We start from the raw sequence: 566,600 nt of genomic DNA on the forward strand, positions 1-566,600 counted from the left end.
TATTTTGAATGGTATATGGGTGTCATGGTCATGGCTGCCTGGATTAGTCATGGTCTCACTGAATCCATCCTTTCTCCTTCTAACAAGGAAGGCACAGACGATTGCCTTAAAGTGAAGGTTTCTGGCAAAGGTGAAATTACTCTCCATGCCACTCTGCTGGAGGTTGCATACAAAGGTTAAACATTTTTTTGGCCATAAAGGGGACAGTATTCTGTGCAGAGGCCCAAATTGGACCATGGATGAAGTTGATGACCTTATGGACTCTAGGAAACACAGGAGTGCTGTAGAGTCCTGTTGCTCTTTCATGTTGCTGCTGTTAGACAGTTGGAAAAAGTGGAGAAGTTGCTGACCCTACTGAATAATGCATTATGATCTACTTAAGATAGCTGTGGATGGAAAACTGGCCAATACTACTGCTGTCTCCACTGCTAGTTTGAAAGGAGACATGTATAAAAATGGAAAGCCATGCTGATTTATATCTCCACTGCCATAATCTCTTTTTCAACTGTCCCTTTCTATTTCTGGTAAGCTATGTAACTGGATTGTATTCATCACAGTTAAAAGCTTCAATCATGTTCTTTCTAGGCCAGCATTTTTCATCATAAATTATCCTTACAACTAAGAGTACTAAGATTTGGGCCGGGATTTTCGGTGCTCGAACATGATGGGTGCACTCGACGGCAAGATCAGAGAATCTTCTGAGAAGGCCCTAGGCACATTTCCCAGTGATGTGAATCCAGGAAGCGATTGTCCCATCCCTCCCCCTAACAATAGTGGGTGCGTTTTCTGCCGTCATATGTCAGGAACTTAATTAGAATGCATTTGCATCTCATTATTGTGGCCACACACCAGAATCACCCCGCACCCCCCCCCAACTTCAAATTTAAATCCCACATCAGCATGATTTTAAGAACATAAGAAATAGGAACAGGAAATGACCACTCAGCCCCTTGAGCCTGCTCCACCATTCAACAAGATCATGGCTGATCTTCTCATGTTTCGATTTCCACGTTGCCATCTAACCCCAATAACCTTTGATTCCCTCGCCTGGCAAGAATCTATCTACCTCTACCTTAAAAATATTCAGTGACCCCACCTCCACCACTTTCTGAGGCAGAGCATTCCAAAGTCACGCAACTTTCTGTGAGAAAAAAATTCTCCACATCTCTGTCCTAAAAGGGCAACCCCTAATTTTAAAACAGTGCCCCTAGTTCTGGACTCACCCACAAGAGGAAACACCTTTTCGACATCCACCTTGCCAAGGCTGTTCAGGATCTTGTATACTTCAATAAAATCACTCTTCTAAACTCCAGTGGAAACAAGCCCAGTCCATCCAACCTTTCCTCATAAGACAACCCACTCATTCCAGGTATCAATGTGGTAAACCTCCTTTGAACCACCTCCAATGGGTTTTCATCCTTCTTTAAATAAGGAGACTAAAACTGCACACAGTATTCGAGGTGCAGTCTCACTAATGATCTGTATAACTGAAGCATAACATCCTTACTTTTATGTTCAATCCCTCTCGTAATGAAGGATAGCATTCCATTAGCCTTCTTAATTACTTGCTGTACCTGCACACTAACCTTTCGTGACTCATGTACGAGAATACCTAGATCCCTTTGCACCTCAGAATTATGCAGCCGTTCTCCATTTATGTCAAACTCTGCTTTTTTGTTCTTCCAGCCAAAGCGAACAACTTCACATTTTCCCACATAAACTCCATTTGCCAGATCTTTGCCCACTCACAACCTATCAATATCCATCTGCAACCTCCTCATGTCCTCTTCACAACAAACTTTCCTACCTATCTTTGTGTCATCTACAAATTTAGCTACCATGTCTTCACTCCTCACATCTAAGTCATTGATGCAAATTGTAAAAAGTTGAGGCCCCAGCACAGACCCCTGTGGGACTCTACTCATCACATCCTGCCAATCCGAAAAAGACCCATTTATGCATACTCTCTGCTTTCTGCCAGCCAGTCAATCTTCTACCCATGTTAATATGTTACCCCCTATACCATAGTTTTTAGTTTTCATAATAATTTGATGTGATACCTTATTAAATGCCTTCTGGAAATCCAAGTACTGTACATCTCCAGGCTCCACTTTATCCACTGCACATGTTATTCCTTCCACTGGAGTTTAGAAGAGTGATTTTATTGAAGTACACAAGATCCTGAACAGCCTTGGCAAGGTGGACATCGAAAAGATGTTTCCTCATGTGGGTGAGTCCAGAACTAGGGGGCACTGTTTTAAAATTAGGGGTTGCCCTTTTAGGACAGAGATGTGGAGAATTTTTTTCTCACAGAAAGTTGCGTGACTTTGGAACACTCTGCCTCAGAAGGTGGTGGAGGTGGGGTCATTGAATATTTTTAAAGTAGAGGTAGATAGATTGGTTAAACATGATTTTCCTTTCACAAAACCATGATGTCTCTTTCCGATTGCCTTGAGCATTTCTAAGTGCCCAGCTGTAACCTCTTTAATGATCGATTAATAACTTCCCCATGACAGACGTCAAGCTAACTGGCCTATAGTTTCCTATATTCTGCTTCCCTCCCTTCTTGAATAGAGGGGTTATATTTGCTACTTTCCAGTCTGATGGAACCGTTCTAGAACTTAATGAATTTTGGAATACTAACACCAGCGCATCGACTACCTCATTAGCCATCTCTTTTAAGACCCTAGGATGTAGTCCTTTGGGACCCGGAGACTTGCTAGCCCACAGCTCCATCAATTTGTTCAGTACCGTTTCCCTAGTGATTTCAATTTCACCAAGATCCTTTCTCCTGTTCACCCCCTGATTTGCAGCTATTACTGAAATGTTTTTTGTATCCTCTAAATTGAACACAGAAGCAAAATATTTGTTAATTTCTTCCGCCATTTCCTTAATATCTACTATTAACTCCGCACTGTCACTCTCTAAAGGACCAACACTCACTTTACTTACTCTTTTCCTTTTTACGACAGTATGATTTACAACTATCTTTAAAAGGCATGCACCTGGCGACCTGAACTTTGAGGGGAACTCGGAGGTGAGTGCATGCAACTTTGCGCACTGCTCACGATGATCCCAATGCAAGGAAGGGGCTTCATGGATTCGGTGGGGGCCGGTGGGGGGAGGGGGTGTGTCACAGGCAAGTCTCCACAGTGGCTTCTTCGTGGCTAGTTTGCGGTGCTAGGGCAAGGGTGACAGTGCTGAGGGAGAAGGGAACCTTAGGGTGAAGACTAGGGAAGGCGAGGCGACAGGGCAAGTGAGGGGAGGGGTAAAAGGGAACTGTGGGCCAAAGGCGACAATGCTGGCTAGAAGGGAATCTCAGGGTAAGGGCCACAGTGCAAGGGGGGGCATCAGCACAGATTGAACTTTGAACACAAATACATGCCGGGTGGAGGGGAAGAAAATGACTGGGCAAATGCCAAAACATGTCAAAGATGACACTCTTCTGCAGCTGAGAGCGTTTAGCTTGAGCTCATTTGACATGCTTGGAGTCAGGCTGGTCAAGCAAATGCGCCCACTCAAGCAGCACTAATTTGTGACAGTGTCAATGATTGCTGCTCTACTGTTAACCCCTTGCACGCACACTTCAAACTTAAATGAGTGCTATGGTGCCGCAGGACCATTGGGCGACTTGAGCATTCTCTTGCTAAAAGTGGCCATCGACACCTAGGGCAGAATTTTCTCCTGTCAGGGGAGGAAGTTCAGGAGCGGGTGCGCCTTTGATCGGTGTCCCCAATTGGGGGCGTGCTGCCATTTTACGTGGATGGGCCTATTAAGGCTCACCCAGCGTGATGTCCACCAGGAAGCGCTTCCCTGTGCGGGCGGGGGGGATTCCCTAAGCCAAGAGTGCGCTCTTTCGCACATGCGCATGAAAGAGTGCACACATCTCCCTGAGGCTAAGTGCTGCCTCAGGGAGATCGACGCCAAATTCAAAAATGGTAAATATAGAAAAATAAAGTTTCCCTGACATGTCCCCTCATGTGACACTGTCACATGAATTGGGACATGTCCATCACTTTTGATTAAACTTTTATTAAATTTTTAAAAACCTACATGAAACCTCATTCCCCCCATGGACGAGGTTTCATGCTTTTGCTGAAGCCTGCCAGGGCTCCTGGCCTGCCTGCCAACCTTAAGGTTGGATGGGCAGGTCCTTTAACGAGTTCAATTACTTTTTAAATGGCTTCAATTGGTCATTGACAGGTCAGCGGGTGCACAGCTGATTCAGCTGCGTCCCCGTCAACCTGAAAATTGAATTGAGGCGGGGTGACATCGGGAGTTCCGACCGATGTCATCCCGCGTCATTTTACGTGTCGGCATTCCCCCCGTTTACTGACCTCAATATCCTGCCCCTAATCCCTTGCATTATGTTTTACTTCACGTTGAAATGTCACTCTCATGATTGAAGCAAATCATGGAGCCTTGGAGTGCAGGTTAGGACAATGCCTGTGCCTGACATGAGAGTTCAGGGTGTAGTTGAGTGGCTGAAGCTATTGCCACACGGTCATGTGGTGTGGGACAATGCTGGCTGGGGGCATGGTGAACCATCATGCACACTAAACACTGGGCATCCACGTGGTGGTCTGGACTCTCTGGCATGCATTAAGTGGCCTTGAGAAGCAGCCACAGGTGATGACTTGACCAAGAAAGGCCCTTAGGAAACCATTGCTGACCCTTGCATCTATCACTTTGACACTGCAATGAGGGGATCATTAGGAATATGGAGCTTGGTGATCTTGCTGTCTGCCTCATTGCTTATAGGCGGGAGAGAAGAAGGAGAAGAATGCGACAGAGGCACCTGAATCACCAAAGGGAGGAGCAGAACCCAGAAGACCAAAGGGTGGCACAGCCTCTTCCACACACAGAGGATGAACCCCCCAGAGCCGTTTCTCATAGCCACATCATTAGACCCAGGGTCTACAGATGGCACATGTGCTAACTGCTGTTGAGCGAGAACCAGTGTTGCTGACGCATTTGCATGGCAAAGGAACTGGTCACACACATATGCCACCTTCTGCAGGATTTGGCACTTCCGGGACTTGGAGGGAATGCATTTCCAGTGGCAGTTAAAGTTACTGCCATGCTCAATTTCTATGGCAGTATCTCCTCCAAGGCTCCACTGGGGACCTTTGTGGGATCTCACAAGCCTCCACCCACAAATGTATCCATGAGGTCACGGCACTTTATTTTCCAAGACACAGAACTTTGTCAACTTTGACAGAGATCATGCAAGCCAGGAAGCAAGAACATTGCGCAGGTCTAGCAGCATCTGTGGAGAGAGAAACAGGGTTAATGTTTCGAGTCCGTATGACCCTTGTTCAGAGCTCTGAAGAAGGGTCATCAGGACTCGAGACTTTAACTCTGTTTCTCTCTCCACAGATGCTGCTAGACCTGCTGAGTTTTTCCAGCGTTTTTTGTTTTTGTTTCAGATTTCCAGCATCCGCAGTATTTTGCTTTCAGAAAGAACACTGGTATTTGCTGAGATTTCTGGATTCCCACAGGTGAAGGATGCCATCGACTGCACTTACGTGGCGCTTAAATCTCCCTGGCAACAAGCATTCCAGTATGTGAACCGCAAAGGCTTCCATTCTCTCAATGTTCAGCTGGTCTGCGACCATTACAAATGGATCATGCAGGTTTGTGAAAGAAACCCTGGAAGCATCCACAACACATACATCCTCAGCAGGTCTAAGATCCCTGACATCTTCCAAGGACAACACAGGCTGCAGAGTTGGCTCCTTAGGGACAAGGGCTACCCACATGTTACATGGCTGTCAATGTCCATGAGGCGGCCTAAGACTCCTGGTGAGAGAAGGTGCAACAAAGCTCATGCTGCATCCTGGAGTTTAACTGAGCATACCAATGTCATCCTGAAAATGAGGTTCCAGTGCCGGGATAGATCTGGCGGAGCACTACGGTATACTCCCCAGAGGATGTCAAGCGTCCTAGTGGCATGCTGGGTGCTACACAGCCTGATGATGCAAAGGTGGGAGGAGCTGGATGAGACGCAAAAGCTGCACCTCTCCTCTGATGAGGAGGATGTTGATGGAATGAGAGTGATAAGGTCCTGGAGGGCAAGGGTACAGGTGATGAGGCCATTGCACTGGCCAGATGAGGCAGGCATATTTGTGAGGTCCTCATTGCCACAAGATTCCAGGAGGATGATGATGAGATATAATAAGGACACTCCTGAGATCTTCACATTGCACCTGGGAGCATCTGACACCTGTCTTTCTGAGGGCAGCGCACATGCGCTCTGTGAAGGGGCTCATATCATGGAGACGTTGCTGAGAAACAGCGGGCACATGGATGTTAAGACAATTTGATACTTTGACAGGCTTCATCACCTGTTCCCTTCAGCACCACACCTTCACCTGTCAGGAATGGTGTCGAGACGGAGGGGACAGCACTGCTTCCGCATCTAAGGTACTGAGAGCACACAGAGAACATCACGGAACCCAGTGACGCTTGGGAATGAGATTCTTGCAGCAAGCAAAAGCCACATTGAGGTGCGCATCACTAATCTGGAGAGTGACTTTGAAGCCGGACAATCACAGTGCTCAAAAGGTTACACGCCCACAGGAGACAGGACCTGGACTGCGACACTAGCCTTCATTTTGTGCAGGAAGCAAGGTTTCACATCTGACTGGCATGAATTCTGCTCATCATAACAAGGAGCCACAGACAAGGAGACATTCTTTGAAGTGTTTTTACAATGGTCAACTTTAAGTACAAGTGATTAACATCCATGCCCATGTTAAGCAACTACATTTATTGACCTTTTTAACCCTGCCGCAACGTGAGATACTTGCCTTTATTAGCCGAGACATAAAATATAAGAGCAGGGAGGTTATGCTGGAACTGTATAAAACACTGGTTAGGCCACAGCTAGAATATTGCGTGCAGTTCTGGAATCCGCAATATAGGAAGGATGTGATTGCACTAGAGAGAGTACAGAGGAGGTTTACCAGGATGTTGCCTGGGCTGGAGAGTTTCAGTTATGAGGAGAGATTGGATAGATGGGTTATTTTCCCTGGAGCAGAGGAAATTGAGGGGGGACATGATTGAGGTGTATAAAATTATGAGGGGAATAGATAGGGTAGACAGGAAGGAATTTTTCCCCTTGGTGGAGGGATCAATAACCAGGGGGCATAGTTCTAAGGGGCAGGACGTTTAGAGGGGATGTGAGGAAGAATTTTTTCACCCGGGTGTGGTGGGAATCTGGAACTCACTACCTGAAAGGGTCTTAGAAGCAGAAACCCTCATAACATTTTAGAAGTATTTGGATGTGCACTTGCGATGCCATGGCATGCAAGGCTATGGGCCTAGTGCTGGAAAATGGGGTTAGAATACTTAGATACTCATTTGACCGGCGCAGACTTGATGGGCTGAAGGGCCTTTTTCTGTGCTGTAGACCTCTACGGCTCTATGACTCTAACCTCTTGGTGCTCCCCCGACATTCACAGTGGAACTGGAGGCAGCCTGCTGACTGCTATGCTCTGTTGTTTGTGATGAACTTGGCGGGCGGTCTTTGGAGAGCTGAGATCTGGAGGGCCCTGGCCTGCTTTTAGGGACCTGCTGTGTGGCAGACCCACCCTCCTTGGTCTACAGAACTGGAGCTGCTGAGGTCACAGGAAGAGGGGATTTGGATGGGTCGGACAATCCCAAAGTCACCTGGGTGAAAGGCTCTGCGCACCTGCTGATCCTCCTCCCTATGCATGCCCGAGGGCCCCTAGCTGACTTCTTGAGAGGAAGGGGCAGCTGGAGTGAGCTCAAGATGCCCTGCCCCACTCTTGTGTTAACAATGATGGATGCCTGCAAATGCCTCAGTGATGGAATGCAGCTCCTGCGACAGTGCAAAACTGATGTTCTGGACCAAGGTTTCAGCCGCCAACCTACCAGTATTGACATTGGCATGCTGGCGCTATCACCTCAGACTGAAGGCAGACTGACTCCTCCATCGTGCCTTGTAATCTGAGGAGTGCAGCGGACGTCCCTTCCCGATGTTCCCAAGCCTTCCTTTGCAGCTCCAGCAACTGAGATATGACAGAGTCCAGAGGCTCCTCATCTGACTTATGGCCTCCAGCAGTCCTCCAAGTGCCAGAGACCTGGGAAGTGGCTGCTGCTGCCTTCTGTGGATCAGACAGTGCAATGTGCTCCCAGATTGTGACCCCGAGGCTACCCTAGAACTAGGTCCCACTGAGATGTGTGTCTGCACTGTGGAGGGTGTGAGAGAGCACCATGACGGGTCATCAATTTCAGAGTCTGCGGATTCCTATTCTGTGGTGTCTTCAGGGCTGGAGTCGAGGACCTGAATTGTGGATCCCCTCGGCTGCTTCCCAGATATGTCTGCGAAAGCAAGGAGAGATAATTAATGCATAAAAGTGGACTAGGTTGAGGGGAACTCGCTTACAGCATGGCTGTTTGATGGATGTTGCACTGCTGGATCCTCACTTGGTTGAGCACAGCCAACCTCACTGCCAGCACAGAAATGGTCCACATCATCGCTGGCCAGCTGGATGACTCTATTTTCAAAGTCTGTGAGGACCTTGATGTCAGACTGCATCAGTCTGCGACCTCTCCCTTTTGTTGTGTGCCAGATTGTCCTGCATGAATACAGTTGGAGAAAATGTAAGTAGGATACCTGCTAGACCAGATGAGAAGAATGCCTGACATGTGTGGGTGCTAAGTGGTGCAATATACTTAAGGAAAAAATGTGGTGATGGGATGAGGACATGATCCGCAGGGCAGATGAAGGTACATGTGAGAGAGTGAATGGTGATGTCCCTTGTGCTGGCAGTGAGTGTCTCTGTGGATGCGTGATGGGTTTGTGAGTATGTGAGTTGAGAGTGAAGAGAAGAGTGATGAGAAGAATGACTTACCCTGGCGGAATGGAGGAGATCATTCGTCCTCTTTCAGCACTGGGTGGCTGTCCTCTTTGAGGTTGTTGGTGCTGACCATCGCTGCCACTACACTTCATGCTGGATTTGTCACCTTGGATAAGGTTCTTCACCCAGAGTGGGGGTAGAGGACATGATGGCGGGCCTCCACTGCACCCAGTAGGTGCTGAGGGAGGCGTTGCTAAATTTGGGGACAGCATGTTTCCTTCCTTAGATAAAAACAAAAAACTGCGGATGCTGGAAATCCAAAACAAAAACAGAATTACCTGGAAAAGCTCAGCAGGTCTGGCAGCATCGGCGGAGAATAAAAGAGTTGACGTTTCGAGTCCTCATGACCCTTCAACAGAATTGAGTGAATCTAAGGAGAGGGGTGAAATATAAGCTGGTTTAAGGTGGAGGGGGGGGTGGGTTTGGGTGGGGGGAGAGAAGTTGGGGGGGTGATGTGGTTGTAGGGACAAGCAAGCAGTGATAGGAGCAGATAATCAAAAGATGTCACAGACAAAAGAACAAAATAACACAGAGGCGTTGAAGGTGGTGATATTATCTAAACGAATGTGCTAATTAAGAATGGATGGTAGGGCACTCAAGGTACAGCTCTAGTGGGGGTGGGGTGGAAAGGCTAGCAGGGCATAAAAGATTTAAAAATAATGGAAATAGGTGGGAAAAGAAAAATCTATATAAATTATTGGAAAAAACAAAAGGAAGGAGGAAGAAACAGAAAGGGGGTGGGGATGAAGGAGGTTTCCTCCCTTTGGCAGCCATCAATTTCCAGCAGCTTCCTATCCCTTGAAGAGTGCTAGTTCTGTGCAGCGGCGCCCTTTAAATATGGTATCTGGTTTACTGAAGGAAATGCCCTCCCCAATTTTGGGTCAGGCCTACAGCAGGTACATTCCAATAACACCTATTGAGAACCCAGACAAATCTTGGGCCAGTCAGGTGGAGTGCACATATGCTATAATGGGTCTCTGCATCGATTTCCATCTTGGAACACTGAACACTTCCCAGGTGCAACAAAAGTGAAAACTTTAATTGTAAATTCTTGGACTAATACAGTTGTGCTTGCAGAAATTAAAAATTCTGTTAAACCTACTGTGATGCTCCAGCAGCAACAAATTAGAATTCTCAAACATAGAATCATATAACATCATTCAGCCCATTATGCCTGTGTTAGCTCTTTGAAAAAGCTACTAATGAGTTCCACACCTTTGCTTTTTAAGCATAGCACCACATTTTTTCCTTAAGTATATATTCAATTCCTTTGTTGAAAGTTACCATTGAACTTGTTTCCAACTCCCTTTCAGGAAATGCATTCAGATCATAAGTCACAGAATAAAACAATTCTTCTCATCTCTCCCCAGCTTTTTTGCCTATAATCTTAAATCTGTGAAATCTGGTTACTGAACAACTTGCCAATGGAAACAATTTTTCTGACTACCCTATTAAAACTCAACAATTTTGAGCACCGATTAAATCTCCCTATAACTTTCTTTGCTCTGAGAACAATGGCAACTTCTCTAGTCTCTTTACAATTGAATTCCCTCATAACAAAAACAGAATTACCTGGAAAAACTCAGCAGGTCTGGCAGCATCGGCGGAGAAGAAAAGAGTTGACGTTTCGAGTCCTCATGACCCTTCGACAGAACTTGAGTTCGAGTCCAGGAAAGAGCTGAAATATAAGCTGGTTTAAGGTGTGTGTGTGGGGGGCGGAGAGATAGAGAGACAGAGAGGTGGAGGGGGTTGGTGTGAATTCCCTCATCTCTGGTTGCATTCTGGTAAATATCTGTACCCTTTCCAAGGCCTCAACACCTCTTCTGCCCAGAATTGAATACAATACTCTGGCGGAGGTTTAAATAGTGATTAATGAAGCTTAATCGTAACTTGGGAGGAAGGACTAGGGAAAGGATAAATTCAAAAGCAGCAAAGAAAATGTCAAAGCTCTAGCACAGGGCAGCACTTTGGGTAACTCTGGAAACCAAACAAAGCCAGGCTCCATGGATGACAGGGTCGATAGAGAATACAGTGAAACAAAGAAAACAAGAGTGACTGATGCACGTTAGGTGAATTCTTCAAGCGAGAAGCAAGCCAAATACAATAAGGTGCGAGGAGAAGTGAAGGTGAAAGTAAGACTGACAAACAGAGAATATGAGGATAGAATGGCAATTGACATAAAAGCTCAATGAATAAGCAGATGTGCCTTGAATATGATGGATACCCAGTGCAAGCAAATGTAAAAGTACTTATCAACCATACCTGTAAAAACCAGGCTTTAGCCGCACTTCAGAAATACTCCTTCTGGACAGCGTTTCAAAGAGAGTATGAAATCACTGCCAACACCTTCTTTGATAGCCATCGAGCTGTAGAAGACTTGAACCACTGGGTTATTGTCACTGGAGATCCCGGTGTCCCACATGGCACCTTGTTTCAGGCACCTCTGCCTATTTGTGAGGATGAATACTCAAAGGAAAAGCATACTTGGGCATCACCTTACCACTCAACTCAACAGCCCACTTGTTAATTTAACGAGCTATAACTGATATATGGGCTGGCCAGGTTGGCAGAAAAGTAGCAAATGGAATTCAACCCAGAGAAGTGGCAGTTGATGCATTTAGGAAGGTCAAGCAAGACCAAAGATGCTGAGAGGTGTAGAGGAAGTGAGGGACTTTGGATTGAATGTTCACAGATCCCTGAAGGCAGCAGGACAGGTTGATAATGTGATTAAGAAGGCATATGGAATCCTTTCTTTTATTAGCCAAGTCATAGAATATAAGAGTAGGGAGGTCATGCTGGAACTATATAAAACATTATTTAGGCCAAAACTTGAGTACTTTGTGCAATTCTGGTCACCTCATTACAGAAAGGATGTAATTGCAATAGACAGGGTACAGAGGGAATCTAGGAGGATATTGCCAGGTCCAGATAATTGCAGTTATGAGGGAAAATTAGATAGGTTGTTCTCCTTGGAACAGAGGAGGCTGAGGGGAGATTTGATTGAAATGTACAGAATTGTGAGGGGCCTGGATAGCGTGTTTGGGAAGGACCTATTTACTTTAGCAGAGAGGTTAGTGACTAGGGGGCATAGATTTGAAGTGATTGGTAGAAGGCTTAGAGGGGAGACGAGGGAAAACCTTTTCACCCAGAGGGTTGCAAGGGTCTGGAAATCACTGCCTGAAAGGGTATTACAGGCAGAAACCCTCAACTCATTTGAAAGGTGTCTAGATATGCACCTCATGTGCCGTAACCTGCTAGGGTTACTGACCAAATGCTGGAAAGTGGGATTAGGCTGGGTGGCTTGTTTTTTGGCTGGTGCAGACATGGTGGGCCAAGTGGACTCTTTCTGTGCCATAAACCTTCTATGATTCTATATGCCTAAGAGGCTCAGGGCAAGATTAGAATACTTAACAAGTACTTTGTTTATTAAGGAAGAGGATGAAGACAAAATATTGGTAGAAGTGGAGGAGATGATAGAGGTAATGGATGGAGTGAAAATTGAAAGGCAGGATGCAATGGGAAGGCTGACTATGTTTAGAATGGATGTTGCTTGGATCCTCGTGGAAAGATTAAATGCTGAGTGGTGTAGGTCCAGTGGGTGGAAGTGTGCATAACTTCCACTCCCGCCCACTCGACTGTAATCACGTGCTAGCTGGCCAATTAATGGTTGGCCAGTAGGAAGCATGCCAGCAGAGGTGTCCAGAGAAGGCTTGGAAGATGGTGAGAGGGTGGGCTTAAGGGCAAAAGATGCTGGCAGATGGATTAAAGGGATGTTGGTAGTGTCAGTCTGCACAAACGGTAGGTTTTGGGGGGCGGGGGGGTGGTGGTGGTGTGAGGGGGGTGGGGCGGGAGCCTGGAAGAGAAGGCCAGAGAGAACAGAGATGTCTGCAAGTGAAGGCAAGCTGCAGTAAAAGAACCTGCTGTGATCCTGCCAGCTCCATTGCACATGAGTGAGAGCCACTGGAGGCTGAGGAGAGAAGCTCAAAGGCTTAAAGAGAGTACTCCATCAGTGGAGTAGAGGATTTTTGCTTGAATGGCTTCAGTTCAATGATGACTGCCTACAAATCCTCTTCCAGTTGGCAATGAATGGCAGAGTTGGCATTGCCAGCAAGAGAGATGTACTATGCAGCCACTGTCTCTGCTAGGTCCTCATGGATCTCCAGTAAGATTGAAGGACCTCACACTGGAGTATGAGCAGCAGCTGTCTGCTTCTGGGGCCTCCTCTCAGGGTGTCCTGATGGTACCTGCACTTCCTCAGCCCCACTGTCAGTGACACCAGCACTTCAGGATGCCGCAACAAATGAGGCTTCTGCCGCCAGGCAGGACTCCCTCAATGGCAGGGTCCTCATGGCCTCAGGTGACCAAACGATGGCCACCAAGGTCATCCAGGCCAATGGGGCATCAGAATCAGCAGCCTGCCTCCAGTACAGCTGGCAGTGATGGGGGACCACCTGTACTTGTAAATGAATGAAGAAATCATTGTACACACTGGGCCCATCACTGGTATTCGGTGCATGTGTAAGGCAGAATATTGTGTTAACCTGCCCTTTATTAAATTTGTCAGTTATAATATGATCTTTGATAATGTGTGGACTGGGAACTAACTTAACTTGATAGAGGCTGCAAAGCCATGACACCTTCCGATGAAAGTCACAGGCCCTTCTAAGAAATATTTGCAGATGTGAGCCTTTGGAGATGTCTTTATTGTGTGCTTCATATGTGGAAGTCAGATATTGCCTCCATTCTGTAGTTTGTGAGACACCAACAAGGCCTTAGTTGAACCATTTCATGATAAGTGCCTCTCATGTCTCCCTAGCACCCAGTCTCTGCTGCCCACCATGTGGGTCTCCATGGTTGTGATCAGCATCTCCTTTCTCCTGGACTCATCATCTGAGAAAGCAACGTGGCCCTACATGTCCTCATCCACATGATCTTCATATCTTTGCATTGCCAGGTTGTTCAGCGCATACCACACAATGAGCAGGGAAACATGATTTGGAGCATATGCATGCCATCAGCAGAGCGGTCAAGCAACAGAGCCACTTTTTGGGCCAACCTATGGTTCTCTCTATGGTTGTCCTAGTGGAGGCATAGCTGGCATTGTACCTCTCTACCTGAGATTTTTTACATTCATCTAGGAGAACGCCCAGGACTTGGTTTAACATTCCATCCAACCCAAACCATCAATATTGCACTGGAGTGCCAACACAGGTGTTATGGTCAAGTTTCTGGAGTAGGACTTGAACCCACAATCTTCTGATGCATGAGGTGAGATTGCTACCCACTGAGCCATGGACACCATCATAAGCCACCTCTTTAATGGGTATCCCTTACCACCTATCAACCACTTATCCAGCTGAGTAGGGAGCCCAAACAGCAGTGGGACCTGGGAGCGCCTAGGAATGTATGCAGCAGGACTACTCCTGCAGGATGCGCTAACAGTGATCATAGACAATCTTTCTGTTCTGTGAATGATAACCTTTCCGATTGGTGAAAGCCTCTGGCTGGCCCATGCTGCCCCAACGGTTGCATGTGTACCATCCATGGCACCTTTCATCTTAGGAAAGTCCACCACTGCCCTGAAGCCTCGCACTGTCTCAGCCTGGCTCTTGTCAGTGATTAAATTAATGAATGTTTCCACCTTCCTGAACAAGGCATCTGTTACAAATTTAATACAGTGGTAGGCTGCCAATTGCGAAATGCAGCATAGAGCATGTGGAGATGCCTGAAAGGATCCTGCCATACAGAAGTTGAAAGGTCACCCTTGTTGGTGAACATAGTCATTTGGTAGTACAGAACTTGAGTTTTGCAGAATAAAGAGACATGTTGAAGCTTTTTGTCTTGCACTATTCAGGACAAGCCCCTATATTGGTATTCTTGTGAAGTGTCCTGAAGACTGCAAGATGAAAAGCTTCGAAATGTCTCTTTGTCCATGCAAAGATGTAACAACATTCCTGTAACTACAGCCCAGTCAGTTCAATAACAGTCATGGGTAAGGTTTTAGAAGCAATAATCTGGGGGGAAAAAATCAACAGGTATTTGGAGAAGTTTGAGTTAATTAAGGAGATATTTGTAAAATGTAGATCAGGTTTGACTAATCTAATTGAATTAGCAGAGAAAGTTGATGAAGGGAATGCAGTAAATGTTTTCCTTATGGATTTTGAAGTGTTTGACAAAATACTACATAACAGACTGGTTAATAAAATTGAGGCTAATGGCTTACAATAGTCAGTGTCAGCTTGGTTAATAAAATTGGCTTAAGGACAAAGAACCGTGAGTTGTGATAAATAGTTATTTTCCAGACTGCAGGATAGTAGTAGGATGTTCCCCAAGGGTCAGTGCTTGGACAAGTCAAGCTGGCCCCATGCATCTATTAATAAGCCTAAAGGTCTCATGTGCTTTCAACAACCTTAATGACCTATCCCACCACCTTCAAACATTTGCGTACATGAAGCCCAGGTAGGTCTGTTCCTGCACTCTCTTTAAAATTTCATCATTTAGTTTATACTCTTTTCAATTTTTATTTAAGAATTGATAAGTTCACACTTCTTTGCATTTCGTTCCACAAGTCTAGCTATGTCTCCCTGAAGTTGGCTACTATCCTCCATTTTCTATTATTTGCTACATTTCTAAGCTTCGTGTCATATGCAAACATTGAAATTAAGTTTCCTATACCCCAAGTCCGTGTCATTAGTAATACCAAAAAGAGCAGTAGATCCAACACCAACCCCTTGGGGACAACACTGTATACTTCATAGAGTCGGAAAAACAGCACATCAACTGCATTGTTCTCATCAATTCACTTTGTTCTTTCTTAAACTCAATCAAGTTAGCTTTCAATAAATCTTTATATATTATCCATAAGAATTTTATGACTGATAGTGAGATGAGACTTTTTGCTTATAATTCTGGGGAAATAGAAATTCAGTTCAAACAAAGAAAGTATTTAATCCACAAAAAAGAAAAACTCTTTTAATGTCAGACAATAAAATATCATAAAAGCAAAATACTGTGGATGCTGGGAATCTGAAACAAAAATAAAAATAGTTGGAAAAACTTAGCAGGCCTGACAGCATCTGCGGAGAGGAATATAGTTAACGTTTTGAGTCCGTATGACTCTTCATCAGAATTGAGGAAATATAGAAATGTGGTGAAATATAAGCTGGTTGAGCGGGTTGGGCCAGGTAGAGCAGGCTGCATTGGAAGGTAAGAGTGAGGGAACTTCAAGAGAGAGGCACCCTCTCTCCAACTTTCTCAAACCTAAGTTAAAACTGAATCTTGCATCCAAGCCACCAACACTGATGGTTTGGGGATGACTCAACGGGGCAGCCTCTACGCCAGCCAACGGGAGGCTGTCTTTAAACACCTAAACTGGCCCTCAATGCCTGCGGGGAAACTGGATGCCTGCTGTAAAATCTCAGATGGCCTCTTTCAATTGGGCTGAAATGGCTCTTATTGAGCCAGATTGGCTTTGTGGCACTAGTGGTCGGGTAACCCTGATACCTCTCCCCTCCCTTATCATACCATCTCCATAAAAATGGCTCAGAAGCGGAATGAATCCAGGTGGAGGCAAGAAGAGATTGCCAAACACACCATCCTGCTCTCATGCCCACATGTCCGTCCTTGGCCTGCTGCAATGTTCCAGTGAAGCCCAACGCAAACTGGAGGAACAGCACCTCATCTTCCGACTAGGCACTTTACAGCCTGCCGGCCTTAACATTGAGTTCAACAACTTCAGATCCTCTATCCCCACCCCCTTTCCAATCCCCCTTTTTCCAATAATTTATATTTTTAAATATATATTATCCTTTTTCCACTTTTTTCCATTATTTTTAAATGTATTTCCATCCATTGTTTCATCTCCACCTTTTAGCCTATTTCATTCCCTTCCCCCCACCCCACCCCCACTAGGGCTATCTGTCACTTGCTTGTCCTGCTTTCCACCCTTAATGTCGCCATTAGCTTATTTCTTAGCTAATATCGCCACCGTCAACACCCCTTTGTCCTTTTGTCTATGACATCTTTGGCAGTCTCTTCTTTGCCTCCACTTATCACTGGCCCTCTGTCCAGCTCTACCTGTCCCACCCCACTCAACCAGCTTATATTTCACCACATTTCTATATTTCCTCAGTTCTGATGAAGAGTCAGACGGACTCGAAACGTTAACTGTATACCTCTCCACAGATGCCGTTTAGGCCTGCTGAGTTTTTCCAGCTATTTTTATTTTTGAATAAAATATCATAGCTTTTTTCATATTAAATATCAACAAAGTTACATTTTAAATTAACTTAATTGGTTGGATTTCAGCCTGAGATCAATGGCATATGGGAGCTAACAAATAGGCTTGCTGGCTGGGGCACCAGTTCACTGGATTCATTGCGCTTCTGAGCCATTTTTATGGAGATGGTATGATAAGGGAGGGGGGAGGCATCAGGGTTACCCGACCACTTGTGCCACAAAGCCAATCTGGCTCAATAAGAGCCATTTCAGCCCAATTGAAAGAGGCCATCTGAGATTTTACAGCAGGCATCCAGTTTCCCCGCAGACATTGGGGGCCAGTTTAGGTGTTTAAAGACAGCCTCCCGTTGGCTGGCCTAGAGGCTGCCCCGTCGAGTCGTCCCCAGACCATCAATGTTGGTGGCGTGGATGCAAGATTCATTTTTAACAGGTTTGAGAAAGTTGGAGAGAGGGTGCCTCTCTCTTGAAGTTCCCTCACTCTTACCTTCCAATGCTGCCTGCTGTTTCTTTCAAGCTTGTAGACCTCCGATTTGCCCCCCAGCTTCGAGAGCCTGCCTGCTGCCCTTAATTGGATGGTGAACCTGTCTTCAGGCCAATTAACCAGGCACTGTAAAAATCACAATGATTGACTGTTTCCCCCCCGGGGGTAGATTGGGCACCTGGAAACAATCTCAAACTCTATTTCTCATCCCCAGAGGGAAATTCCAGCCAAATGTAAAAGCAAGAAAGAACAGAAAAAGTTAATATTTCAGGCAATAAACAAACTTACTTGTATCATTTCTACCACTAGAAAGTTTTGAAGTATGCTTAACCACCTATGTTTTTAATACAAAACAAAAACAGAATTACCTGGAAAAACTCAGCAGGTCTGGCAGCATCGGCGGAGAAGAAGAGTTGACGTTTCGAGTCCTCATGACCCTTCGACAGAACTTCATGAGGACTCGAAACGTCAACTCTTTTCTTCTCCACTGATGCTACCAGACCTGCTGAGTTTTTCCAGGTAATTCTGTTTTTGTTTTGGATTTCCAGCATCCACAGTTTTTTTGTTTTTATCTCTATGTTTTTAATATCCCAGTTAAGATATTTGACCATATTTAGATGCTGTTGAATTCATCGAATGACTTGGTAAACTGGATTTCAATTACTGAAAACGTCAGTGTCCAGGGCATAGTGAACAGTTCCTGCTTCCAGTATTATTAAACGATCATTATATAATTCATCATCCTGTATTTTTATTTCTCTTGGTTAAACAACTGCTGAAGTGCTGAGCCTTTCTTGAGAGGATCAAATTGCAACAGTTGACGAGTAGCTGATTCCCAGTCTTGTTCTAGCTGCAGGCGACTACAGATTGCTGGATACTTTCTGTCTGTGTTTCTAGCCCAGGATATAGCATTTTGTACATGTGCTAATGGCCAAAGCATTGTCCTGTGGAAAGCAATGATAGCAATGAAAGTTATGAAGTAATACTTTCAATAAAAACACAATGCACCAATATACTTGGTGTAAAAATGATTTTTTTAATCAGTAAGATTCCTCTTGAATGTAGGCATTAATATACACTAATCTCTCTCTCTCCTTATAAATGCACATCCATTGGCAGCCTCTCTCTTTCTCTTCCCCACAACACAAACCTCTTTCTCCCCAGACTCATCACCATCACTGATGTTCAGGCCTCGGGATGAATGTTGTTCACTGCTCGCTGCTCCTCCAATCAGAGACTGTTTCCCTCCCACACAGGATCACAGTGAGCCTATTAGCAGCAAATGTGGGAGAGAAATGGCGTGTGATTGGAGGAGCAGCTCTTTGCAGCATCTTCCACTCCACTTACTGGCATTTTGAACACTGGGTCTGTGGGCTAGGATAGAGAGGTATGGCAGGACAGGTGTTGGACAAGTCTGACCTAGACTGTGCTATGATAAATCCACAGACAACATATATTTAGGTAATGGGCATAAGAGGGGAAGAATTTTTTTTGTAGAAATGTTTTATATGGTATAAACTGTCTTTAAAAAAAAATGAGCCAAAGCTGTGATTGTGCACCTGCCAGAGAAGGTGGCTATGAAGCATTTTGACATTGATCTTGGACATTGTGGGTGCAGTTGGTCACCCAGCTAGGGTTGCCCATGGAGAGTTAATCCTTATTCTATTGCTAACTATTGCAGACTCTCAGGGAAAAACCACCTATTGTGAAAGGTGCTGCATAAATGGAATTCCTCTTTGAGCTAACTCAAGCTATTTACATCATGAGTTAGTTTTGAAAAGTGTGATTTTTAGAATTTGGTCAGCATCAATAAGGTGTCCAATATTTTTCTCACCTTGAACTTGAGCCTGGAATGTTATGTATTGTTTCAGTAAGTGTGCAGCATAACAAGTGATTCATCTGTTGCTAAATTGCAGCAGGACTGTAGTAAGTACTGAAAACTGCAATCCAGATTCTGTACTACCCACAAGCAATGCCACAAGTGTTACTTTACAGACCTTTGCAATATGTGTACTTCAAATAATAACTAATTCTACTATCCAATGTTTGAAAAAAAAATATCAATCACAATACTACAATTGCCCCAATAACAGTCAATTTAGACTTTATACAAACCTTGTCTGGTCCAGACAAAGGAGAGATTTGAGCTTAATCCCTTTCAACTGTTCAGTGAAATGAATCAACTGTAGGATCATAAGTGTAGCAATCAGCAATAAAATCTCTTCAGCTGCTCGGTGACCTTTCAAAGGATAAATATTTTCTAGTCAATGCCTACTTCATAAGTTGCTATTGTAAACTCTGATTTTAATGTCAAGCAAATCAATAGGCAGAAATTTCCCCCCATCAGGGGGGTTGTGCGGAGGCGGGTGGGGCTGGGCATGAACTCGATAAGCACCCCCGATCAGGGCCGCACCGCCATTTTACGTGGGCAGGCCAATTAAGGCCCGTCCAGCATGACACACGCCTGGAAGTGCTAAGAGGGTTGAGGGGGGATTCCCTGAGTTGGGGCCTGCGCTCTATCATGTGCATGGCGCAGAAATCTCCCTGAGGCACAGAGGTGCCTCAGGCAGATTAGTTTAAGGTTTAAACATTAAAATAAAGGAAAGAAAATATTTTAAGACATGTCCTCTCATGTGATATTGTCACATAAGCTGGGACATGTCAGTGAATTTTTTCAAGATTTTTTATTTAATTAATAAACCCTTCATGAAGCCTCATCCCGCCCGTGGATGAGGTTTCATGGAAAATGTGAAGGCCACCTGGGCTCTTCGCCTGCCTCCCTCCAACCTTAAAGTTGGAAGGGCAGCCCTGTTAATTGGTTTAATGACTATTTAAATGGCCTTAATAGGCCTTTGACAGTTCGGCGGCGCACAGCTGAGTTGGCTGTGCACCCACCGAACTGAAAATCTAAATGATGCACAGTGACGTTGGAACGCTCGCCTGACGTGACCGCGTGTCATTTTATGCATCAGTGAGTGGGCCCCGCCCTCGCTCGCTGACCTGGAAATTCTTCCCAATATGCAGAGAAACTACAGCAATTCATGTGTAATTTCCAGTGAAATATTAGCCATTACACATCATTTGACACTGATAGTATTGTAAAAAACTACTTTCTTAAAATAAGTAACCAAATAACTGCTGCCAATCCAAAAATAAAAAAGTAACAATCAGCAATTAATTGCACTGAGATTAGACACATATAAACATCTGTAATAATACTTGCTTTTGTGTTTAGAAAATTGAATTTGACGATGTACACAATACTTTAGCTAACAATATATTTTTGTACAATAGCACATTAAAAATGCTTTCGAAGAAATATTTGATTTGTAAGTATTTTTTACTTGTTTGTTATTGTTATTTTATTTATTTGTACTTTTGATTTAGTAGTTAGGAAACTGTTTTCTTTAATGATCGATGCTGAAATTATAACAGGCTGATTTCAAAGAATTAGGAATTATTCCTTGAATAATTTTGAGACCATCAGACATAAAACTGCCTTTTCAACTCAGGAGAAAATAGTTTCCAATTATATTTTCAGATTTTATGACTATATCACAATGTCAGAATCTTGATAAAATTTGCAGGCCTGTTTTTACACATGGACAACTTTATGAGACTCTTTCCAGAGTTTTGATTGTTTTAGAGTCTTTGGTGAAAGAATAACCAGAATTCTTGTACTTAAAGCAGTACTATGGCAATAAAGATACTAATCTGACTGCAAATATTTTGTGGGTCTCTGCTAGTTTTAATTAGATTCAATTAACAGTTCTAAGAGCTTCTTTCCCCAAGCCTTTCTTTAAAGTGTGCTCCAGTTGTAGTATCATGAAGTATACAACTGTTCCAGGTCAACAACATTTGAACCAATTAATTTTTAAGTACGTTTATTAATTTTGATAGATATATTTTGAAGTTATGTGAATCTTTGCCTCCTTATACTTTGCATTTACCATTCCTATCTGGGCCATGCAGTTGCTCTGTTTGAGAGGTTAGGCTAAGAATATATGTGTAAATGTAACCTGGTCAAGATTCCAATTTTTTTACCCTTCCCTAAACAGATGGAAAGGATGAATGTAGCTTAAGTGGGAATTCAGTAACTGGGGAAAATGGAACCCATTTCCTGACAATTTTGACATTGTATTGTCTTTTATGAACTTATAACTTTTATTATCTGCCCCTCTCTTTAGATGTCCTTACCCATCCTCCCAATTCCCAGGACAAATTCTACTTTGTTATTTTTCAATTTCTGAACAAACTAGTTAAAATAAAATTGAATAACACAATATCATAATGGGCTGTATCCTCAGTTCCCATGTGGGACATGGAAGAGACTATATATTTCTCATGATACATATCCTGTATTTCTATACAGTGTGAAGCCAACAGTTGTCTCATAAGTAATTAGAAGTTTATTTCACTCCTTCAATTTATGCAATGAAAACATTGAATTATTTTCAATATATCAAAGATTCACTGGGAATAAAATAGATTTTTTTAAATTGGTGCTTTTGGATGGATGTTATACTATCCTTCAAAGCAAAGTTGATCAGGATAAAAGGAAAAAGGGGAAATGTCAAACCAACATGCTAAGATATTAGAAATCTAGAAAGGGAACCTTGATCTCCCTGGCAAAGATAGATTTTTAACCATAATGTTAATATTAATATTTGTATTTATATAGCATTGCATAGAATACACAGAAACAGGTCATTCAGCCCAACTGGTCCACACCAGTGTTTATGCTCCACCTGAGCCTCCTTCCACCCTTCCTCATGTAACTCTATCAACAATATCCTTTATTTCTTTCTCACTCATGCACTAGCTACCCCTTAACTGCATCTATACGATTCGCCTTAGCTACTCCCATTGGTGACAAGTCCCACATTCTCATCACTCTCTGGATGAAGAACTTTGTTCTGAATACCCTATTTGATTTTTTGGTGAAGACCATATATCGATGGCCTTCCCCACAACTGGAAGCACAATGGACATGATTTTACCATTTGGGTCGAGACTGCAATGATGGTCAGAACCCCCACTGTATGGCAAACAGTCACAAGGCTGTGATTTTCCCCAATTTGGGCAATTAATGGCGAGAGGAATGGCTTGCCATCCAATTAAGGCTGTAGGTGGGCTCTCCAAACAGGCCTTTGGTGGCCCTTCAGCACTGAATTAGCAGCAGGGTGCTTTTTCAGGTGGGAAGAAAGAGAACATGCTTCAAGGTGGGAGGGAAAAATTCCACTGGATGGCCTGCGACTTCCTGAAGGCAGGTGGGAGGAGGAAGTGGGGGGAGAGCCTTAAGGCCTGCCTGGAGTGCTGGCCTTCTGGTCTGCCTCTGCGGGGGCGAGGAGGTTTGGGGTGGGGGGGGGGTGATGTCTCTATGCAGCTGTCCTAGATCTCGACCCTAGGCCTCAATTGGTATTTAAGGATCCTTAAAAGGCTACATACTGCTTGTGTTAGCTTTTCCCCCACCACCCGAATTCTTCCTATAGGAAAATGGCCTAGGAGGTGGGGTGGTGCCGGCAAACACCTGCTGATGATGTGGACTTTTGTACCCACCAACCACCTTGCCCACCCTTTCAGGGGCTAAAAATTCAGCCCACTGTGCTTACTCTATTAAAACCATCCATAATTTTCAAGATGGCTAGTAAGTCATGCACAACCTTTTTTCAAGAGACCCAGTCTGTTCATCTTTCTTGATGAACCTGGTGGTTCTGGTATCATCCTTGTAAATTATTTTTGCCAGTGCCTTTATGTGCACCTGGATCACTTCTACCTAGCCACCTGCATGTCAAATCAGTTAATCTCCTGCCACAAGAGGTGACAGGTACATTGTGCATGAAGGCAAAGTCTTCCATTAGTTTTCTGCACTCATTCCAAGTGTCAGGTTTTTCCAAAGTGCTTGTTGTTTTAAGTGGCGTGAATGGCCCCATCTGTGCCATCACGTCTGTCATAAACAGAAAGAATTTACATTCCGTTCACTTGCATATGGTCTATGGTAAGCTTGATTATTAACAGTGAAGATTACAGCTACATTAAACTATAATGTGGCACACTCCATCCTGGTAAATACTTGGCCACACCTCCTAACCTTCAGTTAACACTCACAGCAAACAGGTTCATCAAATGGAAGCACTGTTTGCAAGGGTCAATGAGTCTTTCTATTTTCCTGTGGAAAACACCAAATATCAAGATTCAGCATGCACTACAAAACAAAGATTTATCAAGCGTTAGTCTTTTGGTGTTCACAATAACAAGATAGTTTAGAGGCAAGGAAATCTAAAACATCATCCCGCAATTTGTAATGCATGCCACACCTTGGCTTTTAATACTATATTTCCTCCATATACTTTATATTCATGCAAAAGTATGACACGATCAAGCAATTTCAGACTTACGGATTAACACTTTGCATTCAGCTCCAACATTTAAAAGAAATATTAATAGACGTAGAAAGAGGGCAAGGCCGGAACTCAAATAGAAGCATATAAACAGATATTAAGGGCAAAATTTTTAGCTTGGCAGGAGGGCACACACCCAACCTGCTTGAGCGCAAAATGACGCACGTTGACATCGGGCGAGTGTCCCGATGTCAATGTGCAGTCGCATGATATTTCAGTTGGCGGATGTGCGCCAGAGTTGGCAACGTGCCCATCGACAATTAAAAGGCCTATTAAGGCCATTGAAAAGGTAATTAAAAGAAAATTTTCGCTGCCCATCCAGCCTTACGATTGGTGGGCAGGAGAAAAGGCCAAGCGGCCTTTGCACTTTTTAGGAAACTTCATCCACGGGCGGGATGAGGTTTCCTAAAGCAAATAAAAATATAATTAAAAATTTAATTAATAACATGTCACTGCTCATGGGACAGGATCACATGAGGGAACATGTTTTATTACGTTTTTCATTTCTTCATTATTATTTTTGAAAATTCTTCATCTCCCTGTGCCTCAGGGAAATTCTTAAGTGTGCACTCGTGCACATGCGTGAAGTTTATGCTTGTCTCGCTCGCCTGCCTTCCCCCTGCATGCATAGGTAGCGCTCAGCGCCGTCGCTCATGTTTCACGCTGGGCGGGCCTTAATTGGCCTGCCAGCGTGAAATCTGCCTTCTGGCCTCAATCAGGGCTGGCAGTTGGATTCCCGACTGCCCTTGTCTAGCCCCCACCAAGCCTGCCTGACAAGGGCAAAATTCATTACCAGAGATTAAAATATACATTACCTAGAGATTTAATGCCTCTTTCTATTAAAAAAACATTAGTTAGGTATTCCACGTTAATTTCCAACAAGATTCTAAAAATACAGAAAAGAAATAATGAGCAACAACATTGCTATATAAATGTAAGCGTTATATTCAGAGGGAAGAATGTGCAAGAGGCCAGAGGAATACAGAGTTTTTCAGAGTTTTGTAGGGCTGAGGCTACAGATTTTAAATCTGAGGCATTTGTGGACCAAGAGCTAACATGGGTCAATGACCACATGGGTAGAGTTTTGCATGAACTCATGGTGAAAGATGGGAGGCTGTCACTTAAAGCATTGGAATTGAACAGTTTGGATCTAACAAAAGAATGGATGAGCAGCAGACAGGTGAAACAGAGGCAGGTTTTTAAAAAAAATTTGTTCATGGGATGTGGGCGTCACTGGCATTTATTACCCATTTAATTGCTGTGGGTCTGGAGTCACATGAAGGCGGGACCAGGTAAGGACGGCAGATTTCCTTCCCTAAAGGACATTATTGAAACAGATGGGCCTTTACAACAATCAACAACGGTTTCATGGTCATCATTAGACTTTTTAATTCCAGTTTTTCCACCTTCTGCCGTGGTGGGATTTGAGCCGAGGTCTCCAGACATTCCTCTGGGTCTCTGGATTACTAATCCAGCGATAATACCACTACGCCATTGCGTAACATGTATGTTATGGAGATGGAAATAGATGGCCTTTTTGATGGAGAGGATATGGGGTTGTAAGTTCAGTTCAGGGTTACGTATTATACTGCGATTCTGAACAGTCTGGTTTCACTTCAAACATGGCTGTGGAGGAGGATGGAATTGGTAGTGAAGCAATGGAATGTGACAGGAGACAAAGACAATGGCTTCAGGTCTTCCCAGTGTTAGTTTGGAAGAAGACAATGGTAGTGGAGAAAGAAGCCCAGGTCACCTTTGCATTTGAGGATGATCCTAGAGAAAAGAACAGTTTTGGCAGAGGAGAGCAGGGTACAATAGTACTTGATGTGGTCCAACTTTGTCTGGTGATGAATGGTTAAATAAATTAAGCTCCATCTTTGTTGAGATCTGTGCTCCTTAGACTTAAGGGAGCAAAGGTGGGGGTAGTACCAGGGAGAAGAATCAGGGAGTGAGAGAACAAGAGTTTTACTTGGGCCAAAGACATCAAAGAGAGGGTACTAAGAGTGTGAATGAGTAGATTAACAGCTGCAGAAATATCACGGTGAATGGAGGACCAAAGGCTAGACAGTTAGGAATTTGAAAGTGCCTTTGTAACATGTGGAGAATTTATTTTCCAGAAGTGGACGCAGCAGAGTGTAAGTGATGAGGGATACAAGGAACTAATCAGAAATAGCTTGACTGTGATTGAGATGATACGAAAATATGAGAAGGCAAGGTTGAAGGGTGACTGTGATAATGAGTAGGAGAGATTATTTAGAAAGGATTATTTTATCTAGGGAATTTTAGGATACTTTGAATTATTGAAGATTAGTCCAGAAATGAATGTCAGTAAAACTAGGAGGTAAACACCATAAAAATTGTTACCTGCTGCATTTAAAAATTTAGGCTTAATGTTACATTCTGAACCAGCATAATTGCAGGAAATTTGTGTATATGACCCTTTACCCTGACAATGGAACCATTCTAATGAGCTGAGATGCAATCAGGTGCAGGGAACAAAAGATAAATCATAAAAAAGTAATGCTAAAAACAGAAAACACTGGAAAAACTTAGCAGGCTTGACAGCATCTGTGGAGAGAGAAACAGAGTTAACTTTTTGAGTCAGTACGACTCTTCTTCAGAGCCATTTGTCATAAAAAAGCAAGCTATTTCAAGCATAGCATAATGATGTGTGTAACACACTTGCATCATGTTTCCTTGATCTTTTACAATGGATATTCGCTTTATGCCCCATTTGGGCACAAATACACAGAAAATTCCACCGCTGTGTTCTAACACAGGAAAGGGAGAAATATTGGACGCTTGAAGAGTGAAGCAGTTTAACAAACTTATCATGAAACATTTTAAAAGAATGATCTTATTTTGATGCCTAAAGAGCTTCAACCAAGATATTTCACAATTTTTGTTTCTTAGTACTTTCCCTAGATCTTCCTTTTTTGTCTGGAAACATCCAGTTTTCTTTGGCCACTCTTTTTGTTTGTTGAAACTTTCTTGTTCCTTTGTGCCTCTCTTTGTTTTAAGATTACTTAATAATCCTTCAGGATCTTTCTTCAGTTTCTGAAAGCTGAAACACAATTTCAGAATGTAAATCAGTTATTGTTCAGTTACAATAATAGATTTAATTATTAAAATAACATTACAAAATTATGACTGTTAGTCAATTTACACAGTAGAAGTGCAAGGGAAAATTTGATGCAATGCAAAACCCTGTAACTTATGGAGTCTTTTTATTAATTACTTTCAATAATACAGATTAATAAACAGTCAAATGTCAAAGGATTTATAGATGCATTATTAACCACATTCAGTTTTCTATGACCATCTCTGATGTGTGGCAGAAAGCTGTGTAAACATACACAAAGTCCAGTTGTACTATGTAATAAGCATCATAAAAATAGGGGGTTGTGACACAGTCATCATTCAGCAGCAAATACATGGCTATCAGAAGTGGATTCAACATTGTTTTTGGCTGACAGTGGACTCAACAGCTGTGGCCTCTTTGTACAGAGCAAAAAAATCTTTTTTCCTATTTTGTCCTTCTACAGCCGCTCGTGTAAATAACAGTTGTTGCGCTCATAATTCATGTGTTTTAGAATATACAGTTAACTCCAGCCATTTGTGACCCCCTCAGCACAAATGTGTTTATCCACACAAATGTGTTTGTACATCTGATTGTGGTTTGTGGCCCCAAATCTTCACTCATCCGCGATTTAACATGTTAAACTTCTCACCTAAACACATGGAAGGTTAATAAAACACTGAATTCAGAGGCCATAAAAAAACTCTGCTTCCATGTTGTCTTTCCCACGTAGAAAGAATGCACTTCGTATGTGCCATTTCTAATTGCACGTGGCTTGCTCTGATTACACGATACAGTAACTCTTAACCAGTATTTTGCAGTACAGATGCAGTACAGCACTTTACTGAAAATGAATGAGTCAGAGCCAAGTGGAAAACATCTCAGGAAAGTGATGACACTTGAATAAAAAGTCACAATCTTAGATAGACTGGAAAAAAGTTTGGCCCAAGCCTGTGAATGATTTTACAGGGTTCTCCAACGTGGATGCTCAAGTGGCCAGGATTGTTGACTAAAACAAGTTGGAGGGGAGGGATTTGAAGACGTAACCACAGCTGAAGTGGATGACTTGCTTCAATCTCATCAAGAGGAACACTCTATGGAAGAATTTGTTGAACTGATAACATTAAATGAATCTAAACAGGAGCAGGAGCAGAAAGAAGAGGCTAAAGAAGCAAAATTCACAACCAAGATGATGGCAGATCTCATAAGATCAGCTGAAGATTTGGAACATAGGCGACAGATCATGATACAAGTTTTACCTTTGAGAATAGTTGGAGCTGAGGAAAATTAAAGTATTCTGAAATAAAGTAGTAGAGGACTGTGGGATACTTATTGTTCCCTATAGAAGTAACTAACAATAAGATATTGTAACGCATAAGAGAATTCTTATGTAAGAACTAAAACCAAGGGCCAAGCATATGTGGGTATAAGCTATGGTGTTAATTTAAGAATATTTGCTTTGTTTAATTTGTTCTATAGGCAATAGAGTTTGTATTTTGTTTAAAAAGCATGAAAGCTTATGGCGTAGTTCTATTGGCTAAAACAAAGGGCTTGGATTTCTCTTTAAAAGTTAATAGTCCCTAACTGGATTGTAACACAGTCCCAAGTGGAAAAATTGCTTTCTCACACTCAAAATAAATGTCTCTCTTGCATGTACATTAGCCATGTAGAAGGATTCCTAAGCCCCCCCAGTGCCCTCTGCACTCCTAATTTTCTTCCCTTCCTGAAGTTGCTGACTTGAGCTGGGGATATTAGTAACAATAGCGTAAAGGAGGAATTCCTGGAGTATGTACGGGATGGTTTTCTGGATCAACATGTTGAGGAACCAACTAGAGAACAGGCCAAAAAAAAAACAGAATTACCTGGAAAAACTCAGCAGGTCTGGTAGCATCGGCGGAGAAGAAAAGAGTTTTAACTCTTTTCTTCTCCGCCGATGCTGCCAGACCTGCTGAGTTTTTCCAGGTAATTCTGTTTTTGTTTTGGATTTCCAGCATCCGCAGTTTTTTGTTTTTATATAGAGAACAGGCCATCCTAGGCTGGGTATTGTGTAATGAGAAATAAATAATTGGCAATCTAGTTGTGCGAGACCCCTTGGGGATGAGCGACCATAATATGATAGAATTCTTCATCAAGATGGAGAGTGATGTAGTTGATACTGAGACTAGGGTCCTGAATCTTAATAAAGGAAACTATGATGGTATGAGGCGCAAGTTGGCTATGATGGATTGGGAAACGTTACTTAAAGGGATGACAGTGGATAAGCAATGGCAAACATTCAAAGAGCGCATGGGTGAACTGCAACAATTGTTTATTCCTGTCTGGCGCAAAAGTAAACAGGAAAGCTGGCCAAACCATGGCTTACAAAGGAAATTAGAGATAGTATTAGATCCAAGGAAGAGGCATACAAATTGGCCAGAAAAAAACAACAGACCTGAGGATTGGGAGCAGTTTAGAATTCAGCAAAGGAGGTCCAAGGGATTGATTAAGAAGGGGAAAATAGAGTATGAGAATAAGCTTGTGGGGAACATAAAAACTGGCTGTAAAAGTTTCTATAGGTATATGAAGAGAAAAAGATTGGTGAAGACAAATATAGATCCCTTACAGTCAGAAACAGGGGAATTTATAATGGGGAACAAATAAATGGCTGACCAACTAAATACCTACTTTGGTTCTGTCTTCACAAAGGAGGACACAAATAACATACCACAAATGTTGGGGAACACAGGGTTTAGTGAGAGGGAGGAACTGAAAGAAATCAGTATTAGTAAAGAAATGGGTGTTGGGGAAATTGATGGGGTTGATGGCCGATAAATCCCCAGGTCCTGATAATCTACATCCCAGAATACTTAAGGAAGTGACCCTAGAAATAATGGATGTGTTGGCAGTTATCTTCCGAGATCCTATAGACTCTGGAACAGTTCCTAGAGATTGGAGGGTAGCTAATGTAACCCCACTATCTAAAAAGGGAGGTAGAGAGAAAACAGGGAATTATAGACCAGTCAGCCTGACGTCGGTAATGGGGAAAATTCTAGAGTCCATTATAAAAGATTTAATAGCTGAGCACTTGGAAAACAGTGGCAGAATCGGACAGAGTCAGCATGGATTTATGAAAAGGAAATCATGCTTGACAAATCTACTGGAATGTTTTGAGGACATAACTTGTAGAGTTGTTGAGGGGGAGCCAGTGGATGTGGTTTACTTGGACTTACAGAGGGCTTTCGACAAAGTCCCACATAAGGGATTAGTGTGTAAGATTAAAGCACATGGGATTGGCAGTAGTGTATTGAGATGGATAAAAAACTGGTTGGCAGACAGGAAACAAAGAGTAGGAATAAACAGATCTTTTTTCAAATGGCAGGCAGTGACAAGTGATCATTCTTCATACATGAATAAGCTTGGTGTCAGCAGGCTATGCAACAGTGGAGAATGCCACAACTATGTCAAGTTCCAATATTCACACTTAATATCCCGCTGGGGCCTGTATAGCAGTTAGCAGCTGGGATCTTGGCTGAGTTTTTACTCTCTTAGACAGGTGCACTATAGTTAACTGTAGTACCTAGATTTCCAATCTCATTGAGATCAGCTAACTCAGCACAAACTGGGAATGGAATTGTTTCTCCTTAACAAGCAGATCCATTAGGGAAAATATTGTAACCATTCATGTCACCACCATATGACAAATAATAGGCATACTGAAAAAACTTTTCAAGCTTGGTTTATATTAGTGTGATCTTCTCCATAGTTACCTGCTATTGATCAACTCTGGAAGATTCCTTGCAAAATGCTAGGTATAAGAACCAGACATTAAGCATATTAAAATGAGAAATGTGCTGCAGACAGTGCACTTATATAATCTGTTAGCAAGGCAGTCATGAATAAAGTATATTTATCAGCATCTATCAGTACTGTTTAATATGAGTACAAACATTCCTTAATTTTCTGTTTATGTTACTGTACATAGGAGATGATGCATTCATTCAAAAGAAAGAAACTGGATCAAGAAAATCATTTAATATGTATTGTTTTTACCTGACGGGTTGGGGATCATGGAATGTTTTACATTTTTTACTTTTTTAAAAATTCCTGGACTTCTCAATGATGAATGAATCAGTAGTAACCAAACAGGTGTCTTCAGGCAGAGATTGTGGCATATTTTGGTAGACCACTTCTCGATCCTGGGAAGCACTCAGAGGATCAAAACTAAAACCTTTTAAAATTGCAGCCGGTGGAATGTGGAGTCCTGAACCAAAACTTTTTGATTTTACAAGAAGAGCTGTGGCCATGGAAGAACTAGAATGTGAAGTTGTTGAACAGGGAGAAGATGATGCTGGAGATCTTGAAGACTGTGCATATCCAACCGGTCTTATGGAATAACCAGAGCCAAAGGATACCAAACCTTGATCAGTGGGTCCTTCATCCATTGCGTGAGGTAAGCCAAATATACCTGAACGCTTATCAGAAGACGCTGTAGCTACTGAAACACCTGGACTTCCAAAAGTGGGAGATGCAGCCACTGAAGAATCTAAACCAAAAAGTGATTTATTTCTACCAGAAGCTGCAATCATTGGAAACTCTGAACCAAAATGCACTGAACTTCCAGGGATGGGAACTGCAGATGCTGGAAACTGAACCAAAAGCTACTGAATTTCTAGGGGTGAGAGCTGCAGATGCTGGAAACTCTGAACCAAAAGCTACTGAATTTCCAGAGATGGGAGTTGCAGTTCCTGGAAACTCTGAATCAAAAAGTGCTGAATCTCCAGGGATGGCAGCTCCAGTTGGAGGCTTCATTCAAAACAAATGAATCTACTTCTAAAGCATCTTCTGATTCATCCACCAAAAAATCTGAAACTCCATCTAAGATATGATATTTTAAACATTGAACATCAGTTTCTTCATCATCAGCTATTTTCATTGAAGTATGTAACACAGCATGCTGAGGTGCACGTAATGGAATGAGGATTGATTTCAGTGAAACAGGGGTTTCAGAAGAACTAGATAATGTACTTTTGCTTGAGAAATACTTCACTTCATCATTATCTCTACCAATTTCTTTTGGAAAGCATTCACTGGGAACTTCCCTTTCTTGCAACAGTTCCTGTAAGTTAAACGTAAGGCAGAAAAATTACTAAAACAAATTGCTGTGAAGGTCATTAAACAAGACTAGAAAATACTATGGTACTGTAGCACATTAATGAAATAACATGCAATGCCACAAAGTGGCAGAACATGGGTCTGTGTTATTGATTCATCACATACAAGTGCCAGCTCGAGAAGAGAGCTACACAGACAAGTTCAAGAAGCACCTGTTCCTCCTGATCCACATGGAAGCATGAAAAGATTTTTAAACATTGAATTTTCCTGTGTTATTCAATCCTGCACGTCACCAGCAGTAAGATATTCTCAAGGTCCATGCCTACCTGTGATGGACAGCCTTGATGCTCCCAAAAAGTGAGGAATATTAGCATTTATGTAGTGCCTTTCATGACTGCTGGGCATCCCAAAGCAGGAGACAGAAGGGGACACACAGTGGTGGGGTGGGAACACTGTAGAAATGCAACAGATAGTGCCAGGCTGCCATTTTAACCCAACCCCATCCACATTGTTCCAGCAGGGCAGGAAGGGTTAAAAATCAGGATTTAACTGTTTTAGCTACGAAGCTGTCAGCCACAACTTTCAGAAAAGGGAAAAAGCAGAAAAAATTGAAGTGAGAAGATTGAGCAAGGCTTTACATGTTTTTATACTGAAATAATTAGGTGTTAAACTTATTTATTTAAAAATCTAAACTATTAAGAATCACAACCGAGAAAAAAAGTCAAATGTCAGTCTTGTACAAAGTGATATTCTGTCTGCATTTGCTGCAATTCTGTGTTGTGAAGTGCCCATAACTTTATATGCAAAGATGGCTGACTCGTTATGTACAAAGACATGTAAGATGTAAACAGAAATATTTCTATAAATTAAATGTCTTCAAATACTCAGCTTAACAGAGTATTTATAAAGAAAACACAGATTGCTATAAGACCACTTGAAAGGCTCATGGAAAAGAGAATCGTAGATAATTTGATGTATTGGGAAAAGCTTTTTCAGTTACGTTAAGAATCAGAGTATTATCAATGACAGTGATGGGCCATTGAAGGATGTTCAAGAACAGGATATGGTGGAAATAGTAATTGAATACTTTGCATTGATCTTCACTCGTAGAGATGATGCTCAACTATTAGAATAAAAAACTAGGAAAAATTAGATAAATGTATTATTTTAGATATAATTAAGAACTTGAAAATAAATGGAGATCTGGACCAGATTATATTCACTTGAAGGTCTTTAGGGAGATAGAGCAAGTGCTGTGTGAGCCCTTAGCTCACATTTATAATAGCTGTGTATTAAGGATGGTTCCATAGACTGAAAAGAGGCTAATGCAGTTTCCACCTTTAAAAAAGGTGATGAGATGGACCCGGTAACAATAGGCCTATTCATTCCACATTAGTAATAGGAAAGATGCCCAAGGGAATCGTTAAGGATGGGCTAAATGCTTGCTTGATTGGAAGAGGATCTACATGATTTACACGACCTTTGCGGCACGCCAAATTCAAGAAGTCCTGCGAACAGAACAAGGACCTCTACATAGTGTTTGTTGACTGACTAAAACCTTTGACAAAGTAAACCATGAAGGCCCATGGAAGATGCTTTGCAAATATGGCTGCCATGAAAAAATGATCAGGGCCATCTGCTTATTTCATGACAGCATGACAGCCCAGTGTGATGCACAATACTGCATTATCAGATGCCTTTCCTGTCACCAATGGCAGTAAGCAAAACTGCAACCGGTTCCAGTTTGGGACAGTAGGCAACCTCTAATCTGCGAAGCCTGAAGGCTCACACAAAGATCACAGAACAGCTACTAAGTGAACACTTGACTGCTGAGGGCTGTGCTCTCATAGCACATCCTCTGGGGGAGATCCAGCTGCTTATTGATCAACTGCTTTGCTCAAGCCTCTGAATGCTTTGGCCTTACAATAAGTCTGGCCCTGGCCACAAACTCCAAGACCCCACAGTTACATTCAACAGTACACCCCTCAACTCTGTTCAGAAGTTCTGCTATCTTTTCTAAGAACACCATGTTGGATGATGAAATTGCCCATCGCCTGACAAAAGCAAGCTCAGCATTCAGCAGGCTCAACCACTGATTCTGAGAGAGAATGAAGAGAATAGATCAAAGTCTACCCTTCAGTGGTTCTCATGTCATTTCTCTATGGCTGTGAGACATGGAAAACCTACTGGCATCACATAATGCAACATAATGCATTCCATCTTTGGTGCTTAAGATCTATCTGCAATATCAAATGGCAGGACAAAATCCCTAACACCAAAGTTCTTGCAAAATGCCGTGTACCTGGTATTGAGAAATGCTCATCTGAGTGCAGCTTTGCTCAATTGGCCATGTGATTTGCATAAATGATTCCCACATACCAAAGGTGATATTCTACAGCCAACTTAGCATAGGGACCTGCACCAAAGGATGTCCCAGACTTATCAGTACAAAGTCATTTTGAAAGCAAATCTCAGAGCTTGCAAGTTGGACCCCACTACCTGGGACAAAAACCAACTCTGGATGTATTCAAAACGGAGAAGTCTCTGTCATCAAGCAATCTCAACGTTTGAGGAGAACAGAGTCAGTTTCCTACAGGACAAGTGAGCATTCTGCAAAGCCAGTGCCATCACACACCCCTCCAACAATGACTTTGTATGTAATGTTTGCAATTGGATCTGTGAATCAAGATTTGGTTTAACATCACATCAACATCAACCTAGATGGTGAACAATTGGTCTCCTTGCTGAACACTCTTCCTGAAAGATGGGAGAAGCAATCATTGGATAGAAAGGAACATATTAGGATCATCTCAACATGGCTTCATAAAAAGATCATGTCTAATGTGAAGAACATATCTTTTCATTTCTGTTGGATTGTTGTAAAGAACATATCTTTTTATTTCTGTGGATTAAAATTACAATGAGTGCAGTTTGAAAGACATGTCTACTGGAACAGTGTGAGGGATATAAACAATGTTGCTGTCCTGGAACAGAGGGTGCCATGAAAGACAGGATGGTGAGAGAAGGAGTCTGGTCTAATGGGGAACTGCCTGGCAACAACATTTTAAATGGCTCCTAACCATGTGATCAGGGTTTGTGTGAGAGCAGTGCAGCAAAAAAAAAAGAGCTCCTAGCCTGAAAAGCGGAAAGACCTAAAACCTCTTCTTCCTGTGTGTATAAGATGCCAGTAATTCTACAATAATAGCTGTTTCTCCACCCCCCCCCACCCCCTCCACCACCACATATCTCTATAACCTACTCTCTCTCTCTGAAAAAACCCATGTGAAGAGGAAAAGGGGAAAATCACTGTTAGAGATATTGAAAAGCAAGTGCTCAACCAGTGAACTAAAGACTGAAAGTGTTGGGAGGACCAACTCGTGTCATCACTGAAGAACCGCAAGGAAGTTGGAAGGCATCGATCAAAATCAACCCATCAAATCCTGTACTCTGGAATTGTTGCTATTGAACTGTTTTATCCCACCATTAAAATCCATGTTTTTGTGTGTCTTATATGGCTTGTATGTGCATGTATAGGGATTTAAGAAGGGGTAAAGTTTAGGTTATAGATTTAAAAATTAGCAGTTCATATTTCTTTCTTTTGCCACTGGTTAAAGACAATTTGTTCAATAAACAGTTACTTACTTATATTTACTTAAACTTACTTAAATTTACAAACCTGGTGCTCGTATTCTGTTAACATAAATTAAACAGTTAGATAGGTTTATCAAACTTTTCACAGTTGTCACAACTCGGGGGGCAGTGGGGCTTGATATTGCAGCGCACTATCCCCAATGAGTTGTAACATTAACAAATGTAAATTTATTTTTTGAAGGCATTAGAAAGCTGGTGGATGAACGAAATCTATTAAGACTTTAAAAAGGGTTTTAGTTCAGGCACTGGGCAAAAGGTTTCTCTGATTAAATGTCTGTTAGTAACACAGTCTTTGTTTAATGTTACCCCATTTAACATTGTTTCGCTTTAACATTGTAAGTTAATGGGGCTTGTAGTCTTATTGAGTGTCGCAAGATTCATCTTAACTTTGTTTCTTGCGTGACCCGATTGGTGCTTTTTTTGGAGCGGCCTCTCTCCTCTCCCCAAGTTGTGGCTTCCTGCCTCCCTGTCCTCCAAGTTGCAGCCTCCCCCCGTTCCCTGACCTCCGAATTACAGCCTCTCCCCACCCTCAAGGTTGTGGTCTCCCCACCCACAACTTCCGACCCAACCTCTCACTGAACCTCCAGCTCCCTGACTCACTCTCTCACTGCTTTCTTCTCCTGGACTTGTGCTCCCATTCAAGATCCAGATATGACTCAAAGATGGAGCTCCACAGTTGAGGAAGTGTGGGTTCTGATGGTGTAGTAGTGCTGAGCTGGGGCTGCTATAATTCATAACAAAAACAAAAACAGAATTACCTGGAAAAACTCAGCAGGTCTGGCAGCATCGGCGGAGAAGAAAAGAGTTGACGTTTCGAGTGCTCATGACCCTTCGACAGAACTTGAGTTCGAGTCCAAGAAAGAGTTGAAATATAAGCTGGTTTAAGGTGTGTGTGGGGCGGAGAGAGGGAGAGAGAGAGGTGGAGTGGGGGTGTGGTTGTAGGGACAAACAAGCAGTGATAGAAGCAGATCATCAAAAGATGTCAACAACAATAATACAAAAGAACACATAGGTATTAAAGTTAAAGTTGGTGATATTATCTAAACGAATGTGCTAATTAAGAATGGATGGTAGGGCACTCAAGGTTTAGCTCTAGTGGGGGTGGGGAGAGCATAAAAGATGTAAAATAAATAAATAAGTAAATAAATAAATAATTTTTTTTCTTCTTTTTCTCTTTTTATAATGGAAATAGGTGGGAAAAGGAAAATCTATATAATTTATTGGAAAAAAAAGAGAAAAGGAAGGGGGAAACAGAAAGGGGGTGGGGATGGGGGAGGGAGCTCACGACCTAAAGTTGTTGAATTCAATATTCAGTCCGGATGGCTGTAAAGTGCCTAGTCGGAAGATGAGGTGTTGTTCCTCCAGTTTGCGTTGGGCTTCACTGGAACAATGCAGCAAGCCAAGGACAGACATGTGGGCAAGAGAGCAGGGTGGAGTGTTAAAATGGCAAGCGACAGGGAGGTTTGGGTCATTCTTGCGGACAGACTGCAGGTGTTCTGCAAAGCGGTCGCCCAGTTTACGTTTGGTCTCTCCAATGTAGAGGAGACCACATTGGGAGCAACGAATGCAGTAGACTAAGTTGGGGGAAATGCAAGTGAAATGCTGCTTCACTTGAAAGGAGTGTTTGGGTCCTCGGACGGTGAGGAGAGAGGAAGTGAAGGGGCAGGTATTGCATCTTTTTCGTGGGCATGGGGTGGTGCCATAGGAGGGGGTTGAGGAGTAGGGGGTGATGGAGGAGTGGACCAGGGTGTCCCGGAGGGAGCGATCCCTACGGAATGCCGATAGGGGGGGTGAAGGGAAGATGCGTTTGGTGGTGGCATCATGCTGGAGTTGGCGGAAATGGCGGAGGATGATCCTTTGAATGCGGAGGCTGGTGGGGTGATAAGTGAGGACAAGGGGGACCCTATCATGTTTCTGGGAGGGAGGAGAAGGTGTGAGGGCGGATGCGCGGGAGATGGGCTGGACATGGTTAAGGGCCCTGTCAACGACCGTGGGTGGAAAACCTCGGTTAAGGAAGAAGGAGGACATGTCAGAGGAACTGTTTTTGAAGGTAGCATCATCGGAACAGATGCGACGGAGGCGAAGGAACTGAGAGAATGGGATGGAGTCCTTACAGGAAGCGGGGTGTGAGGAGCTGTAGTCGAGATAGCTGTGGGAGTCGGTGGGTTTGTAATGGATATTGTTGGACAGTCTATCACCAGAGATTGAGACAGAGAGGTCAAGGAAGGGAAGGGAAGTGTCAGAGATGGACCATGTGAAAATGACGGAGGGGTGGAGATTGGAAGCAAAATTAATAAATTTTTCTAAGTCCCGATGAGAGCATGAAGCGGCACCGAAGTAATCATCGATGTACCGGAGAAAGAGTTGTGGAAGGGGGCCGGAGTAGGACTGCAACAAGGAATGTTCCACATACCCCATAAAGAGACAGGCATAGCTGGGGCCCATGTGGGTACCCATAGCCACACCTTTTATTTGGAGGAAGTGAGAGGAGTTGAAGGAGAAATTGTTCAGCGTGAGAACAAGTTCAGCCAGACGGAGGAGAGTAGTGGTGGATGGGGATTGTTCGGGCCTCTGTTCGAGGAAGAAGCTAAGGGCCCTCAGACCATCCTGGTGGGGGATGGAGGTGTAGAGGGATTGGACGTCCATGGTGAAGAGGAAGCGGTTGGGGCCAGGGAACTGGAAATTGTTGATGTGACGTAAGGTGTCAGAGGAATCACGGATGTAGGTGGGAAGGGACTGGACAAGGGGAGAGAGAAGGGAGTCAAGATAACAAGAATGCGGAGGCTGGTGGGGTGATAAGTGAGGACAAGGGGGACCCTATCATGTTTCTGGGAGGGAGGAGAAGGCGTGAGGGCGGATGCGCGGGAGATGGGCTGGACACGGTTGAGGGTCCTGTCAATGACCGTGGGTGGAAAACCTCGGTTAAGGAAGAAGGAGACATGTCAGAGGAACTGTTTTTGAAGGTAGCATCATCGGAACAGATGCGACAGAGGCGAAGGAACTGAGAGAATGGGATGGAGTCCTTACAGGAAGTGGGGTGTGAGGAGCTGTAGTTGAGATAGCTGTGGGAGTCGGTGGGTTTGTAATGGATATTGGTGGACAGTCTATCACCAGAGATTGAGACAGAGAGGTCAAGGAAGGGAAGGGAAGTGTCAGAGCTAGACCATGTGAAAATGATGGAGGGGTGGAGATTGGAAGCAAAATTAATAAATTTTTCCAAGTCCCGACGAGAGCATGAAGCGGCACCGAAGTAATCATCGATGTACCGGAGAAAGAGTTGTGGAAGGGGGCCGGAGTAGGACTGGAACAAGGAATGTTCCACATACCCCATAAAGAGACAGGCATAGCTGGGGCCGTCCCATTCTCTCAGTTCCTTTGCCTCCGTCGCATCTGTTCCGATGATGCTACCTTCAAAAACAGTTCCTCTGACATGTCCTCCTTCTTCCTTAACTGAGGTTTTCCACCCACGGTCGTTGACAGGGCCCTCAACCGTGTCTGGCCCATCTCCCGCGCATCCGCCCTCACGCCTTCTCCTCCCTCCCAGAAACATGATAGGGTCCCCCTTGTCCTCACTTATCACCCCACCAGCCTCCGCATTCAAAGGATCATTCTCCGCCATTTCCGCCAACTCCAGCATGATGCCACCACCAAACACATCTCCCATCAGCATTCCGAAGGGACCGCTCCCTCCGGGACACCCTGGTCCACTCCTCCATCACCCCCTACTCCTCAACCCCCTCCTATGGCACCACCCCATGCCCACGCAAAAGACGCAATACCTGCCCCTTCACTTCCTCTCTCCTCACCGTCCAAGGACCCAAACACTCCTTTCAAGTGAAGCAGCATTTCACTTGCAATTCCCCCAACTTAGTCTACTGCATTCGTTGCTCCCAATGTGGTCTCCTCTACATTGGAGAGACCAAACGTAAACTGGGCGACTGCTTTGCAGAACACCTGCAGTCTGTCCGCAAGAATGACCCAAACCTCCCTGTCGCTTGCCATTTTAACACTCCACCCTGCTCTCTTGCCCACATGTCTGTCCTTGGCTTGCTGCATTGTTCCAGTGAAGCCCAAAGCAAACTGGAGGAACAACACCTCATCTTCCGACTAGGCACTTTACAGCCATCCGGACTGAATATTGAATTCAACAACTTTAGGTCGTGAGCTCCCTCCCCCATCCCCACCCCCTTTTTGTTTCCCCCTTCCTTTTCTCTTTTTTTTCCAATAAATTATATAGATTTTCCTTTTCCCACTATTTCCATTATAAAAAGAGAAAAAGAAAAAAAAAAAATTATTTATTTATTTTATTTTTTTTTTACATCTTTTATGCTCTCCCCACCCCCACTAGAGCTATACCTTGAGTGTCCTACCATCCATTCTTAATTAGCACATTCGTTTAGACAATATCACCAACTTTAACACCTATGTGTTCTTTTGTATTATTGTTGTTGACATCTTTTGATGATCTGCTCATATCACTGCTTGTTTGTCCCTACAACCACACCCCCACTCCACCTCTCTCTCTCTCTCTCTCTCTCCGCCCCCCACACACACACCTTAAACCAGCTTATATTTCAACTCTTTCTTGGACTTGAACTCAAGTTCTGTCGAAGGGTCATGAGGACTCGAAACGTCAACTCTTTTCTCCTCCGCCGATGCTGCCAGACCTGCTGAGTTTTTCCAGGTAATTCTGTTTTTGTTTTTGTTTTGGATTTCCAGCATCCGCAGTTTTTTTGTTTTTATACTGCTATACTTCATGTCTTTTTTAAAATGACTGTCAAAGCTACTCCTGCCTTGCTGCTTTTCTTTCAAGCCCTCACTCACACAAGGGTTCAGGAGAGGGAAGTGGCAAATAGGGGCATTTAGAAAGAAACACGGATTCCAGCAGTCTCAGCTTGGCACTTCTGCACTATCGGGGCTTGCACTTTCTCAACAGCGGAGCTCCGGCTTTGGATCGGATATTGATCTTGAACAGGAAAGGGAAGTGGCGAGAATGTGAATCAGGGAATGGGAGGTTTGGCTTGAGGGTGAGTCAATGGGGTGGTGCGGGGGCAGAGGTTGCAACTGGGAGGGTCAGGGAGGGGCAGAGCCCAAAACACAGAGGGTCGGGGAGGGGCAAAGGCCACGACTGGAGGAAAGGGTGGGGGGGGTCTGCAGTGCCCAGGATGATCAGGGTGCAGGAGGTTCAGGAAGCAGGATCGGCAGTGAGCAGGAGGCACTGTAAGTTGAAAGTTACATTTTACTTTTATACTGTTAAGCTTATTTTATTTCAAAAGTTATTTCATTTACAAAAGAAAGAACTTATCAATGTAAAATACTGCATCTTAGAGGGTATGATATTTGTTTTTTTCCTGATAAGGAAGGTCTTACAGAACCTAACTACAGTTTTAACATTGGTTCCTAGGGGAACCAATGATTCATTTAAAGCCGTTTCACTTAAAGTCTTGATTTTCAGGAAAGCAATTACAATTTTAAGTGAGGACTTACTGTACAGTAAACTGTGTGTTATCCGGCACTCTACCAACCGAAATTCTCTACTTATGGAAATGAATCAACACTTTATCAACTGGAAGCAATTACAAAGTTAACAGGGACCAATATCTGTATACTGTATTAGTTTATACGTTATGTTTTAATTACTGTTGAAGATTTAAATGTAAAAAGAATACTGTTCTTTATTTCCTGAATTCTTGCACATTAGTCCATGCTACCATCACCTCCCATTCCCTGAGCATGCTGGATAATAAAGATTTTACTATATATTGAGCTGGATTGAGAACTAGCAAGATGTAAGCAGGAAGCAGTTATAGATGGATTTGAATCTGTTTAGATACCGATCAACAGTGGTGCCCCACAGGGATTGATGTTGGGGCTGTTGCTTTTTACCATTTTTATGAATGATCTGGCTGTAGATGTCGGGGGCACAATCTGCAAATGTGTTGATGATATGAAGATGTGTGCAAGTGTTAGAACTGTAGAAAGTATTTGACAGCTTTAGGCTGATCTTAATGTGCTGAGAAACTGGGCTCGTAGCTGGCAGATGATGTTTAATTTGGATAAGTGAAGTTACGTAAATGGGCAGGGTAAATGCTCAACATTGATAAAGTATTCAGGGAAAAGCATTAAAGAAAGTGGAGAAACAGAGAACCAAGCATTCTCGTGATAGATCTCTAAAGGTTCAAGAGCAACGCAGCAAACAGGGTATTGGGGTGCCTTCATAAGACAACTGATTATAAGTTGAGACATACTCTTTTGTTTTTGTACAAGACCTTGGCCAGGTCTCACTTGGCCACTGTGTCTGTTTTTTGTCTCCTCACATGGTGGAAGATATTAAGGTTTTGGAAAGGATGCTGAGGAGGGCCACTAGACTAATTCCCAGTATGAAGCAACTTAGTTATCAAGGTAGATGAAAAAAGGTGGAACTCTATTCTTTACATTGCATTTACTTAGGGGTGATCTGATTGAGGTTAATGTGATGATGAAATGAATAGATGGTGTTTCAGTTGACAATCTGTTCCAATTAAATAGGTTGGAGAGGATCAAGGTTACATTTTTAAGCTATACAAGGTCAGATCTAGCCTACATGTGAGGAAGTGGTTCTTTTCCCAGAGAATAACAGATCATTGGAACAGAGGTGCCTACTTGTGCAGAGGATGCCAATTTATTGAATTCCTTTAAGCGAGAGCTGGACCTTTTTCTGGTTGGGATAGACATTAACTCTTCCAAAGGTAGGGAACTCAGGGCCAGAATAATCTCCTGGACTAGTTTTGAATGTCTAGGTGGGTTGGAGAGGAATATGTCATAGTTTTTCCCCCTAAATTGGCCTAGGCCTTTTTATCTGTTTTTCCACATTAGTCAGGAGATCACATGGAGAGTGTATACATTGTGATACACAAGGCATCACAATTGTGTGGGACAGCATGGATGGATCAGAGGGCCTTTATCTGTCCATTGTTGTTGGCATGTATAAAATTCTGAATATAAAGTGAACAGATGATGGATGATTTAATGTCGTTTCCAAACACCATCTGTGTTGATAATAAGCCAGCATGCATACTGCACTCTTCACCACAAACAATACTTCACACCTTAGAGCTTGAATGCTAAATCCATTTACACTTCTTTTTCAAAATTTCAAACCGTAGAAATTCATCTTAGGGTGCTGCGAAATAGACAGTACTGGCTTGGGTGCCCATTTTATGCAGCGCCTGATATTTAATTTCATTGACTGCCACGGAACTGAAAATCAAACACTGAGTATAATGGGCAGATGACCCTATATCGCCCATTTTGCACCACTGCCAGTGATAAATTTCTACCTCCAAATGCTGTTTTTTTTAAAAAAAAAGCTTTTAAACTGAAATGCAATTTCATATTTCACAGGATTTAACTGAAAAACACTGCAAAAAGTACAATAAATGGATAAGGCAGCCAGATTCAGAATGGTTGATTTTCAGATCTGAGTGCAGACCACGCAGAAGACAGACACGGCAGGTTTTGAACCCGTCACACTGGTTGAAGTGCTGACCCCACTGCAACTTCTGGATCATCCCATTACTGAGTCACCTAGAAACCAAATGATACTTGTATTCTATACACTCACTCTCTGTGAAGCTCCCACTTTAAATTCTTGATGTTTAAACTTCTCTTCCCAGTCCATATATGACAGAATATCAACACTTTCTTTTGCAGCAAGTTCCTGAATAGAGGGACTGAGAAGTAAGTCTTCTTGCAGTTCATACTAAGCAAAGAAGACAAGAGAGGGTTGACATTGAGGTTTAAATTATTAATGTAAAATGAATGATAAAAATGTACTTCTCTATTTTATAAAGCTGTTGTATTTACAAATTTATGGCAGAGGTTTAACGCTCAACAACCAACACCATATGGTAAGAGCACACTTATTCACCATTGGATTTCCAGAGTTCCATATTTTCAATTGGAAGAACTTATCTGAAGTATTTTCCTGTAAGTTGTGCCTATATGCTGTTCTGATGCTATGTGCAATTAGTACTATGTAATATAGAACTTTGATTGATGCTATGTGTAATTAGTACTATGCAATATAGAACTTTGATTGATGCTATGTGTAATTAGTACTATGCAATATAGAACTTTGATTTAATCTCTGACAAAAATGAAGTAGTGCATAGAATAATTACAGATCAGAGAGGCTATTCAGCCCATCTCAGTTCATCTACCCATAAGGATCCTAATAACATCAAATTGTTTCTTAAATGATTCCAAGGTTTTTGCCTCCACTATTCCATCCGAAGGTGCTGACACACAAGTTCTTCCTCCACCACATCTTTGGATCTGTGTTTTCTGGCTGCTGCTCACCATAAGGTTCCACATCTGGTGACCAAGAACACAGCTATAAAATCAAAGAGGCCTGCAACTGAGTCCTTGATTTCACTTCTGCAATTCCCAGCTTAACGTCCTGTCAGTTAGCATGTCTTCATCTGGGTCAGATAAATGCCCTGAACCAGGATGTGCAGATATACAGGTCCCACAGCAGGCACAATGCATTTCTGATATGCTGCCTGGATATTCTGTCTGGTTACTGGGCTTGTATGGGGGTATGGGCCAGGGATAGCCAAAAGGAAAACAAATTCTGTAGCTCAGACTGACACAGCGCCTGCAGTGGTAGAAAGAAACACTGGGCAGAACTTAATTGGCCAGCATTCAGTCTTCCCTGCAATTCAGGAGCCTAGGGGCAGAACTTCTACCCAAGAGTTACCAGCCAATCTGGGGTTGGAAATCTAAAGTCCTTTGGCCCAGAACTGCAAGCATTATCAGCAGGGGTAAGAGACAGCAAGACACTATGGTTTTCATACTTAGTTTTAAAAATATAAGAATTGTGAAAATGTTAGGTTCATCTTTGTGTGTCCAAGTTTCCCTCTTGTTAACTTACACTTACGCTTTCTTCAATGGCTACAAAGCTAGTGAATTGAGTCACAATGGAATATTCTTTGCTGAGTTCAATGATATATGATTTCAGGGTGGACTTCTTTATCGAGCAGAGAAAGATATCAGGGTTACACATTCACCATTGCACAGCCATCTGCTTGCCTGTGCAGGACAACAATTAGCTGGATGAAAAACATTACATTTTAAAAACTATTTCTGAAAACAAAATGTGAATATCTTCAGTGATAAAACCGATACAGGAAATTCCAAATTCCTAATGTCTCAAAGCTTTTTAATGGAATTTTGGTGGTCCATCATTATTGTGAATCTCCAATTTAGAAAAAGGTCGATTTCATTGTTGATGCCTCCAATATGTTGTACAGATTATCTGGATGATGTTCATTTACAAAAAAGTTGAAAAGCAGCCCACAATCACGTATAATTATTTGGCTGCACTGCCATCCTCAACAGTTTTTTACATTGACTCTTGATCATTGAGCTGCTATTATTAATCAGCAATGAGGACAGGAAAGTCTCTAAGGACTTCTTCAATGTCACTGCCAAATGCTGCTTCATGATTGGATCAGACTCAGTATAGACCAAAACAAAAACAGAATTACCTGGAAAAACTCAGCAGGTCTGGCAGCATCGGCGGAGAAAAAAAGAGTTAAAACTCTTTTCTTCTCCGCCGATGCTGCCAGACCTGCTGAGTTTTTCCAGGTAATTCTGTTTTTGTTTTGGATTTCCAGCATCCGCAGTTTTTTGTTTTTATCTCAGTATAGACCAATCCTTTCATCCATTTGTTATCAACATCGTCAACATATCAGCTCATACCCAAGGTTTGTGGAGAATGCAGTAAACAATTCTGATACTCATGATCATGATTTCATGATCTGGCTAATTTACCCTCTGGTGCAATCTCACCCTCATGCTATTAGAATCTAGTTTTAAATCATGCACTCCTGAAATTTTTGGTTTTCATTCTAGATACACTACTTGATTTATTGGTAATGACTCCGGCAAGTAGCCCAGCACTATTCTTAACCAAAGTGTATTTTCATTTGTTCAATGACTATAGCTTTCTTCACAATTCTCCTTGAAATGTCACAATAACAAGGACCATTTTCTGCGCTGCTTCTCAAATCAAAATTGATCATTTAAATGCTGTTGTTCGCTTATTTCATGGCAAAATACTACCAAAGAGCCAGTTTCCTTTCTGGCTTCAGATTGACTTGCAAGCGGCCAAGCTCAAAAGTGAAGGCTCTTGGACACTGAACCACCTGTCAAAGGCACCAAGTAGAATAATTGCCCCTGCACCAATTTCGACTGCACTGATATCTTCACCCAGGCACAGCTGTTATAACATTTTGCTATAGCTCTGCAAATTTCTCTTTTTTGACTTACTCTTTAATGAAAGTTACTGTGAAGCTGCTTCCACCACCTTTTCAGGCAGTGCATTTCAGATCATCATAACTCGCTGTGTAATCAAACACCCCAGAATGCCAATCACCTTCAGTGTTTGGAACTGAATCATTCATTGTTGCTTGATTCATTGTTCTTTACCAAATACTTTGAATTATCTCCTGGAGGGCATCCCATCCAGGTATAATGCAAATGATCACATTTTGAGGTGAACACATGCCTTGCTGAAGTGGACATATTGCTAGGTTACAACTTTAATACTATTCTGCTTGGAACAATCTCACAGCCCTAACTAAAATTTGGCAGATAATGTGGCGAACAGTAAGGAATATGATAAATAATCTGACAGACAAAAAAGCTTTACTTTCATCCCAGTTCTTAATAGCAGAGCTTTATATTTGCACAAACTAGAAAAGACAAAGAAAGGGAGAAATAATGGCTATCACATGGGGTCTTGATGACTTTATAAATTATGGCGCAATTGTTTCTCGGTTTTATTAGTAAAACACTTGGCTTTGTTCTAAGAGAATCAAACAGCAGCATGAAATCCTAAGGGTTCTTGAAAATAATTGAGTTTCCAGCTTTTCAATGATCTCTATTCTCTTCCAGATCTTATTACATACTGAATTTTAATGATCTAAAAAAAATCCATTGATGCAACTAATATTTAAATGACTACTGTACAGAACAAGCTGTTTTTTGCTAATGGACAATTTATGTAAAATAGTTCAATTAAAACTGTACACACCTCATGTTCACTTTCATCTGTGTGCAGACTTCCATTTTCATAATCTCCAATAAGAGCTCTTGCTGTAAGGCGGTGAAGTATCTGTACATAAAAGAGGTATCCATTACAGGATTTTTTTTCATTTTTGTCAACGTAGAATTAAAGAGTCCATTATTGTAGGTAAGAAACATTCACAGAAAGTAGGTTCTTTTTGGTAATCGGTGAACATAGAATTAGCCCAACTATTGCAATAACTGAAGAACATTTTAAATGAGTTATTGTTGGCAGAATGCTTGGAAATCTAGACCAGAATATTTAGTGACTCTGTCATGTACTTTGACTGTAGTAGAACTAATTTGTTTGGTTCATTAAAAATTAGGAATCAACCTAGTGGATCTTCTCTGAACTTCTTCCAATGCAAGTATATCCCTCCATAAATAAGGAGACCAAAGCTGTATGCAGTGCTCTAGGTGTGTGGTCTCACCCATGTCCAATATAGTTGTAGCAAAAGAACCCTAATTTTATATTTCATCCCCCTTGCAATACAGGCCAACATTCCATTTACCATCCTAACAAAGTTTTTGTGTTTCATGTATGAGGATACCCAGATCCCTCTTTACAGCAGCATTCTGTGATCTCTCTCCACTTAAATAATATTTTGCTTTTATGTTCTTCCTACCAGTGTAGATAACCTCACATTTTCCACATTTTATTCCATCTGCCAAAGTTTTTCCCATTTACTTAACCTATCTTTATTCCTTTGCAGACGCTATGTCTTGCCCACAACTGTTTTCCTATTTATCTTTGTACGGTCAGCAAATTTGACTAGAAATCCTGTCCTTTCATCCAAGCTACTAATATAGATTGTAAATAGCTGGGCCCCAGCACTAATCTCTTTGGTACCCCAATAATTACATTTATCTCAATTCTGTTTTCCATTTGTTAGCCAATCCTCTATCAGTGGTAATATAATATCCCTACACCATGAGCTCTTATCTTGAATGTAGTATTTTGATAAGAAGCTGTCTCTATCCTGTAATAATCTGTCCTAACCATCAATAGATGCACAAGACTGATCTAGTGATAACTCTCTTTCAATTTTCCCTTTCATCTATAAACAGGTTCATTAACACTAGCACTGTTGAGGATAGAAACTCAGTTACATGTACATTAAAGCTCCCATTTCCTGTATTAACATGTTACAGAAACAATATTTTGTCCTGCACCATCACTCTAACATACTGGCACCCTTTATATGTTCTCTGACTAATAACTATCAATACAATGGAAAAACAGTTGGTTGCAATTTTAACATTGAATATCAATGTACCAATTCTGATATTTATATATATATATATATATATATCAAAATGCAATACTAGAATGGAAGTCTTGTATCTCACTACCATCCATCTATTCTTCTGTAAGGCGTGGCATAGTGATATTGTCACTGGACTAGCAATCCAGAAACCCAGGGAACCCAGGTTTGAACTGCACCAAGGCAGAATTTGAATTCAATAAAAATCTGGAATTAAAAGTCAAATGATGACCATTGTTGACTGTCATAAAAACCCATTTGGTTCACTGATGTTCTTTAAGGAAGGAGATTTGCTGTCCTTACCTGGTCTGACTTACATGCGACTCCAGGCCCAAAGTAATGTGGGTGACTCTTAAATGCCCTCTGAAATGCCTAGCAAGCCACTCAGTTGTATCAAATTGCTATGAAATCTATAAGGAATAAAACCGGATGGACCAGTCGGCATCGACTTGGGCAAACTCAGTCCTGTTGACCCTGCAAAGCCCTCCTTGCTAACACCTGGGGGCTTATGCCAAAATTGGGAGAGCTGTCCCACAGGCTAGTCAAGCAACAGCCTGACAGAGACGTACTCATGGAATCATACCTTACAGATAACGTCCCAGATACCACCATCAACTCTGAAGAAGGGTCATAGAGACTCGAAACATTAACTCTGTTTCTCTCTGCACAGATGCTGTTAGACCTACTGAGTTCTTCCAGCATTTTCTGTTTTTATACCACCATCACCATCCTTGGGTATGTCCTGTCTCAGCAGTAGGACAGACCCAGCAGAGGCGGTGGCACCGTGGCATACAGTTGGAAGGGATGGGTGACCTCAACATTGACTCCAGATCCCATGAAGTCTCAAGGCATCAAGTCTAAGATGGGCAAGGAAACCTCCTGCTGATTACCACGTACAGCATCCCCATCCTCAGCTGTTGAATCAGTACTCCTCCATGTTGAACACCACTTGGAGGAAGCACTAAGGTTCAAGGACACAGAATGTACTCTGGGAGGGAGGCATCCATCACCAAGAGTGGCTCAGTAGCACCACTACTGACTGAGCTGGCTGAGTCCTAAAGGACATAGCTGCTAGACTGGGTCTGCGGCAGGTGGTGAGGGAACCAACAAGAGGGAAAGACATACTTGACCTCATCCTCACCAACCTGCCTGCTGCAGATGCATCTACCACTGTGCTAGATGGGAAAGATTTTGAATGAATCTAACAACTCAAGGATGAGCATCCATGAGGCCCTGTGCACCATCAGCAGCAACAGAGTTGTACTCAACCACAATCTGTAACCTCATGGCCAAGCATATCCCCCATTACCACCAAGCCAGGGCACAACCCTGGTTCAATGACGATTGCAGGAAGGAAGGCAGGTGCAGCACTGGGCATCCCTAAAAAAGAGGTGTCAACCTGAGAAGCTACAACTCAGGACCACTTGCATGTCAAACAGCGTAAGCAGTATTTGATAGACAGCATTAAGCGATCCCACACCAACGGATCAGATCTAAGGTCTGCAGGCCTGCCACATCCAGTCATAAATGGTGGTGGACAATTAAACAACTCAATGGAGGAGGAGATGCCACAAATATTCCCATCCTCAATAATGAGTGAGCCCAGTACATCAGTGCAAAACATAAGGCTGAAGTATTTGCAGTCATCTTCAGCTAGAAGTGCCAAGTGAATGATCCATCTTGGCCTCCACTGGAAGTTTCCGGTATCACAGATGCCAGTCTTCAGCCAATTTGATTCACTCCATGTGATATCAAGAAGGCACTAGATACTGCAAAGGCTATGGGTCCTGACAATATTCCGACAATAGTACTGAAGACTTGTGCTCCAGAACTTGCAGCGCCCCTAGCCAAGCTGTTCCAGTACAGCTATAATACTGGCATCTACCCAGCAATGTAGAAAATTGCTGAAGTATATCATGTATACAAAAAGCAGGATAAACTCAACCTGGCCAATTACGGCTCCATCAATCTACTCCAGATCATCAGTAAAGTAATGGAAGGTATCATCAAAAGTGCGATCAAGCAGTACTTGCTTAACAATAAGCTGCTCACTGACGCTCAGCTTGGGTTCCGCCAGGGTCACTCAGCTCCTGACCTCATTATGGCCTTGGTTCAAATACAGACAAAAGAGCTGAACTCCCGAGGTGCGATGAGAGTGACTGTCCTTGACATCAAGGTAGCATTTGACTGAGTATGGCATCAAGTAGCCCTTGTAAAACTGGAGCCAATGGGAATCAGGGGGAAACTCTCCGCTGGTCAGAGTCATACCTAGCACAAAGGAAGATGGTTGTGATTGTTGGAGGTCAATCATCTCAGTTCCAGGACATCATTGCAGGAGTTCCTCATGGTATGTCCTAAGCCCAACCATCTTCAGCTGCTTCATCATAGGACTGGATCTGGAGCATTGAGACTGAATTGCTCCCACTTAATAGAAATCGAATTGCAGCCTGGTTGAGTGACTCGATTCACCTGAGATAGAACTTAAGATAAAGAATAAACTATGAGGTTAAGCCTTCACTAAAATTAAGTTTAAGCCTGTATAAATGAAGGTATGCATTAATTTAGAGCAAGCTGAAAAAATGATCCGTTCTCCTCCTTTAAGCATCAACTCTTAAGGGGAAGAGAAATCTGGAGCAAGGATTGTTCAAGGCACTCTCACTTCTTACAAAAGGAAAATAATTCACATCATAAACTCTGAATTTTTGAAAAATTTCAATTTAAGAACATACAAACAAACGAAATCAGAGCAAATGCAGGCCATTTGGCCCCTCAAGCCTGCTTCACCATTCAATAAGATCATGGCTGATCTGTTTGTGGTTCAAATTCCATGTTCCCACCTACCCCCAACAACGTTTGATTCCCTTGCCTAACAAGAATCTATCTGCCTTAAAAATATTCAATGACTGCTCCTTCACCACCTACTGAGGTTGGGAGTTCCAAAGTCACACAATGCTCAAAAAAATTTCTCCTCATCTCTGTCCTAAAAGGGCAACCCCTAATTTTAAATCAGTGCCCCTAGTTCCGGATTCACCCACAATTGGAAACATCCTTCCCAGATCCACCTTGTCAAGGTTGTTCAGGATCTTATGTGCTTCAATCAAGTCACCTTCAATCTTCTAAACTCCAAAGGAAACAAGCCTAGTCTGTCTAACATTCCTTATAAGACAACCTACTCATTCCAGGTATCAATCTAGTAAATCTTCTCTGAACCACCTCCAATGCATTTATACCCTTCTTTAAATAAAGAGACCAAAACTGCAGTTTTGAAGACACAAGTGCTCTGGAGAGCTCCAGGCCCACAGTATGGTTTTGCAGGGGAAACAGGTTCACAATGAGTTTCAGGCAGGTGGAAAGCCATGCTTCTGCTAAGCTGCGTGAGCCTGGAAGATACCATGCAACCTTGCTTTTTAATAAATTGTGATCAGTTTTATTTTTTTAATAAAATGGACAGGTACTTGGACAGCAAGATTCTTCCCCTAGACTTTGCTTCCCCTTTGTGAGGGGCCTAAGACCTCACACAGTATATTTTTTAATAACATATTATATATATATATATATATAGATATCCTCATTGCTATTTCTAAAATTTTTAAAACTGGAACAAGACCTTTTAAGATGGCTGAAACTATGTCTGTCTGCGATCTTTGAACAAAACAAGCTACCTGGCAGTATCAGGGAAACTCGCGCCTTGTTATCTCCGAAGAGGCACTAATGACTGCCTGTGGGCTGTACAGACCAAATTCAAAAAAACAATACATAGGCCACCTACATTTCATAACCCAGGCTGGCCCACTGGAATCTACTCCTGCTAGGAAAAAGGGCCCAACAACTTTCCTTTCAATTCTTAATTGTTGGGACATATAACAATCTTAGGGACCCAGACGAGGGATACATGTCCTTGTCAAAGTGGGTATGAAGCGATGAGAGTCATGCGAGATGGACCTCTAGCTTATGGAACCAACTATAGTACCTTGCTGTACTGCAAACTCAGTTGGCCATTTTACCGTCTAACTAGTAGCATCACAGAAACGGAGCCCTGTCTAGATTGAATACCTGGCTCCATTTACATGTTTCTGTTGGAACTTCTGTACCATTGCCTAAAAGACTGATTAATCTCTGCATGCTTATCTCATCGTGTGAAGTGAAATCCACCAGAAACTGCATTATGCAGCATTGGTTTTTAACCTACTGACCTGCACGAAGGAATATCTCCTTGGACTTTGATTCTGGACTCTGGTACCCACATGAAACACCATTCCTTTTCTCTGTGGCCTCTACACTATAAATTTTTCTTTGCTCTATCCCTCTTTTAATGTAAAAATGCAAAGTGGGCAACGTTGCAACCGCCTCCTGAATTTTAATCCTTTGAGTTCATCCTACCTCGAGTTTGCTGTGCAGTTATTAATAGAAATTGGATCACACCAAAACCAAGGGGTTAGGAAATACACTACCACTTATAAAGGCAGAAGCAAATCAAAACACCTTTCTGTTTATGTACAGGCACTGAGCGGAAAGATTAATGCTGTTTAAATTAACCCCCCCCCTCCTGTCCTTTAATAACTGTGCATGAATTAAGCACACATTATACAGTAACAACAGCATACATGTCAGCATAGTTCTATTAGCTTATATCTGGAAACAATTACTCCATTTATCCTCTTCTGGAGGTACAAATCTAGAATTTATAGTCTGGTTGCAAGTTGAACACCACTTGCCACTGTTCTAACATGCAGAAAGTTAGAGGTTAATCATGCACATGTGAAGAAGATGTGCAGGGTTGCTTGGTGGCAGTATACATAATAGAGATCATTGAAGTGGATCAGTAACATTAAGGCAAGTGTAGTTCCTATTTTTTTTGCTGATGCATGGTTGTGACAATCGTTGGCATTATCTTTCTGTTCCCAGCATAGTTACTACCACTAATTGGTTTCATGATAGGAAGCTCTCACTGACATGTTTGGATGGAAAGGACAACAAAGGGATATCAGGCAGGGCCGGCATATATGAGAAATAATTGTGTTCATCTGTCAGTATCCACACACTTCCAACTGCAGCCCAAAAAACCTCACCTTGGTAAATGACCAGTGCAGATCTAGGTTCCTGTTCTAAAAGATAACTGGAACAACTGCCCAACTGCCTCATTAAGATAGCCATAATCCTAGATACTTTCCTGAAGATACCTCATCAGAGTGTTGCATAATTTCAGTGGCACTGCATAACCAGTCTAACAATGAGTGCTGACATATTTTGGAGCTGGAGAGAATCATCCTGATCCTGTCTTCACCGAACATCCATGATGTACATATCTCAGCAGAAATCAAAGCATATGAACATACGAGTTAGGAGCAAGAGTAGGCCACTCGGCCCTGTGAGCCTACTCCGCCATTCAATAAGATCATGGCTGATCTGATTGTAACCTCAATTCCACATTCCTGCCTACTCCCAAAAATCTTTCACCCCCTCGCTTAGCAAGAATCTATCTGCCTCTGCCTTAAAAATATTCAAAGGCTGCCTTTTCAGGAAGAGAGTTCCAAAGACACATGACTAAAAAAATTCTCATCATCCTTGTCTTAAATGAGCAACCCTTAATTTTTAAACTGTGACCCCCCCCAGTTCTATATTCTCCGACATGAGGAAACATCCTCTCTACATCCACCCAGTAAGGACCCCTCAAGATCTTACATGTTTCAATCAAGTTGCCTCTTCTAAATTCTTCTAAATTCCAGCAGATACAAGCCTAGCCTTTCCTCAAAAGCCCATTCCAGGTACTGGTCCAGTAAACCTTCTCTGAGCTGCTTCCATTTACACATTTACATCCTTCCTTAAATAAGGGGAACCATACGGTACACAGTACTCCAGATGTGTTCTCACCAATGCCCTGTATAACTGAAGCATAACCTCCCTGCTTTTGTATCCAATTCCCCTTGCAATAAATGGTAATTTCGTGCTGTACCTGCATACTGGCCTTTTGTGATTCATACACTAGGACGCCCAGGTCCCTGTGCATCTCAGAGCTCTGCAAACCGTCACCATTTAGATAATACACTGCTTTTTTCATTTTTCCTAACAAAATGGACAATTTCACATTTTCCCACTTTATACTCCATTTGCCAGATCTTTGCCCACTCACTTAACCTATCTATATCCCTTTGTTAAAAGCAAAATATTGCGGATGCTGGACATCTCTGAAAGAAAAACAGAAAATGCTGGAAAAACTCTGAAGTGGACTGCAAATCATTGTCTTATGAGGAAAGGTTGGACAGGCTAGGCTTGTATCTGCTGGAGTTTAGAACAGCATTTTCTGTTTTTCTTATGTCCCTTTGTAGCTTCCTTATGTCCTCTTCACAACTTACTTTCTTACCTATCTTTATCTCATTATCAAATTTAGCAACCATACCTTCAGTTCCTTCATCCAAATCATTTATATAAATTGTAAGAAGTTGAGGCCCCAGCACTGATCCCTGCCAGAAATGACCCATTAATGCCTACTCTCTGTTTCCTGTTATCTAGCCAATCTTTTTTCCATGCCAACATGTTAAAACCTACACCATGAGATTTTATTTTCCCCAGAACCTTATCAAGTGCCTTTTGGAAATATAAGTACAATACATCCACCGGTTCCCCTTTATCCACAGCACATGTTATTTCTTCAAAGAACTTCAATAAATTGGTTGAACATGATTTCCCTTTCATGAAATAAAGTTAACTCTGCCTGATTGCACTTGAATTTTCCTGAGTGCCCTGTTAAATGGTCTGGAGTTTTCTGCTTTCTGTCTCCCTCCCTTTTTGAACAAAGGGGTTACATTCCCTATTTTTCAATCTAATAGGATCATCCCCAAATCTAGGGAATTTTAGAAAATTAAGACCAACGCATCAACTATCTCCCTATCCACTTATTTTAATTCTCTAGGATGAAGTCATTAGGACCTGGGGACTTGTCAGCCCGAAGCTCCAACAATTTGCTCCGTATCCCTTTCCTGGTGATAGTGATTTTCTTGACTTCCTCCCACCATTCCATTTCCTGATTTACAGCTATTTCTGGGATATTACTTGTATCCTCTGTCATGAAGACCAATGCAAAATACCTCTTCAATTCATCTCTTTATTTTCTCAGGCTCACTTTCTACAGGACCAACACTCACTTTGTTAAAAGCAAAATACTGTGGATGCTGGAAATCTAGAACAAAAACAAAAATACCTGGAAAAACTCAGCAGGTCTGACAGCATCTGCAGAGAGGAATACAGTTAACGTTTCGAGTCCGAATGACTCTTCATCAGAACTAAGGAAAAATAGAAAAGAGGTGAAATATAAGCTGGTTTAAGTGGGGGGTGGGACAGGTAGAGCTGGATAGAGGGCTAGTGATAGGTGCAGATTGCCAAAAGATGTCATAGACAAAAGGACAAAGAGGTGTTGATGGTGGTGATATTAGTTAAGAAACGTGCTAATGGGGACATTAAGGGTGGAAAGCAGGACAAGCAAGGGACGGATAGCCCTAGTGGGGGTAGGGGTGGGGGTGGGGGTGGGGGGGTCGAAATAGGCTAAAAGGTAGAGATAAAACAATGGATGGAAATGCATTTAAAAATAATGGAAATAGGTGGGAAAAGAAAAATATATATAAATTATTGGAAAAAGGGGGATTGGAAAGGGGGTGGGGAAGGAGGAGAGAGTTCATGATCTAAAGTTATTGAACTCAATTTTCAGTCCGGAAGGCTGTAAAGTACCTAGTCGGAAGATGAGGTGCTGTTCCTCCAGTTTGCATTGAGCTTCACTGGAACATTGCAGCAGGCCAAGGACAGACATGTGGGTGTGAGAGCAGGGTGAAGTGTTGAAATGGCAAGCGACAGCGAGGTCCGGGTCATGCTTGCGGACAGACCGAAGGTGTTCCACAAATTGGTCACCCAGTCTGCGTTTGGTCTCTCCAATATAGAAGAAACCACATTGGGAGCAGCGAATGCAGTAGACTAAATTGAGGGAAGTGCAAGTGAAATGCTGCTTCACTTGAAAGGAGTGTTTGGGCCCTTGGACAGTGAGGAGGGGGGAAGTAAAGGAGCAGGTGTTGCACCTTCTGCGGTTGCATGGGAAGGTGCTGTGGAAGGGGGTTGAGGTGTAGGGGGTGATGGAGGAGTGGACCAGGGTGTCCTGGAGGGAACAATCCCTGCAAAATGCCGCCAGGGGTAGTGAAAGGAAGGTGCGTTTGGTTGTGGCATCATGCTGGAGTTGGTGGACATGGTGGAGGATGATCCTTTGAGGCTGGTGGGGTGACAAGTGAGGACAAGGGGGACCCTATCATGGTTCTGGGAGGGAGAGGAAGGTGTGAGGGCAGATGCGCGGGAGATAGACCGGACATGATTGAGAGCCCTGTCAACCATCGTGGGTGGAAAACCTTGGTTAAGGAAGAAGGAAGACATGTCAGAGAAACTGTTTTTTAAAGTGGCATCATCAGAACAGATGCGATGGAGGCGAAGGAACTGAGAGAATGGGATGGAGTCCTTACAGGAAGCGGGGTGTGAGGACCTGTAGTCAAGGTAGCTGTGGGAGTTGGTAGGCTTGTAATGAATATTGGTGGACAGTCTAACACCAGAAATTGAGACTGAGACTCTTTGTTAACTCTTTTTAAAATATCTATAGTAACTCTTAGTATCTGCCTTTATATTTCTAGCTAGCTTTCTCTCGTACTCTAATATTCCCTCTTTATTAATCTTTTAGTCATTTTTTGCAGTTCTTTATATTCTGTCCAATCTTCTGACCTTTGCACAATTACATGCTTTATCTTTAAGTTTGATACTCAGTAGGAACACTGACAGCAGGACTTTCACGTTGTCGGCTGGGCGCGGTGGGCAGGCCCGGGAAATGGTAAGCCACCCACGATCAGCCTCTGTCGCGGCTTGTCACTGATCGGGAAGGGCAGAGCGGGGGCAGATGCCTGTTGGCCGCTGGGTCCAATGGCGACCCGGTGGCTGGTTTAAAAACTACCCAGGCAGCCCCTGGAAGGCTGCCACAGAAGAACATCTCTTCTGCATCTTCAACGTTCAAGTTATGGAGTTGAGTGTGGCTGGAGATGCCAGGTGGAAGGGCAGGTTGGGTGGGCACTTGGGCCCCCCCCACCCCCCTTTTCAGATGAGTGCCTCGCCATCCAGCTGGAGGAGGCGGCTGCCAGGAGGGACCCAGTGATGGGAGGAGGAGGCCACTGCATCTTGCCAAGAGGGCATGGGAGGAGGTGGCAGCGCTGATGGGTTATGGAGTCATGACGTGGTGCGGCGCACATGGGTGCAATACCAGAAGCAGTTCAATTACCTGTTGCACTCAGGAACGGTGAGTACATTGTTGGCATTGGTCAGTGTGCAGAAGTGTTAAAGTGTGGCCGTCCCTCCTGTGGACCTCAGGGGTGTTAGAGTCTGAGTGCCAACTGTCAATGACACCGGAGATGGCCAAGGGGTTGAGCCCTGGCTGCTTTGACTGAGTGCCTTGTGGCTCCAGGGCCACGACTCGGATGTGTCCTGTGAGGTGCTCCTCAGCTGGGGTTGACCAGGCTGCAATGGCACTGCAGGTAGAGAGTGGACTAATCAATGCTCCTCTTTCCTTTCTGGAGAAGAGGAGCCATAACCAAGTACAGAGGTCGCATTGGCGCAGGGCAGCCTAACCTCCTGCTGCTCAGCAGGTTTGAGCAGGACGGTCTCGAGCTCGATAGTTGGCATGCTCCCCGTGCAACCAGGTGTGGAGAGGTGGGGGTGCCAGACGAAGGTAAGAGTGCAGTGCACAGAGGTGAGAGTTTCAGATTGTGCAACCTTTCTAGTGTAGTCCCTTCATTGATAAGAGCCTCAAACCTGGAGTACCCATAGATCATTGAAAGTCGATGGCACAATGATGCAGATCTCTTGTCTCACCAGGGTGCCTGGCATGCACAGTGACAGTGTGGTGACTTTAACTAATGACATGTCCTTGTTCTCTCTTTTAGGTTTGCCAGCACGTAATTGTTCTGTGGACCCCGAAGGGCCACCCCTGATGCCGGAGGACCACCGGGCTTCACCTGCACCTGCATCTCACCCGCACTCTGAAGTGGGCACCAGGGCAGATACCACACCTTGGTGGGCATTAGATTGGCAGCTAGAACGTCAGTGCACATTGGTGAGGGGACTTCACACTTGCTTAAGATGCAGGCGGAGACAGAGAGTGCCCAGGGCGCCGGCAGTCGGAGGACTGCTGGGGATCAGGACGATGCTCAGTTGAAGGCAGATGAGCCGCCTCTGGAGTCGTTCATTAGGTGGCAGATGCTGGATGTCCAGTGAGATGTGTGGGAGCATCTGGCAGAGATCCATAAGCCTCTGCATGCCATGGTCTCCGTTGTGGAAGAGTCCACGTGGAGCATGAGCACAGCGTTGACCCTCATGGCCAAGCGCACTGCTTTCTCCATTGAGAGAATGGGCACTATCATGGAGAGGCAGCTCCAGGGACAGAATGAGGGGTTCCTGGGGTTATCCTCAGACCCGCAAGCCCTCACTCAGGCACTGACCTCAGGTGGTCAGTGCAAGTGTGGGTGCCCATCCATCAATATTGCATAGGGAGGTCCAGAGTGGCCTCACGTTGGCGCACGAGTTGCTTGTTGTCTCTGCAGGCTCCTTCTCAGGGTGCTCTGGATGACAGCAGCAGCTCCCTGTCCCTCTGCCCGTGACCGTTGCATCTGATGAGACTGTGGAGACTGAGGAGATGCCAACTGTGGCATTGGTCGGTCCCTCCCAGGCGAGGCCAGCACAGGCTCCACTGGCCAGAAGACGACTGCCAAGGTCATCAAGGCCAACAAGACAGCAGAGTCTGCAGGCTGTCTCCAATGCCAGTGCTAGTGAGGGGGAGCACCAAGACATAGCACTCGGAAACGTAAGTTAAAGGCACCATGAGCACGAGAGGGACAGTTCTCAGGTGATGTTTTGTTCATTTATGTTTGGTTTATCTTTACTGGTCTGGGGATAAAGACCAGAGAAGATTATGTAAATTTTTTTGTTTTGTCAAAATGAGATAAATTTTGTTTTTGCTGTAATGGCCTGAGTATGCTTCACCTTCTTACTTTTTTTGGTGCAGGGTACACTGGTATGTAATGCTAGATGTGAGTGGCTCTAAACTTTATTGTACAGGCACTGAGTGGACTTTGGGTTCAAATGAAAGGGCCATTTCAGACATCTGGGATAGAGGCGGCAGCCTGGCATGCTGATCTTTGGTAGCTTAGCTGACGGAGTGTTGGATCAAGGTGTCCCTACTATCCCTGCCTTCCTGGAGGTTACTGAGATCTGCCTCCACACCCTCAGCGTTCTCCTCACCCTGCTCCTCTTCTGACTCACTACTGGACTCATCATCTGTGGCATCTGTAGCTGCGTCAAGATCCTCTTCCTCCAGTGAGTACCCCCTTGCCAGTGCCAGATTGTGGAGAGCGTAGCATGCAACCGCTATCAGTGACACCCGCTCTTGGCGTTTGTAGTGCACCCCCTGAATGGTCCAGGCATCGGAAGCACATCTTGAGAAGACCTATGGTCCTCCCTTGTGGAGGCTTGACTCATATTATAACGCTTCTCTGCCTCTGTTCTTGGGTGGTGGAGAGATATCATGAGCCCAGGATAGCCCTTGTCACCCAGCAGCCATCCATTCAGTTGGGTTGGAGCACTGAATAGCCTTGGCGCCTGCGAGTGTCTCAGGATATAAGCATCATGGGAGCTGCCAGGATACCGGGTACAGACTTGTAGAATCTGCATCCTGTGGTCACACGTTAACTGCACGTTCATGGAGTGGAATCACCTCCTGTTGACGAAGACACCCGGCTGACCCCCGGCACCTTGATGGCCACATGTGTGGAGTCGATTGCACCCTGGACACGGGGAACCCAGAATTGCTGCAAAACCTCTGGCTCGCTCAGCCTGGCTGGCCTCGTCTGTACAGTACAGAATAAAGGTCAGTACCTACCTGAACAGAGCTTCTGTCACCAGCTTGGCGCAACTGCGGACAGCTGATTGGGAGACTCCACACAGATCCCCGACTGACCCCTGTAAAGAGCTGGAGGTATAGAAGTTGAGGGCCATTGTGACCTTCAGAGCCCCTGGCATGGGGTGTCCACCTGCTAGTCAGAGCTGATCTCAGGCCCAGTTATCTGACAAATAGAGGTCACTGTCTCCCTTGAGAGGCAGAGCCTCCTTTAGCATTGCACCTTGGACATATTGAGGCCGTTGCATTGCCACCTGTAAACCTTGGCAGCAGAATAGTGGTGTCTTCTGCGGCTCTTTCCGCCTTGGACTTCCTGCTGGCCCTGCGCCCCTTGTGCCTGTGCCTCTCCTCCCGCAGGTTACTCCCCTGAAAGCTGCATTGGGACACTTGGCCTCCTTTCCCTTCTGCCCCTCTCTTCCTCGGAGGAGGAGGTACCACCAGCAGAGACCACAATCCCCGTTATCAGGATAATGGAAGGCTGTCTGATACCTGGAAGGGTCAACACGGTCTGAATCCCCCAGGGGCCTTGGAGACACCAAGGAGTCCTGAACTGAAGCCTGTAAATGCTAAGAATGAAGTCCCGAACAGAGATGAAGCTGCCAAGTACCAATAAGTCACCAGCAGCAAACTATGTACCAAACTGAAACAAAAACCTTCGAAGGGTCATGAGGACTCGAAACGTCAACTCTTTTCTTCTCCGCTGATGCTGCCAGACCTGCTGAGTTTTTCCAGGTAATTCTGTTTTTGTTTTTGTTTTGGATTTCCAGCATCTGCAGTTTTTTTGTTTTTATCTCTATGTACCAAACTGTCCACTACTGACACTGGCAACGCTGCTCACCCTATTTATCCCACTCGTGGATGAGGTTTTTGAAAATGTTGGCTGGCCGAGCGCAAAGTCGCATGGGCAACGAAAAATGGGCATCAATTGGCTTTTTAATGGCCTCTTAATTAATGGCATGTGCAGCTCCGGCACCCGCTCTGCCCACCAAATTACGCGGCTGTGCAATGACTTCGGGGCTCTCACCTGACGTCACCGCACGCTATTTTACGCCCGATCGGGTCGGGCACGCGCCCGTGGGATGTAAAGTTCTGCCCTGTTTTTTCCCCTCTTCTGCATATGGACGTTGATGTAGTGTTTTAAGATCATCCCAATAATTTAACTTCGGGATTCCACGGTTCAATTCACCAAGGCTCCTTCGGCAGCACCTTCCAAACCCATGACTTAGACCATCAAGAAGGACAAGGGCAGTAGATGCATGGGAACACCCATCGCCTACAAGTTCCCCTCTGAGCCACACACCATCCTGACTTGGAACTAAATTGCCATTGCCTCACTGTCGCTCAGTCCAAATCCTAGAACTCCCTTCCCAACAGCACTTAAGTGTACCTATACCACATGGACTGCAGCAGTTCAAGAAGGCAGCTCACCATCATCTTCTCAAGGGTAATTAGGGATGGGCAATAAATGCTGGCCTAGCCAGCAGGGTCCACATCCTGTGAAAGAATAAAAAAATGCCACTGAGAGTGCCAATCCTAATGTTTTAAAAGCACACTTCATTAAGCTTTCCATCCATTGTTTTAATTCACATCTCGATGAGCACAAAGTCAAACTTCCTACTCTCAAATTAAAATTTTTAAAACAGAATTAAAAAAAACATTATATGGCATGAAAGCAAAAAAACCTACCTTTTCTTTCCAGCTGAATTTGGTATTCTTATCAAAAACCTCATGTGCTCCTCCCCCATATTGTGCCAAGATTCTAAGTATATGGCGATTTGCTGTTGATCTAATTGGAAATACAATAATTAAGCGTTCTACAACTCATGATGCTGCAACGTATGCTATGTGTGTCATGTATTTCAGCCCATTGCTAACGTTTACCACATGTAGAAAGCTGAATTCCATGATTAGCCATGATTAAACAGTGAAATCCAAAAAATATTGAACAACTGGACTATGTAATGGGGAGGTGGGGGGGGGCGGTGAAGAAGAGTGGCTTTGATATTATTAATCTTGCCACCCTTGAAGTTTAAACCAGTCAGAAACAGGGAGAGGGGAAATGTTTATAAAAAATTACAATAATCTGTTGGTCTTCAATAGACATAAATGGAGATGGCGATCCTGTATTATCTTGCATCCTGTATAAAAACAAGCCAAATGGAGACCAGTTAAAAAGGAACTGGATTGGGTTTGGGCGGGGGCCAGGGAGTCACTGTGAACTGCTTTCAAATTGCTGTCCCATAAAGCAGATGGATATAGAAACTGAGGCAGTAGAAACTCAAAAATAGCTTGGTTAAAGATGCAGTTTGAAAGTCATATGGAAGGTGTAGTGAAAGGGGATTCTTTGTTTAGAAAAATCGATGGTCATGTGTTGCGAGGCCAATACCTACAGTGAGTTGTCTAACTGGAGCTAGAGGAGGATATATTGAGGAAAGGATAGAAGGGATACTCAAAAGGACTGAACTATATCTTGTGATTAATGACTTAAATAAAAATAATAGGGGCATTTAAAATCTGATATTAGGATTGCCTTTAAATGTATAGAGATTGTGTGGTTATGCTTTCTGGTATGCTTCCACTGTTTGGGAAACAAGTAGAATTCATGGAGAAAATTCAAGACATAAATGAATAGTTGGTATCAGTGTAATGAGGATAAGGCACCATTTATAAAAAAAATGAGGATACCTTCAAAATAAAAATAGTCCCGAAAGGCAAGGTGTATTTAAACCAAATAAAAACAGGGACTTGTGAGTGATGATATTGCAGCAATCACAAATCATTTATATTAGATAAATCGGATGGGGAGGAGGGAGGAGGACACGGCAGGGAGGAAATAGGATGGATCCCAGACGAGATTGAATTAATCAGCTGGTACATGGGACACAATGCACAGAATCTACTCAGTCCCGAGATTGAAAGCAGGTCTCAGAGAAAGGTGGAACAGGAGGGTGTTGGGTCAGTGGGCCAATGAGGTTCCACCTTCAGTAATCTTGCACAGGCAGGGTAAAAGAGACAAGGGCTACCCATCAGCAGCATTTTTAAGTGCATGTTTAAATTCCCAATTGTGGGCAGGTTTGGAACTCTGTCAGGATCTTCCCAGTGACCGTCCCTTGCTGAGGCCAAAGCCTGGAGTGGGCTTGCCTGTGGAGCGGGCTTGCTTCCGGAGTGGGCAAGGCGTCTTACACACATGCCCCCACTGAAGAGGAAAAGATTAGCAGACCACAGCTGTGGCTGCTGGTCATTATTGCAGGGGCTTTCCTACCACGGTGATGATCTGGCAGCTGTGGTCATAGTTTTTTGTTTACAATTTTCAGACATATCAAGATAGGGGTGCCCTCTGACAGCAGCACCTCTGCTGGTGGGGCTGCTGCCATTCCAAAGCTGCAGGGCCTCTAATTCGGCCTGCAACCTCAGGAACCCGCCCCTACAGACAGAGGACACAGTAGCAGTCAAGTGAACATCCGCCTCCTGGAAGATCATGCTGCCAGGCGCGCTGCCAGCAAGTGTGGAGTTGGGACGTGTAAATGGTCCTGACCTGCAATTATATTTAATGTGAAGATTCCACCCAGTAATTAGAGAACAAGATAAGGCAGAGATACTGGGAATCTTAAAAGAAGGAACATTTATATGAAGATAATACTGAAAAATGCTGGTGGAATTATAAATAAGATATATATTTAGAGGTTCTTGTAGCAGTAGGGAACTATGCCATAGTAAGAATGTTACAAATTTGGCCAACTCCAGAGGATGGACACAAACAGTCAGGGGCACAAAGTGTGTCAAAGGATCAAGTGGACAATAAAGGAATTGGTGCAGTTGTACAAGTCAGAAGGTGAATGAAATAGTTCTAGAGGGAAGCAGATAAATAACAAAGGATATACTTTCGATAGAGATTTCCAATAACAAAAAAGTACAAGCTCACAACAGGAGTATGCTTAAAGGCTTCCTGTCGGCACAAGATGGCTTGCTTTGTGAAGTGGTAATAAAGGAATGTGAGAACAGCAAAGTTATTTTAATGGTTATCTTTAATCAACCTCTTTTAAATTGGGGAAACACAAATTGTTATAAACAGAGCTGGCAACTATAATGCTCAGTTGGTCCATGGCCCAGTGTGTTAAAAGAATTCTGAAGGGTGGTGCTCATCTCAAAGCATTAATAAATCTCCATAATGCAGAAAATGGAAGCTGTGGTATGCCAGAAGGTTTGGCGGCATAGAATGTTCAAACTTATGATGATATGGATTCAGAAATACCAAAATCTAGGAGTCAATTTTAGAAAAGATGAATACAAAGTTAAGCAAATGAACGGAGGAGGGTTGTTCACCAACAATCCAGTCAAGGCAAAATGGAATATTTTTTGCAAGCATAATGCTGAACATGCAGAATCAATAATTACATTACATTAAAAAACACAGACTAAATAGTCAAGACCCAAATGAAAAATAAATAATTGACTCCAACTGGATAAATAAATAAATTCAAACCAAATTAAAAACCTCTACAATTCCTGTATTTAGAAAGTTGATTATACTTGGTGGGATGTATATAAGAATATGCGGAAACATGTTTAAAGGCTGATCAGAGGGGCAAAGAGCCACTAAAAAGCAAACATAAAGACAAAAAAATTTAACAGAAAGAAATTATTTTCATATTACTGTTACAAAAGGGCAGTCAGAGAAGAGGAGAAAAACAGAAAAGAAACAAATACATTTGAAATAGCGGATGAGCTCAGGATAATACGAGGATATACAAGGGAAGGCACAAGCAACATGTTCTCCCAAAACAAAGTTATCCCAGGAAAGTTTGATGGGCTAAAAATTAGTCTGCATCCATTTTTGGCACTGGATTTATGATCCTCCCAGACCTGATCTGATTGAGAAACACAGCACACATACTTTGTGCTGTCTCATCATTTACCTGATTTAGTATGCAGCCGAGAATGGCTTTTGCTACTGGCTGGCTGCACACTTAACATGAGGCAGAGAGGGGCTCCCAGGTTCATGGATGTGGTGTTGAAGGCCTTAGTCATGGAGGTCAGGAGGAGGTGAGAGGCCATGTTTCCGTTGGGGGAGATGATGGTGGCAGGAGGCCATCAAGGAAGATCTTCTGAAGGGATTGGAAGGTGGTCAGGTAGGTCAATGCAAGGAATGTGACACTGAGGAGCAGGCAACAGTATTGGGAAACATTCAATAACTCTCGTGTAAGTGATCATCTGTGATCTCTGCAGCTGTGTCAAGATCCTCTTCCTTCAGTGGGTCCCTCTTGCCAGTGCTAGATTGTGAAGAGTGTAGCATGCAACCACTATCAGTGACACCTGCTCTTGGGGGTACTGTAGTGCAGTCCCTGAACGATTCAGACATTGGAAGCACATCTTGAGAAGACCGATGGTCCTCTCTATCATTGCCCTTGTGGAGGCATGACTCGTATTATAACGCTTCTCTGCCTCTGTTCTTGGGTGGTGGAGAGGCGTCATGAGCTATCTCTTCTATGGATAGCCCTTGTCACCCAGCAGGCATCCATCCAGTCGGGTTGGGGCACTGAAGAACCTTGGCACCTGGGAGTGTCTCAGGATATAAGCATCATGGGAGCTGCCAGGGTACCTTGCACAGACTTGTAGAATTTACATCCTGTGGTCACACACTAACTGCACGTTCATGGAGTGGAATCACTTCCTGTTGATGAAGACACCCAGCTGACCCCCTGGCGCCTTGATGGCCACGTGTGCAGTCGATTGCACCCTGGACGTGGGGGAACCCAGCAATCACTGCAAAGCCGCTGGCTCGCTCAGCCTGGCCTGCCTCATTCATATGGTAAAGAATGAAGGTCAGTACCTGCCTGAACAGAGCTTCTGTCACCAGCTGGTGCAACTGTGGACAGCTGATTGGCAGACTCCACAGAGATCCCCCACTGACCCCTGGAAAGAGCCGGAGGCATAGAGGTTGAGGGCCACTGTGATCTTCAGAGCCACTGGCATGGGGTGTCCACCCACACAGTCGGAGCTGAACTCAGGTCCAATCATCTGAAAAATGGAGGTCACTGTCTCCCTTGAGAGGCAGAGACTCCTTCGGCATTGCGTCTCTGACACATTGAGGCAGCTGCATCCCCACCTGTAACTCCTGGCAGCAGGATAGTGGCATCCTCTGTGGCCCTTTACGTCTTGGACTTCCTGCTGGCCTTGCGCCCGTTGTGCCTGCGCTTCTCCTCCCACAGGTCACTTCCCTGGAAGCTGCATTGGGACACCTGGCCTGCTCTCTCTTTTGCCCTTCTCTTCTTCCTCAGAGAGATGCCACCAGCGGAGACCACAATCCCCATTACCAGGGTAACAGAAGGCTGTCTGATACCTGGACGGGTTCACATGGTCTGAATCCTCCAGGGGCCTTGGAAACACCAATGAGTCCTGAAATGAAGCCTGGAAATGCTAAGAATGAAGCCCCAAACAGAGATGAAACTGCCAAGTACCAATAAGTCACCAGCAGCAAACTATATACCAAACTGCCCACTGCTGATACTGGCAATGCTGCTCACCTAATTTATCCCACTCGTGGATGAGGATTTTGAAAATGTTGGCTGGCCACCTCACCATTTTGCCTGTGCGACAAGCACAAAATCGCATAGGCAATGAAAAATCAGCATCAATTGGCTTTTTAATGGTCTTAATGGTGGGCGCAGCTCCAGCACCCACTTGCGCCTGCCGACTGAAATATCGCATGAGTGCGCGATGACGTTGGGACGCTCACCCGACGTCATCGCGTGCTATTTTATGTCCGATTGGCCCATGGGACGCAAAATTCTGCACTATTAGTTAATCTCACAGCTGTGTAGATTCAGGGTAAATTTTAGATATAGATAATAAACTAGCTGAAGATTGGAAAACAATAAGTAGAAGAGTTAGATTAGGGTGAAGAGAAATGACAGTTGCCTAAGGATCAGTGTTGGTATTACTACTGTATCTAATTTATATCATTTATTTGAACTTAAGCTCAATGCAACTTGGTCAAATTTGTTGATGATACCAAACTATGAAGCTCAGTAGAAGCAGAGGAAACAGCTCAAGATGCAGAGTGAATTGGATAAAGCAGTATTAGAGTAGAACAATATCAGATTAGATTTAATGCAGACAAATGTGATGTACACACACTGAATGGGAAAACAAATAACACAATTACTCTGTAAATGGTGATCAAAAAGTTGAGCAAGTTATAAAAGACCAAGGATCTTTTAGTATTCTTAAAAATCAAAATGACTGACCAATGCACAGCAGCAATAAACAAAGCCAATAGAATGTTGAATTATATAGCTAAAATAGGAAATAGGTTAACATAAGTCATCGGAACTCATGAAAAAGTTGGTCAGACTACACAGTCTGTTTTGGCCATTGAGATACGAGGGGCATCCAAGCATTGGATAGTACAGATAAGTGCCTAAGGCTCCCCTTCAAAGATTTCAGTTAAAAAATTAGTTTTTTAAGCCTTGAAAGATGATGTCCAATTGAGGTATACAATATCGTAAACTATATCAAGAAGGTGAATCTTAAAAGTTAAATTAATCTACAAGGCATTTAAAGACTTAAACTAGTGAAAGGAAAAAAAAAGGACTGATATAGGATAGTTCTTCTTGAAGAGCAGAGATCAACACATGGAATGGCCAACAAGAGTAATAGAAACAAAAATCCTGTATTATTTTAAAAGCCATTGGATGCTGCATTGAGGCGGCTTTTGTGTCTTTCTAGACAGGCGAGTTAGGATGGGTTATATAGCTTTCCTCATTATCTTATCTACTTGCGGCCAAATTAAGATTGCCATTAGAATAGACCTCAACATATTCTTTGGGTATGGTATGCAGCAAGTACATAAAAGAAAGAAAATAAAAAACAAAAACACTGACAAACACATCAGTTGGATGTGCACGAAAGTGGTCCCACCAATGCACAAACCAGCCCTAGGTCGGTTTCAAATATCCGAATCCCAGGTTGGAAGTCACAGAGGGAAAGGTAGCTGAAGCTAAGGGTTTTAGTTACATTATGAGGATAACAACCTGGTAATCACAATCATACCTATCTGTCACACAAAAAATGCATTTTAATGCATCCCATTGATTTTTTTTAGAATTTAAAAATTTTTTTGAAGTTAAGTACAGAAAGTCCTTTTACAGTAGGAATATTTGTAAACACAAGAGGAAGAGTGCTCTCCCTGATTTACTTCCTCTCCATTTTGTGATCCTTATTTGCCAGTCATTGTTGCAATGATGGATTGATAACCTCTTCCACATGGAGCTGCCTAGCATTCACCTGGCAGATCTTCACAATGGCACTCGAGGTCTGTAACTCATAATGACATTTTTATGGAGCACTGGATGTCATGATCCAGTTGCAAATTGGCAAAATACTTCAAGTAAAATGGCTTCTATTTATTTGTAATTATCTGCTTATCAAAATGACTTACCCAACACCACAAGTAAATATCCTGGTGTGTTTGACATTCTGGTGTACCATCTTCAGTGTAAGAGCTTCATTCTGAATGTGTCCATCAGAAATCAAAAGTATATTGCGTATCCTTTTGGATGGGGCAAGTAAGTTCAGACTCAGCAATGGTCTCCAGAAATCTGTGTTTCCCATTGGTTTCTGTACAGACTTTGACAGAACATGAAAACGAAAACATTATTGGTTAAGTGAAGCATTATTTGGATAACTGTTCCAAGTTGCCACATTTACTTCAAGATTGTGAATTAAGCTCATTATGGATAACTAGTAGAAAGTAACTCCTCACAAATTCTTATATTCTAATAGGTAATATGACAGTAGCAACCAGCATGTTGTAGAGACTTTTCCAAATTCAAATGGGTATTCTTCACATTCCAACATCATTTTGCACTGATGTCTATGGCATCTGAATGGGCAGATTTTATTTTGGAGTGTCGATCCTCAAAAAAATTGCAAGAATGTTAACACATAGAAAGGAGCCTTATTCTTGAGTCAGTTCTACATTTTGTCAAATCAAAAAAAAGGAATGGCATAGAAGGAGATCATTCAGTCCACTGTGCCTGTGCCAACTCTCTGTTAAAGCTATCCACTTAATGCTATCTCCTGCTCTTTCCTCATTGCTCTGCAAATTATTTCTCATCAAGTATTTTCCTATCAAGTATTTATGAGGTAGATGCTGGTGTAGTGATAATGTCACTGAACTAATAATCCAGAGGCGCTGGCTAATACGCTGAGGACACAGGTTCAAGCCTCACCATGACCTTTTGGAATTTAAATTCAATTAATCAAATCTAGAATTGAAAGCTAGTCTCCATCGTGGTGACTACGAAACTGTTATGGTCCCAGAGCCGCTGCTCCCAGTCACACAGGCTGAAGGATAAAACAACAACAAGACCCCATTTTTTCATTATTTGATGGGATGTGGGCATCTCTGACAAGGCCAGTATTTGTTACCCATCTTTAATTGCCATAGTGGCTCAATAGGACATTTCATAGGGCAGTTAAGAGTCAACCGCATTTCTATGGATCTGGAGTCACATGAAGGCCAGGCCAGATAAGGATGGCAGATTTCCTTTCCTAAAGGATATTAGAGAACCAGGTGGGTTTTTATGACAATTAATGATAATTTCATGGTCAGCATTCCTGAGACTACCTTTCAATTCCAGATTTGTTTCTAAAATTGAATTCAAATTTGACCATGATGCGATGTCCCCATAAAACCAGTGGCCTAGCTCTAGCGCCAGCCGTGATTTCCTAGTCCCGGTGGACTCGAGAATCACAGCCAGTGCCATGGAGTGGCCAAGTGGCAGTAGGCTGGCCATTGGGAAGCGGTGGCAGGGAGAATTATTATATATCCAACCAGTGGGGAAAAGTGCACATCCATGACTGAATGCCAGGGAGAGAGAGAGAGAGAAGAATATGGTAGCAAGAGAATGGAATTTGTAGTGGGGACTAAAGTCAATGGCTTCAGTATTCCCAACGTTTATTTGGAAGAAATTTCTGCTCATCCAGTACTTGATGTCAGATAAACAGTCTGACAATTTAACAATAGTGGAGGGAATCAAGAGTCAGTGGTGAGATAGGTATGGGTATTGTCAGCGTAGCTGTGAAAACTGATGCTTTGTTTTTGGATGTTGTTGCCGAGGGTAGGTTAGGAGGTATATTGGGAATAGGAGGGGACCAGGGATTGATCCTTGGGAGATGCCAGAGGTAATGCTGTTCAAGCAGGAAGAGAAGACATTGCAGGTGATACTCTGGCTATAATTAGGTAGTTAAGAATGCAATCAGCAAGTGTAGTCACACCCAGTTGGATGGCAGTGGAGAGGCGTTGAAGGAGGATATTGTGGTCAATCATTTGTGAGCTCACTATGGTTTCTCTACTACTGTCTACTGCAAGCCTACTTTCACTGGGCATTATACGAGCTGGATTCGTATAGCTCCACACACTATAAAATTGGTCTCATCAGCAAACTTGTAAATAGGGCCATAGCCATTTGCTCACTTTACAAGCTCAATGCAGAAACAGAGCACATCAAACCTATCCTGCAGGACAATGAATATCCTGATAGATCATTATTCGCTGTGTATCATGCAAACTCGCAATTGGGCCAAAGGCAGCCACTTTCACACCTGAAAAGTGCCTGGTCTACCTCAAATTACCCTTGAAAGGCGAAGCATCTAAAAAAATTTGAACAACAGGTTAAGTAAGTCATTTCACACCGCTACTATTCAGTGGCGACGCAAGTCGTATTTTCCACTAATAGGATGCTGGTGCCAGTCCAAAACAACGTTCTGCCTACCATAAAATTGAGCAATGTATGAATTTCAGTGCCAGTGCAATGTCAGGTACATAGGCCATATGTCCCAAGGATTGGCTGATCGAATCAAGCAACATGTTCCACTGGCTGTTTGCAATGGGCAGAGTACAAGCCATATTCAACCAGCCCGCACTGGCAAAACTCAAAACAAAATGTCTACTGTTAGATGTGATTGGATAACACTTGCTGAACAATCTTGAGTGCGCAAATAGCTACACCAACAACCTATTTAAGATAATCAGTCAAACTAGTAACATGACTCATTTCCACTTGCTAGAAGTGATATACATTCTTATGTAGGGACCCATTCTTGACAACAAAATAAATATTTTCAAGCCTCGAGCCTTTGTTTGAATTACTCAGGAGCTTGGGGAGCCTATAGTTCCAGTTGCTTTCCCCATTGCAACACCTTGGTCAGAGTCAACTTGCCAAATAATCAGCATACTTTTTCCTGTGGTACAAATTGTTGTGATTGTTTGAAATTTGGCATTCTTGCGTTTGGCCTGATGTGTTCAAGATGAAAGACTTCATTATAATCAAGTTCTGTACTACCAACTGACTGTTGGTAACAAATCAGTAACAAGGCAATTTACTTTCTGGTTAGCACATGCTCAGTGTTATTAAATGTAATTTAGAAGATTAGTTATTCTGATTATTTTCATCCTTTAAATGTTAAAAATAAAATAAAACATGGAATGCACATGATATGCCTACCAGAATAAACTTCTGTGCAGTTTTTACCGCATCTTCAGAATTTCTTTGTTGCGAACAGTGAAAAAGTTCTTTGTAATCTAAAATAGGAAAACATTAGAATAAGATTCTTACTGAATGCCAAACAGGACTCAGTAATATTTACTATCACAGTGATAACAGAAATCAATAAGACATGGATATTAATAGTCCAGTGCCCTGTTCCTGATAAATTATTAGGGTCAACCTCTACTTCTTTCTCGGTTTCAACATTCTGTCTGTTCACAATTTTCTCCCTCCTCTCCTGAAGGCATTGGATGGCTCACATTAACTTATGGTTCCATGGATCCAAATACCCTTCAATGACATTGCCTTTTTTATAGGATGAATGTAGAACAGCAAGTGCTAAAGGACAATGGTGGCACCATGTTCGAGTAAGATCTTGTCCTTATCCGATGTTTACACGTGTAATTTCCAACAGGAGTCACTGGCTAGTAACCTGGAGCAGTAACATTGAACAACTGGTTCCGACATCGCCTCTCCCCACCACACCTAACCTGAAGAGCACTGAAGCCAACTGCAGTACCCTAGTTCTACTCTGCCTGAAATCACCTAACTTCACAGAGATTAGGAATTGAACTAGTCCACAATTTCAAAAGCTACTGATAAATTCTCAGCTGAGAAATAATTTGTTTCTAGCATTTTAAATATCTGTTTTAGATTTCAAACAGCATTCAACTTTTTCATAATATCAAAATGATTCCAAATAAAGTATCATAGGTTCCCATATGCCAAGTGGCATGCTTGGGTACTTTTATAATGTAGCTTTGTATTGCACAGTAGGTGGTATGAAGTCAAACCAGTATGAACAGTCGCCTGGTGGGGGTCCCACAGTGTTTAGTTTTAATATGTGTTACGACCACAGCCGATGTTATTGCTGAGCAAGTCAGACCCCAGAGCGAAGTTTATCTCACAAGATAAAAGTTACACTGTTAAAACAGTATAACAAAACAGCTCCCAAAATTCACACTTGGTCAAAAGTACACAATTGATCTACCTTTTTGACAACCCTTTTTGGTTTTTAACCATAAAATCCAGTAAACATTACTCAAGTCAAGGAATTGTTGCCGCTTTAATAAAGGTACACCTCATGGCTTCTCAAACACTTCCACTCTGCTGTGGAATTACAAATGGAGGCTCAGAAACAAACTGTTTCCTAAAACAAAGACTCTCCAGACGTAACACTTGGGTGGCTGCTCCCAATTCAACACTTTCACAGCTTCTCAGCAGTTCACAGATAAAGAAAACTGGCCTTCAGTGGGCCACCCCACAGCAATTCTCAGCAGTTAAACATCCCTTTCCTTAAATATCTTTTTACCCCTTTCATCTCAGGTTCCATTGTCCTCAAACACCTCTGAAACTCAACTTCTCCAAATATCAGAATTTTTCATGATTTCTATTTTGCCTCTACTTTTGGGTCAATAAAATTTAATACAACTTTCCCTGTTTACTCATGGAACCCCTGTAAGATGCAAATATCCCTTGGTACCTCTGAACCCCCTTTTGAAATTCAACAGCTAAAAAATCAATTTCCCAACATATCTCAAAGTGCAAATTTCAGATCCAACCTATTTACTTGTAACTCAAACCCACCATAACCTCTCATTACAAATGCACAAACCTAACACCTTGAACCTAACACCTTTAGCCTTTCATCTCTGAGACCTCACAGACAACCTGTCTCTAGTAACCTTCTCCTGTTTAATTAACCCTGGGGACACACACACACACAACTTTCTAAACAGAAAACATAATCACAAAAATATAAAAATATATCATCACATATGCTTGGGACTCAGATTGGGATGCACCCTTAATCATTTACTAATCATGCAACTTTAAATGTTTATATCATAAACATTTTAAATATGATCATATCACAATGAAATAAGGATGATAAATTGTTTTGCAAACCTGTGCCAAAGGCAATTACATTGAACCTGCAGGTGGTTGGAAGATATCTGAGTAGAAGAAGTGCTACCTTTTTGGCCTGTTCAAGAGCTAAGCCCCTCATGGAGTAGGAACAATCCAAACAAATGATAACCTCACAGTCAGAGAGAGTGCCTACATCGAATTCTGGATAAAATGCCAGCATACAGGCCTACAATAAAACATAATAAGAGAACTTTGTTTCAGCAAGATATACAATTTTTAACTTTTCCCACATAGTACAGAAAATAGAGCAAGTTTCATGTCAAACAATCAACAGAATTCGTTACTAAGGCCTATGCAGAAAATTCGGTGGGGATTTTAATGGGTGCGAATCCAGCATTCCTGATCAGTGTTATCACTATTTGGGCATTACTGATTACAGAGTCTACTGTATTAATTCAATTGTAGCATTTAGCTGAACATTGCATATTTAGATTAGATGAGGATATTTTTGATATACACAACATACTAATCGACAGGGCATCAGTCACTCTCTAAATTGAGTGTAAGCAGCAACCCAAGCATCTCAGCTGTATGTATAATCTTTTAGAAAAACAGAAAGGAGAATACTAGGTGTGAGCTCAAACAGTGGTGGAAACGGGTTTAATGGTAATCATAGACGAATAACAGAAAAGGAGTTGCACATTAATGATCTAGTTGTAGAGAAGGTAAAGAGGACAAGATGGGCACAGATCTGGCAGGTGACCAAATGTTGAAGGCTGTAGAGGGGAAAAGGAAGTTGGAGATGTGGCAGTAGTTAGTTATGCAATCATATGAAACCACATAGATATTTCAGGAGATAACATGTAGCCCTGGGCTGTACAAACAGCTATTGTGACAACACCTAAGGTCAAGGGTGTTTTTTTTGAGGAAGCAATGATGATGGTGGTTTTGAAAGGGAGGATAACAATTTTTAATGTCTGCTAACATGGCGGCAAGAATGGAAGTTGGGTGGTAAGCAGATTAGTGGGTTTGTGTTTTGTTACAGATGCGAGGTTTTATAAGATGATTATGTTTTGGACTGTCTCTTTAATTCAACATAAAATGGAGTAATGAAGGGGGTCATGTGATCTGCTACGGGTTCTGCCTGACAACAAGCCTGTGTGCCTTGGTTACCATGGGAACTGGGGACCCAGGTCAGTTGTTATCGAAATGCATATGCCAGGTTTAACACCTGAAAACAAAGGCAGAAGCAGATGTTCTTGTCATTGCAGACTTTCTGTCTCCTTGAACAGAATCAGAGAGAGACAGCGAGACAGAACAGCAGCCATTACGATTCAACAAAATGGGGAGAAGTGAACCCACTGAAAGCTGGGAAAGACTTTGGACCATTTCCTATAAAAACTATAATTCAGCAGAAAGTGTTGTAACTATATATGCGGCGTGGAATTATTGATCTCATTAAGACACTAATAAGGGTTATTTTTTCTGTAGTTTAGAGTATTAGTTGACTACTAAGTAATGTTTAGTTAATGTTGATTTTAGTTTGCTTGTTACAGTAAAAGCCTTAAAACTTGAAATTTTGTTTTGCAATTCCTTGAAGTTGGTTGCTGGGAGTTTAAATCTCTTGCTTAAAGTTATGGGAATCGTAATAGTTTGAGTGAGTAGGTTAGAGGGGATGGGGACAGATGGAAGAGAAATCAAAGAAAAAAAGAGATAGGAATTATGTGTTTAATTAGTATTTTAAACCGACTTATTGAACTTCACTTTGATTATTTGCTTCTGTAGGTTTAAAAAACTTAACTGCTTTAATTTGTCAGCTTTTGCCACCAGCAATCTGGACCATCTTAAAGCAGGCACTGCTGCAGCTGCTATCACAAAAGCCATTGTGCAGACCAGGTTGTCTCCTGCAAGATCTATGTGGCTTTGTACAACTACATTGCTGTCATCCTCAATTACTTGTATTTCGTACCAGGCAAGAGGCTAGTCGACAACCAAGTCACTAAATTAACATTCTACTAGTTAAATTTCTACAGCCAGGAGAGGTGTGGCAGAGTTATATTCCCTACATTCAAGTATAATATGTTGAAACCTGTTGAAAGACAGAACTACTAGCATGCATATTACTAGCATTTAGTAATTATGAATATGAGCTCCAGCTGCATGCAAAGCCCTACAATTGAAAACATAATGGGGTGGGGAGCCACGTAGTCACTCATAGGAATAATTTTTATATAGCAATTTTATTGGTTGGTTTTGTTGCATTTGTTCACAGGTGGTTTTTTGGTGAATAAAGATTTTTATGAAAAAAATGGGAATTTATATTTTACAGGTGATTTTTGAATAGCTGTTTTTTAGTCAAGATGCAGATTGAATCAATCAGCATACTTGTTTAACAGGTGGTAATTTGTCATTTGCTTAATTTTGATCAACAAATTATTCAGGATTTTTGCACTCAAGGCATTTCCCATTCCCAGTGGACATGTGCTAATTATATAGCTAAACAAACTGATGAGGCCACATTTAGAATATTGTGCATACTCTACTGCTAAAATAATATTAATATATTGAAAAGTTCAAACAAGAGCAACTAAGATGTCTTTTGTGGCTGTTTATCTCCCTCGGAAAGTTAATTGGGTTTAATGGGGCAAACTGTATACAGTAAAACCTGTACAAATGGACAGCCCCCAAAAAACAGACACCTGCAAAAAATGTTTACTTCCTGGCAGTCCAAAAAAGATTACATTATAATGGATACAAACTAACACTTGAAATGATTGACACTTGAAATTACATACTACAGACAACCTCCCATCAAACCCACCAGCAACTGAAGAGAAGGGGCATATGGGTAACAGGTGAAAAAAGTGGCTTTTGTGTAATGGAGGTTTCTTTACCCTGCATTCATTGCCGCAGATAAATCACTCTATACCTGGGATTGCAAAGCTCTTTCCCAGAGATAGAAGGGATTCTTTGCCACTATGGAGGCTGGGTAAAGAATTCTCCATTCAACAAAAGCCAGGAGCTGAATGGGAATAACCGGTGCTCTTATGAAATGGAGCAATGGTTCTCTAGGGCATTTAGATCATTTAAGTGGCAATCACTAGTTTAAATTTCCTGCCACATGTCCCATTTCTCACTCTGCAATGTCATCCAACCACTATTGCAGTGAGTCCATGGAGCTAAGTCAGAAGGGGGCTGGAGAATCGTGGATGTTGATATATGTAATATCATCCTCTTGTGGCTATTCGTGTATTTATGTATGTTTGTATATAAGCCAAATCGGATTAAACTAGTTTCAGTTTTGTACCAGATACTAGTGCTTCTGTTCTATGAAGATATCACAATCTGGCAATAATGATGGGATTGTGGATTCTTTAGCCAAACAAATTTGGGTTGGAGAAGCTTCCAGCAAACCAGCAGAGAAACTTATGAGTGCTCTATCTGTGAGAAATAGGCTTGAAAATCCAGTCTAGAGAAAAGTGCGTTGTACATGTGGGTGGACTAACCTTTGAAACAAAAACAAAAGTAGCTGGAAAAACTCAACAGGTCTGACACCATCCACAGGGAGGAACACAGTTATCGTTTCAAGTCCGTATGACTCTTCATCAGAACTAAAGAAATATAGAAATGTGGTGAAATATAATGTGGTTGAGTGGGGTGGGACAGGTAGAGCTGGATAGAGGGCCAGTGATAGGTGGAGGCAAAGAAGAGATTGCCAAATATGTCATAGACAAAAGGACAAAGGGGTGTTGATGGTGGTGATATTATCTAAGGAATGTGCTCATGATGACATTAAGGGTGGAAAGCAGGAAAAGCAAGTGACAGATGGCCCTAGTTGGGGTGGGGTGGGGGAAAGGGATCGAAATGGGCTAAAGATGGCTGAGTCAATGGGTATTATTGGGTGACTGATGGCTGAGTCAACAGGTATTATGGGGTGACTGAGGAGTACAGCTGTGACTGAGAGTGTTTTAGTGCGTATGTGGGGCAGTTCAAAATGTTTTTCACTATGAATAACATCTTCGAAGATCCTGATAATCCAGCTGTCCAGCAAACAGTGGGGGAAAGAGAAAGTGTGATATTTTTGACTGACGCAATCCAGAAGTATATGACACATTCAAAAATTTGCTCGCCCCTGTAAAGTCAAAAGGGATGCCACTGTTATATATTTTGCATAAGCTTAAGCAGCGCTACAACCCCAAGCTGTTGGACATTGCAGAAAGCTATCGTTCTGGAACAAGGAATCAGTTGCCCAGTGAGGGCATTGGACAGTTTATTGTGCCCTAGAAAAAGCTATCAATTCATTGTAATGTTGGAGAATTTCAAGAGAGAGCATTGCAGGAGAGATTTGTTTGCGGTTTAAAAAATGAATGCATTCACAGTAAGTTGATGAAGTTGCCAAAGTTAACTTTAGGCATAGCTTGCCTAACAGCATTGTCCATGGACATGGCAGAACATGACTCAGGAGAAGTCAAATTTAACAACCAGCAGGCATCTGTTGAAGGAAATCCTTCTTCTTCTTCTTAGGCAGTACCTCGGGACTGAGGATGACTTTCTTCCACTTCGGGGTGGTGGGTCCTAAGGCAACTAAAAAGTCCAATGTCGGATCCGCACACTCTGCTATGGAGGAGCAGGTAGCGTCTGATGAAATGGGTGGGTGGAAAGCTTGTATTTTGGTATGCTTCTTCCACTGTTCGCACTTGGCCTCCACCAGGGTCTGCTGAAGATGCTTGAAATGGTTGGCACCTTCACGAATGCTTCTTCTCCAGCTTAAGCGATCTCAAGCAAGAGATTCCCACAGATCGGGAAGAATGTTGCATTTTTCAGAGATGTGATGAGGACATTCCTGAAACGTTTCCTCTGCCCTCCTGGTAACCGCTTGCTGTGACAAAGCTCAGAGCAGAGAGCAGTATTGCGTAGCAGCAGCAGGCTGGTAGAGGATCTTGTCTTCTGGCTGTTTAGCCTAAGGCCCATTCTTTCATACACCTCCAAGAATGTGTTGATGATAGTTTGGAGCTTGGCCTCTGAGTGTGCGCATACTCAAGCATTGTCAGCGTACTGCTGCTCGATGTCAGAGGTTGGGGTGATCTTGGTTCTGGACTGGAGGCGAAGAAAGTCGAATAATTTCCCACTTGTCCTGTAGAGTAGCTCCACTCCAGCGGGGAGCTTCATGGAGATGGGGTGGAGTGTTATGGCAAGGAAGATGGATAGAATTGAAGTAAACAAATAGCAAATGAGTAAACAGAAGACCCCAATAATGGCACAGAACTGTACATTTGTGAAGGCAGAGTGCTACAGCTGCAAGAAGGGACATCTTGCCAAGGCACGTTGTAAGGAGATAAACAGAGAAAATGCTGGCTGGAGGAAATAGCAGTCGCTGCATACGACTGTCAAACAGCATCAGGTCGATCAGAGCTCAAGGATGTCCAGCAGAATTTTGCAAGAATGAACATTTGAGACATTTGAGAGGCATCATGAACCAAGCAGTGTTGGGTAGAGCTCCAGTAGACATGGAGGTCGAAACTGTACATCAGTTAGCATGATTCCTGAATTGTATTGTAAAAAATTGAGTAAACATCAGCTGGCAAAATCTCAAATAGATTTTTGCAATTATGGAGGAGAGAAAATTTCCATAATTGGATAAGTGTCAGTTCTGGTCACATACAATGAGCAATGTGCAAAACTTCCCATCGTTGTGGTGAAAGGGAAAAATCAGCTTTATTAGGAATCAGCTTTATTGGTTAAAAGCACTTAAATTAAATTGGAACAAGCTTTTCCATGTTGAAGTGAAATTCACATCACAAGACAATCGGCAAGTACCCTAAGGTATTTAGTGAAACTGGCAAACCGAATCAAGGCTACAAGGTTAACGTATAGGTTCAGAGGTACACAAGGCCAATTCATTGCAGGCCGCATCCAATATCTTATACTCAAGAGAGAAGTAGAGCAAGAACTGAAAAGACTTGAAACTGAGAAAATGATCTCAAAAGTAGAACAGAGTAATTGGACTTCTCCCATAGTGGTAGTAAAGCTGTGTAAGAATATGTGGTGATTATAAGGTAACTCTAACATAATCCACGCGATACTTTGCCAAACGTGGAGGAACTGTTCACTATGTTGTCAGAAAGCCAGATATTTTGCAGTTAGAGCTGGCAAATGTCTATCTGCAAGTTGAGTTAGATGATATGTCTGTCAGTTTTGACCATAAATACACAGAAGAGTCTGTATCAATTTCATACGCTGCCATTTGGTGTTTCTTCAACCCCCAGAATTTATCAAAGGGTAATGAACCAAATTTTGCAATGAATTAAGGGAGTAGTGAGCTATTTGTATGACATACTTAATTTCAACTTCAAACCCATTATGACAGACTGAGACATGTGTTCAAATGTTTGGGAAAGTATGGAGTTCAGGTGAAAGGACACAAATGTGAAATGTTTCAAAAGTCTCTCGAGTACTTGGGTCACATGGTGGACAAAGATGGGATACATCCTACCAAGAGTAAGGTTCAAGCAGTAAGAAGTGCACCACACCTCAGAACATCTGAGTTCAGACCTTTTCTGGGCCTAGTGAATTAGTATGGTAAATACATACCAGATTTGGCAACCTTATTGATTTATTGCCTCTTGAGGAAAGGTCTTCTGTGGAATTGGACAAAAGAGGGTGATTAAGCATTCAATTTGTGAGAAAGTCAACTGGTAGATGGTACAATGCTTGCATGTTACAATGTTTCCAAAAAGATTGCTAGCATATGATGTCTCTCCATATGGAATAGGTGCTGTGAACCATCCTGTGTTGGATAATGGTCAGGAGGGATCGACTACATTTGCCTTACGCACCCTCGGTGTCAGGAGTGAAATTATGCTCAGAAAGAACATGAAGCATTATACTTGATTTTTTGAATAAGAAAATTGTATAGCTGTTGTTGCATGATCGAAACTGATCTCCAGCCACTATTTTGAACCCAAAGTGTCCAGTACCCACTATAGTTGCAGCCGAATGCAGAGACGGGCTTTAATTTTGTTTGCTTATAAGTATGGCATTAAGTACAGATGATAGGAAGATCATTGTAATGCCAATGTGATATCTAGATTACCGTCACTATCAGAGGTAGAATCCAGCAGGGAAGATGTATTTTTCTTTTTGAATGTAGATGAATTGCCAGTCACAGCAGATGAGATTGGGAGAATAACTCAGAGGGACTCCGTAATGGCCAGGGTATACGACTATATCACAAATGGGTGGTCAACACAGATACTGGATATAGGAGTCAGGCAATTTTTTATGCGTAAAAATTGGGTTGTCAATTGATAAAGATTGTCATGCTGGGAGCCAGAGTAATAATTCCTGAAAAATACAGGTCACAGTTTTTACTGACCTTTATGATCAACACTTAGGGATGAGCTTGACAAAGAGTCTAGCGAGAAGCTATCTTTGGTGCTTCGGGTCAGATAAAAACATAGAAATCACAGTGAAACAGTGTAGGGTATGCCAAGGATACACTACTTGACATCAGTATCTTTGTAACCATGGAAATGGCCAGCTAGAGTGTGGCTAGAGGCTGCACATAGATTTTGCAGAATTTGAAAGGCAGCAGCCATTCATTGTGATATATGGCCATTCAAAGTGGGTTGAGGGGTTCCAAATGAATCAAAAAACAACTGGCAAAGTTCTAGATATTTTGTGTAGCTTATTTGCTGTTTACGGGTTCCCGGGAGAAATTGTGTCTGACAACAGACCTCAGTTTTGTTCAGAAAGGTTTGCACAATTCACGAGAATTAATAGGGTTAAACACACTCGAGTTCAACCATATCTTCCAATGAAGCAGCAGAGCACACAGTGCAAATTGTTAAGCTTTCTCTTGTTTCTTTCAATTTGTATCTAGCATTTTATCAACATTAGTTTTCATTGGATCACAGGCTGGTGAATTTTCTGATTACTTATCATAATACACCTCACATGACTACTGGCAGAACACAGCTGAATTGTTTTCTTAGAAGACAGTCCAGAACAAGATTTTCATTGCTGAAGCTACATTTAGCACATTTAGTGGAAGGGAAACAATCAAGAAAGAGTCATGATGGGGGTAGGGTGCGGGAAAGAAGTCTGAATTTGAACCAGAAGGTTAAGGTGAAAGATCATCATCATAAGTGGTTGAAGCGGCTACCAAGAAGAGTTGTGAAAATATGTGGTCCTCACACATATTTTGTCAAAATGTTTGGTAGTGGAAAGGTTAGGTGTGTACATATAGATCATGTTTTACTTTCAGAGGTTCATGAAAAAGAAGCAGGTTGGGAAGAATCAAATGAGTCTGATGAATCAGATAGTTGGGATATGAATATCAATAGATACTCCAATGCAAGTTGTGCCTGAAACCAGTTCAGGTCCAAGTCAAACATGACTGAAGAAGTGGAAAATGCAATTGAAGATCATGGTCAAAATCAGCCAATGTTGCAGAAAACATCTCTTCAGACTCAGGCCAAAATGGGTCAAGGTCTTTCCCAAAGCTCTGAAAGTTTGAGTCAGAAGTCCTCTAAACCTGTGGTTAACTTTGATTTGTGAGTAAATGGAAAGCAAGAAATGTAAATAATTTGTGTGGAACTTGAACATTATGTAACTTTTTCATTCGGAGGGAGGATTGTAATAGCTTCCTCTTGTGACCATTTATGCATGTATGTATAACAAGCCAAACCAGATTAAAATAGTTTCACTTTTGTAGCAGACTCTGTGCCACACACAGACGCGCATGTACACACAGACTCGCATGTACACACAGACGCACACGTACACACAGATGCATGTGCTTTTGATTTGCAAAGACATCACAACATGCAGGAGAGGTTTTGACGTGGAATGGTGTCAATGTTACGAAAGTATAATAATTTTCATGATATTTTTCTGGTTTATTGTGAAGTAGGTTTATGGGGATAGGTATAGTTGGTTCTGTCTGTGTGTTTTAATTACATTTGGAGTCAGGTAGGCTGCAAGCTTAGAATTATCAGAAGAAGCTAGGCATAGAAATGTGTTTGAAATGCTAATAAGTAAACATGGATGCTGACTTAGCATGTAAGGTGTGAAGGGAATTTGCGTTTTTAGATAAGCAAAGGGATTGTTTGTATTTCAAAGGGATGTTAGTCTATTTACAATTAGCCAGATAAGAAAGGGTAAGGAGTGTGTTTATTTTCCCAAAGGTTACTGACAATATTGGCAACATGAAAGTTCTGGAACAGTGGAATTTACATATTAAAGGAGAATGGGCCTTGTTGAAGGCCATGTAAGATCTAACAGGTGCGTGCGAAGCAGCCCTGAAGAAGCCTCCAGCCATTTGTGCATAAGTCTGTTATGTCCAGTAACTAAAGTTGGAGAAAACCATTTGGAATTCCACTGTCCAGTGGGTACTGTGTTAACTTGCTGGTTTTGTTTTTAAATCTAAAATCTATTTTGGACTGTTGCCTCAAAGTGGGTGTGTAACTGGGAGTCAGGTTAATTAGGAATTTTAGGAGTTGTTGCAGTATTAAGTAATTGTAGTCTTATGTAGAACTATAGAAAAGTTACAGCATAGAAAGAGGCCATTCGGCCCACCTTGACCATGCCAGCCTGAGGATACCCAGGTGCCTTTTCTAATCCCACCTTCTTGCACCCGGCCCATAGCCCTGCAGCTTACAGCACTTTAGGTGCAGATCCAGGTACTTTTTAAAAGAGTTTAAAGTTTCTGCCTCTACCACCAACTTGGGCAGCGAATTCCAGACACCCACTACCCTTTGCATAAAAAAGTTCTTCCTCATGTTCCCCCCTACACCTTCTACCACTTATCCTGAATCTATGTCCCTGGTTCTAGAATTCTTCATCAAGGGAAACAATTTTATCCTGTCCACTCTATCTATTACCCTCATAATTTTGTACACCTCAATCAAGTCACCTCTCAGCCTTCTTCGTTCTAAGGAGAATAACCCCAACCTATCCAATCTCTCCTCGTAGCTACACTTTTCTAACCTTGGCAACATTCTTGAAAACCTCCTCTGCACTCTCTCCAGAGCTATTACGTCCTTCCTGTAATGTGGTGACCAGAACTGCACACAATACTCCAGTTGTGGCCTCACCAGTGTTTCATACAATTCCAACATTATATCCTTACTTTTATATTCTATACCTCTGCCAATGAAGGAGAGCATTCCATATGCCTTCTTTACAACCTTGTCTACTTGAACTGCTGCCTTCAGGGACCTGTGTACTTGTACGTCAAGATCTCTCATTTCATCTAACCCTCTTAGTATATTCCCATTTATTGTGTAATCCCTGTAACTGTTTGACCTCCGTAAATGTATTACCTCACATTTCTCTATGTTAAAATCCATCTGCCACTTTACCGTCCACTCCACCAACCCATCTATATTGCTTTGGAGATTACGGCTATCCTCTAAACTATCCACTACCTGGCCAATTGTTGTATCATCAGCAATTTTCCCATTCGTGCCCCCCATGTTCACGTCCAAATCGTTAATATATAACACAAACTGCAAGGGTCCCAACACCAAGCCCTGTGGAACACCACTTGAGACAACTTTCCATTTGCAAGGGCATCCATCAACCATTACCCTTTGTTTCCTGTTACAAAGCCAACCTTTTATCCAGTTTGCCACACTACCCTGAATCCCATGGGCTTTTACTTTCCTGACCAATCTGGCACGTGGGACCTTGTCAAATGCCTTTCTAAAATCTATGTACACAACATCCACTGCACTACCTTCATCAACCCTTCTTGTCACTTCCTCAAAGAATTCAATCAAATTGTGAGGCAAGACCTTCCTTTAACAAATCCATGCTGACTAGTTCATGCTTTTCCACATGACAGTTAATCCTATCTCTCAGGATTGATTCTACTAATTTGCTCACCACCGATGTGAGACTAACTGGCCTATAATTGTTTGGATCCTTTGATCCCTTTTTAAACAATGGAACTATGTTTGCATTTCTCCAGTCCTATGGTATCTCCCCTCTATCTAGTGAAGATTGGAAAATCATCTTCAGAGCATCTGCTATCTCCTCCCTGCCTTCCTTCAGCAGCCTCTTAAGCAATCCATCTGGCCCTGGTGACTTATCAACTTTCAAGGATTCCAGCCTTTCAAGTACTTCCTCTCTCTTTATGACTATATGTGCTTGAAATCTTTTGTTTTGTTAATAAATATTTTCGTTTAATTTTTAAAATCTCTAAAGTTCTTGGTGGACTCATTACTTTTGAATTCAGTGCATTCATCTTCTCGTAATAAATACAGATTGCAAAACTGTTGTGATTGCACAACTAAGTTTCCCTTGTGGATTTGGTCCATCTGGCACACATCATCTGCCACGTCATAACAGTCAGCTTTTGGGGGGCTCCAAAATCTGGAGGGAGGGGGGCAAGGGTGGTGGTGGTGGGGGGGGGGGGGGGTAACTGAAATCAGGGATGGGAGGAGATGGAGACTGGAGAATTGAGGGCTTAGAGAATAGAGGAGGGTCAGGAAAGATGAAAAAATGGAAGAGAACTCGACTAGAGAAGAGAAGCAGGGAAGGAGTTTGGAAATTGAGGTTCAAGGCACAGGTGGGAGGGGGTGTGGACCAGTAAGGGCAGTCATCATCATTCTTTGCTGAGCCAGGAACAGCAACAACATGGAGTGGAAGCAGCACTGAGAGAAGAGCAGCCAGTAAAGATGCAAGTAGAAGAACCCAGGGAGTGGGAGTAGAAAGATTTTTAAACTGAGGGCTGTTCGACTATAAGAAACTTAATCATATGTGGCTATTGGGGTAGGGATTAATATTTAATATGAAGTAGCATAAAAGGATCTAGGGGTTACAAGAGCACTGGCACCGAGGGCTAAATGTCCCATTGCTGTAATTTTTCAGAGTCCCCATGCTCATTGGTGGTTTCCTGGTTCTCATACAACAGCTGCTGCAATGAAGCCACAAGCAAAAATATTCAGGTATGAGGACCTAACCTTTGAGGCAAATTAAGTAACATTTGTAATGGTCATGTGATCATGTACCACATGGCAATGAAAAACAACAAACAGGAAATAGAACTGAAATCATGCTGGGAAAGCTCTAGAAATAATGACAATCCCAGGTGAAAGTAGGGGGAAAAATGGAATGCTGCAGAAGATGCAGCCAATCACGGGATATTTGGCTCATCTGGTTTATTGTACACACCATGATCACTTTGAAACCACCTCCAAAGAAAAGGCACTTGATCTAAGTCCCTTATGTTTCCTTAATTTACAGGTTTCACTGCATAAAGGTTATTTCCACTGTTAGCTAAGAGAACATGAATTCAGGATTTTTACTAGAAACAAAGGAGAAGCCTAGAAACAAAGGAGAAGCTGGAAGAAATATTTTCATGAAAAGGATTGTGACAATATGGATTGTATTATCATGATAAAGCATGGATATTGAAGCAAAGTTAGTTACAACTTTTAAGGGAGAATTGGATAAAAAGTTTGAGAATAAAATGAAAAAGGGAAAATAAGAGTAGATAGACTGATGTAAAGCTAGCACTGCAAAAGGCAAGTTGGGCCAAATCCCCTCCTTTTGTACTAACACTCATTCGACTTGTATTATTTAAATGCAATATGTGTAACATGACTGTGTGAAATTGCCAAACTGGTGATGGCTTGCAGATAAGCCAGCACTATCATTTTGTGTTAACAGCAGTTGCAATGATACTGCAACTTGACAGCAATAAAAGAGCTACTTTGAAAAATCAGAAACAGTAAATTTTGGTAGTAATTATTAACTAATGCAAAACAGATGATCCTTCACTGTAATTCAAAAGAATCATTTACACATTGCATGAAAGACTAGTATGCGATAATCGAGTCACCTACTTTGCTTACAACTCACCAGCTGCAGATACTCAAATGGTACAAATTATATCTGACTGTCTTTTTCTGGATTGTTTTCCACCCACATTCTCAGAGCATGGATTTCAGCCAATAAAATCAGTAACTGGAAACCAGTTCCTAGACAACTGTTCTGCTCCACAGAGATAATAGCGGTACAGTCCGTTCGCTGAATTAAAAAAAGACGAGAAAACCTGGTTCAACATGTCATTTAAAATAAAAAAACTGCCTCAGGCACCTGGGGCAAAACTTTTAGCTGGTGGGCAGGTGCACGCCCAACCCACTCGAGTGTGAAATGACCCGTGTTGACGTTGGCTGTGCGTGCTGATGTCAATGCGCAGTTGCACAATAGTTTGGTTGGCGGGCGCCCATCAACAATTAAAACAACTGTTAAGGCCATTAAACAATCAATTAATTTAAATTTTCTGCTGCCCGTCCAACTTTATGGTTGGCAGGCAGGCGAAAAGACCAAGTGGCCTTTGCATTCTTTTGGAAACCTCATCCACGGGCGGGATGAGGTTTCCAAAAGCAAATAAAAATAAAATAAAAGTTTTAAAATTTAATTAATAACATGTCCCTGCTTATGTGACAGAGTTCACATGAGGGGACATATTTCTATTTTCTTCATTTTTTTTTATAACTCATCTCCCTGAGACAGCTCTGTGCTTCAGGGAGATTATGAAGAGCGCACTTGCGCGCATGCATGAAGGTTGCGCTTGCCCTGCTCACCCTCCTCCTCCGGCCTGCACAGGCAGCGCTGAGTGCTGCTACTCATATTTCACACTGGGCGGGCCTTAATTTGCCCGCCAGCATGAAACCACCTTCCAGCCCCGATCGAGGGCAGCGGTTGGTTTCCCGACCGTCCCGCCAAGCCCACCCGACATGGATGAAATTCTGCCCCAGTAAAGCAAAGAGCAGGAAAAAGAATTACCTTTAGTTTGATGTTGTGCGTTGGAGATGTGATTTCTTTTATCTCAAATGGCATCTCAATGGATAAGTTAAGTGAGAAACCACTTCATGTAAATTAAAGGAGAACAGTGTTTACTAAATCTTTACCTTGGTACATTTACAATGCCTTTAAATTACAGTGGGCAGCAATCTCATATACAGAGATGTGATAATAATTAAAATATTATATAATTTTAAATTGAAGTTACTTCATCTCAGCCTATCTTTATCGATAAATCAAAATTAATAAGATAGCCATTCTGTGCTACTGCAAATTGATTTGCTACTTAATGATGGAAAACGTGCAATTTAGTTGACTTTGGCCCTAGGTATGGATCCACTTTGAAGAAACAGGTTTAATGTTTAAAAGGTTTGAAAGTGGTCAGGTAAACATCTTTTAAGTATTGTAATGTTAGAAAGGAGCTGTGTATTACAGAGCTATACCAACTAAGATAGCTCCAGATCCTCAGTTAGCTGACATTGGCTCGGGAGCTGGAAGGGCACTACAACTGGGTTTCAAGTTTTGGCCAGATGAGGGTAGAAATCAGGTAGAGGTTCTGATTGCTATTCTGTGCCTCTGTCAGGCTCTGGACATCAAATGAAGTTTAATTTGATTTGCACTCAAGAGAATATATAACAAGGCAAGGGAAGAAAAAAAATAGGAGGTGAAAGAAGAGCTGAGGGTAAAAGTCTGCTCTTCATTAATATATAAAGATCACTGGCATCTGGACATGGTAAGTAAACATGTGCAGTGCTTTGCTTTGCTTTCTCCTAATATGACAATCCAATAGACTGGCAGTACCATTCAATGGACTAGATTTTATGCTCCCCTGCCGGAGGGTTCAAAGGACTGGGACATTTGAAATCCACTGGGTGGCCCTCCCACCGCTCAGCTGTCTACCTCAATCTGTCTGAAATTTTACAGTGGGGGGCGGGGGAGGGGCAGGGTAGAGGCATCGGGCAGCCCTTGGGCCTACTGAGGTAGTATTTAACCCATAGTGGGTGGGGGGGAGGCCCACACCATCCGCTAATCACAGCATATTTAGCTGCACAGGCTGATGGGGGGCCTCTTGGGCCATTGGAGGCAACACTCCCCCAAAGATTATCAACTCCCCCTATAATCCTGCACCCTAGCCTTTTGAACATAGCCCCCCAACCCCATTCACACCCTCACCTGCTTGGCCAAGACCCCCTACACCTGAGTCACTTATCAGTCTGGGCTCTTCAACACTGGGGACAGCCTGTAGTCCCAGCAGTGGCTAATGGTGGTGCTAATGGGACTACAAAGCTTCCAGCTATCCAATTGGCTGGCAGGTAAGGTTAGATTCCTCCTGAGAATGGGGCGGGAGTCTTGCCTTCAATCAATTAACGTTGCTGCCAGTGTTAAGTTGCTGCGGAGCAGCCATCAGGATTCATAGGTGGGCTCTCCACCGACCTTTTAGTCAGGGGGTGGAAGCCACAGCACCCTGTAAAATCCAGCCCAATGTTACCAGCAGCATCAGGGTGGTATTAGTGGGAATACAAACACCTTCTTTGTAACATCACAGTGTACTAAATTGCAAAATAAAGACCAGGGCCTAGCTCATTATTGTCCAAATACACATTAATATATTAGAAACAGAGTAACTTTTGAGTAGATGATCACTATTGATCAATCTAATCCTTGAACTTTAATCTTGGCCTGTCACAGTTAGTGTTCAAATTTAAGTTGTGAATACATGACCGCCTTAAGGATTTTGTCAGCCATACATACTATACATGTCCACTCTGTGTGAGCTAGGCTTTGATGAGGAGGGTTTCAATTCCAAACATTTCTGCTCTTTGAAGTACCTCAGTGTTGAGCACTTTATCTTCTCATTTGATGCCCATATTGTTCCACATGTGATGCAATCGGAACATGTCCAACTGCTTAATATGTCTGGGGTAGGTAGTCCATGCCTCACAGACATAGGAGGGTAAGTAATTCCACAGCTTTGTACACATCAAGTTTTGTTGCAAGTCTCATACCTCCTTTCCTCTACAGTCTCTTGCATAAACGGGTAAATACTGAGCTTGCTTTAGCAATTCTATTAGTCACCTCACTTACAATGCAAACATTTCTGGAGACTATACTTCTGAGATAGTTGTTTCAGGTTGAAGAGATTACTGTCTGTTTTGAATTGGATGTATATTCCATCAACATTTCCATCAAATGCTCCAGAAAGCAGGGTGGCAAAGAATTTACTGAAGACCACAAGGGCCATGGCATACCCCTGCTTCACACTTCTTGTTACATCAAAGAGGTTAATGTATTCACCAGTCAGTGACTCTGGCCATCATTCCATTGTGAAACTGCTGTATCAGATGTTCAGCTCTATCAGATCGTCCAAGTTCGACTAAGACTTTCCACAAGGTGCCTCTATTTACTGTGTCAAACAAAGGCTTAGTAGAATCCCATCCAAATTCGCTATACCCATGAACATCATAAAGACCTATATTAAGTCACCTCTAATACTTATTTCTTCCCTAAAGACAAAAGTCTCAGGATAGATAAATTTTCCTCAAACTCAACCCCTACGTTCATGAATCATGCTTGGAGACTTCCTCTGTGGAGAAAGATTGAACATTTTTCTTGCAATATGAAAACCAAAAGAATATATATATACTACAGATGAGACCACATCAAGTTCATTTTCAACCTAAATTCCTTACACTTAAAAAATTCACACATTTGCAGCTCTAGTTTTACATCCCAACATTTTGTTTTCTTTAATGCCAGTGAACATGGATTGACAGTTTCATAGGAACAGGAATAGACTACTAGGCTCCTGAGACTGTTCTGCCAAAGAAATAATGGCTGATCTGCAGCTGAAAACCACATACCCACCTTTGTCCCTTATCTCTTAACATGTTCAGCTAACAAACATCTATCAGTCTCATTCTTAAAATTAACAACTGACCTGACATCAATTACAATTTGTGGAAGAGATTTACAAACTTCTAACACCCTTTATCTGAAGAAGTGTTCACCAATTTCCTGAAAGGGCTGCCGCTAATTTTCTGTCTAGTCCTAGATTCCTGAACTCACGGAAAACGTGTCTTCCAATCTAACCTATTTGCTTCAAAACTTACATTTATGGAACTGCACTGGCAAGGTTTCCATTCTGACCCCTCAGCATGCACTAACACCCCGTTGTTTATTTTCTAGCCATGTATAAATATGGTTTAATTTTTTGCTAACCATCTATGCATGTCACAGTGGGGAGCATCTTGGGAATAGCAGTTAAGATTAGTTATAGAGTAGAACAAGCAGCAATCTAGAATAAAAATACTTGACTGGAGGAGGGCTAATTTCAGCAAATTACGGAGTGATTTGGCCTGGGTAAATTGGAGTCAAAGACTGGCAGGCAGAAATGTAAAAGAGCTATTTAGACAGGAGATAGTTTGGTTATAATCTAGATACGTTTTTGCAAGAGTGAAAGGGAGGGCAATCAAAGCCAGAGTTCCCTGGATGACACAGGACGTAGAGGCTAGAGTGAAGCAGAAGAGAACAGGGGCATATGCCAGATGTTAGCTTGATAAGACAAGGGAGAATCAGGCTGAGTGGAAAAGGAAATAACGGCAAAGAGGCCGTACATGGGTAGCCTGCCAGTTAACATAAGAAAGGAATTTAAAAGTCTCCTATAGGCATACTAACAGTGAAAGGTTTTGCCAAAGGACCAATGGGGCTGATAATGAAAATGGAGATCTATTGGCGGAGGTTGAAGGCATAGCTGGGATGCAAATGAGTATTTTACATGTGTTAAAAAAAGGAAGAGGAATTGTTTACTCTTGCTTTGACCAAGCCCTCTCCCTTGGTAAACATTCTGACACCTCAGCATGCACAACCATCCCGTTGTTTATTTTCCAGCCATGTATAAATATGGTTTAATTTTAACAAGGAGGCTACATCCTATGTTGCTGAGGGAAGCAAGAATACGAACTGCACAGTTGCTGGCCACAACACTCAAATGCTTAACTACATCCTTGTTCAAAGAGAGGGAAGGATCAATCTGCTAAAGGTCAGTTTAATGTCAGTGCTGGGGAAACTTTTAGAAACAATAATTCTGATGAAAATAAACAGCCACTTGGACTAACAAAGGGAATGGCAGCATGAATCTGTTAGGGGAAAATTGCGTTTGGCTAACTTGATTAAGATTTTTCTTTTGGTGACAGGGTGTACAGTTAATATTGTATATGAGCTCTCAATAAGGGTTTGATAAAGTACCACATTATAGACCCATGTGATAAAAGAGGCAGCAGCAGCATGCATACACAATTGGCTAAGGAGCAGAAAACAATTGTGGTAAATGGCTTTTTTTTGGACTGGAGGGAGGTATACAATGATGTTCCCCACTGTTCAGTCCTACGACCACAGCTATTTTTAATGACTTGGACTTGGGGGGGTATAGGGTAGAATTTCAAACCAAATTTGGAAGCATAGTTAACAGTGAGGAAGATGGTAATTGGCTTCAAGAAGATGTAGAATGGACAGGTTGAATAGACAGACATATGGCAGATAAAATTCAATGTGAAAAAGTGTGAGGAGAAACCATTCAGGCCAAATGGTACAAATTTAAAGTAGGTGCAAGATCGGAGAGACTTTGGTGTGTTTGTGCACAAATCTTTGAAGGTGGCAGGACTGTTTGGCATAATAGTTAATAATGTTTAAGGGGCCCTAGGCTTTATACTAGAGGCATAGAGAACAAAAGCCAGGCAGTTATTCTAAACCTATATAAAGCACTATCTCAACACCTGCATTACAGCCAATTCTGGGCCCCAAACTTTAGGAAGGAGACAGTAAACAGAGTACAGAAGAGATTTACTAGAATGTTCCAGAAATATGCATATACTGGAGAAGCTGAGGTTGTTCTCCTTAGAGCAGAAAAGGCTAAGAGGAGATTTACCTCTGGCATTTAAAATCATGAAGGTTTAGCTACAGTAGGTAAAGAAAAAGGGTAGATAACCAGAGAGTACTTTTGAAAGAGAATTGACAAAGGAACTAAAAGGTGGCTTGAGGGAACTTTGTTTTTTTACACAACCAGTGTTAGCATTAGAATGCACTGCCAAATGGGGTGGTAGAAACTGATTCAATAGTAGCTTTTGTAGCTTTATCTGGTACAACTGTGTAATTTTGGACAACCGGATATCAGACATGCATGGAAATCCATTACCATACTTGTGTATTCTGAAAACCAATCTTCTGAAAAATCTACCCAGGAGCAGAGTTTCTATGTACCTGACATGGAGTGAATACTTTCCATTGTCGGGGAATAGGCTACTTACTCAGGTCCAGTGAGCAGATCGGCAACAGCCAGTGCTTAGGGATCCCCAACCATGTGCAGGGATACATTCGGAGCAAGGCCAGACGAGGTCATGCAACTTACCAGCATAAAGTTATGATAAGTTCCCTATTGCTTGTCCAGATATTGAGACTCTGACATGCAGAATTATCTGTAGCTGAATTAGAAGAACTGTAACCCTTCATGACATGTATACCTATCCAGCTCAAATTCCTAAGCTAGACAGGCTAATCAATTATCAGCAATGCCCAACAGCTCTGCAGGTCTGCTTGGCTCAGGCATGAGATTATTGAATCTGCTACATTTCCTTCTTCATCTTCAAGCACTTTGAGTTCATTAACCCCAGAGAGACCTGACTCACCTTCTCACAAGGGGATAATCATGCGAACTACAACCAATGATTGGGTGTCCAGTACAGTATGTTGCTTAACAGAGCACTCATAGTTCTGCTTCATGCACTTTATTCCAGTCATCAGACACATGGTTCTGCAGGTGGTTGTAGTGAAACATTTACTGATGTGCTAAAGACTCACTCAAAGGAAACTTTATCTTGTCAGACTTGATATTTCCTTCCCCTACATTTTCTCTGTTTTATCTCCTGAAAACGGTAAGTTACGCTGTGATCATGTTTATAAGGGCTCAGTAATCTTTAATGGCCATGCTTCATGCATGAGCTTGGACAATGAGAGCAGGCATTCTAATGAACCACACATGACTTTGGAGCTGGCGGTGGGGGGAATGGAAGGGAAGAAAGAGGGTGAGCATCACAGCTGAACCTGATGCTATCCTCAGTCAATGTTGACATACGTGCACTTTCCAGCAAGAGTCACTAGATAGTGATCAGGAGTAACAAAAGTCCTGACAGCGTGTTCCCTGTCTCAGTCCACTAAACTTATGGCTGTTCATTCTATGTCAGTGATTGGTTAGGGTTCCTCTGTAGGTGCCTGAAATTGCTTTAGTCCCTTTGCATATGCAAATTCCAGGATTAACACGCATTTCATGCTTAGTTTGCAAAGTTTGATCATGATTGACTTCATCATGCCTTAAAGCGATCACTAGAGGCTGTGCATGAAAGGCAAGTTTTAAGTTGTTTGACTTTTTTGTGGAGACATGAGGAGCAACAGTTCTCCTTTTGGCTCTAAATTAACTCTGTGGGTCAATGCCAGTCACCTCTCCTTTTCCCACCCTGCCCCACACCCTTCCACAACATGTTCATCCTCCTCCCTACTTCCTGAAATTTTGCTGAGGAGCTTGGCTAGTATCCTAGCCAGCTGGATTTGCTTATCCATTGAGACTAATGAGTTGCCTCTAGGGCATTCTCCAGCATCAGAAACTCATCAGCAATAAACATATAAGGTTGATGGTCCAAACTGCCATGATCCCGCTGCCAACCTCATTAAGCACATGCAGTGCGCGCTGCACCAGGATCAAACCCTGATACGGGTGCAATCCAATTTCTAGGCCAGTGTATTTAACAATTTGTGAACAATTAATATTTTCATAATGACTACTAAGGTTACCAAAATCCATGATGATGGACTTACCCAGGTGGTTCCTGTTTTCTCACATCAATTTTTTCAGAGATTCCTGGAAAACAGTTTTCAAAACTATATTAGCACCTATCTCCATTCAGAAGCTTTATTTAAAAACTATTTTATATTTGATGCTCTTCCTCTCTTTCAGTTCCACCCAAACTATGAGCCGTACTCTGGATGAGAAGGTAGGCAGCTATCCTGTTCCCATGCCTTAGCTAGTGCCATTATTGAACTGGATCTCTGTGCTTCCTGGCAGCACAACTAAGATAAGGACCTTATGGTGCAAGGAACCATTTGCATGTACATGCAACTTTCCATTCTGTCACACATTAAAGCTCCAATGTAAACTTTGCATTTGGAAATTTATTTTCCAGTACATGCTCCCATTTATAGGTTTGTGAATTGTTTCTATGAAAGATAACCTGAAGCCCTTAATTATCTCATGCAAAAAGGGATTTCTAAGGTTAGACATATTAAAGAGTCAACACATTAAGGAATACGTTTTCAGTCAGATTCTTTTCTGCCATGTTTCTAATTTTGTTCAGCTATTTTCTGATTTCTGTCCTATCCTCTTTCTGAGGTTCAGATGGTTTGATATCATCTGAATAAATGATCAGAGCTGTAACCTTCAGGTTGGACTAACTCACCTCCAAACGCTTTTCTTAATCCAAGTTGGATTAGTCTGCCAACATGAATTGCATCATGCACTGGTGATAATTATAGCAGGACAGTACAAACTAGTGCCATGCTGAATTTGCATGATGTGGGAGCTTTTGAAAACAAGGAATGTCAAACACAACTGTGCTGCGAGAACCTTCTCCAGGTGGACTCACTCAAAATTTAAGCTACTGATTTTAAGTAAAAGTTAGAGACATTCTGCACTATACACAAAGAAGAAATCATACACTGCATATTGCATGTCGTGGTCCCCCCTATGCTGGAACAGTGAAACAAAGAATAAGAAGTGTGAGAAGAAAGACTTTAGATAGAGACAGTGCAGGAAACTTCTGGAACTTGAAGTTTTTTGAGGTGCTGAATACTATGATGCACACAATAAATGCAAGTTGGGGCAGGGGGGTGAAAAGTTTGGGAGAAAACCAGAAGCAATGATTATTGTGGAGCTGGGAGTTGTTGAGAAGAGATCATGGTGGCAAGAAGTCATAGTGTCGAGAGAGATCCAGAGGTAGTTTTACGAAATTCAATCATTTGAGGATAGATAGGCTATATTTGCATCTGTGATTGGGAGTCCCAAGTAGACTGCTGCCTTTCAGTGTGATGGAGCAGGAGATAATAGACTGGGTGGAGAAAATATTGGAACAGGAGAATAAACAGCCTGAAGTAATGTTTCACATTGGAACCAATGACATAGTGGAAGAGAAGGGTGGGGATCTTACATAATTAACAACAACAGTTTATATTTAGATAGTACCTTAATGAAATATCACAATTGGTGTTTCACTGGAGTATAATAAACCAAGATATGACACCGATCCACATAGCAATACTAGGTAAGATGACCCAAATATTGGTCAAAGAGGCAAGTTTTTTTTAAGGAGTGTCTAAAGGAGGAAAGCGAGGTAGGGAGACAAAGAGGTGTAGGGAGCATATCCTAGAGCTTGGGTCCTAGGCAGCTGAAGGCATAGTCTCCAATGTTGGAGTAATTGGGGATGCACAAGAGGCCAATGGACGTCTCAAAGTGCTTTACAGCCAATCAAGTGCTTTTGAAGTATAATCACTGATGTAATGTAGGACACGCGGCAACCAATTTGTGCTCAGCAAACTCCCACAAACAGTAATGCAGTAATGACTAGGTAATTAGAGGAGTAAAGGTATCTTGGAGGATTGTGGGACTGGAGGAGATTATAGAGATAGTGAGGAGTGAGGACATGGAGGGATTTGAAAACAAGAATGAGAATGATTGAAGTTTATGTAGATATGCACAAGGTTAAAAAACAGGATTAGTAATAATTTCAAGATTGTTCCCAGTCACATGGTAGGCCAGTTAACGTGAAAGAGAATAGACACAGGCTTGAAGGTGTACAGGGAGGGTTTCAGATTCTTAAAGACCTAATTCTGGGGTTTCATCTTAGAATAATGAAGAGTATTTAAACTAGAAAGAGAAAATCTGATGCAATATAAGAACAAAATATGTTGTAAGTAGTCAGTAGGCCAGACAACATCTGTGGCAATAGAAAGAGTTATGTTTGGGGTTAATAACCTATCGATAGAACTGGAAAAAGTTAGAGATGTAATGGATTTTAAACAAGTACAGAAGTAGGGAAGTGGAGAGGTAGGAGAAAAGAACAAAAAGGTCAGTGATTGGCAGGAGAGGTTAAACGGTTAAAGGGATAATGGTTCAAGGTGAAAGGAGATGATCAGGAGGCAAATAAAGAGCCCAGAGTAATGGTAAATGAGAACAGGGGAAAAATCACCAACAGCTGCCATCCAAAAAAAGATGGAGCTGAGGTAATGATCTGAAGTTGTTGAACCCAGTTTTCAGTCCAGATGGCTGTAGGGTGGCTAACTGAAAGATGAGATGCCGTTCTATAACTTACACTGAACTTCATTGGAACGGTCTAGGGGGCCAGGGCAGAGTAGTCAGTTTGAAAAGAAAAGATAAAAAGGATGTGCATTTATAAGTGTCTTTCAAGACCACAGGGCATTTCAAAATGCTTTATAGCCAACTAAGTACTTCTGAAGTGTAGTCACTGTTGTAGGAAATGTGGTAGCAATTTGTGTGCAGCAAATTCCCACAAACCGCATTGTGATAATGACCAGGTAATCTGTTTGTTTGTGACTTATCACCCCACCAGCCTCCGCATTCAAAGGATCATCCTCCGCCATTTCCGCCAACTCCAGTATGATGCCGCCACCAAACACATCTTCCCTTCACCCCCCTGGCGGCATTCCGCAGGGATCGTTCCCTCCGGGATACCCTGGTCCGCTCCTCCATCACCCCCTACACCTAAATCCCCTCCTACGGCACCTTCCCATGCAACCGCAGAAGGTGCAACACCTGCCCCTTTTACTTCACCCCTCCTCAACGTCCAAGGGCCCAAACACTCTTTTCAAGTGAAGCAGCATTTCACTTGCACTTCCCTCAATTTAGTCTACTGCATTCGCTGCTCCCAGTGCAGTTTCCTCTACATTGGAGAGATCAAACGCAGATTAGGTAACCGCTTTGCGAACACCTTCGGTCTGCCCGCAAGCATGACCCAGACCTCCCTGTTCCTTGCCATTTCAATACACCACCCTGCTCTCACGCCCACATGTCTGTCCTTGGCCTACTGCAATGTTCCAGTGAAGCTCAAGGCAAACTGGAGGAACAGCACCTCATCTTCTGACTAGGCACTTTACAGCCTTCCAGACTGAATATTGAGTTCAACAACTTTAGATCATGAACTCTCTCCTCCTTCCGCACCCATTTTCCGATCCCCCTTTTTTCCAATAATTTATATAGATTTTTCTTTTCCCACCTATTTCCATTATTTTTAAATGTATTTCCATCCATGGTTTTATCTCTACCTTTTAGCCTATTTCAAACCCCTCCCCCCACCCCCACTAGGGCTATCTGTAACTTGCTCGTCCTGCTTTTTACCCTTAATGTCACCTATTAGCACATTTCTTAGCTAATATCACCACCATCAACAATTCTTTATCCTTTTGTCTATGACATCTTTTGGCAATCTCCACCTATCACTGGCCCTCTATCCAACTCTACCTGTCCCACTTAAACCAGCTTATATTTCACCTCTTTTCTATTTTTCTTTAATTTTGTTGAAGAGTCATATGGACTCGAAACATTAACTGTATTCTTCTCTGCAGATGCTGTCAGATCTGCTGAGATTTTCCAGGTATTTTTATTTTTGTTTTTGTTTTGGATTTCCAGCATCTGCAGTTTTTTTGCTTTTATGTTTGTTTCTGATGTTGATTAGCCAGTACACCAGGTATAATATCCTGTTCTTCTTTAAAATCGTGCCAACGGATCTTTTATATCCACTCAAGCAGGCAGAAGGGGCCTGGGTTTAATGTTTCATCCGAAAGATGGCACCTCCGACAGCATAGCACTCCCTCGGTACTGCTCTGACGTGTCTGCATAGATTTTGTGCTCAAGTACTGGAATGGGACTTGAAGTTGAAACCTTGTGGCTCAGAAGTGAGCGTGCTACCAACTGACCCATGGCTGACATATCGGGAGTGGTGTGGAAAATTAAAATAGCAAGCACCCAGGAGCTTGGGGTCAAACTTGTGGACTGAACGGAGGTGGTCTGCAAAGCAGTCAATGCACATTTGATATTCCCAAAAAATATATTGTTATTAGTACAATTAAGTCACTGTTTCACCTGGATGGAGTTTCAGGGCCCTGGATGATGGGAAAGCTGGAGGTAAAAAAAGTGTTGCATCTCCTGCATTGGAGTGGACTGGGGTTTGTGGAGTTAGCAGTCCCTTCAGAATGTTGAAAGGGGAGGGGGAAATGCATTTAGTGGTGGCATCACAGTGGGGGTGGTAGACAAAGCAGAGGATTATCTGTTGAATGTGGTGCTGATGGGTGAAAGGTGAGGACAAGGGAAACCCTATTGTGGGTCTGGAAGGGATGGGGGAAGGGGTGAGTGTAGAAGCATGGGAAACAACGTGGACTAGGTTGGGGGTCTCAGCTAAAGGAAAAGCAAGAAACATCAGAAGCATTGGTATGGAATGTGGAATTGTTAAAACAAATGCAACAGAGACGGGGAAACTTGGGAGAATGGAATAGAGTTCTTACAGGAAGCCAAGTGGGCGGAAATGTAATCAAAGCAGATAAGATCAATGGGCTTATAGTGAATCAAAAGCAAAATAACGCAGATGCTGGAAATCTGAAATCTGAAATAAAAACAGAAAATATTGGAAATACTCAGCAAGTCTGACAGTGTCTGTGTAGCGAGAAACATAGTTAATGTTTCAGGTCAAGGACCTTTCTTCAGAACTGAAGCAATGTGAACCCTGTTTCTCTCTCCACAGATATTGCCAGTTTTATAGTGAATATTAGTTAATAGCCTATCTGTAGAAATGGAAACAGAGAAGTTGAGGAAAGGGAGAGTCAAATATGGTCCCTGTCAAGATTAACGAAGGATAGAAATTGAAAGAAAAGTTGATGAAATGTTCCAGTTCAAGCAGAAAATTGCACTGATACAGTTTCAATATACCAGAAAAAGAAGTGAGGGAGGGGACTGAGTAGGACAGAGGAATGTGACTGAATAGATTGCTCTACAGAGAGCTGTCTTGGACTTGATGGTTTGAATGGCCTCTTTCTGTGTTCTAATGACTCCATGGAATAAAGAATGTTACACATATACCACAAAAAGATAGGCATAAAAAGGACCCATACATGTTCCTACAAAAACACCTTTTATTTGGGGGAATAAGTGGATTCAAAGGAGAAGCAATTTGATGTAAGACCAAAGCCAACCAGGCCGAAGAGGATGGTGGTAGATGGGTACAGGCAAAATACTGTAGATGCTGGAAATCTGAAACAAAAACAAAAAATGCCGGAAAAACTCAGCAGGTCTGACAGCATCTGTGGAGAGAAAGACAGAGTTAATGTTTCGAGTCTGTATGACTCTTCTTCAGAGCCAAAGGGAAGTAGAAATGTGGTGAAACATATACTGTTTAAGAGGGGATGGAACAGGTGAAGCTGGATAGAAGATCAGCAATAGGTGGAGGCAAAGGAGAGATTGCAAAAGATGTCATGAACAAAAGGACAAAGGGGTGTTAATAGCGGTGGTACTGGCTAAAGGAGGTGCTAATGGTGACATTAAGAGTGCAAAGCAGAATGTGATAATGACAGGACCAGGGTAAACACTCTGGAAAGTGACAGTAGGGGGTGGGGTGGGGGGAGGGGACAGTGGTGGGAAAAAATATCGAAAACAGGTTAAAAGCTGGGGATAAAAATGAATAAAAATGGAAATAAATTTAAATAATAATAACAATGAAAAAAATTAAATAAAATTTAAAATAAAAATAAATATAGAAAAAAGGGGTGGGGACAGAAGGAGAGTTCACGGTCTGAAGTTGTTGAACTCAATGTTAAGTCCGGAAGGCTGTAAAGTGCCTAACTGGAAGATGAGGTGCTGTTCTTCCAGTTTGCGTTGAGCTTCACTGGAACATTGCAGCAGGCCAAGGACAGACATGTGGGGCATGTGAGCAAGATGGTGTGTTGGAATGGCAAGCGACAGGGAGGTTTGGGTAATGCTTGTGGACAGACTGAAGGTGTTCCACAAAGCAGTCACCCAGTCTGCATTTGGTCTCTCCAATGTAGAGCAGATCGTATTGGGAGCAGCGAATGCAGTAGACCAAGTTGAGGGCAGTGCAATGAAGCGCCGCTTCACTTGAAAGGAGTGTTTGGGCCCTTGGAAGGTGAGGAGGGGTAAGTAAAGGGGCAGGTGTTGTGCCTACTGCGATTGCATGGGAAGGTGCCGTGGGAGGGGGCTTGAGGTGTAGGGGGTGATGGAGGAGTGGACCAGGGTGTCCCGGAGGGAACGATCCCTGCTGAATGCCGCCAGCGGGGGCGAAGGGAAGATGTGTTTGGTGATGGCATCATGCTGGAGCTGGCGAAAATGGCGGAGGATGATCCTTTGAATGCGGAGGCTGGTGGGGTGAAAAGTGAGGACAAGGGGAGCTCTCTTGTGGTTCTGGCCTTCTATCCAGCTTCACTTGTTCCACCCCCTTAAACTGTATATATTTCACCACATCTCTACTTCCCTTTAGCTCTGAAGAAGAGTCATACAGAGTCAAAACATTAACTGTGGTGGTAAATGGGGACTGGCAAGGCCTCCATTCACATGAGAAGCAGAGAACCTTTAGGCAATCCTGGTGGGGGATGGAGGTGTTGAGGGATTGAGCATCCAGGGTGAAAAGGAGGCAGGGTCAAGTAACTTGAAACTGTTAAAATGGCAGAGGATGTCAGATGGGTCACACATAGGTGGGAAGAGATTGGACAAGGAGAGAAAACAAGAGTCAAGTTATGAAGAAAAGCAGTTCTGTGGGATAAAAAGAGGCTGAAATGATGGGTCGACTCGGGTAGTCCTATTTGTAGATCTTGGAAAAGTGGTAGAAGCAAGCTGTGGGGGTTAGGAGACTATAAAATTGGAGGCCATGAAGGGGAGATCTCCACAGAAGATGAGGTTATCGACAGTTTTGAAACTATGGCTTGATGGAAGGAGGTGGTGTCAGAGTGTTAGCATTCAGCCCAGGTTGAGCTCAGTTTGCCAAACAATAATAGTGCCATCCCTGTCATCATATTTAATGACAATGTTAAAGCTAGACTTGACAGAACAAATGCCACAACTTCAGAGTAAGATAGCTTAGAACGAGTGAGAGGAGCAGAGAAATTGAGATGGCCATATCACTCAGGTAGTTCTCAATGAAAAGATTTAGACAGAATAAGAAGCCAGAAGGAGGGGCAATCAGTTTTATATTCCAGAAAGCAGTTAGTGAAGGATAGAACTAGAGCCAATCTTTTACACACTTTTATAAGCATTTATTTATAGAGTTAAACATTACAAACATGCACTGTCTAACCCAACAACCACCGTTTCAGTTTCTATTTATTTATAGGGACATAGACCATTCCTCAGTTAATGCACACGATCTGCATACAATTAATATATAATTAACAATCAGGTAGAACAAAAATTCTGCAGATGGAAGGAAGGGCACACTGTGCAGGGGACTGATTCCTGGCCACAGAGGCAAAGGTGACAGAAGGGCTCAGCACATGGCAGGTTTGAAATTCATTGTGGTTGGGGACATAAGGGGTTAAATCTGTAACCTTTGCTGATTGTTCAGAATCAGAGAGAGAAAGGTCAGAGGGAACAGTGAAAACACGGCAAGGGGTGAGATTAGAAGAAGAGATAGGGTCAGAGGAAAGTTAAGGGATCAAGGATCCAGAGGGATGTTAGTAACCAAGGGCGCAATCTTCCATTCTGAAGTCCAAGTTAGGTGGTGGGTGCAGAAGTCAGAGTGATTTCTATGGAGCAGAGGGGGTGCGATCTTGCGCTGGTGAGCTCATTATCTATGCATCTGTGTGGAGCATGGTGAATCTTGTGGCGGGAGTGGACAGGAAGTCATCGTCCCTGTCGTTGCTTCATGGGGTTGAAGGTCCGGGTGCCAATTAGAACTTAAGAACATAAGAAATAGGAACAGGAGTAGACCATTCGGCCCTCAAGCCTGCTCCGCCATTCAATAAGATCATGACTGATCTTCTTGTGTTTCGATTCCCACATTCCCATCTAACCCCGATAACCTTTGATTCCCTTGCCTAACAAGAATCTATCTACTTCTGCCTTAAAAATATTCAATGAACGTGCCTCCAACACCTGCTGAAGCAGAAAATTTCAAAGTTGCACAACCCTCAGAGAAAATAAATTTTCCTCATCCCTGTCCTAAAAGGGCAACCCCTAATTTTAAAATACTGCCCCATAGTTCTGGGCTCACCTACAAGAAGAAACATCCTTTCCACTTCCACCTTGTCAAGGCCATTCAGGATCTTGTATACTTCAATCAAATCACCCCTTACTCTTCTAAACTCAAGTGAAAATAAGCCCAGTCTGTCCAACCTTTCCTCATAAGGCAACCCTCTCATTCCAGGTATCAATCTAGACAACCTCCTTTGAACCACCTCCAACGCATTTACATCCTTCCTTAAATAAGGAGACCAAAACTGCACACAATATTCAAGGTGCGGTCTCACCAATGCTCTGTATAACTGAAGCATAACATCCTTACTTTTATGTTTAATCTCTCTCGTAATAAATTTTAAAGGGCACTATCCCTCCCCAGACAACCTACACCATCTCTTCCATCTTTGCCTTTTCTGCTAAGCCCGCCTCCCTTTCTCTCTCCTTTGGTCATCCTTCACTGTCACCACCCTGTCTGAAGCATAGACTTGTAATCCTTGACACCCAAAAGGAAGAAAAAAACCTTTTGATAAAGCGCAGATGAAACAAAAGATGAAATGGAAACGTGTAGCCACACAGTTCCAAGATAGAATGAGTCAGTGCTGCTTAAGACAGAGATCTGGAGGGTGTATGTGGCATTTTATGGGATTGAACATTGATCTCGGGATGTGGTGAGAGCAATGTTTCAAGGAAATATCTGAAGAAAATCTTATAGCAATCTCAAATACTAAGCAGAACTGAAACTTGGGTGAAATGTAACTTAGGGCTGAGAGCACAGAATGGTCATGCAAAAATAGTAAGCTAACGGAGTGAGGGCATCGTGAACATGTGAAAATTCAAGAATTCGATGCAAGGAGGAAGGAGTTTTTTACTACCTCTTGTAGGTGGTAAGGCTTTTTTTTGCTCCTAAGCTAAGAAACTAACTTGCTATTACTTTACTGAATTCGTAATTTAAACTAAATAAACCAACAAATAAGCAAAACTAAAATAATCAATTCAATTTTAAAAAATAATTAATTAAATAAGGTTAGATAGACATATCAGGGCTGCTAGTGTGCCGTAACTGCAGCATGTGGGAGTCTGTGGAGTGCATTTCAGTCCAAGACAATTGTATCTGTGGTAAGTGTCTGCAACTTGAAAGACTTGAGCTCAGAGTTGTTGAGTTGAGGACAAAGAACATAAGAACTCAAGAAATTGGAGCAGGAGTAGACCATATGGCCCATCAAGCATACTTGAGCATTTAATAAGATCATGGTGGATATTGGGCTTCAACTCCACTTGCCAGGGAGATGGTGATGTAGTGGTAATGTCACTGGACTAGTAATCCAGAAGTCCAGGCTAATGATCTGTGGTTGTGGGTTCAAATTACACCACTGCAGCTGGTGAAACTTAAATACAGTTAATTTTTTTAAAAACTGGAATTGAAAACTAGTCCCAGTAATTGAGACCATGAAACTATCAGTAATTGTTGTAAAAATCCATCTGGTTTACTAATGCCCTTTAGGGAAGGAAACCTGCCATCCTTATCTCATCTGGCCTACATGTGACTTCAGACTCCCAGCAAGTGGTCAACTCTTAACTGCCCCCTGAAATTGCCTAGCAAGGTACTCAGTTCAAGGGCAGTTAGGGATGGGCAATAAATGCTGGCCTTGCTAATAACGTCCATATCCCATGAAAGAATAAATTAAAAATACAACTTTCCTGCCCCCTCCCCATATCCCTTGATTCCCTCAGAGATCAAAAGTCTATCCAATCCAGCCTTACATGTGTTCAATGATGGAGCATCCATAACTCTCTGGGGTAAACAGTTCCAAAGATTCACAACCCTTTGAATTAAGTAATTTCCTCTCATCTCAATCCTAAATGAGTGGCCCCTTACCCTGAGACTGTGCCCCCATATTTTAGATTCACCAACCAGCAGAAATAATCTCTCAGCATCTAACCTATCAAGCTCCTACAGAATATTGTATGTTTCAATGAGATTGCCTCTGATTCTTCTAAACTCCAAAGAATATACACCCAATTTACTGGGCCTTTCATAACAGGACAACACCCTCATCCCAGGGAGCAATTTGGCAAACCTTTGCTATACCACCTCCAATGCAAATATATCTTTCCTCAAACATGGAGATCAAAACTGCACACAGTATTCTAGGTGTGGTCCCATTAAAGCTCTACGTAAATTGTAGGAAGACTTCTTTATTCTTCTACTCCAATTCCCTTGTAATAAAGGCTAACATGTCATTTGCCTTCCTAATTGTTTGCTGCATACTAATTTTCTGTGTTTCTTGTGCGAGCACTCAAGTCTCTTTGAGCATTGACATTTACAAGTTTCATATTTTGTAAAAAAGATTCTGATTTTCTATTCTTATGATCAAAGTGAATAACCTCATACTTTCCCAAATTATACTCCATCTACCATAATGGTGCCCATTCACTTAACCTGTCAATATCTCTGCAGCCTCTTTATGCCCTCCCTACAGCTGACCTTTCCACCTTGCTTTATATCAACAGCAAATCTCCTGCCTTCCGCCCCCTGCAAACCCATAACCCTTGACTCCCTTGTCAATCAAAAATCTGTCTGGCTCAGCCTTGAATATATTCAATGCCCCAGCCACCATTGGTTGCTGGGGAACAGAATTCCAAATGCTAGCTTTGAGGGAAGAAATTGCTCCTCATCATCATCTTAAATGGGAGACCCCTTATTTTTAATCTGTGTCCCCTAGCTCTAGACCCCCACAAGAGAAAACATTCTCTCAGCATCTACCCTGTTAAGCCCTCTCAGAATCTTTTATGTTTTAATAAGATCGCCTCTCATTCTTCTAAACTCCAATGAGTATAGGCTCAATGTGCTCAACCCTTCCTCATAAGACAACCCTTTCATTCTAGGAATTAGCCAGTGAACCTTCTCTGAACTGCCTCGAATGCAAGCATATCTCTCTTTAAATTGATGACCAAAACCATTTACAGTACTCTATGTGTGGTCTCACCAATGCCCAGTATAGTTATGGACACACATTTCTCACTCTCAAACTAAATGTGAAATTCTATCATGTTATGATCACTTTTATCTTGGATCCTTTACTATGATGTACTTAATGAATCCTGTCTTATTACACAATACCTGATCCAAAATAGCCTAATTCCTGGCATGTCAGAAGAAATTGTCCTGAATACACTATGAATTCATCCTCCATGCAACCTTTGCCAACTTGATTTGTCCAATTGATGTGAAGATTAAAGTCACCCATTATTATTGCAATATCTTTCTTGCAAGACCCAATTATTTCTTGCATAGCTACTATTAGGAAGCTTATGAACTACTCACACCAGTGACTTCTCTCCTGTGCTATTTCTTAACCCCACCCAAACTCATTCTACATCTTGAGCTTCTGAAACAAGATCATTTCTGACTACGGTACATCCTTTATTAACAAAGTTACCCCATCTCCTTTTCCTTTCCTCCTGTCCTTCTAAAATATCAAATATCTTTGAATATTCAGGTCCCAGCCATGGTCACATCTATGTAATGACTATCACATCATATCATTTATTCATACCTGTGCTATCAATTTACTCATCTCTTACAAAGCTGCGAGCATTCAGATAAAGAGCCTTTAATTCTGTCTTTTCACCATTTTTGCCTACTCTGACCTTATTTGTTGATGCACACTTATGTCTGTATGCTCTGTCCGTTCCTGTCACTCTTTGGTTATCATTACCCATATTTCTATCGTACACAACTGCCTTGACCTTTCTCTTTAACTTTCCAAATCTCCCCTCACATGAACCCTCCATCCTATTATTTAGTTTAAAACCCTCTCTACAACCCTCATTATATGATTCACCAGTACATTAGTCCTAACGCGGTTCAGATGAAGGCCATCCTGATGGTAGTCTCCTTTCCCAGTACTGATGCCAGCGCCCCATGAACCAAAATCCATTTCCCCCATACCAATCTTTGGGCCACGCATTCAACTAACTCATTTTATTTACCTTATGCTAATCTATTGCCAACACTGCAAGGCGCCCAGAGAGGGCAAGAGTTACAGGATGCCTTTTTCCAAGGGGCTGTCAGAAAAACATGGAAACTAGGAGCAGGAGTAGGCCATACAGCCCTTCGAGCCTGCTCCGCCATTCAGTATGATCATGGCTGATCCTCTATCTCAATGCCATATTCCTGCTTTCTCTCCATACCCCTTGATGCCCCTAATATCTAAAAACTGATCAATTTCTTTCTTGAATATGCTCAGTGACCCAGCCTCCTGTGGTAGAGAATTCTATAGGTTGACCACCCTCTGAGTGAAGAAATTTTTCCTCATCTCAGTCCTAAATGGCCTGCCCCATATCCTGAGACTGTAGCCCTGGTTGTAGCCTCCCCAACCAGGGGAAACATTCTTCCCACATCCAGTCTGTCTAGCCCTGTTAGAGTTTTATACCTTTCAATCAGATCCCCTCTCATTCTTCTAAACTCTAGTGGATACAGGTCCAGTTGAACCAATTTCTCCTTATACGACAGACCTGCCATCCCCGGTATCAGACAGGTGAACCTTCACTGCATTCCCTCCATGGCAAGTATATCCTTTCTTAGGTGGGGAGACCAAAACTGCACGCAATACTCCAGGTGTGGTCTCACCAAGGCCCTGTATAACTGCAGTAAGACATCGCTACTTCTGAACTCAAATCCTCTTGCAATGAAGGCCAACATACCATTTGCCTTCCTAATTGGTTGCTGCACCTACCTATTTATTTTCATTGACTGGTGTACAAGGACATCCAGATCCCTTTGTACATCCACTTTTCCCAATATCACCCTATTTAAATAATACTCTGCCTTTCTGTTTTTCACACCGAAGTGTATAACTTCATATTTATATACATTATACTGCATCTGCCATGTGTTTGCTCATACACACATAACTTGTCTAAATCACCTTGAAGTCTCCTTGCATCCTCCTCACAACTCACAACCCCACCCAGTTTTGTGTCATCAGCAAACTTGGAAATATTGCATTTAGTTCCCTCATCCAAGTCATTTATATATATCGTGAATAGCTGGGGCCTAAGCACTAATCCCTGCAGTACACCGCTAGTCATCACCTGCCACCCAGAAAGAGACCCATTTATTCCCACCCACTGGCCAAGATTTCCCAGTTGGTGGGTGGGGGGCAGGGCCCATTCGCCAACACGTAAAATGACGTGAGGTGATGCTGGGTGGAACTCCCAACGTCACCCCGCCTCATTTCAATTTTCAGGTCGGCAGGGGCTCAGCCGAATCAGCTGTGTGCCTGCCAACCTGTCAACGGCCTATAGAGGCCATTAATAAAACAATTTAGATAACTGACATGGCCAGGAGCCTTGGCGGGCTTCAGAGAAAGCATGAAACCTCATCCACAGGTGGGATGAGGTTTCATGTAGGTTTTTAAAAATTTAATGAAAGTTTAACTGAAAGTGATGGACATGTTCCAACTCATGTGACAGTGTCACATGAGGGGACACGTCAGGCAATCTTTACATTTCTATTTTTTGCATTTTTACATTTGGAGCCGATCTCCCTGAGGCAGCACTTAGCCTCAGGGAGATGAGTGCGCTCTTTCGCACGCATGCGCGAAAGAGTGCACTCTCGGCTTAGGGAACCCCTTCCACGCACAGGGACCGCATTGCGCTTCCTGGCGGACATCACGCTGGGCGGGCCTTAATTGGCCCGCACATGTAAAATGGCAGCCTGTCCCCGATTGGGGGAGCCAACTGGAGGCACACATCCACGCGCCTGCCCCCCAATGGGGGGAAAATTCTGCCCTCTGTTTCCGATCTGTCAACCAATTCTCATTCCATGCCAGTATATTACTCCCCATCCCGTGTGCTTTAATTTTGTCCACTAGCCTCTTATGTGGGACCTTATCAAAAGCCTTTTTGAAATCCAAAATCACTAAATCCACTGGTTCTCCCTTATCTATTCTACTTGTTACATCCTCAAAAAACTCCAGTAGATTAGTTAAGCATGATTTCCCTTTAAAAACCCATGCTGACTTTGTCGAATCCCATTAATGCTTTCCAAGTATTCTGTTACCACGTCTTTTATAATAGGCTCTAGCATTTTCCCCACTACTGATGTTAGGCTAACTGGTCTGTTTTTTTCTCTCCCTCCTTTTTAAAATTGTGGGGTTACATTTGCCATCCTTCAATCTACAGGAACTGCTCAAGAGTCTATAGAATTTTGGAAGATGACCACCAATACATCCAATATTTCCAGGGCCACTTCCTTTAGTACTCTGGGATGTAGATTATCAGACCCTGGGGATTTTTCAGCCTTTAACCCTATTAATTTCTCTAGCACCATTTTTTTACTAATACTGATTTTCTTCAATTCCTCCCTCTCACTAGACCCTTGATTCCCTAACATTTCTGGGAAATTATTTGTGTCCTCTTTTGTGAAGACAGTACCAAAATATGTTTAGATTCTTCTGCCATTTCTTTGCTCCCCATTATAATTTCCCCCATTCCTGACTGAAAGGGACCTACATTTGTCTTCATTAATCTTTTTCTCTTCACATCTTTATAGAAGCTTTTACAGTCAGTTTTTATGTTCCTTGCAAGTTTACTCTCATACCCCATTTTCCCCTTCTTAATCAATCTTTCTGTCCACTTTTGCTGAATTCTAAACTGCTCCCAATCCTCAAGCTTGCTGCTTTTTCTGGCAATTTTATACGTCTCCTCCTTTTATATGCTAAACCCTTAAGTTAAGTAGAATGGTTAGGAAGAGGGGTATGTGGCTGCAAATCAGGTGGGTGTCATGATGGAGGTGGCCCAATCTTTAACCAACAAGTACTTTCTTTGTGGACAAATTGACCATAGAACCAAGGTGAAGAAGACTATCCAAAGTGGGGGAGGAGGAGAGGGAAGAATGCATTAGTGGTGGGAACCAAGTAGTCAGGGGGTAGATACTGTTCCTTACACCTGCGACCGGGAGTTCCAAAGATTTTATTGCCTACTTGATGCCAAGGTTAAAGACATTTGCTCAAAGCTAGAGAAGAGCTAGGAAACTGTAAGTACAGAAAACATTAATGGGAGTTCCTTACGGCCCCCCTAATAGTAGTCGTAGGGCAGAGTGTGAATCAGGAAATTACAGGCAGATTTAATAATGGTAATATTTTGATCATGGGAGATTTTAATCTTCATATAGACTGGGAAAAAAACAAATTTGCACTAATACTTTGGTGGATGTATTAATGAAATGTATATACAATAATTTTCTAGATCAGTATGTTGAACACTAGGGATCAGATTATTTTGGAGCTATTATTGTGCAATGAAAAAGGGTTAATTAATAACCTTGTGGTAAAGGGGCCTCCAGTGAAGAGTGACCATAAGATGATAGAATTTATATTGAGCTTGAAAGTGATTTAATTAAGTCCAAAACTAAGGTCTTAAATGTAAACGAAGCAAACTACATAGGTGTAAGAGGAGAGTTGGCTAAGATAGATTTGAGTCTACATTAAAAGATATGACAGTAGACAAGCAATGACTTGCATTTAAAGAATTAATACATAATTTGCAATAAATGTACAGCCCTTTAATACACAAAAACATCACAGAAAATGTGTTCCAATGGTGGCTAACAACAGAGGTTAAAGATGGGATTAGATCAAAGAAAGAAGCTTATAATGTTACCAAAAAAATTTCAGCAGGGGAGGACCAGGAAAATAACAAGAAAAAGAAAGAAAATGAGAGTAGACTAGCATGAGACATGGGGCTGGATTTTACACATTCCCCCACCACCTCCCACTGGTGCATTGAAAGTGTGGTGGGTTGTAAAATGAAACATGTGGCCTTCCCACCACCTTCCTGGCTGCCTTGGCCTATCTCCCATTTTACGGTGGGCAAGGGAGGTCTCAGACAGTCTTCCCAGCCTTGGGCCTATCAATGCCCTTAAGAGGCCAATTAATGGCCATCAAAAGGTCTTATTCTGCCTCTGCCGCTATTTTACCCAGAGGGAGGCCCATGCCAGGTAGGGAGACCATGCAAGGCTGGCAGGCCAGCAGCTTTTACTGTATGGGCTGGTGTCAAGCAAGGGAGTCTAGAACCACATTTAGTGGTCCCCTGTGCACATGAGAGGTACCCCACTCCGCCCACAAAGGTCATACGCTTCCTGTAACTTTCCCCCGCTCTCCACCCTGAATCTCAAAAGCCAACCGCCCTCACTAGGACTGCCAGCCAGGGCCTGCCAAGTCCGGCTCCATAGCTTCCTCTCATTTGGGGACTGCCTGTAGTCACAGCAATGGCCACCACTTGGGCCTGGCGCTACTAGGAGTACAGAGTTGCCAGCAATCTGGTGGGCCTTCTTGCCCCAATGGGGGTGGAAGCCTCTACCTTAGGCAATCAACACTGTTTGCAGCATAAAATAGTTGTGGGGCAGCTGACTTTTTGGTGGGCAGGCTCCCTACTAACTTTTTAATTGGGTTTGTGGGGGCAGGAATGTGGCCCCCTTAAAAACAGATTAAAAATAGCAACAGATTAATGAAAGCAAGTGTAGGTCCATCAGAGGCAGAGACAGGTCAAATTATTACAGGGAATGAGGAAATGGCAGAGACATTAAAGAAATACTTTATATCAGGCTTTCTGTTGAATACATGAAAAATATTGCATAAATAATAAGGAACCAAAGGTTAGCAAGAATGAGGAGCTAAAGGAATCAGTCTTGGTAAAGAAACAGTACTGGAGAAATTAAGGGCACTAAATAGCTCAAATCCCCTGGACTGAATGACCTTTATTCTAGGGGTTTAAACAAAGTAGCTACAGAGATAGTGGATGCATTAGTTTTGATCTTCTTGCTTACTTAGATTCTAGAACAGTTCCTAATGATTGGAAGGTAACAAACATAACCTCATTATTTAAGAAAGGAAGAGTGGAAACCACCCCTGTAAAATCAAAATAAAGCAAAAATGGAAAAAACAAAACAAGAAGCACAATTTGAATAGAAGTTATTCAAGTTTCACAACATTGGCTTTTACATAGGCTTCAGTTTCCTCACTTATAATAGTCACAAAATAGGTTAACAGTAACAGTTGCTGGAAACTAAATGGTTTTGTCTTAACAGAGAAAAAGTGCTTTGAACAGCACTTGGATTCAAATAATGGATTACTTTTTAAGAGTGACAGAATTTAAAGTATACTTGGAAACAGAGGACAGCATTGTCATAGCTGGAGGTCTCAATTAGTTCTATATAACAGGTCAATCAAAAGAAATAATTGGAAATTGAACCTGAGTTTTCTCTTGCAATGCTTTGTCCTGTTGTTGGGATGTCAGACTTCCAGGCAGTAGAAAGGAAATGCATTCACGATCAACAGAGAGCTCAGTGACATAGGTAATTTTAATTATGACCCAGGCATTTGGTGGCCTGAAATATTAAGTAAAAGTAGATCATATAGAAAGAAAAGATAAAAATACATAACGATCTGAACTCAGCTGTTTACATCAGGAGTTTGAGAAAGTGAGCAAGATGGTAATACATGTTACACCACATTTAAATTAGTGTCTGTTTTCTCCACCAAATCATAGGTATTTTGCTTTATTAATTTATTTTTTAAACAATATATAAATTTTTTCCTAAATTATGAACAATACAGAGAGCATTATTTTCAAGGGTATAAAGGAATGTATAATGCTGTAAGTGAAAATAACAGTAGTTGCGCCAAAAGCACTGAACAAATACTCTTAACTGTTGGTTGTTCACTCAGTAGCATTATGAATGATTCAGCCATTTATTTTCTCTAATTATGCCAAATCCCAAGTTATGAAGATTCTACCATTAAAACACAAATAGGAGGATTGAAAGTAATTGTAATAATATTCATAATCAGGAATTTCAGGAACGCAAGCTACTAATAATAGAACTTGTATTTTCTTGTAGTCAACAGGGATTATATTTTCCAGTTGCCAACAATGCTTCTCTAAAACAGAATAAACACAGCAGAGAACTGGGAGGAGACTGATCTGGTTCTGTTTACTGCTCTTAATGTGAACTTCAAGTTAGCTTCCAAGGGTGACTCCGAGGCCTAAGGCAAGAACTTCATTTTAAAATGTTGATATAATTATCTATTAGAACAAATGCAATTTCCTGTGATTCATTCCAGGATATGATCCAGCTTCACCACTGCCCAGTCCTGTTTTTGAGCCTCACCACATCCAGGATAGCATGTTCATATAGACTGTTGGTTCTGAAATGAGAGGACTTTTTCTGGTTTTGATCCACTATTTTTTAATGCCACTTTGCCTTGTAAACCCATATGAGCCAAGATGTTGAAATCTTGAAAAATACTAATTGGGTGACCAGTGGCCCCTGGAATTCCTCTGTTTGAGTAATTTAATGTCTCTATTTGATGTGGCGCAGTGCTGACCAGCCTTACCTTGGCTGGTTTCAAGAAGCTATTAAACTTATTCTCATTTACTCCCATGTTTTCAAGATTTTAAAACTGCATTAACTCTGGTAGCCATTTCTTGCCAAGGAAATGCCAAAGAGCGAAACTTTCCTTTGCTGCCATTTCTTCACAAACATTTTCAATTTTGTCTCAGAAAATGGAAGTGAGTTACACATTCCCAGCTATTTCTCCCCAATACCTCCAATTTAAAATACTCATCCTCATGTTTGAATCTCTTCATGGCCTTCATTTCCTGATCTCTGTGACACCTCTCCAGTCCAACAATCCCACTCCCTTCCGCAACCAACTCTCCACTCGGATCCTAGACTGTTATGCATTACCCCTCTCGCCATACTATTAGCAGCTAAGCCTTTTTAAAAATTCATTCACAGGATGTGGGCTTCGGTGGCTGGACCAACATTTATTGCCCATCCATAGTTGCCCTTGAGAAGGTGGTGGTGAGCTGCCTTCTTGAACTACTGAAGTCCATGTGGTGTAGGTGCTGTTAGGAAGGGAGTTCCAAGATTTTGACCCAGATACAGTGAAGGAACAGTGATATATTTCCAAGTCAGGATGGTGTGTGACTGGTGGGGGGAATTTCTAGGTGGTGGAGTTCCTTCAGCATCTTGGGCCTGTGCTGTGGGATTCCTTCCTAAATCTCTCCACCTCATTTAATATCTCTTTCTTTGACCAGTCAATCATTTTTATTTTCTGATGATGCCTGTGTGAAATGCCTTGGGATGTTATTTTTCTACATTAAAGTCACAAACAAATATTTGCGTTGATTCATGTCCAGCAAAAGGAAGCAACCACTTTTAAGAGCTGCAACCTTTAATCTCGGGCAGTTATGTGCTATTTCCTGCACCCAATGACAATAACCTAGCACTATCAACACAAAAACTGCAGCAATTCAAGGGGAAGGCCCACCACAACTGTCATAGGGCATCCACAGGTGGCCATTAAATGCTGCCTTTACTAGCATCACGAGAGCAACTAATTAAAACATGACCTGCTACTACTATTACAATCACCATAGAGACTACAATTTTTAAGAGAGAAATGAATTTCCCAGCGACTGACGGAAAGAATCACACAGCAAGATTTTATGTTTAAAGGCTTTTACTGTAAAGAAAACAAACTAAAATCAACACAGACTAAGCATTTAAATATTAATTACTTATTAAGTAAACTGCAGAAAACGTTCTTCCCCATTAACACAACTAAAAATACTTCACAACCCATTTTTACGTTACGCTCTTGGCAAATATGGAGTCTTATAGATTCAAGTCCAAACCCCTCCCGACTTTTCCAGCAGGCTCCCTTCTCCCTGCCACATCAGGACGAGTCTTCCAGTGTCCTTTTGAAAGTCACATCTCTCAGATTTCCAGCAGGAAACTTTCCCTCCACTTCTCACAGCAGCATCTCTCTCTCATTCTCCCTCTCCAGGGTCTTGGAGTTTAAGAGTCTAGGAGATACCAGCTGCCCAAGGGTCAAAATAATATTTTTCCAAGGGAATCCTCTTGAGATTTTCTTAAGAACTACTTTTTGATTTTCAGGGGCTACACTTTGGTTTTCAGAGCTTTTCATTCTCACTAACTCCTTTATGAGGTGATGCAGTCACGCAATAATTGAATCTATAAACGTTTTTGTTATTATAAATAAAACTCCCATACTCCATTTTCAAAATTAAAATTCTAACTACTTGGCATAAGGTAACCATGAGTTTCGCATCTGCAGTCCCTTTTAAAAATTAATTGTAAGCAATGAGTGCCCGTCAGCCTTGTTTGGTTTTGTTCTGTAATTTTCAAGTTTCTTTCCCCTCAATACTTCTGCTTAAAAAGTGAGTGCTAACAAACATGTCAGGATACTGACTTCCAAAGGTCCAACTGTGCAACAAGGGAAATAGACACAAATTAAGATAAAAGCAAGTCTACCCAGCTCTACTTGTCCCACCTCCCCTTAAACCAGCTTATATTTCACCTCTCTTTTATTTTTACTTAGTTCTGTTGAAGAGTCATATGGACTTGAAACGTTAATTGTGTTCCTCTCCGCAGATGCTGCCAGACCTGCTGAGTTTTTCCAGGTATTTTTATTTTTGTTTTAGACACAAATTAATTCTGCAGCGCCAAGCTGATTATCACATAATGAATGGTTTAATTCACATACACTTCATATTTCAGTGATATTTTCCCCCCAAACTAATGCTGCACCTTGCATGATCACCCGTGCTTTAATGAGACATGGATTGGAACCCCTTAACGCAGAAGCACCTTAGTTGCATTAAAAACACATACCACTTTATAGAGGTGGTTAACTCACTAACCATACCCCCAGCGCCATACCTTTCTACAATGGACATTGAAAGTCTGTACACAAATATACAAACAGACAGAGGTATGTTGCTATCCAAAATATCTTGAATGAATCTCTCCAGTCTGATATGCGGGTCTGTATTTTTCTAGATCCAGGTTTTGGTGAGTCTGGGTTTTGATTATTGGACATTGAAAGTCTCGGAAAGGGTCTAGGATTTGAAGGTCTGCGTCCAGGTTTCAATGGATTCAATGTTTTGGTCTTAGCTGGTTCCAATTCTGGTGGTTTGGCTTTTGGGGGGTGGGAGTTGGGGGAGGGCTCTGGGTTGGGTTTTGGTGCATCTCAGTCCAGGTGTTAGGAGATCTGGATTTAGGGAATCCAGGTCCTGGATTTGGGGCATCCAGCTTTTGGGGTCTGGGATTTGGACATTCTGGCTCCAGATTTAGGTGGCCTTTGCCCGGGATTTGGACATTCAGGATTTACTGGTTTTGGGTCTGGATTTTGGCGGTTTCAGGTTGTCATCGGAGGTTCTGGGACATCATTTTGGGGTTCTGTGATTTTGGAGGTAGAGGTACATGTTTCGGGCAATCCATGTCTGGCTTTTGTGGCATCCAGGTCTGGGTTTTGTGTGCTCTGAATCTGGGTTTTGGGAGTTCCAGTTATTGAGCAGTCCAGGTCCAGGCTATGTTGAGTCTGGATCTGTGTTTTGTGGGCTCGGGGTCCAACTTTGTGGGGTTTGGGACTAGGTTTTAACATGATCTGCATCTATTTTTAAAAAATGTATGAGCTTTGGTTGTCCCACATTGGGGTTTACAAGATCAGTCTACAGATTTTGGGTGTCCGAGTAAAGCTTTTGACAATCTGCATGAGGATCCAGGTGCAGATTTTGGTAGCCTTACCTCCCTTCAAAATGGCCTCCTTTTGAAGTGATAGGTGATGGGGGCAGCGGAACCAGCCAGAATAACGGCTCCAGCTTCTCCAATCATAGGTTCTATTCCTTGAAGAGCAGCGGGAGGGAGGGAACCTGTGATGGAAGGAGTTGGAGCAGAGAGCATGGGAGAGACAGAATTTGTGATTCGAATAGTGGCTGCTCACAGGTTCCGTGTTTTTTATGTACGGAGATGACTTTTCTCATTTGTTACCCCTGGATATTGATTTTTTGTGCACTTTCGAGGGAGAATTCCCCTGCCACCCCGATGTATTTTGAATCCTACAGTTGCTCCTCTTTTATGCCAAGGTGTGAAAGCTGGCACTTGAATTTCTATGGATTTTGATCTAGGCCTCTCTGTCCCCATGACAACCAAATCACATGGGCCTGTATCTAAGCGGAGCTCAATATGATTTCACCATCCCTTATTCTAGGACATTCTGTTTTACTTTAAATTAATAAAGGAAGTTTAAAACATGACCATTTTATAAAGTGTTGCATTCATAACATTATGAATAGGCTTCTTTAAAAAATAGATGCGGGCCATGCTAAAACCTGGACCCAAACCCCACAAAATTGCACTCTGAGCTCACAAAACCCGGGCCTGGACACCCCACAGCCCAGATGTGGACTGCTCAATACCTGGAACTCCCGAAACCCAGACACCCAAAACCCAGGTTAGGAGCATAGAAAACCCAGACCTGGATGCCGCAAAAGCCGGACATGGACCACCCGAAATACAGATCTGAACGTCCCAAAAGACACAACCCCAAAATAATGACCTGGAATCTCCAATGAGGACCTGAAATCCTCAAAACCTGGACCCAAAATCACTTCAATCATAAGGTCAGAAGTGGGAATGCTCACTGATGATTACAATGTTCTGCATCATTTGCAATTCCTCAGATACTGAGCAAATACTGTGTCCAAATGCAGGAAAACATTCAGGCTTTAGCTGATATGTGGCAAGTAGCTTTCACATCACAGAAGTGCCAGGCAATTACCATCTCCAACAAGAGAGAATCTAACCAACTCCCCTTGACATTCAATGGCATTACCATTGCTGAATCCCCCACTATCAACATCCTGGGGGTAACCATTGACCAGAAAATTAACTGGATTAGCTATATAAATACTGAGACTATGAGGCAATAAAAGCGGTGGGGGAGAGTGAGAATTTGGGGCCATCAAAGTGGTGAGAGTGCAGGAGAGTTTGGGACCATCAAAGTGGCAAAACAGCCAAAAAGTGACACGAGAAAGAGAGAGAGTCTGAGAGTTTGGGGCCATAAAAACGGCGACTGAGAGATTGAGAGTTTGGGGCAATAAAAATGGCGACAGGCAGGCAGCGAGAGTTTGGGGCCATCAAAGCAGAGGGAGGGGGCGAAAGTTCAAGGCTGACTATTAGACAGTCTGTGGGCTCAGAGCTACATTCAGGAACAAAAATTGAGGCGTGAGATCACAGGGAAGTGGTATATTGATTCGCTGGTGAGTATTGCTGCTTAGGAACTGTGTCTAAAGAACTGGTAAATTAAAACTGATAATATTAAGTAAGAATAAGTAACAAGTGAGAGTAGCTGGTGGGTCTTATCACGTATTTTTAAGTAAAGTGTATTGGTAAGTTATGTTAAGTATTAGTAAGATTTATCAGTATAGTCAAGTTTATTAATGGTAGTAAGTCTTATTAATAGCAGTAAGGTTTATCGGTATTAGTAGGTGTTATTAGTTTTGGAAAGGTTTATTAGTATTGGAAAGGTTAACCAATAAATAGAGAAATGGCAGGGCTGCTCCAACCGCCAGAGTGCACATCCTGTGCTTTGTGGGAACTTCAGGGCTCCTCCCATATTCCAGATGGCCAATTGTGCAGCAAGTGTTGTCAGTTGCAGCAGCTTGAGCTCCGGGGTTTGGAACTTGAGCAGCAGCTGGTGTCACTGCGGTGCATCCGTTAGTTTGAGAGCTCTGTGGACAGCATGTTTACAGATGGGGTCACTGCAGAGCTTAAGAGCATGCTGGGATAGAGGGAATGGGTGACCAGCAAAAAAAAACAGGTAGGTAGTGCAGAGACACCTGAGTGCATCCCATTCTCCAACCAGTTTTCAGTTCTGAATACTGATAAGAGTGATGGTTCGTCTGGGAGTGCAGCCAGAACCAAGTCCGTGGCACCAAGGGTGGCTCAGCTGTACAAGAAAAAACGGAAGAGCAATAGTGATAGGTGATTCTGTTTCTGTGGCTGCAAACGTGAATCCAGGAGGCGTGTTGCCTCCCTGGTGCCCAAGTCAAGGATATCACTGAGCAACTGCACAGCTCCCTCAGTGGGGAGGGTGAACAACCAGCAGTTGTACAAATTGGTATAAATGACATAGATAAAAAGAGAGATGTGGTCCTGCAATCAGAATTTAGGAAGCTAGATAGGAAATTAGCAAGCAGGACCTCAAAAGTAGTAATCTCTGGAATACTCCCAGTACCACGCGCAAGTGAGTATAGAAATAGAAGGATAAAGCAGATGAATCCATGTGAAAGATGGTACAAGATGGAGGGCTTTAGATTATTGCAACATTAGGACCAGCTGTGAGGAAGATGGGACCTATACAAGGTGGATGGGTTGAACCTAATTAGAACTTGGACAGAGTTCCTTTGAGAGGGTTTAATCTAACTTGGCAGGGGTGTAGGAACCAGGAGATAATACAAGAGTGGAATATCAAGGTGCATAGAAGACTGGGATAGATAGATAGCACTACAATAAAGAATATGGAAGGGACAGGAGCAACATGGATACAGAACTGGCTGAGTGACAGGAAACAGAGAGTAGTGGTCAATGGGTTTTTTTTGGGCTGGAGGATGATATGTACTGGAGTTCCCCAGGGGTCAGTGTTGGGACCCTTGGTTTTCCTGATTTATATTAATGACCTAGACCTTGGTGTACAAGGTACAATTTCAAAGTTTGCAGATGATATGAAACTTGGAAGCATTATGAACTATGAGGGGGATAGTGTAGAACTTCAAAAGGACATAGACAAGTTGGTGGAATGGGCGGTAGGTGGCAAATGGCGCTCAATGCAGAGAAGTGTGAAGTGATTCATTTTGGTAGGAATGTACAGACAGTAGAGAATAAAGGGCACAATTCGAAAGGTGGTGCAGAAGCTGAGGGACCTGGATGTATATATGCATAAGTCATTAGAGGTGACAAGACAGATTGAGCAAGCAGTTAATAAAGCAAATATTATGATAGGCTTTATTAATAGGATCTAGAGTACAAGAGCAAGGAGGTTATGTTGAACTTGTACAAAACACTAGTTCCGCCTCAGCTGGAATACTGTGGCCAATTCTGGGCACTGTCCTTTAGGAAGGACGTGAAAGCATTAGAGAGATTGTACAGAGGGGATTCACGAGAATGGTTCCAGGGAAGAGGAACTTCAGTTATGAAGATAGATTGGAGAAGTTGGGACTATGTTCCTTGGAGGAAAGAAGGCTGAGAGGAGATTTGACAGAGGTGTTCAAAATCATGAGCAGTCTGGGACAGAGTAGATAGGGAAAAGCTGTTCGCATTTGTGAGAAGCATCGAGAACTAGAGGACACAGATTTAAATTAATTGACCAAAGAAGTGATAGGAATATGAGAAAAAAACGTATTCATACAGAGAGTGGTTAAGATCCAGAATGTACTGTCTGAGAGCGTGGTGGAGGCAAGCTCAATTGAAGAAGTCAAAATGGGATCAGACTGTTATCTAAAAAGAATGTGTGGGGTTACGGGGAGGTGGGAGAGTGGCATTAAATTAATTGCTCACTTGAGAGCGGGTGCAGACACAATGGGCCGAATAGCCTCCTTCTGCACTACAACAATTCTGTGATTCTGTGAAGAGCAGGTCACAGGCTGGAAATTCTGCAGCAAGTAACTTGCCTGCTGACTCCCCAAAGCCTGTCCACCATTTACAAGGCACAAGTCAGCTGTGTGATGGAATACTCCACACTTGCCTGGATGAGTGTGGCTCTAACAACATACAAGAATTATCTAGACCAAATGCAGCCCCCTTGATTGGCACCCCATCTGCCACTCACTCCCTTCACCAGTGCTACAAGTGGCAGCAGTGTGTGCCATCTATAATATGCACTGCAGCAACGTACCAAGGTTTCATTGACAACAGCTTCCAAACCCGCGACCTCCAACAACGAGAAAAACAAGCGCAGCAGACACATAGGAACACCACCAACTGCAAGTTCCCCTCCAAGCCACAAATCATCCAGACTTGGAACTAAATTGCCATTCCTCACTGTTGCTGGTCAAAATCCTGGAGTTCTGTTCCTAACAGCCCTGTAAGTGTGCCTACACCACCTGGACTGTAGTGATCAACAAATGTTGGCCTTGGCAGTGATGCTCATATCCCATCAACAAAAAAATCTACCTAACACAATTTCTGTGAAAGTTATGCAGCTCAATGGCAGCCAGGATTGAGAATTCCTCGTGTCAGAATCATGAAATTATATTTTCCACTGGATGGGCCAACACATTAGTGAATCAATAGTTGAAAACATCAACTTTGTTCTACTCCGCCGATGCTGCCAGACCTGCTGAGTTTTTCCAGGTATTTCTGTTTTTGTTTTGGATTTCCAGCATCCGCAGTTTTTTGTTTTTATTTAGGAGGTGTAGCTAAATGTTGCCTATAGTATTATTGACAAAAAAATGTCATAAAATAGAAACCATTAAATAAGCTAAAATTTGTTGCTGGTTGTTAGGGCCTTATTACATTCCAACTGAAGTCACAAAATCCTAAAAATAATAATCAGTCTCTTTCACTGTTATGGCTATTAGTGAGTGCAGCAACACGAAAAAGGATGCTTAAGACTTACAGCAGTAGTCTGATCCATTAGATAGGCCCCATGACCTTGTCTGATAGCCTGTTGGTACTCCTGATGAGCTTGCTGTTTTTCTTTCACCTACAAGTGCAAAAGTGCATATACTAAATCAAAAATCGTTACTATACTAGTTCAAAATAGAAAGCACTTTTTTAAAATGAAAATGGACACTTGAACAAATGTAAGTTTACATTAGTCAGAAACTCACAGTGTAAAAACAGAAGAAATAGCAGTAGCAGTAGCCCAGTTGAATTTGAAGACACACAAAGTATACAGTAGAATATAAATCAAAACAGACTGAGAGATCTTTTGAAACAATCTTATTTTAGTCCTTTTAAAACAATGAGAAACTTACTCTCAATTACCTGGCCAATAATGTGCTTTCCATTAATGAAAGTCTCAAATCCACATACAGCTGCTGTATCATCCAAAGGAAATACATACTTAGCTTCTATAGGAAAAGTATTGAGGTTTGTGTAGGACTGGAAAACCAGAACCTAAAAGACAAAATAATGTATTTACTAATGGACTTCATGAGAGTTCTACACATTAAAACTTTATTAAGCTAGGAATAATTACACCCAATCCCTCTTTGGTTGAGCTCCATCCCTTTCCCCCCAAAACAGACTTAAAAATACAACACTGATAAGGGGAAGGGATAGATGTAGGTGTATACGAGTTTCCTTTTTCTTGTTTGCTAGCTGTAAAATATTTACACTATTTTGTAAATCCACTTTCATAAAAGTCCTTACACCTAAAACACGGGGGAAGTCTCCTCCCCTTTGTTATTTTGAAGGAAGTTGCTGTGATGAACAACATTTTTTTCCCTGTCTTCCAGGTCTTAGCACTGATCAATCACAGTTGGTACCTGTGCAACAAGATCCGTTAACTTTGCCTCTACATGGATTTCCTGCAAAGCAACCACATTGCCAGCACTGTCCTGAAGACCAGGCTTAATGTTTTTCAAAGGATCCTAAGCAGCTTCCAAATCATCTGTAAGTAAAGGAATTGAATTACTCCAGCTTCTTACGCATGACTCAAGATTTTTAGATTAAAAAAATATTTTTTAAGGGGGTGTTCCTGGTGGCTTTGTGGGTATATGCAGATAGTTGCAGGCCTGATCCCCACTCTATTCTGTAGCGCTGTTGCAAATGTTCCAAACAAAAAGTGTGAATAATTGTATGTCCCCCTCATACACCCGAAACAGGCCGGAAGTAGATCAGTTGTTTTAGCTATAGAATGGCGTGTGGCACAAGGATATCTGAAACTGAGAGAAGGAGAATTGTCAGGAAAATATAATAATTTTCATAATGTTATTGGAATTTATTGTAAGGTAGGAATAGTGCATGTGTGTGGGTGTATATGTGCGTTTGGGGAGGCGTGGGGGGGAAACTTAGCTGAATTAAAGACAGCAGGTCTAAAGGCTTTGATGTGTTGAAAGAGAAGCTAGGTTTGAAATGTTCAATAGGTAAACATGGTTGAAGTTTCAGAATGTGGGGTGTAAAGGGAAAATTTGCATTTTGAGATAAGCCAGAGTAATTTGAATTTCAAAAGAGGTGGTGAAATGTTACATTTAGCCAGCAGAAGCCAAACAGTGTGTTTATTTTTCCCAAAGCTTACTGATAAAATTGGTACTATGGAAGATTTTTATTATTGGAAAAGTATAGCTGAAAAGACATATTAGGACAATGGGGTTAAAAGGGAGAAAACTGTATAAAGGAGAGGAGGTTGTGTAAGAGGAAGGCATTTTAAGATCTAAGAAGTGCGAAAAGCCTCTAAGCCTCAAGTTGCTGTATACACAAACTGAAGTGAAGAAAATTCACTTTGAATTCAACTGTTCAGGGTAATGTGTTACTTTCCCTTGGTCTTTTAAAATTAATGTGCTTTACTGTTGCCTTAATGGAGGTGTAACTGGGAGTTAGATTAACTAGGGAAGCTAGGAATTATCAGAGTAGTAATCTGTAAACCTATTTATGAGCTTAAAATAATTTCATTTATTTATAAAGGTTAATTTAGTTTTGTAAGAAGTCCATAAGACTTGATACTCTTATTACTACTGAATTCAAGGCATGCATCTCGAAAATATACAAATTGTATAATAGTTGTGCCAGTTGTTTCTAGTTTCCCTTTGGGATTTGAACAGCTCAGCATTTACCATCCGCAGTGCCATAACAGAATAAAGAAAAAAAATTGGTGTTTCTGATAATCAGGTGAACATCATGATACAATTAGGGCCCCCTCCTGAAGTCCCCAGATGCCAGTCTTCAGCCAATTCGATTCACTCCATGTGATATCATTAAACAGCTGAATGCACTGGATACTGCAAAGGCTATGGGTCCTGACAACATTCCAGCAATAGTACTGAGGACTTGTGCTCCAGAACTAGCTGAGCCCCTAGCCTAGCTCCTAGCCAAGCTGTTCCAGTACAGTTATAACACTGTTACCTAACTGGGCAATTTTCCACAATGCCAGGTATGTCCTGTCTACAAAAAGCAGGACAAATGCAATCCAGCCAATTACCGCCCCATCAGTCTACTCTCGATCATCAGCAACGCGATGGAAAATGTTGTTGACAGTGATATCAAGCAGAACTTACTCAGCAATAACCTGCTCATTGATACTCAAGACTCCCTTGCCGAACAAAAATCTGTCTAACTCTGCCTTGAATAAATTCAATGACTCAGCCTCCACTACTTTCTGAGGAAGAGGGTTCCACACACCAATGACCCTTTGGGAGAAAAGAATTCTCCTCATCTCTCTCTTAAAAGGGAGACCTTTTATTTTTAAACTATGTCCCCAAGTTTTAGTCTCCCCCACAAGAGGAAACATTCTCTTGGTATCCACCCGATCAAGTCCCCTCATATATGTTTCAATAAGATCACCTCTCATACTTTTAAACTCCAATGGATATAAGACCCAACCTGTTCAAGCTCTCTTCAGAAGACAACCCTTTCATCCCAGCAATAAGTCGAATGAACCTTCTATGAACTGCTTCTAAAGCAATTATATCTTTTTTTAAAAAATGAGACAGTACACAGTATTCCAGATGTTGTCTCACCAAGGCCCTGTAAAGCTGCAGTAAAACTTCCTTGCTTTTATATTCCATTCCTTTTGCAATGAACAACACCATATCATAGCCTTCCTAATCACTTGCTGTACCTGCATACTAACTTTATGTGATTCATGTACCAGGACACCTAGATCCCTCTGTACCAGCGAGTTCTGCATTCTTTTTCCATTTAAATAGTATACTGCTTTTCTATTCTTCCTGCCAAAGTGAAAAAGTTCACATTTACCCATATTATGCTCCATCTACCAAATTTTTGCCCATTCACTTAACCTTTCTATATCCCTTTGCAGACTCTCTACCTCCTCTTCACTACTTCCTTTCCTACCTATCTTGGTTTCATTGGCAAACTTAGCTACCATGTATTTGGTCCCTTCATCCAAGTTATTGATATAGATTGTAAATAGTTGAGGACCCAGAACTGAGCCCGTAGCACACCATTAGTTGCAGCTTGCCGATTCAAAAAAGTCCCATTTATTTCCACTCTCTGCTTCCTGTTAGCCAACCAATCCTCTAATCATGCTAATATGTTACCCCCTACACCATGTGCTCTTATAGTAACCTCTGATCCTCTGATGTGCTACCTTATCAAATGTCTTTTGGAAATCCAAGTACAGCACATCTACTGGTTCCCCTGATCAAATTGTGATTATCTAAGTATCCTGCTATAACTTCTTTAATAATGGATTCTAGCACTTATGACAGATGTTAGGCTAACTGGCCTATAGTTTCCTGCTTTCTGCCTCCCTCCTTTCTTGAATAAAGATCTTACATTGGCTATTTTCCAATACCTTGGAACCTTTCTAGAATCTAAGGAATTTTGCATCTGCTATCTGTGGCACCACTTCTTTTAAGACCCATCCGGTCCTGGGAACTTGTCAGCCTTCAGGTCTAATAATTTTCCTAGCACCCTTTCCCTGGTGATAGTGATTGCATTTAGTTCATCCTTCCCTATCAGCTCTTGATTTTCCGAGAATTTTTGGGAAGTTTTCCAAGATCCTCTCTCACTCACATATTGATCTCATCCTTCATTAACAGGACTATCCCATCTCCTTTTCGTTTTGCCTATCCTTCCTAAATGTCGAACATCCTTGAATATTCAGTTCCCAGCCTTGGTCACCTGCAGCCATGTCTCCGTAATGGCAATTAGACCAAATCTGCTTGCTTCCATTTGTGCCGTCAATTCATCTACCACAGTGCCATGGTCAGTTTGCTCATCCAACCTGCAGCCAGTGCTTTTGTCCATACATGCTGCCAGAACCTCGAACCTGTTGAACAATTGCAAAGGCTGAGGCTCCTGGGCACAGGCTAGGCGATAAGCCCAGGACAATTCCTTCACAGCAAGATAAGGTGAAGAGGTTATGGATTTTCTGATCACCTTGATGAATATTCCCATGAAGGTATTAATTCAAGTGTTTTTAACAGAATAAATTGCATGACTGGCCAAAGTTTTTTTAATTATTTGTTTACCTCCTCTCCTTCTACCTTTTCGATCTCCTCCCTGCCTTGCTTGCACTTACACTCTCCTGTCCCTGACCATGGACCAAATCCGACGACCCTATCCTAAGGGGTGTGAGCACTTCCTGGAACAAAAGTGTCCGGGTAACATTTCCCCTCCTGATGTATCGCAATGTCTGCAGCTGAATGATTCTGGGCTGAAGTTCCTCCAGCCACATACACATTGCAGACATGTTCACTTTGGATCATACTGGTGTCCACGAGCTCCCACATTCTCCATCCGCCACACATCACATATTGGACAAGGCTATGAAACTAAGTAATATGACTTACTGACAATTAATGCAATTTCCATTTACTTTTTATAGACTTTGATCTAAAAATTTGAATCATTTTTACAAGCAACAAAGTCATTAGGTTGATGTAATCTGACTCTTTTTGATAGTTCTCAACTCTGCTATTGTGTTTCATGGTTTCTGCCCAATTTTCGTAGAAAATTTAGTTAAAGTTTGCTTTAAAGGGTTTAGTTTCTCAAGATGGCTGGGTTGTTATTCCAAAGTGAAAGAAAGGTAGTTCTTACCTTTCCCAAAGTCCAAGCAGAAAGTATTTGAGGCTTGTGTCCATTATAAATAAAAAAACTTGTTCTTATTGTGTTGAGAGGATTTTGATCTTTTTATTGGTCAGAAGCAGAATAGAACCAACAAGGAAAGCAATCTGGATTTTGGAAATGGGATTGCATAGGCTGTCAGGCAGTAAATTGTTATGAGAGATTAAAAAAGACAAGAGATTGCAGGGAGAAAGATGCTAATCTACAGAGTAGGTAATGATACAATGGGATTATTCTGTTTAAGTAAAGGATGATGACTGAAGTGTAATAGTGTTTAATATTTTTATGTCATTATGCAAAGCCAAGTTCTAATGATTGAACTAAGTAACTTTGATATTGCTCTGTAAGTCTCAACTGTGTGGAATAAAGCAGTTTATGATTTGAACCAAATTTTGCCTCAACTAGTGTTAACTCAGTCCATATATGCAGAGTCTGAAGAAGTACACAGGTAAAAGAGAGAGACCAGGTTACTGCATCACCACGTCCTGCTACTACTGAAATAGATACAAGCTAGTGGCTGTCATTTCAATAAAAGGAAGACAGCTCAGACCACTTACAGGAACATCTGACACAACTGAACCTGAATATTTGAAAGTGCAAATGATAGTATTACATTAATTTGTTTTCTGTAGAATTAATTACCACTAAATTGGTACTTTATACATACATCTAATGTTGAAAAAAATTACAATTGAGATTCTAACTCAAGATTAAATTATCTGTGCAATGATTTATTACTTTTAAATGATAAGCGAAAAGCATACATGAAGTAACTCTGACTTATATCAGTGTCTGCAGATGTCAATATTGATGGGCTGGTTTCTTTAGGAGTGACGTTAACAAGAGGGTGGAATGATTTCAGTTGATCTTCACCAATGCAGAACTGACAACGTATTTCATTTTCACTTGGGAAGTGCAATAAACAACAAACTCATCTTTCTGGGAGGAAAAAGAAGAAATGTCAGTATAAATAATTTATACACAGAAGAAAAATGGCATCAAGCAAATCTGTAGCACATTTCAGTAAAATAAATCAGTTAAATGAAAACATTTCTTATTAAGTTAATTTAAGGTGCTCATTTGATAAATATCTTGAAACAGCTATTTTTGAAGAAGAAATTCATGACTAGTTTACATATTTTTGCTTTGATTATTATTACTGTCCCCAAAATATTTTTAGTGTAACCCTGACTGGAAATATTTATCTATTGGTAGTGGACCAAATCTCAATTATAGCATGGGGATATTGGCAGATGTGCTAGGTGAAGGCGGCTGGAGTCCCAAGGGGGAAAGGTCTGGCAGGTGGGTGCACTCAAGATCCAAAAGTGGTGGGAGCTGTTCGGGAGGGGGGAGGCTGCAGGTATGCAGGGTGGCTGTAAGGAAAACTTATGGGAACTGGTGAAGGTGGCAGAAATCAGCAAAGGCATCAGAGCAGTTGAACACACAGGGGCAAAACTAATGTAAAATATATTCTATTTTATTACATGGTGTCTAGGAAACCAAATTCAGTGGCTAGGAGTTGAGTGGGAAGAGGACTAAGGGAAGAGGAGATGGATCTCATGAATGAAACAAACTTGGAGAAATTGGCAGTGGCAGCTTTGGGAGTGAGCAGAGGGGAGGAAGCAGTGCAGGCAGCTCCGTGGATCTTTGTGATCAAGAAAACCAAGAGGCCCTCACAGTTGCTGTTTGAGAAGACGTGCAACAGCAACATTTGGCACTTTATACATCTTAAATTACTCAGTGTTTTTACTAGAAAATCATTGTACGGGAAGTAAGATTAATGTGTCAGAGATGTGTGCCATATAGGAGACTTTTAAATAGATTACAGACACACATTTAATGCAGTAATGCTGCACTTTCTCAGCACAAAGAAACAAGAGAAATATTATAAGGGACAAAAGATTTTGCATTCACCTTGTTGAAAAACAGGTTAATTTAAACAAATACTCAAAATAATAAATGATCTAAATATTTTTCCGCTTACATTAATGGAGCCAGAGGCAAATATATCTAATATTCACAACACTTATTGTATTTCATGTATAAAGAGTGAAAGCATTATTGTTTAATCAGATGTAGGGATACAAATTTTTGCAATACTATTAAAAAACTGTTGTTTCTGGTTCTGGATTTGTATTTACCTTTATTCTGCAGTGAGTAGATTATTATAACAATAGGCTTATGTTATTAACATGAGTAATAATCATTACATCAGCAGATTGCTAATCAGGGAAGGAGCCAAAGCAAATTTGTTCAGTATTATTCACAATCGTAACTGATGTGGTTAGGGTCCCAAAGTTACCACTCTGTTAAGCTCACCACATCTATCTTGGGAGAAAATGCTCACTTTTCTATTGACTTTGCAGCTGAGGAAAGTTATATATATTCCTAAGCAATAAGCTTAAAGTTTCAGTAAGCAAAAAGAAAACAAACTCTCCTAACATTTTGCTAACATTCGCCCACCTAGTTTGGAGGGTAATAATCTCACATCAGTGCTAAATGCCAGCAAAAGGTCAGCTAGCACTTCCTTCCAACACTATACCCCTTTTTACTCCCTTCTATTACTTACTTAAAATGACTGAACATAGGAGGATAGGGCACAAAATAAACCAGATTGTCATAACAGCATAAGAAATAGGAGCAGGGGTAGGCCCTATAGCCTCTTGAGCTTAGTGATCTGCCATTCACTAAGACCATGGCTCACCTGCAATAGCACTTATACAGCAAATCCACTCTGGAAATTAGAGGCATCTCCCTGATTTCCATTATAGGAAAGATCATTATAAGAACCCTTCCGATTCGACTTATTACACGTGCTGAATCTCAGTGTGGGTTCAGGCCATCAAGAGGTAGAGCCGGCATGATTTTTATAGCTCGCCTATTACAAGAAAAAAATGGCATGAACAACATCAACTTCTCTTTTTAGTGCTCTTTGACTTGACAAAGGCCTTTGACTTTGTAAATTGTGAGGCTTTCTGGAAGATTCTGCTGAAGTAAGGATGTCATCCAAAATTCATTGCATCTTTCACCTGCTTCATGATGATGTGTAAGCACTGATACTTAACAATGGATCCATTACAGGCCCTTCTGAGGTTAAGACAGGAGTCAGACAAGGTTGCATCATGGCTGCAAATCTTTTTTCGATGTTGCCATGCTTCATTTGACTAGAGACAAGCTCCCTGCTGGAGTACAGCTTATTTATCGAATTACTTAATCTCAGGTGATTCCAATCAAAACTAAGACCACCCTGTCTTCAGTCATTGAACTCCAGTATGCTGATGATGCTGCAGTGAGTGTTGCGATGAAAATAGATCTCCAGAGAATCACAGACGTATTTACTGAGACATATGAGAAGGTAGAACATACACTCAATATTCAGAAGTCCAAAGTCTTCCACCAGCAAGCTCCAAATGCACATAACCCAGCCCCATTGATTAGGATTCATGATGAGAGCCTGGAAAATGTGGAATGCTTCAAGCACCTTAGAAGTTATCTTTCACAGAAGGTTAAAATTGATGAAGTAATCCAGCATCACCTGAAATTTGCTGGTGCAGCCTTTGAGGAAGTGAGTGTTTGAAGATCACAATATCAAAACTGAAAACAAGCTTATCGTCTGCCATGCAGATGTGATCCCTTCCATACTGTACAAGGCAAAAACATGGACAACCTGTAGGAGGCACCTCAAAGCACTCAAGTCACACCATCAATGCTGCCTGCGGAAGATCTTACGTATTACTTGGGAGACAGACGCACCAACATAAGTGTCCTTTCACAAGCAGGCGCCACAAGCATCAAGACTATGATATTCCACCATCAGCTTCATTTGGTTGGTCATGTAGTTCGGATATCAGGTACCAGGCTCTGAAAGCAGGTCTTCTTTCAGCTGAGTGAGGGCAGATGTACCAGAGGAGAACAGAAGAAGCGCTTCAAGGATGTGCTGAAAGCTACCATGAAGAATTGCAACATTGACATCAATTCCTGGGAGACCATTGCCTTGGGTCGAACCAGATGGTGGCAGTGTCTGTGGGAAAGTTCACAGCATTTTGAGACACAACAATGACAAAACAAAGAGGAAAAGCGAAGTGGCAAAAAGAACACACTGAGACCTGAACTGATAAATACATGACCAGACATCCCACGTGACAACAAATGCTCTACGTGTTATAAAGTCAGCAGATCCTGAATCAGCCTCATCAGCCAGGACTCATGGAAGGCAATCATTCTCACTGGCAAGGGATAGCTAGTAATAATAGCAATAACACTTTAGCATAGTAAAATGTCTCAAGGTGCTTCAAGGGTCTTCAAGGGGCCAAAAAGATACTTGATAGAGCCACGTAAAGAAATACTGGTGCAGGTGACTAAAAGCTTGGTAAAAGAAGTATGTTTTAAAGAGTGTCTTAAAAGAAGGAAAGGGAGATAGAGAAGCAGTGTGGTTTAGGGAAGGAATTCCAAAGTTTAGGGTCTTGGCAGCTGAAAGCATGGTCCTCAGTGGTGAAGCAATTAAAATTGGCAATGCATAAGTGGCCAAAATTGGAGAAGTACAGATGTCTCAGAGTGTTGCAGGGCTGGAGGAGATTACAGAGATAGGGAGGAGTGAGGCCATAAAGGGGTTTCAAAACAAGGATGGGAATTTAAAAATCAGGTGTTGCTTAACCAGGAGTCAATTAAGATCAAAGAGCTCAAGGGTGATGATTGAACAGCATTTGGTGTGAGTTAGGCCACAGGTAGCAGAGTTTTGGGCAATCTCAAGTTTATGGAAGGTAGAACAGGGATGGCCAGGAGTGGGTTGGAATTGTCTGTTAATTGTATAAATTAAGATTAAGGATATACAGATGGAGGGCATTCAATAAAGGATTGCTTCAGTTTATATAAAAAGACAATTATTGACACTGGTGGTGGATTGTAGAGTTGGGAGCAATACATCTGTAATGTTTTATTTTGTGAATAAATCTAAAACTGAGCAAAGATTGACTTCTGGTCTCCTCCTTCACCAACTGGCATTCAGAAGTTTAACAAAGACAAGCATTGAGGTAATAAAAGCCTGGATGAGGGTTTCAGCAGCAAATAAACTGAGGCAAAAGTGGGTGATGTTTTGTAAGTTGAAATAGGGGGAGTTAGTGGTGGCATGGATGTGCGAATGGAAGCTCATCTTGGTGACAATTAGGACAAAGTTGCAAACCATCTGGTTCCGCCACCACAGTTTCCATGAAAAGGGATGCAGTCAGCAGCTAGGGAATGGCACTTGTGTCATTGCTCTTCCCAATATTTAGTTGGAGAAAATTTCTGCTCATCCTGTGCGGAACGTTGAACAAGAAGTTTGACAATTTAGAAACAGTGAAGCGTTTGAGAGAATTGGTGCTGAGGTAGAGTTGGATGTAATCAGCAGACTTGTGGAAACTAATGCAATATTTTTGGATAATGTCATTGAGGGGCAGTACATAGAACAGGGCCAAGGATAAACCTTTGGGGTACACCAGAGGTAAAAGATGCAGAGGTTGGAAGATAAGCCATTACAGGTGATTCTTTGGATCAACTCTGCTTCGTCAACTCCACTCTCCTGCCTCATCTCTATACCCCTAAGTTCCCTTCATGTGACAATGCAGCTACCCTTTTGTGGATATTTCATAAAGACCGACAATAAAAATCATGATCAGGAATTGAATAAATATGATGGTTCCAGTGTAAAGAAGTGCTCTTGGGTCACAAACCTTAATGCTGTGCTTGACCACAAATGCACAACTACTTTTAATCCACTTTTTATCCTTTTGCTCCCACTGCTATTGTAAACTTGGGATAACTTCAGAGTGGGACCCAGGAGTCATTACCTGAGCTCAGACATGGCACCCATATCAGATGGCATTTCTCCTTTTTGCATGGTTGTAAAGAACTGAGAAAGAGAGTACAAATAAGATCCATCAATATAATGGTTTTGATGAGAAAGTAGTTGCCTTTTAGGGAACTGATGGGAAATGAGTACACTCCTGGTAAGCTCTTTGGTAAAAATAAAACTCTTGTTCCTGTTCATAAGTTATTCCAAGTCACTCAAAACTCTTTATGGACGACAGAAAGTTGAGCATTTCCACTGGGGCTGCAGACATTTGTCCAATGTCCAACCTTTCTTTAAGTGTATATGATTTTACCTGCTGTGAACCTAGGGCTAGTGCAGTCATTAATCTTGACATGAAAAAATATCTTATTATTATCCTATTTATCTAACACTAAACAGTGCATAGTTTTAACTGTTCAAAAAACACACACTTCATGTTCATTGTATATGGTAATAGTTGACATACGTCAAACTCTGAGAAAATGTTTTTAGTTTTACGGACTCCATGTACATTTGAGTATCCTGCTGGTGCAGCAGGTAAAGTCAAGTCCTTCTTGTAGTAGTCCTTACATTTACCCAGTGAAACATCACAAATCACCAAGAAACGGCTCCCATCAATTTTATTGGGCTTTGAGTATTTAATACTTGTGCTGCAATTTAAAAGTATGTTTTTAGAGCATACTATCACAACACATGAAAACACAAACATAAATTATTAAAGGGCACAGTAGCCCATCCCTGCAGTTTTTGGGCAGGAATAGCAAATCATTTTCATATGCCATTTCGCCTGCCAAAAACATTAATGCTGCAGCTGACAACAGACACTTTAAAAACAAAAATCATGAACTAGAGTAAATTTTCAACTGTAACCCACAACAAAATTCTGTCCAGACTAATTAAGCTTGGTCTCCCAATATAAGAACAATTCTAAACCAAGTGTAACTAACCTGATTGAATCACTGAAGTAAATTCCACTTCCAAGACTGCCGAAATTGGTTTGCTCCACCCCATAATTTTCCACCACTGTCTTTGGCAATAATAACCCTCTGTGAAATCAGTGCAATAATACATGAATACTATTTAAACCACTGAGTGCTGTTCATCAGTGAGAATGCTATAAAATTATCATGGATTAATTTACTAATAATTGTTCGACTAATCTATTTACCAATATACTATTGTAAGGATAGAAAGTGCAGTAATGAGTAATTTTGAAGTGTAAACCTTGACAATCCTTATCTTGACAAGGGATTATTTAAAACCCACTGTTTTTAGATAGACTAGTGGTCTAAATAAAGTTGCTTATGATTAATGAGTAAACTAAACTTGTGAACCACATCAGCAAATGCTTTTGTTTGTAAAAGATTGATGAGCTTAGCTACTAATTGAAACAATGATTGACTGTCAGACAGGATCCAATGAGGGCAAGAAAAACAGGATACCTCTTCAAGATGTGGGACAGGATCAGAAAGTGCCTATGTACAATTGAATTCAAGATGTGCAGACTTGCTGGTTAAGCAGAAAATCAGAGTTTAAGCTGTCGTGGGCAAAAATGGCTTAGAGTCAGATGACCAGCACTTGGAGGATTGTCAATGGTCAGATACAAAAGTAGAAGACAAGAACCCCTAGCATGTGGAAAGTGGAGTCTGACACCTACCTAGCAACAGAACAAGACAATGCATGCTACTCTGTTCAGTGACTGAATGGGGGATAGCCATTCGGATACTGTAAACTGCTGCCGTGAAATAATATAATGTATTGATCTCCATTCTATCCCGATAGAATATTTACTGTAGCCAATTGGTATAAAACCTAAAACCTTAAAAATCTTATAGCTATGATTAGTATACATTTATAATAATGTAAAAGGCTATCCATGATAAAGACTAGCCTACCAACATTCCAGATTTGGGCAGCAGTGATTGTTCACTGAAGCATTCTAGCTTAGTCACATTGTGGAATTAGAATTTTATCTACAATTGACTATTTCCATTTATGATTCCACTGGGTTTCAACTTCATAACATTTTAGGAGTTGTACAGAATGTGTCTGTTTCTACTTTAGAAGTAAATCATAAAATTGGACAACAAGAAGTATTCATGTCAGTTATTTCCCTCCATTCCATTCTAGGTCAGCTGCTGGCTGACACTACCTCTGATTTTCTATCTCTGTTTTATGAAGCACCTGGCCTCCTTTCAGTTTGAGAAAGTAAATAGAAAGGACAGGAATGATGAATGAGCAAGACTTTGTTCAGGATAGGATACAAGCAGCAGAGTTTTAGATGAGTTGAAGTATGCAGAGCATGGAAGGTGGCAGACTAGCCTGGAGGGCACTGACATAATTATCTCAAGGTGAGAAAAGCCTGGAGGAGAGCTTTGGCAGAAGATGGGCTCAGGCAGGGGTGGAGGTGGACAATAGTACTGAGGTGTAAGTAGGCAGTTTTTGAGATGGCGAGTATATGGAGTTGGAAGCTCAACTTGAGGTAGAATGGGAAATCAATTAAATTCACTTACATCAAAATGCATGAGTAAAAAGTTAAATGGTCTCAATGATTGTTTCCACAAAGTTTGAAAAATAAAGATCCTTCACCATTTTAAGTGTCTTTTCTGTAATTTTATCCTTTTTTTACATCTGTATAGCCTGATACCCGTAGACAGCTCCAGGAGATAACAGGAATCACTCAAGTGAAAGTCAGCACTGGTTGCATTTGTGAAGGCAGAAAGTAATTATTAATTGTACAAGTTCTATATGGGGCTGGTCACAAGTGAAAACCTGCAAGGATTGGTATTAGAGCCATTGTTTTCAACTCTTTACCATTATGATTTGGAAAAGATATTGGGTGAGCTATTTGTAAATTTGTGGGCGACACAAAGATTTGTTTGAATGCAAAGACCTTGGTGGAAAAATAGATTGCAGGTGGAATAAGATGTGTTGTATAAATGACTTGGATGAAGGGGCCGAAGGAATGGTTGATAAATTTGCTGACGACACAAAGATAGGTAGGAAAGTAAATTGTGAAGAGGATGTAAGGAGGCTACAAAGTGGCATAGATAGGTTAAATGAGTGGGCAAAGTTCTGGCAAATGGAGTATAATGTGAGCAAATGAGAAATTGTTCATTTTGGCAGGACAACTGAAAAAAGCTTATTATTGAAATGATGAGAGATTGCAAAGCGCTGAGATTCAGAGGGATCTGGGTGCCCTAGTGCATGAATCACAAAATGTTAGTATGCAGGCACAGCAGTTAATTAGGATAGCTAAGAGAATGTTATCGTTTATTGAGAAGGGAATTGATGACAAAAGTAGGGAGATTATGCTTCAGTTGTACTGGGCATTGGTAAGACCACATCTGCAGTATTGTGTACAGTACTAACCTCCTTATTTAAAGAAAGATGTAGATGCATTAGAAGCAGTTCAGAGAAGGTTTATTAGACCAATACCAGAAATGGTCAGGTTGTCTTATGAAGAAAGGCTGGACAGGTTAGGCTTGTAGCCCCTAGAATTTAGAAGAGTAAGAGGCGACTTAATTGAAACCTTAAAGATCCTGAGGGGTCTTAAAAGGGTGGATGTGGAGAGGATGTTTCCTCTTGTGGGAGAATCAAGAACCAGGAGTCACTGTTTAAAAATAAGGGGTCGCTTATTTAAGACACGAGAAATTTTTTTCTCTCAGAGAGTATTGAGTCTTTGGAACTCTCTTCCTCAAAAGGTGGTAGAAGGAGAGTTTTTGAATATTTTTAAGGCAGAACTAGATATATTCTTGATTAACAAGGGGGTGAAAGGTTATCGAGGGTAGGCAGAAATGTGGGGTTGAGATTACATTCAGATCAGCCGTGATCTTATTGAATGGCGGAGCAGGCTCGAGGAGCCAAGTGGCCTACTACTAATTCGTGTGTTCGTATGTAATGGAGGAAACAGACTATTTCTCACCTATGTCTTTTAATACATACAAGTTTAGTGTGATGCACTTAGGTAGCAATACCCAAGCATCTGTATATTATGTAGGTTGTATGCCCAAAGCTGCTGAGTCAAGGATGTGGGGGCATGGCCAATGCAGCAAACTTAGGGATATTATTATTAAAGAAATATTACTGGGGAAATAAATGTGATTTACAGTTAACAGTTCCCCTGGATGCATTGGTTTTTTATCTCCCAGAAGTCCCTAGATTCTAGAATTTGGATTGACAGATTGACAGGCAAATGTAACCCTGCTATTCAAGGATGGAGGAAGAGAGAAAACGGGGAACTATAGACCAGTTGGCCTTACATCAATAGTAGAGAAAATGCTAGAACCTATTCTTAGGATCATGGTAACAGAGCACTTAGAAAATACAATTAGGTAGTCAACACAGATTTACGAAAGGGAAATGGTGTGAAACAAATTTCTTTTGGAGTTTTTTGAGGATGTAACTAACTGGGTAGATAAGGGGGAACCAGTGGATGTAGTGTAATGCTATTTTCAAAAAGTATTCAATAAGCTGTCAAACAAGAAGTTGTTACATCAAATTAGGACTCATTGGATTGGGGGTTGATACATTAACATAGATGAAGATTAGTGAACAGACAGAAAAGTGTAGGAATAAATGGGTTATTTTCAAGTTGGCAGGCTATAACTAGTGGGGTACTGTAAGGAGCAGTGTTTTGGTCTCAGCTATTAACAAGGAAGTTAACGATGGTATGAAATTTGTTAGGAATCCATATCTCTAAGAATTCTATGCTTTTTAGAAAATTGGAAGGACATTGAATTATTTAGACACTCTCTTGAATTTTTTTTAAAAAGGTTACAAGTTCACTTTGGTCTGTGAGGAAGCTGCTTTTTCCAAGAAATCACATGACTGCAGCTAAATGACCCGCAAGACACCTAGGATGTTGAGAGTTATTTTGTTTACTTGAGTTAAAATAAAAAACTGCTGGTCTGTATTTGAAAGCCCGCGAAGCTGTGACAAGCGAGTGTTAACAAAGACAGTGTTTCACTGAAGATCCTTTGGAAAGGACTTCCAAAGAACTACTATGACCAATGCTCTTGTCTTCGCACGCAGGAACACCAAATTGACAGCGTCAAGGCCTTTTCGAACTTTATCCTTTTTAAGTGTTCCCTAATGCCAACCTCTGCAGAGACCTTATTTGTCTTGTCTTTTTTTGTGTGTGCGTGCACGTGTTGAGTAAATCGTTACACTTCTGGATTGCAAATTGCATGTTAACCAGTTTTGCAACTTGTTCGAAAAAAGCGTCATTTCATAATAAATCAATTAGTCTAAGTTTATCTTTTATTTAAGTATCTTTTATTTTGGGTCTAGCACTAGTGAAGGTAAAGATCTGGCTGTTTTGGTGAGTGAAATTAACATTTACACTTATGGTGCAACCTGTGGAGTAGTGGGGTGAGAGAAACTGTGTACCCATCCCATCTCGGTTGTTACAAATTGAAAGGAAGAGCATACAATGTTGAAGATTCAAGACAGGCCAGAACATTAAATTTTAGAAACAAAGGATGACTAAAAAAAGGAGCGGGAAAAAATGGATTGAGAGTTAACGAGCATGGACTACAAAAACAGACAGTAAGAGCTTCTACAAGTATATAAAAACTATGGGTCACTTAGAGGATGAGACTAGGGAATTAATAATGGAAAACAAGGAATGGCAGAGACTCTGATCAAGTATTTAATACTTGTTTTCATGGTAGAAGGCACTAAAAACTTCCCAATAACAGTAGAAAATCAGGAGGGAAAATGGGGGGAGGAACTTAAAATAATTATTATCACTAGAGAAAAAGTATCAGGCAAACCAGTGGTACTAAAGGCTGACAAATCCCTTGGACTTGATTATCAGCATCCTACGGTCGCAATAGAAGTGGCTTCAGAGATAGTGGATGCATTGGTTGTAACCTTCCAAAATTCTCTGGATTCTGGATTGGAAAACTGCAAATGCAAACCCAAATCAAGAAAGGACAGAGACAGAAAGCAGGAGAATATGAGGCGCTAAGCCTAACATCTGTCATTGGAAAAATACTGGAATCCATCATTAAGGAAGCAGTAGCAGTGCAATTAGAAAATCATAATAAAAACATGTCAATTCTGCCTGATCGTATGAAAGGGAAATTGTTTTTCAAAAATGTATTAGTGCTCTTTGAGGACCTAACAAGGAGGGTGGATAAAGGAAACAGTGGATGTGTATTTGGATTCCAAAACGCATCAAATAAGATGCCACATAGAACGTTACTGTACAAGATAACAGCCCATGGTGTTGAGAATAATATATTCACACAGATAGAGGACTGGCTAACAAACAGAAAACAGGGTGTCTGGATAAATGGGTCATTTTCAGGATGACAGACTGTAATTACTGGGGTGCCACAGGGATCAGAGTTGGGGCCTCAAATATTGATAATCTATATTAATAACTTGGATGAAGTGGCTGAGTGTGAGAAAATGATGGACAGAAAGAGATAGGGAATGATGTCGAAGTGATATCAAGGGATGGAACAGGCTTGATGGACCAGTTTCAAAGTAAAATATTACAGATGCTGGAAACCTGAAGTTCCAAGAAGAGTCATACTGGACTCGAATCGTTAACTCTGTTTCTCTCTCCACAGATGTCACCAGACCTGCTGAGCTTTTCCAGCATTTTCTGTTTTTTTTATGATGGGCCAGTTTTCACACTTTATGGTACACTTATATCGTATTTACCAACGGTACAAACTTATTAGATACACAACAGCTGGTGCAAGTTAAACAGCACAATTATATAAAATGCACAAGTTAACTAAATTCACACTTACCGGGACAATATACCAACAAAGTTGCTCCCAGAAGAGGCATGGTACAGTTGCTGAATATTGCCAGGTTGGCTTTGAAAATTTTTATTTTCACTTAGTCTAGCAACACGAAAAATCTGCAAAATCTCGACCAAATAAGTACTGGAAAAAAATAAAACCATGTGTAGATATATCCAAATTCAGAACGGTATACAAAAAAAATTTACCACTGCAATTCAAGTAGATGAAAGTGATTAGAGTTGGTTATATTCAAACACACTATTAATGATCTGTTCATCTTTCAATGTTCAAGGAATATTTTTTTTCATTTTATAATCATTGACAGTTGAAAGGGCAAAGTCCACAAGATGAATTTAACGTACAATTTTACTATGACTACACTTCGTTAACACTAAAAATATCAAAATACTCTCTCCATGTCTATCACTCTACATGTATGTCAAACAAAATATAAAATCCATAAACAAAGTCAAAATACTGCGGATGCTGGAAATCTGGAATAAAAACAGAAAGTGCTGGAAAACTTCGGCAGGTCTGACAGCATCTATGGAGAGAGAAACAGAGTTAACGTTTCGAGTCTAATATGACCCCGAAGGAGCTTGGTTTCCAGCGCTTTGTTTTTATATAAAATCCATATTCAGGAATAGGATTTCAGATGGTCTTGGGAAGATTGTTTTTGGAATTTGGGGTCCAATCAAAACTTCTAAGGATTAATCAACAATTAATATTCACCATGATAAGATATTAAAGTAACCTCACACACAAACTACTGTATTCAAATCAATATAGTCAACTCTAACATTCTATATCTTCACCATATATTGCCTTAATAATGCATCATTTATGTTTGGCCAATTCCTACTGCCCACAGTTTCTTAGTTGCCTGTTTTTGTACGGTACAGTGCTTGCACACATCTCATGCCATAGCTTTATTAATACAAATTTTGGATCCTCTCAACTAAGTGGTAGATGGCGAAGAATGCTGAAAGACTATGGAAGGGATTTGTGAAGCACTATTTAATGATTCATTCATGATGATTATTAATGAGGATACTCCAGATGATTTGAAAGAGGCTAATTTCATGGGCACATTAAAAATAAGTGTTAAAAGATACAATTACAGATCCGTTAGATGTACTTCCATTTATGTAAAGTAATGGAATTGATAAGTAATCTTTACATTCGTCCATGCAACAATAACCTGGTTAACAGCTGTCAGCATGAACTTGGGAGTGGAAGCTCTTTCAAACCAAGCTCCTTTACTTTATTAATGAAGTGTTAACCTAAGTGGACTGTGATTAGCCTCAACTTCCAAAACTTTTAACGAAGACTTAATTAAATATAGTGCTATTCAGATGAATAGATAAGAAAATGTTTGAAAGACAGGAAATGATGAGTATAAGCAGTGAAGTTATCGTGGCATGAGGGGAGTGTAAGGGGAAGTATTGAGTGGGGTTTACTTCAGTTATGAAGATAAATTGGAGACATGAGGACTGTTTTCCTTGGAGAAAAGACAGTTGAGAGGAGATTTAATAAAGGTAGTCAAAATCATGAGGTGTATGAACAAAGTAGATAGGAGTCATCTGTTCCCATTCATGAAAGGATCAAGAATAAGAGGGGACAGATTTGAAGTAATTTGCAAAAGAAGCAAAAGCGATACTAGAAAAATCTTTTTTACGCAGTGAGTGGTTAAGGTCTGAAATGTGCTGCTTGAGTGTGGTGGAGGCAGGATCAATCTATGCATTCAAAAGGGAACTAGACTGTTGTTTGAAAAGGAACAATGTGCAGGGCTATGGGAGAAGATGGGAGAATGGCATTAAGTAAATTGCTCATTTAGAGAGCCAATGCAGACACAATGGACCAAATGGCCTCATTCTGCACTGTAAAAATTCTGAATTCTGAGATTCCGGGTGCCTGAGGGTTAAGTGTTGGGACGACTGTTTTTTCTAATCTACATGTATTACTTTGAATTAGAAACTCAAATTTGCAGATGTAATCAAACTAGAAGCAGCAGCCCATTAACTATAGAATGAATTGGACAAAATAAGTAAGTGGACATAAAAATAGCACATGAAATTGAACATAGGCAAACCAAAAGTAAAACATATAAGAAGAAAAAAGCTACCATGTGTACTCCATAAATGACACTGAAATATCAAAAGGATGAAGCAGAAAGAGACCCAAGAGGCTTAGTGGATTCAATGCTACACATGTTGAGCCAATGCACAGCAGCAATCATCAAATCCAATAGGACATTGCAATGCAATGAAAAATTGTAGAAATCAAGTCATGGAGGTAATGATCTATCATAATTGTGCTATAGTAAGACTGTACCTTGAATGCTGTGTCAAATCTTGCCTGACAAAAAGTCAAACATTTGAGTGCTGGAAACCGTGCAGTAAAAGACCACAAAGCTAACCTCTAGTATAACAATCTCAGTGATGAGGAAATATTCAACAAACTTGGGCTTTCCAGCATGGAAAGGAGCAACTGAGAGGTGATCTTAGAATACACAAGAACAGGAATAGGCCATTTAACTCCTTGAGCCAGTTCCACCATTCAATGAGATTATGGTTGATCTGTGACTTCACTCCATAGACATACTTTTGTCCCATATCCCTTAATATCTCTGGTTAACAGAAATCCATCAATCTCAAACCTAAAATTAACAATTGATCTAGCATTGGTTGTCATTTGCAGAAGAGTTCTATTCTCCTTCCATCCTTTGTGTTTCCTAATTTCATTCCTGAAACATCCGGCTCTAATTTTTAGGCTATGTTTCCTACTTCTTGACTCCGCAACCAGCTGAAGGTGGTTCTGGCTATCCATTCCCCTTAAAAGCTTGAAAACTTCAATCATAGCATTCCTCAATCTTCTAAATTCCAGAGAATACAACTCCAATCAGTGTCATGCTTAAGAACTTGCCTGAGCATGTATTACAGTTTAGACACAGAACCTGCTCAGCCATAATTTAGTCTAGATTGTTTATATTATTTTTACTTTTTTATATTTTTAAAGTTACTTTTAAGTTAGTTCTAAATTTTTTTTTTTCTACACACTAACTGCACCAGCAGTACAACAGTGGATAAAAATTTAAATAAATACTGCCTCAAGTTTATAAGAATATTGAAGGCAAAAAGCAACACTGTCTTAACCCTCTTATCAAATTTCCAACTTTTACACACTGTTTACAATGCACTCTGTTTACCATTCGATCAACCAGAATGTGAAGCGTATGCAAAAACTTAATACAGAAAATTACTTGATTAAACTGTCAAAGGGGGCATGGAAGCAAATTAAGAAAGGCTACTTTTAGGACAAATTGTATTCCACAAAGAATGGGCCAGAATTTACTACATGCAGCAAATTAATGGGCTTTTGCATATCAAGCTGCTTTCAGTTGGACATCTAAATAATGTGACACCCTTTTCAGGGCATCTGGAACTTGTGAGAACAGCGCAAGCAACTAAGTAATGATCAAAGAATCATTAATGAGCAATACAGAGTCTGAACCAGGAAGCTGGAATTAAAACAAAGTATTCAATGTCAAACCAGTTACAGAAAGTGAAACAAAGAGAGAGGAAAAGAGAACAAAAACAAAAATACCTGGAAAAACTCAGCAGGTCTGACAGCATCTGCGGAGAGGAACATAGTTAATGTTTCAAGTCTGTATGACTCTTCAGCAGAACTAAGGAAAAATAAAAAAGAAGTGAAATGTAAGCTGGTTTAAGAGGGTGTGGGAGATAGGTAGAGCTGGAGAGAGGGCCAGTGATAGGTGGAGATAGCCAAAAGATGTCATAGACAAAAGGACAAAGAGGTGCTGACAGTGGTGATATTATCTAAGGAATGTGATAATAGGTGACATTAAGGGTAGAAAGCAGGATGAGCAAGGTAAAGATAGCCCTAGTGGGGGTGGGGTGGGGTGGGGGGAAGGGATCGAAATAGGCTAAAAGGTAGAGATAAAACAATGCATGGAAATACATTTAAAAATAATGGAAATAGGTGGGAAAAGAAAAATCTATATAAATTATTGGAAGAAAGGGGGTGGGGATGGAGGAGAGAGTTCATGATCTAAAATTGTTGAACTCAATATTCAGTCCGGAAGGCTGTGAAGTGCCTAGTTGAAAGATGAGGTGCTGTTCCTCCAGTTTGCGTTGAGCTTCACTGGAATAATGCAGCAGGCCAAGAACAGACATGTGGGCATGAGAGCAGGGTGGAGTGTTGAAATGGCAAGCAACAGGGAGGTCTGGGTCATGCTTGCGGACAGACCGAAGGTGTTCCGCAAAGCGGTCACCCGGTCTGCGTTTGGTCTCTCCAATGTAGAGGAAACTGCATTGGGAGCAGCGAATGCAATAGACTAAATTGAGGGAAGTGCAAGTGAAATGCTGCTTCACTTGAAAGGAGTGTTTGGGCCCTTGGACGTTGAGGAGAGGGGAAATAAAGGGGCAGGTATTGCACCTTCTGCAGTTGCATGGGAAGGTGCCGTGGGAGGGGGTTGAGGTGTAGGGGGTGATGGAGGAGTGGACCAGGATGTCCTGGAGGGAACGATCCCTGCGGAATGCCGCCGGGGGGGTGAAGAGAGGAAAAGTGAGTTTGCATTAGGTTAGAGAGTGGAAGAGAGAAATAAAAAACAGAAATAGAAAGTAAAAAAAGTTTAATTCTTCAAAAAAATCTCCAATAATTAAAAGCTGAAGGAACGAGACTCAATTGTAAAAGTTAATTTTCAGCACCAAACAGACTATTTGGCAGTAATTAAAACTTATATATTGTTAAAAGTGTGCTTAGAATGGAACAAAAAAAGCATTAATTTCCTTTGGCGAGTTTTGTCTATTTTTAGAATGGTGGCACAGGAACTATACACCATTCATTACATTTGAATGGAGGGCCTCATGAGTGATGCTGTTTTGCAAAACTTATGTAGAAACATCTCAGCAACTTCCAGATTTTCATGTTTAACTGTGCACATGTGCTCGCCTTAATTTGCTGCCCAATTTGTGTTAATTATTGATGAATGGTGTTCGCCTCACTGTTATTTTCACAGCAAATTCTGGCCCAATATGTCAGAATAAATTTTTATAAAGAATAGTGAGGCAAAACCCTAAGGATCATTTAAGAAACAACTGGATGTTACAGTGGGATGACTTTAGAATCTTTCTGGATGGATGAGTAAAAGTAGGTCAAAAAGCCTTCTTCAAAGGATCTATTAGGGACAGTTCAAAGAGAAGCTGGAGAGACTTTCACTCTGAATTTATTTTCAGAGAAAAGACTAAGGCCGGAATTTTCCGGCCCCGTTGGCGTCAGGCATCATAGTGGGCAGGGGGAAACAATATGGCAAGAGAGCCAAAAATCGGTTTCGTGCCTTTGAGAGACCATTTTGCAATTGTCTGCTCCACCCATTAATGGCGGGCAGCGCTTCCCGTTGGGAACCTAATTTCAATATGTCAGCATCTCATTATAAGCACTGCTCACCAGAATCATCCCCCTACACTGGATCATCAAGGCATGCATATTTCGCAACTGTATATAAGCGACGTGCACCTGGTGAGCTGCACTTCGCTCGGGATTTTGAGGTTTGTTTGCCCACCTTGCTTCAGGAAGCACTTGCAGTCATCAGCACCAGGCTTCACAGGCAGCATCACATCACTTTTAGGGGGGCTCACAGGAAGGCCTCTACCCACCAGGTTAGCCTTAAGGCAGAGTGGTTTATCAATAGCTGCAGGGCTAGGGTTTGCTGGGGAAGGGGGAGAAGTTGCCTCATGCAAGGGAAGAGGCTACAGAGCAACGGCTGTACTGGGGAAGGTTTTATCCAGGGTATGTGGGGCACATGTTGATTTGTGCAAGTGGCCTCAAGATGGTGAGGGCGGAGGGGGCAGTCTTCAGAGGAGATGAGGCCAGATAGAGTTGTGAGGGTGTGTGAGAAAGAAAGTAAGCGGTGATGTCCCTTGAGCTGGCAGTTAGTGAAATGCCAGTGAATATATGATGGCCTTGTGAGTGTGAGAGTTTAGAGTGATAAGATGGTTGCCTTACACTGGTGGCACGGATGAGATCATTCATCCATTTTCTGCACTGGGTAGCTGACCTCTGTGTGCAGCATTGGCACTGACCAACTCTGCCACCGCCTCCCAAGCCAGAATGGAGAGACTGATTACCCTCGTTCTGGTTGCAGGAGGCCAAAGGACATCGTGGTGGGCCTTCACAGCATCCAGAAGGCATCCCAGGGATGTGTCACTGAATCAGGGGCCTGAACTGTTCTGGGATTTTGGGGTCATGTCTTGACCAGAAGAGTCCTGGACTGCAAGCATTGTGTGTGTGCGGCTCCAGTTTAAGTATGCGCCCTGCGTGAGGAATTGGCAAGGTAAAGGCGTGGCGGGCAAATCGGAGCCACCCACCAGTGAGATGGCATGTTTCCTGCAGTTGCATAATTAATGAGGTGGGAATGGGACGATATGGCGTGCAAACCAGCGATTGAGGCCGGCAGATAAAATGACTTTTTTCCCACCCGCTACTGCACTTAGGGCAGAATTGTTCCAGATTTGCACAAAGGAATTTCCAAATGACAGGATGAGTAGAATGGATATGAGGTTATTTGACTTGAAACCTCATTGCAAGAAAGGATAAAATTAGCAAGCTTCAGGTTGCTCTGGAGATTAAAATAGTTTCCCTCTACTATGAAATAGACTCCCAGCTAAAGCAAGTGATGTAGGTGTTAATTAACCTGCACAAAAGTGGGATGAATATATATTTTGGAATAGAATTGCAAATTATAAGGAAATATAATAGACTGGGATGGTCAAATACTGTATGAAAGAAGATTGTTCAAGAGATATTGGGATGGTTTATGAATAATCACTGTGGAATGCAAGTTGTTAGAGGTGAATTGGTTTTGAAAAAAAATTCTTAGAAAATAAACCACTCTAATATTATATTAAATAGGACTTTACCTTTGATTGGTGTTCAATAACTGATTTTTGACATGCAGAAATTCATCACTATTCGCATCAGCATATTCAACTTGACATCTGAGCATGATATTTAGTAAGTGATGAAGGTACAGGGGTCCATGATGTAGCCTCACTTGCATTAACGACATCCCTTACCAGCTGAAACAAAAAAAATGTGCATCTTCTACCTTCTGGACTCAGGGTCATATCTGCATATTTTTACCTTGGTTTGTTTTATATATATTGACATAAACAAGTAAGCACACAAATCTTATACTTTGATGCTTTTTGGTCTGTCCCATGTGATTGGGCAGACTAAATTCTTTATCTTGGCTTTCCTACTGGCAAAAGTATTTAGCAGAGAATAGCATTTATGCAGAGGGAAAAATATCAACAGCTATCCCACTAAAATTGTGGTATTTGTTAAGTTAAATAGCCTCAAAATTGTATTGTGGATATAAATGCTTACTGAGTTTATCTGTCATACTTCATTTTATATTTTTTCTGTGAAGCACCTTGGGATGCTTTATTATGTTAAAGGTGCTACATAAATAAGAAGCCATTATCATTATTGTTTGTTGTTGAAATTTCCTTCTCTGCTGTTTTGGGATGTTAACCATGCATCCATTCACTAATAGCACATAATTGCAATGACTTTCTTTTTTGTCTCATTCTAAGGGTTTGCCCAAACCCCCTTATTTCATAGATAAGAGCAACCTATTCAAAAGCCTCGGATAGTGTTATTTGAACTTCCTTAGGTAGCATCTTCTGACTTTTTCTTGTTCCCTCTGTTCAGTACCCAGATACTTTTCTTGATAACAATGCTGAAATTGGCAATTAACTAAGTGACAATCACAGGTGCAAGACCGAATCTGCTATTCCATAGTGCTGCTCCACGCTGATGGAAACAATAATGGTTCTATGTGGGTGTCTCCATTAAAAACATCAATGTGTGATATTTGTGGTATAGTATCAAAACGTTTAAACACTGAACCAACCTTACTTGTTAATGGTTTATTTCATGAATTGCTAACTCCAAAATTCATATGTCAGGGTAATATAAGCACAGTAGAAATTTTGCTGGGGCTTATGTACAAAAAATGGTAATTACCTGACAGAGATCTTGTTTCTCTGATATCTTTCTTTTGGTAATTATAGAGTTAATCTCAGGTTTGATTAGCAAGGTGGAATAGAATTGGGACATTAAATCTCAATGTTTTTCCATCAATTTTATCATTGATAGCTTTTTTCACCTGCAGGAGGATTCCTTCTGCCCTGGTTATCTGAAAGTATCAAACAATAATGAAAAGACTTTAATCTGCTTTGTAAAATATTAACTGAAATATAATACACATTTTTTTCAAAGAACTTTAGATACTGGGTTTGTCTTGGCTTCATCACATTCTTCTCTTCAATTTTTCCCTCTGATTCACTTTTAACTTCTAAGTGCCAGTTTAGTTCAATTGGTGGCATTCTCACCTCTGAGTGATACTTGAAACCACAATCTTCTAATTCGAAGACATGAGTATTATTCACTCATACTTAAATTACTGAAAAAGTGTTAGAAAAACACTCAACCAAGACTCTTATCAAAGTATTCTATTGGATCAAGTAGATATAAAAGATCTGACCCCACAATTTGAAGACTAGAGTGTTCTTCTGGTGTCCTAGCCAACATTCCTCTGATGGAATATATAATTAGTGTGCCTACGAAAGACTAGGCGGGGGTCAGATGATCCCATGTGATTATTCCAGTAAGACTGAATATACCAGGAAGTTTTCTATGTTCAATCCCTGGATCTTGCTACATTTGCCTAGATATTGTGCATTGAAAGGACGTGCCCTAGTTTATAGGGGAAATGAGATCTGTTTACAGGTTCATGTCAATGACCACTCTTAAGTATATCTAATGTAAAAACTAAAAAACACAAAGACCAACTATTGTGCTTCACTTCTGTCCCTAACTGTGATTAGCTCTTGGTTGTACAACTCAAAAGTCATATCACGAAGTGCACTTATCCAGTGAGTTATGTTCTAATGGGTCCTGAAAAGCAAAACAAAAATGTATCTTACATCATTGGGTGTGATGGAGGTTGGACTGATCAACTGATCTTCTAAATGGCCCAAACTATTTCAACGAAAACTCCAACTTCATTCGAGATTGTGCTGGTATTCAGGGCTCCCTTGATTATAAGCTGTTGTCAGGTAAAACACAAAATGAATGAGAATAGTCACCCACTGAAGGAGTAAAGAGAAAGCAGGAAGCTTGCTTATTATATCAATCTAGAAAATATAATAAATGATAGTCACAGAGATTCCAAAAGAAAAGGTCATGTTTGATTAACCTTATTGAATTCTTAGAAGTATTAGAAGGGGTAGGCAAGGACAATGCAGTAGACGTAATATATTTGGATTTTCAAAAGGCTTTCAGTAAGGTACCACATAGTTGGTTCATGACTAAGGTCCTAGCACACGGAGTCAGGGAACAAGAAGCTAAATAACTAGTAAACTTGCTTTAAAACCAAAAAAACAGGATTAAATATAGTCACTCAGAGAGGGGTAGATGGGAGGTCATGTTCCACAGGGATCGGTGCTGGGACTACTGTTATTCACTATTTAGATAAACTATTTTGATTTGGGAATCACAAGTACAATATAAAAATTTGATGAAGACACCTGAGTTTGGTGGGGGTGGGGGGCGGAAAAACGAGAGGTATGGTTAATACTATGAAGACTACAACAAAATACAGGAAAACATTAGTAAACTTGCTGAATGGGTATATAATTGACAAACAAATATCTATACAAATAAATTTGAGGGGATGAATTTGGTAGGAAGATTAAGGCGGCCATATACTCTTTGGAAAATAATAGTCTAAATTGGGTAATGGAGCAAAAGGGCTTTGGATACAGATTCACAAAGGATAAACTAGGGATGCAGATTACAAGGTGATTGGAAAAAAAGCAAAGAAAGTACTTTGTAGGTAAGGTCAAAAGCATAGATGTATTTAAGGGGAAGCTGGATAAAGTAATGAGAAAGAAAGAATTATAACGTTGTTTTGATAGGTTTGGATGTAAAGAGGCAAGATGAAGCTTGTGCCAAACATATAAACCAGCAAAGACATTCTGGGCCGAATGGCTTACTTCTGCGCTGTAAATTTTATGTATTTGTCACTAGTGGGCATTATGGAACTGCACATGCATTTGAAACTCTGATCCTTGATATGTTGCAGTACTCATTACCCCACTTAGACTGTTGTTTTCCAAAAAGTATATGGCCTTCTTAATCTTCCTACCAGTACTCAGCCTATAGTGATTATTCCTGGTATTGTATACCTTTACCAACTGAAGTAAACAAAGTCTTCCCAAAGATCACACAGAGATTCTATCAACATATGTTGTTGATGGGGCTGAGGAGAAAAGGAAACCCAAATGACAAGTTAGGCTAAAAGGCTATCCCATACCAGGTAACAACTTTTTTTCCCTCAATTACCTCTTCTGTTTCTGACCTGACTCATACAGAAGTATTTTCTGTCCAGTTTGGAAGGGGGCAACTGTTCTTTGGTCCATCTCTCAAGTGCCTGCTTTTGAAATTTGGTTGCAGAGCAGGTTGTTCCAACATGGGTGTATTACATATAATTTTACAAAATAGAAATAGGCCATTCTGTGTCAGCTCTTTGAAAGAACAATTCACTAGGTTGGTTCCGCTAGCCTTTCCCCATATCCATTTTCCCCAAATATTTATCTACCTTTTCTTAAAAAAAGATATTGTGGATTGTACTTATGTCAATTTCTAGTAAAATTCCATGTCTGTACAACTCTACACAAAGTAATTTCTCCTAGCCTCTTTGTTCTTTTGGTTATGAATTTAAACTTTTGCCATGAAGTGGGAATAGTTTTTCTCCACAGACTTAAAGTTCTCCTATCAAAGCTTCATTTAAACTTTGCTGTTCTAATGTAAAAAGATACAGTTTCTGTTCTAATGTAAAAAGATACAGTTTCTCTAATCTCACCTAATAATGAAAGCCTTTCATTTCCAAACCACTTTGGTGAATTTCTTTTTTGTCTTATCCATTGCTTTGACATTCCTTTTTCTTAATGTAGTGCAGCCAAACTTGGGCTCAATGTTCTAACTGGAGCTTAATAAGTGGATTTGTGAGTTTAGCATAACATTTTTGCTTTTGTACACTGTGCCTCTATTTATAAATTCTAGAATCAAATAGTTTTGACAGCAAATTTACTCATTGGCTGGTATATTTTTAAAAATAGCTTAAGACAACATTGAGATAAATTATTAAACAGTGCCTATCCCATAAGACCATAAGACGTAGGAGCAGAAGTAGGCCATTTGGCCCATCGAGTCTGCTCCGCCATTCAATGAGATCATGGCTGATCTGATAATCCTCGACTCCACTTTCCTGCCTTTTCCTCATAACCCTTGATTCCCTTACTGATTAAAAATCTACCTATCTCAGCCTTGAATATACTTAACGACCCAGCCTCTATAGCCCTCTGCAGTAAAGAATTTAATTGATTCACTATCCTCTGAGAGAAGAAATTCCTCCTCATCTCTGTCTTAAATGGGCAACCCCTTACACTGAGATTATGGCCTCTGGTTCTAGACTCCCCAACAAGGGGAAACAACCTCTCAGCATCTATCCTGTCAAGCCCCCTAAGAATCTTATATGTTTCAATAAAGTCGCCTCTCATTTTTCTAAACTTCAATGAGTACAGGCCCAACCTACTCAACCTCTCCTCATAAGAAGATCCCTCCATACCCAGGATCAACCTAGTAAATCTTCTCTGGACTGCCTCCAATGCCAGTATATCTTTCCTTAGATAAGGGGACAAAAACTATTCACAGTATCTAGGTGTGGTCTATCTGGTGCCTTGTATAATTTTAGTAAGACTTCCCTATTTTTATACTCCATTTGCTTTGACATAAAAACCAACATTCCATTTGCCTTCCCTATTACCTGCTGAACTTGTATGCTAGCTTTTTGGTGTTCAGGCATGAGGACCCCCAAATCCCTCTGTGCTGCAGCTTTCTGTGGTCTTTCTCCATTTAAGTAATATTCAGCTCCTCTATTCTTCCTGCCAAAGTGCATAACCTCACAGTTTCCCAAGTTATATTCTATCTGCCAAGTTTTTGTCCACTCACTTAACCTGTCTATATCCCTCTGTAGACTCTTTATGTCATCGTCACCACTTCCCCTGTTAAGTATTAATATTTTTACCCAATTCCATTACTTTATCAGATTGAAACATAGAAATAAATGAATAGTCCAGTTGGGGGGAGGGGGGGCGGTGATGGGGAGGAGGTGTATTTTAAATCATCAGGAAATACTAGTATGATACTGTTCAATGTTTTAAATGGTGAATTTCCTCAGAACTTTTTCCACTCACTGCCATTATGTGCAAAAAAATGCATTAATGCATATAAATAAGTTTTCTGCTGAACTTATGGCAGTGGAGTGGGAGAAGGCCCAAGGAAATTCACTTCCATTTTTCACACTCCACTGTTTTAGACTGTTTTTGGGCCATCACAAATTCCAGACATGTAAGGTCTTGTAACTGCACCGCCAGCCTAATCCATTATGCTTACAGTACTTAGTTTCTTCTTTCACAGCATCTGTACAGTAAAGGTAAAATACCAGCTCAATTCTCACTTAAAATGAGTCCTTTATTATACAAATTCCAGAAGAATGCAGTCAACATTATTAGCTGTATTAGAATTCCAGCAGTAGCATTATATACAAATGGTCAGATGTGAACAACAACATTCCAGCATTTTTTGTTTTTGTAACAGATGAAGAGGTATGGTTTGCTGCAATAAATCAGACTGAGATCTGCAAATTATTCATCTTATTTTTAGATCAGTGCAATCAGACATATATTATTTTGTATTTCGCAGCCTTTAGATCAAACTGTGGCCAAACTGCTAAACTGTGTATGTGCATTACTGTGCAGCAACCAGGAAGATTCCAAGTAGGCCTTATTCCATTTAAATACTGAATGCACCTGGACATGCAAAAATATTTTAAAGGGTGTGCACATGGATGTGCTTGGCTAGCTTTTTTCAATAAGTCTTAAAGAAAACAGTGTTTTAGAAGAGATTTGAATTCGTAGGCTCTCACAGCAAAGAGGTCATTTGGTCACTTGGGTCTTTGCCAGCTCTTTGAAAATTCAGCCAATTCCTTTGCTCCTTCCCCATAGCGCTGCAAATTTTCCCTTTTTAAGTATATAATCAGGATAGGCTTCACTTGAACCATGCTGAGATCAGTGTCCTGGCGAATCGAATAACTAGGGCTGTAGAGAGGGCTTTAAACTAAATGGGGAAGCAGGGGGAGGGTTCTGGAGAGGGGATACGTAGACTAACAAAGCAAAAGGATATGGCAGCACTGCAGGGCAGCTATTTAAGTAATGATACCCAGAGTGTGACAGGAAGGGACAGAGTGTACAAACAAAAACACAGCAGCAAATAGGGTCAAAGGGGGAAAAAATGGTAAAAAGGCAAAATTAATGGCTCTTTACTTAAATTTATGTAGTATTCGGAACAAAATAAACAAATTAACAGCACAAACAGGGGTTAATTGATATGATCTTATAGCCATTACAGAGATGTGATTACAAGGAGATCAAAGCTGGGAACTAAATATTCAGGCGTATGTGACTTTTTGAAAGGACAGGTAGGAAGGAAAGGGTGGTGGGGTAGCTTTATTAGTATGGGATGGAATAAGTTTGATAGCAAGAAATGATCTTGGATCGGAAGATGTAGAATCCATATGGGTGGAGGTCAGAATTAACAAGAGGAAGAAGATACTGGTGGGAGTAGTCTATAGGCCCCCGAACAGTAGCTATACTGTAGGACCGAGAATAAATCAGGAGATAATGAGGGCATGTAAAAAAGGCAGTACATTAATCATGGGTGACTTTAATCTTCATGTAGATTGAAAAAATCAAACTGGCAGAAGTAAACACGAGCAATAATTCATAGAGTGTATTTGGGACAGTTTCCTAGAACAATATGTTGTGGATCCAACCAGGGATCAGGCTATTTTGGACCTGGCAATGTGTAATGAGTGAAAGATCCCATAGGAAACAGTGACCATAACATAGTAGAATTCAGCATTCAGTTTGAGAGCGAGAAACCTGGGTTGTAAACAACTGTGCTAAACTTAAATAAGGGTAATTACAAAGGAATGAGGACAGAGTTGGCTGGAGTGGACTGGGAAAGGAGTTTAGCAGAAAAGATGGTTGAAAAACAATGGCAGACATTTAAGAAAATAATTCATGACTCAGAACAAAGGTATTTCTCAGCGAGAAAGAAGGATTCTAGAAAGGGGGTAAACCAACCGTGGTTAACCAAGAAAGTTAAGGATAGTATCAAATTGAAAGAAAAAACATACAACGTGGCAAAGATTAATGATAAGCCAGACGATTGGGAAAGTTTTAAAAACCAACAAAAGATGACCAAAAAATAATAAAGAGGGAGAAAATAAACTTTGAGGGTAAACTAGCAAGTAATATAAAAACGGACAGTAAGGGATTTTTTAAATATATAAAAAGGAAGAGAGAGGCCAAAGTGAACACAGGCCCCTTAGAGAATGAGGCTGGGGTAATAATTATGGGGAACTAGGAAACAGCAGAGGAGTTGAATAAATACTTTGCGTCAGTCTTCACAGTAGAAGACACTAATAGCATCCCAAAAATACTAAATAATCAAGGGGCAAAAGGATGGGGGTGTTGGGGGAAGAAAATAAATACAATGCTATCACTAGAAAAAAAGTACTAGGGAAACTAATAGGGCTAAAGGCTGCTAAGTCCTCTGGAACCTGATGGATCACATCCTAGGATATTAAAGGAAGTAGCTACACAAATAATGGATGCACTGGTAGTAATCTTCCAAGAATCCTTAGTTTCTGGATAAGTCCTAGAAGATTGGAAAACTGTCAATGTAACACCCTTATTCAAAAAGAGAGGGGGACAAAAAACAGGTAACTATAGGCCAGTTAGCTTAACATCCATCATTGAGAAAATGTCAGTCAATTATAAAGGATTTAATAGCAAAGCATTTAGAAAAGCATAATATAATCAAGCAGAGTCAACATGGCTTCATGAAAGGGAACTCATGCCTGACAAATTAGAATTCTTTCTAAGAAGCGATGTAACTAGCAAGATAGATATAGGGGAACCAGTCGATGTAATATATTTGGATTTCCAAAAGGCGTTCGATAAGGCTACTTAATAAGATAAGAGCCCATGGTGTTGGGGTAGTATATTAGCATGGATAGAGGATTGGCTAACTAATTGAAGACAGAGAGTTGGGATAAGGGGGGCATTTTCAGGATGGCAACCTGTAACTCGTGGAGTGCCATAGGGATCAGCGCTGGGGTCGCAATTATTTACAATATATATTAATGACTTAGATGAGGGAAGTAAAAGTAGTATTGCGAGGTTTGCAGATGACACAAAAACTGGTGAGAAGGCAAGCGGTGAGGATGACACGAAAAGTCTACAGAGGGGTATAGACAGATTAAGTGAGTGGGCAAAAACTTGGCAGATGGAATATAACTTGGGAAAATGTGAGGTTATGCACTTTGGCAGGAAGAATAGGGGAGCTGAACATTACTTAAATGGAGAAAGACCACAGAAAGCTGGAGCACAAAGGGATTTTGGGGTCCTCATGCATGAACCCCAAAAGGTTAGCATACAAGTTCAGCAGGTAGTAGGGAAGGCAAATGGAATGTTATTTCAAAGGGAATGGAGTATAAAAATAAGGAAGTCTTGCTAAAATTATACAAGGCATTAGTTAGACCGCACCTAGAATACTGTGAACAGTTTTTGTCCCCTTATCTAAGGAAAGATATACTGGCATTGGAGGCAGTCCAGAGAAGGTTCACTAGGGTTGATCCAGGGTAGGGAGGGATTTTCCTATGAGGAGAGGTTGAGTCGGTTGGGTCTGTACTCATTGTTTAGAAGAATGAGAGGCGACCTTATTGAAACATATAAGATTCTTAGGGGGCTTGACAGGATAGATGCTGAGAGGTTGTTTCCCTCTGTGGGAGAGTCGAGGACCAGAAGTTATAATCTCAGTGTAAGGGGTTGCCCATTTAAGACAGAGATGAGGAGGAATTTCTTCTCTGTAGCACTGTTAATCAAAGAGGTCATTGGTGCCATTGTTAGAGATGATCTTGGTTCAGAAGATCAGGATGTAGAATTGGTTTGGGTGGAGATGAGACATAGTAGGGGGGAAAAGTCATTAGTGGGAGTGGTCTACAGGCCTCCTAACAGTAGCCCCAGTGTAGGGCAAAGTATTGAAGAGAAAATATTGGGTGCTTGGGATGGCAATAATCATGGGTAATTTTAATCTACACATAAACTGGAAAAATCAGATTGGCAGTAGTCACCTGGATGTGAAGTTCTTACAATACTTTCGAGATAGTTTCTTAGAGCAGCATATTTAAACAGTACTGTTTTCCTCTTATCACTGTCCATAAACAAAATGTGTTTTCAATTAGTTTGTTTTAAAGAATAAGTGGTGGTGTATTTTTATGTGATCCAATTTTACTAATAATCCACAGCAAACTCGAATTAGGATTAATTCAGACGGGTACTTTATTTCACACATTCAAAATCCATGCATTCATGCAGTAAAGGCGGATAAAGAGAAGGAGGTTAACAGTACAAGGACCACAGAAAAACTGAACATTGGTTCACGTGAATTCCAGAGTCCCAAAGTCAGAGTCCAATGAGGAATTCTTTCTCGTAGGCGTTTGAAGTTCAGTGTTGTAAGATTCGCTCTTCAGGTGGTGTTGCTGTCACAAGATGAAGCAAGCACACACAGATTGGGTCGGCCCTATAGGTGATGGTACAAAATCTTCCAGCAGAATCTGGTTAGATTAGTTGTCCTGGCTGGAGAGAGCCGGCTATGTGGCTTGCCAGTTGGATGGCAAAATAGCAAAGTGGGTGTGCAGCCCAGAACCGTAATATTAAAGTACTCCAAGGGCTACAGTCTTGGGTCATGTGACCTTCCTCCTCCACAATGACTTCAAAAGGGATGTTTATCCCACATCTGCAATTGGCTTTGTTTTCAAGACTGATAATGTCTCAACCATTATGGGTTTTAAGGGGTGACGTTTACGTTGAGGATCTGGCATTTGGGAAGTCGCTGTCTCTGTAGACCCACTGACTTCACATGCCAGGTCGGCTTATCAATCGCAAATGGCATTCCTGTAGCTCCCTTTGAAATGGTTTCAACAGTCCCAGGTTGTCTGTTTTTTGCTCCTTAGGCATAACAAGGTGTGACATTCCGGAAATTGAGATGAGAATTCTTTTGTTCTGGAGACTGCTAGGGATAACTCTCAGACAGAGAGTCTTAATTGTCTTTATTCAGCAGAAAATTCCAGTTTAAAAATATGAGATAGCAATAAGTATAAGGTTTTTACATATATAGTGTTGGGTTTCTGTTCCATGTCGGCAGAACCTAACAAATACACCTCAGCAGTCACCTTCCCTGGCTGCCTCTACCATATAAATGCCCTTGGGTCCTATATCACTTTGGCTTTAATTTAAAGACAGTGCTGATCGTTTTGAAATCCTATATGCCATTCTATGGAAAAAAAATCAGAAAGATCTACATCCATATTTAAAGAAGAGACATTTTTTTGAAACTGAGAATATATTGACTCAGATTTAGAAACGTCGGTGAAATTTTAGACATTTGATAAAGTTCCTCATGAGAGACTATTAACTAAAGTTGAAGGTCTTGGAATTGAAAGCAAATTATTGATCTGATTTGGAAATTGGCTCAGCAGAAGGAGAGAGAGAGCAGGGACAATGGACAGGCACTCTAATTAGTAGGATGTTAGTAGGATCCCTGTCGGGGTCTCGACAGTTCACTGTGTTCATTAACAACTTTGATAATGGGATAGAAAGCCACGTATCCAAATTTGCTGATAATATTAGGATACATAACCTGAGGTATAGAACATGAGTCTTAGGAAGATAATAGTGAGCTTGAACAGACCCATGATTCAATCTCTACATATACAGTTCATTCAGTTCCGGTTACCATACTACAGAAATGTCAACCTGGCATTGAGACGGATATAGAGATAAGTAGGGAAGAAAGGTATATATTATACCAGATTTGGGCATCTGAGCCACTAAGGGAGACTGAGGAAATGTTTACATCAGAGACAAAAGGCCATTGGAGACCTTTTTGAATTGGTTATGATTTTAGAAGTATATGCAAACAGCAATAATAAATTATTGGACAGAGCCATCAACTTTGCAAACAGGGAGTACTAATTCACACAGAAGTGCTTGGAATGGACCACCCAAGAAGCTAGGAGAGGCGGATAATGCAAGCAAATTCAACAGGGAGCTAAGACTTTTCTTTGGCAAAAGAAGCGACTGGAAGGCATTTTCTGAATTTTGGGATTTGCCAGATGGAATACTAAAATCTTTTCCTGACCATACATATTTGTATTAAGTAAGATATAATACTGCTTTAAGTACCTTTTTCACCATGCAGTACTGATACATGCTTTACAAAAGCATATTGCTATATGTCATAACGTTCAGGAGAAAGTCCATATTCTTAGAATGTAAACACTATACTGACCTGTTGCAACTTCTCAGAAGTTAAGTGCAGCACAGCAGACAGATCATTAATTTTCACTGTGAATTCCTTTGCCACTAGTTTCTTTTTGCACCAGTCATAGGCTTCTTCAGCTTCCTCAGCAATTGAGGTGAAAACGAACTGTTTCTGTTGCTGCTGGCTCTAGTGTATACAAATTAATTTTTAAAATTTTATAAAACAGATGTAATTCCCCACATTTATGTCAATAAGATTTAATTACTTCATCTATTGCTTAGTTCACAGATTCGACCTACAGTAGAAAACCAATAAGACATTTCATGAAGTAGATAATGTCATAGTACATATAGCAAAACATCTGATAAATATCATTTAAATTAGGTAAAAAGTTGTACAAAACTAAGTTTAAAAGAATGGTTTGAAAATGAAAAAAAGTCAATGTCAATATAACAACCCCCAGAGGTCTCATACTTTGTGAGTTTCTCTCTGGGTAGATTTAAATTGGTTTGTAGTTATTATTCAAAAGACAGCAGTAATTCTTTCCCCTCCATTCTTCTTCAAACATTTCCCTGCAGTCACTGCTTAAAATTCACATAGTTCACTCATGAAAAGTGTGTCAGAGTGAGGATGATTGATTGCCTCACAACAACCCATCATTTAAAAGGGGAGGTTTTTTTGATGATATCAGCTTTATTTTATTACACCTCTATGATGCAATTTTTCTGTTTTGAAGATGCAATATAAATTCAAGTTCCTACCATTATCTAAAAAGTGAATATTATTCCCAGTGGGCAATATCTTGAACATAAAATTAGGTATGATTATTTCAGTATTATTTTTAAAAACTTCAGCAGTGCATCTCTTAATCATGATGGGAAATCAACACATGCTCCTCTGGTGAACAATGTTTCAGGGGCTACCAGGGTAGGAACACAAAATACTAGGTTTGTTTTTGCTAAGAGTTAGTGCTTTGTAACAACCCAGAACCTAATCTGGATGTGTCTCTGGCTGGAATATGAACATCTAGTTAATAATAGCTAATTATTAGTTTGTGTAGTTCTAGACTGATCTCTAGGTTGGTTTAAAATGCCAAAATACCAATGGGATAGTTCCATAATTTGCATTATTGGAGCACATCAAGATACAGAGACCCAAAATGGTAGGTCCATATGGAGAAATATTCTGATCAACTAACAATATCTCTTAACACACAGAACACATGATGCTGATTTTCATTTTGAGTTTAGGGACCATTTTGTATTGCAAATATTTATTCACTCCATAAATTCACATAGCACTTCCTGATGATTGATCAAGATTGAATGAGTGGCGAGCTGTAAAATCTATAGCAAACCTACAGCAAAACCTAGTCATTTACATTAATTACTAAAGTAAATTCCTTCTGGCAAGAAGTTTCTTTTCATTCATTCGTGGGTCGTAAAAGCTACTGTTAAGCCCAGCATTTATTGCCCATCCCTAATTGTCCTTGAAAAGGTGGTAGTGAGCCACTTCTTGAAACACTGCAGAAGTTGATTTTTTCCTGCTACAATTTTGACACATGTTAACAACCTGATCTTTGGTGTACAGGGCATATTTTCAAGGGTTGCAGATGACTGAGAACTTCAAGAAGTGCTATGTGAATTTATGGAGTGAATAAATATTTGCAATATTTGAGAGCTATGAGACTGAACAAGTCAATAAACTCTCTCAATAAAGAAAAGCTCTGTGTCTTGGTTTCTGCTTCATCAACTGGCTTGGATTCTGTTAACAACTTGGACTGCCTCAACGACTGCTCACCCCTCGATGGTTTAATCTCTCTTCCGGAGGCCGCTTTCCACAGGATTCACAATGCTGCACTCCTGCCTCTAATTACCAGCATACTTCCAACTCTTTCACACACCGCTAGCTTCACTAAGCTAGGTCAGGGCCCCCCCCCCCCCCCCCCCCCCCCCCCCCCCCGTCCCCCACCGGTTTCTTCGAACTCCAATCTCCTGGCTGCACCGAGCTATAAATGGCTCCCAGGACTATTCTGAACCCTAATTGCCCCCAGCTTGGAACCAGTGACCTTCTGCTGCCTTTTCTGCTCCCAGGAATTTCTCTGCTCCTCTCACCCATTCTAACCTGTCTCTCTCTGAACTTACTGCACTCCATTCTCTCAGGTCCAACCCCAACATTGTCATCAAACCCGCTGACAAGGGTGGTGCTGTTGTTGTCTGGCGCACTGACATCTACCTCGCGGAGGCTGAGCGTCAACTTGCAGACACTTCCTCCTACCTCTCCCTGGACCATGACCCCACCACTGAACATCAAGCCATTGTTTCCAGGACTGTCACTGACCTCATCTCCTCTGGGGATCTCCCTCCCACAGCTTCCAACCTGATAGTCGCCCAACCTCGGACGGCCCGCTTCTATCTCCTACCCAAAATCAACAAACAGAACTGCCCCGGTAGACCGATCGTCTCAGCTTGCTCCTGCCCCACAGAACTCATTTCTCGTTATCTTGACTCCCTTCTCTCTCCCCTTGTCCAGTCCCTTCCCACCTACATCCGTGATTCCTCTGACACCTTACGTCACATCAACAATTTCCAGTTCCCTGGCCCCAACCGCTTCCTCTTCACCATGGACGTCCAATCCCTCTACACCTCCATCCCCCACCAGGATGGTCTGAGGGCCCTTAGCTTCTTCCTCGAACAGAGGCCCGAACAATCCCCATCCACCACTACTCTCCTCCGTCTGGCTGAACTTGTTCTCACGCTGAACAATTTCTCCTTCAACTCCTCTCACTTCCTCCAAATGAAAGGTGTGGCTATGGGTACCCGCATGGGTCCCAGCTATGCCTGTCTCTTTATGGGGTATGTGGAACATTCCTTGTTCCAGTACTACACCGGCCCCCTTCCACAACTCTTTCTCCGGTACATCGATGATTACTTCGGTGCCGCTTCATGCTCTCGTCAGGACTTGGAAAAATTTATTAATTTTGCTTCCAATCTCCACCCCTCCATCATTTTCACGTGGTCCATCTCTGACACTTCCCTTCCCTTCCTTGACCTCTCTGTCTCAATCTCTGGTGATAGACTGTCCACCAATATCCATTACAAACCCACCGACTCCCACAGCTATCTCGACTACAGCTCCTCACACCCTGCTTCCTGTAAGGACTCCATCTCATTCTCTCAGTTCCTTCGCCTCCATCGCATCTGTTCCGATGATGCTACCTTCAAAAACAGTTCCTCTGACATGTCCTCCTTCTTCCTTAACCGAGGTTTTCCACCCACGGTCGTTGACAGGGCCCTCAACCGTGTCTGGCCCATCTCCCGCGCATCCGCCCTCACGCCTTCTCCTCCCTCCCAGAAACATGATAGGGTCCCCCTTGTCCTCACTTATCACCCCACCAGCCTCCACATTCAAAGGATCATCCTCCGCCATTTCCGCCAACTCCAGCATGATGCCACCACCAAACACATCTTCCCTTCACCCCCCCTATCGGCATTCCGTAGGGATCGCTCCCTCCGGGACACCCTGGTCCACTCCTCCATCACCCCCTACTCCTCAACCCCCTCCTATGGCACCACCCCATGCCCACGCAAAAGATGCAATACCTGCCCCTTCACTTCCTCTCTCCTCACCATTCAAGGACCCAAACACTCCTTTCAAGTGAAGCAGCATTTCACTTGCATTTCCCCCAACTTAGTCTACTGCATTCGTTGCTCCCAATGTGGTCTCCTCTACATTGGAGAGACTAAACGTAAACTGGGCGACCGCTTTGCAGAACACCTGCGGTCTGTCCGCAAGAATGACCCAAACCTCCCTGTCGCTTGCCATTTTAACACTCCACCCTGCTCTCTTGCCCACATGTCTGTCCTTGGCTTGCTGCATTGTTCCAGTGAAGCCCAACGCAAACTGGAGGAACAACACCGACTAGGCACTTTACAGCCATCCGGACTGAATATTGAATTCAACAACTTTAGGTCGTGAGCTCCCTCCGTCATCCCCACCCCCTTTCTGTTTCCCCCTTCCTTTTCTCTTTTTTTTCCAATAAATTATATAGATTTTCCTTTTCCCACCTATTTCCATTATAAAAAGAGAAAAAGAAGAAAAAAAATTTATTTATTTTATTTTTTTTTTTACATCTTTTATGCTCTCCCCACCCCCACTAGAGCTATACCTTGAGTGCCCTACCATCCATTCTTAATTAGCACATTCGTTTAGATAATATCACCAACTTTAACTTTAACACCTATGTGTTCTTTTATATTATTGTTGTTGACACCTTTTGATGATCTGCTTCTATCACTGCTTATTTGTCCCTACAACCACACCCCCACTCCACCTCTCTCTCTCTCTCTCTCTCTCCGCCCCCCACCCCCCACACACACCTTAAACCAGCTAAATTTCAACTCTTTCTTGGACTCGAACTCAAGTTCTGTCGAAGGGTCATGAGGACTCGAAACGTCAACTCTTTTCTTCTCTGCCGATGCTGCCAGACCTGCTGAGTTTTTCCAGGTAATTCTGTTTTTGTTTTTCTTCTGAGCCCTAACTGCCTGGAGTCGCTAACAGCCCCAGGGCGAGCTGCAAACCACATTAGGTCCAAACTCTAACTAAACCCCTCTCCCAGCAAACACAGATAAATTTAAACCAGAGAACCTTCATAAGCTCCATATATCCCCATGATGATGTAGCCTTTCAGGGTTCACTGATTGCTTTTAAACTAATTTAGCCCCAATACAAAACATCTCACTGGACTGCACATCTATGCAAGCAGCATAGACATCACATCAAAAACAGAATTACCTGGAAAAACTCAGCAGGTCTGGCAGCATCGGCGGAGAAGAAAAGAGTTGACGTTTCGAGTCCTCATGACCCTTCAGCAGAACTGGGTGAATGCAAGGAGAGGGGTGAAATATAAGCTGCTTTAAGGTGGGGGTGGGGAAGAGGGGGGGGCGTGGAGAGAAGTGGGGGGGTTGGTGGTGTGGTTGTAGGGACAAGCAAGCAGTGATAGGAGCAGATAATCAAAAGATGTCACAGACAAAAGAACACAGAGGTGTTGAAGTTGGTGATATTATCTAAACGAATGTGCTAATTAAGAATGGCTGGTAAGGCACTCAAGGTATAGCTCTAGTGGGGGTTGGGGGGCATAAAAGATTTAAAAATAATGGAAATAGGTGGGAAAAGAAAAATCTATATAAATTATTGGAAAAAACAAAAGGAAGGGGGAAGAAACAGAAAGGGGGTGGGGAAGGAGGAAGGAGTTCAAGATCTGAAGTTGTTGAATTCAATATTCAGTCCGGAAGGCTGTAAAGTCCCTAGTCGGAAGATGAGGTGCTATTCCTCCAGTTTGCGTTGGGCTTCACTGGAACAATGCAGCAAGCCAAGGACAGACATGTGGGCAAGAGAGCAAGGTGGAGTGTTAAAATGGCAAGCGACAGGGAGGTTTGGGTCATTCTTGCGGACAGACCGCAGGTGTTCTGCAAAGCGGTCGCCCAGTTTATGTTTGGTCTCTCCAATGTAGAGGAGACCGCATTGGGAGCAACGAATGCAGTAGACTAAGTTGGGGGAAATGCAAGTGAAATGCTGCTTCACTTGAAGGGAGTGTTTGGGCCCTTGGAGGGTGAGGAGAGAGGAAGTGAAGGGGCAGGTGTTGCATCCTCACTGTCCAAGGGCCCAAACACTCCTTTCAAGTGAAGCAGCATTTCACCTGCATTTCCCCCAACTTAGTCTACTGCATTCGTTGCTCCCAATACGGTCTCCTCTACATTGGACAGACCAAACGTAAATAGGGCGACCGCTTTGCAGAACACCTGCGGTCTGTCCGCAAGAATGACCCAAACCTCCCTGTTGCTTGCCAGTTTAACAGTCCACCTGCTCTCTTGCCCACATGTCTGTCCTTGGCTTGCTGCATTGTTCCAGTGAAGCTCAACGCAAACTGGAGAAACAGCACCTCATCTTCCGACTAGGCACTTTACAGCCTTCCGGACTGAATATTGAATTCAACAACTTCAGATCTTGAACTCCCTCTTCCTTCCCCACTCCCTTTATGTTTCTTCCCCCTTCCTTTTGTTTTTTCCAATAATTTATATAGATTTTTCTTTTCCCACCTATTTCCATTATTTTTAAATTTTTTATGCCCCCCACCCCCACTAGAGCTATACCTTGAGTGCTCTACCATCCATTCTTAATTAGCACATTCGTTTAGATAAGATCACCAACTTAAACACCTCTGTGTTCTTTTGTTCTTTTGTCTGTGACATCTTTTGATTATCTGCTCCTATCACTGCTTGCTTGTCCCTACAACCACACCACCGCCTCCCCCCACCACTTTTCTCTCTCTCTCTCTCTCTCTCTCTCTCCCCCCCCCAACCACCTTAAAGCAGCTTATATTTCACCCCTCTCCTTGGATTCACCCAGTTCTGTTGAAGTGTCATGAGGACTCGAAACGTCAACTCTTTTCTTCTCCGCCGATGCTGCCAGACCTGCTGAGGTTTTCCAGGTAATTCTGTTTTTGTTTTGGATTTCCAGCATCCGCAGTTTTTCGTTTTTATAGACATCACATCTCCAGTTCCCCAGTTAAGTTAGTCCAACTGCTGTTTTATGGCTCTATCTCTTCTATTCTGGCTCTAATAAACCATTTTCTCTTAGGTGTTCTAGCAACTGCTAAAGCCCAGCATTTTAGTCACCTTATTTGCACAACAACAATCTTCCCTGAACATTACCTCTAAAATATTTGTCATAACAGCAACATTTTTCAGTGTATATGTAACCATAACAAAATGATAAGAACACTCATGACAGAGATGCTGGATTTGCATTGTTCACTCAAGAAACTCTCACATTCACATAGCAAAATTACTGACCTGTTCAAAGTGAGAAGATATTCGAAAAGGAAACTTGCCATTTTTCTGAGAAACATGCAATTCAACCACTACCATTTCACCAGCTCTGTTTTCATTCTAACAGCAAATGTAAACACTGTGTTAGTAAATTAATAGCTTGCTATACATCTGGTTGGGGAAAATAGATTAATATCCTGTGACAAAGCTAGATTAAACATTTGCTGTACTGACTATCTTGAGGTTTAGAGTGAACTGAAGGGCACACAAACCTGGATGAAATGCATATAATTTTGTTTGAGTCTTTTCCCGATAATATTCACTGTATGTAGCATGTCTAGTCAAAAAATCATCCTTTCTCTTTATTAATGATGAACTATGCATAATTAACAAAGTTCAAAGAGATGCTGGCCATTCTATATAAAACAAGGCAAAGATTAAAAAAAGATTTGTATCTGCTATATAAAAAGTGAAATAGGAAAAAATATAGATGTGTGCAAGATGTCTTATTGGTTTAGTGTTTGGAAGAACCTCCAGCTTCCACAAGCTAGCAAATCGTTTAGTAGCTTGTAAATTTTAGTCAAACCAGTGAAATTTCATAGTTTCTATATTCTTAACCTTTGGAATTGGTTTTGTTTGTAAGTGAATAAAAGGCCAAAAGTAGGGACAATTCTGCCTGCACAATGTGGGTGTGGAGTGTGATCCAGGAAACTAAGTGTTAATAGAATTTACCAGCTCCTGCTGATCGTGTGCAAAGTCTGTGTGCAGGTAGGTGGATTGCATGCTTCCAAGCACGCCCTTTAAAGTATTTCTTGTGCTGAGTAGCATCCAGTGCCAATTCAATAAAAACATCTCTCTGATATTAATAAACCAGAACTAAAATTACATCAATGAACTGTGTACAAGTGTGCACATGAAGTGTGCACTTCATGGGAATGTGATTTCATTAGCACCAATTAAAAGTAACTACAATACTGAAACTTTAACAATTCTAAAGCAACTAATGGACCACTAAACCATTCTGAATGTAAAAATGTTTCTATAACATAGCTATTGAATGTTGGCATACCAAAGGTGCAACATAAGACAATATAACAGACATGCTGATGTACAATTTAAAGAGTCTAAGGCAAGGCATCAGTACATAAATTGTGATGTTAGATCTTAGTGAATCACAGGCATCTCATGAGGTTATTAAGCTTTTGTCCATCTGAAAGCACTGTTTTGAAAATTCAGCGTTCTATGTTTTACTGCACTTTTATTTACCAGCCGATACTTTTTTTAAAACAATCATGGAATCCTGCAAAGACACTTCAAAGAGTCCTGACCCAACTTCTAGAAAGCAATATAAAAACAGAAAATGCTGAAAAAAACTCAGCAGGTCTAGCAGCATCTATGGAGAGAGAAACAGAGTTAACGTTTTGAGTCCGTATGACTCTTCTTCAGAGATGAAGAGAGGTAGAAATGCGATGGATTTTATATTGTTTCAGAGCCTTTTGAAGTGTCAACTACATAATAGAAAAAAATGCAACGGTTGCTTTTTCATTGTGATTCTTGAAAACAGCCTATGCCCTAAACCACCGCTAAAATATAGGCTGTACGCTATAGTAAAATCCCAGAGTTACAGCAGTGTAAAAACAGGTATAATGTTTGTATGGCAAATATATTTTTAAGTCAATCAAATCTAATAGGCCCCACTTCTGTGTGGTGGTACAATTTTGAGATAAATGTTACACTGCTTGATTCCCAGAGACTGCAAATGGTGGCACAAACCAGCAATTACAACTCAAATTATATAATAGCATGCAAATAAAATTTAAGTATTAACATCTCTCTCTTTCTCTTACCATGTACCATCTGCAACCGAGAAGTCATGCAAGCAACATACTCCCTAGACTATGCCAATGCAGCTTGATCAAGTTGCCTGGAGATGGGCCATTTCTTATTTTCTTTCTTTCTTTGGTATAGTTCCCTTCTCTGCTCTCTGCTTTCACATCGCAAAGCTATGATTTAGCAGAGGGTTGGTTACATGTTTTAACCTGCGTCTCAACATACTGCACCATTAGTCAAGTTTGCAGTTAAACATATACCACAACTTTTTTGTTTTGGCAGCTCACTTCAGACATTCTCAAACAACTTGAGATTGAGTGAATGGGCTAAAGTCATTGGTCTATCATGCAGGAGTAATCACACCCAATGTTTTTCAACTGATTCTAAAATCCAAAACATATTACTTCACACTGTAGCCTTTGTGCTGTACAGACTGTGCAGTACCTACTACCTACATAAGTTTGTCTATCATTCCCAGCCAATAAAAGATCTGTAAAAAAAAGAGCAAGCACAGAAGCAAATGAATGAAAAAATGGAAAACACATCTAGATGAAATGAACTAATGGTCAGCAAACCTTTTTCAATATGGAATGCTTTACCACCTCAAAATCTGGTGGAAAAGGAGGAATATTGCTGTTATGTGCAGAAATAAATTTGTGAACAAAAACATAAATGTTAGATTATCTATGCAGTACATAAACAATGAATATGTACTGATTAATTACTCTCCATTGTTGAAATCAACACTTTTACTAAATAATGTGGCGATGTAGTACACTGGAATACTAGCACATAGGAGGACAGAGTGATTTAATGCAGACTCACACCCACAATTCCCCAGAAATGAATTACTGGTTTCAGCTATGAAATTATTGGGAGACACTGTTTCCTTGCAATGAAGCAGGAAAAGTTTTAGAAGGAGGTTTTCTCCATACTGCTCTTGGGCACTACTTAGTGGCCAATTGTACTGTAGCACCAATACATTTGAGAGCATATCATCTGTTTATTCTTGGATAGGGATGGTGCACCATGCAGATATAAAAGGGATTAAAAGGAAGAATAAATAATTTACTCAAAAATTATATTTTCAACATAAATTTTATTAATAACAAATAGTAACATACCTAAAGTTTTCTGCATTGTTTTGCATCTCCTCTTGAGGAATTTCAATGTTTAGTTGCATCTCTCTTGCTGTTAATGTGAATTTTCAGAAAAAAACATTTATATTTAACAATGCTTTTTCAGGAACATAAAAGAAGAGTTTTCATTTACATAGCTGTTTTCACATCCTCAAGACACCTCAAAAGCAATGAATTGCTTTTGAAGTGTAGATAGACAGATCGATAATCGATTTATTGAAAAATCATCATGGCAGCAAGTGCTGAACTGTGATGACAATACAAATAAAATAAGCAATTGTAATTCATGACACAGTTATAGACAATCATTAAAATAAAAAAAGTATAATAATGAAAGGGTTGCACAATCATGATCATTTCAGCATAAGAATAATTACAAAATATTGCAAAACGCAGGTTTCCTTAATTTACAGAATAGAAAAGGTCTACTACACTTTGCATTTTGTATTAAAGTCCATTGATCGTATGTTGTTAGGTTAAATTCTTTAAATTCTCAATCATTTACATAATATTTATGAGTTTTATAAAGTAGGGGATTGGGCTGTCTCGTTGACACCATTGCGTAGGCAAGTGCATAGACAATTTGCCCGGTAAGATCCCACAAATAACAATGGGATGAGTGACCAGCTATCTGCTTTTGGAGGTTTTAAATAATTGATAAATGCTGAACAAGCAACGGAAAGAACTCCCCCTGCTTATCTTCAAACAGTGCCAAGGTATGTTTTATGTCCAACCAAGCTTTGCTTTAATATCTCAACAGAAAGGCAGCACTTCCAACACTGCAGCTCTCACTCAGTAGTGCACTGACATGCCAACCTAGATTATGTGCACAAATCCCTGGGATGGGACTTAAATTCACAACTTTCTGGCACAAAGGCAAGACTGCTATCACTAGGCCAAACTGACAGAAAAATAGGAGATAGTAATTTCCATGTATTAACTGATATTAAAGAACAGAAGCCAATTATTACAAAGGCAGAATGAAAAGCAAATAGAAACCGTAAAAAGACACATGGGCTACAATGAGGATCTGAATTGTATCTTCTTAGTGCACTTTCACCGCGGGAATCCACATCAATGGCTACTGAAATTGTCGTGACAAACAATTTGTATGAAAAACTGAATTAGATGTATAAAAATCATCATGCAGCCTATCTTGTACATATAGTTCAATTATGTCACACTGAGGCCCTATCTGCTTTCTCAGGTCAACATAAAAGACCCACAGCATTATTTTGAAGAAGGGCAACAGAATTATTCCTGGTATCCTGGTCAATTTTTACGTCTCAACCAACATCCCCAAAACAGATTATCTGGTAATTACTATATTGCTGTTTGTCGGAGCCTGCTGTGTGCACATTGGCTGCCATGTTTCCTACATTACAACTGTGACTACACTGCAAAAAGAAAAGAATTTCATTGGCTGTAAAGTGCTTTGAGACATCCTGAGGTTGTGAAAGGCACTTTCTAAGTGCAAGTCATTTTAAATGGAAAATAATCCATCTTCTCTAGCCTTTTCACATAAATGAAATCTCTGGCATCATTCCAGTAAATTTCCTCTGCACTCTCCAATGCCTCAACATCTTTCCTAAAGTAGCTAGACTTGGATACAGTGCTCTTGTTGAAGTCTAACTAATGATTTATTCATGCTTAGAACGGCTTGCTTTTGTATTCTATGCTGATATTTGCAAAGCCAAGGATTCTCTTCCTGAAAAAAATCAGCCGTATCAAGTTATCCCGCCACATTTAATGGTCGTTTTGTTCCTGCACCCACTTTAAAATTGCTCCATTTAACTTATATTGCCTGTCCTAATTTTTTCTTCCAAAATACATAATTAATACACTTCTATATTAAATTTCACCTGCCATTTCACCAGTCTGCCTATATCCTCCTGAAGTCTGCTACTATCTTTCTCACTAGTTACTACATTTCCAAGCTTTGCATTATCTGGAAAACTTTGAAATTACACCCAAGGCAAGGTAATATGTATCAAAAAGAACAATGGTCCTAATACTGACCTCCAGGGGCATCACTGTACACTTCCGTCCAGTCTATAAACAACTCATTCTCTTTAGTGTTTCATTAACCTTATTATTGTTCAGGTAATCAGCATCTGAGCAAGTTCCTTCTACAGGATTATTTTACAGTTCAGAACATGGCATTGAAAATCAACAGGTCCTCAAGCAACTTCAAACTATTAACATGCTCTCATATATACAGGGATCCCATTCTCATACACATGGCACTATTCTGCACACACACACACCATTATTATTTACTCTTGCATATATACCTTGCACTCAAACAACTTATTTGTACTTATTCTCAGACACATAGCACTCTCACTGCTTTGCAATTACTCAAATGTCCTTGCATTCTCAGGAGGCACAGGGCTCATTCCTTTTTGCATTTGCACAACTCTCATACTTGTGCTGTTACAAGTATACATATCCTACTCATACATTCTCTTCCACATATACATGGCTCTCAAAGTCACTTGCTTTCTCCAGCCTTTCAAAACGATGTGTAGGTGTATATAACAGAAGTGGCATAAACCAGAAATTTTAGGCTAATAAAAATGTTTACAACTTTGAGGGAGCAGGGAGGCACAGGTGCTTGCAGTTGATCAGCCCCATGTTCAATCATAATGTACCAGGTCATGAGGTACTAGGCACCCAAGAAGGCAGAGCATACAGACAATGTTCCTGCTAGGCTGTGTGGGTGCACGATGATATAGCAGCCTTGAACACGCTTTGTTCTTGGAAAAATAATGCATTAGCACAGCTGCACAAAGAAATTTAAAGGGTTGCACATTAAAAAAAATGGGATGAGCAGAACAACTAAATTTTATAGGGAACATTGCAAACAGATCTCACAAAATTTGAAACATTTGTGCAACTTGTGAAGGATTTGAATTGTATATTGACTTGAGAGGAGCTCCAGGAACCTAAAATGCTGAGTTCACCCTTGGTGAAACATTGGTTGCAAAATTCCCAACAGTCCCAGGCATTGGTTGCAACTTTGTCCCACGAGCTACTTATTCATTCATTTTACCAGTTTAATACCCATATAAATAGTCATATGACAGAGTTACAGTTCACTTTTCACAATGCACCTACCATTGCCATCATCATTTGTACAAGGTGTTGGTTTGCATGTTTTGTAGCAGCTGACATCCAAAAGTTTACCTTCTTTAATGCAGCTAGGTATATAATTCAGATTTACAACAGGAATATTATATTTCTGAATGGCTTTCAGTCTGCAAGAACTCATGGAATTGAGTTCAGATGCGACAACGTGAGTACACTGTAAAATTAAAGCAAAAGACTGTTTTCTGAAGCAATTATATTTGGAAATAATCATGACCAGGGCATTAAGCTATCAAGGTTTCAAGAATATTTCAGTCACAAGATAACTTGACTTCCATTAAATCATCAATATTACATTTTCTGTGGTTGCTTGATTTGTGAATTATGAGACAATTTCACCAGGGGGGTGGACATGGAGGAAGTATCGTCACAGTTACCACTTACATTGCACGTATGATGGAAATTGGAACATATTTTCATGTGTACATATGCATTATGGAATAAAATTATATGGTTACATCTGAACAAGCATTCATATCCAATTCTGATGAAAGATCATCAACCATAAATGTTGGCTGGGATTCTGTCGGACCAACAGGGTTCTTGCCCATGGTTGAGAACTGGTGAGTGGGGTCGGAGGCAAGATAGAGTTATAGCTTTCAGTGCTTGCAATCCCCCCAACACGCCCACCCCACCCCACCCCTTCCTTAAATTGGATACAGAGTTCCTGACTACCTGGGATGTCACTGGCAAACCCGACAGGATTTGCTGGGTACTCTTCAGAGGGCGTGGGAAAGCCGGGAAATCCCTGAGTCAGCATTAAACTGCAGTGGGCTCAGGGATAATAGTGTCAATTGGCTCATTGATGACCCTAATTGACAATCTTCCGCTGGCAGCCAAGAATCCTACATTAGCCCTTTCTGCCCTCTGACATAAATGGGGGAGGTTTTGCCTCTGCCAGAAGAGTGCGAGGAGCCTCTCCAGAGATTACGTGGGCCTGGTCGCCATGTTTCCCACCATGACAGGCAGCATTAAATCCAGCCCTTTAACTCTGTTTCCCTATCCACAGATGCTGCCAGACCAGCTGTGTTTCCAGCATTTTCAGTTTCTATTTCATTTCTTGACACGGGTGGAGCTAACAAGGACTCCATGGACTACAGCATAAAATGGTTGAGAAATGGCTACTCAATGCTCTCTGGCTTGGGGAAATATATTTGTTGGCAAGCCATCGTTCTACATACAGAATTATTGCTTATGTACCAGATTAAAAACATTGACTGTAGGATGCTGGTACAGGGGAGGTACGAGAACAGAGGCTTCTAGAATGTATGTGCACGAGTCTTTGAAGGCAGCAAAACAAGCTGAGAAGGCTGTTAAAAAGATGTAGAGGACCCTTGGCTTTATAGGGGCACAGAATACAAAAGCAAAATAGTTATGACAAACCTTTGTAAAACACTGGTTAGTGTCCAGCTGGAGAATTATGTCCAATTATGAGCACCACACTATAGGAAGGATGACAAGATCTTAGATAGGATGGAGAGGGGATTTACTATAATGGTAACAAGGAAGATATATTTCAGTTACGTGGAGAGACTAGAGATGCAGGGATTGTTCTCTTTACAGCAGAGAATATTAAGGAGAGATTTGATGGAGGTATTGAAAACCTTGAAGGGTTTTGATGGAGTAAATAAGGAGAACAGTTTTCGATGGTAGAGGGGTTGGTAACTCAAGGACACAGATTTAAGGTAACTGGAAAAGAACTGGTGGCAACAGGAGCCATTATGACTTGGAATACACTGCCCAAAAAGGTGGTGCAAGCAAATTCAGTAACAACTTTCAAAAGGAAATTGCATAAATACTCAAAAGAAAATTTGCAAAGTTACGGGAAAATAGCATAGATGTGGGAGCCATTGGAAAACTCGTTCAAAGTGCTGGCACAGGCATGATAGGCCAAATGGCTTCTTCTTTATTGTATCGTTCTATAATTTTATAATTTCCTTGCACTAACATCACAAAAAATCCATGCTCGAAACAACAAAGATTTTGTAGTCAGAAAGAAACTAGCTGTTTTTCAGTAATCGCTTCATGTCACAATTTCATATTCTTAATCGCCTTCCTCTATGTTCCCTCTGCTACATTGTAGTAATAGGTGATCTGCCCAAGGGCAGGCTCTCTGCACATTTCTTCCTGATCCTGCACTTTCTCCTTCATTTGCACACAAGAACCTCCCATTTTCAACTGCAATGTGCAACATGACTAGATAAAAAGAATATACAAGGTGGTTTCCCGCCGCCTTCCTCATGTATGCTTAAAGAAAACAGAAAACCTTTTCCTGCAGGATCCTCTGCCTGTATACAGCTTTTCTCCCCGAGGTGCTAGCTCTTGTGCTGAAAATTCACTCATTCTGCCGTTGGCTACACCTCGCAACACTGAGCAGGGGATAATGTAACTGGTGCAGAAATAAATATTCCACTGCTACATTATAACTACTACTCTGATGTGGCTAAACATCATGTACCTGCAAGCATTATTTAACACAGCTGCAATTATGAATTATTCGTCAAAATTAGTTTTATGTTGGACTTTTGATTAATTATTTGAATCAAAATATAACTTTGTATGAAATACCCGAAAAGTACAGTCAAAATAGGATTATTCCACAACAACTGCATAACAAATGCTAATATTAGTACAGGCAAGCATATGCGGTAATCTAAGTCATACCTGTCGATTGACCAGATAGGAAATTATTCCATCATTGTTCTTTATAGAAACTTCAACTTGTTTTTCTCTTTTATGGGCAATTCCTTCACATTCAGAACCACCACACAGTCAGTGAATACAGCCATGGTACTCCTGCCCAAGTTAGACAATTTGTTTGAGCGTACTTTGGAATTATTTAATACTGAACAGCAACTGAAAGTTTAACAAAAATATTGCGACTTACTCACAAAGCAGTCTTTTTTTTAAGTCATCTGTTATCCTAAAACCAGTTAAGTATTTACAGTATGAGGTGACATTACACTTTTTTCATGAAGTAGTTTTTGGTATTGCAGTGTGTTCACAGAAGATATAGTTAAATTTAAGACACGACTTAGTAATAGGTTCTACTAGAAGAATTAAACTTTCTATTGTCTTCTTAACATTTACTTCAATTTAGTCCTCGATAAATTTTAAACTATTAAATGATTTTACTCACCAAATTTGGAAGAGAAATCCTATGGAGGCAAAACTCTAGTAGATGAAATATGACAACAATTTGTTCTGTTCATTATCCTAGGCATGTTACTGAAAACTTGGCTAGATATCAAGGCTGGAGAAGATACTGCTTAGGGCACAGGGTCTTGGCATCATTTCATAATGAAATCACCATAACTTAATGCACGTTAAGCAACTTTCTTTAAAAACTGTTTAGTGACTTCAAAGAAGAGTGCAAAATTCTATGTCTCCTATGTCTTGGGAGTCACTGCACAATTTAAACAAACAAAAGCTAAGGATATATATAACAATGTATACAACAAGCAATCTTAAAATGGGGGTCATCACCATTTGGGACAAAGAACTACATGCCATATTTAACATGGTATCACAAACAAGTGAATGATGTTGTTTTTCTCGAGACATTTCTCTTATGTTCTTCACAAAACATCACTTTTATGATGCTTCTGTAACTGAGGAGCAACTCTGGCAGGAGGATGTTATTACAACATAACAAGCTGACATAGACAGTTTCCATTCTAAATGTGGATATAGATATTTATAATGAAAATACAAAAATATGAATATAAAATATGACTTTAAGAGAGCCCTGTCCCAACTCTCCCCCATTTTGTATGCCAACTTCACTTGAAGATACACTTGGCCTTGAGTTCTCTTGTGCAATTCCATGAGACATCAATAGGCAGATAGCCAAACTTTTAAAGTTTTAGAATTTGAATTGTGATAATCCTTTATTCATCATCCCGTTTTCCAAATCATTAATATACATTGGCCCAGATTTTGCGATAGTAATGACAGTGAAACCGCCAGTGCTTGCTGTCATTATTCTTCTGAGACTGATAGCAACTTCTGGAGTTTGGACATGCATAGTTAATTCATTCCACTAATTAAGAAAGGTGAGAGAGGAAAACCAGGGAATTACAGACCAGCTAGCCTATCATCTGTTGTCCAGAAATTACTAGAATCTATAGCTAAAAATTGGGTGACTGAACAATTTGAAAATTTTCAGCTGGGCACAGAGAACAAGTATGGGTTTGTAAAAGGATCATGCCTGCCAAATATGATTGAATTTTTTGAAGAAAATAGTGCAGTAGTGGACAGGGGAATTTCTATGGGTATTACTTATATGGATTTCCAGGAGATATTTAATAAAGTCCCACGAGAGCCTTTTAGCTAAAGTTGAAGCTGATTGAGTTGAAGGTAAATTATTGATCTAGTTAGGAAATTGAAGCAGAAGAAGGAGACGGAGTGTAGGGATAATGGACAGGTACTCTAACTGGCAGGATATGACAAGTAGTGTACAGTAAAGGTCTGTGTTGGTACCTCAACTATTTCACCATATTTACTAATTACTTAGATGATGCAATAGAAAGCCAAGCATCCAGATTTGCTGATGACTCAATAAGAGGCTATAAGTGATTTAGATGGGAGCATAATTTTACAAAGACATATTGTTAGGTTAAACGATTGAAAAGTATTTGCTCAATGTCAGCAATTGTGAGTTCATCCACTTTGGACTTAAAAAGAGTAAACAGGATAATTTCTAAATGGTAAAATGCTAGAAATATTGGAGGTCCAGGTACACAGATCATTAAAATGTCAAGGTCCTGAAAACAATCAAAAAAGCTAATGAAATGCTGACCTCTATATCTAGAAGACTAGAAGTGTGTAGAAGTCATGCTTCATATAAAGGACGCCCTGGTTAGACCACACCTGAAGCATTTCCAGACACCTAACCTTAGGAAGGATACATTGGCCTTGGAGGGAGTACATTGTTGCTTTATTTGGACTCCAAGGGTTAAATTAAAAGGAGAGATTACACAAACTAGGATTGTATTCCCTGGAATATAAAAACAGTGATCTGATCTGTTTTCTAGATATTAAAGGGAGAAAGAAGATAGGGTAGATAGAGAGAAATTATTTTTGCTTGGGGAGTCTAGGACTGGGTGGTAGATTGATGTACCTTCTTATTCAAAGGTGTTAAGGACTATGGAGATAAGTCACAGAACACACATTAGCCTGACATACTAATTTTTACAAAATTGTCCCAGACTCCTCCATCACCATTCCTGGGTATCTCCTGCCCCACCTGCAGGACTGACACACTTGAGGTTGCAGCAGTGGTATACAGTCGGAAGGGGATGGCTGTAGGAGTCCACATTGACTCTGACCCAATAAAGTTTTATGACATCAGGTCAAACATGGGTAAGGAAAACTCCTATTTATTACCTCAGCTCATGAGACAGCACTCAACCATGTTAAACACCATTTAGAAGTGTTGAGGGTAGCAAGGCATAAAGTGCATCCTGGATGGGGATCTTCAATGTCCATTATCAAGAATAGCTTGGTAGCACCACTACTGACCGAATCCTGAAAAACATAGCTGCCAGACTGGGCCTGCAGCAGGTAGCGCAGAAAAACTAAATGAGGAAAAATCCTGCTTGATCCCATCTTTACCAATCTGTCATAAATCTATCCAGTATTGGTAAGAGTGACCATCAAAGTTATAGAGACAAAGTCCCGCCTTCACAGGAGGACACCTCCTCCACATTATATGGCACTGCCACTGTACTAAACAGGGAAGATTCAGATGATAACAGCTTAAAACTGGACATCTATGTTCTAGGCCCATCAGCAGCAGCAGAATTGCATTCCCTTACAATCTGCAATCTCATGGGCCAACATATCCCTCACTCTTTCATTACAATCAAACCAGGGATGGGCACACCATAACCTCCAGATCATACACAATCTTGACTTGGGAATATATTGTTGTTCCTTCATAATCACTGGGTCAAAATACCAGAGCACCCTACCCAACAGGTGTACCCACCTTATGCTGATTGCAGTGGTTCAAGAAGGCAGTGACTAGGAATGGGCAATAAATGCTAGCCTTGCTAATAATGCCCAACCCTCAAATAAGCCTTAGTTCTCCTTTCCAAACTTTATTTACTACACCTGCCGGAATCAAGTCATTTTGTAGATACAGTTCAAATGTTTTATCTACAAATCAGCAATGATTGAATTCGACATAACTTTCCATTTGATTTTCATTTGACTATTTTTTGTGTGTGTAACAAATAGTCACAAAATGAGCCCTAATACTATCGCAATCATTACGTCCCTCCGTCTTCTGTTATTATAGCTCCAGCAAACTTGATTATATGGTCCAATATTCTCCCTCCACCTGGACCCCTCCCTCTGGATTTTTACCTGCTCTTGATCTTTTCATCGAGAACTGTCAGCGTGACATCAGTCGTCTCAATTTCTCTGCTCCTCCCACCCACTCTATCTGTCTCTTTCTGAACTTGCCGCACTCCATTCTCTCAGGTCCAACCCTGACTTTGTCATCAAACCCGCTGACAAGGGTGGTGCAGTTGTTGTTTAGCGCACTGACCTCTACCTCACAGAGGCTGAGCGTCAACTCGCAGACACTTCCTCCTACCTCTCCCTGGACCATGACCCCACCACTGAACATCAAGCCATTGTTTCCAGGACTGTCACTGACCTCATCTCCTCTGGAGATCTTCCCTCCACAGCTTCCAACCTCATAGTCTCCCAACTTCGGACGGCCCGCTTCTACCTCCTACCCAAAATCCACAAATAGGACTGTCCTGTCTTCGGATAAATATATACTTTTGAAGTCACTTAATGAGTATATAGGAAAATGCTGCTAGAATGTTATATGTAAGTACTTTTTAAAAATGTTACTGTACAAACTATAGTTTATAGCCGTCATTTTGTACTTAATGACTGATCGTGTCAGCCTGTTCCTGCCCCACGGAACTCATTTCTTGATATCTTGACTCCATTCTCTCTCCCCTTGTCCAGTCTCTTCCCACCTACGTCCACGATTCCTCTCACACCCTACATCATATCAACAATTTCCAGTTTCCTGGCCCCAACCGCCTCCTCTTCACCATGGATGTCCAATCCCTTTACACCTCCATCCCCCACTGGGATGGTGAGAAGGCTGTCCACTTCTTCCTCGAACAGAGGCCCAAACAATGCCCATCCACCACTACTCTCCTCCGTCTGACTGAACTTGTTCTCACACTGAACAATTTCTCCTTCAAATCCTCTCACTTCCTCCAAATAAAAGGTGTAGCTATGGGTACCCGCATGGGCCCCAGTTAGGCCTGTCTCTTTATGGGGTATGTGGAACACTCCTTGTTCCAGTCCTACTCAGGCCCCCTCCTACAACTCTTTCTCCGGTACATCAATGACTGCTTCGGTGCCGCTTCATGCTCTCGTCTGGATCTGGAAAAATTTATTAATTTTGCTTCCAATCTCCACCCCTCCATCATTTTCATGTGGTCTATCAATGACAATTCCCTTCCCTTCCTTGACCTCTCAGTCTCAATTTCTGGTGATGGACTGTCCACCAATATTCATTACAAGACTACCGACTCCCGCAGCTACCTCAACTACAGCTCCTCACACCCCGCTTCTTGTAAGGACTCCATCCCATTCTCTCAGCTCCTTTGCCTCCGTCGCATCTGTTCTGATGATGCCACTTTCCAAAACAGTTCCTCTGACATGTCTTCCTTCTTTCTTAACTGAGGTCTTCCACCCACTCAACCGTGTCCAGCCCATCTCCTGTGTATCTGCCCTCACATCTTCCTCTCCCTCCCAGAACCATGATAGGGTCCCCCTTGTCCTCACTTATCACCCTACCAGCCTCCGCATTCAAAGGATCATCCTCCGCCATTTCCGCCTACTTCAGCATGATGCCATCACTAAACACATCTTCCCTCCGCACCCCGCCCCCCCCCCCCCACCCCGCCCCGCACCCCCCCCACCTCCCCACCAAACCCGGCGGCTTTCCGCAGGGCTCATTCCTTCCTGGACACCCTGGTCCATTCCTCCATCACCCCCTACACCTCAACCCTCTCCCACGGCACCTTCCCATGCAACCGCAGAAGATGCAACACCTGCTCCTTTACTTCCCCCCCTCTTCACCGTCCAAGGGCCCAAACACTCCTTTCAGCTGAAGCAGCATTTCACTTGCACTTCCCTCAATTTAGTCTACTGCATTCGCTACTCCCAATGCGGTTTCCTCTACATTGGAGAGACCAAACGTAGACTCGGTGACCACTTTGTGGAACACCTTTGGTCTGTCTGCAAGCATGACCAGACCTCCCTGTCACTTGCCATTTCAACACACTACCCTGCTCTCATGCCCACATGTCTGTCCTTGGCCTGCTGCAATGTTCCAGTGAAGCTCAACGCAAACTGGAGGAACAGCACCTCATCCTCCAAATAGGCACGTTACAGTCTTCTGAACTTAATATTGAATTCAACAATTTCAGATCATGAACTCTCTCCTCCATTCCCACCCCCTTTCCGATCCCCCTTTTCCAATAATTTATAATTTTTTAACGAATATATTTTTCTTTTCCCACCTATTTTTAAATTTATTTCGATCTATTCTTTCATCTCCACCTTTTAGCCGAAATTGATCCCTTTGCCACCCCCCCCCCCACCCCCAACTAGGGCCATCTGCCACTAGCTTGTCCTGCTTGCTACCCTTAATGTCCCCATTAGCACATCCTTTAGATAATATCACCACCGTCAACACCCCTTTGTCCTTTTGTCTATGACATCTTTGGCAGTCTCTTCTTGGTCTCTATGGAGCTCTACCTGTCCCCCCCCCCCTTACCAGATTATATTTCATCTCATTTCTATATTTTTTAGTGCTGAAGGGTCATGCGGACTTGAAGAGTCGACTGTATTCCTCTTCGCAGATGCTGTCAGACCTGCTGAGTTTTTCCAGGTATTTTTGTTTTTGTTCTAGATTTCCAGCATCTGCAGTATTTTGCTTTTATATTATTTGATTATACAGTCTCACCGCCACTGCTTTTCTGTTCGTCGTGGCTGAGGCTGGAAAAGAAAAAAATGCATCAGATAGCAGAACCTTAAAAAAATCCCGCAAATACCTCGATCGTCTTTCAGTAATTAAGACGATTCCTCGCTAGTCCGGGATGGAATGTCAATTTGCATTTCCTGCATCCGGAACAGCCCGCGAGAAGGACTACAAATCCCAGAGTGCTTAGAGACTGGGCACATGCCCATTGAGGACGGCGGTTTAACAATTCAAAATGGCGGTAGATTTGAGAGCGCTTCGGAACACTTGGGGTTGTCAGTTAAACTGCCGCTCTCGCGCAGACTGGGCAAGTGCTGGCTGTCCGATTCTGGTCGCAACGCCGACAATTAGCGATTGTAAGTTATCCCTGGAGTTTAACTTTTGCAGTGCTATCTAGATTTTATTCTGGCGACGATCGTGGTGTGTGTTAGTACTGACGAGATAAGCAGCCCTCCTCGGCTGTGAATTTGCGTGGAGCTTGTTTGTCGGGTCAACAACAAAAACGAAAATACCTGGAAAAACTCAGCAAGTCTGGCAGCATCGGCGGAGAAGAGCAAAGTTGACGTTTCGAGTCCTCATGACCCTTCAACAGACCTAAGTAAAAATAGGAAAGGGGTGAAATATAAGCTGGTTCAAGGTTGGTGGGGGGCGTTGTTGGAACGAGCAAGCAGTGATAGGTGGAGATAACCAAAAGATGTCACAGACAAAAGAACACAGAGGTGTTGAAGGTGATGATATTATCTAAAACAATGTGTTAATTAAGAGTGGAGAGCAGAACAAGCAAGGTAGCTCTAGTGGGGATGCGGTGAAATAAACAATGGGTGGAATACATTTAAAAATAATGGAAATAGGTGGGAAAAGAAAAATCTGTATAAATTATTGGAAAAAAAAAAGGAGGGGGAAGAAATGGGAAGGGGTGGGGATGGAGGAGGAAGTTCAAGATCTAAAATTGTTGAACTCAGTATTCAGTCCAGAAGGCTGTAAAGTGCCTAGTCGGAAGATGAGGTGCTGTTCCTCCAGTTTGCGTTGAGCTTCACTAGAACAATGCAGCAAGCCAAGGACAGACATGTGGGTAAGAGAGCAGGGTGAAATGTTAAAATGGCAAGTGACAGTGAGGTCTGGGTAATGCTTGCGGACAGACCGCAGGTGTTCTGCAAAGCGGTCATCCAGTATGCGTTTGGTCTCTCCAATGTAGAGGAAACCGCATTGGGAGCAACAAATGCAGTAGACTAAGGAGGGAAGTGCAAGTGAAATGCTGCTTCACTTGAAAGGAGTGTTTGGGCCCTTGGATGGTGAAGAGAGAGGAAATGAAGGGGCAGGTGTTGCATATTCTGCGTTCGCATGGGGAGGTGCTGTAGGAGGGGTTTGAGGTGTAGAGGGTGATGGAGCATTGGACCAGGGTGTCACGGAGGGAACGATCCTTATGGAATGCCACTGGGGGCGGGTGAAGGGGAGATGTATTTGATGGTGGCATCTTGCTGGAGTTGGCGGAAATGGTGGAGGATGATCCTTTGAATGCGGAGGCTGGTGGGGTGTAAGTGAGGACAAGGAGGACCCTATCATGTTTCTGGGAGGGAGGAGAAGGCATGAGGGCGGATGTGCGGAGATGGGCCGGACACGGTTGAGGCCTGTCAACTACCGTGGGTGGAAAACCTTGGTGAAGGAAGAAGGAGGACATGTCAGAGGAACTGCTTTTGAAGGTAGCATCATCAGAATAGATGCGACCGAGGCGAAGGAACTGAGAGAATGGGATGGAGTCCTTACAGGAAGTGGAGTGTGAGGAGCTGTGGTCGAAGTAGCTGTGGGAGTTGGTAGGCTTGTAATGGATATTGGTGGACACCAGATATTGAGACAGAGAGGTCAAGGAAGGGAAGTGTCAGAGATGGACCACGTGAAAATGATGGAGGGGTGGAGATTGGAAGCAAAATTAATAAATTTTTCCAGGTCCCGATGAGAACATGAAGCAGCACCAAAGTAATCATCGATGTACCGGAGAAAGAGTTGTGGGAGGGGGCCTGAGTAGGACTGGAACAAGGAATGTTCCACATACCCCATAAAGAGACAGGCATAGCTGGGGCCCATGCGGATACCCATAGCCACACCTTTTATTTGGAGGAAGTGTTAAAGGAGAAATTGTTCAGTGTGAGAACAAGTTCAGCCAGACGGAGGAGAGTCGTGGTAGATGGGGATTGTTCGGGCCTCTGTTTGAGGAAGAAGCAGAGAGCCCTCAGACCATCCTGGTGAGGGATGGTGGACGTCCATGGTGAAGAGGAAGTGGTAGGAGCCAGGGAACTGGAAATTGTTGATGTGACGTAAGGTGTCAGAGGAATCACGGATGTAGGTGGGTTTGATGACAATGTTAGGGTTGGACCTGAGAGAACGGAGTGCAGTAAGTTTAGAGAGAGACAGGTTAGAATGAGTGAAAGGAGCAGAGAAATTGAGACGACTAATGTCACGCCGACTGTTCTCAATGAAAAGATCAAGAGAAGATAAGAATCCAGAGGTAGGGGTCCAAGTGGAGGGAGAATATTGGAGGTGGGTAAAAGGATCCATTGAACGGGGAGAGGATTCCTGCCCAAAGAAATGAGCATGGAGACGAAGGCAGCAGAAGAAGAGTTCAGCATTGTGCCGAGCCCGAAATTCATTGAGATGAGGGCGTAAGGGTATGAAACTAAGTCCTTTGCTGAGCACTGAATGTTCAGCGTCGGAGAGGGGAAGGTCAGGGGGTATAGTGAATACACGGCCGGGGCTGGGACTGGAAGATGGGGTGGAGACAGAGGGACAGGCAGGGGTGGAGGGTCCTGGATGGGTGTTGGTGTTGGTGTCGATGAGTTGTTGGAGCCACCTATTTCCACTATTCCCACCTATTTCCATTATTTTTAAATGTATTCCACCCATTGTTTATTTCACCCCACCCCCACTAAAGCTACCTTGCTTGTCCTGCTCTCCACTCTTAATTAGCACATTGTTTTAGATAATATCACCACCTTCAACTCCTCTTTGTTCTTTTGTCTGTGACATCTTTTGATTATCTCCTCCTATCACTGCTTGCTTGTCCCAACAACCCGCCCACCCCCACCTTAAACCAGCGTATATTTCATCCCTTTCCTATTTTTACTTAGTTCTGTTGAAGGGTCATGAGGACTCGAAACGTCAACTTTGCTCTTCTCCGTCGATGCTGCCAGACCTGCTGAGTTTTTCCAGGTATTTTTGTTTTTGTTTTGGATTTCCAGCATCCGCAGTTTTTTGTTTCTATATTTGTCGGGTCTCTTGATGTTCCCTTAGCTGTTTTCAATCTTGCATCTCCGATTGTTTGTATTTAATTGATGTTGAAGCTGTGAATATGATTACAGATTCAAGGTCGATGGGAGGTTTTTACATTAGTGTTTGCCAATGAAACCATCAAATGGCAACTAACCAAAAGACAAAAGCGTCAGAACTGAAAAATAAGCGATGGACAGATACACTAATACAAGCGCAATGAGTTTTTTACGATGTTATAGGCGCTATATAAATTGAAGTTCTTTGTTTGAAAAACTGGTGATTATTGGTACTATTTTAGAACATGCTGACGTTTTATTGGCTGCTTCAGGTACATTTGATGAGGGTTGTGTGGTCGATGTTTTGTATGTAGACCTTCAGTTGTTAAAAGTACCACACAATGGCCTTGTTAGCAAATTTTGATCCCCATTTAATTAATGACTTAGTGGGTTGTAAGTACAAAATTGGGCAATGATACCTTTACGTTGAGCCCCATCTGAGATGGCATACCCTGGCGACGTATTTCTTCTGCCAGGTGCATGGCCTGAAATATGACGTGCAGCTCCTGTTCATAGACCTGAGGGGCCTTTGTGGCTCCTTGCAGGCATTGTCTGTCTTTTAGCAGGACCTGATTAAAGTATGGAACATGGTCACCTTGTGACGCAGCTCTCTCCCGTCAGGAGTAGCAGCTGTTGTCAGAGAGCTGCTGCTCAGGAATCCACCCCTCCGTCCCTTTCAATGGCTGGTGGAGAGGAGGGCTGTAGCTGCCGGTGTGACCAGGATCAGGGATGTGCTGGGTGGCGGAGGAATGGGCCGGATGCTCCCACAGGAGTTGGCGTGTCCGTGGATGTCTGGCTCGCAGCCGATGCCATTCAAGACCTCAGGACGGTCGTGCTCGGACCCGAAGTCATACTGGACCTTGAGGTGGCTCAGGTACGCGGTGGTCTTCCGTCTGAGCGTTCTCCTGTTCAGACGGAATTCCATGTTGGCCCCAAGCCCTGAATCCTCCCTTGGGAGCCGGTGACCCGCAATATTAGCTGCCTCGAGGAAATGCCCTCCGTGCCCTTTAGCACAGTGCGGAGGGGCTTCCTGTATGGGCTGCTGCTCACCCTTCACTTCCTTGCCCTTGCCTGCCACGCCCTGGCGTGCTTTGTTGTTGTCCGGCGGCGGAGGTCCCTGTTGGGGGGCCCTCTATGGAGGTGTCCTCCCGCTTTCCATCGGGGACCTGGGGTGGAGGGTGTTGCACTCAGCAGTTCTGTACAACCGCAGAATGTGTCGGTTCACGGACTCTGAAGATACCTGCCCTTTTTGCAGTCTTGTGGAGTCTGTGGACCACGTTTACATAGGCTGCTGTAGGCTGCACTCCCTTTTCAGTTATTTAAAAAACCTTTTATTACTGTTTTGTTTGCCCTTCAGCCCCACACTCCTGATCTACGGGCACCCGGTGCGGAGGGGGGCTGGGAGGGAGGAGGACCTTCTTGTGAACCTGCTCCTGGGCCTGGCCAAGTTATCCATTAACAGGCCCAGGCAGCGGGCGATCGACCCAACTGTCTGCCCCTCTTCCGCGGCTACGATCGTGGCCAGGTGTCCCTGGAGATGTAGCATGTGGTGTCTGCCGGCACCCTTGAGGCCTTCCGTGCTCGGTGGGCACCGCGGGGGCTGGGGTGCTTTATCAACCTGTTAATCACATTTTGGTTTGATGTTGTAAGTTCCCTTTAAATATTGTCTTTGGTTTTGCAATGACCCTAACTTAGGGGCTGCGTTTAATTTATCCCTTGTTTTGTTAATTTAGTTTAATTGTTTGACTCCAAAAGAGGTACAAAATTGGAGAGGGTTGTGATAACTGGTTGTTTTTCATACTGGAGGGAATTGCATATGGAACCTGCCATTTGGCCCAAACAGTCCATGCCAGTGTTTTTGCTCCACTTGAAATTCCTCTTATGTTTCCTCATCTAAATCTACCATTGCAATCATCAATCCCCTTCTCCCTCATGTTGTCTACTTTTCCTTAAATGCATCTATAACATTTGCTTTAACAACACCCTCTGGGTACGAGTTCCACATTCTTACCACTCTTTGGGTAAAGAACTTTCTTCTGCATTACCTACTGGATTTCTTGGTGACTATCTTATATTGATGACCTCTGGTTATGCTCTTCCTTACAAGTGGAAATATCTTCTCTATGTCCACTCTTATCAAAACCTTTCATAATTTTAAAGACCTCTATTAGGTCACTGCTCAACCTTTTTTTCAAGACATATTCTAAATGTTATCTAATACTTTGTCCCTCTAGAAATAAAGTCTAATGCTTAGTTGACTTTTATAGTGGTCTTGCTAACCTGAAATGCAACTTGATGTATTTGTACTCCAAGAATCCTTTTTCCTCTATCCCACCTAGGCTTGTTCCAAATAATAAGTGACCTCACTATTCTTCCTACCAAAATGTGCTACCTCACCATTTATCTGTGTTGAACGTCATTTGTCAATTATTTGCCCATTCCGTAAATCTGTGTCCTTTTGTAATTTGTTAGAGTCCGCCTCAGTATTGGTTATTTCCCCGCCCCCAAATTTGATGTCATCCACAAATTCAGGAATTGTGTAGTTGTGTTCTCCTGAGTTGGTGTTGGGACCAATACTATTTTTGATATATTGATGGCCTGGACTTGGGTACAGTTTCAAAGTTTGAAGATAACAAGAAGCTCAAAAATGTAGCGAACAGTGTGGAGAGTAACACTTCAGAAGGACATGGACCAACTGCTGAAATGGACAGACACATGATAGATGTAATTTATTGCAGAGATGTGTGAAATTACTAATTCTGGTAGGAAGTATAAACTAAATGGCACAGTGGTAAAGGAGGTGCAGGAACAGAGAGACTCATGGACTACGTGTAAAAATCTTTGAAGGGGTCAAAACAAGTTGAGAAACCTGTTTTAAAAAAAAAGTATAGGGAATTATTGACTTATAAATAGAGCCATGGAGCACAAAAGCAAAGAAGTTCTGTTCAGCCTTTATAAAATACTAGTTTGGGCCTAGATGGTGTATTGTGGCCAGTTCTGGACATCATACTTTAGGAAGGATGTCAAGGCAATGGAGATAGTACTAGAGAAGATTTACTAGAATGGTGCCGTAGAAATTAAGATTTCAGTTATATGGAGAGATTAAAGAACCTGGGATTGTTCTTCTTAGGGCAGAGAAGGTTATGAGGAGATTTGATGAAGGTGTTCAAAATCTTGAAGGGTTTTAATAGATTAAATAAGAAGAAACTATATCCAATGGCAATCACAGGATACATTTAAAGTGGGTGACATGAGGGAAAACACTTTTACAAGCAAATTATGATGATCTGGAATGCACTGACTGATAGGGTGGTGGAAGGAGATCAAATAGTAACATTCAAAATGGAATTGGATAGAATATTTGAAAATGAAAGATTTGCTAGGGTATAGGGAAAGATCAAAGGCGTGGGACCTTTTCAAAGAGCCATTACCACCCCAATAGGCCAAATGATCTTGTGTGTTACATAATTTTATGATTATATAGCAACAGAAAATGCTAGGAGCACTCAGTTTGGTTTTTGTTTCAGATTTCCAGCATCTTCAATATTTAGTTTTTTTGAGACATAGGTAATAATGAATGAACAAAGGGGAAACATTCAAGGAATTTTGTGACCGATAAGCATTTAAGAACTACAGACATTAAAGAAAGTGAATTGCCTGAGGAAAATGTGTGAAAATGGGAAGGATGAAAATCCAAGGGCTCAGGTATGATATTAAAATAAGTTGTTTGAAAATCAAACAGAAGGCATTGGAAAAACAAAAGCAAGAATTGTCTTTACACAGTCTTTACTTTCAAGATCTTGGTATGTCTCCTGTACTTCAGAGCAGAGCCAATTATGTACCTTCTTTGAAGTGTAGTCACTTATAGTCATAGAATAGCTCAGAAGAAGCCTCTTGGGCCCATTGAAAATCTAGCTAGTCCCATTGTCCCACTATTTCCCAATCCTTGCAAATTTTTCTCTGAAGTATTTATCCAGTTTGCCTTTGAAAGCTACTTCTGAATGTGCCACTTGTCATGTAGGACAGACACGTTAATGCTGATAAAGCACAGTGGGCCAAAGAGCTCAGAAAAGAGAAAGTAACAGATTAAAAGAGAGGTTGCAGTACCACTGTCAACACAGCATCTTTTTATTTCTATAAGAAATTGAATGGTTTGTTTTTATCCATGTGAAGTGTTTTGAAAGTGAATAGAAAAAGGAAGTTTTGGTTGATTGCGGAAACAGTGACAAGTGTTATCGATTTAAAATCGTCGCTAAAAGTGAGGAGAGAAATTGCTTTATGCAGAGAATTCTTCAAGCGTGAAATGCTTTACCATGAGGTGCAGCTGAGTTAGGGAGACAAATATATCTTTGAAGTGAATATTGACACCGCATATGCCCTGCGTCCACAATGGCCCAGATTTGCAGTCAATGGTGAACAAACAGCACTTGCCATTCATTGTGCTTACCTGGACTTCCAAGCAGGAACTTGCAGTCATCAAGAATCTGATACAGCACGTCAACCTCAACAGGCCAAACAACAGTATCTCTTTAACCAATCAGACTAGAATCCTAATTGAGGCCTGGAATCCAATCCAGGATGTGAAAGTTTTAATTAAATATTCTATGTAAAATCATCTACAGATGGAGAAGTAGAGAGGGAAAGATAAGAATGAGAAACAGATAAAATTGATAGTCTTAAAGTAAATAATTTTATTCTTGGAGAGTCAAACATAATTATTAAAATATGAGGGAATATGACTTTTTGGCCTTTAACTTCCAACAATCTGCCTTCAAGTGCCCTCTTTTATGACGAAAATAACACATTGAAGCCTTTGAATCATACTAACCCTTCCTACTGTCGTTTTTACTACTGAGTATCCATCTTTTCATTTCTGCCACCTTCCTCAATGTAACCAGATTTTGTTCATTTTCAGATCACTTATCTCTCTGGTTTCTGTGTTGGTTTGCAAACAGTGGCCTGCTGTTCGCCACATATTTGTGAGGCAGTTGGTAGTTATCAGTTATGCTCTTAGAAAATTTGTGGTCTTCTAGGTGGAACCTTATTCCTAAAGGGGCACTTTTTAAATTCTTCCATTGGCATTACCTCTAAGGTTTTCAAAATCTGGATCAATCTTCATAGTCCTATGCCACACCTATCAAATATCATTAACTTTTTTCTTGCAAATTTCACAAAAGCGTGATTCTGTTTCTTCGTTATGTTTCTAAATTTTTGTCAGTAAGCTTCTGGCACTAACTCATAGGCTTTGAGAACAACATTTTTCACTATTTCATAATCACATAGATTGAATATCTGAAAGTGGCAAATACACTTAGTTCTAATGCTTTTCCCAGGAATATGCTTTGCAGTAAGACCATCCAACTTTCCAGCGGCCATTGTGACTTTGTAGTAATTTTCTCAAATAACAATACGTTTCAACTCCTTCCTCACTGAATTCTGGCACTTGGTGAATATCCCTTACCAAATCAAAACCAGGAGTTACATTTGAGTCATCATCAAGTTTCCCTACTATTCCCTGTTTGCATAATCTAAGCTATTTTCTCTCTCCAGTTCAAATTTTCTGGTTCCCCCCCTCTCTTTCAGAAATTCTGATTCAAGTTTTCCCCTTTTCCTTTATTTTTCCTTTTCTTTTTCCTCCATTAGTTCAAGTTTTTTTTTCCATTTCTCTGTCGTTCTTGAATTCAAGTTGCTTCATTTATATTTGAAGTCTTAACTAACTCAACCTGAATTATTCTCCTTCCTTAAGGTTCAGATGTTGAGCCAAGACTTCACCAATCTTCCGTTTTTAAGACTTCTACTGTAAAAAACAAACTAAAAGTTACTTGACTAAACAATATTCATTGGGCAACCAATACTTTAATAAGGGTTATCTTTTCTGTAGTTTAATGTTTTAACATGACTGGTATGCCACACTACATACATTTACATAACAGCATGCTCTCCGCAAGGTTAGTCTTTATAGGAAGCAGTCCACGTTCACTCCCAGCTTCTAACGGATTCATCTCTCCCTGTTTTGCCAAGTTATAGTGTTGAAATGTCAAATGACATTTCCATCAGTCCTCAGAAAATCCCAAAATGACTACCAGCAGTAAGGCCCACCCTGGTGATTTCTTCACCCAGACTTGCAGGACACAGCTTTCAGTTTTTAGCTTGCCACACGATGAATCTCTTCAATCAGAAACTGACATCACTCCCAATTTCTGTTTGGTAGCTCACAGGAGACAAACAGCCTTTTCCTTTCTCTCTGCCTCTCCCTGTCTCCGGGCCGCCCCCTCCCCGCCTCTCCCTCTCCCCGGGCCGCCCCCTCCCCGCCTCTCCATCTCCCCGGGCCGCCCCCTCCCCGCCTCTCCCTCTCCCCGGGCCGCCCCCTCCCCGCCTCTCCCTCTCCCCGGGGCGCCCCCTCCCCGCCACTCCCTCTCCCCGGGCCGCCCCCTCCCCGCCTCTCTCTCTCTCTCTCCCTCCCCCTCTCTCTCTCGCCCTCCCCCTCTCTCTCTCGCCCTCCCCCTCTCTCTCTCGCCCTCCCCCTCTCTCGCCCTCCCCCTCTCTCTCTCGCCCTCCCCCTCTCTCTCTCGCCCTCCCCCTCTCTCTCTCGCCCTCCCCCTCTTTCTCTCGCCCTCCCCCTCTCTCTCTCTCTCGCCCTCCCCCTCTCTCTCTCTCTCGCCCTCCCCCTCTCTCTCTCTCTCGCCCTCCCCCTCTCTCTCTCTCTCGCCCTCCCCCTCTCTCTCTCTCTCGCCCTCCCCCTCTCTCTCTCTCTCGCCCTCCCCCTCTCTCTCTCTCTCGCCCTCCCCCTCTCTCTCTCTCTCGCCCTCCCCCTCTCTCTCTCTCTCGCCCTCCCCCTCTCTCTCTCTCTCGCCCTCCCCCTCTCTCTCTCTCTCGCCCTCCCCCTCTCTCTCTCTCTCGCCCTCCCCCTCTCTCTCTCTCTCGCCCTCCCCCTCTCTCTCTCTCTCGCCCTCCCCCTCTCTCTCTCTCTCGCCCTCCCCCTCTCTCTCTCTCTCTCGCCCTCCCCCTCTCTCTCTCTCTCTCTCGCCCTCCCCCTCTCTCTCTCTCTCGCCCTCCCCCTCTCTCTCTCTCTCGCCCTCCCCCTCTCTCTCTCTCTCGCCCTCCCCCTCTCTCTCTCTCTCGCCCTCCCCCTCTCTCTCTCTCTCGCCCTCCCCCTCTCTCTCTCTCTCGCCCTCCCCCTCTCTCTCTCTCTCGCCCTCCCCCTCTCTCTCTCTCTCGCCCTCCCCCTCTCTCTCTCTCTCTCGCCCTCCCCCTCTCTCTCTCTCTCTCGCCCTCCCCCTCTCTCTCTCTCTCGCCCTCCCCCTCTCTCTCTCTCTCGCCCTCCCCCTCTCTCTCTCTCTCGCCCTCCCCCTCTCTCTCTCTCTCGCCCTCCCCCTCTCTCTCTCTCTCTCGCCCTCCCCCTCTCTCTCTCTCTCGCCCTCCCCCTCTCTCTCTCTCTCGCCCTCCCCCTCTCTCTCTCTCTCTCGCCCTCCCCCTCTCTCTCTCTCTCGCCCTCCCCCTCTCTCTCTCTCTCGCCCTCCCCCTCTCTCTCTCTCTCGCCCTCCCCCTCTCTCTCTCTCTCGCCCTCCCCCCTCTCTCTCTCGCCCTCCCCTCTCTCTCTCGCCCTCCCCCTCTCTCTCTCTCGCCCTCCCCCCTCTCTCTCTCTCGCCCTCCCCCTCTCTCTCTCTCTCGCCCTCCCCCTCTCTCTCTCTCTCGCCCTCCCCCTCTCTCTCTCTCTCGCCCTCCCCCTCTCTCTCTCTCTCGCCCTCCCCCTCTCTCTCTCTCTCGCCCTCCCCTCTCTCACTCTCTCTCACCCCCTCTCTCTCTCACTCTCTCACCCCCTCTCTCTCTCTCTCTCGCCCTCCCCTCTCTCTCTCACTCTCGCCCTCCCCTCTCTCTCACTCTCTCTCTCTCGCCCCTCCTCTCTCTCTCTCTCTCGCCCTCCCCCTCTCTCTCTCTCTCGCCCTCCCCCTCTCTCTCTCTCTCGCCCTCCCCCTCTCTCTCTCTCTCGCCCTCCCCCTCTCTCTCTCTCTCGCCCTCCCCCTCTCTCTCTCTCTCGCCCTCCCCCTCTCTCTCTCTCTCGCCCTCCCCCTCTCTCTCTCTCTCGCCCTCCCCCTCTCTCTCTCTCTCGCCCTCCCCCTCTCTCTCTCTCTCGCCCTCCCCCTCTCTCTCTCTCTCGCCCTCCCCCTCTCTCTCTCTCTCGCCCTCCCCCTCTCTCTCTCTCTCTCGCCCTCCCCCTCTCTCTCTCTCTCTCGCCCTCCCCCTCTCTCTCTCTCTCGCCCTCCCCCTCTCTCTCTCTCTCGCCCTCCCCCTCTCTCTCTCTCTCGCCCTCCCCCTCTCTCTCTCTCTCTCGCCCTCCCCCCTCTCTCTCTCTCTCGCCCTCCCCCTCTCTCTCTCTCTCGCCCTCCCCCTCTCTCTCTCTCTCGCCCTCCCCCTCTCTCTCTCTCTCGCCCTCCCCCTCTCTCTCTCTCTCGCCCTCCCCCTCTCTCTCTCTCTCGCCCTCCCCCTCTCTCTCTCTCTCGCCCTCCCCCTCTCTCTCTCTCTCGCCCTCCCCCTCTCTCTCTCTCTCGCCCTCCCCCTCTCTCTCTCTCTCGCCCTCCCCCTCTCTCTCTCTCTCGCCCTCCCCCTCTCTCTCTCTCTCGCCCTCCCCCTCTCTCTCTCTCTCTCGCCCTCCCCCTCTCTCTCTCTCTCGCCCTCCCCCTCTCTCTCTCTCTCGCCCTCCCCCTCTCTCTCTCTCTCGCCCTCCCCCTCTCTCTCTCTCTCGCCCTCCCCCTCTCTCTCTCTCTCGCCCTCCCCCTCTCTCTCTCTCTCTCGCCCTCCCCCTCTCTCTCTCTCTCGCCCTCCCCCTCTCTCTCTCTCTCGCCCTCCCCCTCTCTCTCTCTCTCTCCCTCCCCCTCTCTCTCTCTCTCTCGCCCTCCCCTCTCTCTCTCTCTCGCCCTCCCCCTCTCTCTCTCTCTCTCGCCCTCCCCCTCTCTCTCTCTCTCGCCCTCCCCCTCTCTCTCTCTCTCTCGCCCTCCCCCTCTCTCTCTCTCTCTCGCCCTCCCCCTCTCTCTCTCTCTCTCGCCCTCCCCCTCTCTCTCTCTCTCTCGCCCTCCCCCTCTCTCTCTCTCTCGCCCTCCCCCTCTCTCTCTCTCTCGCCCTCCCCCTCTCTCTCTCTCTCTCGCCCTCCCCCTCTCTCTCTCTCTCTCGCCCTCCCCCTCTCTCTCTCTCTCTCGCCCTCCCCCTCTCTCTCTCTCTCGCCCTCCCCCTCTCTCTCTCTCTCGCCCTCCCCCTCTCTCTCTCTCTCGCCCTCCCCCTCTCTCTCTCTCTCGCCCTCCCCCTCTCTCTCTCTCTCGCCCTCCCCCTCTATCTCTCTCTCTACCCCCCCTCTCTCTCTCTCTCGCCCCTCCCCCTCTCTCTCTCTCTCTCGCCCTCCCCCTCTCTCTCTCTCGCGCCCCCCCCCTCTCTCTCTCTCTCGCCCTCCCCCTCTCTCTCTCTCTCTCGCCCTCCCCCTCTCTCTCTCTCTCTCGCTCTCCCCCTCTCTCTCTCTCTCTCGCTCTCCCCCTCTCTCTCTCTCTCTCGCCCTCCCCCCTCTCTCTCTCTCTCTCGCCCTCCCCCCTCGCTCTCCCTCTCTCTCGCCCTCCCCCCTCGCTCGCTCTCTCTCTCGCCCTCCCCCCTCGCTCTCCCTCTCTCTCGCCCTCCCCCCCTCTCTCTCTCTCGCCCTCCCCCTCTCTCTCTCTCTCGCCCTCCCCCTCTCTCTCTCTCTCGCCCTCCCCCTCTCTCTCTCTCTCGCCCTCCCCCTCTCTCTCTCTCTCGCCCTCCCCCTCTCTTTCTCTCTTGCCCCCCCCTCTCTCTCTCTCTCGCCCCTCCCCCCTCTCTCTCTCTCCCGCCCTCTCTCTCTCTCTCTCTCCCGCCCTCTCTCTCTCTCTCGCCCTCCCCCTCTCTCTCTCTCTCGCCCTCCCCCTCTCTCTCTCTCTCGCCCTCCCCCTCTCTCTCTCTCTCGCCCTCCCCCTCTCTCTCTCTCTCGCCCTCCCCCTCTCTCTCTCTCTCGCCCTCCCCCTCTCTCTCTCTCTCGCCCTCCCCCTCTCTCTCTCTCTCTCGCCCTCCCCCTCTCTCTCTCTCTCTCGCCCTCCCCCTCTCTCTCTCTCTCGCCCTCCCCCTCTCTCTCTCTCTCGCCCTCCCCCTCTCTCTCTCTCTCTCGCCCTCCCCCTCTCTCTCTCTCTCGCCCTCCCCCTCTCTCTCTCTCTCTCGCCCTCCCCCCTCTCTCTCTCTCTCGCCCTCCCCCCTCTCTCTCTCTCTCGCCCTCCCCCTCTCTCTCTCTCTCTCGCCCTCCCCCTCTCTCTCTCTCTCTCTCCCTCCCCCCTCGCTCTCTCTCTCTCTCGCCCTCCCCCCCTCTCTCTCTCTCTCTCGCCCTCCCCCTCTCTCTCTCTCTCTCGCCCTCCCCCTCTCTCTCTCTCTCTCGCCCTCCCCCTCTCTCTCTCTCTCGCCCTCCCCCCCTCTGTCTCTCTCTCGCCCTCCCCCCCTCTGTCTCTCTCTCTCTCCCTCCCCCCCTCTGTCTCTCTCTCTCTCCCTCCCCCCCTCTGTCTCTCTCTCTCTCCCTCCCCCCCTCTGTCTCTCTCTCTCTCCCTCCCCCCATCTGTCTCTCTCCCTCTCCCTCGCCCGTTTGTGTCTCTCTCTCTCTCCCTCCCCCCGTCTGTCTCTCTCTCTCTCCCTCCCCCCGTCTGTCTCTCTCTCTCTCTCTCCCCACGTCTGTCTCTCTCTCTCCCTCCCCACGTCTGTCTCTCTCTCTCCCTCCCCCCGTCTGTCTCTCTCTCTCCCTCCCCCTCTGTCTCTCTCTCTCCCTCCCCCTCTGTCTCTCTCTCTCCCTCCCCCTCTGTCTCTCTCTCGCCCTCCCCCCCTCTGTCTCTCTCTCGCCCTCCCCCCCTCTGTCTCTCTCTCGCCCTCCCCTCCTCTGTCTCTCTCTCGCCCTCCCCTCCTCTGTCTCTCTCTCGCCCTCCCCTCCTCTGTCTCTCTCTCGCCCTCCCCTCCTCTGTCTCTCTCTCGCCCTCCCCCCCTCTGTCTCTCTCTCGCCCTCCCCCCCTCTGGATCTCTCTCGCCCTCCCCCGCTCTGTCTCTCCCTGTTCCAGTTGTGCTGCGGTAAATTCAGTTTACAACAGAGTTAGAACTTTGTTTGACTGAGCTGTTTGTTGAAGAATTTCGGAACTTTTGGAGGAATTTTGTCAGGATTTTAATTTTATTCTGAACCTTTTGAGAAGTACCATATTTTAACTTTTGCAGATAACTTTTTTTTTTTGCAGAATTGTGAAATGCTTGGGACAGCAAAGCCAGAATTTAACATTTTTCCCGGATCAAAAAATTTGATGGAAAATTTTAAAATGTCTGCAGTGATTAACAACCAAGGACAAAATTTCTTGGCCGAGTGGACGACAAATGTTACTCGTGCAGGAGTAATATTGAATGCTCCTTTTTCCTTCAATGATACCAACACATTTGCTCACGAATGTAGAAGCGCTGATGACTCATTCATTGCTCAGTTTGCTCCACTTCAGTTCTCAAATAGCAGCAGCTGCACCAGCATTGACTCTCTTCGTGATGAGCCTCTTTTGAATTTGAAGATACCAAATGGAAAGGAATCCACTACTTATGAAATCAATGGTTCATTGACTTCAGACCTTCACTCAAATATGACACAGCACACATTTTCATCCCAAAATGGCTTATTGTGTTGTAACAATGAGGCAGTGAAGCAAGCTGAAGAAAAGATCACCTGCAATAATGCTCTCATACAAAGACTTGAACAGGTCTGTACTATAAAGATTTATTTACTCCTTTGTGCACATTATCATCTAACGTAGCAGCTATTTTTGTACAATGTGAAAGTCCAGAGTTTAACTGGAAATGAAGATTTTCTGTAACTCCTGCGATCAGAATTTTTTTGAATCAAGATTGTCACCTTTCGAGTTATGATTAAAGAAAATGGCTCCAAGTATAATAAAAGCAAAATACTGCAGCTGCTGGAGATCTAAAATAAAAAGTAAGTGTTGGAAAAGCTCAGCGGGCTTAGCAGCATCTGTGGAGAGAGAAACAGAGTTAACATTTCTGGAACAATATGACTTCTTCGGAGCTGCCAGACCTGGGAAGTTTTTCCAATGCTTGTCTATCTTTTATTGAAGTTTCCAGCTATAATATGTTTGCTTTTCAGTGTGCTCTTTCTTGACTTTTATAATTTCACATTACTGTGTGTTTCTCTTTCCTAACATCTTCCCCAGTCCTCATGCCTTTTAAAGATTACAGTCCCCATTGGACCGCCTGCATAAGCCTTGGCTCAGTGGCAGCACTCGAGACAGAAAGTTGTGGTTTCAAGCCCCACTCCAGAGACTTGAGCACACAATCGCAGCAGACGTTTCAGTGCGGTACTGATATCACATTCAAGATCTATCTGCTGTATCAGGTGGAAGTAAAAGGTTTCAGGGATCTATTGGAAGAAGAGCAGGGGAATTCTCACTAATGTCCAGGCCTCAACCAATATCACTAAAAAGAGTAATAGGTCTTTAATCTCTCTGGTATCAGCAAATTGGCTACAATGTTTCCTGTATTATGCAGTAATTGCACTTCAGATGTATTTCATTAGCTGTAGGATGCTTTCGCACTGTAATCCTATTTAGTTGCCATCCAACTATAAATGTATCCATATTGATCGAAGAGTTCTTGAAATTTTTTGACACAGAACAATGAAGAAAAAAAGCAAAGAAAATACACAATTGAATCGTAGAATTTTACAGCACAGAAAGAGGCCAGTGACTGTTACTGTCTTATCAAATTACGTTCATGTTTGTTATGGTTAAGAGAAACAAGTGATGGGTATTAATTGAGCACATATAAGAAGGGGATAGCTGGGACACTGGAAGGAGAGCTGAGAGACTGCACAAGTCAACAAACTTTCAGGCTAGGATTTTCCATTCTGGGCTCAAGTCCCTTGGCGGGGGCAGGAACTGGGAGTGTTTCCTGCCACAGCGCCTGGTGGGAATTTGCGCCAAATCGCGTGATGCTGGGCTCATTAATTATGCTGTTGGGTATTTCCTGCGTATTACGTGGTGGGGTAGGCTGGATGACGCGTGCCCAGCCATCATATCTGGGCGCCATATTTAAAAGGTGCCCACACATTGACTTCTTTGTCGCGAGCCCACTGTGGAAGGAGGAGATGGCATGGCGCTCCCAAGGAACTCCGACCCCCAGACTCAACGATGCTTCTCTCGTTGTGCCGTATTGCTCGATGCAGTGGAGGCCAGGAGGGGCATCCTGTATCCCAAGGAGGCCAAGCCATGTGACCAACCCTGCATGGGAGGAAGTTGCCAAGGTGGTCAGTGCCCATGGCTTCCATCGGTGGACTGCCCTGCAGTGCTGGAAATGGATGAATGACTTCACTCATACTGCCAGAGAAAGTAAACCCACACTCGCCTCATTGAATGCTAGTGGGAACATGGACTTCAGTGGCAAAGGCACCATCCACGCAGCCCATGCATAAAAGAGCTACTCAACATGAAAAGGTGATGCCTTATAGCTCCACTGCAGTCCATGTAGCCTGCAGGTGGAGAGGCCACTGTGCATCCCTGACCCTTCCCCACACAGTGCTCAGATGCAGTCAGTGCGATTGGACTGGGGAAGGAGGTTAGGCGTTGAGGGCACCAGCAAACTTTGCGAATGACATGCCTCTGTGAGTCTTATTCTTCTATCTGCATAGGCTCACTGTTTTGGAGGTTGCTGCCCCAGAACCTCTCTGGACAACCTGCAGTGCATCAATCACATGGCACACAATCCAGTGCGTTATTTGTAAGAGTGGAAGCAGGAGAAAGATATCTGAAATCCAATTGCTGTCAACCCCATCTTCTCTCTGCGCAGGAAATGTTACGGCACAACAGGAGAGAGAGAGAGAGAAGACAAGAACTGAGGAGCCTTAGAGTTCAAGGAGTGGGCAGCCGAGCTGGCAGGGGAGGAACTGAAGTGAGCCTGTGCAGATGGCGAGGTTGGCAGGCGGCCTTCATCCAGAAAGGATCCATGCATAATGTAATCGCATAGAAACCTAAGGGTCATGCATTCTTCCATATTGGATGCAGCTTATGCAGTCACTTGCTCTCTCCTCTCTCACTTACAGGTGCCAGTAGGAAGAGGGGAAGGCCAGAGGAAGAAGCCCTTTCAGCAGTGCCTCCAGCCCACAAAGGACTGAGGATATTGGAGAGGACAAAGAGAGTGCATCTGTAGAGCCATCACAGCAGTCACCTGCACCCCCCACCAGCCTAGAGATACACACCCTGATTGGTACTGGATCTAATTCAGGCAGGGTCTTGCATTTTGGTGATCACTGCACTGACACATGGCTGCAGCAGGAGGAGGCAGGGTCAGCCAAGAGGACTGCTGGGGAAGAGGCATCTGTGATATCCAAGTTAGATGACGAGCCTCTGGGATTGGCGCTGCACAAGATACTGGAGATGCAGTGAGAGGAGGAGGGAGAGATGGCAGAAGCTCTCAACAGAGTAGCACATGAGGTGGAGGAGTCCATCCGCACGCTTTCTGCTGAAGTGTTTCTGACCTGTGCATTCATGGAGGTCTCCATGGGGAGGATGGCGAAAGCCATGTATTACTTCGTTCAGCAGAACGTCACGTTTCTGTTGGAGATACATGCAGACCTGCACTCCATCACTGTAGCCATGGGTGAAATCTTGCTGTGGCAATGCAACAAGGGGGCAGGGCACCTTACCCTCCCTCCAAGTTCCCCTTCCTCTCAAGGAGTCAGGAAGAGGCCCTCGGGCAAACAGTGAGGAGAAGCAGTTATTGCACACCCCTGGGACCTCCACTCAGGACTCTGTGTCCGGCCCTTCGGAACCCCCCTTGCCTGTGACCCCTTCAGCTTCATCCTCTGTGACCCCAGAGGGAGCAGCTGCCCCACAGCAGGAGAGCCAAAGTAAACTGGGGCCCTTCAGGCTTCGAGTCTCCAGAGGAAGCCAAGGTCATCTAAGACAACAGGGCAAGCTGGTCACTAAAAGACTAAGGAAGGTGCCAATGGTGGCATAAAGGTGTTAATAGCAGAACCAGGGTCAGTGCTCTGTGAAAGCAAAGCATAAGAGCAAGTGACAGATGGCACTTGGGGCGGGGAGGGTGGTTGGTTGGGAAAAAAATTGGATTAAAAATGGGGTCAAGGTGGAGGAGAGTTCATGGTCTGAAGTTGTTGAATTCAGCATTAGGACCAGAAGGTTGTGAAGTGCCTAATCAGAAGATGAGATGTTGTTCCTCCAGTTTGCATTGGGCCTCACTAGAACATTGCAACAGGCCAAGGATGCACATGTGAGCTTGAGAGCAAGATGGTGATATGAAATGGAAGCGCCAACAAGGTTGGGCCATGCTTGTGGACTGAGTGAAGGTGCTCTGCAAAGCAGGCACCCAGTCTGCATGTAGTCTTCCCAGTGTAGAGGAGTCCACAGTGGGAGCAGTGAATACAGTATATCAGATTGAAGGAGGTGCAAGTGAAGTGCTCCTTCACCCGACAGGAGTGTTTGGGGCCTTGGAGGGGTAAGAGGTAAAGGGGCAGGTGTTGCACCTTCTACGACCGCATGTGAAGGTTTTTTGGGAAGGGGATGAGGAGTTGGGGGTGATGGAGGAATGGACCAGGGCGTCATGGAGGGAATGGTACCTATGGAATGCTGACAGGGGAGGGAGTTGAGGGGAAGATGTGTTTGGTGGTGGCATCATGCTGGAGTTGGCAGAAATGGCAGAGAATAATCTTTTGATTGCAGAGGCTGCTGGGGTAAAAAGTGAGGACAAGGGGGACCCTATCATGGTTCTAGAAGAGAGGGGAAGTGGTCAGGGCAGAGTTGTGGGAGATGGATTGGACACGGTTGAAGGCCCTGTCAATCACAGTAGGGGGAGCTCTTGGTTTGGAAATAAGGAAGACATGTCAGAAACACTGTTTTAGAAGGTAGCGTCATCGGAACAGATGCAATGGAGGTGGAGAAACTGGACGAATGGTATGGAGTCCTTATAGGAAGCAGGGTGTGAGGAGCTGTAGTCGAGAAAGCTGTGGGAGTTGGTGGGTTTGTAATGAATATTGGTAGACAGTCTATCACCAGAAATGGAGACAAAGAGGTCAAGGAATGGATGGGAAGTGTTGGAGATGGACCATGTGAAGGTGAGAGAGGGGTGGGAATTCAAAGCAAAATGGATAAATTTTTCCAGGTCCAGATGAGAGCATGGAGCAGCACCGATCAATCATCGATATGCCGGAAAAAGAGTTGTGGACCTGAGTAGGACTGGAAGAAGGAATGTTCCACATACTCCACAAAAAGACAGGCATAACTGGGCCCCATGCACATAGCCACACTTTTTATTTGAAGGAAATGAGACAAGTTTGAGGAGAGATGCTGCCAGACCTGAAGAGTTTTTCCAGTATTTTCTGTTTTTATTTCAGAGTTTCAGCATCCGCAGCGTTTTGTTTTTATCTTGAGAAATTGTTTATTGAAAGAACAAGTTCAGCCAGGTGGAGGAGAGTGGTGCTGGATAGGGATTGTTCAGGGCTCTGTTCAAGGAAGAAGCGGAGAGCCCTCAGATCATCCTGGTGGGAGATGGAGGTGTAGCAGGACGAATGTCCATAGTGAAGAGGAGGCCGTTAGGGTCAGAAAACTGGAAATTGTTGATATGACGTAGGGCATCAGAGGAATTGCGAATGTAGGTGTGAAGAGACTGGACGAGAGGAGAGAAAATGGAGTCAAGATGGGAAGAAATGAGTTTCGTGGGACAGGGACAGACTGACATTGATGGGTCAAGAACCATTGCCAGTGTCCTTGCAAGGCATGTGGAAGAAGCCTTTGCCCTTCACATGCTCAGCTATTGAAATGCCTTAGCATTATCAGTACTACGTGCTGGGGTTCCCCTTCAGTTGTCCAGTTGAGCTGACCTTGTGCTCTGCCCACCCCTGATGACCCAGCTCACATGCAGCATCTTGGGATCTCCACCTAGAGGCTCTAGATAATTGCAAGTGGTCATGGTGCGAGTGACTTTTCAGGTAGTATCCAACACCTTCCAACCTCCCCCCGTAAATAACATCCTCCCCTGCTATAACCTTTGACCTCCCCACAGTCACCCTACAGCCCTCTCCCATCATCCTCCATCCCGCACTGGTAAATGTGCATACCCCCTACTTTCCGAGGAGGCCACCTCCGCAACAATAAATATCCCCCCCAACCATCTTCCTGACCTCTAGAATCCGATTTTACTTCCATATCTCCACCAACAACCCTCAGCATCCCTTCATCCGTCATCGCAGCACCCTCACCCTTCCACCCTACCAACTCCCACTGCCCCCTTTAACCTCACTATCCCTTCCTATCAACAATTCCATCAGTATGTCCCCCAGGTCTTAATCAATTGACACCGTGGATCCCTCCCTCTGAGCCCCTGTCCCCTCTTTTCCCCCACCCATGCCCATTCACACCTGCACTCCATCATGGCCCTTTTCACCCTCCTGCTCCCCAAACCACCTCACCCATTCTACGACCCCCACAGTACCTCTCTCTTTCACCTACCACTCCCAACCTCACCTGCCCCCTGACAGACCTGCACACCCACCCCACTTCTTCATTCCTGTCCTGTGTAGTTCCCCCACCACCCCAGTGCAAACTATCGCTGCCCAACAGTATCTTATACAGCCAAGCATCTGCGGCATGAAGATCCACGTCCTGGGAGCTTCTGCAGGGTGAAGATCCATGTTGCAGATGCTCTGTCCACCCTGGTATTCCAGGGTCCACCGTCACTAGAGGCTTCCATCTTCCACTCTCCGCAAGCTGCCCCAGGCCGCTTTCCCGGTGAGTCCAGACATGTCCATGCCACATTGGTCTGGGCATGTTCTAGACCAGCGTTATATTCCGCTGTCAGTGTGGATAATTGGATTGGGCGGGGGTGGGGGGGCGGGGTGTAATTCTGGTTAGGGCTTTATCTTCAGCTCATTAATGGGATGCAAAACAGCTTCACACCAACCTCTGGTGGGAATAGGGACCCCGCCATAATGGGCAGGAGTGCACATTCCTGCAGTCATTTTACACTGGTGGGAAACTGGTTTTTCAGGTTCCGCCATATTGTGTTCCCCCCACCCCCATCATCTGCCATTACACCTGCTGCAGTTGGGACTGGAAAATCCCAGCCTCAGTGAAGAAAAGCTCTGTGCATTGGTTTCTGCTTTTGCAACCAGTTTGAATCCTATTAACGATGACTATTATTCTCTAATTCTTATAGCAAAAAGCTTATGATTTGCTCTAGTTAATTCACTATTTTTCAGTAAATGTTTCTGGGTGCAAACAACATGGAGAAGAATGAAGTTATAGGAAAGATGTACATAAGACATAAATATCCTTTTATTGTTAGTTAGCAAGTATCACTGATGCTGAGCCATAAAAATATTTATATCTTGAATAAGCAATTATTTTATAAATTCTTAACATATCTTGTTTTGCCTTTTTTTCATCTTGTTTTCTTTCCTGTCTTTTTTACTTGCACTAATCCCATCTGGTCTATTTTGGTGATTTCATAGATCTCCAATTACAAGGAAGTAAATGTCAAATCTTCCTGCTTAAGATTGTTAACAGTCAGTTGTTGAAATGCTTTGTATTAAAAAAACACAACTGAGAACTTTGTGGCTTTTAAATCTTGGAACACTGATAATTAGACACTAATTGTGCAATTCCTTATCCAGTTAAGAGAGTGGCAACAGGAAAGGCAAGAGCAACTGAAGAAACAACATCTGGAACAGCTTCAGCGACTAGAGCATGAACAACAGACGCTACTTGGTCTTATTGGAACACAACAAGGATTTACAGGTAGAGAAGAAATTTACATATTAAGAAATGTTGTTTTTGGTTATTTTTTCTTGGTAGATAGCATACATTCTATTACTGAACATGCCTAGTTTGAAAATGGTCACATCATTTGATTAATTGGTTTTTAAACTCTATTGCGAATAACTCAAATTTACGGTTAATGAAATATACATGACTGCACAGAGGAAATTAACTTTCAAACATATGAAATAATGGGCAATAAAATTCATGTACTGTACCAGAGCTTGAAAAGAACCCTTTAAAAACGCTGCACACAGTCAGTATAGGGAAGGGAAACAATTTGAAACAAAAGAGAACAGTAGAATGGTTACAACACAGGAGGCCACCCATGTAGGTATTGTTGCACTAATTTTTATTTTATTCATTCACGGGATGTGGGCTTCGCTGGCTGGGCCAGCATTTATTGCCCATTCCTAGTTGCCCTTGAGAAGGTGGCGGTGAGCTGCCTTCTTGAACCACTGCAGTCCATGTGGTGTAGCACCCACAGTGCTGTTAGGAAGGGAGTTCCAGGATTTTGACCCAGCGACAATGAAGGAATGGTGATATGTTTCCAAGTCAGGATAGTGAGTGACTTGGAGGGGAACTTCTAGGTGGTGATGTTCCCATCTATCTGCTGCCCTTATCCTTCTAGATGGTAGTGGAAAGTGCTGTTTGAGGAGCTTTGGTGAATTCCTAATGCAACAGAAATTAAAAATATAGTTTGTTATAATAATTAAACTTAATCATTTATTGACAGCTGTTGAACAATATGTCAACTGCACAAAACAATGAGCATGGCATATAGTGTGCATCCACTGGATCATTATAAATATATCAGCCTGTTTTATCAGGCCTGTTAATTTTGGTGCTGCTAGACTCAAACTCTGCCACATATCTTTTAGCTTTACCCCCATGTCAAATCAGTAGTCCAGGATGCTACAAAAACCATGTTCTCTGGAGTTTTGCAGTCCTCTTTTTTTTCCCCCCAGAAGTCAGGCAGCTTTGGTGCTTCTCCCTGAGGACTGAGCCTCACTTCCCTGAAGCTGGGCTTCAGAGTTAGTGAAACGAATTGAGTTTTTAAAAAATTTTAGTAGCTTGCTTTGTATTGTTTTAAAAAGTCATAAAATTGTACAAAAACTTTTAAGTTACTATTACTTGTATTAATGTTGCACTGAATTAGTGGTATCTTGTTTTTTCTCATTGCAGCTAATAACATAGAAACATTATAGAAGTTTTCTTTTGAAGCATTACTTATCTATCAATCTTTGTATTTTCTATTTTTTGTGCTCACAAAAGTCAAAGCTGATGTTCCAGTTTAGTATTGCCAGACATACCGTCTTTCAGATGAGATGTTTAAACTAAGGCCCTGTCTTAACTCTAACCCAGTCTGTCTCCTTGGTGGCTGTAGAAGTTCCTATGAATTTTGAAGACGAACAGGGGAGTGATTCCTAGTGTTCTGGCCAATATTTATCCCGCCAAACAGCATTATCACACTGCTGTTTGTGGGAGTTTGCTATGTGAAAATTGGCTGCTATTTTCTGTACATTACAACAATGACTATACTTCAAAAGTACTGCATTGTCTGTATGAAGTGCTTTGAGATATCTGGTGGTCCTGAATGGTGCTACATAGTTGCAAGTCTTTTTTTAACTTAAATTATTATTCATCTTGCTGTATAAGTAATATAGAATATTTTATTTGGATCATGGTGAAATTTAGACAAGAAATTAAGGCAGATACAGTAACATATGTAAACTGGGCAAATGTCATGTGATTAAGCATCGCTTGAGGTGTGTTGTGTTCGAATTCCTCAATATCACGTGGTCTAATCTCTAGGAATATGCCAAACCAGTCCTAGTAACCCTATAAGATAGTTGTGCCAGTGTGCCAACTAGCCCTAGGCATTGGGGTGAGAAAATCACAATTGGAAGTGTTTTATGCAAAAATCTGCAATGAAAGCCATTTTATGGTGTTAAGAGAGGCAGTATCACTGCAGGCCAAAGGAAAGAAGAGCATCCAGAATAAACTGCAGAATTTTGATTTTCACAAAGGATAAAACGTTCAAATTACAATGCAGAAAAAGCTCAAAGAAAATGAGCATTGCAGAAAGTGAAGCGAGCCATTTCACACTGCTATTATGTAGAAGCAACGTGAGTGGTATTTTCCACTAACAGGATACTGCTGTCAAGTCGAAAAGTTGTTCTGCCTACCACGCAAGTGAGTAAGGTGATATGTGAATTTCCATGCCGGTGCAATGTGAGGTACATAGGCCATATGTCCCAACACCTGGCGGATCGTATCAAACAAGATGTCCCTTTGGCTGTTCACAATAGGCAGAGTACTGACTGTACTAAGCCAGTCTGTGCTTGCAGAACTCAGAATATAATTTCTAGATGTGATTCTGCAATTGAACAACATATAGCAGGGCACTTAGAAAAATTCAAGGTAATCAGGCAGATTCAGCATGGTTTTGTGAAAGGGAAATCATGTTTAACCTATTGGAGTTCTTTGAAGGAGTCACATGTGCTATGCATATAGGGGAACTGATGGGTGTACTGTGCTTGGATTTCCAGAAGGCATTTCATAAGGTGCCGCATCAAAGGTTACTGTGGAAAATAAAAGCTCATGGTAGGAGGTAACATATTGACATGGACAGAAGATTGGCTAGCTAACAGGAAATAGAGGGTAGCCATAAATGGGTCTTTTTCTGATTGGTGGGATGTAACCAGTGGTGTGGCACAGGGATCAGTGCTGGGGCCTCAACTTTTTACAGTTTATATAAATGACTTGGTATGGAGGGTAAATTGTGAAGAGAATGTAAGGAGGCTACAAAGAGATATAGGTTAAGCGAGTGGGCAAAAATCTAGCAAATGGAGTATAATGTGGGCAAATGTGAAATTGTGCATTTGGCAGGAAGAATAAAAAAGAAGCATAAAAAAAGCATATTATCTAAATGGTGAGGTTGCAGAGCTCTGAGACTCAGAGGTCTGGGTGTCCTAGTGCATGAACCACAAAAGGTTAGTATGCAGGTACTGCAAATAATTAGGAAAGCAATAGAATGTTATCATTTATTGCAAGGGAATTGGTTACAAAAGTAGGGAGATTATGCTTCAGGTGTCCAGGGCATGGTGAGACCACATGTGGAGCACTGTGTACAGTATTGGTTGTCTTATTTATGGAAGGATTAAATGCATTGGAAGAAGTTCAGAGACGGTTTACTAGACCAGTACCAGGAATGGGCAGGTTGCCTTATGAGGAAAGGTGGACAAGTTAGGATGTATTCACTGGAGTTTAGAAGAGTAAGAGATGACTTGATTGAAACCTTTAAAATCCTGAGGAGTCTTGACAGGGTGGATGTGGAGAGGATGTTTCCTCTTGTGGGAGAATCTAGAACTAGGGGTCAGGGTTTAAAAATAAGGGGTCGCTTATTTAAGACAGAGATGAGGAGGAATTTTTTTCTCTGAGGATTATGAGTCTTTGGAACTCTTCCTCAAAAGGCAGTGGAAACAGAGTCTTTGAATATTTTTAAGGCAGAGTTAGATAGATTCTTGATAAACAGTGGGCTAAAAGGTTATCAGGGTAGGCAGGAACATGGAGTGGAGGTTACAAAACACATCAGCCCTGACCATGTTGAATGGCAGGGCAGAGTCGAGGGGCCAAGTGGCCTACTCCTATTACTCCTAATTCGTATGTTAGTATATGCTAAACAATCCTGGGTATGCTAAAAATTGCACTAACAATCAATTTAAGATCATCAGCTAGGCTCGCAATGTGGCTCACTTATGCTTGCTGAAAGCTACATCTATTCATATGCAGGGACCTGTCCTCTGTGGGCAAAGGGAACATGTCCAAATACTGCAACTTATTTTGAATTAAACAAAAGTGTGGGGAACAGTAGTTCCATGGCAATTCCTTGATCAAAGTCAACTTGCCAACCAATCAGCACCCTTTTCTCTTGCAGTATAAATTGTTGCTCCCTTTGAAATTTGGCATTCTTACATCTGCCCTAATGAGCGCAAGATGAAATCTTCAACAACATGTTTCTTTTTCAGCAATACTAAAGGAAAATAGTTTAGAGAAAACAAGTGACAGCTGGGGAGGAAAAATGTGAATCTGTTTGCAGACTGGAAATATAGCTCCTCTGAGCCAGATGGTATATTTACAGCATAAGTTTACATAAGTGAGATACAAATGTAATTGATTATAGCAATTTGTAAAGGAAAAAGTAGGTACAAAAATGTGACAATAGGAAGTCAGGTGTTTGCAAGACTGAGATTGTTTACAAACTTAAGGTTTTTAATATATGTAGATTTATGACTTAATTATGCAACATAAAACTAAATTTATTTTGCTCTTTATGTAAAGTACAGATCAATGCTTTCCAAATATAAGATTGCTACTTGATAGTAAAATATGCTGTCTACAAATGTAAATGTCATTCATATCTTTTTATTTAATTTTAATATTCTTGGGCTTGTGTAGATATATAAAATTGCCTTTAATGTAGTTATGTTTCATTTTGGGGTATTGACATAATTTGCCCATACAGTGATTTTGTTCTGTAATCCACCCTTTTGACTTCTGTTCACTTTTTATCTGGTGACTTGTTCACAGATTCATTCTTATAAGGTTTTATTCTTATAAGGCTTTGGAGGAGGTCTTGTGGTGGAAAGGGTAGCGTCCCTGACCTCTGAACCAGAAGCCCTGGATTTGAGGACTTGGTGACCATGGAAAGTGTGTTTGTAACATGGTCAAACAGGTTGATTATCAACCTGTAAATCCTTCCAGTGCACCTATGGCAGATGGTAAGAACAGATAAGCCTCCTGGTTGGCCATGCTTGATGTGGAGTAGCGCCTCTCAAGCTATAGCCTCTGGCAACAGACTGGTGATCTATTCCAGAAAAAACTAGCTACGGAAATGGGCATATGCATGTGCTATGCCTCGTGTCATTAGACACTTAGACACAAGAAGCATCTAAGTCTTTGGGCTGATTGGAGATTACATTGCAATACCTTAGTTTTGTTGCATCTCAACTTATGGGAAGTAAGCTAGCACTTAACTATAAAACTGCAACCCTGGCAACTGAAATGGTCTGAGACAGACGCTCAAGAATTAGACACCTTCGATAAACTGTTCATGCGTCCTCATCTTTAAAGGCCATCCTTTCACACTTGTGTCTTTTAGCGGAAATAACTTGAGCAATTCTAGGACCACAAGCATGATTTAGGTTAGCACTTCTCCCATGCTGGATCTTCAAAGAACTTTTTGAGATCCTGAAAGCCATATGCATGTTGTCCAGGAATACTTGGATATCTCTCTACCTTTCCTTATCAAACACTGGTGGAAATTGCTCTTTTTATTTGAACTTTTCAAACATTTGTCCTCCCATCACTCTTTTCCAGATACTTTAAGTAAATTGCAAAATATGGAAAAAAAACATCCTATTCAAGCTGTCCAGCAAGTTGGAGAGCATACTGAGCAAGAGGATGCTATCCTTGAAGGTAAGCAAATAAAGGTGTAGCATACATTAAAATTGTGGTTTGGATTATTAATATAGCCCTCAGAAATATGCTATTATCTTTTATATATTTATTAAAAAAATCTAACTTATGGGAGGCAGATGAATATTTTCAGTGTGAAATAGTATTGAAATTGGGGTTACATCAAGTATTAAGGGACTGAAAATAAATGTTGTCAAAGAACAAAATTTCCAAATGTTAGTTTGATTCAGTTGTAGACACTCGCACCTGATTCAGAAGATTCAAAATTCATTTGAGCATATAATCTAAAGTGACCACTGGCATTCAGCAGTGATGGGCTGCAACGTTTGTAGAGGGGTGCAACTCCTTCAGTGATTCTGTTGGTCATTATTTAGAAAAATTGCAAAGTTCTATTGGTTTCCTGTCCAACAATCCTTCCTCAAACAGGACATCAAAAATACCATTTATCTGTTGTAGTTTGAGGGATCTCATGCACGAAATGGCTGCTGTATTTATTCACATAACACATAATGTAATTCATTGTATATGAAGTGTTTGGAATGTTTGAGAGGTATGATAAGGTGCTATGAATGCAAGTTCTTCCTTGCAAAATTGTTACTTAGATATAGTTCAAGATATTCCAAATGAAGTGCAAGTACAGGATACAAATATTGTGAAGACCTACAAAATATGTGCATTCCTGATTTTGAAAAAAATCTTTTGTAGATGAGAACGAAGTTCATGATGAACCAAACTCAGGATGTTCATTTTCAAGAGAACCTTTAGACACACATCAAAATAATAAAGATTCCACAAGTGCATCTTTCTTTCAATCTCCATCTGAAAAGCATGATTCTAATCATCCTCCATCCTTTACAGCTTTAGAGGAAAGGTAAAAGAAAAATTTGAACCATTATATTTTATTGCCAATATTAATAGTATGATTGTCAAAAACTTAATTGTATAAAATATTATAATAATTAGCGTCCTAGGTCCAACCATCTTCAGCTGTTTCATCAGTGACCTTCCTTTCATCATAAGGTCGGAATTAGGGACGTTACCTGATGATTGCACAATGTTCAGCACCATTCGTGGCTCCTCAGGTACTGAAGCAGTCCATGTCCAAATGCAGCAAGACCTGAACAATACCCAGGCTTGGGCTAACAAGTGACAAGTAACCTTTGCATCACACAAGTGCTAAGCATTGACAATCTCCGAGAGAATCTAACCATTGCCCCATGACATTCAATGGCATTATCATCACTGAATCTCCCAGTATCTACATCCTGGGGCTTACAGTTGACCAGAAACTGAACTGGACTAGGGCCATATAAATACTGTGGCTACAAGAGCAGGTCAGAGGCTTCAACAAGGGTAGCAGATGCATGGGAACAACACCTCCTGGAAGTTCCTCTCCAAGCCACACACCATCCTGACTTGGAAATATATCACTTTCCTTCACTCTCACTGGGTCAAAACCCCGGAACTCCTTCCTAAAAGCACTGTGGGATGTATCTACACCACATGAACTGCAGCAGTTCAAGAAGGCAGCTCACTGCCACATTCTTGAAGGCAATTGGGGAAGTGCAATGAATGGCTGGCCTAGCCAGTGATGCCCATATTCCATGAATGAATTAAAAAGACAATTGTATATTTGCAGTGGATTAAAACGTTAATGAAAATGCATACATCAGTTTTACACTTTTTAGCTTAAAATGTTTTATATATAAGCAGGTATACAAACTGCAAAGGTTATTGACCGTTGATTAAACTTGGGTAATTCAAAAATTATGCTTTTTTTTAATAGACCAATTAAACCAGGAGTGGATGTAAGAAAGGAAACCTTTGAAGAATACTTAGAGAAACAGATGCAAATGGAAGAAGAGAGACTGAAACAGCAGCAACTTAAACTGAAGCAGTCACAGGTTTGTTTTTGGAACAGTTGATCCAGAATGCATAAAATTAAATGTACTATTTGAGATTTGTGAAGCTACATTTGTTATATAAAATCAACAGATAAATTGCAGGTTAACTGATATTGCTTAAAATGCAAGTGTATTAGGAACATAGGAACAGGAGTAGGCCGCACAGCCACTTGAGTCTGCATTTTAGATAACTTTACATTTTTTCACATTATATTCCATTTGCCATTTTCCGCCATTCACTTAGATCTTCAACCTCAAACACCATTTTCCTGCAATGTTCCCATATTCCTTGATATTTACAAATCTTTGCTATCTATAAATCTATTGATCTCTGTCTTGAACATGCTCAATGTCTGAGCCTCCAGAGACCTCTGAGATAGAGAATTCCAAAGATTTACCATCCTTTGAGTAAAGAAATTACACCGCATCTCAGTCTAAATGATCTACCTCTTATTCTGAGACTGTGTCCTGTGGTTCTAGACCCTTCCACGCCCCCCACCAGCCAGTGGAAACATCCTTCTTACATCTACCTTGCCGAGCCCTGTAAGAATTTTGCATGTTCCAATGAGATCGTGTCTCATTTTTCTAAAGTCTGGAGAACACAGACCTAGTCTCCTCAATCTCTCCTCATAGGACAATCCTGCCATTCCAGGGATTGGTCTGGTGAACCTCTATCGCAAGTATATCTTTCCTTAGGTAAGGAGACCAAAATTGTATGCAATACACCAGGTGCATTCTCACCAAAAATCTATACAATTTGTAGCAAGACACCTTTACCCCTATACTTAAATCCTCTAGCAACAAAAGCCAACATACCATTTGCTTTCCTAATTGCTTGCTGCATTATCATGCTAGCTTTCAGTGATTCATGAGCAAGAACACCTAGGTCACTTTGGACATCAAAACTTCCCAATCTCTCACCATTTAAAAAATACTCTCGTGTTTTAGATTTCCTACCAATGTAGATTATTTAACATTTTTTCACATTATATTCCATCTGCCATATTCTAGACTGCTCACTTAGCCAGTCTAAGTCCCCTCGAAACCTCTTTGCAATCTCCTCACAATTCAAATTCCTATCTAGTTTTGTGTCATCAGCAAACTTGGAAATATTACATTTGGACTCCACATCCAAATCATTGATGTAGATTGTGAATAGCTGGGGCCCAAGCACTGATCTTTGCCAGTATATTACCCCCAATCTCATGTGCATTAATTTTGTTTACTAACCTCTTGTGTGGGATCTTATCAAACACCTTCTGAAAACCCAAATACACCACATCCACTTGTTCCCCCTTCTCAATTCTGCTAGTTGCATCCTCAAAAAAAATCTCTCAACAGATTTGTCAAACATGATTTCCCTTTCATAAATCCATGCTGACTCTGCCCAATTCTGCAATTATTTTCTTAGTGTTCAGTTATCACATCATTTATAATAGATTCCAGCATTTTCCCCACTACTGATGTCAGGCTAACAGGTCTGTAGTTCCCCATTCTCTCTATCTCTCCATCCTTTCTTAAATAGTGGGGTTGCATTTGCTACCTTCCAATCTGCAGAAAGCATTCCAGAATCTAAAGAATTTTTGAAGATGACCACTAATGCACTCCTATCTCTATAGCACATGGGGATGTAGATTATCAGGTCCAGGGGATTTATAAACTTGCAGTCTCATAAATTTCTCAGTACTACTTTTTACTAATACTGATTTCCTTCAGTTCCTCATTCCCATTTCTGTATTTCTGGGTTTTTTTGCATCTTCCTCCATGATGACAGACACAAAATTTATTTGTTTTTTTAATCATTTCCTTTTTCACCATTATAAATTCTGTTGTTTCTGCCTATAATGGACCCACATTTGCCTTGCTAATCTTTTCATTTTTACATACCTATAGAAGTTTTTACAGTCTGTTTTTGTGTTTCTTGCTAGTTTACTCTCATATTCTATTTTTTCTTTTATCAGTTTCTTGGTCCTCCTTTGCTGAATTTCAAAAAAGCTCCCAATCCTCAGGCTTACTACTTTTTTTGGGCAACTTTATACACCTCTTCCTTTGATCTAATACAACATTCTAACTTCTCTTATTAGCCGCAGTTGGATCACTTTTCCTGTTGGGATTTTGTGCATCAGAGAAATATATATTCATTGTAAAACCACATATTAATTCTTTGAATGCTAGCCATCGCCTGTCTATCGTCATACCTTTTAATGTAGTTCCCCAGTCTACTGCAGCCAACTTTCCTGTCATACCTTCATAGTTTCTTTGTTTAGATTTAGTTTCGGATTGACCTACATCACTTTCAAACTTAATGTAATATTCTATTATATTATGATCACTGTTCCTTAGAGGCTCCTTTACAATGAGATTATTAATTTCTCATTGTACAATACTTTATCTAAAAAGCCCATTCCCTAGTTGGCTCCTCAACAAATGTTCTAGAAAACCATCTTGTAACTCTTTCGAGTACAAACACGTTTTTTTCATCTGTTCCTATTCAGATGAAGTTACATTGTTTCATAGTTTTGCCATTGTGAGATTTGAACTCTTGATCTTGGGGTTACAAGCCCAGTACCATAACCACTTGGCTATTTAGGCCAAGCCAAAACCATCTTGTATCTATTCCAGGAAATTGTCCTTAACATCATTAGTGCTAATTGGTTTATCCAGTCTATAGGTAGATTAAGGTCCTCTCTGATTACTGTATTACCCTTGTTACATTTCCTGACTTATACCGTGCCCTACATCACCACTACTGTTTGGTGGCCTATGAATAACTCCCACCAATGTTTGCTGCCCCTTGCTGTTTCTTGGCTCCACTCAACCCGGAAGATCCTTTATTAACAGCGCTATTCCACCTCTTTGCCTATCCTTTCTGAAAGTTGAATACTTTTGAACACTCAGTTCCTAGCCTTTGGTCATTTTGCAGCCATGTCCCTGTAATTGCAATTAGATCATACCTATTTGTTTCCATTTTGTGCCATTAATTCAGCTGCCTAACTGCGAATGCTGTGTACGTTCAGATAATTTTGCCTTTTAAATTTTTTTTCTGTATTTTGACCCTATTTGATGCTGGCCTTTGTTTCAGCTGTCTTCCAATTTTGTTTACTACTTTTCGTCCTACCATTACTAGCTTCATTTCTCTCCTACCTGAATTCCTTCTCTGATGCCCATCCCCCTGCCAAGTTAGTTTAACCCTCCGCAACAGCACGAGCAAATCTTCCAGTGAGGATATTGGATCAGGTCCTGCTAAGGTGTAACCTATTTGCCTTGTGCAGGTCTCACCTCCCCAGAACTGGTCCCAGTGCCTCAGAAATCTAAGGCCCATCATCCTGCACTTTTTCTCCAGTCATGCATTCATTTTCTGTATCTTCCTATTTCTTTACTTGCTAGCACATGGCACTAGGAGCAAACCTGAGATTACTGCCTTTGAAGTCCTGCTTTTTAATCTCTCCCCTAGCTCTTTCAAATCAGCTTTCAGGACTTCATCCCTCTTCCTATCTATGTTGTAGGTACCGATGTGGAACATGATCCTTGGTTGTTCACCCCTCCCCATAAGAATGTGCTGCAGCCGCTCAATGACACCCTGACACTAGGGAGGAAACGTACCATCCTGGAGTCATGTCTGTGACTGCAGAAATGGCTGTATGTTCCCCTAACTATTGAGTACCCTATTGCTCTTCCACTCTTCTTCCTTCCCTCCTGTGCAGCTGAGCCACCCATGGGTGCCGTGGACTTGGCTCTGGCTTCACTCATCGTGAACCATGGTGAATCATCGCCTTCACCAGGGACAGAGGGAGCCATTAGGGTTGGAGGGTGGGTGCATCGGTACCGGCAGAAGGAACGGCGAGAACGGTTGGTGAAGGTACGGAGGCAAACACGGACCCTGGAGTGGGAAGGAGGAGGTCGGGGAGGTCAATGTGGATGAAGATGGGATTTTCAGGAAGGTAGGGAACGTGCACATTCACCTGGACGTTTGTGAAGGAGAAGGGTTCAGGCGGTAGGGTAACAGTGGGGAGGTCAAAGGTGATTGACTGTGATGGAGGAAAGGACTTGGGTGACTGCGGGAGAAGATAGGATGGGGTGGCTTATTGAAAACCTAATGACTAGTATACTATGCAAATTGAAAGTGAACGAAGCCTTGTGTTGGACGGGCACAGGTGCTGCATGGGAGTGTAATCAGTGGGTGGCGGAGATGCAGGTGAACACAGATGGACAACTGAAAGAGAACCCCAGCAGGCAGCATTGAAAATGCGTGGGACAGTGAGATGACTGTGATGGATGAAGGCTCCGTGTGCTTGGGAGAGTGCTCGCATGAGGCTCCAACAGGTCCTGCCCCCCCTCCCCCCCAACACACACAGACAGACAGACAGACACACACACACACACAGTCACGTCGGGGGGATCATTATTCAGTACTAGGATATTTACAGATTATACTTGCGATCAAAGTTATTAACTTTTCTAGGCCCACCAAGTCTTCGATGTGCTGCCCTGACATCCACTGCAGGGGTGGACTCGGAAGGAGCGGACAGCCTCTGAGATTCCTGATTGGTTGACCCAGGGGCGTCCAGCTGCCGCTTCTCCCTTCGGGTGCCCGAGGGCCCAGCCTGACTCCTTGAGGGGAAGAAGCACCTGGAGGGACCTCGAGGTGCCCAATTTCCCCCTCGCATTGTCACTGTAGGAACTCATCCATGGCTACCATAAAGGAGTGCATCTCCACATTCTGCTGGACCGGCGTCCCCATGGTGTCTGCCATCCTTCCAATGGAGACCTCCATGCGCGCACATGCAGGCACCACTTCATCAGGGAGCAGACGGACGCACTCCTCTGGCTTGCGTGCTACTTTGTTGAGGGCCTACAGCAGCTCTATGTGATGTTCCCCTGCCTTCTGCTGATTCTCCACGATGACTGGGAAGGCCAAATCCAGACACTCATCATTGACCTGACAAATGCCTCTTCCCCAGCAGTCCTCTGAGCTCCGGGGGGGCTTGGCTGAACCTGCCTCCTCCTGCTGTGGACACCTATATGTGCAGTGACCACCAGGTTGTGAACCTGAGCCTGCCCTACATCTAGGTCCCACCGAGTTGTGTGTGTCTCTGCGCTGGTGGAGGGTGTGGGTAAGCGCTATAATGGGTCTTCCAGGCTGCTTATTTCCAGCTCTTCAATGGAGGAGGTGAGGACCCGGATGGAGCTGAGGGACTGGCTGGCTGAAGCCGTCAGTCACTTGGCAGAGCTCTCCTGTGAACCAAAGTAGAGGTAATTAGTGCATGGCAGCAGAGCCAAAAGCAGGAGAGAGAGCACTCGCAGTTGCGTTGATAGAGGGATGATGAGGTGCAGGCTCCTCACGTGGGTATTCGCTGACTGTCTTGCCGCCGCTGCAGGCAAGGTTCATGTCCTCACCGGTCAATGAGATGGCATGCTCCTCAAAGTGAGTGAGGGGTATAGTGTTGGCCACTCCTACTCAGCTTTGGGACCTCTCCCTGCTTCGGTGAGCCAGCTTCTCCTGCATGAAAACAGGTGGAGAGAGTGTGAGCAGGACACATGGCACTTCATGGAATGTTTGTGTGGTGAGTGGAGAGCCATGGGTGGGATGAGGGCATAAGCTCCAGAGGATATGAGCCTGATGGAGATGTGAAGATGTGTGTGTGTGAGAATTGGTGGTGTTGTCCCTTCAGGTGTGAGATCCCTATGGATGTGTGATGGGTTTCGGAGTGTGTGTTGAGAGTGATGAGGTGATTGACATCCTGGCGGAACAGATGAGATCATTCATCCTCTTCCTGCGTCCTGTTGACGTTGAACGCCGCTGCCACCGCCTCCCAGGCCATATTTGTGACTCTAGTGGACCTCCTGTGGCCAGACCTGGGGTAGAGGACATCGCGGCAGGCCTCAACAGCATTCAAAAGTCACTGTGCTGAGGTGTCACTAAATTTGGGGACTGCCGTCTTCTTTGCTTTTGGGGCCATCTGTCACCGGGAGCAGTCCTGGTCTGTAGACATGAAGTAGGCTGCGCTCTAGTGCGCTTTAAATATGGTGCCTGCAGCGAGGAAGTGCTGAGGTCATGGGGTGATGGGCAAATCCAAGCCTACCTGCCAACAATCTGGCATCTTTACTATGAATGCATTATTAATGAGGCATGACACGCTGGAGAGCGGACGATATGGCATGAAACCTCACCATTGCGGCCAGTGGGAAAAACATCATTTTGCAACCGCACTTAGTGCAATTCAGGGACGATTCGACCTTTTGTCTTTTTTAGCTCTTAATTTTTCCATTGAAACTGGAACTGATGTGTCCTCATGATGTTCTACTCTAGTATTAATTTGACTGAAACAGGAGTCTGGGCCACTCTTCTCATTAACTTAACTAATAAAATAATTACTCTGGAGCCTTCATTACTGAAAGTCAATATTACGTCCAGTCTTTTACTGAAACAAAACTTTCAGATTACAGGTGTTTCTTCACTAATACTTAAGTAAAATTTAAATAAAATTTGTTGCAAAAGAGTCAAAGATGAGGTCTATTGTCAACATCGGTCACTTGACTGATAAAAATAATTAAATAGTACATTCCTACACGTTCTGAGATAAAGGGCAGAAGTTACCTATAGCATACTTTATTCTGTCTGTAGAATTTTTCAGTGAATTAGAATTTTTTTAACAGAAAATAGACCCTTCATTAACTTCCTTGTTTCTTGGTTAAATTTCAAGTTACAAAAATTTTTCCTTGTAAATAATGTTCCATGTCTTTAAATCCCAGTCTCTTATTCCAGCTAATCCTGCACATCTATAGTTTGTTTTTGCGTTTGAGCATGAGTGAGTAAGCAAATAATCAAGCTTATGTTCTCGTGCATACAGATTCACAGAAGATCAGGCTTGTCTGTGACGTTCCCTGGTGTTAGGCAGTCTATCAAAGGAAACGTGAGGATAAAGACTGAGGATTCATGAATTCATGGTACTTGCACAGCTCAAATGAGAAGGATTGTAAAGAAAGAACTTGCATTCATGTAATAACTTTCACGAGCATATGACATCTCAAACTGTTTGCAGTCATAGAATTATAGAATAATATAGCACAAAAGATGGCCCTTCAGACAATCAAGTCTTTCTGGCTCTTTTAGAGAGCAATCCAATAAATGCTGACCTTGCCACATAGGAACGTAGGAGCAGGGGAAGGCAATTCAGCCCATTGAGACTGCTCCGCCATTCAATATGATCATGGCTGATTATCCACTTCAGTGCCTTTTTCCACACTACCCCCACATCCCTTTACATCATTGACATTTAGAAATCTGATGATCTCTATTTCAATCATACTCCATGACTGAGCTTCCATTGCCTGCTGGGGTAGAGAATTCCAAAGGTTCACAACCCTCTGAGTGAAAAGAAATCTCCTCATTTTGGTCCTAAGTGGCTTCCCCCTTATTTTGAAATTGTGCCCCCTGGTTCTAGACTCTCCAAACAGTGGGAACATCTTACCTGCATCTAACCTGTCTATCCCTTTAAGTATTTTGTAGGTTTCAATGAGATCACCTCTCATTCTTCGAAACTCTAGAGAATACAGGCCCAGTTTCCCCAATCTCTCTCCATAGGACAGTCTTACCAGCCCAGGAACAAGTCTGGTGAACCTCCATTGCACTCCCTCTGTGGTAATAATATCTTTCCTAAGGCAGGGGGACCAAAACTGTGCACAGTACTCCAGGTGTCGTCGAAGGTTCTATACAATTGAAGCAAGACTTTGCTACTCCTGTACTCGAACCCTTGCAATAAAGGCCAACATACCATTAGCCTTCCTAACTGCCTTCTTGAACTGTTTTTTCTCAAAATATATCTCCTCACTTTTCTGCAGTGAATTTCATCTGTTATATACAAAAAACAAAAAACTGCAGATGCTGGGAATACAAAACAAAAACAGAATTACCTGGAAAAACTCAGTAGGTCTGGCAGCATCGGCGGAGAAGAAAAGAGTTGACGTTTCAAGTCCTCATGACCCTTCGACAGAACATTCTGTCGAAGGGTCATGAGGAATCGAAACATCAACTCTTTTCTTCTCCGCCGATGCTGTCAGACCTACTGAGTTTTTCCAGGTAATTCTGTTTTTGTTTCATCTGTTATATGTCTGCCCATTTCACTAGCCTGGCTATGTCCTTTTAAAAACAAAAAAACTGCGGATGCTGGAAATCCAAAACAAAAACAGAATTACCTGGAAAAACTCAGCAGGTCTGGCAGCATCGGTGGAGAAGAAAAGAGTTGACGTTTTGAGTCCTCATGACCCTTCGACAGAACTTGAGTTCAAGTCCAACTCTTTCTTGGACTCGAACTCAAGTTCTGTCGAAGGGTCATGAGGACTCGAAACGTCAACTCTTTTCTTCTCCGCCGATGCTGCCAGACCTGCTGAGTTTTTCCAGGTAATTCTGTTTTTGTTTATGTCCTTTTAACGTCTATTATTATATTTAAAGTTGTGTCATAAGCAAATTTCAAAATTATTTCCTGTACCCTCAAGTCCAAATCATTAATCGATATCAAAAACAGCCGCGTTCCTAAAACTGAATCCTGGGGAACACTGTATACTCCCTCCAGTCTGAAAAACCACCATTCACCACAACTCTGTTTTCTATCCTAAGATAAAAGCAAAATACTGAGGATGCTGGAAATCTTAAATAAAAACAGAAAGCTGGAAAAACTCAGCAGGTCTGGCAGCATCAGTGGAGAGAGAAACACAGTTAACGTTTCAAGTCCGTATGACTTCTTCAGAGCTAAATAGTAGAAATATGATGGATTTTATACTGTTTAAGAGGAGATGGAGCAGGTGGAGCAAAACAGAAGGTCAGGGATAGGTGGGAACTCGAGCGATTGACACAAGACAAAGGGAGTGTTAATGGTAGTGTTAAAGACTAAAGAATGTGCTGATAGCAGCATAAAGGTAAGATAGCAGAATGTGTTAATAGCAGAACAAGGGTCAGTGCTCTGCGAAAGCACATTGTAGAAACAAGTGACAGATGGCCCTGGGGGTGTTGGTGGGAGATAAGGATAAAAAATATGATAAATAAATAGATTTTAAAAATGAATAAATAAATAAATACCTGGAAAAAATTTAGTTCCAATTTCCACCCCTCTCGCCTTCACATGGTCCATCTCCGACACTTCCCTTCCCTTCCTTGACTACTCTGTCTTCATTTCTGGTGATAGACTGTCTACCAATATTCATTACAAGCTCACCAACTCACACACTACCTCAAATACAGCTCCTCACACCATGCTTTCTGTAAGGGCTCCATTCCATTCTCCCAGTTCCTCTGCCTCCATTGCCTCTGCTCCGATGATGCTACCTTCCAAAATGGCGCGTCTGTCATGTCTTCCTTTTTCTTTAATCAAGGGTTCCCCCCACTTTGGTTGACAGGGCCCTCAACCGTGTCCAATCCATCTCCTGCATCTCTAGCCTCAGTCCCTTCCCCTCCTTCCCAGAACCATGATGGGATACCTTTCACTTTTCACTCAAACAACCTCCGCATCCAAAGGATCATTTCCGCCTCATCCAGCATGATTCCACCATAAAACACATCTTCCCTTCAACCCCCCACCGATGGCATTCCATAGGGACCATTCCGTCCATGACACCTTGGTCCACTCCTCCATCACCCCCAACTCCTCATCCCTTTCTTACGGCACCTTGTCATGCGATCTAAGAAGGCGTAACACCTACCCCTTTATCACCTCCTCACAGTCCAAGGCCCCAAACTCTCCTGCTATCTTATCTTTATGCTACTATCAGCATCTTCTTTAGTCTTTAACACTACCATTAACATTCCCTTTGTCTTGTGTCCATGACTCTTTGTCAATCTCTCCTAAACTCCCACCTATCCCTGACCTATTTTGCTTCACCCCCTCTTAAACAGTATAAAATTCATCACATTTCTATTCCTCTTCAGCTCTGAAGACGAGTCATACAGACTTGAAATATTAACTCTGTTTTTCTCTCCACAGATACTGCAAGACTTGCTGAGTTTTTCCAGCATTTCTGTTTTTATTTCTGTTTTCTATCCCTCAGCTAAACTTGTATCCATGTGCTACTGCCACTTTTATCCCATGGGCTTCAAGTCAAGTGGTACCTTATTACTTGAATTCCCTTGTATTCCCTGTTACTGGAATACTTTTATGTTAACTGGCAACCTATTCTCATACTTTCTCTTTGCTGTCAATCCTTTTTCACTTATTTTCTGTATTTCTTTTTACATTCAGCCTGATATTCTCCGGCATTATCAAGCTTAACATCTGTTACGTGGACTGTTTTCAGCTTTTTAAAAATTCATTTATGGGATTTGGGCAGCACTGCCAAGGCCAGCATTTGTTGCCCATCCTAATTGCATGTGAAGGTGTTGGTATGTCTTCTTGAACACAGTCCTTGTAATGTGGTGTGCTTCACCCTACTTTCTGCTTCCCTATTCGTCAATGTTATAATGTACGGAACATTAAATTCTTTGGGAAATGAGGCAGCCAACTTGAAAATAACAAAGTCTTACCATGATGAGATAAATGACCAGATAATCTGTTTGTGGTTTTGGCCGAGGGATAAATGTTGGGAGGATATTAGCATAACTGTGTCATTCAGGGGATTCTTCAAAGACTAACGATGCAAAAGCTCTTTGAGACACTTTCCTTGGATTTCTCTCTTTTTCCACACCATTGAAATTTACAATAGATAAATTTGATGTATGTGAAAGAATGATTTAAGAGGTCGATAGGAGCAAATTGAACAAATGTAGTCTTAAGTTTTTCTCTGTTGCTGCATAGAAGCCTGTGTCATGTTATCAGAGCAGCACTTTTTATCTCCAACTTATCACTACATTTCATGTGAAATAGACATGTAGGTAATCATTTTGTACACAGTAAACCTTGCAAAAAGCTATGACTGTTCAGTTAATCTGTTTTTAATAATCTTGAGGGAAAGTTGGCAAGACACTGGGAATGCTGTCAGCTCTTTAATGTAAAGTGCTGTTGATATCTTTAATATCCAAATGCAGAGATGGACAGAACTTTGACAAAATATCTCTTGCAAAACATGTGCTTTCAGCAGTCAAGAAGTAAAGGAATGCTGCATTTTTGGATACTTCTGACTTTGAGCTAATAAATTGTCACCTCCTGGTAATGGAGATGCAATAGTCTGTGCCCTGGACCTTTGCCATCATCCTAATACGCTGAGACTGGGGGCGAGAAAAAGATTAAAAAAAAATTGTTTGTGTAAAAATGCAACTTTTGTAATGTGTGTTGTGTTTTTAAAAGTATTGGTCAAGAATTTGCTGGGAAAATAATGGTGACTGTGATGAGTTTTGAATGATCACAAATTACTAGATGATATGCACTGCTCCCCATTAGTCTCTCAAAAACTGTTAAAATGAATTAAGCTTGTTACAGAAGGTTAGGGTTGGTACTTCATGCCATAGTGATCTTTTTTTAATTACTAGATTTACATTCCTGCAATAATACTCAACCATTCTGGCCCAGAACAGGAACAACTGAAAATGTGGAATCTTACTCCTGCATTAGTAAATTGTTCCTAGAGATTTTTAAAATTTAAAATATATATTTTCTTTCTTTTACTTTTTGCCTCTTTCTCTTGTGTAAGAAATAAGAGCACAAGTGGGCCATACAGCCCAAAGAGCCTGTTCTACCGTTCAGTACAGTCATGGCGGAATCTCTACATCAGCTGCACTTTCCTGCTCTATCCCCATATCACTTGATTCCCTTAATGCCCAAAAATCAGTCTATTTCTGTCTTGAATATATTCACCATCTAAGCATCCACAGCCGTCTGGATTAGACAATTACAAAAATTCACTACCCTCTGGGTGAAGAAATTTCTTCTTCTTCTCAGTCCTAAACAGCTGACTCCTTATCCTGAGACTACTCTGCTTCAATCTTTTAATCCAATCCTTCTTTCCTTCTCTTTATTTTGCTTTCGGTATCTAATTTGACTTTAATTCACCCTATTTCCTTCTCTGTTGTTCTTCTTTCTGTCTCTATCTTTATCTTTAAACCTCAATAATTAAGGAGATGGACAATCCTATTGTTCACCAAGGACCCAGATGCCCCATTGACCTCATTATCAGCTTCCACTTCCAGCAATTTGCAGCACAAACAAAAATACCCTATAAACTGATCCAGTGTATTTTCCCCCTTAAAATGAAGTACTTTGGGATGCCTTGTTGCTGTGAGGAAAGTGCTAGTAATGCACTTTGTTGTAAGGTTCTGGAAGCCAATGTTCTTTTTCTTAGAAACTGTGAAAATCAGTTTTTTAAAAAATGTTTTCTTACATTATCTTGGTGCATTAAAGTTATTTATTAAATAAAAAAGCTATTCCAAAAACAATCACTAAACTCTTAATCAGTCCTCCCTTATGTATTCTAATTATAGCTACCCGCAATATTCTCTGAGGACAAAGGCAACCAGAAGAGAAAGTTTCTGAAGCGTGGTGAAGGACTAGCAAGATTCTCAAAAGTCAAGTCAAGTAGTTTGGCATCTTACAATGCTGATAAGGAGACAAACATAATCAACCAACAGGTAGCAGGTTCTCAAACCTCAATGAACGCAACCCATCAAAAACTGCAGCGTAAATTTACATTATTAAACAAAGAAAACCATTTTGGAGGCTCAACTGGGGTTAGCAACAACCCAAAGGCAGGAGGTAAAGGAAAGAACAACTCTGTCTTGTGTGTTAAAAAATTAACTGCCTTGGATAATAGTTATGGAGATGATGCCCTCCCGCCACCTCCGACAATGCACACAGAGAGAAAAAAAAATACACCAGTTGGTACAGTTCAAAATATCCATAAAATTGAGATCAGCTGTAAGACTGTAAGTTCAAATATAGCCCAGGAGTGCAAACAGAATACACCAAAACAGACTGGACTGAGCAGCATAGCTTCAGATAGACTAACATCAGTTCATAATGATGAGAGATTTCAGATGAATGAAAATATAGCTTCTTCATGGCCAAATAATAAAGATGCAACTGGACCTGAATATACTCTTGAAATATCATTTCAGAAAAATTTGGAGAAGTGGACCAAGGAAAATGAAAAAGAAAATATAGAATTGAATGAGTTTGAGTTTCTGGAGCAGGCTGCTGAAGAACTTTCCTTCTCTAGTAATTCTTCCTTTATGTTAAAATTGGTACAGCATGATTGCCAAAACAATGAAGGTCGCAAGTTGTCATCTACCCCAATCAAATCTGAACAACACCAAGTGGCTGAAAATTCAAACGGGCCAATGAATTATGGGAATACAGATTTTGAGGAAAAGGAAAATGTTTATTTTAAAAGTCGTGATATTTTAGCACATGGTATTAAAGTAGAGGAAAATTTTAAAAATGCTTTTGCCTCTCCAGTCAGTGATAAAGTAGCATTCAAAAATGTTGAATGTGATCCCCCAGAGGATGAATATAGCAACTGTGATACCACTTCAGATTCGGAAGTGGATGATCTTGATTCCACATTGACAAATGAAAAAACAATGAAGGAACAGTCAGTTGTCTGCAGCAGTGACAAAGAAGACAATCCTAAATCTAAATGTGGAAAACAACCAACAGATATTCACAATAAAGACAAGAACATAGACACAGATCTTGACTTGTCGTCTTCGTCGTTGTCTGATGTTGATATTGAAATGCCTACTGTTATAGAAAACAAAAAGCTTTTTTTGAGCCAGAAATCAGATTCGTCACCCTTTAATTCTAGATGCAAAAGCAGTTCACCTTTGCATCAAGAAAAGGTTGAATTTGATGATGACCAAACATGGGCTGACCTGGAAGAGACTGGACTCATTAACTGTGAAGATAACTCAACAGAGCCTGTTAATACATCTGTATTAGGTTCCTCTTCTGGAAGAGTTTTTGAGGATAAAGTTATGCGAAGAAAAGTTGCTTCTGCTAAGAAGGGAGAGCCTGTGGATGAAAAGAATGTGAACAAATCCACGGATTCACCCCCCATCTCTGATTTGATAACAAAGTTGTTTCCTTCTCTGAAACCTAAGACAGAACTCGGATTTAATCAAGGACTGGAACAAAACTTTAAAGCTGTGAATGATAAACCATTAGGTATGCTTTCTGTTTTCATTTTGATTTAAGAAATATGAAGTATGTTTTCACTGTTCTTAAGAGTTTAAGAAAGCTTGTGGAATACGGTGATACTCAATGTATTTCTGTTGGGCTAGGGCTGGTATGGCTAACCTTCAATGCCCAAGAGCTAGATTAAAAAATGATATGCAAGCAGTTCCATCAGTTTTAAATATAGTATATGGCCCTGAATTATTTTTTAAGCGTTTTATAAACAAACTGGCATTCCTGTCTGAGAGCTTTGTGATGTGGACTCAGAGGAAATGCAGGCAGTCAGAGATGATGACAGTTATGGAGATAGGGATGAACTAGGAGATATACTGCTCCACAGTGTGAACTAGAAGTTCATAAAGATGTTTAGCCCACCTACTGCCCAATCCCACTCTTGCCCAGTTTCTGCCTTGCAGGTTGTCATTTCTACATTGAGAACTGAAAACTTGCTTTTAAAATATCTTTGCCTACTAATTCAGCATGATAAGCATTTGGAGGACGAATATCTGTACCCAGCTTGGTGTTGGACTTAGGCTTCAATAAGTATAATATGGCAAACGGAACGGGGTTGTGGTGGGGATTGGAGAGGGAGATTACGAAACATGGAGGTATAACAAGAATATATGGGATGGAGGAGATGGAGGCAAGTGGATGTCATACAGTGAACTAACATTGACTATGAGTGCCAGATGGTGGAATAGGGGACAGTGTAATTGGATTTGGAGGGTTAAAAGAAAAAAGGAGTAAATGACAGCACAACAAAAACAATGACAGGAGAGAAGAAGAAGAAAGAATGGTACTCTACATTAGAGCAGAAGAGGTCAACAGATATTAGCTTGAAGTTGAGGGTGACAAAACAGATTGAGGACTACGCAAGAACAGACAAGGAAGGCAACAGATAGTGAATTGAAAGGTAATCACTAATCATTAAAGCCTTTTCAGTCTTGCTTCCCCACAATGCATTCCATTATCATCCACCTGAAAGGAAGGAACAAATAAACAAAGAAAAACATAAATCTAGTAAAACAGAAAAGGTCGGAAGACAGACAAGAATGTTGGAACAGTTTAGAAAAGAAATATAAAAGCACAACAAGGCAGGAAAAACAAAACAAAAGTGGCTGCGTAGAAACACATCAGCCTGGACTCTGCGGTTGTAATATTGGTGAAACTGTCAGCATTCACTAATTAGAACTGTGGCATCCGCGTATGTTGTAACTGAATTTAAAGGTGGAGTAAGTTCATAATTATTGCTGAACAACCTCTCTGGTCCTGGAGAACACATTTTATATTGGTCAATGGTAATTCCCAGAATGTTGATAGTGGGGGATTCAGCGACGGTAATGCTGTCGAATGTCAAGGAGCGATGATTAGATTCTCTCTTGTTGGAGATGGTCATTGTATGGCATGAATGTTACTTGCCACTTGTCAGCCCAAACCTGGACATGGTCCAGGTCTTGCTGCATTTGGATGGACATTAACTGCTTTAGTATCTGAGGAGTCACGAATGGTGCTGAACATTGTGCAATCATCAGTGAACATCCCCACTTCTGACCTTATGTTGGAAGGAAGCTCATTGATGAAGCAGCTGAAGATGGTTGGGCCTAGGACACTAGCCTGAGGAACTCCTGTAGTGATGTCCTGGAACTGAAATGATTGACCTCCAACAACCACAACCATCTTTCCTTGTGCTAGGTATGACTCCAACCAGCAGAGAGTTTTACCCCCCAATTCCCATTGTTTCCAATTTTGCTAGGGCTCATTAATGCCATACTTGTTCAAATGCTGCCTTGATGCCAAGGGCAGTCACCCTCACCTCACCTCTTGGAGTTCAGCTCATTTGTCCATGTTTGAACCAAGGCTGTGATGAGACCAGGAGCTGAGTGGCCCTGGTGGAACCCAAACTGGGTGTTACTGAGCAGATTATTGCTAAGCAAGTACCACATGATAGCACTGTTGATGACCCATTCCATCACTTTATTGATGAATGAGAGTAGACTGATGGGGCAGTAATTGGCCAGGTTGGACTTGTCCTGCCTTTTGTCTACAGGACATACTTGGGCAATTTTCCACATTGCCATGTAGATGCCAGTGTTTCAGCTGTACTGGAACTGCTTGGCTAGGGGCGCGGCATGTTGTGGAGCACAAGTCTTCAGTACTATTGCCGGAATATTGTCAGGGCCCATAGCCTTTGCTGTATCCAGTGCCTTCAGCTGTTTCTTGATATCAAGAGGAAGGAATCAAATTGGCTGAAGACTGACATCTGTGATGCTGGAAACCTCCGGAGGAGGCCGAGATGGATCATCCATTCAGCATTTCTGGCTGAAGATTGTTGCAAATGAGTCAGCCTTTAGCACTGATGTGCTGGGCTCCCTCATCATTGAGGATGGGGATATTTGTGGAACGTCATCCTCCAGTGATTGTTTGATTGTCCTCCACCATTTATGACTGGATGTGGCAGGATTGCACAGCTTAGAGCTGCTTCATTGGTTGTGGAATCGTTTAGCTCTATCACTTATGCTGTTTGGCACACAAGTATCCTGTATTGTAGCTTCACCAGGTTGAGACCTCATTTTTAGGTATGCCTGGTGCTGCTCCTGGCATGCCCTACTGGACCGTTCATTGAACCAGCGTTGATCTCTGGTTTAGTGGTAATGGTAGAGCGGAGGATATGCTGGGCCATGAGGTTACAGATTGTGATTGAGTACAATTCTGTTGCTGCTGATGGCCCACAGCACCTCATGGTTGCCCACTGTTGCTAGATCTGTTGTTGCTAGATCTGTTTGAAATCTACCCCATTTATCATGGTAGTAACGTCACAAAACGCGATGGAGGGTAAACTGAACAAAGACTGTGCAGTGGTCACTCCTACCGATACAGTCATGGACAGATGCATCTGCAGCAGGCAGGTTGGTGAAGACGAGGTCAAGTGTGTTTTCCCCTCTTTGTTGGTTCCCTCACCACCTGCCCCAGATCCAGTCTAGGCATACTAACCTTTATTACAAAGAGATTGGAGTATAATGGTGAAGAAATTTTCCTGCAATTAGATAGGGCCTTGGTGACACTACACGTGGAGTACTGCACAATTTTGGCCTCCTTACCTAAAAGAAGAACGTGCTGCCTTGAAGGGAATGCAACAATGGGATGAGGGGATTGACCTGTATGCCCCAGCATTCAGAAGAATGAGAGGTGATCTAATTGAAACATTTAGATTCTCAAAGGGCTTGACAGGATAGATGTTGGATGAATGTTTCCCCTGTCTGGGGAATCTAGAACATCGACTCTCAGTCTCAGAATAAGGGGTTGTCCATTTAGGAATGTGATGAGGAGAAATCTTTTCAGCAAAGGTCTGTAACCTTTGTAATCCAATACCCCAAAGATCTGTAGTTTCTCAGTCATTGAGTATATTTATTTCAGAGATTGATAGATTTTTGGATACCAAGTGATATGGGGATAGTCTGAGAAGATGTGAAAAGGTGTAACTGAGATGTATTAGCTTATTGAGTGGTGGAGCAGTCTCAAAAGGCTGAATGTCATACTTCTGCACCTATTTCTTATGTTCTTATATTGTCATAGAGTTTGCAGCATGGAAAGAGGCCCTTCGGCCCATCGTGTCTGTGCCAGTCATCAAGCTCTTATCTACTCTAATGCCATTTTCTAGCACATGGCCCATAGCCTTGTATGCCATGGTGTTTCAAATATTCATCTAAATACTTTTTAAATGTTGTCAATGTTTGCACCTCTACCATCCTTTCAGGCAGTGTGTTCCAGATGCCCTCCACCCTCTGGGTGAAAAAACGTCCTCAAATGCCCTCCAAACCTTTTGTCCCTTACCTTAAATCTTTGAACCCTCCACTAAAGGCAAAAATTTCTTCCCATTTACCCTTCCTATGCCCCTCATAATTTTGTACACCTCAATCAGGTCCCCCCTCAGCCTTCTCTGCACCAAGGAACAACCCCAGCCTATAAATCTCTCTTCCTAGCTGAAACACTCCAGCCCAGGCAACACCCTGGCGAATCTCCTCTGCACCCTCTCTAGTGCAGTCACACCCTTACTATAGTGTGGCAACTAGAACTGCACACAGTACTCCAGATGTGGCCTAACTAACGTTTTATACAACTCCGTCATAACCTCCCTGCTCTTGTATTCAATGCCTCGACTAATAAATTCTTATTTGTACTCCAACCAGAATTCAGATAGATGGACTAGTTTGGATTGTGATGTGTTGAGGGAGAATGTATCCACTTTTGGAGAACAGGATGTGTAAGAAAATGGAACTTCCTCCCCAACAGTACCTTGGGTGTACTTACATCACATGGACTACAGTGGTTCAAGGCGGTGGCTCATTACCATCTTCTCAAGGGCAATTAGGGATGGGCAGTAAATGCTGGCCAGCCAGCAACGCCCACGTCCTGTGAAAAGAATAAAAAAAGGAGGGAAAAATTATTGGAGCAAGTGGTAAATGCAATGACAATATTTCTAATAGTTTGGAGCAAAGTTGAAGTTTTTTTGTTTATAAATATTTTAGTCTTATGGAAATATTGGTGAGTGAGTGTGCAGTTGTCTTGACTGTACTATCTTTTTCTTTGCTAAAAATTGTTGGGAAACAAAATCTTGTCCAGTGTATTAGTGAGGGAAAAGTGACAACGAAAGAACAGACTAGAATCGTTGTCAATGATAAAGAAATTTCATGATCTTCAAACAATATCAATTGATAATGATTCACAACACACAGAAAACGTATATAAATGTACACATAGGGGAGTAATACATACAATAAATTGGAGTGAATTTATTTGGGGGTTCACTAGCTTGCCCACGTTATCTCTGGTGGAAGAAGTGCAGAACCTCTGGTAAAAATTATATTAGTACTTGCACATATGGTTTCAATAGGTGTTTCGCTGACTTTATGGTGAACAATCAAGAAAACCACTACCCTCTCCTCTCTATTTCCAATTTTCATAACATCATAAATTGTATCTTTCAGTCAATGTTAGCTTTCCAGTTTTTCAGTAAAATTATTTTTTTATCACATTCATTTTAAATACATTGTGCTGTTTGCTAGGTGCTGGTATCCAGTCCAAGTTGCTGAGGGATAAACTGGTAGAATTAGAATCTGAAATAGACCAATTTCGAGCAGAAAATGCTACGCTGGCCAAACTCCGAAATGATAGGGAAAAAGCCCTGGTGGACCTTAGGTAAGTGTGCAAGGTTATTTCCAATAGAGGAAAACACTAATACAAGCCTTCTTTCTCTATGGCCTGATTTGAAATAAAGAAAAATTTTGTTACTTTCCTTAAACATGCATGGAATGAAGCAAATAACTTCCATAAAAATTGACTGCACGTCACTATTTGTTATAAATTTTGGGTCTTCCCTTAAATTCTTTTGGGAACAGTTTTATAAGTGCACTTGTATTCCCTAGTATCTCCCTAGTAGCTTACTTTGGTGTAACAATAGTATCCCATTGGAATCTGAACTGGATATTTGTGACTTTTGCACATTCTGCCATGTGAATGCCGCTAATATTTTTGAAGGTAAACCAAGAAAATGCAAGGCAAGCCAAATACATATTGTAAAGCTGCTTAATTTCACAGGCAACCCTTGCTGAACACTCAGAACTAAGAACTTCTCAACAGTGTATATTCGATAACCAAAATGGTCTACGAAATTAATTGATGTTGTTATGACCACAGCTGGCGTTAATTGCTGCACAAATCAAGCCCCAGAGATTAACTTGACTTACGGGCCATACCCTTTTTTTGTCTTCTGAAAATGAGAAGGGGACGGACTGATCTCGGCACTAAGAAACCCAGTAACGCTTTTTTGAGATTTTAAAAATTCAAAATAAGAGTTTTATTAACAATAATAAAAGAAAACTTAAGCACACAAGATTACAGATACACAGTTAAACTTAGTTTTACAAAACATTCCCCCAAAAAGTCTCTCTACTTGGTCAGACCACAAGTAAACACCTTCCAGGCAATACTCCCTTATAGATGTTTAACTATTTAAAACAAACCCAATAATATTACCCACGGCAAGGCTGTAGATCCAATAAAGGTATACCATATGACCTGTAACTAACTTCCACTCTGCTGTGAAAATCCAAGCTTCAGAATAAAACTGCTCTTAGCAGCCCAAGACTTTACTGGCTTGACTGGATGAGTGATTCAAACTGCATCCTCTCAGCCACAGCTCCAGCTATATCTTCAACAGCTATATCTCACACCTCCAGCTCAATGGCCCAATAGCTCAAACAGCTACAGCCAACCTAAGCCCTCCACAGTAACTCTAAAATACCATTTTCTTTCACCTCAAGTTCCATTGTTCTCCCACCTCTTTGAAACTTAAATCCTTCCAAATATAAGATCTTTCATGTTTCTCTTTGCTTTCAGGTCAGTAAAATATATCTCCCCTTCTATAGACTTTAGCTGGGGCATTGTACAGTTCTGGGAAGGATATGAAAACATTGGTGAGAGTGCAGAAGAGGTTTACGAAAATGGTTCCAGGGATGAGAAACTTCAGTCATGAAGATAGAACGGAGAGGTTGGGAGTGTCTCCTTGGAGAGAAGACGGCTAAGAGGAGATTTGATGGAGATGTTCAAAATCACAAGGGGGCTGGACAGAGTAGATAGGGACAAGCTCATAGACTCAGATGTCTACAGCACAGAAGAAGGCCATTCGGCCCATCGTGTCCACACTGGTCAACAAAGATCAGCCTATACTAATCCTATTTTTCAGTGCTTGGCCCGTAGCCCGGGAGGCTATGGCAACGCAAGTGAATATCTAAATACTTCTTAAATGGCAGTGAGTTCAAGACTCCCAACACCCTTTGGGTGAAAACATTTCTCCTCAACTCCCCCCTTAGCCTTCTACCTCTTGCCTTAAATCTATGCCCCCTGGTTATTGACCCCTTTACTAATGAAAAATGTGCCTTCCTATCCACCCTATCTATGCCCCTCATAATCTTATACATTTCTATCAGGTTCCCTCTCAATCTTTGTTGCCCCAAGGAAAACAATCCCAACCTATCCAACCTTTACTCATAGCTCAGACCCTCTAGCCCAGGCAGCATCCTGGTAAATCTCTGCACCCTCTCCAGCGCAATCGCATCCTTCTTATAATGTGGTAACCGGAACTGCACACAGTACTCCAGTTGTGGCCTAACCAGCATTTTATACAGTTCTAGCATAACCTCCCTACTCTTGCTTTTATTAGCCGAGGTATAGAATACAAGTATCCCATATGCCTTCTTAACCACCTCATCTACCTGCCCTGCTACCTTCAGGGATCTATGGATATGTACACCAAGATATCTCTGATCTTCAGTACTTTCCAGGGTCCTACCGTTCATAGTGTAACCCCCCTTGCCTTGTTATCCCTCCCCAAGTGCATTACCTCACACTTTTCCATGTTAAATTCCATTTGCCACTGCTCTACCCACCTGACCAGCCCATTGATATCCTCCTGCAGTTTACGGCTATCCTCCTCACTATTTAGCACCCTACCAATTTTTGTGTCACCTGCAAGCCTATTGATCACACCCCCTACATTTAAGTCCAGATCATTTATGTACACCACAAACAGCAAGGGCCCCAGCACAGAGCCCTGAGGAACCCCATTGGAAACAGACTTCCAGTCACAGAAACATCCCTCTACCATCACCCTCTGCTTTCTGCCACTCAGCGAATTTTGGATCCAACATTCCACTTTGCCTTGGAGCCATGGACCAGTCTGCCATGAGGGACCTTATCAAAAACCTTGCTAAAGCCCATGTAGACCACATCAAATGCATTACCCTCATCTATGCTCCTATTTACCTCCTCATAAAATTCAATCAAATTTGTCAAACACGACCTTCCCTTAACAAATCCATGCTGACTATCCCTGATTAATCCACGTCTCTCCAAGTGTAGATATACTCTTTCCCTCGGAATTCTTTCTAGTAACTTCCCCACCACTGAGGTTAGACTGACTGGCCTATAATTTCCTGGTCTATCCCTTCCTCCCTTTTTTAATAATGGGACAACGTTAGCAGTCCTCCAGTCCTCTGGCGCCTTACCTGTGGGCAGAAAGGATTTGAAAATTACTGCCAGGCCCCCTGATATCTCTTCCCTTGCCTCCTTCAACAGCCTGGGATACATCTACCAGATGTTGTAAATGCTCCTCCCATGTCTGACTGAAAACTTCAGTCTTTGAAATGTCGCAGGTGCCTTCTTTATACTGAATGGCATGACTTTAAACTGATATAGTCCATTTGGCGTCACAAAAGCAGATATCTCCTTTGCTCTCTCCAATAGCGGTAGTTGCCAATATCCTTTTAGCAAGTCATTGTGATAAATCTTGATTGTCCCACTTTCTCAATACAATCCTCCAACTGTGGTTTTTGTCACCGCATACGAATCCGTTTTTGTCACCATATTCATCTTTCGATAGTCCACACACAGTCTTCTCGTTCCATCCGGTTTCGGTACCAGTATGATAGGTGAACTCCAGTTACTGCAACTAGACTCAATGATATCATTTTGAAGCATGAAATCAATTTCTTTCTGTACTTGTGATAACTTTGCTGGATTTAATCTGTAAGAAAGTTGCCTTATTGAAGTTGAAAATTCTACAGAGATATCATGTATAGCTAAATCTGGCCTCCCCAACTTATTTCCACAAATAGCATTGTGACTGCAATAGTTTTTCTAAATCACTTTGACACTTGTCTGGAAGGTAACTCAATATTACATTTAAGTTTTCAGGTACCCCCTCATTATCCAATTTGATTAGAGGAAAATCAATTTTAGACTACTGCATTTCTACCTCTTTCTTATTATCTACCACCACCAATAACTCTTTTGTTCCTCTTCCCTGTCAAAGTACTTCTTAAGCATTTTCACGTGACACACCTTCTGCTTCTTTCTTCTACCTGGAGTATTTATTAAATAATTTACTTAACACAATTTCTTTTCAATCCTGTAAGGCCCAAGAAACCTTGCCTTTAATGAGTCATTCAGTATTGGTAACAGAACTAGCACTTCCTCTCCAGCAACAAAATTCCAAGCTGTAGCCTTCCTGTTTGCTTTCACTTTCATCACTTGCTGTGATGTCTTAAATGTTCCCTAGCCAACTCACATGCTCTGTCTAGTCTCTCTCAAGTTTGATACGTAATCTAGGAGAGTAGTTTCTGAATTTTTGAGCAACCAATTTCTCATAAATCAATTTAAGTCGTCCCCTTACCTCCTGACCATAAACTAGTTCAAAAGGACTAAAACCAGTTGATGCATTAGGAGCGTCCCTAATAACAAATAACAAGAATGGAACTCCCCTATCCCAATCCTGTGGATAATCCTGACAGTATGCTGTCATCATAGTTTTTAAAGTTTGATGCCATCTTTCCAAAGCCCCTTGTGACTCTGGATGATAAGCTGTTAACTTAAACTGTTTTATCCCCAAATTGTTCATTACTTCCTTAAATAGCTGTGACATAAAATGTGAACCCTGATATGACTGTATTTCCTTAGGTAAGCCATGTCTTGTAAAAAAATTTGGTTAACTCTTCCATAATCTTCTTAGCTGTAATATTTCTAAATATTTTATTCTAATATTTTCAGGAAACCTGGTAGACATATCCATTATTGTCAGTAAGCACTGATTTCCACTTTTAGTCTTAGGGAGGGGTCTTATACAATCAGTCATGACCCTAGTAAAAAGTTCTTCAAATGCTGGTATTGGGATTAAAGGTGCTGTCTTAATCACTGCTTGTGGTTTCCCTGTCACTTGACATGTGTAACATGTTCTACAGAATTTAGCTACATCCCTATGCAATCCTGGCCAATAAAAATCTTTCTGTACTTTTGCCTGCGTCTTTCTAATTCCTAAATGTCCCCCATTGGAATTTCATGAGCAATCCTCAGAATTTCATTTCTATACCCTTATGGGATAACAATCTGATGTGCCTCTGTTCGGCTTTCTTTTGCTGAAACATGATCCGGCCTCCACTTTCTCATTAAAGTATCACTCTTAAGGTAACAACATTTCGGAATATGTTTTACCTTTGTTTCTGAGTAAGCTGTCTGATATAACTGTTTAATTGCAAATCCTTTTGCTGCAACTCAGTTAACTGCCTTGCGTTAAACACTTCAGCTGAATTGTTTTCCCCTATGTCTTTCTGAGCAATGTTATCAAACACAGTGCCTGCTAATTGGATTTCAGTTCCCTCCTCCTGCCTTTGAACTGCCTGGCCTTGTTTTTTTTGCTTCAGCCTGTGTGCCTGTGGTCTCGCTATCGCACATTCCATTAATTATGTTCTTGTTAAGTCTTATACAGACTACTTCATTTTTTGACAAGTCTAACTGCCTGCAATGTTTTGCTGTCACCAAATTTTGATGTCCTGCTCCCTGTGCCCAACTCATACCGAAAACAAAATTGGACTCAGCACTGATCCCTGTAGTTAATCCTTCTCCTGTCTGAGCAAAGTATTTATTTGCAAACCGTCGACCAACTTTCTATCCATACTGCTACATCTGCTCTTTCATTACGTATCATAGCTTTTGTAACAGACTTCCTGTGAGATAAATTATTGAACAATTTCTGAAAATACATGCATACCACATATACTGCATTCCATGGCTGGCATTTAATGCTATTGACGGGTGTCTCCCCGCCACCACCCCCTACCCCCCACATCACTCCTACCCTAGCAGTTGAAAATCCAGTAGGAACTCTGCGTTGCTTCTGTGGGGGAGGCCCCACACTATTTAAGTGCCCTCAGGCACTTAACTGGCCAGCGTCGAGCCTTCTACACTATAAGACCCCCAATGGGGTGGAATCCTGCCCCTGAGAGCTGCTAATCAATCAGAGGACCTCCACTGAAGCAGAGGCTGCCACAGATAGTGCTCTGAGGACCAGTCCACAGATTGCTGCAGCATTCCTGGACAGTCTGGATGGGGAATTGGCAAGGGTTCAGAGGCATGGTTTGGGGGTGGCTTTAAGGCCGCTCTCCCACCCACCCCCCATGCCCCTGCCTACTCAATCCCGGGTCTCTTGATCGGGCAGTGCCTGTCAACAAATGACCCTTCACGAGACTGCAGGCAAACCCGACGGGGTTTGCTGGGAAGCCTTCAGGATACGCAGGAGAGCCACGTGAGTCCCACTTAATCCCTGAGCCACCACTGAATTCCAGTGAACTAGTAGGTTGGATTTTCCAGCCCTGTCGCAAGCCGGACCCACCGCAGGCAAGATAGCGCCCCAGCCAGAAGTCCATTGACTTGTGGTGGGACTGGAAGATTGCGGCGGCGGGCGGGTGCAGAAATTCCCACCTGTAGAGTTGGTGTTGAGTAGCTAATGAACCTAATTAACACTGCCACTAGTGGGTGGGATTCCTGCATCAGGTTCTTCCTGCCATTAACCTAATTGGGGACAGTTTTCCGGATGCGGGTACTGCCACCTGATTCTCCCGGCCTCTGCCATCACATCAACTCTGATGCACTCAATTAAATTTGCCTCTTGTAACTATACTGTCCAATTTCTTCAAAGACCTCTAACTGATGTGTGAAACGTGAACCTTTTATAAATCCATGCTTGCTAATTTTATTGTTCCACTAATTTTATCGTCAATTATACATTCTAAGACTTTGTCCACGACTGATGTTCCACTAACTGGTCTACAGTTAGCAATTTCTTTTCTGCAGTTATCTTGAACAGTCGTTACATATCCTTAACTGAACCATGTACATTCTAATTTCTATCATCATATCTAAACACTTAAGCAATATGTTTATCTCTGCAATACTTTTATCCTCCATGACTAAGTTTCCCTTTTCATCACTGATTGGTCTCATGCTTGAATGTCTGTAAAAAGCTATTACTATTTCCTTCTGATATCTGCTAGTATTTTTTAATCTTTACTTCAAATTTTCTCATTCACCTCCTAACTGCACTGTCTGTATGCATCATGAGCTTTTTTGATAGTTAAACCCTAGTTTTATTAGACGTCTTTTTCTTTTACATTTCAATTTAATCTTAATCTGGATTTATGAATTTTCCTTGCAACATCTTTTTGCCTTGTAGGAATATATCTATTTTGTACTGTGCCCGTCTCTTAAAGATTTTCCACTGCTGATCCAGACTTCAAACAGTTTAATCTGGCTAACTAAAACTAGCTGCATAGTGTTCAGAGTCACTTTGCATTGCCAAATATTTTTGTTAATATCCTACTTATTTATTTTGAAAACTGTGCTGTTACTTTATTGGTTTGGGTTCTGAGTTGAAATGTGATATTAAATACAAAGAAATTAATAATAAAAGATGTTTAATTTTTAGGAAAGAAATTGCAAACTTTGAACGCAAAAAAACTGAAGAGTTGGCTCAATTCGAGGAATACAAAAAAGAAGAATTAAAACGACTACATAAGGAGCGATTGGTTTTTGAAAAACATGCAGCAGCAGCAAGAGCAATCCCTGACAAAAAGGAGAGAGGAGAGATACAGGTGAAATTCTCCCTTTACGTTGTTATCATTTTTAAAAAATTTAAGTCCATTGTTCAACAATTAGGATGCTTTTAATGAATTCTTAATTTATGAATCACCATTAGTTTGACTCATATTTGAGAATTTTCCAATTGCTTCCTTAGTTCTTTTTCTCTCTGGTCAATTTTCTAGTAACTAAGTATTGCTGAAAAATGAGACATGTTGCTGAAGCTTTTTGTCTTGCACTCATCAGGACGAAAACAAAAATGGCAAATTTCAAATAATGGCAATAATTCATACTACATGAGAAAGAATGTTGATTAGTTGCTGAGGCATTGTCATGGAGAAAGCAACTGGAAACTGGGGTTCCCGAGCTCCTGGCTAATTTTAAAAAAAAGGTGCAAGGCTTGGACACGTTTCTTTTGTTTGCAGAGAACAGCTCCCTGCACATGAATGTATGCCGCTTCTACTAAGTGTAAATGAGTCACGTTATGAGACCAACCCATTAGCAGGTTCTTCGACTAGCACTAACATTGTTTCATGCTACTACCCTATGCTTCCACGAGTGGTATTTCCTGCTAATAGGATGTTGCCATCAGTCCAAAAGAATGTTCTACCTTCCACACAATTGAACAAAGTCTTGTCTAAATTTTAGTAATGCTGCGATGCCAGATATGTAGGCCATACATCCCAATGATTGGCTGATTAAATCAAACAGAACATCCCTTTGTTTGTAATAGGCAACATATAGACGTACTCAAGCAGCCCTGATCAGTGCAAGACAAAAAGCTTCAGCAACATATATCTCTTTTTAAAGTACCCATACTCCTAATTTCCCCATGGCAAGATACCATCAGATCCTTCAGAAAAGTTACCCCATGAACTAGTATCTTAAGAGTTGTTGAAACTAACTTCACAATATAAGAAAACATGGATTTTACGAGTCATGGTGTGAAAATAGCCCTATAGCAGCAATAAACCAAGCAGACAGAACGATTTGTTGCAAAAGTAAAATACTGCCGATGCTATAAATCTGAAACAAATATAAAAGCAGAACATGCTGGAAATATCAGGAGGTCTGGGTAGCATTTGTGGTGAGTGGAAGGTCTGTGGCCTTTCAACAGAATGGGAAAAATTAGAAATGTTTTTGAGCAAGTGCAAGGTGGAAGAAGAACAAAAGGGAAGGTCTGTGATAGTGGATGGCAGAAGAGTTTAAATGACAAAAGGTTTCATGGTGCAAGACTAAAGGAATTGGTAATAAAGACAAGTAAAGAAACAAATGTATATAGAGTAGGTTGAATAGCTGTTGCCTGAAGGAAAGAAAAAGAAAAAGGAGAGAAGCAAGAGAGGGATAAAAAAACAACCAGCAAAGAAACATGAAACAAAATGCAGACAGAGCTTAGATCAAAATCAGTTGAACTCCATGTTGAGTCCAGAAGGACGTAAAGTGCCCAGCACATGAGGTGCTGTTCCTCAAGTTTGCATTGAGCTTTGTAGGAACACTTTAGGAGGCTGAGGATAGAAAGATCAGAGTGGGAGCAAGAGGAAGAATTAAAATACCAGGCAACTGGAAGACTGGGATCATGCTTGAAGAATAATGGAGGTGTTCTGCAAAGCCAGTCTGCGTTCGGTCTCTCCTAGATAGAGTTTACCATGTCGTGAGCAGTGAACACAGTATACTAATCAAACAAAGTACAAGTAAATCACTATTTAATTGTATGGAGTGTTTGGGGCCTTGGATAGTGAGGAGAGAGGAGAAAAGTCAATGAGGAGAGCCAGAAAACTGGAAACTGTTAAAGTGACATAGGACATTGGAAGAGTCATGGACGTGGGTGGGAAGAGACTGGACAAGAGGATAAAAGCAGAGTGCTGACAGAAAGAAATCAGTTCAGTGGGGCAGGAACAGGCTGAAATGGTGGCTTTACCAGATGACTGAGAGCCTTGAGAAGGAGGTAGAAGTGGGCTGTTCGGGGTTGGTAAACTAGGAGGCTGGAGGCCATGGAGGTAAGATCTCGAGGAGATGTGGTCAGTGACAGTCCTGGAAGGAAAAACTTGATGTTCGATGGTGGGGTCATGGTTCAGGGGGAGATAGGAAGTGTTAGGGCATTGGTGAGTTGGTGTTTTTGCCAAGAAATACTTGAACTACATGGATGAAGCTGGTGCTGTGTTACACTTTACCCAGGGAGTCAGAGTTGCTGTGGCTACACGCACTTCTACATGCATTTTGTAGTCTGGGGCTATGGATAGTGTTGGTAGAGGCTCCAACTTTCTTTCTTTCACATGGTTGACCAGGAAACATTTTACTGTTTGCCATTGGCATGTGTTTGAGGGGTTTTTAGGTTGGTACTCAAACTGCTTGGTTGTGTTATGCACACATCTTCCTTGGCCATCAAATCAATGTGTGGGATTTGAACCTGGAGCTTCTGGCTCAGAGGCAGGGATGCTATCCACTGCACCACAAGACCCCCATTAATTAAGATAGATAAGGTTAAATTGAAAGCCTAGTTTAAGGAATGCCAGACAGTAGAGTAGTGGTAATGTCACAGAATCACAGAATTTTAATGGCACAGAAGGAGGCCATTCGGCCCACTGTATCTGCACCGGCTCTCCAAATGAGCATTATGACCTAGTGCCATTGCCCTGCCTTTTCCCGGTACCCCCGTTTCTATTCAAATAATCATCTAATCCCCACTTGAATGCCTCAATTGAACCTGCCTCCACTACGCTTCCAGGCAGTGCGTTCCAGACCCGAACCATTCATTGTGTGAAAAAGTTTTTTCTCACGTCACATTTGCTTCTTTTGCTAATCACTTTAAATCGTTCCCTCTCGTTCTTGATCCTTTTACAAGCGGGAACAGCTTCTTCCTAGCCACTCTGTCCAGCCCCATCATGATTTTGAACATCTCTACCAAAAGTTCTCTTAGCTGCCTTCTCTCCAAGGAGAATAGTCCCAACCTCTCCAATCCATCTTCGTAACTGAAGTTATTCATTCCTGGAACCATTCTTGTAAACCTCTTCTGCACTTTCTCCAATGTGTTCACATCCTTCCCATAATATGATATTCAGAACTGTACACAGTTGTGTATTCCAGCTGAGATGAGTGTCTTCTATAAATTCAGCATAACCTCCTTGCTCTTGTACTCTATGTACCTATTAATAAAGCCCAGGATACTATATCCTTTATTAACTGCTCTCTCCACCAGTCCTACCATCTTCAATGATTTATGCACATATACACCCAAGTCTTTCTGCTCTTGTACCCCCTTCAAAATTCCACCCCTTATTTTATATTGTCTGTGCATGTTCTTCCCACAAAAATGCATCACCTGACACTTCTCCACATTGAACTTCATCTGCCACCTGTCTGCTCACTCCACCAACTTATCTATGGCCTTTTGAAGTTCTACACTGCCCTCCTCTCAGTTTACAACACCCCCAAGCTTTGTATCATCTGCAAACTTTGAAATTGTCCCCTGCACACCAAGATCTAAATCATTAATATATATCAGGAAAAGCTAGGGTCCTAATACTGACCCCTGAGGAACTCCACTGCAAGCCTTCCTCCAGCCTGAAAAATATCCGTTGATCATTACTCTCTGCTTCCTATTTTTCAGCTAATTTTGGACCCACGTTGCTACTGCCCCTTTTATTTCATGAGCAATAACTTTTCTCACAGGTCTGTTGTGTGGTACTGTATCAAATGCCTTTTGAAAGTCCATTACACCATTTCAATAGCATTACCCTCAATGACCTTTTTTGTTACCTCTTCAAAAAAACTCCAAGTTAATTAAACATGATTTCCCATTTAGAAATCCATGCTGGCTCTTCCTTATCAACTCATATTTTTCCTTGTGTACTAATTCTACCCCGAATAATTGTTTCTAGAATCTTGCCCACTGCTGATGTTAAACTGACTGGTGTGTAATTGCTGGGCTTATCCTTAAAACCTTTTATGAACAAGGGTGTAATGTTTGCAATTCTCCAGTCATCATGGCCTAGGTAGCATCTACCTCCTTGGTAAAGATGGATGCAAAGTACTCATTTAATACCTTACGCATGGATGGAGGGGCCATGGCTAAATTCCCTTTTTGGTCCCTAATTGGCCCTACTCCTCCTTTCACCATCCTTTTACTATTTATATTCCCATAGAAGACTTTGGGATTCCCCTTTATGTTGGTTGCCTGTCTTCTCTCATAATCCCTCTTCATTTCTCTGATATGCTTTTTCATTTCCCCTCTGAACCTTATGTATTCCTCTTGTTTCTCAATTGTATTTTCTACCTCACACCTGTCATATGTGCACTTTTTCTTCTTTATATTAATTTCTATCCCATTTTTCACCCAGGGAGCTCTGGAATTGTTTGTTCTACCTTTCCCTTATGATGGAATATACCTTGACTGTGCCTGAGCCAATTCTTTTTTGAAGGGAGCCCATTGTTCAGTTACAGTTTTTCCTGCCAATCTTTCATTCCAGTCTATCTGGCCCAGCTCCATTCTTGCCTCATTGAAGTTGGCTCTCGTCCAGTTAACTATTCTTACTCTGGATTGCCTATTCTCCTTTTCCATCATCCTAAAGCATACAATGATCACTTCATCGATCACTGTCTCCTAAATGTTCCCCTTGAACACTTGATCTACTTGGCCCACCTCATTTCCAAGAACCAGGTCCAACAGTGCATCTTTTCTTGTTGCATTGGACACACTGCTGTAGAAAATTTTCCTGAACACAATCTAGGAACTTTTGCTCCTCTCCGCCCTTTACACTACCACTGTCCCAGCACACATTCAGGTAATTGAAGTCTCCCATTATAACTACTCTATAATGCTTGCATCTCTCTGCAGATTTGTTCTTCTATGTCCTTCTCACTAGTTGGCGTTCACTTCTCACTCTGTAGACTACACCGAGCAATGTGATTGCACCCTTTTTGTTCCTTAGCTCTTGCCAAATTGACAGTGTCCTTGAACCCTCTGAGATACCCTCTTTCTCCAGCATTGCAGTGCTCTCCTTAATCAATACTGCCACCCCCTCCTCCTTTCTTTCCTTTCCTATCTTTTTGGAACACTGTCCCCGGGAATATTTAACACCCGGTTCTGCCCTTCCTTGAGCCAGGTCTCTGTTATCGCCACAAAATCATATTTCCACCTGGCAATCTGCGCCTGTAACTCCCCAATCTTATTTACTATACCCCATGCATTCACATTAATGCTTAGTAACCCTGATTTAGGTTTTCCAAAACAAAAACAGAATTACCTGGAAAAACTCAGCAGGTCTGGCAGCATCGGCGGAGAAGAAAAGAGTTGACATTTCGAGTCCTCATGACCCTTCAACAGAACTAGGTGAATCCAAGGAAGGGGTGAAGTATAAGCTGGTTTAAAGTGTGTGGGGGGACGGGGGTGGTGTGGTTATAGGGACAAGCAAGCAGTGATAGAAGCAGATAATCAAAAGATGTCACAGACAAAAGAACAATAGAACACATAGGTGTTGAAGTTGGTGATATTATCTAAACGAATGTGCTAATTAAGAATGGATGGTAGGGCACTCAAGGTACAGCTCTAGTGAGGGTTGGGGGAGCATAAAAGATTTAAAAATATTTAAAAATAATGGAAATAGGTGGGAAAAGAAAAATCTATATAATTTATTGGAAAAAACAAAAGGAAGGGGGAAGAAACAGAAAGGGGGTGAGGATGGAGGAGGGAGTTCAAGACCTAAAGTTGTTGAATGCAATATTCAGTCTGGTAGGTTGTAAAGTGCCTAGTTGGAAGATGAGGTGTTGTTCCTCCAGTTTGCGTTGGGCTTCACTGGAACAATGCAGCAAGCCAAGGACAGACATGTGGGCAAGAGAGCAGGGTGGAGTGTTAAAATGGCAAGCATCAGGGAGGTTTGAGTCATTCTTGCGGACAGACCGCAGGTGTTCTGCAAAGCGGTCGCCCAGTTTACGTTTGGTCTCTCCAATGTAGAGGAGACCGCATTGGGAGCAATGACTACAGTAGACTAAGTTGGGGGAAATGCAAGTGAAATGCTGCTTCACTTGAAAGGAGTGTTTGGGTCCTTGGACGGTGAGGAGAGAGGAAGTGAAGGGGCAGGTGTTACATCTTTTGCGTGGGCATGGGGTGGTACCAATGCCGACAGGGAGGGTGAAGGGAAGATGTGTTTGGTAGTGGCATCATGCTGGAGTTGGCGGAAATGGCGGAGGATGATCCTTTGAATGCGGAGGCTGGTGGGGTGATAAGTGAGGACAAGGGGGACCCTATCATGTTTCTGGGAGGGAGGAGAAGGCGTGAGGGCGGATGCGCGGGAGATGGGCCGGACACGGTTGAGGGCCCTGTCAACGACCGTGGGTGGAAAACCTCGGTTAAGGAAGAAGGAGGACATGTCAGAGGAACTGTTTTTGAAGGTAGCATCATCGGAACAGATGCGACGGAGGCGAAGGAACTGAGAGAATGGGATGGAGTCCTTACAGGAAGCGGGGTGTGAGGAGCTGTAGTCGAGGTAGCTGTGGGAGTCGGTAGGCTTGTAATGGATATTGGTGGACAGTCTATCACCAGAGATTGAGACAGAGAGGTCAAGGAAGGGAAGGGAAGTGTCAGAGATGGACCACGTGAAAATGATGGAGGGGTGGAGATTGGAAGCAAAATTAATAAATTTTTCCAAGAACCGACGAGAGCACGAAGCAGCACCGAAGTAATCATCGCTGTACCGGAGAAAGAGTTGTGGAAGGGGGCCGGAGTAGGACTGGAACAATGAATGTTCCACATACCCCATAAAGAGACAGGCATAGCTAGGGCCCATGCGGGTACCCATAGCCACACCTTTTATTTGGAGGAAGTGAGAGGAGTTGAAGGAGAAATTGTTCAGCGTGAGAACAAGTTCAGCCAGACGGAGGAGAGTAGTGGTGGATGGGGATTGTTCGGGCCTCTGTTCGAGGAAGAAGCTAAGGGCCCTCAGACCATCCTGGTGGGGGATGGAGGTGTAGAGTGATTGGACGTCCACGATGAAGAGGAAGCGGTTGGGGTCAGGGAACTGGAAATTGTTGATGTGACGTAAGGTGTCAGAGGAATCACGGATGTAGGTGGGAAGGGACTGGACAAGGGGAGAGAGAAGGGAGTCAAGATAACGAGAAATGAGTTCTGTGGGGCAGGAGCAAGCTGAGACGATCGGTCTACTGGGACAGTTCTGTTTGTGGATTTTGGGTAGGAGGTAGAAACGGGCCGTCTGAGGTTGGGCGACTATCAGTTTGGAAGTTGTGGGAGGAAGATCCCCAGAGGAGCTGAGGTCAGTGTCAGTCCTGGAAACAATGGCTTGATGGAGGAATTTAGGTTTTGTTGCTTTCTCCCTCACACTGACTCTACCTATTAACTTACTATTCTCTATTCTAGTATTATCTATCTCTCCCAGTATGTTGTGCACCAAGGTATTCCTCTCTAATTCTCTCCTGGTTCCCACACTCCTGCCAGGTTAATTTAAAGCCCTCCGAACAGCACTATCAAGGAACTCAGTCCCAGCTCTGTTCAGATGCAACCTGTCTGGCTTGTACAGGTGCCATCTTCCCCAGAGGCACTCCCAGGAATCTAAAGCCCTCCCTCATGTACCATATTTCCAGCCACGCATTCATCTGCCTTATCCTTCTATTTCTGTACTCACTGGCACGTGGTACTGGGAGTAATCTGGAGATTATGACATTTGAAACCCTGCTTGCTAATTTTCTACCTAGCTCCCTGAATTCTGATTGTAGGACCACATCCCCCTGGTACCAGTGACTTAGGTAGGAAATGTGGACCATGACCTCTGGCTGTTCACCCTCCCCCAGAAGAATGTCCTGCAGCTGCTCTGTGATATCCTTGACCCTGGCAACAGGGAGGCAGCATACCATCCTGGAGTCAAGTCTATGGCCACAGAAATACCTGTCAGTTCCCCTAACCAATGAATCCCCTATTACTATTGCACTTCCTTTCTTCTTCCTCCTCTCCTATACAGCCGAGCCATAAGCTCGTGATGCCACAAACTTGGCTCTGACTGCACACCTGTGAAGAACCAGCGCTTTCACCAGCTTCCAAAATGGAAAACCAATTGGTGAGTGGGACCCCAGGAGACTCCTTCACTACCTACTTACTTCTCTTGGACTGCCTGGTGGTCACCCATTCCCTCTCTGTCTCCAGGCCCTTAAGCTGCAGTGTGACCGTCTCTCTGAATGTGCTATCCACGTAGCTCTCAGCCTCGCAGATGCGCCATAGTGACTCCAGCCGCCGTTTGAGCTCTGAAACCTGGAGCTCCAAATTTCTGCAGCTGGCAGCACTTCCTGCATGTGTGGTCATTTAGGATACTGGTAGCGTCCATCACTTCACACAGACTACAGGACATGTGTTCCACTTGATTGAGCTGCCCTGCCATATCTTAACTCTACTTGCCTTATGTTAACTTTATTCTACTTTGGATTATTTATGTTATACTGGACTAGTAATTGAGAAGCCCAGGCTAATGCCCTGAGGACAAGGATTCAGATCCCACCCATGGCAGCTGGCAGAATTTAAATTCAATTAATAATTCTGGAATTGAAAGCTAGTCTCAGTAACAGTGACCAGGAAACCATTGTTGCTAGTTGTAAAAACCCACCTGGTTCACGAATGTCCTTTAGGGAAGGAAATCTGCCATCCTTACCAGGTCTGGCCTACCTGTGACTCCACAGAAAAGTGGTTGACTCTTAATGACTCTCTGAAATGGTGTGGCAAGCCATTTGGTTCAAGAGCAATTGGGGATGTGCAACGAATACTGGCCTTGCCAGCAACTCCTACATCTCATGAAAGAATAAATAACAGTAAAAAAATACTTTATCTTTATGATAAACTAACAGTGTAAAGATAGTGCAAGTGTCAAGCAGGCCCCATTTATATAAAATATTCAAAATGTTATTTTTAAAGTCAAAGGAATTTTACCATTTTTTAGCTAAGGGCTACCGTTATTCTACCAGTGTCGATCCAAATCTGGTCATTTCAAGCATTCAGCTCTGGACAACTTGAAACAGGCAGTGATTTGAGTCTGAAATAATATATAAAACTAATGAAAGAGCAATTTATTTATTACGCAATACAATTATATTACATAATTTCACCAAAAACTTAAATGCGGAATTCAAAAGAAACTCCTTTACCAAGTGGGAGTGTGAAACGTGCTACATGGAGTGGCTGAGGCAAATAGTATAGATGAATTTCAGGGGAAGCTGGATAAGCTCATAAGGGAGAAGGGACTAGAGAGTTGTGCTAATAGATGAGGAAGGATGGGAGGAGGCCCGAGTGGAGCATAAACACCTAGTATAGACCGAATTGCCTGTTTCTTTGCTGTATGTTTTTTGTAGTACTTTAGCTATAATTATGATGCCCAGTTGTTTTTCATGTATGACTTTGGAGTTTTATTTCTCTTTTTGGTTAGGTACTGAAACAGCAGATTGTAGATTTGAAGGAAGAACTAAAACGAAAAGAATCAAGATGGTCAAGTATCCATGCAAGGCTTCGAAACCAGATTGATGTACTGACCAAAGAAAATCAAGAGCTTAGAGATGAGGTTAACGTTATGGAAAGACTTCGGTTAGAAACCTGGAAGAAAGCTGAAGCAGCAATTGAAAATAAAATGGAGACCACATCTCCTCAGTTAAAGAAAACAGAACTAGTAGTAAGCCTTTAATTCTTTGGGTGTGACTACACTTTCACATATTAAATTACTATCCAGTCAACAATGATACTATGCACATTTGCTCAGAACAGAATGCCCAGTGAAATTCACTTCACTTGTGGCAGACTTTGCCTTTGCAGAATTGGCTTGTTTAGCCATCTAATGAAGTATGGCAGATGATGTCATCTGACCTCACCAAAGTTCTGAAGCTGCATTCCTATCATCTCCCGCGAATGGAAGAATGCCAGCAAACAAACCTAAACTGTGGATCTGCAGGATGGATTGTGAATGACCTCCACATTCATTTGAACGCAAAGCATTAAAAGCACAGCTACGTTTTATTTTTCATAATAAAAATCCAAGCATCCTTTTGCTTACCATAAGTACACAAGATATTCTCTTGTGCATAAAATCATAGAATGGTTACAAGCTCATGCCAGATTTCAGTAAGACCAGTGGCTAGTCCCACTCCCCTGCCCTTTCTCTAGCCCTGCAAATTCTTTCTCTTCAGGTGTCCATCTAATTCCATTTTGAAAGCCATAATTGAATCTGCCTCCACCACTTTCAGGCAGTGCAATCCAGATTGTAACCACACTCTTTTGGTGGAGGGAGAAAGTTTTTCCTTGTATTGTCTGTGACTCATTTGCTAGTCACTTTAAATCAGTGTCCTCTGGTTCTTGATCCATCCACCAATGGAAACAGTATCCCTCTACTCTGTATGGACCCCTTAGGATTTTGAACATCTCTAACAAATCTTCTCTAAAGAGAACAATTCCAGCTTCTTCAATTTATCCACTGAAGTCCCTCATCCCTGGAACTATTCTCATAAATTGTTTCTGCAACCTGTCTAAAACCTTCACCTTCTTCCTAAAGCGCAATGCCTATTCTTGGACACAATACTCAGTTGAGGCCGAACCAGTGTTTTATAATATTTCATCAGAACTTCCTTGCTTTATAAAGCATAGGATCCCATAATATGCCTTTTTAACCACTTTCTCAACCTGATCTTCAAAGATTTCTGCCCATTTATCCCACAGGTCTCTTTGTTTCTGCATCCCCTTTAAAATTGTACCTTTTAGTTATGTTGCTTCTTCTTGTTCTTTGTACCAGTTGAATGTTATCTAGCATGTATTGGCATTTATCATACTTCAGGTGGTGCAAATAGAATTTTTGTGACATACTTTATTTTAAATAATAGTCCCTAATTCATTAAAATCAATTGAACCTCTGACTTGAACAAGGCAAGCAATTCTATTTTGTAACCTTCAAACGATGCACACCAGTTGCATAAAACTACAAGGTAGCAGCGTAACACACAGTGCAATTCTTCTTTGCTTCAGTGTACCTTCTTAATTTATCTTGAGCAGCACCATTAGATATCTATTTTAATGATTGACATTTTGTTATAGCTGCAAACTCACGTGTATTTAATTAGCTCAAATATCTTTTTTTTTGGAACTGACAAAGCCAGTTGTTTCCTTTTTTCTAACCTTAATTATCTTACCTCTAACCAGAAGCTGCAATTTACAGAAATTTCCTTCACCCATTGATCTTAAGATATGTCTATTTTGACCACTTGCTCACAAGAAGCACACGAACAATAGGCTAAATGGGACAAGCCAGATTAACCAGCGTTCTTTGTTAGGAACTAAATATCATAGCCATGCTCCTGACCTCAGGCTACCTTTTGAGCAATATCATCAGAGCAGCTGCTGTTTTAAAATGTATTTGGAATATAGTTCACAGTAGCTTTTTCTACAGTTTAATTGTGCCAAATGGAGAAATAATTTTTGTAACTGCATAAATATTAGCTTTTCCTATTCACTGTTTCTTCAGACCTGTAGTTTTCTGGTAGGAGACATGCATTTTGATTTAGCAACTTTTTTTGCAATAGGTTCCACCAGATGTTAGGAAGATGGGAACTGATTCCTTCATCAGACAGACAGACAGAGGCAGAACTGCACAAGTAGGAGGAAAGAAAAGCTCTTACAGGATTGAACAGGTACCAACATCTATCTTTTAACATTGTTATGGATATTGAAGATGCAAGCAAGGTCACATTTGTTGCCCGTCACTTATTACCCTGAGAAGGTAGTGATGAGCAGCTCCCATTTTAGATTTTAGGTCTTCCGTTCTAAGTTATGGATCCAAGGACAGTAACGAAACAGTAATATTTAGAAGATAGAGTAGGGATAAGTGAAAATTCTCTGAGCTGAATGTCACAAGTGGTGTTCCCCAGGGTTCTGAATTAGGGTCTCAACTTTTCAGTATATGGTAATGACTTGAATGAAGTAACGGACAGTTACAAACCCAAGTTTTCAAATGACACTTGAGTGAGGGGTCACAGTAAATTACGCAGATGAACACAGTCTATTTCCTTTTATAAATTTCTGACTTAAGCAATTGGACATAACTATAGGAGATGGGCTTCAATGCTGGACAGTGTGATGTCATGAAAAAGACAAACCAGAATATTTTCTTAATGGTGAGAGGCTTAAGAATAAAATGATTTAAAAGGTGTCCATATACAAACATGACTTAAAAGCTAGGGCTTGGTATAAAACAAAGCTAAATGATTGTTGGTCTTTATCTTGAGAGGTTTGAATTTCAAAAGCTAGGAAGTAATACTTCAGTTGTACAGAGGCTTTGTCAGATTCCATCGAAAGTATTGCATTCAATTTTGGATACTGAATCTTGGGAGGTGTTTATTTGTCTTGGAGGAAAATATAATGCCGATTCATCAGTATGATACCTGGGATATGGAGCAAAGGTAGATAAACGGAGTTGAGGTACAAATCAGCTATGATCAAATTGAATGGCAGAACAGGCCCAAGGTGTTTAATAGTCTTATTGTGTTCCTGTATTCAGATCAGGATGATGTAGAAGTTAGGAGACTAAATGTTAGAAATCAAGAGCAGCAATGTTGTGCAAGCACTCACCTTCAAGTTCCACTCCAATTCCACACCATCCTGGCCTGTATGAAATACAGGTGTCTTGTAGCTTTACCTTGGCAGCTGAATAATACATTGTGTTAAGTAGTATAATGCTCCTATCTTTATAAATTATCTGATTTTCCATGAGCAATGTCAAGAGAACTTAAAATCATAGAATCGTTATAGTGCAAAAGGATGCCTTTCGGCCCATCATGTCTTCACCAGCTCTCCGAATGTGCAACTCACTTAGCATCACTCTCTCCCACCTTCTCCCTGTAACCCTGCACATTCTTTCTTTTTAAGTAAGAGTCTAATTCCCTTTTGAATGCTTTGCTTGAACCTGCTTCCAACATACACTCTGGCAGTGCATTCCAGACCTTAACCACTCACTACATGAATATGTTTTCTCATATCGATTTTGCTTCTTTTGCCAATTACTTTAAATCTGTGCTCTCTCGTTCTTGATCTTTTCATGAACAGGAACAGTTTCTCCGTACCTACTGTGTAGACCTTTCATGATTTTGAATATCTCTATCAAAACTCCTCTCAGCTGCTTTCTCCAAGATAAACAGTCCTAAATTCTCCAATCTATCTTCATTGAGCTGAGGCCAAACCGGTGTCTTAAACACTTTTAACTTAACCTCCTTGCTCTTGTCCTCTATGTCCCTATAACTAAAGCCTAGGATATGGTTTGCTTTATTGACTGCTCTCTCAACCTGTCCTGCTACTTTCAATGACTCATGCATTTTTACACCAAGGTTTAGGGAAATGTGGAAAAATTGAAAAAAATGTCAGAGCATCCGTGCTCTCTGCAGCTGTTGTTTTTTAGAACCCTTGTATGTAGGTCATCAGATCCTGGGGATTGATCGTATTTTAGTGCCTTAATTACCTTCATTTTCTCACTCATTTTAGCACATGGGTTACCCTCTATTTGTGGTATGCAAATTTGCGTCTTCTACTATTCTACACAATATTTGTTCAACATCTCTGCCATTTTCTCATTCCCCAAAATACTCTAGCAGAGGTTTAATTTGAGAGTAAAGATAGGTAATATTTATTGTTGCAGACTTCTCCAAGAGATGATAAACTCAGTCACGCTGTGAAATCCTCTGCTCCTGCAGTGACCAGAAATGGCTTGAAAGGAAGTGAGTATGTCTTTGCAAATAAGAGTACGGAAAAATTTGTGATTGCATCCTCATTAGAATCATATGTAATGTATATTAATCATGTCAAAAAATTATTTATTGTACTGCAGAACATTGTCATATTTTTAAAACTATTTTATGTTGTATGGGATTGATAATGTAAAGTACAAGTTTAGGATGCTATGTATCCAGTAATTTGTGAAGCTTTACTGCTCTTTGTGGGTATGCCATACATTTAGTAATGTATTAGCAAAATCTATAAGCAACAAATGTTTGTTTCTAACTGCAAATCTTAATTAGTATGAATAGCGAATTTTGCCTAAAATGAAGGAATAAGGACAACATCAATGACCAGAGATAGGATGAAGTTATAAAACATAAAGGCAAAATAACTACTACAAACAAAAAAAAGGAAAACAAAAAACAAATTAAACTGTTGGTGTAGTTACGTAAGTAGTTTTCAGATCAAAATAGATAAAAATAGACCTGAAAGATTGAAGAAGCAAAGGTTAGAAAATGTACAGCATAGGAATTTGGCAGGGTTAAAAGGTATATATTTAAATGCAAGGAGTATAGCAAATAAAGCCAATGTGCTGAGGGCACAAATAGACACAGGGCAACATGATATCATTGCTATAACGGAAACTTGGCTTAGAGAGGCAAAAATGGCAGCTCATCATCCCTGGATATAGAGAGTTTTCAGGCAGGATAGAGAGGGGGAATAAAAAAGGGTGGGGATTTAGCATTATTGTTTAAGGAATCAATTATAGCTGTGAGAAGGGATGATGTACTAATGAATCATCAAATGAGTTCTTTTGGGTTGAGCTCAGAAATAAAAAAATAGGCAGCCACACTGCTCTGAGTATGCTATAAACCTCCAAATAGTGGAAGGGAGTTAGAAAAGCAAATACATAGGTAAATTCATGAGTGCAAAAACAGTAGGGTAATAATAGTTGGGGACTTCAATTACTCTAATATCAACTGGAATGCGAAAGTGTGAAAGGCACAGAGGGCACTGTATTCAAGAGAACTTTTAGCCAGCATGCAACGAGCCCAACTAGAGGGGTTGCAATTCTAGATTTGGTCTTAGCAAATGAAGCAGGGCAAGTGGATGAAGTAGCAGTGGGTGACCATTTTTGAGATAGTGACCATAATACAGTTGGATTTAGCTTCATTATGGAAAAGAACAAAGATAGAACAGGAGTAAAAGTTCTAAATTGGGGGAAGTCAAATTTTACAAAGCTGAGAAGTGATCTGGCAAAAGTGGACTGGATACAGCTACTTGACGGAAAATCAGTGACAAATCAGTGGAAGGCATTCAAAAGTGAGATTCTACGGGCGCAATGTAGAGATATCCCCACAAAAAAAGCATGGTACTACCAAATCTAGAAACTTCTGGTTATCCAGAAGCATGCAGGGTAAGATAAAGCAGAAAAAGAGATGGTCATAAAAAACTTAATACTATAGAAATCCTAAAGGAGTATAGAAAGTACAGGGGTGAAGTAAAAAAGGAAATTAGGAAAGCAAAGAGAGGATATGAAAAAATACTGGCAGTTAAAATCAAGGAAAACCCAAAGGTGTTTTATCAGTACGTTCAGAACAAGAGGATAACCATGGAAAAGGTAGCGCCTATCAAAGATGTAGAAGGTAACATATGCGTGGATGCAGAAGATGTGGGCAGGATTCTTAATGAGTCCTTTGTCACTGTCTTTACAAAAGTATAATGTAGACATTCTAGTGAAAGAGAAAGGTTGTGAAATATTAGATACAGTAAGTGTAAAGAAAGAGGAAGTACTAGAGAGACTGTCATTCTTGAAGGTGGATAAATCACCAGAGCCCAGATGGATTGTATTCCAGGCTGTTAAAGGAAGCCAGGGAGGAAATAGCGGATGCTCTGAAGATAATTTTCCAATCCTCACTAGATACAGACAAGGTACCAGTGGATTGGAGGCCTGCGAACATTGTACCATATTTAAGAAGTGTGCGAGGGGTAGGCCAAATGATTATAGGCTGACCCGTCTGACTTCAGTGGTGGGCAAATTATTAGAATCAATTCTGAAAGATAGGATTAACTGTCACTTAGAAAGGAATGGATTAATTAGGGATGGTCAGCATGCTTTTGTTAGGGGAAGGTCATGTCTTCTTCAAAAAATTTGATTAAATTAGTAACAAGGAGGATTGATGAGGGTCGTGCATTGGATGTTGTCCCACATGAATTTTAATAAGGCAATTGACAAGGTCCCACATGACAGACTGGTCAAAAAAGTAAAAGCCCATGGGATACAGGGGAATGTGGTGAACTGGATCCAAAACTGGCTCCACATTAGGAAACAAAGGATAATGGGTGATGGATGTTTTTGTGAATGGAAAGCAGTTTCCAGTGGCGTTCCATAGGGATCAGTGTTGGGTCCTTTGCTGTTTGTGGTATATGTTAATGATTTGAAATGTGGGTGGTATAATTGGGAGATTTGAAGATGACACAAAAATTGGCCATGGAGTTGATAGTGTTGTCTCCTGAATGATATTAATGGTTTGATTAAGTGGGTGGAAAAATGGCAAATGGAATTCAATCCAGCCAATGCGTTTGGGGAGGGCAAACAAAGCTAGGGAATACACAATAAACGGGAGGACATTGAGAGGGATAGATGAGGTGAGAGACATTGGAGTGCATGTCCACAGGTCCCTGAAAGTGGCAGGACAGTCGGATAAGGTGATAAGGAAGGCATATGGAATGCTTTCCTTTATTGGACGAGATATAGACTACAAAAGCAGGGATGCAATGCTGGAACTTTATGAAACACTGGTTAGGCCACAGCTGGAATTTTGTGTACAGTTCTGTTTGCCGCATTACAGGAAGGACATAAATGCTCTGGTGAGAGTACAGAAAAGATTTACAAGAATGTTGCCAAGTCTTGAAAATTGCAGAAAGATTGGATATGCTAGGGTTGTTTTCCTTAGAACAAAGGAGGCTGTGGGATGACTTAATTGAGGTGTTCAAGATTGAGGGGCCTAGATAGAGTAGACAGGAAAGATCTGTTTTCCTTAGCCATGAGGTCTATTAACAGGGCACAGATTTAATGTGATTGGTAGAAGGATTAGAAGGAACATGAGGAAAAACTTCTTTACCCAGAGGGTGGTGGGTGTCTGGAATCACTGCCTAGTTTGGTGGTGGAGGAGGCAGAAAATCTCAGTTCATTTAAAAGGTACCTGAATCTGTAGCTGAACTGCTGTAACCTGCATGGCGATGGACCAGGTGCTGGAAGGTGGGGCTAGAATGGGTGGTTAGTTTTTTTATTTTTTTGCCAGTGCAAACATAATGGGCTGAATGGCCTCTTTCTGCATCGTAACTTTTCTATGTTTCTAACAAGGGGCAAAAATTTGCAGAGGATCTAGAAATATTAGGAATGATTCTATTGAGAACAGGATTGGCAAATAAACATTGCAGGATATAACACATTTAGAAATGAAAGGGAACTAAGGAAGGGAAGTGGAATATTTGTTTTAGTTAAAGATGAAAAAATGGCAGTAGTAAAAATGATGTAACTGATAGTAAGATAGATACAGAATATTGAGTTAAAAGAAGGAATCCATCACCTAATATATATAGCGTAGACCACAAAAATGGAAGGGAATTTGGAAAGAAATATGAGGCTTTTTTATTCATGGGATATGGATGTCACTGGCTAGTGCCAGCATTTATTGCCCATCCCTAATTGCCCTTGTTCAGAGGGCATTTTAAGAGTCATCCACATTGCTGTGGGTCTGGAGTCACATGTAGGCCAGACCAGGTAAGGATGGTAGATTTCCTTCCCTAAAGGGCATTGGTGAACCACATGGGTTTTTACAACAATCAACAGTGGTTTCATGGTCATAGACTTTTAATTCCAGATTATTTTATTGAATTCAAATTCCACCATCTGTTGTGATGTGATTCGAACCTGAGTCCCCTGGGTCTCTGGATCGCCAGTCCAGTGACAATACCATTACACCACTGACTGCCTATGAGGAGGTGAGGAACAAGGATAGGATAATGTTCATGGGAGATTTCAACTATCCCCAAATGACCAGGAAGGAAGGAGTCCAGAAAGGAGTAAAGGAATCTAGCTTTAAAGTCTACACAGACTTTTTTCTCACTCAATATATAAGAAGTTCAACAAAAAAAAAAGATTCACTGCAGTATCTTATAATGGGTAATGAACCAGAACAAACAGGAAAAGTAAGAACAGGAGAGCGTTTTCATAATCGCGATCGCAGTATGGTAAGCTTCAAGAATAGGACTGAGGATGACACAAGTAGGCCAAAAAGTAAGATAATAGATTGGAAAAGAGAAAATTGAGGAAATAAGAGTGGATCTAAAGAAGGGAGAAAATCTTGAAAAATAATGACACAGAAAAATAATGGGAAATCTTTGAAAGGATAAATGTATTCTGCTAAAAGCCAAAAACATGCAAACTAATTATAGGGCACCATGAATTAATAAAGAACTAAAAGGAAATTTGAATCTAAAACAATTTATAAGAAGTAGATAGATGCTAAAGAAGAGGATAAAAGGGAATACAAAGAACTTAGTAGAAAATTTTATGTATATAAAAAAAAAACAAAGGCAAAGATAAATTTCAAAATTATGGAGGAATATAAAAAGAAATGTGTTCTAAGGACACAAAAAAAACAAAGGAAAATTAAAGTAGGGCCACTAAAGGATAAGCAAAATAATCTCATACTGGAATGTTTACAAAAAGAAGTGATAGAAGAACACCTTGAGTCAGAAAATATAACAAAAAATAGTATAGATTCCAAAAGGCTAGTTATGTCTAACTAACCTTGTAAAATAGTTTACAGAGGCAGTTGAAAGAGTAGTCAAGGGTATTGTAGTAAATGTCTCATACCTGGATTTCATGGGCAGCTCATGACAAAGGCATGTGGAGTCAGGATGGATAGCTGAATGAATAGCAAATTGGCTAAAAAAATAAAAGGCAGAGAGTAGGGATAATAGATAGTTATTCAGATTGGATGAAGATAGAAAGCAGTATTCCACAAGAATCAATGCTGGGATCCTGGTTATTCATAATTTACATTTAAGGTTTTGGACTCAACGGTAAGTAACAATATTAAAATTTGTAGATGATGCCAAACTGGCAAGATGGAAGGCCATGGTATAGCTAGCACTAAGAAAAAATGTAACATAATAAAAGAAGACATTAGAAAAAGAACAGAAAGACTTGCATTATGTCATTCATTTCAATACCATCAGATGTCTCGAAGCACTTTACAGCCAGTGAAGTACTTTTGAAGTGTAATCACTGTTGTAATGTAGGAAACGTGGTAACCAATATGTGTACAGCAAGCTTGCACAAACAGCAATGTGATAATGACCAGATGCGGTTTCTTTTTGTGTGGTGTTAATTGAGGGATAATTATTGGCTGGAAAACCAGGGATAACTCCCCTGTTCTTGTTTGAAATAATGTCATGGGATCTTTTACGTCCATCTGAGGGGGCAGATAGGGCCTCGGTTTAATGCCCCATCCAATGGACAGTGCCACACTCTCTCAGTACTGCGCTGGAGTATCAGCCTTGATTTCTGTGTCCAAGTCCGGGAGTGGGACCTGAACCCAGAACCTTCTGACTCAGACAAAAATGCTACCAACTGAGCCACACCTGACATTTAAAACCTGCAGACTGGGCAAATGAACATTGACATGGATGACTGTGAAGTGATGCAAGTGATATTTGATAGGAATATTAGAAACATCGCCTACACCTTAGGAAATAAGAAACTGGAAAGGGTGGAAGAGCAAAATGATCTAGATATAGAGATGGACAAATTATTAAAAGCAGTGTCATAGGTAAGCATAACAATTAAAAATGCTAACAAAGCACTAGGATTTATTTCTAGATGTTAAGATATCAAAAGGGGGGCCAGTTAGCCTATTGGCTAGGCGGCTAGCTTGTGGGCCAAATTAACGCCAACAGCATGGGATTCGATCCCTGTTCTAGCTGAGGTAAACTTGGGGCCTACCTCCTCACCCTACCTAAAGTAAAAATCACACCATTAAGGCAAAATACTACAGATGCTGGAAATCTGAAACAAAAACAAAAAATGCTGGAATAACTCAGCAGGTCTAACAGCATCTGTGAGAGAAAGACAGAGTTAACGTTTTGAGTCCATATGACTCTTCTTCAGACCTAAAGAGAAGTAAAAATGTGGTGAAATTTATACTGTTTTAACAAGCAGGTGAAGCTGGATAGAAGGCCAGCGATAGGAGGAGGCAAAAGAGAGATTGCCAAAGATGTCATAAACAAAAGGTCAAAGGTGTGTTAATGGCGGTGGTATCTAGCTAAAGTAGGTGCTGATGGTGGCGTTAAGGATAGAAAGCAGAATGTGATAATAGCTGGACGAGGGTAAGCACTTTGGAAAGAACAACATGAATAAGTGACAGATGGTCCTAGTGGGGGTGGGGTGGGGAGAGGGGACGGTGGTGGGAACTAGTTGGGCCAAATGGCCTGTTTCTGTGCTGTACACTCTATATAATATAACAAGTGCAATAAAGTATTACCTGGGACAGTTATGTCAATAAACAAGTGTCACTTTTCCATTACATGACTGGGCGTTATGATGGTCATGATTGCACCTTGATAAACATATGTTCAATTCCTCATGTAATCCAGAACCAGTAGCGATGTACTATGTGGAGACCAGCTCCTCCCTGCACATAATCATGGCTATGTGCACCTTACCACCTCCTGACAGTTGTCAACAGATGTTAGTGAGAATCTAGAAGCAGACTGTAACCACTTTTGCAGCAACTTAGACATTGGACCATGAGTGCAGAATGTGGGTGTGGGGCAGGGTCTTGGTGTGGAACTTTAAAAAGTAGTGAATGTGCACATTGCAGTAATGTTGGCAAGTATGGCTAATCACTAGTATCACAACCAAAGTTGATTAACCATTTTGTTTTATTGATTCAGGTTCTGTTTCATTACCATCTTCCATATCTCTCACTAATATGACTGACTCTGCAGTGGACAGTATGATGCATTCAGAGCCTCCTGAAAATTTTCCAAACTGTGACAGGGTTTCAGCACCATCTAGTTCTGTAAGTCTCCCATGATGAATATGTATATCAATGGGCAAAAATTAGATACATATCAAATTTAGAAGTTTAAAACAGTGAATTGCAAATACAATAATTTTTGGATTGTGGAGATGTAATACTTTTGAAAGAAAAACAACTTACTGTGTGATTTTGTATTTTATTGTTGGGCAACCCAAAAGGCTCAGTGAATTTTTGTAATGAGTAACTTGACCTATCAGGACCAGAAAGGTCCCTGGTTTAATCTTGAGTTTGTCCTGAGTTGGCCAGTCTGAGCTGGGCAGTTGGAGGGGCACTGTAATTGGTCTGGGTGCCCCAGGTTAGGGAGGGGAAGATCATGCCAGAGTTCTTACTCCTAATAACTAACCAAAGATAATTGTCTGTGAGCATCAACTGGACAGGATCAGGCTGTGATTTCTACCCCTCCCTGTGGTTCAATAGCCCCTTAAATTCAGTAACAAGACTGATGTGTAAATACTGACCACTTGAACAAGGTACTGGAAGACAGCTAGCACTTAGGGCAATATGCCCCAGCAAACTTGTCAGTGCATGCAGGAGGGGAGGGAAGAAAAGCATACTTTTAAAAAATACAAACATACAGAGAATGCTGGAAGTACTCAGTAGGTCCAATGGCATCAGTGAAGAGAGGACGGTAAGGTTATCATTTTCCATCAGTAACCTTTTTCTGGTTCTGATGAAAGTTCAGTGACCTCAAACTTTTAACCTTGCCCTCCTCTCTCCACAGATACTGCCTGGCTTGCAAATAAAATCAATGAACTTTTGGATACGCTATTTATAATAAGGATGTTATCAACAAAATGTTGCAAGTAGTAAATTTGACGCAGGAAGTTTGTGTCATAAGCAAGACCTTGAATATATAATTATTTGATCTCTTATGCTCATGATAAGTCATTACACTGGTGTCATCTTTGTCTTGCTGCTTTTCTCTGTTCCCTGTTTATTAACTTTTCTGTCTTTGTCCTCCCTGTCATATTGTTCTCTTGTCCTCTTCTGCTTATCTCTTGTCCTTTAGGTGTTAGTTCGGTGTGATGAAAAGGACAGCATTTTCAGCTGTGGACCTCTAGGCAGGGGAGAGCCAAGTGCTGCTGCAGATGGCAGTTATCTTTTCTCATCTTTTTTCAGTTGCCTTGTCTGTTATCCTTCTTACTTCTCACTGTTCTTTGTGCAATTGCTTGCTTTTTATTTGGCGTAAGTGGTGTCATTAGGTAGACATAATTTTCTATTTATGGCAGCTGAATAAGGAGCAATCTGGGTTGTACTGGAGGAGGTGGGTGCCTTTTTCAATATCCCTTTCTGCACCTGCAATCTGAATTTGAATGTTTTCTCCACAGATGCTGACTGAACACCTCAATGCATGATTTTCAAGTTTGTAGGGTGACATTTGGAAAGCATTTTGATAGTAGGAGGATTAAAGTTGAATGGAATAGGTGCTTGGATCGGGCAACATTAAGAAGTGAGGAAAGAAGCAAATGGTAAAAAGTGTGGAGGTTAGGTAGGAAACTGTGGGTGGTTGTATAGGAATTGTCCTCTTAGCATGCCTGACTTTAGGAAGGGATTGTAAGTAAAGTTTTTGTAATTTTACAATAGGCACTTACCACAAATTGCAGTTAAGCTTAATGAAGGAAATTGCTGACTGAGTTCAAAAATGGCCTGGTTTAATTATCCTTCGCCTTTGGACAACTCCTAACCTGAAGATAACATTTGATCTTGACTGTTCTGTGACATGCCATGGGAGATCAACTTGTATTTGTGATCTTTTATATTTGAAACCGTGTGTTATAAAATATAAGTCTGTTAAAACAGTTAATCAGAAAGTTTAGTAAAGGTAAACATGTAAGACATTTACTCAGGAATTATGTTTAGTTTCAGAACCCACAAAGCATCTTGAATTTTATATAAGACTACAAGTTGATGTAAACAATTGGTTCTTTCTCTGAAACAGAGTCTTAAGTCTAATGAGACTGAGGATGAAATTCAAGAAGTGATTACGTATCCAGATGGAAAGGTAAGAAATCACCAGTTTTGTGTTTACAGAATATTGATGATTTCTTGTAGTAAATTTATAATTTTAGGTATTTTTCATCATTGTTACTGTTTCTCCTTTTCCAGCAAGATTATGTGTTAAAAGTATTGAATGGCTGAATCAAGCTTTTAACATGCCACCCTGTCATCTGTGGGAGCTTCGCTTAATACAACTTAAATCAATGCAGCGAATGCCTCCTGTGCAAGATTACGTTTTGGCAATCTTGGCTTTTTCTTTAACTTATTCTTTCTAGTGATGTGGCCGTCACTGGCAAGGCCAGTATCCTGAATTGCCCTTGAACTGAGTGACCATTTCAGAGGGCAGTTAAGACTCAACCACATTGCTGTGGGTCTGGAGCCACATGTAGGCCAGACTAGGTAAGGTGGCAGATTTCCTTCCCTAAAGGATATAAGTGAACCAGATGGCTTTTTATGACAATTGATGATAGTTTCATTGTCACCATCACTGAGCCTAGCTTTATATTCCAGGTTTATTAACTGAATTCAAATTCCACCACCTTGTTAGGAAATAGAGATAGTTTAAGTAAGTATTTGTTTTTATGAGTGTTAGGAATGAGGTTTAGCTTTAATGTTTTAAGTTTGATTTGTAGTTCTATATTTGCGTGATAAGAAAATGTTAAATTAAGTTTTAGTTTCAGTTTTAAAAGGTGCTTGCTTTTCTAATGAGGCTTTTATGACTGTGGCAGCTAAGTTAAACAAACAAAGGTGGAAGAATTGGGCTGTTGCCTCGCTACAAGGGTCTAGAGAAGCAGTTCCCTCCCACCTACACACACACACAAAAGCTAGAAAAAGCAGTTTTAGAAGCTGTTGGAGTTGAGCTGATTTTGAAGGTAGCTGCCAGAGAAGCAGCCTAGAAGGGGCAGATAGCCAGCTCCAAGCTAAAGTTGGTTGAAAGTGGCTGCCAGAGAGAGACTGGAGAAAGGGGACAGATAGCAAGTCCCAAGCTAAAGAAAAACACCAAAAATCCAGGGGATTTTCCAGGGGGTCCTAAATTAAGAGTGAGGGTCAGAGAGAAAGGCTCCAAGATTCAGATTTAAAGAGACAAAAGCTGCAGAAAGCAGATTTAAAGTGAGAACAGCTTGCAAGAGGCAAGAAGGTCCAAAGAGACAAAACAAAAACAGAAATACCTGGAAAAACTCAGCAGGTCTGGCAGCATCGGTGGAGAAGAGCACAGTTGATGTTTCGAGTCCTCATGACCCTTCAACAGAACGGCTCTTCTCCACCGATGCTGCCAGACCTGCTGAGTTTTTCCAGGTATTTCTGTTTTTGTTCTTGTTTTGGATTTCCAGCATCCGCAGTTCTTTGCTTTGAGAGACAACTGAAGGTCTGTAACTCTTTGCTATGGGCATGTGAAGCAGTGTATACTGTTGAAAACTGAGTCACTGAGAGAGAGTGCATGGAAGACAGCTTAAATTCATGTGGTGACCCAGGGAAGAGGAACATCAGAAGGAGAGATTGAAACCCTGGAGGTGTGCCCTTGCAGAAGGCGTCTGAGAGAAAACATTGACTTGGGAGAAGATTCCAAGGCGAGGTCTTGCAGAGTGGAGATTGGAAACCCTTATGTGAAAGATGGAGTTCAGTGAGACTGATTGGCTCACAGTATGACAAGCATCTGGAGGAGTGGAGGAGTTGAGAGATCCATAGCATCTGGTTCAGGTGGCATTTGTCACTTGGTTTCAGAGTGTGGTGTGTCTGACCACAGGGTCCCATAGATTTACAAGGACTGTGTACTTACTGTGGACATTAGAGTATAAGATAGCTTTTGTAACTTGTGTTATCTTTACAAATCTGTATATATCTGTAAAGGTATAGTTGTGGGTGAAGGAGCATTTTAATATAGTTCATCTTTTCTTTTTTAATAAATGTTTTATCCTTTTGTTAAAAGTTCTTTAGCTGACACTGGTGACTCTATTCAGTATCCACTCTCCACGTATCTAACGTATCTAAACAAACAAATTAAAAGTTAGGATCTATTAAGCTGGGTTCCACCCTGGGATCAGGGTGGTCCAGGGGTCATCTCAGCTGAGATCATAGCAACCTGCCACAACAGGATTTGAATCCATGTCCCCAGACCATTAGCCTGGGCTTCTGGATTACCAGACCAGTGACATTACCACTACACCACTGTCTTCCACATTTCTTTTTTCTTGCGCAGCACTTCTCAAACTATTTTCCAACATGGTCCCGTTTTAACACTTGGAAATTAATGTAACCAACAAAAACAAGTAGCAATAAAGCAGCATTGTAACATAAAACCGCACATTCAGTATGTAATTATTAAATTTTGTATATTGTGGATCAATATATAATACATCATATAAATATGAAAGTGTTTCTAAAATACTTAGAAAAAATATATTTTATGTACTCCCGCTGGATCATAGCCAGGAAGCAGCAGAAGTATTGGTTGAGGGTTTTGAGGTGACTGATGTTGGAGCCCAGATCGTTACTCAGCTCCAGGGTGACGGCATTAGGCTCAAGACAGAGGTAGTAGCTCAGCAGCGGAGGCATTGCTGCTGGGCTCATGGTCAGGGCTGGGCTTCGAGACTCAGTGAGTGGCCACTGGCAGGAGCCTAGGGCCTGGGAAAGAGAGACCAACAGATGGGCAGGGTTGAGCGTCACCTGGGCCTTGGTACTAATGCGGAGCATGGTCTCTGAGGTGGAGGAGTTTGTGACCCTATTTGCTATTTTTGTGATCCCAATTGGCATCTCGACCCATAGTTTGGGGACCAGTGTTCTAGTGGGTGCACATACACATCCCATAGCTGTCCATAATTCAACATGAATGGACACTAAACTGGCAACCCCATATAGACAACCTGTAAGGAAAATTTCTTGAATTGCCGAATGAATTATACAGGACTTGAAAAAGCAACTTACAAGCATTGCTCCATGCCAGAGATTTTGCATGGGCGAAAGCCTGACTCTCATAAGGCTGATGAGAAGCAGATTACAGCTTTTGAAATGTGGCTGTGATGATGGGCCCTTAGAATCATCTGGACAGAGCAAAGAACCTATAAATTTGTCTGCAGGAAAATTGGAGTCCTGGTATCTCATGGGCTTTTAGCTTAAGTGAAGTTGAGGAAATTGAGAAAACAACCACTGAAAAAGGCAGAGTGAGAGTCTGGTGTTGGTGACACTAGAAGGTGAAACCTCAGGATAGAACAGGTCGGTCAGATGGATATGTGGGCAGAGGGAGGAATGACAGCGGCACACAGAATTGTTGTGAACAGAGAGATGCCTATGGTCCCTCGTGGACTATGGTTACTAATGAATAGATGGATGGATAGAAGAAAATATTCACATTCATGCACTTCTGAGTTGACATTCAAAATGCAGTTCTTAATGTCATGTAGTGGGGGCTTTGATTTGTAGCTTGTCTTTATTATACTTGGTAATGTTTGATATCAACACTGGTACCAAAGTAGTACAGTATTCCATTCCTTAGATTTTGCATCTGTTGTCTGATGAGCAGACACATTAATTCAGACTAAAGACTGGTTAGTGAAAAATAGCACTGCATCAAGAGTATAACATTGTTTAGTGTTACAGTGCTGGGGAAATCCTAGTAGATTTCCATACTGGATACCATCATGGGTTTACCCTTCTAATTCTGCTCACCATCCTAGGTTAAGGTCTTATTGAGCTAAATGTGGTTTCAGGCATATGTATCGGTGTCAAAAAAATGACTCTTCAACAGAACAGGACTCGAAATGTTAGCTGTGTTCCTCTCCGCAGATGCTGCCAGACCTGCTGAGTTTTTCCAGGTATTTTTATTTTTGTTTTGGATTTCCAGCATCCGCAGTTTTTTGCTTTTATACATGTGTATCTGTGTGATGGGTCTGTAAGCAGGAACTGGTCAGTTAATTGCATCCTCAAATTTCTCTCATTCAATGGAGGGGCATCTTGCCTATTGGTTATCAGGACATTTTGTTGAGATCTAAAACTAACTGCTTGGTGAATCTGATGAGCTACCTTTTGTACTAGCACTCCACTGGTCCGAAGCCCAACAGAGTGTCTACTTTCAAACTTTGTCCATATTCTTAATTTTGGCACATTTTGGATAATCTGAAACCAGGTTAATAGGGTTACCAACAACAAGTCCTCTCTTGTGCAATATCTAACAGTGGAATTCTGTGAAAACATGGGGGCTTTGATTTAATGATTACACACATTCTCTTATCACTTAAATAGGGCAACAGGCTTATGAAGAACTTGGAGATCTTTTTAAAATTTACAAGGTTTTGGCATCCAAATCACAAATTCAAGCTCGAGACATACTATAGGTTTAGAAAAAAATGCCAAAGTATTTTATTAACTTTATTTAAACGCTTTATTAACCCGTGCACATGAAACATTGTTATTTCCTGAGCCTTCTACCAAATCTGTTTTAAATTTCTTTTGTAGGTTGAGCAGGTATTGAGAAGTGGACGTCACATAATTATTTTCTGTAATAGTACCCGAAAAGAAATTAGTGCTGATGGGAAAACTGTTAAAGTGACATTCTTCAATGGGGATATAAAACAGATAATGTCTGACCAAACAGTGGTAAGCAATGAACCACTTTGAGGTTTATTTTCTTTATATTGACTTCAAATAAACATAAGCTTGCATGTAATTGTTCCATATTCTGCTGATGAGATAAAGACATGCCACAAAGTTTTAAAAAAAAATTACGTATATACACTGTACAGCATTGAAGAGATGATACAAAATTCAAACTCTAATGCATGAGAAAACTCACCCTGTGGGTATGAACTCAAACCTCATTTGCTTTGGAAGTAGTCAGTACTACAAATAAAAAGCACCGCAACTATCATACCAATATGCAGCCCATGTCCTGTCCACAAAAAGCAGGACAAATCCAATCTGACTAATTACCATCCTATCAATCTATTTGCAATCAGCAGCAAAATGATGGAAAGTGTTGTCTAGAGTGCCATTGAGCAGCATTTACTCAGCAATTATGAGCTCACTGATGTTCAATTTGGGTTCTGCCACCACTAGTCCCTGAAACACATTACAGCCTTGGTCCAAACATGGACAAAAGAGCTTAATTCCAGCTTTGAGTTGAGAGTAACTGCCTTTTGATATCAAGGTGGCATATGACTGAACGTGGCATCGGGGTGTTCTAGTAAAATTGAAGTTAGTAGGAATCGAGGGAAGAACTGGAATGATAGCTAACGCAAAGGAAAGATGGTTGTGGTTGTTGCAGGTCAATCATCTCAGCCCTAGGATATTGCTGTAGAAATTTCTCAGCGCAGCGTCTGAGGCCCAGTCATTTTCAACCAGTTCAACAATGACCTCCCCCCATGATGAGATCGGAAGTGGGGATGTTCGCTCAATGTGTCCAGTCCCATTTGTAACTGATTGGATAATAAAGCAGTCTCTGCCTGCATGTAGCAAGAACATACTGACTCCTCCACCATCAACCAACCAGAAACTTAACTGGACAAGTCACACACATATTGTGGCTACAAGGGCAGGTTGAAGGCTGGGAATTTTGTGGCAAGTAACTCACCTCCTGACTCTCCAAAGTCTGTACACCATCTGAAAGACACAAGTTATGTCAGAATTGTGATGGAATAAATGCATCCTCCTCCCCCACCCGCCCAAACACTTGCCTGGATGGGTGAAGCTCCAACAACAGTCAAGAAGCTGAATACCATCCAGGGCAAAGCAACCCACTTGATTGGCGTTCCATGCACCACCTCTCTCCCTCCACCCACCAGTACAGTGTCAGCATTGTGTGCCATCTACAAGATGTGCTGCTGCAGCTCACCATGGCTTCTTCAAGAGCGCCTTCTAAAACCCTAACCTGTACCACTTAGAAGAACGAGGAAAGCAGATGCATGGAACACCACCTGCAAGTTCCCTTCCAAGTCACACTCTATCTTGACTTGGAAGTATATTGCTGTTCCTTTACTGTCACCTGGTCAAAATCCTGGAAATCCCTCCCACTATGGGTGTATCTACACCTCAAGTACAGTACTGCAGCAGTCCAAGGCAGTAACTCACTAACATCTTCTCAAGGGCAATTAAGGATGGACAATAAACTCTGTCCTTGCCAGCGATGCACATCCCATGAATGAAAATATTAAAGCTCTTACGTTTTGCATTAGTATCCTTATAATACATTGTAAATATCTTGCCACAATCTCGGAATGCAACCAAATCTTTAGTTATAAAATCAAAAAGACTGATGGAAATACTTAGCAGGTCAAAACTGTTCTGACGAAAGGTCATTGACCTGAAATGTTAATTCTGTTCTCTCACCACAGGTGCAATGTGACCTACTAAGTAGTTTCATAATTTTCTGTTTTTATTTCAGATTTCCAACATGTGTAATATTTTGATTTTGTATATCTTTGGCTATGATTAATAGTCCCAAAATAAAATAATTTAGACCTTGATTTTAATCTTCTGGAATTTACACCTAACTTTTCTAAATTTACTTCTTTCAATGGATGCTTTCAATTTTCTTCAATTAAATTTGCTTGAAATATTGCTTTTACCCTTTTCTCTTTTTAATTTTAAATGTAGTGAAATTGCCAATTTGAGTATAATGCCATGACTGTCAACTGTATAAGTATCTGTGTAAATGACCAGCATCTCCTAATGTAGTTACCTCTATGCACTGAATATTCTGAGAAAACTTTAATGTAGAGAGGCTCCATTAAAATTTGAGAATGTTACAACACAAAATAGTGATTCAGTCCACCAATTCTGCACTAGTGATTTTGTCCACAATCTATCAGGTCTTATTTCATTCTCTTGCTCTTTCTCTCCATAACCTTTAATATTTATATTTTTCTGGTAATTACTTATAACAAAATTATGAACTCAATTTCAACAACAGCCTGTGACAGAGTTCCACATTCTAATTGTTCCCTGAAGAAATGTTTTTCGGCCTTCCATTTGATTTTTTTTGTGATTCTCTTAAAGTTTGTGCTCTTTATTGTCTTTAATATGAAAATGTTCTTTGTTTCAATAGATATATTATTATGCAGATGCACAGACAACACACACAACCTATCCTGATGGTCTAGAGGTTTTGCAATTCCCAAGTAATCAGATGGGTATGGAGAGTTTTAATCTTTTGAACTTGCAATGTTTATGCCTTTTAAAATTCATTGTCAAGGCATACTCCAATGGAAGTCTGCCACTAAGCATGTTTTTTTTTAAAGTGGTAAGTATAGTGGCAGTGTTTGGATCATAGAGGACTTCTATGATTTCACAAAATTGTATTGTACGTAATTGACCAATGTTATTTGTACCAGTAAATTAAAACACTTGTGCAGTAAATCCAGTGTAAATAATTTGTTTCTCTTTTAGGGCCTCCTGCTCCCATCCTTAATACTTTACCAGCCGTTTGGTTTCCTGCAGCCACATTTATCATGCCAGCCATTTGTCTGATCGAAAACAGACTTTGCAAAGGCTGAAATATGTACATTAAAAGTCAGTATTCTTTGTAAAAATCACCAATATTGCTGCCATTTTAGCAGCCACTTAAACTTATCCTTCAGCCTGAACACTCAAGATCAATTAGAAAATCTACCTCAATGTGTGAGAAATCTAGATGCAAATCTGCGTCCTACTACTCACACAATATTTAATATCTCCACTACATTTTAAATGCGTGAAAAGCATGTATTTTCAGTGTCTTAAAATTGAACATTTCCTCTTCAGCTGTTAGTTGAAGATAATTTAAACAATCTTTTTGAGGGCAGGGCACATTCCCTGATCTTCCTGTGCATTGTACCATGTGCTTCTGAGAAGGGGAGTGTTCCACCCCACTGATTTTTTTCAGTGAGCAGCCCAAGGATGAATCTGCATTCTTACTACTTGTAAGAAAGTTGTTGATCTTCATTCACCATTTCTGCAGTTATTACTAATATTGGTAACCCAGTAGCTGCAAACTACCTTTTTTATTTGGTGCTCTAGTGCACTTCTGAATGTATTTTTTTTTATATTGATTTGCTTTCAGTTCGTAATTTAATTTTCAGATTCACAGACTAGCGTTACATATTATGAAAGCTTTTAAAGTGGTAATGCTTTTTATATATATATATATATATATATTGCAGGGTTTTAATATTCTGGTTGTGATCACTAGTTCAGTAGCAACAGAGTGTCATGGAAAAGTAGGAGACACAAAATTGAGCAGCTGGAAAGTGCATTACCGATCAGAGGCAGATTATTGAATGTAATGAGAGTCGGGCAACTTGCTTGGATAATGCAAAAGAGAGTAGAGTGGCTTATGGAATGCCAGTGAAATGTGAAGGAGCAGAAGAATTGGGAGTTCCTGTAACAAATTTAATTTCAGATGTGAAGTATTTTTATTTTCATCATTAAATATTACAGTGGACTAGATGGGATTGTAAATAGTTTTATGCAAATAACTGATTTAATTATATTATTAAATCCAGAGAAACATTACCCAGATGGTAGAAAGGAAATCACTTTTCCAGACCAGACCATTAAATACTTGTTCACAGATGGTCATGAAGAGAGCGTGTTTCCAGATGGCACAATAATACGCGTGCAACCGTAAGTAACTACCAAAGGTAATTTAGTCAGCAATGTGAGCTAAACAAATTTTATACCATAGTGCTATTCAGTACCTTGATCCTGTATGGTCATTCTGTTAGATTGTGTCAGATCTCCCTAAAATTCCTTTTGGGACCTGGAGAAACACTCCTGTTCCTCCTGACCCCATAATGAAAGGTTAAAACTCTATTTTCCTTTCTGCCAGTTTTAGGTCATTGACCTTGCTGTCTGCTCAGTTGAACAGGTTAAAATTGCAATCATTTTGTTCTCAGCAACACCAGGGCAAATATGTAATCTAGTAAGAATTTAACTCCTCACCGTCCTGGTTTCTACTTGGCAGTATGAATTCAAAAAGATCACCTTTCCCCTTCAAAGGATTAGAATTCTAGAAAATAATATTGCATTTTACTGAGCACCTCATTCTTTACTCAGCCTTAGCTGAGTGCTGGCATTCTCACCTGAATCAGAAGGTTGTGAGTTCAAGCTCCACTCCACTATTCTGAGTTCTGTCAGAGGTGTTGTCTTTGGATCAGTCATTATATCAGAGCTCTGTTTGCCCTTTAGTACTATTTAAAGAGCAGAAACATTCTGCCTATATCCTGGTCAATATTTCTCTCTCAACTAATATCACAAAGAGATTATTTGCATTTTCAAACTCCCAGCTGTCTAGGCTTTGGCCTTCCATTCGGCACAACATTTCTGCATCTAGTAATTTACTTAACTACACCATCATCTCCACCTTTGATACCCTAGTCCCCAACAAAGCCATTACTCTTTCTCACCCTTGTTGCTCCCCCAGTACAGTACTCATCTCCACTTCCTTAAATCCAAGGGACATGGACTTGAACAGATATGGCAGACAGCTGGCTTAGCCATTCACTGCCACATTTGGCTGGACACATAAAGTACTATTGCTTCCTGCTGTCATCTGCTGAAACTGCTCACTATTCCAGGATAATCCTAGAATGCACAGATAACCTCCGATTATTTTTTCTACTGCAACCCCTCTCCTTGTCTTAAGCCTTCTCCCCTTTCTCCTCCACCTTCACCTCCACCTCCAACAATAGTGTGAGGAGCTCACCTTATCACTAAAATGGAGACCATTCAATCAGTTGTCTCTGCCATTTCCCTCCCTTCCACTACCCTGCCGAGCGGAACTTCCTCCATCTTTCTGTAATTTATCTGCTACCTCTTCCCGTGTCATTTCTGAGCTCATCTTGTCCACGAGACCCACCACTTCCTCCCTCAACCCTATTCCCATTAAACTGCTGACCACCCAACTGCTCTTCCTGGTCCCTCTGTTAGCTGATATTTCTAACAGTTCTGTCTCCTCAGGAACCACCTTTTCTTCTTTAAATCTGCCATCCATCTCCACAAAGGAGTCTCATCAAATACTGCCCCATCTCCAACCTCCCTTTCTTTGCAAGTTGTCGAATATGTTGCCTCCAAAATTCATGCCCTTCTTTCCAGGAACTCCACATTTTATCCTCTCCTATCTGGTTTCTACCCTGGCCACAGTACCAAAGCAGCTCTTAACCAGGTCACAAATCACATCCCATGTGGCTATAGCAAAGGTAAACTATCCCTCTTCATCTTTCTTAACCTTTCTGAAGCTTTTGACAGCATTGATTACATCATCTTCCTCCAACTCCTCTCCTTGGTTATCCAGCTGGTGAAACTGGTTCAATCTTATCTAATTGTTGCCAGATATCACTTGCAATGATTTGTCTTCCTGTTCCTTTACCATTGCCCTGGTCCCTCGGGATCCATGATGGGCCTAGTTCCTAATTCTTATCTACAAGCTGCCCCCTGGCAACATTATCTAAAAACAAAGCATTAGTTTTCACATTGTCACTGACTACACCCAGCTCTACCTTAGTCCCATCTGTTTTGCCACCTCCACAGTTGCTAAATCATCAGACTCCTTATCCAACATCTAGTACTGGATGAGCAGAAACTTCTGCCAATTAAATATTGGGTTCACTAAAGTCATTGTCTTTGGTCCCCACCACAAACACCGCTCCCTAACTACTGATTCCATCCCTCTCCCTGGTAGCTGTTTGGGGCTGAACTGGACTGTCTGCAATCTTGGTGTCATATTTGATCCTGATGTGAGCTTCTGAACACATACTTGCATCATCACCTAAGGGCAGGATTTTGAGGTCGTTGGGCAGGTGCGGTGAGCAGGCCTGTCACCCACCATTGGCCCCTGACCGCAATTTCACGCTGGCTGGCCAATTAATGGCCAGCCAGCATGAAACGCGCGCTGAAAGGCTCAGCACAGCTGGGGTGGGGGTGGAAGGAGAGCGAGCGCTGAAGTCTGCGCAGGCACGGGGGGAGCGTGAAATGAAAGCTCCCTGAAGGCAGAGAGCTGCCTCAGGGAGCTGAAGAACTTTAAAGCACGAAATAAAAGATTTGGAAAAGCAGGAAAAAATGTCCATACATCAGACTCCCTCACATGAACATATGAAAATTCTGTGAAAACATTTTTATTTTTAAAAAAGTTAAAATCGGAAACCTTATTCTGCCCACGGATGAGGTTTCCTCAAAAATCCAAAGGCCGCCTGGCCGATTCGCTCGCCCACCTACCATGATGTTGGACGGGCAGCGAAAAATCACAATTAATACATTAATGGCCTTAATGGGCCTCTTAATTGTCGGCGGGCACACTGCTGACTCTCGCTTGTGCTTGCCGACCGATAAATCGTGCGAGTGCACAATGACGTCCGGACGCTCACATGACATCATCACACGTTATTTTACACCCAGTCGGGACGTAGAATTCTGCCTTAAGAGTCCCTGTTTCTATTTCAATAACATAGAAAATAGGAGCAGGGGTAGGTCATTCAGCCCTTCAAGGCTGCTCCGCCATTCATTATGATCATGACTGATCCTCTTTCTCAATGCTGTACTCCTGTGCTCTCCCCATACCCCTTGACGCCTTTTGAGTCCAGAAATCTATCTGCTTCCTTCTTAAATATATTCAGTGACTTGGCCTCCTCAGCCTTCTGTGGTAGGGAATTCCATAGGTTCACCACCCTCTGGGTGAAGAAGTTTCTCATTATCTCAGGGCTAAATGGTCTACCCTGTATCCTGAGACTGTGAATCCTTGTTCCAGACTCCCAACCAGAGGAAATTTCATCCCTGCATCCAGTCTGTCCAACCCTGTCAGAATTTTATATGTTTCAATGAGATCTCCTCTCATTCTTCTTAACTCCAAAGAATACAGGTCCAGTCAGCCCAATCTCTCCTCATACGACAATCCTGCCATCCCAGGAATCAGCCTCATGAACCTTCGCTGTATTCCCTCTATGGCAAGTATATCCTTTCTTGGGTAAGGAAACCAAAACTGCACACAATACTCCAGGTGAGATCTCACCAAGGCCCTGTACAGCTGCAGTAAGACATCCTTGCCCCTGTACTCAAGTCCTCTCGCAATGAAGGCCAAAATACCATTTACCTTCTTAACTGCTTGCTGCACCTGCATTCTTGCTTTCAGTGATTGGTATATAAGGACACCCAGGTCCCTTTATACATCAACATTTCCCAATCTATCACTTTTTAAATAATACTCTGCCATTCTGTTTCTCCTACCTAAAGTGGATAACTTCACACTATCCATGTTATACTGCATCTGCCATGTATTTGCCCATTCACTCAACCTATCTAAGTCGCCTTGAAGCCTCTTAACACCCTCCTCATCGCTCACATTCTCACCAAGTTTCATATCGTCAGCAAACTTGGAAATATTACATTTGGTTCCCTCATCCAAATCATTGATATATATTATGAATAGCTGGGACCCAAGCACTGATCCCTGCGGTACCCCACTAGTCACTACCTGCCATTCCAAAAAAGACCCATTTATTCCTACTCTCTTTCCTGTCTGCTAACCAATTCTCAATCTATGTCAATATATTACCCCCGATCCCATGTGCTTTAATTTTACACACTAACTTCTTATGTGGGACTTTATCAAAAGCTTTCTGAAAATCCAAAAACACCACATCCACCAGTTCTCCCTTATCTATTCTGCTAGTTGTGTCCTCAAAGATTCCCAGTAGGGTGTCAAACATGATATCCCTTTCATAGATCCATGTTGACTTTGTCTAATCCTGTTGACATTTTCTAAGTGTCCTGTTATCAAATCCTTTATAATAGACTCTAGCATTTTCCCTACTACTGTGATTAGGCTAACCGGTCTGTAAGTTGCTGCTTTCTCTTTCCCTCTTTTTTTAAATAATGGGGTTACAGTTGCCACCCTCCAATCTGCCGGGACTGTTCCAGAATCTACAGAATTTTGGAAGATGACAACCAACGCATCCACTATTTCCATGACCACCTCCTTTAGTACCCTGGGATGTAGATTATCTGGCCCTGGGAATTTATCAGCTTCAGTTCCATTAATTTCTCTAGCACTATTGTTTTAGTAATAATAATTTCCTTCAATTCCTCCTTCTCACTAGGCCCTTGGTTCCTTAGTATTTCTGGGAAGTTATTTGTGCCTTCCTCCGTGAAGACAGAAGTAGCTGTTTAATTGCTCTGCTATTTCCCTGTTTTCTATTTACATACTTATGGTAGCTTTTATAGTCTGCTTTTATCTTCCTTGCAAGTTTACTGTTATAAACTGTTTTTCTCCTCTTAATCAATCTCTTGGTCCTCCTTTGCTGAATTCCAAACTGCTCCCAATCCTCAGGCTTGCTACTTTTTCTAGCATCTTTCTGTGACTCCTCTTTGGATCTAATACTATCCTTAATTTCTTTTGTTAGCCATGGTTGGGCTGCTTTTCCTGTTGTGTTTTTGCACCAGAAAGGGATGTGTAACTGTTGCAATGCATACATTTTTTCCTTAAATATTGGCCATTGTCTATCCACCATCATGCCTTTTACTGAAGTTCCCCAATCTATCTTAGCCAACTCACGTGTCATACCTTCGTAGTTTCCTTTGTTTAGATTTAAAATCCTAGTTTCAGATCGGACTACTTAACTTTCTGTCCTAATGAAGAATTCCATCATGTTATGGTCACTGTTCCCTAAAGGACCCTGCACAATACGATTATTAAACCTTTCTCATTGCACTATACCAAATCAAGGATAGTCTGTTCCCTAGTCGGTTCCTCAACATACTGGTCGAAAAAGCCATCTCATACACGCACCAGGAATTCATTCGCCACAGTATTATTGCTAATTTGGTTTGTCCAGTCAATATGTAGATTTAAGTCACCCATGATTACTGTAGCACCCTGTTACATGCATCTCTAATTTCCTGTTTAATGCCATCCCCTACCTTATCACTACTGTTTGAGGCCTATAGACAACTGCCACTAATGTTTTTCACCCTTTGTTGCTTCTTAGCTCCACCTGGACTGATTCTACATCTAGATTTTCCAAGCTAATATCCTCTCTTACTATCGCACTGGTTTCATTGTTAACTAACAATGCCACGCCACCTCCTTTTCCTTTTTGCCTGTCCATCCTAAATATCGAGTACCCTTGGATATTCAGTTCCTTGCCTTGGTCACCCTGCAGCCATGTCTCCGTAATCACGATCATATTGTACCCGTTTACATCTATTTGCGCTGTTAATTCTTCAATCTTATTGTGAATGCTCTGTGCATTGAGATACAGTGCTTTTTGACTTTTTTTTTAACATTTTTACACATTTCTTTGTACTATGGCCCTATTTGCTGCTAGCCCTTGTTTCCTCTGCCTTCCACTTTTTCTTTCTACTTTGTCTTTCATTCCTTTGTTTTCTTCTCATGTCTGCCTGCTCAGGTTCCCATCCTCCTGCCAGTCTAGTTTACACCCTCCCCCACTGTACTAGCAAATACCCGCGAGGATATTGGTCCTGGTCCTGCTGGGGAGCAACTCGTCCTGCCTGTACACGTCCCATCTTCCCTAGAATCGATCCCAATGTCTCAGGAATCTAAATCCCTCACACCTACACCATTCACCTGGTCTATTCTCCTATTCCTGTTCTTGCTAGCACTTGGCACTGGGAGTAGTGCTGAGATTACTACTTTTGAGGTCCTGCTTTTTAATTTATTTCCTAGCTCCCTATGTTCTGCTTTCAGGTACTCATCCCTCTTTTTTACCTATGTCACTGGTACCAATATGGACCACAACCTCTGGCTATTCACTCTCCCCCTTCAGAATGTCCTGCAGCCACTCAGTGACATCCTTGACTCTGGCACCAGGGAAGCAACATACCATCCTGCTGTCATGTCTGCAGCCACAGAAATATTTATCTGTTCCCCTGACAATAATATCCCCTGTCACTATTGCACTTCCACTCTTTTTTTCCCCCTGCTCTGAGCAGCTGAGCCATGGTGCCAAGGTCTTGGTTCTTGCTGCATTCCCCTGAGGAACCATCTATCTCAGCAGTATCCAAACGGAAAATCTGTTGAAGAGAGAGATGGACCCAGGGGTCTCATGTGTTACCTGCCTAATTCTTTTACTCTGTCTGGTGGTCACCCATTCCCTTTCTGCCTGTGCACTGTTTACCTGTGGTGTGACCAAATCACTGTACATTGTCCAGTTCCACCTGGTTCAGCTCATCTGCTATTGAAAACCTCATTCATGCCTTAGCTACCTCTAGACTTGAATATTCCAATGCTTTCCTGGCTGGCCTCCCACATTCTATCCTTCATGAGCTTGAGCGCATCCAAAGCTCTGCTGTCCATGCCCTTGTTGCGTTCACCAATCATCCCTGTGCTCACTGATGTACATGGGCTCCTGGTTGAGCAACATCTCCATTTTAATTATTCAATATCTTACTTTCAAGTACCTCCGTGGCCTCACCCCTCCACATTTCATCCCCACAACCCTCTGAGATATCTGCACTGATCTAATTCTGTTTGGCCCCATTATTATAGACAGCTCTGATTTTAATTGCCCCACCATTGGTGACACCACCTTCAGCTGTCATGGCCCTAAGATCTGAAATTCCTTCCATAAATCTCTCTGCCTGTTTTTCTTCCTTTAAGACTTTCCTTAAAAACTGACCTTTGACCAAGCTTTGGCCATCTGCCCTAATATAGCCATATGTGGTTTGGTGATTTTGCTTTATAACATTCCTGTGAAGTGCCTTGGGATGTATTATTATGTTAAAGGTGCTTTATATATACAAGTTGTTTTTTGGCTATTTGCTTATGAGATTTTTACAAATTGACTGCCATATTTCTCGCCATGACATCAGTGACTACAAAGAAGTGTTTCGTTATCAAGTGTCTCTTGACATATGCAAATAATGGGGCCAAACAGCTGTTTGAGGCCCCCTCTACCATATTGGTTACCTTGACCTAGCCCATACTAGTAAAACTAGACATTACAACAATCTGCTACTAATAAGGTAGGTTTTTGCTATTTTCATACCTGAATGTAGAGTTGAGGGGAGCATGACTGCTACTCTCAACACCACATTTAAAGAATTTAGTTTCCAATCTCCCTCACAACATAACCTCCAATCCCAAACAGGGACTCTGATTCCTCCCTTAGCACCCACCAAACCATCAGTCCAGCCTCTCCCAGGCCGCCTCCTCTCCCTCTTTGGCATCTAATGTTCCAACCACACTGCGCTCAAGTTTCCCTCCCCAGATTGTTTGCTCCCAACTTGGCCTCTGTTTCTCTCTCCCTGGCTGCCAAAATACTCCTCATGCTTATCACTTTTGAGTGTCTCTGGGCCTTTTGCCTTAGTGGTTTCAGCAAGGCAAAATTGTTCAACATGCCGACAAACAGTAACACTCCTTGAAGCTCTCATCAGTCTGTGTTAAAGGGTGGCCCAAATTGATCCAAAAACTTGAAATTCTCAACACTCCATTGTTGAGAGGACTCCAGTTGATATCAGCACGTCATTATATTTTTTCTCAGTTGGTGTTCTGGAATATCACACTATCATGGACCATGAGTGCACATGACAATCTTGATCACCCAGGAGTCACCCTGAGGTTAAAGCCCTATTAGAATTGAAAAATAGGGAAGTTATGCTAAACCTGTATTGGACCTTGGTTAGACCACACTTGTGAGTACTGTGTGCAGTTCTGGTCGCCATACCATAAAATCAGGCACTGGAGAAGGTGCAGAGAAGATTTACAAGGATGACACCAGAAATGTGTGGATAGGTTGGGATTGAAGGAAAGCATTGACAGGTTGGGTATCTCCTCTCTTGAAAAAGGAAAGTTTGGGGCGACCCAGAAGAGGCCATTAAAATTATGAAAGGTTTTGATAAAGTGGATGTGGAGAGAATGTTTCCACTTGTTGGGAAGAGCATAACTAGAGGCCATCAATACAAGATAGTCACCAAGAAATAAAATAGGGAATGCAGAAGAAATATCTTTACTCAAAGAGTGGTGAGAATGTGGAAGGTGCTACCACAGAATGGTTAAAAGTAAATAGTATAGATGCATTTAAGTGGAAGCTAGATAAGCATATGAGAGAAAACAAAAATGGTTACAATGATAGAATTAGGTGAGGAAAGATGCAAGGAAGCTTTAGTGGAGCATAAACACTAACATTGGCTGGTTGGACTGAATAGCCTGTGCCATATATCCTACATAAGTAGTTTGAGATGTCCCGAGGTTGTTAATGAAGTTATATAAATTCAAGTTCTTTCCTTCAATGTAGTGATGGTAATAAGATAATTGAATTTAATAATGGACAAAGAGAAATACACACATCAAACTACAAACGACGAGAGTACCCCGATGGAACTGTGAAAACGGTGTATCTAAATGGTCAGCAAGAAACAAAGTACAGCTCAGGAAGAGTAAGAATCAAAGACAAGGAAGGCAATGTAATTATGGACAATAAACCCCATTGTATCTGAAGATTGGTTTAATCCAATGTATATCACAGAATCTAGCATTGAATTATATAACTATATTTCATATCTAGTATATCTTTTTTGTTTGTTTTCTATATGTAAATACTTGGCGTACTAAAACAATGGAGGTTAAAAATAATCAAAGTGTCTGTGATGAAATTGTGATATGCAAGTTTAAATGTTTATAAAATTGAAGTCTGTTATACACTGTGTACGATCATTATTCTTTAAATTAAGCTAGAATGGCATTTGATAAATTGAACCAAATGACTTGGACCTTCTCCTTTAGTGCACATAGTATGGATCAAAGTGTTGACATTGCTGTGATTATATAACCAATTTTTTTGATCTAAAAGCCTTTTTTTCTGCATAAATCAATTAAGCTTGTGTTTTAAAAGTCTACACAGCTGAAGAATTCACATCTCACAATAATTCTGTGCCAGCTCATCTTCCAACTACTGAAACGTGCTTGGCTGCATGCTCAGTCAGTTTATAATTCTTTGCCAGAGACTGCAAAAGTTTGGGGTTGAATAAATCAACTAATCACCATTCTTACAGCTATGAGAAGAATAGGTGCTGAATTGCATGAGGCAGGAGAAATGAAGGTGGATCATGCAATAGAATCTTAAAAGGTGGAGATGTCCTTAGAACGGCACAAATGTAATTACCCTACCTGTGCATGGATTTATATTGTTTTGCTGGTTCTTTAGCCACAACTTCACTCCCCCCTCTGCCCCAAAATATCAACTTTAGCTCAGTGGTAGCTCACGTGCTTCAGAGTTGAAAGGTTATGGCTTCATGTCCCAATCCAGAAACTTGAGCATAAAATCTAAACTTACATCTCAGTGCAATATAAGACCCCATCTGCCCTCCCAGTTGGTTGTAAAAAAAGATTCTTGTATTCTTGTAGCACCTTTTTGTAGTTTAAAAAGTGTTGTTCGATTCAATAGTGACAAAGTTAGCTTTGGGTCTGGTTACAACACTTATTTTTGCTTCAGCGTGCACACAGTACCCAGCCAATACAATTTGTTCATGGGTTGTGGCCATCACGGCAAAGCCAGCATTTATTGCCTATCCTTAATTGTCCTTAAAGTAGTAGGAAGCTGTCTTCTTTAACCTCTGCAGTCCATATAGTATGGGGGACACCTAGTGCTGTTACAATAGGTGTTCCAGGAATCTGACTCAGGTGACAGAACAATAGTGATGTATGATCAGAGAGAAACTTGCAGGTGGCAGTTTTCTCATGCACCAGCTGCTTTTGTTCTTCAAGGCTTTAGAGGGTGATGGGTGCTGTTGATGAATAAGCTTTGGCAAGTTCCTGCTGTGTACTTTGTGGATGGTATACACTGCTGCCACTGTGCACCTATAGAGGAAGGAGTGATTATGTATGATGACATATTGGCATGCCATCAGTACTGTCCTGGATGGTGTTGAGCTCCGATTGTTGGAATTGCACTCATCCAGGCAAGTGGAGAGCATTCTATCACACTTCTGAATTGTACCTTGTAGACTGTGAAAGGCTTTGGGGAGTCAGGTATTGCTGCAGAAATCCCAGCTTCTGACCTCTTGTAGCTATAGTAATTATGTGGCTGGTCTAGTTAGCTGGTCAGAATATTGTTAATAATGGGACATTGATGGTATTACCATGGAGTGGTGTGAATGATACTCGCCACTTAGCCCAAACTTGAATGTTGTCCAGGTCTTGCTGTGGTCATAAACAGCTGAATTATCTGAGGCATTGTGAATGAAACTGACCACTGCAATTATCAGCAAGCACCCCCACTTCTAATTTTATAATGGCCAGAAGATCATAGAAACATCTGAAGATGGTTTGAGTCTAGAACATGACCCTGAGGAACTCCTGCAGCAATAGCCTGGGCCTGAGGTGATCGCTGCTCAACAACCACAACCATCTTCGTTCCTGCTAGGTATGACTGTAACCCCTGAAGTTTTTGTCCCTGATTTCGTCTTCAATATTTCTAGGGTTCTTTGGTACCACACTTAGTCAAATGCAGCCTAAGTGTCAAGACAAGTCACCCTCACCTCATTTCTGGAAGTCAGTTCTTTTGTCCATTTTTGGACCAAGGCTATAATGAGGTCTAGCACCAAGTCGCTCTGACAGATCCTAAACAGCATTGGTGAACAAGTTATTAGTATGATAGCACTTTCAATAATACTTTGCATCATTTTGTTGATGATTGAGGGAATGGTAATTAACCAGATTTGGATTTGTCCTTTTTTTTGTGGACAGGACATACCTGGGTATCTGTCTGCCATAGTGCTCAGCTGATAGCACTCTTGCCTGAGTCAGAAGGTTGAGTTCAAGTCCCACTCCAGGAACTCAGCACAAAAACTAAGGTTGATACTCCAATGCAGTACTGAGGGAGTATTGAACCATTGGAGGTGCCCTTTTTTAGAAGTGATGTTAAATTGACAGCCCTTTCAAGTGGAGGTGTAAGATCCCATGGCACTATTTTGAAGAGGACTGGGGAGTTATCCTTGATGGCCAAAACAATATTTATCTAGTCATTATCACATTGTTGTTTGAAAGTTTACTTTGTGCAAATTGGCTGCTGCATTTTCTACATTAACAGTGATGACACAAAGTACTTAATTCCCTGACAAGTGCTTTGAGATGTCCATTGGTTGTGAAAGGTGCTATATAAATGCAGGTCTTATTCCCCCCACCCTGTAATCCTATAGCCTCATACTCTTTATCCTTGGACACATCATGGTTTGGGAATTCTTGTCTTTCTCAACCATTTAGGTGGTGTCAAGCCTAGAGGTAACAGCAGCAGTCAATAAGCATCAAGATGTACACTTAGTCAAGTTAGGATTCCTACCTTGTTTGGTGGTTGAGCACTAGATTCTCACAATTGAGAGTTAGGTTCCTACTGACTTTTTGAACTGCATATTTGTATTCTGGTCAGCCTTTCCTGCACATTCTCATGTGTGCAGGCATCTGCTTACTATGTGAACTACTTAATACCCACCTGTTGTTAACTGCCACTTCGAATGAAATGTGATTAGCTATATAATCTGCACTGCTGTTATGTACAGTGAAGACAGTGTCACTGTCCTCATTACCGCCACATTTGAACCTTGAAGTAAAACTGGGGATTGAAGGTGCCAACAGAAAGACAATCATCCTAGCCCTTGACGTTACTTGACTGTTTACAAGGAACAAAGCACAAGGCTCTAACCCTTAATCCATTATTTTTCTTGTCCTACATCCTGCCACATCCTTTCTCCTTCAATTTTATTATGTATGGAATTATCATCAATAAATATCTATTATTTAACTAAGCAACTACTAGCACCATCTGTAAAGTCTTACCTGTACTCCACAAGCATAGTCCTTTATTATTAATTTTTATAGCTACTTTGTTTAGCCCTCTCCTTGGAGCCAGCCTTTATTAGAGTGAATCAGTCTATTTTCTCCCTTACAATAATCTTACCTTTGATATTATAGAGCAGTGTTGTCCAGTACTAAGTTGTAGCAGAGTGTATGAGTATCATTATTACTGCCTAGACTATTTGTCAGCTGTCCCAAATTGAACAAGGAAGAATGAACCAGATTGCTGTTACACAGGAGTCACATTATTCTGACAAACAGTCATGGTCTGATCAGTTCAACTGTCAGATTTTTAGTGACTTGAAAACTGAAGGGCCACTTGCATACTATTTTTCTTTTCATTAAGCATTTGGTTACCTTCTCTGTTTCTATTCACCCTGGGTGTTGTGGGGCTGCTGTGTGAAGCACAATGAAAACCAAGGTGGCCTTTGGAAGGACAGCAGTCCAATTGCTCTCAATTTTCTTAGCATCTTGTGGCCCTAGATTGCCCAACTGAAAATTGTTTTAACTGGTAGCTGGTGGTTTTCACAAAACAATTGAGGTGTGTGTGTGTGTGAGATAGACTGTGCTGTATAGCTGCCAATGAGGGTTGAAATATTTCAATTTAATGATGAAATATTCAACTTTGGCAAGCTTGGGTGGTACTGCAACATCTATTAAGTTGAAGGCTCAACATATTTAGATCTGTTGGAATGGTGATCGAAAGGAATAGGACACACTCAGTGTAATAGATCAGCAAGGGAATGAAAGGTGTTTGGAGGTAGGTAGGTAGGAATGTGGAGTTGAGGTTAAAATTAGATCAGCCGTGATCTCATTGAAAGGCAGAGAAGCTCTAAAGGGCTGAGTAGCCTATTCCTGCTCCTAATTCATATGTTTGTATACAGGAGGTTGACCATGATCCTGATCCATGGTCCAGATGCGGTGTTCAGAAATGGCAGTGTAAACAAGATGAGTCAGAGCACAGAAAACAATGTGTTGAGGTTTGTCTATTATTTTCCTTTCCCGAGTCTCCTGCTATATTAATCGTGATAAGCAGTTTGAAGAAATTTGTTTTAATCATAAACTGGAGCAAATTGTTAAATTAGAACACTTTCAATTAACAGATTGTCACCATCCTTTCGAGTGTATATACTGCAGGCTTGCTGAGGAACAGAGATTGAAAAACCTTTCTGAAACTGTTCTCCTGGTTGTGTCAGCAAGTGTACTGGTCTTGATTGCTGTTTAAAACGTCAAATCCATTTACAAAAGATTTGGCAATTATTCTATTAATATTGTATGAGCACTTTCACAATACTGGTATACAATAATGATAATCAAAATTCAAAATTTATTAAATCAAACAGGCAAAGCTTTAATTATTCAATAGCCTCAATAACAGGAAACAGTAAAAATATTTTTTTCAATGGCAAGTTTACAAAAACTAAATTGTACCACACACCTTATGTAATATTCATCACTTAAGAGTCCACCAGTGACCTCAAGCATACAAATAATCAATTTTTCTAAAAGCCCTATATGATGACAATGTCCTGTGGGACCAGAACATGAATTGTATCATCACACACTTCCTTTATATCTCAATGGTAAGTAAACATCTTTAAAAAAGGACAGAGGCACATGGATGTCTCCATCACCAGAGTAACAAGTATCCATGTATTTTGTGGTAATCGTTATGTCACCTTTATAAAATCTGAGATAAAGCAGTTTGAATGATCAGCATAACCATTTAATACTTCCAAATTCAAACGTCAGCTTGTATGTGAACATTTCGGTGCTGAAAGTTATATGATGTTCAGAACACCATGCAAAAAATATATGAACTAAACTTTAATTATGTCCCACTGTAAATCATCTCAATGTAAATGCTATGGCCAGACACTACTTCAAAAGTAGGATAAGTCAGGAATTCACTTTCATTTCTTGCCGATCCTGATAACGGTCACAGAGCACCAGCCAGAATGACTTAACAGTTTTGCTGGTCTTGTATCCTTACAGCCTGTTGTGTCACATCTATATCTTTTTCCAGGGTTATTGGCTATACTGTTTCAACTGCCTTCTAATAAATTAGTTGTACTGAAGTTCATTTTTAAATGTCACATATTGGCATTCAACTTTGATGAAAACTAGCGTAATTTAATCCGACATGCATAGCAGGTCAATTTTAACCTTAACCACTAAAACTTTACCAATATTGAAGAAATACTCATTTTGTAACATGTGGTGAACATGGTCACTTGATTGCCATAAAGTTTGGCAAGCATCAAAATTCTATTAGACAACACTGCTATGGAGTTTGAGGATTGTAGTACAGTGCTTCGCAGCCACTGTCATATTAAAATGTCATACAATTTGATGTCTGGTACACTCTACTAACAAATTGAATATTACTCGTGTGTAGGTGTTCTTTATCCTGTGTCTTGCTGCATAGTTATCATGTGGGTTGTCAATGGTGGAAGTATTCTACCTTCTGTTCCAGGGCTTATCTGGTCCAAGTCCATGATGGTTTACGTTTCGCTTCAGTGTGGTGTTCACCATCCCCAATTTTCAAAAAGCCTCCAGTTCAGGTCAGGACTAGCTTGCCAATTTAGTTAAATAAATGTGTTACAACAAAGATAGCTTAGTGCTTAAAAAATAAACGTTGTAACCAGAACCACAGGATGTACACCAAAAAAGTTAATGTAGGTATGTTTCATATTGTGCCAATTATTATTGGATGTAAACTATTTATGCATTCAAATCCTCTATTCATTTCCCTCACCTCAATGACTGGTTATAAGTTTGTGCATTGCCTTATATGACGCATCAGTCTCAGCTGTTTTGCTCCAGTTTCAGCATGTGGTAAATGAGTTTAAGCAGCTAATTTAATCAATTGCTGAGATGATCAGATTTTGGCCTCTTCCAGCTTAATTATGCACATATTGTCAAATGTTCTAACTGTTTTGTCTTCCATTTTCAACTTAACTATTTCCTTCCCATAACACAACACCTTTCATGAACTCAAGACATCCCAAAGCCCTTTGCAACAAAAATACTTCTGGAAGTGTAGGCACTTGTAATGTAGGAGGGATCCTATGGCACTATTTTGAAGAGCAGAAAGTTTCTTCCGAGGTCATAGTCAATATTTATTCCTCCCCGACACTACAAAAAAAAATATTCTTTGCTATTTGTGGGGCCTTATGCAGGTTGGCTACCACATTTCCTACACTACAACAGTGAATGTATTAGAAATGAGTGGTTTTTGATTTCTTAAAGTAAACATATTTTGAACAAACAAAAACGATGAATATGGGGCAACCTTTGGGTAGTGCTTGGCTAGTATACATTTAGCTCTCGGGTATAAATATCTTTACAGTGAGCCATCTAATAGTTTAAAAAAAATTTCCCTTCACTTTGCATTCACTTTTTCCTTTAACACACCCATTACTTCACCTGAATTTTGTTTTTTGGAAGTAATTGACTCAAGTCTTTATCCTTGTTGCTACTGATTGGTAGATGATTTCATTTAAAATTCCTGGTCACTTACAGTTCCCTAACTTGAATTGTGCCTGCTATCCTACATGTCAATAAGAATTATGCATAGCAGTAAGTTTTCTCTGGGATGTATAACTTATTGGCCCAAATTTTCCATAGCTGTTTCTGAGCAGTTTCTGGGTGGCCAAGGACAGGAAAACACTGGCAAGTCAGTGGAGGGAGAATTTAAACTCAGAGAAATGCAACTGATTACTGTATGGTCCATCAGCTAGTATTACCTCCAGCTACACTACATTATGGAAAATGCAACTTCCCCCTCCCAACCATGACTGAAAAACTGGCTTGAATACAAGAACCTGTCACAATTAATTAGCCTGACATGAGAAGATCTCTAAGGCAAAGGTGGATTGAAATGGACAGACACAAAGCCCACCAATCAATAGGACAGGATCTCAATTTCCAGAAAAATTATGGCAGAGTTTATTTATGCATAGAGTCAAATTGACATATTTGATATAATATAGAAATAAGTGTTTCTTTTCAATTTGATGCACACATTTTCCTGATCCTGGAAGTTTTGCAAACTTGGTGACTTTCATCCCAATCCCCTTTCAAAAAATAGGATATGGAAGCATGTTACTGGCAACACTTCAGAAAACAACTTTATTGAAAATATGAACTTTTACTTCAAACAACAAACGATAGCAACAAATGTACCAAAATTTGACAAATCTGCCTTCAAACAGCAGAATTAGTTACCATAATTGGTATTGTTATTACTCATTAAACAAAACGATAACATGGTACTGCAACACTCTTGGGACAAGGGGGAAAGAACTCAAATAAAAAAAAAAGTGCAAGTCAAATTGTTTTGCAGTTGAACTACCATGAACTTAAACCATATGGTTTAAATGTAGCTTAAACTTTTAAATTTAAATTACCATCTTGTAGATAGTTTTCAGGAGAGAAAAATTGGACAGATTAACTTTAATTAGCTTCAAACTCAAGTACAGCAACAGTTTGCTGTTAATGAAGTTACCAAAAATATAAATATCCTGCAGAATCTTGTGTAGTTTGAAGGTTGTCCAATATCTTCTTGTTACCCTGTTTTAAAGAGAGATTAGATAGTAAAATATTTTCCTCCTGTACATTCTCTAGTATTAAGCTAGGTTTTTATCACCTAGAAACTTTTCAGTCTTACCTCTATAGTGTACCATACTCTCTCATACTTCAGTGTCTCAAGTGAGTAATGGAACAGTAAAGAACTTGTACCAGTTTGAGACAGTAAAGGTCTATTTGGGCACTGGGTATGAGAGGGGTTGGTGTTCTAGAATACAGCACAGAAAGCTATGTAGATTACCTATCATTTTATATTCAGTCCTCCATTTTCTTCTAGTCTTACATGGAGTAAAAAAATGTATACGCATCTTAACTTACCATGCAAGATGGCTCGACTTCCAAAATATAACTATGCATTACTGATGGGAATGAAATTTCTGATATTGGGGCATTTCATCATCTATTCAAAAACACTATCATTCAGTTATCCAATATACAAGTGTGAAATGAAATTTAAAAACTTACCTTTACATATCCAAATCTGCAAGACCCTTTTCTACAAGTGGAAGGTGAATTAGCGATCCTTCTTCATACAAGAATACAGAAACTTCTGGACATAAGCTCTGAAGAATATAAAAATCTCATTTTTAATGAACAATAGCATATAAAACAGATTTTATTCACAAATTGTGACCACTGTATGAGAATGCAAAATTCAAGACTGCCCTAATGTTTGAAAATGCCACGAAGAGCACAAGTTGTATAGGCATTGCAAGAACAGTATATATCATTGCTGTCTGGATAAAATTGCTGTAATTCTTGATGAAATTGTAAAGGCAGACCAGATGGTAAAATCCAACTATTCATTACTGGGGAAAGCCAGTATCTTATAATTAACAATGGAAACATTGTTTTACTAGCTTAGTATTAACTAGTTTTTTTGCTTTTCAAATCCTTTATTTTGTGACACGAAGCAATATTTTATAATCAGTTTTAAAGTTTCCCCAACTCAAAGTCTAGCTTGGCTATATCAGAATTATGTACCTTTAAATAAATATTGTTCTGTTTAACATTTAAATATATTTTAAAAATAAATAACCTATTCTTTTCCCAAGAAAATTACAGGCAGGCTTATTTTGAGTGTTCAACCCATGCAAGCAGAAATAAAAACAGCAACCGAGAACTGCAACACATGTATAATATTTTATTCTAACCTTGCTTAAGCACACAGGTTAATTGAATTACTTACCACCAAGAATGCTGTAAGTTGATTCCCTTGTACAATGTCAACCATTGTCCATAGAGCTTCCATGGACCATTCTGGACTGTAAACAAGTCGGTCCATGTCATTCATTAAAGCTGGTGGCTTAAACCCTGCCAACTTAACTTTGATGGCTCGAACTGGATACTGTATCAAGTGTGCAGGAATCTGACGAAGCCTGCCATAAGAGATTAGAGCATACGTACTACAATTAATGCTTGGGCACAATTTGGAGGAGAATCGAGGCCAAACTGCATGAGTTCCACAGCAAGAAATACTCTGGTGATAGTTCTTACTGCTGCCTTGGCTCAGGGGTCCAGATCTTTCTAGCTTACAAGGCATGCAGCAGAGCATGGAAAGGGGCTTGAAGAACGTCCCATTATTTCTTGCACCTTCTTGCATAGAGCTGTGTTACGACCGGGATGGGAGGAGTGCATGAATTATCAAGCCCCACTACTCCCAGCCATACCATTAACTTAAATGTTTAACTTTCCCATCGAAATGGCCAATTGTGTACCTATATCTCTAGTACCCAGAAAAAAAAAAAGAGGCTCTGACCAGGCGTCTTTCAAAAATTCAGAATAATTAATTTTTAAAACAAACTTCTTTTAACAAGTTGTAAGTACTGGTTAACTCACAATTGTAATCTGGAAATGTAATTATCTGTCTCTTCCTAAAGACTTCCCCTCCAGCCCCCCAATGCACACAGACAAACAAAGGACAAACAGAGTCTCTCTGCAGAGATTGGTTTTGGAGGAAGGGCTTCATAAAGGATAAAGTCTGCAGGGTCTCAATGCTGTCATCCGAGTTCTCTCGTGTACAGGCGGGCCGCTAGTCCTGGTAGATGCCTGGAAGTTCTCACCAGCTAGCCCAGCTTTGCAGGTCCAAATGCAGACCAGTTACACTTAGATGAGAGTTCTCTGGCTACAGGTTGATAGCCACTCACTATTTTAATCAAGGTAGAGAGAGGGAACCTTCCTTTCTGAGCTTATTCTTCAACAAGACTGTCCTCAAACAAGTTCACAATTTAAAAGTTTTTTTCCCTCTCTCCCATGTGATTTCCAGCAAGTTCAACCTTCCTTTTCAGTTTTTTTTCTCCAATGAAAATGAATGCAGTTTAAAGCAAACAACCAGATCTTCCACACGTACCATGAAGGTCAGGTGATTTCTTGGAAAACTGCTTGTTGACAGTTCCAAGGTGAACTTAATGACCTTTTAAAAAAAAAATCCCAATTTAACATCCAAATGTCCAGGTCATGCCATGTCCTTCTATTTTAAAATAAAAAATTCAGGCTTAAGAGATCTGATTCAAACAGCTGTGGTCTTCAAGATGACACCGCATCTGTTCCCTCACCAGCTCACTGGCACAATACTAAAGAATTGTGACTACAGACTGACACTGAACTTCATTATTCTCTGCCTATGGTTACAAACAAATTGAATATTGATGTGGAAGCCCTTCTTGTTGTATAAAATGCCAAGGCTTCATGGTTACAGTCTATGTCTCCCTGAACCATTTTGGTACAAGATGCTAAATGGGGCATTTTTGCCCATTTTAAACAAAAAGCAAAAAGTAATACAATTTCTGACCAAATATGACAAAATTGAATGAAAATGTAATCTCAATTTTGAATATGTTCAGAAATTTAAAAATTAAGCAAAACATGAAAAATACAATTTGTGTGCCCACGCCCCTCCATCCCAAACTAATCAAATTGCAGCTGTACCTTTCCTAAGAAAATAACTGCACGTCCACCAATAATGTCCACATGAAATAGAGTAGTTCACCACAACACAAAAATGCAACCTGACTGAACATGAAAGCTTAAACATATTTAGGAACAGTTACCTAAAATCTGGTAGAGATGCAGTAGAGCCAAAGTCAACATGCTGCACAAGGATCATTAATGGTTGGACTTTATCAAGTGACAGTACTTTTGCTCTGTACCATCGCCCATCACTGTATTCAGCAAGGCAAGGCATTTCTGCAAAGAAACAAATTCCAAACCAGATAAGCTGACCAAAATAATGATTTGCCTTAATCCAACATGTATTATCGTTGCCTTGATCTTAGCAAAAAAGAACTCTAGCTTTGAAGGGCTAGTTCTTACAATAGCCTTGATATCAATTGTACAATAATTTATACCACATGTCAGAGCTGAAGTATTGAACTATATCAAGATCCAATACAGAGGGTTATTTCTGATCCTTCAACAACACTAACATTGAACTATCAGTATGGGTAGTGCTATTTTCTAACTATGTGTGGAGAAAGAGTTGCAAGCTACTTCTTATCCAAATATGTCGCATCACCAAAATTTTCTACTGTTTTTGAAATGAAGGCTGATAGTCATTTGGAGCATTTTATTTTACATCCTCTTCTGCAAAGCTGCTCAATTTTCACGCAACTTATGATTGTGAGGAGACAGTGTGCGTGTAATTATTAGCAGTAATTCTATTACAGTCAATGATCTTGAAATCAAAGTTTTAGAAAAGTTCCAAAAACAATATGTGTATTATCTTATAATGCAGCAAAAATAACAATGGTTGCTAATCTATAATTTAAGTCAAGAATGATGATATAGGTCTGTTTATAGAAGTCTTGAAAATGCAGACACCCCCATTTTTTCCCCTGGTTAGACATGCAGTCTAAATGATCCACAAAACAAAATACAGATTGGATGCCCAAAATCCAACTGTCCCAAAACTGGACTTGAAATCTGGACTTATCCAAATACCAGGACAATTTGGCTAGGTGCTAGCTCTGAGTGGCACACAGACTAATTATTGACTTTGCCACTTTGTTTACAGTGGAACAGTGTAGTTCTCTCACACTGTTGGCCCTCAACCCTACCCGAACCACTCAACCTCTGTTGTTGTACCTCAGTCATTTGGGCGTTCTGGTGTTCATTGTGATTTCCTGTGTTTATTGCCACTGCATCATATCAAACAGGCTAGTGTCTAAGATGTTTCAAGGGGGTAGGAATATTTCTAGTTCATTATTATGCTAACAAGACAGCATGGATATCCAGGCAAATTTGTCTGGACTGGTTTGAGAAGCACTTTGTTCCTGAGGCTCACGTTCATTGTAAGTCAACTAGGCTTGATGAAAAGTGAAAGATGTTGTTGCTTGACAATTGCTCAACGCATCATATCCAAAATCTAAGAAAATCCAAAATCCAGCACGGATTTGGTCCTGAGGGTGCCAAATTTTGGACATCCAACCTGTAAATTTGGAATATAGAAAATCAATAACATAGATAAATCCTTGGGACCAGAGTGTTGAAGGAGATGGCTATAGAAATAGAGACAATGGATGCATTGGTGATTATCTTTCAAAATTCTATAGGTTCTGGTAAGGTTCCTGCAGACTAGAAAGTAGCAAATGTAACCGCACTATTTAAGAAGGGAGGGCAAGGGAGATTGGAGAATTACAGACTTGTTAGTTTGATGTCAGTAGTAAGGAAAATGTTAGAATCTATTATAAAGGATGTGATAACTGGACAACTGAAAAATAATGATATGATTGGGCAGAGTCAACATGGATTTATAAAAGGGAAATCATGTTTGACAGATCTGTTGGAGTTTTTTTGATGCTGTCTTTTATCTATGCTATAAGTAACAACAGTAGATGTGGAATATTTAGATTTTCAGAAGGCTTTCAATAAAGGCCCCACATGAGGTTAGTAAACAAAATTAGAGCACATGGGATTGGGGGTAATATATGCTATTGATTGAAAGTTAGTTAACAGACGGAAAACAGAGTAGGAATAAGTGGGTCATTCTCGGGCTGGCAGGCTGTTATTAGTGGGGTACCGCAAGGATAAATGCTGGAGCCACAGCTGTTCACAGTCTGTATAAATTATTTGGATGCAGGGACCAAATGTAATATTTCCAGATTTGCTGGTGACAAAACAAGGTGGGAATGCGAGTTGTGAGGAGGATGCAAGGAGGCTTCAAGGTGATGGGGACAGGCTCAGAACTTGGTAGATGGCATATAAGTGTGAAGTTATCCACTTTGGTGGAACAAACAAAGGCATAGTATTTCTTAAATGGAGAGAGGTTGGGAAGTGTTGATGTTCAAAGGGACCTGGGTGTCCTTGCTCATGAGTCACCGAAAGCAAGCAGGCAGGTGCAACAAGCAATTTGGAAGGCAAATTATATGTTGGCCTTCATTGCAAAGGGATTTGAATATAGCAGTAAAGATATCTTACTGCATTTGTATAGGGCCTTGATGAGACAGCATCTGGAGTAATGTATACAGTTTTGGTCTCCATATCTAAGGATGTATTTACCATGGAGGGAGTGCAACAAAGTTCACCAGGCTAATCCCTGGGATGGCAAGATTGTCTTATGAGGAGGGATTGAGGAAACTGGGCTTATGTTCTCTAGAGTTTTGTAGACTGAGAGGTGATCTCATTGAAGCTTACAAAATTCTTAGAGGGTATGACAGGGTAGATGTGGATAGGATGTTTCCCCTGGCTGGTAAGTCTAGAACCAGGGGACACAGTCTCAAAATAAGGGATAGGCCATTTAAGACTGAAATGAGAAGGAATTTCTTCACTCAGAGGGTGGTGAATCTTTGGAATTCTCTACCCCAGAGGGCTGTGGAAGCTTAGTCATTGAGCATGTTCAAGACAGAAATCAATAGATTTCTGGATATTAATGACATCAAGGGTTATGGGGATAGTGGGAAAATGGCATAAGAGATAGATGATCAGCCATGATCTATTTGAATGGTGGAGCAGGCTTGATGGATCGAATGGCTATTCCTGCTTCTATTTCCTACGTTCCTAACAATTAGCAGTAATCTTTGGTTGTTAGTTAGATGCCCAGTGTACAAAACTGTTAGAAACGTTAATCACTGCACATTTTGGTTATTTTTCACCTATTGTTACATACCGAAAAAGTTGGTATGATGAAGGCCAAGTCTATTATAGTTGGATTAAAACCATTTTACAGCATATCATTGCAACACTTGCAATATACATTAAGTAATTTTGCTGAGGTTAGAGCAGTGTTTTATCTTAGAGCACTGAGACAAACCTACACACCAAATCCCTTACTATACCTGATCTGAAATCTGAGAGTAAAGCAAGTGCCTCTGCATTCTGATTAAGTTCTCTCAGAGCTTGCTCGAGATCATCCTCAGGTTCATAGCTTATCCCACTATCATCTGTGTCACTGTCAGATTCAACATCTCTCCTTGGACCAACTGAAATGTACACCTTAAGAAAATTAAAAACAAAACCATTGCATAGAATTCCAAGGTAACATGCCATTCAGTCCAAACAGTAGGATGTGGTGTATGCTCCATGCAAGCAGCAGTACTAATCCCATGTGCCTCCTCTGTTCACATATCCCTTTATTCCTTATTTCCCTCAATCATCTATCTAATCTATTCTTAACGTTGACATGGTTTTTGTTTCAATGATACTAGTCCACTTCACAGCTTCACAACTCAACAGATTTCTCCTACTCTGTCCTAAATCTCATACAATCTAATATCTATGTCCACTCTGTTCAATTACTCCACCATTGGTGGCCATGTTTAACAATCTAAACCCTAAGCTGTGGAATTCCCTCCCTAACCTCTCCACCTCTCACTCCTTATAAGATGCTCTTTGGCCAAGTGTCTAAATATTTTCTTATGTGCCTTGGCCCCCAATGCTGGAGCAATTAAAATCGGAACATGCAAGAGGACAGAATTGGGTGAGCAGAGATCCAAGATGATTGGAGGACATTAGAGATAGGGAGGGGTTAAGACCACAGGAGAATTTGAAAACAAGAGCCAGGAGCCAATGTAGGTCAGCGAGTAACTGGGTGAACGGGATTTGGTGAGAGTTATGATACAGGCAGTAGAGGTTTGGATAAACTCAACATATGCAACCAATGCAGAACAACAAGGTGAACAATGTTAAAATACATAAGTCAAAACAGTAGAATACAGGTCAAAGGAAGTAATAATCAAATATAGTGCTCTGGTCAGACAGCACCTTGAAGAGTGTTTTTATTTTTGGTCGCCAAGAAACAGACACATTCAAGTTTTGTGAGCAACAAGCAGACTATTTGGAAGTGGCCGGGGGAGAGGGTAGTGCAGGGGTGTGGAGAGGTGCGGGATTAAATTATTAAAGCCTGTGCCATCCTCTCACAAAATAGGGTAAGGAGAAAAGGTATAGACAATCCAGAAGTTAAGCAATCTCTTCAAAGGAAACTGTGTAAACTCAACTTTAAACTTAAATACACTATGTATCAAACTACAGATGTGCCTGCGACTCTGCCATAGCCATGCCGGAATAATAATGTACCATATCAGCATCCAACTTATTGGCACCCTGCCAAGTTATATGGTGTTTCCATATATCTTCTGGTTGGGGGTACAAAGATGAGAAAAGAATAAAACTGTTCCAACCAAAAAGCATAATCCCCACCCTCACCCTTTTTTTAAAAAAAGAAAAACTCTGCATGTGTAACTGTTCCCCCCCCCCCCAAACTGGTAAACTCATCTGTATGTGACCCATAACAGCAAGTTTAGAGCTATGTATGATTCATATTTTCCTCTAGAGTGCAGGAATCTCATTTTAATCTAATAGCTTCAATAAAGAGGTACCTTAATAGCCCTTCATATCTACCTGAAATCTCGATCCAGAAATGTAACATGCTTACCTGATTGGGAGTTTCTAGATGCTTTACAGTTACAGGGAAAACCTTTCCAGGTAAAGGCAATAATGGATAGTCATACTCTGGCACCATAAAGGTTTGAAAGTGTGAAGATAGTAAACCCTGTGGACATAGATTTCCAACACATTAGACTACAAGCTGCTTTATGGCACATTTAAGAGTGAGCTTTGTCCAGCTTTCTCTGCTTATTACATGTGTAGAAATACATTTTTAAATAGAGAAAATAATTTTAAAATAGTAATGCTTTTCTTACATGAATTCATTTTACATAGATTTCCCTATGGTTTGCTCTTCCAATTATTGTGCATCTAAATAACAAAAGTTCCAAAGGATCATAGGAATTGCTGATAAAGAAAAGACCAAAGTCCAGCCTTCTATCGTTCGGTAGGGAAGCGATATGATACACAATGGAGCTAGCTGCTGACTATGCATAACAATTAATTTCTATCAATTAATTTACAACAGGACCAGGCACAAGGCAAAGGAAGCATCAGTTGCCAAAAGTTTTGGAAACCATTAGGTCTAATGTCAACAGGTTTCTCTCAAGCATGCTGCACTGATGAAGAAACTCTACCCAAAGGGTCAATTTAACATTTTCCCCCCAAATACTGACTCATTTGCTGCGCATTTCCAGGTTTTTTTTTTATAAAAAGACTAATCATTTAGATATTTAGAAACTACAATATCATAGACTGTCCAATCCATGATCACATTTAAAAATTTGTAAGCTTTCCATATCCTGATTTTAATCCACTAGATTTTACCATTCATTCTATTACTTCTCCATTTTTTATTCATTCATGGCATGGGTGTCATTGGCTAGGCCAGCATTTATTGTTCATCCCTAATTGCCCTTGAAGTGGTGATGGTAAGCTGCCTTCTTGAAATGCACAGTCCATATGGTGTAGGTACATCCACAGTGCTGTTAGGGAGGGAGTTCCAGGATTTTAACTCAGCGACAGTGAAGGAACGTCAATATAGTTCCAAGTTAGGATGGTGAGTGGCTTGGAGGGGAACTTCCAAGTGATGGTATTCCCATGTGTCTGCTGCCCTTGTCTTTCTACATGTTAGTGGTTGTGGGTATGGAAGGTGCTGTCTAAGGAACCCTGGTGAGTTCCTGCAGTGTATCTTGTAGATGGTACACACTGCTGCTACTGTGTGTTGGTGGTGGTGGTAGTGAATGTTAGTGGATGGGATGCCAGTCAAGCAGGCTGCTTGGTACTGGATGGTGTCAAGCTTCTTGAGTGTTGTTGGAGCTGCACTCCATCAAGGCAAGGGGAGAATTTTCCATTACACTCCTGACTTGTGCCTTGTAGATGGTGGACAGGCTTTGGGGAGTCATGAGAGTTACTTGCCACAGGATTCCTAGCCTCTGACCTCTCTTGTAGCCACAGTATTTATAATGGCTAGTCCATTTCAGTTTCCGGTCAATGGTAACCCCCAGAATGAATTGGAGAATTAGCAATGGTAACGGCATTGAATGTCAAGGGGTTATGGTTGGATTCTCTCTAAATGGAGATGGTCATTGCCTAGCACTTGTGTGGCACGAATGTTACTTGCTACTTCAGTCCAAGCCTGGATATTTGTCCAGATCTTGCTGCATTTGGACATGTACTCCTTTGGTATCTGAGGAGACACGAATAGTGCTGAACACTGTGCAATCAGCAGCAAACATCCCCACTTCTGACCTTATGATGGGAGGAAGGCCATTGATGAAGCAGCTAAAGATGGTTGGGCCTTGGACAGTACCTTGAGGAACTCCTGCAGTGATGTCCTGGAACTCAGATAATTGATCTCCTCCAATCACAATCAACTTCCTTTGTGCTAGGTATGTCTCCAACCGGTGGAGAGTTTTCCCCAATTCCCATTAACTCCAGTTTTGCTAGGGCTTCTTGAGGCCTGTTACAACCAGGATGGGAGGAGTGCACGAATTATCAAGCCCCACTACTCTGCAGGCTGTAGTAATAATTTATTTTCTCATCAAAATGGCCAATTGCATACCTCATATATCCAGAAGAAGAGACTCTGACCAGGCTTCTTTCAAAAATTCAGAATAATTAATTAATTTAAAAAACAAAACTTTTAACAAGTTGCAAGTACCGGTTAACACGCAATTGTAATCGGGAGGTATAACTGTCTCTTCCGAAAGAACACCTCCTTCCCCCTCCCCCCCCTCACCCCAGTGCGCATACAGACAGGGTCCCTCTGCAGAGAATGGTTTTAGAGGATGGGTGTTATAAAATAAAGGATAAAGTCTGCAGGGTCGCGACACTGTCAATCTGGAGTTCTTTTGTGTGAAGACGGCTCCCTATTCCTGGTGGATGCCTGGAAGTTCTCACCACTGGTCTCAGCTGTGCAGATCCAAATGCAGGCTAGTTACACTCAGATGAGGGTTCTCTGGTACAGGATGAAAGCCACACAATTTTAGACAATGAGAGGGAGCCAATCAAGGTAGCCTTCTTTCCTCAGCTTGTTCTCCAAGAAAACTGCCTTCAAAACAAGCAGGTTCACAACTTAGGTTTTTCCATTCGCCAACGTGTTGCCTTTTTTTCCTCCCAGCTTTTCATTAATTAAAACACTTCGCAGTTCAACACAAACAAGAGCTTTAAGTATCATTTAGGTCAGGTGAATTCTTGGAAGAGGCCTTCTTGTTTACAGTTCCAAGGTGAACTCATGACCTTTTAAAAAAATCCCAGGTTAGCATCCAGATGACCAGATCATGCCAAATCCTTCCATTTTGTAGAAGAAAACTTCAGTCTTGAAAGATAGGATTATAAAATGCCACACACTCAAAAGCTGCACTGATATCTCACCTCACTTGGAGTTCAGCTCTTTTGTCCATGTTTGAACCAAGGCTGTAATGAGGTCAGGAGTTGAGTTGTCCTGGCAGAACCCAAACTGAGCGTCAGTGAGCATGTGCCACTTGTTAGCACTGTTGATGACCCCTTCCATCACTTTACTGAAGTTCGAGAGTGAATTGATGGGACAGTAATTGCTGGGACATACCTGGGCAATTTTCGACATAACTGGGTAGATGCCAGTGTTGTAGCAGTACTGGAACAGCTTGGCGAGGTGCGCAAGTTCTGGAGCACCAGTCTTCAGTACTATTGCTGGAATATTGTCAAAGCCCATAGCCTTTACCGTTTCCAGTGCCTTCAGCCGTTTCTTGCTATCACATGGAGTGAATCGAATTGGCTGAAGACTGGCACCCGTGATGCTGGGGACCTCCGAAAGAGGCCGAGATAGATCATCCGCTCGCACTTCTGGCTGAAGATTGCTGCATGTGCTTCAACTTTATCTTTTGCACTGATGTGCTGGGCTCCCCCATCATTGAGGATGGGGGTATTTGTAGAGCCTCCTCCTCGAGTGAGTTGTTTAATTGTCCAGCACCATTTACGACTGGATGTGGCAGGGCTGCAGAGCTTAGGTCTGATCTGTTGGTTCAGGATTACTACGTCTGCCTACTACTTGCTGCTTATACCATTTGGCATGTAAGTAGGCCAGTGTTGTATCTTCACCAGGTTGACACCTCATTTTTAAGTATGCCTGGTGCTGCTCTGGCATGCCCTCCTGCACTCTTCCTTGAGCCAGGATTGATTCCCTGGCTTGATGGCAATGGTAGAATGTGGGATATGCCAGGCCATGAGATTGTGGTTGAGTACAGTTCTGCTACTGATGGCCCACAGTGCCTTATAGTTGCTCAGTCTTGAGCTGCTAGGTCGATTCAAAATCTATTCCATTTAGAATGGTGGTAGTGCCACACAACACGATGCAGGATATCCTCAATGTGAAGACGGGACTTTGCAAGGATTGTGCAGCGGTCACTCCAACCAATACTGTCATGGACAGATGCATCTGCAGCACGCAAGTTGGTGAGGATGAGGTCAAGTATGTTTTTTCCTCATGTTGGTTCTCTCACCACCTGCCGCAGACCCAGTCGAGCAGCTATGTCCTTTAGGACTCAGCCAGCTCGGTCTGTACTGGACCCACTCTTGGTGATGGATATTGAAGTCCCCCATCCAGAGTACATTCTGTGCCCTTACCGCCCTCAGTGCTTCCTCCAAGTGGTGTTCAACATGGATGAGTACTGATTCATCAGCTTAAGGGGGACGGTACGTGGTAATCAGCAGAAGGTTTCCTCGCCCATGTTTGACCTGATGCCATAAGGCTTCATGGGGTCCGGAGTTGGTGTTGAGAACTCCCAGGGCAAGTCCCTCCAGACTGCATACCACTGTACTACTACCACTGCTGAGTCTGTCCTGCTGGTAGGACAGGACATACCCAGGGATGGTGATGGCAGTGTTTGGGACATTATCTGTAAGGTATGATTCCATGAGGATGACTATGTCAGGCTGTTGCTTGACTAGTCTGTGAGACAGCTCTCTCAATTTTGGGACGAACCCCCAGTTGTTGAGGAGGTCTTTGTAGGGTCAACAGGGCCAAGTTTGTCGTCGTTATTTCCGACGCCTAGGTTGATGCCAGATGGTTCATCTAGTTCCATTCCTTTTAGACCTTCTAGTGCTTTGACAAAACTGAATGGCTTGCTATTCCATTTCAGAGTGCATTTAAGAGTCATCCATATTGCTGTGGGTCTGAAGTCATAAGTAGGCCAGACCATATAAGGATGGCAGATTTTCTTCCCTAAAGGACATTAGCGAACCAGATAGGCATTTACAACAATTGACAATGGTTTCATGGTCATCATTAAACTTTTAATTCCAGATTTTTATTGAATTCAAATTTTACCATTCTGTCATGGTGAAATTCGAACCCGTGTCTCCAGAGCATTACCCTCATCGTTCAACTCACCACTTTGTATATTATGTAGCAACTTGCACATTTTTAACCAATGTTGCGGAATCCGTAGTTCAAAGCTCGCATTTTTTGAGACAGACCCTAACTGAAAAAAGGGAAACTGAGAAAGGAAATCAGCCCTTCCAGTTTCTCAAGAAATTAAGACTGAAACTGAGATTTGAAACCAAAATTTCTGGGAAGACTGAAACTGGTTGAAACCAATATAACTCAGACACAGAGCCATCAGAGCTCAGGTGATGATGATCCCACTGGTGCAGTACAGGTAGGCTGAAGACGATGGAGACTAGCTCCTGAAGCTGAAAATAGGTAAACATACAGTTGCTGCAGCTGTTTCTGTTACTCGAAGGTAACATTGATGCATCTATGTCATCCAGACCATCATATGCAGAACTGAAGTGGTTGTGCAGAGGTGTGCCATTTTTGGCGAAGATCACGCCCGTGGAACTTGGGTTGGTTGTGCTCTACTGATTGAATGATGACATATGCACTGAATGGACTGCTGAACAAATTTTTAATGTTTTAGTTGTATTTGTCATTTAATGTGCAATTTATAGTTTATAATCGACCACAATTTGCCTGTTAATTCAAGTTTATCTCTTGTTGATTTAGGGTTTTTAAGAACGTAAGTGGCAATCCAAGATCGTATTTCATGTTTGACTCTTGTATAGTAAAAAATTACGTTGTTTAAAACTTGTGCATTTTTTCTGGGTTTTGGATTTCATTTTATGAAAAAAAGTTACTGGTCATGACTGAGATCATAATGCCAACCTTCAAAAATGTAATCATGAGCTGTGCATTTCCAGTATTTTTTTGTTTCGTCTATCAGATTTTTCAAAAAATTTCAAGAAATAAGGCATTTTGAATCAAAATATATAACTTCAAACTGCATGAAACTAGATGCCATAACGGGAATTTAAACAAGTAATTATTTCCTCTGAGGGTGTGGGTGACATGGGCAAAAAGTGCTTTTCAGATTGTGTTAAGTATGGAATTTTGCAACTTTGACCATGTGGTGATAGAAGACCAGTGATATATGCACAACTCAGAATAGTGTGCATCTGTGTTCCCATGATCTTGCTGTTCTTATGCTTCTTACTATGGTTACAAGACTCAGATTTTTGATTGTTGGTTACGTTTTTGGATTGGCAAATTTGTTTTGCTGCTATTTAAATCTTTAAAAGGTTTTATGTAAGCAATATACACTTGCTAATTTAAAGAAAGCTCAATCACCATCATGAATCCATTGAAAAGCAGTGAAAAGAGGATTTTTAGAATTAACAACTGACAAGAGTGCAACATTTTGTTAATATTCAGTAAACTTTACCTCATGTGTCAAATCCCAACTTTCTTCAGGCGCATTTCCATTATTTATATCAGGATAACATTTCTGTAAAGGAAAAGTTCATCTAGTGTGTTGTATTAGGAAGTACATTTAAAAAACTTTCTGCTAGCTGTCAATGTGACAGATGTTACAATGTTAACAGACATTGTAATACCACATAAGAGTGTACAACAGAATTTAAGCTCCAAGTAACATTTCCTTAATGACAGTGAACAGGCAATGCCAGTACTGAGAACTTAGCAGCACCAAGATAGATCACAATTTTACAACTTTGCCCTATTCTGGCTGCAATTACAGATCACAAAATACAACATGGTTTAAATATTTGAGGCATCTGCTAAAACTAGTCTGAGCTGTGCTTTGAGATCTTTCATCACTCTCTTCACTGATAATTCCAAGGTACAGAGTTTAATTCTGTAATCTGGTATATGTAGATTGATTCCTTATAGCAAGGAGGTTAGCTACAGAAATCATCAGTAAAAGCCCCATATACACCCCAGTGAAATATATTTTCAGCAGGAAGTGTTTTCAAATCAGTTCTATGCAAATATTAATACTGAAACCAAAGTTAAGGATGCAGACACAGGCCTTTCTATTTCATAATTATCTTCAGGATGTAATGTACTAGTTTCTATCCATTGATCTTGCCTGTTCTGCCGATTATTTAAAGCATTTTCTGCTTTTAGTCTTTGTTCGCACTGCCACCCCTTTTTCCTGCTTAAAAGCTTCTCATCTCTAATATCTTGGGGTCCTGATCATCAAGCAGAAATGTTTTTTCTCTCCCCACAATATTTCAAGCAAATTGCTTTTATTTCAGGCTTCCCTTCGAGTAGATGAATCTTTGGTTTAATGTCCTTCAAAAAAAAAATTTCAAACTTCATAGAGAAAAAAAATCCTCCTTGGAGGACGGATCATTTTTTGATGCATTGTCCCTTTAAAAATCGCAATGAAAATTTATGCATATTCTCATATGACTTTTCATGAAGAACGTCTCCTAGATCCGCTTTTAACCTGGCTCAGTGTGAATTCAATTAAGATGTCTCCTTGTTCTGGGAAAGTGAAGCTTCATATTTACCCTGGTTAAAAAAAACCACCACTGCCATGCTTACATAATACCTTTAACATGGTAAACATCCCAAGGTGCTTCACAGGTGCAAGATGACCAAACTACACAAGGTGCCATTAAAACAGGTGACCAAAAGTTTGCTGAAAGAGGTTGGTTTAAGGACTATCTTTAACAGAGGACAGAAGGGTGGTGGGCAGAGAGGTTTAGAAAGAGAATTTGAGTTTGATATCCAGGCAGCTGAAGACATGCTGCCAATGGTGGAGTGATTAGAAAAAAATATTTGAGGAGCGCAAATTCAGTTATGATTTTCAAAAAGAGAATTGGATAATTATCTGCAGAAATGATTTGCAGGAAAAGATAGGGGAATGGGGCTAGGTGAGTTGTTTTCAGAGAGCCAGTAAGCTGAATAGCCTCCTGTGCTGTAGCCATTGTGTGATATCTATAAAGTTTTTACTGTACAGATATTCCTCCAACCCACTCTTTTATTGACATTATTTTACCAGGCATTAATGAGACTGAGTCTAATTTGTTCCCCTTTAACATAGGCACAGTTTGCTTACTTTATAACTGCAAAACTTCTCCAGTACCAAAGTGAAACTCGCTTACTGCCAGTAAACTGGCAATTAAATTTGGCTAAACCTGTAATCTTACCTTAAAAATTACTGAAGCCTTTTCATTTTGAACAGCATGATTATGGAGAATCATAAAGCAAGAAACAGACATTCCATCAAAGCGAAGATCAACTAAGGGTGTCTGTATGCAATTTTCTGATTGGACCTAGAATTAGTTAATAAAATTTTATTATTTTAAATATCTCAATTAGATCACCCCTTAACCTATTAAACTTAAGGGAATACATATAAGCAATGTTGATCCAACCTATCTTCAATTTAACTTACTCCCAGGGAGCATTCTGATGAATTAGTGCCGTACTCCCTCCACTGTTGAAGCAAAGGTGGACATAGGTTCAAGTAACTTCTTCAAAACTGATGTTAAACTAATAAGTCTGTAGTTTCCAGGTTTCTTCTTCCCAATAAATCTTAAATAATGCCATTTGCAATTTCCCAATCCAAATGCACAATTCCTGAAGAACTCACTTTGGAAAATTATGATTAATGCATCTGCAATTTCCTCACTACAGGTCCCGGATATTTATTTATCTGAGTCCCATTATTTTCTCCATTACAATTTCTTTTTTTTTTTAAGAAGCTTAATTTTTTTTAAAGGAGCTTAAGTCACTATGATTTATCTTTAAGTTCCTTCTACCCTGGTATTTTGAATTTGCCCTTTATTGTGAAAACAAATACAAAGTAAAATTAAAAATACCTGGAAAAACTCAGCAGGTCTGGCAGCATCTGCGGAGAGGAAAACAATTAACGTTTTGAGTCCACGTGACTCTTCGACAGAACTAAGGAAAAATAGAAGAGGTGAAATATATGCTGGTTTGTGGGTGGGGGGGTTTGTGGGGTGGGGGGGGGGGGTAGAGCTGGATAGAGGGCCAGTGATAGGTGGAGATAGCCAAAAGATGTCATAGACAGAAGGACAAAGAGCTGTTGAAGGTGGTGATATTATCGAAGGAATGTGCTAATTAAGGGTAGAAAGCAGGACAAGCAAAGTACAGATAGCCCTAGTGGGGGTGGGGTGAAGGGAAGGGATCGAAATAGGCTAAAAGGGTAGAGATAAAACAATGGATGGAAATACGTTTAAAAATAATGGAAATAGGTGGGAAAAGAAAAATCTATATAAATTATTGGGGGAAAAAGGGGCGATCGGAAAGAGGATGGGGATGGAGGAGAGAGTTCATGATCTAAAATTGTTGAACTCAATATTCAGTCTGGAAGGCTGTAAAGTGTCTATATCAGAAGATGAGGTGCTGTTCCTCCAGTGTGCCTTGAGCTTCACTGGAACAATGCAGCAGGCCAAGGACAGACATGTGGGCATGAGAGCAGGGTGGAGTGTTGAAATGGCAAGCGACAGGGAGGTTTGGGTCATGCTTGTGGACAGATACAAATACAAAGTATTCATTTGACAAATCTGCCGCCACTTTACTGTCTGTTGTAGTCTCACCTGCATCTGTCTTTGTGGGCCTGTATTTCTCCTTACCATAGTTTGGCTCTTCATGTATTTATAAAAACATTTGCCACCTTTGATATCCTTTACAAGCTTTTTTCCCCCCACTTTATTTACTTTTTGCAGCCCTTTGATGCCTTTTATAGCACTCCCTTGTCTATCAGAATTCCAGAAGAGGCCTGAAATTCAACAGCACAAGGAAGAGAAAAAAGGAAAGGGAGTTGGGGGTGGTGGGGGCAGGTGTGTTCTAAGCTGGCAACAGATTACATAATAGATTTAGAAGATATATTTGAAAGGACAAGTTAGTACCACCTAATTGCTCTTAACTGTAGGAATCGTTTCAATGGTAGGAAATACTAATTTTAATAGGAGTACTTTCACAATTCTAGTGTACAATAATGTGACAACAATGATCACAATTCAAATTCATTAAAACAAACAGTTAAGAGCTTTATTTAATCCTTCAATAGCCTCAATAATAGTAGTAAACAGGTCTGGAAGAGATCACCACTGGATGTTCCATTTTAAAAACAAATTTCCATAAATTTACCTCAATATGCAACAAATGTTAAATTTATGAAAAAATATGAATCGAAATTTAACCATATCCATTGTATTCATCTGACTAGTTACAGATACAGCAAATGATTAGGTAGGCAATTGGAATGTTGTTGTTTATTGCAAGGGGAATGAAATATACAAATAGAGAAGTTTTACTACAGCTTCGGAGAGCATTGGTGGGATCACATCTGGAGTACTGTGTACAGTTTTGGTCTCTATTTAAGAAAGGACATAATTGCATTAGCAGTGCAGCAAAGCTTCACTTGACTGATTCCTGGGATGAAGGGGTTGTCTTATGAGAGAAGGTTGGACAGGTTGGGCCTGTATCCACTGGAGTTTAGAAGAAAGAGAGGTGACCTTATTGAAACATACAAGATCCTAAGGGGTCTTGAATAGGTGGATGCGAAGAGGATGTTTCCTCTTGTGGGAGGAACTAGGACTTGGGGACACAGTTTAAAAATAAGGAGTCTCCCATTTAAGGCAGAGATGAGGAGAACATTTTTTTTGTGAGGGTAATTAGTCTGCGGAATTCGCTTCCCCAGAAAGCATTGGAGGCATTGAATATTTTTAGATTCTTGACTGACACGGGCGTCAAAGGTTATAGGTGTAGACAGAAAAGTAGAGGCCACAATCAGATCAGCCACAATCTTATCAAATGGTGGAGCAGGCTTGAGAAGCCGAATGGCCTACTCCCACTCATAATTTAAGTATTTATATGTATGTTTGTATGAATGGAAATGCTATCCAAAGGACAGCTAGACACTATTTCAAAAGGAAAATAAACAGGAATTCTCTTTCACTTCTAGCCAACCCTGATAACAGTAGGACACCAGCCGTGACATAATTTACCATGGTTTTGCTAATCTTATATTTTTCCAGTCCTTTGTGACACAACCATATCCTTTATCAAGGTTATTAGCTACACAATTTTATCAGATTGTTTGCTTCTATTGCCTACTAAATTATCTTAATTGCATTCGGGCTCATTTTTTAAATGTTACATATTGGTGTCCATCTTTGATGAAAACTAGAATTTAACTGGATCATCACAGAGACTACGGCTTTGATATATACATGTTATCTCGTTAATCATATTTATTCTATAAAATGATAAAACAATATTAATGTCCTTTACTCTTAACATTCATATCAGGTCAGTTATAAACTTAACTACTAAAACCTCGTCAGTATTGAGAAAATACTCGAGATACAACATACTTTGGATTTGAAATAACATTTGTGCATCTATACAAGTGAGTTCCTTTAATCAAGTTCTGGTTAAATTAGTTTGTGTTGAAAATAATTTTAGGTTATGATGTACAATAAAGCAATATTAATACAATACATGAATCATTTATTTTAATGAGGATGTTTGCACAAAACTACCTTAAATGGGTTGAAAAATAATTACCATGATCTCCACCTCCAAATTTCTTTCGAAAAGTAATTCTCTCAGAGTGTCAATCGCATCTTCCTGCCACTTGCTCCCTACCTGTCAAATGTGGCAATTAAAGTTTGAATACTGTCAACCCACACACATGCAACGCTGATTTTAAAAAAATCATGTCAAATTAACATGCAGCAATTCTGTTCGCAACAATTTCTTTTTTATTCATGGAACAAATGTGCTTTAATTGCACTTTTGTTTACAAATTTTACCATTGCAGACAATTCTTTTTTAGAACCTAGTTAACATTTTTCAAAAAACAGAACATGTAGTATTAAAGCTTAAAAAAATCGAATATAGAATTTTCTGAGTATAAGCTGTAATCGTAAAAGTTAATTAGACAGATGGCCAATGATTTAACCAGTAGATCCAGCATACTATTTACTGGTGATATTCCCAATATTAGAGCCAATGCCATTAACTCCATTTACAATGGTACCTGAGCCAAGACAAAATGAGCTGATTCACTGCATGAAGGCCCAGCTCTTGAAAGCAAACCCAAAACAAACTAATGAGTAGGCCCCCTCACCTCCATCCAGAGATAAAACACTGACGACAGGCTCACGTGTTTCCTATCTTATTTTGTTAAACATTTTTAGGCATTTCATTCCCCAAGCAGATTTCTTTACATATTGATAGATTCCAGAAAACTAGTATCATTTGCTATTTTAAAAACCAACCAATTTAATGGGAACGTTTTGTGATAAAAATAACAATGAGACCAACAGTGCTCACTATTATAACAGAATATGTTGGACAGAAGCTTCTCCACATGTAAGCAGTTAAACTTTCAAAACTGTAAGTTGTTTTCAGAGATACCTCACTCCTCTACAATGTGCGCTGTTACTGTCCTTGCCAATAGACCCAGTATCAAAGTGAATGCAACACATGAATTTGCCCAACAGTTTGGCACTACAAACAGCTGAAAAAGTTAGGGCTAGTGATTGAGGAGCAAGTGAGTTTCTAAACAATGTGATAAGTGATAATTACTGCTGAACAATCTCTCGACTTCAGAATCACAAAATTGTTACAACGCAGGAAGCAGCTACTTGGTCCATCCTGCCTGCACCGGATCTCATTTAGTGCCATTCTACCACCTTCTCCCTGTAGCCCTGCACATTCTTCATTTTTGAATGCTTCGATTGAACCTGCCTCTACCACACACTCAGGCATTGCATTCCAGACCTTAACCACTCACTGTGTGGAGAGAGTTATTTTCATATTGCTTTTGCCAATTACTTTAAATCTGTGCCCTCTCGTTTGCTTTCCTTTAACAAGTGGGAAGTTTCTCTCCATCTACTCAGTACAGATCCTTGGAGCCATTCTCGTGAATCTTTTCTACACTCTCACATCCTTCAAAGTGTGGCGACCATAACTGGATGCAATACTCCAGCTGAGGCCAACTAGTGTTGTATATAAGTTCAACATAACTTCCTTGCTCTTGTACTCTATGCCTCTATTAATAATCCCCAGGATACCGTATGCTTTATTAACCATGCTTTCAACCTGTCCTGGCACCTTTGATTTATCACACATACACCCAGGTTCCTCTGCTCTTGCACCCCTTTTAGAGTTGTACCCTTTATTTTATATTGTCTCGGTGTTCTTCCTACCAAAATGAATCACTTATCGATCCGCACTGAACTTCACCTGCAACCTGTCTGCCCATTCTACCGAGTTGTCTTATGTCCTTTTGAAGTTCTACACAATCCACTTTAGATCACAATGCTTCCAAGTTTTGTATCAGCCGCAAACTCTGAAATTGTGCCGTTTTCTAAGGTCTAGGTCGTTCAGGAAAAACAAGGGTCCAAACACTGACCCCTGGGGACCTCCACTACAAACCTTCCTCCAGCCTGAAAAACATTCATTAAGCACCACTCTGTCTCTGTCACACAGCCAATTTTGCATCCACATATCCACTGTCCCTTTATTTCCATGAGTTATAACTTCGCTATTGTCTGGTGCTGTATCAAATGCCTTTTGGAAGTCCATGTACAACAGCAGAACAAATGATCAACAGCATTGCCCTCATCAATCCTCTCTGTTACTACTTCAAAAAACTCCACTAAGTTAAACACAATTTTCCCTTAAGAAACCCATGCTGGCTTTCCTCAATTAACCTGCATTTGTCCACCTGACTATTAATTTTGTCATTTCTGTAATTATCATTTTTAGATTTCTCCACCATCAAAGTTAAACTAACTGGCTGTAGTTGCTGGGCTTATCTTTACAACCTATCTTGAATAAGGGTGTAATGTTTGGAATTCTCCAGTCCTCTGGCATCTAAGTCTAAGGAACACAAAAATTATGGCCAGTGCCTCCACAATTTCTACTCTCACGTCCCTCAGCATCCTTGGATGCATCCCATTCAGTCCTCGTGCCTTAGCAACTTTTAAGTACAGTCAACCTATCCAATGTCACCTCCTTATCCCTTTTCAGCCCTTTTGTCTGAATTACCTTCTCTTTCAACATGACTTATGCAGCATCTTCTTCCTTGGTAAAGACAAATGCAAAGTATTAATTTAAGACTTCATCTATGCCCTCTACCTCCATGCGTAAATCTCCTTTTTGGCCCCTAATCCTTCTTTTACCACTCTTTTACTAATTATATGCCTATAGACCACCTGGCTGCCAGTCCTTTTTCATACTCTCCCTTTGCTTCTTTTATTTGCATTCTCATTTCTCCTCTGAACTTTCTATATCCAGCCTGGTTCTCAGCTGTGCTTGCTACCTGATATCTGTCGTAAGCACACTTGTTCGTCCTTATCTTAATTCCTGTCATCCAAGGAGCTCTGGTTTTGTTTGCCCTGTTTTTCCCTTTCGAGGGAATATACCTCGATTGTGCCTGAACACACACTTCTTTGAAGGTAACTCATTGTTCAGCTACCATCTTTCCTGCCAACCTGACGCCAATTTATTCAGCCTGATCCGTTCTTACCCTGCCTAATGTGGGCTTCCCCTCATTAATTATTCCTACTATAGATTATTCTTTCTTTTTTTCCATAGCCAGCCTAAACCTTATGATACATTGATCACTGTCCCCTAAATGGTTCTCCCACTGGCACTTGATCCACTTGGCCCACCTCATTTCCAAGAACCAAGTTTAGCAGTGCCTTTCATGTTGGGCCAGAAAATTTTCTTGAATATACTCTAGGAACCCTTGCCATTCTGCCCTTTACACTACTACTATCCCTATATTTGGGAAACTTAAGGCCCCCATTAAAGCTATTCTAATTTTTGCACTTCTCTAACTTGCTTGGAAATTTGTTCCTCCACATCCTTCGCACTAATTGGTGGTCGATAGACTACACTGAGCAATGTAATTACACCTTTTTTGTTCCTTAGCTCGAGCCGAATAGATTTTGACCTTGACCCTTCTTGCACATCCTCTCTCTCCAGCACTGCAATGCTCTCCCCAAATTAAAATGGCCATCCCTCCCCTTTTCTTCCTTTCCTGAATACCTTGTATTCAGGAATATTTAACATCCAGTCCTACCCTCCTTTGAGCCAGGTCTCTATTAGAGCCACAGCATCATATTTTCACATGGTAATCTGCATCTGTAATTCACCAATCTTATTTATCACAAACCGTGCATTCACATACATGTACAGTAACCTGGATTTAGACTTTATTACTTTCTCCCTTACTCTGACCCCACCTACTAACTTACCATTCCCTATTCTAATGCTATCTCTCTCAGTATTCTGTGCATTTTGGTATACCACTGATATTATCTTCCAGTCTGCACAGCTCTGCCAAGTTAGTTTAAACCCTCCCCAAAAGCACTCGCAAAACACCCCACAAGGAACTCAGTCCTGGCTCAATTTAGGTGCAACCTGTCCACCTGTCCCAGAGTCGGTCCAAACGTCCCAATAATCTAAAGCCCTCCCTTCTGCACCATCTTTCCAGCCATGCATTCATCTACTTTATCCTCTTTTTAAAATTCATTCATGAGATGTGGGCGTGGCTATTTATTACCCATCCATGATTGCCCCCAATAACATGATGGTAAGCTGATTTTTTGAACCCCTGCAGTCCATGTGAGGTAGGTACACCCACAGTGCTGTTAGGGAGGGAGTTCCAGGATTTTGGCCCAGCAAGTGAAAGAATAATGATACATTTCCAAATCAGGATGGTGTTGGCTTTGAGGGGAACTTCCAGGTGGTGGTGTTCCTATCTGTCTGCTGTCTTTGTCCTTCGAGATAGTAACAGTCGTGGGTTTGGAAGATGCTAAGAAACTTTGGTGAGATGCTGCAGTGCATCTTGTAGATGGTACACACTGTTGTCACTATGCATCTGTGGTGGAGGGGGTGAATGTTTGTGGATGGGGTGCCAATCAAGCGGGCTGCTTTGTTCTGAATGGTGTCAAGCTTCTTCAGTGTTGTTGGAGCTGCACTCATCCAGGCAAGTGGAGAGCATCCCATCATACTCCTTACCTGTGCCTTGTAGATGGTGGACTTTGGGGAGTCAGGAGACGAGTTACTTGCCGCAGGATTCCTACCTTCTGACCTGCTCTTGTAGCCACAGTATTTGTATGGCTAGTCTAGTTCAGTTTCTGGTCAATGGCAACACCCCCCCACCCCCCAGGATGTAGACAGTGGGGGATTCAGCCAAGATAATGCTATCAAATGTCAAGGGGTGACGGTTAGATTCTCTCTTATTAAAGATGGTCATTGCCTGGCACTTGTGTGGTGTAAATGTTACTTGACAGGCCAAGCCTGGATACTGTACAGGTCCTGCTGCATTTGGACATGGACTGCTTCAGTAGGAGTCATCATGAATAGTGAACATTGTGCAAACAGCCCCACTTCCGACCTTATGATGGAGGGAAAGTCATTGATGAAGCAGCTGAAGATGGTTGGGCCAGGGACACTACCCTGAGGAACTCCTGCTGTGATGTCCTGGAACTGATATGACTGACCTCCAACAACCATAACCATCTTCCTTTGTGCTGGGTATGACTCCAATCAACACAGAGTTTTCCCTCCAATTCCCAATGACTTCAGTTTTGCTAGGGCTCCCTGATGCCACACTCCATGCAGCCTTGATATCAAGGACAGTCACTCTAACCTCACCTCGGGAGTTCAGCTCTTTTGTCCATGTTTGAAGCAAAGCTGTAATGAGATCAGAAGCTAAGTGACCCTGCTGGAGCCCAAACTGAGCGTCAGTGAGCAGGTTATTGCTAAGCAAGTGCCACTTGACAGCACTGTTGTTGACCCCTTCCATCACTTTACTGATGATCGAGATAGACCGATGGGGCAGTAATTGGCCAGATTGGATTTGGCCTTTGTGTACAGGACACACCTGGGCAATTTTCCATTGCTGGGTAGATGCCAATGTTGTAATTGTACTGGAACAGCTTGGCTAGAGACACTAAGTTTTGGAGAAAAAGTCTTCGGTACTATTGCTGGAAAATTGTCAGGGCCCATAACCTTTGCAATATCCAATGCCTTCAGCTGTTTCTTGAAATCACGTGGAGCGCATCAAACTGGCTGAAGACAGGCGTTCGTGATGCTGGGACCTCCGAAGGGGGCCAAGAAGAATCATCCACTTGGCACTTCTGGCTGAAGATTGTTGTAAATGTTTCAGCCTTATCTTTTGCACTGATGTGCTGGGCTCCCCCATCATTGAGGATAGGGGTATTTGCAGATTCTCCTCCCAGCGAGTTGTTTAATTGTCCACCACCATTCATGACTGTGTGGCAGGACTGCAGAACTTAGATCTGATCTGTTGGTTGTGGAATTGCTTGGCTCTGTCTATCACTTGTTGCTTATGCTGTTTGGTACGCAGGCCATGGGGACGGGGGTCACTAAATATTTTTAAGGCAGAGGTAAATAGATTCTTGTTAGTCAAGGGAATCAAAGGATATCGGGGTAGATAGAAATGTGGAATTTGAATTACAATCAAATTGAAGCAGATCAGTCATGATCTTATTGAATGGCGGAGCAGGCTTGAGGGGCCAAATGGTCTACTCCTGTTCCTATTTTTGTTTCTTATGCAAGTCATCCTGTGTTGTACCTTCACCAGGTTGACACCTCATTTGGAGAAAAGCCTGGTGCTGCTCCTGGGATGCCCTTCTGCATTCATTGAATCAGGGTTGATACCCTGACTTGGTGGTAATGGTAAAATGGGGGATATGCCAGGCCATGAGGTTACAGATTGCGGTTGAGCACAATTCTGTTGCTACTGTTGATGGCACACAGAGACTCATGGTTTCCCAGTGTTGAGTTGCTAAAAGTTTTTCCAGGTAATTCTGTTTTAGTTTTGGATTTCCAGCATCCGCAGTTTTTTGTTTTTATCTATTTGAAATCTATCCCATTTAGCACAGTGGTACTGCTACACAACAGGATGGAGGGTATCCTCAATATGAAAATGGGACTTTGTCTCCACAAGGGCTGTGCGGTGGTATTATGATATTGAAGGTGGTATTATTCAAGCTGACCAAATCCACAAGGGAAACTTGGCCACACTAACACAAAGATTTTGCAATTTGTATTACGAGAAGGCTTACGCACTGAAGTCAGAAGTATTGAGTCTGCTACCACCTTTAGATATTTTAAAGATTAAATTAGAACATTAACAAAAGGAGGATGAACTTAAAATACACAAGATTACAGTTACAGTTCCCAAAATTTCTACCCAACCAGGTTCCCAACTACACATCCTCTTTAAGGCAAAAATCCAAATAGATTCCAAATTTATAGTCATCCAGCAATTTTACCACAAGCACCCACTGGACAATGGACTTCCAAAGGATTTTAGACACAACTTTGGTTACTGGAATAGCAAACTTCTGCAGGGTGGCTAAAGGTTCCCCCATCCCCACCCCCCCCTCTCCACCCCAAGTCTGTTTCACAGAGTCACCTTTCAAGATCTCTCTCAGCCACAGCTCACACAGCCTTCCATCCTTTAAATATATTTCATCCCTTTTGATTTGTAAATCCTATTGTTTCCGTTTGTCTCTAGAAGTTACCTTTCCCAGAATAAAAAAAATCTGATCATGGAGTTTATGATGTTCTCATCATGGCCAGCATTTCTGGGAAAAATCAATATAATAATCTCGCCTTATTTACCTTGCCTGTTATAAACATTTTCCAAGTTCCTGTGAAAATCAACTTCTCCACTTAACTAAAAATGCAAATTTTATTCACCCAGTATCTGCTGACCTTACCCTAGCTTTACTCATCTCCATTTCAAATGCCTGTTTTACACCTCACTTCTTTGATAATTTAAACCTTGCAGTCTCTAGTTTAATTAAATTAGCCCCATACAAAGAACCATTGACCCACACACACACAAGCCTGCTTTAAAATATCCCACAATAATATTAGGAAAAATATGATAGTTTCTTGACAGTGGTCACTCCTACCGATATGGTCACGGACAGGTGCATCTGCAGCAGGCAGGTTGGTGAGGAGGAAGCATATTTTTCCCTCTTGTTGGTTCCCTCATCACCTGCCACAGACACAGTCTAGCAGCTATGTCCTTTTAGCACTCAGCCAGCTTGATCTGTACTGGTGCTACCAAGCTACTCTTGGTGATAGACATTGAAGTCCCCCACCCGGAGTACATTCTGCACCCTTACCACCCTCAGTGCTTCCTCCAAGTGGTGTTCAACATAAAGGAGTACTGATCCATGAATCGAGTGGAGATGGTATGTGGTAATCAGCAAAAGTTTCCTTGCTCATGTTTGACCTGGTGCCATGAGACTTCATGGAGTTGGGGTCGATGTTCAGGACTCTGAGGGCAACTCCCTCCTGACTGCATACCGCTGTGCCACCACCGTTGCTGGGTCTGTCCTGCCTTTGGGACAGGACATACCCAGAGGCAGTGATGGTAATGTCTGGGACATTATCTGTAAGGTATGCTTCCGTGAGTATGACTATGTCAGGCCGTTGCTTGATTCGTCTGTGAGACAGCTCTCCCAATTTTGGCACGAGCCCCCATACTTTAGTAAGGAGGGCATTGCAGGGTCGACAGGGCCGAGACTGCCGTTGTCTTTTCTGGCAGGTAGGTCAATGCTGGCAGCTCTGTCTGGTTTCATTCCTTATTGAAAACAAAAACAGAATTACCTGGAAAAACTCAGCAGGTCTGGCAGCATCGGTGGAGAAGAAAAGAGTTGACTTTGAGTCCTCATGACCCTTCGACAGAACTTGAGTTCGAGTCCAGGAAAGAGCTGAAATATAAGCTGGTTTAAGGTGTGTGTGTGGGGGGCGGAGAGATAGAGAGACAGAGAGGTGGAGGGGGTGTGGTTGTAGGGACAAACAAGCAGTGATAGAAGCAGATCATCAAAAGATGTCAACGACAATAGTACAATAGAACACATAGGTGTTAAAGTTAAAGTTGGTGATATTATCTAAACGAATGTGCTAATTAAGAATGGATGGTAGGGCACTCAAGGTATAGCTCTAGTGGGGTTTTTTTTATAATGGAAATAGGTGGGAAAAGGAAAATCTTTATAATTTATTGGAAAACAAAAAGGAAGGGGGAAACAGAAAGGGGGTGTGGATGGGGGAGGGAGCTCACGACCTAAAGTTGTTGAATTCAATATTCAGTCCGGAAGGCTGTAAAGTCCCTAGTCGGAAGATGAGGTGTTGTTCCTCCAGTTTGCGTTGGGCTTCACTGGAACAATGCAGCAAGCCAAGGACAGACATGTGGGCAAGAGAGCAGGGTGGAGTGTTAAAATGGCAAGCGACAGGGAGGTTTGGGTCATTCTTGTGGACAGACCGCAGGTGTTCTGCAAAGCGGTCGCCCAGTTTATGTTTGGTCTCTCCAATGTAGAGGAGACCACATTGGGAGCAACGAATGCAGTAGACTAAGTTGGGGGAAATGCAAGTGAAATGCTGCTTCACTTGAAAGGAGTGTTTGGGTCCTTGGACGGTGAGGAGAGAGGAAGTGAAGGGGCAGGTGTTGCATCTTTTGCGTGGGCATGGGGTTGTGCCATAGGAGGGGGTTGAGGAGTAGGGGGTGATGGAGGAGTGGACCAGGGTGTCCCGGAGGGAGCGATCCCTACGGAATGCCGATAAGGGGTGGTGAAGGGAAGATGTGTTTGGTGGTGGCATCATGCTGGAGTTGGCAGAAATGGCGGAGGATGATCCTTTGAATGCGGAGGCTGGTGGGGTGATAAGTGAGGACAAGGGGGACCCTATCATGTTTCTGGGAGGGAGGAGAAGGCGTGAGGGCGGATGCGCGGGAGATGGGCCGGACACGGTTGAGGGCCCTGTCAACGACCGTGGGTGGAAAACCTCGGTTAAGGAAGAAGGAGGACATGTCAGAGGAACTGTTTTTGAATGTAGCATCATCGGAACAGATGCGACGGAGGCGAAGGGACTGAGAGAGTGGGATGGAGTCCTTACAGGAAGCGGGGTGTGAGGAGCTGTAGTCGAGATAGCTGTGGGAGTCGGTGGGTTTGTAATGGATATTGGTGGACAGTCTATCACCAGAGATTGAGACAGAGAGGTCAAGGAAGGGAAGGGAAGTGTCAGAGATGGACCACGTGAAAATGATGGAGGGGTGGAGATTGGAAGCAAAATTAATAAATTTTTCCAAGTCCTGACGAGAGCATGAAGCGGCACCGAAGTAATCATCGATGTACCGGAGAAAGAGTTGTGGAAGGGGGCCGGAGTAGGACTGGAACAAGGAATGTTCCACATACCCCATAAAGAGACAGGAATAGCTGGGGCCCATGCGGGTACCCATAGCCACACCTTTTATTTGGAGGAAGTGAGAGGAGTTGAAGGAGAAATTGTTCAGCGTGAGAACAAGTTCAGCCAGACAGAGGAGAGTAGTGGTGGATGGGGATTGTTCGGGCCTCTGTTCGAGGAAGAAGCTAAGGGCCCTCAGACCATCCTGGTGGGGGATGGAGGTGTAGAGGGATTGGACGTCCATGGTGAAGAGGAAGCGGTAGGGGCCAGGGAACTGGGAATTGTTGATGTGACGTAAGGTGTCAGAGGAATCACGGATGTAGGTGGGAAGGGACTGGACAAGGGGAGAGAGAAGGGAGTCAAGATAACGAGAAATGAGTTCTGTGGGGCAGGAGCAAGCTGAGACGATCGGTCTACCGGGGCAGTTCTGTTTGTGGATTTTGGGTAGGAGATAGAAGCGGGCCGTCCGAGGTTGGGCGACTATCAGGTTGGAAGCTGTGGGAGGGAGATCCCCAGAGGAAATGAGGTCAGTGACAGTCCTGGAAACACTGACCTCATCTCCTCTGGGGATCTCCCTCCCACAGCTTCCAACCTGATAGTCGCCCAACCTCGGACGGCCCGCTTCTATCTCCTACCCAAAATCCACAAACAGAACTGCCCCGGTAGACCGATCGTCTCAGCTTGCTCCTGCCCCACAGAACTCATTTCTCGTTATCTTGACTCCCTTCTCTCTCCCCTTGTCCAGTCCCTTCCCACCTACATCCGTGATTCCTCTGACACCTTACGTCACATCAACAATTCCCAGTTCCCTGGCCCCTACCGCTTCCTCTTCACCATGGACGTCCAATCCCTCTACACCTCCGTCCCCCACCAGGATGGTCTGAGGGCCCTTAGCTTCTTCCTCGAACAGAGGCCCGAACAATCCCCATCCACCACTACTCTCCTCTGTCTGGCTGAACTTGTTCTCACGCTGAACAATTTCTCCTTCAACTCCTCTCACTTCCTCCAAATAAAAGGTGTGGCTATGGGTACCCGCATGGGCCCCAGCTATGCCTGTCTCTTTATGGGGTATGTGGAACATTCCTTGTCCCAGTCCTACTCCGGCCCCCTTCCACAACTCTTTCTCCGGTACATCGATGATTACTTCGGTGCCGCTTCATGCTCTCGTCAGGACTTGGAAAAATTTATTAATTTTGCTTCCAATCTCCACCCCTCCATCATTTTCACGTGGTCCATCTCTGACACTTCCCTTCCCTTCCTTGACCTCTCTGTCTCAATCTCTGGTGATAGACTGTCCACCAATATCCATTAAAACCCACCGACTCCCACAGCTATCTCGACTACAGCTCCTCACACCCCGCTTCCTGTAAGAACTCCATCCCACTCTCTCAGTCCCTTCGCCTCCGTCGCATCTGTTCCGATGATGCTACATTCAAAAACAGTTCCTCTGACATGTCCTCCTTCTTCCTTAACCGAGGTTTTCCACCCACGGTTGTTGACAGGGCCCTCAACCGTGTCCGGCCCATCTCCCGCGCATCCGCCCTCACGCCTTCTCCTCCCTCCCAGAAACATGATAGGGTCCCCCTTGTCCTCACTTAGCACCCCACCAGCCTCCGCATTCAAAGGATCATCCTCCGCCATTTCTGCCAACTCCAGCATGATGCCACCACCAAACACATCTTCCCTTCACCCCCCTTATCGGCATTCCGTAGGGATCGCTCCCTCCGGGACACCCTGGTCCACTCCTCCATCACCCCCTACTCCTCAACCCCCTCCTATGGCACAACCCCATGCCCACGCAAAAGATGCAACACCTGCCCCTTCACTTCCTCTCTCCTCACCGTCCAAGGACCCAAACACTCCTTTCAAGTGAAGCAGCATTTCACTTGCATTTCCCCCAACTTAGTCTACTGCATTCGTTGCTCCCAATGTGGTCTCCTCTACATTGGAGAGACCAAACGTAAACTGGGCGACCGCTTTGCAGAACACCTGCGGTCTGTCCGCAAGAATGACCCAAACCTCCCTGTCGCTTGCCAATTTAACACTCCACCCTGCTCTCTTGCCCACATGTCTGTCCTTGGCTTGCTGCATTGTTCCAGTGAAGCCCAACGCAAACTGGAGGAACAACACCTCATCTTCCGACTAGGGACTTTACAGCCTTCCGGACTGAATATTGAATTCAACAACTTTAGGTCGTGAGCTCCCTCCCCCATCCCCACCCCCTTTCTGTTTCCCCCTTCCTTTTTTTTTCCCCCAATAAATTATAAAGATTTTCCTTTTCCCACCTATTTCCATTATAAAAAAAACCCCACTAGAGCTATACCTTGAGTGCCCTACCATCCATTCTTAATTAGCACATTCGTTTAGATAATATCACCAACTTTAACTTTAACACCTGTGTGTTCTATTGTACTATTGTCGTTGACATCTTTTGATGATCTGCTTCTATCACTGCTTGTTTGTCCCTACAACCACACCCACCCCCCCTCCACCTCTCTGTCTCTCTATCTCTCCGCCCCCCCCACACACACCTTAAACCAGCTTATATTTCAGCTCTTTCCTGGACTCGAACTCAAGTTCTGTCGAAGGGTCATGAGGACTCGAAACGTCAACTCTTTTCTTCTCCGCCGATGCTGCCAGACCTGCTGAGTTTTTCCAGGTAATTCTGTTTTTGTTTTGGATTTCCAGCATCCGCAGTTTTTTTGTTTTTATCGCATTCCTTATTGACTTGATTTTAGTGGTTTGATGCAACTGAGTGGCTTGCTAGTCCATTTCAGAGGACATTAAGAGTGAACCATGTTGCTGTGGGTCTGGAGTCATATGTACGCCAGACCAGGTAAGGAAGGCAGATTTCCTTCCCCAAACGACTTTAGTATTTCTATACTCGCTTGCATGTGATACTGGGAGTAATCTAGAGATTACTACTTTTGGAGGTCCTGCTTTCTAATTTCTTGCCTATCTTATTCTGACTGCAGGATAACATCCCTCTGCCTACATCTCAGGGTGCTCTGCAACCGCTCAGTGACATCCTTGACCCTGGCACCAGAGAGGCAACTTTGGACACACGTCTGTGGCCGCTGAAACATCTATCTATTCCCCTTTCGAATCACCCATCACTTTTGCTCTTCCAATCTTCCTTGTAATCCCCCGTATCTCTGAGCCACCCATGTTGCCATAGGCTTGGCTCTGGTTGCACTCTCCAGTTGGACCATCACTCTTATCAGTATTCAAAGCTCAACACTGGTTGGTGAGTGGGATGCACTCAGGGAGCTCTTGCACTACCTGCCCTTCCTTAGTTGGCATATTCACCGAAGCCTACGTAGGAACATAGGGCTTATGAGGAGTAGGCCATTCTGCCCTTCAAGCCTGCTCAACCATTCAATAAGATCATGGCTAATCTGGTTGTGGTCTCAACTCAGATTTCCTGACGCCCCTCCTTAACCCTCGTCTCCTGTGTCTATCAAAAATCTGTCCAACTCAGCTTTGGATAAATTCTATAAAGCCTAGCCCCCAAATGCTCTCTAGGGAAAAGAATTCCACATATTAACAGCCCTCAAAAAAAGTTCACCTCAGCTCAATCTTAAAAGGAAGACAATTGTGTACCATAGTTCTAATCTCCACCCCCCACCCCGGGCGGAAACATCCTCCCAGTATCTAGCTTGTCAAGCTCCCTCAGGATCTTATATTCTTCAGTAAGCTCACTACTCATTCTTCTAAACTCCAATGGGTATAGGCCCAATCTTTCAAAGGATAAACCCTTCCTCCTAGGAATGAGGTGAGTGAACCTTCTCTGAATGGCTCCTAATGTAATTATATCCTTTTTCCAAATAAAGAGAGCAAAACTGTACACAGTATTCCAGATATGGTACTACCAATGACTGTACATCTGCAGTAAAACCTCCCTACTTTTATATTCCATTCCCCTTGCAATAAACACAGCATTCCATTTGGCTTCCTAATCATTTGCTGTATCTGCATACTAACTTTTTGTGACTCAAGTACCAGGATACTCAGATCTCTCTGTACCACCAAGTTCTGCAATCTCTATTTAAATAGTAAACTGCTTTTTCACTCTTCCTGTTGAAATGCACAAGTTTACATTTTCCCACACTATACTGCCAAATTTTTGCCCACTCAACCTGTCTAGATCCCTTTTCAGACTCTCTACCTCCTTTTGACAACTTATTTTCCTAGCTATTATGCTGTTATCAGCAAATTTAGCTACTATATATTTGGTCCCTTCATCCAAATCAGTGATGTAGATAGTAAATAGTTGAGGCTCCAGCAATAATCCCTGTGACACTCCACTAATTACAGCTTGCCAGCTGGGAAAAGACCCATTTATCCCTACTCTTTGCTTCACGTTAGCTAACCAATCCTTTAGCCATGTTAATATATTATCCCCTACACCATCTGCTCCTATCTTGTGTAGTAACCTCTGATGTGGCACCTTATCAAATGCCTTTTGGAAATCCATGTATACCACATTTACAGGTTCCTCCTTATCCACCTTGCTTATAACCTCCTTAATAATGGATTCCAGCACTAGGATCTTCTACAGGAGCATGGTGCTTCCCCTCAACACCAGGGAGACTAAAGTTCTCTGCCAACCCACAACAAATGTGTGAAATCCAATGCCTTCAATTGAGATGTATGGTGAAGCGTTGGAAAACGTCCCTCACCTCTCATATCTTGGAAACAATCAGTCTCAAAAAGGTTGACACAGGTTTCCCACCGAATCCAATGTGCTAGCTCAGCCTATTCTCAATTGCGTATTCAATTTTTCGAGAATCACGATAAACTTAAGGTCTATCAGGCTTAGTTCTCCTCATGCTTCGCTATAGTTTTGATGCTTGGATAACTTGGGTGCTATATCACACCTCTTGAATATCATTAATACAGTCTTAGAAGGATCTTGTGAATCAAGAACAAAAGAACGCACAAGTGTCCTCCAAGGCACAGACATGCCAAGTATAGAGGCTATGATAATGTCACACCAGCTGAAATAGAAGGAACATATTGTCAGAATGCCTGACTCAAGACTGCTCAAACAGGTGCTCTGTTCAGAGCTATGCCAGGGAGTATTTTGGGTACCAAGAGTTTTTAAAACAGGGCTCTTCTCCGGGACAGGTCATTCCTTTGCAGGAAACAAACATGATTCACAAGAACATGTAACTTGTTTACTCAATTACATTTTATCCAAATTCTGTACATCTATGAAATTATATACTTACAGGTGCCACTCCAAAAAGCTGAAATGGTAGGCAAAGCTCAGGAATGTCAGGATACATTAGCACTGGATAAACATGGCATTGAGGGATTGTTTCAGTGAATCCTCGGTCAACATATTGCACCTAGCATCAAGACAATGAATAAATAATCATACTCATCACACAAGATATAACATGTTTTAAAATACTGAAATCATAATACTTGTAAGTGCGAAGAGACTCTTTAAAGAAATATTCCTACACTTTTCCACAATTTTATCTTAGAACTAATTGTTCACAAAATAATACAGGCAGTAGATAAAATTGTTCAATTACAAAATGATACAGCAAAACGTTCAACATTTTACTGTAAACTATTTGAAAGCCAGACAGCATTGCTTAAGGAGCTAGGTGTGTAATATTTTATAGAAAGAAAGAGTCTAGTCACAGCATGTGAAGTGTGATGGATACTGAAGTGAAATGAAGGGCAAAAAATATGGCACATCATTTTACAGCAATAAGTTTATACATTTTTTTTGTAACCAATAAACTTTTTTTAAAAAAATTGTTCAGTTGCAAAATGGCAAAAAAATGCAATTAGTTGAAAAGCAGGCAGAGAAGGGGTAACTGGTGAATGGTGGGCATATCGAAAGTAGTCAAAGGTTAGAGTAGAAACAGTGATGTGGGAAGCAAAGAGAAAGCGTTGTCATAGGATATGCCAACTATCCAATAATGTGAAAGACTACCCAGATATATCCTTTCCAGTAGCAACAGGATAAATTTAACCTGACCAATATCACCTCAGGCTATGCCCAATCAGCAAAACAATGGAAGAAATCATCAATAGCGCCATCAAGCAACAGTCATCATTCGTTTCAGGTTCTGCCAGAGCCACTCCATTCCAGCAATGCCTTGATCCAGATATGGATCAAGAGCTGAATGTCAGGGGAGAGGCAACAGTAACTGCTGCCGACAGCAAGACAGTGCTCAACCAAGGAGCCCTAGAAAAACCAAAATCACTGAATTTGAAGGGAAATCCTTCAGTGACTGTAGTTCTAGCTGACATAGGGACAACAATGTTGATGGCTGTGGTCGCTGGATGCAAATCACCAAGCCTCAGGCATCACAGCCAAAGTTCTTCAGGAAAGTGCCCTCAGCTAACCATCTTCAGTTGCTTCCACATGATGTTCTCTCCCTTTGCAAGGTCAGGAGTGCAACCGTTTGCTGATAATTCTAATGTTCAACTCAATTTATACCTCCCATCATGAAGCTGCCCACATCAACCTAATTAAGAAAACAAATAGAACAGGTAACATTCACTGACCAGTGCAAACAAGAGAAAGCCCATTGCAATTCAATGGCACCATCAACAAGTTTGCCCACCATCAACATCTTTAGGGGTCACCAATGCTCAGGAGCTAAACCAGCCATATCAATATGGTGTAGGGCAGAGGCTGAGTACTCTCAAAAATGGTCACCTCTTGAACCTTCCATTATCAATATAATTGAAGTCAGGAGTGTTCTGGAATACTTAACACTTCCCCAGATGCTGCAACTGCAACAAAACAAGAGATTCAACACCATCCAGGACAGTCCAGTCAACTGGGTTCACCACAGACCCTATCCATAAACAGCACATTGCGGCTACAGTATGTACAATCTACAGAATGCACTGTACGGTAACTCACTAACGTTACTTCAGCAGCACATCCCACTTCTGAGACTTCTACCCAAGGGAGACAAGAGCAACAAATTCGTGGGCACCTCTAGGTCCTGCACTCTCAACCTGGACAAATTACTGGAATGCCCTAGCTACCAAATTATTGAAGGACCATCGCCACAAGAACTGTAGTGATACATCTTGGAACGATTTATAAAAGGCAATAAATGCAGCCTCATTCAGTGAAAAAAAATGTAGTGTGCAAGAGGGAACATATGCTGGCATCTGTAAAGGATAAAGGAAAATAATTATTCTTTGGGTTTGGGAAAATCAGGCTCTAGAATCTGAAAGCATTGGTTAAGGGGGCAGGGGAGCAGGAAGGTGGGCAGAGGGGTCGTTCTAAGGTGCGAGAAAACTGGTTATGGGTGTCAGATGGTCTGAAAGGACTGGGAATAGGTTTCAGAGCTGTGGAGTTTTAAAACCTAGCAGCGTGTTTTAGGCAGAGGGGTTCAGAAGCAAGAAAATGGCTGCATTAAATCACACCCAAACACAGAAAACAAGATTCTCCATGCACAAAAAAGAAACAAAACTGTTTCCAAGGTGAGGCACCCCTTCAGATCACTAAAACATGCACCCTCCCAAAACAGCTTGTAAGCTTTAGTTCTTCAAATTGATAAAATCTGCTAAGTGATGGATTTTGGTCTTCTCCATATACTCAAAAAGAATTCCCCAGACAAACAAAGGGAGGTTCCCAAAACACAAAAGGCAATAAAGAAATCCCCAGTTACAAAAAAAACTTGAAATCTCTCTTCACACAAAATATGTTTCTACTCGTTCCATCAGCTGCCAAAGCTGAAAAAATTGCTTGCCAAAATTGCTGAGCCAATAGGGCTGATAAAATCCAGAGTGTAGACTTCTTCAATCCTCTTAACTGAGAATCTTTAAAGGCTGTAAATTTGTCAACGTTGTGCGCAAGAAAGAACTGGCAAGAGTTTTGTAAACCATTCCAAGAAGCATACTGGTCAAAACTTCACCCCAGCTTAAAACATTCCTACTCTAAGTACAAGTGCTCCCTGCATTTTAAATATGAGAGAAACAAAAAGGTCAGAGCTTGACAAACAATGGCACTAGATATGGCAAGTTTTCACATGTAGCATCCAAAATAAGTATCAATTGTGGGCCATTAGATATGGTCATCTACAAGCTGCTAACCAGTGAGATATTTAATCTTAGCATGACTGAACAAAATGGTCAGTTTTTTGGACAAGACTGTGAATGGTGGCCTGCCTCATTCTATGAAATTCAACTTGCTTAGCATACAGATTGATACAAACAATGAAACAAAACAGGAGCACAATTTTTCCTGTAAGTAACAATTTTAGTGTCCTGTCCTGCTAATGTTAGGCCTTACTTTCAAAAGGAGGTAGGAGACTGTGCTCACATCATTCTGCATAAACAGCACCACTACCGACCTAAAGGACATGGCTGCTAGACTGGGTCTGCGGCAGGCAGTGAGGAACCAACAAGAGGTCAAAACATACTTGACCTCATCTTCACCAACCTGCCTGCTAATGTACACATACTGTCATGGACAGACACAAGTGACTACTGCACAGTCATTGTGGAGACAAAGTCCTGCCTTCACATTGAGTATAATCTCCATCATGTTGTGTGGATATCCATGAGGCACTGTGGGCCATCAGAATTGTAGCAGCAGCAGAATTGTACTCGGACACAATCTGTAACCTCACGGCCCGGCATATTCCCCATTCTACCATTACTATCAAGCCAGGGGATTAACCCTGGTCCAATGAAGAGTGCAGGAGGGCATGCCAGGAGCAGCTCCAGGCTAAAAATGAGGTGTCAACCTGGTGAAGTTATAACACAGGACTACTTGCGTGCCAAACAGCATAAGCAGCAAGTGATAGACAGAGTTAAGTGATCCCACAACCAATGGATCAGATCCAAGCTCTGCAGTCCAGACACACCCAGTCGTGAATGGTGGTGGGCAATTAAACAACTCACTGGAGGATGAAGCTCCACAAATATCCCCATCCTCAATGATGGGGGAGCCCAGCACATCAGTGCAAAAGATAAGACTGAAGCATTTGCTACAATCTTCAGCCAGAAGTGTTGAGTAGATAAACCATCTCGGCCTCTTCTGGAGGTCCCGACGTCACAGATGCCAATTGTTAGACAATTCGATTCACTCCACGCAAAATCAAGAAACAGCTGAAGGCAAAGGATAAGACAACAGCTAGGGGCCCTGACAATATTCCAGCAATAGTCCTGGAGATTTGTGCTCCAGAACTTGCCGCAACCCTAGCCAAGCTGTTCCAGTACAGCTACAACACTGGCATCTACCCGGCTATGTGGAAAATTGTCCATGTATGTCCTGTAAACAAAAAGGTGGATAAATCCAACCCAGCCAATTACTGTCCCATCAATCTACTCTCAATTATCAGTAAAGTGATGGAAGGGGTCATCAACAGTTTTATCAAGCAATATTTGCTTAGCATTAACCTGCTCATTGACGCCCAGTTTGGGTTCCCCCAGGGTCACTCAGCTGCTGACCTCATTATAGCCTTGGTTCAAAAGAGCTGAACCCCTGAGGCGGTGAGAGTAACTGCCCTTGACATCAAGGCCGCATTTGACCGAGTGTTGCATCAAGGAACCCTAGCAAAACTGGAGTCAATGAAAACCAGGAAAACTCTCCACTGGCTGCAGTCATACCTAGGACAAAGGAAGAGGTTGTGGTTGTTGGAGGTCAGTCATCTCAGCTTCAGGGCATCACAGGAGGAGTTCCTCAGTGTAGTGTCCTCAGCCTAACCATGCTTCATTAATGACCTTCCTTCCATCATAAGGTCAGAAGTGGGGATATTCGCTGATGATTGCGCAACGTTCAGCACCAATCGCACCTTTTCATATGCTGAAGCAGTCCAAGTCCAAATGCAGCAAGACCTGGACAATTACAGGCTTGGGCTGACAAGTGGCAAGTAACATTCACGCCACGCATGTGCCGGGCAATGACCATGTCCAACAAGAGAGAATCTAACCATCGCCCCTTGACATTCAATGGCATTACCATCACTGAATCCCCCATGATCAACATCTTGGGGGTTACCAATGACCAGAAACTGAACTGAACTAGCCATATAAATACTGTGACTACAAAAGCAGGTCAGAGGCTAGCAATCCTGCAGAGAATAACACCTCCTGACTCCCCAAAGCCTGTCCACCATCTACAAGGCACAAGTCAGGAATGTGACGGAATACTCCCCACTTGCCTGGATGAGTGCAGCTCCAACAACACTCAAGAAGCTTGACACCATCCAGGATAAAGCAGTCCGCTTGATTGGCACATCTGCAAACATTCACTCCCTCCACCACCGACACGCAGTAGCAGCAGTGTACACCATCTACAATATTCACTGGAGAAATTCACTAAGGCTCCTTAGACAGCACCTTCCAAACCCACGACCACTACCACCAAGAAGGTGGAGGGCAGCAGATAGATGGGAACACCACCATGGAGAAGTTTCCCCTCCAAGTCACTTACCATCCTGACCTGGAAGTATATATTTCTTTACTGCCACTGGGTCAAAATTCTGGAACTCTCTTCCTAACAGAACTCTGGGTGTACCTACACAACGTAAACGGCAGCGGTTCAATAAGGTAGCTCATCACCACCTTCTCAAGGGCATCTAGGGGTGAGCAATAAATGCTAACCTGCCAGTGAAGCCCACATCCTGTGAATGAACATATAAAAAAAATCAAGTCTGCAAATGGGAGTCAGTACATCTAAATGCTTAACATAAATGAGTTCTGGCTGTTTGATGTTGCTGTGTCCTGATGGTTCACTTTGACTACAAAAATAGATTTTTGCATCATTATGTGCAGCAACTGAAGTCTGTTGCCTTGACATTTGTCACGAATACAGCAGGTAACCACTCATCTCAACTTACTGAACCAGAGGGAATTGTGCATGAAGTTTCATACAACTTGCATTTATATAGTGCCTTTAACATAGTAAGCATCCCAAGGCACTTCACAGGAGTGTTACCAAACAAAATTAAACACCAAGGCCCATAAGGATATTAGGCTAGATGACCAATAGCTTGATCAAGGAGGTAGGTTTAAGTATCTTAAAGGAGGAGAGGGTAGGGAAGAGAGCGTCTTAGGGAGTGAATTCAAGAGGTTAGGGCTTTGGAATCTGCAGGCAAGTTGCTGGTGGAGTGATCAAAACTAGGGATGCACAAGAGGCCAGAATTAGGGGAGCACAAATATCTGAGGGTTGCAGGGTTAGAGGAGGTTACAGAAATAGAGATGAGCAAGGTCATGGTGGGTGGGATTTGAAAAGGGTAAGAAATTTAAAATTGAGGTTTTGCTTGACTAGAAGCCAATGGAAGTCAGTGATTCTGTTAACGTACAAGTTAAGATGCAAGCAGCAATTTTGGGTGCCATGGAAGGGGAAAGATTGGAGGTAAGCCAGGAGTGTGTTGGAATAATCAAGTCTAGAATCAATAAAAGGTTACAGATGAGGGTTTCATACAAGTTGCAAACTGCCACTTGCTGCCTGTGCCACACTTTTTTTTTTTAAACTGGCTGCAAACTGGACTCCATTTTAGTCCTTTTTAGTCATTCCCTCACATGGTGTCATTTAGTAATCTTGTGCTCCTAGTTGTGAGCCAGACTGGAAAAATGAATAGCTTAAAATATAATGCCTTATCATTATAGCCTTATTCCAATCAGCACTCCCTTTGAGCAGAGTGGTGAGCAATGAATTTTCCATATAATGCCAAAACCATTATCGATCTGTTAATATAATTTATTACCATAATCTTAAAGAGAGCACACAGGGCTCTTTTACTTGACTCTATGCTTTTTTTTGCAAAAATATACTTTATTCATAAATCTTCAACAACATTTCGAACCATTTCAAATCACCATTACAAAAATAAAAACAGGTTCAACTTTTACAACATGAATCACAAGGTGTACCAGAACAAACAATGAATATTTCAATCATTGGCAGACATTCATTTTAATCTGTACAGCCTGAGGGGCTCTTTACAGTTCCCAGCCCCCCAGTGCACTGTGGCAGAAAGGTCTTAGGCAGCGACCCTTCCCCATTGCGCCTTTGCGGCAGCTGCCCCAAGCTTAACTGTGTCCCTCAGCACGTAGTCCTGGACATTGGAATGTGCCAGTCTGCAACACTCGGTCGGGGACAACTCTTTGCGCTGGAAAACCAACAAGTTTCGGGGCAGACCAAAGAGCGTCTTTCACCGAGTTGATGATCCTCCAGCTGCAGTTGATGTTTGTCGCTGTGTGTGTCCCTGGGAACAGCCCGTGGAGCAGAGTCCTGTGTCACAGAACTGCTCGGGATGAACCTCGACAGAAACCACTGTATCCCTCTCCAGACCTTCTTCGCAAACACACAATCTACAAGGAGGTGAACAACGGTCTCTTCCCCACCACAGCCACCTCGAGGGCAACGTGCAGAGGGGGTGAGACTCCTGGCGTGTAGGAAGGATCTTACAGGGAGGGCCTTTCTCACCACCAGCCAAGCTACATCTTGGTGTTTGTTGGAAAGTTCTGGTGATGAGGCATTCTGCCAAATGACTGTCAGTCTGCTCAGGGAACCATCCCACAGGATCCACCCTCTCCTTTTCCCTCAGGGCCTTTAAGACGTTACGTGTCGACCAGTGCCTGACGGACTTGTGGTCGAAGGTGTTTCTCTGCGTAAATTTTCCCACGAGGGACAGGTGGTACAGCACGGTCCAACTACTTGGAGCATTCTGCGGCATCGTGGCCAGACCCATCCTTCGCAACACCGGGGACAGGTAGAACCTCAGCATGTAGTGACACTTGGTGTTTGCATACTGAGGGTCTACGCACCGCTTGATGCAGCCGCACACAAAGGTGGCCATCAGTATGAGGGCGATGTTGGGCACGTTTTTTCCCCCTTTATCTAGAGGCTTGTACATCGTGTCCCTGTGGACACGATCTATTTTCGACCTCCAGATAAAGCGGAAGATGGCTCGGGTGATCGCCACCACACAGGATTGTGGAATGGGCCAGACCTGCGCCACGTACAGCAACAGTGAGAGTGCCTCACACCTGATGACCAGGTTCTTACCCGCAATGGAGAGGGAGCGTCGCTCCCACATGTCCAGTTTCCTTTTCACCATAGACACTCGCACCTTCCAGTTTCTAACGCGTGCCCTGGTCCCTCCGAGCCATATCCCCAGCACCTTCAGGCCATCAGCCCTGACAGTGAAGGGGACAAAGGATCGGTCAGCCCATTTCTCAAAGAACATGGCCTCGCTCTTCCCATGATTTACCTTGGCTCCCGAGGCCAGTTCGAACTGGTCGCAGATGTGGATAAGTCTGTGCACCGACAGCGGATCCGAGCAGAAGACGGCGACCTCGTCCATGTACAGGGAGACTTTGATCTGAGTGCCTCCACTACCTGGGATCGTCATTCCTCTTATGCCCAGATCCTTCCTGATGGACTCAGCAAAGGGTTCTATGCAACACACGAAAAGAACAGGCGAGAGGGCAGCCCTGCCTGACTCCAGATTTAATAGGAAAGCTATCTGATTCCCACCCATTGATTGAGACTGCACTACTGATGTTAGTGTAGAGCAGTTGGATCCAATTGCAAATTCCCTCCCCAAACCCCATTTTGGAGAGCACATCCACCATGTAGCTGTGCGATATTCTGTCAAAGGCCTTCTCCTGATCCAGGCTGATGATGCAGGTATCCACACCCCTGTCCTGCACATAGGCAATCGTATCCCTGAGCAGCACGAGGCTGTCAGAGATCTTCCTGCCCGGCACAGTGCATGTCTGGTCAGGGTGGATCACCAATTCCAGAGCGGATTTGACCCGATTGGCGATGACCTTGGACAGAATTTTATAGTCCACATTCAACAATGAAATGGGTTGCCAATTTCTAATTTCCTCCCTTTCCCCCTTGTGCTTGTAGATGAGGGTGACAATGCCTTTCCTCATGGATTCTGACATACTGCCGGCCAGGAGCATACTCTCGTACACTTCTAGCAGGTCTGGGCCGATCCAGTCCCACAGAGCCGAATACAACTCCGCTGGCAAGCCGTCGCTTCCGGGAGTTTTACTCTTCTCGAAGGACTCAAGGGCCTCAGTCAGTTCGTCAGGAGTTAGCGCTTTGTCCAGACTCTCCCGTGTACTGTCGTCTAAGACCTCCGTGATAGAGGACAGGAAGGACTGGGAGGCCGTGATGTCTGTGGGCTTCACGTCATATAATCCGGCAAAAAAGGATTTGCTGATCCTCAAAATGTCAGATTGCAATGACTTTACTGAGCCGTCTTCTTCCTTCAGGCTGCTGATCACAGAGCTCTCTCTGTGTACCTTTTGGAAGAAGAAACGTGAGCACGTCTCATCCTGCTCCACGGAGCGGACCCTGGAACGGAAGATGATCTTGGAGGCCTCCGAGGCAAAGAGCGAGGCTTGCTGGCTCTTCACCTCTTGGAGTTCCTCCTTGATATCGACCCCCATCGACCGCAGCCAGAGCAGGTTCTGCATGTTTTTCTGGAGTCGGGACATTTCCCTCTGTTCCTTTCTAGCTTTCTGGGTGCCTTTGAGGACGAAAAACCTCTTGATGTTTCCCTTGATCGCTTCCCACCAGTGTGTCAGTGACTCAAAGTGGGGTTTCATGGTTCTCCAACCTTTGTAATCCCTCTTGAGCTCCTCAATGTTCTCTGGGGTCAGCAGTTGCACGTTTAGCTTCCATGCCCCCCTGCCAACCCTCTGGTCCTTCTCTAAGTGACAGTCAGCCAGTAGGAGGCAGTGGTCAGAGAAGAACACCGGCTTGACGTCAGTGGATCTGACTGTGAATGCACGGACACAAACAGGAAATCTATCCCGGAACGGACGGACCGGTCAGGCCGCGACCAGGTGTATCTACGCTGCGCTCCATCTGCAGGGTTGAAGACGTCATGCAGCTTGGCATCCTTTACTGTTTCCATCAGGGATCTGGATGTAGCATCCAATCTGCTGTCGGCCCTGTCGGATCGTCCAGACGCATCGATGATGCAGTTGAAGTCACCGCCCAGAATGACCGGCCTGGAGGTCGCCAGCAGCAGTGGGACCTGCTAAAAACCTCAGCCCCTTGTGACGGGGCATAGACGTTAAATAACCGGAGTGGAGCATTCTTATACATTACGTCTGCTACGAGGAGGCGCCTGCCCACCACTTCCTTAACCTGGGAATCGGTGAAGCTGCCTCCCCGCAGCAGAATCCCCAGGCCTGAGGAACGAGAGTCGTTTCCTCCCGACCAGATCGGTGGCCCATGGGACCATCATCGTGACCACTGTCTGTAGGAGCTGAGGTGCGGTATCGCACACTCCTGCAGAAACAACAGGTCAGCTTTGACCTTGGCAAGGTAATCCTCGCGTAGTAGATTTAATGCTACGCACATTTATGGATACAATCTTTACACCCATTTTAAAGCAGTTAGTCGCTTACCAAACCTGTTGTCTCTGAGAGTTCCAGACCTTTGGTCTGCTCCTTCATGCCCGTGGTGTGCTCAAATTGCTTCACTTGGGATGGACTGAGGAAAGCGTCCTGAACCTCCCCATTGGAGATGTTCTGCTCGGGTGGCATCTGGGGGTCCGTGCAGAGAGCGGGGTTTGAAATGTCCTCTGTTGAAGAAGCTTCTCCAATCCTCTCCCCCTCTGGGGCGTTGCTGCTCCCGGCTTCCCGGAGCTGGGGTGCGCTGAGCGCCTCACTGTTCCCAGATTCCTGGGGTGGGGGGCCAAGTTGGGGTGCGCTGGTCTCCTCATTGTCGCCAATGTTCTGGAGCTTGGGTGTCTTGTCCTCCAACTCCCTAGTGTTTTGCCGCTTCTTCTGTTGGCGCTGCCCTGGCACTTCATCGTCCGAAGAGCTGCTGCTCTTGTTATCTGTGTTGGATAGGAGACGCCTCTTGACACTTGTCTGGGAAGTGGCTTGGTTTCTTTTTAGCCCCTTCTTCCTTTTGGCTCTCTTCACCAGCTGCCACTCCCCCTGCTGCTTTCCCACTGCTGCCTCCTCCTCCTCCTCCATTGATTCGCTCTCCTGAGGAGTGGGAGGTTCAGGGGGCAGTGCTGTTGATTGGCTGTCTGTTGCCCCAATCTTTTCCTCCACCTTGTCTCTCTCTGTGTCCTCCTTTGTCCCGTTGTTCTCCCTGGGGGCCTTGGTGTTTGGAGTGACACGAGGCATTTCTTCTGCTTCCCCCTCGTTGGCTTTGGCTGCCTGTGCATAAGTACGGCAACATTTGGGGCAGGTCTTGTAGAGGTGACTTGCCTCGCCACACAGGTTGCAGCACTTAGACTGTTTACAATCTTTTGTCTGGTGCCCTTCCTTTTTGCAGTTCTTGCAGAGGACAGCACTGCAGTTGGCCGCCACATGACCAGACTTGCCACATGAACGACAAAGTTTGGGTTGCCCAGCATAGACAAGGTAGCCACGGCTTCCTCCCGATAGCGAATCTGGAAGGGGGGTGGAAAATGGCTCCCTTACCGTCAGTCTTGAGCGTTACCTTAACCTGGCGTTTACATGTCCAGATCCCCAAATTATCTTTAACCTCAGTGCAGCTCCCAACCTTACCGAAGTACCGGGTAAGGAAGGTGAGCACGTCAGCGACAGGGACGTAGGGGTTGTACGGATGCACCGTCGCAACCTGTTCTCGATGCAACGGTAGAGCAAAAAGCGGCTCCAGCATCAGGATCTTCATTTCTGGCAGGTCTTTCTTTTCCTCAAACACCTTCAGGAGTTTGACACAAGCTGCCACTTGCTTGAAGGTCACATCAAAGAAACCAGCGCTGGGGAAATCCTGTAGGCAGTAGATCTCCGCAGCCTCGAAACCACACAGCTTGAATAGGATCCTCTTGGTGAAGAAGGTCCTATCCATTCCTGTTCCTTGCTCGCTGCCCTTCACCTTGACTCTATGCTTTATTTGACATAGATTTAAATAATTTTAATTATGATTAAAAAAAACTTCACATGGAGGCTCTACGATGCTGTGGGCCCTTCCACTGCTTAGTGCAGTATAGACTGACGGAGCGAAAGATTCCCATCTCTACTTGTTGTAAAAAGTTCTATTTGAATGACTTTGGGAATTTGCAACCCAATTTGTAATCGAGTCCAAAGGCAAACAGAAATGACACATCAACACAATGGAGAATGGCAAGGTTGGGAAGAGTACAGCATATACATACATGGTGCATATGTTAAGTAAGCCAAGTGTATCAATATGTACATAGATGCTTGGAACAGAAAAATGCTTTGATTCCTCAGTAACATTGTGTGCTAAAAGCCCTAGCAGCATTTGCTTAGCAACAAAGTACAATTGCAAAGTTTCTACCCTAAGCCAATGTGCAATCCACAAGTGTTGTTTAAGGCAGCACAGAAACTATTACATTCTGGGAAAAGACAACGCTAAACATCAAATTTCTACCATGTTCAGGTTTCCAGAACCCTAGACTTGAATAGCATACTTACAAATGCAGAAACACTTGCACATATCTCACCTTAACAGATCCCCCCATTACTTCCAAAATCTTTCCTCTGTACCAGAGTGTATCAGAACCTTTAACAATGCAGCCTTCTCTTTTGCTATAGCAATACGGTTTCAGAAATGGTAGAACTTTAAAACTGGTCTGGATAGCACAGGTCAACATGGTGAATTGCTCTTCTGTATTCAAAACAAAAGTGTAACAGTTAGGATCAGTTATTGACTTGCACGATTTTTTTTAAAAAGAGGGTTAACAGCTTCATGAAGCTGTACTAAAAACAAATATTGGAAGTAACATTGAAATGCACCATGTTAACACTTCAAAGTAACATTATGAAAATGAATAACTGCAACACTATCAAGACAATACATCATTTTGAGCCTCCGATACTTGGAATGCAGAGAATAGTTTTTAATGAAACCATGTTTTTTTATAAAAGGGAGCTTTGTCCATGCAGTGCACATTTGTAGCAATTCAATGCACGCACAGCAATTTGTGATCACAGACTTTCTGGTCAGTGATCTAACCTTTTATCTTTTGTTAACTAGATGTATGGGTCACTGTTTCTGGGACTAACAAGCCCACATAGCAGCAATTTCCAAAGGGCTTGACCCAAGGTGGGACTCAGCACAGGCCTGCATGCTCTTGTGGTTCGCTCCTTTCACTTCAGCATTGGATCCCCTGCTGTCCTGGCCTAGGGACGACTGAAGTCAGAAAGGAGGTCTTCAATCAAAAGGAGAAGAGATTTTGAACAGTAAACAGATGCAGGACAATCTGGCCAATTTGGAGGAAAAGTGATGTACAAAGCCCCACAGTCTCAATATTAAGTCCCTACGGTCAACTGATATTGGTGCTAGGAACATGGCCACTGATTCATTTAGACTAGGATATTGTACATTATATTTGGATTGCGGACTATACTCTTAAATTCCATTACCAAGCAGGTATCATCAGAGGGAACTCAAGGGCACTCGTTTGTCTATATCTCAGGCATAAGGAACAAAAAAGGGGCAATTGCAATGTTGGGAAGGTACCAAAGAACCCCAAACTGAAAGAGATAGAAGCAAAGATTTAGGCAAATTGCAAAGAAATAATGAAGTAATTGTAGGGAATTTCAATTATCCTAATATTAACTGGGATAAAATCAGTATAAGAGGTATAGAGGGTACAGAATTCTTAAAATACATTCTATTGGCTAAACGTACATAGCAAGACCAGCAAGAGAGGGGTGGTGTTGCAATGAGCATAAGCAATGAAGCTAGGTAGATGGAAAGGATCAGTGAGTGAGCATTTCACTGGTAATGATCATAATTTCTTTTACAAACAAAGCAGAGGAGACAGCCACTTGGGCCATCATGCCATTGCTGGCTGGCTGTGAGGACTACTCAGTTAGTCCAATTTCCCTACCTCTTCCCCATAGCTCTGCAAATTCTCTTCAGGAAATTATCCAATTAGCTTTTGTTATGATCTCTGTACAGACTGATAGCTTTTAGAGATTCAAACTTCCAATTACTAGCTGAAATGATGTTAGGAGAAGGCTTCACATTTTAAACTTTTACTGTAACAAATAACTAAAAAGCACTATTGACTAAACATTGTTTTCTTTTTGCAGACAACTCAAATTTTGGCTACAGAAAGGAACATTCTCCTTTTATACTCATCACACGTGCTCTCCACAGAAACAGTCCTTACAGCAAGTAGTCCACAGCTTCCAAAGGGGCTCACGTATCCCCCATTTTGCAGAGTAATAGCATTGGGTGACCATCTCAAAGCACTTTCTCAGTTCTCAGTTTCTTAAATCCACCACCAGCAGTAAAGCCTGTTCCAATTATTCCTCTTCCCCTGGCCATGCCAGAATGAATCTCCTGGAATCCTCGGATGGCTGCAGGATATTTCCAACTGGATACAGCCTCCCTCCCACATCCTGTTATGGTAGCTTGCAAAGCCATAAACAGCCTCTTTTCTCTGCTAATCACACAAGTTGTCCCTTCTTGATATGCAATGATTTGTAGGGAAGCCTGTAACCTGATCTCAAAAATGACTTCCTCTGTCCTCTTCCCCACAGCAATGTGATGCACAATAATGTTGCATCCAAGTAAAAGTGCTGCTTAGCTATTCTTCACTCTTTTTCATCTTAGACAGTTAAGACAACGTACAGGTTGCAGTACAACTGTTTACAACCCGATATCCACAACGCCTTTCTGGGGCTTTTGAAGACTCAAGAGTGAACCCATTGTGATCTCAAGACTGCTGCCATTATTCGCCAAGCGTAAATACCTTGCACCTTCCTGCCAGTAAAACAATCTAAGCCTTCCTTTGATCTTTCACAATTGAACCACTGAGGCTTACTATCAGGCAGACTTCAGAACAGGTCACATGACCTCCATTTAACACACATTTAAAGACAAGAGTCCAAAACATTAATCTTATAATCATAATTGTAAGACTTTTGAAAGCCACAAATAAAACTGCCATCACTACATGCTCAGAAAGTGCATTCCAGATCCTAACCACTTGCTGCATTAAGTTTTACTCATGATATTGGATTTTTTGCCAACTACCTTAAATTTGTGTTCTCTGGTTCTCAGCCTTTCTGCAAATGAGAACAGTTCCTTCCTTCCTACTTTGTCCAGCTCCAGATTTTAAAGACCTCTATCAAATTTCCTCTCAACCTTTTCTCTAATTATAACAAACTAGCTTCAGCAACCTATACGCAAAACTGAAGTTTCTCATTCTCAGAATCACTTTGGTACTTCTTTTCTGCACTCTCTCTAATGTCTTCCCATTCTTCCTGAAGTGTGGTGCCTGGAATTGGACACAATAATTCAGTTGAGGCCAAACCAGTGTTTTATAAAGGTTTACTACAACATCCTTGCAGTTGTAAATAGAGGCAACTGGTAAAAAGACCAGGATCCTGTTTGACTTTTTAACTGCTTTCTCAATCTGCCCAACCACCTTCCAGCCATTTGTGCACATTTACCTCCAGGTTCTTATACTGCCACATAACCGTTAGCACTTTATCCTTTATTAAATATTACCTTTCCTTGATCTTCCTATCAAAAATGTACCACTTCACACTTCTGTGCATTAAATTTCATCCGCCCATTCCACCAGCTTATTTCCTCTTGAAACCAATCACTATACTCTTAATGGTTCACAATATTTTCAAATTCTGTGTCTTCCTCAAATTTTGAAATTGTGCCCTGCACAGCCAAGTCTAGATCATTAATTTGGATCAAGAGCAGCAGTGGTCCTAATACCTATCTCAGGGGAACCCCACCTTCCTTCAGTCCAAAAAACAGCCAACCATTTATCACACTGTTTCCCGTCACTCGTCAACCTCATATCCATGCTGCCACTAACCCTTTTATTCATGGGCTTCAACTTTGATGACATGCCTGTTAAATGGCATTTTATTAAAGACTTTTGGAAATCCATGTACACTACATCAACCCAATCCTGTTACCTCATCAAAAAACTCAGTCAAATAAGTTAAACACATTTGCACCTAAATGCCTTCTAGCTTTTCCTAATTAGTTCACATTTGTCTAAACAACCGTTAATTTTATCCTTGGTAAAAGCAGATGCAAGGTTTTCATTTGGTACCTCAGCCCTGACCTCTGCCTTCATGTATAAATTCCTTTTTGGCCCCCAATTATCCCTCCTCCCCCTTTTACCACCTTTTTATTATTTATATGACTATAGAAGATTTTTGGATTCCCTTTTCTGTTGGCTGCCAGTGTCTTCTCATATGCTGTCCTTGCTTCTCTTTTTCCCGCACTTCCCCTATGAACTTTCTATGTTTTACCTGGTTCTCATTTGTATGATCAACCTGACTTTGGTCAGACACATCCTATTTACAGCTTCATCTTAGTCTCTGTCTCTTTGGTCATCCAGGGAGCTCTGGATTTGTTGAGCTTGCCTTTCTTCCTCATGATAATGTACCTCAACTGTACTCAAATCCTCTCTTCTTTAAAGAAGATTGTTTCGTTATTGTTTTGCCTACCAACCTTGGACTCCAATTTACCTGGGCCAGATCTGTTCACATCCATTGAAATTTGTTATCTTCCAATTAATTATTTTTACTCCAGATTGATCCTTGCCCTTTTTCATAGCTAACCTAAACTTAATGGTGTTATGATCACCGTCCCCTAAATGTTCTCCTGACACTAATTCACTAGTTGCACTTCATTTCAGAAAACTAGATCAAGATAGTTGAGACATTGGATGTGCTAATGATTGATAATAGAGGTATGAGAGAAGTTGGCTGTCCTTTGATAAGTCACCAGGACCAGAACAGATGCATCGAAGGATACAGAGGGAGGCAGGGGTAGAAATTGTAACTCCGCTGGCTATAATTTTCCAATCCTCCTTAGATACAGGCACAGAGCCAAAGGACTGGAGGTTTGTTCAAGAGTGTAGTGATAAACACAGCAACTACAGTCACTTTAACCTCCGTGGGTGGGGAAACTTTTGGAAACCCTAACTCAGCACAAAATTATCAGTAATTTGGACAAATATCAATTAATTTGTTAAAGACAAATCATGCTTAAAGAACATGAATGGGTTTTTGTATCAGGCAACAAAGAGCACTGATTTGGGTATGTGGTTGATGTGGTAGACATGGGCTTCCAAAAGGCATTGCTAAAAGTAGCAAATAACAGTCTTGTCGACAAAGCTGAAGCCCACGGAATAAAAGGATCAGCATGGTTATACAAAGCTGATTGAATGACAGGAAACAAATTAGTGGTGAATGGCTGCTTTTTGGACTTGAGAAAGTACATAGTAGGGTTCCCCAGGGGTTAGTATTAGGACCAGTGCTTTTCTTGATCTATGTTAATGACTTAAAGTTGGGTGAGGAGCATAATTTCAAAACTGGCGGATGACACAAAACTTTAAAAATTTTCAATTGTGAGGAGGATAGTGATTTGACTGCAAGAGGACACAGACAGGCTGGTGGAATGAGCAAACATGTGATAGGTTAAGTTTATTACACAGAAATATGCAGTGATACATCTTGGTAGGGAGAAAGAGACATGGCAATACAAAAAAAATAAAGGATACAATTCTAAAGGGGGTACAGGAGCATAGTGACCTTTGGGTAAACATGCATAAATCAGAGGTGTGAGAAAGTGGTTAAAAAGGCATACAGAATGCTGGGATTTATAAATAGAGGCAGAGATTTCAAAAGTATGGAAGTTATGATAAACCTTTATAAAACACTGTTTCCGCCTCAAGCGGAGAGTTGTGTCCAATGCTGGGCACCACAATTTTGGAAGGATTTGAAGAGATTAGAGAGAGGGTGCAGAAAAGATTACGCAAATGATTCCAGAGATGAAAGATTTCAGTTATGTGGATAGATTGGCAAAGCTGGGACAGTTGTTCTTGGAGAAGGGAAGGTTGAGGAGATTTGATAGAAGTGTTCAAAATTATGAGGGCTTTTGGACAGGGTAGATAAGGAGAAACCCTTCCCATTGGCAGTAGAGTGGAGAACCAGGGGACCCCAATTTGAAGTGTTTGACAAAAGAATCAGAGGCAACATGAGGGTTTTTTTTTAATTCACAGCGAGTGTTTATGATCTGGAATGCACTGCCTGAGGGTGTGGTGATGACAGATTCAATCACAGCTTTCAGAAGGGAGTTGGATAATTATCTGAATAGAAAAAAATTGCAAAGCTACAAGAGAAAGGTGAGAAAGTGGGACTAGCTGTCCGTTGGCTGGGATTTTCTGGTCCCACCGAAAGTCAATGGACTTTTGGCTGGCCTGCTGCATCTTTCGGCGCGGGTCCAGAAATTCTCAGCCATTGCTTCCTGTAGGTATCAGGGCGTGTTAGTAAAGCCAAACAGGATACCTCCCTTTATTAGCCAAAGTCTGGCATACAAGAAGAGGGGTAGGCTATGTTAGAATTGTATTAAATATTACTTAGGCTACCATAAGAACTCTGTCTACAGTTTTTGCTACCATATTACAGGAAGGATATGATTTCATTGGAGAGGGTACAGTGAAGATTTATGAGGATATTACCTAGAATGGAGAACTTTAGCTATGATGAAATACTGCATTGGCTGCAATTGTTTCCTTTGGATCAGAAGAAGCTGAAAAGAGATTTAATTGAGCTGCATAAAATTCTGAGAGGCTTAGAGCGTGTGACTAGGAAGGACTTTTTCCCTTAGCAAGGAGATCAATAGCTAGAGGGCATAAATTTAAAGTAATTGGCAGTACGATTCAAGAGGAGCTGGAGAAGGTGGTAAGTTTTTTATGGACCACTGCTGACTGATTGGCACCCAGAAGTCTGATGCAATGGAGTCAGCCTAAGTTTGTTCTAGAAGAGAGATGTGCCTGGAGATGCCAGGGAGGTAAGAGGACAGGAAAGAGGTCAAATCAAGCATTCAAGCAAAATTGAGTTGAGGTTACAATGACTGCAGTGGACACAAGGACAAAACAGCATGGGACACAGCATGAGTTTAAAATCATTAATAAAACTACAACATGAAATATGGCATAGAACAGCAAATTGTAAAAAAAAAATGCCAAATTTACTGAAAAAATATACTAAATACCAAAGCTACAAATCTTTTTCCTCGAGTCGAAGTATGCAGAAAAGTCCTCCTATATAAATGATAAAGGAGAAACTGAAGACAGAATGAAACTGCAAGTAAATATGGTTGAGGCAAGATCACAATGTGATTCTTTGTACCTGTATGTGGAGATTAGAGAAATATGTTTAAAACTACCATAGATTTTACATTAGTTCATATAGTTATCAAGTTTTTTTTTAAAAATGAGCATTATTTAGTATCTTCATTCACAACTTTGATGCTCCATAACTTACTCAATGATACTGCCATTCCATAGATGATTCCATCATCACCAACACCAGTTATTTCAACCTCGAAGATATTCACATTTGGCAGGACAGGTGATTTGTACATCTTTTTGGATGGCTGTTGATTTTCATGATTGGGAATCAAATATTCAACAATTTCAGTTGCTTGGCCCGAGAACTGTTGCCTGTCATTTTGCTTCAGGTCAGTCTGTACTGCTGTACCATTTGGTGCATTCGAACTTAATAAAGTGAACAAAACTAATCGGTCAGGTCTGAAGGTTTAAAATCAAGCTATGACTCAGTGTAAAGAATAGAGCCACATGACTGCAGTTTTCATACTCAAAACATTGATAACTTCTAAACTCACGCAAAAATTAAATCCACTTTCCACCAAATCTAAACATCTTTACCAAATCTTAAATTTCATAAGATCATTCGCAAAGTGATAGTTTATTTTATAATACTTTTCAATAAAAAATACATTTGTTTTCTTAGCAGCAAACTCCTCTGGTGAAGATATCATAGTTACTAGCATCCCCTACAAAATTATTTACATGTAATCCGTCAAATGTGGCAATGGCTCATTCAGGTTAAAAAGTCAATTCACAAAACTTACAGGTTGAAATAATTCAAAACATTGATCACTGAGGGGTGCAAACAACCTAAATATTGACAATGAACATTATTTCAGAATGTAAATGCATGTGGGATGTTGACTTTAATTCATAAGCTACCAATTCTGAAATCCTGTACACTGAATCCAAATAGTTAAAAGCTGAGGCCTCAACAAGTCATCGTTAATTTCAACTGCAATTGATTTTGTACTAAGAACCACACCATTTTATACTAAATGGCCCACTTGACATAAGCGTCATTTAACAAGGAGGATTTTTTTGGCAAATAAAGTTAGACACTTTGGCTGCCTTGAGAGAGATTACCTACCCGGTGGAAGCTTCATTCTTCAAATCATATGCACCCTCCTCAAAACATAAGAGTTTAGCTTAGCAAGTTGTGGGGAAACTACTTGCAAGCTGAGAATGCACGCGAAATGTCATAAGTGTCATGTGGTTTCTTCATAATATAAAAGCCCCAACTAACCATTTAACTAGCCGCTTTTCCAAAGCACTACAGGGGGAGAGATGGCTATGAGTGGGCAAAGGACGAAGAACAATTAAGTAGGTAATTTATATTTCCTCCTTATTCCACATTTGCTCCGAGCTTATCTAAAAGTAGTACCAAATTTAGAAAGGGTGATGGCTCCTATATAGGTGCCAATGACATAAGACCATAAGACATAGGAGCAGAAATTAGGCCATTCGGCCCATCGAGTCTGCTCCGCCATTCAATCATGGCTGATAGGTTTCTCAACCCCATTCTCCCACCTTCTCCCCGTAACCTTTGATCCCCTTACCAATCAAGAACCTATCCAACTCGGTCTTAAATACACTCAATGACCTGGCCTCCACAGCCTTCTGTAGCAATGAATTCCATAGATTCACCACTCTCTGGCTAATGAAGTTTCTCCTCGTCTCTGTTCTAAAAGGTCTTCCCTTTACTCTGAGGCTGTGCCCTCAGGTCTTAGTCTCTCCTACTAATGGAAACATCTTCCCCACTTCCACTCTATCCAGGCCTTTCAGTATTCTGTAAGTTTCAATCAGATCCCCTCATCCTTCTAAACTCCATCGAGTATAGACCCAGAGTCCTCAAACGTTCTTCATATGTTAAGCCTTTCATTCCTGGGATTGTTCTCATGAACCTCCTCTGGACCCTCTTCAGGGCCAGCACATCCTTCCTGAGATACAGGGCCCAAAACTGCTCACAATATTCTAAATGTGTCCTGACCAGAGCCTTATAAAGCCTCACCAGCACATCCCTGCTTTTATATTCTAGTCCTCTTGAAATAAATGCCAACATTGTATTTGCCTTCCTATATACTGACTCAACCTGCAAGTTAACCTTAAGAGAGTCCTGGACTAGGACTCCTAAGTCCCTTTGCACTCCAGATTTCTGAATTATCTCCCCATTTAGAAAATAGTCTATGCCTCTATTCTTCCTACCAAAGTGCATGACATCACACTTCCCCACATCGTATTCCATCTGCCATTTCTTTGCCCATTCTTCTAACCTGTCCAAATCCTTCTGCAGCCTCCCCGCCTCCTCAATTCTACCTGTCCCTCAACCTATCTTTGTATCATCTGCAAACTTAGCCAGGATGCCCTCAGTTCCTTCATCTAGATCATTAATGTATAAAGTGAAAAACTGTGGTCCCAACACTGACCCCTGCGGAACTCCACTAGTCACTATCCACCATCCTGAGAAGGACCCCCTTATCCCCACTCTCTGCCTCCTGCCAGACAGCCAATCTTCTATTCATGCTAGTACCTTGTCTCTAACACCATGGGCTCTTATCTTACTGAGCAGCCTCCTGTGCGGCACCTTGTCAAAGGCCTTTTGGAAGTCCAAGTAGATAACATCCATTGGCTCTCCTTTGTCTAACCTACTCATCACCTGCTCAAAGAAATTCTAACAGATTTGTCAGGCATGACCTCCCCTTGATGAAACCATGCTGACTTTGCCCTATTTTACCATGCACTTCCAAGTATTCTGAAATCTCATCCTTAATAATGGACTCTAAAATCTTACCAATGACCAAGGTCAGGCTAATTGGCCTGTATTTTCCCGTCTTTAGCCTCACTCCCTTCTTAAACAGGAGAGTTACATTAGCGTCTTTCCAGTCCTCTGGGACCCTCCCTGACTTGAGTGATTCCTGAAAGATCACCACTAACGCCTCCACTATCTCTTCAGCTATCTCCTTCAGAACTCTGGGGTGTAATCCATCTGGCCCAGGTGATTTATCCACCTTCAGACCTTTCAGTTTTCCTAGCACCTTCTCCTTGGTAATGGCCACCATACTCACCTCTGCCCCCCCGACTCTCTTGAACTTTGGGGATGTTACTCGTGTCTTCCACCGCGAAGACTGACGCAAAGTACCTATTCAGTTCCTCCGCCATTTCTTTGTTCCCAACTACTACTTCTCCAGTGTCATTTTCCAGCAGCCCAATGTCCACTTTTGCCTCTCTCTTATCCTTTATATTTCTAAAAAAAAAAACTCTTGCAATCTTCTTTTATATTACTGGCTAGTTTACCCTCATATTTAATCTTCTACCTCCTTATTTCTTTTTTTACTTGTCCTCTGTTGGTCTTTGTAGGCTTCCCAATCCCCTGGTTTCCCACTGCTCTTCGCCGCATTCTATGCTTTCTCTTTAGCTTTTATGCTGTCCATGACTTCTCGTCAGCCATGGTTGCCTCGTCCTCCCTTTAGTATGCTTCTTCTTCCTAGGGATGAATTTTTGCTGTGTCTCCCAAATTACTCCCAGAAACTCCTGCCATTGCTGTTCCACTGTCTTTCCTGCTAGGCTCATCTCAGTCAATTCTGGCCAGCTCCTCCCTCATGCCTCTGTAGTTGCCTTTATTCAACTGTAATACCATTCCATCTGATTCCAGCTTTTTCTCTCAAATTGCAGGGTAAATTCTATTATATTTATATAATATGGTTTATATTTTCTGCATTTATTTTGCTTTCAGATTTCCAGAATTTGTAGTTTTATATTCCTCCTAAGGGTTCCTTCACCTTAAGCTCCCTTATCAAATCTGCCTCATTACACATCACTAAATCTAGAACTGCCTGTTCCCTCATGGGCTCGACCACAAGCTGCTCCAAAAAGCCATCTCGTAGACATTCCATAAATTGCACCAATTGTCAAGACTTATTTTCCCAATGGTTGTGTAATGCAGTTAAGTCTTGAGATAAATTGAGGACTGATCTATATCCTTTACTCTTTCATGGGATGTGGAATAGAGTGGCTTACGACACCATTTCCGAAGGCATTTAAGAGTCAACTACATCACTGTGGGTCTGGAGTCACATATAGGCCAGACCAGGTAAGGATGGCAGATTTTCTTCCCTAAAGGACATTAGTGAACAAATGGGATTTTACAACAATTGATGATAGCTGTCATAGTGACATTTACTGAGACTAGTTATACAATTCCAGATTATTAATTGAAGTTAAATTCCACCAGCTGCCATTGTGGGATTTGAATCCTTGTCCCCAGAGCATTAGCCTGGGCCTCTAGATGACTGGACATTATCACAATGCCACCAAAACTAAGTAATGAAAAGCTATTTCTGTTTTTACTCTACCTCAAATCTACCTATTTTATTGTGAATAATACAAATAGGGAAACACTACATTTTGTAAAGGGCTCTTGCTTCACAGCTCCACCTTTTAAAAAAAAGTCACCAACACCACATTTAATACTTTTCCATTCCACTCTAGTCACAATGAAACAAAACTTGTTTTTATGGTTAGATAAAACAAAATATGACCATTCATTCACATAAAACAGAAGAGTTAGTTACATTTTCTGAGGCAAAGCCAGACCTTTCTTGACCAAATACTGTGCTATGTTGATAAACTGTCCAATTTCATCCTTGGCATAGAGTTTTACTGGCAGAGGCGATTTAGAAGCTGTTTCCTGCAAGTTTTCCAAAGAAAAAGTCAAGTTTAAATACAAGGGATACTTTGAACTGTTGAAGTGCTAGTTCTTTCTGTTAAACCAACTTCATGGAAGTTACAGATTGGAAAAACTAAAGAACTTCAGTACTAACTATCTAGCATTATTAGGTTAGTATGCAAGTTTCCTCAACATTAGGATCAAAAAGAATTCAGTCAGCTTTTGATACTGCAACTGCCACATATCAGCTGAGGAATTCCCTGCTAAATCTAGAGATCAAAAGTGCCAAATCTCCGCTAGAAAGAGCAAAAGTTTGATCTATAGTATACAAAGAACCTTGCATTATCTATAGCAAGGTGTCTAATGCACAGGCCAAAATCAGCCACAGGGAGGCTTCATATTTTGATTCCACCCACCATCATAAGCAGCTGGTCTACTTTTGAGTTTAAGATGCTTTTTAAAATATGAATTTCAGGCAGTATTGTCTTCAGCACTGTTGTGAGATAAGGGCACTGAAACAGCATGCAGCTCCCAGCATCTGTTCTTCCCATCAAATCCTGCCTCAAGGATCCAAAATTAAGCATTTCAACTCAACATGGAGTGCTGTACCATTTGGAGTATGTAGTTCCATCCCAATCAAGTGCACCCCTGCTGACAACACCCAGAGTAGCTAACATCCCACAAACTCACCAGATTAGCTGTTTATTTCACTCCCCCCAGCCCTCCAACACCCTCACAAAGGAAACCTCTTTTCATAAATATCATTCATCTAGCACATCCAAGGCTCTTACTGGATGTGGCAGGAGATAGCCTACTTTGGAGCAACTAGTCATCCTATCCCAAGTAAAAAGATTGAGCTGGAGATTGCTGCTCTCCTTGCACCCAGTCAGCCACCAACCGAGACACACTTCAGCCTCACACCCAGTACACAAAAACCTCTCTGATTTCTCTTTCATACTGTGCCTCAGATATACCTGTAGCCTGCTCACTCACCAGAAGTTCAATGCTGCCTCCTTTCATTATGCAGAGATATCGTCAAAGACTAAAAGGACATGCATAAAAAATAAGAAAAAAATGGAGACTGACAGAAGAAAGAGTGAAGGCAAGAAAAAAGGAGAGCAAAACACAACAGTGCCTAACATGAAAGAGCATGCAATTTAGGATGCAATTACAGTACAACTTTCAGGACCAGTTTGTTTTGCACTCATACTAAAATTATAATGTAAAGGCATTCTTAGTCAGACATGGTTGCATCAAAAGGATCTAGTCCAGATCTCCAAAAGGTTGGATATCTTGGACCTAGAAGTAGAAAAAGTAACCCCATTTAACTGACTATTGGTGCAATTTCAGCATTGCTTTAAACATGTGAGAAACAAACTTTGTTCAAGTTTCCTTCTGATAAAAGGTCATTGACCTGGAACATTAACTCTGTTGCCCTCTCCACAAATGATGTCTGACCTGTTGAATATATCCAACATTTTTTGCTTTTATTTGTTAGAATGCTTCACCTGTAAATTACTTACAATTTGAAAAACATTAGAAACCAGTGTTTTTGTATCCTTGTGTCAGTTAACCAAGTCTTAAATTCACATGATTTGACCTTCAATACACCAGCTCCGACATTTATAGAGATTTGCTGAGGGAGCTGGGTGCCAGTCAGTGGCCAGGAAACCTGGAAATGTCACAAACTTGCAGGTCTTGCTGAAATGAATATTAGGATCTTATTAGAATTTTGACTTTACTTCTTTCTCACCAGGCAGACAAATCGAAGGGTACACCTGAAGTGCAAGATGTTTCCCTATTTTGTGATTTAGTAACTACAAAATAATCCTTTATAAATAATCCTTCAAAAATACTCCATAGCTAATTCTAATACTTATGACTACAGTAAAACCAATACAACTCTGAATTCACCCATTAAAGTAGCTGTGCTGTTTTCCTTTATCTCTTCTTGTCCTGACTTATGTCTGGAATGCACCCTTTAAGTCCCGATTTAGTTCCCTGGCATAAAGTTCTTGGGCACAGGCAAGATGCCACTACAAATCAAGTATCTTTTATCTGTGTATCCAAAATCTGAATATATCCAAAATTCAATCATTTTTTGCAAGGTAAGTCTGACCCAAGCTGATATTAACCTTGCCGACTAGGCCAGACCTTTAGCGCGGAAGTCTAATTGGCTGCCTTACATTGTGCTCAGCTGCTGAGTTTTTTGCTTCTGACCCAAACCCTATCATGGTAACTAAACTCAACCAAATGTTGCCCCTTGGGAAAGTAATAAATATTTGATACAAATGGAATTAGCAAGTCTTTGGAAGTATGTGTGCCAAGTCCAGTGTGCCAGAAGCTGCTTTTCTTAGCTCCACAAACTGTTTAACGTACCACTGAGGGACACAAAACCTTTTCTCCAACTCCTAATTACTAGCTAGGTTTCCACAAGTCACTACTTATTCATCCCAATCATACCCAATATGGTAGGGCATATCACACTTAAAAACTGAAAATATCTGAATACCAAAACGCAATTGGCCCCTAGGGGTTCCAAATAAAGGATACTTGACCTGTACTGACTTCTCAAATAAAAGATACAAAGGCAAGAGCTTGAAGTGGAAACTGGGAGGGCTTCATGGACAGAGGAAAAAAGCATCTTTTCTCCTCCTGATCCCAAAAGGAAACCTTAACTCAAAATGATAAATGCATCTTTCTTGGTCCCTTCTGGCCCTAGCTCCTCATCCATCAATCTGGCCTTGCAAGGATGCATCAACTTTGTCGCACAGGTACAACTGCAGTCTGGAACCAATGACTTAATTGGAAACTGATCTGCATATATAAAGAAGCACACTGTTGCCTTCTAGCACATGTCCATCTCATCTTCTCTTTAGAAGAAGTGAAAACTACACCACACAGGAAGACAGCAAGATCAAAGAGGGAAATCGCTGTGGGCATTTTTTAACTACCTACCCAGTTTGTGCTGCCAATCAGGGTTAAAATCAGTCCTTCCAAATGTTGAGTTTGCCCCTTTTCACACTAATGATGTTGGGAGAATGTTGCTTACAGTGTGTGTCTGTTAAGAAAGTTTTGGTTTTCAGTAGGTTAACCAAGTCTTTATTAACAAGTGGAACTATTTACACATGTACAGAAAGGGTACAGGCTAGGAGTTATCCTCCATGCTTAGGTTTTTACCAGTCCCTGCTCAACACTATACTGATCCACTGGATCTGGGCCATGTACCTTCTTACATCACTATGTGGGTGGTACTGTACTCAGTCCCACATTAACTCTATGTGCCAGACCCTTATACTACAAACAATACCTAATCAGAGTAGTTAATTTTGTGATTTTCAATATCCCACAGAACCAATTTTATTAGCTTTCCAAGTGTCTGATATTTCTGGGTAACTAGTACATTCACTGCAAAAAAAAAGTTTTGCAGGCAAAAGGGGATGGAGCATAAAAGTAGAGAAGCCTTGCTACAACTGTACAGGGCATTGGTGAGACCACACCTAGAGTACTGTGTAAAGTTTTGGTCACTTGGGGGATATAATTCTGTTGGAATCAGTTCAGAGAAGGTTCACTATGCTGATTCCTGGGATGAAGGGGTTGCCTTGAGGAAAGGTTAAGCAGGTTGGGCCTATACTTGGAATTTAGAAAAATGAGGTGATCTTATTGAAACATGTAAGATTCTGAGGGGACTTAACAGAGTAGATGCTGTGAGGATGCTTTTCCTCGTGGGGGAATTTAGAACTAGGGAGCATACTTTAAAAATATGGAGTCTCCCATTTAGGAGGAATTTCTTCTCTCAGAGGGCTATTAGTCATTGGAATTTGGTTTCCTCAGAGATCAATGGAGGCTGGGTCATTGAATACATTCAAATTTTGATCTTCGAGGGAGTCAAAGGTTACGGGGCAGATGGGAAAGTGGAGTTAAGGGTCACAAGGATTAGCGATTATCTTATTGAATGCTGGAGGAAGCTCAATGGGTCAAATAACCTACACCTGCTCGTATTTCTTATGATCTTAAGAACATGTCAACAATCTGTTCAAAGCAATAAAACCACACTGAAAACTATGGCCCTTGCATGCACAAACTACACCTCAGTGCAATAGACACCAGAGAACAGGATGCCTTACAATTCAGAAATATTAAAACTTGAGTTGATCTCCCATAGGGGCTCTTCCAATAAGTTAAGGCAAATGTAGTCTTCATATGAAGTATGTTTAGAGGACAGAAATTAGTTCAGGGTGCCGAGTCATAGCTATTTTAGATAAAATGGTGAATGAATTAAGTCGCAAAATATTTGACCTTCAATGATGACTATTTTTTATGGATAAACAGACCTCAATGTTGATAAGCACTGAACTTCCAACCAAAATTTCTTCCAGAAAGTCACATGATGTTGCTGTCCAATTTAAGCTCCCTCCAGCTGGTCTAAAACAATGAAATCATTCATATCATTTTTCACTTAATCGTATATGGACATATCTAATAAATAAATTTCAATTTTGGTTTTTATATAAATAAGATCATATGGCCTAGGAATAAAAGTGTAATTCAGTTTAGGAACAAATGTTTTTAAAAACTTAAAGTTGCCTCATGAAGATCAGATATTTTGCACACACATTTTTCGTACCCATTAAACATTACTTTCTTGAACACGTTGTCACCTCTCAAATAATTATCCATCTTTCTGGGAACTCAGTGTGAATCCCTCCAATCAGGTTTCAGTCCCTGCCCCAAACTGCATTTCCTAGCTACTACCCCAACCCTTTCCTTGACAACAGTCTGACACAAACAAACAAACAGTCTGTTTGCGATTTTGCTGTCATATTTGACCAGAAGATGAGCTTCTGACCAAATGTTCTCACCTTTATTCAAACCACCTATTTCCACCTCTGTATTACCACCCAACTTCACCTCCGTCTCAGATATCTGCTGCTGAAATGCTCATTCATGCCTTCATTATCCCGAGACTTGACTATTCCGATGCACTCGTGGCTCATCTTTCACATTCTACTCTCCTTTAGGTGATACAAATCTCTGCTGTCTCGGTCTTAAGCTTGCATCAAATCCCATTCACCCTTCGCCCTTGAGCTCACTGACCAAAATTGGCTCTCAGTCAAGCAACATCTTGATTTTGTTTCAAATACCTCCAGGGCCTTGCCGCTCCTATCTCTAATCTCCTCCAGCCCCGCAAGCCTCATTTGTGCACTACTCTTATTGTTGTCTCTCAACATCCCCAATTGGAATCACTCCATCACTGATGGCCATGCCTTCAATAGCCTAGGTTCTAAGCCTTGGAATTCCCTCCATATACCTTTCTGCCTCTCTACCTTGCTTTTCTCCTTTAAGATACTCCTTAAAAACCCACCCCCTTTACCGAAGTTCTGGTCATCTGACCTAATCTCCTTATGCGGCTCAGTGTCATTTTTTTTATTTATAATGCTCCTGTGCAGCACCTTGGGACATTTTATTATGTAAAAGGAGCTATACAAATATGCTGTTATCCTCAAAGAAAAAAAAAGTATCTTTAATGTTCACCCAAAATGACAAAACGACAATAATTACAGGGTTTAAAAGTCACCTGATGCAAGATAAAGAACACTCAAGTGCCAGAGGTCCAAATCGGAATTCTTCTTTTAGTTGTCTTATCATACAGATGCTCACTGTTTCTTTATTTCCAAAGTCATAGCAGAACACCTGCAAAAATAACTAATCTCAGCTGAATGTATATATTTCATTCTAACAAAGCACATAAAGTATTTAAAAACAGTAAAATTGACCTTAGCGCCTCTATATTAAAATAGCAATTTAATTTCCATCTTTACAGTAGCCCAGTAGACCAAAAAACCAATCCCTTTTTGCAATGTAAAAATTACCTGGGGAAAAGGTGCATTCCACACACCATGCATAGGTCACCTACTGAACTAGAGGAGCGCACACATCAAAACCTTTCAGGTTTTTAAACACAATTCTTCTCTTCCCAGTTGGCAAATTTCTAGAAGTCTTGGTATGAGGTCAAGTTACTTAAATGGAACATGATGCTTTAATAAATAGAGTTTCTCATTATTACAAAAATATCTCAAATTCAAACCACACAAGAAGGAATTAAAGCTGCACAAACAGGCCATCCAGGAGATCCCAAAAAAGGTACATGGTGGGCTGTAACTTCCGGTGGAGCGGCAATTGAGTCAATTGGCACTCTGCACAAAATTACTTTCCTGGAAATCCAGGTGATCCTACCTCACTCAATCTTTTGACTCAGGCCGAGCAAGATCTGTGCAATGCAGCTCGCTCCTGGGGCATAGTGTTGAGGACAATTCACTCGCAGGCAAATAAGCTACACCCCCTTTTAATTTTTTTAAGAAATGACACTAAGCTTAGCTGGTTCACAGCAGCTAAGGGTCCAGTCAAGTTTAAAGGTCTTTGGCAAGCCAGGAGAAGGTAAGTGTATAAGGTAAGTGGGTAGGATTTGGGAGCAGGGTACAGGAAAAGAAGTCAGTAGTCAGCCCCGGTGTGCTGTCGGAAGTCGGGCCTGGAAATGGGGGAGAGGCGGGTAAGAGAGGGGCTGGTAGCTAGCCGGGGGTGGGGGTGCAGTTCTGGTGGATACAACAATTACTCAGAAGGCTCAAGTGCTTTTAATTCTTATAACTTTTACTGGTTAACTATTGATCTAACAGTCAGGACCATCTGAAATCTGAGATTTAAAATCACATTTTCAGGTGGTTCCCAGGGCAAAGCAATTGCCCAAAGGAAGTCTGAACTTCCCAGGCAATTGCCATGCAATCCTTGCCTGGGAACTTGGGGATGGGGTGGGGGATAGAGTGGGGGAAGAGAGTCTCCAGCGCATCTTTGGGGTACCCCCCCGACCAAATACACTGCCCTGGAGCTTGGAAGTTACAGCCCCGTGTGTCTAAAAGGGAAGTCAGCTAACTTTCTTCATTACAGCTCATGTACCCATCAGGAAAACAAAACAAAATTTTTACAGGCTGATGCAGATACAGCTTTGACAACCTAAATCATTCCTTGTAAAGATCAAAGCAGAAACATGCAGGGAAACAGACATTAGTCTCCAATGTTGGTTTGCACAGCTGTCAAGTATTAATCAATAAATTAGTTTTAGACTAGCCAACATGAGACTTCGAGTGATACATTTACTGCATCAATAACCGCCTTGCAGGAAGATTTTAAACTTAAAGATACCAAGCCCATCTTTTGGAATCCCTTCTCAGATTTAACAGCCTTTGGTGGTTCAAGAAACTTTAATTTCTAGAATTACTTTGCCAATATTTTTCAGAATTTTGAGAAAGACTCATTTGTCGTACAAAACTGTGCTTTAGTGGCACATTGGCATTTTATAAAGACAGAACAGGAAACATTCTTGCAATTTATATACACAGCTTGAAAAGGTAGATACGGGCTTTAAATGCAACCCACAGATGATTTTATAAAATAATTCTCCACAAACATATTTAGCAGATTGTACAAACATATCGGTATTGTTGATAGAACAGAAAACAGATGCACTATACGATTAAAGCAAAAAACTGCAGATGCTGGAAATCCAAAACAAAAATAAAAATACCTTGAAAAACTCAGCAGGTCTGACAGCATCTGTGGAGAGGAACACAGTTAACGTTTCTATTCCATATGACTCTTCAAAAGAACTAAGGAAAAATAGAAAAGAGGTGAAATATAAGCTGGTTTAAGGAGGGGGTGGGACAGGTAGAGCTGGATAGAGGGCCAGTGATAGGTGGAGATAGCCAAAAGATGTCATAGACAAAAGGACAAAGAGGTGTTGAAGGTGGTGATATTATCTAATCTAAGGAATGTGCTAATAGGTGACATTAAGTGTAGAAAGCAGGATGAGCAAGATAGCCCTAGTCGGGGGAAGGGATCGAAATAGGCTAAAAGGTAGAGATAAAACAATGGATGGAAATACACTTAAAAATAATGGAAATAGGTGGGAAAATAAAAATTATATTGATTATATTAAATATTGAGTTCAACAATTTTAGATCATGAACTCTCTCCTCTATCCCCACCTCTTTCCGATCCCCCCCCTTTTTTCCCAATAATTTATATAGATTTTTCTTTTTCCACCTATTTCCATTATTTTTAAATGTATTTCCATCCTTTATTTTATCTCTACCTTTTAGCCTATTTCAATCCCTTCCCCCCCACCCCACCCCCACTAGGGCTATCTGTACCTTTCTCATCCTGCTTTCTACCCTTAATGTTACCTATTAGCACAGTCCTTAGATATCACCACCTTCAACACCTCTTTGTCCTTTTGTCTATGACATCTTTTGGCTACCTCCACCTATCACTGGCCCTCTATCCAGCTCTACCTGTCCCACCCCCCACCCCTTAACCAGCTTATCTTTCACCTCTTTTCTCTTTTTCCTTAATTTTGTTGAAGAGTTATACGGACTCGAAACATTAACTGTGTTCCTCTCCGCAGATGCTGTCAGACCTGCTGAGCTTTTCCAGGTATTTTTATTTTTGTTTTGCACTATATGATTGTCATACAAACACAGTAAAAGCCTTGGATGTCTAACAACGCACCCCAATTTTCCTTGCTGCAAGTATATCTTAACCTATCCATGACGCCCCCCCCCCCCCACCAAAAGAACTGCTCAGTAACTACCTTGTCGGTACTCTGGCTAATTTATTACTCCTCTTCTTTCCCACCTCAGTGACTTATATGGTAAACTGTGACCTTGACCGTTATACAGGTTAGATAACTCTAGCCAGCACAGAAACCTGTATCTAACATGCTCATTTATCCAAGTTGTCCAAGGTACAAAGCTCTCCAGCAATGCCCCTTTGTCTGCTTGAAACCCATAAAACATTACCAGGTACACAGAATTACCTCCACAAACTTATCAGAGATCATTCTGGTGACTTTCCCTCTTCGCCACTCTCTGTACTCAAAAACCAGTAAGGCACAGTCCATACTTTCCTTCCATTCAACAACTTCTCGTTCCAATGATGAATACACAACTTTCATTTCCTCCTGCAAACTGGAGAAAATATTACAGTTCTATCAACTTTACATATTCTGCTTCATATGCTTCTGTAAAATTTTACGCCTCTTTTCATTCCTATTATTTGTCTTTTCAGTCTGCATAGGTAAAATATTTAAGGTTTACTCCCCACAATTAAAATTCTAAACAGGTTGTTCAGTTTTAAGACAGGCTATCGTTTAACCTAGTAATTTTACATTTTCTGCAGGGTATTTCCAGGGGGTCAATACTGAGTCAACAATAAAATAATTAAGAAAAACATGTATTACAAAAATAAACAGATGGTGAAAAGATAAATGGATTTGGTAAAATGCTTTCACTAAGTAACTTACCATATTATCAAAGTAAACAGGAGTTGCTTTAGCTCTTCCAAGGTGACCTATCATAAGGTCACTCCAGTAATGTAGGGTGAAATACAGCCTTATTGAATATACAGAAACAAGCATTGGGGGTGCATGAGATTGGAACATTTGCTAAACGAGACTGCTGTGCAGTAATTTCTCAGCCTGATTGGATACATGGACACACACAAGGTGCAGAAGATTAAAAAGGAGTCCAGAGAACCATAAGGACTTTCCTAGTTGATATTCAAGGCCTTGCAACAATCATGACAGTAGTGCTGAAGAGAGACATGTCTAAGCTTTTCGTCTTGCACTCAACAGGATACACACAAGTGGTGCATTCTCCATGGCAACACCACTTGCCAACCAATCAGCACACTCTTCACATACAGTATAAATTGTTGTTTTCTCCTTATATTGGTATCTTGCGAGTACCTTGATGAGTGCAAGACACAAAACTTAGAATTGTTTCTTTTTTCAGCAATACTCAAGTTCTGTACTACCAAATGACTAATCATGACAGTAATTAAATACAGGACTACAAAAGATTAAGAAAATCTGTTCTTCATTAACAGCAGAATTTACATCTGAGGGTTAGGGCAGAGCTATTTGTGTCCCTTCAAAGGGAGTGGGTGAAAATAGAGGAACATTGAAAAGAAGTAGCACTGTGCATAAAAGCAATTAGGTTCCGCTTGCCTGGTATTTCTTTAGTGATTGATGTGATACTTACTCTTTCAGCCGATGCTGTGACATTAACAGCTGTACAAATATACTGCTTGGTGACACCACAAACGTCACTTTCACATCCACTTGCTGACCAAAATCAAAAGCATTTCTACTTGATCCTGTCCCAGGAAAATCCACTCCTTCAAGCTGCTGGCAACATGCAATGTTGTCACGAACATTTATTACCTCAGCTTTATTTATTTGCTTGGCGGAGGTGTTCAGAACTTTGTTACTGTGCTCTACATGTTTATCTGTGGAAATGCTTTGAAAGCAACAGTGAAAAGGTGAGGAACTATTTCTTTTTTAAAAAAGACATATATTGCGCATCACTGGCATCATACTAATATTAGAGAACTATCTGCAAAGTTAAAGATAACGCCAATTAGAGATTAAGCAAGCTAATGACATTGCTGGAAACTTCCAAGACCCTTGGAGGATCTCAACGCCATCTACTGAATTTGCACAGAACACAGCTTTCTTGGAACATATATAACACACAGTCTACTTACAAATGATTCCCTATCTGACCCAAAAGACTTCGAAGTCTTAAAATAGCACAAAGTTATTAAAAGGGATAGTGTTTCTAAGTTACTTCCTGTTCCTAGATAACAATAATTGCTACTCTAGGTTTAAAATAAACCTATAGTTTTCATTTAGTGCAAAGGCCAACAGTTATTCTACAATGCACAAGAGGTTATATAATGCAACAGATAAAGCATAAAAAAGCAAAATCAATGCAAGCACAAAATCACATCTACCTCTGCTATTTAAAATACTAATATACAAAAGAATGCATTTTTTAAAACCAAAGATACTTACTCCTTTGTAAAGCATGCCAAGTTTTCTTCAGCTAACATGCTGTTTATACAAGTTTTGGTCCCATCAACTTCAGCTGTTGATTCATATAACTGAACTGATAATGTGTTTCCCAGAGATTCACCTAAGGAGGACAAGAGATATAAACAATACAAATAAAACTTTATAGATTTTTATGACAACCATGGGCAAAGTCAAGCTTATAAATAATTGTACTAAAGAAATGCTTACTCATCTTTAAAACCAGGAGGTTGTTTAAGTGTTGCTCTTTTCAGCAAAAGTGCAACACTTAGAGACATTATGTCAAAGTTTTACATCTTGCATTCATCAGGACAGATGCAAGATTGCAAAACTTCAAAGGGAACAACAATTTATACAACATGAGAAAAGGGGTGCTGATTGGTTGACAAGTTTGCTCTGATTGGTCCAGACATTGCCATGGTGAATGCATTAGGCAACTATTGTCCCCCATGCTTTTGTTTATTCAAAAAGATTCAATGTCTGGACCTGTATATTCAAATGTGTAGCTTTTAGCAAGCAGAAATGAGCTACATTGCAAGCCTGACGGATAATTTTAAATTGGTTAGTGTAACTCTCAACACACTTGGAATTGTTCAACAAGTGCTGCTCAATCGCAGAATCACATCTAATGTTAGACATTATGTTATAGGTTTTGCAATCATAGGTTGGTCAAGTATGGTCAGTGTTAGTGCGATGCTGGGTACTTAGGGCGTACATTCCAACCACTGGCGGATTATATAAAACTACACATTGCTTCGGCTGTTCACAATAAAATTACTTCACTAAAAGGGTTATGAATCTTTGAAATTCTCTAACCCAAGGGGTTTGTGGATGCTCCATCGTTGAATACATTTTTAAAGCTGGGTTTGACAGGTTTTTGGTCTCAGGGAAAGGAGGGATATGGGCAGCAGACATGAAACATGGAATTGAAGCCCAAGGTCAGTCTTGATTGTATTGATGGCAAAGTAGGCCTACCAGGCAATATGGTTTACTCTTGCTCCTATTTCTTATGTTCTCATGGTTCTCCAACACAGCAGCCCAGCTTCCAACATCATTTAAAGACCCCCTAAACCTCCCCCCCTCCCCTCCCACCCATATCCCTATGACCCCTTGGATCCCCCAAGCCACCTCCTTGCCCCCTCAAATCCAATCGAGATATTTCCTCGCCACCTCATGCATCCTCCATAGCCACTCATCCATTATCCACTATGTCAGTCCTCATGAGTCATGTAAAAGCAATGGGAATTATTTTAAAACCGCTGGAAAAAAAATAAATCTTCAACAATCTAATAAAACGCTGAATTCAACCTGTTATGTACTGTGTGGATTGTTATCTAGCCTTCCTTTGCAAGCCTGTGCATTATGGGATTGCAGAATCCATTTTTTTTTGTTTGTTTGGTTACAGTCGTAGGGTAAAACTGAAGCTGCAATGTTCAATCACCTACATGCCTTCGTGCGTGTATTGATTAATCTTTGAAAAGTTATCAGCAGTACCAGTACTAAAACGTAACTAACTGGCAACAAGAATAGAGGACCTTTGCGGTAATGTCACTCCAAAAGCAAAATTAAAGTGGAAGAGCTGGAAGGAGGAAATTACTGGTAAAAAACCGAAAACAATAGTAAACAAAAAGTAACTGATGAAGTGGAGAAAACAAAATGGAGGAAAAAGACTACAATTACCAGACCTATGGGACATTTCAGCGAGCCTGTTAAACAGTGGAGCTCAAACTCTGAACATTTTGGAGCTTTTTGTCCTTACAAATGGAATTGAAAATGATAGAAAGTTATCATCTTTCTTAAGTATGATGGGAGCCAAAACCTTTGGCTTAAGAAGCTTGGTGCAGCCTGACAAACCTGGCACAAAATTGCATGAGGACATTGCTAAAGTCCTGAAGACACATTTTTCCCCTAAGCCAATTGTCACAGCAGAAAGGTTTAGGTTTCACAAAAGAAACCAAGAGGGGGAAACAATTGCACAGTACACTGCGGTACTTAAAAAGCTCACTGAATATTGTGAATTCAATTAAATGCTAAATGATACCCTCTGTGACAGGTTGGTCTGTGACCTTCACAGTGAAGCAATCCAGAAACACCTCCTGACAGAGGCTAACCTCACTTTGCAGCAAATCAGAGATTGCAGTCTCCATGGAGCTGGCTGCAAAACCACCACAGCAGCTGAGTGCATCAATTCGAGTGCATAACATGACAGCTGAGCAAGCAGCCGAGAATGTTACAGCTGTGGAAAGCCTGGTCACCATCCATCCGAATACTGGTGCAGAGACTTGAATGCTGTTAGTGTGACAAAAAGTGACACATTAAACCCGCCTGTAAAAATGAAAAAGTAGCAGTGAATCAGAAAAGCAAACCACAGAAAAATAAATTTGCAGTCTGGCATAACAAGAAAAATCTACATGTCATACAGCAGGAATGAGAGGACCTGAGTGACACAGAGTCTGCAGAAGTGCCCCTCCACATCTTGTCAGTGGCAAGTTCTTCACAGGGCTACTGGGTAACAACGCTGCTGGAGTGCCAACTAATATGTATGGAACTGGATACTGGGGCAGCAGTTTCTCTGGTCCCAAACGCTGTGCATAAGGAGAGGCTTTAACATCTTCCCTTGACGCTTGCAAAAATCATTTTGAAAACATATTACAGGGGAATCTGTTATGATGGGCAGAACGGAAATTAAAGTGGATCTAAATGGGCAGACTGCTAAGCTACCAGTTTGTGGTGAAAGGCAAAAGCCAGCTTTAGTCGGACGGTCAGTGCTCAAAAAGGTTTGGTTAAACTGGGCAGAAATACACAGCATTGCAAAAGAAGAAACTGGTCTGGCAGCTGTTATTAAAAAATGCTGTTTTCTTTATCGAAGGAGATTTAGGAAGCATGAAGGGAATTACCATAAAATTGAATATCAAAGTCGACACTCAGCCAAAATTTCTGAAAGCTAGAGCAGTGTCTTATGCCACATGACGAAAAATTGAAGCTAACCTAGAGCATTTGGCCAAGATAGGAGCCTTGGTACTCTCTCCCATAGCACATGGGCAACACCTATCATTCCAGTGCTCAAGAAAGATGGTTCCATACACATTTGTGGAGATTTCAAGGTTACTGTTAACCCTGTGTTGTGTGCTGAACAATATCCATTTCCCCATACTGAGGACCTTTTTACTAGCCTGGTTGGACAGAAATTCAGCAAAACAGATCTAAACCAGGCCTACTCACAAATGAACATTGATGAGAAGTCACAAGAATCTCTTACCATCACAACACACAAAGGACTATACAGATATTGCTGTTTGCCTTTTGGAAGAACATCAGCTGCAGTCTTATTTCAGAGTGGCTTGCCTGGAGTTCAGTGCTACCTTGATGACATCTTGGTAACAGGCAAGATTGATGAGAATCATCTCAAGAACTTGGATGCCACCAAACAAAGGCTAGAGGAATACGGCCTATGGGTTCGCAAAGACAAATGAATTTTTCAGCCCTCTGTGGAATACTTGGGGCATGTTATTGATGCTGCTGGACTTCACAAAGCACCCTCCGAGGTCAAGGTTATTATGGATGCTCCAGCTCCTCAGAATATCAGCCAGCTTCGCGTGTTCTTAGGGCTTCTGAATTATTGCAAGAGATTTATTCCACAGCTGGCAACCCTGTTGAAACCCCTGCATGAGCTTCTGTGTCAGAACAAAGCCTGGGGATGGACAGAAGCCTATGATGCTGCGTTCAAGAAGACTAAAGCAGCATCAACAGATTCCGAGGTACTGACATACTGACTCCTCAGTACCTCTACAAATTGTATGTGATGCTTCACCTTATGGAGTTGGGGCCGTTGTTTCACACATTGTGTCCTCAGGTGTGGAGAGGTCCATAGTGTTTGCTTCATGGGCTTTAAGCAGAGCAGAACCAATATGCTCAAATTGAACGCAAAGCACTGGGAATCATTTTCAAAATCCGGAAATTTCACCAGTATTTGGATGGAAATTCATACTGCTGACTGATCATCAACCACCCACCTCAATGTTTGGCCCACACACAGGCATCCCTTCTTTAGCTGCAAGCAGGATGCAGTGTGAACATTTATGTTGAGTGCTCACACAAATGACATTAAATATCTAAAATCTACTTTGCATGGAAATGAGGATGGACACTGCTCAGGCACCTACCTTGCACACAAGGAGATCACACCCATCACTTCAGTCCATATCAAGGAGGCCACTCGAGTGGGCCCAACACTGTCCAAAGTCATGGACCTTGTGATGCATGGCAACTCTTCCCTGAACTTCCAAATCTTACCTGACCTTCATCCTTATGTTTCCAGGAGGATGGAGTTATCTGCCACTTCCAGGGTGTTTGCTTTGAGAAAACCAGTGTTGGACTATCTACATTCTGGACATTGTGGATAGTTCACATGAAAGAGATTTCAAGAAGCTACCTTTGGTGGCCTGGCCTGGACCAAAACATTGAAGACGAGGCAAGATCTTGTTCTTCATGTCAGAGTGAGAGAGGCCATGCATCAATTGGCACCCCTCCATCCATGGGATTGGCCATAAAACCCTTGACCGTGCATCCACATCAATTTCGTTGGCCCATTTGAAGGAACGGTACTCATGGTGGTTGTGGATGCTCATTCCAAATGGGCAGAAGTTTCAGTGATGTCCTCTACCACTGCTGAGAGTACAATTCAAAGTCTAAGAGAAATATTCATTTGTCACGGGTTACCAGAACAGCTTGTGACCAACAGCAGACCTCAGTCTGTCTCGCAGGAGTTTGAGAATTTTTGAGAAGTAACAGAATTTATCACATCACCTCAGCACAATACCACCCACCCAACAATGGATTAGTACTGAGATTTGTTCAAACCATGAAACATAAAGATCGGCACAAGGACATTCCTCCATTCAACAGCATCTGGTCACATTTCTGCTGACATACCAAAACACACCACATGCTACGACCAAAGTATTTCTAGCATTCCTACTAATGGGGCGGCAACTGCACGCTTGCTTTGATCTGCTAAAACCAACAAAAACACGACAAGTTGTGCAAGATCAACAGCATGACCAAGAAAAGAGTAGAGCACAAAGATCAAAACCAAGAATTTTCTGTTCTGGACAGGAAGTTCTAGCTCGTAATTATGCTACTAGAGCTAAATGGGTTCCTGCTACTATGATTGCTCAGATAGAACCTGTTTTGTACACAGTCCAAATGGCAAATGGTCTCTCTTGGCAGAGATATGTTGACCATCTGTTGCCAAGTCAAGCACGATGAAAGGATACACCTCTTATGGAAGAGCCTGATTTTATCACTTCAAGTGAGCCATCTATAAATCAAGGAATGCCGACTTCAGTCTCATCTCCTCAGTCTAACTCGATTAAAGTTGAAGTCATCTCATCTTTGCCTGCATTAGAAACAACTTCAGATTCTGCTATAAGTCCTAAATTGTCATCAGTCTCCAATGACCAATACTCTTTAAAAGCACCAGAAGCCACTGTAACCCACTCTTGGAGAGACCTCCTGAGCATCTGAGTTATAGTTAAGGCGAACCTGTGTGTTTTTTTGGGGGGCAGGATAATCCTCTGGGTTCAGCTAGGAATAGAGGCAGTCTACCCTCTTTCCCTATAGAAAATGTTTTGTTAAACTGACATTTCCAATAAGGTGGGGTGGGGAAAAGAGAGAGAGAGAGAGAGAGGAATGTGTTACGTATTGTACTTTGCAAGCCAGTGCATTATGGGATCATAGAATCCACTTTGTTTGTTAGTTCGGTTGCTGAACTGAAAAACAGAAACTGCAATGTTCAATCAGCTCCGCAGATACATGTATTGATTAATCTTTTAAAAGGTGTCGCTAGTATCAGCATTAAAACATAAACACAAATACACTATCATTGCTACTGGAAGGAAAAGAAAACCTACTTCAGTGTAAAATAAAATGATCCTTTAAGTGCCTATTAGGTTTGTTAACAAACAAGGAACCACATCAAAAGGCATATTCTGCTATTACAGCATCTTAAAAGTGCAATTCCTGGATCAATATGCCACCTGCTGAGCTGAAGCCAATTTGAACTTTTGAAACCCAGCCAAGCATTCATAATGGATTACAGCTGCCATAACAAAGGTTCCAGCTACATTACTTGAAACTGACAGAACAGACTGGGGTCCAATTTCTATGTCAAAGCAGGCTGTCAATTAATGTAGAGGTGCAGGGGCAGAGATTTAAAAAAAAACAGCCAGAGCTATCAGTCAATTTAACTCGGCACAAAACAGGACAGCAGAGGCTGACATGACTTTTTTTTTAAACATTTATTATGTATCATGGCACTCCTGACAATTGGAAAAGTATTGTAATGCTGACAATAATCACATAGTAGTCAATGCAAAGGTCAATTTAACATTGTTGGATAGATCCCTATGATGCATCATTTCGTTAAAACATATCTACGTTATAGTAGATCTAATAATGACATCTGGAGGTGTCAAAACATTTTACACTTACCTTTCAGAATGTTCCTGGTTCCGCACCAGGCTTTCCCCAGTGGTCATGACTCTCCAAGGAGAGATTTCTTTTTAGGTCTTCCAAAACCCCACAACAAAACTGACATGGGGTTAAAAGCCAGGGGATGAGTCTTTTTCCAGAGAAAAAGCAAGTGCAGCATTTTGCACCGATTCCCACCTCCATTTTGAGACAAAAATCCAGCCCATGACATTCATTTGAAGTTGAACATTTATGACTAAAAATTACCCTCTTATTATGGATGAGTAACTTATACATCAACTGTATGACTACCTAACAGCGTTGTGGGAATAGCATCATCACAAGTCTTCCAAGGAAAAAGCCAACCAGGCACCTTATCAGGGAACTACAGATGGACAGCCTTAGAAATACTGGAAGATTAGCAGTTAAGTGAGGAGAATCATGAAATGAAAAACATCACTTACAAGTTATGTAACACCACATGCATTTGTTCAACGTGAGCTGTTGAAACCTTTCCTTTGCTGAGTCATTCCATCCTTCTGTGCTATTGATGGGTTCCACATCAGATAATCTGCACCTTAAAGCCTGAAGTATGGAACAAGTGCACAATTATTTCAGTTACAAGAAAAATATATCAATCTATAACAATTGAAAACCCCACCCTTTTTGTTATTCTTTGATGAAGTAACAAAGAGGATTGATGAGGTTAATGTGTTTGATGTGGTCTATATGGACTTCTAAAAGGTGTTTGAGAAAGTGTCGCAAAGAAGGCTTGCCAGCAAAGTTGAAGCTCATGGAGCAAAAGGAGCAGTAGGAGCACAGATATGAAGTTGGCTCAGTGACAGGAAACAGTAGTGGTAAACAGCTGTTTTTCAGACTGAAGGAAGATGTACAGTGGGGTTCCCCAGGAGTTGGTACTAGGGCTGCTGCTTTTCTGATTTACATTAATAGCTTAGGCCTGGAGAGATGGGGCACAATTTCAAAATCTGCAGATGACACAAAATTTGCAAGTATTGTGAACTGTGAAGAGAAAGGCAATTGGCTGCAAGAGGATGCAAGACAGGCTGGTAGAATGGGTGGACATGTGACTGATGAAATTTAACACAGAGAAGTGAGGCATGATATATTTTGGTTTGAAGAACTAGTAGAGACTGCATAAACCAAAGGGTAAGTTTCTAACAGGGTGCATTAAGAGAGAGAGGTGGGGCTATATTTACATACTTGTCGAACAAGGAAGGGCTGGTTAAGAAAATGGTTAAAAAAATAGAGGATCTTGGGCTTTAGAGGCATGGAGTGCAAAAGCAAGAAAATTATAATGAACTTTATAAAACATGGAGAATGATGTCCAATTCTGGCCACCACACTCCAAGAACAACATGAAAACTCTAGAAAGAGTTCAGAAATGATTCACAAAATGGTTCCAGGGATGCTATGTGAATCGACTGGAGAAGCTGGGATTGTGTTCCTTGGAGAATTTTGAGGGGAGATTTGATATAGGTGTCTTGACAGAGCAGGTATTGAAATTGTTTCCATTGGCATAAGGGTTGAGAACCAGAGGACACAGATTTAAGGTGACTGGCAAAAAAAGTAACGAGCGGAAAAGCTTTTTCTTATATACAGTAAGTGGTTAGCAATTTGTAATGCCCTACAGTTTGGTGGCAGCAGATTCAATCATGACTTTCAAAAGGGAATTAGAAAAGCACCTAAGGAAAATAAATGGAATGCTAAGAGGAAAGGGCTGGGGACTGGGGCTAGCTAAATTGCTTTTGCAAAAGGCTGACAAACTTGGAGAGACTGAATGAGAAGCCCCGTTTCTGTGCTGTGACCATTCCATGATTATATGATGGTTTTGTTTCACAATCCTTTCATAATTCAATGACAATGCTCCCCTTATATTATTAATGATTTCCTTTTCTCCCACTTCACTTTTGTCTCAAGACTATTTAGGCAAACAAGGTAGGAAACATGGATACTGAGAGGCATAGGTACATTCATCTCTACTCAGAAATGAAAGTCCCAAAGTGAAAGGTGGCAGGGATATAAGGAGGCGAAATAAGTCAACAGTGAGAGTAGTGGGTGCAGGCTGCAGCAGTAGGAGCAGAAAAATGTGAAGTGTGCAGCAATTCAGGGGAGTGAAAGTGTGTGTGCGTGTGTGCCAGTGCAACAGAGTGCAAGACTAAGAATATGCAAATACAGATATGCATTACAGGTTAGCCTAGAAGTTATTGAATTTTTTCTGGTATTGCAACCAATAAGCAATACTACTGTTTCTGGCCCTCTGCGCCTCTGACCAGGCAAGCAGCCATATAGCAGATGTATGTCTCTCTTGCTACCAATGTCACTAGCAGTGTCAGGAAAACAGGTGGGCCCTTGTAGCTTATCCTGTGTCTGTCATAAACTTCAGTTACCAGTGTCTATATCACCTCATGCTGCAGGTTAACTTTACAATGGTAGGGAAGCACAATATTGACACAGCCAATAAGCAAGATACCAATGAACAGCACAATAAGCACTGTTATTTGGAGCCTTTGCTGTGTCAGCATAATCAGGTGTGTGCTTAGACTGAAGTGCTCATTTAGTGCTAGATGTGGGTCTCAAATTAATTTCTACTTCTGATTTTGAAACAAGGATTCAGCTTAGCTTGGGTAAACCAAGGGTATGTCAACCCAAAACCCAAGGGGAAGAAAAAAGTTGTGGCACTCTTAGACTAGAGTTAACTTAGGGAAGTCAGTTACCAAAAATTTGGAAAAAAACAGAACATGATGTAAGTACTCAGTAGATCTGGCAGCATCTGTGGACAGAGAAAGAGTCAACACTTTAGCTCAGTGATCCTTTATCGGAACTGCAAACAACAAATACAGTTCACAGATGCTGCCAGACATATCTAGCAGTTTCTGTTTTTATTTCAGATTTCCAACAACAACAGTACTTTGCTCTTGCACCAAAAATTTGGGAAATGGGTATAGAAGGATACAGCACCATAGGAGACCATTTGGCCCATTCAACCTATGCTGGCTTCTTGAAAGAGCTAACCAATTAGTCCTTTTCCACCTGCTCTTTTCCCACAGCCTCAAAATTTTCCCCCTTCACATATTTATCTAATTCCTTTTCAAAAGTTACTGATTTTGCTTCCACCACCCTCAGCAAGACCATTCCTGATCATAACTCGATGCATAAAAAGTTTTTGCCCCTCACTGTCAGCATGAGGTATTTGTAATTGCATGAAGGAAAATAATTCATAGTCTTTAAGTTTTATTGAAGCGGAGGTTCTAGTGACTTTCCGCTGAACATCTTGATTTATCTAATAGTGCATCCATGTTAACACTTACCTGTATAGGTAAAGTTAGAAAGTCTTCTTTTAATTTCCGTATATTTGTTACTGGTATTCTTGCAGTGTTGCCATAATCTACGTATTTGACATCAACTTCTCTATGTCCAGGTAAACCTGAAACAAATAATTTATCCTTCTAGCCTTAAACTTTTGTGATGCTTTAACTAAATATAAAAAGTAAAGCTCCAGAGTAGCTGAAATGCAAGTGTACAAAAAAAAAACCAGGCATTTCCAAAAAATACTTTTGGATAAATATTACATTAATTGTGGTATTTTACAGCTATTACAAGCTTATAATTTCTCTACAAACATTTACAGTTCAGTAACACTCAAATATAGTCATTTAGAATATTTTTCATGGCAGAGAAAAACAGTGACACTGAACAGAGGTAAGAAAAATACAGAGTAAACAAATTTTGAGGCAGCTTTGGAAAGATCAAGCAAGACACAAGTTTATGGAAAGGAATTCCAGAGGGAATAGATGCATTGGCTCTATATCAAGCTACGAAAAAATGTTTTACATACATTTTTGGGGGTGCCATTTGCTAGGCCATCACACATAATCGGAAAACATGAGCGAAGCAAGTCCAGTTACTTCTCAAAGTAACTGAACCTTATAAACTTACCTGCTTTACGGCAGCTACTAGCTGTTTTAAAAAAGGTAGCTTCCTTACCTCTGACTCTCCTGCCTTCAACACAAGGCCTTAGGAACCCACTGTTCTCACCTAGCCTGAGTCGGAAGGTCAGGTGAGAAAGGAGTGGCTTCATTTTAAGGCATTTAGACTCTGATTGCCACTCCACAAAAGCTCAGGGCCCTTATTTATCATTTTATAGAGCAGGCCTACTGAAAGTGTAAGTACATTGCTACCAGATCAAAGATGACAAAGCTCATGTTCAAAATGGACAACTCTGACATTAGTTTAAAAACAAGTATCACCTTGGACAAAGCGGCAAATACTGTTCAACTAGCGCCAGAATGGTCTCATGAATGAGTTCCATCATCTAAGGGGTAAGAATATAACTTAAGGTTCACCATAATTGTCCTAGGTTTTTCATATTTCCCAGTTTATCTGGCTTTCAGATGGTGGACAGTGTACATGCCTTCACACACTAGGCACTGCAGTTGTGGGGAACAGACTGGGTGATCCAGAGGGTCTTTTGGTCAGTCATTGTTCCTGTTCGTAAAAAGTGGTGTCACAAAATTACAGCAAGGAAGTGTTGGTTCCACCAAGTTCTATTTCCTTTTGCTAAAACTGCAGAGCTTAGAAGTCAAATTAAACCAACCAAGAATTTGAAGTCAGGGAACTAAAAGAATATCTGATCAGTGTTCCTGGGAAAGATTCCCGAATGAAGTATATTAGTGTGTTAATTGCTATTATAAATGTTAGCCAATAGCCACAGTAAATAAGCACAATATTTTTGGAACTTTATTTTTTGACTCAAATTGCATGCCAAGTACTCCAGTTAAAAAAAATGCTGACTTCTAGGTTTGGACATGACAGGGAAAGTGACTCAGTAATCAATTGTACAAACATTTTCTGCATGTATTTATTTACCATTAATTTGACATCTGTACCACCCTCCATCATCAAATAGTGCTGCACAAGCTTGTCCTACAACCGGGCACAAGATCTCCAAATTGACATCTTTTCCGGTATAAAATTCAAACATGTTTCTTGTAAGAATGAGAAGATCCACTGTATCCATCTGCAGTGGGAAGTAGAAAATATCAATTACTTGGAAAAACCAGCAAATCACTTCCTTGAATAATTAAATTCAGTGTGTAATGCAATAACAGGCCATAGGCTAGGAGGACTTCATATTCACCCTGGTCCATGTCTAGTTAATTAATTTCAACTGAGGTAGCAAACATGCAGTTGCCAGATTAGGATGCTATCAAGCCCTGTCTATAATCTCCCTCTGAATAGTCTGTTAACACGTAGTTAAGGCCATCATAGAGAATTGATGAGGCACAGGACCTCTGCCATTGCCCCACTGAATCATGAGACAACCATCAAACCACTCCATATGTATTCCCATATGCCTGGTATCTCCAATCTTATTTTTTCCATTATTACTTGATTGATGGTTTTCAAGCACTTAAAGTGAAACTTTTCTGCTAGACAAAATCAATAAAAGGCAAATCATCGTCCTGAAGTGTGCAATTTCCTGATATGCGCTCCAAAGATATGACAGGAACCCTAACCTAAAATCTATACTTACTAGGTACTGTTTGATTAATTTTGAACAAAATTGTGCCCTACTACTGATTTTAAGATGGCTCAATTTCTATGTTCTTGGTACAGAATATTGTACATATTTTAGCTTTAGGTTTGACTGTCAGTGGTACTTGATCCTTCTTCAGCCTCTCAGCTGTGTTCAACACAGTCAAGAATGTCATCCTCCTCTGACACTTTGAGGTTTCTAACACTTAACCATGTCTAAATTTCATCTGTCATCTATCTGTCTTCTAGAAAGCTTTTAGTCCTGTTCCTACTCTATCAGCAAAATTTGAGATGGTGCCCCCTATACAGAAAACAAATGCTGCCTCCTAGGGATACATCATTTCTAACTGTTCTACAATCTGAGTAACATCCATTCCGCCACAGCCCCCGACCCCGAACCCCCAACTCCCACTTTCATGTCTGCTAATTAACTTTCTTTACACACAGTTATATTTTATCTTACACTGCGCATCTACATTTTTCTAACTTGCCTCAAAAGACACATATTGAATCAATTCCCTCCTCAGTACCTTTGGTTCCCAAGAATCCTTTCCTGGCAATCTCAGGGTCTGCGCCTCTCCATATCAAAGAGCTCCCTCCCAGTGTTCCAAAACCACAAGAATTCCCCTCAAAGTACTGCCGGATTAGAGGCCCCAGCCCAATAGTGCCAGATCTCAAGGCCATCGTCAATGTTTATATGTCACTGTCGCAAGTGATGGTATTTTACATTGATTATCTTAAATAGGTAAAACCTCCAATTTGGTATGAACACTACCATGAAAATGTACCATTTAAAAAAAATCTTACAAGAAATATCAAATACAATCATGCAGGTTCTAATAACAAAACTGGTGCTGTCAAAAAAGTTTAACTTTTTAGTATTTCTATTCCAACTGCAGATGTAGCTTGTTCTGCAAAACATTTTACAAAATGCTTAAAAACATAAAAATTACCAATTGAATGTAGAAATCCAATGGGTTGTTGATATGAATAACCATCATTTGAATCTCTTTTAAGAAAGGCGGCTTAACAGGTGGATAATACTGCATGGGTAACATGTTGCTTTCCAGATTTGGTATAGGAACAGAATATTCACTAACAAACCTAAAAAAGTAAATGTTTATTTGATGTGAGAAAGGAACATTCACCTAAAAATCTATTAAGACAAACATTCATTTGAATAATTCTGCAGTTCCAGGCATTAAATGTGGAAAAATGTGACATTGACAATAATCTACTGGTTAGAGACAATTCACATTTATCTTTTGCAGTTTTGATGTATTTTTCTTCCCACTGCATAAAGAATGGTGTTAATTTTTGAAAATATATGGAACAGTACAATTGTGCATCATAACTACAGGCACCTGTAAAAATTGCAAAGGACATTGTTGATAACTCAGTGATACAATGAATTAATAAACAGTCCTTCCATCTGGCTGAGGTTGAAGGCAATCTAGATAGGGTGTCTTGCCTGTTGACAGCAAGGGTATTACACAAAATGAATTTGGATAGCCTGAACCCTGTTCTTGGTGAAAATGGGTCCAAAAGTACAAAACAGCTCTCTGGCACGAGCAATGGGAAAACACTTGGACTTCACATTTCACACCTGAAGTTTGGACTCTCAACACTTGGAGGCATAGCAGGCATCAAAATTAGGCTCTCACTCAGTTTATTTACTAAGAATAAAACAATAGCTATAATCCCAGATGACCAGAGCACATGAGCATTTAGATTTTCCTCAAGATTTCACCCGTATTCTCAAAGGCACACCTGGCCAATTCCAAGAACACAAGTGCATCCCGTAGTGACACAGGAACATCACTCTCCATCTTATCCATAGGAGGTTTTTTCAAATCCACAAGAAGTTTATCTCCATCTTCTCCCAAAACTATCATTTGTACAGCTTTGTTATCCACAATTCGCGTAAACTCAGTCCTGGCTTCCACACTCCAAGTGTTACTCTATCAAAGTGATAAAAGAAAAGTTGATCAAATCAGATTAATAAAATTTTATTTAAGTTATCATTTGACTCCAGATATACACCTTTCTATGTATTCCAAAAGCATACATTTTCTATATTAGCATGGGAGATCCTTCTTCAGAAAAGAAAAAAAGGTAATCAAGCTCCTCTATTGTGGAAGACGGAAAAAAAAATAACACTTTGATCATGGAAGCAGTTAATGAAAAGATATACAAACTTCTCATCAGAAAAATAGGAACTTATATGGCATAAAAAAAATGTTGGTGGACCAACTAATACAAAAAAAAAACGCATAAATAAATTGAATGGTGAAAAGTTTCCTCAAGAAAAGATGGGGAGAAAAAAATAGTAAGGTATTCAGAAACAAAAAACTAACAGCCTGAACACAAAGCCTCCATCATAGCTGTGTTCTGACAAAGGATCCACATCCAAAGCACCAACCTGCCTCCCCTTGTCTGCAAGTTGATAAATTGACAACAAAATTACTGCAAAGGCAATGCAAAATATAGAATATGGCCTGAGATTACTTGATCATGGCTCATCTTCAGAAGTTTCATCAAGGGCTTTGATGTTACCGGATATATTCCAAATTATTCCACTTATCATTCATTTCAACACCACCTTGCATTTATATAACAAAATGTCCCAAGGCACTTCACAGCAACATAAACAAAAATTGACAGAACCAAAAGGTGAAGCTCCAGCTGATCAAAGAGGTAGGTTTTAAGACAAGTCTTAAAGAAGAGACAGAGAAACTTAGAGGGGGAATTCTAGAGCTGAGCACCTAGATAGCTGAAGGCACAATTGCTAATGGTGGACCAAAGGAAGTGGGGGATGCACAAGGACAGAGTTAGAGGAACACAAGAGTCCAGAATGTTGGCCTGCTGGAGGAGGTTACAGAAACAGGTAGAACTGAGGTAAGGGAGAGATTTGAACATTCAGATGAGAATTTTAAAAACTGAGGTGTTGCTGGATCTGAACCCAACGTAGGTTAGCAAGCACAGGGGTGAACATGTAGCAGAGTTTTGAAAGATCTTAAGTTTATGTTAGATGGAAGATGACAGACCAGCCAAGAGAGTACTGGAATAAATTAAGTCTGTAGTTAACAAAAGTATGGTTTCAGCAGCATAGGCTAAGATTTCTCCATTGCACAACGATTTGGACATTTTCTATATTAGAGGTGCCTTGAAATCAAAATTGCTTACATGAAGGATCCGAATTGCAGCACAAAAACTCTGCCACATTTGTTGCAGAGGAAAACAATGGGCGAAAGTGCACGATTTGCTGGCCTCTGTTTGTTTTCTCTGGGCCCTCTTCTCGACCAGCTAAGTTTTCCGTTTCGCCTTGCCTCTTCCAACGCCCTTCCAAACAGTCAGCCTCCAGAGGTCAAGACTGTCCACAACCATCTTCTGGTTGTCAATATTAATGCCTGCCATCACATTTCACATGAAGGTGTCCTATAGCAGAGATATGGATACCCAGGAGGCAGTGACCCAGTGGATAGTTCAGCGTAAAGAAGGATATATGGAGATTGAAAGAAGGTAAACAGCCGTCAGCCATCTGATGAATGTGGCCAAGTCAGTGCAGATATTAGCTTAGCAATGAGCGTATGCTGATGGTACATACTCTAGAACATAACTCAGTGACCTTGCCCAATCAAGACATGCCGAGGATTTGCCCGAAAAGCGAAGATGGGAACTGTTCAGCCTTTTGTCCTATATGGTGACTTCCATATGGTGTCCAATAAGGTAGAGTAACACAACACACTCCTTTTTAGGTGAAGTCCTCAGAATAGATGTTGCAGCATTGGCAAAACCTTGCCAAAATGTCCTATAAAGTATCCCAATGAGTTTCAAAAGTCCTCTTAAAACCTCCAGCAACAGGTGAATTAAGGTGATGCACCTTTAGTGCTCAAAATCCTCAGCAACTTGTTTCATCAACTGTGATGAAATTTATACTGTTTAGGGACAGGGGGTGGGGGGAGGGCGGCAGGTGAAGCTGGATAGAAGGCCAACGATAGGTAGGGGCAAAGGAGAGATTGACAAAGATGTCATGAACAAAAGGACAAGGGGTGTTAATGGTAGTGGTACTGGCTAAAGGTGCTGATAGTGGCATTAAGCTAAGAAAGCAGAATGTAATAATAGCAGGACAAGGGTAAGTACTCTGAAAAGAACAACATGAACAAGTGACAGATGGCCCTTGTGGGGGTTGGGTGGGGGGGGGGGGGGGAAATAGGGGAAAAAGATCAAAAATAGGATAAAAGGTGGGGATAAAATAATGAACAAATATGAAAATAAATAAAAATAAGTGGATAAAAAAAATTTAAAAATGAATATTGAAAAACAGGATTAAAAAGGGATCAAAAAGGTGAGGATAGGGGAGAGTGTTCAACCCTGACTTTGTTATCAATCCTGCTGACAAGGGTGGTGCTGTTGTCGTCTGGCATACTGACCTCTGCCTCGCAGAAGCTGAACTTCAACTCTCAGACACTTCCTCCTACCTCCCCCTGGACCATGACCCCACCATCGAACATTGTTCCCAAGACTGTCACTGACCTCATCTCCTCTGGAGATCGTCCCTCCACAGCTTTCAACCTCAGTAGCCCACCCCAGACTGCCTACTTCTACCTCCTCCCCAAAATCCACAAACAGGACGGTCCCAGTAGACCAATCGTGTCAGCCTGTTGCTGCCCCACGGAACTCATTTCTTCCTATCTTGGCTCCGCTCTCTCTCCCCTTGTCCAGACTCTTCCCACCTACATCTGCCATTCCTCGGATGCCCTACGTCATATGAACAATTTCCGGTTCCCTGGCCCTAACCACCTCCTCTTCACTATGGACGTCCAATCCCTCTACACCTCCATTCCCCACCAGGATGGTCCAAGGGCTCTCCACTTCTTCCTTGAACAGAGGCCTGAACAATCCTCATCCATCATCACCCTCCTCCATCTGGCTGAACTCATTCTCTCAATTAACAATTTCTCCTTAAACTTGTCTCATTTCCTCCAAAAAGGTGTGGCTATGGGTAACCACATGGGCCCCAGTTATGTCCGTCTCTTCATGGGGTTTGTGGAACATTTCTTGTTCCAGTCCTCCTCCAGGCCCCTCCTACAACTCTTTTCTTCGATATTTTGATGATTGTTGCAGTGCTGCTTCATGCTCTCATCTGGACCTCTAAAAATTTGTAAATTTTGTTTCCAATTTCTACCCCTCCATCAGCTTCACATGGTCCATCTGACACTTCCCTTCCTCAACCTCTTTCTGGTGATAGACTCTCTACCAATATTCATTGCAATCCCGCCAACTCCCACAGCCACCTCGACTACAGCTCCTCTCACACCGCGTCCTGTAAGGATCCCATCCCATTCTCTCAGTTCCTCCACCTCTGTCACACCTGTTCCGATGATGGTACCTTCCAAAACGGCCCTTGACATGTCTTCCTTAACTGTGGTTTCCCACTCACTGTGGTTGACAGGGCCCTCGACCGTGTCCAACCCATCTCCTGCGTTTCTGCCCTCACACCTTCCTCTCCTTCCCCAAACCATGATATGGTCCCCCTTGTCCTCACTTTTCATCCTGCCAGCCTCTGCGTTCAAAAGATCATCCTCCACCATTTCCAACTCCAGCATGACGCCACCGCCAAACGCATCTTCCCCTCACCCCCCTGTCGGCATTCATTAGGGACTGTTCCCCTCTGGGACACACTGGTCCACTCCATCACCCCCAACATCTCATCCCTCTCCCATGGCACCTTCCCTTGCAATCGCAGAAGGTGCAACACCTGCTCCTTTACCTTCTTCCTTCTCCCCGTTCAAGGGCCCAAACGCTCCTTTCAGATGAAGTAGCACTTCACTTGCACTCCCTTCAATTTGGTCTACTGTATTCGCTGCTCTCAATGCGATCTCCTCTACATTGGGGTAGACCAAACGCAGACTGGGTGACCACTTTGCGGAACACCTCCGACCTGTCCGCAAGCATGACCCAGGCCTTCCTGTCACTTGCCATTTCAATACACCATCCTGCTCTCATGCCTACATGTCCATCTTTCGCCTGCTGCAACATTTCAGTGAAGCTCAACACAAACTGGAGGGGCAGCGCCTCATCTCCCGGTAAGGCCACTTTACAGCCTTCCAGAATTAACACTGAGTTCAACAACTTCAGACCATGAACTCTCTCCTCTATCTTCACCCCATTTTTAATCCCTTTTCTCAACATTCGTTTTTATTTTTTATCCACTTATTTTAAATTTTATTTTCATTTTTATTCATTTATTGTTTTACCCCTGCCTTATATCCTATTTTCGATCTTTTTCCCCCACCACTGTCCCCTCCCCAACTCCACCCCCACAAGGGCCTTCTGTCATTGCTCATGTTGTTCTTTTCAGAGTACTTGCCCTTGTCCTGCTATTATTACATTCTGCTTTCTTACCTTAATGCCATTATCAGCACCTCCTTTAGCCCTTACCACCACCATTAACACCCCCTTTGTTCTTTAGTTCATGACATCTTTGTCAATCTCTCCTCTGCCCTCACCTATCACTGGCCTTCTATCCAGCTTCACCTGCTCCACGGCACCCCCTTAAAGAGTTTAAATTTCATCACATTTTTGCTTCTTTCGCTTTGAAGAAGAGTCTTGCGAACTCGAAAAGTTAACTCTTGTTTTTCTCTGCAGATGCTGTCTGACCCGAGTTCCAGCATTTTTTGTTTTTGTCTTTTTTCTTTTTCTTTCACGGGATGGGGGAATCACTGGCTAGGCCAGCATTTATTGCCCATCCTAATTGCTCAAGGTGGCGATGAGCCACCTTCTTGAACTGTTGCAGTCCACGTAGTGTAGATGTCCCCACAGTGCTGTTAGGGAGTTCCAGAATTTTGACCTGGTGATAGTGAAGGAGCGACAATGTATTTCAAGTCAGGGTGGTGTGTGACTTGGAAGGGAACTTGCAGGTGGTGGTGTTCTCATGCATCTCCTGCCCTTGACCTTCCCCTTCCAGGTAGTAGAGGTCACAAGTTTGGAAGGTGCTGTTGAAAGAACCTTGGTGATTTGCTGCAGTGCATCTTGTAGATGGTACACAATGCTGCCAACGTGCATCGCTAGTGGACTGAGTGAATGTTTAAGATGGTAGAAGGGATACCAATCAAGTGGGCTGCTTGGTCCTGGATTCTTGCTTCTTGAGTGTCATTGCAGCTGCATTCATCCAGGCAAATGGGGAGTATTCCATCACATTACTGACTTGTGCCTTGTAGATGGTGGACAGGCTCTGGGGAGTCAGGAAGCGAGTTGCTCGCTGCAGAATTCCCAGCCTCTGACCTGCTCTTGTAGCCCCAGTATTTATATGGTTGGTGCAGTTCAGTTTCTGGTTGGTGGGACAGGACACAACCAGGGATGGTGACGGTGGTGTTTGGGACATAGTCATACTCACTGAATCATACCTTACAGGTAACGTCAGGCTGTTGCTTAACCAGTCTGTCGGACAGCTCTCCCAAGTTTGACACAAGCCCCCAGATGTCAGGAAGGAAGACTTTGCAGGGTTGACAGGGCTGGGTGCGCCTAAGTCGATGCCAGGTGGTCCATCCGGTTTCATTCCTTTTAGACTTCGTTGAAGTTTGATACAACTGAATGGCTTGCTAGGCCATTTCAGAGGACAGTTAAAAGTCAACAATGTTGCTGCGGGCCTGGAGTTACATGTAGATCAGACCAGGCAAGGACAACAGGTTTGCTTCCCTAAAGGAAATGAATGAACCAGATGGATTTTTACAACAAATCGACATCGGTCACTCTTACCAAGAGTGGATTTTAATTCCAGATTCATTAATTTAATTTAAATTCCACCAGCTACCATGGTGGGATTTGCATCCATGTTCCAGAGCATTAGACTTGGCCTCTGATTGCTAGCCCAGTGACATTACCAGTATGCTACCACCTTCCCTATAGGTCTACTTAATGGAATACACAATGACATGTCACTGAAAAAGGTTAATTATATAAAATTATCCCACAGGAAGAAAATGCAGATTAAATACAGCCATCAGCAACATCTAAACTCAGCTAAAAAAACAATGATCACAACTAAAAACCAAATAACTTGAACGTATAGCTCAATGTCCAGGGTTGCAGCTATAGAATGCAAAAAACGAAAGTAGTTTGACGTTTTAAACTTTCCTTGTAGAGGCCTTTTTGTTTTAAAAAAGGGAGTTCCAATTTGATATATCAAAGAGCAAATAGAATGTGTTTACACCAAGCAATGCTGAGGTCTAGACAAAACCTGCCTGTGTTTTATTGCTGGTTTACAACAAAAGCCACTTACCAGATTTGCTGGAACAATATCTTTCAATGAGCATTTGATCGCTAATGGAGGAATATGATTTAATGCTTTCATTTGAGGGGTCAATTTTCGTAAACACTGGTTCAAGTCACTGACACATGTGTATGTATCCACACCATCCTCCAACTTCTTCAAAGGTCTGTCAATTCTATGAGTAACAACATTAGTCTAAACAAATGCCACATTTAGCTGTACATTACTTTCAAAAAATTTGAAAATATTTCTGCAAACAACATTAGTATATAAAATCTAGGGGCGGTCAGAAAGAAAGTAGTACAGTTAAACCCAATCCTTTCTTCAGTCATGTCTGCACTGCCAGAAGGAGCCAGTCAATAGTGATCAGGAAACTTAGCCAATTTATTTTTCCATGTTCAAAAGAAGCAGCCCAAAGTTTGAACTGCTTCCCCAGGTGAAATCAGCCTGCCCAGCAGAGACCAGGAATTGGACCATAGAAGTTCTTTGGTATGGATGCATGGTTCAGCTATACATCACCTTACTAACAGCCAATGGGGACGCCTGGGGAGTTGAGGGTGTGATAAAAATTCCTAACAAAAGCAAAATACTACAGATTCTGGAAATCTGAAATAAAAACAGAACATTCCATAAATATTCAACACATGTAGCAGAGAAACCAAATTAACATTTCAGGTTGATAACCTTTCATCAGAGCTGTAGTTCTGTCACAGATTCAAAACAAGTATAGAGACAGGGACAGTGAGGTGATGGGGGGGGGGGGTGGGGGAGAGAAAACAGAGAATATAAGGGAAGGTTTATGATAGGATGGAAGACAGGATAGGTTAAATGGGAAAGCAAAGATAGTGCAAGGCAAATGAGATGGCAACAGGACAAGAAATAAAAGACCTGGCCAGAGGAAGTGTAAATGGGAAAGCAGCAACATCAACAGCTGTCATCTTAAAAACAATCAGCACTCTAAATTGGGACAGAGGGTACGGTCTGAAATTGCTGAACTCAATGTTGAGTCCAGAAAGCTGTAAGGTGCCTAATTCAAAGATGTGCTGTTCCTCTAACTTATGCTAAGCTTTTTCATTAGAACAGTGCAGAGGACAGGAACAGAGAGCTCCAAGCGGCAGTGGAGCAGCAAATTAAAATGACAGGTGACAAGCAGCTCAGGGTCACACTTACAAATTGAATGGAAGTGTTCTGCAAAGCAATTACACAATCTGCATTCAGTCTCCCCAATGTAGAAAGGGCCACCTTGTGAACAGTGAATACAGTTCACAGATGCTGCCAGAGTATTTTCAGTATTTTATTTTATAAAAATCATTTTTTGAATACTTCATATACATATATTTGACACCATTTGATCAAATGATTAATTTGTACTGGCTCAAGTCAGAATTCACATTGTCCAGTAGGCTAATTTCTTAATATTAAACAAAGTAACCAAGTTAAAAGGAAAAGGAACCAATAAAAACAATCCTTGGAGATCCAAAGATATAAATTGTACACTCTGATGTAATCTGATTCTCCAATTCGGCAATCTGCAATAAAGCCAGCTAATACACACATAAACGTAAACACTATTTTCAAAGAAATTTCTGTCCGAATAGTATATTTACTCTTGGGTAAAAACATAGCCAAGAGGGCAATGATCTTGCATCATAAATGTGAAATACAAGTACAATCTACTTTGCTTAATTGAAATTGGGTATGCAAAAAACTCTATTGAAAATTTAAGATATTTGAATTCAACTTCAATTTGAATTAAAACAGAAAATACTGGAAACATTCAACAGTGCTTATCTGCATATTTTGTTTATCTTAATTTGAATTATTGGTTACTTTGAATTGGTTCTCATCATCAAAATCTATTTACGTTCAGGAGACCAGAGCAGCTAACCAACCACATATGTCACCTGAAAAGGCAAACAAATTCACAGACCCCACCTTCTCAATGTTCAATTGCTCTAAAACCATCATGCAATCAATCTTAAGTCCATTCATGGGCAGACACTGCCACAGAAAACATCAAAAACTGGACGAGCAATACAATTTGTCTTTTAAGCCCAAAGATTATCTTTAATGTTGTTGAAAGGGACTTTTCTTTGGATGCAAGTTTGTCTTAAACAAAACATAAGCAATTTTTTGTTAATGAAAGCTCAAGTAGAAAAATACAAAGCAACAAATCATAATCATGGCTTAAGTTAGAGAATAAGAGAACAATGGTGGTGATTGGGATTTCAATGTTTCCATGTTGTTATTCTTCTGCTTACAACCTATAGGAGCAAAAAAAAAAAGACTGGTCTTCTTTGAAAAAAAGACATGCATTTTTATTGCACCTTTCACAACCATGCATTTGACGTAGTCTACTTGGACTTCAGCAAGGCTTTTGATAAGGTCCCACATGGGAGACTGATAGCGAAGGTAAGAGCCCATGGGATCCAAGGCAATTTGGATCCAGAATTGGCTGAGTGGCAGGAAGCAGAGGGTGATAGTCAAGGGGTGTTTTTGTGACTGGATGCCTGTGTCCAGTGGGGTTCCATAGGGATCGGTGTTGGGTCCCTTGCTGTTTGTGGTATATATTTAGACTTGAATGTAGGAGGGTTGATAGTATATTCAGGGATGACACGAAAATTGATGAGGTGGTAAATAGTGAGGAGGATAAGTCTTAGATTACAGGAAGATATGGTCAGATGGGCTGATCAGTGGCAAATGGAATTTAATCCGGATAAGTGGGAGGTGATGCACTGGGGCAGGACAAACAAGGCATGGGAATACACGATGAACGGTAGGACCCTGGGAAGTACCGAGGATCAGAGGGACCTTGGTGTGCATGTCTATCAGTCCCTTAAGGTAGCAGGACAGGTAGATAAGGTGGTTAAGAAGGCATATGGGATACGTGCCTCTATTAGCCAAGGCATAGAATATAAGAGCAGGGAGGTTATGCTGGAACTGTATAAAACGCTGGTTAGGCCACAGCTAGAGTATTGCGTGCAGTTCTGGAATCCACATTATAGGAAGGATGTAATTGCACTAGAGAGTGCAGAGGAGATTTACCAGGATGTTGATCCTGGGCTGGAGAGTTTTAGTTATGAGGAGAGACTGGATAGACTGGGGTTATTTTCCCTGGAGCAGAGGAGATTGAGGGGGGGGACATGTATAAAATTATGAGGGGCATAGATAGGGTAGGCAGGAAGGAACTTTTCCCCTTGGTGGAGGGATCAATAACAAGGGGGCATAGATTTAAGGTAAGGGGCAGGAGGTTCACAACGAATGTGAGGAAGAATTTTTCACCCAGACAGTGGTGGGAATCTGGAACTCTCTGCCTGAAAAAGTGGTAGAGGCAGAAACCCTCATAACATTTAAGTAGTATTTGGATGTGCACTTGCGATGCGATGGCATACAAAGCTATGGGCCTAGGGCTGGAAAATGGGATTAGAAGAGTTAGGTAATTGTTTGACTGGTGCAGACTCGATGGACTGAAGGGCCTTTTTCTGTGCTGTAGACCTCTATGGCTCTATGACACCAAACATCTCAAAGTGCTTTATCGCTAATTAAGTACTTTTTTTGAAAGTACTGTTGCAATGTAGGAAATGCCGCAGCTAATTTGCGCTCAGCAAATTCCCACAAACAGCAATGTGACAAAGACCAGATAATCCGTTTGTGATGTTGATCGAGGGTAAGAATTCACCAGGATAACTCCCCTGCGCATCTTTGAAATAGTGCCATGGGATCTTTAACATCCATTTGAGCAGACTGATGTGGCCTCAGTTTAAAGTCTCATCTGAAAGAAGGTACATCCTATAACGCTGCTCCCTCAGTACTGCACTGAAGTGCAAGCCTGGATTTTTATGCTCAAGCCCTGAAATTGGACTTGAATCCAGAACCCTGTATTTCAGAGGCAAGTGTGCTACTAACTGAGTCATGGCTGACACATTTGAGGAGGGGCTACTCCAGTTTGACATGGGTTTGGAAAGTGGAAAAGTCACTTCGATGCTTAATAATTGCGGGGTTCACATGAAGTACCAGTGTCTCAAACAGATTCTATTCCATTGATTTGAAACTGCATCTGATAGTTGAAAACCCACACACACAAAAGTTGATGTGAAGAGGAGCTCTTTGGTCACAAATTCTCTTATATTTGTAATTTCAAATTTCGCATTCATTGTTAACAAGGACGTTCTGACACCCAGATTGCTAGCTGATGAGGTTATTAATGCCATGAAAACACGCTGCAGTCATGAAAGTGAGGAAGATGTCTTCATCAATACAGCTAACATAGAAAGGAGGAAGATAAACAATAAACCAGTTAAACTTGAGATATAAAACCCCTGGTCCAGATGTAATTATATCTATGCATTCTTAAAGCTAGGAAAAAGGCACTATTATAAATTTATAGAAATTCATCAGAAAAAAGGTGTAATGACAAAGGACAGCTAATGTTAGTCCTATATTTAAAAAGGGAGCTAGAAGACAACCAGGGAACAATAGGTTACATTTCCTCATACCCTGCACCTTGTAAGGATTCCAATCTCCCAGTTTCTCAGTCACATCTGTTCTGATGTAACCTTCCATATCAGCGCTTTAGATATATGTTATTCCTTTTCCTCAGAGGATTCCCTCCCTACTGTGGTTGACAAGGCCCTGGACCGTGCCCACATTTCCCACACCTCTGCTCTCACCTTTTCCCCTCCCTCCCAGAACCACGATAGGGTTCCACTTATCACCTTCCAACCTACCAGCTTCCGTTTTCAATGGATCATCCTCCACCATTTCTGCCACCTCTAATATGATGCCACCACCGAATCAATCTTCCCTTCCCCTTTCAGCATTCCAAAGGGGCCATTCCTGCAATGATACCTTGGTCCATTCCTCAATCGCCTCCAACACATCCCATCCCCTTCCTATGGTGCCTTTCCATGGAAGTGCAGGACATGCAACACCTGCCCCTTTACCTCCTCTTTCCTCATAATCTAAGACTCAAAAACTCCTTCCAGGTGAAGCAGCAATTAGTGTGTACTTCTTTCAAATTAACATATTTGCTGCTCACCATGCAGTCTCCTCTACACTGGACAGGCCAAACCAAATTTAGGTGACCGTTTTGTAGAACACCTCAGTTCAGTTCACAAGCATGACCCCAAACTTCGGGTGGCCTGCCATTTTAATTCGCCACCTTTGCTCTCACACTGACATCTTTGTCCTTGGCTTGTTCCAATGAAGCTTAATGCAAGCTTGAGGGACAGTACCTCATCATTCAATTAGGTAATTTACAGCGCTCAGGACTCAATGAGTTGAACAGATTCAGACTATAATCTCTGATCCCAAGTTTTGTTTTCTTTGCCTTAATCTTGTTTCACTTTTCTTTTAGATGAGAGCTTTTTATTATTCTGTCAATCAAACCTCTTCTGCACTAGTCTTTCACTTTTTTATTTGTAGCTAGTCTCTTTGGCTCTCTCCCACCCATTCTTTTGTCACTTAATGTCTCCCATCTTCTGCCCTACCACAGACCCTTTTGTTCTTTTTCTACCCTTCCCCATTTCACCTACATAAAAGCTATTACATTTCTAACATTGCCCAGTTCAGGTGAAAGGTCATGGCCTGAAAAGTTAACTCTTCTTTCTCTCTCCACAGATGCTGCCAGATCTGCAGTGTATTTCCAGCATTTTCTGCATTTATTTCAGGTTTCTAGCAGTTGTAGTATTTTGCTTTGGTGAAACATAAACCAGTTAGCTTGTCGGTGGTAGGAAAGGTAATAGAATCTTTATTTTAAAATGAATTGGAAAAACATCTAGAAACTGAAAATATAAGAGAAAGATTTCATAAGGGAAGATCATGTTTGACCAAATATGTTGAAGTAGTAACAGAGAGAACAGACAACAATAATGCATATATTTGTAATTTCAAAAGATCTTCAAGAAGGTCCACTCATGACCAAGGCATGTGGATTCTGGGACAAGTAACAGAATCAATAGCAAGCTAGACACAAAACAGAAAACAGACAGCTGGAGTTGAAAGTGGTAAATCAAATCAGCAGGTGATGTTCCACAGGGATCGGTACTAGGGCTACTGCTGTTTACATAAATGGTGAACAATTTAGACTCCAGAATCTGAAGCAAAACTTCAAAATTTGCAACAAAATCAATTTGCCTGGGGTGGGGTTAACATTATTACTGAGGAAGATTGTGACAAGATACAAGGTAATATTAATAAATTTGCAAAATGGGCATTTAGGGAAATGAGTTTCAATATCAGTGCTTGAAGTAGCTCATTCGATAAAAGGAATAAGAGGGCTACATACCCCGTGAAAGCCAAGTCTAATGGGGTAAAGGAGCAAATGTCATGGGTCACAAATCATTAAAACCAACAATGCAGTTAATAAGGCCATAAAGAATGCAAACAAAGCACTGGGGTTTATTCATAGAGGGAGAGAACTGAAAATCATTAATGTTAAACTTGTATAAACCTTGGTTAGGCTACATTGAGTATTGTGTACAGTTCTGGTCTCTAGATTACAGAAAGGATGTGGAGTCACTGGAGAAGGCTGTACAAGATAATACCAGAACTGGGAGGTTATAACCATCAGGAAAGGCTGGGGTTTTTTCTCCTCTATAAAAGGGAAGGTAGAGGAATGATCTAAATGAAAAGATTTGATAAGGTTGACATAGAAGAGATGTTTCCACTTGTGGCAGAGTCCAAACCTAGGCACCATAAAAATAAAACAGTCACTAACAAATCCAATAAAGAATTCAGGAGATTTTTCTTTTTAAACCCAGCAATTAGTTAGAAAATGGAACTGGCTATCAAACAGAGCTGAGGCAAATACCATAGGTGCATTTAAGGGGAAGCTAGATAAGTGCATGAAGGAGAAAGGAAAACAAGGATATGCAGATAGGGTTAGATGAAGTAGAGCAATGAACTGATGAAAGGTAAGGCTTACATGGAGCATAAGCTACGACAGAGCAGTGGGACCAAATTGCCTATAAAAATGTAGGAAAAGCCCAAGTGGGTCCAGTAAGCAGATGGAAGAGGAACTAGCCCCAACAGAGTTATGGTCTTCAATTCTGTGGGACTGCCAAAGCACCAACTAACAATTGAGTCATATGTCCCAATGGAAGTTTTGCCTGTATTTTGTTGGCAAATGTACTGTCAGTAGAAAGTAAACTATAATGATAAAATTTTGGAAAATGACTGAAATGTGAGCAATGTACATGCTCCACAATGGAGAAAGTTCAATCACTTGCTGCTTTGATATATTATAGTTTTATCTTAAAAAGTGTTCCTCGAATGTTTATTATACAATTTCATCAAAATTACAAATTTAACTAACTGAATGATTCAAATTCATTTGATTTAAAGTTGCTTTTTGTTCAACAGTAGACTATACCTGAAATTAAGTTACAATTTAGTTTACAAATCTCTACTTATTGACTGGCTATACCAGCCATGTCACACTTTCTAAGAAAAAAACATAAAATAAGAACTTTGGCAGTACATTTATAGTTTCTCTGATGACCCAATTAGTGCAGTACCAAACCAAACTGACCAGAAAATCTCAGGTTTCATCCACTTTGTGCTAAATCAGCTGACATTAGTCAGGGCATTGTAACTGGTGTCAGGGGTGAGAAGGGGGAAAAATACTGGACTTCCTGATTGCCATTTCGTAAGTTTTGCTGCGGAATTCCTGCACGTGAATGAACAGAATTGGGATGGTAATCATGTCTTTGATGATGCTAAAGATCATGTCTAGCCTCATAACAAATTAATCAATTGGGCAAGCAATCAGGGGGCTGGTCCTTATTGATTCACATCCATGTAGTACCTAGCTGAAGTTCTAGAGGGCATCTGGTATCAAAGAGTAAGCAACATCAAGTGATGATAGATTTGGGGGGAGCAAAAATCTATAGCTTATCAAGAAACATTAATTTACAATACCCTGGAAGTACAAAGATTTCGGAATGTCCGAAGTCCAACATGAACACTTGGATTGCTGCAAGATCAATTATTCGATACGTTGTTGGATTATTACATTTCTCATTTTTTCCTGATGGCACCAGTTCTGTTATAATTCCTCGGCACCACGCACGAAAAATATTGCTTTGAACAATAACCCTCTCACCTGCATTTGAAAGAGAAAGTAATTTTCTTTGAAGTTTACACTGAATAATGCAGATTGAGTAAAATAAACCAGATCACTCCAGTAGCAATGATTAGAAAATAACACAAGATACAGAAGAAAGCCATTTATCTACGTGAGCTTGTTCATCCTACTGTGCCCACAATCTCTTACTGAACAGCATCCACCCATTTCTTAAATTGAGGGGAGAAGAGAAGGAGGAAGAAATGAAGGTGGTAAAGTCAGGGTGGGGCAATATCAGAGGAGACAATGTCTGGTAAAAGTGGTTGGGGAGTGTGAACCAGAGTTTGGGTTAGGAGGCAAATGAAAAGCAGTATTCCTTGAGCCATGTCCTATATCAGTTACAGCAAGATTAGAAAAATTAACTTCTGGCTTGACAAATGTCAAAAGGGAGGGTTTCATAGCTAGGGCAATGAGATGAGCTCTGGGGCAGAGGGAAGCAAAAGCACATTAACAGGAAACGCAAGGACAGCATGGAAGGGATACTTTAGGACAGATAGGAAAAAGGTTTAGAAAAAGATAGTGAAAGAAAGATTGAGAGAAGACCATTTAGTACAATGTATTAGCTCTTCAACGGCAACCAAAACTAATCCCACTCACCTCATTCTTCCTTTGCTTCAAAGGTTTATTCACATTTTTTCTTGAAATGCGCAACTGTCTCTACTACAGCCACTCTATACCAAAGTATTCCACATTCCAATAATTCTCTACATGAACATTTTCCTTATACACTTTCTTCAAAGACAATTTTAAAATGATGACTCTAATCACCAACTCCCAAGTGCAGGAAATAGTCTTTCCCTGTTTAATCAAAGCCCAATATTTTTCCAACCTCTCATTAAATTTCTCCTTAAAGCCTCTCTGCACCAATAGAAATACCACAGTATGACATGAGAAATAGGAGAAGTAAGCCACCTAATCCTCCAAGCCTGTTTGGTCATTCAAAAGATCTTGGCTGATCTTCGATTTAATTCCAATTTCCCTCTAATCACCATATCCCTTAATTACCTAAACAGGCCAAAATGTTATTGATTTCTCTCAACCTTGAATATATTCAAATGATGTAGCATCCACAATCCTGAGTAATTTCAAAAACAACCCCGAATGAAGAAATTTCTCATCTTAGTCTTAAATACTGACCAATTTTTCTATGCCACCAGGTTCTAGACTCTCCAACCAGGTTAACTGCCTCCACTCAACTACTCTGTCAAGCCCTTCAGAATCTTATGTTTCAATGAGATCATCTCTCATTCTTCTAGAGGAGGTAAAGGCCAATGTACTCAACCTCTCATCAAAGAGCAACCCTCTAACTTCAGGAATTAATCTAGTCTATCTCCACCACACTGTCTCCAAGTCAAGCGGATGTTTCCTTATATAATGAGAACAACATTGTGCAGTGTTCCAGGTATGGTCCCAAAGTTCTGCACAACTGTAGTAAGACTTCTTTATTCTAGTACTCCAACTTCCTTGCAAAAAAGGCTAACATTCCATTTGCCTTCCTAATTGCTTGCTATACCTGCAACCTGTATGTTAACCTCGTTTCCAGTATTAGGAAACTCAAATACCTCTGAGAAATCAACATTTACAAGTTTTGCACCCTTTAAAAAAAGTTCTTTTTTATTCTTAAAAGTGAATAATCTTGCACTGCCCCACATTATACTCCATCTGCTACCTTCCTATGCGCTCACCTGTCTATATCCTTTTGCAACCCGCGTACCCATTAAGACCATAAGATATAGGAGCAGAAGTAGGCCATTCAGCCCATCGAGTCTGTTCCACTATTCAATGAGATTGTGGTTGATCTGATAATCCTCATCTCCACTTTCCTGCTTTTCCCCCATAACCATGGATTCCCTTATTGATTAAACATCTGTTTATCTCAGCCCTGAATATATAGTCTCTACAGCAAAGAATTCCAGATTCACTACCATCTGAGAGAAGAAATTCTTCATCTCTGTCTTAAATGGGTAACCCTTTACACTGAGATTATGCCCTCCGGTCCTAGACTCTCCCACAAGGGGAAACAACTTCTCAGCATCTACCCTGTCAAGCCCCTTAAGAATCTTATATGTTTCAATAAGGTCACCTCTCATTCTTCTAAACTCCAATGAGTACAGGCCCAACCTACTCAACCTCTTCTCATAAGAAAATCCCTCCATACCCAAGATAAACCTAGTGAACCTTCTCTGGACTGCCTCCAATGCCAGTATATCTTCCTTAGATAAAGGGACCAAAACAGTTCACATTATTCTAGCTGTAGTCTAACTAGTGCCTTGTATAGTTTTAGCAAGACTTCCCTATTTTTATACTCCATTCCCTTTGAAATAAAGGAAATAAATTTCATTTGCCTTCCCTATCACCTGAACTTGTATGCTAGCTTTTTGTGAGAACCCTGAAATCCCTGTGTTGCAATTTCCTACAGTCTTTCTCCATTTAAATAATATTCAGCTCCTCTATTTTTCCTGCCAAAATGCATAACATTACATTTTCCATCTGCCAAGTTTTTGCCCGCTCACTTAACCTGTCTATATCTCTCTGTAGACTCTTTGTGTCATCCTCATATTCCCACCTATTTTTGTGTCATCCACAAACTTGGCGATAGTACATTCACTTCCCTCATCTAAGTCATTAATATATATTGTAAATAATTGTGGCCTCAGCACTGATCCCTGTGGCACTCCACTTGTTACAGGTTGCATCCTGAAAATGCCCCCCTTATCCCAACTCTGTCTTCTATTAGTTAGCTAATCAGCTATCCAATATACTACAATAATACACTACCCAACAACATGGGCTCTTATCTTATTAAGTAGCCTTATGTGCAGTACCTTATTGAACACCTTTTGGAAATCAAAATAGATCACATCTACTGGTTCCTCTTTATCTATCCTACTTGTTGCCTCCTCAAAGAATTCTAATATATTTGTCAGGCATCATTTCCCCATCAATGAAGCCATGTGGACTCTGCTTGATTATATTATGCATTTCTAAATGCTCAGCTATTACATAATTTATAATAGACTCTAACATTTTCGCAATGACAAATGTTAAGCTGTCTGGCTTATAGTTCCCTGTTCTTTTTGTCTCCCTCCTTTTATGAATAAGGGTGTTACATTGGCAGTTTTCCAATCTTCTGGGACTTTTCCAAAATTTAAGGATTCTTGGAAGATTACTACTAGTGCATCCGCTATTTCTGTAGCTACTTCCTTTAATATCCTAGGATGCAATCCATCAGGTCCATGTGACTTATCAGCCTTTAGCCCCTTTAGCTTCCCTAATACTTTTTCTCTAGTGATAGTTGTTGTTTTTATTTCCTCCCCCCACCTTTTGCCCCTTGATTATTTCTTATTTTTGGAATGCTATTAGTGTCTTCCACCGTGAAGACTGAAGCAAAGTATTTATGCAACTCCTCTGCTATTTCCTGGTTCCCCATTATTATTTCCCCAGCCTCATTCTCTATGGAGCCTATGTTCACTTTGGATATATTTAAAGAAGCTCTTACTGTCCATTTTTTTTATTACTTGCTAGTTTACTCTCAAAGTTTATTTTCTCACTATTTTTTTTTGATCATCTTTTGCTGGTTTTTTAAAACTTTCCCAATCCTCTGGCTTGCCACTAATCTTTATCACGTTGTATGTTTTTTCGTTCAATTTGCTACCATCCTTAACTTCCTTGGTTAACCATGGTTGCTTTATCCCCTTTCTAGAATCTTTCTTTCTCACTGGGATATATCTTTGTTGTGAGTCATGAACTATTTTCTTAAACATTTGCCATTGTTCATCAAACGTCTTTTCTGCTAAACTCCTTTCCCAGTCCACTCCAGCCAACTCTGTCCTAATTCTTTCGTAATTACCCTTATTTAAGTTTAGCACAGCCGTTTCCAACCCAAGTTTCTCACTCTCAAACGGAATGCTAAATTCTGCCATGTTTTGGTCACTGCTTCCTTGGGGTCTTTTACTTTTAGATCATTTATTAAACCTACCTCATTAAAAATTACCAGATTCAAAATAACCTGGCTCCTGGTTGGATCCACAACATATGGTTCTATGACACTGGCCCGAATACACTATGAATTCTTGGCTCATGGTTACTTCTGCCAATTTGATTTTCCCAATCTACATGAAGATTAAAGTCACCCATGATTAATATGCTGCCTTTTTTACATGCCCTCATTATCTCCTATTTATTCCCTGTCATATATTATAGCTACTGTTAGGGGCCTATAGACTACTCTCACCAGTGTCTTCTTCCCCTTACTATTTCTTACCTCCATCCATATGGATTCTACATCTTCCAATCCAAGATCATTTTTTGCTCCACTTATTCCATCTGGTACTAAAAGCTACCCCACCACTCTTTCCTTCCTGCCTGTCCTTTCAAAAAGTCACATACCCCTGAATATTTAGTTCCCAGCTTTGATCTCCTTATAACCTTGTCTCCATAATGGCTATAAGATCATACCCATTAATCTCTATTTGTGCCGTTAATTCATTTATTTTGTTCCAAATACTACATGCATTTAAGTAAAGAGCCATTAATTATGCCTTTTTGCCATTTTGCCCCCCTCTGACCCTATTTGCTGCTTTTTAAAAAAATGTTTGTACACTGTCACATTCTGGGTATTATTACCTAAATAGCTGCTCTGCAATGCTGCCATATCCTTTTGCTTTATAAGCCTAGGTATCCCCTCTCCAGAACCCTCCCTCACTCTCTATTTAGTTTGAAGCCCATTCTACAGCCCTAACTATTTGATTTGCCAGGACACTGGTCCCAGCACAGTTCAAGTGAAGCCCATCCCACTGGAACAGTTCCCTTCTACCCCAGTACTGGTGCCGGTGGTTATAGACTCTTTGAAGCCAGATTATGAATTGCAACATTTGTTTTTATAAGGATGCAATTGAAGGGATGCAAATGTAGTGAATAAGTTATGAATGAGCTTTTATTAAAAATAAAGTCTGCAATTGGCACTTAGGACCTATGCTGAGATTAAATAAAGTTCTGAGGTTTGCCCATGGTGGATACTGGGTGTCAGCATGGTAAGTGTAAGGGCAAAGGGTGTTGGATGGGGGGGGGCCTGGATTGGCATGAACTGGCCATGGGAGTGGATAGAGAGCATGAGGTGGCATGGGAGTGTGTGGGGCATGAGGTGTTGGGCTGAGGGTTGGAGGGCTGTTTTTGTTTTATTGCTTTTTAAAAAAATCTTGGACACAGTGCCAGAGCAGACGCAGGCCATCCGCACATCCCGCCTCTGCACTCGTTCTGGGTCGTCCGGCCAAGCTCCCAGAGAACCCTGCCACCCTAGAACGAAAATCCTAACGTCCTGGGCACTTTCTCTCAGGTTGGGAGCCAGGAAACGTCTCAACTCTGTGCTCCGGACCCAGAAGTAAAAAGCTAGGTCTCTAAAGTTTGAAAGTGATATTTAAATCCCAAAAGTGAAATTCTAACATATTAAGATAATTTTGCCCCATAGGATCCTTTACTATCAGATTACTAAATAACCCTACCTCATTACACAATACAAGATGTAAAATAGCTTTATCCCTTATTGGTTCCATAGCTTATTGCTCTGTCTCCTTCTGCTCAGCCAATTTCATAACCAGGTTAATAATATGACTTCACTAATTCCAATTCAACAGCTTTGATGTAATTATTGATTAGCAATTTTTTGTAACCCTATAAGAAGTCTTTCACTCCCTAATCAGAAGCCAAACATTTATGGATTTCCATAAAACAGTCAATACCTACTTACAATGCAGAAGGGCTGGTGGAAGAAAAAATAAACTTGCAAGTCTGTGGATCCTTGTTGCCCTGGACAGCAATCGCATAGCATACTGACTAGCTCCAAGTAGGCTTTAGTCCCACTGGCAGCAACAGTATAAACTGAAATCATGGATTCCAAGGTCCAGATCTGACAAATGCTTAAAATAAAAAAGCTTACCTTCCAGCTTGCAAACTTTCAAAAATTTGTTTCAAGCCGTAACAAACAGCAATACTATAGTTACCAAACTCCAGCACAGCTGCAGGTGATTTTTGCAACTCCACACTACGGGAGAGGTTGTCAGCTTCTGCAGCCAAGGCAACGGCCTTCTTTTTTTCTGAAGATTTCTGGACGTAGAAATGGCATGGATTTATCACATGACTGACCGAAACTAATCCCTGAAAACCTGAAGTACAATAATTCATCAAAAAACTGAACAGCAGCTTAAATAACATCTTATGGTAAGGATACAGAGTAAAGAGTACATTCTTAAAATCCTACCTGCATAACAGCTAAAGCTGGTGTCTGAAATATTCTTCTTATGAAAAGTCTTCTTCTGTCTCTTTGAAACTGGTTTAAGTAGTTTTGGATTATTTTGATCAACTGTACCTGAAACAACTAAGTATATGAAAATTCTGAAAACACCTTCACAATTTAAACAAGTAGCTATGATTATAGAACAAAATCATTTTGCACAATTGAAGTCACTTTTATAACCCTTCAGAAAGGCCAAGTCAAAAAAGTTTAATCCTCTTTGGAAAATTTTTAATTGCTAGTTAGAATAAAAGCAGTCATAAAGCTTTAAATATTCCAGTCAAAGAGAAACTGCATAAAAATCAGAAGACTTAAGATTCAAAAAAGGGCTGATTTTTAAAAACCTCCTATGCATCTTCAGTCCACACCTGATAATTCTAATTGATTTCCAGTTTTCCAATGACAACATGCTGTTCCACTACCAGGGTAGGGTGGGGTGGAGTGGGGGGTTGAGGGTGGCAAGATTGTCAAGATAACCTGGACAATGAAGGCACCTCCCAAGGTCCCCAGGTTAAACAAAGTCTGGTGCACTACCAGGGTCCACTTGCCATCAGGAGTGATTTGAAGAAAAACGATGCTGAAATATATGTGCTTCTGTAACAAAAATAAGCAATCTTCATTGCCTGGCAGAACAACCCAAGGTTGTTCCGGAAGATAAAGAACAAGTGGTGGGAAGAGAAGGCCCAAAAAACAACAATATCTTGACTATCATGACATGCAAATCTTTTTATGAAGCCAGCAGGTCCATCTACAGACCAAGGACAAATAGAACAAAATCCCCTTTGCTCACAGGTTGGTGTTTCTCTTCTCAAAGATGACAATGCTATCCATTGATGTTGGAAAGAACATTTTCAACAACAACAACCCAACCATGAAGCCACAGTGGCAGCTGATAGTCTCCAGGCTTTCCCCCAGCACCCTGTGGTAGAATCCATGGGTGAACCACCAACGGTAGGAAAGCTGCAACAAGCAAACAGATAAACAAAACCTGTGGCCCTAATGGTATTCCAGCTGAGGCTCTTCAAAGTTGGTGGGCTTATGCTCACATCAAGACTCCATGCACTCATCCTTTGGGTTTGTGAGGAAAAGAGAATCTCCTTCCTTTCCACCCCCCCTCAAACAGATGAGGCGAAACTTCTCCAAGGATCATTAGAATGCAGAATTCTCTTTCCCAGCAAGCAGTGGAGACTGGGTTCAAGGCTGAGTTAGATAAATTTTAAAATAGACGAGGGAGTCGAGGGTTATTGATGGGCTGGTGGGGGCAGACAGGAAAGTGAAGTTGAGACCACAATCAGATCAGCCATTATCTTATCAAATGGCGGAGCAGGCTCGAAGGACCAAATAGCCTACTCCTGCTCTTAAGTCCTGTAGAGTTAAAACATATTGTGGAAACCAGTGAAATATTTTCATTTAGTCCTATGCAGGGAAAATCCTGACACACATTCTCCTAAATCACGTACCTTCTGTGGTTGAGGAAAACCTCCCAGGGTCAGTGACTTTAGACCTTCCAGAAGAGCTCCTGACATGGCTGGAATTTTCCGTCCCCCCTGGCGGGACACACTGTGGGAGATGAGGCAGTGGGTGGGGCTGGAAAATCCCAGCCATGGGTTTTGTTGCCAGACAAATCCAAGAAAAATATGCCGAGAACACCACCAGGAATTTCATTGCATTCATCGACCTGGCTAAAGCATTTGACTCAGTAAATTGCGAGGCTCTGTGGATTGTGTCCAAAGATTTAGATGTCTAAGAAACTTCACAATCCTGCAACTGCTTCATGATATGACTCCAACTGTCTTAAGTGGGGGATCTGAAACAATCCCCTTCAAAATCTGGACCAGTGTCAAGCAAAGCTGTATGGTATCAGCCCATGTGGCAGCTAAGTGGCAAGTAACATTCACGCTACACAAGTGCCAGGCAAAGACCAACTCCAACAAGAGAGAATCCAATAATCTCTCCTTGACATTCAATGGCATCATCATCGCTGAATCCCCCTCTATCAACACCATTGAGCAGAAACTGAACTACACTCACCACATAAATACTGTTACTACAACAGCAGGTCAGAAGCTGGGAACTCTACAGACAGTAACTCACCTCCTGATTCCCCAAAGTCTGTCCACCATCTACAAGGCACAAGTCAGGAGTGTGATGGAATACTCTCCACTTGCCTGGGTGAGTGCAGCTCCAACAACACTCAAGAAGCTCAACATCATCCAGGACAAAGCAGCTCATTTGACTGGCACTCCATCCACCACCTTAAACATCCACTCCTACTACCACCAACACACAGTGGTAACAGTGTGTACCATCCACAAGATGTACTGCAGCAATTCCTTCGATAGCACCTTCCAAAATCCCGACCCCTACCACCTAAAAGGACACAGGCAGCAGATGCAAAGGAACACCACCAACATGCAAGTTCCCCTCCAAGCCACATATCATCCTGACCTGGAACAATATCACTGTTTCTTCACTGTCACTGGATCAAAATCCTGGAACTTCCTCCCACTAGCAATGTGGGTGTATCTACACCACATGGATTGCAGCGGTTCGAGGCAGCAGCTCATCACCAAGATCTCAAGGGCAATTAGGGATGGGCAATAAAAGCTGGCCTAGCCAGCGACGCCCACATCCCATGAAAGAATAAAGAAAAATTATACCTGACAGTGGCTAGTTACCTCTTGAAAGATCAACTCCTCTCTGGTGAGTATTAAATACCACCTAGATGGCAAACTGTTTAACCACAGGCCCCTCCATGCCAAAACTAAACTGACCACTATAGACATACATGATTGAGTTTGCGGATGACTGCAGTGTCATTGCCCGCTCTGCACCAGATTTGCAAGCCACTCTCGATCTCTTGAATTCTGCATACAAGAGACACAACCTGTCCTTGAATGTTACTACACATCAATCCACACCTGGTCAGGAAAATATTCCACCTCCCACATATGTTTGAAGGAGGGACTCTGGAATATGTTGAGCACTTCCCATACCTTGGCAGCCACCTCTCTCAAAAGGTCACCATTGGCAAAGAGATCCAACACCATATCAACTGCACAGCTCAGCCTTCTATAAACTACAGCAGTGAGAGTTTGACAACAAAGACCTCCACAAGTCAAAAAAGTCCTAGTGTACAGAGCAGCTGTCATCACCACATATCTGCATTGCACTGAGACCTGAACTGGCGTACCCCATTCACCATTTACCTGACTGTCATCGTTCACCTCATCAGAGATGACCTACTACCTGGTGTCAGTGTTCAGTATCGTCTGAATGGGAAGCTCTTCAATCTTAGGCAAAAACAAAACTCACCACCATGGACACCCATGACTTTTAGTTTGTGGATTGCTGCTATGTGATGGCTCACTCTGTACAGGACATGCAAAGAACACTTGACCTCTTCAACACCTTGTATAAAAGAGGCCTGGCCTTAAACATTCTCAAGATAAAGGTCCTTCACTGACTTTCCTCGGGCTGGTTGAACATCGTCCCGCAATCCACATAGATGGGGTGGCTTTGGAGAATGTGCAGCACTTCCCTGATCTCGGCAGCCACCTCTCCGAAGGGACTAACATTGATGAGGAAGTCCAACACCGAGTAATCTGCGCCAGCGCTGCATTCAAGCTGCGCCATGTCTTTGACAACAAGGACCTTTGGAAATCAAAGACTCTGGTTTATAAGGCCGTTGTGTTGGCCACTGTCCTTTACTACATCAAAACATGGACTGTCTATCGACGCCACATTAAGATCCTTGAGTGCTTTCATCAGCGGTGCTTGCGTCAAATTCTGGGGATCAAATGGGAGGACCACCAGCCTAATGTAAGTGTCCTCCATGAAGCTGCATCGACCAGCATTGAAGCCCTGCTCTTGCAGAACCAACTCCGATGGACAGATCATTGCGTCCGGATGCCCGAAAACTGCCTCCCTCTGCAGGTTCTCTTCTCACAGCTCTCTGTTGACCAATGCTCAAAGGGCGGCCAAAAGAAAATGTATAATATTATGCTCAAGATTGCTCTAAAGCATGGAGGCATTAACACTACTGACTGGAAGGAAAATGCTGACGATTGCTCAGCATGGCACCACTGCTCCGTCAAGGCACAATGACTTGAGAGCGAGGCGGAACAGCGGTGACAGAGGAAGGAGGAAGCCAATCTGGGGATGCAATTTCCATTCCCCTATGCAACATGCCCCAATGCGGAAGAACATGTGGATCCAGAATTGGGCTCCTCAGTCATTTGAAGTCTCTGCAAGCCTGACAGACGTCATCCTCGATTCAGAGGGACCGCCGACGATGCATTACACTGAGACTTTGATTGTGTATCAGCAATACACAAGAATGCTAGAGAAATTCCATCTGCAATGTCTTTGCTGCATCCTCTGGATTCAATGGGAGGTTCTTCGAACAAATGTTAGTGTCCTTCTTGACACCAGCTCCACAAGCATTCAAGCGAAACTTCTACGATGGACTGGACACGTGTCCAAATGGCCAAAAACCACCCATCTTGCCAGGTCCTGTGCTCTCAATTCTCAGATGGCCAGCATTCTGGGGATGGACAAAGAAAATGCTTCAAAGACACTCTGAATCTCTCCTTGAAGACAGGAGCCTTGACATTAATGAGTGGAAGGAGCTTGCTACCAAGCGTTCAAAATGATGACAACCTGTCCATCAAGTTGCAAATGCTTCGAGTCAAAGCAGTGGCAGAAAAGGAAAGGAAAGGAAGGAAATGCAAATCCTGCACTCTGGAATCCCACTACCTCATGGAACATCTTGCCCCATTTGTCCAAAGATCTGCAGATCGAGAATTAGCCTGTTCAGTCACACGAAGACCCGTGGCAGAAACTTGCAATCCTGAGTAGACATCATCTTCAAATCGAAGGACAGCTGACAATGACAACTTCACTACACTTCAAACTATTGCTAATGGTTCAAGGTTGTGATTCGCTATCTTGGACCTATGCATTCAGCACCTGCACAGCTTGAATAGAACAGGTGGGCACAATACAAACAACACAGATCCAGATTCACCAACTGGTCATTGCAAAGCATTTTAGAGGGCTTGGCAAGGGCATATCTTTAATGCAAACTAATTTTAAATAGTCCTCATGTTTTCTTGGATCCTCACTCTACGGAGGTGGTCAGTGTACAAAATAGAAATTTTACACAGAATCTACAACGCTAAAACAGGTAATTTGACTCTGTCCATGTTGGCATGCCACGTGAGCCCTCCTCCCATTCCAATCGCTTCCCACTCTGCCTCCACGTTTGTATTAAGCCTCCCCTCTAATGCATCAATGCTATCGGCTTCAGTGATTCCATGGGGCAGAGAGTTCTACATTCTGAACGCGTCTAAGTGTAAAGAAATTCTTCATTTGGTCTGTTAGTGACAGAAGAGCCTAAAACAATGGCAAAATATTACAAATCCTGATGATCTAAAAAAACAAAACACTGCAAATACCTAGGTCAGGCAACATCTATGAAGAGAGAAACAGAGTTAACAATTCAGATTATTGCCCTTTCTGCATGCCTGTTGTTCTACAATTTGGTGCAGTACTCCATATTATTAGTTATATCAACCAATTTGGTATCAGTTGCAAAATTTTGATCTCATACCTCCAATTTCCAAGTCTACGTTATTTTTGCATATATTAAGTTTCAGTTGAATAATTTTTCCCATCAGAACTGGGTGCTAGAGATGTTAACAGGGTATTAAGTAGAGACAGGAAAAGGAGGAGGAAAGAACAATGGGAAGGTGTGATGGGATGGAAGGCAGGTGAGTCTAAATGACAAAAGGAATGACGGTGTAAGGCAAAGGAGATGGTAATGGAACAAATAAAGAAACAAGTCTAAATGATGTGTAAGTGCGAAAAGCAGAATCAACAGCTGCCACCCCAAACAAAAACAAAAAACAAAGGGAGGAGATTATTATGCTGAACTCATGTTGAGTCCAGAAAGGTGTAAAATGCCTAAATGAAAGATGATACCCTGTTCCTCAAACTTGTGTTGAACTTCATTGGAACGATCTAGGAGGCCAAGGGCGGTGAGGCCAGAAGGTTCAAGTGTGGACTGGATGACTCCATGTTTTGCAGAACACCTCCATTCAATCCACAAGTGTGACATTCCAGCCACCTGTCATTTTAGTTCTCTGCTCCACTCTCCCTCTAACCCTGTTCCAATGTAGGCTCAAGAAACTGGACCTTATCTCTCAATTAGGCTCTTTTTAGCCTTCAGGCTCAGTGGGCAGAATTTAATGACCCCATTCCCTGGAGGCAAGACTAGGGCCAGGGAGTGCATTTAAATCGGGCAGGTGTGCAAGGCAGGTTTCCCCATTGCCTTCCCAACTCCACCTAATTAAGATGGAGATCTGAAATGAAAACAGAAAATGCTGGAAAAGCTCAACAGGTCTGACAGCATCTGTCATACAGAGTCAAAATGTTAATTCTGTTTCTCTCTCCACAGACGCTGTCAGACCTGCTGAGTTTTTCCAGTGTTTTCTGTTTTCATTCCACCAAATTATGTCGGAGGTGGGAAGGCTCGTGGATGTCCTTTCTGCCTGGATGCTAACTGAGGCCCTAAAGAGGAAATTAAAGTCCACCTACAGGTTTCATCCTGTTGCCAATGATATTCAACCTGTCAGTTTTACTTGTGGCCTCCAGGGAAGTGTGGGGGGAAATGGGGCTCTCTGCTGAAAGCCAAACCCTGCCTTTTTTTCCAAGCTTCCACCTCCCCCCTTGCCAGCCAACAACTCCTGCCCCATTACCCCATCCCACCCTCACTCACTTGTGACCTGGGTTGCTAAGCGATCCTAGGCCTCTTCCTGGATTGAATACCAGCAGCAGCCAACGTTCCCAGTGGCGCTGCTAGCAATGGGGAGCTGCTGACCTCTGAATGACTAGCAGTTCTTGGTGGGCGGAATTTCTGCCCTCAGGATCTGAAATGACAGGCACTTAATTTCATCAATGGAGGCAACGTGGGACTTCCACTGGTTCTTCAAACAGCAGGCAAGACCTCCATCAGAGAAATTAAATTCCACCCGAGTTCAACAATTTCAGATCAGAATCTTTACCCCAATTTTTGTTTTTTTGAGAGCACTTGCTGGCGATTCTACTTTCGTTTCTTACACTTCCTTTAGGCCCATCTTTTGCTTCTTTCCTTGCCCCATTTCCGTCTCCGTTGCCCTGTACTACAATCCCTTTTATCATTTAAACTCTCCTGCCTCCACCCAATCATCGACCCCTTTTTCTTCTTCCCCCATCCTGCTTAATACCTATTTGATCGCTAATTTTTCCAATTATGGTAAGATTGACCTGAAATTTTTACTTTAATTTTCACTCTCTGAGGCTGCTACCAGACCTGAGTATTTCCAGCAGTTTTTGTTTTAGATTTCCAGAATCCACAAAGTTTTGCTATTGTCCCAGTACCTTTCCTACATTAAGCTTAATTGGGTTAGTGCTTCCTTGCATTTTGAAGACAGGAATTATCCTGATGATGCTGCTCATCAGTCCTCTGGTACTCTTCCTTTTTTAACTGAATTTTTATATGAATTCTAGTGCCTCTGCTGTCATCTTCTTAGTTTCTTTGTAAATTTGCAGGTGCAATCTTATCATCCTTAAGTTTGACTAGTTTGTCTATTGTGTGATTCAGTAACTAAACTCCACTCTAAAGTTGGAATTACTGCAACTTAGTTTTCTCAAGTTGGGTTTTGTTTCATTCTTTGGCTTTAATTTGATTATATGGATTTGTATTATTCAATTTAAAACCATATAAAATTGAAAATCAATAGTTACCCTAAGCAAAATAGAATTTTATGCGAAGTGTCCTGATTTACTTCATTTAACAAAAAAAACTCACTACAAAGCAGAGAGATGCATTAACATTCCAAGCCAACGTGATGCAACAGCACTTCTACTGTGTATGGGAATTGCACGAGGAACATACTGCCATTATTTAATGAAGCTGACTTGACTGAATCCAGCAAGAGCAGCTCATTCCTTTATCAGAACAGGAACCCATGATAATCAGGATCATTTGCCCCATATTTCGGAACATGGTCTTTACCAGCTTATGTATTCAAAATGCATATTTCAACATTAAAGATTCTGGTTCCTATTGTAAAACTAAGCTCCTATAAAAAGATAAATTAACAGGAGTACATACTTGTCTTGTCACCTTCAAATACTTCTTCAACAATGACATCTGTATCTTGACATGAGAGGGATAATCTGTTCTGAATGTGTAAAGAAGACTTTCCTCTTATTTTTGAACCATTGCCCAGCTGAGAAACATTCATATCATGGTACATTACAGAATCCATCGTCTGTTTTTTTTCAGAAGATTCAATTTTGCAGCTTGCAAGTTGTTGTTCTCCTCTAAGTGAACAGTTTTGTTCTGTCACTTTCCCAGAAATGTCATTTTGCAATTTATTTTCTGTCCTTGAACCAATAAACCTGCAGACAGTGAGAATCGGAGAAACTCAATTAATATTTAAGGAAGGATATCCTTGTCTTAAAGGGGGTGCAAAGGTTCACTTGATCAATTCTTGGGATTAGAGGGCTGTCCTACAAGAGAGAGTAGAACAGACATATATACGTCAGTAAACAAAAACAGAATTACCTGGAAAAACTCAGCAGGTCTGGCAGCATCGGCGGAGAAGAAAAGAGTTGACGTTTCGAGTCCTCATGACCCTTCGACAGAACTTGCGTCCGAGTCCAAGAAAGAGTTGAAATATAAGCTGGTTTAAGGTGTGTGTGGGGGGCGGAGAGATAGAGAGACAAAGAGGTGGAGGGGGGGGTGGGGGTGTGTGGTTGTAGGGACAAACAAGCAGTGATAGAAGCAGATCATCAAAAGATGTCAACGACAATAGTACAATAGAACACATAGGTGTTAAAATTAAAGTTGGTGATATTATCTAAACAAATGTGCTAATTAAGAATGGATGGTAGGGCACTCAAGGTATAGCTCTAGTGGTTTTTTTTTTATATATAATGGAAATAGGTGGGAAAAGGAAAATCTTTATAATTTATTGGAAAAAAAGGGAAGGGGGAAACAGAAAGGGGGTGGGGATGGGGGAGGGAGCTTACGACCTAAAGTTGTTGAATTCAATATTCAGTCCAGAAGGCTGTAAAGTCCGTAGTCGGAAGATGAGGTGTTGTTCCTCCAGTTTGCGTTGGGCTTCACTGGAACAATGCAGCAAGCCAAGGACAGACATGTGGGCAAGAGAGCAGGGTGGAGTGTTGAAATGGCAAGCGACAGGGAGGTTTGGGTCATTCTTGCGGACAGACCACAGGTGTTCTGCAAAGTTGTCGCCCAGTTTACGTTTGGTCTCTCCAATGTAGAGGAGACCACATTGGGAGCAACGAATGCAGTAGACTAAGTTGGGGGAAATGCAAGTGAAATGCTGCTTCACTTGAAAGGAGTGTTTGGGTCCTTGGACGGTGAGGAGAGAGGAAGTGAAGGGGCAGGTATTGCATTTTTTGCGTGGGCATGGGGTGGTGCCATAGGAGGGGGTTGAGGAGTAGGGGGTGATGGAGGAGTGGACCAGGGTGTACCGGAGGGAGCGATCCCTACGGAATGCCGATAAGGGGGGTGAAGGGAAGATGTGTTTGGTAGTGGCATCATGCTGGAGTTGGCGGAAATGGCGGAGGATGATCCTTTGAATGCGGAGGCTGGTGGGGTGATAGGGGTGACATCTTTTGATGATCTGCTTCTATCACTGCTTGTTTGTCCCTACAACCACACACCCCCACCCCCCCCTCCACCTCTTTGTCTCTCTATCTCTCCGCCCCCCACACACACACCTTAAACCAGCTTATATTTCAACTTTTTCTTGGACTCGAACGCAAGTTCTGTCGAAGGGTCATGAGGACTCGAAACGTCAATTCTTTTCTTCTCCGCCGATGCTGCCAGACCCGCTGAGTTTTTCCAGGTAATTCTGTTTTTGTTTTGGATTTCCAGCATCCGCAGTTTTTTTGTTCTTATATATACGTCAGTGTCTGGAAGAGAGGCAATCTCAGTGAAACATAAAAGATTCTGAGGGGACTAGACTGAGCAAATGTTGAGAGGCTGTTTCCCTTAGCTGGAGAGCTGCGAACTAGGAATCATTAACATTCCAAGGATAAGTTGTCAGTTATTTAGGATCAAGATGAGGAGAAATTTCTTTGCCCAGAGGGTTGTAACTGCTTGGAATTCTCTACCCAGAGGGCTCCGGATGCTTAGTCAATGGTAATATTCAAGACTGAGTGTGACTGATTTTTGGGCAATAAGGGAATCAAGCAATATGGCTTAAGAAAGGAAAGTAGAGTTGATGTAGAAGTTCAATTTTAATTCCTCCACACCTACTCCTATTTCTTATATTCTAATAAAAGAGATTGAACCATTAACAATAGTATCTAATTGTATCCTTGGATTATAGTAGATAGTATGTATACATGTACTGATGCAATTAACATTGTAACTGCTAATATCTGAATGTTTATATATTTTGTCAATGCAAATAGAAGCACACTATGTGATAGCACAAAGGATCTCTAACAGTTTCCGCTTAATTTTCGTTAACTCAAATATAGTGAAGGAATGAGTTTTCTGAGAATCTCTACAATTAATTTTTATGAATCAGTATTTCCCATCAGATTCTCAGCAAGTTCTAGTAGGTTCCCGTTAGAACAAATCTGTGGATTAAACTGGTTAGATATCTAGGACCTAGTACATCGGTGATGTCCTACATTCCAGTGTTGAGTCATTGTTGCTGAAAATGGGTGAAATGCAGCAGGACAGGATTATTTTCTTACAGACTTATTACCTGCTCCTTCTAGATTGTCTAAATCATGGGATCAAACCCCCTTCTGGCTCAAGTTAAATTTGCTTATTGAAGGCAATAACGTAGTAGTTTCAAGGTGGTAGGTTGTGCTTTGGGATACATGTGTCCAAGATTTTATTCCTTAAAGCTTTCTGAAGCAGACCAGACTTATTCATTACTGCCCTGCTGTCATGAACAATTTAGATGGAGGTAAACAGGAGAGCATGAAATTGTGAAACATGGATGAGTGCTTTTTCAATACTGGAGCGATTAATGGTTAAAGTTAAAATTGACCTGATATGAATGTTGGAGTAAAAGACATTAGAGTCATTTTATCATTTGACAGAATATATGATAAATATAACTAAGGTAACATTGTACACATTGAAGCAATAATCCCTTTATTGTTAAATTACCCCAATGTGTGACATTTTAAAATGAATTCAATGCAATTAAGATAGCTTATTAGAAGACAGTTGAAACAAACAATCCGATATGAAAACAATGTGATCAGTGCGTAGCCAGTAACCCCAAAAAGAAAAAGATATGAATGTTTTCAGAAAGGACTGAGAAAATACAAAAGTATCAAAATCATGATTACAGTCATTGTGGCTGGGGTCCTAACACGTAACAAGCATCCTGAGCTGTTATCAAGGTCAGCTAGAAGTGGAAGTGAATTCCTGATTGTTCCTGTTTATTTCATAGTGGTGTCTTGCCATCCTTTAGATTGCATTTCCATTGAGGTGATTACAATGGGACATGATTAAAGATTAATTCATTTCATATTTCTGCTTGATATCCTGAACATCACAAATATTTCTGAGTGTTACATGTACAAGCTGACTTAAATTTGGAGATATTTTAAAGAGATGGTCATGCTGATCTTTATAAAATCCGAGATAAAGGCAGCTGTTTGAAAGGTGAAGCATAATGATCCCCAAGTAATGGCCACAAAATAGGTAGATATTTGATCTCTTCATCACTGGAGTAACGTGTCATGGTGTCCTTTTTCAGGCGCTCATTTAGCATAAGTTTATATGAAGAAAAGTTTGATTATACACATTAAGGTTCCAAAAGGTCTATCAGCATAAGAGGGTTTTTAGAAAAATTAATTATTTGTATGCTTGTAAGGTCACTGCAGAGCACCAAGTGATGAATATTACATTTTTTTTTATATTCTTTCATGGGACCAGGCCAGCATTTTTTTTTATTGCCCATCCCAAATTGCCCTTGAGAAGTCCATGTGATGTAGGTACACCCACAGTGCTGGTTGGGACTGGAGTTCCAGGAGTTTTATCCAGCGACAGTGAAGGAACAGTGTTAAAGTTCCAAGTGAGGATGGTATGTGCCTTGGAGGGGAATTTGGATTGTGGTGGTGTTCCCCTGCATCTGCTGCCCTTGTCCTTCTAGGTGGAGGGTTTGGAAGGTTCTGTCAAAGAAGCCTTGGCAAGTTGCTGCAGTGTATCTTGTAGATAATACACACTGCTGCCACTGTGCATTGATGGTGATGGATGTGGATGTTGGAGGTGTTGGATGGGGTGCCAATCAAGCAGGCTGTTTTGCCCTGGATGCATAACATAGGGCATGTTTACATTACAATTTTTGTAAACTTGCCATTGAAAAAACGTTTTCCTGTTATGACGTTGAAGAATTAAATAAAACTCGATTGTTTTAACAAATGCAAATTTTGATCTTCTTGGTCACATTACCATATATCAATATTTTTGAAAGTATTCATATCTAGTTAGTAAATCATGATTATACTGGCCACTGCATCATGGAAAATAACAACTGAGTGCAGTAAAAGTTTGCATTCCATCTACATGGGTAAAAAGAAAACTTGCATTAGTTGTAGGAAATGGTAGCAGGGTGTAATATTACTGGGCTAATAATCCAGAGGGCTGCACTAATGCGCCAGTAGCATGAGTTCAAATTCCACGTCAGCTGATGAGTTTAAATTAAATAAGTCTAGAAAGAAACTACCAGATTGTTATAAAAATCCATATAGTTCATTAATGTCTTTCAGAGAAAGGAATTTGCCATCCTTACCAAGTCTGGCCTACATGTGACTCCATTCCCACAGCTATGTGGTTGACTCTTAACTGCCCTCTGAAGTGGGCTAGCAAGCCACTCAGTTGCATCAAACCACTACAGAAAAGTCAATGAGAATAAAAAAGGACGGAACACTGAGCAACCAAGGTATTGGATACGACAAAGGCACATCCAGTACAGTCATTGCAAAGTTCTCCTCACCAACATCTGCGCACTTGTACAGATTGGGTGTGCAATCCCACCAAGCAATAGCCTGACAATCATACTTTCAGAATAATAACTTCCCATGTTCCAGACTCCTCCATCGCCATCAGATACCTGTCCAAACAGCAAGACAGACTAATCAGAGATAATGGTATACAGAGGGGAAGGAATGGCCCTGGGAGCCCTCAACAATGACTCTGGACCCCATAGTGTCATATCAGGTCAAAGCTAGAGATGGAAACCTCCTGGTAAACACCTTCTGCCTTCCTTCAGCTGTACACCTCCATTTTGAACACCACTTCATACAGGCACTGAGGTTAGCAAGGATACAGAACATACCCTGGGTGGGGGACTTCACTGCCTATCACCAAGAGTGTCTTAGAATGAGCTGGCAGAGTCCTGAAAGACCTATCCGCCAGGCAGGTGGTCAACACATGAAGAAAAACCTGTCTGGCCTTGTCCTCAATTTACCCTTCGTGAATGCATCTTTCCATAACAGTATTGGGAGGACTGATCACCATGCAATCCTTGTGGAGATTAAGTTCTGTCTTCACACCAAGGGCACCCTTCATCATGTTGTGTGGTGCTACTACTTCATTAAATAGTGTAGATTCAGAACAGATCTAGCAGCTCAAAATTCAAAAAAGGGTGCTTTGAGCCATCAGAATTGTATTCAACCACTATCTGAAATCTCATGGACCAACATTTCCCTCACTTTGAAAAGGCACTACCCTTGGTTCAAAGAGCAATGTAGGAGCATGCCAACAGCAGCACCAGGCAACCAAAACATGAAGTATCACCTGGGTGAGGCTATAACAGCTATTATAGCTATAAACATGCTATAAAGCAGAAGCAACATGCAATAGATAGGGCTAAGTGATCCCACAACCAAAAGATCACATCAAAGTCCTGCAGTGCTATCACATCCAGTAGTGAACTGTGGTGGGCAATTAAACAACTCAGAGGGAAGAGGTAGCTCCTGAATGGTAGGGGAACCCAGCATGTCACTGCAAAAGACAATGCTGTAGCATCTTCAGCCAGAAGTGCTGAGTGAATGATTCATCTCAGCCTCCAGCTAAGATTCCCAATAGCATAGGTGCCAGTCATCAACCATTTTGATTCACTCCATGTGATGTCAACAGACAGCTGAGCTGACTGGACACAACAAAGGCTTTTTCACATTCTTTAATGGGCCTCCCTGGCTCAACCAGCATTTCTTTTCTATCCCTAATTGCTCTTGTGGTGGTGGCGAGCCACCTTCTTAGACTGCTGCAGCCTCTGGTGCAGGTACACTGACAGTGCTGCTGGGAAGGGAGTTCCAGGATTTTGATCCTGTGACAGTGAAGGGACAGTGATATAGTTGCAAGTCAGAATGATGTGGGGCTAGAAGGGGAACTTGTATGTGGTGATGTCCTCATGCGTCAGTTACCCTTGTCCTTCTAGGTGGTAGAGGTCATTGTTTTGGAAGATGCTGTCAAAGGAGCTATGGTGCATTGCTGCAGTGTATCTTGTATGAGATACACACTGCTACAACTGTGCTTTGCTGGTAGAGGGAGTGAATGTTTAAGTTGGTGGATGGGATGCCAATTAAGTATGAAGTGTGCTGCATTGTCATGGAATGTTTGGGCATCTTCAGTGTTTTTGGTGGGACACTCATCTAGGCAAATGGAGCGTATTCTATCACACTCCTGATGGTGGACATGCTTTTGGGAGCCAGGGGACAAGTTACTAGTCTCAGAATTCCCAGCCTCAGACCTGCTCTTGAAGCTACAGTATTTATATGACTGGTCCAGTTCAGTTTCTGGTTAATGGTAACACCCAGGATATTGATAGTGGGGTATTCAGCGATGGTAATGCCATGGAATGTCATGGGGAGATGGTTAGGTTCTCTCTTGTTGGAAATGGGTCATTGCCTGGCATTTGTGGGGTGTGAATGTTACTTATCACTTATCAGCCCAAGCCTGAATGTTGCCCAGGTCTTGCTGCATGTAGACAAGGATTGCTTGTAGCCAAGGAGCCACAAATGGTGCTGAACATCCACACTCTGACCTTATGATGGAAGGATGGTCATTGATGAAGCAATTGAAGATGGTTGAGCCTAGGACACTGCCCTAAAGAATTCCTGCAGCAACATCCTGATGTTGAGACAACGGGCGTCCAAAAACCATCTTGAGTTTTCACCCCGATTTCACTGACTCCAATTTTGTTATGGCTCCTTGAGGCCACGCTCGGTCAAACGCTGCCTTTATGTCAAAGGCAATCACTCTCACCTCATCCCTTGAATTGAGCTCTTATGTCCATGTTTTAACCAAGGCTGTAATAGGAGCTGAGTGGCCTTGGCGGAGCCCAAATTGAACAAGGTTATTGTTGTAGTGGCTATATTGCTAAAGATGTGTGTTCCAGAACTAGCCATGTCCCGAGACAAACAGTCTATGTCCAAATGCAGCAAGACCTGGACAAAATTTCCAGGCTTGGGCTGACAAGTGGCAAGTAACACTCATGCCTCATAAGTGTTAGGCAATGACCATATCCAACAAGAGAGAATCTAACCATCGCCCCTTGGCGTTCAATGACATTAACATCATTGAATCCCTTACTATCAACATCCTGGGGGGGGATTAACATTGACCAAAAATTGAACTGGACTAGCCATATAAATACTGTGACTACAAGAGCAGGTCAGAGGCTAGCAATCCTGCAGAGAATAACTCACCTCCTGACTCCCCAAAGCTTGTCCACCATCTACAAGGCACAAGTCAGGAGTGTGATGGAATACTCTCCACTTGCCTGGATGAGTGCAGCTCCCACAACAATCTAAACTTGACAAAGCAGCCCACTTGATTGGCACCAAATGCAGAAACATTCACTCCCTCCAGTACCGACACACAGTAGCAGCAGTGTGTACCATTTACAAGATGCACTTCAGAAATTCACCAAGGCTCCTTTGACAGCATCTTTCAAACCCACGACCACTGCCATCTAGAGGAACTAGGGCAGCAGAGAGACAGGAACACCACCACCTGGATGTTCCCATCCAAGTCACTCACCATCCTGACTTGGAATTATATCACTATTCTTTCACTGCCACTCAGTCAAAATCCTGGAACTCCCTTCCTAACAGCACTGTGGGTGTACCTATGCCACATGGACTGCAGCGGTTCAAGGAGGCAGCTCACCACTACCTTCTCATGGGCAACTAGGAATGGGCAATAAATGCTGGCCCAGCCAATAAAGCCCACATCCCATGAATCAATCAAAAAATTAACACAGCTACAGCACTGGCATCTACTTGACAATGTGGAGATTTGCTCTGGAATGTCGTCCATGAAAAACAGGACAAATCCAATCCAGTCAATTACTGCCCCATCAATCTGCTCTTGATCATCAGCAAAGTAAAGGAAGATGGTGTTGACGGTGCTATCAAGCAGCAGTTACTCATCAATAATCTGATGTTTGGGTTCCACCAGGGATCCATGGCTCCAGGCCTCATTCCAGTTTTGGTCTAAACCTAGATAAGAGAGCTGAATTCCAGAGACGAGATGAGAGATGACTGCCCTTAACATCAAAGCAGCATTTGACCAAGTGTGGCATCAAGGAGCCCTAGAAAAATTGAAGTCCATGGCTGGAGTCATATCTAGTACAAAGGGGGTGTTGGGAGGCCAATAATCTCAGCCACAAGACATTATGGCAAGAGTTCCTCAGCGCAGTGTCTTTAACCCAACCATCTCCAGTTGCTCCCACAACCTTCCTTCCAAAATAATGTCAGAAGTGGGGATTTTCACTGATGATTGCATTGCGTTCAGTACCACTGTAACTCAAATAATGAAACATTCCACTCCCACAGCAAGATGTGGAGAATGTTCAAGCTTGGGTTAAGTGTGGCATGAATGTTACTTGCCACAAGTGGCAGGCAATGACTGTCTCCAACAAGAGGGAATCTAATCATTGGCCCATGACATGCAATGGCATATCATTACTGAATCCCTCACCATTAACATCCTGGGGATTACCAGAAACTGAACTGGACCAGCCAGATAAACACTGTGGCTACAAGTCAGAGGTTGGGGATTCTGTAGCAAATATCTCACCTCCTGACTCCCCAAGCCTGTACATCATTGACAAGACGCAAGTCAGAAGCGTGATGGAATACTTTCCACTTGCCTGGATGAGCACAGCACTAATAATACTGAAGAACCTTGACATCAATCAAGACAAAACAGCCAGCTTGATTGGCACCCACTGACTACCTTAAACATTCACTCCCTCCATCAGCAACACACAATGGCGGCAGTGCGCACCATCTGCAATGTGCAGTGCAGAAAATCAAGGCAAGTTCCAAAGCCCCTTCTAGGTCTGCAACCTTATCACCGAGAAGAGAAGGGCAGCAGGCTCATGGGAGCACCGCCACCTGCATTTTCCTCTCCAAGGCTCTCAACATCCTGACTTGGAAATATTTCGCCGTTCCTTCACTGTCACTGGGTTAAACTCTTGGAATTCCCTCCCTAACAGCACTGCAGGTGTATCTACACCGCATGGACTGCAGAGGTTCAAGGTGGCAGCTCATCACCACCTTCTCAAGGGCAACTTGATGTGGGCAATAAATGTCGGCCCAGTCAGCAAAGCCCACATTCTGTGAATGAGTAAAAAATACTTTACAATTCAAAATTAACTAACTGATTGTAGTCACTGATATATAGCCAAACACAGAGCTCATTCCCACAAACAGTAAATGAAATGTGCTACCACTTAATTTGTTGTTTGGTGGAAATGGTTGAAGGAGGAATGCTGGCCAGAACACAGGTTAACTTCCTGCTTTGCCCTCATATTGTGTTGTCAGGTCATTACGTCTACATGAACTACAAGAAAAGGCAGACAGACCCTAAGCTTTGTCTCATCTAAACAGTGGCCAGCTTGAGTCTTGGAGTAGGGCTTGAACCTACAATATTCTGGTAATTTCTCTCAACAATGACTTCATCTCTCTCCCTACCTGCTTGAGCAGGTTGAGCCAAACTACGCAAAACCTCGATACCCTCATCAATCTAAGTCTGAATTTTAAATCCTACATCCTATCCATTACCAAAATCACTTAATTCCCCTTTAGCAACTTATCTGCCTCTCCCCACCTAAATTCTAGTGTTGCTCCAAATTCCTATTCACATTTTTATTATCTCAATATTCTATTCCTCCAATGTTCTGGTCACACGCCTCCTGATTTACACAAACTTTAAGCTGTCCAAAACTCCACCACCCACATCCTATCCTGTGTTAACTCTTTTGGGGTCAACCAAATAAACTAAATTAACAAAACCAGGGACAAAATAAACGCAGCCCCTATATCCTGTGTTATACGCACACACTTCATCCCTATCCTCATTGACTTGCCTTTGCTCCTTGACCCCTTAGTCTATAAATGTCTCTATGTTCAGAGTGTTCTACAAGTGCAAATGTTCTGAATACTGCCATGTTCCACCTGAAGGTATCAAAATCTTGTAATTGGAGAATCACTTTGACCGGAGAATCTAGACAACCTTGCATACATAAGATCACATAGGATAAAGGACAGTGAAACAGAACATTTGGGCAAACCAGTCCATGTCTGTATGTTCCAATCAAGCCTCCTTCATCGAAATCTATCATATTAACCATTTATTTCCTTCTTCCTCTTATGATTGTCTCACTTCCCTTTAAATGGATTATATAATTTGCTTCAACTATTCCCTGTAATAGTGAGAGTTCCACATTTTCACCACTCTTTAGGAAAAAAAATTCCTTCCAAATTCCCTGCTTCCATTGATAGCCATGAGTTCTTCCCCACATCAGAAAATATTCTCTCTGTATACACTTCAAAGCCTTTCAGTGTTTTAAACACCTTTATTAGGTCACCCCTCAGTCTTTCTTTTTCAAGAGGAGGCCCAGCCTGATAATCCTTTCCTGTCAAGATGTAAACTCGTACATTTCTGGTTTCATCCTTGCAGATCTTCTCTGCACTCTCTCTCACCTCTCAACCATATGCACACCAAACGTGGTCAAACCAAGATTCGATACAGGTTTCCCTACTTTTCAATCCTAGCCCCCTAGAAATAAAGCCTAATGCTTGGTTTGCTTTTTTTTTTAAATGGCCTTGCTAAACTGCAGCGCAACTTCTAGTGATTGGTATTTTGTCCTCCTTTGTTTCTCTACTCTACCTAGACTTGCAGCTTTCAATTAGCAACTGACCTCTATGCTACCTACCAAAACATTCTATATATGCTGATAGATGCAAGATATCTTTGTATACAGCAATGCATAACTTCCCTGTGGACTATGTCTAGATCCATGGCACACAATGGATAAGTAATTAACAAATACTGCATACTAAAAAAAATGTACAAACATATGGAACCTCTACTTACTTTTCTGATTCCAATTCAATTTTTCCTAAATTTGCAAGGCCTATCACTAATGGTCCAGGTTGGATTTGAAATCTGAAAAATAAAAATTAACAGTGAGATCTGAAAACAGTTCGCTCTTTCCTATTTCTTTTTCGTCTCCTCATTATGGGATATGGTTCCATGAGTGCCAACCATCCTCCCGGACCAGTCTCAAAAAGTCACTCTTGGCATAAACTTTGTAGGAAAGTACTAACAAGTCATTCAACTTAGGTGAGCATCATAGCAAATTCTGACCTCATCCATACCCATCTTCTACAAACACATGCTTTCAGTCATGGGGTTGGGGAAAGGGAATCTGTACAGCAATCACAAGGAGGAGTCTTATAATTTTCCCTCTGGTTGGACTACAAGTAATGAAATTAATTTTAATAGCATTTCACCAATTTCTCAGTTAGTTCAACCTAGCTTTTAAGTCTAATAATTATTCTAAGCAAGTTTACTGACCAGTAAACAATATATGCATCGTGTTCTAAAAGATGCTATAAGCATGTATGAAATTTGAAGATGGTAGCAAGCTGAATAAAATTTATGGAGACTTTACAATGCTAAGTCACAAGATGACAACAACATTGGAGTCATGATAACTTCTCTACACAAAGCCAACACAGGATGAACTCTGACAGCCAAACCATGACAGGAGTCACGGAGTGGTCAGAAGAGGCTTGGAGATGTTTATGCTATCAGCAACCGAACGTGTGCAGCATCTTTTCAAAAATCTCAAAACCATCCTGGACAAAGCAGCTTGCTTGATTGGCACAACATCCATCACCAACAAACCCCTAACCTCTACCACCTAGAAGAACAAGGGCAGCTAGCACATTGGAACACAATCACCCGTAAATACGCTTTAATGTATCGCAATTCCTTCATTGCTGCATCAAAATCCCTACCAAACAGCGCTGTGGGTATACCTACACCTCATGGACTGCAATAGTTCAAGAAAGTGGTTTGCCATTCTAGGGTAATTAGGGATGGGCTATAAATGCTGATCTTGCTAGCAATGTTCATATTCCATGAACAAATTAAAAAACAAACTTCCCATCCCTGCAGCCTCTTCCATTGAGAAAGAGAAACATCAATGACATGGGAACCTCCCTTGGGGAGTTAGACATATTATGCCATCCCTTAATTGATCCATCAATATCCTCATTCCCCACCTAACACCACTGAAGAACCATTATTCCAAAAAAAGTGTTTTTTCTTTCATCAATAGTTTGAGAGTTCAAATTAAAGCAAACACTTACCTCAGATCAGTTTTAGATTCTAGTGCCTCTACGATATTATTTGCTTGATCTAAGCATTTCAAATTTTCAGCCATCTACAATCAAAAAACAAGAAAGAAGATACTCAAGTCAATTAGCATTTATAAACAGCAAAGGTATGTTCTGGTGTTTTAGATTTGTCCCCCTCATCAGAAGGTATCAGGGTTAAGACACAAAGGCAAAACATCACCAAAAATCATTCATACAGTTTGAATGACTGCTAGTTAACAAATTTAACCACACCTTCCTGATAAACCTGGGATTCTAATGGGTCACATTCCTCAATCTCGTGAATAATGACATAGTTGGATTTTCATATTTGCCTCAAGTTGGAGGTGCTGTGGAATATAAAATCATGTGCCAATGAAAGCAATCCTTTAGTGTGTGAGGTGTAACATACAATCATTCATGGAATACAGGCAGAAAATTGAGTAAGGCAGGTAAGCTCACACTTAATATTCAAGAAGACAGGCAGTACAGCTGAAAAAGAAAGATCTGCATCTATAGTGTCTTTCAAAACCACTGGAAATCCTAAAGTAATTAGGATAAAGTACTTGTGAAGTGCAGAACCTGTTATAATGTAGGAAATAAAGCAGTCAATCAGTGCAAAGCAAACTTCCACAAACGTGATATGACCTGAGTGATTTTTTTGATGTTAATTGGTGGATAAATATTTGCCAGGACACCAGGGACAAAACATTCGCAGTCTAGAAGCATACACATAAATTAAAAGAAATGGGATTTCAAGGGCAGATGAAAATATAATATTTTTTGATAGGAACACCTAGTACATAATATTTCAGCACAAGGTATTTCAAAAAATGTTCCTTCTATAAAGCAGCTTACATATCTTTTATATCAAATTCTTACCTGCTGTGAATTAAAATAGGTTATGAGAGATTTAGATTTGGCCTCCAATGCAACTTTTATGACAGAGTCTAAGCCACTAATCTTCTCCTTTAGTACCTTTTGAAGTTCAGCAATCCCATTAAGGTGTTGTTGAACCATGAATTCTAGCTCTTTCAACAATATTTCTTTTCTGTAAAATGCAAGGTCAAACTGAATCATATTGATCAGATTTTTGTTAAAGCACAGCTATTCAAAGTCATTTAAATACTTCTGTATTTAGAATAAAACAGCTCATTTACAAAACCATAACATACATGCCCAAATGCACAACGTATGGCACTATATAGCATTATACACTTCCCTATAGGTTCCTCAACGTAGATTTGTAGTTGCAATATGTCAACTGATGTTTCTCCTTTGGATGTGGCTCACTCAGTTACCACTCATGAATCAGCAGCCTTTTGTATTTTGTTGTGTGTTGCAGAGATCAGACATTTGTTTCAGTGGTTAATTTTATCGGCCTTCCTTCTGTGTCAATATTATAAAGTATGCTGAACAGCCAACATTGTTGAAATTTAGGTACCTGAGTCCATAGCAGATCAATTAAATCCCTCCTGCTCTGTACTTGTCTCAGGTCTTCCCAAGCAATAGTAATTATTACAAGAAGGGAGACTTGAAAACAAGTATAGAGAAGAAAACATGAGAGAAAACAACCCAAATACAAATCAAAAGAACTGAAAGCAACAGGGGAGTAAACAGGGAAAGTTCCATACAGTGAAATTGAGGCAGATGAAGATTTCTACATTGATTGTAGGGGAAAAAGAAGGCTCACTGCAGGAGAAGCTCAAGTTTGAGGATTAAGGGCAGAAAGGATAAGTGCATATATGTAGAAGCTAAAGGAATTTTTACGATTTTTCTTCTATCAACCCAGTCTCTGGCTCTTCATACATTGTACTGTAGGTTCCCACAAAATGAGTGCAGCTGAGGAAACGGAGTACAAACCTGAGAGTTTGGTGAGTGGAGGAGTTCAGTGAAGGGGAGAAAAAAAACCGAAAGTATTGTTTCCTTTGTTTTTTCTACCTTTCTTATCTAGTAAGAATTAATTCTTACTCTACTAAAAGAGCTAGCTGTTTGGTGAGTATCTAGTAAGCGGTTAAGGTCTATCCCATTCCTAAAGTTTAAAATAGTATACAAACTGATGGTATACAAAAGTAAATAAAATATATATAGGTCTGCACTGCAGTGCTGCGTTTGACTGTAGTAGAGCGCTTCAGTTGGAGATTGGTGTCTGAGGGAGTTTTGGAGGGCAGCTCCATCAAGTGGAATGCATGTCCTGTAATATGGGCGAGGTCATAGGTGCTACCAGTGTCCTAGATGGTCACATGTGCAGGAAGTGCTGCCTGCTGCAGAAACCTGAGCTCCGGGTTTCAGAGCTCGAGTGGTGGCTGGCGTCGCTGTGGAGCATCTGCGAGGCTGAGCGCTACATGGATAGCACGTTCAGAGATGTGGTCACACTGCAGCTTGAGGGCCTGGAGACAGAGGGAATGGGTGACCACCAGGCAGTCCAAGAGAAGTAGGCAGGTAGTGCACGAGTCCCCTGGGGTCCCAACCACAAATCAGTTTTCCATTTTGGAAAGTGGTGAGGGCGATGGTTCCTCAGGAGGAGTGCAGTCAGGGCCAGGCTGTGGCACCACGAGCAACTTAGCTGTACAGGAGGGAAGAGCTATAGTAATAGGGGATTCATTGGTGAGGGGAACAGACAGGTGTTTCTGTGGCCATAGACGTGACTCCAGGATGGTATGTTGCCTCCCTGGTGCTAGGGTCAAGAATGTCACAGAGCAGCTACAGGACATTCTTCTGGGGGAGGTTGATCAGCCAGAGGTCGTGGTCAAAATTGGTACCAATGACTTAGGTAGGAAGGGGGATTGTGGTCCTGCAATCAAAATTTAGGGAGCTAGGTAGAAAATTAGCAAGCAGGACTTCTAATGTAGTAATCTCCAGATTGCTCCCAGTGCCACGTGCCTGTGAGCACAGAAATAGGAGGATAAGGCAAATGAATGCCTGGCTGGAAAGATGGTGCAGGAGGGAGGGCTTTAGATTCCTGAGACACTGGGACTGGCTCTGGGGTAGATGGTGCCTATCCAAGCCGAACATGTTGCACCCAAATAAAGCTGGGACTGAATTCCTTGCGGGGCATTTTTGCTAGTTCTGTTGGGAAGGCTTTAAACTAACTCGGCAGGGGTGTGGGAACCAAGAAAAAAAATATTAGAGGGGAATACCAGGGTGCACAAAATACTGGGAGGGACAGATAGTACGAGCACAGAGAATGGTAAGTTAATAGGTAAAGTCAGGGTAAGGGAGAAAAAACAAAATTGAAACCAGGGTTACTATGCATGTATGTGAATCTGAACAGAGTGTAGTAAATAAGATTGGGGAGTTACAGGCACAGGTTGCCATGTGGAAATATGATGTGGCAATAACAGAGACCTGGCTCAAGGAAGGGCGGAACTGGGTGTTAAATATTCCTGGGTACAAAGTTCAGAAGAGATAGGAAAGAAAGGAAAGGAGATGGGGTGGTGGTATTGATTAATGGAGTGAGTGATTTGAGTGTGATACAGGTGGATTAGCAACAAAAATGTGAATCTGCCTGACTGCAACAGCTGTTCAATATCCCTTAATTGCTCCACTGTATTTGCATTTCTCATCATTGTTCTTCACTATGCTCTAAATAAGTACTATTGTGCTCCTGCTATTTCAATCCTACTTGACCCTACTCCACAGTTCCGATGAGCAATACATTTGCCAATATTTAATTCCAAATTAAAGTTAATTTTGTAATATATTGGAAAAGATTTGTTTCCAACAAACCCAAGGGTCACTGGTATGCACACAAACATCAATGAGATAATAACCAGATAGTCTGATTTTAGTGACATTTGTTGCAGAACAAATGCTGGGCAGGGCGTGAGGGGAAACTTACTTCCGCTCTTTGAAATAGTGCCATGGGATCTTGTACATTGATTGGAAAAGGCAGATAGGGCCTCAGTTTAACTTCTCATTTAAATTTCCAACAGTGTAGTGTTCCCTCAGCACTGTGGTGCACTGTTAATCTAGATAATGAGCTCAAGTTTCTGGAGTGGGACTTGAACGCTTGAACCACTAACCCTGAGTTGAAAACGCCAATGTTCCCTCTAAGCTGCGCAGGTGCTTGACCATGTAGCAATCCAGAACACACACTGTAGTGCAAACATGCCACATACAACTAATGATCCCTTTAAGATGTGTGTCTGAGTGGCCACACAGTAATCTTAAAAGGGGCCACACAGTGCAGCAGGCGCCACACAACCAAGAAAATTGAAGGGGAAACATTGCTACTGACTGAACTAAAGCTGACAAGAGGAATACTGAAGCCAGCGACAACTCCTGGATATTGGCCCTGGGTAGAAACACACTGATTCTAGAAGGAAAAGATCTGGGTCTGTATAGATTGCCATCTCCCATCTTGTTAGTCATATGCTATCGCACACTACGATAATGGAGTAGACCACTAATCAATAACAATTAGTCAACAACAATCTCAGAGATGGAGCCAGGAAAGCCTGTCAGTGGTAAAAAGCTTCGATTAGATAGATAAAAATGGAACCAGGTGAGTGCAGTCCACCAACTGAAAGACAGAGGAGAGGCACTGCAGGGTGGTAATATGGTCCCATTGATTATCAAGAACACTATTAAATCTGTAAATTTTGAGATACAGTTCTCAATCACCAGGAATTTGGAAGAATATCAAATTCACTAGATATTGTTTTATCAGCAGCTGTTTGGTGGTTTTATCAGAGGATGTGCTGCAACCCTTATTGAATTGCATGGCAAGATCCAACTGTTCCAAGATTAGAAAGGGAAAGATATAACCGTTACAGGGTGTTACGGACAGGAGGGGGTTTAATATAAACAGCTCTGATTTTTCCTCTCACCACCTGTCTGTAAACAGAAGGGTGTTCTGACTTTGATTTCCCCTTTATTTCCCGACTCCTCGGCTTTGGTGTGATCCAATTTCTATTAATAATCCCACAGCAAATTCTTGATGGATGAACTCAAGGAGTTACTTTATTTATACACAAATGCAGGAAGAGAGTAGCAACATTGCCTCCTTTTCACTCATACAATAAGAGGGGGATAGAGAAAGAAAGGTTTACAAGGTAAAGACCGCAGAGTAAAGAATTATTGATTCACGTGAGCCCAGAATCAAAGTCTAATGGTGTATTCCTTCAGAGATTGGCAGGCTGAAAACCGGTGCTGGATAATTCACTTTTCCAGTAGAGATGACTTCCACAATGTGATAGGCACACAGAGATGAATTAGTTTTGTAGGTGATGGTACAGAAGTTCCAGTAGAAACAGTGTAGATGGGGCCAGACATTCAAACCTAGACAGAGCCTCCTTTCTGTACTGCTGCTTGGTGGATGGAAGATGATAGACTGATTTGCAGTACAGCAAGGCAGTACAACTGGTTCTCCCAGCTAGGGGGTGGTCATGTCACATGATTCCCGCCTCTCCACTTGGCTTTGACAAAGTGGGTATATTCCTTTGTCAATGTTCTAGCTATTAAGAATTTGAAAGGAAGGTCACAGGCCTCCTTGTCCTAACAGACTAGTAGACTCCAGGTGGCCAGGCCTAACTTCTGAAATGTAGATGGCCTTTGTATAATTCCCTTTGAATTTGGTCTCTGTAGTCCACAGGGGTCATTAGCATCTCTTCCGAGATAACGATGGTGCAAATTTCTTCAATACTGCCAAATTGGCTCCTATTATTTGAAGATCATAGCCAGGCATGACTTCGGTCATTTTAAAAAGGTCATTGCCCAGTTTTAAAATTCAAATGTCTTCACGTACAAGCAGGTCCTAACTCCCCAGTGCCTCAAGATATCAGCAAGCTTTTAGTAACTGACTGGGATGATAAAACAAAGCTCAGCCTGTTAATTACTAGATTTATCCTTTGTTTGTAATAGAACCATTACATCTTTGATGAATGGAAACGGTATCATAGGCAAGACATACATTATTGTGAACTGTCCACATGGAAAGGCTTTCTTTGTCCCCATTGATAGCAGTTTTCCAGCTCTCCAAATGAGCTGACAAATTAATCTGGACAGTGGAAGTTCCCGCACACAAAACAGGAGCTTGGTCTATGTAATCCCATTGTTCAACCCATAATAAGACCAGATATACTACAGGCTACTAGACTATCCATAGCAGTTCCTCAGGGCAGCTGTTTCAGTGATCTTTCCTCCAAAATAAGGTCAGAAGTGGGGATGTTCACTGATGATTCAATATCATTCACAACTCCACAGATACTGAAGTATCTGCATCCAGCGAGACCCAATATAGAGGCTTCAGTTGCTAAGTGGCAAACAACATTCGCACCACACAAGTGCCAGGCAATGACCATCTCCAAAAAGGGAGAATATAGCCATCTCCTCTTTACATTCAACAGCATCATTGCCTACTTCTGTGCTATAAACATCTATGAGGAGTAAGCCATTTGGATCATTGAGCCTGCTCCTCCAATCAATTAGATCATGGCTGAACATCTACCTTAACACCACTTCCCACGCTATACCCATATCTCGATGCCATTAGTATCCAGAAATCTATTAATTACTGCCTTGAACGAGCTCAGTGACAGCTTCCATGACCGTCTGGGGTAAAGAATTCCAAAAGATTCACCACTCTGAGTGAAGAAATTCCTTCCCATCTCAGTCCTATTCTGAGACTGTGTCCCCTGGTCCTAGACTCACCAGCTAGGGGAAATATCCTAACTACATTTGCCCTGTCACACCCTAAGAACTTAAGTTTCAATTGCGATCAGCTCTTATTATTCGAAACCCCAGAGAATACAGGCCCAGTTTCCTCAATCTCTCCTCATAAGACAATCCCACCATCCCAGGGGTTAGTCTGGTGAACCTCCATTGCACTCCTCTGTAGCAACTATATCCTTCCTTAGATAAGGAGGCCAAAACTGTTCACAATACTCCAGTTGCGGTCTCAGCAATGCTCTGTACAATTGCAGCAAAACATCTTTACTCCTGTACTCAAATCCCTTTGCGATGAAGGCCAATATACCATTTGCCTTCTTAATTGTTTGCTGTACCTGCATGCTGGCTTTTAGTGACTCATGAACAAAGACACCCAAATCCCTTTGGATATCAACACTTCCCAACCTCTCACCATATAAGAAATTACTCTGCCTGTTTTCTCTACCTAAGTGGATAACTTCACACTTTTCCATATTATATTCCATCTGCCGTGTTCTTGCCATTCATTAAGCCTGTCCAAGTTCCTTTGAAGCATCCTTGCATCCTCCTCAACTTACATCCCGGCAGTTTTGTGTCATCAGCAATTCAGAAATATGACATTTGGTCCCCACATCCAAATCATTTTTATAGATTGTAAACAGCTGTGGCCCAAGCACTGATCCTTGTAGTACCCCACTAGTAACAGTCTGCCATCCGGAGAAGGACCCGTTTAGTTGTCCTCTTTGTTTTCTGACTGGTAACTAATTCTCAATCCATACCAGTATAATACCCCCAATCCCATGAGTTCCAATTTTGTTTACTAAACTCTTGTGGGCGACCTTATCAAAAGCCTTCTGAAAATCCAAATACACCACATTCACTGGTTGTCCTTTACCTATGCTACCTCAAAAACTTCAATAGGTTTGTCAAACATGATTTCCCTTTCCCAAATTTATGTTGACTCTGCCCAATCCTACCATATTTTCTAAGTGTCTAGTTATCACATCCTTTATAATAGATTCTAACATTTTTCCTACTGCTGACGTCAAACTAACTGGTCTGCAGTTTTCCGTTTTCTCAATTCCTCCCTTCTTAAATAATGGGGTTACATTTGCTACTTTCCATTCAGTAGGAGCCTTTCCAAAATCTACAGAATTTTGAAAGGTAACCACCTATGCATCCATTATTTCTATAGCCACCTCCTTTAACACGTTGGGGCATAGCTCATCAGATCCAGAGGATTTATCGCCTTTAATCCAATTAATTTTGAGTACTACCAGTTCCTCATTTTCATAAGCCCCTTGGTTCCCTCATATCTCTAGATTTTCTGTAACTTCCTCCATAAAGACAGACACAAAGTAATTGTTTAGTTTCTCTGCCATTTCACTACTCTCCATTATAAATTCTCCAGTCTCTGTCTATAACTGACCTACATTTGTCCTTGCTAATCTTTTCCTTTTCACATACCTAAAGAAGCTTGTACAGTCCACCTTTATGTTTCTCGCTAGCTGGTATTCAAATTCCCTTTATCAGTTTCTTGGTTATCCTTTGCTGGATTCTAAATTGCTCCCAATCATTGAGCTTACCACTTTTTTTGGCAACCTTATAAGCTGCTTCCTTTGATCCAATGCAATATTTAACCTCTTGTTAGCCACGGTTGATTCACCTTTCTTGCTGAATTCCCTACCAATATCTGGAAGGTTACCTTTGGCCAGAAACTTAACTGTAACAGGCACATAAATACTGTGGCTCTAACAGCAAATTATAGCCTAAGAATTCTGATACTATTATCTCACTTCCTCACTTCCCAAAGCCTAACCACAAGGGGCATCAAGACTCCAATGGAAGACTCTGATATGCCTGGATGAGTACATCTCTCGACACTACTCAAGAAGCTCAACACTATCCAAGACAAAGCAATCCACTTGACTGGCATCTCATCTATCGCCTTAAACATTCACTCGCTCCACTGGTATATCATATATACTGCTGTCACTGTGCACAAGATGCACTACTGTTCTCACCAAGGCTTCTTCAAAGGTTCCAAGCCTGAAACCTCTACTATTTAGGAACATCACCACCAGCAAATTCCCCTCCAAGTCAGTCGTTATCCTGACTTAAATATATTGCTGTTCCTTCACTGAGGCTGGGTCAAAATCCTGGAACTTTGTTGGATCCAATGTACTTGGTTTGCTGGGGCTAAAGGTTTTGGGTTGCATGCTTTGCTCGGGGTGACCACAATGGTATAGAGACAGAGAACATCAGGTGGTCATTGTTAGAATAAACACATGCTGTTTATTTACAATCTAATTCTACAACTATATTTATGTCTTTATTCCTCAGGTGACTAACCCAAGACTTTCCCCACATAGAGGTAGCCCATGCTACTCTGCTATTGGCCAGTAAGATCATGTGACCTTACATTACATCTCAAGTTACTACAAACTTCCTCCTTAACAGCACTGAGTGTACCTACACCACATGGACTGCTATGGTTCAAGACAGAAGCTCACCACCACCTTCTCAAACGCAATTAGGGATGGGGCAATAAATCCTGGCCTTAGTTACAATAATCAAGTCAGATCCATTTCTTGATTGGTACAAAGACTTGTCTGCAACAAAAACAAGTCTGCTGCATCAGAGCTGCAAATAAACTCCAACAGGCTTCAGGAAGCCCCATCAGAAACTGACTGACAACCCAAGTGACAAATTGATAACAATTATCAATAAAGTTCATTCTTTGAACTTCAGAATTATTGCACTGACAAGAGTCAGTTACAAATGAGAGCTATGTAATGTCTTCTGGAGAGTGAAGTTCAAAGCAGGCAGAAGTTTGTAAATTTCCCAAACAGACGAGGCAGCAGGAAGTGAAAAATAACCCAATGCAAAATAAATCTACCAGGAAGAGCTCTGGGAATCATGGGTAATCCCCAGCAGTACACTTAAAAATGTTATCTATAACGAACCTAAGTGCACATAGGTGCCATTTGGAATAATTAATAAAATTAATTTAAAAAGTCCCAGCTTTTATTAATCAAATATTTTTACAATTAACTAGTCACCCAACTTAAAGTTAGTATGTACTTAAGAAACTGGCATATAAACAATGAACATTACCTGTTCTGAAGAGACTTGTTAATTTTCTCAAATTCTTTATATATTTCCTTTCTAATTCCATTACGGTCTTTTTCAATTGAAAAGCTAATGCTTTCCAGCCGCTGTGTAAAAATGAACATGGTTTGACACATAATGCAAGTAAAGTAGCTGATTAGCCAGAGGGGAAAAAAATCAGCACAAGTATGGGGTTGGGGTGGGGTGGGGGACTATGGAGGAAAGAAAAATCACTATTTAAATTCTGATAACTCAAAATATTATCTATTCATGAGTATGCATGAAATTATGCAGGCCATTTAACAGTTTTAAAACCTGCCTGCTTTGAATGAAGTAGCCACAAAAGAAACTGAAGTTCTTTACTGCGGCAATCAGAAACAGGCACTCTCACAAGACCTGGAGATTTAATCATTAATAATATGGCAGTATCCCCAGAAAAAGATAATTGCAATTGTCATGCAAGACAACGCCATGACAAATAGCTGCACTTTATGAAATGAAAGGCATTGGTATTCTGCTTTCAGCCATTTTATCAACAAATTATAACCTTCAATATCAGGGTGTGAAGCTGATGGCGGCTAGTGTACACAACAGAAAAGCCCCAAGAAAGGCTAAAGAAACAGATTCCCACCAACAGGTAATGTTAAAAATCAACGGTTTTAAAATTCAACTTTGGCTCCAGTAACCAAATCAAGATGATTGTTGAAATTCTGTAATCAGGTGAAACCCAGAAAGAAAGAACAGTCCTAGCTGTTACTATTAAAAATAACCTTTGTTTTCACCAGATCATTTTGGGGTGGGGTGGTGGTGAAATAAACTTCAAGTATCCTTGGAAGTGGAACCAATTTTTATTCACCTCATTGAATGCCAATTTAGCAGTCAAAAAACACTAGCTCATTTAAACAAATGACTACTTATTGTGCCTGCTACTGAACTTTATAAAGAAAGTTATCCAATCTATTTATAGATTACCATCTAAAAAATTAAATTTATTAGATAATCATTAAGGTCTTAATTTTTGGCACCAAGGTTAACTGCTTACAAAGATTATTTTTGTTTTAGATTTGTTCTTAATCTGAATACAAGTTGACAATCATTGGTCCATCAAATTAAGCATGCTTGAACAATAGACTGCTTCAGTTTTCCTAAATGGTCTCATGGAAGGCAAGATTCAAATTAATAACTCAACTTTCTTACCTGCCCCAAAACAGTGAATACCTTATTACTGCATAAAACTGGATGCACTCATGCACTGTATAGTCTCAGAACAATTGTAGATTTGAATGACAGCCTATACTTCTCAAGTGTAATGCATTCTAGTACAAATTTTGCTATATTACCCACACCTTTACAGTGAATGTCACACAGCACTTCCATCAAATTCACCTAAATTAGCATATTGTGCCTGCCTACAGAACATGCTAAAAGACTGCCTAACATTAAAACAAACTCATGTTAGTAAAACTGATTGAAACATACCAATTTTTTTGCTTACTGTAATATTTTAAGTGACTGCTACCTTAGCATCATCGAGCTCCCGGATTTTGCTATAGCCTTTAACACATTTGATCATTTAATCTTGTTTTCTACTGTTCCTTAAATCATCCTTCTCTGCAGCACCATCTCTCATTGTTTCATTCCTGCCTGACGAAACTAATCTGGAACAGAGTCGCCTCTTTCACCCTGTCATCTCCAGAGTGTCCCAAAGCTTCATTCCTTTAACTCTACACATCCGCTTGGCAATATTATGCACAAATATGGGGTCAAAGTTTTCATAGTATGATGACATCCAATTTACTTCAGTCTCCACCCTTACATATTGTTTGGTACACATTATCTGATCGTTAACCAGAAATTAAGATCAAATCAAATTCAAAGTCTGCATCCCGATACTCAAATTTCTCCATCTCGGTGTATTCTACCCTTCCATTCTTCCCAGCTCTACTTGCCAGCATGCACACGGAGTTCATCCGACTCCTGGACTACTGCAGGTCCCTTTTCCTGCTACTGCACTATAATCAGAGTTTTAGTCTTCCGCACTCTGCAATTCACCCCCAAAACCCACTTTCTCCCGCCTTCAAACACCTCAAAATCTCTCATTATTAGTTACTGCACCTTTGGGTTGTGAAAGATGCAATTTATGCCTTAAACTCAATATGGAGCCTGATCAATATCAGTAGAATATTGGGACAAGGAAAAGGGAAGAAAAATCAATAAAACAAAACTGCAAGTTTCTGGGGTAATTAGAAAAAAAACACAAAAATAAGCACCTTAAAAGTGAAACAATGCTACTTGCATAATGCATATTACAAAACAAAAGTGAAAATTTGCAAATACTAGTAAAGTGAAGTAAAAGCAGGAAACAAAATACACGATAGGTTAGTCAGGATCTATAAAGGGAAAATAAATTACAAATGGAATGTGTACCTTACTTCAGAACCGAAAACTAAACACACTGTAGTTTGCATTTTTAAGGATTTATGGATCTGTAGAAACTAAGGGAATAAAATTCTCAACTATCTGGTTAGGAACTGGACATTTAACTACTTGCAGTAGCACGTTTTCTATAAATGTATAATATTTGTATATTTCAAATTTAAGAGACAATACACACAGTATTGCTACCATTCTTTTTTGAAGTACACACTATACAATTTACAATTGTGTGCTAGAATGTGCTTTTTTTAAAAAACAACTTACCTGAAACAAATTATCAAACCTGGCCCGCTCGTACAACACTTTGTAAAAACTATCATTTCCCTGTGCAAAAAAAAGGAGAAATAAATTGTTTTGGTACGGTCATCATTCTTCACATGAAGTTAGCAGCACCACAACTTCCAACTGAAAATTGAGTTGAACAGCTGTGTTTCAATTCTGGGGACAACTGACATTCATAAAATGTTTACAAACCAAATTATTGACGCTCAGCAAGAAACAAACAGAAGAATGGTTATAAAAACAAAAAAACTGCGGATGCTGGAAATCCAAAACAAAAACAGAATTACCTGGAAAAACTCAGCAGCTCTGGCAGCATCGGCGGAGAAGAAGAGTTGACGTTTCGAGTCCTCATGACCCTTCGACAGAACTTGAGTTCGAGTCCAAGAAAGAGTTGAAATATAAGCTGGTTTAAGGTGTGTGTGTGGGGGGCGGAGAGATAGAGAGAGAGAGAGAGAGAGAGGTGAAGGGGGGGGGTGTGGTTGTAGGGACAAACAAGCAGTGATAGAAGCAGATCATCAAAAGATGTCAACGACAATAGTACAATAGAACACATAGGTGTTAAAGTTGGTGATATTATCTAAACGAATGTGCTACTTAAGAATGGATGGTAGGGCACTCAAGGTATAGCTCTAGTGGAGGTTTTTTTTTCTATAATGGAAATAGGTGGGAAAAGGAAAATCTATATAATTTATTGGAAAAAAAAGGAAGGGGGAAACAGAAAGAGGGTGGGGATGGGGGAGGGAGCTCACGACCTAAAGTTGTTGAATTCAATATTCAGTCCGGAAGGCTGTAAAGTCCGTAGTCGGAAGATGAGGTGTTGTTCCTCCAGTTTGCGTTGGGCTTCACTGGAACAATGCAGCAAGCCAAGGACAGACATGTGGGCAAGAGAGCAGGGTGGAGTGTTAAAATGGCAAGCGACAGGGAGGTTTGGGTCATTCTTGCGGACAGACCGCAGGTGTTCTGCAAAGTGGTCGCCCAGCTTACGTTTGGTCTCTCCAATGTAGAGGAGACCACATTGGGAGCAACGAATGCAGTAGACTAAGTTGGGGGAAATGCAAGTGAAATGCTGCTTCACTTGAAAGGAGTGTTTGGGTCCTTGGACGGTGAGGAGAGAGGAAGTGAAGGGGCAGGTGTTGCATCTTTTGCGTGGGCATGGGGTGGTGCCATAGGAGGGGGTTGAGGAGTAGGGGGTGATGGAGGAGTGGACCAGGGTGTCCCGGAGGGAGCGATCCCTACAGAATGCCGATAAGGGGGGTGAAGGGAAGATGTGTTTGGTGGTGGCATCATGCTGGAGTTGGCGGAAATGGCGGAGGATGATCCTTTGAATGCGGAGGCTGGTGGGGTGCTAAGTGAGGACAAGGGGGACCCTATCATGTTTCTGGGAGGGAGGAGAAGGCGTGAGGGCGCATGCGCGGGAGATGGGCCGGACACGGTTGAGGGCCCTGTCAACGACCGTGAGTGGGAAACCTCGGTTAAGGAAGAAGGAGGACATGTCAGAGGAACTGTTTTTGAAGGTAGCATCATCGGAACAGATGCAACGGAGGCGAAGGAACTGAGAGAATGGGATGGAGTCCTTACAGGAAGCGGGGTGTGAGGAGCTGTAGTCGAGAAAGCTGTGGGAGTCGGTGGGTTTGTAATGGATATTGGTGGACAGTCTATCACCAGAGATTGAGACAGAGAGGTCAAGGAAGGGAAGTGTCAGAGATGGACCACGTGAAAATGATGGAGGGGTGGAGATTGGAAGCAAAATTAATAAATTTTTCCAAGTCCCGACGAGAGCATGAAGCGGCACCGAAGTAATCATCGATGTACCGGAGAAAGAGTTGTGGAAGGGGGCCGGAGTAGGACTGCAACAAGGAATGTTCCACATACCCCATAAAGAGACAGGCATAGCTGGGGCCCATGCGGGTACCCATAGCCACACCTTTTATTTGGAGGAAGTGAGAGGAGTTGAAGGAGAAATTGTTCAGCGTGAGAACAAGTTCAGCCAGACGGAGGAGAGTAGTGGTGGATGGGGATTGTTCGGGCCTCTGTTCGAGGAAGAAACTAAGGGCCCTCAGACCATCCTGGTGGGGGATGGAGGTGTAGAGGGATTGGACGTCCATGGTGAAGAGGAAGCGGTTGGGGCTAGGGAACTGGAAATTGTTGATGTGACGTAAGGTGTCAGAGGAATCACGGATGTAGGTGGGAAGGGACTGGACAAGGGGAGAGAGAAGGGAGTCAAGATAACGAGAAATGAGTTCTGTGGGGCAGGAGCAAGCTGAGACGATCGGTCTACTGGGGCAGTTCTGTTTGTGGATTTTGGGTAGGAGATAGAAGCGGGCCGTCCGAGGTTGGGCGACTATCAGGTTGGAAGCTGTGGGAGGGAGATCCCCAGAGGAGATGAGGTCAGTGACAGTCCTGGAAACAATGGCTTGATGTTCAGTGGTGGGGTCATGGTCCAGGGAGAGGTAGGAGGAAGTGTCTGCGAGTTGACGCTCAGCCTCCGCGAGGTAGAGGTCAGTGCGCCAGACAACAACAGCACCACCCTTGTCAGCGGGTTTGATGACAATGTCAGGGTTGGACCTGAGAGAATGGAGTGCAGTAAGTTCAGAGAGACAGGTTAGAATGGGTGAGAGGAGCAGAGAAATTGAGACGACTAATGTCGCGCCGACAGTTCTCAATGAAAAGATCGAGAGAAGGTAAGAATCCAGAGGGAGGGGTCCAGGTGGAGGGAGAATATTGGAGATGGGTAAAAGGATCCGTTGAACTGGGAGAGGACTCCTGCCTAAAGAAGTGAGCCCGGAGACGAAGACGGCGGAAGAAGAGTTCAGTATCATGCCGAGCCCGTAATTCATTGAGGTGAGGGCGTAAGGGTATGAAACTAAGTCCTCTGCTGAGCACTGAACGTTCAGCATCGGAGAGGGGAAGGTCAGGGGGTATAGTGAATACACGGCTGGGGTTGGGATTGGAAGAAAGGGTGGGGACGGAGGGACAGGCAGGGGTGGAGGGTCCTAGATGGGTGTTGGTGTCGATGAGTTGTTGGAGCTTGCGTTCCTTAGCACTTGAGAGAAAGAGAAAAAGTTTCTTGTTGAGGCGTCGGATGAGCCGAAGGATAAAATGAAACTGGGGGCACGCGCAGCTTTGAAAAAGGGTACGGCGGTGCTGCTGGAGGGAGAGGTCGAGTGTGTTCATATGGCGGCACATGGCACTGAGTGTGGATTTCAGAATGTGACAAGAACAGAAGTCCGAGAAACGTTTTATGTCCCGGAGATACCTGTAATCCTAGGTGGGTTCGAAACATGAGGGGTGGAATTTCAGTTGAAATCCACGTGGGGTAAGTCGGAGACGGAGACAGTCACTGAGAAAGGAGATATGGCTGTGAAAGCGGGTTTTAGTAAACACCTTGTCAAACACTAGGAGGGAAATGGAAAGCAAGGAAGGTGAGCAAGACAACAGAGATACGGAAATCTTGTCGCAGAGAGGAACAGAACTTCTTCAAGGCATTTCTTGAAGAACAGTGGCAGTCAGTGGCAGCGGCTGCTCCTCCAGCAGCACCGCCGTACCCTTTTTCAAAGCTGCGCGTGCCCCCAGTTTCATTTTATCCTTCGGCTCATCCGACGCCTCAACAAGAAACTTTTTCTCTTTCTCTCAAGTGCTAAGGAACGCAAGCTCCAACAACTCATCGACACCAACACCCATCTAGGACCCTCCACCCCTGCCTGTCCCTCCGTCCCCACCCTTTCTTCCAATCCCAACCCCAGCCGTGTGTTCACTATACCCCCTGACCTTCCCCTCTCCGATGCTGAACGTTCAGTGCTCAGCAAAGGACTTAGTTTCATACCCTTACGCCCTCACCTCAATGAATTACGGGCTCGGCATGATACTGAACTCTTCTTCCGCCGTCTTCGTCTCCGGGCTCACGTATTTGGGCAGGAGTCCTCTCCCAGTTCAACGGATCCTTTTACCCATCTCCAATATTCTCCCTCCAACTGGACCCCTCCCTCTGGATTCTTACCTTCTCTCGATCTTTTCATTGAGAACTGTCGGCGCGACATTAGTCGTCTCAATTTCTCTGCTCCTCTCACCCATTCTAACCTGTCTCTCTCTGAACTTACTGCACTCCATTCTCTCAGGTCCAACCCTGACATTGTCATCAAACCCGCTGACAAGGGTGGTGCTGTTGTTGTCTGGCGCACTGACCTCTACCTCGCGGAGGCTGAGCGTCAACTCGCAGACACTTCCTCCTACCTCTCCCTGGACCATGACCCCACCACTGAACATCAAGCCATTGTTTCCAGGACTGTCACTGACCTCATCTCCTCTGGGGATCTCCCTCCCACAGCTTCCAACCTGATAGTCGCCCAACCTCGGACGGCCCGCTTCTATCTCCTACCCAAAATCCACAAACAGAACTGCCCCGGTAGACCGATCGTCTCAGCTTGCTCCTGCCCCACAGAACTCATTTCTCGTTATCTTGACTCCCTTCTCTCTCCCCTTGTCCAGTCCCTTCCCACCTACATCCGTGATTCCTCTGACACCTTACGTCACATCAACAATTTCCAGTTCCCTGGCCCCAACCGCTTCCTCTTCACCATGGACGTCCAATCCCTCTACACCTCCATCCCCCACCAGGATGGTCTGAGGGCCCTTAGCTTCTTCCTCGAACAGAGGCCCGAACAATCCCCATCCACCACTACTCTCCTCCGTCTGGCTGAACTTGTTCTCACGCTGAACAATTTCTCCTTCAACTCCTCTCACTTCCTCCAAATAAAAGGTGTGGCTATGGGTACCCGCATGGGCCCCAGCTATGCCTGTCTCTTTATGGGGTATGTGGAACATTCCTTGTTCCAGTACTACTCCGGCCCCCTTCCACAACTCTTTCTCCGGTACATCGATGATTACTTCGGTGCCGCTTCATGCTCTCGTCGGGATTTGGAAAAATTTATTAATTTTGCTTCCAATCTCCACCCCTCCATCATTTTCACGTGGTCCATCTCTGACACTTCCCTTCCCTTCCTTGACCTCTCTGTCTCAATCTCTGGTGATAGACTGTCCACCAATATCCATTACAAACCCACCGACTCCCACAGCTATCTCGACTACAGCTCCTCACACCCCGCTTCCTGTAAGGACTCCATCCCATTCTCTCAGTTCCTTCGCCTCCGTTGCATCTGTTCCGATGATGCTACCTTCAAAAACAGTTCCTCTGACATGTCCTCCTTCTTCCTTAACCGAGGTTTTCCACCCACGGTCGTTGACAGGGCCCTCAACCGTGTCCGGCCCATCTCCCGCGCATGCGCCCTCACGCCTTCTCCTCCCTCCCAGAAACATGATAGGGTCCCCCTTGTCCTCACTTAGCACCCCACCAGCCTCCGCATTCAAAGGATCATCCTCCGCCATTTCCGCCACCACCAAACACATCTTCCCTTCACCCCCCTTATCTGCATTCCGTAGGGATCACTCCCTCCGGGACACCCTGGTCCACTCCTCCATCACCCCCTACTCCTCAACCCCCTCCTATGGCACCACCCCATGCCCACGCAAAAGATGCAACACCTGCCCCTTCACTTCCTCTCTCCTCACCGTCCAAGGACCCAAACACTCCTTTCAAGTGAAGCAGCATTTCACTTGCATTTCTCCCAACTTAGTCTACTGCATTCGTTGCTCCCAATGTGGTCTCCTCTACATTGGAGACACCAAACGTAAACTGGGCGACCACTTTGCAGAACACCTGCGGTCTGTCCGCAAGAATGACCCAAACCTCCCTGTCGCTTGCCATTTTAACACTCCACCCTGCTCTCTTGCCCACATGTCTGTCCTTGGCTTGCTGCATTGTTCCAGTGAAGCCCAACGCAAACTGGAGGAACAACACCTCATCTTCCGACTACGGACTTTACAGCCTTCCGGACTGAATATTGAATTCAACAACTTTAGGTCGTAAGCTATCCCCACCCCCTTTCTGTTTCCCCCTTCCTTTTTTTTCCAATAAATTATAAAGATTTTCCTTTTCCCACCTATTTCCATTATAAGAAAAAAAACCTCCACTAGAGCTATACCTTGAGTGCCCTACCATCCATTCTTAATTAGCACATTCGTTTAGATAATATCACCAACTTTAACACCTATGTGTTCTATTGTACTATTGTCGTTGACATCTTTTGATGATCTACTTCTATCACTGCTTGTTTGTCCCTACAACCACACCCCCCCCCCTCCACCTCTCTCTCTCTATCTCTCCGCCCCCCACACACACACCTTAAACCAGCTTATATTTCAACTCCTTCTTGGACTCGAACTCAAGTTCTGTCGAAGGGTCATGAGGACTCAAAACGTCAACTCTTTTCTTCTCCGCCGATGCTGCCAGAGCTGCTGAGTTTTTCCAGGTAATTCTGTAGATGAATGGTTATGTTTGCTTATGCTGAATCAGGATTCAACATGGTGGATAAGCAATGCTTTAGACTCTTTTGAAGGGTTAGTTAGGTGGTACCAAGGGCCAACCTACACAAAAAGTTATATTTAAACAAGAGCCCTCTACAAGAATATCACGTCACCTTCTTAACAATCATTGCACAGGCTCCCACTATACCATTTATGCAAAACTGGAGGAGACACTTCTTCATGGGAACTGTATCTCATTCAGAGTTTCTGCTTTTCATTAAGGTTATGGTGAAGAGGAGAAAAATCAAAATCAAATCTCCATGTTGTATGCTATACAGGTTCCTTAATTGCAGAGCCACACCTGGTATCAGACTGAAGTAGCTGCAGTTTGCTGGAAAGGGTGAATCACATCCCGATGTGACCTAATCTTCACCTGGCCATTATAATTCAAATTCTACAGGAATTCCAGATGCCAGGCAAGAATAGAACTCCAGGTTAATCAGTTTTTCTTGCCAAACATGTAAATAACAGTTTGGTTCAGTTATTATTTATCTGGCCTCTGAGTAAGATTGAGCTCAAGTCCCAGATCAAGACTTGAGCACTGAAGTCTTGGGGCAGTGGTAAAATAGTGCTGCATTATTGAAGGTTCAGTCTTTCAAGAGACTTTAAAATGACATCAGCATCTGCCTGTTCAGGTGATCGTAAAAGGTCCCATGACACTACATGGGAGTTCTGGCTGGAATTTATGGAATCTCTGAACACAAACCGGCTGCCACACTTCTTTATGCTACAGTGACTTCAAAAGTAAACCACAGATTGCTAAACATTTCCAGCATGGTAAGCATGTGAAAGATGCTATGAAGATTCAAGTTTCCTTCTTTCCTTTCATTGCAATCTATAAAAGAACATACCTTTCCTAGAGGGAACCAGGGTTAAATATGCAGCCATATCAGCAAAAGTTCAGATTCTGCAGTGGAGGTCACTTCTTGCGTAATCAACTCCCGAGAGAAAATAAAATTGATCTTAAATCATTTGTTTCTGAGGGAGACACTAAGTAATTGTGGCATATCAAAGAGGGTTGTAATTTGAAAGGCAATTTGTTGGAAAATATGAATATAAACTAACCCATCTTTAGTTTAGTTATTAGAATTGCACTGCATGCTACATGCCCCATGGGTCCCTCCCAATTGCTTAACCATAACTGACACTAGCAGTTGAGTAACTAGTAGAGAAGGAATGATCACATCAAACCAGGCTCACATTTGTGGGAAACAAGATACATTCTAAACTGTGTAAAGTTTTGCACAAAGTACAAATTCTTTTATTGAGGGCTGAATTGTAGCATCTCACATTTATTTTTTAAAAAGCAGTAATTGAGCAAATAATTGTTCTTTTAGTATCAAGATGCCCTAACGTAAAAATAAAAGGAGCGTCACAATTAATTAGGTCAACTGGTACAACACAAGAAACCAAAACGTTTGAATCTAAATTAGGTTCTGTTCAAGGTAATGCAAGAAGAGGCAGTTAGAGGTACATGGCTCCAAATCGAGTAGAATTGATGCTGACAACAATTAAATGGTAGTCTCTGTTAACTTTTTGAAAACTTGGCCACTGTAGGACTACACAAAATGTCAAGAATTCCTCTGCCTCAAATTAACTAATTTTTAATTTTTTTTTTTTAGGAATGAAGTGCTTTAGTTCACCATTTTTGGCTTGAACAGATATAGCACTTGTGGCCTTTTTTTAATTTTATCATGAGGATCAAAGAAATTTCAATCTTTATCACTCATTACTTGGTCCTCCCAGATGAAGTTGCAGAAAGCCCATGACTCTGTAAACAGGATGCTTCTTACATTGCCACTTCCCAGTGATTATTATCTGCTCACTTGGATTAAATTCAGCATGCAGGGCATGACTGCAACATAATCTAAAGCTAATGGTTTTTGCAAGGCATGTCAGAACTACTTAGTTTATTTGTCCTGTTACAGAAGAGATCCATCACAAGCTCAAGACATCTACGTGCTGAAACATGATCAAATATCTTTGCCAACCAAGAGATACAACATTTTGTTTATAATTACGTACCACTTTCAGCTCTAAATGATCCTCATGTTCCTTATGCATAGTTGACAATTCTGGGCACACAATGCTATTCTCACTTTCATCATTTAGTGTCACTAGTTTGGAGGAGCTGTTTAATATACAAATGAAATACATAAATTAAAACACCATTCCACAACTGACCAACACCCATCCTACTTAGTCAATCATCTTTTTTGAGTCTTGGGATAAAATCAATTTACTTCTATTATGTTCTTTAAAAGTGGTCTTGTTAGCATTTCGTAACCAACTACAAGACAGGGTTCAAATCTCAAGATTTTCTTCCAAAAATATACTTTGTTCAGGAAGTTTGTAAAGGTGCTTCACTGTACAATTCAAATGTGGCACCTCAGTGCAATATAGATCAACTTGGTTAAATGCAGTGACATGGCACTCTAGATGCCTCATTCTATATACAAATCAGACTGTACCTACAAATACATTAAACATTTTCTGATAATATTTATTAGCCAGAGGGGTTTTTCAACACTAGTTCCAGCCTCTGTGTACTACAGCAAGATGGCCTTAAATGTGGCTATTGAGTAGTGTTTTTTATATTCTCATTTCCTTGTGGAATGTGTTTGTAAAGAAGTAGGATCAGGAGTAGGCATTCAGCCCCTCAAGTCCACTCCCTTGATATTCTTAGTATCAAAAATTCTCTATGACTTGAATATACTCAAAAGGAAAACTGAGCATTCACAGCTCTCTGGAGTAGAGAATTCCAAAGGTTCACAGTCCTTCAAGTGAATAAGTTTTGCCTCATCTCAGGCCTAAATGGTCAACACCTTGAGACTGACCCCTATTCCTAGACTCTCCAGTCAATGGAAACATCTATCCTGCCAACCCTTTAAGAGTTTTACATGTTTCAATGAGATCACATCTCATTCTTCTAAAATCTAGGGAATATAGAAACTAAGTGCTGGAAATACTCAGCAGGTCTGGCAGCATCTTAGGGGAGAGAAACAGAGTTAATGTTTCAAGTCAAATAGGACTTCTGCAGGACTGAAGGAAGGTAGAAACGTGATGGGTTTTATGCCATTGAATGCAGGGAGGGGTAAGAAGAACAAAAGGGAAGGTATGGATTGAATAGAGGGCAGGGGAGAATAAATGACAAGGATGTCATGGAACAGTTTGACAATATAAACCTAGTCTATTCAATTCCTTCTGATAGGACAATCCCCTCATCCCAGGAGTCAGTCTGATTAATTTGCACTGCACTCCCTCCAAGGTTAGCTTATCCATCTTTAGGTAAAACCATACACATTACTCCAGATGTGATCTCACCAGAGCCTCAACATTGAAGTCATACTACAATTTTAATGTACTCCCATTCCTGTATATTAAAGGCTGGCATAACTTGTTTTCCTATGTTGTACTTTCACGTGAACTTTTGTGATTCGTATACAAGGACACCCAGACCCTTCCAAATATCAAAATTTCCCAGCCTCATCACTGAAAAAATATTTTGTTTTACCATTTTGTTCCCTGCCTAAGTAAATAATTTCATATTTCCCCATTGTATTCCATCTGCCACATTCTTGCCTTGTCTTAACCTGTCCAAACCCTTTTGCAACTTCTTGGGGTCAAGACAACAAAAACTTATATTTATAACACCATTAATATAATGAAACATCCCAAGGAGCTTCACAGGAGCACTACAAAACAAAGTATGACACCAAGCCACACAAGGAGATATTAGGTCAGGTGACCAAAAGCTTGGACAAAGAGGTACGTTTTTAAAAGGTGTCTTAAAAGGAAGAAAGTAGAGTGGCAGAGAGATGTAGGAAGATAATTCCAGAGCTTGGGGCTTAAGCAACTGAAGGCATGGTCATCAGCGATGGAGCAAAATTATACATGGGAATGCACAAAAGGTCAGAATTAGAGCAGCGCAGATATCTAGGAAGGTTGTGCAGTGGAAGAGATTACAGAAATAGGGACAGCAAGATCATAGAGGGATGTGAAAACAAGGATGAGATATTTAAATATCAAGACATTGCTTGACCGGGAGCCAATGTAAACTATTTTGAATACATTCAATGAACATGTCTTCCACTATTACTGCAGATGGAAGACTCTCTTCCCCAAGGCAGCCACCTTGAGGACAGTGTAGAATGATACTGAGGAGTCAGTACGCATGAAGGATCTGATGGGAAACTAAAAGGTCCTTCTCACCACCAGCCAAGCTACATTTTGGTGCATGTTTGAAAGTTCTGGCAGTAAGACATTCTGCCAAACGACTGATAATCTGCACAGGGAACCATTCAACAAAATCCAAGAACTCCTCTTCTGGCATGGCCTTGGAGATATAGTGTGTTCTTTCTCCTGCGTCTTGTTCATGTAATGCATTAACCCTTCTGTTAAGTTATCAGAAAGCATATGGACCCAAGACAGATGACAATTCAAGGCAGCAAGAGGCACTGCGATCAAGGCCTCCTTGCACTTAAAGGATCTGCTGTCAGTCCGTAGATTGATGATTATCTGCAGCCAGTTGAAATCAGCCTCGGGATCCAGAGTAAATCACAGCAAAACCAAGTCTATGTTCTTTAGGAATTATGCCGCTCTATCCTTTTGCCCTTTCAACGTCAGGTCAGATATCTGAAGGTGCTGGAAATACAGTACAGAGAGACCAAAGCACGGACCAAGTGGATGGAGCGTGCAGCTAAAGTAAAGCAGAAATGTGGAACTCGAGAGCAACTCCATCTCAATTGCAGGCAAGAATCTAGTCATCAGGTGCTCTTCCTGGTGTACTACGTAGCATAAGTCCAGCCTGTATCCCAACCCTCGACCACAGTAGTGTTAACGACCAGGTGAGGAGTGAATTGACTCCATTCTATTCAGACTCCTCGGTTGGTCACAAAGGTATTTTTAAATTTCTTTTGCCCTTTGGATGCTTTTTCAAACCTAAGTTTTTTAAAAAAACTATGCAGTGAACAATAAGCCAATCAAGGTGGTTTTCTTGAGTCAACTCTTTCCTTTTTTTAAATCTATAATCCATCTCCCAGAAAGCAAGGAGTTTCTGCTGAGGTTTGTTCCGATAGACATTCACTATCTCTGGTAGAGAACGCACATGAGTGCATAAGCGAGATTCCTTACTGCTCCATTAGCAGCTCCACCAGATTCCTCTGATGACCTCTGCTTCTACTTGGCAAACCCACTTCTTAAAGTCCTAATAGCTGTATATTTTAAAGGAATTCAATTACCATGCCTGCTGTAATTATTGTAGAACAAGTAATCACATTTTGATGTTTCACCTCAAACTTCTGACATTTCAAGAGAGTAGAAGCCATCAAGAGATGGGGTTCTTTCATCATCCACAGGGCTTTGAGTGTCTGTTGGTTCAATATTTTGGCTGGCTAGCAGTTCGCCATCATCTTGATGGACTCTCTGCTGAAGGAGTAAAATCATAAAGATGCAAATGACATGCATCTTTATGGAGGACCTTGAGAACTCCAGGTTTGAAGTTCCATGAGCAATATGTCAGTATATGTCTACAGAGCAATCCTTCTAGTAACTTTTCAGAAAAAGGTCATCTTACAATTTTAGACATCAGGTGACTTGTGGCAGCCATTTTTAGTCAGTTTCTTTCCTTGTCTTTAAAAAAAGTCCTTCTTAAACAGTTCAGTATGTTTTTGGTTAGCTGATGAAGTTATAGGTAGAGATCACTCAGTCACAACTTCCTATCGTCATGACAATAGTCACCAGGTAGCAGATTGAAAAGCAGGGCCTCAGATTGTAATCTCTGGATTACTCCCTGTGCTACGTGCTTGAATATAAGAATAGGCAGATAGAGCAGATGAATGCGTGGATGAAGAGTTGGTTCAGGAGGGAAGGCTTTAGATTCCTGGATCCATTTCTGGGGAAGGTGGGACTTGTACTAGTGCGATGGGATGTGCCTGAACTGGAACAGGATCAACATCCTTGCTGGGGTGGGGGTTTAAACTATTTTGGCGGAGGGTGGAATACATAACGGGGGGGGGGTGATGCACAGATAAGTATAGTAGAAAAATCAAGTCAGTCTGAAAGGTAGAGCGTATATAGTCAAGTTGAGGCACAAGGGAGCATTGCAGGGCTGGATGGCATTTATTTTAAAGCAAGGAGTCTTGCAAGTAAGGCAGAGGAGTTGAGGTTGTTGATTAACACATGGGGATATGATATCACTGCTATCATGGAGGCATGGTTGAGGGAGGGGCAGGACTAGTAGCTCAATATTTCGGGGTATAGGATCTTCAGGCGAGATGGCGGTGGGTGCATGGGGTGTAAAAGAGGGGTTGGTTTTGCAATATTGATCAATGTGTCAATTAATGCAATAAGGGCCAGGATCTTTAGGTCGGCGAGCGGGGCCCGCTCTCTGACATGTAAAAGGATGCGGGATGACGACAGGCAGAACTCCCGTTGTCATCCCACATCATTTCAATTTTCAGGTCGGCAGGGGAGCAGCCGAATCAGCTGTCCGCCCGCCGACCTGTTAACAGCCTATTGAGGCCATTTAAAAGTTAATTGAAATAATTAATGGACCTGCCCACCCAACCATAAGGTTGGCAGGCAGGCCAGGAGCCCTGGCGGGCTTCAGAAAAAGCATGAAACCTCATCCATGGGGGACATGTCAGGGAAATTTTATTTTTCCACCGGCACCATTTCCGATCTTTCTGAGGCAGCACTTAGCCTCAGGGAGATGAGTGCGCACTCTTGGTTGAGGGATTATCCCCACTCCCCTGCCCACACAAGGCGTGCATAGCACTTCCTGGCCGACATCACACTGGGCCGGCCTTAATTGGCCCATCCATGTAAAATGGCGGGCGCCGATCGGAGGAGCATTTTGGTGATAGTAACCATAACTCAGTAAGATTTAAGGTAGTTATGGAAAAGGACAAAGATTGAGTGGAAATAAAGGTTCTGAATTGGGGGAAGCAGATTTTAATATGGTAAGACTGGATCTGGCCAAAGCAGACTGGGAGCTGCTACTTGTAGGAAAATCTACATCAGACCAGTGGGAGTAATTCAAAAAACGAAATAGTGCATGGCCAAAGGTGAAGGGTGGGACCAACAAGTCCAGAGAACCCTGTATGTCAAGGAATGTACAGGATTGGATAAGGAAAAAAGGGAAGCTTATGGGAGATACCAAGGGCTCAAACCAGCAGAAGCCCTATGAGTGTAGAAAGTGCAGAAGTTAGTTAAAAAAAAATTAGGAGAGCGAAGAGGGGGCAAAAAAAAAAAACACTGGCAGGTAAAATAAAGGAAAATCCAAAGACATTTTATACATATATTAGGGGCAGGAGGATAATCAGGGAAAGACCATTAAGGATCAAAGTGGCAATCTGTGTGAGGAAGACATAGGCGAGGTTTTAAATGAGTACTTTGCATTTGTATTCACTATAGAGAAGGATGATGTAGGTATAGAAATCAGGGAGGGGGACTTGAACAAATTAGTATTGAAAGTGAGGAGGTGTTAGCAGTTTTAGCAGGCTTAAAAGTGGATAAATCCTAATGCCCAGAAGGGATGTAACCCAGACTGCTGTGGGAGGCAAGGCAGGAGATTGTAGGGGCCCTGGCATTAATTTTCAAATCCTCTCTGGCCACAGGAGAGGTGCCAGAGGACTGGAGGATAGCTAATGTGGTACCATTATTCAAGAAGGATGGTAAGGATAAACCAGGGAACTATAAGCCAATGAATCTAACATCACTGGTAGGGAAACTTTTTGAAAAAATTCTAAGGGACAGAATTAATCAAGGATAGTCAGCAAGGCTTTGTCAGGAGTAAATCATGTCTAACAAATTTGATTGAGTTTTTAGTGCAGTTAATGTAGTCTACATGGACTTCAGTAAGGCTTTTGAAAAGGTCTCGCATGGGAGATTGGTGAAGAAAGTAAGAGCCCATGGGATCCAGGGCAATTTGGTAAATTGGGTCCAAAATTGGCTTAGTTGCAGGAGGCAGAAAGGTGATGGTCGAAGGTTGTTTTTGTGACTGGAAGCCTGTGTCCAGTGCTGTACCGTAGGGTTCAATGCTGGGTCCCTTGCTGTTTGTCGTGTATATTATTGATCTAGACATGAATGTAGGAGGTACAAATCAGTAAGTTCGCAGATGACACAAAAATTGGAGCTGTGGTAAATAGCAAGGAGGAAAGCCTTAGACTACAGATGATATGGATGGGCTGGTCAGATGGACAGAACAGTGGCAAATGGAATTCAATCCTGAAAAGTGAAGTGATGCATTTGAGAACAAGGCAAGGGAGGACAGGATGAATGATAGTACCCTAGGAAGTGCAGAGGATCAGAAGGACCTTGGTGTGCATGTCCATAGATCCTTGAAGGCAGCAGGACAGGTAGATAAGGTGGTTAAGGCAGCATATGGGATGCCCCCACCAATTATGCCAGCTGCAGGGATGGGGTGTCAGGCAGTCTGCCCACCAGTGGGCCTACTGAGGTCTTTAAGGGGCAATCAATTCCCACTTAAGGGCCTGACCCCACTGCCACCAGGAGTTAACCAGCAGTGGGAAAGGCCCATGCAAACAGCCATCCTTGTACATTTCCCTATGCAGCTGATGGCAGGTAGAGGCCCCTTCTTACTGGGCCATCAGGCCACCAAGGTGTAATCACCCACCTCCCACTCTGGCATTCCCTCCCTGCTACCCCATTGGGCCTACACTTAACTCTCTCCAGGGATCCAACTATGATCCCTAATGAAGGCTCCAGTATAATATCAGCAATGGCCATCACTCCCTCAGAGCTGTTGCCACCTGATTGGTCAACAACTTTGAGGTGGGACTTGCTGTTCCTGAGGGGCAGATGTGCTGCCTCCAGCTGCCCTTCCCCTTGTAAACTCACCCCTGCGTTTTCCTCTTCACCCTCCAACACCTGACTTTTTAGCCTGGGGTGGTAGTGGGTGGGGAACACTTCAGCACCCCATTAAATCTAACCCCACATGTCACTCCAAGCTGAGGTCCTATCTGTCCCCAGTGTTGTGAAGGATGGGTCTGGCCACATTGCTGTGGAATCTTCCAGCTGAAGTGTGTCTTAAAGAAGGGTCTGTGGAGAGAAACTACACATTATAAGATTGCTAATCTCAGCATTTCTAAGTAGCAAGGGATCAGTAGGGAAAGAGACACCAAACAGGTCATGTTTACCAGACTACAGTCAGAAGACTGACCAATTCAAATGGTGGCAGTGTAGGAGCAGGCTCCTTGTTCCACCTTGACCATAGGAGATTAAATCAAGAGGAAAATTTGATAATATATCCTCACGTTAGAAAAACTACAGCAGATTAAGATTACAATTAAATTTCTAACCATGGTCAATTTATGATGGTAGTTGAAAGGACTACATTTCCTGCTTAGGCAGTGAAAATAGTTTTGATTTTTCATTTAGGAGAAAATCTATATTCAATATCGATTAGTGCAATACAATTCTTTGACTTATTTTCTTTAAAAGCAAGTCGTATTCTTATAAGCTATTTGCTATTTAAAACATTCATATTTTCTACTGGCATTAGTCACATCAACGTCATAGAAAATTTCTATGCATCAAGTAATGCATAACCACTTTCAAAGAAAAGTCTGAATTCAATAAAAACAACACCTTAAAATGAGAGATACACTCTTTATAAAGGAATGTGGGTACATACCCAAGGCCAATCACATTTCTCTCAGCAACACAGACACTGGTTCCATCTTTACTTGGAGCAGACCTCAACTTGGTCTGTAAGCCAACAGTTTCTGCTTCACACCATAGTTCAGGATTTTTATTTTTCTCTCTACAATATTGTTTTCTCGTCCATTTTTTGCTCTCCAAGGTGCAATGTTTCTCTCTTTGATAAGCCAGCTTTCCAAAGTCTTTTCCATGCTGCACTTTAGTCCGATAGTTATCTTTGCAAACTTCTGCGCCCTCCATCTCAAAGCTTAAGAAAAAAAGTCTCAATTTGAAATTATATATTAAGAATTGTAGTGAAGGGATAGGATTGCTGAAAAACATGAGTAAACTGTACAAACTGACATGGTTTAGAGGCAATTGGATGAGTAGTTGAAAAAGATAGTGAGGACCAAGGACAAATGTTTAAACTATTGTCAGTTATAAAGGGGCAACTTGCTCTCCTCCAGGTTTCCATGCTCCAAAAAAGCCAAAGTTCCAGTCAAAAGTCACCTGGGAACACAACATAATTATCCTTGCACATTATGAACCTCCATTATTCAGTCCACAATTTTCCACCCTAAATCAATTGCATTCCAAGAGTACTGAAATCATAAAATGAATTTTACTACTAAATGTTATGCACACAAATACTGAAACTTTAATACTCAGTTTCTCATAGGAACCATTTATTGAAAATGCATTGATTATGCTAAACCTCAAAAACCACCCCCCGCCCACATTAAATTTTTCTCCCCGTATATAGCATTGTCTACACTGCAAGTTAAAAGCATCAGGTCCTGAAGGTTCTTATGGAGTCGAGTAGATCATAAATTTTACCTTCTAGAAGTTATTGCTTTCTGACTCCAGTAAGTCTGCAAAGTAGAAAATATGAGGTTCCTTTAAACGCAAAGAACAAATTACGTAAAACATTGGTTTGTTAAGTTATGATGGTTTAATTCAATACTTGAGGATTTTTCCATTTAAGTCAATATTACCTAAAGTCAAAGATAGTAAATGCTTTATATTTAAATGAATAGCTTTTTAAAGAAAAACATGGACAAACCTGCATCAAAATTAGTTCAGAGCCTCTTTTAGTTAGAGAAACAGGCCGGGATATTTCGGATGGTGGGGTTTCCTGTCCCGCCATCCCCGCTAATACTGTCTGCCCCACAGCCATTTCACACTCAAATGAATGCCAACTGACTGCAGGCAGGGTTTCCGCCCCTCACTCACAAGGAAGTCCTGCCTTAGAGAGCTGCTGGCCAATCAGAATGGTCAGCAGTTCTCCAGTCCCCGCAGCGACAGAAACTGCAGTGGACAGAAGAGGAACTTCATTAAGTCAACGGAGCCCTGCTTAATTTGATTATGTAGTTAAACAGGCAGAAGTTAAAGAGGAGGAGAAGGGAGCCTTTCCCCAATTTTCACCGTTTTGATGTAAGTAATATTTAATGTATTTCCCTGCTGATTGAGAAATCTGTGCCATGAATCCGAGACACAACAAAAATATACCTTATTAAATCACTAAAGGTACTCTAACTGCATGTTACATGGTGTAACACCGGTAATAAAACAGCATTTTTCTAAATCATCACAAGGCAACACCATAGAAATTCACCAAATCTGAAAACCAAGTTGTGCATTTAGCATATGACCATTATTCTTCGGGCATCACAGTTCATACATACATAGAGTTAGGGTCATAAAGGTCTACAGCACAGCAAAAGGCCCTTCAGCCCATCGAGTCTGTGCCAGTCAAACAAGTACCTAACTATTCTAATCCCATTTTCCAGCGCTAGGCCTATAGCCTTGTATGCCATGGCATCACAAGTGCACATCCAAATACTTCTTAAATGTTATGAGGGTTTCTGCCTCTACCATCCTTTCAGGCAGAGAGTTCCAGGTTCTCACCACCCACTGGGTGAAAAAATTCTTCCTCACATCTCCTCTAAACCACCTGCCCCTTACCTTAAATCTATACCCCGATTATTGATCCTTCCACCAAGGGGAAAAGTTCCTTCCTGTCTACCCTATCTATGCCCCTCAATTTTAAACACCTCAATCATGTCCCCCCTCAATCTCCTCTGCTCCAGGGAAAATAACCCCAGTCTATCCAATCTCTCCTCATAACTAAAACTCTCCAGCCCAGGCAACATCCTGGTAAATCTCCTCTGCACTCTCTCTAGCGCAATCACACCCTTCCTATAAAGCGGATTCCAGAACTGCATGCAATACTCTAGCTACGGCCTAAGCGGCGTTTTATACAGTTCCAGCATAACCTCCCTGCTCTTACATTCTATGCCTCGGCTAATAAAGGCATCCCATATGCTTTCTTAGCCATCTTATCTACTTGCCCCGCTACTTTAAGGAACCGATGGACACGTACACCAAGGTCCCTCTGATCCTCGGTACATCCCAGGGTCTTACCTTTCATCGTGTATTCCCGTGCCTTGTTTGTCCTGCCCAAGTGCATCACCTCCCACTTATCCGGATTAAATTCCATTTGCCATTGATCAGCCCATCTGACCAGCCCGTCTATATCCTCCTCACTATTTACAGTATTGTCAGTTTGCACACAGTTCTTCGACAATAATTTAAGCAATAGATCATGTATTAAATGAACACAAGAAAAATGGGTTGATAAAGTTACAATAGAAAACTACAAGAGTATATGAATATAACCAATGCACCACCCCATCAATTAAAAATAGCCATAAAAAAATTTAGAAAACTTTTGTCCGCATCTTTCTCACCAAGATGAAAATCTTATTTGAAATAAGATTTGTAATATTACATACTGAAAACTATCAAATTTAGAAAATTAAACTAATCTTTACAATTGTCATGAAGCTAATGTATTTATTATTGGAAATTTTTTTCTTTCAAAATAAAAGTTTAGCCTGTGTGTCTGTGTCTTAATTGGATTAAAGCCGGCTAGTCTGGGTGCTTTGATGCGTACTACTTTTGATATGTGGAAGCAAGAGAGTGCCTCTGTATTTTTTGAACAGAGCATTCAAGAAGTGGGGTGAAAACTACACCTAGCTAGAAGATACCAAACAATGCGTTTATATTACTAATAAAATTGGTACTATGAAAAGGGTTTTATTGTTAAAAGGGGGCGGTCAAAGAGGCTGGTGATACAATGAGAATTTGCATTCAATGAGCAGTGCTACGTATAACTTCAGCAGTTGTGTATGTGTGCAGGGCAGAGGCAATGTGAGATCAAAAAGCAGCTGTAAGCCTCCAACTGTCTCCACAGGAACCAAAGTGAAAAGAGCCTCATTTTGAATTTGTAAGGTGAAAATGCTTTGCCTGGTGTTTGGTTAAATCTATTGGTTGCTGTTGCCTTAATGGAGATTAGTTCAGGAATTTGTTAAAAGTTATGATATAGTAACTTGTAGCCATGTGTGTGTGTGTAATATATATATATATATATATATATAAATATATACTTTAACCTAGGCAAATTAATAAAATGTTTCATTTCGTTTAATGTAAAATCTTGAGAACTGGTGGTCTGATTCCTGAATTTAGAGTCGCATCTCAAACATAACACTTAAAATGATACGTTATGATAGTTGTTTAAAGTTTCCCTCTGGGACCTTTAAATAATTCAGCTTTACCAACTGCATCGGTCATAACACAATGCACTATGTCGGAAACATTTCAAATAATACTTTAAATTGTAGATCTATCCTCAAATCTTCCCAAATGCAGCAATGAAAGGAATGACATCAATGTAATTTGGAATGCCTTTACTTCCCACAATTAAAAAGACAATTCTTTTGTATAAAACCTAAAAAGCACAGGAAGGCATATACACTCAAGTTCCAAGCACTATTCAATGGATAGGTGTATGTAATACCAGCCACTTCAGGCAAAAGTGTGTGTAATTACATTAAGCAATTTCAGGCAATTTGTGTAAAGTAAGCAAGGAGCAGAAAATTATCTGCCTATAGTAGCTAAGGGAACCCTATGCTCCAGGAACCAAAAAAAATTCACTTAGTCCACGGTCTGGTTTTCTTTCCAAAAATCAATGGTGTGATTCACCTTTCCAGTATCCCACCTATGCAGGCTCCAACTGATCATAAGCAATGCCACAGAAGATCTGCTATTAATATAGTATTCATTTATTGAAATCTTCACTTACCTCATCAAAGCTTGAACTGTCCAATTCTGAATCCCGATCTATTTTGTGCTTGCATTCCTCACATAACTTTCTACCTACAATTTAAAAATATTCTTTAGCAATATCGATAGCAAAAATATTGTAGATAACACAGCTATATGAAAGCCACTCTTCTGTGTCACAAAAAAATTTAGATTACTGCTTTAGCATAACAAAAGACAACCTTCTGTCATATTTATTATTCAAATACATATTTGATTTGTAACGTTGGATTCCCCTAAATTAGTCTGTTGCACTTTTTGCAAATGGCTTTGAATTAAAAAATTGAAATGGAAAAGGAAGACAAGACAGAGTCCTTTTTATGTAGATTATCATTGTTGCTATGGTACTAGAGCAGCAGCCTAAGAATTCAAATACTACTTCAAGTTGTGAAATTGAATGCAAAAGACCTGGTAATTTATGCACTAAACTGATCACAAAATCTACTGGATTAAACCCAGCTAAATTCATTCTCGGGGGGGTATCAAACCAGCAATAGCCTCCAGTGCACCAGTGGCACAGTTGTTCAACAGATATGCCAGACTCTGATAGGCCAGCAGCTCTCAGGAGGCAGGAGTTCCATCCCTGGGGTCCTTGATCCCAGGGAAAGGCCCATCACTGGCCTGTGCCATGCCTGGGTGGCACATGATATGGCAGGCCTTCCCAGAAAGAGGCAATGCAGGCTCTCGCTGATAGCCAAGACCCCTGTCACCTCCATAAAGACTCTGACCTTGGTTAACCCTCACCTATGGTTAAAGCATATTGTCAGATTACACAAAGATTTACACTGGATCTTGATTAAATAATTCTGGACCGGAGAGTGCTTAACGCAACATTGGGTGTCAAAAGTGTACCACTAACACACAATACATGAATAGAACATTTTTTTAAAAAAAATTCTCCAATAGCTACAAGGCTCCTCATTGAGCTCAGTTGGTGCTTACACAAGGCTGCCATCATTTACCATATTCACTCAGAGGCATAAGTATTGCTGTATGAAAAACAGAAACCTAAAGCTGATAACAAGAGTATTCAAAGCCAATGTAGCAATTCTAAATTGTCCATATATGATCAAATCATTTAATATTTATTATTTTCCATCTGAAATGATTTAGGAGAACAACTGCACTCATTGCCCAGAAGTTACCACACTGCAGCAACTGACTGATTTTCAGAAACACCTTAATGCATTACACAATAGGGATTCTGGAGAGGAAATCTAGGACAAATGCCTCTGATTATGGGTATGTATAAGAAAATGGGATAGGAGTGGAACAGTCGGTATGGCAGTAAAAGATGGAAGAGGAAAGATGACCTAAAAGGTATGAGCAGGAGGCATGAAGTCAGGATAAGAGCCCTTGAGCAGTGATCTCATTGAAGCATATAAAATTCTTACAAGGGCTCAACAGGGTAGGTGCAGGAAGGATGCATCCCCTGGTCAGGGGAGGGGGTCTTGAACCAGGGGGCACAGTCTCAGAATAAGACCACAATGAGGAGGAATTTATTCAGTCAGAGATGGTGAATCTTTGGAATACTCAACCCCAAAAGGCTATGGAGGCTCAGTCACTGATTATATGCAAGACAGAGATCGATAGATTTATGAAAGATATTAAGGGATATGGGGATAGGACAGGAAAATGGCACTGAGGTAAAAGATTAGCCATGATCTAGCTGAATGGCAGAAGATGCTCGAGGGGCCAAATTGCCTACTGCTCCTATTTCCTATGCTCCCTTTCTCTCTCTTCAAGACAACTTGATTGAGGATCAATCTCATTAAGTTGCTTCTGAAAGAACTGAGGATTAATGAAGAACATACAAACCATGGTACTACATGGGGAGCACAGCAAACAGATGACAGTAGTTGGAGACTTAATGATAAGGGTATTAAATATGCATGTCTGTGGGTGGAATTAGGGAGCCCAGAATAGTACATTGCCTTCTTGGTATTAGTCAAGAACATCCAGGAACTTGTGAAAATCACTTTAGGAAAAGATAGATAAGTAGCCATTGGCCCAGAGGTGGTACTCTGATAAACATACTTGCTAGCTCCTATTTCTAAAAAAACTCAAATATTATCAGTGCCACATATTAAATGGATGAATGATCAGCTGCTGAACATGTGGTTTGCAGTGTGTGGGGCAGGTGAATCAGTTAGAGAGGTGTCCATGAAATTGCCAAAGCAATTTTGCAAATAAGTATCTTTGCACCTGGGAGAAGTTATTTGATAATTATCAAAATATTACTTAAACTCCAGACCTGTGACATGCAGCTCGTCTTCATTCTCATTCTTTTGGTCACTGGCAACTTCAGGGCCTTCAGTGGCCACCTGGCTATTGATCCTTAATAATTAACAAATGATTTAAAATGCAAAAGAAATTTTAGGTTAGGGTTACTAAGGTAGTATTGGCACAATTAAAATGAGCAAAGGTACACAGCAAGCTCAAAAAGTTTTACACCTTCAAATCCTCATGAAATACTTTGAAATCTTGTATGTGTTAAAAGTGAGCTAAACAAAAAATCAGACCAGAGACAAAGTATGAGTCTGCATGAGTCAGGTGCCCAGCAGAATTTACAAAGGTAAATTTCCTGTCAATGTTACTATGAGCCACAAGAACATGCAAATTCTGAAAGAATAATTTCACAAATCATTTCCCTCCAAAAATGGATAATTAAATTTAAGTACTGCATGGAAATGTAATTGCTCATATGAGGTAAAAGCTCTGGTACAATGGGAAAAAAAATTAAAACAAAATTGATCTGAAATTTAAACACAATGTGAGCCATATAGAACTTTTATATATGAGCTGATAGTGAATTTATACAAAATCACACGAGAGCTCAATTCTCCTAGGATCTTGAGGATTTAATTCCTTAATTTAAGGAGTCATTCCTGCTCCACACACTCCTTTCCTGCTTGCGGGGGGGGGGGGGGGGGGGGGGGGGGTCTGTTCCCAAAGTTTCGCTAATTGTGGTCAAGCTAACTGACAATTTGGAGATATGCAAAATAATCCCATCAATAATTTGCCACAAGATTTTCATCTTTTCCCTACAGACATGGTTCACGTGCAACCTGTTTTTCAACGCACAGTGCCTTCAAATATTTCTCACAGCTGTGGTATTTCACACAGAACAAGGCCTGCACAGTACCTCCCATGCCAATTTATGGCCATACATATACACTACTTAGCGGGAACACTGATCACGACATAACAGAGAAGCATCGCCATAAAATACTTTTTAACTTTAACATCCTTCAGCCTTGTGACTTCAATTTGGATGAAGCTTGGAAAGCAAAATGGAGTTCACAAGAAGTCACAAACACCTTGCGAAAGATCCAACACAAGAATCCCTTGCTTCAATCTTCCATGAAGCTCAAGGATAACACCAAATCACATCCACACTTGCATATATTTGATGCACAAGTTAAAAATTAAAATCTCTCCAGTGTGCAACTGTGATCAGCCAAAGGAGGCCATGGAACATATAATGACTCAATGAGTGATCTGCAAATACGAAGGAGATCACAGCAATACACTCACTACTCCTGACGTAATTACCTAGCTAAACTACCAGAAATGTAAAATCATAGTTGCTGTTCCACATCTTCCATAAGAGAACAGAATGTTGATGCTCCCACTCGTGGATGGATCAAGAATGAGAGGCACAGATTTTAAAGTAATTGGCAAAAGCAAAAGCGACATGAGTGTTTGGGGGCAGGGTCAATATAGGCATTCAAAAGGGAAATAAACTGTCCTCTGTGCAGGAAGAGTGTGAGGGAATGGTCCAAACAAAAATAAAGGAGTACTCCCATCAAAATTGGGATTAAGATATACTATTTTTCAGTTGGGAGCCAAGGTTCCAACTACTATAGTTAGAAGTTATCCCCCTCGAACCATTCTTCTCTCACCCCACCAAGGCAGACATCATCCAAAAGGAGAAAGACTTGCATTTATACCACGCTTTTCGCAACCAGATATTTCAAAGCAGTCTACATCAAATTAAGTACTTTTGAAGGGTAATCACTGTAGCAGCCAATTTTGCATAAAGCAAATTCCCACAAGCAGCAGGTGGGAACAATACGTGGGAACATTAACTCAATCACTGGTACAGCAGACTAATGTTTAAACACATTGTGCTGACATACCAGCTCAAATGTTGCAGTAGTAATGACAGCAAAATTGTCATATTCACTGTTGTTACACCTCAAACTGAGAGCAACTTCTGGCATGATCTCAAGCAGTTTAGCACAAAAATCAAGAGTTGCTCTCAGTGATTCTACGCTTCTCCAGAGGGTGCACAGTTGCAGTCTCTCAAGATTGCAGTAAACTGATAGACATTGAACTGATGAACATTCCCACTCTTGCGCTGCTCGTCTCACAACTGTAAAAAAAAGACCCTTGGAAAAGTTACATCTTGTATAATAAAGTATAACTCAGTTTTTAAATGGAGTCCAAAGTTTCTAATGACTTGCACAAGGTAATTTTATATTTGTCAAATGCCAAATTTCTCCATTATAAGAAATAATCTTAAATTTGATTTTTTTTTACTTCAACTTTAATCCTGAATGCACAGATTTATTTTTATTTCTAAAATTTAAATGATTTAAAGTGAAGGAAATCAGTGCTTTGTACTCCTAATTGTTGCTGTAAAAATAATTCAATGCGATTGTATGCTTACCCTGCTTCTTTACACCTGAAGATCTCTTTGACTTGGGACAGGTTTAAACTGACAAAATGGTGGGTGCAGCAGAAAAAGAGTCTGTGCCATAGAGATCACTCGATCTTTATGGGCAACTTTCTCCCAGGTCAGCAGTGAGCATAGTTACTTCATCTCTGCCCACAAAATTCAGATCATAGCTCTTTATTTCTCATAATATATTAATAAAATCTTACATTGTACTCTGCAGCATTTTTTCTGTGTATAATGCACCAATAACGTATTTATCAAGTGGAGGAGCCTCCATTCCAGCATCTGAGTCCACAGGGGTAGGGACCTAGAAACAAAGTAAAAATCAAATAGATCAAAACATTCTCAAACATTTATTAACGGCTTTCACAACTAATGGTTAAGAAAGCTCCTATTCAAATACTTAATACTTGGCACAAGAAAAAGATTGTATCATTTATAAAAAAAAAGCATAGAACATCACAGAGAATAATAGAAAACACTGCTCTAATCCAGACTGCTATGAACAACTTTGATTATTTTGGTCAGCAGCTCCTACATCTGGAGTAGTGTGTGCAGTTTTGGTCTCCTTACCAAAAGGAGGTTATACTTGTCTGATTCCTGGGATGAGGGGACAATCTTAGAGGAGAGACTGAGCAGACTAGGAAAATAGTCTCAAGACTCTTGTTCATGATCTCTAAAGGTGCAACATCTTGAAGCATCTTGTCCAGGCACAGTCATGGAACACCCTCTAGTTCTACACTCTAATAAGTTATCCATTTCAGCCATTTGCTATCAGAACTCAACAAGTAGAAACCATCTACCATTTTTTTGGGAGGGGGACACATTGGGAGGAAATACAAGTTAGTAAATCATTCTCTAGGTACCTCTCCCACACAACATTACTTTCTGGTTTAGAACAGCTTTCAGAGGAGACCTGACAACACCTCACAGAAATGTTGAGAAATATAGGAAACCAATGGCACAGAAATGGTCAAAGCCTGAAGAGTGGTAATCCCATTTTTTCTTTCAATGACAGCAATTTGCAGAATAAATAATCACAAAAAATAGATACCTGACACAACAAACAGATGACAGAGTCAGAGTTTATACACTGCACTTTTAGACATGTTCCACAAAAGACGTGCTCACACTGCAGCAAGTATGGAAGATGTTCTGAAGTGGCATTGGGCAATTCTGTAAATGAAAGTACAAATTAAACATGAAATCATCAACACTTACTGAACCCAAAAGGAGAAAGAATAAATGTCACCCAGTTAGTTAAAGGCCAAGGTAACAATTCATTGCTGCACAATACCAAAATGAGTAACTCCTTTAAAACAGTCCTCCTCTTCACAACATTACAGTAATTTAAACAAAAATACGCCAAACAATGGGCAAAATTTAATGGTCACGTCAGTAATTGCATCCACTGGCTGAAGAGCCAATAGGGCCCCCACCGCAGCTATTTCAGAGTCCCTGGTTTGGATTAAATCTTTGTCAGGCAGCATACTGGCTTCATTGGGGATCCCAGCTCCATTGGCAGCAATTTCCCACTGGACCTCTTGATGCAGGGCAGATAGCGTTCTCCCCGAACCCCAGCAGCTCTCCAATACATGCAGCTGTGACCACTCTGGTACCACAGTGAGGCCTCATGAAACGATCATCACTGTAGCCCCAGAATGCAGGCGTTGGGTGGGATCATCAGGCCCAGTCAGGGAGGACTGGCAGGGGAAGGGGGGTGTCATCTTCATGAGCAGGATTTGGCTTCCTGAGGGTCACTCCAGTAGGTGCCTCTGTTGGACTCTGGAATAGGAGCCACCGACCCCTCCCCAAACCAGGCTACAGGCATCCCCGCCAGGGTTTACCTGGCAAGTTGTCCCACATGACATAGTTCCAGCCCGTTGTTAGAAGAATACAAGGGATGAGACTCTTAAGTAAGCACTTACAGACCTCAATTGGCCTCCAGATGGTAGGCCATCCTCGGTCCCACACCAGAAATGCATGGAGATGGTGGGAGCCTGCCCATTATGCAACCCACCCCCACTGCCATCCTGCCTGCAGGGGAGCATTAAATTCCACCCAATGCCAAACAAAAACTAAACACAGTTCTACCAAGCCTTGAACATTATTTACAAAATTTAGGCACACATTACCACATGTAATAGAAAACAAGAAGTCCCCCTCCTCCACTTACCTGTACATTATGAGAAATGTGTATTACAAAACCTATTCTAATGTGTGACTGGAATAGTCAGCACTGAGACAGCAAGTGTGTAACAAATAAAAGACATTTAAAAAGGAGCTTTTACACTCCATGCCAGAACCCCGACAGCACTATTCTTCCTAACTCACTTGTCCACGGAATAAGAGTTTTTGTATGCTTAAAGCATCACCAACATCATGAATAAATATAAAAAGCTTGCATGAGCAAAAATTTAGAAAGACAGACAGGTCAGCAGAATTCAATCTAATGTAGCAAAGTGCAGAAGAATTTATAAAGAGGCAGCCAGGTTAGCTAAATGGGCAGAAGAGATGACAGGTACAATTTAATGTGGATAACTAAGATCAGATGTTTTAGGAGAAAAAACAAAAAAGGAGACTGACATTGTAGGGTATAAACAAACAGAGATTCAAGTACATAATTACTAACATTAAAAGTCTTAAATAGGGATATTAATGCAAGATTTCTTGGGCTGCACCTCAATGGGAACTCAAGCTGAAAAATGTCAGTTTTTTGCCGATGGGAAGATACACTGAAATTCCCTTAGAGTCATGCTAGCATACATCACCAGGAAATAAGAGATGTAAAACAAAATCAGAATAAACAATCTGGACCCAAAGTATAGAATATATAGCATCTTCCTTTATCTTATTGACATCATGAAAAATACAGTTTGAAGACTTCAAACCACCTTAAGCACAGCATGTTTCATGTGAATGCACTTCTGGAAATATTTTTCCCCTTTTAATGCAATAGGTTCTGATGAATGAAAAAGTTGTTCCAGTGCAGGTCTCAGCAAGGAACAAAGCACTGCTATAAAACATAGGAAATATTGACTTTGGACCCTGTTGCACCAAAAATGTTGGGTATAAAATTACGTCCATTCACCTAAATGGAGGAAACTTACATTCTTTACTTCTTGCAGAGGTGAACTTTTGTCAAACAGCTAAATGAGATTTCAGCAGCTATAACTCCACAGTGCAAATGATTGACAAAATTCACACACAGCAATATTTCAGCGTAATTGGTGTCAGTTATATGCAAATTTCTTTAAAAAAACAATTCTGTTTCTTGCCTCAGTCATAGAGAAATTTACAAGGAAAGTCTGAGTGATTGAGTGCACTAGAAAAGCAGCAATAAAATATTTCAACAGAATATAGGTTAGAGCAGGCACAGCAAAGAACATCCCATTACTGAAAGGACATTAAAGTCATTGAGTTAATAAAATCACTCAAGATTATGTCTTAAAGGGAAAACAACTGTTCTGCAAATTATTTATGGATTATTTACACTGCAGCAGTAAAAGAAAAGGAGTTGTAATACAACTTTTTCAGTAAATTGAACATTTCTTAATGCACAGTATTGTTTAAGCATGAAGCTTTGCCACAGAAGTGGTTGAGGTCAAAGCCACAAATCAAACTGGCAAAGGTAGCCTGAGGATGAGCTCAGAGTGTATTTGGGACAGCTTCTTCAAACAATATGTTTGGAAACCAACCAAGGAACAGGCTGTTTTAGACCTGGTAACGAATAATGAGACAGGATTAAATGATGATCGCATAGTAAAGAATCCTCTAGGTAAGAATGATCAACGTGGTGAATTTCACATTCAGTTTGAGGGTCAGAAGCTTTGGTCTGAAACTAGTAGCTTAAAACTTAAATGAAGGCAATAACTAAGGTAAGAAGACAGAGTTGCTAAAGTGGAAGAGGTTAAAGGTTAAGACAGTAGACAAGTGGTGACAGGCATTAAAGGAGATAGTTCATAACTCTCAAAGACATATTCCACTGAGAAAGATGCTACAAGGAGGATTCACATACATGGCTAACTAAATAAGTTAAGAGTAGTATCAAATAGAAAGAAAGGCACGCGATTAGTGGTAGGCTGGAAGATTGGGAAAATTTTAGAAACCAGCAAAGGATGACTAGGAAAAATAAAGAGAGAGTGGGCAAATACAAAGCAGATGCAGTAGAACCACATTACAGGAAGGACATAATAGCTCTGGAGAAATTGCAGAGGAGGTTTACAAGAATGTTGCCAGGGTTAGAAAAATGTAGCTACGAGGAAAGATTGGATAGGTTGGGGTTATTCTCCTTAGAACAAAGAAGGCTGAGGGGTGACTTGATTGAGGTGTACAAAGTTATGAGGGGAATAGATAGAGTGGACAGGAAAAAATTGTTTCCCTTGATGGAGAATTCTAGAACCAGGGGACATAGATTCAAGATAAGTGGCAGAAGGTGTAGGGGGGGACATGAGGAAGAACTTTTTTTTTTTACGCAGAGGGTAGTGGGTGTCTGGAATTCGCTGCCCAAGTTGGTGGTAGAGGCAGAAACTTTAAACTCTTAAAAAGTACCTGGATCTGCACCTAAAGTGCTGTAAGCTGCAGGGCTATGGGCCAGGTGGAGGAAGGTGGGATTAGAAAGGGCACCTGGGTGTCCTCAGGCTGGCATAGACAAGATGGGCCGAATGGCATCCTTCTGTGCTGTAACTTTTCTATAGTTCTAACGTGTTAAGTTGGAAGTTATCCACTTTGGTAGGAAAAACAGAACGCCAGTGTATTATTTAAATGGTGATAGACTGGAATATGTTGATGTACAAAGGGACCTGGGAGACCTTGTACACCAATCACTGAAAGCAAGCACACAAGTGCAGCAAGCAGTTAAGGCGGCAAATAGTATGTTGGCCTTCATTGCGAGAGGACTTGAGTACAGGAGCAAGGATGTCTTAGTGCAGCTGTACAGGGCCTTGGTGAAACCACACCTGGAGTATTGTGTGCAGTTTTGGTCTCCTTAAATAAGGAAAGAATTAACTTACCATAGAGGGGGTGCAGCGAAGGTTTACCAGATTCCTGGGGTGGCAGGGTTGTCATATGAAGAGAGATTAGGCCAATTAGGCCTGCATGCACTGGAGGTTAGAAGAATGAGAGGGGGTCTCATTGCAACATATAAAATTCTGACAAGACTGACAGACTGGATGCAGGGATGATGTTTCCTCAGCAGGGGGTGGGGGGAAAGGGGTCTAGAACAGGGAGTCACAGTCTCAGGATACATAAGAACATAAGGAGTAGGAGCAGGAGTAGGCCATTTGGCTCCTCAAGCCTGCCCTGCCATTCAATAAGATCATGGCTGATCTGCCTCAGGCCTCAACTTCTCTTCCGTGCCAGCTCCTCATAGCCCTCTGCTCCCCAATATTTCAAAAACCTGTCTACCTATCTTTAAATACTTTCAGTGATCTAGCCTCCACATTTCTGAGGTAGAAAATTCCAACATTCACTGCCCTCAGAGAAGAAATTCCTTCACATTTCAATTTTAAATGAGTGCCCCCTTATTCTGTAACAATGTCCCCTAGTTCGAGATTCCCACACTACTGGAAACATCTACCTTGTCAAGCCCCCCCCAGAATCTTGTATATTTTAATAAAATCACCCCTCATTCTTCTAAGGCCTAAACTGTTTAGCCGTTCTTGATAAGTCAACCCCTTCGTCCCATGAATCAGCCTGGTGAATCTCTTTTGAACTGCCTCTAATGCCAGCATATCCTTTCTTAAACATGGGGACCAAAACTGTACAGAGTGCTCCAGGTGCGGCCTCACCAACACCCTGTACAGTTGTACCATGACTTACCTACTTTTAAATTCCAACCCCCTAGAAATACAGGCCAAAATTCTATTTGCCTTCTTAATTACTTGCTGCACCTACATGCTAACTTCGTGTTTCATGCCCAAGAACACCCAGATCCCTCTGTGCTGCACTTTCTTGGACTCTCTCTCCATTTAAATAATAGTCTGCCTTTTGATTTTTCCTACCAAAGTGCATGAGCTCACACCTTCCTACAGTAAACTCCAGCTGCCAAGTTTTTGTCCACTCACTCAACCTATCTATATCCCCTTGTAGATTCCTTATTTCCTCATCACATGCTCTCCCACTTATTTTTGTATCAGCAGAAAATTTGGATCCATTATACTCTGCCCCCTCCTCCAAGTCATTAATATAGATAGCAAATAATTGAGGCCCTAGGAATGATCCTTGTGGCACTCCACTAGTTACGTCTTTCCAACCTGAAAAAGACCCATTAACACCAACTTTGTCTTGTGTGTGTTAACCAATCCTCAATACATCCTAATACATTACCCCCAATTCCGTGAGCTCTTATCTTGTGCAACAACCTTTTATGTGGCACCTTATCAAATGCCTTCTGGAAATCCAAATAGACTACATCTACCGATTTCCCTTTATCAACTCTGCTTGTTATATCCTCAAGGAACTCTAGCAAATTTGTCAAACATGATTTCCCTTTCACAAAACCATGCTGACTGTTTGATTGCGTTAAGCTTTTCTAAACGTCCTACTATTTCTTCCTTCATAATGGACTCTAGCATGTTCCCAATGACAGATGTTAGGCTGACTAGCCGATAATTTCCTGCTTTTTGTCTCCCTCCCTTCTTGAACAGGAGTGTCACATTAGCGGTTTCCCAATCCGCTGGGACCCTCCCAGAATCCAGAGAGTTCTGGAATATTTCGACCAATGCCTCCATTATCTCTGCAGCCACTTCCCTATTGGGGTAGGCCATTTAGGACCAAGATGAGGAGAAAGTTCTTCACTCAGGGGGCGGTGAACCTATGGAATTCTCTACCACAGAAGGCTGTGGAGGCCAAGTCATTGAATATACTTAAGAAGGAAAGACATTTCTAGACTCTAAAGGAATCAAGGGGTACGGGTAGAAAGTGGGAGTATGGCACTGGATCAGCCATGATCATACTAAATGGCAGAGCAGGCTCGAAGGGCCAAACGACCTACCCCTGCTCCTATTTTCTATGTTTCTATTAGGTGCCACATAAAAGAGGGCTACACAAGTTAAGTTTGCATTGTGTTGGGGTGATAAATTAACATGAACAGATGATTAACTAACCAGCCGGACACAAATTTGGGATAAATGGGTCTTTTCAGGTTGGCAAACTAGCTAGTGAAGTGCAACAGGGGTCAGGGCTGGGGCTTCAATTATTTACAATCTATATTAAGGACTTGGATCTATGGACCTAGTGCATTATAGTCAAATTTGTTGACGATACAAAGCTAGGTAGGAAAGCAAGTTGAGGAGGATACAAAGAGTCTGTGAAGAGATATAGATAGGTTAAGTGAGGGGGCTAAAAATTGTCAGATGGAGTATAATGTGGGAAAATGTGAGGTTTTCTACATTGATGGGAATAGAAAAACAGAATATTATTTAAATGGAGTGAGGCTGCAGAATGCTGCAGTACAGTGGGATATGGGTATCCTCTTACATGAATCACAAAAGATTAACATGCAGGTACAGCAAGTAATTAGGAAGGCAAATGGAATGTAGCTGTTTATCACAAGGGGATGGAGTATAAAAGTAGGAATGACTTGCTCCAATTGTACAGGGCACTGGTGAGACCACAGCTAGACTACTGCTCTTAAGAAGGGATAAACTTGCTTATACCCAGCAGAGTTTAGAAGCGTGACAGGTGATTTTATTGAAAGATAAAAGATTGGGGAGGGGGAGAGGGTCGGGGGAGGCTTAACAGAGTAGTTGCTGTAGAGGATGCTTCGCCTTGTGGGGAATCTAGAACTAGGGGGCACAGTTTAACAATAAGGGGTCTTCCAATAAAAAATGGAGATGAGATCAAGATTGCTAAACTGTTGAATTCTCTATTCCAGAGAGCAGTGGAGGCTGGGTCATCAAAAATATTCAAGGTTGAGTTATGCAGATATTTGATCTACATGGGAGTCAAGGGTTTTGGTGGGGGGAGCGGGGTAAGGCAGGAAAATGGAGTAAGGCCACAATCCGATCAGCCACAATCTTATTGAATGTGGGACTAAATGGCCTATTCCTGCTGCTATTTCTTAAGTTCTTTTTTTTTTAATAAAGGGAAAATTGGATGAAGATTTGAAATGACCTTTCAAGATGTTTGACTTTTTGGACTAGAATTTAGGTAATTTGTATCAAGATGTGCTATTAAGTTCTGTACACAAGGGGTACATTTCCAAAACTAGTTGGGAGTGGAATGGATCGGAGGCTAGGATTAGGCTAAGGGGCTAGAAGAATTGTGCTTTTCACATACCATATCAGTTTGAGACATTGGGGTTCAGTAAACATTCTAGTGACATTCACACAATGCAAAAAATGGCCTTATTCATTTTGATGTCAGCAGGAGGTAGTACAGAAGGGCCAACAATCAGGAGATTGGCACTTGACTAACCACTCCACAAAATGGAGAGCCGAGGGAGGGTCAGAGCTCAAATCTTTGTCTTCTTGTCACAGTGCAGCCATGATGATCTGCAGAAGTCTGAAACAGAGACAGAGGGAACTCTCCGGTTCAAATTGTTATTTAATTCAGTGAACACTGGTTTGTAATGTGAAAATAAATCTGTATCAGAGGCCAAATGAATAAATTACAGAATCCAGTAGACACATTGTGGAGTCTCCCACATATATAGAACATAATTAGCAGCAGGAATAGGCCATTAGGCCCCTCAAGCCGGCCCTGCCATACAATAAGATTGTGGCCTTATTCCATTTTCCTGCCTTAAACCCCCACCCCTTTTATACATGACTCCCTTGTAGATCAAATATCTCTGTAGCTTAGCCTTGAATATATTCAATGACCCAACCTTAAGTGCACCCTGAGCATAATGGGCAGAATTAAATTCCTGATGTAAGCAGGGTTTGCTTATGGGAACAAATCATTGACATGAAATGGAGGGCTGTATCTATCAAAGTCCCAAAATTTGTAACATAAGATGATATCTGTGCTCAATGATAGCACTCTTGCCTCAGTCAAAGGATTCAAGTCCCATTTCACAAACTTGAATACAGAATCTACAGCGACATTTCAGTGCATTACTGAATAGGGAGTGCTGAGCTGCTGTTCAAATGAGACGTCAAAATGAGGTTCCATCTGCCTTCTCAGGTGGGAATAAACAATTCCATGCCATTATTTCAAAGAGTACTCACTGCCCTGGAAAATATATCACTTAAGCAACAATCACTAAAAAAAAAATGACCTGGCTATTGTCATCTTACTGTTTGTGGGAACTTACAGCATTCAATACACTGCTGCATTTTCTAAAATACAAGTGACTATACTCCAAAAACACTTTACAATGGTTGCAAAACGATTGGCGCATCATGAGCCTTTCATTCTTTCCTTCGAAGGTGACACACCCAAATCGCTGATTTTCACAGATGCTAACTTTGTTTGCGACGCTGTGCCCATTTTAGATTCCTAATTTATCCATTTTTACTGCTCATTAACGAACATTATTGGTGGCACAAATCTTGAAAATGGCATCGCCATTCTACCAATCACCTGCCGGTATTGTTTTTATAAAGTAGCACATCCATCTCCCTGGATTGCATAGTTAAGTTGCGTCCCTATTCAATTCAGCTCCAAGAAATAGCGAACCATAATAATGGTCTTCATCCTCCAGTAACCAAGAGGCAAGAGCAGCTGGATCAGGGAAAAGGTGGGAGACACCGAGACTTAGCTCAGGACAAACGGAGGATACGTGAGAAAATTTACAAGCGGTCCTTAACCAAGCTGAAACACTTAGACCAGTCCAGGGAACGCTTCCAGTCCCACGGCCAGGCCAGTTGTTCACACGTTTCTTCGGCAGAAAATCAGTCTCTCTAACCCTCAGAACCAAAAAAACTGATCCGAGCCACCAGCTTCGGTACTCACAAACCTTCAGGCTTCCACCTCCCTCCGCCATTTTGTGGCTGCCTCGTGATAAACCCTGTTCCCGCCAGTTCAGGCCGGAAATACAACACCACCTCTTCCGGACTTGCGCAGTCTGAAGTTTGCTGACTTAAAAAAGGTATTTTCAGTTTTAACAGCTGTTCAAGATTCTGTTGGTTACTGGGGCCTTGTTAATGTTTATGGACTAAAAATAAATCAACACCTTTGCTTTTAAAAGATTTTTGTGTGGGGCTGAAAATAGAACCACTTCCAACTCGCCCAAGAAAATTATCTCATACTTCTTTGTATGTTTCATTTTATAATAGTTGTTAATGATTCATATCAATAAACATTTATATAAAATAATATTTTCTCTAAGGGCTGTACAACACATTACATAATGGTAAAACTGAAATTGCTTTGTGATAAAATAAATATGAAACAATTAAATGTACTCAAATCACTAGAAATGCTGAATCCTGAATGTTGTCTGCAACATCCACTGTAGTTTCCAGGGTAGTCGCATCTGAATAACATGGGCAATAACCACTCACTACATTAACGGCACACTGGCACTTGGCTGCAGTATGAACAGTTGACAGGTATGTCACAGATTACTTCAACATTACCTCCGACTCATCCGACCCCAACAACAAAAATAACAAGAGCGCAAATGTAGTGGGAGCATCTCCAAGTCTCCCAACGTTCTGTGACTTTGCCATATAGTGCCACATCCTAATCCAGGTCATTATCCTGGAATTCCTTACAAAGCACCAGCACAAGAGCATCATGTTCACCTCCACAAATAAGGTGCACCACCATTTTCTCAGGACAATTAGAGGCAAGCAGTAAAAATGGTCAGGCAGCATAATCAAAATCATAAAAACAGCTTTTTTTTAAAAAAAAACCACTGTCCCTTCACTTATATGCGCCCACCTAATCAAAAATTTCACATGGTTGTTGCATTAATCGGTCTTCATGGTCATTGTGAATCTTACTGTTGAGATTTTCAAATTCACTTTGACTTTTTCTAGCACCTCATAATTGTGTACTATTTCAATATGGTCAAGAACATGATTCAGGGCTTTTGAGGCAAAACTGTAAAATGGGATGTAGGGCATCACTACATATCTTCTTAGTTGACTCAGAAATAGGCAAAGCATAAGTGGGTAGAAACCCTGCATAACTGGTGTTTCCAAAGGACTAATATTAAAACAACTGCTCTTTTTGATATATATTAATAACCTGCGCTTGGTAAACAGGGCAGAAAATCAAAGTTTGTAGATGACATGAAACTTAGAAATATCATGAATAATGAGAAAGATTTAACAGAACTCAGGAAGATGTGGACAAACTGGGCAGATATATGGCAGATGAAATTTAACACAGAAGTGTGCAATTTTACATTTGGTAGCAAGAATGAAGAGAGACAACAATATCTAAATAGTACAATTTTGAAGAGAAACTAGAACAGAGATTGGCAGATGTATCTACACAAATCTTTGAAGGTAACAGTTGAAAAGGCTGTTAAAAAACTTACAACACATTTGGCTGTATGACTGGAATAGAATAGAATATAACAACTGATTAGGTTTCAGCTAAAGTACCATGTTCAGTATTGGCACTTTAAGGAAGGATGGCAAAGCCTTAGAAGGGGTGTGGAAGAGATTGTCTAGAATGGTATCAAGGATGAGGGATTATAGTTATGTGGAGAGACTGGAGATGCTGGGACTTTTCTTCTTACGTACATACGAATTAGGAGCAGGAGTAGGCCATTCAGCCTCTCCAGCCTGCTCCATCATTCAATAAGATCACAGCTGATCTGATTGTGGCCTCAACTCCACTTTCCCTCCTACCCCCTATACCCTTTGACTCCCTTGTTAATCATGAATCTATCCAACACACCCTTAAAAATATTCAATAAACCAGCCTCTACCATTCTCTGCAAAGAGAGTTCCACAGACTCATGACCCCGAGAGAAGAAAATTCTCCTGATCTCCATCTTAAAAGCGAGACCCCTTATTTTTACACTGTGCCCCCTAAAAGCAGAACCAGCAATGAAGAGATTAGATAGACATATTTAAAACCATGAGTAGGTTGATGGGATAAGTAAAGGGAACTATTTCCAGTGGCAGAAGGATTGGTAACTGAGGACAAATATTTAAGCTGATTGGAAAAAGAACAATGAGTTGTCTGAAAAGGTAGTGGAAGCAGATTCAATTGTAACATTAAAAAAAATGGATACATGCTTGAAGGGAAAAGAAGTTACAGGGCTCTGGGGAAAGAGCAGAAGAGTATGATTAATTAGATAGCTCTACCAATGAGCTGGTACAGGTACTATAGCCTCATGTGCTGTATCATTCAATGATTATAGGTGCTTGCCTCATCTTACAGCCCCACCTCAAAATCATAGTCTGAGCAAAGGGAAAATACAGAGTTTTATCTTTGAGTGATTCAACTGCAAATGTTAGCATTTAATAAAAGAATATACAAGTGGACAAGTTACATGTATCAGACACTTAATTCAAGCAAATACACATACAATAAAGGCATTTATTAGCCTGCTGCTCCTTGGCACCTGCTCTTCTTGGTGAGCCACGTCAAACATGTAGCTTCAGGTCACAATTTCGTCAGGCTCTGAAATATATCATGAGACTCTAATTTTTGAATGCCAAAGTGGCTCTTGCTTGCCTGGGGCAAGGGGCTTGCAGACCGGCTGCAAAATGGACCCATTAAATGACAATAGCTTGTTAAAATGGTGTGTACAGCATGGATCCAGTATATTGAATGCTTCTCCAATTTTACACTCTTCCCTGTGCATTTCCTATTATTGTTGGATGCAGAGGTTAAAATCAGAACTAGAACAAGACTTGGTTAAACTCTTCTTGACATCCAGGATTTGTTTATGGTAAATTTTCCAATTTGATGACATATGTTTCATCTGCTTAATATGCTTTTAGGAGGTCTTGTGCCACAGTGTAGGTTTCCTATCTGCAGAAAGCAACAGCAAATCAGTGCTGTATCTTGCCAAGCATAACTATGGACCAAACATGGAAGTCCATGGTCGACAAGCCATTTCAGGGCATCCTAGAGAAGGAGAGAGAATGTGTTATAATCCCAGAATTTCATGCTGATTTGTTCCATTGTAATGATGCATCTGTGGGTTGGGCTTCATGTTCCAACATAAACATTCCAGAAAATGATGGTGTAAGTGAGTTACACCATTATTCATTCTGCAACAAAATTTCCTTGGATTTTTGTGCCACGTCACAAATATCCTCATCAAACCCATGCAGAATTGATTATCAGACCTCTGCACCACCACCCCAGTCAAAATAATGACAATCACACATTTCTTGAATTTACACTAGATTTTCCACTGCAATCATGTAGACTGAAAAATGATGGGGCTGGTAAATGCATTTCAATTTGGAGTTCAAAATAATTGATTATGGTAAAAGTTAAAACACTTCTTCTCCATCATACTGTTAGGCTTAATTATAACCACATGAGAGTGAGGGAGAAATTGATTAGGTTTGTTTCTGGGCACAAAATGTTCAACACATTTGCAAGGTGCCAGAGGTCCTAGACCCTTTTGGAATTAAGCCTCAAGTTCCATCTGAATAATTTCATGCCTATTACAAATTCTGAAGTAACTTGCCAGTTTCTGTTGGACCAATCTGAGCTGGTTGTAATATTGGCAACGGACAATAGATAGGTCCTGAAGGCAGGAGGCAAACTGTAGGGGGGTTGAGCATGGGCCAGTAGTTCCCCAGAGTAATGCTGTGGAACAAGTAACAACACTAACTTTAATTTGAAAAGAGCCAGAAAAACTGATCGTAGTATACCTAGCTCTGTTTATGACCAATTTGGGAGAGATACTCAAACAGGCATCAGGTCCCTCATACACAAGATGTCCAAAATGTTTTTAAGTCAGCTGTCAGGAATGCCTAATATCACCTGACCCAACATGGTTAAAGAAATATTTCCGATGGGGTGCAGAGCATAGTCTTGCAAAATTGGAGCATTTTGTCCACATTTCATGCTCATGAAAAGAGAGGAGCATGCTGTTTTCCCCCTCTTGGCCACATTGTTATCTTCTAAAAAATAAATGGTTAAAAAATGTGTAATTTAGGATCTTTCTGAAAACTGAGTGTAGCTCCTGAGTCTGTACATAACGCCAAAAAATGTTCTGGAATTATCAAGTTCAACATAGTGAAAGGGTTTCAAATTCACAGTTCTGTGGCTCAGGTTATGCCATTATTGATCAATAATTAGTAAATTGAAAATGATTAATTACTTCATTGACAGGAATGGAGTAAGCTATTGACTGCATCGCTTTTGAGGGCCCTGATTTCCTTTATGCCCACTGCAACACAGTCAAATTTATTTTCCAGGAAACTTTGCTGTAAGTTTGCAATGTGAAGACAGGGGCACAAAGCAGCATTATTAATGGCATAACTCACCAGGGGACTTCAGGCTAATATTAATCATGATTAATACTAGTATGGTTCAAAAGCAAAAATACCACAAGATGGCACTGTTGTGAAACTTATCTTCTGTTCATAATACACATCATACCTAATATGTCCTTGTTTAGTGTTAGTTTTTGAGTGCAATACAATTTTGCATATATTAATTCTTTTTGGTTAGCCAGCTGTCTGACACATATGGATGTTTACGAGTCTCCAAGCCAAGCTATTGAGAAACTCACAGCGAATAGTTTGGGTTTGAGCAATATGAAGTGCACAGTTTCTTCCCATGGGGTCACAGCCCAGTTAATTAAGTGGAAGGAACATGCAGGAAGGTTTGAGCCAAGGCTTAGAGATGCACAGATGTTTACAGGGTATGGCTGAGTTTAACCACCTAAAACTCTACAGCTTACCAGGACAGTTTACCAATACCAGTCTAACTTGGACCACTTTTATTGAACTCAGTAAAGGTTTAGGCAAGGCACGGTACATTACAGGTCATTTTACATGGTAATTGTAGGTACATACAATGAGCATCTTATAAAATTCTGCATGTTTGTTAATGTTATATATTGAGCACTGACAGGATCCTTGGTAAATTAAGAAAGGGGAAGGTTAGGTTGTTTTGTAATGGATGCGAGCAAACTAATATCTCAGAGTTGCTCATGCATTGGAGCTCCTTCAGTCACATGAATTTCCTTTGGCAGTTAAACCAGTGGAAAGGAACCCATATGTTATAGCTTTTCCCTAGTTTCACGCACATCACATCATGCATCACTCACTTAGATTGCAATTGGCCCATGGGTGTTTTATCCAGATAAATATTGTAAAAGATGTTGGATTATATGAAACTTGAAAGATGCATCTATTAAAAATAAACATTGGGCAGTGCAAGTTTTAAAGGTACAAAGAATATTCTTAAATATTACAAGGTGTACTAACAGGTCCACCAATGGTTGCATGGCCCACCTGGGTACAGGTTGGTCCCCTGAAGATCTGTCATTGCTGTTTAAACTTTTCAAAGCAGTTCTCTTTATCAGTGGGTCAAAAGGGCATACACAGGAGAGACCCAAGACTCCATCCAGCTCAGCACTTTCCAACTGGAATATGTGGCCTATCTAGTGAGGGCATCAGGTGCATCTGTAGCCCACTGAAAGCATTTAAGTCATAGGACCTCTATCTGATCCCACAAACATGGCAGAATTAGTGGTGAAGAACAAATACAGTGCATCATGCTATGATACATTGTCTCACAGATTTTCAGAGCTAAATTATTTTTAATCAGTTATTTTATAATCTACTAATAATATTAGAGATGAATTGAATGAAAACATTTAACTCCAGTTGTTGATATAAATAACAACTTCCAGAGGATTTGGTACGATTCCCATCTTCATATTGCCATTAAAAATCATACTAGCATCAAAAAGTTTGTAAGTGACTTCCAGAAGACATGGATGCTACAACATCACTGATTGAAACAAATCCACCTCATTGGTGTAGTGGTTCCACTTGTACTTTACAATGTAATACTCACTCAACTGCAAAGAATTTCAAAACATCTGTATATCCACCTATAAACCTTTTCTGAAAAACCTCCCTTTATAGTTCCAGTAATAATTCTTGTTACTTACATACAAACTAGAGAAGAACATATAATAGAATCAAACAGGCACAAGCACTAAATTGGTGTTGTGTTAATAAGACACACCAGTTTGGAAGTTTGGTTTTATTATGCCGTTTTGGTCCTATTTGCCAATCACCATAATTTAAACTTGCCTGAAGATGCTAAAACTGACACTTGCAGGTTTAGCACTTAAACACTGATTAGATGCAATTTTCATGTAACAGTAAATGTGGGTTTCAGTGACCCATATCCACTGAAATTTTGTGGTGTGCTGGCAAACATGCAGCAACATACGTCACGGTGGCTTAGACACTGGACAAGGTTTACAGGTTCTCAAACGTGGCACTGAAGGTCCCAGTGGAGAAGTTCCGGAGGAAGAGAAATGTCCAATATCTGCAGAGGAGGAAGTAGTCTATCTGATCCTCTTTACTTCCTCAACCTCTCTCTCCTGCAGCAGTTGGTGCTGCTTTGGCTGGCCTCACGTTCTCCTCCCACTCCCCCTGCAAACCAAGAGGGATGACTAGTCAAATGCCTCCTTTCTCCTGACTCCTGTAAGGTATCCATTAAGGTAAAGTAGCACAGCACTCTTTTCAGATGAAGTCCTCAGTGAATTTTCTAGAATAAGTGCTGACAGATTGTGGTGAACTTTTGAGAGTGTCCTAGGAAGTCTCCTAATGTGTTTCAAAAGTCACCTTCTAAATTGCAGCAGCAAGTGAATAGTAAAAGATGATCAACCTTTCAGCAGTGCTCAAATTACTCAGCAATGACTATCAACTGATTGCTATTAGGAAGGGTGTTAAGTCAAGCTTTAGCCACCATATGCAATGCAGCCAATTTAATGAGTGCTAGCAATCAGTTTAAGATCAACTGCTTAATGATTCTCACGCTGGCTTCGAAGCCTTTATGATGACATCTTGCACTGAATGAGGGCTAAACCAGCTTTCAACTCAGTACTTCATCTTGGTCATTTTTGAGGCTCTTTCGCATCTGAAGGAGTTGTCAAAAATCAGCCTCAAAATGTTTTTGGATGATGGAATCAGCTTTCAGGGGAAACTTGGAATTAGATATATATGTAAGCAGTGAAAATATTGACATTACTGACATTGGACATTGAGTGAATAATGGGCAAAATCACAAAAGGGTCACTCAGTGCAGCTACCTGCCACTGAACTCATGATCCAAATGCTTTCCTACTTATCTGCTACTCGCTCAGCCACTGCTGCATTATTCATCCTGATGTGGCTTTTTAAAGGATGTACTCTAATGTCCAAACAGCCCCAGCAGGGTACTGCCATTTTTACACAGGATTTACACCAGAGATCCTCAAACAAGTATGCAGGCAGCTCAATCAGAAAAAGAAGATCTGGAGCAAACACAGCAATGTTGCTGAAGCGGAGGATTTTCTGGAGAATGTGCAGCTGCAGGAGCAGACGGTTGTTGGTCTTGTGTCTGAAAGTAAATGACAGTCTGTTCTTTGTTGACACAGGAGACAAAAAGAAAGTTCTCCTCCATAATGATGGAAAATTGAAGCCTCTGCGAATTGACTTAATTCTACATTCAATGAATGTCTCATGGATTTAGCCCCATGGAGCATTGATAATTGCAACTTCTGACAAATGGTGTAAATTCCACACATTGAATTACTTAACTGAGTAATTATTTACGTTTACAGAACATATAGCCTTTGTGAGCAAGACATTTAAAAGGATTGTTAACTAACTGGATAAAATATGAAATGGACAATAACTTCCTGTTCATTATCCTTCGCTGTGTTATTTCTTGTACTTATTTTATTATCCTGTGAACTTGTAGAAAGATTTGTTGACCTCCAATAAATTATTGCATTCGTTAACTATCTGGTGTATAGGTAAAAGTTATCCACTGTGATAATGATAGATTGTGGAAACTCTTATGATCCCAGCTGAGGTTACCCCTGGACAAGCCTGATCCCAGGCTGGAACCCAGCTTGATAGATCCTAACTTTTATTTGTTTGTTTAGATACGTGGAGAGGGGCTACTGAACAGAGTCACCGGAGTCAGCTAATGAGCTTTTAACAAAAGTTTAAAACATTTATTAAAAAGACAAAATGAACTATATTATGTTACTCCTTCATCCACGACAATACCTTTATTGATATATACAGATTTGTAAGGATAACACAAGTTATAAAAGCGATCTTGTGCTCTATTGTCCAGAGTAAGTAAACAGTCCATGTAAACCAATTGCGGTCTATGATAAGAGGCATCGCACTCTGAAACCAAGCAACAGATGTCACTCCAGACAGATGCTATGGATCTCTTCTCAACTCCCCCCAGATGCTTGTCACACCATGAGCCAACCAGTCTCTCTGAACTCCATCCTTCAATGAGGGTTTCCAATCTCCATTCTCCAGGAAGTCACTTTGGAATCTTCTCCCAAACCAATACTTTCTCTTAGACGCCTTCTGCAAGAGTTCGCCTCCAGGTTTTGAACTCTCCTTCTGATGTTCCTCTCCCCTGGGTCACCACATGCATTCAAGCTGTGTTCCACGCACTCTCTATCTCACCGGCTCAGTGTTAACAGCACACCACTGCATCACATGCTCATAGCAAAGAGTTACAGACCTACAGGTGTCTCTTGGGACCTTCTTGCCTCTTGCAAGCTGTTCTCACTTTAAATCTGTTTTCTGCAGCTTTTATCTCTTTAAATCTGAAGCTTGGAGCCTTTCTCTCTCCTCCTCACTCTTAACTTCACTTGACAGGGCCTTTTCCAGGTTCCTATCCTTCTTTTGACCAGAAGGTCTGCTTGGGACTTTCCCCTGTTCCACTCCCCTGGATTTTGGGCTATTTTCTTTAGCTTGGGACTGGCCTCCTGTCCCTTCTAGGTGGCTTCTGTTTGGCAGCTGTCTTCAAAACTGAACTCAAAACTTCTGTTTCTATAGTTTATCTTTGTGTGTCTGTGGGAGGGACCTGCCTCTGTGGACCCCTGTTGCTAGGCAACAGCTCAATTCTTCTATACTTGTTTGTTTGACCTAGCTGAAACATAAAAGCCTCATTAGAAATGCAAGCACCTTTTAAAGTGAAAGTAAAACTCAGTTTGACCTTTTTCACACAGATACAGAAATACAAATCAAATTTAAACATTAAAGCTAAAACTCATTCCTAACACCTACAAAAACCAATATAAAACTTACTTAAACTATCTATATTTTCTAACAAAGCAGTCAAGCAGTAATAATTCTATAATGATATCCCTTAGGATTATGTCAACAAACATCTATTGAAATTGTAAGCACAGTTTTTTTCAACTCACAGACATAGGCAGGCTGTTCTTTTATTATTTAAAGGGCAGGAGGTATAATTAACTTGACAGATTGACAGTTCCATTGAACTTACTTGCCCATTATGAGCATTTATGTCTACTCTTAAAAATTTGTAACTCACACACTGCGGGATAAGGCCCCTCTCCAGTGAAAATGGTGTATGTTTTCATTCAAATGGCCCTGCTGAGTTCAGGTTTCCCCCATCTGTGAGTCATGTCCTGCCCCTTTCTCCCACTGGAGAAAGTGCGATCTGCTGGAAATGGGGGTGGGACTTCCAGTTCTGCATTCCCAGTGCCATTGAATCTCCTTAACTCTGCAAAAATCTGGGCCCTAGTGTCCAGAGCACTTGACATCACCACACAAATGTGTTGCAGCGAGACCTGGACTGTATTTCAGTGATATATAAGAGCGTTAGAGAAATTCCATCAGCATTGCCTCCGCTGTATCCTCCGGATTCAATGGGAGGACTGTTGAACAAATGCTAATGTCCTGCTTGACGCCAGCTCCTCAAGTATTCAGGCAAAACTCCTACAAAATCAACTTTGATGAACTGAGCACTGTCTCCAGATGGCCGAAAAGCGTCTCCCCCACCAGGTCCTGCTTTCTCAAGTCTCAAATTGCCAATGTTGCAAAGGAGGACAAAGAAAATGCTTAAAAGACACTCTGAAGCTTTCCTTGAAACACAGCAGCATTGGCATTAATGACTGCAAGGAGCTTGCTATCAAGAGTTTAAAATGGCAACAATTCAGTTGAATCACACTTTGAGTCACAACATCTTAATAATAAGGCAGGGCGGTAGTAGAAGAAAGAGGAAACAAAGCTGCATCCCAGATCCTACTACCTCATATGACAGCCTGCCCCATGTACTCAAACATCTGTGGGTGGAGAATTGGCCTGCTCAATCACATGAAAATCCAGGGCAGAGACTCACAGCCTTAAGTAGACGTCATCTTTGAATCGAGAAACAGCCATTGACAACAAGGATGCTTTTAGAGAAAGAATGTCAATGACAGAGGGCAACATTATTCCCCCCGTTTGTGTGTGGGGGGGGTGATGTGCGGGAGTGGACGCAGGTGGGCGGGTTCTCAATCGGTGCCCCCCATTGGGGTGCGCCACCAGATAATGTGGGCGGGCCAATTAAGGCCCACCCACCTTGACGTCCGCCAGGGAGCCCTGTGCGGGCAGGGGAGGGGGTGGGATTCCCTGAGACAGAGTGCACTCTTTCGCAAATGCATGCAAAAGAGCACGCAGATCTCCCTGAGGCAAAGTGTCTCCTCAGGGAGATCGGCTCAAATGTGAAAAGCAGTTTAAACAATAGAAAAAATTTCGCTGCCATGAGCCCTCATGTGACACTGTCACATGAGTTGGGACGTGTCCATAACTTATATTTTAAAATATTCTGACATTTTTAAATCCCTCATGAAACCTCATCCCGCCCTTGGATGAGGTTTCATGTTTTTCAGAAGCCTACCAGGGCTCCCGGCCTGCCGGTCAACCTTAAGGTTGGATGGGCAGGTCCATTAATGATTTCAATTACTTTTTTAATGGCCTTAATAGGCCGTTGATAGATTGACCGGTGTGCAGCAGAGTCGACTGCGTGCCCACTGACCTGAAAATGTAAATGACGCACGTTGATGTCGGGATGCCCACCCGACATCACCCCGCGTCCTTTTACGCGTCGGCGAGCCCCATCCCCCGCTTGTCCACCAGAAGATGCAACTCAGAATCTATTTTGTTAAGACTAAGAAACAATAGAGGTACAATTACACTATTGTATGTATTCAATAGGGCTTCAACTGGTGGGAAAGGTATAGAGGAACAAATTTGCATGGAAACTGTAGAGAGGTGCAAAAACTATAAAGTTATAATGGGAGGCTTTAATTATCCTAATTTATACTGGGATAGCAAGTATAAAAGGCATAGAGGGGTAGAATTTTCTACATCTATATGCTTTCAGTCCAATGAGAAAGGAAGAATTGTGGAATATGGTCCTAGGGAATGAGCTGGGATAAGCACATACATACGAACATACGAATTAGGAGCAGCAATAGGCCACTCAGCCCCTTGAGCCTGATCACGGCTGATCTGAATGTAACCTCAACTCCACATTGCTGCCTACCCCGATAACATTTCATCTCGTTGTTAATCAAGAGTCCATCCTCTGCCTTAAAATATTCAAAGACCTTGCTTCCACTGCCTTTTGAGGAAGACAGTTCCAAAGACTCACAGCCCTCTAAGAGAAGAAATTTTTCCCCGGCCTCAATTTCATGCTCGGCATGCATGCCAAGCTGATGGGAGCAGAAGCGGATGTGGAATCCGCTCCCAGCTGCAGTCACGTTGCCAACTCAATTTCACGCTGGGTGGCTAATTAAAGGTCCACCCAGCATGAAACACGTCCTCTCAATGGTCGGGAAGGGCTGGGTGGGAACCTGTTGGGTGCCAGGTCCAATGGCGACAGGGCAGGTGCTTTAAAACCGGCAGAGGCAGCTCTCTGAAGGCTGCCAGGGGAGAATCGTTGGAGTCTGCCAGGAGCCCACTTCACCCGAACAATGGCCTCATCAGCAGCTGGAAACATCAGCTGGGAGGGCAAGTCAGGTGGGCACTCGACCTCCCCATTTCTCAGATGAGTGCCTCACGGCCCTTGTGGAGGAAGTCAGTGCCAAGAGGGACACTCTAGTACCCAGGGATATTAGGAGGAGGCCACTACACCTGACCAAAAAAGCCTGGGAGGAGGTGGCAGCTGAGGTCAGAGATCATGACGTTGTGCGGCGCACTTGGGTGCAATGCTGCAAAAGGTTCAACGATCTGCTGCGCTCAGCAATGGTGAGTACCAAGTTGGCATGGATAAGTGTGGTAAGGGCTGGCTGTCCACCCGTGGAGCTCAGGGGTGTTAGAATCAGAGTGCCAAGTGACACTGACACCAGAGCTGACTAAGGGGTTGAGCCCTGGCTGCTTGGCTTGAGTGCCTTGTGGGTCGAGGGCCACAATTCAGGTGTGGCCTGTAAGGTGTCACAGAGTGGTGGGTTTCCCAGGCTGCAATAGCATTGCATGTACAGAGTGGACAAATCAGTGTTCCTCTGTCATTTCAGGAGAAGAGAAGCCATAATACCAATGAAAAAACTAAGACAGGCAGAGACCCCCCAAACCTTCTCATTCTGAAGAGGTATGAGATGGATACTTTGGAGCTAGAGTGCCTCCACCCATCTCAGCCAGCTGGCCGTGGAGAGGCAGGTGTCTCTGATGAAGTGCACAGTGCACAGAGGTGAGAGTGTTGGATTGTGCAAACATTCTTGTGTATTCTCGTCATTAATGGGAGCCTCAAACCTGGAGTACCCATTGATCATTGAAAGATGATGGAACCATGATGCAGATCTCCATTGACTCACCAGGGTGCCTGACTTGCACAGTGACAGTGGATGACTTAAACTAATGACATGTTGTTGTTCTCCCCTAGAACCGCCTGCTCACTCTCAAATGCTGGACCCCGAAGAGACACCCTTGACGCAAGAGGACCACTGGGCTTTAGATGCACCTGCATCACACCCCAGGCACCAACGCAGATACCAGCACCTCAGTGGGCATTAGATAGTTGGCTAGAATGTCGGTGCATAGTGGTGACGGCAGTTCACACTTGCTGGAGGAGCAGGCAGAGGCAGAGTGTGTCCAGGGCGCCAGCAGTCGGAGGACTGCTGGAGACCAGGATGATGCTGAGTTGAAAACAGATGATACACCTCTGGAGTCGTCCATTAGGTGGCAGATGCTGGATGTGCAGGAGGATCTGGCGGAGATCCATGAGGGTATGCATGCCATGGTCTCTGTTTTGGAGAAGTCCATGCAGAGCATAAGCACTGCGTTGACTCTCATCGCTGAATGCACTGCCTCCTCCATTGAGAGAGTGGTGACTCTCATAGAGATGCAGCTCCAAGGACAAAATCAGGGGTTCCTGGGGTTGCGGTCAGTCCTGCAAGCCCTCAAACAGGCAATGACCTCAGGAGGTCAGTGCCAGTGTGGGAGATGGATGAGTCCTCCAGCGTCCCAGCCAGGCGCCCATCTATAAATGGCGAGCAGGGAGGTCCACAGCAACCTCACATTGGTGCACGAGCTGCTTGTCATGTCTGCGGGCTCCTCTCAGGGTGCTCTGGATGACGGCTGCAGCTCCTCTGCCCCTCTGCCAGTGACCGTAGCATCTGATGAGGCTTCCATAAGTGGGGAGATGCCAGCCGTGGCACTGGCCACTCCCTCCCAGGCAGGGCCAGCACGGGCTCCACTGGCCAGAGGACGACCGCCAAGGTCATCAAGGCCAACAGGGCAGCAGTCAGTCTCTAATGCTGCTGCCAGCAAAGGGTGGGGAGTGTTGGGGCATTAAGATGCAGCACTCGCAAACGTTTGTTTAAGGCACCATGAGCACAAGAGAGACTGTTCATGGGTGATCTCCTGTTCTGGCATGTTTTGTTGATATGTTTACTGGTGTGACCATCAACATCATATATTGTTATGTTCATTTGATGTGAGTGCCAACATGATATAAATTTTGCTTTTGTCTTAATGGCCTGAGTATGCTTCACTTGCTTTGTAGGTGCAGGGCATGGCAGAATCTCAAGCTGGATGTGAATGGCTCTAAACTTCATTGCACAGGCAGAGTGGACTTGGGTTCAAAGGAAAGGATCATTTCAGACATCCGGGATGGAGGCAGCAGCCCTGGCATGAGGTGGGAGCAGATCTTTGGCAGCCTAGCTGAAGAGACGTTGGATCAAGGTGTCCCTTGTGTCCTTCTCTCCCTGAAGGATCTAGAGATCTGCCTCCACATCCTGAGCATTCTCCTCACCATGCTCCTCTTCTGACTCATCATTGGATTCATCCTCTGTGGTCTGTGGAGCTGCATCCATATCCTCTTCCTCCAGTGGGTCCCCCCTTGCTAGTGCCAGATTGTGGAGAGCACAGCATTGCCAGTGTGAGTAGTGACCCTCACTTTGGGAGGTATTGCACTGCACCCCCTGAACGGTCCAAGCTTCGGAAGTACATCTTTAGAAGACCTACAGTCCTCTCTATCACCATGCTTGTGGAGGCATGATTCCTATTATAACGTTGCTCTGCCTCTGTTCTTGGGTGGTGGCGAGGTATCATAAGCCACCCTTTTCAATGGGGGTCCCTTGTTACCCAGCAGCCATCCATCCAGTCAGGCTGAAGCACTGAATAGCCTTGGCACCTGGGAGTATCGAAGGATGTAAGTGTCATGGGAGCTGCCAGGGTATCTTGCACAGACTTGCAGGATCTGCGTCTTGTGGTCACAAACTATTTGGACGTTCATCGAGTAGAAGCCCTTCCTGTTGATGAAGGCACCCGGCTAACCCACTGGCGCTTTGATGGCCACATGTGTACAGTCAATTGCACCCTGAATGTGGGGGAACCCAGCGAATGCTGCAAACCCTCTGGCTCGCTCAGCCTGGCTGGCCTGGTCCATAAGGAAATGAATAAATGTCATTACCGACTTGAACAAAGCATCAGTCACCAGTTTGACGCAACTGTGGACAGCTGATTGGGACACTCCACACAGATCCCTCACTGACTCTTGGAAAGGGCCGGATACATAGAAGTTGAGGGCCACTGTGACCTTCAGAGCCACTGGCATGGGGTGTCCACTCACACAGTTGGAGGTGATCTCAGGCCCAATCATCTGACAAATAGAGGTCACAGTGTCCCTGGAGAGGAGGAGCCTCCTTTGGCATTGTACCTCAAACATATTGAGGTAGCTGCATTGCTGCCTGTAAACCCTGGCAGCAGGATAGTGGTGTCATCTGCAATCCCTTCCACCTTGGACTACTTGCTGGCTCTGCGGCCCTTGTGCCTGCGTCTCTCCTCCCACGGATCATTCCCTTTGAAGCTGAATAAGGACACCTGGCCTCCTCTCCCTTCTGTCCCTCTCTTCCTCCTCAGAGGAGGTGCCAGCAGCAGAGAGCACAATCCCCATTACCAGGGTAACAGAAGGCTGTCTGGTGCCTGGAAGGGTCCACATGGTTAAAATCCTTCAGGGGCTCGGAGACACTAATGAGTCCTGAAGTGAAGCCTAGAAATGCTAAGACCGAAGCTCAGAACAGACATAAAGCTGTCAAGGTCAAATCAGCAACCAGCAGCAAACTATCTCCTAAACTCCTCACTACTCTCAAAGGCAATGCTCCTGACCCTTTTTATCCCTCCCTTGGATGAGATTTTGTTAAAAGTGAGCTACCTGCCTGCACATTTTGCTTGTACAATGAGCGCAAAATTGCTTGGGCAATGTAAAATAGAGATCAATTTCCTATTTAATGGCCTTAAGTGGCCCTTTAATTGTTGGCGGGTGCAGCTCTGACACCCACATGCACCCACCGACTTGAAGATTGCTTGCCTGTGTGATGGCGTTGGGACACTCGCCAGATGTCGTCTCGCGCTATTTCACACCCATTCGGGTTGGGCACACGCCTGCCTGCAAGATGTGAAATTCCGGCCTTTGTCTCTGTCTTAAATGAGCGACACCTTATTTTTAAACAGTGATCCCTAGTTCTAGATTCTCCCACAAGAAGAAACATCCTCTCCACATCCACCCTGTCAAAACCTCTCAGGATCTTAAAGGTTTCACTTAAGGCTCCTCTTATTCTTACAAATTCCAGTGGATACGAGTCTAACCTGTCCAGTCTTTCCTCCCAAGACAACCCGCCCATTCCTAGTATTTGTCTAGTAAACCACTGAACTGCTCCTAATGCATTTCTTCAAATAAGAAGACTAATACTGTACACAATACTCCAGATGTGATCTCACCAATGCCCTTTATCACTGAAGCATAACTCCCCTACTTTTGTAATCAATTCCCCATCACAAGAAATGATAGCATTCTATTAGCTTCCCTAATTATCTGTTGTACCTGAATACTAACCTTTTGTGATTCATGCACTAGGACACCCAGATCGCTCTGAATCTCCGAGCTCTGCAATCTCTCACCATTTAGATAGTAAGCTTCTTTTTTATTTTTCCTGCCAAAATGAATGATTTCACATTTGCCCACATTATACTCCATTTGCCAGATCTCTGCCCACTCACTTAACCTATCTATGTCACTTGTCGCCTCCTTACGTCCTCTTCACAATTTACTTTATTACCTAGCTTTGTGTCGTCAGTAAAGTTAGCAACCATTCCTTCAGTCCCTTCATCTAAGTCATTTATATAAATTGTAAAACGTTGAAGCCCCAGCACTGATCCCTGAGACACACCATTCGTCACTTCATGCCAACCAGGAAAAGACCCATTTGTGCCAACTCTCTGCTTCCTATTAGCTAGCCAATCTTCTATCCATGCCAATATGTTACCCAAAACATCATGAGCTTTTATTTTCTGCAATAATCTTTGGTGTAGCACTTTATCACATGCCAAAGAAGGCCAATAAATTGATTAAACATGACTTCCATTTTACATAACTATGTTGATTCTGCCTGATTGCCTCGAATTTTTCTAAGTACCCTGCTATGACATCTTTAATAATAGCTTCTAACATTTTCCCCATGACAGATGTTAAGCTAACTGGCCTGTAGTTTCCTGCTTTCTGCCTCCCTCCCTTTTTGAATAAAGGAGTTACATTTGCTATCTTCCTATCTAACGGAACCTTCCCCGAATCTAGGGGATTTTGGAAAATTAAAACCAATGCATCAACTAGCTTACTAGCCACTTCTTTCAAGTCCTTAGCGTGAAGTCCATCTGGACCTGGAGATTTGTCAGCCCGCAACCCCTACAATTTGCTTAATACCACTTCCCCGGTAATTGTTATTTTCCTGAGTTCCTCCTTCCCTTCCATTTCCTGATTTACAGCTATTTCCGGAATGTTACTTGTGTTCTCTATAGGAAAACCGAAGCAAAATACATGTTTAATTTATCCACCATCTCCCTACTTTCCATTATCAATTCCCCCGATGTACTCTCTACAGGACCATTGCTCACTTTGTTAACTCTTTTTTTTATTTAAATATCTATAGAACTTCTTACTATCCATCTTTATATCACTAACTAGCTTTCTCTCATACTCTAATTTTTCCCACCTTATTAATCTTTTTGTCATTCTTTGCTGTTCTTTATATTCTTTCCAATCTACTGACCTGCTACCTGTCTTTGCGTAATTATATGCTTTTTATTTAAGCCTGATACTGTCTTTAACTTTTTTAGTTAACTACTGATGGTGGGCCCTCCCCTTGGAATTTTTCTTCCTCTTTGGTATGTATCTATTCTGTGTAATCTGAAATATCCCTTTAAATGTCTGCCACTGAAGCTCTATTGACCTAACCCTTAACCTCATTTGCCTGTTCACTTTAGCTAGCTCCGCTTTCATGCCCTCATAATTGCCTTTATTTAAGTTTAAAATTCTAGTTTTGGATGCATTTGTTTCTCCCTCAAAAGGAATATATAATTCAATCATATTATGATCACTGCTATCTAGGGGGTGCCTTCACTGTGAAGTTATCAATTAATCCTATCTCATTGCTTAACGCCAGGTCTAGTATAGCCTCAACTGAAATTCCACCCCTCATGTTTCGAACCCACCCAGGATTACAGGTATCTCCGGGACATAAAACGTTTCTCGGACTGCTGTTCCCGTCACATTCTGAAATCCACTCTCAGTGCCATGCGCCGCCATATGAACACACTCGACCTCTCCCTCCAGCAGCACCGCCGTACCCTTTTTCAAAGCTGTGCGTGCCCCCAGTTTCATTTTAACCTTCGGCTCATCCGACGCCTCAACAAGAAACTTTTTCTCTTTCTCTCAAGTGCTAAGGAACGCAAGCTCCAACAACTCATCGACACCAACACCCATCTAGGACCCTCCACCCCTGCCTGTCCCTCCGTCCCCACCCTTTCTTCCAGTCCCAACCCCAGCCGTGTATTCACTATACCCCCTGACCTTCCCCTCTCCGATGCTGAACGTTCAGTGCTCAGGAAAGGACTTAGTTTCATACCCTTACGCCCTCACCTCAATGAATTTCGGGCTCGGCATGATACTGAACTCTTCTTCCGCCGTCTTCGTCTCCGGGCTCACTTCTTTGGGCAGGAGTCCTCTCCCAGTTCAACGGATCCTTTTACCCATCTCCAATATTCTCCCTCCACCTGGACCCCTCCCTCTGGATTCTTACCTTCTCTCGATCTTTTCATTGAGAACTGTCGGCGCGACATTAGTCGTCTCAATTTCTCTGCTCCTCTCACCCATTCTAACCTGTCTCTCTCTGAACTTACTGCACTCCATTCTCTCAGGTCCAACCCTGACATTGTCATCAAACCCGCTGACAAGGGTGGTGCTGTTGTTGTCTGGCGCACTGACCTCTACCTCGCGGAGGCTGAGCGTCAACTCGCAGACACTTCCTCCTACCTCTCCCTGGACCATGACCCCACCACTGAACATCAAGCCACTGTTTCCAGGACTGTCACTGACCTCATCTCCTCTGGGGATCTCCCTCCCACAGCTTCCAACCTGATAGTCGCCCAACCTCGGACGGCCCGCTTCTATCTCCTACCCAAAATCCACAAACAGAACTGCCCCGGTAGACCGATCGTCTCAGCTTGCTCCTGCCCCACAGAACTCATTTCTCGTTATCTTGACTCCCTTCTCTCTCCCCTTGTCCAGTCCCTTCCCACCTACATCCGTGATTCCTCTGACACCTTACGTCACATCAACAATTTCCAGTTCCCTGGTCCCTACCGCTTCCTCTTCACCATGGACGTCCAATCCCTCTACACCTCCATCCCCCACCAGGATGGTCTGAGGGCCCTTAGCTTCTTCCTCGAACAGAGGCCCGAACAATCCCCATCCACCACTACTCTCCTCCGTCTGGCTGAACTTGTTCTCACGCTGAACAATTTCTCCTTCAACTCCTCTCACTTCCTCCAAATAAAAGGTGTGGCTATGGGTACCCGCATGGGCCCCAGCTATGCCTGTCTCTTTATGGGGTATGTGGAACATTCCTTGTTGCAGTCCTACTCCGGCCCCCTTCCACAACTCTTTCTCCGGTACATCGATGATTACTTCGGTGCCGCTTCATGCTCTCGTCAGGACTTGGAAAAATTTATTAATTTTGCTTCCAATCTCCACCCTTCCATCATTTTCACGTGGTCCATCTCTGACACTTCCCTTCCCTTCCTTGACCTCTCTGTCTCAATCTCTGGTGATAGACTGTCCACCAATATCCATTACAAACCCACCGACTCCCACAGCTATCTCGACTACAGCTCCTCACACCCCACTTCCTGTAAGGACTCCATCCCGTTCTCTCAGTTCCTTCGCCTCCGTCGCATCTGTTCCGATGATGCTACATTCAAAAACAGTTCCTCTGACATGTCCTCCTTCTTCCTTAACCGAGGTTTTCCACCCACGGTCGTTGACAGGGCCCTCAACCGTGTCCGGCCCATCTCCCGCGCATCCGCCCTCACTCCTTCTCCTCCCTCCCAGAAACATGATAGGGTCCCCCTTGTCCTCATTTATCACCCCACCAGCCTCCGCATTCAAAGGATCATCCTCCGCCATTTCCGCCAACTCCAGCATGATGCCACCACCAAACACATCTTCCCTTCACCCCCCTTATCGGCATTCCGTAGGGATCGCTCCCTCCGGGACACCCTGGTCCACTCCTCCATCACCCCCTACTCCTCAACCCCCTCCTATGGCACAACCCCATGCCCACGCAAAAGATGCAACACCTGCCCCTTCACTTCCTCTCTCCTCACCGTCCAAGGACCCAAACACTCCTTTCAAGTGAAGCAGCATTTCACTTGCATTTCCCCCAACTTAGTCTACTGCATTCGTTGCTCCCAATGTGGTCTCCTCTACATTGGAGAGACCAAACGTAAGCTGGGCGACCGCTTTGCAGAACACCTGCGGTTTGTCCGCAAGAATGACCCAAACCTCCCTGTCGCTTGCCATTTTAACACTCCACCCTGCTCTCTTGCCCACATGTCTGTCCTTGGCTTGCTGCATTGTTCCAGTGAAGCCCAACGCAAACTGGAGGAACAACACCTCATCTTCCGACTAGGGACTTTACAGCCTTCCGGACTGAATATTGAATTCAACAACTTTAGGTCGTGAGCTCCCTCCCCCATCCCCACCTCCTTTCTGTTTCCCCCTTCTCTCTTTTTTTTTTCCAATAAATTATAAAGATTTTCCTTTTCCCACCTATTTCCATTATTAAAAAAAAACCCACTAGAGCTATACCTTGAGTGCCCTACCATCCATTCTTAATTAGCACATTCGTTTAGATAATATCACCAACTTTAACTTTAACACCTATGTGTTCTATTGTACTATTGTCGTTGACATCTTTTGATGATCTGCTTCTATCACTGCTTGTTTGTCCCTACAACCACACCAACCCCCTCCACCTCTCTGTCTCTCTATCTCTCCGCCCCCCACACACACACCTTAAACCAGCTTATATTTCAGCTCTTTCCTGGACTCGAACTCAAGTTCTGTCGAAGGGTCATGAGGACTCGAAACGTCAACTCTTTTCTTCTCCGCCGATGCTGCCAGACCTGCTGAGTTTTTCCAGGTAATTCTGTTTTTGTTTTAGCCTGCTCTCTGGTTGGCTCCAAAATGTGCTGTTCTAAGAAACTATCGTGAAAGCATTCTGTGTACTCTTATCTATGCTATTTTTGCCCATCTGATTTTTCCAGTCTATATGTAGATTAAAATCCCCCATGATTATTGCTGTATCTTTCTGGCAAGCTCCCATTATCTCTTCTTTTATACTCTGTCTTACTGTGTAATTACAATTAGGGGCCCTGTACACCACACCTATAAGTAACTTCTTGCCTTTATCATTCCTCATCTCAACCCAAACCACTTCTACATCCTGGTTTACTGGACCTAGGTCATCTCTCTCTGATGTGCTAATACCATCATTAATTAGCAGAGTCACCCCTCCATCTTTTCTTAACTTCCTGTCTTTCTTAAATCTCATGTACGCTTCAATGTTCAGGTCCCAGTGTATGTCATCCTGTAACCATGTCTCTGAAATGGCTTCAGATTGTACTTATTTATTTCTATTTGCTCTATCAGTTCATTTGTTTTGTTTTGAATGCTATGCACGTTTAGATACAGAGCCTTTAATTTTGTCCTTTTATTATTTTTGTAGCATCTAGCCTTACCTGCTGATTTACTCATAGAATTGTATTCTGTCCCTTCCTATCACAGTCTGTTTATCATTTCCCATATTAATACCTTTCTCTCTTGCCTTGTCTCTACTCTTTGGTTTCTTCCCAACTTTGATCCCTTGTCCCCACTATTCAGTTTAAAACTCTCTCTACTTCCCTAGTTATGCAGTTCGTGAGGACACCAGTCCCAGCCCGGTTCAGGTGTAGACTGTTCCAAGAGTACAGATCCCACTTTTCCCAATACTGGTGCCAGTGCCCCATGAACTGGAACCCACTTCCCCCACACAGTCTTTGAGCCATGCATTCATTTCTCTAAACTCATTTGTACTATGCCAATTTGCACGTGGCTCAGGTAATGATCCAGAAATTATTACCTTTGAGGTTCCTCTTCTTAATTTGGTGCCTAGCTCCTCATACTGATCTTGCAGATTCTCCTTCCTCATCCTGCCTATGTCGTTGGTACCTACATGGACCATGGCCACTGGATCCTCCCCCTCCCACTGCAAGTTCCACTCTAGCCCTGAGCAGATGCCTGAACCCTGGTACAGGGCAGGCAACAAAACTGTCTGGACACTTGCACTTTGCTACAGAGAAAAGTGTCAATCCCCCTCACTATACTTTCCCCTGCTACCGTTATGTTCCTTTTTGCTCCCCCCACTTGGATGGCTTCCTGTACCACGGTGTCATGGTCAGTTTGCCTATCCACCCTGCAACCCCTGCTCCCAAACAAGCTGAGAGAAGCTCAAGCCTATTGGACAATTGCAGAGGCTCACACTCCTGTACTCCTGCCCTCCGGGCCCCCTTACATGCCTCACTCACAGTGACACCCTCCTGTCCCTGGCCACTGACCAAATCAGAAGACCCTATCCTAAGTGCTGTGACAGCTTCCTGGTACAAAGCATCCAGATACCTTCCCTCTCCCTGATATGTTGCAGACTCTGCAGCTGAGCTCAAGCTCAATGATTCTGAGCCGAAATTTCTCAAGTTGCAAACAATTGCTACAGACATGTTTGCCCCGATCACAATGTTATCCAGGAGCTCCCACATGCTGCAGCCTTGACACATCACCTGTCCTGCCATCCTTACCATGTTTTAAATAATTGCTTAATTATATTAATCACTTATCTTGCTTTTTTATATATTTTATTAACTTTACCATCAATTTATGTACTATTTTAAACCATAGGAATAGAATAGAACTTACCACTTACCAGATACTCACCAAACAGCTAGCTCCTTTCCCTGTGGTAGAGCAAGAACCAATTCTTATGGGGTGAAAAAGATAGAAAAAGGAAACAAATACCACCTTCCCTCTTTTCTAACCAAACTCCAAGGGCAGAATTTTCTGCCTGCTGGGCAGGCGGGGAGCCGATCCCCGCTGGAGAAGTGGGCCCCGCCGCCAGTGGGTGGGCGGGGAGGGTAGGATTCCCCAAATGTGAAAGTGCGCTCTTTTGCGCACGCGCACAAAAGAGCGCACATCTTCCTGAGGCTAAGTGCTGCCTCAGGGAGATCGCTGAAAGTTGTACAAGGAATTAAAAATAGAAAAAAAAAATCCTTAACATGTCCCCCTCATGTGACAATGTCACACAAGATGGAACATGTTAATAAATTTCACTAAAGCTTTATTAAACTTTTTTAAACCCTACATGAAACCTCATCCAGCCGGTGGATGAGGTTTCATGTTTTTTCTATTCCCCGCCGGGGCTCCTGGCCTGCTCGCCAAGGCTAAGCGGAGCCATCGTGGACGAGAAGAAATCAGTACTGGCCAAGAAGGTGTCCAATAAAATCATCAAGGAAACGCCACCGAAGGGCGGCAAGAAGAGGAAGAGATCCCGGAAGGAGAGCTACTCCATCTACATCTACAAGGTGATGAAGCAGGTCCACCTGGACACCGGCATCTCCTCCAAGGCCATGAGCATCATGAACTCATTTGTCAACGACGTCTTCAAGCGCATCGCGGACGAGGCTTCTTGCCTGGCCACTACAACAAGCGGCAGACCATCAGCTCCCGGGAGATCCAGACTGCCGTGCGCCTGCTGCTGCCCGGGGAACTGGCCAAGCATGCCATGTCGGAAGGGACAAAGGCGGTGACCAAGTGCACCAGCTCCAAGTGAAATGCCACAATGCACTAAACAAAAGAACTCAAAAAACCTTAAGGTTGGACAGGCAGGTCCGTTAATTGTTTTAATGATCCTGTCAATGGCCTCAATTGGCCACTGACAGGTCGGCGGGCCTGCAGCTGATTTTGCTGCGCCCCCACCTTCCTGAAGATTTAAATAGAGCGGGACGCGTCAGGGGTTACCCCTAACGTCATCCTGCGTCATTTTGCGCATTGGTGAGCGGGCCCCACCCCCTGCTCACCGATGGCAAAATTCAGCCCCAAGTCTCGCCTCAGTTAGCTCAGCTGCACTCCTTTTGCCTTGGCTGCACTAAGGAACCCTGAATTTATAGCAAATTGAACTGGAGCTACAGTAACCAGATTCAACCAGTTAGCTAATTAACTACTCAGCTCTTACTGTTGAGAGTGAGTTTATCCTGTCTAAACTGCCAGAAAGAGCATAGTCTGCTTACACAGTATTTTTCAGTTATTGCTAATTACAGACTAGATTAGATTTTAAGAGCAAAATTTATGAACAAAATGAACACTTAAAACTCCCCCTCACACCAAACTCCAAGTCTTCAGTCAGTTATTTTAGCTGCACTCTGTTTGGATCAAGTGTGAGTAGTGGACAGTGTTCGTAGTGTCATAAGGATAGGTTAGGTACGGAAAATAAGCAATCCAGAATAAAAAGTAATTAATTAGGGGAAGGCCAATTTCATTGGGGTCAAAATGGATCTGGCTCAGATAAATTGCAGTCAAAGATTGTCAGGCAAAACAGTAATTGAACAAGGGGCTGTATTTGAAGAGGAGATAGTTCAGTTACAATTGAGGTACATGCCATGAGTAGAAAAGGTAGGGCAAACAATGCCAGAGTTCCCTGGAGGATGAACGAAATAGAGAGTAAGATGAAGCAGAAAAAGGGTGTGTTTGACAGATGTCAGATTGCCAGGCTGAATATAGAATCTTCAGACTGGAAGTGAAAAAAGAAATTAGAGGAGCAAAGATGAATCATTCGAACAGAAAGGCAGCTAACACAAAAAGAAATCCAAAAGTCTTCTACGGGGTGGTAACAGGAGGAGTAGGGCCAATTAGGAACTAAAAGTGGATTTATGGAGGCAGGGGACATGTCTAAGATACTAAATGAATAATTTTCATCTGTCTTTACTAATAAAGAAGATGCTTCCTAAGTCAGAGTGAAAGAAAAGGTAATTGAGACACTGGATAGGCTAAAAATTGATCAAGAGGAGATATTGCAACTTAAAATTGATAGTCACCAGTATTGGAGCCTTGAGGGGAGGAGGTGTCATAGTGGTATTGTCACTGGACTCGTACTTCAGAGACCCAGGGTAATTCTCTGGGGACATGGGTTCAATTCCCACCGTGGCTGATGGTGATAGTGAAATTTGAATTCAATAAAAAAAATCAGGAATTAAAAGTCTGATGATGGCCATGAAACTCATGTTGTAAAAACCCACCTGGTTCACTAATGTTCTTTAGAGAAGGAAATCTTCTGGCCAAATTTGACTCCAGACCCAGAGCAATGTGGTTGACTTTTAAATGCTCTGAACAAGGGCAATTAGGGATGAGCAATAAATGCTGGCCTAGCCAGCGACACCCACATCCTATGAATGAATAAAAAAAAAGGTTAAACCCAGAAACTAGAGCTTGTCAGTTTAAACTCAGGAAAAACTTTAGAAATAAGAGGAGGGATGGATAGACCACACAACCCCTTGACCCTGCTCTGCCATTCAGTATGGTCATACTGATCTTCTAACTCAACTCCACTTTTTTGCCCACTTCCCATATTCCTTGATTCCCTGATGACTGGATTTTCAATCTGGGAATCTAACATCTGAATCATTTCTGGGTTCTTGACCCCACATTTTATCAGGATCAGTGACGTAACACGATTTTCAAATCTAATGGGCCTAATTGGACAAGGCACAAGTTCAGCGCACAATTAGCAGTGCTGGGAGCAATCTTGAGGCGAGACCTAGAAACCAAGGACCCTTTTAAAAGGCAGCCATGAATGAGTTTGCTGTTCATTGAAGCAGCAGGGACCTCAAAGAGCCAGCTCTGCCATGTGCATTAGTTCATTGGAAGCACCAATGTTCTCAAATGCCTCCCTTGAGGCTTTATTAGATGTAGTGTCAAATAGGAGGGAACTCTGTTCTCAGTGTCTGGAAGAAGAAATCTGCCTAGAGATACAAAGTGGGCCTGGATGGAAGTGGCGATGGAAGTCAGCAGCCTGGGAGACAGCAGAAGGATGTAGCTGCAGTGCAAAAGGTGATTCAATGACCTGAGAAAGCCTGGAAAGGTGAGTGTCATGCAAAACACCTGGGTGACAGGCCTCTAACTCTGTACATAGCAGCATATGCAGGAATTGAGCAGACTGAGTGCCCTTGGTGCTCCTTAGTACTATCAGGACAAGTGGCCAATGCACACTGAGGTGTCAGTGACTCTAACATATGGAGTACAAGTGAGCAGGGAGATCACTGAGGAGCACAATATCTCACGTGGATGTCATGTTGGAATAAGTGAGGAAGGGCAGCCTACTCATAGATCATTCTCTCCTCATGCTGCGGGAAAAGAGAGTGCATAACCTTCGGAGAATGTCTCGGATAGGAGGTGTGCTGGACCTCCACACTGTAACCCTGAGGAGAAGGTGGTGCTGGAAATGCAAGGGTGCCATCGCATAAGGCCGTGGTTGATAGCAAGACAAGAGATTGTGAAGAGCAGGGTCATTTGATAGCTTTATTTCTGGTGAAGGGCATGGAGGATGTTATAGACAGTTGATGAGGGAAGAAACCAAAGCCAATCTTTACTTGGATTAGATTTATTGACATTAGAGGTATATATCTCCCGATTCCACTCCAGTCTTGTATCAATAAATGTCTCTTTATATGTTTTTCTTTTGGATTTCTAGCATCCGCAGTTTTTTGTTTTTATCTCTTTATATGTGCTCAATTAACCATTCAATTGACGCCCTCCACCTCAATAGATACAATTAACAGAGGGTACTCCTCATGTTATGGCTATACCCTTGCTACAGTTGTACAGGGTTTTGGTGAGACCGTATCTAGAGTACTGTGTGCAGGTTTGGTCTCCACATTTAAGAAAGGATCCACTTGCATTGGAGGCAGTACAGTGAAGTTCACTAGATTGGTCCCTGAGATGAGGGTGTTGTCCTATGATGAGAGGCTAAGTAGATTGGGCCTATATTCTCTGGAGTTTGGAAGAATGAGAGGCGATCTCATTGCAACCTACAAAATTCTGAGGGAGCTTGGTAGGGGGGATGCTAAGAGATTGGTTCTGTTGGTCAGGGAATCTAAAACACGGGCCTGAATTTTTAGGTTGATGGGCGGGCGCAATCGGTGAGCCCTGGATCGGCCGGGAAATGGGCCACCACCTACAATCGGCCCACAACTGTGATTTCACGCTGACTGGCCAATTAAGGCTCACCCAGCATGAAACGCGGTTTCCCAATGGTCGGGAAGGGCCAGGCATGGGCGGGGACGTGTCATGCGCCGGGGCCAATGGCAACACGGCGGGGAGTTTAAAAATGGCACAGGCAGTCCCTGGAAGGCTGCTGGTGAAGAAGCATACATTCTGCATTGTGGAGACGGTACCTATGGCCTTAGCCGTGGCTGGAGATGCCAGGCGGGAGGACAGATCAGGTGGGCACTGGGTCCCTGGCTTTTCAGACGAGTGCCTCACCATGCTCCTGAAGGAGACGGCTGCCAAGAGTTACACTCTTGTACCAAGGGACGGAAGGAGGAAACCACCACACCTGACAAAGAAAGCCTGGGAGGAAATGAATAGCACGGGTCAGCAGCCATGATGTGGTGCGGCGCATATGGGTGCAGTGCCGCAAGAGGTTCAATGACCTGCTGCGCTCAGGAAGGGTGAGTACCATCATGGCATGGATCAGTGTGCAGAAGTGTTAAGAGCTGGCTGTCTTCCCATGGAGCTCAGGGGTGTTAAAGTCTGAGTGTCAACTGTCAATGATGCTGGAGCTGGACAAGTGGTTGCGCCCTAGCTGCTTGGACTGAGTGCCTTGCGGCTCGAGGGCCACGGCTTGGATATGTCCTGCAAGGTGTTCCTCAGGCGGGGTTGGCCAGGCTGCAATGGTGCTGCAGGTAGAGAGTGGACTAATCAATCGTCCTCTGTCCTTTCAGGAAAAGATGAGTTATAAGCAATTAGAGAGGCCACGGACAGGTAGAGACCTGCCCAACCTGCTGCTGCTGACCAGGTTCAAGCAGGGCACCCTTGAGCTGGAGAGCCGGCACGCTCCCCATGCAACTGGCCATGGAGAGGCTGGGGTCTCAGATGGAGGTAAGAGTGCAGTGCACAGAGGTGAGAGTTTTGGATTGTGTAACCATTCTAGTTTAGTCTCTTCATTGATGGGAGCCTCAAACCTGGACTCCCTATTGACCATTGAAAGACGATGGCACCATGATGCAGATCTCCATTGTCTCACCAGGGTGCCTGGTATGCACAGTGACAGTGTGATGACTTTAACTAATGACATGTCCCTGTTCTCCCTTAGATTCGCCAGCACTCACTCAGTCACAGGGCCCCGAAGGTTCACCCTTGACACCAGAGGGCCGCCGGGCTTCATCTGCGTCACACCCACACTCTGAACCAGGCACCAGTGCAGATACCAGCACCTTGGTGGACATTAGATCGTCAGCTACATTGTTGGTGCACAACGGTGAGGGAACTTCAAGCTCGCTTAAGGTGCAGGTAGAGGCTAAGATTGCCCAGGGTGCCAGCAGTCAGAGAACTGCTGGAGATGAAGACAATGCTGGGTTGAAGGCAGATGATGCGCCTTTGGAGTCATCCATTAGGTAGCAGATGCTGGAAGTCCAGCAGGAAATGCGGGAGGATCTGGAAAGGTCCATGAGGGCCTGCGTGCCATGGTCTCTGCTGTGGAGGAATCCATGTGGAGCATACGCACTATGCTGACCCTCATGGCCAAGCGCACTGCCTCCTCCATTGAGAGAGTGGAGACTCTCATGGAGGTGCAACTCCAGGGGCAGAATCAGGGGTTGCCGGGACCTGCAAGCCCTCACACAGGCAATGACCACAGGAGATCAGTGCCAGTGTAGGGAGATGGATAAGGCACCCAGTATCCCAGCTAGTTGCCCGTCCAGCAATGGCTTGCAGGGAGATCCAGAGTGACATTGGCATGCAACCTGCCTGCCATCTCTGCAGGCTCCTCTCAGGGCACTCTGGATGATGGCAGCAGCTCCTCTGCCATTGACTGTGGCATCTGATGATTGGGGGGATAATTGCGATGATTGGGGAGATGCCAGCCGTGGCACTGGCCACTCCCTTCCAGGTGGGGCCAGCACAGGCTCCACTTGCCAGAGGATGACCACCAAGGTCATCAGGACAACAAGACACCAGAGTCAGCAGGCTGTCTCCAATGCCATTGCCAGCAAGGTGACAGGCATCAAGACACTGCACTCGCAAATGTAAGTTTAAGGCACCATGAGCACAAGAGGGACTGTTCACGGGTAATCTTCTGTTCAGTTGTCTTTGGTTTATATGTCACTGATGTGGACATTAACACCAGTAATGGTCATGTCAATGTGACAATAACATTAAATTTGCCTTTGTTGTGATAGCCTAAGTATTCTTCATCTTTTGTTCTTGGTGCAGGGTACGCCAGCATATAATGCTGGACATGAGTGGCTCTAAACTTTATTGCACAGGCACTGAGTGGACTTTGGGTTCATATGACAGGGGCATTTCAGACATCCTGGAAGGAGGTGGCAGCACTGGCATGAGGTGGAAGCAGTTCTTTGGCAGCCTAGCTGAAGAAGTGTTGGATCAAGGTGTCCCTGGTGTCTTTACCTCCCTGGAGGTTACAGAGGTCTGCCTCCATACCCTCAGCATTCTCCTCACCGTGCTCCTCTTCTGACTCACTACTGGATTAACCTTTTGTGGCCTGTGGAGCTTCCTCAAGATCCTCTTCCTTCAGAGAGTCCCCCCTTGCCAGTGCCAGATTGTGGAGAGCACAGCATGCAGTGACTATCAGTGACACCCACTTTGGGGGGGTATTGTAGTGCACTCCCTGAATAGTCCAGGCATTGGAAGCACATCTTCCGAAGACCTTTTCATAAGCTACCTGTTCAATGGATAGCCCTTGTCACCCAGCAGCCATCCACCCAGATGGGTAGGAGCACTGAAGAGCCTTGGCACCTGGGAGTGTCTCAGTATATAAGCATCATGGGAGCTGCCAGGGTACCTTGCACAGACTTGCAGAATATGCATCCTGTGATCACATAATATCCGCACATTCATGGAGTGGAATCCCTTCCTTCTGACAAAGGCACCTGGGTGACCTGCTGGCACCTTGATGGCCACTTGTGGAATCGATTGCACCCTGGACACGAAGGAACCCAGCAATTGCTGCAAAGCCTCTGGCTCACTCAGCCTGGCTGGCCTTGTCCATACAAAAATGAATACATGTCATTATCCGCCTGAACAGATTTTCTGTCACCAGCTTGACACAACAATGGACAGTTCATTGGGACACTTCACACAGATCCCCCACAGACTCCTGGAAAGAGCTGGAGCATAGAAGTTGAGGGCCACTGTGACCTTCAGAGCCACTGGCATGGGGTTTCCACCCACACAGTCGGAGCTGATCTCAGGCCCAAACATCTGACAAATGGAGGTCACGGTCTCCCTGGAGAGGCGCAGCCTCCTTTGGCATTGCACCTCGGAAATATTGAGGTAGTTACATCGCCGTCTGTAAACCCTGGCAGCAGGATAGTGATGTCTTCTAGGCCCCATATGCCTTGGACTACCTACTGACCCTGCGCCCCTTGTGCCTGCACCTCTCTTCCCACAGATCGCTACCCTGAATGCTGCATAGGGAGATCCGGCCTCCTCTCCCTTCTGCCCCTCTCTTCCTCCTCAGATGAAGTGCCTCCAGGGGAGACCACAATCCCCATTACCAGTGTTACAGAGGGCTGTCTGATACCAGGAAGGGTCCACATGGTCTGAGTCCTCCTGGTGCCTTGGTGACACCAATGAATCCTGAAATGAAGCCTGGAAATGCTAACAGTGAAGCCCCAAACTGAGATGAAGCTGCAAGTGCCAATAAGCAACCAGCAGCAAACTATCTCCAAAACTCCTCGCTACTCACAATGGCAATGCTGCTGTTCCCTTTTATCCTGCCCTTGTTTTGCAAAATGTCGGCTGCCCGCCTGCTCATTTTGCCCCTGCGACGAGTGCAAAATCACAGCGTAACATTTTGGCCAATTGCCTTTTCAATGGCCTTAACTAGCCTATTAAATGATGGCAGGTGTGTCCCTGACACCCATACGTGTCCACCAACTGAAATATTGTGTGAGCACGGGATGATGTTGGGACACTCGGCCGACGTCATCTCGTGCGATTTCACGTCCGATCGGGTCAAGCACGCACCCGCTCGATCAGTGTAAAATTCTGCCCGTGGGGGCACAGTCAGAGGATAATGGGTTGATCATTTAGGACTGAAATGAAGAGAAATATCTTTACTCAAAGGGTTGTGAATCTTTGGAATTCCCTACCTCAGAGGGTTGTGGATGCTCCATCGTTGAATACGTTTTAGGCTGTGACAGACAGATTTTTGATCTCTCAAGGAATTATGGGATATGGGGAGTGGGTGGGAAAATGGAGTTGAAGCTCAAGACCAGCCATGATCGTATTGAATGGCAGAGCAGGCTCACTAGGCCGTGTGGTCAACTCCTGCTGCTACTTTTTTATGTTCTTATACAACTGCTGCCAACGCTGGGGTTTGTTCTGAGGAGGCACCTGCTGAATAGCCCAAGTTCTTGTCACCACCCTGTTGTGTTTCCCACAAGCCAGTTGCAGAAGGGAAGCTAAGAGTCACAGCAGAGTTGTCGCTGCCCTCCTTGGTGGGGAAGATGTTCCAGAGCCAGCACTATCTTATCAGGAGAAGTAGATTGAGGCAGAGTCAAATGTAGGTCATTCCCCTTGGATGACGGAGGACAGACACAGCTATGCTTCACTGGGCAAAGATGCTGGGTCTCGGGTGTCACAAATAAAGAGGGCTTTTCTGGGGCATCAGAGACAGGTGAGCTCCTGAAAGTCAGAGATCCCTGAGACATTGTGAAGCCGTAGGCAGTCAGTTTAGGAGTTTATTCGATGCATGTGCTCCCTCAGGGCTCAGGGTTTTGAGCACATGAGTTCCTCCATTGAGACAGTGGCCATCCTCATGGAAAGCCATATGCAGCATGACCCCTGAGTGGATGCAGGAGCAACTTGCTGTTTTGCACAGAAAGAGTGAGAGTTTCTGCAGCATGAACAGCTCAGTGTTACTGATGGCACAGTGATGCTTGGAGTGAATGCCAACTACGTCATCCAGCAAACAAGTGCACCATGAAAGGGCTCAGGCAGTTGAAGAGGCTAATGGCGTCAGCCCTCACTTCCTTGTCTGCTCTGACTTAGGAACCATCCATGTCACAAGGCCCTATGACAGGCACAGCCGTGTATGTGGGCACCTCCAAGATGAAGACAGAGTACACAGACATCTCAGCCAGATACAGAAACAAGTAAACAGGCTGCATCCACATATTCCTCCACATGGGAAGCACTACATAGAAGTGAATGGAAACGCAAGTTGCCATGCTGTTAGTTGCACTTTATGGGTCACCTGGCTGATGTGTTCTCAGTGTGTTTGTTTATTAACTTTCCCTTTAATAAAATTTGCTTATGCCTTCAATCAGACTTGTATGTTATTATCTCTTGATGTCAAAAAGGTCACAAAATGAATAGGGATGGGCTGGGGATTGCCTGGGTTTGTTGTGATGCCATGGTCTGTTTTGTGGGAAAATGTTGTCTGTGGAGACTCTTTTCTCAGTATTTTGGGCGGCAATGGGATTCTTCAGATTTGTGTGCTTGCTGAATGATTTCTCTCCTTAATGGAATGTGAGTGCAGAATCATCTGTCATAACAGCTAAGAGGTATTCAAGTGAAACTTGCTGAATTAGTGTAGTCCTTGCAGCAAGGTCAGCCTGCCAAACATGTGAGGCCTGAGATAGCCTGGGCAGTCTTCCTCCGATGCCTGGAGAGCCACCTTCATCCTCCTTCTCCCCGTTCTCCTTTGAGGAAGAGTGGCATTTCAAGTCCTCCTCTGCATCCAGCTCCATTCCCCTTTATATTGTCATGTTGTGCAGTATGGAGCAGATTACCACAATGCAGACAGCCTGTTTGGCTTATACTGGAAGGCATCACCCGACTGGTGAAGGCAACAGAAGCGCATCTTCAAAATGCCAATGGCCTGTTTCATGTTAATAGATGGCTCTAGATGTAACACTTCTCTCCATCCATGTCCGGGTGCCAGACAGGTGTCAGGAGCAACCTCTTCTGGGAATAACTCTAATCCCCCAGAAGCCATCTATGTATCTCAGCCTTAAATACATTCAACAATGATGCTTCCACATCCCTCTGCGACAGACAATTCTAAAGATTCAGAACCCTTTGAGTGAATAAATTTCTCCTCATCTCAGTCCTAAATGATCAATCTCTTATCCTGACACTGTGCCCCTGTATTCTAGATTTCCCAGCCAGCAGAAATAATATCTCAGTGTCTACCTTGATACCTTCTTCTAACCGCCATAGAATTTAGGCCCAATTTACTCAGTTTCACATCATAGGACAATTTTCTTATCCCAGGAACCAATCTAGTGAATCTTTGCAGTACAGCCTCCAAAGCAAGTACATCCTTGCTTGGATATGGAGACCAAAATGGCAAACAGTTATCCAGGTGTGTTCTCACCAAAGTGCTGTACAATTTTAGCAAGACTTTCTTATTGTACTCCAATACCCTTGCAATAAAGGTCAACCTACCATTTGCCTTCTTAATTGCTTGCTGTACCTGCAAGCTAACTTTCTGCATTCCCTGTATGAGTATATGCAAGTGTCTCTGGGCATCAAGTTTGATGCCTTTTAAAACATATTCTGCCTTTCTATTATGACCAAAGTGAATAAGCTCACTCTTTTCCACATTATATTCCATGTGCTATCTCATTGCCCCATCACTTAACTTGCCTGTATCTCTTTGCAGTCACTTTGTTTCTTCCTAACTGCTTATATTACCACCTAGTTTAGTAGTGTCAGCAAACATTACTTTCTATCTCTTAATCTAAGTCATTAAAATAAATTGTAAATAGCTGAGGTTCCAGCACTGATCCTTGCTGTACTCCACTATTTGCAGACTGCCAACTTAAAAATGGCCCATTTATTTCTATTCTGCTTCCAGTCAGTTAATCAATCCTCAAGCCATGCTAATATATTAGCCCCCAGCTCCATGAGCCCTTACCCTGCATATTAAACTTTTGTGAGGCACCTTCTTGAATGCCTTTTCGAAATCCAAGTATATTACATCCAGGACAAAATTAACAGTCACTTGTCTAGGGTGGATTAATTAAACAAAGCCAGCATGGATTTCTTAAGGGTAAATTGCATTTAATTAATTTGATTGAGTTTTCCATTGTAGTAACAGAGAGGGTTTCTAAGGATAATGTGGCTGCTGTGGTGTACAAGGACTTTCAAAAGCCAATTGATAAAGTGCCACATAGCAGGCTTATCAGCAAAATTGAAGCCCATGGAGTAAAAGGGATAGCATGGATAAAAGATTAGTTGGGTGACAGGAAACAGAAAACAGTGGTGAAATGTTGTTGTTCGGATTGGAGGAAGGTATTTAGGTTGCGTTCCCCAGGGGTCGATGGGAGGACCACTGTTTTACTTCATATAGATTAATGACCTAGACTTGGATATACAGGGCACAATTTCAAAATTTGCAGATGATGCAAAATTTGGAAGTACTGTGAACTGTGAGGAGGGAACTGTGACTTCAAGGGACATCGACAGGCGGGACCTAACCAGATGAAGTTTAATGCAAAGAAATGTGAGATAATACATTTCGGTGAGGAAAATGAGAAAAGGCAATGTAACATAAAGGATACAATCCTAAAGGGGGTGGAGGTGCAGAGGGAGATGGGAGTAATTGTGCATAAATCTTTGAAGGTGGTCGGCAGTTCAAGAAGGTGGTTTAAATGGCATACAGAATCCTGGGCTATATAAAGAGAGGCATAGGGTACAAAAGCAAGAAAGTTATGGTGAACTTTTATAAAATACAGGGATGGGCAATAAATGCTGGCCTAGCCGGCGACACCCACATCCCATAAGCGAATGAAAAAAAATCGGCTTAACTGGATTATTTGTGTCCAATTCTGGGTACTGCTGATTAAGAAGGATGTGAAGGCATTGGAGACAGTGCAGAAAAGATTTCAGTTATGTGGTTGGATTGGCAAAACTGAGGCTGTTTTCTTTAAAGAGAAGGCTCAGAGGAGATTTGACAGAGCGGGTTCAAATTTATGAGGGATCTAGACAGAGCAGATAAAGAAAAGCTGTTCCCATTGGTGAAGGGGGTTCCTGAACCAGAGGACACCAATTTAAATTGATTTAGCTTTTAAATTGATTTCCATGTAAACTCTCGGGTAACAACAATATAGTGTGGGAGCAATATTTGTAAAAAAAAATCTCCAGAATATCCCCTCCTTCATATATTTAATTATGAAATTAAGTTCTACTGTGCAACAAAATTGCAACAGTCCCACTGGAAACCTTTTAATAAGCTAGAATGCTTTGATTTCTGCTTATTGGTGCATGCTACCAACTCATGTTAGTAATTGAAGCAATTCCTGTAAGTCATTCAGGAATACTTTTATCCTTAGACAATCTTCTGTGTGTTACTGGAACAGAGTTATTAAAAAAGTTATTAGTTTATCTTAGGTCATATCAAGTTCAATTGCCAATCTGGCAATAGAAGAAACCAACCTTTTTGAAATTAAGTTAATGGGAATCACAGTTAGCCACTCGTCTGGCCATGTTTTCTGAGAAATCTAGATAGTGATGCTCAATTCTGCAGGGACCATACAAAACCAGTTTATTGAACTTTATGAATTACATGATGTGATTGGCAAGCCTTGAATTAGTGCAGCAACTATATTCTGTGCAGAAGCAAATGGGTAATTCCTGACATTTTTTGAGATTTTAGGGTGGAATTACCTATACCACCCTGCACTTCTGTGATAGATATGAGCAATAGAACTAAAGCTTCTGACTAACATCCATATTGAATGGCTCTCCTGTCCTGGGCAATTTAAATGACCCGAGGCAAGCCTGCTTGCAAGATCGAATGCTGCAATAGGGGCAGGAAAATGAAAAGCAGCTGTAGGCCCCTTAGTCTAGTCTAAAAATTACAGTCAGACCTTTCAAGAGTGAAGTTAGGAAACTCTTCTACATGCAAAGGGTGGCAGAATTTTGGAACTTTCTTCCTCAACCAGCTGTTGATGCTTGGTCAACAGCTAATTTTAAATCTGAGATGTATAGATTTCTGTTAACCAGGGATATTAGGGATATGAGGCAAGACAGTTACATGAAATTTGGTTGTAAATCAGCCATGGTCTTGTTGAATGGCAGAGTAGTCTAAAAGGACCTGCTCTTGTTCCTACGTTCCTGTAGGGTCATTCCAGGCTGCAAAAGTGGACTAAGACATTTAACATGACTTAATTATGAATTTATTAAACTTTTTATTTTTCAACTTATGACTGGGCTGACACACACAACTACTTGACTCTTGCTTGCAGTTTGCTGTGGTCAGTGTGGAAGCCTGAAACAAATCTCCTAAATTTCAACATTTATCATGTTCAGCACAACCTGTTGACCTAGTAAGAAAGTCTTGCATTTACTAAGAGCCTTTCACAAACTCAAGATGTGCCACAGTGCTTTACAGCCATTTAATCGATTTCTGAAGTCACTGCTGTAATGGCACTATGACAAGGGGTACAGTCTTACAGAAATGGTGCCAAAATGCAAAAGAGAGGCAGTGACAGCGCTGGTATTGGAGTTAAAAATAATCACTTGCAGCAACAAGTATCTAATGTCATTATTTGTAAATAAAAAGGGAGGGAATGAAAATGCTGATGCTGGAATTATAAATAATAATTTGCTGCAACAAGTAACTAATGCCATTATTCATAATACATTAGTGAAAACCAGATCCACTGCCCAATTTTAACACAGGACAACATGGGAAAAGACAACAGAAATGGAATGTGATTTAATTCCACAATATCTTAAAGTAGTGAGTGGAATATTTTAGTGAGTAAACCTCCGTCCTGATTAAATGTTTGAATGCTAGTAAAAACAACAAAATTCCAGTGAAATGAAGAAATGGTATTTTCAGGCAAAAGAATTCTTAGTGCTTACACAAGTGAAGAAAAATGTGCAAATTTTGTTATGGTATGAGAAATAAAGATGACTATTCCAAACAAGGCAATATTTTGGGATGAACCTGTGCCAGTAAAAGCAAAATAATGAAACCCAGAAATGCCATTGCTTTTTGTCAGCTATGGAAACACATGGGGGAGAATTTCTGTGGGTTTCTCCCAACTCGCCTGAAGTGCGCTGTTTTATTTCCCAGAAACTTTGCGGCTCCTTCACTGGAGAAAATGGGAGAATTCTTGAGGAAATTTATGCCCATTAGTCACTCCCTGATACAGGGTATATTTCACTTGTTTTCACAGTCAGCTACAATACAAGTGAAATGCATTGCCTTTGAGAATAAAATGTCCCTTGCCCTCTGTTTCCATTCATCTTGATATTGTCTTTTTTGTATTCAGTCCTGCTTTTATGCATAACTTTCCCCCTATTGTTTCTGTACTTTTTTTTTTTACATTGACAGCACCTGAATTCACTGACAAAGATAAAAGAAATAAAAGACAGCACGTGCAATTCTAGTAAATAGAAAGATAGTAAATTCTAGAAATATACTAGTTCTAATCTTAATTTATATACACAAAGGTTACACAGTGAACTCAAGACAATATTAGACTTCTACTAAAGTTAAATTATAGTACAGTTTAAGCTCGGTCACCATTTTCCATCTCCCAGTTAATAAGGTCATATCTAAAATCACAGTGTCCAGCCCAACATTTTAATCCTCCTAGGCCCTTCTTTGCTCCTGGGAAGAATAAATTTCCATTACTTCATATTGTTTTCACCTGAGGGTGTGAATCAATGTTATTCATGTACTTGGCTTCTGGTTCTCCTGTTATATCAAATACCAAATGCACAAAAGGGGTAAAACTCCTGTGCTGAAAAATACTAACCCAGATTTTCTGATGGAGATTAAGCCTGGGTCTAAGTTGGAAAGTACACAACTCGCACTCATTCCTGCTTTGTCCTGCATGAATTTCTTCGCTTAGCCTAATGTTATTATTGTGCTATGAATGATCCCCAAGCATGGCTAATTGTTCTCATTGTGACATAGATCATTAGATTTAAAAAGGTTTGAAATTGGTCTCTGCCAACAGTGTGAAATGGGCTCAGAGCTAATTGACGGCTGATTTTACATTGCATCCAATTTTCTTTGCACCGCAGTTCACAGAATGTTTGTTCAAATTCTTTCACTACCTTCATTTTCTGGTCTCATTGTCACTTTTACTTGCTTTGCAATCAAAAATCATGCCAATATTTTCCAAGTCAATAGAAAATAAATACCTGCATGATGTATAAATAAAAGGTGCTTGATCTGCAACCTTGTTTTGCGCTGCTGGCATGGACCAATTTCAACTTCCCACCCCCTCCCCAATCTTGCAGCACCTTAAAGGGACAAGCAGTATGGTTTTTGAAATTCTGAACAGGAAAATTTTGTGGTTAGCTCATTAATATATGCTAACTGAAGTGCTAACACTCAGAAAGGAGTCAGAGAGCAATTATAACAGCCTAATAGAGTAAGTGCTGTGGTTGCACCAATCACTGAAGCTTGCCAGGCAATCAGTGGACCTCCCTAAAAGTACATAAGTAACTTTTCATGGTTGGGTCAGGAGGAGCAGATTTCTGCTGCCTGGGCTCCCCCTTTCCGACCTGTGGAACATGATGGAGCCTCCCCTCCTACCTCTTAACTTAGTGCCCATAGATGATCTCTGCGGTGCTTGATCTTTGCCTGGCAGCATTGGCTAGCAGCCTCTTATCGTATGTTTCAGGAGGATAGCTGTTGTGTATCTAAACCTAGACATTAAAGCTGATTGGATTTTTCCAAGGAGAGTCCCAGGTGGGAAGATTGGCAGAAGCCCCTGTTTTCCACTTGGATATTAAAATCAATGCTTATATTACTAAAGGGAAGAAGGTGGTAATTAGGGAGTGAAAAGCAGAGATTAATGAACTGGCTTCAATCATATTTACTTTAGAATGGTGAATGGTGTGATGTAGACAGGACTGTTTAGGAATTGGGCAGATTGGCCAAACAGGTAAAATTTTTGTTCAGTAGGGCAGTTGCAACTGGCATTGAGCAGACAATTCATCATGTTCTGTATCAGCGTTTTTTTCTGCTAATGCCAACTCTCCCAAACCCAATTCACATTTATTCATACCCATAAATAGCAAAGGTCATCAAAATTTTAGCTATAGTTGCTTCATTTGTTTCATAAGTTGAGCCAACAAATTCCACTGCTTGATGGATGATGCTTTTGTTGTTAGTTGGTCTTCATCTGGCAACATTCCTCCTTTCACTATTTTCACTGCATTTCCTCCATTGTCCAGGGTCCCTTCTGGAATTATTGTTTCCTCATTTTCCTGACAGGTCTTTCCCTGTTAGCAACTCTTAACTCACTACAAAATAGCAATATTACAGTAGCAATATTACTACAGGTCTAGCACCTCTTAGTTCATTCCATCATGGTAAATTGTTAAGTTAATTGTTAATTGGTAATTTGTGAGCTACCAATAGAGAAATAATCATGAAAGGATTGTCTTACAGACCTAATTGATTTACCATTGCCCTTCAGTGAAGAGAAACTGCCAGCTCCATTCAGTCTGGCCTCAACATGTCTCTAGTGATACACTGTGTAGTTAACTCTTAATGCCCTCTGAAGTAGCCTAGCAGGTTGGTCAGTTGTGCTCCCTGTGAAGTTCAGTAATAAGAAGAAAATCTGGTGCATCTATCGATCACATCCTGACAGTCACGTTGATAGAAACATATCTTTCAACCAACATTTTGGATCTCACCATCATCTTCCTATTGGTGAGTGCAAATAATACACAGTCAGATGGGATCAACCCTCTCAGTTTTCAATGTTGACATTGGACCCCATGAAGAGCAAGAGCAGCAATAATTGGGGAAATTCATCATCTCCAATTTCCCCTCCAAGTCACATATTATCCTGATTTGGATCTATATTGCCACTGCTGCATCAATATCCTGGAATTCTCTGCTAGCATTTCTCACATTATGGGCTGTAATCACTCCCGGTCAGAGCCTCTCTTGTCACCAGTGGTCAATGTCCTGTGAATTTACCTTTTATCTACAAAGATTCATTACAGGTGCCTGCTACTTTAGCTGATTCTTTCCCAAGGCAGCAAAATTATTGCCTCTCTCATTCTATCCTTCCTCCTACTATCTGCAGGCTTTGAAATCCAAGATTCTCATTATTTTTTTATTCTCATTTAAAAAAAATTATTGTTATTACTGTGGTCTCTTGTGCAGCATATGATTACATTATTTTTTCCTTTTTCATTATAATACACAACATTCTAACAGCATTGAGGGACAACAGTGGTGTAGTGATAATGTCATTGGTTAGTAATCTAACAGTCTGGGCGAATGCCCTAGGGGTATGGGTTCAAATCCCACCATGACAGCTGGTAGAACTTGAATTCAGTTAATAACTCTGGATTATAAAGCTAGGCAAAAGAAGTTCAATGACCTTACACAAGTGATCAAGGTCAGTGAATGCACCAGTAAATGCTGTATTTATGTGCTAAAATGGAAGACTTATTCAGAAATGCACATATAATAGGGGGTTTACAAATATTAAGAGAAATGATTGCATTGTATTAATAAGAAAAAAGCTGATTTGTTCAGATTTGTTATTAACTGTTATACTATAATGGATAGGATGGCAGCCTTAAAAGTTAGCACAACTTTAGTTAATTTAATAGTAACTCAAATTTCCTGTGGGAAAGATTGAATAGGCCCTAAGATTGACATGGGGATCTTATAATCCATATGTCCACATTCCACCAACTGCGTCACTAGTCTCACACACTGCTTAATCCACCACATCCCCATCATTCACCAACCAACAATCTGCATCAATCACAATTCATACCTCACATGCAGAGCTTCACCTCACCCCCTCAAAGATAGCACTATGGCAAGCTTCATGCTCACATCTCACAGCTTGCATATATTGCCAGCTATTCAACTATGACAACCATGTCATTCAAACAGATTGCACCACACTCACTGACATAGTTGCCTTTATTTTGCAAGACAAAGTGGTGCATAGCTGAAAGCAACAGCACCTAACCAGCAGGGAACAGGCATGGCTGCATGTACTTAACCCCATGAAAGAGATGGTGGTCACCATCATTGGAGCAGCCATGATGGAGTTTATGGCCAGCAGTGGGACCAAGTGGATTGAGGATCCTATCTAATCATTCTTCTCACATACCGCTTTCCCATCATCCCACAATATCTTCTGATCTAGAAGGTGCAGATATTTTAAGCATGAACTGCTTGACACCATCCCCCTTCCCTCGCTGCAACCCTACGCTTGTGTCTTTCTCCTTTCAGATAACCAAGAACTGCCACCTGGCCAGGCAATAGGGCAGAAGTGTGAATAATAGAGGAAGAAAAGACTGATGATGAAACACCACCACTCAATCTTACACTCACAACCACCTGCTCAGATATTGGCATTGCACATACATTAAAGAGTAGAATAGAGGTGGAATCTACACATGGTGAATCACCAGGCATGAATGGGTTGAAACAGGACAGGGACAAAGGGTTGCACAAATACAAGCTCACTGGAGGACAAGGTCACACTCGAGTTCTGCCATAGAGGACTTGGACATGGACTTTGATGGGGTGATGGGCTGATGGGTATTGTGATGGACTCCCTGGTTTCAAAGCTTGTGTTTTTTGAGACAGACCCAATTGAAAAGGGAAACTGAGAAAGGAAACTGACTCTTCCAGTTTCTAAGGAAACTAGGACTGAAGCTGACTGAAACCCAAAACTTCTGGGGGAGACTGAAACTGGTTGAAACCATAAAAAGGACATAGAGCCATCAGAGCTCAGATGATGATGTTGATCCTAGTGGTGCAGTACAGACAGGCTCCAAAAGCTGAGGATAGGTAAATATACAGTTGCTGCAACTGTTTCTGTTACTTGAAGATAACATTGGTGGATCTACACCATCTAGACCATCGTAAGCAGAATTGGAGTTTCTGCAGATGTATGCCATTTTTTGGTGAGGTCCATAAAATTCAGGTTAGTTGTGCGCTGCTGTTGGCTGTGGATCAGGCTAAATTGTAGAAGCAGAGGAGCTGAAATTCTTTGTGAGGAAAGCAGAGATTTGAAGGACTTTGTGATTGAGATTGATGACATTTATGTTAGCTGGACTGCCGAGCCAATTCTTAAGATCTGTCTTGGTTGTATCTGCCATTTAATGTGTAATATATAATTTATAACTGACTGCAATGTGCTTGTTGATTCATGTTCAACTTATGTTTATTCTGGGTTTTTGAGTACAGGCATTTACCCTAGATATTCCCACCTACATCCGCAATTCCTCTGACACTCTACATCATATCAACAATTTCCAGTTCCCTGGCCCCAACCATCTCCTCTTCACCATGGACGTCCAATCCCTCTACACCTCCATCCCCCACCAGGATGGTCTGAGGCACCCTGCACCATGAAGACACCTGTTACCCTGGAGAAGTCATGTGCAATCTCTGCCTGCTTCACTGGTCAGAGAGAATGTGATGTACTCGCCTCTATTGGCATACAGCACATCAGTCATGGACAGCAAACTGGGAAATGTAAGAAATATCACCCTACTCCAGCCTGGAAGGATCCCGATGCTTAGAGGTTCATGGCTATTCTCAGCTATATAGCCACTATCAGCGCTGTCCTCACCCTGCTCTGAGGCTGCAGGTCTGCCACCAAGAAACGGCAGATTTCAGTGAGAATCACCTTCGTAAAATGCATATCCACTCTTCCTTGCTGAGGTTGAGGTAAGAGAATTGCTTCCTGAAGACTCTGGGTGGATAAGACCTCCTGCTGAGAGCCCTTCTCTCCCTCTTCCTCATCTTCTCTATGTGGGTAGCTTGGCCTCCTCTGTCATGCTGCAAACCAAAGGGAAAGATGACGACAGCGACCGTGTCTGGGAACAAGTGGTCTGAGCAGAATCCTTGAAGTCAGAACCAAGGCCTTCACCAAATATAACTCTACTCCCTGTAGGCTTCACCAACTTTAACTAGCAGTAGAAAACTCACAGCACTTCTACTAACTCAGCAAAAAGCAAAAGAAATCAATCAGCAACTAACCTGAAAGTGGTTGATGATCCCATGGGGGTGGGGGGGGTTGGGGGGCATCTTCTTGCTGCTTAATACAGATTCAGATGTGAGTGTTTGCGAGAGGCCATTTTGAGTTTCGTGATCCACCCAATCTGCATACTTAAATGGCAGACATTCCTAATGCCCATGTCAACACCTTCACTAAAATAGTATCTGGCTTGGGCCATACTGGTATAACGCATGCACAAAGTAAAAGGACAAAAATGCAGATGCTATGGAGCTGACTTTTCTGGCACAAATCTGTAAGATTGTAACAATGTCAACTGAATCACAAGTTTGGTTAATTAGAAGTTTAATGACCTAGTGCAGTGCACATCAAATCTATCAATTATGACTCAAGGAACAGACTGTTCAGCATAAAATATTTTGCATTTTAGGTTGTAACATTTTATTACGCAACCCTGCACTTAAATTTACTTCATATTCATTTTCCTATGACTCACCTGCATGCAGCAGTTTGGCGCAGGATACTAGACTGTAGTTTGGCTCAGTTCTGATATTGCTACTGAGGTTGATTTGTAAAGAAGCTGATAAAAGCTGCTGAACATTTGTAGCTGTAAAATGATTCATAGTCATTGTTGCAGCTACCTTGAAGCTGATGATATTGATTAAGCATTGATGGTGGGAAGAGATCCATTTTGTTAATTCATTTCCTGAGGTGCATCTGACAATATCTCAATTGTAATTTGAACAATTTGACCTTGGACCTGATCTTTCCGGCTGGTATTTTAGAAACATGTCCACTGAAGATGTTACAGATGAATGATGTTTTGATGATATCAGGTTCAACTGAAAATTACTTTTAAAGCAACACATTACATTGCCATCACGGCTTTATTTACCTCTGCTTTGGCAAAATATATTTGTAAGAGAAAAACTAAATATCATCATGTAATTAATGAATTAATAAAATACCCAACGATCTTGATATAATTGCTCTATTAATAAATCATATAGCTTCATAATCATAATTATATTACATGGTGCGGTTAGCATGTCCTTTTAATTTACTGCCTCCCTAATTTTAGAATGTTGGTTTTGCAATTTTCCAATAATACTCATTTTTCATGTGCAGCATTATTTTCTAGTCATGAACAATTTGACATCCCAGCAGCTTGATGTCACAAATTACATAGTTAATTTAAGAAGGCAAAGAACTGAATGTGAGCACTTTTGCTTTGTACAGTTACATCAAAAAATATTTCGTGAGATTCTTTTTATTAGCGATGAACATCACAGAATATGGAGTCGCAATATGTACATTTCCTAAATCTTTAACTATGTAAAACTGAAACAAAAAACAGTGCATTCCAATTGACCTAGACCATAGCATCTTCCTAAATAGCCACTGAATCCTGTGTTTTCCCCAGGACAAAGTTTTGCTCTCCATTGATGCTACTTGCTTTCAAGCTAGCCACCATCTTCCTCTGGGAGTTGTTTAGTCTCAGTGAGTGATGCTGTTACCTTTGCTTATGATGTCCTAGTACCACCACTACATTCACCCACTACACTCACCCCTTCCCAAAAATTGCTATCTTCCATCCTGTATTATAAATACTGTCACTATCAAAATGCGAACGATTGTCTAGTACCTTCGTATGCTGGGACATATGGTGGCCTTATAGTTGCTGGTTTCACACTTGATTCTCCAATTACTGCCTGGTCCTCCATAATTTCTAGCACATCTTGTTTCATTTCTTCAGGGCCGCTAAGTGGGGCCTGTTGTACCACTGTGATTAAGATTCCTTAACCTGTGTCAGCTCCTACCATGTCTCAGCTGCTGGCATTCTCTGGGATTTGCTGAGTATATTCAATAATCTAAGTGAAAACAGATTGCTGAACAGCAGGGTTGCCAACACTTCAGGATTGCCCTGGAGCCTCCAAAATTGAAAATCAATCTCCAGGACACTCCTGTGTGCAACACTGGAGAAAAATCATCAGGGCATTAAAAATGTATTTTTTTGTCATTTTTGTTGAACATTTTTCTTTACCAGATATAAAAATATTGAAAATGGGGAAAAATGGCTGTTTGACTGACAGTCAAGCATCATCCAAACGTGTAATGAGTCTTTTAGTTTCCAATTGGCATAGGAAGGCATTGCATCACAAGGATGATGTGTTGGCTGACTAATGGCTGGAGCATGGGGGCAAGTCATGAACCTCCAGGAATACATTCAACCACAGGTGGCAACACTCGACAGCAATGAGGCTGTGTAAACCCTGCTTCAATATTTGCTCAATTTGATCATGCGGCAAATCGAGTTTGGCCAGGAGAAACCTCTACACATTGAAGCCCAAGATGTCTTTGCTGTAATCAGAGTAATCAGGAGAGAAAGTATGACAGGGCTTAGGACCTCAATTCACTGCTAATAGGAGTTACCACACTGTGTATGGTGCACTGGAATCCTGCTAAATGGTGATGTACCATTGCACACAGATCCTCCATTGTTGCTGCCAAGTCCTGTAAGGTCTAGCTGCATTCATTCACATACTGGCCCAGGAGGATCTAAACCTTGGACACATCAACTGAGGAATAACCTGAGATGATTATCCTCCAGAAACTTCCTTACCTCCACTTATTTCTTCCCACTCATGGTTCATGTTTAACTCAGTGTTTCCACCTGAAATTTATTACCACGATTCCCCAGCTTGGATGGACCTGTGACATTGGTGCTTGTGACAGGTGGATGCAGCGAGGTGATTGATCTATTGTCATCAATGGAAACTGTGCCTGGAACACATTCTGACTCCCTTTCCATTCCTCCATTCACTCTGTGGATTCTGGCTCCAATAATTCTGATGTAGTCTCTTTAAAACAGCTAAAACAATAAGAACAGTAATGGCTTACCTTTACATAGCTTCTTTAATGTACATAAATGCCCTAAAGCACTTCACACAGAATTAGACAGAGATAAAGGGCAAAATTTTGCCAATGCTCAGATGGCAGGTGGTAGGGGTCAGGGCTGGTGGTGCAGGGCCAGTTAAATAGCAGGGTCCCTTGTTGGGATGGCTCCCCGATGCATTTCGCCATGGAGGCGGGCTGCCAACTTCAATAATTAAATCCTCTACTTGGGGTGATTTCTCGGGGTATTGGAATTGTGTCAGTGGTGGGACGGCCCTTTGCCGTATGCGGAGACTGCTAGCTTTATGGATGCAGTCTCCTTGCGGCTGTCCATGGCGCCATTGGCACCAAAGGCTTCATCCCACAAGGAGGGGGCCATGGGGAGGAAAAGCAGCCCCCATGGTCCTGATGCTACATCCTGGGGTTAACTCTCCTTCTCACGGGTCCTGTTACCTTGGCCATCCAGAATATTAAATTTTAAAATTTCCTCCATTTTGAGGCACCTTTGTGTTTTCTGAGCTGCCTCAGCAGCATCCACCTCTCTCATTTGGTCTGTCTGCCCTCTAATTGGGCTGCCAGCATCCTATCCATCATTCTTAACTGGATGGCGAGCTCAGAGGCAGAGAGACGATGCTCCAGAGACCCAGGCTAATGGTCTGGGGAAGTGGGTTCAAATCCCATCATGACAGCTGGTGGAATCTGAATTCAATTAATACATCTGGAATATAAAGCTAGTCTCAGTAATGGAGACCATGAAAATGTCATCGAGTGTTGTAAAAACCCACCTGGTTCACCAATGTCTTTTGGGAAGGAAATCTGCCATCCTTACCTTGTCTGGCCTACATGTGACTCCAGACTCACAGCAATGTGGTTGACTCTAACTGCCCTCTGCAATGATCTAGTAAGCCACTCAATTCAAGGGGAAGTTAAGGCAGTTAGGGATGGGCAACAAATGCTGGCCTCGCCAGCGATGACTAGATCCCAGGAAAGAATTAAAAACTAATGAGGAGGCCACCTCTGGGAATATTGTTGAGTTGGTCCTGCTGTCAACAAGTCAGGCTCAAGACTCCCAGTTGGTCCCAACATCAAGGGCCCTGTTAAAATCCAGCTTAACAAAGCAGATAGAGGTTTGACTAAAAGCTTAGTCAAAGAGATAGATATTAAGGAGGGCCTGGAGAGGAAGGTAAAGGTGTGGACAGGTATCAAGAGAGAATTCCATGAGGTAGGGCTTAGAAAGGGATGAGGATGGAATTTTTGATAAGGGCAAGTTGTTTGTGGCTGTGGGAATAGTGGTGGCTTCAGTATTTCCATCTTCTCAGCGTTTAACCGGAAGAAATTACAGTTAATTAGAAAAGCAGTCTGGTGATGAAGTCACTACTCAGTTGCAATTCCAACCCTCCAATCAATTGGTTGTCACTAGGCTTCTTGCACCCATTTGTAAGTCAAGAAAACCTATTAAAATTATGGCAAATGGCTAGCCTTCCCCACTACCAGGATAGATATGCCTATACCATGGGCAGTGCAACCCTAATTTTGCTGCCTTTGCAAAATTGGAGCTTAAAATGATTTTGGAGTTTCTAATATCTATTCTCTTAAGTGATATCAAGTATCTTATAATATTAATAGAAATAGATAATGGCAGATATTGGAAGATAATGGTATTAACATAATTACTTAATTTTGTAGAAAGTATTCATCATTGGAAATTAAAAATGCTGAAAATTCCTTTGGTTTATTTCAAATTTTGTCGAGTCACTTTTAACTCCCTTCACATTCAGAACAGATTAAGCCTCCGTTTAAACCTTTAGGCATTACCTAAAACAAGCCCAATGAAGTTGGACACTATTTTATCCTCAAATCAGCTTTGAAATTTTAGGACTAAAACTGTCAAACTTGACATTTCTATACATCAAAGTGGTCATGAGTAGGTCATATCAATGCATGAATGTTAATTGATCTGTGGTTTCAAGCTTCCTTGGACAATACTGGCAGTTAATGTGTTGCTACAGACTATCACTTGCAATAAAAGGAATGCCACTTTGGAATGTTAAACCTTCAGCACGGATAAAGTTCGGAAGCAGCAAGCCAAAATGATTGCTCACTATATAATAAACAGCTTTGCTTTTATTAAATAAGCTCTGCAGCAACAAAGATTTTAAATCTTTACAACTGAACAATCTAAAAACTGATATGCATTATGATGTGATCCATCTGATTTTTGGATGCGCATGCATAGTAATATGTCATTTGATTTACTTATTTTTACATATATGTCTTATTTCCGATTTCCAGAGAAATGTATGTTCAGAGAGATATAAAGTCTGTCTCGAATATTGATGTGGTTGAGTATTAGGCCACAGGGATGTTTTAAGCAGCTGATGCCTGTGAGAAAATAAGAAGTAGTGTCAATCACAACTCTTCTCATGCACCTTTCAGTGGTTGGAGACAATTGACAGCATCTTGGGAACATGTTGCCTATCCATGCTTGGTTAATAATAAGGGAACTAAATAAAGGGAGAAATCTCAAAGGATGGAAGGGAGGAATAAATTGCATTTAGAAATTTTGACTGGAAAAGGGGAAAGATACAAATTATATCACATTTACTCTTGGAAAGATTATGGTTAGTTCAGTTTGTGAATTCAGTCGACAGATAAATTCCATTAGCATGACTAACATAAGAATGCTCGTTGTCATGCACTGCTCGCTTGATGCACTGGAGTGCAACATGGACTCGTCTTTTGTGGTTCAACAATAGCAAACAGCAGGATGATTATTAATTTTTTTTCCCGGAAAGGAATAACAGGCTGGCTGTGTAAATTCATTACTTTTGGCCTACATATTTATTCATGAGCTGAATCTCTTCATATGACTCCATAAAAGGCCATTAATTACAACTGAACATTAATTGCAATACTTATTTGGTTGTCCCTTATTGACTACTATCTTCTATTTCCTGGACTGATTTCACATTGTGCATTGTCTCTAACTTTAAGTCTGTGTGGATGTTTCCAAATTGATTGAGCTGGTCAGTTTTAATCACAGTTAAAGTTTCCTTGATACATTATGGACACTAATGAGTCCTAATGATTGGTTTCTCTACCAGATAAACTGAATATAGTAACTCAAAAAATTACAGTTCACAAGTTTCTTAGTGTCCATTCAGTTGCATGCTATTGTGTTGTGTTGCTGAATGGTAGAATAGAAATTTACACTCATCATTTTCCCCCATCCCCCTTTTCCTCTCAAACTTATCTCTTCTTCCATACCCATCCCTTGTTCCCTCAGCCCTCTCTCCACTTTACTCCAATTACTCAATTACCCTTCCTGGCACCCAAGCTAGCAAACATCATCAATGTCTCCGTCCCCAGATATCTGCAAATGAGGTTGAATTTTACAGCCCTCTGGAGATGGGCTGGGAGGCTGGACAACTCAGAAAAAGGTGGTGGAAGGCGATGGAAAGGAAGCCTGATGTCTTCCTGTCTGGGATATTCCCACAAACAGGAACAGCAGCGCTACAAATGCAGCTGATTAGAAACAGGTGACCAATTAATTCAAAACAAAAACAGAATTACCTGGAAAAACTCAGCAGGTCTGGCAGCATTGGCGGAGAAGAAAAGAGTTGATGTTTCGAGTCCTCATGACCCTTCAGCAATTAATTCAAGCGGGCAACTAATGGCCATTTTAGCATGACGGTGGGATTTTACCAGTGTCGCCTGTCCTGTGGAGAAACCACCAGGTAAACTATGGCAACATCCCAGTGGGAACCTGTGAGGGAGGGCCATCCATTCTGGCGACTTCAAGACCCGTGGCCTTGATAGAAATGTTCAAAATTTTAAGGGATATTTGATGTACAAAAATGTGTACAAAATTATTAAGACTTTTGATAGAATGCTTGGGTAAAACTATTTCCACTGGCAGGAAGTCAGTAACCAGAGGACACAAATTTACGATAATTGGAAAAAAATCCAGATAAAATGAGAACTTCTTTCATGTAGTGAATTGTTACAATCTGGAATGCACTGTCTGAAAGGAAGCAGGAAGAAATGTTATTATCCACATAGAGATCAGTAACTTTTAAAAAGAAATTCAAACTTCCAGTTAATAGCTGAAAGAATGACAGAACGAGGTTTCACATTTTAAGATTTTATTCTAATAATCAAACTAAAAGCACTTTTGACTAAACATTTTGTTGTTGAAGGACACTTAGGCTTTAAATTACAGAACAAATCTTTCCCCTTTCTTTTTAACATAACTAAAATGCCCACTTCACAGGCATACATTACACTGTCCCTTAAGTAAGCATTCAATTCTCCTGAAACCAGCCCAAAGTTATTCTTAGCTCTCGAAAGTTTACTTCCTTCCTTTTCCTTTCCCAGCCTGGTAACTCTTAAACCCAGAACTATCTGAGGGTTCCTAGTGATTGTCCCTCTAGATTAAGCTAGGTGAACCTCCCAGCCTCGTTTCAAACCCTCACAAATTTAGTCTTTTCAGTCTGAGCATTAGCTCCCACCTGCATTCCAATGAGGTGAACCAGAGAGACTTTCAGCATTTAGCTGCTTCCTCTCTCCTGGATCCTAGCAGACTAACTGTGCCTATGAGTTTTCAAGGATAACTTAGGGACCTTTCCCTCTCAAAGCCCATCTCCATGTGAATCACATGGACCTGGTATCCAGGTAGAAATTCTAATTGGCCATTCTTTAGACCACAACTTTATTGTATCTTGGAAGTGAATGGATAGTTTCAAGAGGCGGAATCATCCCAGATTTGCACTAAATGCACTAGAGGGCAGGAGAGGGAAACGAGGTACCTCGGTGCTCCTTCCCCTCAAGGAGTCAGGCCAGGGCCCTTTAGCACCTGAAGGGAGGAGGACCAGCAGCTGGACACTCCCGGGTCATCCACTCAGGAATCTCAGAGTCTGTCCTCTCCCTCCGAGTCCGCTTTGGCTGTGACCCCCTCAGCCTTGTCCTCTGTCACTGCAGCGGAAGCAGCGGGACCATAGGAGAACAGCCAAAGCAAGCCGGGGCCTCCGAGGTCTCAGCTCTCCTGAGGGCCCATGCCAAAATCATCAGAGGCAACAGGGCCAACAATTGCACAGTCTGTCTCCACCCCTGCTGTGGATGTTACGGCAGCACCAGCAAGAAGTGATAGGCCTAGAAAAGTTCAGAATTTCTAATCACAAGTGGTTGCATGGGTGAACCCATTTTGTCACTTTAAAATCTGAAAATATATTCACTTTCACTGAATAATGCATAACGTTACCTTTCAAGCAGCACCTGTTCCCGCCCAACACGATGCTCTTTTCACTTTTAATTTTGTAAGATGGTGTTGGTGAAGAATGTCTTTAGCTCCACCGTCCTTTCCCCTCCTCCGGTCATCTCATGTCCTTTCCCCTATCACTGTTGGCACCCCCTGGCATCACCTTCCACCTCCCCACTGTCACCTACCAGCCATAACCCTTTTCTTTCCAGGATGTCCAAGCGAAGGTGCACGTTTGCTACCTTCCTGACAATCCTACCCCCCCCATCCACATTAACCACCCCAACCTCCTCCTTCCCACCCTCAGGGTCCATGTTTGCCTCCGGGTCCCCACCAACCTCTCTCACCATCCCTTCCACTGCTACTGTGACACCCTCATCCTGTCACCCTACTGGCTCACTCTGCCCTCTCCCGTTCTTACCATTCCTTTCTTCCATGCCCACCCTCATTTCGCTCCCCAGGAGACAGTTATTGACTCCACAGACCCCTCCCTTGCACTCTCACCTGGACTTCCCCCCCCCTTTATTCCTTCCTCCAACCTTACTCCTTCCTCCCCCTGAATCCCTTCCTCCCCCTGGAATCCTGCCCCCCTCCAAACTCCTTCCTCCACCCCAAGACCTTCCCCCTTCTGAATTCTTTCCCCCACCAATTTCCTTTCCTTACACCTTCCTCCCCACTTACACCTACCCTCACAGTTGCCACATTCTCCTCGTTACTCTCTCCTCCCCCATATTCCCTCCCCCCACCAAACTCAACCCTGACACCATCATTCTACCCCTCCCAACTTCACCACCCAACACCATTGTTCCTCCCCTCCAACCTCACCCGCCTGACGTCATTGATCCCCCTTCCCAATCTCACACCACTGACAACATCATTCCCCCGTCCCAACCTCAACCCCCGGTACACCTCCCTCGCCCAGTCAAACCTAGACCTTCCTTTCTCATCCCCCTAGTACACCTTCCTCTCCCGCTCACATCTGGGCCTTCCTCACCACCTCCTCGCCAATCATCCATAGCAGACCATGGCCAAGACACTGATGGCATGAATAGACCCTGAATGGTGACCTTCCACCTTTTGTGAGCAGCTTCACGGCAGAGTCATGTCCATCAGAATCCACCCAGCATGTGATGCATGTCGGGCTCCAGCATCTTCCGCTCCTCGGATGTCTGCGATGTGAGCAAGGCCCCAGTGGCAAATTCTGACTTCTGCATGTCACACTTGTCAAGACGTGTTCTGCACTGGCGTGTTTTCCCACTGGCGTGGGCGGTATACTTGACATGGGGGGACAATTCCTGTGAGCAGGGCTTATAATGATATGCAGATGTACTAAAATAAAGTTCCCGATGTCTGGCGGCAGGAAAGGCGGCCCGCCATTGACGGGCAGAGCGGACAATCACAATCTGGTCTCATGACAGTGTGAAACTGATTTTTGGCCTTCCAGGCATATTGTCGGCTCATGCCCGTCATGACGCCTGAATCCAACAGGCACGACTAATTCCGCCCAAGTATACCATTTACAACCATTCTCAAAACTTTCCTGGGACTTTGGAGGATATAATCTAACCAATGTAAAGACAGATGCCACTGCCATTACTTACAAACATGAACACCTTACATCTTCTTTCCAGCAAAACAACCTTCGCCTTCCTTTAATTTTTAACAGCCTCATCACTCAAGTCTGTTGTCAAGCAGACTTCATTTTATCCTAAATTAAAGACACAGTCCCAAAACATAACAATCTTATCAACCTCATATTTGTTGCAACAGAATCAACTGTAAATTTCTAAAGAGAATTGGATGTCCTTGTGAAAATGAGAAATTAGCGTGGTTATGGGAAAAAGCATGGGAGTGAGACTGATGGATAACTCTGCCAAGATGCTGGCATGGATATGATAGGTCAAATGGCCTCTTTCTGTGCTATATGATTGCATGATTCTGTTATTAATGGGGAGGCAGAGAAGGTTTCGGGGTCTGCAGTAGTTCATAGAAACCTTAACAAGATTGTTGAAATGGAGGCGTTGCTGATCTTAAATAACATTTAAAAGGGGCCTAATTTAACTAACATCCATATGACCCTGAAGAAGGGTTATACAAACTCGAAATGTTAACTCTGCTTCTCTCTCCACAGATGCTGTCAGACCTGCTGAGTTTTTCCAGCATTTTCTGTTTTTATTTCAGATTTCCAGGATCTGTAGTATTTTGTTTTATCCACATGACTCCCACCTGACTGCCAGTCACATTGACAGCCTGACCAGTTGGTGGGAGTACAAACAAGCATCAGGAAGCCACAGCCAAGGACAGTTAATGGGTTGAGGGAAGGCAGGGAGGCTAATGCCCCCTGTTGTTCACAAGAAAATCTGAAAAATAAATTTTAAACTTATATTCTGACCTCTCCTTGTCGCGAATCTGACTCCTAGCATGTTTTGTCACCCTTCCCCCAACTCAGGCCTCTGGTTGATATTAAAAATTGGGCCATGATGGCATTGATCTGCATATTTGAAACAGGACCTTCCCTTTTACCTGCAGGTGTCCTGCTCATCTGTTCAACAGAGCAGCTTAATGTGGGTACACAGCAACAAGGAAGTTGGATCTATAGGTAAGTAACTCCAGTTATTTGAACTACTCCCCTGCTGGTGGGAGCAGATAAAATGAGGGCTTATGACTCTAAAGCCCCCTTGATGTTGGAGGGAGCTGCAGGTTATCTGCCCCTGTCAGCCCAACATCCCCACTCCACACTGCATTTCCCCAACTCCCAACCACTGTGAAGTGGTAGAACAGAAAGCAGGAAACAGAGTCCTAGTGGAACTGAGTTCTACCCGTTTTCTGATCCCCCATGGGACTATACAACACACTTCTACCCAGGGTCTAGGTGGAATATTGGACCTTATACATCCATTAGGAAAAAATGAAGAAGCTAGTTCAGATGTGACCAAATAGAGATCTTTAGGATTCTGAAAGCTTTTGTTAGAGTAGACCCATAAAGAATGTTTCCACTTGTGTAGATGAATAAAACTGTAGTGTCAGAGTGTTTGGGACTGTATGGGTTAATGTGGTACTGGGGAAACAGTACCGCCTACATTGTAGGCGAGAGAGTGTAGAGAGTCACATGGGAGTAGTAGAGTGTACTAGTGAGTCTGGTAGAAGTTAACATGAAGATAGTTCCTAGTCAGGACTGTATCCTGTAAATATGTAGATAGTTGTGTGTTATTAATAAACAGTTTTTGTTCAACCATACACGCCTCTAGATCTTTTCATGAGACAACATATAACCTTTTAACAAAAACTAGAGGCCATCAACATAAGATAATCAACAAGAAATCAAATAAGTAATTCAGAAGAAACTTCTTTATCCTGAGAGTGGTGAGAATGTGGAACTCACTCCCACAGGGATTGGTTGAAGTGAATTGTATAGATACATTTAAAGCGAGACTAGATAAACAAAAGAGGGAGAAAGAAATAGTGGGTTATGCTGATAGAGTTTTTTTATTCTTTCACAGGCATTTGTTGCCCATCCCTAATTGACTTTGACAAGGTAATGGTGGTGAGCCATCTTCCAGAACTGCTGCAATCAATGTGGTGTAGGAATACCCACAATGCTGTTAGGAAGGGAGTTCCAGGATTTTGCCCCAGCGACATTAAAGGAATAGTGATATAGCTTCAAGTCAGGATGGTGTGTGGCTTGGAGGGGAACTTGCAGGTGGTGGTGTTCCCATGCATTTGCTGCCCTTGTCGTTCTAGGTGATAGAGGACCCTTGGCGAGTTGCTGCAGTGCATCTTGAAGATAGTATGCACTGGTGCCACTGTACATTGGTGGTGGAGGGAGTGAATGCTTAAGGTGGTGGATAGGGTACCAATCAAACAGGCTGCTTTGTCCTAGATGGTGTCGAGCTTCTTGAGTGTTATTGGAGCTGCACTCATGCAGGCAATTTAATGGGCAGAATTTTGCCTTCGGTGAGCAGGGGCGGGCCCGCTCACCAATGCGTAAAATGACACGGGATGACATGGGTGGACCCCCCGACCTCATCCTGCCCCATTTAAATTTTCAGGAAGGCAGGGGCATAGCAAAATCAGCTGTGGGTCCGCCGACCTGTCAATGGCCAATTGAGGCCATTGACAGGATCAATTAAACAATTAAAAGACCTGCCCCGAACAGCTTTAAGGTTGGCGGGCAGGCCAGGAGCCCCGGCGGCAAATAGAAAAAACATGAAACTTCATCCACCGGCGGGATGAGGTTTTGTGCAGGGTTTTAAACATTTTAATAAAGTTATTTTGTAAATTATGAACATGTTAGGGAATTTCTTTTTCTATTTTTAATATTTTTTAAAGTGTCAGCGATCTTCCTGAGGCAGCACTTAGTCTCAGGGAGATGTGCAATCTTTTGGGCGCATGTGCGAAAGAGCGCACTCTCGCTTTTGGGGAATCCACCCCCCCCCACCCCCCCCCCGCACAGGAAGCGCATAGCGCTTCCTACCGAATGTCACGCAGGGCAGGCCTTAATTGGCCAGCCCATGAAAAATGGCGGCGGGGCCCACTTCTCCGGCGGGGATCAGCTCCCCGCCCATCTGAGATTGGGTCGGGCCCACCCACCCGACAGGCAGAAAACTCTGCCCAATGAGTGATGATGGGAACATGCTTAAGTGGAGCATAAATGCCAGCATATACTGCTTGGGCAGAATGGTCTTTTTGCGTGCTGCATATTCTATACAATTTTAAGTACTTCTATCCCTTCTTAAGGGACCTTACCACCATCACCTGGACAAGCACTTTTAAATTACAATTGTTCTTTCTCTTTCCCAAATGAATGTTTAGAAATATAAGAAAAGTGTTTTTGGTGAAAAGAGAATGCTGACAAACAAAGATTCATATGATACAGTCCACTTGCCCACAATATAACAGGAGTATTCTTTCCTTTATCTCTTGATCTGAGTTGGACTTTATTCAACAGCATTAATGACTTGTATTTAGCTGCCTTGTTAATAAAAACACCCATAAGGTTCACATTCAGGCAGAATCCTTATGAGTAATTCATAGTGTGCACATTGATGACTAGAATTTTTAATTTTATCATCTGATCTTGTATCTAGATTGCATGTGAAATGAGTTTTTAAGTTTTAGGAGATAAGGCAACCGTGTCTTGAAATGATCCAGCATCACTAAAATATCTTCTTAGTAACTCAAGTTAATTTATTACATTTAGATGTGGGAGCATCAGAAATGCTGATGGGGTTACAGTTCAGCTTTGTGATGTTGGCATTCAAATGAGTAAACACATGTTAACCAATCTGAATTTCTCAGTTTTTCTTATCCCCTTAGTGCTGCAATAATTCTTCTAAAGCAACTTTAGATTTTGATGCTGGCAGACATGCATTCAATAATCTGAATTGTTTCATTTCCATGGTCTGTCATCATGTATTATCCAACAACCAGATCAATTCAAAGCAAGCAAGTTCTGAAAGTAAAAACAGAAAACACCGGAAATACTCAGCAGATCAAATGGCATCAATGGAGAGAGAAACAAGGTTAATGTTTATGTTTCAGATTGGTGACCTTTCATCAAAACTGAAAAAAGTTAGAGATATACAGCAACAGGTTTTAAGCAAGTTCAGAAGTATGGAGGAGGGGAGGGGAGGAAAGCTCAAGGGGATATCTGTGAAGGGAAGATGGCAAGAGAGATTAAATAAAAGAGGGATGACGGTCGAAGACAAAAGAAACTGCTAATGGGACAAGTAAAGAAACAAAAGAATGGTGTAGAGGAGATGTAAATTGCAGAATCATTACCAACCTCTGCAGTCTGAGGAAATGGGAATGGTGGTCATAGTAATGAACTTGGATTGCAGGGCAGGTTTTATGTAAGAAACAGTGAAATTTATTTACAGAGCTCCCAATGAAGCTGAATGCTTGTTCTGAGACCAAGGCTAGAAAAACTCAGCCCCCTAAGATTACCAGCACTTAGGGTTGATTCAGCTGTACAGTCACATGATCCCCATAATAGTATGATAGACTTAACTTACAATTACTATATTCCTCCCCCTTTAATTTTGATTCACCACTCTTATTTACAACAATAACTTAACCCATACCATACACAATTATATACAGTTCACGCAATTATAAAATTAGTCTTTAAGGAGGTTTTCGGATTTGTTTAGAGCAACGCAACTCTACAACTGGAGGTTCTTCCATTGGATCGACTTGGCCAGGTCTACAGCATCTTTAGACAATGACAGTTCAGGATTATTTACTTCAACAGAGACATCAGGTATGTCTATTCTTTGTCGATCTGGCACCTCAGGGATCAAAGGTTCAACTTCGATTTCAGGTGGATTAACTGGTTGTTGGAGTGTGGCTCAACTTCTGAGATGATCCACATGCTCCCTAACAATCCTATTTTCCACTTCCATTTGATGTGACAAAGGTCCTGTTTCAGAGACGATTGTACCAGAAACCCATCTGGGTCCAGCTGCAAATTTTTGTGCCAAAACTGTATCTCCCACAATAAATTCTGGACCTTTACTGTGAACACCATGGGCAGAATTTTGTGTCCCATGGGCAGATGCATGCTCGACCCAATCGGGCATAAAATCGTGTTAGATGATGTTGAGTGAGTGTCCCGACGTCATTGTGCACTCGCATGATATTTCAGTCGGCAGGCGCGAGTGGGTGCTGGAGCATGAATTAATGCCTGCCATTAAGAGGCCATTTAAGGCCATTATAAAGTCAATTGATGGCGAGTTTCCATTGTCCGTGCGATTTTGCACTCATCGCACCATCAAAACAGACAGGCGGGCAGCCCACAATTTCAAAAACATCATCCAAGGGTGAGATAAAAAGGGCCAGCAGCATTGCCAGTGTGAGTAGTGAGGAGTTTGGTAGATAGTTCACTGCTGATTGCTTATTGGTACTTGGCAGCTTCATCTCTGTTTGGGGCATCATTGTTAGCATTTCCAGGCTTCGTTTCAGGGCTCATTGTTGTCTCAAAAAGCCCCCGGAGGATTCTGACCATGTTGACCTTTGCAGGTATCAGACAGTCTTCTGTTACCCTGGTAATGGGGGTTGTGATCTCTGCTGGTGGCAATCCCTTGAGGAGGAAGAGAGGGGCAAAAGGGAGAGGAGGCTAGGTATCTCAATGCAGCTTCCAGGGGAGGGACCTGTGGGAGCAGAGGTGCATTAATGATTTGTAGTTAACTGCCTTGCTATTAAAACACCCAGAGGTGCAGGCACAAGAGGCGCAGAGCCAGAAAATAATCCAAGGTGGAAGGGGCCGCAGAAGATGCCACTATCCTGCTGCCAGGGTTTACAAGAGGCGATGCAGCTACCTCAATATGTCCGAGGTGCAATGCCGATGGAGGGTCCACCTCTCAAGGGAGACAGTGACCTCCATCTGTCAGATGATTGGGCCTGAGATCAGCTCCGACTGTATGGGCTCAGTGCTGGGACCCTTGCAGTGTGAGATATATATTAACGATTTGGATGTGAACGTGGGGGGCATGATTGGGAAATTTGCAGATGACACAAAGATTGGCCAAGTAGTGGATAGTGTAGAGGATCACCATAATCTCCAAAATGATATAGATGGGTTGGTGGAGTGGGCGGTAAAGTGGCAGACGGATTTTAACATTGAGAAGTGTGAGGTCATATATTTAGGGATGTCAAACAGTTACAGGGATTACAAAATAAATAGGAATAAACTAAGAGGGGTAGATGAAGTGAGAGAACTTGGCTTACAAGTACACAGGTCCCTGAAGGCAGCAGTTCAAGTAGACAAGGTTGTAAAGAAGGCATATGGAGTGGTCTCCTTCATTGGCAGAAGTATAGAATATAAAAGTAAGGATATAATGTTGGAACTGTATAAAGCACTGGTGAGGCCACAACTGGAGTATTGTGTGCAGTTCTGGTCACCACATTACAGGAAGGACATAATAGCTCTGGAGAGAGTGCTGAGGAAGTTTACAAGAATGTTGCCAGGGTTAGAAAAGTGTAGCTACGAGGAGAGATTGGATAGGTTGGGGTTATTTTCCTTGGAACAAAGAAGGCTGAGAGGTGACTTGATTGAGGTGTACAAGATTATGAGGGGAATAGATAGAGTGGACAGGATAAAATTGTTTCCATTGATGGAGAATTCTAGAACAAGGGGACATAGATTCAAAATAAGTGGCAGAAGGTGTAGGGAGGACATGAGGAAGAACTTTTTTATGCAGAGGGTAGTGGGTGTCTGGAATTCGCTGCCCAAGTTGGTGGTAGAGGCAGAAACTTTAAAATCTTTTAAAAAACGTACCTGGATCTGCACCTAAAGTGCTGTAAACTGGGTGCAGGAAGGTGGGATTAGAAAGGGAAAGGGCACCTGGGTGTCCTTGGGCTGGCATGGACAAGATGGGCCAAATGGCCTCCTTCTGTGCTGTAACTTTTCTATGGTTCTATGGGTGGACACCCCATGCCAGTGGCTCTTAAGGTCACAGCAGCTTTCAACTTCTATGCCTCCTGCTCTTTCCATGGGTCAGTGGGGGATCTTTGTGGAGTCTCCCAATCAGCTGTCCACAGTTACGTCAAGCTTGTGACAGAAGCTCTGTTCAGGCAGGTACTGACCTTTATTCTTTATCCCATGGACAAGGCCAGCCAGGCTGAGTGAGCCAGAGGCTTTGCAGCGGTTGCTGGGTTCCTCCACGTCCAGGGTGCAATCAACTGCACATATGTGGCCATCAAGGCGCCAGTGGGTCAGTCGGGTGCCTTTGTGCACAGGAAGGGATTCCACTCCATGAACGTGTGGATAGTGTGTGACCACAGGATGCATATTCTGCAAGTCTGTGCAAGGTACCCTTGCAGCCCCCATGATGCTTACATCCTGAGACACTCCGAGGTGCCAAGGGTCTTCAGTGCCACAGCCCGACTGGATGGATGGCTGCTGGGTGACAACGGTTATCCGTTGAAAAGGTGGATCATGACGATTCTTCACCACCCAAGAACAGAGGCAGAGAAACGTTACAATATAAGTCATGCCATAGGACTTCTCAAGATTCGCTTCCAATGCCTGAACCATTCATGGGGTGCATTACAATACCCCACAGAATGGGTGTCACTGATAGGGGTCGCATGCTGCACTCTCTACAATCTGGCACTGGCAAGGGGGTACCCACTGGAGGAAGGGAATCTTGATGAAGCTGCACAGGCCACAGAGGATGAATCCAGTAGTGAGTCAGAAGAGGAGCACAGTGAGGAGAACACTGAGGGCATGGAGGAAGACCTTGGTAATCTCCAGGGAGGCAGGGACACCAGGGATGCCTTGATACAGCGCTCCTTCAGCTAGGCTACCAAAGATCAGCTTCAACTTCATGCCAGGGCTGCCGCCTCCATCCCGGATGTTTGAATGATCTTTTCATTTTCACCCAAAGTCCGCTCAGTGCCTGTGCAATGATGTTTAGAGCCACCCATGTCCAGAATTACATACCAGCATACCCTGCACCATATTAAATGAAAAAGGTGAAGCATACTCAGGTCATTACGACAAAAGAAAATTTATCTCATGTTGACACTCGTAACAAATTAACAGAATCTTCTCTGGTCATCAACCCCAGACCAGTTAAAATAAACAAAACATTGCATAACAGAAGATCACCAGTCCCTATTGTGCTCATGGTGCCTTAAACTTACGTTTGTGAGTGCCATGTCTTGGAGCTCCCACCTTGCTGGCACCGGCATTGGAGACAGCCTGCTGAATCTGCTGCCTTGTTGGCCTCGATGACCTTGGCGGTTGTCCTCTGGCCAGTGGAGCCTGTGCTGGCCCCACCTGGAAGGGAGCAGCCAGTGGCACTGCTGGCATCCCCCCAGTTTCTGCAGTCTCATCAGATGCCACTGGCAGAGGGGCGGAGAAGCTGTTGCCATCATCCAGAGCACCCTGAGAGGAGCCCGCAGAGATGACAAGCAGTTCATATGCCAACATGAGGCTGCTCTGGATCTCCATGCTCGCCATTGATGAACAGGCACCTAGCTGGGATACTGGGTGCCTTATCCATCTCTCACGCGGACACTGGCCACCTGAGGTCAGTGCCTGTGTGAGGGCTTGCAGGTCCGAGCGCTACCTCAGGAACATTTGATTCTATCCTTGAAGATGCCTCTCCGTGAGAGTTGCCACTGTCTAAATGGAGAAGTCAGTGCGCTCGGCCATGAGAGTCACCGCAGTGCTCATGCTCCGCATGGACTCCTCCATAACGGAGACCATGGCATGCATACCCTCAAGGACCTTCACCAGATCCTCCCGGACATCTCACTGGAAATCCAGCATCTGCTGCCTAGTAGATAACTCCAGGGGCTCATCATCTGCCTTTGACTGAGCATCACCCTGGTGACCAGCAATCCTCCGACTGCTGGCACGCTGGGCACTCTCTGCCTCCACCTGGACCTCAAGTGAGTGTGAAGTGCTCTCACCGCTGTGCACCGAAATTTTAGCGGAAGATCTAATGCCACCAAGGTATTGGTATCTGCGCTGGTGCCTGGTTCAGAGAGCGGGTGTGACACAGGTGCATCAGGAGTGGGCCTTCTGTGTCCTGTGATTGGGTGCATGGTGACAAACCCAAGGGAGAACAATGACATGTCATTAGTTGAAGTCATCACATTGTCACTGTGCATGCCAGGCACCCTGGTGAGACCATGGAGATCTGCATCATGTTGCTATCGTCTTTCAATGATCAATGGGTAATCCAGTTTTGAGGCTCCCATCAGTGATGGGAATACACAAGAATGTTTGCACCATCCGAAACTCTCACCTCTATGCACTACAATCTTACCTTTGTCTGACACCCCAGCCTCTCCGTGGTCGGTTGACCGAGGTGCACGGCGCCTCTCCAGGTCCAAGGCATGCTGCTTGTATCTGGAAAGGATTAAGTGGTTTGCTGGGCCTCAGTCGGTCCACTACCTTTCAATGTTGTTATGGGCGGTCTTCTCCTGAAAGGACATGGTAGCATGGAACCCCTCTTTACCTCCAATGCCATTGCAGCCTGGCCAACCCCACCTGAGGAACACCTTGCAGGGCACACCTGAGTCGTGGCCCTCAAGCCACAAGGCACTCGGTCCAAGCAACCAGGGCTCATCCCCTTGGCCAGCTTCAGCATCAAAGACAATTGGCACTCAGACTCTAACACTCCTGAGATCCATGAGGGGACATTCAGACCTTAACACTTCACCACACTGATCCATGCCAAAACGGTACTCACCCTTCCCGAGCACAGGGGGTCGCTAAACCTCTTGCGGCACTGCACCCAGCTGCGCCGCACAATATCATGGCTGCTGACCAGCACTGGCACCTCCACCTAAGCTCTTTTCGTTAGGTGCGGTGGCCTCCTCCTTCCATCCCTGGGGACAGTCACCTCTTCCAGGAGGACTGCGAGGCACTCATCAGAAAACCATGGGGTAGAGTGCCCACCTGATCTGCCCTCCCATCTGGCGCCTGCAGCCACAATACTCTCCATAATTTATACTCGCCTGCTGACAACACCGGAGCTCTGCTCATCACCGGCAGCCTTCCAGGACCTGATTGTGTTGGTTTTAAACTGACCGCTGGGTCACCATTGGACCTGCCGGCAGACAGGCTCCCGCCCCCATCTGCTGCTTGCTGACCCGTGAAGAGCTGCGTTTCACACTGGGTAGCCTTAATTGGCCCGCCAGCATGAAATTGCAGTCAGGAGCCAATTGCGGGCGGTGGACTGTTTCCCAGCCGCTCCCAGGCCTGCCCACTGCGCCCACCCAGTGGCCTCAAAATTCTGCCCCATGATTCACTTTCTGATTACTCTGGCTTTTCTCCACCTTCCCCTCCAAGTTAGGGAATACTAGACTCAATCTTGTATGAAGTGTGTGCTTCATTAACAACTCAGAAGGTGTTGAACCTGTGGTTGCACAAGGAGTTGTGCAATAATTGAACAGAAATCTTGAAATTCGTGTTTCTAACATTCCATTGGATAGTTTCTTCATGCCTGTTTTAAAGGTTTGTACTGCTCTTTCTGCTAACCCATTGGATGACGGGTGATATAATGCTGTTCTGATGTGTTTAATCCCATTTAGATTCACAAATCTTTAGAATTCAATACCAGTGAAAGCCGTACCATTATCTGACACGGTAACTTCTGGTAGACCATGTACACTGAAACATTGGTGCAGCTTTTCAATGCTTGCACATGATGTAGGTGACCTCACTTAATACACATCCATCCACTTTGTGCATCGATGATCACTAAAAACATGGTACCTAAAAATGGCCCTACATAATCTATATGTAGTCTAATCCAGGGTCGACCAGGCCACCCCCATGGATGCAGTGGAGCTAAAACGGGCAGCTTCTGCTGTTGCTGACACTGCATACAGTGTTTAACTATTCTTTCTATATCACTGTTTATACCTGCCCACCAGCATCTTCTTTTTCAAAATATCAGGATGTGCACTAAGAAGCTCTGTCAATAGTGGTTCTCTTCCTTACAAAGGGATAACGACTTTGGCTCTCCATTACACGATATCATCTTAACAACTGAGTTCAGATTTAAGGGCATAAAATGGTTTTAATTCTTCATAGACTTGTGCATTTGACCATCCTTGCAATACCTGTTCTCGGACTCTTGCTAAAGTTGGATCCCAGTTTGTCCATTTCTTTATGAGGAGAATTTTCCCCCTGTCAGGGGGGTTGTGCAGGGGCAGGAAGGGGCAGGCGTGAACCCGCCGCTATTTTATGCGGCCAGGCCAATTAAGGCCCGTCCAGCATGACGCGTGCCTAGAAGCACTGAGCGCTCCCTGTGCGGGTGGTGGGGGAATCCCTGAGTCGGGGTCTGCGCATTTTCGCGTGCAGAAATCTCACTGAGGCACAGAGGTGCCTCAGTGAGATTAGTTTAAGTTTTAAACATATAAATAAAGAAATTAAAACGTTTTAAAATATGTCCCCTCATGTCACAGTGTCACATGAGCTGGGACATGTCAATAAATTTTATTTAAAAATTTTATTCAATTTTTAAACACTTCATGAAACCTCATCCCGCCTTAAGGTTGGATGGGCAGCATTCTTAACTGCTTCAATTGATTTCTTAATGGCCTTTATTGACCGTTGACATTTCAGCTGGTGCACAGCCGCCTCCGGTGCGTGCCCACTGAATGCAATATTGTGATGACGTCGGGCGTGTGTCCTGACATCATCGCAATATTTCACACACACCCGACGTCATTTTGTGTCATTTTATGCATCGGTTAGCGGGCCACGCCCCCACTCGCTGACCCGAAAATTCTGCCCTATCTGTCTCGTGCAGACTGGTGAAGAGTCCAGGAAATTCAACACAACTACTACTTCTTGATGTACTGGAGCATGTGTAATACTATGTGGCAAAGGAAGACATTTGAGGATGTCTGCATTTGCTATATGTACACTCAGATGGTGCATAAAAATGTACTTATGTACCAGCAAAATTAAAGCTCATCTTTGAATTCTAGCAGAGGTTATCGGTGGGATTGCCTTATCTTCACTAAACAAGCCCAACAGTGGCTTCTGATCTGATACTATGGTGATGTGTCAACCGTGCAAATATTGCTGGAACTTCCTTACTCCAAATACAATCGATAAGCTTTCTTTTTTCAATTTTTGCTTAACTTTTTCAGCTGCAGAAAGGGTTCTGGATACATATCCCATTGGTTGTTCAGATTCATCCTCCATCTTGTGTGACAATACTGCTCCCACTCCATAGGGAGATGCATCACAAGCGAGTATCAATTCCTTAGATGGGTCATAATGCACCAGCAGACATGACAAGTGTAAAAGCTTCTTGACTTTTATGAAGACTTCCTCTTGTTGTGCCTTCCAGGACCATCTGTGGTTTGTTTTTAATAAGTGTAAAGGAGCTAACAGTGTAGGTAGATTAGGCAGGAATAAACCGTAATAATTTACCATGCCCAAAAAACACTTGAGCTCTGTGACGTTGGTAGGAGAGGGCTCTTCCTGGATTGCTCTGACTTTCTCCTCTAATGGATGCAACCCTTGGGCATCCACTTGATGACCAAAATACATGACTTCTTTGGCTTGGAAAGTGCACTTCTCTATTTTCAAATGCATGCCAGCCTCCAAAAATCTCTTCAGAACCTCCTCTAGGTTGGTCAAATGTTCTGCTTCCATGGACCCTGTGATCAGGACATCATCCAGGTACACTATAACTCAGGTAAGTCCTTGTAGTAGGCTTCCCATGGCTCTCTGGAAAATCGCATAGGCAGATGACCTATTGAAGGGTAGGCATGTATATTGGTACAGGCCTTTGTGCCTGTTTATTGTGACATAACCTTTTGATGTGTTGTCCAACTCCAGCTGTTGGAATGTATGGCTCATGTCCAATTCAGTGTAGGATCTTCCTCCTGCATGTTTAGCATACAGACCTTCAACCCTTGGGGAGGGTATTTGTCTAATTTCGCAGCCTTGTTCACAGTTAATTTATAACCTCTGCAGATGCAAATGGTTTGATCTGGTTTCATCACATGGGTGCTGCCCATTCTGAAAATTGGACTGGTTGGATTATTCCTAACTTCTCCAAATGACTTAATTCTGCATCTACCATTTCTTTTAGAGCATAAGGCACAGGTCTTGCCTTAAAAAACAGAGGTGTTGCTTGGAGTCTATGTTTATTTTAGATTATAGACCTTTTATTTTTCCCAACTCATCTCAGAATGCTTTATCACACTTTTTTAAGAACGCAGGAATTCCTCCTGTTTTGACTTGAATAATTTATGAACAGTTTAGTTTGATTTCTTTCAACCAATCATGGCCCAGAAGGCTAGGCCCTTCACCTGTTACAACAATTACTGGCAGCTGGGCTGTCTGTTGCCTGTAGGATATAGGTACAGAGGTGATGCCTTTCAACTGTATTGCCTCTCCAGTGTACGTTTTTAGCTGAGCAGTGGTTTGCTCCAAACTCAATGGCTGGGTACCTTCTCTGAGGTATTTAAGGGCATGTTCTCCCACCACCGTGGTTTATGCTCCAATGTCAGCCTGCATGACCAGAGGCCTCCAATTTACTTGAAGTGTAACAGTGATTGGTTCAGTTTACCTGGCCTTTAGATTATATAGGAAATAGATATCTGTCTCAGCAGCTTCTGGTTCATTGATATTGTGCACTTCATTTAACTTGACCTGCTGTTTGAATGGTTGCCTTGATCTGGCCCTGCATTGTTTAACAACATGCCTTTTATGTGATACTAGTGGCATTCTGTCTCTTTAAATCTGCAGATTTTGGATAACAGTTACCTCCACAATGGTAACACTTTAATTTCTGGATTACTGGTGAGCTGCTTCCAGCGCTTCTTTTTATTTTTCTAGCAGTTGCCTCCTGGGTCTTTGCACCACACCTGGTGGCAGGCTCCTGTCCTAAAGGCAGTATGGTGCCACATTGCACACTCTGCAAAGCCTGTGAGTCCCTCTCAGCACTCCCCATTGCTAGCGCTATCTTTATGGCACGCTTCAGGTCTATATCAACTTCTGTAAGCAAACGGCACTGAATGGCGCCATGTTTTACGCTGCAAACCAAATGATCTCACAACATGTCATTTAAAGTATCACCAAAGTCACAGTGCTCCGTTAACTGCTTTAACTTCATGATGTACGTTGTGATTGACTCACCAGGGGCCCTTACTCAAGAGTTGATCTTGAATCTTTGCATGATCTCCGAAGGTTTAGGCTGAAACTGTCTCTTCACGAGGCCTACTAGTTCGGAGCTGTTAAACTACGGATTAGGTTATACATTTTGCTCCCCCAGGCACTTAGGAGAATCTGTTTCTCCTCCAGCGTTATTTTGTTAGCCACAAAGTAGAAACCTTGGTGCTCCATGTATTGACTCCAGTCCTTGATGGATAAGTCATTGGGGTCAATTCTGCCAAAAGGTGGCATTGCTGGTAAGTATATATTTTTCTCTTCCCTTAAAAATCTAAATACTCACAGTTGCGAGGCAAGGTGCTGCATCGGCGCTATTTATCCTCAATGCCAATTGTAATAAACTTGTACTGCAGGGCAGTTTTCTTGTAAGAAACAGTAAACTTTATTTACAGAGCTCCCGATGAAGGTACATGCTTGTTCCGAGACCAAGGCTAGGAAATCTCCGCCCCTAAGATTACCCGTGCTTAGAGCTGATTCATCTGTACAGCCACATAATCCCCATAACAGGATGATAGGTCTAACTTACAATTGCTACAGTTATGATGAAAAATGATTGAACTAAAGGTTGGTTTGTAAAGTGTAAAGTTGTAACGTACCTAATTGATAGATGAGGTTTTGTTCCTCAAGCTAATGATCATCTTCATTAGAACAATGTGGGAAGGTGGGTGGGAATTAAAAAAGACAGGAAACTGGAAACTTGGGGTGAGGCTTGCAGAATAAACTAAGGTGTTCCTTAATGTGGTTACTTAATCTGAATTTGGCCTCTCCAATGTAGAGGAAACTGCATTGTGAGCAATGAAACTGTGTACTAAATTGAAAGCAGTACAAGTAAATCATTGTTTCATCTGGAATGAGTATTTGGGGACCTGCATGGTGGGAAGAGGAGGTAAAAGGGCAGGTGTTCCACCTGCAGCACTTGCATGGGAAAATTCCATGACAGAGACAAGGGATGCTGGGAATGATTGAGGAGTGGACCAGGAAGGAATAGTCCCTTTGGAAAGCTGAAATGTGAGGGGAAGTGAAGATGCCTTTGGTGGTGACATCATATTGTAAGGGGTGGAAAAGGCAGAGAATAAGGCTGGTGGAGTGAAAGGTGAAGTCAGAGTCAGTGGATTCTAGTAGATATTGGTTAATAGCCTATTCACAGAAATGAACACAGAAAAATTAAGAGATGGGAAGAGTCAAGGCTGAACCATGAGGAGGTGAAGGAAAGGTAGAAATTGGATGTAAAGTTGGTGATTTTTTTCAGTTCCAGTTGAAAGCAGGAACAGCACCAATACAATTATCAATGTACTGGAAAAAGAGTTGAGGGAGGGGACGTGAAAATACTGGGAATTAGACTCCTGGAAATCAAGTTGGAAATAACTTAGCCCAGAGCATTGTCATTGAGGAAACCATTATATCTGAATCAAACTGCTATGACTCATGGAACCTCTACTGGAGATTAATATTTCTCATTGGAATGTGGGTACGGCAGAGGATGCTTAGAATCAGCTGAATGGACAGAAAGACATGTGAGTGGGTTAGATCTAGAGTAGAAGTTCAGGAATCAAAAGGGTTGTTAAGTAGAATGAGAGCGAGAAAGCCAAATACGGACATTGGAAACAAAGACCCGACAGCCTTGTCCTAGCAACAATTGGAGGAGAAATTAAGGGTAAAAACAGACGAGGAAGAAGAAAAATTGGATGGGTGGACAATATTGCCACCTGGGCTGAGGGAGGCTTGAAGAAAGTCAGAGAAGAAGCAAAACAATGCCAATGGCACGACTAAGTCTATGGTGAAAACGAACAAACAAATATCTCATGGCTAGGTCAGCATTTATTACCCATCCTTAATTGCTGTTGAGAAGGTGGTGGTGAGCTGCCTTCTTGAACTGCTACCATCCCTGTGGTGTAGGTATACCCACAGTGCCATTAGGGAGGGAGTTCCAGGATTTTGACCCAGCGACAGTGAAGGAACAACAATGTATTTCCAAGTCAGAATGGTGAGAATTGGAGGAGAACTTCCAGGTGGTGGTGTTCCCATGTATCTGCTGCCTATGTGCTTCAAGATGGTAGCAATTGTGGATTTGGAAGGTACTGCCTAAGGAGCCTTGGTGAGTTCCTGCAATGCGTCTTGTAGATGGTACACACTGCTGCCACTGATCATTCATGGTGGAGGGAGTGAATTTTTGTGGAAGGGGTGCCAATCAAGCGGGCTGCTTTGTCCTGGATGATGTCAAGCTTCTTGAGTGTTAATGAAGCTGCGCTCATCCAGGCAAGTGGAGAGTATTCCGTCACACCCCTGAATCGTGCCTTGTAGATGGTGGACAGACTTTGGGGAATCAGGAGGTGAGTTACTCGCCACAGGATTCTTAGCTTCTGACCTTCTCTTGTAGCCACAGTATTTATGTGGCTAGTCCAGTTCAGCTTCTGGTCAATGGTAATCCCAGGATTTTGATAATGGGGGATTCAGCAATAGAATGCCATTGAGAATGGTTAGATTCTCTCTTGTTGGAGATGGTCATTGCCTGGCATGTGTGTGGCGTGAATGTTGCTTGTCACTTGTCAGCCCAAGTCTGGATTTGTCCAGGTCTTGCTGGATTTGGACGTGGACTGCTTCACTATTGACTGGTGCTGAACATTGTGCAATCATCAGCCAACATCCCCATTTCTGACTTTATGATGGAAGGAAGGTCATTGATGAGGCGGCTGAAGATGGTTGCACTTAGGAAACTACCCTGAGGAACTCCTGCTGTGATGTCCTGGAACTAAGATGGTTGATCTCCAATGACCACAATCATCTCCCTTTGTGCTAGGAATGACTCCAACCAGCGCGGAGAGTTTTCCGCTGATTCCCATTGACTCCAGTTTTGCTAGGGCTCCTTGATACAAATTCAACATAACTTCCTTGCTCTATACTCTATGCCCCTATTAATAAATCCCAGGATACTGTATGCTTTATTGACCAATCTCTCAAACTCTCCTGCTACCTTCAATGACTTATGTACATGAACACCTAGGTCCCTCTGCCCCTGCACCCCCTTTAGACTTGTGCCCTTTATTTTATATTATCTCTCCATGTTCTTCTTACCAAAATGTGACCCCTGACACCAACAAAAACAAAAGAGCAATAAAGTAGCATACTAACGTTTAATGTATAATTATTAAAGTTTGCATATTATAGACCAACATATAAATATGAAAATCTGTGTTTGTAAAGCACTTATTTTATGAACTCACCAGTCCATTACCTCATTGAGCTGCTCCAGCTTGCGAACCTTGGCCAAGAAGCAGCAGATATGATTGACATTTTGATTTGCATTCAGCGTTATAGATCTAAAGCAACATCACACTAAGGTTCCCTAAAAGCCATCTTGACATCATTGATTTTAATGCGAGAAGAGTAAATTAAACTTTGAATTTTCTACTGAGGGTTTCAAATGACATAAAATAATATTCATAGTACCAGAGGCTGCATTATGGATTTATTGTGGATTCTGCTGTTTTAAAATAAAATGGATTTAATTCACAACTTATATGCTCCTCCCTTATGGGAAAGGTGGAGAGCTTCGCAACAGACATAGAACATAAAATGCAAAAATTGCTGGGCACTAATGTTTCAGATCTTTCATATTCCCTGGTGTTAGAAGTATCAGTGAAGGCTCTCTTTCCCTTCCAATCTCCATCGCACCCCCCGCCCCCCAACACACACACACACACACACACATTAATCAGCCTTTCTCCCCTTTCACACGCACATTGAATCAGACCGTCTCCATGCACCACCCCTCCACACACACACTCTCAGCCGCTCTCCCCTCAACACACACAGGTCAACCAGTGGGGGAGGTTGGCAGCTCTGACAGCCTGAGCCTCATCCTGAACTGATGTGCGGCTGCAGCTATGCAGGCAACATTTTTAAACAATCTTGAGAAGAAGGCTGCTAGTGCTGAACTTATGAGTTAGGGGCAGGATTGGCTACTCGGCCCCTCGAACCTATTTTGCCAATAAGATCATGGCTAATTTGATTGTAACCTCAACTCCACATTCCCACCTACCACTGACAACCTTTCACCCCTTTGCTTGTCAAGAATCTCTTTAGCTCTGCCTTAAAAGTATTTAAAAAGTTTCTGCTTCCACCGCCTTTTGAGGAAGAGTTCCAAAGACTCATTACCCTTTGAGAGAAAAATATTTCCTCATCTCTGTCTTAAAAAGGCGACCCCTTATTTTTAAACAGTGGGCCATAGTTCTAGGTTTTCCCACAAGAGGAAACATCCTTTCCACATCCACCATGTCAAGACCCCTCAGGATCATATTACTCTTTTAAACTCCAGCAGATACAAGCCTAGCCTGTCCAATCTTTCCTCATAAGACAACACTCCCATCCCAGGTATTAGTCTAGTAAACCTTCTCTGAACTGCTTCCAACACATTTACATCCTTCCTTGAATAAGAAGACTAATACTGTGCACAGTACTCCAGATGTCGTCTCATCAATACCCTGTATAACTCATGCATAACCTCGCTACTTTTGTATTCAATTCCCCTCGCAATAAACAATAACATTTTATTAGCTTTCCTAATTACTTGCTATATCTGCATACCAACCTTTTGCAATTCATGCACTAGGACATCCAGATCCGTCTACCTCTCAGATCTCTCTCTATTTAGATAGTATTCTTCTTTTTTATTCTTCCTGCCGAAATGGACAATTTCACCTTTTTTCCGTTCGCCAGAACTTTGCCCACTCACTTAACCTATCTATATCCCTTTGTAGCCTCCTTATGTCCTCTTGACAACTTCCTTTCCTACCTACCCTTGTGTCATCAGCAAATTTAGCAACCATAGCTTTATCTTGCCAACCAGAAAGAAACCCATTTATGCCTACTCTGTTTTCTGTTAGCTAGCCAATCTTCTACCCGTACCAATATGTTACCTCCTATACCACAAGCTTTAATTTTCCACAATAACCTTTGATGTAGCACCTTATCAAATGCCGATGTCAGATCGAACAGAAAAATTCAGTGGGAAAAGGATGAAATGTTTTTCCATAGAAATAGCTTAATTCACTTAAATAATGCAGCAATAGAATGGAGTCCATAATGTTAAGTCTTGGAGACAGAGACCAACAGACAAGCAGGACAAAGGCAGGGCTGGTCGCTACCTGGACCTGGGTGTGTGGGTGCAGTCTCGGAGAAGGGGGAGCTCATGATCCTGTTAGTTGTTTCCGCAATCCCAATTTTGGCTGTGACACACTGCTCGGGAACCTCTGCAATACATAATGCATATTTTCAATTGTAAACATGAACTTATTTATTTCCTTTAGGAATAGCTATTAAAGTTTATCCATTTCTGTTTGTGTACAGTATCTGTCCATCAAGCTGACAAATGCAACTAGTTTCTCTCTGATTGGAGGGAAATGTTGATGATACCATGCTCAATAAATCCTTGGCAAGCACATTGATCACACTTTAAACTGTACCTGGGATCCTTTACAAACCCTTAAGAGGAACATGATTAATTATTGCTGTGGCAATGCCCTTTCAGTATCATAGTCTCCAGTTTATTCTGATAAACTATTCCAAAAATTGGCACCAATCCCATACTATCAAAGGAATTGTTTGCAATGATTTTAGTGGAATGATTAACATAAATCTTAACAACTGAATAAATAGTTCATGGGGTTTTCTGCTTTACAACATTTAATGCTTCCTAGAGCAAGCCCTTAAGGAAAATATTTTCACGGGATTTAGAACCCTGTATAGGCAACTCTACAAGCAAAAATAAGCAAGTTACTCTGAATTGTTTAATATCATTGTAGTCTTTTGTAATAAATGTTTTTTTTACATGGATAGATTTTCAAACGGGGATGAAAAGAGAGAAAGAGAGGAGAAAACTAAAGGGAATAAATTAAATTTATGACCCTTCATTTCTTTCTTCAAAATGTTAGTAACATGAAGGCACTGATATTACCATTATGTTCATTATTGCAGGTGTTCACTTGATCTTTCGTCTTCACGATAGCCATATGATGAGATAGACTAATTGAGTTTTCATGTTGAAAGAGCTGTATAACAATATGCCTAGCAGTAACTGAGTTGCTTCTGAGGCAGACAAGTAACCACTGATTTCTAATTTATTAGCAAGTGTACTGAGAATAAGGACTGCAAATAATGGGACAAATGGCTTCTTGTTGTCAAAGTTAACATTGTAACACAATAAGTTGTTTGGGAGGATGATAATCAGCGCAAGTTCAAGTCTGGTTTTGGTGGCCTGAAATTGGTGAAAATATTCATTTTGGTTATTGCTGAAAAAAAAGATGATCTGCCCTTCACATAAATGAGTAATGTAATATATAAGTTTCAGTGGCGGGATCACACTGGGTATGTAGGCCATATGTCCCAACCACTGGTGGATCGTATCAAACAGCACATCCCTTTGGCAGTTTGCAGCAGGCAAAGCACTGATTGTACCCAGCCAGCCCATGTTTGAAAAATTCAAAACACAGTGTCCAATATTAGATGTGATTCTGCAACTGGACAGCACTTGCTAAACAATCCTGATAGTGCTAAGAATTACACTGACAATCAATTTAAGATTATCAATTGGACTCACAGTGTTGCTTACTTACGTGTGCTATAAGCCACATATATTCACACACACAGGACCCCATCCTTTGCAAACAGAAAGAATGCCAGACATTGCAACTCTTTCAACTAAACAAAAGTTTTGGGCACAGTCATTCCCTGGTTCATTCCCTTTGGCAAGGTCTTGACCAATCAAAGTCGACTTGCCTAGCTTAAATTTGAACAAAAGCCCGGGATTTTACTGTTCCCTGCTGTATTCTCCGTGGCAATGCATCCATCAATCAGAGTCCGCTTGCCAATCAATCAGCGTTCTCTTCTCATGCAGTATAAATTGTTGTTCCCTTTACTATTGGTAATCTTGTGATTTGTCATGATCAGTGCAAGACAAGGAGCTTAGACAACATGTCTCTTTTTTCAGCAATGCTCAAATCCTATAAGTAGTTGATGATCCCTTTAAATAAGGCTGGTGGGGAATCATTTATGTATTGAATGAGTCTTCAACTGCAGAATGTTAAGAGAGGATTTAGCCTGGAGTGTGGAGCTCCAAATGGCAGTGCTCAAGCCAGATTAGCATTGCACATTGCACATCTGCCTGTTCTACATACTATTTGTGGATATGAGATGTGCGTGTGTTAACCTCTTTGTCAAGTGTGCTTTGTATCAGTGTGCCGTGAATGTCATTTTGGAACTGTAAGAGGCCTTGTAGTGACAAGAAAGTGGGCACTACTGAGCCCAATTTTGCCCCTACCAGGTGTGATATGATGACATTTTACATGGTGTGGTGTGATGACAGTTTTGGCAGAAAAGACCAAAAGGCAGAGCCAGTAATTCAGTATATAGCACAATGATTAAGAGAGTTTGGCATCCAGCTCTGTAGTTGTGCCAAAATAACTTAGCTTATTCAATTTATAATTCTGAGGCTGATAACAAAACATGAGATACAATTTCTATGTAATTACAATAGTCTTATTAACAAGAAAGTAAAAAAAAAATAAACCTTTCCATTTATTTTTTAAGAAGTTGTTGGTTTGAAGTTCAGATCGAAATAGCGCAGTGACTGCCTTGTTGAACCAACAAAAAACATTTATATTACCAAGAAATATAAAGCAATTACAGTAACATAATAAAGCTGCTACATGGTTTGCTTAAATTGTACAATTCCTAAAAATTTCAATTATCTTAATCACAATAATAAGGGGAAATTTCCTTACTGTCCTGGTTGCCAGAAACAATGGTGTAATGGGATGGATCCCACTGACAGATCTGAAAAAGAGTAAGAGCAGAATCTTGCCGACTCTGAAAATATTTTTCCATTGGGGCAAATGCAAATAGTCTGTAAGTCCTGCCCACCTACATAATCTTTCTGGTGTCGGGCAACTAAGAGGCTGCCTCCTGGAACCCTGTTCAATTAAGGATAACAGTGGGTTCCTGAGGCTGCAGGCCCACTCAGAAGGCCTGCAGCTTTGGAAGCCCAGTATCCCCACAAGGAGAGGAGGGTGCTGCTCAGCAAGCAAGGAGAGCATGATGGCACCTCAAAATGGAGGCAGCCTCAGAGGTGTACATCAAAATCAAATTGATGAGGGCTGAAGTTGGAAGTTCCTCTAAGTGGAAGGAAAACATCTTTGGAAGAATTTGGGAAGTTGGTATTGCCTTTCCTGACATGGTAAGTCTTCCTTGCCCCCGTCAGTAGACTCTTAATTGTTAATTATTGTCCACCCATCGCTGCCAGATGGGTAGCTGCTTCTGTTGTTCACCCATCTCTGTTAAGATCGCTCGGAGGCAGGAACACATTGGCCTGTCAACCCAACACCCTCATATCCAAGCTTGTTCCTGGTCCCACCTTCAAACTAAGCTCCATGGGACTGGGAAGTTTCTGCCTTTAGAGAGCACTGTTCTTGCCTTGACAACTCTGGTGAGGTTATTGAACTTAATCTGGCATCGCAGCCATTTCCTGAGCGCTGAGCTTCTGGTATTGGCCTCCTTGGTAATGTCTTCCCACTGGTGATAAAAGTTTTTACTGGCTGGGGGCTTTCACCCACTGGAAGAAAGAGGTCCCACCAGAGACCTCCAAGGTAGCATCAGATAATCTTGCTGCCATCTCAGCAACTACTTTACCTATTTTTATATAGACAAGTTTTTCTCCTTTATGAGGTGCTGGCTGCCTTTAAGTGGGATCAGAGTCACTCGAAATCTGCCTCCTGAAATAGGAATGCAACCAATGAATAGCACTAATAGCATTGGCTGCACAGCTGAGTCATGATAATTGGCAGGCACGAGTATTACGTATTGGCCGGGATTTTCCGTGCCCGGTGGCGTGAGCAGACAAATGGCGCGATCGGTTTCACAATGGTGTGAAACCACTTCACAATCGTTCACTCAGCCCACTGATGGCGGGCCGTGTTCTTCACCATCGGACGTCAGGAGCCTCACTGTAATACATCAGCATATAATTTTTAGGTCTACCCACTGGAATCGTTCCCCCCCACCTGCGCTGGATCATCCGTCCACTTCAGCTGGAAAACACGCAAAAATGAAAACACACAACAGCACATAAGTGACTTTCACTTGACAGGCTGCACTTCACTCAGGGTTTCAAGTTTTGTTTGCCTAGCTTGCTTCGGGCAGCACCCACAGTCATCAGCGCCAGGCTTCACAGACAGCACCACATAAGTTTTAGGGGGCTCATGGATAGGTCTCTATGTACCAAATCAGCCATATTACTGTATTATCTCCAAATTTGCAGATAACACAAAGCTGAGTGGGAAGGTGAACCGTGAGGAGGATGCAGAGATGCTTCAGTGTGATTTAGACAACCTGAATGAGTGGGCAAATGCTTGGCAGATGCAATATAATGTGGATAAATGTGAGGTTATCCACTGTGGTAGCAAAAACAGGAAGGCAGATTATTATCTGAATGGCTATAAATCAAGAGAGGGGAATGTGCAACGAAACCTGGGTGTCCTCATACACCAGTCGCTGAAGGTAAGCATGCAGGTGGTAAAGAAGGCAAATGGTATGTTGGCCTTCATAGCCGGAAGATTCAAGTACAGGAGCAGGGATGTCTTGCTGCAATTATACAGGGCCTTGTGAGACCACACCTGGAATATTGTGTGCAGTTTTGGTCTCCTTATCTGAGGAAGAATGTTCTTGCTATAGAGGGAGTGAGGCGAAGGTTCACCAGACTGATTCCTGGGATGGCGGGACTGACATATGAGGAGAGATTGAGTCAGTTAGGATTATATTCACTGGAGTTCAGAAGAATGAGGGGGGATCTCATAGAAACCTATAAAATTCTAACAGGACTAGACAGGGTAGATACAGGAAGGATATTCCTGATGGTGGGGGAGTCCAAAACCAGGGGTGACAGTCTGAGGATACAGAGTAGACCATTTAGGACTGAGATGAGGAGAAACTTCTTCAACCAGAGAGTGGTGAGCCTGTGGAATTCGCTACCACAGAAATTAGTTGAGGCCAAAATATTGTGTGTTTTCAAGAAGAAGTTAGATATTGCACTTGGGGCGAAAGGGATCAAAGGATATAGGGAGAAAGTGGGAGCAGGCTATAGAGTCAGATGATCAGCCATGATCATAATGAATGGTGGAGCAGGTTTGAAGGGACGAATGGCCTACTCCTGCTCCTAATTCCTATGTTTCTATGTTTCTATGTTTCATATGTGGGTGGCTTTTCGATAGCTGCAGGCAAGGTCTTGCTTGGCGAAGTGGGGAGAAGTGGCCTCAGGCATGGGAAAAGGCTGCAGGACAATGGCTGCACTGGGGAAGGGGGTATCCCAGAGTGTGTGTAGGGGGGACCATGTTGATCTGTGCAAGTAGCCTTAAGATGGTGGGGGCTAAGGAGGCAGTCTCCAGAGGAGATGAGACCAGATGGACATATGAGAGTATGGGAAGGATTTTCAGGTTGGCGAGTGGGGGCGGGGCCCGCTCACTGACATGTAAAATGATGCGCGATGACGTTGGATGGGCGCCCCGACGTCACTGCGCTTCATTTAGATTTTCAGTTCGGCGGATGCGCAGCTGACTTGGCTGCGTGCCTGCTGAACTGTCAAGGGCTTATTAAGGACATTTAAGGAGTCATTAAAACAATTAACAGGGCTGCCCGCCCAACCTTAAGGTTGGCGGGCAAGCGAAGAGCCCAGGCGGCCTTTGCATTTTTCATGGAACCTCATCCATGGGTGGGATGAGGTTTCATGAAGGTTTCATTAATTATATAAAATTTTTTATCAAAATTCATGAACATGTCCCAGCTCATGTGACACTGTCACACGAGGGGACATGTCTTAATATATTTCCTTTTCTTCATTTAAATTTTTAAACATTAAACTAATCTCCCTGAGACACGTGCGAAAGAGTGCAGGCCCTGACTCAGGGAATTCCACCCCGCCCGCACAGGGAGTGCTCAACGCTTCCGGACATACGTCATGCTGGGCGAGCCTTAATTGGCCTGCCCACGTAAAATGGTGGAGCGATCATGATCGGGGACGCTGATCAGGTTTGCGCCCGCCCCTACCTGCCCCTGCACAACCACCTCCCCCCACCCCCCACCACAGAGGGAAATTTCTGCCCTATGTGTGTGAGAATGGGTGGTGATGTCCCTTGAGCTGGCAGTGAGTGAGATGCCAGTGAATATGTGATGGGCTTGAATGTGTGAATTTGGAGTGATGAGATGGTTGCCATACCCTGCCTGCACGAATGAGATCATTCATCCTCTTTCTGCATTGGACGGCCAACCTCTTCTGTGCAGCATTGGCACTGATCACCACTGCCACTGCCTCCCAAGCCTGGTTGGTTACACTGCTGCCCATCCTGTGGTCAGAGTGGAGGTATGGGACATCGTGGCAGCCCTCTGTGGTGTCCAAAAGGTGTTCAAGTGATGCATCACTAAACCTGGGGGCAGCAGTCTTCTTGCATTTCATGGACATCTTCCTTGCAATAGTCATGGGCTGGAAGAACTGAGATGTGGCTAGACTTTAAATATGGTGCCCGGTGTGATGAAATGGCTAGGTGATGGCATGTCAGATGAATGAGAGCCTGCCCACCATGGAAATGGCATGTTTCCCGGGAGTGCATAACTAATGCAGCAGGTTTGGGATGATACAGCGTGAAACATTGCCATTACGGCCAACGGGTAAAACGTCATTTTACCTGCCCACCACTGCACTCAGTGCAAATTTGGGACGATTCAGCCCATTGTCTGGGACAACACTACCAGGCACATACAATGTGCGCATCACTCCCTGCGCGTCTATCTTTTGGCCAATTAACTTTCTAGGCCAGACATCCCTGCAATACAAAGTGAGATCAGACTAGTCTGGCCTGGTAAAGATCTTTCATACACTGGAATGAACATACAAGGTACCATTTTCAAAGAAAGAAGGATTTTTTTTTTATTCATGCATTATGTGTGTCACATGTAAGATCATTCATTCCACATCCCTAATTGTCTTTGAGAAGATGGTGAGCTGCCTTGTTTAATACAACTAAATAGTTTTCTAAGTCATTTCAGAGGGAAGTTAAGAGTTAACCACAATGCTGTGGGTCTGGGTCAAGTAAGGATCCCAGATATTCTTCTGTAAAGGGTATCAGTGAACTAGGTGACTTTTTAATGACAATCCAGGAGTTGCATAGTCACTATTACTAGTTTTATATTCCAGGTTTATTTAATTAATTGAATCTTTAGATTAATCGTGGGATTTGAGCTCAAGTCTCTAGATCTATAATCTCATGTTGAATTATTACTCCATCAGCAAAACCACTATCTTACCAGACCCATGAATTCGAATTGAAATCTCAAACTGAAGGGATAATATGTGGGTGTATCAGACTGAGGGCATCTAGTGGTGCAGTAGAATAGAACATTTTAGGACGAAATCAAAATACTGTGGTCTCTGGAAATATGAAATAAAAACAGGAAATGTAAAAATAGTTTGTAGGTCTAGCATTATCCATGGAGAGAAAAACAGAGATAACGGGGCCAGAATTTCACATTTTGATGCAGGGCCAAAGTGGGGCCGGTGGGCTTTAAAAATCATGGCTGTGGCCTCCGCCACCATTTTCAGTGCTGGAAGTTTTCATTCACATGGGAAGGGGATGCGGGGGGAGCCCACACACTGTTGTCTTGACATTGCTGGCACCATTGTGGAAGTGGGCATTGGAGAACTTCATGATTTGATGGAGGTGGGTGGGTTTTGGCAGGCACTGTAGATTACATCAACAGAAAGGTGTCATGAAGCATGGGTGGACCATGGTTTGGAGATGGGAATCATATGAAAGGTCAGTATAAAATATATTGCCTATTTCACATGTCATTGTGAGATACTGTTACCTAAGCTATATCTGTTTTTACCAAAGTGATGACAGTGCTGTGATTTTAAAAAAGTAAGTGGCCATTAAATAATAACAGAATTACCTGGAAAAACTCAGCAGGTCTGGCAGCATCGGCGGAGAAGAAAAGAGTTGACGTTTCGAGTCCTCATGACCCTTCGACAGAACTTGCGTTCGAGTCCAAGAAAGAGTTGAAATATAAGCTGGTTTAAGGTGTGTGTGTGGGGGGCGGAGAGATAGAGAGACAAAGAGGTGGAGGGGGGGGTGGTGTGGTTGTAGGGACAAACAAGCAGTGATAGAAGCAGATCATCAAAAGATGTCAACGACAATAGTGCAATAGAACACATAGGTGTTAAAATTAAAGTTGGTGATATTATCTAAACGAATGTGCTAATTAAGAATGGATGGTAGGGCACTCAAGGTATAGCTCTAGTGGGGTTTTTTTTTTATATAATGGAAATAGGTGGGAAAAGGAAAATCTTTATAATTTATTGGAAAAAAAAAGGGAAGGGGGAAACAGAAAGGGGGTGGGGATGGGGGAGGGAGCTCACGACCTAAAGTTGTTGAATTCAATATTCAGTCCGGAAGGCTGTAAAGTCCCTAGTCGGAAGATGAGGTGTTGTTCCTCCAGTTTGCGTTGGGCTTCACTGGAACAATGCAGCAAGCCAAGGACAGACATGTGGGCAAGAGAGCAGGGTGGAGTGTTGAAATGGCAAGCGACAGGGAGGTTTGGGTCATTCTTGCGGACAGACCGCAGGTGTTCTGCAAAGCGGTCGCCCAGTTTACGTTTGGTCTCTCCAATGTAGAGGAGACCACATTGGGAGCAACGAATACAGTAGACTAAGTTGGGGGAAATGCAAGTGAAATGCTGCTTCACTTGAAAGGAGTGTTTGGGTCCTTGGACGGTGAGGCCTCCCTGTCGCTTGCCATTTCAACACTCCACCCTGCTCTCTTGCCCACATGTCTGTCCTTGGCTTGCTGCATTGTTCCAGTGAAGCCCAACGCAAACTGGAGGAACAACACCTCATCTTCCGACTAGGGACGTTACAGCCTTCCGGACTGAATATTGAATTCAACAACTTTAGGTCGTAAGCTCCCTCCCCCATCCCCACCCCCTTTCTGTTTCCCCCTTCCCTTTTTTTTTCCAATAAATTATAAAGATTTTCCTTTTCCCACCTATTTCCATTATATAAAAAAAAAACCCCCACTAGAGCTATACCTTGAGTGCCCTACCATCCATTCTTAATTAGCACATTCGTTTAGATAATATCACCAACTTTAACTTTAACACCTGTGTGTTCTATTGTACTATTGTCATTGACATCTTTTGATGATCTGCTTCTATCACTGCTTGTTTGTCCCTACAACCACACCGCCCCCCCCTCCACCTCTTTGTCTCTCTATCTCTCCGCCCCCCACACACACACCTTAAACCAACTTATATTTCAACTCTTTCTTGGACTCGAACGCAAGTTCTGTCGAAGGGTCATGAGGACTCGAAACGTCAACTCTTTTCTTCTCCACCGATGCTGCCAGACCTGCTGAGTTTTTCCAGGTAATTCTGTTTTTGTTTTGCTATTAAATAATGTTGTTTCCAGGTTGTTACTTTTGACAACTGGTAAGCTGTCAAGGGAAAGAATAGTATTGTGAATGTGGAAAAGTCTTCAGATGAAATAGAGAAGGTTATCCAAAGGTTAAAGTGCTATTCTGCCCTGTACAATAGCGAGAGGCTAACCCAGTTTGAAATCCATATCTGATTTTGTGAAATTTTCCCATTGCTTCCATTTTTTTGTTTGAAGTTCAGTTCAGCCACCTGTTCGGCTGTTTCAAAGCTTTGACACCGGTCTGAGTCTTTAGCTGTCTTCAAAGGTTTGAATGGGTTCTGCTGTGCAGGGATGGTTTACAGAGTTGTTCAGGTGAATGTGAGCTTGAATGCTTGGCTGCTTTCGAAATGACTAATGAATTCTGCTGAGCAGTGTTTGTTTACACATTTGTTCAGGTGAATGTGAGCGCGTTTATTTTAACGTTTTTTGAGCTTCTGAAGAGGATAATGGTTTTTTAAGTGGCTGTTCAAGTTACGTTTGTTATTTTTGCAGATTTATGAACTTTTCAAAGAATTCCAAATATTAGCATAGGGTTTGTGAGTTCTTTTTACAGTGATTATTGGGCGAGTGTGGTGAGGGGGTAAGGGGAATGAGGTTTGGGGGTGGGCCTCATACTGATCTGTAGAGCTGGACTGACATCTTTGCAGAGTTGTGGGGTAGGTTCCTGTTGTCCTTTTTTAGAGACAGAGCCTTAGATGTGGGAGCAGCCATTGCTGCTTCACCCGGTGGTCTTCCAATGCAATGGTGGACCCCCCACATAGGCAAAATGCCTATGGAAACATGAAGGGCACCTTTAATTAGTTCACTTTCATGGCTAAATTGGCCTCCTGATGGGCAGCTAATCTAACAACTTTTCCATTGCTGGCAAAAATGACATGGTGGAGGGAAGATGCCAGGCACCACCCCCAAAGCCTTCTTGTGCCATTTTGTCAGACTTTCCATCTCTCAAACCATCCTCAAAGGACTCAGGAAATTCAAGTCATTAACTCTGTTTCTCTCTCCACAGATGCTGCAAGACCTGCCAAGTGTTTCCAACATTTTCTGTTTTCAGATAATTTCTGGAATCCAGTTGCAACTGTTGAGATGGAAGATTATATGGTTTAAATTCTTTTAAGAATAATCATCAAAGATTCATACCAAAGGAGGCCAGATGACCCACCAGTTCTGGCACAAGAAGGCTTTGGGGGTGGTGCCAGGCATCTTCCCTCCGCCATGTCATTTTTGCCAGCAGTGGAAAAGTTGTTAGATTAGCTGCCCATCAGGAGGCCAGCCCTTTTAAAGAGATATCCAATAAGCCTGATTCTCATGCTCTTTCTCCTTTGCCTTATAATGTTTTTCCTATTAAGCATATATGCAATTCCCTTTTGAAAGTTAATATTGAACTGGCTTCCATTACTTTTTATGCTGTGTATTCTTGATCATAACAATTCATGCGTAAGAAGTCTAGGTACAATTAGTTAGGGCAATGTCAAGCATAAAATTCCCAATAGTTCAAGTTAAAATGGGTATCAGCTAGATTATGGAGATGGCTGATGTAGGAGAGTAAGATATTTTGCTGATGTCAGTTGGAATGTTTGCCTGCAGTTGCATTTAAAGTGCACTTTTGGATCAATGTGGTAAAAAGGAGCTTTATCTTGCACCTAACTTAAGTTATTTATAACCTGGAAAGGCTTTATGTTAATACTAGCTTCAGTCAGTGTAAAATATTCCATTTCTCACCATTGACATTCCACACCTCAGGAAGTATGAAACCAATTTCAAAAACAATAAATTATAAAATGCCTCTACTTAGTCAGGATCACCTGAACAGAAGGGAAAACTACACAAACATAAAGTTATTTTCAGATCAAACCCTAATTTGTACATGAGAAAACTTGCCAACAAATGTGAACATTTTCTAATGTGAAAAAGCTCTTTGCTGGGTCTGAGGCAGGTTTCATACTTCTAGACACTTTACGTTATCAGTGGAGAATATATAATACACAAGCATTATAAGTGTGAATCACTGCAAGAGTTCATGACATTCAATGGAGATCTTGAAACCATGAGCTAGCATTGACAGGAGCAAGGACCAGTCAGGTAGAACAGATGTTTGAGATAAACTTTGACAGATTAATGTGTGGCATAAAAACCTGTATCTGTGAAAAATGGCTTTGAAAGTTTCAAATCAAAACTTCAAACAGTAATATCCCCATTTTTGGTTTTCTCACAACAGTGGGCCAGGTTTGAGTTCAATGCCCATTTCATACCCCCATTTGATTTGATTCTCCATTAAAGTTTGTGGAGAGTAATATTGAATGGGGAATTAAAAAGGCAAAGACCTTTCATTAAATAGCAGTGCATCCAAGATTCATATGGTATAGGGTGAACATGTGGGAATTAGATCAATCTTACATCAATCTTATGACCACATGAAAGGTCACCCATTCAATGAATGTTCTAGTGGCATTAAACATTAAACATATAAAGAGACTGCTAAGGCAGAGGGAACTGATCATTTACATTAACTGCTCTGGTGAGGCTTAAGATGGTGGCAGCCACCAGTTATCAATCTCAAACAATATGTCCTCTTGCTCCCTATCTTCATTATAGGGGAATGTAGATATGGCTCCCTAGAGTTTTCAGCTTGTTTCTCTGATCTGGCTGCCATCTCTGTATGCTGTTACTTCCAGTGCTGTCATTATCGCTTAAATTGCCAGCGGAATTTACACCCTGCTGCTGTACTAAGTCTGCGCATCTTCTCTAGCTGTATTTTTATAATCATTGTAATTGTGGACAGAATTTTTAGGTTGGCTGGTGGGCGTGAGCCTGACCCGATCGAACGCAAAATTGCGCAAGATGAGGCCGGGCGAGCGTCCCGACATCATCCCGCCCTCGGGCAATATTTCGGTTGGTGGGCCCGCGCAAAAGTTGGAAGCACAACCGCTGACAATTAAGAGGCCAGTTAAGGTAATTAAAGTTGCAATTGCCTTTAATTTTATGTTTCCCATCCACCCTTACAGTTGGCGGATGGGTGAATTGGCCAGGAGCCCTTTGCATTTTTCTTCAAACCTCATCCATGGGCGGGATGAGGTTTCCATTATTACATGAAAGGAAAATAAAAATCTATGGACACCACTTTTATAATGTATATGTTGAGGTGACTCATTGTGAAGTTTGCACAATTTTTCCTGATTTTAAAAACTTAATTTCATGCTTCTCAGCTCTTCAGTTCCCTGAGGCTGCCTTCAGGGAACTTTCTGTCAGCACTCAGCCCCACCTGCGCTGATGTCAGCACCTGTCCTCTTCACCCCCCCCCCCCCACAACCACCACCCGCCCCACCCTGGCAGCACTGAGCTTCTCAGCACACGTTTCACACTGGCTGGGGCTGCCAATTGGTCAGCCAGCGTGAAATCGTGGTCAGTGGCCTGTTTCCCGGCCGCTCCCGGGCCCACTTATCGCGCCCACCCGCCAGCCTAAAAGTTCAGGCCTGTAGATTGAGGAAAGAAATGAATGCAAATATCTCAAAAATAAGTTGAAGCCAACTTAAGTTAAAGTTTGACAAAGCAAATCTCTGATAAGATCAAAATCAGTGCAATGGCAAAATCCATTGTATCCTGAAATGACATAGGTTCATCTTCTTCACCCAGCAAGGTTCTAATCTTAGCTTGACCCCTTGGGGAGGTTCTTAGCAGATGTAAAGCACTGCTGAGTTTCACCTCAGAGCTGAGTTCCTTGAATTGCAGTTAAAATAAATGGTGTTGCATAAATAAAGCTCACTTTAACTGAAAATGACCTTAGCTGTTGTTTCTGTTTAGAATTCATGTAGACTTCAGAATTCCATTACTTTAAAAGAATTCTGAGTCTATGTATAGATTTTGGCCCAGATGAACCAACTATTTGGATTAACTGAGATTAATTTCTGTCATAAATGTATTCTTCCAATAGATAGAACACTTCAAAAGAATAAAATAATAAAGTAGTTTGAGAAGGAACTCTAATTTCAACAAACATATTTATAGAATAATATTTTAAAAGCCAATTTGTTGCGTTGTAACTTCTAATGTTCTATATTTCTAATAAATTGTTACGGTGACAATAAGTGAAACCATACTGTTTCGATAATACTGAGATCTGTGATATCTCAAATCACTGTAGTCATCATGAAAGAATTTGATGCTTTGGAAAAATTTTGAAAAGGGGTAACAAGTGTCTGTCATACTCTGTTTACCTGTCTATATTCCACTCTTACATAACACAGCACATATTCTCAGTGCTCTTATGGCTGTGAGCTGTTTAAAATCAACGCCAACATGCCAACCATCAGGTTTTTTTTATTTTTGCAAATGCATGCATATATTTCATGCAACCACTGTAAAGTTTTGTTATTTAGCACTTGGTGTAGAATTTCTTTAGGGTTGTCAGTATCTTTATGACGCATTGGAAGATGTGCATTGCTTAGGACACTATAGTTTGATGATGTTAAGCAAATCCTTAATTTTAAAATTCTCATCCTTATTTTCAAATCCTTCCATGTCTGTCCACCCGTCTGTCCATCTGTCCATCCATCCATCCATCCATCCATCTATTCGTCCATCCATCCAATCTATATCTCTGTGATTGACTCCTATAAATGCAAGTTGTTGTTGATGACGCTTTGTTGGTTTAACTGAGTTAAGGAGCATCAATGTTGTCATCTATTGGCAGAATAGGATTGACCCCTTTGTGTGGCAGTGTGAGGAGGTCATTATTTTGGGCTCCCATTCTGACTAAGGGACGTTGTCTGGGTTTGAATGGGAGATGCCTGAGAAATGTGTGTTGTTAGAAGAGGGCTTCAGATTATTTGGTGCCTTTCAAATTCCCGGTGGGGTTGTTCAGTCTTTCAGGTGGTTTCCTGGTACGTATGGAACATTACAGCTCCACAACTTCAGATTCTTTGTCAGGAATCTCCTTTTCTGGAGTTGCCTAAACATCAGGTGCTTCGGTGGGCACTTGCAGTTCTCTATCCTCAAATCTTAAAGGAATATCAGACATGGATTGTGTATCTTTAACAGGAAATGCAGACCAGGTCATGGTCACTGGTGGAACCAAATCTTGATGATCTGTCTCGCTCTTCCTTAAATGGTTCACATGTTTACGGATGATCCGGCCTTCCACCTCTATACGGTAAGATAGGGGCCCCTTGTGGGCTGCAAAGAGCAAATTCTAAGAGAGCTATGCAAAGGCCATCTGAATTTCATAACCTAGGTTGGCCAACTGGGGTCTACTCAGCTGTTAAGACATAGAGCCCCCCAACTTTCCTTTTAATTCTTAATGGTTGGGACATTTAACCGTCTTGGGTACCCAGATGAGGGATACACGTCCTAGTCAAAGGCATTGTGGAGAGGTGGGAGTCATGTGACATGGACCTCTAGTTTGTGAAAGCAGTAGTATTGTCTTGTGGAACTGCAAACTCGATCTGCTGTTTACCATCCTACAAGCAGCCTCACAGGAAGGGGCTCTGCCCCGGTTTGGACACCTGGCTCCCATCTACACTGTTACTGGTGGGAATTCTATACCAGCACCTACAAGACTGATTCATCTCTGCAAGCCTACCTCATTGTGTGAAGTTAACACCACTGGAAAAGTGAATTATACAGCATTGGTTTTCAACCTGCTGACATTGGTGAAGGGATACATCACTGGAATTTGATTCAGGGCTCTGGAACCCATGTGAAACACTATTTCTTTCCTCTGTGGTCTCTGCATGTAAATCTTCCTTTTCTTTATTCCCCTTTTACTGTATAATTGCAAAGGGGGTAATGTTGCGAACACCCGCCAATTTTTTGAATGTGTACAAAAAACTAATCCTTTGGGTTCATTCTATCTCGAGGATGCTGTGAGGTTATTGATCATATCAAAACTGAGGGGTTAGGAAATATGCTACTGTTTATAAAGGGGGAAGCCAATCAAAACACCTTTCTGTTCACAGACGGGTGATGAGGAGAAATTAGTGCTGTTTAGATTAAACTCCTCCGGTCCATAACACAAGACATAATCAGATCATTGCCAAGAACTTGGCAAAAATATTGAACAGACGCCTTTTTCATGTTAGATTTGGAATTAACATGTGGTGAATGCATTCCCATTGAAACAGACTGGGGATAGGTTCAATATGACAACACCATAGATTCACCAGGATGATGCAGTGGATGGGATACAATAGGTATAAGGAGAGACTTGAGACACTCTGACTTTTTCACTGAAACAGAAAGCTTAAGAGGAGATTAATCAGAGGTTTTTTAAATTGAAGAACTTTGACAAAGCAAGGGCTGGGGGATTGGAGGCAAAGAGCAAAATGTAAAATAAACTTCAAGAAAACGAGGAAAGGGAATAAGAACATTACTTTGTATAAAGGGTTGTTAAAGCATGACATATTTTGCCCCAGGGAATAATCGAGGCAGAGACAATTGACTGCATCTCTTGAGGAAAAATTGGATAATTAGTTGAAATAGAAGAAGTTAGAGGACTATAAGGAAATCACGGGGCAATAGAATTAGATTTGGATTAATGTATCTATTAAACCAATGGCACATGATGGGCAGAATAGAAAACAGCAAAAAAAAATTTTAAAAACATCAAAGCAACAAAAATGACCAAGAAATATGAGTTTAGGCTCAAACATGGTTTCAAGTGACCTAAATCATTTTCAAATTCATGCCTTGCATGAAGTAACTGGCTATTTGTGGGTATCAAATAGGTGCTTTGCTGCATCTGGAAGAGTGGATATTCAGGATTGGTCTCAGGAGGGTAGGTGGAGGTGACCAATCAAGCAACGGGTTTGGGCAGAGAGCTGCAGTAATTTTGTTAAACCAGGAGGAGCACACTTGCTCTTCTACAACCACAAAAATGCACTTCAAAAAAATGGTTTTGAACAATTTCCAGACCTTTAAGATTTGTTGGTTAGGCTGCTTACTATCATGTAAAATCAGCGCACTCTGTGCCCAATTGTATCTGACAATTGCAGCTGCATAGGACCCCGATTTGCAAATGTAAGTATCCTTCCTTCCAAAACAGTGGCGAGCCTCTCATCCATTTACATGTCTGTCTGTAAAAAACTGCGTTAGGTGGACCTTAGATGCTCACAGAATGGTATAGGTGCCACTTTGATTTTAACTGCTGTTTCCAGGCTTTTAGCTGCACCTATAACATTGATGCTAGCCCTTCTCTAGATCATCAAGTAACTTGAACATTCATTTGACACAGGCTTGAATATGATTCAGTGCAAGTAATGAGAAATGTGACATGTAATGTCACAATGGCATTTTTGCCACATTTGCACAGTCCTTCCATGGTGCTTCTTCCAACCTGTAGAAATGATAGTTCGACATCAGTCAGGCACAAAAGTGAGTGAACATCTGGTATAATAGAAAGTGGGTAAACATCTAACAAATCACTGTCCCCTTTCTCCCTCAGCCTAGTAATTAGTTGTCTATTAGCTGTTGGCTGTCAATGGCAATTCAAGGTTTCTAAGTCTAACCACATCCAATATTAAATAGACTAAACCAATCATGCCTTAATGCACACATGATAATATTTCAGCCTGTGGTTTTCTGTTAGTCCTCTTTCAGGGATGACTTGCTCCCTGGGGAAATGTAGAGAATCAAATGGAGAGAAAATCAAAAATGGAATAAAATGAAGAAGAATAAATTAAACAATGCACCAATAAAATTAACAAAACCTGCTGTCTCATTTACTCCACTCCATTTGCACTTTACAATTTCATTTTAATTAGAGTTTAGCTGACCAACCTCAACTTCACTCAAACAACCAAAGTATTTAAAAAATACAATTAGAACTAATTGTAAGAACCAAATCTACTTTTGTACATCTGGCACATGTCATGCTTGTCCACAGCTTCTCATCAGCAACATGAAGTTTAGAAGCTGGTGGAGCTAGAAGAGCAAACCATTATTTCGAACTTACTGCAGGTGGGTGGAAGTTTAAACCATCGGCTATTCTTTCAGCTCCACCAAGGAGCCCATATCTCTCTCTCACGCAAGAGTAAAGTACAGGTGTTCATATTAAAAAATAATCCATGGTATCATCAACATACAAATGATCAATAATTATCTTGAGCTTCAATCAGATGTCAGTCAATCTTTAACAAAACAGTAATTATGTTTTCATGGTATATTTATAATTCTGATAGGAACCTAAATATTTCAAATACCATTGTTTTTTTTATCTTTGTTTAAAGCAGGAACAAAAATATGCATGTCACAGTTGCAGCTTTCTTCCTTTAAATTTATTATAAGCTAAGCTTTTAGCAATTGCAATTTTTATGTTTGACTTCAAAATGAGTGAATGTGACAAATAGACAAGAGTATTGTATGGAGACTTTGAAAGGTTTAAATTATAATTTTAACAGTTTAAGCTTATGTTACAATGCACACTGCCTGTGTAATTTCTTAGTGACGAACTGTGGATAATAGCTTGGCAAACAGGGTGAACTACTTACACAATTATACACACAATTTACACAATTTATGCACAATTTACTTCAGTGGTCCTCTGGAGTGCAACTATCACTATAACTGGTGCTTTGAAGGTGTGTCAAAACAATATCATGAAGGACCTGTCATTATTTTTTCTGTCAGCTTGATTTGAATGATGTGGGCAAGTTTGAGGCATTGGAAATATCCCTCCTTGGGAGCTCAGCCATTTGGAGAAAGGATTTGCAGGATTCAAATTTAGAGCCAGAGTTGCTCATAACTCAGTCCTATGAGCTTGGAGACCAGAATACACAGTTCTCTCCAATCCCTCATCCTCGACCTTAATGGCAGCTGTCTGACCAGCCATTGAGAAATCTCTTTGAAATTCTGTGGTGGGAATGTCCGTTGTGCTTCTGTTTGATGCTAACATATTTCCCGGAATAGCAAGCAGTACTGTGAAATTTTCAATTATTATGTATCACATGCTAGCTAAGAAATCATTCAGTTGCCCCAACAGCTGCAGATCACAGTTCATGCACATGGGTGTAGCAGCATTGTTTTGTTACAAGAAGGACCGTTAGACCGGGGACTCAGGTTCTTCAGTCAAGGGCAGCTGTCTGTTCCACCCCTCAGCTCTTTATGTCCACTCATACATTGTGCAGCCCCTGTGCATTTTCCTGCCTCATTTTTAATGCCCCTCAGTGCATGTCTTTGGTCTTGCTCTTGGTAGATTGAAAAATGCTTAATGTAATTTTTTATATTATTCATTCATGGGATGTGGGTGTCACTAGATAGGCCAGCATTTATTGCCCATCCCTTGTTACCCTTATTCAGAGGGCATTTAACAGTCAACCACAAACACATTGCTGTGGATCTGGAGTCACATGTAGACTAGGCAAGGACAGCAGATTTCCTTCCCTGAAGAGCATTAATGAACCAATGGGTTTTTATAACAATCGGCAATGGTTCCACAATCATCATTTTTTTATTGAATTCCATTTCACTATCTGCCATGGTGGGATTCAAACCCAGGATCCCCAGAGCATTAGGCTAGGTTTCTGGAATACTATTCAGTGACAATACCATTATGTCACCACCTCCCCTTAATACTAATGAGCCCACATGCATAGGGGTTACATCTTCTTCCACCTCATCTGTGTCTTCTTGCCCAATTAAACAGAGGTTAGATTGGATTGTGGAGGATCCAAGTTCACTGGAGATTTGCAGCATGAGGAGTAATTGAGGTTTTATAATGTGCACAGCACACAAATGACATATTTAACATGTAGCAGAGCATAATGGAATGAGTACAGGTGCTTCAACCAAACCATGTGAAGCTTTCAAGATGGAATATAAATGTAAGGCAGATGTCTAGATAAAGATTGTAAAGGGCAGCTATGACACTCATGGCCAGTAATGGGAATCTGTTGAAGGTATTCATCACATTGAAGAGAATTTAGTTGTAAATTCTTAATATAAGATGCAGCTAATTCCTCTTATGTTGCCTGATCTTGTCAGACCATTAAACATCTTTTTATGTTAGGTAACCATGGAGATAAAAGTAAAATACTGCAGATGCTGTATCTGAAATAAAAACAGAAAGTGCTGGAAAAACTCAGCAGGTCTGGCAACATCTGTGGAGAGAGAAACAGAGTTAACATTTCGAGTCCAATATGACATTTCATCAGAACACCGTGTAGGAAGATTGGGAAGGTGGTAATCATGCTAATATTGCCCCACTCCATTGAGCCTCTGGCTGGCCTCCTTTCTGAGTCAGCAACGTAATGGGTGGAATAGCCCGGTGCTGTTGGCGTCAGGTGTCATGGCGGGCTCGGAGGGGGGACAATATGGCAAGAAGGCCAAAAATCAGTTTCACGCCTTCGTGAAACCAGATTGCGATTGTCCGTTCCACCTGTCAATGGTGGGCCACGTCTGCTGCTGCCGCACATCGGGGGCCTAATTTCAATCTCACTGTAACCCCTGCTCACCGGAATCAACCCCCACATCAAATTTGCCACCTATGTGGTGTGACTTCAGAACACATGCTTCACGACTGCCTTTAAAAGGCATGCACCTGGCAACCTGAACTTCGAGGAGAATTCAGAGGTGAGTGCACACAACCTGCGCAGCTTTTGCAAGCATCGCCCATAGAGCATCAAGGAAGGGGCATCACGCATTTGTGGGGGGCACAGGCAATTGCTTTATCTTGGCTGGCTTTTAGTGCGGTGCTGGGGCAAAGGTTCCAGTGTGGGTCAGGCTGGGGGTATGGTGGAGTGGTAGGGGGCAAAGCAGAACAGACAGGCTGAAGGAATTACTCAAGCACATGCCGGGAGGTGAGGGGGCAAGGCAACACAGACAGACTGAAGGAAATATCCCAGCACATGCCGGGGGGCCGAGGGAAGCAGCCACGCACTTGGAAAAGCTTGTCAAAAGTGAGCATTCTTCTGCAGCTGAGACCATTTAGCTGAAGCCCCATTGACATGCTTGGAGTCGGGCCTCTGAAGCTTTTCTGTCCACTCAAGAAATGCAAAGGCATGAAAGTGCCACCAAATGCTCCAGAACTTTTCACCCCTCTGGCACAGACTGCAAATTAATGTGTGTTTTAGGAGACAGCAGAATAATCGGACGACTGGGCAAGTTGTAAAGTCCCCTTGTGAAAGGTGGCCATGGCGCCGTCACTGGTGGAGGTGCTCACAGACCTTTTATTAAAGTTTGGACCAATATCCATCGTGGTTCAAGCTAACAACACAGCCTTGCAGTGAGGGTTAGGAGAAGCCTGCACCTGAGCTCAGCATGCAGTCCACTGGCCACTGCTAACCCACATGTCTCTTTCTTTGATCTTGCAGGTGGAGAACATCAGGATCATGGAGCCTGGTGATTTAGCGGTATGCCTCATGGCTTACAGGGAGTACAGAAGAAGAAGAGTGTGGTGGAGGTGCCTGGCTTGGCAAAGGGAGGAGCCTTTGTCAAGATGAAGGGGTGGCAGGGTGGCAACAGGGATGTTGCACACATAGCTGAAGATCCACAGAGAGCCATAGCTCATTGGCGCTTTGCTAAACCCAGGATCTATAGAAAGCGCTTGTCATTCCTGCAGATGACTGAGAACCAGTGTTGCTGCAGACTGCGCATGTCTAGGAAACTAGTTGGTCACAATGCCACCTGTGGGATTTAGTGCCACATGGACATGCAGGGCATCCACTGCCTGTGGCCGTGAAAGTGACCATGGTGTACACTTTTTACGCCAATGGTTCTTTCCAGGTCTCCACAGGTGACCTGTGCAGGATCTTGTAAGCCTCCACACACAAGTGTATCCAGGAGGTCACGGATGCCATCTCCGCAAAGACACAGAACTTTGTGCATTTCACTCGAGGTCAGGAAAGCCAGGAAGCAAGATCACTGGGCTTTATGCAGATCTATGATTTTCCACAGGTGCAGGGTGCCATCGACTGCAGTCACGTGATGCTTAGATCTCCATGGCAAAATGCAGTCAACTTTGTCAACCGCAAGGTCTTCTACGCACTGAATGTTCAGCTGGTGTGCAAACACAAACCACAGGTCAACACATGATTCCCAGGGAGCACCCATGACTTCTACATCTTTAGCAGGTCTTAGTTCTCTGACTGTTTCCAGGGTCCAGAGAGGCTGCAGGGATGTCTCTTCGGGGAGAAGGGCTACCCACAGAAGAAAAGAAGTAGGCATGTAGTGCAGGAGTCTCCTGAGGTCCCATTCACAAATCGGTTTTCTTGTTTGGAAGCTGGTGAGGGTGCTGGTTCTTCAGAGGAGTGCAGTCAGAGCCAAGTTTGTGGCACCACGAGCAGCTCAGCTGTACAGGAGAGGAGGAAAAAGAAAGAAAGAGCAATAGTGATAGGGGATTCATTGGTTAGGGGAGCAGACAGGCATTTCTGTGGCTGTAGATGTGATTCCAGGATGGTATGTTGCCTCCCTGGTGCCACGGTCAAGGATGTCACAGAGCAGCTGCAGGACGTTCTTCTGGGGGCGTGTGATCAGCCAGAGGTCGTGGTCCACATTGGTATCAATGACTTAGGTAGGAAGAGGGACGTGGTCCTGCATTCAGAATTTAGGGAATCAGGTAGAAAATTAGCAAACAGGACCTCTAATGTAGTAATCTCCAGATTACTCCCAGTGCCGTGTGCCTGTGAGTACAGAAATAGGAGGATAAGGCAAATGAATACGTGGCTGGAAAGAGGGAGGGCTTTAGATTCCTGGGACACTGGGACCGGCTCTGGGGGAGTTGGCACCTGAACAGAGCTGGGACTGAGTTCCTTGTGGGGCGTTTTGCTAGTGCTGTTGGGAGGGCTTTAAACTAACTCGTCAGGGGTGTGGGAACCAAGCAAAAATATTAGAGAGGAATATCAGGGTGCACAAAGTACTGGGAGGGACAAATAGCACTTGTGTAGAGAATAGTAAGTTAATAGGTAAAGTTGGGATGAGGGAGAAAGTAACAAAATCCTGGTTACTCTGCATGTATACGAATGCATGGAGTGTAATAAATAAGGTTGGGGAGTTACAGGCACAGATTGCCCTGTAGAAATATGATGTTGTAACAGAGACCTGGCTCAAGGAAGGGCAGAACTGAGTGTTAAATATTCCCGGGTACAAGGTGTTCAGAAGAGATAGGAAAGGAAGGAAAGGAGGAGGGATGGCGGTATTGGTTAAGGAAAGCATTGCAGTGCTGGAGAAAGAGGATGTCCCAGAGGGTTCATGAACAGATGAAATTGGCTAGAGCTAAGGAACACAAAGGGTGCAATTGTTCAGTGTAGTCTATAGTCTGCCAACTAGTGAGAAGGATGTAGAAGAACAAACTGCAGGGAAATTACAGAGAAATGCAGGCATTATAGAGTAGTTATAATGGGTGACTTTAATTACCCAAAAGTAGACTGGGTCAGTGGTAGTGTAAAGGATGGAGAGTGGCAAAAGTTCCTAGATTGTGTTCAGGAACATTTTCTACAGCAGTATGTGTCCAATCTAACAAGAAAAGATGCACTGTTGTACCTGGTTCTTGGAAATGACGTGGGCCAAGTAGGTCAAGTGCCAGTGGGAGAATACTTAGGCGACAATGGTCATTGTATTGTACAATTTAGGATGATGATAGAAAAGGACAATAGGCAAACCAGAGTAAAAATAATTAACTGGATGAGAGCCAACTTCGATGGGGCAAGAACGGAGCTGGGTTAGATGGACTGGAATAAAAGATTGGCAGGAAAAACTGTAGCTGAACAATGGGCTATCTTCATAAAAGAATTGGTTTGGGTACAGTCAAGGTATATTCCATCGAAAGGGAAAGGTAGGGAAAACAAATCCAGAGCTCCCTGGATGAAAAAGGAGATAGAAGTTTGGATAAAGAAGAAAAAGTGCGCTTATGACAGGTGTCAGGCAGAAAATACAATTGAGAAACAAAAGGAATACAGAAGGTTCAGAGGGGAGGTGAAAAGGCATGTTAGAGAAGTGAAGAGAGATTATGAGAAAAGACTGGCAGCCACATAAAAGGGAATCCCAAAGTCTTTTATAGGCATTTAAATAGTAAAAGAGTGGTGAAAAGAGGAGTAGCGCTGATTAGGGACCGAAACGGGAATTTATGCAGGGGCCATGGCTGAGGTACTAAATGAATATTTGCATCCGTCTTTACCAAGGAGGCAGATGCGACCCAGGCCATAGTGACAGATGAGGAAACTCGGTAATTAGAAGGGTTCAAAATTGATAAGGTAGAAGTGTTGAACAGTCGTTACTTAAAGTTGACAAGGCATCAGGACTAGATGAGCTGCATACAAAGATATTGAACAAAGTGGGATTAGAATTTGCAGGGGCACTGGCCATAATTTTTCAATCCTCCCTAGAATCAGGGGAGGTGCCAGAGGATTGGAGAATTGCAAACATACCCTTAATCAAAAAAAGTTGTAAGGATAAACCCAGCAATTACAGACCAGTCAATTTAACTTCAGTAGTGGGCAAGATTCTTGAAACAATTATTTGGTATAGAATTAGCAGTCACATAGGAAAATATTGGTGAATAGGCAGAGGCAACATGGATTTCTAAAGGGGAAATCGTGTTTAACTGACTTGCTGGAGTTTTTTGAAGAGATAACAGAAAAGGTCGATGAGGGTAATGCTGTTGATATGCTGCACATGGACTTTGAAAAGGCATTTGATACAGTGCCACACAACCAACTTGTGAGAGAAGTTATTGCTTATGGAATAAAAGGGGCAGTAGCAACATGGATACAAAATTGGCTGAAAAATAGGAAGCAGGGGTTGGTATTAGGACTCTTGCTTTTTCTGATATATATTAATGATCTAGATATTGGTGTGCTGGGGACAATTTCAAAATTTGCGGATTATATAGAGTTTGGGAGTGTTGTGAACTGTGAAGATGACATTGTGGAACTTCAAAAGGACATAGACAAGTTTGTGGAGCGGGCAGATAGGTGGCAGATGAAGTTCAATGTGGAGAAGTGTGAGGTGAAGCATTTTGGTAGGAAGAACATGGACAGACAATATAGAATAAGGAGTGAAATTTTGAACGGAGTGCAGGAGCAGAAAGACGACCTGGGTCTATATGTGCATAGATCATTGAAGAAGGCAGGACTGGTGGAGAGAGCAGTTAATAAAGCCATTAGAATCCTAGGCTTTATTAAAAGGGGATAGAGTACAAGAGCAAGGAGGTTATGCTGAATTTATATAAGACACTCGTTGGACCTCAGCTGGAGTATTGTGTACAGTTCTGGCATTGCATTATAGGAAGGATGTGAGCACATTGGACAGAGTGCAGAAGAGGTTTACAAGAATGGTTCCAGGGAAGAGCAACTTCAGTTACGGAGACAGATTGGAGAGGTTGGGACTGTTGTCCTTGAGAGAAAAAAACTAAGAGGGAGATTTGATAGAGATGTTCAAAATCATGAGGGGGCTGGACAGAATAGGTAGGGAGAAGCTGTTACCACTCATAAATGACCAAGAACGAGAAGGCACAGATTTAAAGTGATTAGCAAAAGAAGCAAATATGATGTGAGAAAAAACTTTTTCACACAATGAGTGGTTCAGGTCTGGAATGCACTGCCTGGAAGTGTAGTGGAGAAAGGGTCAACTGAAGCATTCAAGATGGCATTAAATGATTATTTCAATAGAAACAAAATGCAGGTGTATGGGAAAAAGGCAGGACAATGGCACCAGGTGATAATGCTCATTTGGAGAGCCGGTGCAGAAATAATGAGCCAAATAATCTCCTTCTGTGCTGTTAAAATTCTGTGATTTTGTGAATCTGCGATGCCCGTGTGGTCTCAGATTGCAGCAGTGAAATGGTACAATGAGGCTCAAGCCGCATCCTCACCTTGCATCTGTGAACGTTTGCCTCCTGTGTGACTGATGGCAGTGCACCTACCCTCAGTACTCAGGATCATGTCATGGAGATGTAGCGGGGGCCCTAATAGTCACTAGACTCCAGGAGGACAATGACGACATGCAGTGAGGACACTCCATAGACCTTTGCATTGACTCTGTGAATTCCTGTCTCCTGTCTTGCTGAGGGCAGCTCGCTTGTGCTCTGTGATCAGGATCATATCATGGAGACGCAGCCGTGAAACTTTAAATGCACCTGATCCTTTGTCAACCTTCAGCACCTGACCCCTTCAGGAGCACAGCATCACTGGTCATAGATGCTGAAGAGACTGGGGCCAGTCCCACCTTAAAGCTGCTCAGAGCATACAGAGAGAATGATGGAATTCCGTGATGCCTGCCCACGATATTCTGGCAGTAATGACAAGCACCATAGAGGTGCAGGCATCTGTAATGTGTCCAGTGAGTGTGAGGCCGGACCATCACTTTGGTCTAAAGGCTGCACAAAGCACAGGGAAGAGGCTCTGGACTGAGATTGGCACCACATCCACAAACATTCACCCCCTCCACCTCTGATGCACAGTAGCAGTGTGTTACCATCTACAGGATGCACTGCAGGAATTCACCAAGACCCCTTAGGCAGCACCTTCCAAACCCACGGCCGTTACCGTCTAGAAGGACAAGGGCAGCAGATACATGGGAACACCACCACCTGGAAGTTCCCCTCCAAGTCACTCATTATCCTGTCTTGGAAATATATCGCCGTTCCTTCATTGTCGCTGTGTCAAAATCCTGGAATTCCCTTCCAAACAGCATTGTGGGTGTACCTACACCACATGGACTGCAGCGGTTCAAGAAGGCAGCTCACCACCACCATCTCAAGAGTAATTAGGGATGGGCAATAAATGCTGGCCTAACCAGCCATGCCCATATCCCATAAATCAATTTTAAAAAATCACAGGCTGCCTCGCCAGTGATCCGGAGTATTTCCCATGCATGCATTTTTACTGAGGCAGAACATGCCAGGAATGGGACGATACGGTGTGTGAACCCGCCATTGCGGCCGGCGGATAAAATGACTTTTTTCAATCCTGCCATTGCACTTAGTGCAAAGCTGGGATGAATCCGCCCAGTGTCTCCTCTCAGCAGCAGCTCATTCAGTAAGACCTATATATCTGCCTATGAAAAATAGGATGCACACCCGCCAGAAGATGGCCATCCTGACATTCTTTTTCACTGTTCTCCCTCTCTCTTACGAACAGTTCCTCTGCAAATATTTGCCCTTAACAGCTGCTGCAGGTGTTTAAATGCTGCAGCAATATGCTATTACCTACTCTGTGATGTCCTGTGCTGAACATTTCTCCTGGGTCTATTTTTCTGAGACTGTCCAAAATGATTCAAAATAACCGATCCTGGGATATTTACAGGGGTCAGCCCCTGATTTGTGCAATGGACAGAAGTCCCAATCTGCCGTACCTCCAGTGGCAAATCCTGTCTGGGGCACCTAGAAAATAGCCACACTAATCTAAGAGTGGGAGAAATGCCTACTTAGATTGACACAGGCTATTATTTGTATAGCGCTGCATAAATTATTACATTTACATGCAACTATGGATTATATTACCTAAGTTAAAAATATAATTACAATATTATTTAATTAAGTTATTCTGATCTTTGTTTACCATAGAAAAAGGAACAGGGGATTCAGAATCCAGGAAATAGTCAGAGAGACAAAATTGTACTCATCTTGTGGTACAATTTTAAAGGGGGTTCAGGAACTGAGAGGCCTATGGGCTTCTGTACAGAAACCTTTGAAGGTGGCAGGAAATATTGATAAGGTTGTGAAAAAAATCACAAGGGACCCTGGGTTTTATAAATAGAGGCAAAAAGGAAGATATATTAAACCTTTATTATTTAACCTTTAATCATTGACTAGGATTTAGCTAGAATATTGTGTCCAATTCTGAGCACCATAGTTTAGGAAGGATGTCAAGGCCTTGGTGAGGCTTAAGATTTACTATAATCATACCAGGGGGAGACTTCAGTTAAACGGAGAGACTGGGGCAGATAACGGCGTTCTCCTTAGAGCAGAGACAGTTTAGAGTAGTTTTAATAGAGCCATTCAAAATCATGAAATAAATAAGTTCAATAACCAGAGATTTAAGGAAATTGAGAAAAGGGCAAAGATAAGATGAGGAGAATTTTTTAACATAATGGGTTAACATGATCTGTGCACGTCACCTGAAATGGTTGTGGAAGCAAATTCAATACTAACTTTTAAAGGGGAAATGAATAAATACCTGAAAGAGAGAAAATTGCAGGTATATCAAGAAAGATCAGTGGAAGGGGACTAATTGAATATCTTTGTCACAGAGTATGCAGAGTCATGATGGGCTGAACGGCCTCCTCCTGTGCTGTAAGATTCTATGAATCATAGAAATGCGTTATCATTTTTTAAAAAATTCTGACACTTCAGCACTGTCAATATAAAACATAGGGCAGAATTTTGCACTTGGCACTTCATTCTTGTGGGCAGAAGCAGAAGGGGCCAATTAAGCTCTGACAAGAAGGAAAGAGAGACCCAGAGCTGGCCTGGAGGCTGGAGCGATGTATTCTGAAGGGCTGAAGATGCTGCCAGTGGGAGGTTTAAAGGGTGCTGGCTGTGTCCAGTCATGCAATGGAGAGGGGGGCCTGGAGGAAGACAAAACTGGCAAGGTCCCGAAAACTTCAAAAGTGTCGAGAAATCTTTGCTGAGGGTGAAATGTTTGTGTTGCTAACCCCATTGCTGGTGACATGCTTAGTTCAGAGGAGGGAGGCTGAAAGACCTTTATTCGCAGACATCACCTTGTAGCGATGCCAGAGGAGTGTACACACATGGCCACACGGTCACAGATGAATCCCTGTGTACCGTGCTTTAGACTGTCAGCGAGTGATGGGAGGTTCACTTCCAGTGAGTTGGCAAGAGCAGAATGCACCATGTCACCAAGAAAGCCTGAGTGGAGGTGGCAGATGTGGTCAGCACCCCTGGGATTGAGCGCAGGACCTGAAGAGATCAAGCGACCTCTATGCACTGCAAGGGTGAGTAAGGCAGCCATTTGGCAATGTGAGTGAATGCCTATGGGAGACTTTGCATTTGCTGAGGCTGGCAGGTGAATGCCAGATGTGTATAAAAATGTTACACGAATGACCAACCAGTTGTCAGGGGGATAGGGTGAAAAGCTGCGGCATCTGGGAGTGTGGGAAAACTCCCAGGATGACATGCACAAAGCTGTATAATGCGCTGCCGCTGATCACAGACATGCTGAAAGTTCAGTGAGTGAAACCACAATTAACAAAAGCCTGTCGCTCACCTGCTGATGCCTTGGTTGACACATAGGCTCAATTCAATGACACCCTGTACTTTTGAGAAATCAGTGATAGCCCCAAAGCTTCTCATGAACTCTCTCCTCCATCCCCAACCCCTTTCCGATCCCCCTTTTTTCCAATAATTTATATAGATTTCTCTTTTCCCACCTATTTCCATTATTTTAAAATGTATTTCCATCCATTGTTTTATCTCCACCTTTTAGCCTATTTCAATCCCTTCCCCCCACCTCACCCCCACTAGGGCTATCTATACCTTGCTTGTCCTGCTTTCTACCCTTAATGTCACCTTTTATCGCATTCCTTAGATAATATCATCACCTTCAACATCTCTTTGTCCTTTTGTCTATGACATCTTTTGGTTATCTCCACCTATCACTGGCCCTCTATCCAGCTCTACCTGTCCCACCACCCCCCTTAAACCAACTTATATTTCACTTCTTTTCTATTTTTCCTTAGTTCTGTTGAAGAGTCATACAGACTCGAAACGTTAACTGTCTTCCTCTCCACAGATGCTGTCAGACCTGCTGAGTTTTTCCAGGTATTTTTGTTTTTGTTCTGGATTTCCAGCATCCGCAGTTTTTTGCTTTTATCTCTCATTCTTTCTGCCTGGCTCTCTTCATCTGTTGTAAACTTCACGAAGGCCTCCTCCCTTAATAAAGATTACTGTGATTACTTTTATGCACTGGTGGGCAGTGGATTGGAACACTACATAAAGATCCCTTGCACGTCCTTGGAAGGATCCTAAAGCATAGAAGTTAAGGGTGACAGTGACTTTCAAAGTGATTGGCATTGGGTGCCCTCTGACATAGCTTGATGCTAGCTCCATGCTAATAATCTAGCATGTTGAAGTGACTGCCACTCTTGAAAGGCAAAGTTTTCTTCTACATTGTTCCTCTGTCATGCCTAAGCAGGTTGAGGCTGGTGATAAACTCTGCAAGCAGGGTAGTGGCGACTCCGCTGGCCTCGTCTTCCAGACACCACTCATTCGCTTCCAGCCTCTAAAGTCTCTCTTGGTCGTTCTCGATGGGAGATGTGTTGCTGCTGCCCCGGGCTTGCTGGCTTCCTCTCATTTGAGGGTGCATGGCCTCCTGACGTTTGAGCCCGCCTGCTTTCTATAATATCGAAATTGGGAACCTCTTCTTATGTCATCACATTCCCTTTCATGGCATGTCAGGAGGGCCTTGCGTCCACCCATGCACCTTTAAATTCTGTCTAGATTAAAATGATAGGTTAACCTTCTTTTCTTAACAGCCTCTGTGAGAAGCATGAAGTATATCACTTAATTATATATTTCTAAATAATATCAGTTTTGTGTGGACTTTAACGAAAGTAAAACAAGCACATTTTAGCAAGATATTGTGGCTTTTCTGTGACTGATTTTGAATCAAGTGGAGAAGCCAGATCCCTTCATTTCCCACAATGCAAAATGGCCAATACTGCTTCAACAGAGCACTAACAAAACTACACTGTATTCTGATCTAATTCATTTCCTGAGGCTTATTTTTGTAACACTAATTCATTCTTGTAATTTAGTTCACATAATAAAAGTTTGAAAATGGAAGTTTTCTTTATAAGCAATGCTGTCTAATAATTGCTGTGAAAAGATAAATAATAGCCTTTTCTTGAATGATGAACTCACAGTGCTTGGTACTGTTGGCTGAAGTACATATGAAATGCCAATATAATAGGGCACTTTAATTGGGTCAGTTTTCTGTTAGTGAGTTTAGTGTTGTTGGTCATTCTGGATACTGCTGACATAATAACCTAACAGTAAAGTCGACAACTCCTGTTTTTCAGATTTTTAGTCATAATCAGTAAGCATGTGTGATCTCTTGAACAGAGTTAGCGGGTGGAATTTTCTGTGCCTGCTGGCGTTGGGTGTGCTTGGCAGCATGATTGGACAATATGGTGAGAAGGCCAGAAATCAGTTTTGTGACGTTGTGAAACCAGTTTTTGATCATCAGCTCAGCGCGTTGATGACGGGCTGTGTTCCCTGCCATCGGACATCATTGTAATACATCTGCATATTATTATAATACCAACCCACTGGAATCACTGGATCGTCTGCCCACGTTGGCGGCAAAACATCCTGACGTGTTTCACAACAGCCTATATAAGGCGTGCACTTGGCAGGCTTCACTTTGAGGGGAACTCGGAAGTTGGTGCACAGAAATGTTGCGCAGCGCTCGCCCGGGTCGCCTGTTAGATTTCAAGGTTAAGACTACTTGGGGGGGTTGCAAGGGCTGCCCTGCAGTTGAGGCGACTTGAGGGTGGAGGCCTGGGCTGCCCTGCGGTTGATGCGACTTGGGGTGGGGCAAGGTCTGCCCTGTGGTTGAAAGTAGTGCACAAGCATAAGCATGTGCGGAACAAAAATAAAAATACCTGGAAAATCTCAGCAGGTCTGGCAGCATCTGCGGAGAGGAACACAGTTAACGTTTTGAGTCCGTGTGATTCTTCAACAGAACTAAGTAAAAATAGTAAAGAGGTGAAATATAAGCTGGTTTAAGGGGGGTGGGACAGGTAGAGCTGGATAGAAGGCCAGTGATAGGTGGAGATAGCCAAAAGCTGTCATAGACAAAAGGACAAAGAGGTGTTGAAGGTGGTGATATTATCTAATTGTCTGCATTTGGTGACCACTTGGCGGAACACCTTTGGTCTGTCCGCAAGCATGACCCAGACCTCCCTGTCGCTTGCCATTTCAACACTCCACCCTGCCCTCATGCCCACATGTCTGTCCTTGGCCTGCTGCATTGTTCCAGTGAAGCTCAACGCAGACTGGAGGAACAGCGTCTCATCTTCCAACTAGGCACATTACAGCCTTCCGGATTGAATATTGAGCTCAACAATTTTAGATCATGAACTCTCTCCTCCATCCCCACCCCCTTTCCGATCCCCTCCTTTTTTGTTCCCCAATAATTTATATAGATTTTTTTTCCCACCTTTTTCATTATTTTTAAATGTATTTCCATCCATTGTTTTATCTCTATCTTTTAGTCTATTTCGATCCCTTCCCCCCCACCCCACCCTCACTAGGGCTATCTGTACCTTGCTTGTCCTGCTTTCTAACCTTAATGTCAATTATTAGCACATTCCTTAAATAATATCACCACCTTCAACACCTCTTTGTCCTTTTGTCTATGACATCTTTTGGCTATCTTCACCTATCACTGGCCCTCTATCCAGCTCTACCTGTCCCACCACCCCCCTTAAACCAACTTATATTTCACCTCTTCTCTATTTTTCCTTAGTTTTGTTGAAGAATCATACGGACTCGAAATGTTAACAGTGTTCCTCTCCGCAGATGCTGCCAGACCTGCTGAGTTTTTCCAGGTATTTTAATTTTTGTTTTGGATTTCCAGCATCCACAGTTTTTTGCTTTTATATAATCATGTGGAGTGGTCATGCATTTGGGAAATGTTGTATAAAGTGACCATTCCTCTGCAGCTGAGACAGTTCAGATGCAGCCACATTGACATGCGTGGAGTCGGGTCTCTAGCTTATGTGGCCACTCAAGCAATGCAGAGGCATGGAAGTGCCGCCCAGTGCTCCGGAGCCTTTCACCCTTTGGGCACAGACTGCAAAGTAATGAACATTTTAGTGGACTGCAGAACAGTTGAATGACTGGGTAAGTTGTACAATCTCCTTGCTAAAGCTGGCCATGGAGCAGTCACTGGTGCAGGTGCTTGCAGCCCCTTGCAATGTAGTCATCCCAGTTTGGACCAGCCTTCCCCATGGTTCAAGCTAACAGTGCAGCCTTGCAGTGCAGGTTAGGAGAATGCCTGCACCTGAGCCGAGAGCACAGCATGCAGTCCATTGGCTGAAACTACTGCCAATTAGTCAGGTAAAGTGGGGTGGAGGTGGTTGGGGTTTCAGGTGGCCATGCAGTGCACTTTTCTCTGGCCATCCAAGTGGTGGCCAGCACTTTCCAGGATGTGTTAAGGGGCCTTCAGACTTAACCAAGAGAGATCCTTAGAACACCCAAGCTAACCCACACGTCTCTCTCTTTCATCCTGCAGGAGGATTACATCAGGAGCCTGGAGCCTGGTAAACTAGCTGTACGCTTTGTGGCTTACAGAGAGTGAAGATGATGGAGAAGAGAGCGACTGAGGCGCCTGGCTATGCAGAGGGAGGAGCAACGCCTTCAGGAAGAAGGGGCGCCTGGGACTCACGCTACTGAAGAGCCACAGCAAGTCGTCTTGGTCAGCAACTAGCTAGACCCAGGGTCTATAGACACCACCTTTCATTCTTGCAGTTGACTGACAACCATGTCACCGAAGACTGCGCCTGTCTGGGGAACTGGTTGGTCACATCCGCCAGCTACTGCGCCACAGTGACATGGAGGGCATCCACTGCCAGCAACCGTGAAAGTGATTGCGGAGCTCAATTTCTACATCAGTGGTTCCTTTCAGGGCTCCACAGGGGATCTCTGTGGGATATCACAAGCCTCTACCCAAAATGTATCCATGAGGTCAAGCATGCCATCTTTGCGAGGGCACACAGATTTGTGCATTTCGCTCGGGATCAAGAGAGCCAAGGTGCAAGAGTGCTGGGATTTGCCCAGATCTCGGGTTTCCCACAGGTGCAGGGGTTCCATCAACTGCACTCACGTGGCCCTCAAATCTCTGCCACAACAAGCAATGCAGAGGCATGAAAGTGCCGCCCAGTGCTCCGGAGCCTTTCACCCTTTGGGCACAGACTACAAAGTAATGAACGTTTTAGTGGACTGCAACAAGCGGCCCAACTACATCAATCACAAGGGATTCTATTCGCTGAATGTGCAGCTGGTGTGCGACCACCATAAACGCATCCTGCAGGTCTGCGCACAGTTTCCAGGGAATGTCCATGACTCCTACGTTCTCAGTCAGTCACAGATCTCTGACATCTTTCAGGGTCCACAGAGGCTGCAGGGATGACTCCTTGGGGACAAGGGCTACCTGCAGAGGATGTGGCTGATGATACCCATGCGGCAGCCTCAGACTGCAGCAGAGTGAAGGTAAAAGGAGGTTCATGCTGCAACTTGTAACTTGGTGGAGCAAACCATCAGGATGCTGAAAATGAGGTTCGGTGCCTGGACCGGTCTGGTGGAGCCCTCCAATATAGTCCACAGAGGATGTCACGCATTGTCATCGCCTGCTGTGCCCTTTACAACCTGGCGCTGCAAATGGTGAGGAGTTGGCTGAGGAGGAGATGCAGGAGCTGGAAGTCTCCTCCAATGAGGAGGACGTCAACGGTGAAGTGGGTGAGGGGGTCCTCGAAGGCAACGATGACAGCAATGAGGCCCTCGCACTGGCCAGATGAGGCAGGCATGCTTGGGAAGCCCTCATAGCTTCTAGATTTGTGAAGGATGATGACGACATGCAATGAGGACTTTCCATAGATTTTCACATTGACTCTGTGAATGTCCGGTTCCTGTCTGGCCGAGGGCAGCTCACTTTTGCTCTGTGATCAGGGTCATATCATGGAGATGCAGCCGTGAAACTTTAAAAGCACCTGACTCTTTGTCCACCTTCAGCACCTGAGCCCTTCAGGAGCATAGCGTCACTGGTCACAGATGCTGAAGAGATGGGGACCAGCCCCACCTTAAAGCTGTTCAGAGCACACATAGAGAATGATGGAACTCTGTGATGCGTGCCCATGATATTCTGGCAGTAATGACAAGCACCATTGAGGTACAGGCACCTGTAATGTGTCCGGGGAGTGTGAGGCTGGGCCATCACTTTGGTCTAAAGGCTGCCTAAAGCCCTGGACTGAGACACCTGCCTTTATATTGTGCAGAAACGTTTCCCATCTGAGTGACAAGAACACTGCTTATCAGAACAAGGAGCCAATGGCAGGGAGACATTGTTGAGAGTTTATTTACAATGGAGAACATTATGTACAAGTGTTTAATAACTGTGTCCAGGCAGTGCAACTACATCTTCTTAACCTTCCTAACCCTGCCGCTGTGTCTTGGTGCTCCCCCGACATCCACAGCCTGGAGACAGCCTGCTGACTGCAATGCTCTGTCTGTGATGATCTTGGCAGGTGTCCTCTGGAGGGCTGAGACTTGGAGAGACATGGCCTGCTTTTGGGGTCCTGCTGTATGGCAGTGGCATCCTCCTTGACCTGTGGAGATGGAGCTGCTGAGGCTACAGCAAGAGGGGAATAGGATGGGCTGGACACGCCTGGAGTCACCTGGGTGGATGATCCCGGGGTGTGCAACTGCTGATCCTCCTCCCTGTGGGTGCCTGAGGACCCGTGACTGACTCCTTGAGAAGAAGGGGAAGCTGGAGTGAGATCGGCTCCCCTCTCACATACACACTGTTGGAGACCAACTATGGCATTAGTGATGGAGTTCAGCCTGCGCAGCAGTGCAGGAGCAACATCCTGGACCAAGGTCTCCATGGCAGCTGCCATCCTAACCGTGTTGACCTTGGTGTGTTGGCATGCTGGCGCTATCACCTCAGACTGAAGGTGGACAGACTCCTCCATTGTGCTTTGCAAACTGAGGAGTGCAGCAGACATTCCTTCCTGATATTCCCGGGCTTGCCTTTGTAGCTCCAGCAACTATGACATGACCAAGTCCAGAGGCTTGTCATCTGACTCGGACTCAGCACATTTCTGGCCTCTAGAAGTCCTCCGAGTGCCCCGGACCTGGAAAATCCCTGTAGCTGCCTGCTGTGGATCAGATAGTGCAATATGCTCACCAGATTGTAATCCCGAGGCTACTATAAAGCTAGGTCCCACTGAGGTGTGTGTCTCTGTGCTGGTGAAGGGTGTGGGTGAGCACTATGACAGGACTTCAAGGAGAGTGTCTTCAGATCCCTCTTCAGAGGTTTCTTCGGGGCTTGCTTGGAGGCCCTGGGCCATGGACTCCATTGGCTGTTTGGCAGATGTGCCTGCGAAAGCAAGGGGAGATAATTAGTGCATGGCAGTGGCCTGTGAAACAGTGCACATCACTCACAGCATGGCTGTCTGATGGATGTTGCACTGCTGGATCCTCGCTTGGTAGAGCAGCGCCGATCTCACCGTCAGCACAGGACCGGTCCCAATCATCGCTGGCCAGCTGGATGGCTCTGTTTTCAAAGTCTGTGAGGACCTTGATTTCAGGCATTCCTCCACCTGTCTGCAACATTTCCCTCTTGTTCTGTGCCAGCTTGTCCTGCATGAATAGAGATAGAGAGAGGGTAAGCAGGACACCTGCCCAGGCCTGGCATGTGTGGGTGATGAGTGGTCTCATAGGTAGGATTAGGACAATGAAGGTGTGTGTGAGAGAGTGAATGATGATGTTCCTTGAACTAGCAGTGAGTAAGGGCCCTGCTGATGTGTGTTGGGTTTGTGAGTGTGTAAGTTGAGAGTGATGAGAAGAGTGACTTACCCTGGCGGAATGAAGAGATCATTCATCCTCTTGTGGCACTGTGTGGCCTCCCAAGCTGGATTGGCAATGTTGCTGCCCCTCCTGCGGCCAGAGCGGGGGTAGAGGACATCATAGCAGACCTCCATGGTGTCCATGTCTTGAGGGGTGCATCATTGAACCTGGCGGCTGCAGTCTTCTTGCGTTTTTGGACCCAAAAAGAAGGCCATGTCTGCAGCAATCATGGGCTGGAAGCGCAGAGAGGTGTGTGCGCGGCTGCAGTTTAAATATGGCACATGGTGTGAGGAAGCGACGCAGTGATGGCCGAATGAGAGCCCGTCCACCATGGAAACTTGTGTTTCCCTCGAATGCATAATTAATGCAGTGGGTTTGTTTGATATGGCATGAGAAGCCATCATTGCAGCTGGCAGGTAAATGTCATTTTACCCGTCTGCCACCGCACTTAGTACAAATCTAGGATTATTCCACCCTATATGTTCTGTTAAATAAACGGAAGTTATCCAGTTTGAAATCATCTGTCTTGTTACGGAGAGGGGGTGGGTTAATTTACACCACACTAATTTCCACTCTCGTCGCCCGTCCGTAAACAGAAAGGTGTTTTGGTTTGCTTCCCCCTCTATAAGCGGTGGCATATTTCCCAGCCCCTCGGTTTTGGTGTGATCCAAATTTCTATTAATAACCCCAGAGCAAACTCAAGATAGGATGTACTCAAAGGTTTAGTTTTTTTGTACACATTCAAATGCAGGAGGAGGGTAGCAACATTGCCTCGTTTGCACTCATATAGTAAATGAGTGATAGAGAAAAGAAAGATTTACAGTGCAAAGACACAGAGAAAAGAAATATTGTTTCATGTGGATCCAGAGACCAGTATCAAACTCCAATGAAGTATTACAAAAACAGAATTACCTGGAAAAACTCAGCAGGTCTGGCAGCATCGGCGGAGAAGAAAAGAGTTGACGTTTCGAGTCCTCATGACCCTTCTGTTTTTGTTTTGGATTTCCAGCATCCGCAGTTTTTTTGTTTTTATCCAATGAAGTATTCCTTCACGGAGGTCAACGGGTTGAAAACCATTGCTGTATAATTCACATTTGCAGTGATGTTGACTTCATACATTGAGATAGGCATGCAGAGATGAATCTGTCTTGTAGGCAGTAGAAACAGTGTAGATGGGACCAGATATTCAACTTGGGCAGAGCCTCTTTTCTGTGCTGCCGCAAATCAGATGGTAAAATTACAAACTGAGTTTGCAGTACAGCAAGGCAATAAAACTGGTTCCGCCAGCTAGTGGGTCATGTCATATGACTCCCACCATTCCACATTGTCTTTGACAAGAGATGTGTATCCCTCATCTGGGTGCCCGAGATGGTTAAATGTCTCAACCATTAAGAGCTGAATGGAAGATTGTAGGGCCCTTTAGTCCTAGTAGACAATTGGACTCCGGTTGGCCAATCTGGGTTATGAAATGCAGGTTGCTTTTGAATAGCTCTCTTTGATTTTGGTCTTTGCAGCCAACAGGCGGTCGTTAGCGTCTCTTCAAAGATAACGAGGTGCAAGTGTCTTTGATACTGCCAGGTAGCTCCTTTTGTTCGAGGGTCACAGACAAACATAGTTTCAGCCATTTTAAAAGGACTTCGTCCAGTTTTTAAGATTTTAGAAATAGCCATAAGCATATCTATATCTATTTTATAAAAAATCTACAGGGTGAGGCCTTAGTCCCTTTGCAGTTTTTACTGTGTGCATACACAATGATAAAACTGTGTGATGTTAGGAGTTGGTTACTAGATTAGGTGTTGTTTTGTTCTTTTAAGAATAAACATTGGCCACACACTGACAACGGTCAAAGTTCTCCTAGACCTCTGCTGATGCTGCTGTGAATCAGATGAGGAAAATGTATGACAGCTACCCTGCAGTGACATAATTAACATCAGGAACTTGTGGTGTGGAATTGAAACTGCATTCCATTGTTCTCTGTTTAAATGCCTCAAGTTGTTTCATCGCATGTTCCTAAGAGTGGGCTGTGCAATAGAGCATGGTAAATGTAGCCAGATCCCTTTGTGTTCATTCTCTCGTTTCCCTCTTAGTTTCTTATTAATAATAAAATCTTAGAGCACAGAAATAAGCCATTCAGCCCTTCATCCCTGTATTGACTGATTGGGAGGGTGATCCACTCCTCTGCTTTCTCCTCAGGGCCTAGCAATTAAAAAAATATATATAGAAACAAAAAACTGGGGATGCTGGAAATCCAAAACAAAAACAGAATTACCTGGAAAAACTCAGCAGGTCTGGCAGCATCGGTGGAGAAGAAAAGAGTTGACGTTTCGAGTCCTCATGACCCTTCAACAGAATTCAGAACTCAAAAAAATATATATTCATTCACAGGATGCGGGCTTTGCTGGCCGGGCCAGCATTTATTGCCCATCCCTAGTTGCCCTTGAGAAGGTGCCTTCTTGAACCGCTGCAGTCCATGTGGTGCAGGTACATCCACATTACTGTTAGGGAGAGATTTCCAGGATTTTGACCCAGTGACAGTGAAGGAATGTTTCCCTTTCAGGATAGATATCCTTTTGAAATTCACCGTTGAAGCTGCTTCCTGCGTCCTTTCAGGTAATGCTTTACTGGTATTATTTAAAATAAATAACAAATATTGTAAGCTCAAAACAGTTTCTTTTTAAATTGTAATGTGGGCAGGACAGCTCAGGCCTGTGCTAAGATAACTGATCTTAGTTAAGGCATTGGGAGGGATGATGCAATTGACCTGATTACCTTTGAGTGAAATCAGAGGAAGGATCAGAATCATCATCCAATGACTTTCTGTTGAAGAATCCGAGTACAAGTCAGTTGGCGATAAGATTGGCTTAGCTGTGGCTCCCTCCACAGTCAAATAGTCAGCTGACAATCATTGTCTAGAGTTACAATTATGAGGTTTATAAGATTATTATGTTTTGGGACTGTGGGTGGAATTTTTCACTCCTGCCAGTAGCAAGAATGAAGGGAGGCGAGGGCACTAAATTTGGTGTGATGAAAAAAGTCTGTATTCCGCAGGTGGGGAATTAGTTTGGAATTTTTTTTCTCACAACTTTGATGGTGGGTTAAAGGCATCTTGCGTTTCCCACTGACCCATGTCGGGAACCACAATTGCATTTCATGAATGCTCATTAATAGACTACCTCGCCAGAATTACGTTCCCTCTCCAAATTAAGTCTTCCACTAGTGGATTAATAGGACGGCATGTTTCTTAACTGTATATAAGTAGCACACACCTGGTGAGCTTTACTTCAGCTCAAGGTATGCAGACTCTGCTTTTGCCTACCTTTAAGAATGGTGCGGTAAGACTTTGGGTACTTGTATCACAAGCTGCACCAGGGACGGACAGGGGAGGCAGGTTTACAGGGGATGGACGGGACAGTGTCTGGGGAAGCTGAGAGAGTGTCCAGGAAAGGGGTGGAGGGCTGGTCCCTGGAGAAAATGGGGGGTAAGTGTCTCAGAGGGCAGGGTCAGTGGTGTCAATGGTGCGGTCCTGGTGGTAGCAGGGAACAGTCACAGTCACAGAGGGAAGTGGGATGTGGTTGGGTGACAGGTTCAGGATGAGGGCCTGATAGGTGAAGGTCTCATCAGGTGGGTCGTGTATCTCTAAACTCTAGTGGGTTGATACAAGTCATCAGTTATCAGACTGTTTCACCAAAAGG

General features: G+C 42.3%; 3 protein-coding genes and 1 long non-coding RNA gene across 13 annotated transcripts; 1 reads left to right on the top strand and 3 right to left on the bottom strand.

Moving 5' to 3' along the window:
- Positions 1-18,184: 18,184 nt before the first annotated feature.
- Positions 18,185-25,268, bottom strand: LOC121284437. The gene is made up of 3 exons (XR_005944478.1): positions 24,824-25,268; positions 19,723-19,846; positions 18,185-18,551 (listed from the first exon to the last, which is right to left on the bottom strand). It is a non-coding gene; the product is annotated as an uncharacterized LOC121284437 (long non-coding RNA).
- Positions 25,269-31,126: 5,858 nt separating this feature from the next.
- LOC121284472 (protein mono-ADP-ribosyltransferase PARP4-like) lies at positions 31,127-179,598 on the bottom strand. Of its 8 annotated transcripts, XM_041199971.1 has the most exons (27): positions 179,519-179,598; positions 173,085-173,276; positions 170,391-170,577; positions 167,256-167,322; positions 164,326-164,421; positions 157,499-157,657; positions 147,943-148,064; positions 146,981-147,152; positions 145,870-146,028; positions 138,932-139,069; positions 133,109-133,207; positions 129,039-130,355; positions 127,099-127,273; positions 122,071-122,195; positions 121,568-121,699; positions 121,197-121,283; positions 111,961-112,096; positions 94,275-94,317; positions 87,393-87,474; positions 86,463-86,630; positions 73,632-73,818; positions 71,682-71,758; positions 68,612-68,799; positions 61,858-61,957; positions 46,910-46,990; positions 43,433-43,570; positions 31,127-32,182 (listed from the first exon to the last, which is right to left on the bottom strand). In XM_041199971.1, the coding sequence occupies exons 21-27, from the start codon at positions 73,810-73,812 to the stop codon at positions 31,826-31,828; spliced, it is 1,122 nt and encodes a 373-aa protein (XP_041055905.1). In that variant the 5' UTR covers positions 73,813-73,818; positions 86,463-86,630; positions 87,393-87,474; positions 94,275-94,317; positions 111,961-112,096; positions 121,197-121,283; positions 121,568-121,699; positions 122,071-122,195; positions 127,099-127,273; positions 129,039-130,355; positions 133,109-133,207; positions 138,932-139,069; positions 145,870-146,028; positions 146,981-147,152; positions 147,943-148,064; positions 157,499-157,657; positions 164,326-164,421; positions 167,256-167,322; positions 170,391-170,577; positions 173,085-173,276; positions 179,519-179,598; the 3' UTR covers positions 31,127-31,825. The 8 variants fall into 8 exon arrangements, 7 of the variants coding, with proteins under 7 accessions (XP_041055905.1, XP_041055904.1, XP_041055906.1 ...); XM_041199970.1 differs by lacking the exon at positions 170,391-170,577 and having other exon boundaries at positions 179,519-179,591; XM_041199972.1 differs by lacking the exons at positions 170,391-170,577; positions 179,519-179,598 and adding an exon at positions 173,560-173,659 and having other exon boundaries at positions 173,085-173,216.
- Positions 179,599-179,655: 57 nt separating this feature from the next.
- cenpj (centromere protein J) lies at positions 179,656-276,010 on the top strand. Of its 3 annotated transcripts, XM_041199821.1 has the most exons (18): positions 179,656-179,801; positions 194,021-194,524; positions 201,460-201,583; positions 206,987-207,085; positions 207,791-207,956; positions 208,872-208,989; positions 221,393-223,073; positions 228,146-228,278; positions 235,396-235,561; positions 244,964-245,203; positions 247,098-247,205; positions 249,203-249,281; positions 256,249-256,376; positions 258,337-258,399; positions 262,845-262,985; positions 265,432-265,516; positions 266,867-266,987; positions 275,609-276,010. In XM_041199821.1, the coding sequence occupies exons 2-18, from the start codon at positions 194,030-194,032 to the stop codon at positions 275,808-275,810; spliced, it is 4,149 nt and encodes a 1,382-aa protein (XP_041055755.1). In that variant the 5' UTR covers positions 179,656-179,801; positions 194,021-194,029; the 3' UTR covers positions 275,811-276,010. The 3 variants fall into 3 exon arrangements, with proteins under 3 accessions (XP_041055755.1, XP_041055757.1, XP_041055758.1); XM_041199823.1 differs by lacking the exon at positions 262,845-262,985; XM_041199824.1 differs by lacking the exons at positions 266,867-266,987; positions 275,609-276,010 and adding an exon at positions 265,773-265,895.
- An 8,209-nt stretch (positions 276,011-284,219) lies between these two features.
- On the bottom strand, positions 284,220-390,608 carry LOC121283884 (RING finger protein 17-like). The gene is made up of 27 exons (XM_041198685.1): positions 390,440-390,608; positions 386,940-387,047; positions 386,683-386,844; positions 380,464-380,662; positions 372,568-372,724; positions 366,054-366,244; positions 365,237-365,387; positions 363,615-363,765; positions 362,057-362,172; positions 359,192-359,312; positions 352,239-352,359; positions 351,424-351,681; positions 350,199-350,349; positions 346,908-347,023; positions 345,664-345,754; positions 341,235-341,350; positions 336,818-337,083; positions 330,001-330,164; positions 317,815-317,934; positions 302,900-302,980; positions 299,509-299,634; positions 297,774-297,836; positions 291,620-291,736; positions 290,025-290,181; positions 286,803-286,938; positions 284,942-285,131; positions 284,220-284,315 (listed from the first exon to the last, which is right to left on the bottom strand). The coding sequence occupies exons 1-27, from the start codon at positions 390,606-390,608 to the stop codon at positions 284,220-284,222; spliced, it is 3,894 nt and encodes a 1,297-aa protein (XP_041054619.1).
- Between the last annotated feature and the right edge of the window lie 175,992 nt (positions 390,609-566,600).

Source organism: Carcharodon carcharias, chromosome 11 (assembly GCF_017639515.1).
Source record: "Carcharodon carcharias isolate sCarCar2 chromosome 11, sCarCar2.pri, whole genome shotgun sequence".
In the NCBI taxonomy this organism is placed as follows: domain Eukaryota; kingdom Metazoa; phylum Chordata; class Chondrichthyes; order Lamniformes; family Lamnidae; genus Carcharodon; species Carcharodon carcharias.

Bases quoted from the DNA above. Each gene is read 5' to 3' on its own strand.
- LOC121284472 (XM_041199971.1), bottom strand. From the start codon at position 73,812: ATGCTGGCATTTTATCCAGAATTCGATGTAGGCACTCTCTCTGACTGT. The intron at 71,759-73,631 runs GTTTGCAAAACA...TTCCTATTTTAG, and splicing joins TGTAATTGCCTTTGGCACAG to ATTACAAAGAACTTTTTCAC. The intron at 46,991-61,857 runs GTAGGTTTTTTT...TTTTATGTACAG, and splicing joins AATTCAGCTGGAAAGAAAAG to ATACTTCACCGCCTTACAGC.
- cenpj (XM_041199821.1), top strand. From the start codon at position 194,030: ATGCTTGGGACAGCAAAGCCAGAATTTAACATTTTTCCCGGATCAAAA. The intron at 194,525-201,459 runs GTCTGTACTATA...TTCCTTATCCAG, and splicing joins TCATACAAAGACTTGAACAG to TTAAGAGAGTGGCAACAGGA. The intron at 247,206-249,202 runs GTACCAACATCT...TTATTGTTGCAG, and splicing joins GCTCTTACAGGATTGAACAG to ACTTCTCCAAGAGATGATAA.
- LOC121283884 (XM_041198685.1), bottom strand. From the start codon at position 390,608: ATGGCGCAGCTTGAATGCAGCGCTGGCGCAGATTACTCGGTGTTGGAC. The intron at 363,766-365,236 runs GTAATTTTTATG...TTCCCACTGCAG, and splicing joins TGGATTTCTACATTCAATTG to ATGGATACAGTGGATCTTCT. The intron at 330,165-336,817 runs GTAAGTTATGGA...TTTTGAATACAG, and splicing joins TGGAATGGCAGTATCATTGA to AAGAGCAATTCACCATGTTG.